Source organism: Pseudorca crassidens, chromosome 19, assembly GCF_039906515.1.
Source record: "Pseudorca crassidens isolate mPseCra1 chromosome 19, mPseCra1.hap1, whole genome shotgun sequence".
Lineage (NCBI taxonomy): Eukaryota > Metazoa > Chordata > Mammalia > Artiodactyla > Delphinidae > Pseudorca > Pseudorca crassidens.
The window spans coordinates 49,945,386-50,505,919 of NC_090314.1; the positions used below are offsets into that span (position 1 = coordinate 49,945,386).

The 560,534-nt window shown below is 46.3% G+C and overlaps 12 protein-coding genes, 3 long non-coding RNA genes, 5 other non-coding genes and 3 pseudogenes across 47 annotated transcripts; 10 read left to right on the top strand and 13 right to left on the bottom strand.

The window, feature by feature from the left end:
* Positions 1–5,022: 5,022 nt before the first annotated feature.
* LOC137212938 (somatotropin) lies at positions 5,023–6,661 on the bottom strand. The gene is made up of 4 exons (XM_067717141.1): positions 6,244–6,661; positions 5,924–6,040; positions 5,534–5,695; positions 5,023–5,258 (listed from the first exon to the last, which is right to left on the bottom strand). The coding sequence occupies exons 1-4, from the start codon at positions 6,388–6,390 to the stop codon at positions 5,058–5,060; spliced, it is 627 nt and encodes a 208-aa protein (XP_067573242.1). The 5' UTR covers positions 6,391–6,661; the 3' UTR covers positions 5,023–5,057.
* A 7,643-nt stretch (positions 6,662–14,304) lies between these two features.
* CD79B (CD79b molecule) lies at positions 14,305–17,805 on the bottom strand. The gene is made up of 6 exons (XM_067714912.1): positions 17,703–17,805; positions 17,011–17,061; positions 15,679–15,990; positions 15,360–15,478; positions 15,039–15,080; positions 14,305–14,917 (listed from the first exon to the last, which is right to left on the bottom strand). Exons 1-6 carry the CDS (start codon positions 17,767–17,769, stop codon positions 14,819–14,821), a joined length of 690 nt encoding a protein of 229 aa, XP_067571013.1. The 5' UTR covers positions 17,770–17,805; the 3' UTR covers positions 14,305–14,818.
* A 3,777-nt stretch (positions 17,806–21,582) lies between these two features.
* SCN4A (sodium voltage-gated channel alpha subunit 4) lies at positions 21,583–67,864 on the bottom strand. Of its 3 annotated transcripts, none has more exons than XM_067716849.1 (25): positions 67,707–67,864; positions 50,481–51,147; positions 50,273–50,391; positions 50,056–50,145; positions 49,630–49,758; positions 49,091–49,182; positions 46,907–47,167; positions 46,044–46,107; positions 45,648–45,789; positions 44,656–44,856; positions 43,876–44,029; positions 41,835–42,073; positions 39,866–40,039; positions 38,649–39,005; positions 33,038–33,529; positions 31,273–31,405; positions 30,430–30,584; positions 29,776–29,949; positions 29,558–29,680; positions 28,002–28,280; positions 27,662–27,715; positions 27,317–27,454; positions 26,671–26,775; positions 25,806–26,076; positions 21,583–24,994 (listed from the first exon to the last, which is right to left on the bottom strand). In XM_067716849.1, exons 2-25 carry the CDS (start codon positions 50,751–50,753, stop codon positions 23,769–23,771), a joined length of 5,445 nt encoding a protein of 1,814 aa, XP_067572950.1. In that variant the 5' UTR covers positions 50,754–51,147; positions 67,707–67,864; the 3' UTR covers positions 21,583–23,768. The 3 variants fall into 3 exon arrangements, with proteins under 3 accessions (XP_067572950.1, XP_067572951.1, XP_067572952.1); XM_067716850.1 differs by lacking the exon at positions 67,707–67,864 and adding an exon at positions 52,490–54,318; XM_067716851.1 differs by lacking the exons at positions 50,481–51,147; positions 67,707–67,864 and having other exon boundaries at positions 50,056–50,136; positions 50,287–50,391.
* A 2,993-nt stretch (positions 67,865–70,857) lies between these two features.
* Positions 70,858–109,592, bottom strand: ICAM2 (intercellular adhesion molecule 2). 5 transcript variants are annotated; one of them, XM_067714129.1, is made up of 5 exons: positions 91,530–91,836; positions 82,820–82,924; positions 80,822–81,088; positions 79,358–79,678; positions 70,858–72,659 (listed from the first exon to the last, which is right to left on the bottom strand). In XM_067714129.1, exons 1-5 carry the CDS (start codon positions 91,534–91,536, stop codon positions 72,637–72,639), a joined length of 723 nt encoding a protein of 240 aa, XP_067570230.1. In that variant the 5' UTR covers positions 91,537–91,836; the 3' UTR covers positions 70,858–72,636. The 5 variants fall into 5 exon arrangements, with proteins under 5 accessions (XP_067570230.1, XP_067570229.1, XP_067570225.1 ...); XM_067714128.1 differs by lacking the exons at positions 70,858–72,659; positions 91,530–91,836 and adding exons at positions 78,351–78,685; positions 109,085–109,592; XM_067714124.1 differs by lacking the exon at positions 70,858–72,659 and adding an exon at positions 78,351–78,685 and having other exon boundaries at positions 91,530–91,834.
* PRR29 (proline rich 29) lies at positions 74,338–78,251 on the top strand. Of its 2 annotated transcripts, XM_067714131.1 has the most exons (6): positions 74,338–74,423; positions 74,718–74,793; positions 74,976–75,082; positions 76,784–77,013; positions 77,175–77,245; positions 77,439–78,251. In XM_067714131.1, the coding sequence occupies exons 1-6, from the start codon at positions 74,364–74,366 to the stop codon at positions 77,465–77,467; spliced, it is 573 nt and encodes a 190-aa protein (XP_067570232.1). In that variant the 5' UTR covers positions 74,338–74,363; the 3' UTR covers positions 77,468–78,251. The 2 variants fall into 2 exon arrangements, with proteins under 2 accessions (XP_067570232.1, XP_067570231.1); XM_067714130.1 differs by having other exon boundaries at positions 77,175–78,251.
* TRNAE-UUC (transfer RNA glutamic acid (anticodon UUC)) lies at positions 92,699–92,770 on the bottom strand. Its single transcript has one exon. It is a non-coding gene; the product is annotated as a tRNA-Glu (tRNA).
* On the top strand, positions 99,833–99,905 carry TRNAD-GUC (transfer RNA aspartic acid (anticodon GUC)). The gene has a single exon. It is a non-coding gene; the product is annotated as a tRNA-Asp (tRNA).
* Positions 105,132–187,972, bottom strand: ERN1 (endoplasmic reticulum to nucleus signaling 1). Of its 2 annotated transcripts, none has more exons than XM_067714123.1 (22): positions 187,720–187,972; positions 161,370–161,490; positions 141,996–142,029; positions 140,851–140,923; positions 139,481–139,553; positions 137,227–137,349; positions 133,590–133,691; positions 132,532–132,793; positions 131,202–131,280; positions 129,718–129,883; positions 125,569–125,687; positions 122,757–122,948; positions 120,458–120,728; positions 119,621–119,711; positions 119,168–119,357; positions 118,011–118,110; positions 117,579–117,778; positions 113,894–114,041; positions 112,713–112,840; positions 110,985–111,108; positions 110,482–110,549; positions 105,132–109,880 (listed from the first exon to the last, which is right to left on the bottom strand). In XM_067714123.1, the coding sequence occupies exons 1-22, from the start codon at positions 187,771–187,773 to the stop codon at positions 109,671–109,673; spliced, it is 2,928 nt and encodes a 975-aa protein (XP_067570224.1). In that variant the 5' UTR covers positions 187,774–187,972; the 3' UTR covers positions 105,132–109,670. The 2 variants fall into 2 exon arrangements, with proteins under 2 accessions (XP_067570224.1, XP_067570223.1); XM_067714122.1 differs by having other exon boundaries at positions 119,168–119,381.
* On the top strand, positions 151,954–152,698 carry LOC137212540 (large ribosomal subunit protein eL43-like; annotated as a pseudogene).
* Positions 176,411–179,788, top strand: LOC137211602 (uncharacterized). Its single transcript, XR_010937152.1, has 3 exons — positions 176,411–176,572; positions 178,971–179,111; positions 179,396–179,788. It is a non-coding gene; the product is annotated as an uncharacterized lncRNA (long non-coding RNA).
* A 3,844-nt stretch (positions 187,973–191,816) lies between the features above and the next one.
* On the bottom strand, positions 191,817–191,889 carry TRNAE-UUC (transfer RNA glutamic acid (anticodon UUC)). Its single transcript has one exon. It is a non-coding gene; the product is annotated as a tRNA-Glu (tRNA).
* A 9,538-nt stretch (positions 191,890–201,427) lies between these two features.
* LOC137211600 (uncharacterized) lies at positions 201,428–202,293 on the top strand. 2 transcript variants are annotated; one of them, XR_010937149.1, is made up of 2 exons: positions 201,428–202,006; positions 202,204–202,293. It is a non-coding gene; the product is annotated as an uncharacterized lncRNA (long non-coding RNA). The 2 variants fall into 2 exon arrangements; XR_010937150.1 differs by having other exon boundaries at positions 201,428–201,975.
* LOC137213734 (small nucleolar RNA SNORD104) lies at positions 202,057–202,126 on the top strand. Its single transcript, XR_010938356.1, has one exon. It is a non-coding gene; the product is annotated as a small nucleolar RNA SNORD104 (small nucleolar RNA).
* Positions 202,294–202,322: 29 nt separating the features above from the next.
* LOC137213753 (small nucleolar RNA SNORA76) lies at positions 202,323–202,459 on the top strand. The gene has a single exon (XR_010938374.1). It is a non-coding gene; the product is annotated as a small nucleolar RNA SNORA76 (small nucleolar RNA).
* A 1,022-nt stretch (positions 202,460–203,481) lies between these two features.
* On the bottom strand, positions 203,482–310,910 carry TEX2 (testis expressed 2). Of its 5 annotated transcripts, XM_067714118.1 has the most exons (13): positions 310,347–310,451; positions 274,436–274,553; positions 261,831–263,493; positions 244,801–245,001; positions 243,486–243,825; positions 241,965–242,212; positions 231,950–232,096; positions 227,114–227,213; positions 217,360–217,492; positions 211,117–211,242; positions 209,268–209,477; positions 206,849–206,969; positions 203,482–205,167 (listed from the first exon to the last, which is right to left on the bottom strand). In XM_067714118.1, the coding sequence occupies exons 3-13, from the start codon at positions 263,466–263,468 to the stop codon at positions 205,045–205,047; spliced, it is 3,387 nt and encodes a 1,128-aa protein (XP_067570219.1). In that variant the 5' UTR covers positions 263,469–263,493; positions 274,436–274,553; positions 310,347–310,451; the 3' UTR covers positions 203,482–205,044. The 5 variants fall into 5 exon arrangements, with proteins under 5 accessions (XP_067570219.1, XP_067570220.1, XP_067570221.1 ...); XM_067714119.1 differs by lacking the exons at positions 274,436–274,553; positions 310,347–310,451 and adding an exon at positions 310,814–310,910; XM_067714120.1 differs by lacking the exon at positions 274,436–274,553 and having other exon boundaries at positions 211,117–211,236; positions 310,347–310,505.
* LOC137213693 (U5 spliceosomal RNA) lies at positions 272,973–273,098 on the top strand (annotated as a pseudogene).
* An 8,881-nt stretch (positions 310,911–319,791) lies between the features above and the next one.
* Positions 319,792–346,422, bottom strand: LOC137211601 (uncharacterized). Its single transcript, XR_010937151.1, has 5 exons — positions 345,299–346,422; positions 343,928–343,986; positions 339,216–339,389; positions 328,945–329,117; positions 319,792–320,062 (listed from the first exon to the last, which is right to left on the bottom strand). It is a non-coding gene; the product is annotated as an uncharacterized lncRNA (long non-coding RNA).
* A 4,518-nt stretch (positions 346,423–350,940) lies between these two features.
* PECAM1 (platelet and endothelial cell adhesion molecule 1) lies at positions 350,941–406,182 on the bottom strand. Of its 2 annotated transcripts, XM_067715019.1 has the most exons (16): positions 405,912–406,181; positions 405,799–405,825; positions 396,902–397,195; positions 392,707–393,012; positions 389,307–389,582; positions 384,216–384,464; positions 382,669–382,944; positions 379,224–379,511; positions 378,491–378,598; positions 377,359–377,386; positions 376,596–376,672; positions 374,207–374,260; positions 373,107–373,169; positions 367,325–367,381; positions 356,801–356,823; positions 350,941–351,986 (listed from the first exon to the last, which is right to left on the bottom strand). In XM_067715019.1, exons 1-16 carry the CDS (start codon positions 406,093–406,095, stop codon positions 351,957–351,959), a joined length of 2,340 nt encoding a protein of 779 aa, XP_067571120.1. In that variant the 5' UTR covers positions 406,096–406,181; the 3' UTR covers positions 350,941–351,956. The 2 variants fall into 2 exon arrangements, with proteins under 2 accessions (XP_067571120.1, XP_067571121.1); XM_067715020.1 differs by lacking the exons at positions 350,941–351,986; positions 356,801–356,823; positions 367,325–367,381 and having other exon boundaries at positions 373,107–373,243; positions 405,912–406,182.
* A 29,998-nt stretch (positions 406,183–436,180) lies between these two features.
* LOC137211678 (large ribosomal subunit protein eL34-like) lies at positions 436,181–440,068 on the bottom strand (annotated as a pseudogene).
* Positions 440,069–440,390: 322 nt separating this feature from the next.
* On the top strand, positions 440,391–469,835 carry MILR1 (mast cell immunoglobulin like receptor 1). Of its 3 annotated transcripts, XM_067715035.1 has the most exons (8): positions 440,391–440,864; positions 446,331–446,591; positions 451,132–451,416; positions 453,045–453,158; positions 459,578–459,667; positions 460,380–460,448; positions 460,866–460,946; positions 466,232–469,835. In XM_067715035.1, the coding sequence occupies exons 1-7, from the start codon at positions 440,777–440,779 to the stop codon at positions 460,916–460,918; spliced, it is 960 nt and encodes a 319-aa protein (XP_067571136.1). In that variant the 5' UTR covers positions 440,391–440,776; the 3' UTR covers positions 460,919–460,946; positions 466,232–469,835. The 3 variants fall into 3 exon arrangements, with proteins under 3 accessions (XP_067571136.1, XP_067571137.1, XP_067571138.1); XM_067715036.1 differs by lacking the exon at positions 460,380–460,448; XM_067715037.1 differs by lacking the exon at positions 453,045–453,158.
* Positions 451,620–486,564, bottom strand: POLG2 (DNA polymerase gamma 2, accessory subunit). 4 transcript variants are annotated; one of them, XM_067715032.1, is made up of 10 exons: positions 485,611–486,562; positions 481,378–481,504; positions 481,159–481,264; positions 480,119–480,292; positions 479,106–479,246; positions 476,806–476,886; positions 474,484–474,584; positions 472,470–472,587; positions 469,026–469,116; positions 451,620–451,634 (listed from the first exon to the last, which is right to left on the bottom strand). In XM_067715032.1, exons 1-9 carry the CDS (start codon positions 486,161–486,163, stop codon positions 469,027–469,029), a joined length of 1,491 nt encoding a protein of 496 aa, XP_067571133.1. In that variant the 5' UTR covers positions 486,164–486,562; the 3' UTR covers positions 451,620–451,634; position 469,026. The 4 variants fall into 4 exon arrangements, with proteins under 4 accessions (XP_067571133.1, XP_067571131.1, XP_067571134.1 ...); XM_067715030.1 differs by lacking the exon at positions 451,620–451,634 and adding an exon at positions 467,422–467,532; XM_067715033.1 differs by lacking the exons at positions 451,620–451,634; positions 469,026–469,116 and having other exon boundaries at positions 472,384–472,587; positions 485,611–486,561.
* A 2,300-nt stretch (positions 486,565–488,864) lies between these two features.
* Positions 488,865–495,842, bottom strand: DDX5 (DEAD-box helicase 5). Of its 4 annotated transcripts, XM_067715026.1 has the most exons (14): positions 495,714–495,842; positions 495,246–495,418; positions 493,895–494,060; positions 493,462–493,558; positions 493,240–493,373; positions 493,057–493,122; positions 492,669–492,810; positions 492,427–492,587; positions 492,165–492,337; positions 491,725–491,835; positions 491,422–491,483; positions 491,261–491,320; positions 489,775–489,999; positions 488,865–489,571 (listed from the first exon to the last, which is right to left on the bottom strand). In XM_067715026.1, exons 2-14 carry the CDS (start codon positions 495,287–495,289, stop codon positions 489,168–489,170), a joined length of 1,845 nt encoding a protein of 614 aa, XP_067571127.1. In that variant the 5' UTR covers positions 495,290–495,418; positions 495,714–495,842; the 3' UTR covers positions 488,865–489,167. The 4 variants fall into 4 exon arrangements, with proteins under 4 accessions (XP_067571127.1, XP_067571126.1, XP_067571128.1 ...); XM_067715025.1 differs by lacking the exon at positions 495,714–495,842 and having other exon boundaries at positions 495,246–495,471; XM_067715027.1 differs by lacking the exons at positions 495,246–495,418; positions 495,714–495,842 and adding an exon at positions 494,427–494,926.
* A 60-nt stretch (positions 495,843–495,902) lies between these two features.
* CEP95 (centrosomal protein 95) lies at positions 495,903–554,982 on the top strand. 6 transcript variants are annotated; one of them, XM_067715013.1, is made up of 20 exons: positions 495,904–496,342; positions 497,791–497,919; positions 499,004–499,111; positions 502,204–502,314; positions 504,842–504,947; positions 506,358–506,473; positions 518,891–519,022; positions 519,784–519,977; positions 521,514–521,626; positions 521,822–521,951; positions 522,975–523,128; positions 546,273–546,412; positions 547,216–547,305; positions 548,429–548,558; positions 549,548–549,717; positions 549,831–549,905; positions 551,124–551,276; positions 553,856–554,002; positions 554,290–554,361; positions 554,650–554,982. In XM_067715013.1, the coding sequence occupies exons 1-20, from the start codon at positions 496,324–496,326 to the stop codon at positions 554,824–554,826; spliced, it is 2,466 nt and encodes an 821-aa protein (XP_067571114.1). In that variant the 5' UTR covers positions 495,904–496,323; the 3' UTR covers positions 554,827–554,982. The 6 variants fall into 6 exon arrangements, with proteins under 6 accessions (XP_067571117.1, XP_067571114.1, XP_067571115.1 ...); XM_067715014.1 differs by having other exon boundaries at positions 519,787–519,977; XM_067715015.1 differs by having other exon boundaries at positions 519,880–519,977.
* The last annotated feature ends 5,552 nt before the right edge of the window (positions 554,983–560,534 follow it).

Sequence of the window (560,534 nt, forward strand, 5' to 3'; positions counted from 1 at the left end):
TGCAGCTCAATATTAAAGAAACAAACAACCCAATCCAAAAATGGGCAGAAGACCTAAACAGACATTTCTCCAAAGAAGACATACAGATGGCCAAGAAGCACATGAAAAGCTGCTCAACATCACTAATTACTAGAGAAATGCAAATCAAGACTACAGTGAGGTATCGCCTCACACCTGTTAGAATGGGCATCATCAGAAAATCTACAAACAACAAATGCTGGAGAGGGTGTGGAGAAAAGGGAACCCTCTTGCACTGTTTGTTGGTGGGTATGTAAGTTGATACAGCCACTATGGAGAACAGTATGGAGGGTCCTTAAAAAACTAAAAATAGAATTACCATATGATACAGCAATCCCACTACTGGGCATATACCCTGAGATAACCATAATTCATTTGTTGAGACGTGGATGGATCTAGAGACTGTCATACAGAGTGAAGTAAGTCAGAAAGAGAAAAACGAATATCATATATTAACACATGTATGCGGAACCTAGAAAAATGGTACAGATGAACTGGTTTGCAGGGCAGAAGTTGAGACACAGATGTAGAGAACAAACATATGGACACCAAGGGGGTAAAGCTGCAGGGGCGGGGGGCGGGGTATGGTGGTGTGCTGAATTGGGCGATTGGGATTGACATGTATACACTGATGTGTATAAAATTAATGACTAATGAGAACCTGCTGTATAAAAAAATTAATTAAATTTAATTTTTAAAAACCCCTAATACTAAAAAAAAAAAAAAGTCAGAAATCCACGGCAACGACTGAGGGCCATCAAAAGTCATATACACCACTGATACTTCCTTTCTCTTTTTCCATTGTGTTCTCTCTTCCTCTTTTTCTATTCCATTTCTTTTCCTTCCTCTACTTTCCCATTTTTTTTTTGTTGTTGTTGTTGTTCCCTAAGATTTGGGACTACTAGTAGGAGGACCAATTGTCCCAGTTTGCATTGAGCAGAGAGGTTCCTAAAACATGGGACTTTTGGCACTAAAATTGAGAAAGTCTCATGCAAACTTGTACGAACTGGTCACCCTAATACTGGTATCACTCAAAATGTTTCTCAGCTTTGCCGGGGCCTGAATTAAAGAAGTCACAAAGCCGTATCATTTTTGCTTATCCCAGAAGCCCAGGTCCTGTAATTCTGAGGACTTGTGAAGCAAGGGCAAAGTGTAAGTCCTCTCAAATGTGTATAAAAGGACAAAACTCACCATATGTGTTTCAGCAATAATGATGGGAGGAACTCAGATTGATCATTTCAGGTTAAATTTAAAAGATTACATGGCATCAGAAAAACATTATTCCAAGGGGTCTAGGATTACTGGAGCTCTGCCTGTTGAACCCTTTCTTCTGCAAATCTCACTAATCTTAACCTTGGGGAAGATTTTTTCACTAGAAAATAATTTTTAAACATTTGAAATTAGGCATTCAGATGTAATATACAACATGGTGACTATAGTTAACACTGTACTGCATATTTGAAAGTTGCTAAGAGAATAGATCTTAAAAGTTCTCATCACAAGAAAAAATTTTTTATAACTATGTATGCTGATGGATATTAACTAGACTTACTGTGATGCTCATTTCACAATATATACAAATATCAAATCATTATGTTGTATACCTGAAAATAATGTTTTATGCCAATTATACCTCAATTTGAAAATTTAAATTGCAGTAAAATATTCGTAACAAAATTTACCACTTTAAACGCACAGTTCAATAATAACTACATTCACATTGTTGTGGGGCTTCCCTGGTGGCACAGTGGTTGAGAGTCTGCCTGCCGATGCAGGGGACACGGGTTCGTGCCCCGTTCCGGAAAGATCCCACATGCCGCGGAGCGGCTGGGCCTGTGAGCCATGGCCGCTGGGCCTGTGAGCCATGGCCGCTGGGCCTGCGTGTCCGGAGCCTGTGCTCCGCAACGGGAGAGGCCACAACAGTGAGAGGCCCGCGTACAGCAAAAAAAACCAAAAAACAAAAAAAAAAACTACATTCACATTGTTGTGAATTACACAACAATTGTGTAATTCACAACAGAAACTCATTTTCATTTTGCAAAACTAAAAGTCTACCCGTTAAACAACTCCCCATTCCCCTTCCCCCCAGCCCCTGGTCACCAGCATTCTACTTTCTGTCTCTATGAATTTGATTACTCAAAGTACTTCACATGGGAGGAATCATCCAGTATTTGTCTTTTTGCTACTGGCTTATTAGAATTTTTTAAATTGACTGGTTAGAACTGGAAACAGAAAGTGTCGAAACTGGCCCAGGTCTCTCATCTCCTTTTGCCCCCTTTTACCAATACAATACCTGTGGACACGTGCATTTCATCTTTGTGGTCCCAACTCAGTGATTCTCAGCCTTCTCACCTGGGGAGTTTTTAAAATTCTCTTGTCCGGATCCCATCCCAGATCCATTAAAGTCAGAATCTCAGGGAGTGAAGGCTACGGCACACACCCCCGGCATTTCTAATTTACAGCCGAGTTTGCCATCCAACGCCTAACTGGAGAGCTGAAAGGGAGATTAACAGTTGGCAAATCAAAGAGTTTAGGGTAGATGGTCTTTAAGGTCTTTTTAAATTCAAAAATTTTGCAAAATCCACTAGCGTCTTCGTAATTCTCAACCAGCAGTGGTTGAGTTGATTCAGCTGCGCCCACCCGGAAGGAGCTGAGTGGAAGCTCTCTGGAGTGTGGCTCCCTCTGCCGTCTACTGCTGGCATGACAACCCCACTTTAGAACCCTCTTATTAGTGGCTATAACACCCCTCTCTGCAGGCACCCCTCTCCTGCCACATTCATTCAACACACACTTCTTAAGATGGCTCACTTTTCTTTCTTTCTTTTTTTTTTGCCACACCACACGCAGGCGGAATCTTAGTTCCCCGACCAGGGATTGACCCCTTGTCCCCTGCAGTTGAAGTATGGAGTCTTAACCGCTGGACCGCCAGGGAAGTCCCCTCACTTTCCTTTTAAAACACTTATTCAAGCCAATAGATAATAATATTTGTGCTTAATACATCAACTTCTAAAAGACCATGAGATATGCAAATAATTCTAAGGTCAAATGAGGGATATTACAGGGACATTGATTTCAGCTGAATGTAAGAAATACTTTGCTGAAATCAAAGGGGTTTAATAGAATAAATTACCTTGGGAAATATTAATTCCCTTGACACCAGTGCTACACAAGTGAGTACAATCTGTGAGAGAGGCTATAGGGTAAGAATCCTAAATTAGAAGGAATTAGGATGACCTGTGAGGCCCTTTTAACTCCAAAACTCCATGATTTAAAAGTCAGACAAAAATGACCTAAGGAAAAAAAAAAAAATGACCTAAGGCAGAGGAATAGTTTCTGAGTTTAAGAAATGGAGCTCCAGGGTTCTGATTATTCCAACTTTCAACCACTCCCCAAGTTTACATTTCCATTAGTTACTTGACGTAGAATATCCAAAATGAATACACGTGAGTCCCATTTTGAAGAAAATTCATTATGGCATGTAAAACTTTGGGCTTTTCAGGAAGATTTATTGATTATTTGCATTGTGAAAGAATTATTGACTTTGTAAAATCATGTTTGGATGATAGAGTTACTTTGAGCATCTAACTATTAATTTACAGATCACTAGTTACTTAGCCAAGGTGATTGGGTGACTAAAAACTTAACTCTAAAGCTGCCCTTTTAAGTTCATTTGGAAATAAAAAAGAAAGAAACATCTGAGGTGCCATTAGGAAAACAGAATGTGATTCAATAACAAGTACTTAAACATTCCCTTGGAAAACACAGAGCACCCCACAATTCACTGCAAAACCAGCTGCAACTTCTTGAGTGCTGTACTGTGTCAATCACTTCAGAAACCTGATTTCATTTAATCCTCACATACGCCTTGTAAGGCAATACACTATTTTATCTCCATTTTATCGGTGAGGAAACTGGGTCTCAGGGAGGTTAAGTAATTTCTTCCCGAACATAAGTTCAAGTCCACGTCTTTCTGATTCTTTCCCTTATACCAAGTTATCCCAATCCACTCCTCTAAGAACAAATTGTCCACTGACAGCTTGAAGACCACATGTGTTTGGGTTAACTTTTGCCCTTAAAGTGTTTTCAATAAGAACTAGTTGCCAATGTTTAAACATGAGATTTTACATGAAAGTCTGGATGTCCTGTCTGTCTCGAAGAATCGGAAGGTCTGGCAGCACTGCTCCTGCAGTCTTGGCAAGGCCGATGGGCCCCATCCTTAGCTGGGGCCTGAGTTCTTTAGGTTGCTCTGGCCCTCACCCCTCTGTGCTGTATCCCTCACAAGCAGGCTGAGAGCTAGTTGCTATTTCCCCCTTCACATGCAGCCCTTATTACTTATGTATATACCTACCTGGCACCTGTTGGCGCTGAATTTGCAACCCTCAATTTAGAGTCTCTCTTCCACGTCCCTTGCCCCAATTCAGATCCCAAACGTTCTGGTTCTGTTTGTCCCAAAGCCATTTTTGCATTGTTCCCATTTCCCAAGGGTGGTTGGGCTGAACGTGTATTCACCTTAAAATTTCTGCACAAAGGTAGTTCTATGATTTCCTCACATGTTGGAGGCGTTTTCTGGACTTCCGTACTTAATAGCCTGTCTTGCTTTTATTTCTTCCCACCCTTGGGGGCTAGGTTTGGTCTTGTGGTTCTGGTGGGGGAGAGAGAAACGCCTCCAAGTACTTTGGGGGTGGGGTGAGGGGAGTGGTCCTGACCTATGAGTCCCCAGCAAACTGGGACTACGGACCTGGGGAATGGACTGGGTGTGTCACAGAGAGAAGGGGATGTGTCTGCTTCTTTCTAGCCCAGGAAGACCTGGGTCAATTATCGTTCAGCATCTGGGTTCCCATAGGGCCCAGAGGATCCCTGCAGTTTGTCTTCCCAACCCTCCCCTTGCTGTACTGCCCCGCTCCACCCCATAACAGAATGACACCTACTCAGACAATGTGATGCAACCTCGTTTTATTAGGAAAGGACGGTGGGCACTGGAGTGGCACTTTCCAGGGTCCGGGGAGGCACTGGGGAGGGGTAACAGAGATGCCCGGCAACTAGAAGGCACAGCTGCTCTCCACGAAGCGGCGACACTTCATGACCCGCAGGTACGTCTCAGCCTTGTGCAGGTCCTTCTTGAAGCAGGAGAGCAGCCCGTAGTTCTTGAGCAGCGCGTCATCACTGCGCATGTTTGTGTCAAATTTGTCGTAGGTCTGCTTGAGGATCTGCCCAGCCCGGGGGCTGCCATCTTCCAGCTCCTGCAAAAGGGAGGGAGAGACAGACAGGGAGCCCTTGGGAGCGGCTGCCTCCTGTCCCCTCCATTTGCCACCCTCCCCTCCAGGCTTGGAGAAGGGTGTGGAGGGAGGACTCACAAGGGGAAACGGGGAAAAGATTTCTCCTGGGTCAAGGCTGGACTGCCACAGAGAGAGCAGGCACCTCTCTCCCCCAGCCCACGGGAGCCCCCCATCCCTCGGCTAAGCCAGGAGAGGGCGGGCGTGGGCCCAGCCTGGGGGACCCACTACGCCATCCCCACCCGCATCAGGGCCTGGATGCCCTCCTCCAGGTCCTTCAGCTTCTCATAGACGCGGTCCGAGGTGCCAAACACCAGGCTGTTGGTGAAGACCCTGCTGAGGAACTGCACGGGCCCGAGCCACGACTGGATGAGCAGCAGCGAGAAGCGGAGCAGCTCCATGTCCTGCGGGCGGATGGGTGGGTGGTGGGCGGTGGGCGCCGCGAGGTCGGTGGCGGGGGCGGGGGAGGGGGGCAGCCGCGGGCCTCCCTCCGCCATCCGTCACCTTCCGCCACCAGCCACCACCCTGCACCTCCTCGGGGAGAAGACAGCCCAAGGCCCGATGCTGAGAGAAGGGGCAGCCTTCTTAGGATGAGGGAGGCCCCTGCTCCTCGGTCCGCGGTGGCCACTCACCGATCTCTGCTGCGCCTCGTCCTTGCCTGTGGGGGCTGGGATGGTCTCCGAGAAGCAGAAGGCAGCCTGGGTGTTCTGGATGGAGTATCTCTGTCCCTCCGGGATGTACGCGCGCTCCTGGGAGAAGGAACACACACCCGGGTCTAGGCTGCTGCGCGGTTCTCCTCACTGCTTTATTAGGAACCCCCCTCCGTTTATGACAGCATCTTCACTCGGATAAAATACCTCTGAACTCCTTAGTTTCCTCCCACTACGTGGAGGGGGCACGGATTCAGGCCTTCCTGCCACCCGCCACTAGTACGCATCCCTGGGGAGCTTACAAACTCTTTGTAGGTGTCAGCCGCCAGTTGGTGCAGGTGCTGGGCCCGGAGCACAGCGTTGGCAAACAGGCTGGACAAAGGCATGGCTGGGAAGGCGCCCACCTCCTGAGTCCAGGGCAGGCAGAGCAGGGCGAAAGCCAGGAGCATGGAGGTCCGAGGGCCTAGAGAGAGACAAGGAGGGCCGGAGAGGGAGGGGTCCAGAGAGCAAGAGGCCTGGTTCCCCTGCCAGCCCTCCACCGCCCCTTCCCCCCGGGGAATGAGAACATTTCAAACCTGGTCACGTGTCTGGGGGTAGATATCTGTGCTCACATCCAGAAGCCCCAAAGCCCGAGGTTAGTGCCCCCGTCCCTCTGCAGGGCCCTCCCATCACCCTTCAGTACACACCGAGCCCGAGGGGATTTTAGGGGTGCTTACCTGCAGCCATTACGCTGGTGAGCTGTCCACAGGACCCTGAGCTGTCTGGGGAGCTGGGTCCTGGGGTCCTGGAATTGGTCCCTTGTGGGCCGTTTTTATACCCTGGCCTCTTCTCTCTCTCCCTCTGCCCCCACCTATTTTCTCTATACATTTATGCACGGGCCACCGGCGGGCCTGGGCTAATGGATAATTTAGAACCCCCACCCACTCATCCTGTTACCGCTCCTCCTCTGGGGTCATGTCCCCCAGGCTTGTCATCTTCCCCTCTCCACTGTCACCTGTCCCGAGGGCTGTACGCACAGAGTCTCAGCTTGAGAGACCACCCAATCCGTCCTCTTTTTAAGGGGGAGGTAGCAGAAGGGAGTAGCCCGAGTCCAGGCACACTGTGGCAGGGTGTCATTGCGGGGTTGTCCCCCAGGGTGAGGAGGGCCCAAGCTGGTCCCCTAAAGGAGGGCTACGTCAGGATGGAGGTACCCTGAGAGCTATGTGGATGCTTCCTCACTCTCTACCTCTTTCCTCCTCCCTGAACAGCTCCCCTCCATCCACCAGAGAGAATGTGTGTTTGGGAGAAGGGGGCCAAGGATAACAATAGATTCTGGGGTTCCTGGGCACAGATTCCACCTTTGCCCCATCACCATCCTCCTGCCGCCTGATCCAGCCTGAGGTAGCTGGATGCAGGGCTAACCCTGACCGCTAGAGGGCTCCAGCCCCACACATTGCCCTCCCCTTTGCCGGAGCATAGGGGCTCCCCCAGGTGGATAGGGCAAAGGACCAAAACTTGAGGCATTGTCCCTGCTCCTTGGATGTGCCACAGAGATCCCGGGAACAGACACTGCTTACAACTGCTTCCTCCCATAGCCCTGTCACGGTCAGTGAATCTCAAATTTGGAAGAGCCCTTGAGGACTTGAGTCCCACCCCCAGCACTGGAGCTCTGGGCACAGCACCCAGAAAGATGCCCTCTCCAGTCATTGCAGTCTCCTCCCCGTCTTTCTTCTCCTCCTTTTAATATTTGTATAGAGCTTATCAGGTTGTGAAGAGCAAGCCCATGCAACCTCACATTAGACCCTCAGGACCATCTTGTGAAGGAAGTATTATCACCCCATTTTACAGAGGAGGAGACCAAGGCTCAGAGAGGCTTACTTACATGAGCTACCCCAGCCAAGGCAGCAGATCTCCAAATCCTTGCTCTTCCCACGTTGCAGCACCCCAAGCCCTTTCTTCAACGCGGACTGGGTGGGCGCCACTCTGTTTTTTAACGTTTAAATCCCTCTGATCACAAGCGTCCTGCCCCTAATCACAAGAGTCCCTTTGCCTCATTTTGTCCTCCCTTAAGAGTCAGCTTGTTGTCCGTCATTTTCCAGGTGAGACTGGCCCAGAGACATGGGGTGCATGGCGGAGACCACATAGCAGGGCTAGGCCAGGGTCAGGAAGGCTAGGGCTGCAGGCTTGCCACCTCCTGGTGCCCAGAGTTGGGGCTATTTCAGCATCTGGAGGTCACCAGCGTCAAATAGTCCCCCAAGATAAGAGCAGGAAAGAACATATTGCCCTCCGTTTAAACCTTCCATCCCTTGAGTCTAAGAACATTTAGCACTTGATCCTGTGGGGAAACAAACGAACGAATGAGCAAAACTTTCTAGAGGTGGTTGGTTATAGTGTTGCCAACCAATGCTGAAAAGTCACACCCCCATGGTCCAGAATCTGAGTGCTTGTGCCTTGCCATCTCCCCCTTTAAGACCAGAAGATAGAGCTCTCTTTTCTCTCATCGCTCCTGAACCATCGCCCGACCGTGCCCCTGATTCTTTATCTGCTACGGAGGGCACTGGGACCTGTGGGAATTGTCCCCAGGCATGACCATAGGAGGACTAGAAGGGAGTGTCATTAAAGAAACAGGCTCTGAGGAAGATGGGGCCACAGGAAAGGTGAGGACACCCCTTTCCTCTCCTTCCAGAGCCACCAAAGGGGAGGAGCCGGGCAGGAAGTGGAGGAGGGTCTCTAAGCCCCACACAGCCTCCTGTGTCCTCCGCCACTTCTTCCTTCTAGGTCACCTGGGGGAAGGGACACTGAAGTGGAACCTCTCGTGACAGACTTCTAGCTAATACTGGGGGGACTAGTATGTGAACTGTGGACCACAGGAGAAGCTCAGGCCTCCCCTAGGACTGAGGGTGCAGGAGCCCGACTTGGGGACCACTCGAGAGCCACACAAGGTGGGCACAGGTGAGGTGTGGCTGAGGCTCCCTGCCAGGCAGGTTACTGCCAAGAACAGGTGGGACCAGCCAGAGCAGGGGAGAGTCCCCTCTCACCAACCCACTTCCGGTTGGCCCACAGGATTCTGGGAACCCCCGGGATACACCGTTTTAAAGGTGACCACGGTGGCAGCCATCGGACCCAAAGAGGGAAGAACTGGAGGGTGAGGGGTGGATACTGGTGACCCTTCTCTCTAGTCTAGAAAAGGTCTTTTCCAGGGTCTTTAGTGATGGAGACACATACATAATTCATTGCTAGTAAAAGATAAACTTTGAATTAGACTTGGGATTTTCCTGCTCTTGCTAGGGAGTCACTCACCCCTTCTTGGGGCACGACCTGGGGCCAGACCCTTGGCTTCTCCAGGTTCAGAGGCTGCTCCACAATGGCCTCTGCACGGTGGCCAGTGAGGACAGGCTGTGATCAGCATCTCCGGGGTCATCCTCGAAGGGTTCGGGATGAATCCTCCATTAGCTTGGAATCCATGAATTTCAGTGTGTTTGGAAGCCCTTCGTATTTTCAGATTTGACCATCTCTGGGGTTCTCCGTATCTATTGTGGAAATTCAAAGATCTACTCTTGATCCGAAAGGGGCCTCTTTCAGGCTTCAGGAGCACTTCTGAAGTTCAAGTCCACGCGGCTGGGGGCCATCTCCTTGTTTAGAGTCATGATTGCCTTAGGGAGAGCCACAGAGGGACTGGGGGCAGCTCTTTCCATTCTCCCCTGGTCACTTGAGGTCCATGCTTCCCACCTCTAGCTCTGTCCTGCTTTCCTTGAGGCCAGAGGTTGGGATTGCCCCCAGGATATGCTCCACTTTGTCTTTGATTCCAGCATGAGTCTGATGACCGCGTTGATCACAGCTCATTGGGTCAATGTTTTTAGAGACTATTATGTGGGGATTCCCAAGGGCTTCTCCAGGGGGAGGTGGAAAAGGAGACCAACATTTCTGAGTGCCTGCCATGTGCCAGGCACTGTATTGAGTGATGCGGAGAGGGGGAGGTGCATGCATACAAGGACATTCAGGCTCGAAGAGATAAGTAGTTTGCCAGGTGTCTCTCAGCTCCTAAAAGACGGCAGCCCAAGGCCCCAGTCTTCCCGCCACAACGAGCTCTTTAGAAGCTTCATCTAGGAGAGACAGTGGCGCCGCTGGGCGCGGAAGCACTATCCTCAGTGCAAAGCTAGCAGGGCTGGATCAAGTCCCCACTCAGAAGATGTTCAATGAAGCTTGGGGGAAATTGAATGCAAGGAGCTTCAGCCCAGAGTGAGGTCCACAGACACCAAGAAAAGAGGCAGTAAAAAAACAACTCGATGGAGCCCGATTTAATGAACCAAGCCACATCATCCTTCACATTTGTGTTGCACATTTCAGTGTACATCACGTTTTCACTTCCTTTATCTCATCGGACCCTTGAGTTTGCCAGAGGGCTCAAGCATGGAGGAAGGGCCTTGGAGGGCTCTGGGGTGGGGGGGCAGGATGGGGGCAGGCACTCCTGTGGGTTGATGGGGATGTTGTTTACAGTAGGTGAGGATCTCTGAACACTCTAGAAGAGCAAAACAATCTACATCATGGGACCTACTAAGCAATTTCCACTTGGGGGCTTATTCCCCAGGGAGACAAGCCCATTGAAAAAGAAATATAATAATACCGGGGTGTGTCCAGCAGCTGTGGGAAGTCTGAGGTGCTTTCCTGATTGGTGCTGTCAGCTGGAAATAACTTCTGCCTCCTACCTTATTCTGTGGTTGTTTGTGAACATCTTATTCCCCTTAAGGGAATGTAAGCCCTTGGAGGCTGGGTTCATGCCTTTCGTCTCTTCACTCATTCACGCATTCTCTTTTTCCTGCATTAACTGATTCAGTAAGCAGTTGTTGTACCTTCCATGTGCCAGGTATTGTACCAGTTCATTATACGTACATGAACAAAGGGCACAATCTTTTCTCTGCTGGAGTTTACAGTCTACAGGAGAGACAACAGCAAACAAATAAATACAGAACGATAGAATGTATACAGAAATTTCACATTGTGAAAACCACCATGAGAGAAATAGCTAAGATACAGAGGTGAGAGCATAGCTCTGGGGAGTGGGGGGACCTGGCAGCTGGCACCATCCCAGGCCTAGCAGCTCACCAAGCATCTGCTAAGTGGGTTGAATGGATGCAAGGACAGTGCCAAGGGAAGAACTCAAATATTCCCCGCCCCCCGGCCAGAAATGGCAAGACAGGCCATGACTTGTCTTGATGTTCTCCTCATAGTAGAATGAATTTAACCTAACAAGTACAGAAAAAATGAACATACGGGGTCTTGCCATGCACAGCAATACGCACCTGAACACATTTAAATGCAAAAAGGAGACAGGGCAGCATGCACATGCTGAGGGTGAGCACACACAGATGTTCACACAGACCCACAACCTGCAGAACCCGAGCCCCAAACAGGACCTCACGAGGCATCTGGCCCGCCCACTCCTGCCATGTGAGAAAGTGCTCTTAGGGCCGAGAGAACGATGTCTTTTTTTTTTTTTAATTAATTTGATCTGTGCATTAGGATCTGTCTACCTGTGTTTAAACAAACTACACTCTGAATTCAGGGTTTCAGTTTTGTTAATTTTTGTTTTCTGTGGAGTCACCTAAGTTTCCAGGTAAAGGCTTTGGAGTGGGAGATGGCCGCTGAGGTGTCCCCAAGTGGCAGGTTTGTTGGTTTTGGGTTTTGTGTGTTCCTGAGTCAATAGCAGTTCCCGAGGGCACCGTAACTAGGCGCAGCCTGGAGAGCAGATACAAATCCAGAAACTTCACAGATGTGGGCTCTGAATCCAGCTGCTGAGGTTGCCTGCAGAGAGCAGAGCATGCGCGGACCAGAGTCCCTGGTCCCCCGGCTGGATGGCCTTTGAGGCCCTTTGCAGAAGAGCCGGCTGCCCACCTGCTGGGGGTCCAGTGACACCCAAACAGCAGCAGCTTTCCGAGTTTTGTTTTGTTTTTCTCTAATCTCCAATTCTGCTGGAAAAACACCCAAACCCTTGGGTCAGAGCACCCCCGGCCTAGCAACACCTGCAGCCAGGGGGCCGGAAGTCAAGCTAGAACGGAGGAGGAACCAGCCTGTGCTTACCCCAGGCCCCGGGGGACAGGGCTGGATTCCCCCAGTGGGCAGCAGGGCATGTGCCCACCGAGGGCCCTCGGGGCTGCATTCTAAAGGAAGAGGGGCCCAGAGCTGGACTCCTGGAAGGATGGCCCAGTGACTCAATATCCTGGCCTATCAGGAAGGAGTGGGGCCTTCAGGGCTTTGCGACTTGTGAACAAGGGCGATGGCAGAGCTGCCCCAGGATTCTCTCCCTATGGCTCTCCTCCTGCTCTGGCTCAGGGTCCTTCGAGGGAGGCAGCTGTGAGGTAGTAGAAAGAATGCTGAGTTTGGAGTCAGAAGATCTGTGTGTGGCTTTTGGCCAATTATGGTAATCATCGCCCTGGGCCTCGATTTCCACATTTTTAAAGTTGGGATGCAGCTGTCCCGCTTCCAGGGTCACGGTGGGACAAGCTCATGTAAAGGAATATGGAGGTGTTCAAGAAAATCTTACTGGCAGTTAAGAGATTCTCAATATATAAATATTTGGGGGACCCAGCAAAAGAGTCTGACTCACGTTCTGTAACTTGGTTGTGGTGGTGGTTATACAAAGCTGTAAATCTAAAATTCATGAAAAGAAAACGAAGTCAATTTTACTGTAGGGTAATTTTCTAAAAACCAGCATCTGGTTCAGCTCCTTTGGATAAGATTTATGATTCCCGTTTTGTAGCTAAAGCAAGCGAGATCTGAGACGTTCATCGCCCCCCACCAGCATCACCCAGCTTTGTTTCCGCTGCTTGTCAGTTTTGGGGGCCAGGGACCCATAAGTTGGACATGGGGACACCCGTAGTGTAAGCCTCTAAGACAGAAGAACGGACCAGGGAGTGCTTCTACATCGTAACCATGAAGGCGGTGCCCTTGCGGGGTGGGTGTCGGGTGGTCGAGGCAGGCCTCCCTGCTCAGATGATTCTCTGCCAACAGTACTTCAAAGCATTAGAGAAACTCAGTTATTCAAAGATATTAAGTTGTCTTTCAAAAAAGCCAAGGCCTCCCCAGATTCAGGGCAGCCCCAAGCAGGGGGAAGACCCTGCTGTGGGGGGGGAGAAGTGAAGGCTCTGTCCCACCCCCAGCCGGCTGCCCAGGGTCCCTGGTGGAGGTCGAGGCCAGAATTAGCGCCACTATGCAAAGCAGCAGGAGAGGAAGGGCTGCAGCTCAGTGGAGACAGATGCCAAAACAAGCCAGTTTCCTCTGGCAGCCCGGACACCAGGGAGGGAGGAGGCCCGCCCCGGCTTGGCCCTGCCTGGCTCTGAGTGGGCACCGCTGAGCGACGCAGAGATGGACCTGAAACCCCAGGCTTGGGGGCCTTGGCCACCTGCCCCACCTGGAATGCCAGGGGGAGCTGCTCTCACTGGTCCCCCCATGCTGGCCTTGGTTCTCCAGTTAAACTGGCAGCTCCCTGAGGGCAGGGATTTTTCCCATCTGAATCCAGAGCATGCATGGCAAAGAGGTGTTCTGGGGTCCCCCCAAGGTCAACAGGAAGTGGAGCTCAGCCTGGCTCTGCACACAGAGGTTAATTTCACTTCAGCTCCCAGCCCTGAGCTGCTCTCTGTCGCTCCCGCAGCTGGCAGGTTGGGGACCATTTTGCCTCTGATTTTGTGCTGGGAAAGCCTGAAGGGGTTACCTAAGGATGCCCAGATTTCACCACCACAGAGCTTCCCACTTTAGGAATCTCTCTTGCATAGCTCTGGGTCAAATTTAAAAAAATATCCAGGCTTGGTAGGGGACAAGGGGGTGTGTGATGGAGTCAGGGGAAACCCTGCCCTCAGGGAGCTTCTAATTTAACGAGAACAAGGCCGGTATGGGCAGCACAAGGTAGTAGCTACGCCAGAGCTGGAGAGGCCAGGGTCCAAACAGGGATTAGGCAGGGACTGGGCACTCTGGGAGGGCTTCCTGTAGGTGGAGGGCCTTAAAGGACAAGAGGATTGGGGTGGGTGGGGGAGGGCAAACTCTTCTAGGGCTAAGACCTCTGCCCTACAGAGCAGGACTCAAGTGCTGCTTGTCGGCTGAAGGGAAGGCAGGGTGAGGGTATCCCCGCCGAGAAGAAGGGCCAGTCCATTCAGCCCTTCTCCACTGCTCAGGGCCCCACTAGGGTCAGAGAGCAGGGGAAGAACGGGAGACATGGCCACAGGTCCCAACTGGGCCGTCAGAGAGAAGCAGTGAGTGAGCCCTGGAGAGGGCTCTGAGCCCCATGGCAGCCGTCCCTCCTCACACCCCATGGGTCCATGGGTGCCCAAAGATTTGTGCCCAAACAGGTACTCTCATCCACCCCATAACCACAGATGTCACAAGCCTGTGTGTCATTTCTCAAGACACATTGTTTATTCCGTGGGAGAAAGGGCTCAAGGCCAGCAGCCCCCTGGCGTGGGGGACGGCAGGAGAGAGCAGGAGAGGATGGGAGAGGGATGAAGCTCTCGGTGGCCCAGCTGCAGCCACATGCGGGTGGGCCAGGGCCCTTCCCAGGCTCTACAGGAAACCGGGCCGTTCTGAGTCCATTTGCAGGTTCCAGGCAAGTCTCTGCCTTCCCCGTCCTGAATAGGGGATGGATCCCCGCATAGCACCCCCAGAAGGCTGGGTCCAGTCTAGCCCCAGAGAACTCCCTGCTCCAAATCACTGCCCTGTGGCCCTTCCGCTCCAGTCCCTTTGGCAAGAGATGGGGACCAAGGGCTGGAGGGGCAGGCGGACCTGGTGGGCCAGCTTTGGAGGCGGACAGGGGGTTCAGGGTAAAGGGGATGGGCTGGGAGCCGGGCGGCTCTGAAGCAGTCAGTGAGGGCCCAGCGGGCTACGCCCAGGGGCTTGGGGAGGGCCGGCCTCTCACTCCTGGCCTGGGTGTTCACCCACCGACCACTTCACCTCTCCTGTCCGCAGCGTCACTATATCCTCGTAAGTGGCTGTCTGGTCAATGTCCAGGCCCTGGGGACACGGAGCGGAGCTCAGGCCTTGGCCACTCGCTGAGCGCACACAGATGGGGCCTCTGAGCGCCCCCCCTGCCCCCCACGGCCCCAGGAGCTGCGGGGTCCACCCCACTCCTTACCTCATAGGTGTGATCTTCCTCCATCCCGGCCTTGCTGTCATCCTGGCGGGTGAGGGACGGAGAGCAGAGTGTTAGCTTCCCCCACCCCATCCACTGCTGGGCCAGGCTGGGGAGGGCCGGGGAGATTGGCCCGGGGTGAAGGGTCAGGGGCTAGGGGTCAGGGGTCAGGGGTCAGGGGTGAGGCGCACTCTGCGAGAACAGCTGATGAATAAAGGAGTGATTGAATCGGTCAATCGATGGGCAGGCTCTGGGGCTGGGGAGATGGAGACCCTGCCCGTGTCCGGCCTGCCCCGTGGCTGCTTCCCCGGCCCCCAGGGTCACCTTGTCCAGCAGCAGGAAGATGGGCACGATGATGAAGAGGATGATGAGCAGGGTCTGGATCATGATGATGCCATCTTTCAGCGTGTTCCGCCGCTTCAGCTGCGCCAAGGTGCTGAACCCTGGGGGGAGGCGGGGCGGGGGCGGTGAGGCCTGCGCCCCTCAGGACCTGCTTCTCAGCGGCTCTCCCAGGTGCTCGAGGGCCACAGTCACCGCCACACTGCGGCCCCCCTACTGGTCCGGGCTGGGGTGGGGTGGGTGTGGACGGCTCCACGAGCACACCCGCTCTCCTCCCCGGCTGGGGGGCGGGCCCCGCACGCACCCATGACCCGAAGCTCGGTGCCACAGCCGCGCTCTGTCCTTGGGGGCATCTGCGAGCACTCCACCTCGCAGAAGTAGATGCCGTTGTCCGGGAACTGGACGTCCTGGATGACGAGCGTGGCCTCGCTGCTGTTGTGGGTCTGGAGGATGCGGCCCTTTTCGGGGAGGAGTAGCTTGGCCTCCGAGTCCGCCTCCTGCTTCCGGAGCCAGCTCACGCTGCCGGAGTCCTCCAGGCGGCACTTGATTTCCACCATGGAGCCCCGTTTCTTGGCCACGAAACGTGGGTGCTGCCAGATCTGGGAACACGAGCCTCCTGTGGGCGCCAAGGCTGGGATTAAAATCCCGCTCCTTCCTCTTGACCGTCGGCCCGAACTCAGGCCCTCGGCCGTGGGCCCCCGTCCTGGGCAGCACTGACCCCCGGCTCAGCCCCCTTGTCTGTCCTTGCTTCTCGGGATGTGGGTCAGACATGAGGCAGAGGTGTGGGAGAGCCAGAGCCACGTGAGAAGCCACAGGCCAAGCCGCCGGACCCCGCCCCTTCCTGATGGCCTACCCTTCCCGCCTGATTTTCCTTTAGAAGGGCCTGGAACCTTCTGATTCCTTTCCATGTCCATTACAGTAGCCCGATGCCAGCCTCACCCCATGAGGCCAGAAGGCCCATAGCACAGCCTCCAGCCTGGCCTGGTGCTCTCACCTCTCCCTGCCCTGGGCTACCCACACCAGCCCGAAATCCTCAGGGGCACCCCGCAAATCCTTAGCCTGGCAGTCAAGGCCTCCCACATCAATCCCCTGGCCGTCTCTCCTCCATCACCTCCCTCCCCGCTTCCGTGCGGACCTGCTCCTCTTTTTATTCCTAAGCCTTCTTTCTTCAGTTTGCCATGATGTCCCCGCCCACCTGCTCCAAGAAGCCTCCCTCCTGCCTGGTTCCCAGTCAGTGGTCCCCTAGGAACCCCTGCGACCTGTCGGGGTCCCTGAGATTACGGTCTCCTGCCGGGGCTAAGCCCAACTCCCCAGCCAGGGAGAATGGGCCTGAGTCCTCAGTGGGGTTCCAACTGGCCCCCACTCCAGCCCTGGGCTTGGCGCTGCCCCAGATCGCTGGGACTGGAGCACTGATGTTTAATGAGGATGACAGCGGAGGAGGGGGGACTGGAGGTACTTCAGAGCCAGGTCTTACAGAGGGAGGCCGACCCTAAGGAGGCCTGGGGATGGGAGTCCTGGGTGGGGAGACCCAGGGGGCACAAGGGCACAAGGGCAACCATGAGACAGCACACAGGACAGTGACCGGCTTTGGACACAGACATACTTGTCCCCAGAATGGGCGGGGGAAGTTGCTGACCTTTGGGATTCCGGTAAAGCGCCTCTGTTTTGGCCTCCAGCACCGTCTCACCTGCTGGGTGGGAGGAAGTGGGCGGGCCGGTCACTGGGACTTGGTTGTCCCACCCCTGCGTTCCCAGACCCACTTCCTCCCCGCCCAGGACATCAGCATCAAGATCCCTCAGCTCTCCCCCAGCCCTGCTCTGGAGAGACTAGAGCGGGGTGGGGTCACCAGAAGATCCGACTCCCAGCCCCCCTTCTGCCCTTGACCTTGAGCTGTGCCTGGATGAGACGGGAGGGAAGTTACAGCTGGAGGGCTCCACCACCTTCCAGACCAGGGCACCACTTCTGGAACATGCCTGTCCCAGGTCTGCTTGGGGGCAGCTCTCCACTGCCCGCCCCCCACGCAGTGCCCTCCACGGCCTGGGGGTGAACCACACTCTTCTTTCTCTCTCCTGGGCCTAGCTCTTCTGCGGTCAGAGCCACCAACCCCTCAGGCCCAGCTCAGCCTGACACCCTCCGGGCGGGAGAGGGGCTGGGGCCGCGGAGCCCTGAGCCATCAGCATGGCTGATACCCACAGACCCGGTCCCCAGGGCTGTCAGAGGGAGACAGGAGGCAGAAAAGTGTGAGAGACAGAAGGAGGAGGACGAGAGAGCAGGAGACAGAACCAGTGGAAACAGCGGATCCAGCAGGCCTCTCGGCTCGGGCCGTACCTGAAAGGAGCAGCAGCAGAGGCACCAACCAGCTGCTGAGCCCGGGACACAGCGCCGGCCCCGCCATGCTCACCCCTCCGTCTCCTGCCCCAAGCCCGTGACAGCGGAGGCTCCTGGGGGGAAAACGTGTAACTGCCCAGGCTGCAGCCTGTCTCCTCCCCGCCTCTTCCCCACCAGGCCCCTTCCTGCCATGCAAATTGGGACCCAGGGGAGGCACCAGCTCTCCGGGGACCCTGGGGGAGGGCAGGCTCTTTTGTCAGCTGTGCTGCTAAGGCTCAAGGGTCACCCCAGCTCGGGCACTACAGCAGGGTCCGCGGTGGACGCCCCGGGTGGCGGCGGCCTCTGCGTCCCCACCCCATCCCCGTGCCCTGGGGCCCCCTAGCCTCCCACCTCACACTTAGCTGAATACACATGGGTCCTGTGGATGAATGCGAGCGCGGCCTCTCCACCCTGGACCAGCCTACACCCTGTGGGAAGAGGGGCACCCAGGAAGGCTGAGGCAGGGGTGCTGGCGGGCAGCTATGGGCCCAGAGCACAGCCTCTTGGCTGGAGTGCAGGTGGCCATGTTGGGGGTTGATGGAGATTTGACCCTGGGGAGGAAAGGAACCACAGCGGTTCTTGAGCAAAAACAGGCCAAGAGTAGCAGCCGCTTGGGAGATCTGGTCCAGGACCTGGCGAGAGGGCCCCTCCCTCACTTGGTGGGAGGGTTTTCTGGGAGCTGCCAGAGAAGGTGGACTTAGGTGTTGACAGCTTAGAGAAAACCCACCACTCAGCAATCAGGGGACTCACAGGGCACTGAAGTGTTATCCACAGCTCCAGGGGTCTCGGGCAGAGGACAGGAGGCTAGTATGGGGGAGTCTTCAGGTTCTGAAACAAAAAGGATCTCTGGCTTTGTCTCGCCAGTCAGCAGAGTGGTGGATGGAATCATAAGTCTAGGAGCTTGTCTAAGTTCAACTTTGTGCCCCTGCCCCTGGATCAGACACAACCCTCATCCCTTGGGGGCTCGGGGTGGGGGAGGTGCCCTTGTGCAGTGCACAACCTGCACAGCTGCACATGGCAGGCTTGCATCCCTCAGCCCCACAGCTGAGCCCACTCTTGAATTTTATGTTTTATGGAAGCTTCTTTACTCTCTCTTGGCCCCTCACTCTCTGTCTTCTTCCAACTGCCAGGAGGGGAAGGAAGATGCAAATCCTGTGTCCTCTGCCTACATATTTTCCTTACCACCTGCCAGTTTTCAAGCAGCCTGTGCTGCTGGCAGGTCTGTTTGGGTTCAGGGAGACATGGACCCACCTCCTAGGCCAGGGTTGGTGGTGAGGAAGACAGAGGTCTGGGTGCTGCCCCCTCAGTCCTGAGCATAAGCCTCACCTGGGATGGTGGGGTCCACCCCCCCACCCCCACCCCCGAGGAGTACGGGCCAGGACTGGAGCTGTGGAAAGCGGGGACAGGAGGGTTAAGTTTCCCTCCAAGGAACAGCTCGTTCCTGGCAGTCCCAGATGTTCTTGTTGTTTCCAGATGTTCCAAATGAAAAAAAAAAAAAAACACATTTCTCTGAAAAGGTGTCAGATGTTCAGTTCACAGAACAAACAGCCCAGGAATATAAACATCACCTGAGGTCAGCTTGGGGACCATGGGCCCCTGGTGGGGGAGGTTGGAGACTCCCCCAGAGGAATGGGGGAAAATCCAGGGGTCTCTTCCTTTAGCAAAGTACCCCCTGGTGATGGAAGCCTTGGTTAGCTTTGGGGCTAGCGTCCCCCAAAGTTGGGGGGAAGATGGAGAAGGCTTGGGATACACACGTGTGTGTGTGTGTGTGCGTGCATGTAGCTGCTGAGACGGGTGTGCTCCCGGGCTGTGTGGTGTGGGGCTGCTCAGGAGCTGGGCCTGCGGCCCAGGGTGACTCTAGGGGGCACGGAGGTTGGGGGCGCAGTAGGTGTCCTCCAAGCACATGCACATCTGCGTCTCCCGTGGGCAGGGATGCAGATGTGTCCTTTGGACTTCATTCCCATTCATGCCAGGAGTGGGTGGGGGCAATGGGGGCCCCACCACCTGCAGGGTTATTTGTCACAGTTGGGGCCATGCTGTTCCCTCCCCAGGGACAACAGTACTGAGCTCTGTTCGGGGCTTGTGACGCCTTTTTCTTTCCTGGAACAGGAGGCCTCGTAAGCCCACTCCTGCCTCTGCCCCCGGCTGCCCTGGGCTGTGCACCCCGACATCAGGCAGCCCTCACCCCACCTTTCCAGGAAGGCAGCATCAAAATAAGAGATGGGGGTGTAGGGAGAAGGGACATGGAGCTTGGGGGTTTGGGGAACAAGAGGACAGGGACCCCCAGTAACCCTGGGGGGTGGTGGGAGAGGACAGAACCTCAGTTTGGAAAGAAAGGCTCTGACCTCTGCCCCTCCCCCCAGCCCTCGCCTACTGACGCTACTTGTTTTGTTGTTACCAGGGGAGACCTGCAGGCGCAGAAGGATTGGGGTGTGAATCCTGACCCTGCAGGAGACCGGGAAGCCGCCTCAAGTCACCTGGGGCTTCTCAATGCAGGGTGGTCCTGCCCCACAAATGCTCCAGGGCCATTGCCAAGGTCAAATGACCAACGGACACCTCTGGCATTCATGGGCCAGGGGGCAGGGAAGACCCTGCCGTGGGAGGGGCAGCCTCCCACACAGCAGAATTTCCTTGTCTCACATGTCAACGGCACCCCTGTTAAGCAACACCCATGCTTAACCTTTCAGAGACCAAGTTTCCTCATTTGGGTAAAACAGAAATAATTGTAATAATACCTTCTTCATAGGGCGGTCGTGAGCCTTGAAGGGACTCAGGTTCACCCTCAGGCAGGTGGCGCGTAGGACTGATAACTGGGGGAGGGTCTTGATTCTGAAATAGGAACTTTGGTTTCTACGTTTCTCACCCAGGATTTTGTCTTTTTTCTTTTACCATTCAAGGCTCAGGGGAAGGGTGGCTCAGGGCACCCTCAAGCTCTCCTGTCCTTGGGGCCAGAGAGGGACCCGGGCGAGGTTTGGAGAACTTTCATGTGAGAAGGAGCCCCTCCCCCACCTCTGGGAGGGAGGTCAGCACCCTGGTGGGGGGCTCAGGGAACCCTGCGGGGATGTCAGACCCCTCCCCTGCAGGCAAAGACAACCACACTGTGGGAAGGGGCTCAAGGACATGGCTGAGGGATGTCGGGGTGGCCTGGTGGTTCCCCTACCCAGCCCCCAAGGGTGCCATGTAACCTCAGGACCCAGGAAAAGGGGATACAGAAATCCTGAAAGGGACTAATACTCACTAGTTCGGAGGAATACAGCCTTGGCTGTCAGAAAACAAAATTAAATCTAAAATTATATTTCACCCACTGGGATTGTGGCCGGAGCTCACTACATAACATTACTCTTCGTCGTAGGTCCATGGGACCCTGGGTTTTCTGGGGTCAGGGGTCAGAGGCAGCATCCTGGGGGAATTGTACCTCTGGGGAGAGGGAGGGGCCACACCGTGTACCCATAGGCACCTTAGGGCCTCTGAGGGGCAGAGAAGTTATGGGGGCTTCTGGAGAGGAGGGGCTGGGGACACGGGTCCCAACACCCGTTTCCTGGGTGCTGTCGTGGGCAGGGAGACGCAGTGTGGTGCTGCCTGTTAGGGGAGTGAAGGGAGTGGGGCACGACTCGACCTCATCTGGCCTCTGGGACTCCAGCTGTGAGGCTGGAGTCCCAGTCTCCTTCTGGAGGGGGCAGGAGACAGCCAGACGGAGCCAGAGGAGGGAGCTGGGGCTTCCCCAATCCCTGGCAGCTCCCCAAGTCTTCCCCACTTGGCTCAATCCCCACCAGCCCTTCTTGCTGCCCTCAGCTCCCGTCGATGTCCGCACGCAGAAGCACAGAAGGAGAGAGCCCACATGTCAGAGGCACCGGAGAGGTTTATTATAAGAACTGTACAAAGGGGCTTGTCTACTGGCCTGGCTTGGGCCTGTTCCCACCCGGACAAGGTGCAATGGGTGTGGGTCTGCAGGGGAGGAGCCTGCAGGCAGGGGGAGGCCTGGACCCCGCTCAGCCACACTGGCTCTGCAATCGGCACACGGTCCCGTGGAGAGTTCAGTCCAGCAGGGGCCGAGGCTCTTGGGGCCTCACTAGTCAGAGCCCCAACGAGGAGGGAAAGGCAGTGGTCGGAGTGCTGGTCAGAGAGGAGGCTGACCCCTACAGGATGAACTTCTGAAGAAAGAGCCAGAACTGCTGCAGGAAGAGATGGAAGGAGTGGGGGCCTCATTCCAGAGAGGACCCAGGCGGGGCCGGGGAGCAGGGCTGGGCGGTGGGTGTGAGGAAGAGAAGTGGAGGAGGGCAGAAGAGTAGATTCACGGGGCTGAGAGAGAGGGATGCCCAGGCAGGGTGGTGAGGGGGCCGGCGAGCGCGGCAGACGGAAGGGAAGGCCTCGGCCTCCGGGCGAGCACAGACGTAAACACACACGCACACACGGACACACGCACACGCGTGTACGCACACGCACGCACACACGCACACTCACACACACACACACAGAGGTTGTTTTGGAGGTTTTGCTGCTTCCTGAGTTTTAATCAAACTGTTCACGAGAAACAAGAAAAAGAAGAGGAACTAAGGGCAACGGGGGACTTGATGTGCAAACCTTACCACCTGTGTTCACACTCACATACACACAGCACAGGGACACTCACACAGACAGGCCTACAGAGAAGACACACATACACACACACACACCAGCCAGACACTGCGGGGCACACTGACACACATGCACACAAATATACCCATACACACATGCATATGCAGGCTCTGAGGGACACGGCGGTTCACACACACACACACACACACACAGCTATACACAGAGGTATAACGCTGGCACACAGGCACACACACACCGATGAGTAAATCCAGTGACCCCTAAGCCTGCGTCTCACCCCCTCCTCCGAGCTCAGCCTCTGCCTGTTCTCGGCAGGGCAGCCGGCGGAGGACCGGCAGCGCCATGCCCAGGCCAGCGGCGCCAGCAGAAGTGCCGCCTGGCTCTCCGGGTGGCAGGAAGTTGCAAGGTTGGGTCTGAGCCAGGTAAGCAGTGCCTGCCCCAGTGTGGAAATCTCGAACGTGGGCTCAGCTAGAACATTCTTAGGATCACTTTGAGGCGGGGAAAAGGATGAGGTGTGGTGGAGGATGGGGAGGAAACCTCTGCGGTTGGGGCGGCTGCCAGGAGCCCCAGTGGTGCTGATGCAGGAGGGAGGGAAGGAGGGAGGGAAGGGAACCTTCTTCCTGAGCACCAGGGTCCCCGACACCACCCAAGATCTGGGTGCTCCGGCCAAGAAAGCCCCCAGTGCAGCGATATGCTGGTGGGATCCAACCTGTGCTACCCATCCGTGCTTTCTAGAAAAAGACGATTCCCAAATGGAATCCTCCCTTCTGCTCTTCTCCCAGGGGCCAGCCAGGGAGCCAGGGTCCTGGGCAATGGGCAAATCTGGAAAGGGTGTCAGGGGTCACACCGGCCCAATGAGTCAGGATCCAGTGGCCCATCAGGTTTGTGGAGCCATTCCTGGACCAGTGATGCTTTCCTTTTCCAGAGAATTCCTAAGCTGGCAGGGTGACACTGCACCCAGAGTCAGGGGAGGGCTGGTGGGCCCTGGGGTCAGGCGTCTGCTCTCATTGAAGTTAAGACTTCCTTGTCCTGGAGGGAGCTGGGGGGGCCTGAGCCACTTCCTGGGGAGAGGTCAGTGGCCCTTAAGACTCTGGTGGCAGGAGGGCAGCCAATCCTTCCATCACAGGCCGGCTCCTCCCCAAGTGGGGAGCAGAGATTCTGATGTTCCAACCTCCCCCGGGGCCATGAGGAGGGCAGCAGGGCCCCGGAGGAGGTGAGAGCAACTTGAAGGTGAAATCACGGAGGCAGCAGCCTCGGGCTCAGAGTGGAGACTTCAGGTACAATTCCCGTTTGCCACGGCCTGGGTGACAGCCCAGCACGGCCAAATCCTGTCCCCGACAGGGAGCTGGATCAGTCCCAGACGCAAAGCCCTAGCTCCCTCAGGGGCAGGCGCCACGGGGGAGCTTTGGGGCTGTGCCACCTCACCGCCACCTGCTAGACAAGAGACTCTTTGACCCCTGGGCGCACCGTCTGCCCTGGGGGTGGGGCGGGAGGGAGGGCTGTGTCTGTGGGTCTGATGGACAGGAGCCCCAGGGCAGGTCTGGGGTCCCATGTCGAGCCCCTCCACTCCCCCTTGCTCTGCAAACCGCTGTTCCCGTTCTCAGGGCCATACATCTTGTTCATGGTGTCAGCAATCAGCCCCTCCTTCTCGGGTGCTGCGTCCCCGCTGCTGTCCTGACTGTGGCGGTACATGTAGGAAGCCTGCTTCACGGAGCGCTGCAGCAGGTGCCGGCGGTAGGCCCTCTGGATCTTGACGGCGCACACTTCCTCGTGCTTCCTCTTGAGGGTGGTTGTGATGGGCTCGTAGGAGACCTTGGATGGGTTGGCAGCCATGAACTTCTCCTCCATGGTCTCCTTGAGGGCATCCATCTCCCCAGAGTCTCCCAGGACCTCTTTGGTCAGGGCAAAGAGGATGTCCAGGCAGTGGATCTTGTCCCCTGGCACCATGGGCAGGTCCAGTGTGATGAGCTTGATCTTGTTGGGCTTGGCGAGCCTCAGCGGCTCCTGCAGGGTGTCCACGAAGTCGGAGAGGCGGCTGTAGTCGATGAACTGCGTGGCGTCAGGGTCAAACTTCTCCCACGTCTCGTAGAACATCTCGAAGTCATCCTCCCCGAGAGGCTCACTGCTCTCCTCCGTGGCCACGTTGAAGTTCTCCAGGATGATGGCGATGTACATGTTGACCACGATGAGGAAGGAGATGATGATGTAGCTGCAGAAGAAGCAGATGCCGATGGAGGGGTTGCCGCAGTCGCCCCTGACGCTGGTGCCCGGGTTCTCCAGCGCGGGGTCACAGTCGGGGGGCCCGCTGTTGAGGATGGGGTTGAGAAGCCCGTCCCAGCCGGCTGACGTGGTGATCTCAAAGAGGCAGATGATACTGTTGCCGAAGGTCTCAAAGTTAAACATGTCGTCGATGCCCGATTCCTTCTTGACGTAAGCGAAGTTGGACATGCCGAAGATGGAGTAGATGAACATGACCAGGAAGAGGAGAAGGCCGATGTTGAAGAGGGCGGGCAGTGACATCATGAGAGCAAAGAGCAGCGTCCTGATGCCCTTGGCCCCTCGGATCAGCCGTAGGACGCGCCCAATCCGCGCCAGGCGGATGACACGGAACAGCGTGGGTGACACGAAGTATTTCTGGATCAGGTCAGAGAGTGCGAGGCCTGCAGGGAGGAAGCGGTAAGGACTGCTGCCCTCGGGGTGGGCGGCTGGGTCAGGGAGCAGGGGGCATGCGCGGCTCAGGGGGGCCCAGCCCGCTGGGCTCTTCCCCAGAAAGGAGCAGTAGAAGCTCACCGCTCAGAGCGCAGCCCGAATGGCCTGACCCGTTAGGCTCTCCCAGGGGTCTTGGGGTCTGGGCTCCATCTTTGCCCTGACACAGCTGCATGGAGGTGGGACGTGTCAAAGCGAATGGTGGTAGGCCTATCGCTAAGGCTGTTTGCAGATGCCATGGATGAGAGGGCGGGGGAGGACAGCTCTGGGTGTGTGACTTCAGGCATGTCACCTAATTGGTTTGTGACTCAGTTTCCTCGCCTGTAAAATGGAGGTGACAACAGTACCAGCCTCAGGACATTAGCTCAGTGAGCTAATGCCTGTGAAGTGCATAGCACAGTGTCAGGCAAATAGTATATGATTGATAAATGATAGCTAGTTACTATCACAATGACACACAGCTCTCCTGTGTGTAGGGATACTGGAACCATCTTCTTATGCTTTTCTCGAAGCACACGGGCACCTGAGTGTGCGTCCACTGGACAAGTAAATGTTTCTCAGGTGTAGTCATGCATGTGAAGGTGACAGGTTGCCTGGGAGCCCACTGTATGTGCTTTTGCGCATTAAGTGTAGACACCAGGTGCACACGCGTGTGCGTATGTGTGAGTGTGAGCACGGCAGATGCGTGAGCAGGTCTGTGTGTGGACATGAGGATGGGAGCGCCGGGCCTCCCTGAATGACTCAGCCCAGCCCGGCCCTGCTCACCCACAATGGACAGGATGACGACCACAAAGTCGAAGATGTTCCAGCCGATGGTGAAATAGTATTGGCGCAGGGCCAACATCTTGAGCATGCACTCGCCCGTGAAGATGATGATGAAGACCATGTTGACGTTGTAGAGGATGTCCACTTTGAGCTGGCTCTGGTCATCCGTCTCCACCATCATGGTGACCATGTTGAGGCAGATGAGGATCATAATCGTGATGTCGAACGCCTGCTGCGTCACCAGGTCGTACACCATGCCCTGGATCTTGTTCTGCAGCAGGGATGCGAGTGCGGGGATGCACACCGAGGGGTGTGGGGGGCAGTGGTCAGGGCAGGACGTGGACCGGCAGAAGATGCAGGAGGACACGACAGCATGACAGGGAGAGAGACAGAGAGAGAGGAGGTGTCAGGTCTTGTGGCAGAGTCGGCCAGGGCAGGGGCGGCGAGACCCCCCATCAGAACAGGCCAATCTGTGGGGTCCGCGGGCATCCTTCCTCACTCTGGGACCTTTCCTCCCCTCAAGGTCCCCCAGCAGCCCCTCATCCTTCTCCTGAAGTCATTGCTCACTGGGGGGCTGTCTGGACATCCTCTTCCTCCCCGTTCCAGGGGCCCTTGCCCCAGAGGCCACCAGCTGAAGAGCTGACTGGACACTGGGGAGCTGTGCAGGCCCAGGCAAAGGGTAAACTGATGACTGGAGTTTATCAGGCAGCTGCTGGCGCCCCTCCCAGCAGGTGGACCCAGCCTCACGCCAGGGACATAGCCTGGTGGGCAGAGCGCAGGCTGCGTTTTGCCCCCTGCCCGCCGTGGCCCCCTTAGGCAGGAGCCTCATACAGGCTGCAGGGGGAGGGGCCCGGAAGGCTGGTACCTGGGGCCGGGGAATTGGCTTCTGAGGCTTCTTGGAGCCAAGCTTCTTCATGGCGTTATAGTATTTCTTCTGTTCCTCCGTCATGAAGAGGTCTTTCCCTCCAAAGTATAGTGGGATGGGGCCCGTAAGGTTGCGGTGGGGGGTGTCCTCCTTCTCACTTTCCAGGACCTCCCCCTTCTCACCTTCTTAGGCACCACCCTTAAAGCCACCCGCACCCCAGCAGGGGGGCCAGTGGGACTTGCCTGGAGCAGCCAGAGATGGGGGTCAAGGGAGGCAGGGGAAGGGGGACTCAGGGGCCCAGAGAAGGGAGGGGAGGGGACTGGGTGACCGACAGAGGCAAGGGGTCAGTGCAGCCTCACTGCCCGCTTTGGGCCACCTTCCATCAATGTCTCGTTGGGTCCTCAGAATGAGCCGGCATGGCAGGCGGCACGAACCTCATTCTGTACATAAGGAAACCGAGGTTCGAGGTGGCCACATCTCACTCGTCCAAGGTCGTCTGGTGGGATGTGAACCCAGCCTTGCTGAATCATGCCACCAGCCAGCGAGAGCACAGCAGGTGCAGGGGCAGCATTTGTGAACATAGGAAGGAAGGAGTGGACGGAGGGAGGGAGGACAGAGCCCGGGGAGGGGAGGGCTGGACACTTATCTTCTTCTTCTGCTGGTTGAAGTTGTCAATGATGACGCCAATGAAGAGGTTGAGGGTGAAGAAGGAGCCGAAGATGATGAAGATGACGAAATAGAGGTACATGTAGATGTTCACCTCGTACTGGGGCTGTTCCTCCTTCTGCAGGGGCCACAGGATGGGATGGGGTGGGCTGGGTGGGCTGGGGGCACAAGCTGCCTGCTCCCTGTTCCCTGTCGCACTGTGGGCCCATCCACCCCCAGGCTGTGGGGTCTCGGGGGCTCCTGAGGAGGCAGCATGGGGTGGGGATGGGTCTGAGTCCTCTCCCCTGGCTAACTCACCAGCCACATCTCGAGGACCCCCACTCACCTCCCGGGAGTCCACGGCTGCATACATGATGTCCATCCAGCCCTTGAAGGTGGCCTGAGAGAGTGTGGTTGGGTGTGAGGGGAGGGGGCTGCCCCCTGCTTCCATCCTTGAGTTTCCCTCCCTGCCCCCGCCTGGTCCTCCCCAGAGGCTGCCTGCCCTGAGCTCCCCTGGGGAGGCATCCAATAGAGACCGGAGAGGTATAGACACTACCTCTGGGTCCCACAGCCCTAGAGGCAGGGTGGGCGGCCCCCTAACAAGGAGCGGCAGGGCGCTCAGGTACAATGAGAATGTGGGGGCACCTCCATCCCAGCTTTGGGCAGGGGCAGCGGGTCACACTCACCACCTGCAGGAGGGAGAGGTAGCCCAGACCCACGTTGTCGTAGTTGACCTTGACGTTGAGCCAGCGGACCTGGCCCGTGTGCATCAGGCTCTCGCACTCGGACTTGTTGTTGACCTCGGAGATGTCGAACCTCTCGGAGGTGGTGGTGTTCATGCAGTAGTAGAACTTGCCGGCAAACAGGTTGACGCCCATGATGCTGAAGATGAGCCAGAAGATGAGGCAGACGAGCAGCACATTCATGATGGAGGGGATGGCTCCCAGGAGGGCATTCACCACCACCTGGGGGCCAGGGAGGGGGTCACTTCCGGATCCTCTCCCAGGCAGGCAGGGACACCCAGTCTCCTCTGGGAGAGGGTTCCCACCCACAGTAACCAGGGGACCAGGCACAGTTGGGCCTTGTTGCGCAGGGAAGGCTTCCTGGAGGAGGGCCCATCTGAACCAGGCCTGGGGGAGAAGTCTGCTGGGCTTTACTTGGGGGCGGGGGGATGGTAAGCAAGGAGTAGGGGTAGTGGGTTGCCGGCCTGGTGGCTGAAGAGGGCTCTCCGCTTGGCTGGAGCTATCAGCCCAGAGTGGAGGCTGGGCTTCTCTGGAAGCAGCCCGGCCACGGGTCACCGGGCAGGAGACAAACACTCTTTCCTTGGCCCCCATAGGAAACTCAGTCCCCGTGACCTGTTCCCCTGCTCATCTGCTCGCAGGATTAGAGACACAGACCCAGAAAAGAAGCCAACAGAATCTTTGAAGCAGCAGGACCCTTGGGACTGGACTCCCGTGCACTGCCAGCGGTGGCCACCCAGGCCAACCTCATTATTTCAGGCTGAACTGAATCTGAGAATTGTCTGTTTTCAAGGAGAAACCGTTCCATGACCTCCAGACAAAGTGGGTGGCACAAGCCCGGTGATGCCCAGGGGAGCTCTACTCCTGGCTGGGGCACCAACCAGCTGCCAGGTCACTTTCACTCTGGTGCAGAGGGGTCCCGGCTCCAGGGGTGGGACGGCCCAGTGCTGGCTGGCCTCTTGCATGACCAGGAGGGAGCCCCCAGGCTCTGTGCACTGCTGACCTGCAACCAGCTGCTTCATGGAAGTTCGTCCCTCTAGCGTGGGTTTTGCTCCTAACAGACACCCCAACCCCCCACCCCCGCCCCTTGCCTGGGGAAGTCCCATTGGTCTTGCCCAAACCCCGTATTTACCTGTCACTTCCGCCCTCAAGGGCCTGAGGGAAGGGTGGGCAGGCTTGGAGTCCTGGGGGGCCCCAGTCTGAGGCTGGGGAGGGACACCTATAAACCCACAGACCTGCCTTCCTTTCTCTCCTCCTGCCTCGGTGCCCTCAGGGCCCTCCTGGGAGCTGCTGCAGCCTCTGCTGCCCCCAGTGGTGGAAGAGATGAGCGAAGGAGGGGGCTGAGGGCGGGAATGGGCACTTGGGCTGGTGTGGGAGGATGCCTGGGGACCTCCAGACCTGGACCCCTGGTGGTGGCCGGAGTACAGACACCCCCAGCCCCCTTCCAAGCTGTGTCTGCTCCCCCAGTCCTCAGCCCTACTCAGAGCCCCGTTGGCACCCACCCTCATGCCCTCGAATCTAGACAGTGCCCTCAGGGGACGCAGAGCCCTGAGTGTCCGCAGGGATTTGATGGGTCCCAGCTCCGAGTAGCCCAGCCAGTTGGCCACCAGGCTGATGATGGAGACCTGTAATGGGAGGGGAGGGTGGTCAGGGAGAGCAGGGCCTCAGCCACAAGGACCGCCTGGGATCTGAGTGGGGGCCGGGGGTGGGGCAGCCTCACATCCACGATGAGGAAGTCGAGCCAGCACCAGGCGTTGGTAAAGTACACCTTGAAGCCGTAGGCCACCCACTTGAGCAGCATCTCCGTGATGAAGATGTAGGTGAAGACCTTGTCGGCGCACTCCAGGACGGTCCGGATGGCCCGCCGCTGCTCGATGTAGATGTCCTCGAAGGCCTGGGGGCACCAGCAGGGCGGGGCGGTCGGGGCCCAAAGGAGGCCGGGGCAGCAGCCACGTCCCTGCCTGCCAGGGGCTGCTGGTTCCCAGGGTTCTGGCACCGGGGCCAGGCGGGGGCAGACTCCCCGTGCCCATCATGCAGGTGAGCCAGTGAGTTCCCGGTGGGGAGAAGCCCCTCAGCTCCCCTTCCCCAGGCCTAATAATAGTAACCCTCACTGGTCTGTCAGGGGGGTTCACCTTGACACATCCTGCCCTCCCAACCCCCAGTTCCCAAGGCCTTCCCCACCTGATCCCCGGCCGGGACCTGTCAGCTAAGGATGCACAGGGATTCAGAGCCCATCTGTCTCTTTAAGAAAATTAACACAGTCTACAACACATCCTGGAAGCACTGGTGAGTTCTTTAGGATTCTCTGGGTTCGGGGCTGCCCAGGTCTGGCCCCTGCCTCTGCCCAGTGCCCGGTCCCCAGGGCAGCGCCTACCAAGGCTCCACTGCTGAGTAGGATCATGAAGACGATGAAGGTCTCAAACCAGTTGTGCTCAACGATCTTGAAGCAGGCCCTGCGCAGCGTCCACCACATCTTCCCTCGGCCCTGGGAGATGTCCACGTAGAGGCAGGGAAAGCGCTGCACACAGGCTGGGGAGGGACGGCGGCAGGGGCACCGGTCACGGGCCTGGGGGCCACCTTAGGAGGCACAGTCCCGCCACCTTCCCAGGATCCGCCCCCACCCCCTACACACACACAACCGCATGCAGACATTCCAGAGCACAGGGGTGCAGGCAGCCAGCACAGGGTGTACAGCCGTCAGGCTGTCCCCATCCTCCCCCACCTCGCCCAGGCAGCCTTCACTCTGCCACAGCCCAGGCCCTCCGGGCAAAAATGTTCCCGAGGGGCGAGGCAGGCCTCTCTCTGGCGGACGAAGCTGAGGAGGAGGACAGTCTTAGAGCAGCCACAGCGGAGCGCCTGCTTCGAGCGGTGCCGGCCACACTCGGGGCTCTGTGGGGATTCTGCACGGCAGCCCTCGGGCTGACGCTACTGTCACCTACCGCCGACACTGCAGGGGTCAGAGGCTCAGGGACTGGGACGCATCCCCAGCTCTGACACCCCTTCCCAGCATTCTATTCTCCTGGGGTGCCACAGGGCAGGGCAGGAGAGCATCAGAGGAAGAAGGCCCTGCCTGCTTTTGGTGATGCGTGTGTCCCCGAGATGTCCCCAAGGGGGCAATGGGCTGGGGCTGCTGCCGGCCTCGGGCCCCTTACGGGGTCTGCCGGGCTGGGGGAGGCACCCAGGAGAGGTGGGGTCACACACGCGGGCTGGCCCTCACCCTCGGTGAAGCACTCCTCAGGCTGCTCCCCCTCAGGGCTCTCCTCGGCCTGTTCCTCGGGGTCCTCCTCGGGGGGCTTGTAGTCGGCAGTGCTGCAGACGGAGGAGTTCCCGTCGAGGGGCTGCAGCGGCTTCTGCAGAGGCCACAGGGTCACGTGACCCCGGGCCCTCCCACAAGGTGGGGCGGGGGAGGTCAAGATGGGAGACCAGAAGGGAGAAGGGAAAGAGAGGGTGGAGCAGACTCATTCATTCCTTCATTCATTCAGCCCTGGGGCCTAGGCAGAAGAACCACAGGCCTTGGTCCTGCCCTTGGAGTGGGACAGGGATGAGGCCTGGGGAAGGAAGGGGATGAGCATGGAGCAAAGTCCGAGCCTTCCTATCCTCAGGGTCGGTTTGGCTGAGAAATCCAAAAAGGATGGAAATTTTTCTGCAGCCGAAGCTCCAGCCTGGGGCCAAGGGAACCTAACTGGGAGTGGGTTGGGTGGGACGGCTGGTGCTCCAGCCTGGCCAGGCCTCTCCCACCTCCCCCCGGTGCTGCACCTAGGCCGGCCTCCTGCCCCCAGTCTCCACCCCTCAAGGGGCCCCCTTCATGGCTGGGGGGGAGGCCCCTGAACAGGGTAGCCTGGAGGGGCAGGGGGCGGCTGTCAGGACAGTGGCCAGAAAACCAGGGAGGGCCTTGTGCCCAGACGACAGAAAGGGAAACCGAGGCACCGGGCGTTAGGTTGGGCACGGCACCCGATGAGCCACATGCCCTGCCCGTGCGCCCCCACTCCCACAGCCCCCCGGGAGCCGCACTTGTTTCCCCGTGAGAGTCCCCGGAGCCTTGGCCCCGGCTGCTGTCCAGCCCTCCTCCACCCGCTCTCCTCAGAGCGAAGTTGCTGCCACGTTTCCCCGGGTATTTATAGCTTGGCAGGCGCTCGGCCCCTGGTAAGTCAGTGTGCCACGTATTCGGGGGAAACAAGGAGTCAAGAGCTTCCAGGGCAAAGTTTACTCAGGCTCTGGTGCCAGCGGGGCCCTCGCCGATAGGGTTGGGACGGGCAGGGGGCCCCGCCCGAGCTGCAGGGTGGGCGAGGGGGCTCAGCCTGAGCTTCTGGGGGCGACCACCAGGGCCTCCCCCACCCTCGCAGGGGAGGGGAACCTCAACCCAGCAGCAGGCCCCCTGCATGGGGGAGGGGGGGTAGCGGCTCCAGCTCCCGGCTCTCTGTTCCCCTTGAACCCAACCCTACTAGGCCCCTGACCCCTCTCCTCAGCCCAGACCTGGCACTTTGGCCCACACTCGGAGGTTGGGGCCAGCCCTCCAGGTGGGGTCTAAACAGAAACAGATGATAATGGCAAGGACTTGGCAGGAGCTTCAAACCCAGAGGGGGTTTAAGAGAGGCCTCTGGGATTCCGGCCCTGGAGCTAGGGTGCCTCAGGTGAGAACATGCTGTCTCAGAGCGCCACCTGCTGGGGAGAGGGGACCCAGGTGGAGTTGTGGGGCAGGGGTGAAGGGAATGGCCTAGGGTATTAGGACAGGCAGGGCATGCCATAATAATTGTATTAATAGTAATAACAGCCACCGTTCACAGAGAGCTGACTGTGCTTTGCACACAGCATCTCATCTAATGCTCACAGTAATGCCACAGGGTAGGTACCATTACCCCATTTTATAGATGGAGAAACTGAGGCTTGGAGAGGATTTGTGCCATGTTCAAGGTCACACAAAAATGTAGAGTCATGTCTGCCTGACTCCCGATCCCTCGATCCAGGCTCTGCGACAGGCTCACCTTGCCATCCTCAGGCTCTGAGAAGGTGTCCGTTTCCTCCTCTGTGGGCATCTCCAGGTCAGACTCCTCGGAGGCGATGGGCACGTGGATGGTCAGGTAGGGGTTGTTGATGAAGTTGAGGTGGTCCAGCTCAATGCTGGGGGGAGGGCCATCAGCCAGGCCCATGTGGTTCAGGATATGATTGTCCTTCTTGAGGTCCTTGTTTTCATCCTCCTCGGGCGGTAGCTCCTTCTTCTCGTCTTCTGAGACACTTTCCCCAGCCTCGCCGGCCTCGCCAGCCTCCCCAGTCCCCCCGAGGCTGAGCATGATAACCTTGGGGCTCAGGATCTTGCCATGCAGCAGCCCCACGAGGAAGGCTTTGGCGAAGCCGACACCCCACTTGATGCGCGTGACGGCGATCTGCAGGTTGTTCATCTCGCCATCCTCGTCCGAGGCCGCCAGGCTGTCGGCGCTGAAGGAGCTGAGCAGCAGGGCCAAGAAGAGGTTCAGGACCTGGGAAGCAGGGGTTGGGGGGAGCCTGAGCTCAGCCTCTAGGCCCCTGAGGGTGCCACCTTCAGCCAGCATGAGGGGCCTCGGGTCTCCTGATCAGACCCACCTCATGGTGGGCTGTTAAGAGGACGTCACCTTACGGAACCCTCACAACTTCTTGTGAAGGTGAGGAGTGCTACTGTCACGCCCACTTTACAGATAGGGAAACTGAGTCTTACGCACATGATAGGACTCTGCTGACCAAGGCAGAGGCAGGGTTCGGGGAGGCCCACTGAGTGACAGGGACTCTTTCTATGACTCTGTCCTCCACCTCCACTGCCAGGGGATGTGGAACAAAAAACAGGACTCCTGTCTCCAAGCTTCCAGGACTTCTTGGTAGGCTGAATCTTTTGAGCCTTCTTCTCTTGTCTGGTAAGTGGGACTTTTTTTTTTTTTTTTTTTTTGCGGTACGCGGGCCTCTCACTGCTGTGGCCTCTCCCGCTGCGGAGCACAGGCTCCGGACGCGCAGGCTCAGCGGCCATGGCTCACGGGCCCAGCCACTCCGCGGCATGTGGGATCTTCCTGGACCAGGGCACGAACCTGTGTCCCCTGCATCAGCAGGCAGACTCTCAACCACTGCGCCACCAGGGAAGCCCTAAATGGGACTTTTAATAGACCCTGTGCTCCCGATACCCAGATGCATGTCCCCTGTTGCTGTAGAAGGGGCGTCTCACCTACCACTGTTCACTGCCTTTTCTTCCTTTGGGGTTCCCTGCTCCACCTGGTTCTCTTCTCTTAGCCCCACTGAAAGGGACTTCAGAGGCTACTGGTCTACCCGCGTCAACTTTATTTTCCAGTGGACAGACATTTACTGAGCCCCTCCCACTGTGTGTAGAAGCAAGTGGTCTGTTTGCCCTCCGCCTAGAGACAGACATTTGATCAGACAAATACAATGCAGTGGGTATGCACAAAGCAGAGACTGGGGTGCACAGGTTTTGAAACCACGCTGCTTGGCTTTGAACCCCAGTTTACTAGCCGTGTGTCCTGAGGCAAGTCCTATCACTGCTCTGTGCCTCAGTTTCCTCATCTGTACAATGGCGATGGTTCCAATACCTACCTCCTCACATTGTTGTGAGGATTAAAAGGTCAATACAAGTAGAGCACACAGTAGGCACTCAGAACTTGTTGGCTGTTATGTGTGTGATAATAGAAGACTCTACAAGGTACAGGGAGGAGTGTGATTAACTCTGAGGCCAGCTCAGCACTTTATGACTGAGGAAACTGAGTCCCAGAGAGGTGGAGTGACTTGCCTGAGGACAAACAGCACAGTCAGAACTAGAACCCCGGTTTCCAATCCTTGTACAACTTTAGAGGACATCATTTATTTGGACTACAGTGTGAATGGATACCCCAGAGGCTACACAATGCAGTGGCCCTGACTTCCACCAGCTTACTCCCACCCCAGGGCAGTGAGGAGGAAGGTACAGTCTGGCTGGGGTGGGGGTCCTGTCTCCTGTCAACCAGAGGCAGGTATTACTCTGGGGGTCTCAGGGTGGGGCTGTATGAGTGGACATGAGGAAGTAGGGCCGACTGTACTACGCCATTTTCTACAGGACTTGAGTATCCTCAGACTTTGGAATCTGCAGGGTGTCCTGGAACCGATCCCCTGAGATACCAAGGGAGGACTGTAATGTGAATCTCCCACCCTTGGCCATCTTCTCCATGCATCTCACTGTCTGGCCTTCACCAGTGTCCTCCAAAGTCTTTTTGTCATTGTCTTAACTGTCATGTTGACATAATATCTTTAAAATATAGGGGCTTCCCTGGTGGCGCAGTGGTTGGGAGTCCACCTGCCGATGCAGGGGCGCGGGTTCGTGCCCCGGTCCGGGAACATCCCACATGCCGCAGAGCGGCTGGGCCCGTGGGCCGTGGCTGTTGGGCCTGCGCGTCTGGAGCCTGTGCTCCGCAACAGGAGAGGCCACAGCGGTGAGATGCCCGCGTACCGCAAAAAAATAAATACATAAATAAATAAATAAATAAATATATATATATATATATAGATAGAGAGAGAGAGAGAGAGAGAGAGAGAGACATCCCTGGTGGCACAGTGGTTAAGAATCTGCCTGTCAATGCAGGGGACACGGTTTCGAGCCCTGGCCTGGGAAGATCCCACATGCCGAGGAACAACTAAGCCCGTGCACCACAACTACTGAGCCCTCGAGCCACAACTACCAAAGCCCATGCGCCTAGAGCCCGTGCTCCACAACAAGAGAAGTCACTGCAATGAGAAGCCCATGCACCGCAATGAAGAGTAGCTCCCGCTCGCCGCAACCAGAAAAAGCCTGCACACAGCAACCAAGACCCAACGCAGCCAAAAATAAAAATAAATAAAAAATTTTTTAAAATGTGGTCTTAAAAAAAATATATATATATATATAGTATATTGTATATCTTCTCTCTGGGAGAATGTGCTGGGGGTATTTGTCTCCACTGCCGTGCCTTCTAGCTACTTTTCTGCCTTTGCCCCCCACCAAAATTTACTGGTTTTTCTTTCCCTCTTTGGCGGGAGGTGTCCAGTTGCCAGAAGCACATCTGAGATGGGAATTAGCTGCTCTCTGGGTCAGCAGGGTTTGCACACGGCTCCTGCCTGGGACAGAAATAGCTGCCTCGGGCCAGGCATGGGGGGTGGGTTGGAGGGAAGGGGGACTGACAGCAAGTTCCCCTGGGGGGCTCTGAGGGGTGGGTTCCCCATGCCCTGGTCATTTCCTCTTCTTCACAGTAGCCCTGAGGTGCCATGGACGCAGGGGACCTGGGTCCCCACACACCCTGGTGGGGTGCTCCGGTGCCCTGTGGCAGACACTTGCTTCCATGAGGCCTGGGAGGGTGGTGGGCAGGGACAGTGCCCAAGGAGCTGCCAGTGCCGCCCCCCTTGGTCACTCCGCTTCCTCTGAGCAAAGTGGGAGAGCCACAGAGCTGGGCCGGAGAAGGGCATCAGGGTGGGTAGGTGTGTGTTTCTGTGTGTGTGTGCACGCGTGTGCATGTGCGTGTGACGGGAGGGTGCGGGTGGCACACACACAGAGGCAGTGCAGTGCAGTGGTTCCAGACTCTGGGGCAAGACTGCTTGGGTTCAAATCCTGCACAGGTTACTAATCAACCTCCCTGAGACTTTGCTCGATAAAACAGCACGGCCCTCATAGGGGGTGGTGAGCATTAAGAGATCAATACCAGGAAAGTGCTCAGAATGCTGAATAACCATGAGTAGACGTCAAGCTGTCATCGCTGGCACTGCTGATGCTAACCTCATCATTGGTACCATTGCTGCTGGTATTGACGCTATTGCTATTGGAGTTACACAGACCCAGGTTCTAGTCCAGGCTCCGTTTCGCACTAGCTGTGTGGTTCTGGGCTGTGCCTCCTGGATGCACAGAGCCAACATTACCTGCCGTGCAGGGTCGTCAAGAGCATTAGGGATAATACATGTAAAGCCCCTGGCACAGGAACCGGCACGTGGCAGAGCCCAACACCAGGAGTGTGATGCTGGTTGGTGATAGGTACTGTATCCGCCACTGCTCCCCCGACGCCTGTAACATTCGGACTCCCCTGGCCTCTTGGGCCAAGTGCTTTGCCGCTAAGCACTTGAAATGTGTCATGTAATCCTTACGACCACCCAGTGGAGTAGGTCACCACTCCCATCATCCCCATTTTCCAGATGAGAAAAACTGAGGCCAGAGAGAAATAACTTGCTCAAGGTTTCCCAGTCATCAGGTGGCAAAGTAGGGGCCTGAAATGTTTTTGAGTTTACACACACACAGACAGAAACCCCCTGCAGACCCTTTTAGTCACCTCCAGGCCCTTAAACTTGCCCTTACAAACTTCTACTGAGAGCCTGCTCCCACGCACCCATCCCGAATCCTGCCCCAAAGTTCTGCTGGGACATCTGCCCTCACTCTCCATCTTCCCTCACTCTCCCCATTCCCTAAGACCCCCCTCCCAGGAGCCACCAGCCTGGGTTCTGCTGTCTGGCTGTCCCTGGGGGCTTGGGACCCCCTCCCACGGTCCCCTCCTCAGTCAAGGTGACATCCCCCACCGCCAGTCCGTCCCTGCCCCCAGCCGGAGCTCAGCCGTATCTGAGAAGCGCTGACCCAGCAGCTCAAGGATTCCACAGGCCTTTGCGGAACATGGGGACGTGTGTCTTCCCACCCCCTGTTGCCCGGGGCAGCGTTGGCCACCACAGGGGGCAGCTGGGCACAGCTCTCCTCGCAGGAGTGACCCCACCCCAAGAAGGGGAGGAGCAGAGTCGGCAGGGTGAGGGGAGATGTCTCCCCCGGCCCCAGCCACAGAAATTCTGGTTAGCTGGGCCATGGCCTCACACCCCGTTTCTCATGGGCCCCTGCACCTCCTTCCCTGCACCAGCCCCGCATACAGAAAGTGGCAGGATGGGTGCAGCCCATGCCACCTCCAGATCCTCCCAGTGCCCATGGCCTAGTTCCTGGGGACAGAGGGTGAGAGGGTAGGAGGACAAAAGGGCCAGGAGTTCCTGGTACCAACCCCACACTGTGCCTTCTGCGGTCACAGTCAATCCTCCCGGCCACCCCCTGAGGGGCCTACCATTTTTCTTCCACGTGAAGTTAGAGAACTCAGCCAACCAGAGAGCAGTGGTTCGTTCAAGGTCACATAGACAGCAGAGGAGCCGGGACTGCAACATGGGTCAGTCTGACTCCAGTTATCATGTTACTTTACCCAAAACACTAGGTCTCAACAGTACTACTCGCAGTGTGGTCCCTGTACCAGAGGCAGTGACATCACCCAGAGCTCATTAGAAATGCCGGTTCCTGGGCCACGGCTCAGAGCTGCTGCACCTGACTCTGGGGCATGGGGCCTGGAATCTAGGTTTTGAGAAACTCCCAGGTGATTCCTAAGCAGGTTAAAATTTGAGAGCCACTGAGTTAAACCATACAAAACTGCCATTTGGGGGCTGGGGTTAGGTAGAAAACAAGCATCGGCGGTGTCACACAGCGTAACCTCATGGGAAAAGGGCCCTTCAGCGACAGCCTGATTTAAAGGAAGTAAAGGCATGGACACACGTTGGACACTTGGATGTCCTGGGCGAGGGTGGGGGAGCCACCCAGCCGACCTCACTCACCACCAGGTTGCCGATGACCATGACCATGAGGAAGACGGTGAGGCACATGGCCTGGCCGGCCACCTCCATGCAGTCCCACATGGTCTCGATCCACTCCCCGCACAGGATGCGGAAGACGATGAGGAAGGAGTGGAAGAAGTCGTGCATGTGCCAGCGGGGCAGGTTGCAGTCCGCGGCGATCTTGCACACGCACTCCTTGTAGCTCTTGCCGAACAGCTGCATGCCCACCACGGCGAAGATGAACACGATGATGGCCAGCACCAGCGTCAGGTTGCCCAGCGCCCCCACCGAGTTGCCGATGATCTTGATGAGCATGTTCAGCGTTGGCCACGACTTGGCCAGCTTGAAGACCCGCAGCTGCCGGGCAGGGGGAGGGCAGGGGCCGGTGAGGCCCGGGGACCCCTGGCCCAGCCCCAAGAGAGCCTCATCCTTAGAGGAGAAAGAGCGGTTCCCTGACCAGGGACTGAACCCAGGCCCTCCGCAGCGAGAGCGTAGAGTCCTAACCACTGGACCACCAGGGAATTCCCAGAATGAACAGCTCAACTCCCACCCACTGAGGGATGCAAGGCCTCAGTTTACCTCTCTATGAAATGGGAATGCTCACATCCTACCACCTCATCCTCTTTGAGTGATCAAAAGAAAGAGTCCTTATCTCTTAAATATACAGGCTGAAGTATTTGCAAGTGAAATGAAATCTCGGGATTTGCTTTAAGATGTTCCCCACAGAAAAATTGGGGGGACAGATAAAACAAGAACTGTAGAATGTTGACAGCTGTTGGAGCCGGGTGAAAGGTACACAGAGGTGTAGCTCACCTCCTCTATACTTCTGTGGATGCATGAGAGGTCCCTAGGGGGTAGTGGAAAGGATGCTAAGTCGGAGTCCCAATTCCACTACTGATGCACTTCCGGAGCCTCAGCTTCCAGCTCTGCAATATGGGTCGAAGTCCCCACCCCACTGCCACCCAAGGTCACTTAGGAGTCAAGCCCAAATGTCAGCTCCTGGGCTGTCATTTTGGTCCCCCAGCAGCTCTGTGCGATAAGGGGGAGGGCACCTTTCTCCTTTTTTCCAGTAAGAAAGGTTCTAAGAGGCAGCGTGGTGACCAAAGGGCAGAGGGGGCTTTACTTCCAGCCCTCTGGCTTCTTGGAGGCTTCTCCTCCTTTCCCCCAGGCATCCTCACCACACCCTTCCCCAGCCCGGGGGCCAGGGCCTCACGCACCAGACGGAAGGAGCGGAGCACCGACAGCCCCTGCACATTGGCCAGGCCCAGTTCCACCAGGCTGAGGGTGACGATGATACTGTCGAAGATGTTCCAGCCCTGCTGGAAGTACTCGTAGGGGTCCATGGCGATGAGCTTCAGCACCATCTCTGCTGTGAAGATGCCCGTGAAGACCTGCAGGGTGGGGTGCAGCCCCCGTCATAGAGCCTCAGGGGCACAGGACCTCGGGAGTCCCCAACCCCACTCCCACCTCCAGGGCTCGAGGGGAGGGTGACAGAGCCCTGGGGGCGCAAGCAGTGGTACCCACGGCCCACAGATGTGTGTATGTGAGTGAGTGAGGAGCGGAACGACCATGCCACAGGGCAGAGTGGGAACCACTCAGACGCCGGGGCCCGTCCATTCCTGGCCTTGTGACTGTTGGCCTGTCACGTGACTTCCTGGGGCCTCAGCCCAATCATAATAATATTCAGCACTCATAGAGCGTGCTGTCGTTCACATTGTGACCTTATGGGTATCCCAGCCTCTGTGAGGTTGGGAGGAATGATCGCGCTCATACCAGAAATGAGAAACTGAGGCTCAGAGAGGCCAGCAGCAAGCTGTCGGTCACACCGCCCACCTAGAAGCACGTCTCAAGCCAGGTCTTGGGGGGCTTAGTCCAGTCTCCTGTCCCTACACCCTACAGCCTCTCTACCCTGGTTGGCTGGGGTCCCAGGACCCAGAAAATCTTGGTGGCTTTGGAAGTCTAAGGCAGGGCCCCAAAGAGGATGAAGCAGAGGATCAGTGAGAAGCCAGAGCTGAGCCCCCAGAGCCCTGGACTTGTCTGAGAGCTGCAGAACCTCTAAAAGCTCCCTGGGCACAGTCCCCCTCCTGCCGGGCACCAGCTGCCCCGGGCCCACAGCCTGCCCGGGCACATGCTGAGCCCCGCCCAGGAGCTGTCCCTGCCCATAGCAGGTGCCCAGACAGCAGCAGAGTGTGGGCAGGGGGTGGGCAGGCGGCGGGCCGGGCCCATCACACACACCCCAGCAGCTGCACCGCGGGTCCAGAGCACACCCTTGCTCCTCCAGCCCGGCCTGGCCATGGCCACCTCGGGTATCTCCGTGGGGTGGACGTGCCTGCCTCGCGGGCTGGGGAGTCCAGGGTCTGATTCCTGTGCCGCCCACCCAGTCCTCGTCCTGCCCCAGGCCCCAAATCTGACTCTTCCTGGGCTCCCCACGCCTCAGGAGAGGGGGAGCATCTCGCCCATTCACCATCCTGGAAAGATTGCAAAGGCAATTGGGAAGGGTGGGGCTGGACTGGAGGAGGAGGCAGCTTTTTCCCTTTGTCAGGCTCCACAGGGGCTGGCAACGAGGTGATAATGCTTCTAATGGGCAGGGATAAGCAGGCGGATCAGTGTGTGTCAACAATAGCAGAGCAGAAAGGGCTGGAGGGGGAGCTGGCCCGGCCAGGCCAGAGAAATGGCAGCGGGCAGGGGGGCTCGGGGCTGGGGGCCTATGCCCTGGGGCCTCCAGGGTGAGCGGGGGCCTCTTGAGCCTGGGTGCCCATGGCTCTATGCCCCCACTTCCAGGTCCCTTTGTCCCTCTTAGGCCCACAACAACCTCTGAAAGTGGAGAGACTTGCCATCCAGCCACCCCCATACCTCTATGCTCTCACTCCCCCATCTCTGCCTCCAGGGCATGGCCTGGACCCCAAAGCCCCTGAAATCCTGATCATAAGAGGTCAAGCACCTCATCCCTATTCTATCTGCCCCCAAGTACCCTAAAACCCAAATTCCACGTCCCATGGGTCACCCCATGCACATCCCTGGTACATCAACTCATGCCCCCATATACCCATATGCTGGGAAAATAACCCCAGCCTGTCCCCTTATGCCCCCTAATCGCGACCCATATTTCCACACAGCCCATCGGGCCCTGTGGCCCCTCTCCTGTCCTGCACAGGAAGGACAGCCTCTCCCTCGTCCGCTCCCTACCAGGTTGCCCACGTTGAGCACTCTGTCAAATTGCTCCGTCATGGGGTAATGCTCCATGGCCATGAAGAGGGTGTTGAGCACAATGCAGATGGTGATGCCCAGGTCCACGAAGGGGTCCATGACGATCAAGTGGACGATGTTCTTGAACTTCATCCACGGGGTGCAGCAGTTCCATATGAGCACTTTCTGGGAACACTTGTACCACCATGGTGGGCACTTCTGGTGGGCCTCTTCCAGCTCTGGGAATAGGGTGGAAACCGATACCTGATGAGGATCCTCCCTCACGTGCTCCTTCCTCCACCGAGGTCTTTGGTGCCACCTTCCAAGCTCCGCCCCCTGGAGCATCACACCTCAAGCCCCGCCCCCTCAGGGAGGCCTACTCCAAGCCCCGCCTCTCAGTGGGTCACCCTCAAGATCCATCCCTCTAGACGCTGCCCACATGGCCCCACCCCTCAGTCCCCGCCCCCCAACACGCTGTCCCTTAGCTGACCCTCAAAAAGCCACACCCTCAGCAGCCTTACCCCTAGTTCCTCTCTCTCAGTGTTCTACTTCAGCTCCGCCTTCCTGGAGCTCCCCACCCCCCAACGCGATGGGGTGACTCCCATCCTCTGCCTATGGCCCAGGGCTGCGATCTCGGCTGGGGAGGGGCCCAAGGGCCCCCAGGGAGAGGCGGGAGGCCACTGCAGGGGGTTGGGTCCCAGTTCCACCTGCTGCTGGCCAGCACCACTCAGGAGCAAACCATGGTTCCCCCCGAGGGCTCTCCCTCTCACTGCCAGTATGCCGGCCCCTCCAGACTGTCCCCAGCCAGTCCTTCCTTTCCCACCAGGGTAGCTTTCTGGAAACATCCCCTGTTCTTGCCACTCCAGCTCTAAACCCCTGGGGCTCCATAAGGCCCATGGGTGACGCTGCTTCTCCTCCTGGTCTTCCAGGCCTCTGCTGCCCATGGGGGTTCTCAGCCTGGGCATGCTCTCATTTAATTACCACCGGAAATGGATGAGGTAAGTATATTAGTGCCCCCACGTCATAGATGAGGAAAGAGGACTCCCAGGGCAGCCCCATAGACACCTGGGTTTGAGTGCGTGATTGGGACACCCCAGAGTTTGGGGGCGGCTGAGCCGCACCCCCACCCAAGAATTAGTAAACCAGGCTGCAGATTCTACACCCCTACCCCCAACCCGGGTGCTACTGCAGGTGCCCCAAACTGTGTCTGAGGCCCCAAACTTCCCACCACAGTCCCAGCAAGGACGGCGTTGAGTGACCTCCTCGGCCAGCCCTGCCCAGCGTTCCCTGGGGCATCCTCTGGCAGGGCACATAGACACCTGGATGCCCGTCACACAAGGTCAGCTGGGATGGGGCCCTCTAGAGGTTTGCAAAGTCCTCCAAGTCCTTCCTGGCCCAAGGCGAGACACCTGGGGAGGGGCCCGCTCCCTTCTATGTCAGATTTCCTTGCATCTCCCTCCCTTGCTTCCCCCTTTCCTCCTCCTCCCTCCCTCTCATCCATCTACACACCCATGCCTCTTCCCATTCATTAATCTTTCAGCCCACCCACCCAACCATCCATCCATCCATCCATCCATCCATCTGTATGTCTATCCACCCTCTCCTCGTTACCTAATCCTAGTGTCCCACTGAGGCCTGGGGGGCAGCACAGGGATTTGGGGGAGTCTGTGACTCTATCTGGGCAGAGGGACCTTTGATGTTTAACTTTTACCGAGAAGATATTTGAGGAACAGGATCTCCAGTTTCCGGAACATTGGGCCTTCCTGGTTCGTATTATTATCCTGTCCTTCCCCATTGCCTTGGCAGCCCCCAAGGCCTCCCGGAAGCCCCCAGTTCCCGCCACAGCCTGGCCTTGCAGCCAGAATTGGGCCAGGGGAAGCCAGGACTATATTTATCACAGCCATTTCTTCGATGCCAATATTAAGTTACTGTCCTGAAGCTGGGCCCAGCCAGGCCCTCCCGGCCCCCACCCCGGGAGCCCAAGTAGCCTGATGGGCAGGACAGGCAGAGCAGGGTGGGTATGGGGATGCCAGGCACTCACCTTCCATAGCATCTGAGATGCCGCTGCCTGCGCTGCAGCTGGGTCTTGGGGGCCCCTTCTCCCCCGCCGATGTGTCCAGGCTGCCGTTGCAGTCTTTGCCGTGGGCTGGGTCCTCGTCTGCCTCCCTACCTTCCAGCGCCTGAGCGGCCTTGGCCTGTGGACCAGCAAGGGTGATGGACATAAAGTCCATTGCTGAGCCATGGGGATGGACTAATGGACGCTCAGAGCTTCTTCCTGAGTCTTTCAGGCTGGGGGCCCCTCTTTTTGGCCTGCACCCAGCTTACTGTGGGCAGGGGCGGCAACCTCGGTGGTGGTGGGGTGACAGGGTAGGGACCAAAGTGACACATCCTGAAGACCCTTCACTCTCTGAAGCCTTGACTGACCCTGCACTTCATGAGACAATGGGTAAATGTACAGCTGCTCCCCGGGGCCTCATCAGGACCCACCTCTCCCTCAGCCTGGACCCGTACGCTGCCCATAAGGAATCATAAAACCATAGGAATTGGAGCTGGAAGGCTACGTCAGGTTTAACTACTCCAGATTCCTTGTTATATATGGGGAAACTGAGGCGCTGAGCTGAGAAATACTCTTTCTACTGCTTGCATGCCTCCCACCCCACCAAAGCTCCAGCCTGGGCCTTCTGTTCCCCGTCCTCTGCCTCGCAGGCCCTACCCCATGCCTCCCCCGACTCCCCTCAGCCTGCCCAGGAGCACCCAGGCTGAGGGGCAGGGAGATCCCTGGGTCCTCGGCCTCCTCTCCCTGAGTCCAGACCTTCCCCACCTCTTCCTGCTGCTTTTTGAATTTCTCCAGCATCTGCTGAAACTCTTCTTCTTTCTCCTGATTCTCGGCCAAGGTGGCCTCGTTCTGCTCAGCGTATGCCATGGCCACCACCGCCAGGATCAGGTTGATGAGGTAGAAGGAGCCCAGGAAAATGATGACCACGAAGAAGATCATGTAGGTCTTGCCGGCTGCCCGAAGGGTCTGGGAGTGGGGGAGGGAGAGACAGCGTCACATGGCACTCCCCTGCTTTCACCCACACCCATCTCCGTACATCCGTCGCCCAGATAGGTAAACAGAGAGGGTCCTTCACAGAGCCCGGCAGTTTGAGGGCTTTTGAGGCAAGGTATAGCCACCCTTGGCAGGCTAAGCCACATTCTGGGGTGCTTCAAAATATATACTCAGGACCCAGACCTTCCTGGTCTCCTGGCTCAGAAAGCCCAGAGGACCTCAGCCAGACATCTTGCGATCAGAGAACCAGGATAAAAATTGGGGAACATGGGCTTTGGGATCAGCTTGAATCCTAGCTTTCCCATAGCGCCTGGCATCTAGTAAGAGCTCAGCAAATAGTAGCTATTATTATTATTACTACTAAATATTATTATTAACATCATCATGTTAGAAACATCACCAGGAACCAGCAGGCACTGTTGCTCCAGACCCAACCTGCCCACCTGCAAACAGTGGAAGGCAAATAATTGTGTCTGGGCAGAGTTGGAGTCTAAGCTGCCCTACCAGTTGCTGTGAGGTCTGGGAGTCTGTGCCCGGCTCAGATCTCAGCTCTTAAGGCAAATGAGAAAAAGGAAGAAAGGGCTGAGGCTCAGATCTGGGCAGGTACCTAGTGTCAGAGGGCTCTGAGAACCCGTATGTAGGGGCATTTAGGGGGTACCACGGAGGGGACAGACTTGTTAGGGGCCCCACCAAGCCCGGAGGAGGCTGTGGAGATGGAGGGAGGTAGCCATGGGGCTGAGGGGCAGGGCCGGGGGCCGCTGTACCAGCTGGAAGAGGTTCTCCCAATAGTCCTGTGTCATGAGGCGGAAGAGAGCCAGGAAGGCCCAGCTGAAGGTGTCATAGCTGGTGTAGCCATAGTTGGGGTTCCGCCCGGCCTTGATGCACTCGTAACCCTCAGGGCAGCGCCTGGGGATAGGATGGGGGCTGGCTTTAGGGAGAAAGGAGAGCTCCAGCCGGGAGATAGATGGGGGGATCCCAAGAGAAAACTATCCTTCCGTCTTGTCTGCATCCCCCAAAATGGAAAGTGTTCCCCCCATGCCCATGAATTTTCTTTACGTTTCCATCCACCCCAGGTTCTCATCCCTAATCATCCCCCATCTTCTGACAACCCTGGGACATCTGCCCCCCACCCCCCCCACCCCCCCACCAATGTCACTCACCCAGCATCGCTGCTGTTCCCACAGAGCAGGGCGTCATTGGAGCCTTCCAGGAAATAGAAGTTCCCTTTGGGAGTCAGAGGCCACAAAGGAAACATGTCACCACATGGACACTGTGGGCACAGTACCCACCGTGCACCTGTGGACACATCTGTGTGGACCACACGCACCAAACGGATGCTGTCTGGGTGCCCCTTCCCTCTCCTTTAAGGGCAGCTCCAAGTTCCAAGGTCTCTGGGTAGATATATTTTGCTGTCAGCTCAGTGCCTAGTGTGGCGTGCCGCAGGGGCACAGAGGGATACGGGGTGGGGGACATGCATGTGTGTGGATGGGGCTACCATGTGCCTGTGCAGGACCCTCAACTGAAGGGGGGGGATGCGGCTAGAATCCAGGATGCCAGGTTGAAGAAGGGGTACCATTTTCTCAGCTGCCAGGAGGCACAGTGTGAAGTAATAGTGGCTTTATGAAAATGTTGCCTCGTGCGTGTGAGGCTATGAAGTCTGGGTATGTGAATAGGATGCGGGGGCCTGGTGGTGGCCCTGCCAGGGTGCAAGCATGTGCTGTGATGGAGAACAAGGAGTACGTAGGTTAGGGACTATGCACTGCTGCTTTTTATAGCCAAAGTTTTAGGATTTTCAAAGCAATTTGGCATTTGTTGTTGCACAAACCCTTTGAGAAAGGTATTGTTGTCTCCATCTTATAGGTAAGGATTCTGAGGGAGGGGGAGATGAAGTGACTTGTCAGCGGTTACCCCAGCTGGCAAGTGACGTATTTACACTCAGGTCTTCTCCATGCTCTTTGTCTCACAAGGGGCTGCCGTCGGGGCTGGGAAAGACCCCACTGGCCTCCCGACCCTCCGTCCTTACCTTCGTCATTGATGTAGGCATCCCAGTCAAAGGTAGAGTTGCCGGCCCAGCTCTCCTGGCCGTCCCAGGTGTCATTGCCGTACCACGTGGTGTTGGTGTCATTGAAGGGCGGGGGCCAGCGCACACACTTCTGCCGCAGGTTTCCCATGAAGAGCTGCAGCCCCACCAGGGCAAAGACACTCAGGCAGAAGACGGTGAGTATCATCACATCTGACAGCTTTTTCACCGACTGGATCAGGGCTCCCACGATGGTCTTCAGCCCTGATCACAGGGAGGGTGAGAGCTGGGGCTGGGCAGGGCAGGGGGTAACTCACCCACTCAGTCCCTGCGAGCCTCTGCCTACTCCACCTCCTTCAAGCCCTGACTTACTTGGGGCACTGCTTGCCCGAAGCCTTCCCAAATTAGCCCCATCCTTCTCTGGTTACAACCTCCATCTGGAGCCTTGCATGGCCACTGAATCTCAGCCACTAGACAAGGGACTACGAAGACTTCACAGTGTGTTGCCCCAACTCGGAGAGCGACACCCAGCCACACAGTGGAGCTGAATACATGTCGTAAGTCAGCACTCCTGAAGGGTGTTCCTTAGAACGCTCATCTCGCAAGCTGTGCCCTTAACAGAAGGGGTTCAATCACGTTGGGGGCAGGCTGAGCTCTGGAGCGCCCTCTTGGAGGGTCCTTGCGTAGATTAGCCTATCAAGGGCTCGGAAAAGTCCTACAGAAACAAAAACTTTAATGCCACGTTTCACCTTATTTGACACAGAACCCTTTCTCTCTCTCTTTTTTTTTCTTTAATAAATTTATTTATTTTTGGCTCCATTGGGTCTTCGTTGCTACGCGCGGGCTTGCGGGCTTCTCACGGCGGCGGCTTCTCTTGTTGCGGAGCACGGGCTCTAGGCGCGCAGGCTCAGTAGTTGTGGCGCACGGGCTTAGTTGCTCCGCGGCATGTGGGATCTTCCCGGACCAGGGCTCAAACCTGTGTCCCCTGCATTGGCAGGTGGATTCTCAACCACTGCGCCACCAGGGAAGCCCCCTTTCTCTTTTAGTGCCTGTTAACACCAAAGGAACAGCAGGGTTCACTCTGAGAAGCTCTAGGCTGACTTTGCAATATTGCACTCCTCTGGACGGTCAAAGGCATAGCCAAATCGTATGGAATTCCAGGCTCAGATTCCATCGTTTATAGAAGAACCATAACTTCTTCCTTGGGCCTAATCAGTGTGTCTCTTGCTTCAGTGTGACTTTATTTCTTTTTCTTATCCTGGTATGAAAACAGATGCTCAGCAGCCTCCTTATAAAAGCCCCCTGAGCTCTGAGGATGCTGGAAGCCTGGCAACGAGGGAAGGTACTGTGGCCTTGACTCAGGGGCCAACGTGCCGTGTGGCCTTCAGTAAGCTCTTCCCTCCCGGGGTCCCTCCTTCCTCAACTGCAACTCACGAGGGCTTTGGACTAGAGGAGAACTAACATATTTTCTAGCACTATGACTTCACAATTTCCCCTCCTCCCAGAGTCTGTTCTCCATGCCTTTTCAGATCATCTTTCTCTCCTTTAATGAACCTTCTCCAGTTTCTCCACATGCTTTTTTGAGGGTCCGGATGATCCAGATGCTAGTTATTTCATGCTTCTTGCTGCATTACTTTGGAATTGCCCTGGCCTGATTGCTCAGTGGGTATGTGGCGTGTTCATTATTGAGCCCACAGGGCTGGGACTTTCTATCACTGATTCTCTGTGCCTCTCTCAGGTGGAGGTCTCTGCTCTGCCCAGTCTGTTTATTTTATCGAATACACATACCCTGTGTCAGGCATTGTTCTAAGCACCTTATTGCTATCAAGGCTTTGAATTCTCATAACAACCGGATGAGTGGTACTGTTATTATCCACATTTCATAGATAAGGAAATTGAGGCAGACAGGGAAGCCACTTACCCAAGGTCAAAGTTAGGAAGTGGTGGAGGTGGGAATTGAACCCAGGCAGTCTGGCTCCAGAATTTGTGCTCTAACCACCTTGCTATGCTGCCTCTTAAAACTCATCCTCCCACCTGGGCCCCTCTGTGTCCAGGCTTTGGTGTGGGTCCTACACCACCTGGGAGGGTTGTGACCCTGAGTCACAGAACTTGAGTGCCTGGTTCCAGGCCTGGGTGAGGGGGGAGGCCTGATGGCCTGGGTAGAGGGTCCCTGCTCCTCCCCAGTACCTGGGATGACTGTGATGGTTTTCAGGGCCCGCAGCACCCGGAAGGTTCTCAGGGCTGAGATGTTGCCCAAGTCCACAAACTCCGTCAGGTACCTGGGTGGGGAGGTTGGGGCGAGGGCTGTGTCAGAGCTGGGGGTGGGCGGTAGGGCAGAAGTCACAGGTTCTCCAGGCCCAGAAGGAGGATTCCCAAGGAATCCTTGTAGTTGGGGTTACCGTGGAGTTGCGGGGGGACAGGTCAGGCACAGCAAGTTTCCTGTCGGGGCCCGAGAGGTGGGGAAGACAGTGCAGCAGCTTTGCTGAGGAGTGGGGTTAGCAAGGGTAGCCCAGCTCTCCCGGGTGGGGACCCGTGGGACTAGGGCTCGGGGCTGCTGTGTGTGGTCATATGTGCTATGTGTAGGGGCACCGGGACAGACTCCCAGCCAGACTCCGGGAATGTGCAGCCCACTATCTGCAAGCTGGACCCACAACCCTGCGGTCCACCCTCTGAGGCCTGGCCCCCTCCCCTCCCCAGCCTCAGGACGCCCTCGGGGCCCTGCTCACGCCATCATGATGACGCTGAAGTCCAGCCAGTTCCAGGGGTCCCGGAGGAATGTGAAGTCTTCGATGCAGAAGCCGCGGGCCAGGATCTTGATGAGGGACTCGAAGGTGTAGATCCCCGTGAAGGTGTACCTGGCGGGGAGAGGGCGGCCAGGGCCAGCCATGTCACGCCGGGGCCGGGGTGTGGGTGGCAGTGATGGACCTCCTGGGAAGGAGGGCACAGAAGTGACATGTGCCACCCAGGGGCTGAGGACATTGGGTGACAGTGTGTGCCATTCCGGGGACTTAAGGTGCTTGTTGATGGGGGTGGCAGTGACAGCGTTTGTCTCCCTGGAAGACAAGAGTGGTTTCACTCTGGGCATCCTCAGAGTGCACACCTGGGACCGGCAGACACCTGGGACCGGGGGACCGGGGGAGGGGGAGACTTACTCCACATGCTTAGACCAGGAAGGCGGGTCGCTCATGGTCATGAACACGCAGTTGGTCAAGATGGTGATCATGATGAACATGCTGAACAGCGTTGGGGGGAGAGTCAAGGAAAGTGAGGGAGCAGGTGGGAGGGGAGGTGGAAGGAGGGCCTCCTGCCCACCCCCGAGCCCTCCCTGCCTCTCCCCGCCCCTGCGCTCGCCCCACTCGGGCAGGATATGAGTGGATGAGCACCTTGATGGCGTAGCGTCTGAGGGTGCTGAAGGGGCTCAGCACGTAGAGAGCAGGGGTGGCGGAGAAGCGGAAGATGGCCTTGCCCTTGTTGAGCACGATGAAGGTCTGCGGCGGGGAGAGAGCTGTGAGGCCTGGGACAGGCAGACAGCTTGACAGTGGACAGACGGGTGGAGGGAAGCCTCCCAGGCCCGGACCTTCTTGTCACTGTAGTAGGGATCCAGTTCCTCCAGGGGGATGCCAATGACCTCCGGCGGGGGGTCCCCATAGATGAGGGGCAGGCTCTTGCCAGCCTCCAGGTCACTGCACGGCTTCTGTTCGGGCTCCTCGATCTCCATCTGCTTGTTCCGCTGCTGCCGGGCCTCCTCCTCCATCACCCGCCGTTCTATGGCTGCCTGGGACTCCCGGGTGAAGGGGCGCAGGCTCTCAGGGCCCAGAGGCACCACCGTGGGCAGAGATGAGGTGGCCATCCTCGCATCCTGGGCTCAGGGGCCAGCAGGGCGGCAGGCAGCTGGGACGGCTGCAGCGTGCAGCCCCCGGGGTGCTGGGCGGCCACCCCGCCCTGGACCTGCTGTCCGCTACTCACCTCCTGCCTGACCAGGGGCCAGGGCGGGGAGGTCGGCGTGCAGGCCCTTCTGGGGCTGGGAGATGTGCCTGCCGGGCCCAGGTGCTGCTGCACAGGTGCTGGACACAAAAGCATCACCCCCAAGCCCCGCACCGCACTCTCCCCAGCAAGGGCTTGGCTGTACTCTGCACTGACAGCAAACCGACCAGATCCTCTTCCGCCTTCGAGACTTGGGGCCAATGCCCCAGCGCCTTCAACCGCCTCCTGGTCCCAAGTTCTGGGGACTGTGTGGCTTCAGCCTATGGGGACAGAGAAAAACCACAGCTGGCTACGCCCATGTGACCTCTATCCAGCAGTGAGGCAGAAAGGAATCAGATGTGAAACGTGAGGGTGGATTGAGGATGGGCCGAGGTGAGGGGCCTGAGGGGGTCAGCCTAACGCAGGAATGGCAAACGGATTACACCTTGAGGGCTGACTTGGATCTGCTGCTGTTGGCTGCATTGGAGATGCAGGCAAAGACTATCAAGATTGCAGCCAGACTCAGTGCAAAAAGACTGCTGTGATTGATTAGTGATGTCTGCCAGGGGCATGAGAAAGGAGAATGTGGTACACCTGCCTGTACTCACCGTATCTGGCCTGGAGGGAAGAGAAAAGGAAGATGTGGGAATGTGGAGTGCCCTGTCCTGAGCTTTGGGGAGGTGTGATGTTGGTCGGGGAGAGGGAAGAAGGAAGGTTCCCGGGCACTGCCAAGGATCCCACCAGCTCCCTCCCCCAGGACCCATGGGACCTAACCCATGGGCAGGCAGGGGGAGCTGGAGTGGGAAAATGCGGGGTGTGTGTGTGGGGTCATGTCAGGAGAGCCTGAGGATGCTAACGTGGAAGAGAAGGACACACAGGAAAGGTCCTGGAGACAAGGAGACGGACAGTTTCAATGGTGGGGGCAGGGCTAGAGCTCCCAGGGACTGCTTTTGGCTGGTGGTCCCTGTATGAACTGGCCTGATAGAAGGGTCCCCACCAGGAGCTGCAGAGGCCTGTGAGAGCTGCGCAGCCCTCCTGAGCCTGTTCCCTGTGGAAGCAAGGTGGTAGGTCACTTATTGCAAAGGCCCCGGGGAATGACCCGCATCAGCAGGCGGGCACAGGGACACCACAGCAGCCTGGTCACACACACAGCCATCACTAGGCCCGCACGGACAGATGCCCCGGAACCACCCCTCCACCAGAGGGCCTCAGACAGAGCCCCCAGAGACACCCAGGGCTACACCGGAGGGTAGCCCTGTCACAGCGGGCCCAGAAGCCTGAGCAGTGCCCCTGCCCTGGCCAGTGCAGGCGTTTCCTCAGACTTGGTCAACAGGTGGGGAGGGCGGCCCAGGGAGTGGCCGGAGCCATTGGGCAGAGCTGGCCACGCCCCCGGCCTGGCTGCCCAGCTGCTCCCTCCCGGGGAGTCGTGTTTCCACGGGGATGACTCTGCTTATTCCTGCTGACCCCGTCCCTCAGCTGCTCATTGGCCCCATCGTGTGCGTGGGAGTGTGTGTGCACGAACACACACGTGTACACACGAGCGCAGACACAAGAGAGCGCACGCCCAGCCTGAAACCACCCCTCACGCTGACCTCACAGTTGCACCTACCACTTGCCACATACCTTTGCTCCTTCTTCCCCGTCTCTGGCCTCACGTACGTGCCCAAACAGAAGACACTGACGTGCCAGGCGGCCCTGGCGGGACCACGGCCACTCGGCGGCCTCCCAGTTCACTTGCCCCGCTTGGCAACAATCCTCTGGCCTGATGCTGCCCCCTCTCTCCCTCGCAGGCGCCCAAGTGGAACCACAGATAACCAGAGATGAACAGTCTGGCTCTGGCCCCAGCACCCATGGAAACTGCGCTCACCAGAGGCACCAGAGGCCCCGATCAGTCAGACCCAGTGGTTTCTGTGCAGCCGACCCTCCCTCGCACATCTCACGGCCACGGCCTCTCTTCTCAGGAGGAGAGCGTGGCCTCCCCGTCTGGCCACTCTCTCTACATCTGCTCTGTGAGCCCCTCCTTCCTGTCCCTGGAAGACGCTGCTTCTCCAGGGCCTGGTCTGCAAGCCCTGTTTGCCTTTCACAGCAGGCACGTCTCCCGTGCCCTTCTCTGCCACGGGAATAACCACCATCCACCTCCTTTCCGTGGTTTCTGTTCCCACTTCCCTGACGGCCCCAGACCCGTCAAGTCACGGCTCCCCTTCACGTGCAGCCGCAACATTGGCAGCTCTCAGGTCAATGGTGATTCACGCCCTCCTTGTGCGATGATCTGTGGTCTGTCTCCCCCCACGAGACTCCTCGCAGGCCTGGGCTTGGGGTCACCCCTGAACCAGTGCCTGGCACACTGGCATGGGAGCAACGGGTGGCACAGCCAGCCTGGCACCTCCTCCTGCTGGCCCCCAGCGGGCCTCCAATGGACTCCTCACCTCTCCCTTTGAAACCTGCACTTCACTGTAGATTCCTCTCCCCCTACCCTCTTCGCCAGCCCTGAAGCGCTTCGCGTCTGGATGTCTTGTTATGTGAGTGGGTAAATGCCCTTCTTGGCTGGGCCAGTGGAGGCAATGGTTTTGGTTGCTGGTGGCTGAAAGCACCCTGGTGGCACATCTGGTCAGTTCCCAAGCCATGCTGAGGCTCCTTCCCAGCACCCACATGTCTCTCCATCCTCCAGGCTACTGCTGCTTCGTCACCCCTCACCTGCTCTATTCAAATAGCCTCCCACCTGCATCCCTACCTCCTGCCTGGCTCCCCTCCAAGCCAGCATCCCCATTTCTAAAATCACGAATCTGATCATGTCACCTTCTGCTTAATCCTTCGGTGGCTTCCCACTGCTTAATAATGTGTCCACGCTCCTCCACGTGGGTCGCAAGGCCCTGCACGATCCGATCCCTGCCTTGTGGCCCATCACTTCACCACACACACCCACCCTCAGGCTATGCTACCTCCATTTTCACAAAAGGGCCAAACTGTTTCCCACCGAAGCCCATGCCTTTGCTTATGGTCTGCTTGCCGCCTGGAGCACTCCTTCTTTTTGGCATCCCGGAGAGCTTTAATTCGTCCTTGCAGACTCAACCTACACAAGAGCCACCACCTCCAGGAAGCCCTCCCTGGGCACCCTGGCTGAGCGGATTGCTCCTTTGTACCACCAGTGTGCCTAACACTGGATAAAAGGTTATCGAATGAATGAATGGATGAGAGGACCCTTCCACCTTAGCCCGTTTCTCCTTTGAGCCCACCCTGAACTTAAATCGTAACCAGAAACTGGATCTCTGATATCGCCACTCACACATTCCCCTCCCCCACCTCCTACTGCTTAGCTCAAGGGCCCTGTTGTGTAATCCTTGGGCTTCTTCTTACACTCAGTCCTTGACCCTGAGATTTCTCCCTCTCCGTCAGCCCCTCAGACTTCACCTCCCTCCTCTTCCAGCCTTCGTTACAAGATCCATCACCATAATCCCTCCCTCGAAAATACGCTTAACTGCAGCCTTCTCTCTCCTTCCACCCGCCTCACCTGGGGAAACCTCAGCCTGCCCGGCCTGGCTGTGCTCTTCCTGAGGCAGCCCTGAGCTGCTGGATGCTGTCGCAGTCAAGGCAGGACTTCGCTGGGTTCACGCTGTCTCTGTGGTTATAAACCCCGGGTTTGCCCTCAGTGCCGCCCTCTAAGTGTAGGTTTCTCTGTGAGTCTCGCTTTTCCACTTTTTGAGAACAACTATTTCGTGCCTTCTCTTCTTTCCTCAACACCCCCATAGTCTTCCCCATGATGCTCCCAGCTGGTGACTCTGTCTGTCTTCACTGAGAAAACAGGATCCGTCACACACAAACCAACAGAACTATCCTCACTGCCCGCCCCTTCCTCCTCTGTCCTGATAACAAAAGAAGACTCAAGACCAGGACTTCCACTTGGTCCCAGGCCCCTGACCCCGCCTGCCTTCCCGAGGACCTCCTTCTCTACTTACCTTCTCTCTCTCCCACCACCAGCCCCTCCCCTTCTAGGACCAGGTGCTGCCATCTTCAGAATAATGGCAGTGGTGACAAAAACCGCCCTCCCGGCCCCATGCCTCCCTTCGCGCTTACTCTAATTTTCTGTTCCTCTTCATGGACACACTTCTTGGAAAGTGTCTACACCAGCTGTTTTTCCTTACCTTTGCTCCCTCTCCAACCCCTTCCAACCTGGCGTACATTCCCCCCACTCCACGGAAGTGGCTTTTGTCAAGTCACTAGCACCCTCCCTGCTGCCAAGTCTGCTGAACACGTTTCTGTCTTCACTTCCCTCAACCTCATAGAAACATTCAATCCAGTTGGCTGCAGTCCCCTTCTGGACAGGCTCTCTCCTCTCAGCCTCCACGACAGCTCACCCATAGTTTACCTCCTGCCTCTCCGGCTGTTCCTTCTCAATCTCAGGGCTCTGTCTGGGTCTGGGTGGCATCATTCCTATGACTGTAAGTAGTGTTCTAGGAGTATGTTAAAGCCCTCCTCTGAACTCCAGACCGATATATTTAACTGGCTACTGGACCCCACCATGTGGATAGCTAACAGGCATCCAATCGACAGCATCTGGAATGAAACATTTGTCAAGGACCTATCATATGGCACAGGAAACTGTGCTCAATATTATGTAATGACCTAAATAGGAAAAGAATTTGAAAAAGAATAGATGCATGTATATGTATAACTGAATCACTTTGCTGTACACCTGAAACTAACACAACATTGTTAATCAACTATACTCCAATATAAAATAAAAAGTTAAAAAAAAAGAAATAGATTCTCAAAAAGCAAACAACCCAATCAAAAAATGGGCAGAAGATCTAAACAGACATTTCTCCAAAGAAGACACACAGATGGCCAACAGGTACATGAAAAAGTGCGCCACATCGCTAATTACTGGAGAAATGCAAATCAAGATGACAAAGAAGTCTCACCTCACTCTGGTCAGAATGGCCATCATCAAAAAGTCTACAGATAATAAATGCTGGAGAGAGTGTGAAGAAAAAGGAACCCTCCTACACTGTTGGTGGGAATGTAAATTGGTACAACTATTATGGAGAACAGGCTCTGCTCCCATAAAGGGTTACAGCCAACTATGAAGCTTGAGGACACAGTCCACCCAAGACCGCTCTCATTTCTGATATCAGTTGCAAGGTCAGGGGTCCTCAATACCACTGTCTTACCCACCGTCTTCCTCAATCCAGGAAATGGTACCACCATCCAGCCAAGTCCAAATTTGCTCAAGTCAAAAACGGAGGTGTCGGGCTTCCCTGGTGGCCCAGTGGTTAAGAATCCGCCTGCCCGTGCAGGGGACACGTGTTCGAGCCCTGATCCAGGAAGATCCCACAGGCCACGGAGCAACTACGCCAGTGCGCCACAACTACTGAGTCTGCGCTCTAGAGGCCGCGAGCCACAACTACTGAGCCCATGTGCCACAACTACTGAAGCCCGCATGCCTAGAGCCCGTGCTCTACAACAAGAGAAGCCACCATAATGAGAAGCCTGCGCACCGCAATGAAGAGTAGCCCCTGCTTGCCACAACTAGAGAAAGCCCGCTCACAGCAACGAAGACCCAACGCAGCGAAAAATAAAATAAATTTATTTTAAAAAAGCAGGTGTCTTTGTGAATTCTCCTTTTCCCTCACCTCTACATTCAGCCTGTCCAAAGTTCTGTTAATACCATCTCCAAAGCATACCTAACCTCTCCTTTTTCCCCTGGTCCGTTTCACAACAATTTCTTACAATAGCTACCTGCTTTTGCCCCTGGCCTCTCCAAACCAGTCCGAGGAAGCAGCAGGTGCTGTTTTAAAAACAAGAAACTAGGGACTTCCCTGGTGGCACACGGGTTAAGAATCCACCTGCCAATGCAGGGACACGGGTTCCAGCCCTGATCAGGGAAGATCCCACATGCCGTGGAGCAACTAAGCCCGTGTGCCACAACTACTGAAGCCTGTGCGCTTAGAGCCTGTGCTCCGCAGCAAGAAAAGCCCCCGTTCGACATAACTAGAGAAAACCCACGCGCAGCAACGAAGACCCAATGCAGCCATAAATAAATAAATAAAATAAAAATAAAAACAAGAAACTAATCATGTTGTTTCTCCTGCTTAAATGTCTCTAGTCACATCCTGTTGCGCTTAGAATAAAACCTAAGGCCCTGGTGATCCAGCCCTGATCTGCCTCTTCGCCTTTGTCTGCTGATCTGTCCTCCTGGCCGCCTTCCAGCTCCTTGACCACCAGACTCATGCCTGCCTTTGGGCCTTTGCTCTCCCTGGAGCTCTTGTCTCCCCGCTCTTCACATGGTCTAGGCTCTAATGTCCTAGACATTACTCCCCGGTCTAGGCTCTAATGTCCCTTCTCCAAGAGGATTTCTCCTCCTCAACTCTCTATTACAGTCCCTTGTATTTTCCTTGACGTCATTTATCATAGTTTGTAATCACTTGTCTATTGGCCTAATTCATTCTTCTGTCTCCTCCACCAGACGGAAATGCCAAGAGAGCAGGAACCATGTCTTGTCTAGGTCACCATGGCCAATCCCAGTGCTGAGCACACAGCAGACACTCAGTGAGTGGATGAGGCCTTGGATACAGATCTTTCTGGGAATAGAATGGATTCTGATACATTTCACCCATTCATTCATTCATTCATTCATTCATTCATCCATCCATCCACCCATCCATTCATTCTGTTCATAAGTCAGAACCTGAGCTAGCCCTGAGTAGGTAACAAAGGTGCATCTGCTGGGCATCCTGCCTTCCAAGAGCTGATAGCTGGGGAGAAGGTGGACATGGGCACACGAAGCTATGGTACAAGGAAAAAGAATTGCCCTCCCTAAAGAAGGGAGTTGATTGTGCTATGGGAGTTCAGGTGGATGAGTGGTGACTTCCAGGCTGGGGGCAGGAAAGATGTGTCTTTTCAGTTGGGTCTCAAAGGATGAGTAAGTTGTGAGCACAGGGAAATGGAGAGGAAGGACACTCCAGGGAAAGGGAACAGACAGAACAAAGGCAGATTCAGGACACAGGGAACTACACCGTGTCAGTCTTTGGGGGGCATGGGATCTGTTTAGGGTTTTGGGGGAGGCGGGTTGGGCAGCTAGGCCAGAGCCTTGAAGACCATGTCTGGGGGTCTGGAGTTCATCCTGCAGCTTTGGAGAGCCCCTCCAGGGGTGGCGGGCCTGGGTGGGGCCACACTGGCCAGCATGTATATGCTTCCTGCTCACCCTCACAACGTGTCTAGAATAGAGGGACAAACTGTGTTGTTTGCAGTGGCACCAGCGGAAAATGAAAGGACATCTGGGGTGCATGCGTGGTGACTTTCTGGCAGAGACAAGCACTGATAATGTCCCATGTAACTGGCTGGGCGACTTGCTGGCAGATCTCCACGTGGCCCCTCAAGTTACAGCCCAGAGTAAAGAGAGCCACATGACAGCTTGACCCCTCCTTCCACCAGCCACAGATCAGTCTCTGGCCTCCACCCCAGCCTGTTCCTGAGATGCGGTGGCTGAGGGCCTGAGGGCACCTCTTCCCACTGAATTTAAGAAGGTTAGATACAAATAACAAATGCTGGAGAGGGTGTGGAGAAAAGGGAACCCTCCTACACTGTTGGTGGGAATGTAAGTTGGTGTAGTTACTGTGGAAAACAGTATGGAGGTTCCTCAGAAAACTAAAAATAGAACTACCATATGATCCAGCAATCCCATTCCTGGGCATATACCCAGACAAAACTATAATTCAAAAAGATATGGATACATGCACCCTTACGTTCATTGCAGCACTATTCACAATAGCCAAGACATGGAAACAACTTAAATGTCCATCGACAGATGAATGGATAAAGAAGATGTGGCATATATATATAATGGAATACTATTCAGCCATAAAAAAGAATGAAATGATGTCATTTGCAGCAACGTGGATGCAACTAGAGATTATCACACTAATTGAAGTAAGTCAGAAAGAGAAAGACAAATATGATATGATATCACTTATATGTGGACTCTAAAATATGGCACAAATGAACCTATCTACAAAATAAAAAAAGACTCACAGTCATAGAGAACAGACTTGTGGTTGCCAAGAGGGAGGGGAGGAGGGAGAGGGATGGACTGGGAGTCTGGGGTTAGTAGATGCAAACTATTACATTTATTTTTATTTTATTTTATTTTATTTATTTAGGCTGCACCGGGTCTTTGTTGCTGCATGCGGGATCTTTAGTTGTGGTATGCAGTCTTCTTAGTTGCGGCATGTGGGCTTCTTAGTTGCAGCACGTTTGTGGGATCTAGTTCCCAGACCAGGGATCGAACCTGGGCCTCCTGCATTGGGAGCGTGGAGTCTTACCCACTGGACCACCAGGGAAGTCCCCAAACTATTACATTTAGGATGGATAAACAACAAGGTCCTACTGTATAGCACAGGGAACTATGTCCAGTCTCCTGGGATAAACCGGAAAAGAACATAAAAAAAGAATGTCTATATGTGTATAACTGAGTCACTTTGCTGTACAGCAGAGATTGCCACAACACTGTAAATCAACTACACTTCAATAAAAAAACAGAGAATAGGGCTTCCCTGGTGGCGCGGTGGTTGAGAGTCCGCCTGCCGATGCAGGGGATACGGGCTCGTGTCCTGGTCCGGGAGGATCCCGCGTGCCGCAGAGTGGCTGGGCTTGTGAGCCGTGGCCGCTGAGCCTGCGCGTCCGGAGCCTGTGCTCCGCAACGGGAGAGGCCACAACAGTGAGAGGCCCGCGTACAGCAAAAAAAAAAAAAAAAAAAAAAAAAAAAAAACAGAGAATAAAAGAATGTTAGCGTTGCAAGGACCCAAGAGATCGAGTCCAACTCCCTCATTTTATAGATGAGGAAACTAAGGCCCAGAGAAGAGTAGTGACTCCCCCAGATCACACATTTATTCATTCAACAAACATCTCCTGAGCATCTGTTCTATGCCGGGCTCTGTTTTGGGAGCCAGGGATACAGGAGTGGCAAAGTCCCTGTCCTCACTGAGCTTGCATTCCCGAGAGAGGAGGCAGATAATAAATAGGGAAGCAAATGAGATAATTTTAGAGAATGATAAATGAAAAGTTGAGCCAGGACTAAAACACTGCTCCCTGGGCGCCAGGGCCCATTTAGTAAGTGAGAAGCTCCATCGGAAACTGCGTCAAAACGGAAGTTTGGGCAGAAGTGGTGGGTAAAGTCTTGGGGGCCTAGAGGCAAGGGGTGGGAAAGGAAGCGTCTGGAGTCAGGGAGCCAGGCTGGGGCCAGCTGTCCACAGGCAGGGAGCCGAGGGGGAGGACACTGGAGGGTGAGGCGGCTCTTCTCTGGAGCAGGTCCAGCCCTGCATTGTCTCCCTCTGTGAGGCTGCCAGATTGAACACCCAATTCCAGATATAGTCTGACCACAGAGAGAGGCCTTTTTTCCTTGGCCTAGACGCCCATTGAATTCATTGATCCCAAGACGGCATTTACTTTTTCAGCAGCCCACTTACAAGGTGACTTTACAGTCACCCCTGGAGCTTTTCGTCATGAGCTATGGCCATATTAGATCTTCCCTGTCCTATAATTGTGCAGTTGATTTTTCTCTTTTAAATACAGGTGGACCTCAACAAAATATTAGCAAATCAAACCCAACAGTATATGAAAAGAACTATACAACCAAATGGGATTTATCCCAGGTATGCAAGGCAGGTTCAATATTAGAAATCACTTAATGTTAATCTGTCACATCAACAGCCTGAAGAAAAATCATCTGATCACATCAATGAATGCAGAAAAGGGATTTGACAAAATCCAACCCATTCATGATAAAAACTCTCAGCAAACTAGGAACAGAGGGGAACTTCCTCAACCTGATAGAGAACATTTAAAAAGATCCTATAGCTAACATAGTACTTGATGGTGAGAAACTAGACGTTTTCCCACTAAGTTCAGAAAAAAGGCAAGGATGTTGCCTCTCTCCACTCCTTTTCAATATCATACTGGAAGTCCTAGCTAATGCAATAAGACAATAAAAGAAAAGAAAACGTATACAGATTGGGAAGGAAAAAACAAAATTGTCTTCGTTCACAGATGACATGATTGTCTTTGTACAAAGTCCAAAAGGGTCAACCAAAAAACCCCCTCCTGGAACTAATAATGATCATAGCTAGGATGCAAGGTTAATATAAATCCAGGTGTAGGATGTTCCATCTACTTCTACTTAAATTCCCCTCATTCATTGCACCTCTTCACCTGCAGTCTTTCGTGAAGGTTTGTTGAATCTTGATTCTGCCTCTCCGTTCAAGGCCAGTCCCTCACAGCTGAGTGTCTGTGATCCAGATTGTCCCTAATTATTGGCCAAACAAGGCTCAGGACAGACACCCCACCACCACCACCTCTTGCCACTATATGCTTCTAGAACCTTCTCTTCCTGGGACACCAAGCTTTCAGGGAAGGTCCTTCAACCCACCTAGCTGCACTTCATTGGCTTGAAACCCTCCCCTGCCTTCCCCTCCCACTACCCCCCACCCCCAGGAGCCTCAGCCATGCCCCGCCAGCCTGAGATATAAAAGCTGCTGTGAGAAACTCCCAGAAGATTGAGAATGGAGGTGACCTTCCCCTCACAGCCTTCCCGTTCACTCTAGGGCACATCCCCCAGGATGCAGAGATGGTGGATAGCTTGCTGGCCTTGCTCAGGCTCCAGTCACCATCCCTCTTGCCAACCAAGCATACCCTTCCTCTCCGGTAAAGCTGCAGTCCAGGCTCAGGCTGTTTTGTTTCTCTGTGGATTAGGAGCAAAATTACCCAGAGCTGCGGTCAGCCAGTGGCGGCCCCTCCTCAAGCTTCACCTGCAGTGAGGGCTCAGACTCAGAACTTTCTGAGAGACCGAAACAGATCAAACGTTTCCTGTCCTGGCCAAGGATAGCACCGTACATCCTGGTGGCCTACTCCCCAACTTCCTGCATTTCCACTGTGGCCCAGCTCCAAGAATGCAAAATGGAGCCCTGTGTCTCCCTAGTTGTCAATCTCAAGTCACAGCCTCTTCTAAGCTGGGGCAGGCTGAAGGGCGGGCGTGGGAAGGGGGCAGCTGTGTTGTCTCTCTGCCAGCACTGAGGACCCCGGCCTTGGCAGCCCAGGGGCCTGGAGGAGGTCACCCCAGGTGGCCCTCCCCTCCTGGTCTAACACTCTCTGCAGAGGAAATGTGCTCCAAGAGGTCTTGGAGGGCAGCCTGGAGCCCAGTGCAGAAACCTCCGGACACTCAGGAACTCTGAGAGTTCCGGAGACCAGCAGGGTCACACGGCGGGGGTGGGGGTGGGGTACCCTGGGCAAGGGCTGGGCTGGGGCTGACTGCATTTTCCAGGTGGGGTTCACTGGGTCAGAACAAGCCTCCCTTTTTCAGGCACCTGATTCAACCAGCCTGATGCTCCGTCCCCGCTATGGGGAAAGAATGCGTGATCATAGAGGCCACGTTTATTTTGTCCTTACTGTATGGCAAGGTTGGCTTCCTGTTCAGGGTATTTTGTCCGCCCCTCTCCCCTCAATCATCTCTGGCTCTGCCAATCCCCAAAGGCTCTCTAAGAACATCCTCTAGTTTTTCCCCAGCCTGCCTCCTCCTCCCGAAGCTGACTCTTTTCCTCCACCCAGAGTGCTTCTGGTCAACTAGGGGTCTGATGAAATAAAAACCCACAAATGGGCTGTGTTGGGTTTTGTGAACCGTGCCCCTTCCCGCTAAACCCTCCCAGCTCATCAGTCCGCCCTGGAAGCCTTTTCTCCCCAGAAGCAAAGGCCAGAGAGTGGGTTTCCCCTCCCAAGACTGAGCCTTCAATCAAAGGAGTTTCTCTCATCTCAAGATGTAGAATTCCAGGCCTCGGTCAGCGTCAGCTCAGGAAAGAGTCTATTTGGAGCAGGTGGGGGGGCGGGGGTGTTGGTTCCTCCGTTCCCCAAACCTCAGTGCATTCGCCTGTCATCCCGATGTGTGTGGGCCCGAGAGGTGGAGGCGTAAGAATTATTTCTTGATGGCGAGCAGTCGTCTGTACGTTCGTTGGGTGTTTACCGCGTGCCAGGCACCGTTCCAAGCGCTTCGCATTCATCATCCTGGCTAACAAGTGGCAGAGCCAGGATTCGAATGCAGCTCTCTGATGCCAAACCCACATGCCTCTTACTATGGCCTCCCTCTCGCCCGCCCAGTGGGGAACAGGGCTGGGCATGGCTGCCCTCCCCCAGCACGGGGCACGCCCAGGTTCAGGTCCCATCCAGTTGCCCCCTGGGCTGGCCTGATCCTCACCTGTCTGTCCTCTTCAAAGGACAGACCAGAGTCCTTGGGCCAAGTCCCTGAAAGGCATGGGCTGTGGTGGGCGTCTGGCGGGCCTTGGCAGGCCCAGGGCTCAGGCTTCCTGGGGCCTCGTGTTGGGGGTTGGGAGTGGTGGGGACTAGAGGTCCCCACCTGCAGTTTGGTAAAGAGCCTTTGCTGAGGTTTGGTTTTTCACTTGCACCGATCGACCCTCATATACCCCCCAACCCCTCTGCAGCTCACTCCTACACACACACACACACACACACACACACACACACACACACACACACGCCCTCACTCTTGCTTCGATGAGTCATTTCCCAGCTGCTCCAAGGGGTGGGGAGGCTAATTAGTTCCACCCAGGCCTGGGGCTTCCTGCCCTCCGCTGGCTCGGCTCTTTCGAAGGTACCTCAAACATGGTGACCAGGGCTCCGTGGGTGCCCCCCTCCAACCTGTGTACACACCCCCTCGTATACACACATCTCTAGGCCCACTTCACCCACCCTCAGGCAGACCCACCCCCTGCCCGCAGGGCTGCTTCCCCTCACCCTGCCTGCTTCTACATATCTCCCGCTGGAGCCGCCGCCTCTGTTGGCTTCTCTCTGCCACGCACCCTCCCCACTCCCAGACCATGGCTGACAGGCCTTTTTCCTGCCTGAGGTCCACCCAGAGGGCAAGAAGAGGACTGTTCAAAACTGATCCTGAGCCTGGAGAATTCCAAGGCCGACCTCGCTCCCCATTCCCTCCATCAATCCCTAACCATGTGGGTAGGGTGAGTTTTGAGCCCTTCCCACTCGGGCCTCAGGCCCCTGCCGGGCCCTGGGAGTTGCACAAGGCAGTAGGAGGAGCGGGCTGCAGGACCCAAGCCTATAACCTGAAACCCCCAAAGGGGGTTGATGAGGGGCTGATGGACTCTCCCATCCCGCAGCCAGCTTGGCTTTGCCACTCGCTCCGAGAACTTTGTTCAACCCCGGAAACTGCTCCAGGGATGTTTTCTCACCAACTACCCTGGTGGAAGATCCTTCTCCAAAATTAGGCCAATCAAGAGCTTAAAAAGCCTCCAAAAAGACGAGTCACCTGCAGCTCTTACTAAAATGTGAGCCCGGGGTGGGGGGCTCTGCTTAGCGCTTTCAGAGCCCTTAAGGCAACATTTGCAAACCACAGACCCTCATAAAATGGGCTCTGCTGTCCATATGATAAAAGGATCTCCCGGTAGGAAAAAACCCACCCCCTCCCAGCTATGCAGGGTACCCAGAGCTGGATAGGGTTGTCCTACCTTCTGTCCTGCTTCCCCACCTTACAGCTCCTTCTCCCCTTCTGTCACCGCCTCCCCCCCCAAGGAGACATTTATTTCAGAGTCACAGCCTGCTAACAAGCATAAAAATGAATTACTAGTTAACACTTAAGTACTTGCCAAGCACTGTCCTGGGCACCTCACGTGTCAAGAGCTCATGTAATCCTTACCGTGATCCTATTGTTATCACTCCATTTGACAGATGAGGAAACGGAGGCACAGAGAAGGTAAGGAAGTTGCCAAGTGTTATTTATGTAGTAAACTGAGGCTGGAAGCCCTGCTCTCGAAAGAGACCTTGGCTCTTAACCACTAAGGTATCATCACCCCAGTCTAAACTGGACGGTGACCTTGTAGCGCCTGTGGGGCAGGGGAGGGGTAGACAGGCACCTGGTTTCACGAACCAGTTCAGAAGCAGTGGGGTCTGGTAACTCTTGTGGTTTTGCACTGTCTGTTTATGCTAGGGCTCCTGGCAGAGGACAGGGAGGCCTTGGTGGGGGGCAGCCCGTCCTTTGAGGGGCACAGCGGCTCCCCTGCCACCCCCGCTTCCTGTGGGCTCCTCGAGCCCCTCCCGTTCCTCCTGCTGCCCCATCCCCCCCCCCCCACCCACAAGGGCTGTTGACTGAAAACTGCAGGGAATAAAAATAGCCGTTGCTGATGAGGCAGAACAGGGGCCAGAGCACATGGAAGGCCCGGGTAGGGGCGGTGGAGGTGGAGGGACCCTGCGATTCCCCAGCCCCATGAGCACCTTCTGATGGAGCCCTGGGGAGCCCAGGCCTGTTCCTGCCACTGCAGAGCTGGAGACCCCTAGGGCTGCCCGCGGGAACCCACTGCTCCTTGTGTCCCAGGAGCGAACTCTGCCCCATGACCCAGTCCTGCACCAGCGTGAGCTCCTTCCCAGCGAGCGGGGGCCTTGGCTGCTGTGGGCAGAGCCCTGGCCCCTCATCAGCCGTGTGACCTGGGTGACAGGACCCGCTGAGCCTGAGCCTTCCCTGTAAAAGGAGTCAAGGGACAGAAGGTTTGTGTAACCTGGACTGGGGCTGTTGACGTCCTTCCCCTTCCCTGCTCTCTGAGGCCCCTGGGCTCAGATATTTTATTTCTCTTCCATGCATCTCTCTCCTGTCACCTGGAGAGAGAGAGCCTTCCCACTCCTCTCTGTAAGGTCCAATCCCTTCTCTCCTCTCTGGCTCTGCCTCTCCCAGGAGCCTTCTCTAAACCCCACCTGTCCCTGCCATTACACTTTTCTCTGTTCTGGTGGCCAGAGTTGCCCCCAAAGGCAGGGACTTTGTCAGGACTACCCCCAACATCTGGCCAGGAGTTCAATGCCTTTGGCTTCAACCTCAGGGCTTTCCCTTGGTCTGGGTCTGGGGTCGGGGCAGGGAAGCCGGCTGGGCAGACCTTGACACTCAGGCCAGCTTAGAGCTGGAGGTGACCTTGAGACCTGAGCTCCCACCCTGTGCAGGTGCCCAACCAGAAATGTCAAGGAAGGCCAGGCTGGGATGGGACCACCTAGGAAGGACCCCTAAGTACCTTTCCCAAACCCTGCGAAAATCCCAGCCAATCCCTTGAGAGATGCCTGGGATGGAGATGCGGGTGGACCCTTGGGTTATGTCTGGGCCCCTGCGTCGTCCTGCACAGGTGACAAGCCTCCAAATACTAGTGCAATGGCCACAGCTGTCCACACCGCTGGCCACGGGCAGGGCACTGGGGATGACCACGGGAGAATCTGGAGGGTCCTGAGAAAACCAGCCCTCTGTGCCCCCAACCCCAGCCCTGCACACCTGGGTTCAGTCAATGCCACCCATGGGGTCACAGATGAGTGACAACAATGCTCACCCGTGGCTCCACCCCACCTCTCTGTCAGCCCCCTCCCCTCTCCAGACTAGCCAGACACCCAGAACTTGTCTCTAGCTACTCTCCCCCAGCTGACTCATGCTTAGGGGCTGAACTAAATGGCCTTCAAGGATCCCTTGGGCTCTAACCTTCGGGGCTCTGGGGTGACTGATTTCTGGGCAGGCCCCCGCAGCAGGCGGTGTGGATGGGAGGGGGACCTGTCTAGTCTCTACCTGGAGGGCTGCCTCCCCACAGTGGGGTGCCACGAGCTCTCATCATGACCTGCCCCCCTGCCCTGACCCCGTGCACTGAGCAGGGTGAGGGGCAGCAGGACACAGTATTTAACTGGGTGGAGTGGGAAGGGGCTCAGGCCCTCCCTCCCCCATCAGTGCATTCTTGGAAAGCCTCGAGCAGCCCCCCGGCCCCCGTCGGAGCCTTCTAGATGGGGCATCCCAAATCTTTTGAACAAATTCCCCTGACACACACACACACACACACACACACACACACACACACACAGCAGCCCTGAAAGCACACCTCCCTCCAGCCCCACACACCTCCAAAATACCTTCCCTGTCTGCTCGGCCCATTCGGCCTTCTCCGCTAGCCACTGCCCGCCCTCCCTCCCAGTGTCCTGGGCACCCTGCTCTGCCAGCAGGGAGCGGGCAGGGGGCTGCACTCTGCCCTGGCCCCGCACCCCTGCCCCCTCACCCCGGCCCTGAGGCTCCTTCTGAGCCCCCCAGAGCCCCCTCGGCGCGGTGGCCCCCCTCACACCAGACTGTCTGTCTCCCTGTTCCCACACCCCCTCCACCACGAGGGGCTTCTCCAGGAAACGAGCCCGAGGGCGCCCTGGGCGGGGAGAGGCCGGGGCGGAGGGCAGAGCCCGGCTGGCCTCGCAGCCTGAGATGTGTCCTCTGCTGGCATCTCGCAAATTCCTGTCTCAGCAGAGCAAAGGAGCCGCCCGCCCCCCGCCACCCCCCCCCCGGCCACCTCCCCCCCCCACCCCACCCCGGCCTCCTGCTCCCCTCCCCCCGCACCCCTGCCTTCTAGGCCACCTCACCCGGGCCCAGCGAGTCGCTGTTCTGGCTCTTTCACCCTCCTCTCCTGAAGACACCAGCCCAGTCTCTGTCCCTCGGGTCACTCCAAGGAGTCGAGCCTTAACCCCTGGGCCACTGGTGACCAGGGTGAGGACCCCTGCTGAGGGCAGGGACGGCAGCCGGGCAGGGGCACAGGGAGCAGGTGACGGGGCAGCGAGAGGCAAGCGTGGGGACTGAGGGTCACGGCCCGAGGAGCTTGGGCAGGGACAGCCTCGGAGCAGGGCCCGGTGTGGGCAGGAGGACAGTGGTGCCCGGAGCAAAGTGGTGACTTCCTCGGAGCCAGGCCGGGCTGGGGGCCAGGGTGCCCGGCCCCTCCGGGTGGCCTGCCCTCGGGGCGCCCGGCCCGGGCGGGGCGTGGAGGGGCGCAGTACTCACTGTTGGACGGGAGCGGAGTGCTCGCTGCCGAGCGCGGAGCGGCGTGCCCACCTCGGGCTGGGGCTGGGACTCTGGGGGACTTGGCCGGGGGGCCGGGCCGGCGGGGACAGCTGCTGCCGCTGATGTCACAGGGTCATGAGTGAAACCTGAGGACTGGGCCAATCTTCAGGTGGGAGCCTGGGCCGCGCTTCCCTCACGGGGGTGTGCTGGGCCTGGCCGGGACCGCCTGGGCCAGGGGCCCCGCTGACCCGCAGTGGGACGCACGCGGCACGCTCGCCCACCCACACGCACACGCACGCGCACGCTCACTGGGGCACGCGTCTGAGCCCGCACACGCGGTTCTCTCCCTCCCTTGACGTACTAACGCAGGCTCATTCTCACACGTGAATCTCCTTTCACGCTAGTTCCCAGAAGCACTCCCGGGGACAGGCTGGCTAGCACGCTCACACACTCTGTGCACACTCATGGCTGCGCTCCCCCATCACACTCACACACGCTCAGCCATACACGTAAACCACCACCCTTCATACAGTCACACAAACGCTTCCACTGCATGTCACACCCATTCAGACACAGGCCTGCGGCTCACACGTACAGACTCGCTCCCACGCTCACGTCAGGCTCGTGCACATATGTGTATAATTACACGCATATAGCCATACGCGCTCTCCTGCCCAGATGAGCACAGATGCCGCGTATCACAGACATTATACTTGTATCAAGTGTGTACACACACCACAGTCACGCCCATGCATTCTTGCATTTCATGCATGTTACTTGCATCCATGCGGTTGTCTGTGCCCATGTAACATGCTTCCATTCACATGTACACGGCCACCTATATGTACCTATGGTCACTAGATTTTTATCAAGTAGATGCCTACCTATATACCCACACCCACATCTCACACACACACGCCCATCCCCCGCCACACACAGCTGTTCAGCTGTACCACACAGCAGTCTTGAGGGTCATTTCTCCACCACCACTCCCCCACCCCTCTGGCTAGACATCTGTCCCTCAGAGGCTGGGGAAGGGGGTGTGGTAGGGGGAGGGATGAGGTTATTTAGCTCCCCTCCCCCACCTTCCACTCTGGGACTGGGGTGACCCCTAGTGGAGGTGTTGAGAAATGACCCATCTCTGCTCGCTCACCAGCGCCTGCCCCGGCAGACGAGAGACTCCCTGGGTGAATCCAGAGTAACTGTCCCCCAGAGATTCCCCCAGTCTCCCATACCCATCTCTGCCACCATCTTTTCTGGCAGCCAGAGCTCCGTCTGAGCCGAGCCCAGCCCGCAGTGACCTCTGAGAGGGGCACAGGGAAGCCCCGGGGAGTGGTCACCCTCCATCCTGGGAGTGGGCCCGATGACGCCTCTCCTCCCAGTAGCTCTCTGTGGATCCAGCCTCAGCATTGTCGAGCCCTTCCTTGTGGGCCAGGCCTGGCTGTGGTCTGAGAAGTTCCTGCTGTGCCCGGACTTCGCCCATCTCCACCCAGTGAATCACTCACACCCTCGGAGGCATGTCTTCTAGACCAAAGAGGGAGCCTTGGTGTTTTCTCTGCAAGGTTCTTTATCCTGCTTTGCTCACTGACCTGACAGACATTTTCCACATAGTTGTATTGCTAATGTAATCCAGTGTCTGCTGGCCCCTGTCTCTTCTTTGCTTCTTCTGGCATTCAGAGAAAAGCAAACCTTTTATCTCATGTCCTTCCCAAGTTGTCTCCCTAAAGCTGTTCCCCAGGGTCCCCCTCATCACTCCCAGCCCTGCTGCAGCTCCAGTTTGCTTTGCTGCTGGCCACTGTCTGGAATTCCTGGTCAGTGTTCCCTGGATAGCACACGGCTCCCTGTCTGTGGGCACTGGAGGGGAGACGGTGGGATGCAGCTGTCATTCCCAATTATGGCTCTGCCCTTTCAGTCACTGCTTTGCCCCTGCCCAAAGCTCTATGGAGTAAGACTTTCTTTAATGAGGAATTGAAGTTATTGAAGGGAATTACAGTATATGAGGGGGCAGGGCTGCTGCATTTGGTTGTATGAGTTGTGCACTGCACAATTCTGGGCACCGATTCCATTTGCAGTCATTGTAGATTAGTATATTTAAGATGATAATTTTCTAGCAGATGGTAGCAAATTATCTAGAGGAAGGGGCTAATTTTTCTAATTTGCACAAGGTGCCATTTGGATTAAGGATGGGGATGATGGGAAAACAAAAGCTGTGTGTTAATTACGACTTTTAACCACAACCCGAGTGGAATGAATATCTCTCTCTTGATAACAATATTCCTCCTTGCTTTGGGGAACTGCTTCCCTACTCCAAATATGTGATTCTGGTGGGGCTCCTGATTACAGGACAGCCACCTTGCCCCAGCCACAGATATGGACATTGTCACCTAGGTCTGGCCAATCCTCTTGGCCACAGTGGTTGGTCCAAAAGCTGGATATGTGACTCAAGTGGGGCCAATCATAGTCCTTCCTGGGGATTTCTATGTATTGATTCAAAAGAAAGATAATCTCTCCCTCTGTGGGATTCTCTAAGTTTGTCTAGAGTAACTGAAGTACATCTGAAGGTGCCTGCGGTGTGTCTCTCATGAGTGGAAAAGTCTGTCTGTAGGAAGAGGGAACACCATGCAGAGAGGGGGAGATGAAGGAGAGGGAGAGAAGGATGGAGAAAGATCTGAAGACACCTGAGTCAGTTAAACTATAAACGAACTCCATCACTGTCCTCCCTTCCCCCAAAAGTCCCTTTTCTTTAAGCTGGTTTAGGTTGAATTTTGGTCATCCACAAGCCAAAGAATCCTGCAACATAAAATCACATTTCAGAAAATCTCATCCTGACCCACAGGAATTGGCTTCGTCACACCCTGTCCCAGCCCCACCCGCTGGCCTGAGCAGCCAGTTTCTTCCCTGAGTCATTCAGTCCAGGGTGACTTTCTGGGAGCTTCAGCAAGGAGGGGAGGGTTCTGGACTCCATCCCATAGCTCCATTCTGATGGGGTGGGACCTTGAAACTGGGTCCCCACCACATGGCATCCCATTGGTGTGATCTATGTGTTTATAAGTCCCCAAAGTATCACCAGGGGCCTTTTGGATAAAACCCCACACACACATCTCACAAGGATAACCATGATTTGTAGAAATAGTATAGTCAGAGCCTCCAAGCAGAAAAATGGAATTTCTTTATTGTTATAATTTCAAGGATTCTCCCCACAAACCCAGTTAGTCATGAAATGCTGCAAAGCAGTATTTAGCACCTCTCTTTCAACCCTCATATTCTAACTCCTTCCAATTTGTGCCTTTTTAGGAAATGGGTCAAAAAAAAGAGACTGCTACTGGGTCAGTCTCTCTCTGCTCAGCACTTCCTCATCTGTACCACACAGACATTTCCCCTTGAATTCTTTTTTTTTTTTTTTTTTTACTACTTATTTATTTGGCTGTGCTGGCTCTTAGTTGCAGCAAGCAGGATCTTCGTTGTGGCATATGGGATCTTTTAGTTGAATCTTTAGTTGTGGCATGCAGGCTCTTAGTTGTGGCATGCGGGCTCTAGTTCCCTGACCAGGGATCGAACCCAGGCTCCCTGCACTGGGAGCGTGGAGTCTTAACCGCTGGACCACCAGGGAAGTCCCTCCCCTTGAATTCTTAGAAGGACCCTTTTCTCTGCATTTCCATCTAAGGAGGAGAGGAGGGAGCCCTTTTTCCCCTTCCATGGTTTTTAATGCCTGCAAACTCTTCCTTGGAGTGAATTACTTTCATTTACATAACCATTTTCCTATTATGGGACATTGGGTAACGTTCAGCTTTCAACTCTTAAAAGTAACACTGCAACGAACACATACGAGTAGAAATCTTTTCCCATGTCTAGTTTATTTCCAGGAATAGATTTACCAAGGCAACAGGGAGGATTTTCGGTACATATTGTTTTGGGACACTAAAACAAACAAACAAAAAACCCAAAACAAAAAACTGAAGATGCAAATGAGTCCCCACTGAGAAGAATGGAAAGAGATTAGGTGGAGTGTTCAACACCCCAAAGAAAATAATAGTAGGCAGGACAAGTAGCCAGAAAGGCACCTCCTCCACTGTTGGACTGAAGTTAGATCTGTAAGCAAAATAGCGCTGCCAGATAAGTGTGTGGTTTTCCCATTATTCAAAGGACAAATGCTTCAATTTCCTTTGACACCTCTAATTGGGTACCAGAAGCCAGGTAGTTTTTATCTCAACCCTGTCTTCCAAAATACAAGTAAGTCTCATGTAAGGTTAACATGCAATCTTATATCTGAGGTATTGAAATGATCACCTCTTCCTGCCTCTTTCCTACAGCCACCTCCAGCCTGCTCTGAGCTTCCTTTACAGGGAAGGAAGGTGGCCTCTTTGCTGGCCTCCCTGCCTCCAGCCTTTGCCTCAGTTTAATCCATGGACCATTATACTCCCAGGCGAATGTACTTCAATGTCGACTTCGGTATTTCATGTCGTTGAACACAAATTTATCAGAGAGCTGCTAGAATAGCTTTTCCCAGGAGTTAGCAGCAGCCTGGGCAGCAGAAATGGTGAAAGTGGGAGACTGGTGTCTTAAGTTTGGATTCCCCCAAAAGTAGAGCCTGAGACAAGGATTTGGCAGCAAGAAGTTTATTTGGCAGGAGATCCCAGGAAGCACTGTGAAGGTGTGGAGAACTGGGGAGGCTGGCGGGTATGGGCAGCCCTGACAGCTTCTCTATAATTGCCCCTCTCTCTCCCTCCCTCCCTCCCTCCTTCCCTCTCTTTCTCCCCCGCCCCCCACAGATGCACATAAATACATATAATTTTTAAAACAAAAATAAGATCTTACTATGCTTTCTGATTGTTTTGCTTGACTCTCTTGGACATCATTCCACATCAGTAGATCTGTTCTATACCAAAATTGTCAATGGCGGAATAGTATTCCATTGGGAGGACACATCCCATCAGACATTTGTTCTTTCTAATTCTGGTTGACATAAACAAAGATATGACAAACAAGATAAATCTTTCTAAAATGTGGTTGTGCACACATCGTCCCCTTATTTCTCTCCTGCTCAAAACCCACCAAGAGCTTCCCATTACCCACGTGGCAAAGCCTCACTTCTATAACTTGGCCTTTGAGTCTGTTCTGTGTCTGCCTGGAACTTCCCTCTGCCCAGATCCCCTACCCTAGCCAGGCAGTTTGAGCCACTGGATCTCTACAGGCCCTGTCCATTCCCGCATCTGCACCTTTGCTCTGGCTGTGTTCCCAGCCTGGGCTGCCCTCTCCCTCTCACACTGCTTGGCCCCATCCCCAGGATCTCTACCTCCTTCAGAACTCCACCCTTCAGTGACCGAGTTTTCTCTTTTTCATGATCCCTTCTTGTATGGTTCACTCGGAGGGCACTTTGCACAGTCTTGTATCTTTGCTCTCCTTTCAGGGGAGTATTTCACTTCCCAACAACGCTGGAACCAGCGAGGATACACTATTGTGTCTACAGTGCTCAGAAGGGCACCTCACACACACAGGCACCTCCTGGGTCAAAGTTTGCTGATGGTGAGCATAAGGGCTGGTTTCATCTTTCTCCCTGGAATGAGGGTGGAGATGGAAAGACGCGCCTCTGTGTCCTTCCCACTCACTGCGGGCCTGTGACCACAGTGCCCGATCTCAGCTTGATGACGGCTGTCAAGGCCATAAGACCCGCGGGGACAGCTAATGCCCACAGTCCCCACCTCCTGGAGACAGGGGTGAAGGTACAAAGGAGGAGGTGGGAATGGTCTTTCTGGCTCTAGACACCAGGACTTCTGGGAAGGGGAGCTGAACAGGAGTGGAGGGTGGGGGAAGGCAACTCTGGGGTGCTAATCCCAGCTTCCTGTCTGGATTTTCTTCGACGGCTGCTCAGGGCCTATCTTAGGATGGTCACAGCTGCCGAAATAGATCTCTCCCTTCACCTGTTCTTAAGCAAAGAAGACCTCGATAACTTCCTGTTGAAAGAACGCAAGCGTTGGTAATTTTTCCGGGACGAAGGGCACTGATGTTAAACTCCCCAGACTTCGCCACCTCTTTGGAGCAGTGGCTCCCCTTGACCAGGAACCGGGGAGCAAACAGGGGCCAGCCTTTTCCGTGAACCTGGTTGGTGTTTCCTTCCTTGGTGGCCTCCAGAAACCACTCTTGGCCCGCAGGACAGCCCTCTGATTCAGAGCGACAGGGAGCAAATCCTTTGCCCTCCTCACTCACCTGCCCCTTGCCCCCAAGCCTGCTCCAACAGAATTCTCTACTCCTAACTCATCACCCTAGTCAGTTGGGCACTGGGCCCCAAAAACCAAGTGTCCGAGTTGGGGCGGGCCTCCCCAGCCACTCACGCATTCACTCAACAAACTCGGCCCCCCCAGGCTCCGTGCCGGGGATGCCCAAGGGTGCGAGGTACAGCGAGGGATGAGCCGCGATGCCCAGGCAGCCACGGCGCGGGGGTTTGGATGTGGACATCTGGGAGAGAGTTGGGCCTCCGGGGGTGGGGGTGAGGGTCCTCGGGACCCGTCGTCCCTAGAGGTGGAGAGAGAAGAGCAGGAGGCGGCGACAAAGGGCGAACGTCCCAGGCACCGGAACGCTGGCAGGACCTGCGCATGCGTAGGAGGAGACTTTGGCGTCGCCCAGCGTCGTCAAGGTAACCCTGATCCGCAGCAGCTGGCCATGGCCTCGGGGACTGGAGGGAGCTGGGGTCATCCCCCAGCACAGACTGCAGCCTCGACGGTGAAGGCTGAGTCGGGGACCAGAGCCTGCCTTTACCTGGAAGGCCTTGGGGGCGGGGTGGAGGGGTGGGCTGACTTGGGGAGCTGTCCCTGGAGGGTCTGAACCCTGGAGGAGTGGGGGTGGGTGAGGAGAGCGACCCCAGCCAGAGAGGAAGAGACTTGACAGGGAGGCCATGGGGCCGCGGAGGGGAGAAGCTCCTGCGAGGTTAGGGAAGCGACTCAAAGGCGTGGGGAGCGAGGAGGGGGTCCCCATCCCTTCCCCACCTAGTCTGACTGAGTCTCCCCCTCCCCCCAGCCCTGGGTGACCATTCCGCAGCCCCTCCTGTGGGCCATCCCACCTCCGTCCCCACGGCCGGGCCGCGTGAAGGAAGGTGAGACTCCGGGATCTCCCCACTTTGTACCCCACTCTGCCCGGCACATTCTCTGGGCGTCCTTGCTGCACCCCCTCCTTCCCCCGCCCTCCCCCCGAAGCTGGAGTTGGGGAAAAGGCCCTGGGGTCGGGGCAAGAGCAGGGGGGGTTCTGGCGCGGGCCTGCTGAACTCCCGTCCCCTAGACCTGCTGGAACTGATGATGCTGCAGAACGCGCAGATGCACCAGCTGCTTCTGAGTGGCCAGGTGGCAGCGGTGCTCAACCCGGGGCTTGCCTGGTCCCGCCCGCAGGTGCGTGGGCGGGAGGTGGGGGAGTGGGGGTGGGCTACCAGGGCTGCCCACCTGCAGGGCCAGAGGTGGGCATCCATTTAGGGTTCCCCCCACCTTGAGAAAAAGGAGCAGGCAGCAGGGGAGCCAGAAGCCAGCCCTCATCTACCTGGCTAGGTCTGTTCGGCATCTGTTATGTGCCAGGCCCCCGTGTCAGCCTCCATGGAGTGGAGGTAGCGGGTCCCCAAATCCAGACCACTCGGGTCTTGTTTTCAAGGTTTCCCTGCAGTGAATCCCCCATTGGACTGCAGACCAGGAGGGCAGGCACCATCGTACCCTGGGCCTGCAGCGTGCCTGATACTTATTAGGGGTTCAGTTGCTGTTTGTTGAACAAGTGAATGAATAAATGAATGACTATGAATACAAGGCAACTTTGGCTGTGACGGCCACAAAGTGTGAGGGCCACCTGGTTGGGGCACGAGGAGCGTCTCCTTGGAGGAGCAAGCGGCCTTAGAACCAGCCCTTGAAAGCCAGGCAGGATTCTGATGTTTGGAGGAGGTGAGGGGTGTGTCCACCATCTAGGTGGGCAGGGGCAGAATCAGGAGACAGAATGGAGGAAACCCTGTGTATATGTGGGGGGGGGGTGGTGGAGGGGGGAGGGGATGGGTGCATGGGAGGGGAGGAGCTCTAAGGCTGAGCCTTATTCAGCCAGCAGTGGGCAGCCTGAGAGGTCTGGAGGGGTGACAGCCGGGTGGTGAGAGGATGCCTGTCAGCTTGGAGGGAGCGGACAGAGATTCATGGAGGGGCCGGTCAGAGGAGTCGAGGCAGAGGGAGACCCTGAGGAGCTGCTGCCACCCCTTCACCCCCAGGCCCTCAGGGGGCCCTTGGGAGGAGCGCCCTACCTCAACAAGTGGGGCACAAGTGGGTCCAGGGACTGGGGCTTGAGACAGGCTGGGACCTGGGACCCTTTGCTGCAGTGCTGCAGTGCTTGCACCTGGACAAACGTCTCTTCGAGCTGCAGACTACAAAGGAAATGAGACTAAAAATAATGGCACGCATGCACAGGTGGGGCAATTATGAACAATAAGATACAAAAAGGCCACCAATCAGCTGCCACTTCTGAGGTGCAAAAGTAGGGTACTGAGCATGATTCCTGCACACAGCGCCACCAAGAGGGTGGGCGGACCACCTAAGCCTCCCCTCCAGCCCAACCCGCCAATCAGTCCCTCCCCTCTCCCCGTTTAAGGAACCAGCCCACTCTCCTTGGGGAGTGAGCGGGGGCACCTCTCTCTTGTTCTCACTCCCTTGTGCAGCGTGAGTCCCAGTGAATTCCCAGCCTGAATTCCTTGGCTGGCTTCTTATCAATTTCTATTGATTAAAGAGTCCAAGAACCCTGTCCATAACCCCATATCCTGAGGCCAGGGGCAACTTGCTGGACTCCTGGCCCCAGCTCTGGAGTCATACCTGGATTCCTCCAGTCCCTGCTTGGCCTTATTAGCTGGGTGACCTTAGAAAAGTTACTTAACCTCCAAGCCTCAGTTTTTCCCATCCGCAAAATAAGGAATAAATGTCTCCAAAGAGCCTTGCTTGTGTGTAGTAAATGCCCAATAAACAGTAGCTGTTTTGTGCTGGGTATCTGGAGAAATAATTTAGAGGAATGGAGGAGTGGCGGCTGGGAGAGCATGATCCTGTATCATCTCCCCTCCCCTCTTGTACAATCCCCAGGTCTACCTGGAGGGTCAACAGGAGGCGGCGTATGAAGAGGAGGAGGAGACCGAAGCCCAGGAGGAGGGGCCTTTGGTGTTCCACCACCACTACCTGCCCTGCCTGATGCCTGCTCTGGGCCCCCTGCTCTCCTGGCCGGCCCCTCTCCTTTCCCCTCCCCTACCTCAGCCCTGCTTGCAGCACTTGGCCAGGGTTCAGCACTACCCTTCTACCTCTGGGAAAAGGGGGACGTAAGTGAGGCCAGGGTCTGGGTGCTGCCCGGGCCCTGCTCTGGGGCTGGGCTGGAAGAGCTGGCCAGGGGTCAGGCTGGAGTGGGGAAACTTGTGGGTGAAATTCCAGAGGCTAGCCTGGGGCCTCTGACGGGGCTCTTTCTTTTCTCTCCCCGTCCCAGGAGAGCCGTGCCCCCGCCTCCACCCCCCAGCGCCACAGGGACTGTGGGTGTGGATGTACCCCCAGCTTCAGGTAGGGGCCAGGTGGGTGGGCAGTGGGGCCCAGGCCTGGCGGTGGATCAGAAGGCCAGGAAGGCCATGCGCCCTGTGGGGCTGAGGGCCCCTACTGTCATGGCCGCAGACAACCGGCCTATCCCGTTCCAGTTTCCTCCTTGGGCTCCACTGAGGCAGGAGGGAGTCACGATGAGGGTGCTGTCTCCCCCCAGACTACTACGATGCCGAGAGCCTACTGTGAGGACAGACGTCAGCCCCAGGACCCATGCCAGCTGCATCGCAGAGCTGGAAATAGCCCTGGAGCCCCTGTGTGCCCCGCTAGTGCTTTTCTAACCCTGAACCTATGTCTGGCAGCCCTTCTTACACCCTCAGCCCCAACTAGGCCCTCTCCCCGAGGTCAGTCAGTCCCCTCTCTACCCCACGGAGACCTTGAACCAGCCTGATCTCTGCTTCAGGGTGAGAGCCCCTTAGAGCAGTGTCCAGGCCCTGGCGGTCACATAACAGCCCAACCCTGTCCCAGTGATTGCTGCCTGGGCTGGCAGAGGCCTGGGAACCAGAGCCCTCCCTCGACCTCCACTCCCTCACCCCCCACCCCGGGGATGGCCAGCGCTGCGGCGTCTCGGGTTGGCCCAATAACCGAGCAGGAGGTAAGAGGCGAGGACAGCGTTTGTTGTCCGTGGCTCTCTGCAGGCCCAGAGTGATGGGGGAGGCCTGGCTGAGGAGATCCTGAAGCTGAGCCCTTGGGACCCCCATGCTTACCCCTGGAAGCTGGCTCTGTTGACAGAAAGGAAAGGTCAGAGCCATGCCCTGCTCTGACACAGAGGGCCTGCGGTCCCAGAGGGCCACGTGGGAACAGAGTGTCTCTCTGCCCCTCTGGGCCATGGTGCATCTCCCCACCCACCCTCAGTAGGAATGAGTCGCTCAGTGTCCGATGAGGGTGGGCGTCTGGTGCCTGGGCTGGTCAGCATGGGGGTGCCCCAGGGCCTGGGCTCCCCGGGGCTCTGGAAGTCCCCCGTGAAGGAGAGGGTGGAGGGAGGCTGAGGGGACATTTGGAGACCGAAGTCCGGCTGGGCCTGGTGGCTCCCTTCCTGACCATTCCCAGGAGGAGACACTGAGGCACAGGGTTAAGTCCAGGTGTTTGTATTCAGACTAGGAAAGGGAGGGTCCCTGACGTCCTCTGCTGCTGGTCGTGGTCCTTCAGCCAGGGCTGAACCACAGCCCTAAGGAGCCATGCTGAGTCCCAGTGGCCGCCATGCTGGTGGCCATGCCGCTCACGTAGGCTATGCCCGGTAGGCCCACCTCAGCCTCCTCCAGGCAGCTTGCACCCCGTAGGTACCTGTCCGCCTCTGGTGCCACTGCTGCCCAAAGACAAAGCACAGCAGGACAGATGTCACAAACAAGAAGAGCAGCACTGACACGACCGTGATGATGGCCACCACCTGGTTGTCTTGTGCGGGCTCTGGGGAGGGAGAGGGCAGTGGTCTTAGAAGTCCTCTGGCCCCAGGTACCAGGGCCAGAGGGGGAGTAGAGGTCCATCCATCACCCCCCCACCCCTCGTCCTTCTGCAGTCACCCTGTGTTGCAGAGGTGAGTGGCAACTGGTATATCAACTAGAGGAAAGGGGGGCCGGGGTCCAGGCCACCAGCTGGGCCTCTGTGAGACCGTGAGGGCGGATGTCCCCCTGCCGCCAGCTCCTGGCACCAGCACGTGGTTGCTGGACACCACAGCCTGGACAGTGGCGTGGTCCAGGCCGAGCCCCTCCTTGGGCAGAGCTGAGGGAGCTTCTACCAAACTCTCAGAAGACAGAAAACATCTAGGTCATCTAGAGTCACAGAACAGCAGGGCTCCAGGGGATCTTAAGGGTCAGTCAGGCTACACTTGTCATTGCAGAGAGGGGCCAAGGCCAGAGAGAGGAGCTTGACTTGGTTAAGGTCACCCAGCTTGTTAATGGCCAAGCAGCTAGCTGGGGTCCAAGCTGGCAACTTGGAGAGAGCTCCAGGGAACTCCTGGGATCAAGTTCCTGGGTGCCTCCCCCTGAGCTGGCAGAGAGTGGGGCAGAGGTGTTTTCCTCCCACGAGGGGCTGAAAGTGAACGCCCTCTCCTTCCCTCCTCCTCCGGGGGCTCCCCCTCACCATAGACGTCGAGCGCCTGGGGATCTGAGACGCTGTGAATGAGGTCCCCGCCGCGAGAGCGCAGGTCCATCTCGGCCCGGCAGGAGAAGTTGTGGCGGTAGTCTTCCCGGTGAGCCGTGGTGTTGTGGGTGACCATGGCCTCTTGGGGGGAAAGTGTTGTCCCCACAAAGGTCTGGCTGTATACGATCTCACTGCCATGGAGCAGGGTGACAGTGAGACCTTCGAGGGGTGCCACAGAGGGCACCCTGCACTGGATGGTGAATGACCTCCCTACAGCCACTAAAGTGGGCCATAACTTCAGCAGCACTTGCTTTGGAGGGTCTGAAGGAAAGAAGGAAGCAAGGTCTGGTCAGGATGGGGGTGCAGTTCCAGCAGGCTCCACCCAGCCAGGACCATCCCCGTCACCACAGTGTTCTCAGGAAGTGGGCTGGGGCCTGGCTGCTCTAAAGTGTAAAAAGAGGAAGGAGGAAGCAGTTCAGGGTGAAGCATGTACTGGGTGGTTGTTTTATGGACATGAATTCTGGAATGGACAAGAATGGAGGTAGCCTGGTGTCTACAAAGAAAAGGTCCAGAATCTGTACAGTCAACTAGAAAGATATAAAAGTTTTGGACCTGTCTCCGTCCTCTCCAAAAATTAAATACAAATTTCAAAAATTAAATGGTTGGGCAATTATGCTGAGAGAGACTTAGAAGGGAGTACTCATTGGAACTGGATCATGAGCTGTGAGATTCTTCACTTCAGAGGCGGAGGCCGGAGTCAGATCTGCCTTGGCTCTTCAGGATCGGGCTCTGAGCTACCTCTAGCCCTTAGCTATTAAACTCGGTGGTACCCTGGGTTCCTTTTTGAACTAGAATGCCTTGCCCCCATTACCCCAGGATAATATGTTAGGTATAGGACATCTTTCTATTCATCTGATCCACTGATGACAGTTTCGAGCGATACCCTCGGTGCCAAGCTGTTGAGAGAATCCCAGTCTCTCCAGGGTCTCCATGGCCTCTGGGCAGGTGTGTGTGTGATGGTCACACATTCGCCAAGGGCCCTCAGGGGGAGATAAAACCACGCCTCAGCCTTCTCTCCGGGAGGCCAGTGGGCTACTGCAGAGTGTCCCAGCCCTCCTGATGGGGCCCCCACTGCTTGTCATGGGGCGCAGGGTGTTCTGGTGATGGGGTGCTACCAAGCTAGGAGGAGACTGTAGCACGGCATGGGAAACAACTTTTAGATTTGTCTAAACCTTGCTTGAATTGTCCTCCTCTGAGCAAACCTCAAAACGAGGGTTGCCAACAGGCTCAAGGAGGCCAGAGGAGGGTGTGAGAAGATTCTGAGCCCATGGACTGGGTCCAGGAGCCCAGGGAAGTGGGGGCCATAACGAGAGCACCCAGCAGCAGTAACAGAGCAGCTCTGCGTGCGTTCGGTAGACACAGGCTCTGGCCTAGGGGAGCAGGGCCCCGCGGTGCTGCACTCACGGAACACACTGATGTTCAGGCTCTTGGACTCCTGCTTCCCGGAGCAAGTGAAATGGCAAATGACATCTGTGTCCTGGGAGATGTTGAAGACCTCAAACAGCTTCCACTGATCCTGTTCCTCCAGGAGAGTCTTGTGTAGGGTGGTCTCCAGACCACCGGTGTTGGGCTGGGTACAGGTGGTACTACAGTTAATCACCTGAGACTCCCCGGACTCCACCATCAGCTGCTCTGGCCACATGCGTACCTCGAATGCCTCCTCGCCAGACCCTGGAAGACCAGAAACACTAGGCAGGAGAAGTCCCTGCTGCCCTGCCCAGTGGAGCTGCCCGCAGCGGGCAGTCTGATGAGGGGTAGAGGTCCCCTCTGCTCCTCTCCCCTTGTTCAGACCTTATCGCCTTGGGTCTAGACCACAGAGACTGTGACCCCCCTGCAGCTGTCTCCCTGCCTCTAGTTGCTGTTCCTCCAGCTCGTCGCCTCCAGATTAGTCTTTCTCATGCACGTCTTCTATCTCCATGGAGAGGGATCTTATTCGACCTACGAGGCCCAGCCCAAATGTCCCCTCCTTCACGAAGGCCTCTCTGAAATGGAGGTGGACTGTGTCCTCTGAGCCCCCATGGCCATGGGTTCGACTCTTCCCTCCCTCCTTTCCTCTCTTCTTTGCAAATCCTTTTTGAACACCGGCTGTGTGCCAGGCACTGTTCTAGGCTCTGGGGATCCAGCAGGGACCAAAGCAGACCAAACCCTGCCCTTGCGGCGGTCGCATTGCAGTGAAGGAGACAGACAATAATAAACAAGTGAACTAGCCAGCTTGTCAGTTGGTGGTAAACGCCTAGGAAAGGAAATAGGGAGTGGGGTGGGGTTGCCGTGTTAAATCGTGTAGTCAGCACAGGCCTCACGGAAACACCGACATTTGAGCAAAGAATGAAGGAGGTCGGGGTGGTGGTGGTGGGGAGCCCAGCAGGCAGGTATCTGTGGGGGGAGGGAACCGCCAGCGCAGAGACCCTGGGTGGGGAGGAGACCAGATGGCTGGAGCTCAGCGAGGAGGAAGGAGGGGGAGGCGAGGTCAGGAAGGTAATGGGACCACCTTGCAAATGACTCATATTCATGCTGGCTCTCCCTTGGACATTCTGGAGCTTCTAGAAGGCAAGGCCCAGATTTCGCATATTTCCCTTTGTGCTCAGCACAATACCCTGTGTGTGGCACAGAGCCAAGAAATGTTTCAGGCACGAAGCATTTCAGGCCTTCGGCGCTCGCCTCCCACTCGGTGAAGACCAGAAGGTCCTTGATCCCAGCCAGCTGGGCCCGTCCTGTGTCCTGTGCTCCTGCCACACCCATAGACCCCCCACTTAGCCCTCAGCTAGTGGCATATAATGAAGGGGCAAAAGAGGGGCTTTGCAGGGAGAGAGAGCTGGATTTGAAACCTGAGTTTGCCAGGTACCAGCTGTGTGGCCTTGGGCAAAGTGCTTTCTCTCTCTGAGCCCCAGTTTCTCCATCTGTCAAATGGGCTAGTAATCCCTTTCCTGCAGGGTTGTCGTGAAAGCACCTGGCAGGTTGTCCAAATCAGAGTGCTCAGCCCACAGAGGCATTTTCCTTCACGGTCCCCTGGACCTCCTGGAAGGGGCTTCGTTTTCGCTTTCATGGTCGCCACAAGGTGATGCCCTCTGCTGCCCTCTGCTGACCCCTGGGCCACCACTGAAGACTAGCTGGGGCGTGCCCTCACCTGCCCTTGAACCCCAGCCTCCCTTCACCTCTCCATTTAGTCTCCACAGCCTGCCACATCCACACACCATGAAGTTATGGGGTCTGGTTCCCAAAAGGCCAGGACCCCTACCCGCTGCCCAGGGTCATGGGGAAGCCAGGCTGGCACAGCATCCTGTACCCATGGCGGACGGCCTCTGTGTTCAAAGCCTCAGCGACTTCAGGACCGGGACCCCCTTCCCTGCCTGAAGGGGAGGGGGTCCTGGCTGGCACGCGCCCCGTCAGGAACCCCAGGCTCACCTGTGCAGCAGAGCAGGGCGAGGAAGGCCGAGAGCAGTCCCCAGCCACCAAAAGGGGACATCTCGAGTGGCGTCCACGGGCTCCCAGGGAACAGCCGAGAACCGCCTGGAGAGAGATGGAGGGCGCAGGTCAGGGAGTGGTGGCCTGGAGCCGCAGCCGGAACCCCCAGCCTTCTGTGAGCTGATGACCACATTTCCTCTCGTTATCTGAGTGGTCTTGGGGAGGCCACGTGGAAGGCTGGCTCCCAGGGTCCCAGGTCTCTAAGAAGCCAAGCAGAGGAAGCTGGGAAGCAGCTGATAAGCCAGGCAGATGGGGGGAGCGCCGGGGGCACACGTGTGTGTGAGTGATGTGTGTGCACACGGGATTCCCGTGCGCTGTGTGTACACACAGGACAGCGCTGCCTACAAGCCTCAGATCTGGGGAGCCCCAAACCCCACAGGACACACTGTGGGAGTCCCCTCTGCGTAGGGATTTTCCAAGTTGGAAATAGGGTTTAGGAGGCAATAGCTGGATGTTTACCTCCTTCCTCTGCCCCCTACCCTCCCCTGCTCTTAGATTTCTGGTGATACACACTGTCCCTGGGCACTTTCTTCTCTTTTTTTCTTCAGCTAAACGTGATTTCAGATTACTAAGAGAAGGAGGAAGGAAAAGGAAGCTAGCATTTAATTGACACCTATTCTTTTCTAGGGACTAAGTTAAGGTTTTAATACATTATCTCATTTAACTATCACACCAAATCTACACATTTTGATTGTGCATCTGAGGAACCTGGGGCTCAGGTGAATTAGGTGATAGAACTGAGGTGAGAATTTAGGAATGATGAGGAGTTGGTTGGATGATCAGTGGTTGTCAGGGATTAAAGGGAGGGAGGGATGAACAGGCAGAGCACAGAGGATTTTTAGGACAGGGAAACTACTCTGTATGATACTACAGTGGTGCATGTGTGTCATTATACATTTGTCCAAACCCATAGAATGTACAACACCAAGAGTGAACCCTAATGTAAACTATGGACTGTGGGCGATGATGTGTCCATGCAGGTTCATCAGTCATAACAAATGTCCCACTCTGGTGGGGGGGGTGGGGGGTGTTGGTAATGGGGGAGGCTGTGCGCGTGTGGGGACAGGAGGTTTGTGGGAAATCTCTACCTTCCCCTAAGTTTTGCTGTGAACCTAAAACTGCTCTTAGGAAGAAAAAGTCTACCAAAAAAAAAAAAAAAGCAGCTCAAACACACTACCTTGAAGGCAACCTTCTGGGTTAGAGTTCTTACCGACTATGGATTGCTGTTGAAAATGCAGGCTCTTAAACTCAGTTCTTAGCAGGGTTTAGTGGAAGTCATGTACTCAGTCATGCCTAAATTCTCATCTCAGATTCGGTTTTTAAAATATTTAAACAGAAAACCCAGTTCCACATTGTTTACAAGACACATGTAATGATTAAGAGTATGGAATGGTTGAAAGTCAAAGAATGGAAAAAGATATACCAGGCAAAAGCTAACCAAAAGAAAGCCAGAAAAGGTCTATTCGTATCAGACAAAGAGGACTTTTAAGACAAAAATATTGATATTTATTAGGGATAGAGTGAGTACCTAGATGAAAGGGTCAGTTCATCAGGAAATTATAATAGTTCTAAACTTGTAAGCACTTAGTTTGAAGGAACTACAAAGAGATAAAACCATCATCACAGCAAGAAATTTTAATACAATGTCTCTCAATTATGAATAATGAAGCGGACAAAAAAATCAGTAAATGAATGGAAGAGCTGAAACATACAATGTAAAAGCTTGATCTGCACCTATAGAGAATACAAATTCATCAAAAAGATAAGTTTTAAGACCCCTATATATTTGGTAATTTAAAAACATACTCATCCATGGGTCAAAGAAAAAATCATAAATGACACATTTTAAAATTCTTAGATTTGAGTCATAATGAAAATATCATAGATTATAATTAGTTGGATGCATCAAAAGTGGTACTTAAAGGGAAATTTATAATCTTGAATGCTTGTATTAGAAAAGTATATGAAATAAGTATCCAATTTAAGTAAGAAGTCAAGAAGTTATAAAAAGAACAACAAAGTAAACCCAAAAGTAAACTCAGAAGAGAATAATAAAGAACAGAAATCAATAAAATAGAAAACAAAGATATGGTAGACAGGATCAATAAAACCAAAAGTTAGTTCCTTGAAAAAACCAGTAGAACAGGCAAATCTCTGCTGGAATTTACTTATAAACAAAGGAAAGCACAAATAAACATTATTAGGAATAAAAATAACTACATAACTACAAGATTAAAAAGAAGACTATACAAATGAACAATCTAACCTTACTCCTAAAGGAACTAGAAAAAGAAGAACAAAACCCAAAGTTAGTAGAAGGTAAGAAATAATAAAGATCAGAGTAGAAATAAATGAAATAGAGACTAAAAGCAAACAAACAAACAAAAAACAATAGGAAAGATCAGTGAAACTAAGAGCTGGTTCTTCAAAAAGATAAACAAAATTGATAAACCTTTAGCCAAACTCATCAGAACCAAAAGAGAAGTTACAAAAACACCTCAGACATAAAAAGGGTCTTAAAAGATTACTGTGAACAATTATAAACCAATACAATGGACAACCTAGAAGAAATGGATAAATTCCTAGAAACGTTCAATCTCCCAAGACTGAATCAGGAAGAAATAGAAAATATGAACAGTCTTATTACCAGTAATGTAACTGAACCAGTAATAATAATTTTTAAAATCCCAATAAACAAAACCATAAAATTCCTAGAAGAAAACATAGGCGGCATGCTCTTTGGCATCGGTCTTAGCAATAATTTTTGGATATGTCTCCTCGGGCAAGGGAAGCAAAAATAAACAAATACGTCAAATTAAAAAGCTTTTGCACAATGAAGGAAACTATCAACAAAACAAAAAGGCAGCCTGCTAAATGGGAGAAGATATTTGCAGATGTTATATCCAATTAGGGGTTAATAGCCAAAATATACAAAGAATCATACAACTCAACATAAAAAAAAAAAACCCTATTAAAAAATGGGCAGAGGGGACTTTCCTGGTGGTCCAGTTGTTGAGACTCCACACTCCCAATGCAGGGGGCCCAGGTTCAATCCCTGATCAGAGAACTAGATCCCACATGCCACAACTAAAGATCCTGCATACCGCAACTATGACCTGGCGCAACCAAATTAATTAATTAATTAAAAAAAAAAACGGGCAGAGAACCTGAAGAGACATTTTTCCAAAGAAGATATACAGATGGCCAACAGACATGAAAAGATGCTCAACATCACTAATCATCAGGGAAATGCAAATCAAAAACACAATGAGATATCACCTCACACCTGTCAGAATGGCTGTCATCAAAAAGAAAACAAATAAAAAGCATTGGCAAGGATGTGGAGAAAAGGGAACTCTTGTGTACTGTTGGTGGTGTTCACTGATAGATGCATGGATAAAGATGTGGTTGGTATATCTATACAATGGAGTATTATTCAGCCATAAAAAATGAAATCTTGCCATTAGCGAAACATGGATGGATCTAGAGGGTATTATGCTAAATGAAGTGAGTCAGACAGAGAAAGACAAATACTGTATGATCTCACTTATATGTGGAATCTGAAAAAAAACCAAATGGGAATTCCCTGGCAGTCCAGCGGTTAGGGTTCTGAGCTTTCACTGCCAAGGGTGTGGGTTCAGTCCCTGGTCGGGGAACTAAGATCCTGCAAGCTGCGTGGCATGGCAAATAAAAAACAAAAATTACACCAACATAATAAAGGCCATATATGACAAACCCACAGCAAGCATCATACTCAATGGTGAAAAACTGAAAGCATTTCCACTAGGATCAGGAACAAGACAAGGATGTCCACTCTTGCAACTCTTATTCAACATAGTTTTGGAAGTCCTAGCCACAGCAATCAGAGAAGAAAAGAAATAAAAGGAATACAAATTGGAAAAGAAGAAGTAAAACTGTCACTCTTTGCTGATGACATGATACTATATATAGAAAATCCTAAAGATGCCATCAGAAAACTACTAGAACTAATCAATGAGTTTGGTAAGGTTGCAGGATACAAAATTAATGAACAGAAATCTCTGGCATTCCTATACACCAACAACGAAATATCAGAAAGAGAAATTAAGGAAACACTCCAATTTACCATTGCAACAAAAAGAATAAAATACCTAGGAATAAACTTGCCTAAGGAGGCGAAACACTTATACTCAGAAAACTATAAAACACTGATGAAAGAAATCAAAGATGACATAAACAGATGAAGAAATATACCATGTTCTTGGATTGGAAGAAGCAATATTGTGAAAATGACTATACTACACAAAGCAATCTACAGATTCAATGCAATCCCTTTCAAACTACCAATGGCATTCTTCACAGAATTAGAATAAAAGATCTTAAAATTTGTATGGAAACACAAAAGACCCTCAATAGCCAAAACAATCTTGGGACAGAAAAACGGAGTTGGAGGAATCAGACTCCCTGGCTCCAAACTATACCACAAAGCTACAGTAATCAAGACAGTATGGTACTGGCACAAAAACAGAAATATAGATCAATGGTACAGGATAGAATGCCCAGAGATAAACCCACACACCTATGGGCACCTAATTTACAACAAAGGAGGCAAAACCATACAATGGAGAAAAGACAGCCTCTTCAATAAGTGGTGCTGGGAAAACTGGACAGCTACAGGTAAAAGAATGAAATTAGAACACTACTTAACACTCTACACAAAAATAAACTCCAAATGGATTAAAGACTTAAATGTAAGACCAGACACTGTAAAACTTTTAAAGGAAAACATAGGAAAGACACTCTTTGATATAAACCACTAGATCTTTTTTGACCCACCTCCTAGAGGAACAGAAATAAAAACAAAAATAAACAAATGGGACTTAATTAAACTTAAAAAGTTTTGCTTTTAAGCAAAAAGCAAAGGAAACCGTAAACAAGACAAAAAGACAACCCTCAGAATGGGAGAAAATATTTGCAAATGAAACAACAGACAAAGGATTAATCTCCAAAATATATAAACAGCTCATAGAGCTCAATATAAAAAGCACAAACAATCCAGTTAAAAAATGGGCAGAAGACCTAAATAGACATTTCACTAAGGAAGACATACAGATGGCCAAGAGGCACAGGAAAAGATGCTCTACATCACTAATTATTAGAGCAATGCAAATCAAAACTACAATGAGGTATCACCTCACGCCGATCAGAATGGCCATTATCAAAAAAGCTAGAAACAATAAATACTGGAAAGGGTGGGGTGAAAAGGGAACCCTCCTACACTGTTGGTGGGAATGTAAATTGATACAACCACTATGCAAAACAGTATGGAGGTTCCTTAAAAAACTTAAAATAGAACTATCATATGACCCAGCAATCCCACTGCTGGGTATATAACCTGAGAAAACCATAATTCGGAAAGAGACATGCACCACAGTGTTCATTGCAGCATTATTTACAATAGCCAGAACATGGAACCAACCTAGATGTCCATCAACAGATGAATGGATGAAGAAGACGTGGCACATATATACAATGGAATATTACTCAGCCATACAAAGAAACGAAATTGAGTTATTTGTAGTGAGGTGGATGGACCTAGAGTCTGTCATACAGAGTGAAGTAAGTCAGAAGGAGAAAAACAAGTACCGTATGGTAGTACATATATATGGAATCTAAAAAAATGGTACTGATGAACCTAGTTGCAGGGCAGGAATAAAGAGGTAGACATAGAGAATGGACTTGATGACATGGGGTGGGAGGGCGAAGCTGGGGTGAAGTGAGAGTAGCATCGACATATATACGCTACCGAATATAAAATAGTTGGCTGGTGGGAAGCAGCAGCATAGCACAAGGAGATCAGCTCGGTGCTCTGCGACCATCTGGAGGGGTGGGATAGGGAGGATGGGAGGGAGGCTCAAGAGGGAGGGGATATGGGGACATGTGTATGCATATGGCTGATTCACTTCGTTGTGCAACAGAAACTAACACGGTATTGTGAAGCAATTATACTCCAATAAAGGTCTATTAAAAAATAAAATAAAAAACAAAACAAATAAAACCAAACAAAAAACAGGCTCATAGATACAGAGAACAAATGGGTGGTTACCAGAGAGAAAGGGGTGGAGAGGGGTACAAAATAGGCGAATGGGATTAAGAGGTACAAAACTCCAGTTACAAAATGAGCCACAGGGATGTAACACACACTATAAGGAATATGGCCAATAATATTGTAATAACTCCATATGGGGACAGATGATTAACAGACTTACCGTGATTATTTCATAATGTATGCAAATGCCAAACCACTACGTAGAACACCTGAAGCTTACATAATATTGTACATTATACTTCAATTTAAAAAATTAAAATAATGTTATAATTCAAAAAAGAAGAAGCCTATACAAATTCATAGAACCAGGGCTTCCCTGGTGGCGCAGTGGTTGAGAGTCCGCCTGCCGATGCAGGGGACGCGGGTTCGTGCCCCGGTCCGGGACGATCCCACATGCCGCGGAGCGGCTGGGCCCGTGAGCCATGGCCGCTGAGCCTGCGCGTCCGGAGCCGGTGCTCCGCAACGGCAGAGGCCCCCCGTACCACAAAAAAAAAAAAAAAAAAAAAAAATCATAGAAACAAAGTAGAACTGTGGTTGCCAGGGCCTGGGGCCAGGGGGAAATGGTGAGTTGTTTGTTTAATGGGTATAGAGTTTCAGTTTTGCAAGATAAAAAGTTTTCGAGATTTGTTGCAAAACAGTGTAAATGTAACACAACCATCTTTAAAACAGTACATTTAAAACCAGTTAAATGGTGAATTTTATGTTATGTGTATTTTACCATAATTGAAAATTTTATTAATACAACATTATAAATCAACTATACTTCAATAAAGTTAAAATTAAAAAGACTATAAATCATTTATGTCAAGAAATATGAAACAAAGTAGACCAAATCTTAGAAAAAACAGAACTTACCTAACTTGATTTAAGAAGAAATAAGAAGCCTGAATGGTTCTACAGCTATTAAAGAAATTAAATCCATGCCACAGCTAGAGGAAGCCCGCACACCACAAAGTAGAGCCCGCGAGCCACAACGAAAGATCCCACGTGCCGCAACGCATGCCGCAACTAAGCCCGGATGCAGCCAAATAAATAAATAAATAAATATTTTTTAAAAAAAAGATGAAATCTTGCCATTTGTGACAACACGGATGGACCTTGGGGGCATTACGCTAAGTGAAATAAGTCAGATGGAAAAAGACAAATACCATATGATTTAATTCATATGTAGAATATTAAAAACAAACTAAAAACAAAATTAAATCCATAATTTGAAATCTTCCCACAAAGGAAATACCAAGTCTAGATAGTGTTCCAGAAGTTTAAGTAGAGATAATTCTAATTTTATAAAAACTCTTTCTGAGAATGCAAATCGCAGGAACACACTCTTAACTCTTTCTATGAGGCCAGTGTAACCTTAATACCAAAATGAGACAAGAATAGGATGAAAAAGGAAAATTAGAAGCCAGTCTCACTCATGAATATAAATGCAACAGTAAGAAAAATACAAACAAACCAAATCTAGCAGTATATTAAAAATACTAGACATCATGTCCAAGTTGGGCTTATCTCAGCTATGCAAAGGTAGTCTAACACAGAAGAGAAATCTACATATGTCATTTATTATTGTTGGTAACAGTAAACTTCGGTGCTCTATGTCACATTACTTCTGCCCTCCTCTGACATCCACTGTATTTACAGCACATAATTTCCTGCAAGCTTAGACTCACCTTATGCTCCAGTGTCTCACCTCAAGCTTATATCACGTTGCTTTTTGCGTTTTGCCTCAGGGTCTTCTTCAACGGCTTTAGGAGTCACTTATCTGCCTGCTAGTGTTTCCCAGAAGCATAGGAGAGTTAAGTTCTCTAAGATGAAACCCTTTCATCCCTAAGATGAAACAGGAGCTGGTGGATACATGCTCCAGTCTCCTTCTTTTGGGGAAGGCAATTCTGGGCAGCATCCTGTAGACTTATCAGAGGTCCCCACAGATTTGAACTTCCTTTGCCTACAGCTGCAACAGCAATTATGCATCGTTAATTGGCTTTTTCTCCTTCGCTCCCTGCTTCCTGGCATCACCTCTCAAATAATCTACCGGAACTGAAGTCCTTGTTCCAGGCTCTATTTTTGAAGGAGCCCAAACTAAAAACTTACATTAATAGATTTAAGAAGAAAAAAAACTATGATCATCTTAGTAGATCTAGAAAAAAAAATGATGATATTCAACATCTTTCATGATAAAAGCTCTTAGCAAACTAGAAGGAAACTTCCTGGATGGCCTGGGCCCATGTGGCCCATGGCAGGGAGGCAGCCCCATACCTCTAAGTTGGTTGTGTGGTTGACAGAGCAGGGGAGGGAAGAGAAAGGACAAAAACAGGAAGCAACCGCGAAAACCATAGGCCGACAATGGACTGAGAGAGACGCAGACGTGAGCTCCAGCAGGGACCGTCTGGCCGCAGGGAGCTCTGTGCGTCTCCAGCCCCTGGGCTTGAGGGAGGCCGGGGAGGGGTGGGGAGGCCCAGGGAGGGGAAAGGACAAGAACTCAAGTCTTGATTGACAGTCCATCCCAAGCCCTTTCCACTCTGCCACGAAGGAAACGAGGAGGAGCAAGGAATGCGAACTTACCTGTCATCTGCTAAAGGGCGTGGCTGCGATGGGGAAGGAGGGTGGCCAGGGGTCCAGCTTCCAGATGCCGCTTGTGGCAGGGCTGCCACCCGTTCAGCAAGTATAATGAGGCTTTGGCCCAAACTCCCCTCTCAGGAGTCACGTGCTTCCTGTCCCAGCTGTGACTCCAGACTAACCTCACTTTCAGTCCGTTACCTCTTGTTTTAAACTCTGTTAAAATATACACCCTGTAAAATTGACCATTTTAACCATCTTTAGTGTCCAGCTCTGTGGCATTAAGTCCACCCACACTGCTGTGCAGCTATCACCACCACCACCCCTCTCCAGAACCGCCGTCCCTCACCTTCATCCCGAACTGAAACCCCTCTCTTTTCAGCACTGACTCCCCCTCCCTCCAGCCCCTGGCAGCCACTGTTCTACTTTCTGTTTCTCAGCTGGACTGCTCTAGGGACCTCACACGAGTGGAATCACACTGTATTTGTCTTTTTGTGACTGGCTTATTTCACTGGGCATGATGTCCTCAAGGCTCATCCATGTCATAGCATGTGTTAGAATTTCCTTCCTGGGGGCTTCCCTGGTGGCGCAGTGGTTAAGAATCTGCCTGCCAGTGCAGGGGACACGGGTTCGAGCCCTGGTCCGGGAAGATCCCACATACCGCGGAGCAGCTAAGCCCATGCGCCACAACTACTGAGCTTGCGCTCTAGAGCCCGCGAGCCACAACTACTGACGCCTGTGTGCCTAGAGCCCGTGCTCTGCAACAAGAGAAGCCACTGCAATGAGAAGCCCGCACACCGCAACGAACAGTAGCCCCCGCTCATCGCAACTAGAGAAAGCCCGCGTGCAGCAACGAAGACCCAACGCAGCCAAAAATAAATAAATTTATGAAAAAAAAATTTCCTTCCTTTTTAAGGCTGAATAACACCACCTTGTACGAATACACTCCATTTTGTTTATCCATTTATCAGTCAACAGACATGTGGGATGCTTCCTCCTTTTGGCTCTTGTGAAAAATTCTGCTGTGATCATGGGTGTACAAACATGCCTTTGAGTCCCTGCTTTGAGGCGACTCAAACTCTCTGAGGCAAATATCCAGAATTGGAATTGCTGGATCATATGGTAGTTCTACGTTGAATTTTTTTTTTTTTTTCTTTTGGCTTGCAGGATCTTAGTTCCCCGACCAGGAATTGAACCTGGGCCACGGCAGTGAAAGTGCCAAGTCCTAACCACTGGACCACCAGGGAAGTCCCTCTCCAGTCTCTCTTCTGATGTGTGGTTTCTGCACTCCTGGGAGCCTTTGATGAATGAGACAGTTCCAGGATGAGTTGCCCTCTGAACCCCTGCAGGAAGCTTGTCAACATCACAGAGCTGGGTCTTCCTTGTATTTGACGTGCCCTGCCACCAAAAACATCTTCTTAACAACTAAGAACTATCGTGTTCTCAGATCTTTTCACATCGGCCACCTCGCCTAGCAATTTAAAAAACCTACCCTGGCAGAGTAGCTTTGTACCAATAGGCAAAAAGTATCAAAGCTGGGAGCAGAGGTGGGTGCTGGGCTCACCCACAAGCAGAGGTTTTGCTCCCACAGCTCCACCCCTCATAACTACCACTGAAACTTCCGGCTCAGCAAAAACACAAATTAGATCACGTCAGGGACCAACAGGACAGTCAAGGCCACGAAAGCTGAAGGTCTGCTGGCTTTGAAGCGACCCCTCTTGGTACGTTTGTGCCTTGATTTCTTCATAGAAGTTCTTTTGAAATATTCCTGTCATACTGCTGGTCAGACAAAGCCAACGTAGAACGCTGGGTGGGGACGTCACGGCAAGGCTTTGAGGGGCCCTTGTGACTTTACGGTTTGGATAGCATCTGTCGTAGACACAAATTAGGGTGCGTGTCTCATTCATCTTTTCCCCAGGAGTTATGTCTGGACTTATCTTTTTTTAAGGGGAAGCCCTCCTTTCTCTATTTTTGACAGGTTTTCTGGGGCACTTCTGTCTTCCCACTTTATCCCACCTTCCTGGTCAAATGATTTCCAAGGTTGGCATAATGGTACCCAACCTTCAGGTCTTCCCTTGATTTTGTTTTGTTTTTTTGTGGTACACGGGCCTCTCACTGTTGTGGCCTCTCCCGTTGCGGAGCACAGGCTCCGGATGCGCAGGCTCAGCGGCCATGGCTCACGGGCCCAGCCTCTCCGCGGCATGTGAGATCTTCCCGGACTGGGGCACGAACCCGTGTCCCCTGCATCGGCAGGCGGACTCTCAACCACTGCGCCACCAGGGAAGCCCCGACAACAGCATTTTAATTCTTAGTTGTTGAAAGCCAAACTGCAGAGCAATGAGGAAAATATGAATACAAATGTGTCCGCGGTTCACCGCAGACTGCCGCGCCTGGCGCACTGCTCCTTCACAATTCAGACTTTGGTTTTTTTTAATAAAGAAATGAATACATTTTATTAGAACTTGTTATAAATATTTTTTATTCTCAGAGCTGAAATGCTAAGCCATCATTTAAATTTTATCTCCATTTTTTAATTAGTTATCTATTCTATACATATTAGTGTATATATATATGTCAATCCCAATCTCAGACTTTGTTTCGTCAGAGATAGCATCTCGCTGCACTTGGGCACTCCTCGGTCCAGGGGAGTAAAGAGAGAACCGCCCGGAAAGAGATTGTGGGTGCTTGAGGCCACGTGGCAGGAGCCCCGACAGAGCCCCCCAGCAGCTCACTTGGCATCAGGTCCCATAACCACTAATCAGAGCTGGGTCTGTAATAACCTGGAGCGGTGGGTGGGGGGGAGGCCTGTGAGACCTCCCTGCTGGCTAAGCACATCCTGCCTTTGGAGATGGGGGCACAAAGAGCGAAAGGGCCCAGGAAGTGGGCTTGAGCCTGGACTCCCTGTGGATCTCACTGACCAGTCCCCTGTCCGAGGGCTCTAGACCCAGTAGTCACCATCACTATTTCTGACTCTCCTAAAATACAGGGCACCCAGTTAAATTAAAAATGTCAGATAAATAATTTTTAGTATGTCTCAAATACTGTGCATTGCAAGAGTTACATACTGCGTGTGTATAGACGTACATATGTATACGTATGTTTGTGTATATGTTGGTTTTTTAAGCTCTCCGGGTGATTCCAATGTGCACAGTGCTGAGAACCAGCAGTTAGGGTGGAAGAGCAGACAGCTGGGTGAGAACTCACAGGAACCTGGGGGCCGGCACGGAGGTGTGGACCGCTTTGGTGTTGGGGATGACAGGGGTTAGAGGGCAGAGGGCACAGAGGGCACACGAGGGGCAGTAGATACCTGCAAACCCCCGACACTCAGTGTGCGGGAGGGAAACACTGGGGGGGGGTCCATCTTCAGAAGGGAGGGTGTTGTCTTTCATGTTACAAACAGTGTTATACTCCCCCTGGACGCCGAAGCCTGATTGAAGCCGGGCTGTGAAGCCCCCGAAGCTCTTTCCACTAGGGCAGGGTTCCCATTCTGGACAGCAGAGCAGAACCACCTATGCAGCTTTTCGCAGTGCAGCTTCTGGGTCCACCCCAGAACCGTCCAACTGTAACCCCGTGTGCCCGCTTTAAAAGCTATACAGGAGGGAGGGAGACGCAAGAGGGAAGAGATATGGGAACATATGTATATGTATAACTGATATATATACTGATATACATATATATATTCACTTTGTTATAAAGCAGAAACTAATACACCATTGTAAAGCAATTATACCCCAATAAAGATATTAAAATAAATAAATAAATAAGAGGGAAAAAAAAAAGCTATACAGGGACGTCCCTGGTGGTCCAGTGGTTAAGACGCGGCGCTTCCAATGCAGGGGGTGTGGGTTCGATCCCTGGTCGGGAAACTGAGATCCCACATGCTGTGTGGTATAGCAAAAAAAAAAAAGGCTACAGACAGTTCTGTTGCATCATTTGGGCCAGTACCCCCTCCTCAACTCCCCTCTCCTCCTCTACCCATTTTGTGGCTTCTGAGCAAATCACTTTTCACGTCTGTTTATATCCTTCCCTTCTCTGCTAAGTTTCTGGTGCCTTCCCCTTTGAACCACCAAGAACAGGTACAATAAATGTTAATTAGACTTAAGCCAGTGGCTCGGTTTTATGAGAGACATGTTCCACAGCAAATGTTCTCAAACTTTAGCTTATATCAGCATCCCTGGAGGGCCCCAACCCCAGAGCTTTTCTCCGGGGTGAGGCTTGAGAATTTGCAGTCCTGACAAGTTCCCAGGTGATGCTGCTGGTTCTGGTCCTGGGACCACACTGTTTTTGTAAGAATGGAAAGGTGATCTCAATTTAAATAAAGTCAAGGTAATCACAACTACAAGTAGAAACTAGAGATTTGGAGGAGAAATGCTGGCCAGGGCCATGGAAGGCCAGTGCTTCCTAGAGCAGGCAGTAGGCTCACTGGCCTGTAGACTGAATGACGGAGATTGCGGGGTCAGTCTAGCAGAGTGGAGTTACAAGGAACCGTGCATGAATCTCTGCTCAGCCCATGCTGGCTGTGTGACCTTGGGCAAGTTGCTTAACTTCTCTGAGCTTCAGTTTGCTCACCTGTAAAATGGGGTCGTGCTTCTTATGTATGCATACTATGCATGGTAATTGAGTAGGCATTCAGCAGCAAGAGATTCAAGTCCAGGCCTTTGGGATCTCACAACCAAGCTCTAAGGCCCTCTCGCCCACCTCACAGCCCCCTTCAAAGGCTTTTATAATGATTCACAAAACATTGGGTCAGAGCCTGGCACAGTGAGCACTCAACCAAGATTGTGGTGGTTGTTACAGCTGGTGCCTGGACACGTACTTTTCTCTGTCCTTATAGGCTATGCTCAAGGACAGCCTAGTACGTGGCTTGACTACTGCATGGGTCTACAGAGTGTCAGATCCCAAGATCACCCCCATACAGGGAGGGGCCCGACATATGATGTTATGTTATACAGGTTACGTTTAGTCCTCGAGTGAGAAAAGTTTGTGAATATGTATTACTTAGAAACCTACTGGCTCATGAAGGACTTGAGTTGTTTATAAAGCCAGGCCCTCTGGTCTTCTTTTTGGAGCCCAGCCCCCTCTCATGGGGAGCCACCCTGCAGAGTGGGAAGGAGGAGCCAGTAGCCGTGGCAGGTGACCTGCTGAACCAAGATGCTGGGGTGCCAGGAGGAACAGTGACTGCACATGACGCCATCTAGTGCCCACAGTGAGCAAGTGTCCTGCCACCCAGTCTAAAATGTCCGACCATTAGGTCAGCTGTAGGTGATATTCCTCCACAATCACAGGGAGGTCTGAAATGAGCTGGGATCCTGAGAGAATATTTTTAAAGGGGGTGATCTATGTAGATGCAGCAAGTTTACCCATAAACATCAAACAGCCAAAGAGCTGAGGGAGGGCAAGCCTGAGAGGGTCTCTCATAGAAGGGAGAGAACCTTCTCTCTGGAAAGCATGGATGTCAGGGTAGCCAGCTGCCCTTTTCTTCCTTTAACCGTAACTACAAGAGGGAGAATAAACTGAGATGCTTTACTAGGAACTCAGATGGGAAACTGGACGCTTTCCTTAGGAAATATGCCAAAGACAGCTCCTTGGCTTGTTAGAGAGAGCAAAGGCAAAAATCCAAGAGACATACTCTTGTTTTTTTACTGTGAGGCTGTTTTCTTTTGGGGACTGAGTATTAGCTTAAGAAATATTTGAGTATAGTCAAAGATCACTTTTAAAAAATCAATTAGAGGGCTTCCCTGGTGGCGCAGTGGTTGAGAGTCTGCCTGCCCATGCAGGGGACACGGGTTCGTGCCCTGGTCCGGGAGGATCCCACATGCCGCGGAGCGGCTGCGCCCATGAGCCATAGCCGCTGAGCCTGCGCGTCCGGAGCCTGTGCTCTGCAACGGGAGAGGCCACAGCAGTGAGAGGCCCGTGTACCGGCAAAAAAAAAAAAAAAAGAAAGAAAAATCAATTAGAGCACAGGGAACTATATTCAATATTTTGTAATAACCTATTAGGGAAAACAATCTGATAAAGAATATATATATGTATATATACATAAATATGTATATATACAAATATATACATATATATATATAAAACTGAATCACTGTGATGTACACCTGAAACAAAAAAGATATTGTAATTCAACTATACTTCAATTAAAAATTTTTTAGTTAAAAAAATCAATTAGATATTACCAGGTGTTTATGGTTTTTAACCATTAGAGTATGTGTCCAGGGTCAGGGGTGACAGCCATGGGGTCTGGGCCCAGTGGCAGCAATGGGACCTTGTTGGGCTAGTTCAGGGGCTTGAACCTGGCCTCCCTTTCCCCCAGCTCTGGGTAAGCTCTGCAGCTGTAATGAGGCCACCCAGCCAGAGTCAGGTGCTGTCACAACAGAGAACCACCTCAGTTCCTCTTGTAAATAAAAGGGCTTCAGGCTTTGGTGAGGTCAAGGGCCCAGCAACCTCCTGGGGCTTCTGAGCCACTTCCCATAATGATCCAATCAGAACCGGAGGGTGAGTTAATCCACCCACGTGCAGAGTCCTGGGCCTCCTCAGGTATAAGCTGCTGGGTTCCCACCAGCTCCTGAACTTTCACCCATTTTCAGATCAGTGCTCCCCTTCCCTCAAAGTCTCCCCGTTAGCACCCTGAAACGTGTTTTACTGGAGAGAAATTTGCCCACATCCCTCACCCCTGCACAGACCCTTCCTTTGTTTTCTTGCCCTGACTGGAGCTGGGCCCCCTGTGAGGATGCCTCTTCCCCCATTCCTCGTATCTCGGGGCTGGGCGGGCATTGGGTACTGGCTGGCCCCACATGGCTTCAGTGTTCTGGAAGCAAGCCCTCCCTCATGTGCCAGTTCTGCATCTCAAGGCCATTTCCCCTACCTGGAGTTCATAGCCGTTCCTCCTACCTGGGGTTCATGGAGGACATTGGCTCTTCCTGTTTCCCCCTACCTCCCCCACCCCTGACTCCTGCTGTCACCTTGGGCAACCACTGTGTCTACCAGAAGGCCCACCTGAGCGCCAACATCTGCTCCATTCCTCAACTACAAGTCTTTACCTCCATCCTACCACCCACCCCTTCAGTCACATCTTACTTTGTCACCATGCAATACTGCTTCCCTCCATATTCTTCATCTCCAGAATCTTCTCCGACCGCATCCCTGTCTTCCTCCATCAGTCTGGACCCCAAGGCCAACCACTCTCCCATCCACGCCCCCAGTGTCCCCTCTTTGCTCCTGCTGTGCCCCTATGGTATCCCCCATCCCCAAACAGACAAGGTTTCCTCTGCAGGCTGCAGCTCTAGCCAAGGTTGCCTCCACCTACAGTTATGCATGAGTGAGATGTAGCTAAGGAGGGCAGATTTACCCAATGGAACCAGAGAGAGGCTTCAACTTGGAGACTCAGGGAAGGAGGGTGGAGGTTGGGAGTGACATGTGGGAACTGGATTTAACTAGAAGTTGGTTCATAGAACATTTGACCCTTCCTCCCTACCCCTGATGTAGAGGGGCAGACAGCAGTAGCCAATCCCGAGGTCAACGATCAGAAGATTCTTCTCCAAAGACACTTAAGAACCCCAGAGCAAAGACCTCTGCAAGCTGGCATTTAAGGGTTCCCATACGGTTACCTAAAAACAGAGCTCATCAGTTGACAAGGTCTACCCACCAACATGGGGCCTCAATCACTTTTTCATGGCCTCATTTTTAAGTGTGTGTAACCTATCAAGGATCACCAGACATTTAAGAAAATCTGCAACTTGGGAAAGATCAAGATAAACAAAAATGATCTCAAAGGATACAGAGATAATACAGGGAACTGAAAAACACACAAAAAAAGTCTACTTGTTTTACTCAAATACTAATTTCCCCGTAAGAAAGGGACAGGGATCAAGAACCCTTGGAGATTAAAAAAATGATTGCTGAGGGACTTCCCTGGTGGTTAAGAATCCACCTGCCAATGCAGGGGACACGGGTTCGAGCCCTGGTCGGGGAAGATCCCACATGCCGCAGAGCACCTAAGCCCGCACGCCACAACTACTGAGCCCGCATGCCACAACTACTGAGCCCGTGCTTTACAGCCCACGAGCCACAACTACTGAGCCTGCGTGCCACAACTACTGAAGCCCGTGTGCCTAGATCCCGTGCTCTGTAACGAGAAGCCACCGCAATGAGAAGCCCTTGCACTGCAACAGAGTAGCCCCCGCTTGCCGCAACTAGAGAAAGCCCACATGCAGCAACAAAGACCCAACGCAGCCAAAAATAAATAAATAAATAAATAAATAGATTAAAACTCTTATTAAAAAAAAAAAGATGGCTGAGGGATTTCCCTGGTGGTCCAGTGGTTAGGACTCGGTGCTGTCACTGCCGTGGCCCTGGGTTCAATCCCTGGTCGGGGAACGAAGATCCCGCAATCTGGGGGGATCGTTAAAAAAAAAAAAAAAAAGGATTGTTGAAACCAACAAAAGCATCACAGAAAACTTGGAAAATTTCCAAGAGGCACAAAAAACAACAAATGGAATATAAGAAATAAAAGATAAGTGACATGGAGGGTTAAACCCAGAGTCCCAACATTCTACTGTTAAAAGTTCCAGAAAATAAAAAGAGAAAACGGAGGGGAGATGACTGTTTAAAAAATACAGAAGCACGTTTTTCTTAGGGGAAGCACGCAAGCCTTTAGGTTAAAAGGGCTCCTCCCGTGCCCCGCACCCAGACTTCAGTGCAAACAAGCATCAGGAGACCATCGCAAAGGTTTCCATGGATCACACTCTGCTGACACGGCAGGGGGCGGGGGGTGGGTCCTGGGGGGTCCCTGACCGAGGCCTCGGCCTCATTCTTTCAAACCTGATGAGCCGGCACTCCGCCCCTGCTGCAGTAAGACAACTCACCCCGCCGTGGAACTGGATGACCAGCTACCTCTCAGTCCCCGGCACTGGCTTGTGGAAACCAGGATTTTTTAAAAAAGTATATCCAATATCATTCAAATTGGAATTTTAAAACTGATAGATATTCATTTTTAACAGGTGAAAGTCACACCACAGCATTAACGATGATCATCTTGTGAAACTTCTTTCTATAATAAGCATCACCGGGAGGTTAAAGAATGCAGAGGCCCTGGCTTGCTGAAGCAGGATAGGGCCTGGGCATGTGTATGTTTACCAAGTCCCTCAGACCATGGCTCTGATACCGTCAAAGTTTGAAAACCACCGGCTTCGCTAAAAACGTTTGAACAATTGAAAAACGGCACTGGGCTTTGTCAAGATCTGGTTACAGCAAATCCGACATAAGAGGGCTTCCTTTTCAGCCAACACTTTCTCCACTCTCTGCCTGCCCTCCCAGCCCCTGTGACAGCCACCAGCCACCTGGAGTGACACACCACGGCTCACAGGCTGCAAGGGGAAGAGCAGCTTTGCTAAGCAACAGCTGTGGTTTTATTGTGTTTTTCAGCATTGCGGTTTTATTGTGCTTTTCCTGTTTCTTCCTTCTGCAGCACGAGAGAAAGAAGGTGGGCTTCTGAGCCTCCCAGAACGGAAGTCAGACCTCAACTCCACACTTCGTGGGGCCGAGGGTAAGTTATCCACCTTCTGACCCTTTGTCCCCCCTTCGCTCCCCCTAAAATTGTTCTGGGTGCTGAGGAGAAGGCATCTCCTCTCCATCTTCACCCTCCACCCCCTCCCTTCCAACCTGGCCATCCCAGTCCCTGGGAAAAGATACCACAACAAACCCTGCAGCCTTGTGCCAAGGAAGGGCAGTGGGGGATGCGCTATTCCCTGCCCCACCCACCTCCCCTAGTTGCGTTCAGCCTACATCGCATCAGGTGTTGCCCCAGCACGGTAACCATCCAGGTAAGCCAGTCCAGGTAACCATCAGGGCCAAACATGTTATTTGTTGGTGGGGAAAGTCAGAGCAGCAGGTAGAGAATCCCTCTTCTCCGCGCCCTCGCGTCATCTGAGAGCACCAGCTTTCGATCCTGCTAAAGGCAGACAGTCCAGCATCGGCCTCACATTTCCTGGGCATATGTAGTGGCCTTTTCCCTGGACCTGTACCTACTGTCTGAGTCAGGAGGGCTCAGCTCAGCCGCGGTGATGAACCCAGACATTTCTGTGGCCGAGTGCAAGGGTTTCTTGTTTCGCTGATGAGAAGTCTGTTCTGAGTCAGGTGACTCTGATTCACGTGGCTTCCGTTTTGTGCCTCCACGATGGCCCATCACTGAGTCGAACGGAGAGCACTGGAATGTCGTGCTGGCTCTTAAATGGACCAGTGGCCGGAATTAGTCACATGTCCTAAGCTAACTTAAAGGGAGTCTGGGACTGCTGTCTTCCTGGGTATCCGGAAAGAGGAAAATAAGATCTGATGAAAATATAGCATTATTTCTGTCACTCCAAACACCCCTCCTTCTTTTCTTTTCTCTTTTTTTTTTTTAATTAAAGGCAAAAATTGGAGATAAGGGTATATTCCCTCTAGGAGAATATCCCGTTAGCATGTAAAAGGCCTCTGAATGGTATTACAGTGAAGAGGGAATCTATTTAATTCAGCATTTCCTGAACTTATTTGGTCATTGAGCCCTTTTTTTCTAAGTTTAATCTCCGTTGGAACTAGTATTCTAAGCTACAAACTTTGGGAAATTGTCCTCGATGCGTCAGCTGTGGCCCTTGGTTCTCTCACCTGGTACCAGCCACCTCTCAGTGCACCTCGTCTGGAGCAGGGGACGCCCCTGGAGAATCCTGGAAAATGGCTACCCCACCCCACCCCATCGTGAACAGTTCTTTCTGGGCGCCTCCCCTCCCCACTTCCTGTGATTCACATCCACTGTGCAGCCCTTTTCCAGGAACTCATAAGAGGGAGGGGTGGGCCTCAGGCACAGATGCTTATTTGGAAGGGACCCGAGTTCAACCTCTGACCCAAAGAAGAATTCCCCTCATCTGTTCAGGGTGAGGCCCTTCCCCTCTGTTGGATTCCTCCACTCGCTCACTTGCAATCCTCCTTTGGCCCTGCTGGGCGGCTCAAGCTGTTAGGCAGCCCTCTCTCCGGGAGCCGGGATCTGCTGTTGGGGACCCTGCTGCCCCTTTTCCAGCTCAGACTCCCTGGAGCAAGACAGCAAAGCCTGCTCATCACACGACAGACATCCGAGCGCCCACCAGCTGCCCCCACGTCTCTCTCGGCCAAACTCCTGTGTCTTCAAATGTCTGTGACAGGGACTTCCCTCTCGGTCCAGAGGTTAAGACTTTGCCTTCCAATGCAGGGGGTGCGGGTTCAATTCCTGGTAGGGGAACTAAGATCCCACATGCCTCGGGGCCAAAAAACGAAAACATTAAAAAAACAAAACAAAAAAAACCCAGAAGCAATACTCTTAACAAATTCAATAAAGGCTCGAAAAATGGTCCACGTCAAAAAAAATCTTTAAAAAAAAAAAGTCTGCAGCAGTTTCCAGGCCCCTCACCGCCTGCCCTCCACCCCCAGCCCCATCGTCAATGGCAAGGTCTGACGCATCTCCCATCACCTTTCTTTGGGCTCAGCATTCCGGTTTCCCGATATCTTCTGGACTCCTAATTGGGTCATGTATCGTCTTTCTAGCTTTGCGTTGCCTGCTAGCAAACTTGCTGAGCATACTTCTGTGGCTCTGAGGCGGGCTGGGCAGGGGAAGGTGGATTTGGAGAGGCTCAGGGAGGAGGGGGCAGGGAAGAGTACTTATTGGACTCACCTGCCAGCCCTCTCAGAGGCCAAGTTTATTTACACAGTTGCTCTCTTGCCCACCCTGCCCCTCCTGTTTCAGGAAACTTCCCCCGGGAACCCCTGCTGTCTTCCAACATGGTTTCCCAGGGGTTGCCACGGTCTCACCAGCCCTGCTCCTCTGCCCACAGTTCATTGGTCCAGACACGGGTTCATGACCTGATTTATGGCCTTGGCGAAGGGTCTAGGCAGCCTCTCACCAAAGTGAAGGATGTTAAATTTGTTTTGATGATATTAAGCCGCATGAGCTGTTTGTAAATTTTGGAGACTAATCCCTTGTCGGTCGCATCATTTGCAAGTATTTTCTCCCAATCTGTGGGTTGTCTTTTCGTTTTGTTTATGGTTTCCTTTGCTGTGCAAAAGCTTTTCAGTTTCATTAGGTCCCATCTGTTTATTTTTGTTTTTATCTAGTATCTCCCAGAGTAATGGACTGAAAAAGATCTTGCTGTGATTTATGTCAGGGAGTGTTCTGCCCATGTTTTCCTCTGTGAGTTTTACAGTATCTGGCCTTACATTTAGGTCTTCAATCCATTTTGAGCTTGTTTTTTGTGTATGGTGTTAAAGAATGCTCTCATTTCATTTCAATGTTCTTGATCTTGGGGAAATACTGGTCTGCAGGGAGAAGGGAATGCGGCCCACCAGCCACTGGGGCACAGACGCCCCAGTGCAGTGCCCAGCCCTGAGGGAAGGGCAAGCAGGCTGGGCTGTGACGTTGGCTGTTACGGTCTCGTGAAGCTAAGGCATGGGTCCAGCACACACGAGAGAGATGGGACAAACATAGAAAGACAGTCAGATAGGTGCATTCACTGATGGAATACAGTTGGGTACATCTGCACATATATTTAATAACCAAAACACTCAGAAGAAAAATCCTCTTCCCAGCCCTACCCTGACTCAGCATGAAAGCGACACACCCTACCTCAGTGCCCTGAGACTGTGGCCCCGGCCTGACCACCTGCTGGCCTCCCTCCTGAGGGCCCACACCTCTCCCTGTTCTCAGCAGCAGCTGAGGGTGCTACCAGCCAGTCCAGGACACCATCCCAACCCTGGATTAACAGCTCTGCGGGGAACCCAAGCAACAGGAAGCAGCCGGCAGGTGCCAACAGGGTCTTGAAGCCCCGCGTGCATCCAAGGACCAGTGCTTCAGACAGAGGGTGTGTCCACGGCTCTCAGGTGCACTCCTGGTGCCCACTGGGTGGGGGTGGGGAATGGGGGGATGGGACGCTGGTTGGCAGGCCAGAGGGGGCCAGCCTCCACGCAGAGCCTCTGCTACGCTGTCCTGGGGCCGGTGGGCCCTCGGGGTCCTCCTGTGAGCAGCTCCTTCCTGGTGGTGCAAGAGAAAGCAGAGCCTCCTCTGATTTCACCAGAGCGGATGGGGTAAGAGAAGGTGAGAGCATGTTGCCAGGATCCTAAAATCCAACAGACCGGCTGCTGAGCTCATTCCTTGGCGTCTGGGCAGATGTCTTATGTGCTTCTGACACGCACAGGTCACGGCTTTCCCGTAGCTGTGCTGGCTGAGTTACCTCCCTGGTGTTTTTCCCCTTGTGGATTTCCTGGTCCTATAACCTATTTACACCTGCCCCAAACCCTGCCTCATCAGGAGGCATGTCTGTCCCAACATGGCCACCTTCCTGGAATTCAGCCCAAATCAATACTTTGGGGGACTTCCTGCAGTGTTTCAAGGAAGCTTTGCCCACAGAAACTAAGAAGGACTCTCCAGCCCCCGGACCCTGCCATGAACACCAGCAAGTAAACACACGCACCTCTCCCGTCCATCCTCCCACCCGCTAAGCCCACTGCTCTGGCTCCACCAGCCAGACTCCCACCCAGGAAGACAGCCAAGAACGACCCCTGGTCTGACAGTGGTGGTCAAGCCTCGAAGAAGATGGAGCTGGCTTCCAAATCTAAAACTACTTTTATTTGTGGTCGGTTCAGCGTCAGGTGCCATTATCAATCAGCAGAATTATAAAACTGTACAGGAGGTACAAAAATAGGCCGTTTAACTTAGATACCCTCAAGCCATCAAGCTTTAAAAATACACATAAAAACTGTACAACCTGGCAGTTTATAAAATACAAAGCTAAAAAGAGGATTTCAGGTTCCACAGAGGATTGTATCACACAATTAACACAGACCCATCCAACAATTAACTGCCCACAGAGAAGACACAATGGCACAGAATTTAAAAAAAAAAAAAAATCACTTAAAAATTAACATTTTTACCCCAACCAAATTATTTATCCTTTAATGACAAAACTACTATAAGGCGTCCATCCTGTGGAAGGATACAGTATAACTTTTCCGTTTCCAGTTTTTAAATGGTCAGGGGTGTTGTCCAAAGCAAATCTGATGTGCTTTAAGCAAGTGCAATTGTCACTGGATACACTTCAGAGTAAAAATTAAATAAATATAAATAGGTTAAATAAATAGGTCACTGCAAAAAGAACGCTACCTAAGGTTTGCATCTGAGAATGCTGCAGAGTTGACCGGTAATGCTTTCTAGGTAAGCGGGGACTCCCCCGTCACAGCTTCTGGGACACTGAAAAGGAATACTGTACCCGCCAGAAACTCAAGAGCACGGGGTGAGGCGGGTGGGGTGGGGACTTTGGCTGGAAGTGTTGGTTAAGGCTGCTCTGGGGGGAGGCTCATCGCAGATGCTGTCTTTGTGGTTTTCCAATGAATACAGAGAGGATTTAAGTGCCGATAAAAAAATCAGGACCTGTTACTCGTGGAAATCACTGTTTCATAAAGAAAACCAAGTACAAGGACGAGTAGACACTTTGGTTTAAAGGATAACGGGTCCAACACTGGAAGGCGGAATTCTGGCTCATCTGTACAGGACACCTGGCAACTTTCTTCCAGGCAAGGCCAATGCGCCAGAGCACAGTTAACTGAAACAACTACTCCGGGATGGTGAAGGGTGGCCAAGGAAAAGAAACACTGGAAAATACGAGGAAGAGGGATTTCAGAAGCTAAATGAGCAGAGAGAAAGCTAAAGAGAATTTAAAGAGGCTCCTTACAGGCGTGCTGTGCTCTGTCTTCCAGCACAGAAGGCTGTGAAAACGGAACCAGCCCACCTTCCTGGAGGACTTCAAGGCTGAGGATCCGATGACCAGAGATGCACAATGAGAACAGTCCCGGGAAATCCAAGCCTGGCCACAGTCTACCTTCAGAGAAGAAAGTGGCCAAGAGGACAAAGCCCTGCAACCCAAAGGCCCCCCACACCTTCGAGGTCAGATCAACCACCAGTTCATCTCTTTCACTGCGGTGATAAATGAATCGCGTTCACACAAAACCTCCCCCAAAGCATCAGGGCGAGCTCTGATAAGGACCCTTCTTCTCCAGTTGGTGGAAAGGAAGCACTTTGCTGGACCCACTAACCTGTGGCTCTTCCACTGAAATACGTGTAATGGGTCGGAATAACGTCTCCCTGGGAAGAGCCTATGATGACTCTTGCACTGAGTGAGGGGGAGATGGGAGGGGACCTTTGCATCTGGGATTTTATACATCAGCCACCAGGTGGTTTAGTGACTTATCATGTAACACCAATGATTCCCAAGAGTGCAGACACTCTGGTGCCCAGTGACAGGTGGAGCTCTCTAAAAATTAAAGTTAAAAGGACTCAATAAGCAACATGAGAATTCTGGCAGGTGTGCCAAAGACAGATTCGATACAAGGGTCAACACAAGATTTAAATAGATTATGGTGTCCTTGGGATCCCTAACAGATGCGAATAAATTCTGTCTTAAAGATGAAGATGGTGTACTTGTAAAAAGTCAAACAGCCTTCAAAGAATCGTACTAAAGATCAAACAGCTCAGCAGTGACAGGACACGCGGCAGGTGCAGAACCCTCTTTTCGAGAAAGGAAGACACCTTCCCGCTGCGCCGAGCACAACAGGAAACCAGAATTCTAGAGACCAGGATGGGATAAACCAGATGGTGCCCACAAGAGACCTTTTCAAGTGGCCTGGAGGACTGACGGGTGACTGGGTTCCCAAAGGTGACGGAGAGAAGATGGACAGAAGGCAATCTGACCCCGGATCTGATGGGTGAAAACCCCAAACGCACGCCCTTCCCCACGCCCGCATCTTCTTTGCAGCACTGATATTTACTCACTGCCGTCTATCACTGGCTCATATGAAAGCCAAGGTTTTGCCTATTTTGTTCACCTGTGTCCCTAGCATGCGATATCCTGCCCAGCTCATACAGTAAGTGCTCAAATAAAATACATTGAATAAATGAGTTTGAGAAAGTTGGGTAGTTAAAAACTAGTATTGCAAGCAGAAAAGGAATTTTTAAAAAAGCTGTCCTGGAGGCAAGCTGGGCCAAAACAGAGAGATGACATAAACCCTGGGCTGCTGAGAATGACCTGGCTACTCCCCAGAGAGAACATTCAGCAGCGACCACGAGGCAAGGCAGCTGCCTCGCCAACAGCCCCGCCCCCCACTGCCCCCAGCACAGGAAGCTGACGGTCCTTTAAATCGCTCACGGCACCTTCTCCACTTCGTACTGTCTCACCGGTCAGGCCCGGCGGCAAAGCGACCTGCAGAGCCGCCACAGAACAGCGCGGGAGGGCGCTGGCTCAGGAGCATCAGAGCGGGGAGAAGAAAACCGTCCGGCTGTGTTCCTGAGAAACGGACAGCGTGGTACAAGACACCACGATGCTGACCAAGGATGCCGGGGTTCCCAGGTCTAAATGAGGTAACTGATGAGGTTTAAAGATGTAGGATAACATTAAAAGGAGAAAAGAAAAAAAAGTGACATTAGGCATTAGGAAAGGAAGGGAACTGAATTCTCCGAAGGCAGAATGAGCGCTTTTGATGAGTGGCCCTCATTCAAATCCACCACCAGAAAACGTCTTACAAGGAGAAGAAACAGCGATTTCTCTGTTAGTAAAACCAGACAGTAACATTCTTCCTCCTGAGAGGAGTCTCTGGGTTCACTAGGACCGAACTGCAACGATCCATTCCCCTGGCTGGAGAAAGCACACGCAAAACGCTTCCTTACGTGGTACCCTGACTGCATTTAACCTCTAAGCCTCTCGGTAGAGAAAAGACAGAGGAGTTTTTGACTAAAACTAAAGTTAAAAATTATATTAATTTTAGGGGGAAAAAACCCCATGGTATTCACATTATTTAGAGAATATTACTTTCATACATGTATATAGTGTTGCTATAACGTTTTACTCTTCAGCATTAGAGAATGTTCAACATACGAACACTCTTTCTGGAGGGGATGGGACTTTGGGTACCTTACAAAATAGAAGATGTATTCTATATCTTGCATTACTTCCTCACAAGCTTCAAGTTAAGTTCAGCTCACGCTAATGTAGCATTCTACAGTATGATCAAAATATAAAGTTATTAAAATCTGCCAAGAGAAACAGAAAAGCCTGCCCGAAAGTGTGTGGTGACCCTGGCCTTGGCCCTCTAACCCCTGGCCCGTCCTGCCAGCTCCAGGGACAGAGCAGCCTCATCGCCCACCTGCTGGCCAGGGCTCTCCCCGGGGGGCCACGAGTGTCCCGTTTGGCCTGCTCCCCTCTGGTCCCAAAGGCCTGTCCCTGCCGGGATCGGAGCTGCTTTCCTTCATAGCCAGGGGACTTATCACCTCCTGCCCCCAAATGCTCCTCAACATCCCCAAGCACCCCAGGGCACGACTCCACCAAAGGCCACCATTCAGGCCACCGGTGCCCTGGGCCACAGCTGTCTCAGAACGCAGCATCCTCTTTGTTTCTGAGAGACCCGCAGACACACACTCACCTTCCAGAGTTCCAGGCTGGCCTCTCCCCACACCGCGTCCCCACCCTCAAGGCTCTCGCCACCCCCGAGGAAACACTGGTTACAGTGACCTGGGAACCTGTGGGCGCGTCTGTGATCAGTGAGGCATCTCCGATCCCTGGGGATGACGCCCTCTGAAGGTCCTCCTCCTCCTGGGCACCCTCTCCTCCGGAGCCCTGCTTCTAGCGGAGGCTGCACTTAGTGCACCTCGGCCCGGCTGGTCCAAGAGAGAGACGCTCCCGGTCCCAGCACGTAGGCACCACTGAGGGCTCCCTCAGCTCTCTTCCTTAAGGGCCCACACAGTGGCGTCTCACAGGGAGTTTTAAAAGAAACGGAAGTCTGAAGCGAGTTTATCCAGGAGAAGGCAGAGGGTGCTCCCCTCTGCCTCTGGGAATGGCCCTCCTTCGCAGCCGTCCCCCAATGGTCAAGCTTTCACGGCCAATGTCTTCCCAGCTCCCTCGTGGGTCGGGAGGGGGGGCGCGGTCACGCCTCCCACTTTCCGGGGTCAGCATCCTCCCCTGCTGGCTGCAGAGCAGGCAGCTCGAGGCACTTGGCTTTGCAGCCTGGTCTCCCTGCTCGGCAGGAGACGCCAGGCTGTGGCTTGTAGAGACCAGGCCCTTGGTCCCAGCGGGGCCGCCGGCACGGAGGCCGCCTGGCTCAGAGGGCGTCTGGAGTCACTGGCGGCCGGGGCTCGGGGGGCTCGTGGTAGTAGGGCTGGAAGGGCCTCTCGCGGCGGCACAGCTCCATGGCACGGTAGGTGTGGGAGAGGAGGTGGGGGAAGCGCGACGTGAAGTAGCGCACGAAGCCGTCGGGAAGGGGGCCTAGCGTCTCCCGCACCTCCTCGGGCAGCTCCCGGTAGTGGTGCTTCTGTAGACGGGAGGGGGGCGACACAGACCCACGGTCAGCAGAGAGGAGCCCGCGGGACCCGGCAAGACCCTCGCTCAAGAAACACCGACCGTTAGGCCGCGTAAAGGAACCACCCACCAGCACCGGGCGCCGCTTCCCCTCCTTCCCGGGAGGCCTCGGAGCCGAGCGAGGCCTGCGCGGGGAGGGCGGGGCGAGGCCTGCGCGGGGAGGGCGGGGCGAGGCCTGCGCGGGGAGGGCGGGGCGAGGCCTGCGCGGGGAGGGCGGGGCCAGTCCCGGGCGGGAAGGCCCCCCCACCCCCACCCCGTCAGAAGGAGTTCATCTGTGCACATCCAGGCACCGAACAAGTCAGCAAAGGATGTAGCACCCGGGAGCCCGCTTCTAGCAGAGGCTGCACTGTGACCTGTATCCCCGCCTCAACATCCCTGGAGGGAAAGTTCATTCAGGGGAAGAAGCAGCCTCTAGTGTTTCCTGTGCAGCCGAGGCCTCCCAGCCTCTGTGAGGTCCTCATCCAGAGGGGCTGGAGGACCCCCAGAGAAGGGATATGAGCAGGGGGGGCTGCGCTGCGGCCCCGCCCGGACCGCCGTGTGCTCATAGCCCTCACCTTATTTCTCATGGCCCGGAGGAGATCTCGGACAGAGCCGCCTTTATAGGTTCTGAATTTACGCAGATCTACGAAAAAAACAAGGAAGGCAATGTAACAGACAAAACAGATTTCGAAAGAAAACAATTCCTGGGGCTCCTGGGGATCAAGCAATCGGACCAAATCATGACCTAACTCCATTCTTGTCACTGACAGGCGCACTTCCCCAGACTGAACCCCAGGGCAGCAGTGTTAGTCTGAATTCCACCTCCCTTTCTCACCTGCGATCAGAAATGACCGCCGAGGGCAAGACACCTGTCACTGACCTGTCACTCAGACAACTGGGACACACGTCAGAGCAATGGTGTGACCTGTATCCAAACCACAGGAAGCCTCAATCCCAGAAGCGGTATTTGGAGCCCCAAACGGCCTGGAGTTGCCGTTTCCACGTCTGCTTCTCAGAAACAGCTGCTGCTTTTGCACCGCTTCCACCAACACTGACCCCGGGGGCACCGCGAGGTCACCTGTCTGGAGGGGGACAGTGATGTTCTCCCTCCAGTCCATCTTCACCACAGCCCGCCCGCCGCGCTCCAGCTGCTTCACTATCGGGCCGTCTAGGGACTCCTTCTCTATCCGGTCACTCACGTCCTGGGAGGGAGACAGGGCAACAGGTAACAGTCAGTGTGCAGAGGCTCTGAGAGCCAGAGGACGGACACTCTGAGTGCCGGGACGGCCACCCCTGCCTGAGCCTGAGCCCAGAGCCGGGCAGCAAGCGTCCTGCCTTCTCCCCTGTCCATCACCTCTTCCCTGGGAGCAGCCCCGTCTGCCACTCGCTGAGGAGAGGCCCACACGGACCATCTCCACCTCAGACCTGCAGTGCCTCGCCCGTGTTTCACACATACATGCCACACAGCGCCACGTGTGCAAACCGTATTCATCGATGAACCAAAAAAAAAAAAAAAGGTCCATTTTGATTCGCATCCTGTGACTTTTGTGTACCCACTGGAACAGGACATGCTCAGAGCCATGACTGATGCAGGGTTGTCACTCCTCATTCAAACAATTAGGAAAGACAGATGAAGCCAAGACTTCTTTCAGAGGAGAAAAGCTGGTGACAAGAGTGTGGGCTCTGGAGGCCCCGGCCCTGGATCTAAATCCTGCTCGGGGTCCGAGGTATGCACCTGAGCACGGGCCTCTCTGAGCCCCGGCCAGTGAGACAGGTCCACCAAGCAGCCTCATGGGGCTCACGGGCCCAGCCACTCTGCAGCACGTGGGATCTTCCCGGACCAGGGCACGAACCCGCATCCCCCGCATCGGCAGGCGGACTCTCAACCACTGCGCCACCAGGGAAGCCCTGGCTTTTCTTTCTTTGATGAAGATGAAGTCAGACTGGCTGGCCGTCTAACTTGCAGTTGCGGGAAGAAAGCCTTGGTGGGGGGGGATTGATGGTCAACTCGGGTACACAGGGGGCACATGGTGCTGAGCCGCAACGTCGGTACAGCTAGTGACGCGGACGGAAGCTGGGGGTGTTCGCAAGGCACGTGACTTGGAGATACTGAGAGTTTACATCCTAACCCTGGTGGGGTGAAGGTCCCTTTGTGTGAGCTTCATTCCTGCTCTATGTCTTGTGATCATCAAAGTGACCTGGATAGGGACTTCCCTGGTGGTCCAGTGGCTAAGACTCTGTGCTCCCAATGCAGGAGGCCCAGGTTCGATCCCTGGTCGGGGAACTAGATCCCACATGCATGCCGGAACTAAGAGTTCACATGCCGCAACTAAAGAACCCACATGCTAAGACTAGGGAACCCGCGTGCCAAACTAAGACCTGGTGCAGCCAAATAAATAAATAAATAAAAAGGACATTAATCAAAAAATGTTAATAATATTAAAAAAAACACACACACACAACAAAGTGACCTGGCTAGTGTGAGGGTCCCTGGAAGACACCTGCCCTCAGACGTAATGTTATCGCACACTTAGAGTACAGTATAGTGTAAACATGGACTCTTATATGCACCGGGAAACCGAAACGTTCATGTGGCTCCCGTTATTGCGACATCTGCTTTATCAGGGTGGTCTGGAGCCAAACCCGGTCTGCCCGTATGGAGAAAATATATTAAAATGTCAACTGTGGTTATCTCTCGGTTATGGAATTACGGGGTCATTTGATCTTTGTCCTTTGCTGTAGTTTCTGGAAAAAAAACTGGAAAGGTTACATGAAAATTTTTGATAAAGAAAACAAATGTCTCCACCTGGAAGAACTGGAGCTGCTTTTCTAGGCTCCAGAAGAACGGGTGTTTCAGCACATGCTTCGCTGACGGGCGCTTCTGAGGATCCATTGCAATCATCTTCTCTATTAACTCCCGGGCAATAACGTCTTCTACAAAGGAGGAAAATAAACATGCGACTCGTTATTACCAGTCTAAAGCCACAAGCAAATACCCACAACCCTGACAGTCTGCATGCCCTGTGACTCAAGGTTCTACGGACAGGAACTCAATCCAATAACATAAGAGCTTGCACAAGACTTCAGCCAAGGAGAGTCCTCACTGCGCGGTTAGTGAAAAAGAGTGATTAGAAATACTCGATATCAGAGGCTCGGGTGACACCATTGTGCCTCCACACGCTGGACTGTGGGCCACCAGGATGACGTGCTGGCTGAATGCGGACGGACGCAGAGAGAGTCAAGATGAAGTTTAAAAACGGGTGTGCTGCAAAATACTATGCACTATTTAACCCCATTTTTATAAAAATATGCATACATGTCTAGCTAGATGATCAGAATAATAGATACAAAGGTATTAGGAGCAGTCATTCATCACTGTATAATGGGATTCTAGCCTTTATGCTAATCTGTTTTGTCTCCAGAGAATAAGGAAAATTAATCCATGGGCAAAACAGTAAGATGGTTTAAAGTTTTTCAAAAGGCAACAGTGGGGTGTCACGGGCCAATTATAATGCGGGAAACCCTGAAGTCAGGCAGAAAGACTTGTCAGCTGCGTGCCTGGAGAGCGAGGACCCAGCCCGTCTGTCCTCAGCCCAGGCCGCACGCGCTGACCACTGGCCCACACACGAGAGCCCAGTGTATGCAGCATGGCCTTTCCGTCTCCCCAAACGTCAGGGCAGGAAGGGACCTCAGATTATTTAACCCTCACGAGTCACAAGCTGGAAAACAGAGGTCCCCCAAGGGGGCCTTACCCAGGTCACACAGGTCATCGTGTGACCTGAAGGAACCCAGGAACTGCTTGGCTTTAGAAGGCGGCGCTTCGAGGACACCCTACCCAGCCCTCCACCAGCTCTGGACCCAGTCGTCAGTTCACTGAGGACCACAGGGCGAGCAGCTGGAAAGAAGGGCCTCTGGGGAGTCAGAGCCGGCCCCACTCCCACCCGCAGGGGCCGCTCCCGAGGCCCCCGAACGCTGCTGCCCGCTCACCGTGCTTCTCAGGGTGCAGGCAGTCCAGGCTGCAGGCGCCCAGGAGGATGTTGGCCTGCCGCTGCAGGGACTTGCCAAAAGGGTGGCTGCCCTCAGATATCACGTAGTAAAAGACGCAGCCCGCAGAGAAGATGTCCACCGTGTAGGTCTGAAAAGAAACTCGGGGCATCAGAGGGCTTCAGGGGAGAATTCTCATTCTAACTCAGCAGCAGAGGAGGGGGTTGTTGCTGCTGATTCTTCCACCTAGAAGGTGCCTTAGGAGAGCCGGCTGAAAGTTCTGATGGCCTCAGAGCAGTGCTGGGTGCCCTGCAGGTCCCACCCGAGTGCTGGAGGTCCCAGTGGAGAACTGGGCTCTGGACCCAATGCCTGCGATGCCTGCTGGCTCTGCCACTGGCCCTCGGAAGCCCCCTGGTCACTCTGCGCCTCAGCGTCCATGACCACGAAACGAGGATGACCCCATGGGGCTGTTGTGAAGATTAGATGCACACGTTAAGTGTGAAAACGGTGGCTCAAACCAGTGCTCGGCCCACAGGACGCTCTCTCCTTGCTGCTAGTTATTCTTCACCCAACCAGCATGCAACTCCTCGTGGGCAGGAATTTCTGTGCGTTTGCTTCCCTGTTGTCCCCCCAGGGACTTCCAAGGTGTCCACATATGACAGGTCTTAACACTGGGTTAATAAACGAAATAAAACCAGTTTTTGGTGGGAATACCTTGGTGGTCCAGTGGTTAGGACTTTGCACTTTCACTGCCGAGGGCGCGGGTTTGATCCCTGGTCAGGGAACTAAGATCCCACAAGCCACGTGGCGTGGCCAAAAAAAAAAAAAAAAGTTTTTAGTTCAAAAACAGTCCCAGAGAACATATGTATATGTATAACTGATTCACTTTGTTATAAAGCAGAAACTAACACACCATTGTAAAGCAATTATACCCCAATAAAGATGTTAAAAAAATAAATAAAATAGACCAAAAAAACCCAAAAACAGTCCCAGAAGAAGATTAGTTAACAAATTTCCAGTGAGCTCACTTTGATGTTATCTAATACCACGTCTCACTTATCCCGTGAAACCATTCCATGCCTACAGATGAAATGTGTGTGTATGACGCCTAGCATGTCTACATGGGGTGTTACACTGGGATGGTTCCCGAGCACGGCGTGGGTCCCTCACGTCAGGCCCCGCCACTCGGATTCTCCACCAGACAACGTGAGGCTCTAGCGAGAGAAAGCCAGGAGCTCGTCGCCTTCCTCACTGGAGAAAACACACCCTTCACAAGAGCCCTGTGAGGTGAGCAGAGCAAATGTCACCATCCCCAGATGAAGACACGGACAGAAAGGCTCAATGACAAGCCCAGGGTCACTGCTGGATAGCGACAAACCAGGACAAGATGCAGGTCTTATTCCCGAGCCCAGTCATCTTTGTTCTACTTCATCAGAATGTTCCTTAGGTGGGTGACAGATTCAGGACAGGAGGAACAAGTCCACCACCACTGAAGCGCTCACCTGGTGGCCACTTCTCACCTACTGACTGTGTCGTTAATGCTCTCCGTTTTCCGTTTCCTGCAGCCCAGGCTGCCTGACTCCCCAGCATCCTTACCACTCATGCTGCCCCCTGGGGGCTTGCGTCCCACATGCTGGGCCCCTCTGCCCCCAACCCTATGGGCTCATCTCTAGGCTCAGTTATGTTCTTTCCCAAACTCATTTCTGCCACTTGTCCTTGTAGTTTAAATACTCCATAAGCTGATAGAATACACGGGCCGCCAAGTCTGAGGTAAGCTGAATCTTTGGAAAGACTCAATGCGAGGGAGTTGCTACAAAAACTGCTGTGGAATTAGATGTGGGAGACTCAACTGTAAGCGACAGGACATAAATAGCTGAAAGCTAGGATTCTGCTTTCAAATCGCTTAGGAGGTGTCTGAAATGTCTGAGTCTCGATCTAGAAGTCACAGAAGGCATGTGAGTGGGCTGCATACAAGAGAGGAAACGAACAACTCCATTCAGTTGGACCCAAGTCAAAAAAAAGATCTTGTCTTACATCAAAGACTTCCTTAAAGAGTCACATGACTTACTTTAAGTCAAAATAAAATGTTTAAGGTGTGTATGTATTTCCTTATGATTTTTCATCGTAACTGACCTTTTTGATTAACTGACCAGCTGCGGTCCCCTGTGAGTAGGATAAGAGGCTCCACTGAATCTAATCTATTTTAGGATGGCTGATTCCATCCAAGTCTGATCAGGGAACGCCACATAATCCTCCAATGTCTTACTGGGCTAGAAAGCAAGGTGCTCAAACATGACTGGGCTCTCAGCAAAAGGATGCAGAAGCCAGCGTGAAGGGGCTCCTGCTGGCCAAACTGGAACAATCTGAGTACCAAAAGGAATAGGAACAAAACCAAAAACAAACAAAAATGAGTAAGGACTACAATGGATTATACTGCTATTTTTTTTAAATCCGTGAGTCCACAGAGAGAGAGAGAGAAAAGGAATATAAATAAAGTTCTTCTTTACAGAAAAATGTCAGCTAATAAATGTAGACTTTCTACGAATGCAGTGATTCAGGCAAGGATTGCCAATGGACGCTGAACCATCAGGTGGGTGACTGCTGGTGATGGGATATTCACACTCTGCCAGAGCATCGCCCCACACAGTCCTAACAAAGGGGAGATGCCAGTGTCCCCGCCTGCACCAGCTGCTTCAACTCAGCATCACCATTAGGGATGCAGTAATGGTACAACCCGACTGGGACTGTTCTTACCAAAAACACTTAACTTGAATCTAGTCAAGCCCTTAGACCTATGTCTAGTTCACAGGAATACAAGGAACAGGCAAGTTAAATACCACCAAGAGGAAATGAGTGAGCGAATCCCGAGCGAGGCATTCTACAGAGAAGTGCCCCGACTCTGCAAAGAGCCACCGTCGTGGGACAAGAAAGCTGGGAGAACTGTGTTGATGAAAGGAGACCGAATCAAGCGCCATGTAACAAACACACCTAATTGGGTCCTGCTTTACAGAAACCAGCTCTACAAGAGACATTTGGTGAACAACTGGGGAAACTTGAATATGCATTGAACACTAGGTATCAATGGAAACAGTATTAATGGCTGAGGTGTGAGCATGGGTAGGTGGTCAGGAGGTAGAAGGTACCTGTCCTTGGGAGGCGTGTGCTGAGGTGTTTAAGGTAAAGGGCTGGGAGTCCTGCCACTCATATTCGAATGGTTGCAGGAACAGACAGAGAGTGAAAAATACGGACGAATGTTGAATCTAGGTAGAGGTACAGAGGCATTCACTGCTCTCAATTTTCTGTATGTCTAAAAATTCTCAAAATAGAAAGCTGGAAAAACAAAAACAAATTAAAAACAGAATGAAAACTGGAAGCTTGCTCACCTTACGCAAGTCCTGATTTTCCAGTTGCCCAAAATAGGGGGGGAAAGGATTGGAAGAGTACGGGGGAAAAAAACAGACAACTGCCTACATTCACCCCTTTCATTCCTCTGGACAGGAGACAGTGTTAGAGTGCTGGCAGAGTGCTGCTGGGGGAGAAGCTCTCCGCTACAGAAACGTCCCTCTCCGGCAGTGAGTGCTCCAGCCCGCCCCCCCCCCCCCCCCCCCCCCCCGGGCCTGGAGGCTCTGAATCCCCCGGGAACAAGAGGCTGCTTCCGCAGTTTTCACAGAGCCACGCCTACACTCACGGGGTTCTCCTTGCAGTCTTCGCTCAGCATCTCCGGGGCGATCCAGCCTTCTGTGCCGGGTACCCCTGAGCGGCGGCTGAAGCTGTGTCTGCCCACTGCCAGCTTCTTACAGAGGCCGAAGTCGGAGATCATGGCCTTGATCCTGCCGTGTGCGCTGGGCATGGAGAGGAGGATGTTGTGTGGCTTCAGGTCTCTGTGAACTAACACAAAACTCCAGGTTAGTCCCGTGCTTGGACTCCTTCTGCGATGGGGATGGGCCCTCCTCAGATTCTCAACAGACCCGCTGCTGCCTGTAAAGGTTCTGGCTCTCAAATGTGTTAAGTCCTCTCTTTCTTCAACAACAGGGACCCCGTGAGGCAGCAAAGAGCTTCGACAGAGGCAAGGACCACCTGAGCAAGTTGTCCCCCTGCCTGATAAGGGGAGGCTTCTCACCGATGTTGAGGGAGTGCAGGTGGGCCAGGCCCGAGGTGGTCTGCTGCAACAAGGTGATGGGCTCCAGGCCGAGGTGGGCAAAGTCTTTCTGCTCCACGTACTGCAAGAGACACGAAGGCTGGGTCACGGCACAGGGCCCTCAGGACTTCGCTCCTCAGCATACCTTCTCTCTCTCTCTTTTTTTTTTTTGGCGGTACGCGGGCCTCTCACTGTTGTGGCCTCTCCCGTTGCGGAGCACAGGCTCCGGACGCGCAGGCCCAGCGGCGAAGGCCCACGGGCCCAGCCGCTGCGCGGCATGTGGGATCCTCCCGGACCGGGGCACGAACCCGTGTCCCCTGCATCGGCAGGCGGACTCTCAACCACTGCACCAGCAGGGAAGCCCTCTCTCTCTTTTTTTAAGTGATTCAATCTTATTTAGAAAAATTCGGCCTGAAGGTTTTTGCTTTAATAAACATTTGGTATCGGGTCAGCTCGTTTTCTTTGATCATATTTTAACAAACAAATGGGAAGTTTTACTGACAATATTCTCCGTTCAAATCCGTATTTTCCATCAGACTTTCTTTTCCCCTGAAAGACTGACTTAAACAAGCAAACAAACAAAGCTCCAGCTTACTAGTTTATAATGAGGTGACGAGAGGGGAAGGAACCCAAGTTCACTGCCTCCTACAGGTAAGCCTGCAATGAAGCCAAATGATACTGAAATATCACAGCTGCACAGCTTGGAAACTGCGCAAAAGGGGTTCAATGGATTATCTTAATGACTCAAGTCATCAACTAGCATCCCCCTAGCCCACACCAGCCCTGACCGGCGATGGGAGGAAGGATCGACCAGGTTTCCTGGAGGCCAAGAGGGAGAGAGGTACCAACTGCAACCACAGACTGCCCCGGGCAGCCGAGGGGACCACACAACTAAATCTGGGGAGAGGGAAGTGCTCTACATTTCCACTGTTGGTGGTTAAAATGGGTACATACCCTTGTCAGCATGCATCAAACCGTACACTGAAAACGAATACGTTGTATTGTAACCTCAATAAAGTTACTAAAAAGAAATTTAAAAAATAAGGAAACTGGCAGTCCCTAAAACTGCACCCGAGCTGCCGGGAGAAGGGAGCCGACGGTGGCGCTGGCAGAGCCGTCGGTGACCTGGGGCCACCCACCTCCTGCAGGGTGGCCGCGCACAGCTCGATGGCGATGTACTGGAACTGCCGGTCCCTCTCGGTGCAGAAGTAACGGATCACGTTTGGGTGCTCGTCCGACTCTCGCAGCAGCTGGACCTCACGGTCTGCGAAACTAAAACACTCGGGGAGGATCCTCTTGACGGCCACGTCGCGGTTGTCAAACATGCCACTGCAGGACGAGGAGCGGGGTTGGCTGTGGAAACGCCAGGAGAACCCTGGGCCTGCGGGACTCCTTCCACCTGATGCAGCGTCTGCCTCGAAGGCCTCATAGCCTGGGGGGCCCTGACCAACCGCCCAGCGGCCCTGCGGCCATCACTTCCCCCTGTGGGGAACTCTTCCATCTGGTCACTGCGATAACCCCACTGTGCCCCTGGAGCCGATGGGAGCTTGCATGTGAGGTGGTGAAGGCTCAGGGCTCTCCAGGCCACTCACCGGTACACAATTGTGCCCTCGGCTCCGTGGCCCAGGACGTCCTTCGGACAGAATGAGATTTTCCCAACTATCACCATGCTGGTTTCCTCATCTGGGACAGAACAGAAAAAAGGACAAACATAACCTAACAACCTTGAGGCTAGAGTGGCTACAAGCTTCCTGAGCTCAGACTGAGGGGCCCTGGAGAGCAGGAGCTGCTGGGCCCCCCCCCCCAGTCACGCCCAGGGCCACCTCCTCGCCTGCCCCTGCCCTCTGTTCCAGCTTTTACTTTCACTACTGTGAGGACAGAAGCCTGAAGACACGGCTTCTCTACAGATCCACCCAAAGGTCTGCACCGGAAACATGCAGGTAGTGCCGGGGGACGCGTGAGATGGAGAGACCAGTAGCAGAGTGTCCAGCCTGAGACTCAGGACTCTGAGGTCTCCTGCACTGGTTCCACACCAATCCCCTCAGACGATCGGCCCTGACCGCCGGCCTGAGCCCCCCTCCCGCACGAAAGCAGACCAACAGCTGCACCTTTGCACGTGGCCACCGGCCGGCCTCAGGGGCGCTCTCGAACCAGAGGGCCAGTGCACCTCTGGTCAGCAGCGACTCTCAGCCCTCTGTGCAGCAAGATGGAGGGAGGGCCACAGTGGCTCCCTCTGCGGGGCAGAGGCCTCGGGATGGGGCAGAAGCCCCGCCCCCGGAGTGGGGGGGGAGGGGGGAGACCTCGGTGAACCCTTGGGAACAGCACTTCATAATCCCGTGGAGACCCCCAGGAAGGGCATGGGGCTTTACGGTCCTCAGGTCGTGCTCCAGCGAAAGAGAAGGCGGCACCAAAATGGCAACTCGCTTTACCCTCGTCATCCTGCTCCGGGAAGGGGCTGGTGGCAGCCCTGGAGGTGGAGCCGCTGGAGTGGAGCGAGTGGTTGGAGGCTCTGGGAGACGTGCTGGGGCTGCTGGTGGCCGAGCTCTCCGAGTACTGTCCGCACGAGTCCAGGAGGTCGGTGTCCTGAGCTGCGACATCTCCAGGTGGGTGGAAGGGCAGTTGCTGCTGTTGCAGGAGCTGGATCTTCTCCAGTTCCTTCTGAAACTGCTGGTGCTGGAGCTGCCGCTGCTGACGTCGGCTCTGGGAAGAGAAACCCACAACCCGGCCAGTGCAGCCCAGCGCCCAGCGCGCAAGCGGGCGGGACGGGGCAGGCTCCTGCGGCGGAGGAAGAGGGGACACTTGAGGTGACCCCACGGGGCAGGACGAGACCAGTGAGAAGGCCGCGGGGGGCAGAACGTGGTCAGCGATCGGAGCTCTTCCTGCCAGTTAGACTTCCCAGTACAGCCCATCCCCCAACTGGAGGGGCCCTTCAGGGGCAGCAGAGGAGGATTCCACTGGAGGTGGAGGGCTGGGCCAGATGGAGGGGGGTTCCAGTCAACTCTACAATTCTGGGACTTTTATGAAAGTCTGGGGGACTTCCCTGGCGGTCAAGTGGTTAGGACTCCACACTTTCACTGCCGAGGGTGCGGGTTCAACCCCTGGTCGGGGAGCTAAGACCCTGCATGCCCCACGGTGCAGCCAAAAAAAAAAAAAAAAAAAAAAATCCACAAAAGTCTGGGAATTGTTGCAAGAGTGAAACCAAACAGGAAGAATGGGTACCAGGTGGCTGAGAGTGTGGTGGACACAGGGAAAACCCAGGCTTGCTGTCTACCATGGCCGTGCACATGACAGAGGTTGGCGCACAGATCACCAGCAGTGCAGAGGCGGGGACGCCACTGGGGCTCGGGGCCACCTGGCCATCTGCCCACAGCTGCACAGCCAGGATGTGGCAGAGCGGGGCTGAAACACAGGGAGCCTGGTCAAGGTTCCACTCCCATTTCATCATGCTGCCTTCCCCACACCCCACACTCTTCTCATTTAGTCTGTACAATTCATTCCATCATACTTTGAAGTGGCAGCGACCTGTGATTATTAATTACTACCCCATGCGTGGGAAGGTGGCTGCAGGGATGGGTGTGTAGCCAACACCACACCCACCTGGGAGTTTTCTAGAGATCTCGCTCTCTTTCTTTCAACTTGGGTTGTAATCCTGGAAATTCCATCTACTAGCTGAGTTACCTCGGGAAAGTTATTTAACTTCCCAGAGTCAAGTTTCTTTATTTGTGGGTAGGGGATAGATAAGAATAAGAACTGGGTGAGGCTGAAAAAAAAAACAATGCAGGTGGACACATTTTGAGTACCACGAAGGGCCTGTCATCCTCATTCCTCCACGGGGATGTGAGCTTTTGGAGCACTTGTGTGCTGAGGTGGTAAGGTTTCAATGCTCCAAGCATCTTGATGAAAGAATATTTCTCCAGGGAATTCCCTGGCGGTGCGGTGGCTAGGACTCTGTGCTCTCACTGCCGAGGACCCAGGTTCAATCCCTGGTCGGGGAACTAAGATACTGTTAGCTTTAGCTGTGTGGTGAGGCAAAAAAAAAAAGAAAGAAAGAATATTCCTCCAGAATATTTTATCCAACCCACAACCTACTCAACTATGTAATTTTAGCCACTTATTTCCAACTAGAAAGTCGAAGGAATAACCGTGCCGCCTTTCTCACTCTATCTGATATCTCTAACAGGCAGGTTTCTTTTTTTTTTTTAAGATTTTAAAAATTTTTAATGGGGACCATGTTTAAAGCCTTTATTGAATTTGTTACTTTATTGCTTTTGTTTTATGCTGCAGTTTTTTTGGCTGTGAGGCACGTGGGATCTTAGCTCCCTGACCATGGATCAAACCCTCACCCCCTGCACTGGAAGGCGAAGTCTTAACCACTGGACCGCCAGGGAAGTCCCTAAACAGTTTTTAAGGGAGGAAAGTTTAATAACAGATTTTCATGTATTATGTGTAGTCTTAAAAAAAGAAAATACACTTTTTAAAATGATTTGCAAGCAAGGTTTCCAAATCAGTTTTTACAAACTATAAGATGTAGGTACAAAATTGTCCTTTCCTGAGAAGTGAGTGTCTCTTTAATTACAATGTGTTTGAAGATAAGCCAATATTGACTTTTAAGTGGGAAAAGAAATGTATTTGCTTCTTTGCCACCTTTGTCTGGACCTCACTAACATCGGGTGATGGGCAAAGGTTCAGAAACACGTGGGAGGGGAAAGGGAAGGCGTGGAGCTTTACCAGGGGGTAGGTGATGATGAAGGCCACCCAGCCAATGAGCAGGAAGGTGCTCAGGATGATGGTGGCCATGTCCTTGAGCATGGAGTCCACGGGGGCCTCGGGCCTGGGCGGGGCATGAGCGAACTTCTCTTCCACATCTGGAGAAACTGTGGTAGGTGCGTTTTCTGAAGTCTGGTCAACCAGGTCGATAACCTTGCATGGGAGAGAGTGGCGACATCACTGCACAATTTCTAGTCAGATATAAATGAGCCAAACAACGAAGAGAGGCAATGACTATGTACGAGGAACGACTACGCTGTGGAACATGCTGGATTGTTTAAAGCCCACCCCAAGACCACAAACCAGATAATTGCTGCCTTTTTCAAAGCAACTGCCTTGGGAGGCTATGCCCTCTTGCAGTGATAGCATCATTACTCAAAAACGGTTTTTAGAGAAACACTTTTGAAAGTGCCTTCAGATACTACATTCTTTTGAAAATCCTTATTAAAGGCAAAAACATCCTTTCATGGTAGATCTGATGTTTGGGGGAACTCTGAACTCATAGGTAACAAGTCTGGCGGAAGGTTGGTAGTCAATTTGGTAACAGCATTTCACATTAAAAAGGAAAACCGCACGCGCGCGCACACACACACACACACACACACGCACATGCGCGCACACACAGCTACAAAGTAATAAAGCAGCTTTCTTGTGTGGTTTGTAAACTTTCAGTGCAACTCCAAACACAAAATCACGTATTCAAACAGTCCACTATTTTTCAAAGTTTTCAGAAAGCATCAGAACCCTCTGTTAGAGCCCCGAATTAACTCAGATAAAGTGGAGCTTCTGCCGAAGCACCTCAGAATCTCTAGGACTTCAAGAAAAATGCACTGATTTGTTCTCAAACATCTGCTGTTCCAGGTGTGCCATTATCACTTGCTGGTGAAATGCACACGCAGCCTCCTTGGCGTCCCACACGTTCACAATGTTCACCGCCCAGACTAACGCAGTGCCCTGCCTCCCTCTCCTGCAGCCCCTCCCGCAGGGCGCAGGGGCCTGTGGCTGGTGGCAGCTGAGCAATGTTTGCTGAACACGTGACCAGAGACAACACTCATTTAGTTATATTTGCTCACGTGTGTTTGTTTTAAAAAGTTAGTCTTATTACCAGATAAATGCACCTCAGAGTACTTTCATGGACTTTTAAAGGACTCTGTTCAAAATTAAACGATGAAACAGGAAAATCTCAACTACAGCCATCTCTGGGTGTTCGGTTACGGGTATTGTTTAATTTTCTTCTTTAAACTTTTATTATTTTCTAAGTGTTCAATGACAAATACGCTTGGCTTTACTCAGATCAAAATCAGATCAAGATTTTAGGGCGCCAGTGCTATCTCCAACCTGGCTCCCTCCAGAGATGCGGGACAACTCAGCGCACCCTGGAATCTTAAACATCCATGTGATTTTCTTCTCCTTTCTCTCTGGATAAAATCTAAGTCTCTAATGCGAATCTGACGCCATCACAGCCCTCACATCAGCCAGCCGCTCCCCTGCTCCTCTGACCCTGCCCACGGCCCCTTCTCAGGCCGGGACCGCACAGCAGGGCTGCAGGAACCGCCAAGCCCGAATGGTCGGACCCCCAGCCCGGCTCCCACAGCCACCCTCCGGCCTCCCCACTGCTCCATGCCCCAGAAGGCTGCCCACCTGGGCAAAGCGATGGGCTCCCTGCCCCCAGTTTCCGGCAAGGACACCAGCAGATGAGACAGAGCTGGAGTTCTGTGGGGCTGCCAAGCGTCTCATCTGAAGCTCCAGGCTCCTGGTCTGGGGCCCGATCCACTCCCTCCCCACACGCTTCAGGCCCAAGTACGCTCAGAGAACCCCAGAACTGCCCACAGTGTGAACGAGAACTCCCCTCGAATCATGCTAGCCTGGCTGGCCATCTGCCTCCAGCTGAGACCCTGACAGCAGGCTGTCTCCCAGGGCTCAGGAGGGCGGCCTGGGCCAGGGCCTCCCCGCTACTCCACACCCATTCTGTGGGTGCCCTGGGTCCCTGCCAAGCAGGCCACTTTCAACAGGCCATGCCTGCCTTAAGAAAACCTCAGTCTCCCCACCTGCTCTCTTTGTCGGCTCTTCGCTTGCTGCCCGGCTTGGAATACGGTTCCTCTGTAGCCGTGTGATCCCATCCCCTGCCCCCCGTTCCCCACTGGACATTCTTGGATGCAGTCAGGCTGTCTCCTCAGCCCCAGAGCTGGACATGCAGGGCTAGCCCCCCTCCAGGCCTTTACCTCTGCATGCTCCCCTCCAGCGCCCACTGCCTCTCCCACAGCCTCCCGGAAGCCCCCTTCCTCCCTGTCAGTCCTCAGCACTTTGTTTGCTGTGGATTCCCGTGTACCACTCTCCCCTCCTGAGTGGACTGCAGGCTCTAAAGGCAGGACAGGGCTTCCCTGGTGGTCAGTGGTTAAGAATCCGCTTGCCAATGCAGGGGACACAGGTTCAAGCCCTGGTCCGGGAAGATCCCACATGCCACGGAGCAACGAAGCCCGTGCGCCACAACTACTGAGCCTGCGCTCTAGAGCCCGCGAGCCACAACTACTGAAGCCTGCGTGCCTAGAGCCCGTGCTCCACAACAAGAGAAGCCACCGCAATGAGAAGCCCGCACACCGCAACGAAGAGTAGCCCCTACTCGCCGCAACTAGAGAAAGCCCGCGCGCAGCAACAAAGACCCAACGCAGCCAAAAATAAATAAATAAATAAATTTATAAAGGCAGGACAAATGCCTTATCCCCCAGCACCTGACATGAGGGGCCACCAATTGACTGTCCACTTCCCCACTCACCTCCTCAAAGCTCTTTTTCTCTGAGTCAGCAGGAATCACATTTTCCCGGTGTTTGGGCAGATTGTTGGGGAATCGCTCCAGCATCTTGGTAGATGCAGACAGTGGGGTCTCATGGTGTCCTGTGAGAGGAAGCACAACCTCTCATGAGAACAATTTCTCCACACAGTGGTTGCGCTTGACCCACTAAGCTTAAGCAACCGTCACTCCCCAGTGAGGGGCCCACAATGCAGACGCTCACATTTGTAAAGTGAGAGAAAGCGGGAGGCAGTGACAAGAGAAATTCCATCAAGACAGAACTTTTATTCCTCAATGGCGTTAGTGCAGTATTCTGAATCTCACAACAAGGAGCAAAGAAGTGTCCTTGTCACGAGAGGGATCGGGATGTCCAGGACACGTTCAGAGCAAGGCTCGTGTGGATAATCCCTAATCAAGGCCGTACACTGTGAGGCACTATGAAGCTTCATCAAAAGCTCAGGGAGGGGCTTCCCTGGTGGCACAGTGGTTAAGAATCCGCCTGCCAATGCAGGGGACACGGGTTCAAGCCCTGGTCTGGGAAGATCCCACATGCCGTGGGGAAACTAAGCCTGTGTGCCACAACTACTGAGTCCACATGCCACAACTACTGAAGTCCATGTGCCTAGAGCCCGTGCTCCACAAGAGAAGCCACCGCAGTGAGAAACTCGTGCACCGCAACAAAGAGTAGCCCGCACTCGCTGCAACTAGAGAAAGCCTGCATGCAGCAACAAAGACCCAACGCAGCCAAAAATAAATAAATAAATAAATTTATCAAAAAAGATATTGTCCAAAAAAAAAAGAAAAGCTCAAGGAGTTCTCCCTTCAACGCTGACCCCTGTCACATCACTCCACTAAGGGTACCAAGTCCCCATCTTGGTATTTAAATCGCACAGGTGGAGTTCTATTCCCACTACCTAAACACGAGCTTCCCTCCTGGGAAGTGGTGAATTATTCGGAAGACAGCACGTTTGCTGGATGGATTGGGGATCCTGGGTCCCTGTTTGTTCCTTCACTGTTCCCCACACAACTATTTCAAGGCTGCCTAGCAGTCATTCATTACACGTTTATTGAGCATCTACTGTGTGCGAGGGACAGAGCTAAATAAAATAAAAGCAACAATATTTGATATGGCTGGACGATCTCTTTAGTTCTGAAGTTAAACGACTCCACACACCGCCCAGAAGAGCCAGTCACTCTCTCAAGCTGGGCTCTCAGCACCCTGACTGCTTTCTTCTCTGTTCTCTCACAGCAATCAGATCTCACCTTAATTCCAGTCTCACCCTATATTCTGTCCTCTGTTCTCCCAAACCTATCAAAGATTGTATGGTATGTATTTCCAAGACAAAAACAAACAAGAACTAGTCCGAGCTACATACATTTCTCATCTGGAGAAAGCCCCTTGAACTCTCTCTCTTTGGGTCAGTTCTCTATCTGTACCATAACACTGTTCGCTAACGGAAGCCTAAACTTGTTTTGAGCCACCACCAAGTTCCCCTTGTCTTCCAAGGAATGCTGAGACGGCGGGATATCCTGAACTGGTTGCCCGCTTCAGACCTCTGATTCGCACTTGCTGGTGGGGCCCAGGGATCTGACCAGGAGGCTCTCCAGGTACCTCTGAGGCTCACTAACAGGAGACCGTCTCGCTAAGAGCAATGAGGGGTCCCCTCCACACACCACCTTGCACTGCAGCGCCCGCTGCTCTAAGAGCTCCAAGTCCCACCCCTCGGCAGGGCGCCAGAAGGGGTTAGCCCGAATCCCCTCTTCGTCCTGTAGTCTTTGTAAGCAGGCCTCCCCTGTAGTGGGGCCTTTAGCAATACCTTGGAGCGCACCCTGAACCGGCTGTGCTATAAATGTAATCATGAGCTCCTGAAACGCTTCTGTACAAACAGAACCTGGTCTTAGTGATGTATCTATCACCATCCAATAATGTCCAGGCTCCAGAGCTGAAAGCACAGGCCCTGCCCTGAACCTCCTGGATCAGGAGGTCCAGGGGTCATGCGTGTCTATCTGACGTAGGTCCCAGGTGAAGCCGAGAGCACCCCAGGTTAGGGCCACTGCTCTGGGGTAACCCACAGACCACACCACTCAAGCCTGGAGAACTCGTCTTATTTTCAAGATTAAGGTGAATGTGAGGATATCCTTAATGTCGTCCACAATCACCAAATCAGAGGACATATTTGGACATAAACGAGCATATCCTTTTACCCGTGGCCCTCAGTCTACACAAAATTATCACTCAGTCCCACTACCTTATTTAGAAAAGACCAGCTTTGAAGTTTCTCAAAAGGGCTTTCCGAACTGTGGGGCACATCCCTAATTACTTCTTTATACCTTGTTGGGTTTCTCAGTTTTCTTACTTGGAAAACCTTTCCATTTTAAAAGGATATCATTTCGGGACTTCCCTGGCGAACTAGCGGTTAAGACTCTGCGCTTCCACGGCAGGGGGCACAGGTTCAGTTCCTGGCTGGGGAACGAAAGATCCTGCATGCCGCAGGGTGCGGCCAAAATAAATAAATAAAATAAAAGGATATCATTTTGCAACTGAGCCATGAAGACTTTTTCTGGATTTTTTTTGGTCTCACACATTTCCTTAGTTTCCAAAATTTTTTCACTTCTTAACCACTGGTAGACAATGTATCCCTTAACTGCTTCATAAAACTAAGTGGCCCTGTGATTTCAATGGCCTCTGCCCATCAGTGCTTTTTTTCCTCCACTTTGGGCCCATTCACCCACACTTTCCAAACTAATTCTGTTCAAAAAAGGGTAGAAGTATTTTGTTACCTCCTCTGCCCGTTATTTGGTAAAAATAATAACCAGAAGAAAAACAGCTGTAAGGAGTCAGGATGAACAAAGGACAACAAGGCCTGGACGACTACAAAGCAATCGATCGGGGCTCCAGGACATCCAGTTTCCTTCCTCCCTGTGATGCCCAGTTACACCCCCCCATCCAGATGCCACCGGCTGGCTACCTCCTAGCCCTGCAGTGTCCCAGGCGGCTCCACACCCCTTTTCTGGCGCCCCCAGGCCTGACCTCTCTCTGCCCTGGTCCCAGTCGACACGAGCACTGAGCAACCACCAAGCACCACGGAGCACCACCGCACCGGGAGAGAATGGGGAGGACAAAGCTCATGAGCGCCTGCGTGCTCCAGCACCTCCTCGGGGCTGCATCCCCACCTCTCCCCGCCTCTGGCGCTGGGAGACGGCAGAATTGGGGAGGGGGCTGCCGCACTGGAAAGGCAAGTCCGGTCAAGAAAACTCCGTCCAGCTCTAATTACTTGGGACACTTGCCAGACACATAGCTCCTGTCACCTCTGCCTGCATCGGTCACACTCGCTGCCTTCCGGTGTCATCTCAACTTATCACTGATGGTGGCAGAAACGGAAGAGAAGGAAAAAGGGACCACCCCAGGGGACTTCCCTGCTGGTCCAGTGGATAAGACTCCACACACCCAACGCAGGGGGCACAGGTTCAATCCCTGGTCAGGGAACCAGATCCCACATGCATAACACAACTAAGAGTTCACATGCCACAACTAAGATCCCACGTGCCGAAACTAAGACCCAGCACAGCCAAATAAATAAATAAATATTTAAAAAAAAAAGGGACCACCCCACACACCCGGGACTTCTGCACCCAAGTCCAGCCTCCGACCCTTCACCACCCTCAATCCCTCCTGGGTCTTCCACCCTTTCCTTCCCCAGCCCCTCCTGCCCACGCCCACACCAACTCCCAAGTGACTCCTTCCACAGAAACTGCCTGTTTTCTTAACTCTACGTGGATATACCAAGGGTGCTGACCTTGCACAGGGTCACTGTGAGAAATAAGGAAATATCCTAGAATGCTGACTGCCAGTGCCCGGCACGCCCCAGACATCCAACATGTGTCAGGTCACTGCACAAAGTTTACACTATTTAGTACTGGAGTTTTGGAACATTAGACAAATGATTTTTGAGAACTGACTTGGTAACACAGCTAGCCTGTTTATTTTCCTTGGGGGTGAAATATTCCAAGGTCTGAAAGACCAACTTGGACATGAACTGAGCACAGAGCTGAGGACTGTTAACTAGCAATGTCGGCTCTTGGCCACCAGGAGGCAGCACGGCGTCACCACGGCCACGAGGAGCCAGCTCTTACCGATGAGCAGCCAGTAGTTGTGCAGGTAGTTGAGCTTGCTCTTGCCTTTGAGCCCAGGGTCGAACTTCAGGTCCGTGCTGGGTGTGATCACACACTCCCCTTTGTCCCCGATGGTGACACCGTCGGTCTGGGGTCCTTCCAGCAAAGGAAGGGTGCTGCCTCGGGGCTGGGAAGACAGACTGGAGTGAGGCTGGGGGTGCCCATGTGGACAGCAGTGTGCCTGCAACTGTCCTAAGCACGTGGTCCTATTGTGGGGCTGGTCAGGAAGGCAGAGCAGGACTCCAAGGCCCCAAAACTGGGCAGGAGCAGCCCCTCCCTCAGGACGTGACAACGCTGAACTGAAAATTCGGGGTACTTCCCTGGTGGTCCAGTGGTTAAGACTCCGAGCTCCCAATGCAGGGGGCTTAGGTTCGATTCCTGGTCAGGGAACTAGATCTCGCATGCTGCAACTAAGACCTGGCACAGCCAAATAAATAAATAAATATTTTAAAAAATAAATACATAAATAAAATAAAATTCCGATGTCTTTTATTTATGTATTTATTTTGGCCACACCGCGCAGCACGCAGGATCTTAGTTTCCCGACCAGGGATTGAACCTGTGCCCCTTGCAGTGGGAGTGCGGAGTCCTAACCACTGGACCGCCAGGGAAGTCCCTCGGACGTCTTTTTAAACGTGGACATCTCTTTAAATGTGGGAACTGGGAAACAGGAAGGGTGTGTGTGGAATTCCAAGAGGCTACTGTGAGAAGCAGATATAAGGGAAGGAGTTACACATGATACAAGTGACCAGGGTGGGAAACCTCTAGCCACGAGCCCGGTGCTGCCTCGGGCACTGCTGGACCCAGGCAGGCGCTGCCCTGACACGGGAGCAGAGGACTGGCTCACTGTGAAGACAGGAGATGCCAACCAAACAGTTCAAACGTCATAAGGACCAAAACGGCGGCTGGGACTGTGATGCCTCAGACACTCAGAGACTGAGCGCCTGAGGCAAACTGGTGAGGTCCCAGGAGGCTGGACCGGTCACGAAAGGATGGACAGGATTTGAAGAGGAAAAAAGGAACACGGGAGAGCATCTGAGGTGTGAGGCGCAGCCTGAACAAGGGAACTCTTGGAACTCAGGGAGAGGATGGACAGTGCAGCCCCACAGAGACACCAGCCGTGTGGCAGTGGACGGGTGTCGCGGGGCTGGCCTGAGGGGAGTGTGAACCCCAGCTGGGGAGTCTAGACTTGAACCTGAAAGCCAAGGGGAGTAACCGGGGCTTCCTAGGCTTAGGAAGCTGCTTTAGTCATGTGCATCTCTTCTCATGAGGTACTGACAGACGTGGTACACGTAGGAACTGTTTCCGAGGATGTTAAGATCTGTGTCCTGCATTCTCAACTAACAGGATGTTCATATATAATTCATTCGTTCGTTGCTAAAATGGCACAGGAGTGTTTCGGAGGCTGCATTTATGAGCCCCCCCGCCCCGCACAGTGGACTCACCACAACGGCGACCCCCTCGTGTACCATTGAGGGGGAAGCGTAGAGGCTGGTAGAGTATTTCCCCACATACAGGGTGGGCCTAGGAGACAAACAGATACATGCATTCCACTGTCATTTAATTTCTGGACCCCACAAAAGGGGGCTCTTTGGAGAGAAGAATCACAGCCCCGAATCCCACTCCTAGGAGGAAGCACATTAACCCCCGAGGCTCTCAGTACCAAGACAGGGTACTGCCCTGGGAACCAGGAAAGCGGGACTGCGGGGCCCGCTGTCACTGATGCCTTCGAAGCGTGCACAGGCCACCTGCCTGCCAGCCGGGGTTTCCTCATCTGCAAATGGCGGGGCTGCGCTAGCTCACCCCCGCGACAGCCTGAGGCAAGGACCACGAGCGACGATCACCCGGGAGAGACTGGAGGCTTGTAACCATGGCACAGCCTCCAAGACGGCCCGACCAGGGTGCTCTGACAACTGAGCTGCCACCAGAATCCCCACTGCAGTGTCTTGTGGGTCCTAAAGATTCTAGAGGTTTTACAGAAGCCCTGAGAGAGTCAACTGCTCTTATCCAGGGGATGCACGGGAAATCCCAAACCCGGCGAGACTTCCCGCGGGTCCCTGTTAGGGGCATCGAGGAGGGGATGGGATCTGGCTTTGTCCGTGGTTGTCATCAGCGTGACAACGCGAGGCTGCACATCCAGACCCTGCTGGTTACTATCAGTAGCCAGCCTGGGCTGGGTCACCTGCTGAATTCTCTAAACCTCTCTCTGCAAACCACCTGACATTTGAACGGTGCCGTAAATTCAGAGAACATTTCACACTCACCCGATCTCCTCCACGGCTCGGCAAAATGGGCAGCTGAGGCCCAGCAAGGCTGAGTGACCGAGTTACAGGCTATTCACAGGTGGGGATGGAGAACACGAGCCTGCCGAGTCTTAGACACCCCCTAACACTTTGGTCTTGATTTTTAAAGCAAATACGACTTACAGTAAAATTTCAGAGAATAACAGAAAGTTAAAAAATAAATACGTCTCTCATATTCCCACCACCTGAGATAGATCCAGATCGTACTACAGTTAGACAAGGCAGTCTCTCTCCTAGTCCCACCCATAATTTTAATGTATTTACTACTGGAGAATCTGAAGCGTCCAGGGGTGTCCAGTTCTTAGATTCTGAGGTTTCAGAACAAGCCGTTCTTGCCTCTTTATGTTCCTCACGGCTTCAGGGACGCCGGCCCCGAGCCCTGGTCCTCAGGTCATGGTACGGCTCACTGCTGCTACAGCACCAGAACACCAGGGCCACAGCCGCCCCCTTCTGCCCTGAGTCCCCGACTCACATCAGCTTGCTCTTGGCCTCTGTCTCCTTGGGGAACGGGTACTTCCACTTGGTGATGCGCCCCACCTCCCCCGACATGAAGGTCAGGTAGCGCAGGGTCTCCACAGCGACGTTGATATGCATCACCTTCCGCAGACCCTCCCGCTGCCAGATGTAAAAAGCCACCACGGGGGAAGCATAGTTTTGGATCCACAGGACGTCCCCAGATTCACTGTCCACGGTCACCACCAGCCCATCGCCATTGGACACAAAGTGGGACATTTCTGTACAGATCAGATAAACATAGCGTGTCGAGTCTCACCCAGCTTGCGACCACATCCTCTACTCCCCTGGCAAGCTGCAGCCACTCAGCTAGAGGAAACAAGCCTTCTGGAGTGTTCTCAGATCGCCTCCAGACAACTCCGCTGGCTTCCAGCGAACTCTCTCAGGCCCTACGATAGCAAGACACTGAGAGCTGCCGGGTTTATAAATATAAGACAGGGTCACTCTCTCACGTGGTAATGTTCTTTCTTCACTTGGTAATAGCATTCGATTCAATTAGTGGGATTCAACTGCTGAGAAGAAAGGAAGCAATGGAGGGCCTATGAATCTGGCATTTGATAGCAATCATTTCAAACTACCGAGCAAGCTGAGAGTCCGGGCTGACCACTGCCACTGCCCACGTGTGACCGCAGAGGAGGTCTGTCAGACTTTCGGGTACCAGTGCTAAGATGGGAAAACTGGCTTTTATGTCACAGGCTGATGTTTAATTCTGCTTCTGCTTCCCATGGGCTCGTAGTTACTTCCTCCTGGGACACGGAGGGACTCAACAAAGTGTGCCCTCCCTCCTCTCGGGCTAAACTCGCCACCATTTTACCTGGGTTCCCTCCACACTTCTCGCCCAGGCCCCTGCCTTCAACACTGACTACTGAAGTATTTACTACGAGTCCACGGAAGTCCAGAACCTGGTGACCAAGAGTGTCTAAAAAGGAAATGCAGCTTTCTGGAGTCCTCGTTTCCCCACAGGTCACAAATACCCGCCCGACCTCACCAAGCCACCGAGGTGCTGGGGGAACTTACTATACTCCACGTCGTCCTCGGGCAGCGCAGCTGCGTAGTCGAAGTAGGTGGCGTTCCACCGGAGCTCGCGGGTTTTGGTGTCGTACATGGTGATGGTGTACTCTGGGGAACACACACCAGCCCGTTACCTGGAGGGGCCACGGCACCTGCGGAGGTGCTGACCTCATCTAAATTATAACAGACGAATCCTCCCTAAATGGTGTGTAAGAAAACCCAGGCCATCCATGTGGAGAGAGACGGGCCATGTGGAGGAAGACTGGAGTCCCAGACGCAGGAGCGAACCTGGCCGACAGCAGGTGGAGCACAGACAGGCCGCCCACGCTGTGCCCTTCAACTCGAGACTCACAGGATCACGAGCGATGTCTTGGTGTTGTTTTAAGCCACTTGAGTTTTCGGGTGGTTTATTATACAGTATAGCAATAGACAGCTGAGATGAGAAACCGTCACCCAGATGTGGGATGGTGCCGTAACAAAAACCTGTAACGTGTGGCGTTGACCTTGGGAGCGGGTGGCAGATGGAGGCTAGAAGAGCAGTAAGGAAACTGCTGCTGGAAGCTGAAAACGATGACCCAGGTTAGGTAGTGGCGACACAATTAGTAGAACTACTTCTTGCAGTAACTTGGAAAACAGAAAGAAAGTACCTAATAAACTCGTGGATCTGTCTAAGGAGATTTCCAGGCGGAATGCAGAACACGCCAAGTGGTTTCTCTTAACGGCGTATGGTACGACGCAAGGCAGATAAGCTAAAGAGGAAACCATTCAGTTTTCAAGCTGAATCTAGAGGAACTACAGAGGGTCCAGGACTGATGCCCCAGCTGGAAAAGATTCTCAATGTGAAAAATGGCCTTAGGGCAAAGATCAGGTTCAGGTGCTACCAGTAAAAAATGGCTCTGGGGTCAAGATCAAATCAAAGATGAGGCTGTAAGGCCCTCCTTTGAGGCCTCAGAAAGATTTAAGGTGGTCCTACATAGACCCTCTGCTAGGTAAGAGGGTTCTAAGAACCGTAAGAGTGCTGTCCCATACCTCAAAGTAGAGAGATTTGTGGGTATAGCTTTATATCTAATGGAGTAGACTATAATTTGACACATGGGAAGCCCACGAAGATTTTTAAGGGAGTGATACCAGCATGGACCAAAAAAAACAGAGACAGTCAAAAATGGGGGGAAAAAAAAAAGTCCTCTTTATCCCCAACTTTCAATGGACAAGGAACAGATTGAGAAAGCTACAAAACCCTCACTGTTTCTTAAGGAAAAGAAAGGACTTCTCAGAGGGAAGGACCAGGCTGCTGAGAACAATATATTGGGGAACCAATTCCAGAGGGCAAGACTGGGCCCTAATCAAGGAATCTTCAGAGTAGGGGAACCTGAAGACATGTGCCTGGCTGGATTCCAGAATCACTAAGCACCAGTGACTGCTGTGCGTCTATCCTTCCCTCCCTTTCTGAATGGAGTATCCAGTGCAACTCTCCTATCTGTGTCTATGCTGGAGGGGAGATAATGTGTCTCCTTTGATTCACAGGTCTCCAGATCAGAAGCCTCGCCCACTTCCAAACCAGATACAGATCAAAAGCTGCTGGATTTTGAGCCCCATGCTGTGGCTGGACTTGGGGAGTCTTGGGAAGGGGTGAGTATATTCTGCATGTAGGAGGGTTGTGAATTATTGCAACCAGAGGGAAGCCTGTGGTGGAAGGTCTGAGAAGATCACCACCATCAATGCTCCCCCATCCCTGTACCTCACGTGACAGTCTTCCCACCATGAGGCTGAGTCTATTTCCCTACCCCTTGGTTCCGGGCTGGCCCCGTGACTTGCTTTGACCAACAGGCTGCAGCGGAAGTGAAATTCCAGGACTTCTGAGCCCAGACCTTAGAGGCATTGTAACGTCCACTTTTCTTTTTTTTTGGCCGTGCCTCACCGCTTATGGAAACTTAGTTCCCAGACCAGGGATTGAACCCAGGCCCTCAGCAGTGAAAGCGCAGAGTCCTAACCACTGGACCACCAGGGAATTCCCGCAACGTCCACTTTTACTCAAGAGGAGAACCCAGCTGCCATGTAAAGAAGTCCAGGCTATCTGCATGGAGCTGAACCAAGGTCCCAGACATCTGAGTGAGCCCAGCCAATAGCCTGTGGAGTGGAGGCCATCCATCCCTGCTGAGCCCATGGACTTGTGAGCAGTAAAATGTTGGTGTTGGAAGCCGCTAAGTTAGGGTGGTCTGTTATGCAGAGACAGATAATGGAAACAATAGATAGCATTACACGCCCACACACACACACCCCCCCCCCACACACACACACACGCCACCGGACGCCAGAGCATAGCCTGATTCCCTCAGACACTGCAATTCTACCTGATAACCAAGCAATGTTTATTCCTGGGTGAAGATGGAACCACTATAAGGCTTTACTTGATGGACACAGTAAACCAACAAACAAACCCTAAGTGGTCACTACAGTTGGAATACTTGATATTTATGGGGGATGGGGGTGAGTGGAGAGTCCTGCGGTTTCACAGAGACCCTCCCCTGTGATTACAGGAGAGCTCAGCCAGCCTCTAGGGCCCAAGATTATCAGCCTCACTCGTTTTTAGAAAAGCACTGTTTTCCACAGCACCTGAAGGAAGGTTCTGTCTCTCTTTTTCTTAAGGCCTTGGCTACCTGAATGCTTAGACCTAAGTTTAGTGCTCAGTTGTAATGACTGCATCTTAGGTTTTGGGTATAATCTTTCCATTCTAAATGTTTTCTTGCTCGCTTCCCCTTTTAGCTCTATTTTAGCCGTCCATGCCACAGTTTTTATGGAGTAGTGGTATAGGTCAGGGGCTGCACACGTGAAATGAGTAAGGCAGATCCCTGGAGGAAAAGGCCCCCACCCATTCACTCGCTGCAGCCTCTGAACACCTGCTACGTGCCAGCAACACGCCAGGTGTGGAGACTCGGCAGGCGAACAAAACCAAGTCCTGCCCTCAGGAAGCCGACAGTCTAGCAGGGGAGGCAGAAAACACGCACATATGATTTAGAAACATGTAGTGATGAGTGTTGAGAAGGAAGGGGCTCTGGAGGGAGGAGGTGGGAAATGGTGCCGAGGAGGAGGGCGCTGCTGATGCCTGGGAAGGGCCGCCGATGGGCGGTGTGAACCGCTGTGCGTGCCGAGCACGGAGAGCTGTGGTCCCCAGGCAGTGGGGGAGCTGCGAGGCGGGGAAAGGCTTCACGGAGAGGGAGGCTTCTGAGCAGCGCTGGGAAGGAAGAATGGACGCCGGCCGCACAGGCAAGAACGTGTGTACCTGGTAGAGACGAACCCCACTACTCCAAGTTTAAAAAAATAGCACTGCTTATTCTGGGACCTGATTGGAAATGTTTAAGTGAGGGAAATGCAGCGGGGGAAGAGGCAAAAGAGGTAGCGGAGGCATCAAGGGGGCTTTGCGGGCTACGGTGCGGTTTAGACTGGAACCCTCAGGCACTGGGGAGCCACCGGGCTGGGGGGCGGCTCTTATAAAGGGGAATGACATGGTAAATCTGTGTGTGGACTAGACAGCTCTGGCCAGCTTCTAGAGAATGAAGCCCGGAGGCAGAGACCCACGGGGAGGCTACTTCAGGTCCTTTTTTGCATACAGGCAGGTTGTACATGATAAAAGCTTCCTTCTTACCTGTTCGCCCAAGATACAGAAGAGAGGTTGATGGGCAGAGACTATCCGCAAAGGCCGATGACAAAGTCTGCTGTTTCTCCCCGGTCAGGAGGTCAATGACGTACCAGATGTCCTGCTTTTTACCTGGAAGGTCACAAGGACACGCTGTGGTTTACACTCGCCCAATATGGAAAAAAAACATCCCTGCCAAACTAGCAGCTCAAGATGTTCTCTGCACTGACAGACAGGCCTGAAATTCTTACGATGTCAAACACATTTCTCTGTGGCTCCAAGGGTGACAAGGTTAATGGTAATGTGGAGATAATAAAACTTCTTGGACCACTGGGTCTTATAACAACTTAATAACCTAGTCATGGTATAAAAATTTCTCCAAGCCTAATAATGTAATAACTCACAGATTTTATTGCTCTGATGAATGGCTTTAAATATGAAAAATCTGGCCTGTAAAGGCAATCCTTTTCCCATAGACTAGGATCTATATAAATCCAGAAATGTACCCAGGGGTTTGTCTCCCTGGTAACCATCATTCATATATCTCAGCTCCCTACTAATGAGCCCTCATGTAGAGAGGATCTACGGTTACTGTTTCTAACTCTAATCAGCTGGTACCTGTGACTGGGCAGTAGAGTTGGTGGCAACCTGGTGCTAATGAGGCCAAAGTTATCTCGACCGTGACCCCAGCCAGTAAGTGACTCCCCAGCCACACGCTATACTCCTCCCCTCATTCAGCTGATTAAAAGTTATAAACAGGTGGACAGCATAGCCAAACAACACGATGAGGAAAGCTCAAAGCGTATGTATCAATACCTATGGTTACATACACCAGACCATCCTAGTAAGTTCCTGAGAAAGCTGCTTTATCAACACAGGATATTATTACCACTGCGATTTCAAGATAAATACAGCTCCCACCTGAAGGTCAACGCCTTCACCGTGATGCGCACGTCTCTGTCTCGTAAGGCTTGCTTTGTAAGACAAGCCTTGTCTCTTGTGTCTTCCAACCTTATTAGCCAAGTTTCCTATTTCAAGGGACTCTTGGAAGCACAGTACCAAGATGCCAGGAAGATCACAGGGCATCAGAATTTGCTAAAGCTACGCTTAGTTCTAACAGAGGTAGCACCCGTCCGAAACTTGTCTGTGGGTCGCAACTTCCCGTTCTCAAAGACCAATCTTAATATGAAAAAGATCTGAAGACAGAGAGAAAACATCACCAAACGGCTGTGACCAGGACCCCTTTCCATCTGGCTTGGCACCCTTCGGGTTACTTCCAGGACCATCACAGCCTGCATAACTCAGCTACCCCTTTAATGGATGGATCGGCCAACGGCCACAACTCTAAATGCACCCTAAGTGATGAACTGCTGGTCAGAGCTGGAAGACCAGGCAGAAAACAGTGACACGGAGGGTGAGGAGATGTTCAGAGGGGCCCGGGGCATGGCCCAGAAGACAGAGGAAGCCTGTGCCGATCACTTCCTCTGCATCCCCAGGCTGGGGGCTTCCTCATTCTGAAGGTGTGCAAGGAAGCAAGAGCCCCGGTCTCCTTAGACAAAAACTTAAAATCCAGCTTGGGCCTGCGCTCGAGGCCCACAAACACACATAAAGCTCCCGAGGCATGAATAGGCAATAAGCACTTTAAGTTCCTCAGAAAGCAAGCTGCTTTATAAATACGGGATATTATTACTACTACGCTTTCAAGACAAACACAGCTCTCATTTGGGTTACAAATGCATTTTTATTGACATTTTGGCAGCAACATGGTAAAAGAAAAGCAGCTGATCTGATGCTTTGAAGATGTGACCCCTGTAGGTATGAAGGCAGCTTATCTACGCAAGCTGTTATGTGCTGTTTTTAATCCAATATTCTGATAGCAGGAAATACTAAGAAAGCCCTATAATTAATAGGCAGAGCCTGGCTTCCCTTTCTTGGCTCAGACGATGGTATTCACTTTAAATTTCATCCAGTTGCTTCTGAGTACGTTGCAAGTTGCAATCTGTAAATCGCAAGGGTAGGTCAACACAGCAGCTAAAAGCTTGTTAAATGAGTAACCTAATGGTGTCAAGTCTGCTCCCAAGTGGGGGGAACCCTTTCTTAATAGGTCAGCTGATCCTGGCGTGAACCAGCACAACCGAGGCAAGAAAGACCTTTCCCAGAAGGGCCAGTGGGGGAGTGACTCTACACCTCTCTCTCAGACACGCCACTTTCCCAGATTCTGGGGTTCATTTCCAAAAGGGATCAAAGTTTCAGGAACCCTTACCCATGTAGAGAATTCCATCTGAACTTCGGCACGGGGATGCCTGCACCAACTCTGGGATCGTAAAGGGAAGTTTCTTTAAAAAAAAAAAAGGAAAAGAGAAAAAAAAAGTTAACCAAGTCTTGTGCAATTATTACAATTTCACTGCACAGTTTCTGTTACCCAATTCTGCTAAAAGGGAGGAGCACTGTTGATGGTAGATGGGAGTTTTCCTAACTGGAAACCAGGGAGAAGGGGCACCCCAGGCTCCCCTATCCACTTTGGACAAGCCCTCAGCTCCCAGGTTCTGGGCATTAGAAACAAGAATTCTGTTACTTGACAAGCCCCTCAAAGTCTCTTGTCCAGAGCGCTCCTGGGGATGACACAAACCTTCTCCGAAAAGACATACAAATATGGAGGGTTATACAATCTTTGAAATTCTAAGGGGGGCGGGCAGGAAGAATTGTCCTGTCTTGGAAAATTGTCCCAGAGCCGGCTTGACTGAATAGAAAATGCTCCTCAGAGAGGGAGTGAGCCATGAGACTATTCTGAAGAGAAGCAGCCTCGGTGCCCAGCTGAAGCCTCGAGGGAAAGGAGAAGTCATCACTCATGGGCAACACAGGAGTTTGAGGCAGGAAAAGAAGTTTTGGTGTTTTCTCTAGCAAATAATTCTCTGCTGAAAAACAGAAGAGAATTGGGTCTTTTGGTACTAAAAGGAAGTTATGGTAGGTGCCAGGAAAAGAAACTCAGAGCAATCCACATGTTTCAACTGCATTTCATCATAAAACCGATTCTTCTGAGTCTACAGCTGACATCTGACAAGTCCTTTTGGTTAACGTTTGTTTCAGAATACTTTATTTTTGGAACATTCTGTGTTCTTGAAACCGTTCCACAGATACCTGCTTCTACGATGCTGTCACCTTTCTCTCCAAGAAAGCAAAGATTTCTCTCGAGCTTTAGTAAACAGAACTTTAAATAACCAACAATGTGGATTTCCCCATCATCCCGGTGTTTAAACTAAGCCTCAGCAAAGGAAAAATGCCACGGAGAGGCAGTAACGACTGGGTTTCCCCCAGATGTTTCTGAGGATCAGAAAGTCGTTGCAAGGTTTCCAGTCTGGAGCCTGGCGGTGTCTGCTGAGCGCCTCCTGAGTGCTGGCTGAGCCATGAGAACCTGCTGGTTCAGATCAACGTTTCTGAACTCTGAGCTGTACGTTGAAAAGCTCACTGAGGAAGCTGTGAAAAGATACTGATGCCCAGGCCCCAATCCAGACCACCTGATTCAGAATCCCCAGAAATTTTTTTTTTTAAGCTCTCAGGTGATCTCAACGCACAGCTAAATTGAAGGTCAGTGGTCTAGAGCCTCCGGAGTAGAAAGCAGCTAAATATACTCACCGTCAGGCCTTCATTATTCTTGCCCCCAAGCGTATACAGGCTGCCATCGTTGGGATCTGGGAGGAATGCAGGCCTAGAAGTTAAGCAATAAGTATCAGTGAAAGATTATAGCCCAGGGCACAGAGTAAAATACCAAAGCCATGCAAAGCCATGATTGGTGAGGTGGGGGGAGTGGGGTGTGTGTGTGTGTGTGTGTGTGTGTGTGTGTGTGTAAAACAATTCCATCCACTGCTCTTTCATTTTACCCACAGATAATAAAATATCCTTCTGGTGCTCTATACTATACTAGGGTGAAAAAAAAGCAACCTACAAAGGAAAACCAGTACAAAACCACAGAAGACTAAATCATCATTCCGTCAAGGCGTCCTGGATGAAGGTAAAATAAGTGAAAAGGACCCAGCAAGTCTGCTTTTCAGTTTCCCAGTCAGCTGCATATAGAACTTCAACAATTAATATTTAATAGCATGGCATGGTACGTAAACAGGGAGAACAAATCTGCCTTTGGTGTTCCACAAACATTCATTTTTAGGAGGCAGTAAAAGCAGACTCTGAAAGCTTGACATGAGAAAGAACCTGCCAAGGGGATGGGTCAAGGTCTCATCAGTAGCTTCCCAGGAAGCAGGTTCAAGGTGCTCTTTTGTAAAGTTAACCTGCTAACGACTGAACTACGACGCAGTCACTCAGAAACCCCTTGCTGAGTCTTTCCTCTAATGTGTTTATAGCATCATTTGAGGCTCTTGGAGGTGCTATCCAACTTTTACTCCAAAACACACACTCTAGTAGCAGGTCACGTTCCTGTCTCCTCTCCACGGTTAAGCACAGTGAAGAGGGAGAGATCTAAAGACCCCTGGGCCCTCCTGAGGACTTGAGAAGCTTAAGATCAAAACTCGACTTAAGTTACATCTCAAATAAGCCTTTTTAATACCATTGCCTTCCCACCCCGCCTCCCAGGGAACTGACCATCCTCTCCCCAACACAGGCTTCTTTCTTTCAAAGCACCTGTAAGACTTCCTATGTCTCAGTCACTCTCATTCTACCTTAAATTTATGCATACGTGTACTCCCAGCAACTAGCTTCGTAAACACTGATTGAATAAAATAGAAAATGAATTAAAGGGAAGTGCTGCAGCAAATCAGAAAACTTACTCTTCCACGTGTGTTGGAACCTGCAGGACTGGATCTGTGCAAAAGAACAACAACAAAGGCATCGTCAGACAGACTCTAAAATATCAAGATTCCTAGAGTTCCCAGGAACACAAGATGGACCAATAAATTTATCTACATAACGTATGTGAAGGCACTTTAGAAAACTCACACACAGAAACACAAATGTAAGCTCTTACAGCTGTCGCCGAGATTGGAGAGAGGCCTGAGAGCAGAAGGGAACTGCTGTCAGGAAACGTGCCTCTAACTTGGGGGATGGGCATAGAAGGAAACACTGGTGACAACCCGCAGTGGACAGTGGGTCACAATGTCACTACCTGACACGTCAAGGACTTCTAAAACCTAAATCATCCCTTGGTCAGATGCCTGTCCTGCTGCTAGATACTCCCACTGGGAAAAGCAAAACTGTGACTTAAGAAGCAATGTGGCTGTTGATGAGAATTTGACTGGATGGTAAATGGTAAGTACACGCCTTTGGGGCAGGAATATGACAATTTTAGAGCCTTGAGTGTTCATTCATCTTGATTCCCTTCGATCCACTAATTCCATTTCTAGAAAATCTAGTTTTAAAACAACACAAAATGTGGAAAATGCTTTCAGTACAAAGATCCTCACAGCAGCGTCACAAATGACCTAACTATTTAGTGATATGGTTAAATTATGGACTGTCCACTTGGTAGAAAATGAAGGCTTCTGAAAGGGCTTATAAAGTTTAAAAACCTGTATCAATCTTTATACTGTTATGTTCAGGAGAAAAGATAACATTGTACCTAGAGTATTAATGCAGCTGAGGAGAAAAACCTTCAATATGGATTAAAAAAAAAAAAAACTACATGGAAAGGCCAAAAAAAAGAGTGGGAACTGTAGGTTATCTTTGTTGGAAATAGAAATGACTCCCCCACCTTTTCTATATGGCCCCAAATTTCTACTCAAGTAGGCATTACTTTTGAAATCAGAAAAAAAGTTTTTTTCTCCAAGTCAGTTTTAATATTTGCAACAGTCTAAGTGGCAGAATTTCTCCCTCCCTAGATTCTCCTGGGCACAGATCAAGAGGGTGCTCCCGACTCCATGGGGTGGACGGAGGTGGGAGAGAGAGGCCACCGACACTGCTGTAACAGAGCTAAATCCCCAGGCACAAGACCACACAGTGATGAGGCATTTCCAGCCGTCAAGACCCCACAGACTACAGGCCACGCTGCCCACAAGTTCAAACCTGGGGCGAGGACGGCAAATACTGTGATATGATTTTGGACACCGGCTCTGCTGATGGTGACAGGCAGCTGTCTAATTCCCTGGGTCAGCCTGGATTCTCAGAGGAAGGAAAACTCTTTCAAGCCTTATCAGCTGTTGATTTTGCTTTACAAGTCCGGCTCTGACACAAAGGCATATGGGTGTTCACAACAACAGAAGCGCAGGCACCACGTGTGGTCTGTGGGCAGCGAACAAACAATTCATTAAAACCAAAAGCATTTCAGGAAACAGGAGGAACTTTCAGTCATAAAGCACATGTTTATTGTTCCCACTAATCGCCTCTCGGTATACTCTCACAAACAGACTGATGCAAGAGACAGGAAACGAGGGCACACAGCACTCACCCTACTGAAACAGTCAGGGAGCAATTATAACCCCGCTCCTCCAGCGCAGCCCAGAAGCCGTGCACGCCAGGGACAGCAAGAAGACATATTCCAGAGCAAACACAGCAGGCAAGAGGGCGTCGGTTTTGCTCACTTCAGCCACTTAAAGGTATCGCAGATCAACCCAGATGAGGAGGACACTACCGAATCCCAGCCATTCGCCAGAAACAAGCCGTGGAGACCAACGGGATCTCGACTCCTGTTCCTGAGCTTATCTTTGCTGGACAGTGTTTGCTCACGCTCAGGGTCTCGTCCTCTGGCGCAGACTTTCCTGGTTTTCTAGAGCTTATTCACTGCTCACCTGACACGGAGGCCTCAGGTCCCAAAGTGTGCCCTGCACCAGAAAGGTTCCAGTTAAGACACAGGCCACCAGCAGAAGCCAGAGAAGGATGGGTAGACACCTACATGGGTGTTGAAGAGCCATGCTTCCTCCTAGGCTTAAGGGGACATGAACTCCAGCAGGGGTACCTTCTCATCCATTCATAATATAGGGCCCCTGGAATAAACATCTGCAGAGCTGCAGGCCACGTCACAGCATGACTGTTAACACAGCTCCGATACAGGCAAGCAAATGCGTAACCGTGACCTATTCCACTCATGTTTTTCCCTTAAAGAATCATCTGAACCTGCGCTTTGCTTTAAAATACTACAGGGAAAAAAAAAAAATCATATGGGAAGGGGGCAGATAAGACAAAGAACGGCAGCCTGTTGACAAATGTTCAAAGATAGAATTGACAACACTGGCCTGTCATTTTACTCTTCTCTCTACATATGCTTGAAATTTTCCATTCAGAGAAGGTTAAAAGATAAAAATATTTGAAAAGCCAGCAAAAGGCACCATCTGAAAACGTGCACTGAAAGCCTAACACGAAAAAAGAGTTGTTTTGGATTTAATAATGAGAACTGGTATCAGGCAAGATTCTTGCTCTTAAAAAAAAAAAAAAAAAAAATCACCCATGTGAAAAGGAACAGTGGCCTAACCCTAAGGCTATAAACAAACACTGGTACAAAATAAGCCTCTCTACCTATAGGGGACTGATAAGGATAAAAGCCATCTCACAAAGCTGCTTTACTTTCAGAAGGAATAAAAAAAAAGGGTTACTTTACAAGTATAAAAATGGGTGTTATTCAAGGTAAAGGTAAAGATATCAGAAGAGGAAAATAAAGCTGAAATCAGTGTTTGGTCTCCAAGATTAAGACAGAAACAGATCTGCCCACTGCTCCCCTGGGAGCAGCCACTGTACTCGGTTCCCCTCCAGGGTCCATCCAGCTCAGACCTGAAACAGCACAACCTTTACTCTTGGAGAAACCTGGGTGAGGTCAGGTGACACTCAGGGCTCCTGTTTTGTGCGGATCGAATCCTCCTTTTCAATCTGAGGCAGAAATGACTTAAAATAAATGTAAACATCCTGTATCTACAAAAGAAGGGAGTTTTCGTCTTTCCAAGAATACCTTTCTCGCCTTCATCCTCGATCCCATCCTCTCTCAAACCTCACACCTTCTCCCTCTGCGCTGGACCCCAACCGCACTCTTCACTCTGCTCCCTTCTTGAGCTCTCAGTCCATCAGCAACAACAGCTCTACCCTTCACCCCGCGGGCTATCCCACGTGCCTGCTGCCCCAGCCCACGGGCTTCATCCCTCCCCTCCTTGAGACTCTCCACCTCCCGGCCTCTGTGGCCCTTGCACTGCACTGATTTTTCACTCACCTCTCCCTCTCTCTCTCTCCCACCCACTCCTCTCCCCTCTCCTCCCCACTCCCTACTCCAACAGGGAGGAACTTTTCCAGGTTCTCCCCTCAGTTCTCTCCGAGAGCACATCCACCTCTGTAGCTTCAACCATAATCACAGTGGGGAAATTCTAGGTCCCCATCTCTCGAGCTCTTCTTTCTGGACTGACTGGACATTTCCACTATCTCCTGCCAGCACCTTGACCGCCACTTGTCCAAATCACACCCTCCATCTTTCTCTCCAGACTGGTCTGACTACCCGATTTTGTTAATGCCATTCTCCTAGAAGGCGGGCAAGCCTCAAACCATTCTGTTGATGCATCATCCTGTTTCCTACTCACAGCATCCCTTCAACATCATTGGAACCCCTTGTCTTTCGGGTGCTCCCTTTTCTCCTAGTCTGTGTGCCCTTTGGGATCAGAAAGACCTATGCTTAAATCCTACTCCGCCAAATCTCTCTGAGCCTCAACTTCCTCATCAGTGAAGAGAAAAAAAGAAATAGAGATAATAACACCAAACTCATGCAGCATCTCCGTGTGGATTAAAGAAGGTTAAATATGTGTTAAGACTGTAAGTCAGTGCCTTGATAGAGAAGAGTGATCCTTCTAAAGACGTCAAGCAGATTATGCTTCCCTGACACTCACAATCCTCTGATGGGTCCCATCTCACTCAGTGGAGGCCGATGTTCACACAAATCCCACACAACCCCACCCTCCCACACCCACCCTGGCACTCTCCGATTATCTCCTCCTCACTCTATTCTGGTGAAGAGGAATGCTGGAATGCCATGCTGGAATACAGGGTATTCCTGAGTATTGCCAAGCCTGCCCCTGCCTCGGGGCCTTTGCATTTACTGTTCCCTGTGCCGAGGTCTTCGATCAGATGTCACCATCTCAGAGAGGTCTTCCACGACCATCCCCTACCCCCCAGGATTCCCTACCCCTCTTCCCTGCTTAATTTTTCTCCATGACACTGACCACCTCCAAAGTACTGTGTATTTTGCTTATGTTTTTAAACGTCTGACTTGGGCCACTGGAAGATCCAAGGGGGCTGGGATTTATCTTTCGCTGCCTGCTATACCCCCAACATCTAAAACAGTGCCTGGCGCACAGGAGCTGCTCAGTATATTTACTGAATGGGGGGGCAATCGATAAATGTTAGTTTCCTTCCCACTTCCACTCCTGCCCTGCCTGGATATCCATTGCTGATCACTTCTACAATCCAGCAGCTCTGCTCTATCAACCCTCAACCAGAATCCACCTAGCAATCCCCTTTCCTCTGCCCAGGCTTCTGAGCACTGCCGAAGAAAACACTATAATCACGTGTGTGATACCAAAATACATGTATGGCCAGCTGGGCCCCATGTCATAGGAGATATGTTTATCTACCTACTGGTTGGCCTCTGTTCCCCGTTCCTCACAGCTGGTGTTTCAGACCTTCACCCCTTGCCTCAAGGCTCTTTCCTCTCCGCACATGACTCCCCTCTGTGGCACAGGGGAAGTGAGGGGGGCAGACCGGGCTCTCAGAAACTTCCTACCCCTCACCCTCCAGGTTTGCCCAACCCCACCCTTCCCTTCACATCTCTATAAAAGGACATTTTCACCTTCACGTTCACAGATATTTCACACTCACACATCTAAAGCCCCCAGACGGTATCCTGTCTCCAAGGATCTTCAAATCCTTCTGGCTAACTCCTTCCCCTCTGCCTATAAACACGCCAAACCTCTGGGGTCCCCTTGCCTCCTTTGTACATGCTCCCCGTTCTCTCCTAAATGCATCCACTTTAAGTGTACAGTTTGATGAGTCATGCTGCATGGCTTGTGGGATTTTAGTTCCCCGACCAGTGATCGAACCTGGGCTCTCGGCAGTGAGGGCACAGAGTCCTAACTACTGGACCACCAGGGAATTCCCTCGATGAGTCTTGAAAAACATGCACATCCACGTAGCTACCCTCACGATCAAGATACAGGATATTTCCATCACCCTGAAACATCTTCCCATATCCTCTTAGATTCAATAACCTAACCCCCACCCCAGACACCACTGACAGATCTGTTATGTTTGTTCTAAAATTTCACAAATGGAATTCATACAGGAGGTTCTCTTTTCTGTCTGGCTTCTTTCTCTCTGCATCATGTTTCTGAAATTCACCCATAATGTTAAGTGTATCCGTTCTTTTTTGGTGCTGAATAGTACTCCACTGTATGGGCATACCATCAATTGTTCATCTGTGGATGGATGTTTGGGTTATTTCCAATTTGGGGCTGGAAAAACATGAATAAAGCTGCTAGGAACATTTGCGTACACGTCTTTGGACCTATATTTTCATCTCTCTTGGGAAAATACCTGGGAGTAGAATGACTGAGCCATACTGTTTACGTCTGACTTGACAAGAAACTGCCACAGTCCTCCAAAGGGGCCGTGCCTTCCCGCCAGCAATGTGTACGTTGTCTAGAGTTTTTTATCTTTAAAAAAATGTTTTAACACACAAAAATCAATTGATAAACACGTTGATATCAAAATTAAAAACACAGTATCATATACAGTTCTTAAAAAAATACTTAGATGTAAATCAAACAAAAGAGAGACAAGACTTATATGTTGAAAACTTCAAAATGCTGATAAGAGAAATAAAAGATCTAAAATGCAGAGACATACCATGTTCATAGTATAGAAGATTCAACATAGAAAAGATACCAATTCTTTCCAAACTGATATACAAGTATAATACAATTCCTACCAAAATTCCAGAAAGATTTTTTTTTAAACATCTTTATTGGAGTATGATTGCTTTACAATGGTGTATTAGTTTCTGCTGTATAACAAAGTGAATCAGCTATACATATACATATATCCCCATATCTCCTCCCTCTTACCCTCCCTAACCCACCCCTCTAGGTGGTCACAAAGCACCGAGCTGATCTCCCTGTGCTATGCGGCTGCTTCCCACTACCTATCTGTTTTACATTTGGTAGTGTATATATGTCCATGACACTCTCTTCGTCCATCCCAGCTTACCCTTCCCAGTCCCCGTGTCCTCAAGTCCATTCTCTACATCTGCGTCTTTATTTCCGTCCTGCCCCTAGGTTCTTCAAAAGCACTTTTTTTTTTTTGCCTATAGTTTTTAAAATGTTGATTCCTAGGTCTTTCCCCCAGGAAGTTGATTCTGTAGGTAGAGCCAGGGAATTTGAATTTTTAACACATGTGAGGTGATTCTGACGCTGAGCCATACTGGGAAACCAACGCTCAGATCCTCTGTTTCACCCTCTCACTTTCCATACCTTTCTCAAGGCGCTGCTCTCTGGCCCCTACCCTCAGGATAAGGTCACAACTGCCAGTGTCAAGTTCCAGTGGCCGAGTCTAATAAACACTGACAAATCCTTCTCCCACGTGACATCTGGCAACGTTCTCCAGGAGAGCCCCTGACCCAGTCCCACTTCCAACTGCTTATGGAGTCTCTCAGCCCCAGAACCCGTCATCCATCCTGAACCTGCTCCTCCTTTTGCATCCCCCAGATCGGTTCGTTGACCCCACTTCCACCCGGTCACACAATCTGGAACCTCCGAGTTCTCCTGACTCCCCCCACCTTCTCTTAATTCTAACCCCCTCCCATTCAATTAGATCCTGAGTTTTATCAGATTAGACCTACTAAATGTTTCTCAAAAAATCTATGTCCTCCTTTTCCTCTCCTTCACCAAAATGTGGCAGTCACCACTTCCCACGGGCTCTAGGCAGCCTCCTAACCAAGCTCCCTGTCTCGGATCTCTGCCCTTCAGACGTGCACTCCACCCACCGCCCGAGGGCCGACAAAGGCAAATCTGTTCTTGTCTTTCCTCCACGTAAAATCCTACAACGGCTCCCCTCTGCCGACTGAATACCTTCCATCTCTGTGGCTCAGGTCAGAGGTTCCCAAACTTTCTGGGTTCACAGCACCCTTAGTGTCTTGGTAATTTCTTCACAAGGCCCGAGGCCAAAAGAAATACCTAATGGTTCCATTTATTCAGTGGTTAGGTCCAAACGACTTGAGTATTTAGGGCCTCGCAACTTAGAGGCCACGTGGAAAAAAATAATACTACACGTCAACTGAAAGAGAAACGTTTATTTCATTCTTAACCATAATTACTCACTAGTGGGATGTGTGTACCTGTCGGGCGCTGCACATATTCCAAATCTTAGACTCTTGTTAGACACAGCCACTCTCATTACCATGCCATGTTGATTTCCAGGGGGTATTTGAATTGTATCACAGCCCAAAACTCAGCTGTGCAAAGACACATCCTTGAAAGGCAAGTAGCGTGATCTAATGCTGGAAAGCACTGACTGCCTCAGGCGTGGTGTTTGACACTGTGCAGCGCTGCTGCATTTCTCTTAAAAGTTTAAAACTACCTGCAGTGCCTCGAGAGCTTGCCGGGGCTCCCAGGGCCCCTCCGCACACAAAGGAACCACAGGCCTTAAGCATTCAAGGCTCTGTAACACCTGGGCCCAATTCTTCTTCGTCACATCTCCTCCCCAGACTCAGCCCATGCTGTCATGTCAGTCTCTGCGCTCACCATGACCTGCCGCAACTCCGTCCATCCACCTCTGCTTGTCCTTCAAATGCCCCTCTCTCCAGGAAATCAGAAACTGAACGCCTACTGCACTTGGTATGTTCTTTTTTTCTTTCGGCTGCCACGCCGCTTTGTGGGATCTCAGTTCCCCGACCAGGGATCAAACCTGGGCCTCCTGCAGGGGAAGTGTGGAGTCCTAACTACTGGACCGCCAGGGAATTAATTCCCTTGGTAAGTTCTTATGATGCACTTACCACATTTCTCAGGTGACAGGCACTTAATTGCATGTGGCCTCTCTGGTTCTCAAAAATCTGGGGGCTGGATTGAATTTTAAGCACTGTGTAGGGCAGGGACTATCTATTTTGTTTCTTGTGAAATACACACAGGCAAGTGCCTGGGGCTTATGACGGTTCAATGAATAATCAGAGCGTGAACTCCTGTGTAAGTGCTGCCCGGGTCTTTGCTCCCCTCATACTTAGCAGGTAATCCTGTCTGCAGAATGAAAGGAAGTCGATAACTTAAGATATCCAATACTGCATGTGGGATATAATCATTCTGATAAGTTTATCCTAAGGAGAAGGACTTTTCCACACAGAAATCTACATGATAAAAGCCAAAAAGAACTGCCCAGGTGTAGCTCTGCTTGTTCACTCACATTTAAAAATTACTTAAATTTATGGGAAAAAATGATACGGCATTTGCTTCAAAATGATGGAGGAGGGGGAGGGGGACGTCATGTGTGGACCACCACTGAAGCTGGGTGGCTGGGTGCATGTGGCTTTCTTACTATTCTCTTTACTTTTGTGTGTTGAAGTTTTTCTAAAATGAAAAAAAAATTTTAAGAAGAGAAGCTAAAAAAAAAAAGAAGCTATTTAAGGAATACCTTTCCAGGGGGTTGAAAAGAAAGGCCTGTTCTTCCTGCCCACCCTCAGCTGTAGTATAAATCTTGAGAGCCTGATCCTACAATGTCACAGGGCTGGAAGAGAGAAGAGAAACCCAGGGGACGAGCAAGATGGACCCGGTCAGCACTATTTCAGGCTTCCCTAAACACAGAAAAATGCCTCTGATGAAGTCAACCACAATTTAAATAATTGTCTCAAAGCGCAGTTTGGGACCGACAGCCCCTCTCTGGAGGAGACTCTGGGCAGACTTACTTTCACGTAGGAAGGGATAAGATCGTTTTGATTACAGAAGCTGCCAGAACAGGCTGCCCATCTGACTGGAGCTCAAGGAGCCCTACGAGATCATTCTCTTCCCTTCCCTAGATGAGCATCGATATTTCTGGAACACACTGCTTCTCCGGAGGAATCTAGATGGGCACTGGCTTTACTGCCCTGCTCCTCCTAACCTCTTCTTTCTAAAGCACAACCGCCCAGCTGGCCCCGACACACCTGGCATTTAAAACCAGCTCCCTCTCTGACTGGGAGGCCTCTCCAGGTACGAGTAAGATGTCGTGACACAGCTAGAAACTCTGCAAACCAGACCCTTCTAAGTGCACCTCCAGCAGCGACCAGAAATGTTTTGGGTTGGCCCTCCTGAAAGGTATTTAAGGACCAAAAGACCACAAATGAAGTCCCAACTGCTTTTATGCTCCCTCTAAGCATCCCCGTACGCCAAATATTTCAGAGCCTCGTTCCTTCTGCGAGCAAAACAAGAAAGGTGATTGCGTGGTAGGGGTGAGACCTTGGAGAAGAAAGGGGTGGAAACTTTGGGAGGTGGTGTGGTGGGCACTAAGGAGGGAGCAGCTGGAGGCTTCTGAGAAGAAGAGAAACGTGGTACAAGTCTCTGAAGGAAGGTGAGACAGGCAGGCACCAGGGGACACAGTAGATCAGACAGAGGAGAAGCAGCAATCAAAAGGGTACTGAGGAAAGCAATGCCATAACCCCAGTAAGAAGGTCTGAGCCAGTGGGGGCGGGGGGGTGGGCAGGGAGGGTGGTGGGCAGGAACCACACAGGAGGGGAAGAAGAACGTCAACAGGACTTTGTCCTGATCAGAAAAATGAAGTGCAGGAAAGGAATGAGTTAAAGAGGACATGGAGATTTTGATCCTAGCTGATGGTGAAACTAGATCGGTTAGTCTGAAGGCAAAAGCTGCCACTTCCTCAAGAAAATGCTTAAGGGTCGAATACTGTTTTCTTATAAAATTTATTGGTAGAAACAAGGCCATTCACTCACACACACACACACACACACACACACACACACACACACACACACACACACACACACACACACACACCCTTAACTCAAAACTTAAGTCTCCCCAATATGGTTCATGCACTCAAGTGAACCAATCAGGGAATCCTCATTTCCTCCCTCCAGAGGGAAGGAACTTTGGTTACCTGCGCCTTGAACTCCCCTTAAAGTTGTTAGGTCCAAGTTGTAAGGTGGCAAGTCTCAAATGTTCCTCGAAGTTCAGCTTTCTTGAGGACAGCATTTTAAAATAGACATCTAGCTCTCTGGGCTTGGACCTAGGTTACGGCGACATAGCTAAATGCACCAAGAAGGTCGGAATCGTGGGTAAATATGGGACCCCTTACGGTGCCTCCCCCAGGAAAACGGTGAAGAAAATTGAAATCAGCCAGCACGCCAAGTACACTTGTTCCTTCCGTGGCAAAACCAAGATGAAGAGACGAGCTGTGGGCATTTGGCACTGTGGTTCCTGCATGAAAACGGTAGCTGGCGGTGCCTGGACCTACAATACCACCTGCCATCACAGTAAGGTCTGTCATCAGAAGACCGAAGGAATTGAAGGACCAGTAGAAGCACCACCATTTGAAATGTTGCTAGCCTATGATGCATAGGTTAATTTATGTAACAAAAATAAATAAAATAAAATGGACATCTAATCAGAAGCTCCTAAAATCCACAGTGAAATTCCAAATCTCATCAGAACTGGGGGAAGATGCTATGAGTTTTCTTGCAGGGTAATCTCTGTAAGTCCCCAAATGTCATGTGTGATAAAGACGATCCTGTAGAAATACCAACGTCATCTGAAAAACCACCCATACCAAAGGCTGTCGAACTCTATGGTCTTACTCATCCTCACCTCAGCAGAAGTAACTCAGACCTGAAAAAGCACACGGCGTGCTATAACCAGCTGTGAAGGAATTAAAACTATAACCAAGCGTGAAGGAGGATAAGACAACTTAATGCTTGGGACTAGGCCCCAGTGCCTCTCAGGATGTCACTGACTTCACAGAATTCATTCTTGAGCCATGAATTGAGCCATGAGGATGAGCAAGAGAACAGTAACTAAGTCACAGCCCAAACTGGCCTTTTACTGTGTGCTTCAACGTTCACAACTGTCTTCCGATACATTGCAAGCAATGCTGCAGAGAACCCCCGCTGGAGCTGAAACCTATGCTACTGCGTGTGATGACTGCTATTCATAAGGTCCTCCGGACGGTGAGACGTATTATTCTGAAGCAAATCCCAGGTGTGTGGGAGGGACGTGAATGGGGGTACAGAGAAACGAGACTGGGTACCAGCTGGTGCTTACTGAAGCTGAGTAATGGGTACAAGAGGCTTCATTATATAATTATCTCGATGTTTGTATATGTTTAGAATCGTTCGTGATAAAACATGAAACACAAAAAAGAGAAAGAGAGAAAATACTTTTTCAAGAGACTCAAACGCAGAAACAGGCCTCCCTCACAGCCCCTCTCAAAAACTTAATTTTCAGTCCTCTGAAACAATGGAGAACAAATAAACGCCTTTTTTGTGCTTAAGCAATGAGGGAGAAAGGTAGTGATGCATATCTTAAGCCTAGAAAATTCCTTAAGAGAAAACAGATTAGAACTACTAATGAAAAGTCATCCCTTTCACAACCTCCCCTTCTCATGTTTCCCTCACACCTCTGAGGGCAAATCTTGGACTCTTCAGGGGAACGTGCGCACCGCCTGAAGGACAGGACGGAAAACCAACTGCAGAAAGTCACAACAAGCCATGTGCAACTCAAGATCAGGAACTGGAACCTTCCATGACAGTACATCCTGAGGAGGCAAAGCCCAGCTTCACCTGTTTCTCCGGGTTACCTGGGGCCTGAGTCAGTGCTGGGTGTCTCAGAAGTTTACTAGAGCATCCCTCGCTGTCCAGAGACCCCACCCTCAAGGAATTAGAAGTCCAGTAGGAAGACAAATGTAAAAAAAAATTCACAGCAAACAGGAAGTGTCGTAAGAGAGGCTTCAATGAAATGCCCCCGGAGCTCGATGAGGGAGGCTCTCACCCCGCAGGAGTCCAGGAGGTAAGATGTGAAGGGGGTCTTAATGGATAAACAGGGGCCTGCCCAACACTGCAGGCTGCTGGCAGGGAAGGGACATAAGCAAAGGCCCGATGTCTCCAAGACCTGGAGAGGATATCGTGGCGGCAACAAGCAGCTGAGGCTGGAGAGGGGGGTGAGAGCCCGACTGGGAAGGGCCTTGCATGTGTGCTAAGGAGCTCAGACTCCACCCCGGGGTCCAGTGCTTCGCAAACTAACTGTGGTGAAGGGCCAGCTGTTGAAAATTCCAACCCACCATGGACGAGGCTAACGCTCCCTTTTTGTACTTCTCGTGGACAAGGAACAGGGGTGGGAAGACCACACACGGAGTAGCACCGCTCCAGACAACACCAAGTGCATTTCAGCAGGGGGTACAGCACGGTCCAGGTAATCTTTCTAGAGGGTATGTCCAAGGGCTGCGTGCTGGGTGAGTGGGAGCATAAGGCAGGCAGCAGGGATGGCGGTCAGGAAACTGTTACGTGGATCCAGGAGGTGGATGTCGAGAGCGGGGCTGAGACACTGGCAAGGGGGACAGGGAGAAGTAGTCAGATCTGGGAGACCCTTCACGAGTCCAGGGGACAGGACGCGGTGACCAAGGGGCAGAGCGTCACTCTTTTCTAGCCTGGGTGCACCATGACTGTCAGCACAAGTAGGAATTGTGAAAAGAGGCACATGGTTTTAGAAAGTCATGTGGGAAGATTTTCTTCAAGTTTCAAATAACTAATTTTGTTTTAATCCTTCCCTCATAAGAAATCTCCAATATTAACCATTCAGGGGACATCTCAGGAGTCTAGACCTGTCTGGCTGGGAGAGCAGCATATTTTTATAGTTAGTAAAGAATGGTTCTAAATTAGATCCAGTCCAGAACTTCCCTGGCTGTCCAGTGGTTAAGATTCCGCATTTCCAATGCAGGGGTCGCAGGTTTGATCCCTGGTCGGGGAACTAAGATCCCACATGCCACGCGACGCAGCCAAAAAAATAAGTAAGTAAATAACTAACTAAATAAAGTAGGCCCAGTCCTCCATACCTACTATTACTGGAAAGGAGATTGAAGGAAATGGGAGTGGGGTTGCTACAGAATAAGCCGCAATTTGATGAAGATTTGAGAGTCAAACTTAGCATTAACTAGTATTCCAAGGGGCGTGTAAGAAGCCCTAAACCGGCCGTGGCAATACCGAAAAAAGTCCTTTAACTCCACCAAACCAAGGCAAGCTTTGTAAAATGAATCTAACACAAAACATGACAGCAACATTCTCAGTTTGTATTTGGGCTGGGAGTGCAGCAATGAAACACACTCAGCCATGTTCACTGGTGACATTTCAGAGACAGACAGTGGTGCTGCTACAGTTACAAAGTCACAGCTTAGAAAGATCACACCTAAGGTAAAATGCCAGGACTCAAATTAGTTTCTGAAAACAAATAAAACTCGTTTTCTGTACTAAGTGTAGTCTGCTGCTGTGGTGTGAGAAATCTCCATTTCTGGGAACAGCGACACATGTTTGGTTGAGGAACAAAAGCACCTGCCAAAACCACTCTGTAGAAAGAAAAAAAAACACTCCCAGTCTGTTGACCCCTGAAAAAAGTAAACAGTTAGGAAACCATGAAGTGGAATAACAGGTATATATTCTACAGAACCCCAGTTTGATGACTTAAAGGGGTCTGTTAGCATCGGCAAGTTTCTTCCATTTGAGTTTGACTCCCCACTGCCACTCAGGGCCAAGCCCACGTCCTCCCTTGCCTGGACCAGTGCAGTAGCCTCCACCTGGCCCTGTCAGTTCAGCCTCAACACAGCACCTGCTGATCCTGTAAAGTAGAGGCCAGGTGTCTTAGCCCAGGCTGCCATAACAAAATACCATGGCCTGGGTGGCTTCAACAACAGACATTTATTTCTCACAGCTCTGGAGGCTACAAGTCCAAGACCAGGGTGTCGGCATGGCTGAGTTATGGTGAGAGCCCTCTTCCTGGCTTGCAGACAGCTGTCTTCTCACTGTGTCCTCATGTGGTGGAGGGAGAGTGAGCTCTGGTCTCTTCTTCTTCTTATAAGGGCAGTGATCTCATTATGGGGGCACCACCCTCATGACCTCATCTAAACCCAGTCACCTCCCAAAGGCTCCACCTCCAAATACCATCACATTGAGGGGGGTTAAGGCTTCAACATATGAATGTGGGGAGGACACAAACATTCAGTCCATAACACCAGGGTATATCACTCTTCCGCTCAGATTCCTCCGATGGCTTTGAAAAAAACAACATCCTTAACACCAGCTACCAGGCCCTATACCTGTGGTCTCCTTGGGGAGGGCACTGCTCGACAGGCAGTGCTCAGGAAATCTGTGAGGGCATTTCTTGGTGGTCTCAGAGACTGGGCCCTCCTGGTGGGGACCAGGAATCCTAGGTAGCCCTGCAGAGCTGAAAACTGCCCCATATCTGCAGGCTGTTCTTATGTCCTGCCAGACACTCACGTGGGCCAAAAACCTTTAATTATCTGGGTGTACAACCTACACTGCTTTATATAGGAGCACAAAAGCACTTTTTGCACAAGTTTACACAATGAATCTTCTCAAAATGTGACTACTGTATAAATCAAGTAGGGATGTACTTCTTTTGTTTGGAACATTATGAGAATTGTTCACCATCTTGGAAATCCTGCCACCATCCTAGTCTGCATTTTTCTTAGTCGGTGTTAACAGGCACAGCATTCAATCACAGGTGGAGTGTTGGTATGTATCAGTATGTGTCTGAGCCTTTACATGTTAAATTACATACATGTAATTAAAAACTTTCTTATTATTTCAGATTACCAGTTGGATAATATATTTCTTTTTAAAACTATGTGCATATGTAGGTTATTGTCTATAAATTGTGTTCCAGGCAGTGGTGGGGACAATAAATATTCTGAGGGGACAGGTAGGCTGGGGGAGGGACAAATTAGGAGTATGGGATTAATAGATACAAACTACTATACATAAAATAGATAAGCAACAAGGATATACTGTATAGCACAGGGAATTTTACCCAGTATCTTATAATAACCTATAGTGGAATATAATCTGCAAAAAAAACTGAATCACTATGTTGTACACCTGAAACTAACACAACACTGTAAGTCAACTGTACTTCATACACACACACACACACACACACATTAAGGGAGCACTGCACCCCTAACATGACTGGCCTCCCAGTTCCTCTCTTACTTCTCTCCTTCCTCTCCTCACTGTACCCCAGCCACTCCTACTTCTCTGCCCTTCTCCCTGCCAACCGCACCCACCTTTGCCCCCCGAAACCCATGCCTTCTGCCTAAAGACTCCCCTGCCCCCTAGGGTTCTTGTTCAATGGCACCTTCTCAGTGGGGGTCCCAGTTTTAAACTGCATCCCTGCCCACCCCACCTCAGCCCAGCTACCTGGCACTCCCTGTTCCACTTCCCTGTTTTCCTTTCCTCCACAGCTCTTATCACCACTATGTACTTTTGTTTTAAAACATCTTTATTGGAGTATAATTGCTTTACAATGGTGTGTTAGCTTCTGCTGCATAACAAAGTGAATCAGCTATACATATACATATATCCCCATATCCCCTCCCTCTTGCGTCTCCCTCCCACCCTCCCTATCCCACCCCTCTAGGTGGTCACAAAGCACCGAGCTGATCTCCCTATGCTATGCGGCTGCTTCCCACTAGCTATCTGACATTTGGTAGTGTATAGATGTCCATGCCACTCTCTCACTTCGTCCCAGCTTACCCTTCCCCCTCCCCTTGTCCTCAAGTCCATTCTCTGCGTCTTTATTCCTGTCCTGCCCCTAGGTTCTTCAGAACCTTTTTTTTAAGATTCCATATATATGTGTTAGCGTACAGTATTTATTTTTCTCTTTCTGACTTAATTCACTCTGTATGACAGACTCTAGGTCCATCCACCACACTACAAATAACTCAATTTCGTTCCTTTTTACAGCTGAGTAATATTCCATTGTATATATGGGCCACATCTTCTTTATCCATTCATCTGTCCATGGACACTTAGGTTGCTTCCATGTCCTGGCTATTGTAAATAGTGCTGCAATGAACATTGTGGTACATGACTTTTTGAATTATGATTTTCTCGGGGTATATGCCCAGTAGTGGGATTGCTGGGTCATATGGTAGTTCTATATTTAGTTTTGTAAGGAACCTCCATACTCTTCTCCATAGTGGCTGCATCAATTTACATTCCCACCAACAGTGCAAGAGGGTTCCCTTTTTTCCACACCCTCTCCAGCATTTATTGTTTGTAGATTTTTTGATGGTGGCCATTCTGACTGGTGTGAGGAGATATACCTCATTGTAGTTTTGATTTGCATTTCTCTAATGATTAGTGATGTTGAGCATCCTTTCATGTGTTTGTTGGCAGTCTGTATATCTTCTTTGGAGAAATGTCTATTTAGGTCTTCTGCCCATTTTTGGATTGGGTCGTTTGTTTTCTTTATGTTGAGCTGCATGAGCTTCTTGTATATTTTGGAGATTAATCCTTTGTCAGTTACCACTATGTACTTTATCTCTGTATCTGTTCGCCCCATAGAATGAAGGCTCTATGAGGGCAAGTATTTTGCTGTATCCTCAGGGTCTAGAACAGTATCTGGATACCTTTATAATCTACTTACGTATTAATGGTTTAGAAATACCAATTTTGAAATCTTCAGTGATAACTGCAAGATTAAAATTAAATTGAAAACTCAGGGTCTCTATATATGTTACCATCTTTAATCTTTGTATAGAAATAGAGACAGAGAGGCTACCCGGGGCTGAATTTAGCTAAAATAAGCCAATTTATTCTCAGAAAAACAATGAGACTTAGAACATATTGAAATTTCACTGAATTGAATTTCATTACTTGAAATTACTAGGCCTTAATCGGCTTTCTCTAATTCTGCCTTTAAGTGTCCTTTATCTCCTCCTTGCTCTGCCTACCTAACCAGTTGCTGGATTCTCCTGATCCTATTGCTGGCACGCCTCTCATCCTCCCCACCTCTTCCCTTCCCGCTGCCCCTCTTTCTCAGGTCTGTCTCATGTCTCTAGTCACCCCATGCACTGCTGCTGGATTAACCTGGAAGCTGAGCACCTGCTGAGTCACTCACCTGCTCAGCCGCGTCAATGGCTCCCAACTTCCTGTTCACTCAAGTACAAATGGCTCAGAGCTACCACAGGGCTCAATACCCCCCTGCCTCCCTCCCTCCACCTCCATCCCCTAGCTCCTCCCAAACCGGACCAGCGCCCACACCCCAGACCTGGTGCCTCCTTTGCTCCTTGCCAGGCCTCACTCCCGACTGAAAGTCAGTGTATCCACCAAGGCTCAGCTCCAATGCATGGAGGCTTTCCTGCCCCCGCAGCTGGACACGGGCTCACAGCAGTTCCTAGCACTCTCTTTGGCGGTTACAAGACTGCTCCCAGTTGAAGTTCTATGTACTTGTCATTTCTCCCTCCCGACTGTGGGCTCCCTGAGGGCAGGGGCTGTCTTTTTCTTTTTTGTGCCCCATACAGTATCTTTCACAGACTAAGTTCTCTAAACATGTGTTAAATTTAAAAGGAGGAAAATTCTTTAAGCTCTAAGTTACAGAACAGAACAGATTGATTTTTAAAAACAATTTTTTTAATTTATTTGGTTGCATTAGGTCTTAGCTGAGGCAGGAGGGCTCCTTAGTTGTGGCAGGCGAACTCTTAGTTGCAGCATGCATGTGGGATCTAGTTCCCAGACCAGGAATCGAACCCGGGCTCCCTGCATTGGGAGCGAGGAGTCTTAACCACTGCGCCACCAGGGAAGTCCCCAGGTTAATTCTTATGTTTGGCTAAGTAACAAACGAGGCAGGACACAGTTTTGTTGGATAGAGCCGAGGCTACTTGCAGAAATTAAGACTTGGAGATCAATTCAAAACAATACATGTAGGGGAAAGCAAAGCAGAAGAATGAAGTGGCTTGGGGGCAAAAATGCCCTGCCTGGGAATACTGAAACTGAGGGAACAGCCCTACCATTTAACAGTGAAAATGTTTATCTCAATCCTTTTGTGACTTGTTGATTTTCATCTCTGGACAACATCAGAAATTCTGAAATATAAAGAACTCTGCATAAACATGAGGAGAAAGAGCACAGATAATATTCTGGGAGACTGTAAGGCACTGCCCAAACTGGGCTCTCCCATCTTCTTGTGGCCCCTCACTTCTGAGAGACCTGGTCCTTTTCGTCACTTAAAGTCCTTGCTGATCCAAGCAGGCCCAGCAGGTGAGGGAGGGCAGTCTGTGGTACCCCAGCTGCCAGCATCTATGGATGGTAACGTTTGCTGCTGAATTGACAAGATGATGTGTGACCTTCTGATATACACCAATATTTTTCCATGTAAAATACTGTTTTGGAACATTTTATTAATGAAGGGAAAACACTTGTTGTGCTCATGAGAATAATGAGTCACAGATTAGTGACGAAAGAGAACATACCGGTCAGACCTGAATTTAGGGACAAAGGAGAATTATGACAGGACTGAATAATAGAGATGACTCTGAAGCCCCCAATCCTGGGATTTGTCTGGCTTTTATCAGGGAAGAGTAGTTTGGGAATTGAATACAATTTCCCAGCTGTTGGGACTCCAGGCTGCCAACCATCACCAGGAAGACAAGATCATAAAATGGAAGCACAGTAGATTAAATGAGAGACAAGCTTAGTCCTCTACTTCCCTTGATGTAAAGAGCCAATAAAGTGACTAACTTGGATGAATGTCAAATCTTACAGCCCTCAGTTATTTCAGCCTCTATAAAAACAAATCAGTAATTTGAGGTTAGAGAAGATACCTTCTTGTAATTATGATTACAAGATTCTAATCATTAGAACTCAAAAAAAAATTTAAAGCAGCATGTCTTCCTAAAGACCAACCAGCCAGAACTAGTAACAGAAAAGCCTAGAGCCATTTAGACATGAAATCCAGACAGAATCAAAATAATAATAATAAGAAGAAAGATATAGCTTGTCTCAACTGATACACTTAGCGGATAATCACAACTCAAGCTGTAAACATACCCTTTGAGTGCAACCCCTCTCTTCTCCTTGACTCCATTATCCTTTTTAATTTTATTAAATAATGTATAACTGTTTTTCTCTTTTTCTGGAATGTTTCCTTGGAAGCAGCTGAGCAAATGTCCATGTTACCCAAGGACTAAATCTAAATTACCTTCTTTCAAAGTCCATTTGATTGAGCCTGTCCTCTTGCTGACGGCATGCAAACTTCCGTCCAGGGTTGATACAAACAACAAGGTTTCAGGAAGTGTCACAGTGCTGGGACTTCCAAAAATCTGCAATGAGAGGCAGAAGAATCTACGTGGTCAATATGAGTCCTCACCTTGGGCATGTACAATCACAGACAGGCCCCTCCCTTACCCCAAAAGTTATCCTTCTAAAATCCACCACCTTACAGATGAAGAAACCGAGGCTGACGAGCCTAAGTTCCCATCAAGGTTTGCTGCTGAACTGACAAGACGGACAACATCTTGGACAACAGCTGGGTCAGGACTAGAACCAGGTTGCCTTATTCTATCTGAGCAGCAATCCTTCCTGCACACGGGCTTATGACCTAACACGTCAGGGATGGGGATTCTGAAATAATCCAAGGCCAGCCTCCACTGAAACAGAGAAAGTATGCTCAGCTTTCAAACTGACTTCCTTCTCTTGGTTATATCTTACCTTCTAAAACCTGGTTATCTTGCAAGACTCCATCTTGCAAGAACGCCAGCACACCTACACACACCCACACACACCCACACGCACTTAACAAAATTTTAAAAGGCAGGGAATTGGGGGGAAATATTTAAAGCAAAATAGGAAAAACAGTTCTCATAAACTCATAAAGAGTTTATATAATAATAAAGCACCAAGATTTTGAGAGAGACATGTTATAAAAGAAAATGTATAAAAAACATGATCCAAATGATTCTTTACTTATAAGCAAAATATAATTTAAATCAAAATGTACTTCTTATGCTTAATGAATTAAAAAAAATATTTTACAGAAAATAGCCAAAGGTAGTGAGATTCACTTTCTCATCCATCGTTGACTGGCAATGAAAATGATAAGTTAGCGCAACCTTTCTGGAAAGCATAAAAGTACTCATATTTCTGATCCTGTAGTTCCACTTCTACATCCTAAAGAAATAACTCTGGATATGGAGAAAGCTCTTTGCACAACGTTACTCATTACAGCCCATTTACAAACACAAAAAACAGGAAAGACCTCAATTTTTTTTTTTTTTAAGACCTGAACTTCTAAATGGTTGAAACAAATTATGACAAAGTCAATGGAATATTATGTAATTATTAAAATAGCACTTGAAAGAATCTACAATATAGAAAAATGCTTGCATATGTTATCATGTGAAAAATATAGAATCCAAAATTTAATGTGCACTGTGGTTATAATTATACTGGACAGATCTTTTTTTTTTTTGGCCTGCCCGTCCTCTAGCTTTGCTAGGAACAGTACACTCATCCACATGGTTTCCATGGGAGCAGCTGTGTGTGTGTGTGTGTGTGTGCGTGTACACACACATGAGCAGGTGATAGCTGGTACGGTTTCCTAGGACAACACCCTTTTGAGGTCTGGGCCCACTCAGCAATGCCACCTTGTAATGAGATTTTCTCTTTCTTTGTCACTGTACTGTCCCACCAATCAGCTGGTTCCTGTAGGTCTTGAATTAAAAATAGGTCAAGGTGGGGCTTCCCTGGTGGCGCAGTGGTTGAGAGTCCGCCTGCCCATGCAAGGGACACAGGTTCGTGCCCCGGTCCGGGAAGATCCCACATGCCGCGGAGCAGCTGGGCCCGTGAGCCATGGCCGCTGAGCCTGAGCGTCCGGAGCCCGTGCTCTGCAACGGGAGAGGCCACAACAGTGAGAGGCCCACATATCGCAAATAATAATAATAATAATAATAGGTCAATGCAACTTGCTTACACTGCGACAGTTTGAATTTTGGTACAAATGCTATTTTTAAAATATAGGAGTATGGCTGGCTTTTAGCACAGAACATAGAGACTGGAGGGTTACTTGTGCATGGAAGCCTGATCCCAGAATACCTGGTCACTCTTGGTAAAAGCCAGGATGACACTAGTTAATCCTTCAAAAGGGAAAGTTCAATTAATGGCTCTCTCCAGGGCAGCCTGAGGTGGCAGGACAAACACTCCAGTCCTTGCATTCCTTTTCCAAGGTGGAAACCCCCTGACAAGGGGGCGAAGCGGCTGCCAGAACTTCCTCTCACCTCTTGCATGTGTCTGGCCTAGAGGGGAAGAAGTTCCGCCCTCCACTTTGCCCAGGACCAGGGCTCCTCACCTGGAATGAGGGAAACAACAGCAAGCCTTACCCCTACCCGCTGAGTCTACTCTCCATGTAAAGACTTAAGGATGAAGAAGAAGAGTCTGCTTTTAACACCACCTTTGCAACGAGGAAATCAGTCTCAGTACAGCCTGGCTAGGAAAACAGAAGCCCCAAGGGTAGCATCTGCCCTAGGCAGAATCCAAAGGTCTTGTACACCAACTATTTCGGGGGTTTTAAAATTATTTTAGTTCACAGGGTACTGATGGTGACAAGCCTCATCTGGACCTGCTCATACCTGAACCAGAGGAACACACATCACCCGGAGCACCAGGCCTGGAGAACAGTGACCCTCTGACGATCACTGAGGACTGGAGCCAAATAGGACTTGGAGGGGTGGGCAGGCTGCCTCTCACGGAGAAAGGGGAATGGTCTGCAGCTTGATGTGGGGTGCCACATGAAGTCAGGCGGGGGCAGTGGAAGACTGAATAAATGAAAAGGGAAGATGGATGCATATCTGGGTGCCAACAGGTGGAAATCCCCTCCACCTGTCACATAGTTACCCTAGGAACAACCATTTTTAAGGTCTTGGGAATCACACCAGAATTGGGTTGAACAATCTGGGTGGCTGAAGTACTAAGCAATTAAACTTGGGAGATTTCTGCGGCTACGTTTTCCGCCATGTGGAAAAAGCTGGATGAGAGGGAGGAAGGGAGGAAGGAAGGGAAAGAAAGAAAGGGGGGGAGGGCGGGAAGAAAGAGAGAGAAAGAAAGGAAGGAAGGAAGAACGAAAGAGAGAGAGAGAGGGAGGGAGGGAGGAAGGAAGGAAGAGGCCTGAGAAGAAACATGGCTGAAAGGCTGGGAGAGGGGCCCTGGCCTCCACTGCTCCTCAGGCCTGGCCAAGCTCCTGTCCTTGGGCCCATGGACACCTAATCCTTGCAGTCAATTCCCCTCTTAAACTCATTGGAACTAGGTTTCTGTCCCTTGAGACTGAAACAGTCCTAACCACCCCCACCACCACACACACACACAGCTATTTTTTAATATATCTATAGAAAAAAAAAGATGAAGAAAATATTGTAAAATTAAAGCCATAGTTTTTCTCTTCTATTTTCTAAATTTTCTATAATATGATCACGTAATATGCAATGAAGTTTTCATAAAATATAAAGGAGATGGACAAGTTAGTAGGTGGAAGACAAGCTGGGATTTAAAGGAGCTTCAGCGAGCCCCTAAGTTCCAGAAGCACTTTCCGCCTCAGGATATTAGGCAACCTGATCACCTTTGATCACTGATATCCACCAAACAAGGGACAAAAGTTTAGAAACACAGAGGTCTCCCAGTCAGAGAGTGTGTGTCCAGAATAGAAAAGTTTTGCTGTTATTAAAGCCTACAGTACAACTATAATTAACTAAATGCCTCCAATACATCTTATCACAGTACTGATATTATTAAAAGGGGCCAATAGTTACTAAAACATATCAGTGCTGCTCCACGACCAGCGTGGAAACAGAAGCCACCTGCCTTGTTTGAGCACCTTGGAAACCACAGGAAGAGCAATTGTCTATGGTTGGTTGGTGACTCGAAATAAAACACTAATCACATAACTAATACAGTCTTCTAAAAAATCTCAAAAAGACCAGGTTGGCTAGGAGTTGAATTTAGCAACTGAGAGCGCTGAATGAATCACAATGTCCGCAGTCACGTCACAAACCCCTATCAACCCGACAGATTTTTCTCTTCTTTGAAGGTCTTGACATTTTCAAATTAGAACGAGCCATTCTGAACAGCGTTATTCTCTCACCAGGCAAATTAATATTACAAGATTTCTGCCTTTTCCCCCAGCGTTTTTTAAAGCATGAAAATGTTTGCTTTCAGATATAGTTGCTATAACTCACGTGACTTCAATAAGCTTCTAGATGCAATGTGCGATATGGAGCACAGCTGAGAACTATTTGTACCCAAACATCTAAAAACACTGCTTCACAATAATGACCTTGCATATCACCTTCACCCTGTCGGTGCTCCCTTTTCCCTGCAATGGATGAATTAGCAGCAGGCCCTAGAGTTATGCAAACTAGTTTCCAGAGAGCCTGAAAGCAGAGAGAAAAGGCTGATCCTGCAGATCTGTTTCAAGTTGATTACCTGGAATCTGACTCATTTTTCAAACAAGTGGGTTATACACTCCTGGCTTCGGTAGTGACTTCTAAAAAAGTAATTGCAGTGACATTGTAGAGGTAAGTGGCAGGGAATCTAGTCCAGCCTAAAACGAGACATCCATTAGCCAATTGGTCCTCATGGAAGTCTGGCCACATACGTCCTCTCACACGAGGTGACCCTGACATAACAATTCTGGAAATGCCCCGTCTGAGGACCATGGAGCCTGGCAATTCGGACCAGATGATGCTAGGGAAGTGGGTGTCTGTAAAACCAGCTTATTTCACTTATGTTGATTCCGTGGTAAAAACAGTCCTCATTGCCGCCCTGCTCAGCCAGAACTCCCTCCCGTGAAAACATAATTCCGGGGCTGGATTCTCATGTTCAATGTTCTGATTATAAAGCAAGATTTCCCAAACTCCAGCAGATACACCACGGCATAAAATGCACCACTTGCTTTGCATTTCCCACAAAGACATGAAAGCAGCTACCAACTGCTCATACAGAGATGATTAAAAGGTAGTAGTCGCCGACGATTTCATTCTCTAATATTCTAAACTCAGCTAATTGTCAGTTGCTCCTGCATTAATGACCTCAACTGCTTGTACTTCAGGTAAGAAAAAAAGTCTTCTAAAACAAGTTCTGAGATAACTTTGTTTAGAAAAAAGTCTTCAGTAAAGAGCACTATGGACACAAGGGACAGATATGTGTTTAGGTAGCACAAAAACAAATGAAACAAGCCTCTGACACAAACCCACCAATTTCTGAACTAGTACTTGGGGTGGGTCAGGCCAGAGGTGGCTCACCACCAGCAGCTGGAGGAGAAGAGTCAGCAAGGCCGGGGCTCAGTTCCAGCTGCCAGGCTATCACTGGAGTGGCTGCTCCCTTGCACCCACCCTCTGGCACCTGAGGAAGAACAGCAGGAAGCAGGCTGCATGCTGCTCTAGTCAGAACACAGGGCAGCCCTGTGCTCCCCATCAAGGTTTCCCAAAAGGCTGCATTTTCCAAAGAAACATTGGAATTCTTAAATTTCAGATAGGTATTTCAAGAACCAGCCCACAGGTTAACTGACTACCTAACAACAAGGGTCAGAAATAAGATTAATAAACTTTGCACAGACCTTTCATCTCAAAGTCAGGGGAAAAAGTGGGCCACGCACACACATGTCTCATATCCAGCTTTCCAAAGTGATCTACACTTGAAGAGTACCGCAGTATCGTTTCTATTTCCCAAACTAGTGTGTTCTACCCCCACACAAAAGTTGTGCACACACAGAGAAGACCCACACTGTGAACAAGAGAGCCATGCACTTCTCAGGTGGTGTGCAAACTGATCGGGTCTAACCCAAGTGTCCATCTCCAAAAGCTGAATTTATATGGCAGCATTAGCATAGTAGAAGTAAAAACAGTAAAAATGATTAGAATAAAAATCTTTCCTGAGAAACTTCTCCTCTTCTCACCTCCATTCCAACAGACCAAAACATTTATAATAATATTAGAATACAATAATCCGGCTAATAACAAAATGACATATATATTTTTTCTTTTAGGAGTACCACACTGATTTCCAGAATTAGCTGAGAGGCTGGGGTTTTGGGGGTTGTTGGTGTTTTGTTTTATTTTTTTTAACTAATCTTTCTTCAGTGTTCATTGGATTATGCAATGTTATATTGTATAAGCCTCACTTTAGTTTTATTTACTTAAGGTTAAGAAAACCATTCCTCCAAACTATAAATACCATACTTGTGTTAAGTCTAGCATGGATATTAGCATGTTTCCAATAGAATATCCTTACACAACGTAGTGTGCACCTAAACCCCTGGAACCTACAACCTGCCACCAACAACCAGGCTGCCTTGTACAGTGCGGGGCTCCCTGCCACAGCTCAAAGCCACTGGACAGCGGGCTACAGAGGTAAAGCGAAAGTAAGGGGACTTCTGGTTGGTTGATGAATACACATGATGGTATCACAGGTAAGACTTAAAACAGGTACGCAAGTGAGGGAAGGATTACATAAGAGAGATTTCCAAGCTATTTTGTTTTGCTACTTAGGACACGCAAAATCTTGAAAACAATTAAAATTGCATGTCACGAAATGTAGAGTAATAAATTGCAAATGGATTAGAATGTGCTAGGGAATCAGAGCTTATAATTATTAACCTTAGCAATAATGCTCAGAGGTGAGAAGGGCATTCTCTGCCGGGGGACGTACCAATGGCAAAGGACCTTAAAGGGGAGAGAAAGTAAGACTGCACGTGTGCGTGTGTGCACGTGGTGAGGGAGGTTTCTGATGGATACGAAAGCAGAGGTGAGGGCTAATGGCAAATAGACTGGATCCTTCTGCTGGCTATAATCAGCTGAAAGCTGCAGGATGGGTGAGCTGATTTTGAGAGGTATGGGTAAGACACTTCCTGGCGTGCCATAACGGATGCCAGTCCTAAAGGGCTTCTCTCCAAAAATAAAAAAAAGGAAACCTGTGCAATTCAGCACGAAGTTCCTCAAAATAGTATTATGTAACACAGTCCCTCGGTAGGCACTAAACGACATTCAGAAAAAGGACATCTGTATCTACAATTCTGTTTGCAGCCATATCATCTACTTCAGCCTATAAACTCCAGCAAAACCTGGCCATTTGCAATTCTGGTTGCATCACACAACTACCAAGCATTCTAATGCCATCTGGCCACATGGCAGAAGACTGTGCTCAATGATGGCCAAAAAACTACCAAGAATTCACCAAAGCAGCATAAGATTGAAATCCGTACCCAGTAAATGCTAGCACACACCCATTACATAATGGTCCCTTGTTGAGAAATACAGCCTACATGAGTGTACGCCTCATAATGACCAGGACAGCAGGCTAAACTAGCAGCTCCCAAAGGCCTTCCTTTGAAGGTATCTTAGGTAAAGGCCTGATTAGACAGATACGAGGAAGATTTTTATTCTAATCAAACCCAGCTCCCCACTCCCCGTCTCATTTACACACCTGACCCAAGAGTAAAGCACTCCGCTCCAAACGTGGAGACTTCTGTACAGTCATCTGTACAGAGTGACACAGAAACCTCATTGGGTTTATCCTAGTTCAGTAGACTAAAGATTAAGAACGGAATTAAAACACTGGTGATACTAAGAGACTTAATTGTGTCTACGTCTTAACGATTTCAATCTATTACAAAATCATTCCAAACCATGTTACACTTTGTTTACCTGTGTGTAGGTCAGCAATAATCTATCAACCATATAGTTCCTTTTAATCAGCCCATCGGCTGCTGTGTTTCCTGATACTAGGTCAATAAAGGTAACCATGACATTTGCTTTGGATGGGAGTCAGGTATCTGGTTGGGATGCAGTAAAGGTCAGAGCCTAACTGAACAGCACTGTGTGGTTTCCAAACTAAGCAACTGAGAGAGTTAAACTAGTATTTGTGGCAATTCTTGCATGTGGTGTAATCCACCACCACCCAAGACAGCTAACAATTCTTCAGTGGTTCAGGCTACTCCTTTAATGGGTCTGATAAAAGGTTCCTCAAACAGTCCACTTTATTCCTGAGAGCAAAGGTATGCTAATTTCACAACAGGTGAAGATACTTCCCCAACTGGTTCTGGGGCCCCAGGCTAAGAGTCTAAGTTCAAGCAGCTGGCAGTTCCATTTGTCTTCACGGTCTCTCTGCCATCAACTTATATCGACACCAAGGGAGGAGGAAATACACTTGGGCATGAAAGGCGCTACAGGAGACCTTTCACCACAAGGAACCAAGCCCTCGTTCTTAGGGTGGCATCACATCCCTAAGGTCCTCAAGCATTTTATTTTATTTATTATTATTATTTTTTTAATTTTTAAAATTATTTATTTATTTATTTATGTCTGTGTTGGGTCTTCGTTTCTGCGCGAGGGCTTTCTCCATTTGCGGCAAGTGGGGGCCACTCTTCATTGCGGTGCGCGGGCCTCTCACTATCGCGGCCTCTCTTGTCGCGGAGCACAGGCTCCAGACGCGCAGGCTCAGTAATCATGGCTCACGGGCCTAGTTGCTCCGTGGCATGTGGGATCTTCCCGGACCAGGGCTCGAACCCGTGTCCCCTGCATTGGAGGCAGACTCTCAACCACTGCGCCACCAGGGAAGCCCCCTCAAGCATTTTATAATATTAAAACTAAAACCCAGGGACTTCCCTGGTGGCACAGTGGTTAAGACTCCGCCTGCCAATGCATGGGACACGGGTTCGAGCCCTGGTCCGGGAAGATCCCACATGCTGCGGAGCAGCTAAGCCCATGAGTCACAACTACTGAGCCTGCACTCTAGAACCCATGAGCCACAACTACTGAGCCTGTATGTCACAACTACTGAAGCCCACGGGTCTAGAGCCCGTGCTCCACAACAAGAGAAGCCACCACAATAAGAAGCCTGTGCACAGCAACGAGGGGTAGCCCCTGCTCACCACAACTAGAGAAAGCCTGTGTGCAGCAATGAAGATCCAACACAGCCAAAAATAAAATAAATAAATAAATTAATTAATAATAATTAAAAAAAACTAAAACCCAAGGTTTCACCATCATTTAGTGGTTGAGTTTTTTTTTTTTTTTTGGCCATACCATGAAGCAAGTGGGATCTTAGTTCCCTGACCAGGGATTGAACCTGTGACCCCTGCAGTGGAGGCATGGAGTCTTAACCACTGGACCACCAGGGAAGCCCTGAGGTTGCGATTTAGAATGCGCGTCTTGCCACTATTATTTTGTTGTCTTCATTGCAGGGAAACAGCAGCAATTCAGGCCTTGTAAAAACTGAGAAACCTATTAGGCTCACTTACCTTAATGGAGTAGCATCGTAAACAAACTACACTAGTAAAGGTCTAACTTAGACCGTAAATTCATAAAGGGACTGCCTGCCTTACAAAAAGCCAGATTTGATCCATTTGAGCATGTTTATTCAACTGCAGTTAAACCTATTATTAGGAAGTCTTCATACAAAAACCCCAAGGGGAAGAAGAAAAGACTCAATTAGATACCAAATTTTTCAGTCCTGATAATAGCAACTAATCTGAAACTGTCAATTTTGCTCTTTACACTTGGTGAGAGATTTCTTTTGGGGGGATGGGGAATGGAAGGGGTTGAGTAGAAAGTGGATAAATGCTCTAGTTAAATAAAAATTATCTACAAACAACTGCATTTGTGACATAATTGCCACCTATGCTTGCCAGATGTTGCCGAGCTTTATAATGGGAGTCAAACACTATGAAATATGGCTGAAGTTGAGCTACCTGGCCAGACTGACTCGCCCTAGCCAGAATCCCCACTGTCTGAAGTACATCTGAAGATTACCCACTGCCCTGCTGGCCCAGTCCACCACGCCACCTGCCCCAGAGCAAACAGGAAGGGCTGTTTACAGCTTCTGGGATACGTAACTTCAGAGATGAAAATAACTGAAGATCACCTTACCCAAACCTCTCAGTTCACAGAGGAGGAAGTCAAGGTCCAGAGAGGTGAAGTGACTATCCCAAGGCGCCACGGACACTTAACTGTAGACACAGGACTGGAGCCACGGTCTCTGCTTCCCCTTCTGGACCTCTGCCCACTACACCACACTGTAATTTCACTGCTTTAAATCATGGCTCTCTGAGAAACATAAGCTTCAATTACTTGAGGCCTGGGGCTCAACCCTGCTGAGCTGTCCTGCTGGGGCAGATGGAGATCTGCACTCTCCTCTGATATGGGGGTAGGATCTTTTGGATGAGACACCAAATTGGTAATTTGTAGATTCTACACAGACACCCAATATGCCAAAAGGCACTGCAAATTATACAGGGTGGGGTCTTTAAAAAAATGCTCTGGATAAAAATTCCTGAGATCTCACTGTAGATCTAAGTGGGCGGGGATAACATCACAGAAAGTCAAAGGTCACAGACTTAGCCACCATAAAAAAAAATTCCTGCAATACATTTATCCAGCCCAGTTCTAAAGGCTTAAAAAAAGTACTCTTTGATGATGATGATGATACAGTGGCCACTGCCCATTCCTTTGATGAAGCGAGTCATTCTTTTCATGCCAGTGCCAAGGAAACGCACATTACTGATTAGCATGGGACAACAAGGTCTAGCTTTGAACAGCAAGGACCATTTTAATGACATACATACACCAATGAGCCTCACGCAGTGAGCTGTGACTGCTTCACTTAGCAGGAATAAGATGCTCAAAAAAAAAGAAGGAAATATGGGTCTGAATATTGACTTTTTCATGGGAAAGAAAATCTTATAAACAACAAGATCCTACTGTATAGCACAGGGAACTATATTCAATATCCTGTGATAAACCATAATGGAAAAGAATATGAAAAAAGTATATATATAACTGAATCACTCTTCTGTACAGTAGAAACTAACATAACATCGTAAATCAACTATACTTCAATAAAACAAATTTTGAATAAATAAATAAGAAAAAATAAAATCTCATGCCACAGGATTTCCATAATCTCAGCATAGGTTTCCTTATTTTTTTAAATAAATTTATTTATTTTTGGCTGCATTGGGTCTTCACTGCTGCGCACAGGCTTTCTCTAGTTGCAGCGAGCGGGGTCTACTCTTTGCTGCGGTGCGCGGTCTTCTCATTGCAGTGGCTTCTCTCGTTGCAGAGCACGGGCTCTAGCCACGCGGGCTTCAGCAGTTGTGATGTACGTGCTTAGTTGCTCTGCGGCATGTGGGATCTTCCCGGACCAGGGCTCGAACCCGTGTCCCCCGCATTGGCAGGCGGATTCTTAACCACTGCACCACCAGGGAAGTCCCTCAGCATAGGTTTCTATTTTCCAGGCTCCTCTGAGAGGCAAATGTAAACATCTCAATGCAACTTTCACACACTTGGACAGAGACAGGAAAGCATCAGAAACTGGTTGGAAGACTGTTGGCACAACCAAACCTATGGAGTTGTGGTGTGAAAACTGAGGACTGAGAAACTGGCTGAGATGGAAGGATGCTGCTTCCTCCAGCTCATCAAGGGTAGGAGGGAAACAGGAGCAGGAAAGAATTACCAGCAAGGAGATACCACGCCTTTGGGTTCAAGGAGGAATCCCTTCCAGACACCAAGAAGGACAGAACTCCCTCTGGAGAAAGGAAAAACGGCTGTCCAGGGCCAAGAGAGGGGAGGGGACAGGCTTCAACAGGACATGCCCTACCACCAACAGGCTCCATTCTCCCAGGGACCTCTCTTCGTAAAGTCGCCGTCCCTGTCAGTCTTCTGCCTCATCTGGAGGTCACCCAATCTCAATGCCAACTTCTCCAGGTCAGAAGACTGGCTTCCGTGGGTATCTGAACTGTGGGGCAAGGTGGCTAAGCTTCCAAATCTTTTTTTTTTTTTTTTGAAAACTAAGGAACAGCAATATCCCTTTGAATGCTTGCAAAGAAAAATAAATATTAAGAATGTCAAAGACAAGAGTCATGTAAATATTAGGGAAGATCATTTTATTAAAAAAAATTGGTGCTGGCCAAAGATACCATCAGAAAGTAAACAAAACTCAAAACCTGATTATCCACTCTGCCCCAGACCTCAATTGTTCCCCATCTCTTACTCTGGTGGGCAGACAGCGATAGTGTAAGAGCTGGTGCTGACAATCTAGAATAATTAAGACAAGGTTAAAATAGGTTTGGCTTGTGGTGTTTAAGAAGGAAGAAGAGTATAACTGCTGAAAAGGTTTTCACCAAATGGTACTACGTTACAAGTTCTAGGACTGTATTTGAATTACCTGGAAACTCACTTACGCAGTCGCCCTCATTTTCTGAAGATGCTGAACAATTCAACATATATTTGTTAAGTTTCATTTTTAGTGCCTGGGCAATATAATGTGGCTGCTAGAAGGGCAGTCACTTACCTCCCTGTGCCTTGGTTTTCTCACCTGTAAAATGGGGGACAACAATAATACCGACTTCAAAGGAGTGTTGAGTTAATATGCGTAATGAGTTAATATATGTAAAGCTCTTAGTGTACAGTGAGCATCACATAAGTGTCAGTTCTTGTGATGCTGATTAATCAAGAGTTGTGTAAGACCCTAGGATCTAATCACAACAGTGATCTGATTCTTGCCCTCATGGAGCTTATACTCTAATAAGGGATCACAGCAGTAAAAATGTCACACAAACAGAATAGCAAATTGCAGTAAGTGCTATGAAAGAGACCATAAGAGAATAAAAGGAGAAGCCAATCTGGTCTCATGTGAGAGGGTGTGGATCACAGCGTCAATGGTTTTTCTGAAGGAGTAACATCTGAGTTAAGATCTACAGGAACGGGAGAAGGAAGGGAAGAATTTCCTGGGCAGAGGAAACAGCCTATGTGAAAGCCCTGAGACTAAAAATAATTTGCTGTGTTCGAGGACCTATCAGAGCAGTGCTGCTGGAGAGAGAAAGCAGAGCGGGGAATGGGACAAGGAGGGGCTGGGGAAGCAGACAGAAGGCCGAGTGTGTGTGGAAATCCCTGGCGGTCCAGTGGTTAGGACTTCGCGCTTCCACTACAGGGGACACAGGTTCGCTCCCCAGTCAGGGAACTAAGATACTGAAAGCCGTGCTATGTGGCAAAAAATAAAAGAAGGCCGAGTGTGTACTTGTACGGAGTGAGCCACAAAATCCATGTTTTATTTGTTTCCTATGCAGCTCACAGAAAGCAGGAGGGCACGCTGTTCACACAGGTGTGAAAGCAGATCGGAGGGAAAAACGCTCCTCGAAGCCGAAGCGTTAGATATACCAGCCTGTGTTCACACCCCAGGTGAGTCTTTTCTGGTGTTTTCATTGATACTAACGTCAGACTAGTGTTGCTTAGCCGGTTTACAGCTGAACAGGAGCATAACACGCTGAAACTTCGTGGGGGAGTTTAACAATGCTGGCTTCTTTTTTTTTTTTTTTTTTTTTGCGATACGCAGGCCTCTCACTGTTGTGGTCTGTCCCGTTGCGGAGCACAGGCTCTGGACGCGCAGGCTCGGTGGCCATGGCTCACGGGCCTAACCGCTCCACGGCATGTGGGATCTTCCCGGACCGGGGCACGAACCCGTGTCCCCTGCATCTCAACCACTGTGCCACCAGGGAGGCCCAACAATGCTGGTTTTGTGGTGAAATGTGGCCTATAGAACAACCTCCAACGCAAGGTCTCTTGCTTTCGAGACCCCTCCTCTGAGCGACTTCTCGGTCCAGACACCACGCACGGGATCACAAAGTCCCCTCGGAAGGAGTGAAGCAGGCCCCCTCCTCTCTTTTTCCTTTCCGGGGGGCTCCCTCTCTGCAGTACCTGCAGTCACTTCCAGGGCTAGTTTTGCTGCAGGCGGCAGAAATCCAGTGGGCACTAACCTCAGGGATCAACGTTTAGTCCCGGATCACAGGCTCACGTTCCTCAGGCAGCTTGGCAAGCACATGCAGTATTCATCAGTCTCTTCCAGGCACTCCCTGGTTCACACTTCTTCCTGTTGACTGACTCTTCTACATCCAACTAACTTGCTGGTTCACCTATTTCAACCCCACCCCACACTGGACTCTTTTCTCCTACAGATACACAGAAAGAAGGGTCCTGTTTTGCATGAGGTGCTGGAGCCTCAAGGCCTATAAGACTCCTGCCTTCAAGGAGTTTACCATCTAGCAGAGAAACAGTGTAATACCGGGGGAAAGACGGCAGGTTCCATGACTCTGCCTTCCAGAAGCTGACCTGGCAGCAAGCCCGGGCCGTGCCCAGAGCAGTTCCTTAAGATTCTGAGCCCACACTTCCCTGCTCAGGCCTTCTGCTCACTCCTTGGCCTATCCTATGCTCATGCAACCCCAAAACCTGCTAATCATCCTTTAAACTCCAAGTTAAGGGAATTCTCTGGAGGTCCAGTGGTTAGGACTCTGCGCTTTCACCGTTGAGGGCGCGGGTTTGTTCCCTGGTTGGTGAACTAAAAATCCCACATGCTGCGCGGCACAGCCAAAAAAAAAAACAAAAAAACTTAAACTCCAAGTAAAAAAACCCCAAGGTATCCCCACGAGCCTGGCACATGCTCAACAGATGTTTTTTGGACCAGGGAAGCTGAAAGACAATGAGACAGGCCACAGGAATATGTGTCCTGGTTTGGGCTCTGAGCAAGTCATTAAACTTCTCTGGGCATCAGTTTCTGATTCTATAAAGTAAGAAGGCTGGGTTAGGGACTTCCCTGGTGGCACAGTGGTTAAGAATCCGCCTGCCAATGCAGGGGACACGGGTTTGAGCCCTGGTCCGGGAAGATCCCACATGCCGCAGAGCAACTAAGCCTGTGCGCCACAACTACTGAGCCTGCGCTCTAGAGCCCGTGAGCCACAACTACTGAGCCCATGTGCCACAACTACTGAAGCCCGTGCGCCTAGAAGCCCGTGCTCTACAACAAGAGAAGCCACCGCGATGAGAAGCCTGCACACCGCAACGAAGAGTAGCCCATGCTCGCCGCAACTAGAGAACGCTGGCGCGTAGCAACGAAGACCCAATGCAGCCAAAAATAAATAAATAAATAAATTTATTAAAAAAAAAAAAGAAGACTGGGTTGGATGTGCCCTGTAGCTCAGAAGCATGACGATCCATGGCTTAGCAGGCCCTCACCTCTCCTCACGCTTTACTGTAGATTCTTCTGGCCTCCAACCAATCAAAACGTGCTCAAAACCCACATGAGAATGAGAGTTTAGAAGTCTTGATGCCTTTGAACACAGTCATGCCCGATCCTGGTCTTTCAACATCCCAGTGTCCCCACTCATCTTTAACTATTGCAACACTGGACATTAGTCATAATCTGATTCACTTTAAGGTTCAGGGTGGGGGAAAAGAAACACCATAGAAATCGACTAATGTTATTCAGGAGGACGTGGGTGACTCTCAAGTACATGTATCATAGACTCTAAAGCCAACCACCTCCTAAACCAAAAGGGAGATCTCTGTTCTTCTCCAAACCACAAATCGGGTAAGTGATTAAACTCCCCCCACCCCGCCCCCCTCACCAAAAGCCCCAGAGACTTCCAAATACTGAACCATCAGATAAGGATGACATAGGGTTGGTTTTAGAAGCAGCTGTGGTTTGGTCCCCTGTTCGAGTACCAAAACTACAGATAAACTTGTTCTTAATCTCTCTGTGTAAAGAAAACCGTTTTCTTCTTTGCAAAACCAGACCACAGCAAGTGGAAAATGAACTCTAACAGAATGACTGGATGAGGTCACTGGATTGTTCAGAGGGAGGCGGTGCCTTCGAGGGCAGATGCCCTAAACCTGGCTTTATGCCTTTCTTGCAGTACTTGAATTTATCTGGAGATCTTATAAATACTTCCACAATAGAAAAAAACTATTTAATTTTGTTTGTAAAAGTTATATATATATATATATATATATATATATATATATATATATATATATATGTACTTCCCTGGTAGTCCAGTGGTTAAGAATCTGCCTTGCAATACAGGGGATGCGGGTTTGATCCCTGGTCGGGGAACTAAGATCCCACAAGCCGTGTGGGGCGGCCAAGGAAAGAGGCTGACTTCAAAGGGTGACCTTCCAGTTCTACGAACCTTTGTCAACATGGTTCCAGCAGAGTTTAGATCTGGTCCAGCCCAGTCCATGTGAGTTTTAGAAGTGAGTTTCCTCTTTTTTCTAAACAAGCTCTTAGGATTCTTTGAGTCATAACCGAGGTGCAGCGGCTGAAACGGGGACCGGCCGTCTCCTGCAGGGCCTTCTGCAGTGCGGCCTTCCAACGGTGCACCTGCAGTAAAAACCCTGCAGGCTGCGAGGCCGGTGACCGTCCAGATACCCAGGTCTCACACAGAAAGGGGAAGGAGAGCATCACAAGCTGGACCCTCCAGCGACCTGCTTCCAACGTACATATTCTCATCCTGATAAGAAATCCCCTTTTTGTTTATATGCTTCGTTCTTGTACTTTAACTGTCCAACTTACTCCTTCCACAAATTTCTCCCATACCCACTCCCCTTAGCTACTTCACTCTGGCTAGAGAAGGCTCTTTTCAAACTTGAAGGATGATTTGACCCACCAGGGTATGTGAAGGAACCTGGAAAAGTATTGTTTGGATTCCTTAGGCCTCCTAATGCATGGAGAAGGCAAAAATAATAAATAAGCATAAGTGGAACTTTAAATAATTCCAAACATCTTATAATTCAGTAACTAAGCGTATTTGAGTTTAAGGTCAGTTATCAGTTAAAGCTGATTTTTTAAAAAAGCAAATTCAGTAGTTAGTACTCAAAAACACATACATATCCATCTGTCTGGAATTACTTGTTCTTTAAAAGTTGGGCAACATAGTATACTAGAAGACACATAATGCTAGGTTCTCTATTTCTAGTTCTGCCACTAACTAGAAGAATGTATCCGTCCTAACTTCTCCGGAAAAAAAGCCAAAGGCTGGCTCTGGTTTCGTCCAGGGCTCTGTGACATCACAGGGCACAGGTGGACACAATGGCTGTGTCCAGGACAAAGGAATAGGACTTACTTGATGGCTTCAACCTGGCTGCATGTTAGAATCATCTGGGGTTTAAAAAATTTTTTTTCTTTTTTAAAGAAAGGATGCCGACCTCCACTCCTAGAGATTCTGATTTCATTCAGCTGAGGTGGGACCTTGGCATAGGGTATTTTAAAAGGTCCCCAGGTGACTCAGTCAGCCGGGGTGGAGAAGCACCGCCTCAAGTAACACATTCCCGGTTGCAGCTGTGGCCTCCCAGACAGGTGTTTCTCTCTCTCCTGGAGGCCCCTCAGGAATCACGGGTCATTTGCTTTAAGAGGAAGGAGATCTGACTTAGTTTGGTCAACAAAGTCCTCTGACCCAACCGGAGATCAATGACAATGTCAGGTTCGAGGGATCTGACGGCACTATTTGTTCAGATAATGTACAAAAAAAATCCGGTTTCCATGACAAACATTCCCGCAGCCTGGACAAACAATGATTCCCTCATCTGAAATAGACAGGGAAAATAATCCACTGAGGGAAGGGGTGGTTTTGAATGATAATTATAAATTAGCCTACTAACTAGGGAAATCATGTTTAATACAGAAGAGGACAACCCTGGATCAAGGTTCATTTTTTAATAGTGAAACATCATGCTGAGTAAAAAATGAAGCTGCCTTGGAATAATCACAGACCATTTATCTCCTGGGGTCTGGCGGTGGGAAAATTAATCTCATGACTGATATGAGGAGCCTATCAAGAGAGCACCACACACTGGGGGTCATGTCCACCCAAGCAAGTATCCTGGAAACCCTCTCATTGTGTAGAAAGAAACGCTGTTGATAAGATCTCACTAAAGAATACAGATTACAGCTAAAGCAACATTTTCCTTATCCCCCGGCAAATCCACAGCCCACGTCGCCTGATGATAAAAGAGCTCCTTGTCTTATTGGTCTTCAAGAGCCTCAAAGAGAAATTCAATCAATACTTGCTGAGTACTACAGGGGGTACGAGGACCGACTCACCGTGCTAAATGCCAGAGAGGATGCAAAGGTAAGCAAAACACAGTCCCTGCCCTCTAGGACAAACCAGCAAGAGAAGTGCACCATCCCCATGCAGGGCACTTTCCTGGCCTCCTTCTCTCTCCCTCACTACCCTCTCCTGAGACCCACCTGAGCTAACTGAGGTCCCTCTATTGTGGCCCAAGGGCCAAGGCTACTCTCTCTCCTGTCATCATATACCCACTTCCTGGTGCCAGCACTTGGTGGGAGGTGGGGCCTCTGCAAAGGCGAACACCCCAGACCCGGCCTGATCATTAAAGAGTTCTATCTTTTCAGGATCCCTTGTCGAAGGCTGTGACTGCAGTATGGAAAAGAAACTTTGGTTAAAGGCTTCGAAGACATGAACTTTCGGTTTTACTATTCCAGAAACATTTCGGAGCAAGATCTTACTGAAAAACATGCACCTGCTTGGATATTATTAGACCTCAAGCAAAGAAAAGAGCTTAAACTGAGAACTTGGTGTAAGGGCCTCTTAACCTGCATTCTCCCCGTGACTGCCGGATTCGGTTGATATCCCTGATGGAGATGCTCAGGGTAAAGCAGTATTTCCATCCCAAATCTGCATCTTTCTCTGACTGAAACAAAGGGTAAGAGGCTGCGACTCTCCTGGAAGGAACAATGCTCGTCTGAGCATTTCCCCAAGCTTACAGGAACGCCTACTTTCTTCTCTTCTGGTCCTTCCCTAGATCCCATCTCTCCCTGTAACATGGCTTGGCCACCTCCTCAGGTGTGACTGGGGTATCTGGACTTATTTGTTCTAACAGATGTACCAGGACATAAGCACTGCAGGGGCTGCTCTTCAAAGGGAAGCGGAAGGATCAGATTCAGGGCTCAGTTCTGCCACTGGTGCATGACCATGGACAGGTCACCGGCACTGTCTGGCCTCAGCTTCCTCATCTCTGTGCTCTGGGAACACAGCAGAGCAGTGACTGTTCAACTTGCGAGGGCAGGGTGATGCCTGAGTGAGGGTGGTACGTGCCCCAAAATACCACCTTTGAAGGTTCTAACCTGCTCGCACTGTGGTCATGCATCCCATTCCTTATGTGGGGGTGGGGTGGGGAAAATATTAAGACTTATTGGTCTAAACCAGCAAGATCCCTTCTAGGAGTCTAACGTACTCTGACGGGAAGCTAAACATTTATCCATACATGTTCCCACTGCTCACAATACATCTGGAATGTTTTGGAAATTACCTTCAAAGAACATACTTTTGAATCCGCTAAGTGGTAGAAAGTCTCTCACTGGTTTTTAGAAACAACCAAGAATCCAAGTGGCCTCGATAAATTGTGCAGTCAAGCTGGGTAATAACAGTGTTGGTCAAAACTTCAGTGTGGACCATGTCAAAGTTATATTCAAGCAGAGACCAGAAGGAATTGTGTAAGGATAATAGGCTTAATAATAAATATTTGCCTTTTTAGGGCTCTTTTATTCATTTTAACGTTGAATTATTAAATGAAGTTTAAAAAAAAGTTAAAAAAAAAAAGACTAATTTGTTTGACATGAACATTGACCCTGAAGGGGTTATTATTTTGAAAGAGACAACATTCTTTTGGATGAGTAAGTCCAGGTACGTTTGTGGGAAAAACAAAACAAGACGCCAACAAATGTTTTACTTTATTGTCAAGTGGTATGTTCATTTTGCTAGGAAAATCAGCTGTATGGACAAGCTATATGTTTTAAGAACTATGGCTTCCGAAAGAGACAAACAATGCATCAACTTTTGATTTATGAACAGTCTTGAGTCAAAATTTTAAATGGCCTCATAACCAACTATCAAAAGAATCTTGGGAATTCCCTGGCAGTCCAGTGGTCAGGACTCAGTGCTTTCACTGCCGTGGTCCAGGTTCAGCCCCTGGTCAGGGAACTAAGATCCTGCAACCTGCGTGGCACGGCCAAAATAATAATAATCTTTTCTGCAGGGGGTGGGCTACCCTCAAAACCAAACACAGAATTATCCCAAGGTATTTCAGAGTGCTCATGGGAGCCACATCTGCTAGAAAGCTGATCTGAAACCACTGCAGACCAAAGGACCCTGCATGCAAACAAGCTATTAACAAATCAGAATAAAACATTTTCTCAATAGCTTTTAGGTACATAGGGTGTCATAAAGAAACTGTTGTGGTTATTCAGGTCTTCAAAATATAAGCAAAATAAAACCTAAACATTCCATTTTCAGACTTAAAATCCACCCTGCTAAAAGAAAACAGCTTACTTTAAAGTGGCTATCATGAAACCAATTTAAGGTTAGTTCTGTGCTTTTTAAAACATCTAATATTGCTTGGGGGCTGGAGGAGGGGACTGTAAAAGAGTACATATGACAAGCAAATTCCAGTTCTAGGAATTTATCCCAAGGAAATAATTAAGCAGTTAAGAAGGGCTCAAGAGTTTAGCAGTAAGGTTTATCACAATTGTTTATAGTAATGAAAATTAAAAACAGCCTCAATATTTAAATGGTTGAATGGTCAAATTACAGTATACTCTTTCACAGAAGTATCACACAGCCAGTGAGAATAATGTTGTAGAATTAAATTTACTGACACAGAAAGATCCATGTTATATTCCAGTTTGGGGAAGAAAAACATCATCTCTGCAAATATGTGCACATAAAAATTGTCTAGAAGGACATATATCAAGATATGAGGGCTTCCCTGGTGGCTCAGCGGTTAAGAATCCGCCTGCCAATGCAGGGGACATGGGTTCGAGCCCTGGTCGAGGAAGATCCCACATGCTGCGGAGCAACTAAGCCCTTGTGCCACAACTACTGAGCCTGTGCTCTAGCGCCCGTGTTCTGCAACAAGAGAAGCCACCGCAATAAGAAGCCCGCTCACCGCAATGAAGAGTAGCCCCCCCTCGCCACAACTAGAGAAAGCCCGCGCGCAGCAACGAAGACCCAACGCAGCCAAGAATTAAAAAAAAAAAAAGATATGAGTAGACTAGTCATCAGAGAAATGCAAACCAAAACTAAGGAGTTACAACTTCACCACCACTAGGATAACTATAATAAAAAAGACAGATAATATCAAGTGTTGGGCATCTTTATGTCAGAGCTAAGATTTATATGTTAGACTGTTACAAGACAATAAAACTAACTTGACTTTAAAAATATATATATATCAAGTGTTGGGGAGGATGTAGAGAAATTGGAACCCTCCTACACTGCGGGTGGGAATGTAAAATAGTGCAGCTGCTTTGGAAAACAGTTTGCTAGTTCCTCAAAAGGTTAGACAGAGGGTTACCGCATGACCCAGAAATCCCACTCTTGGGTATATACCCAAGAAAAATGAAAATCCATGGCCATTCAAAAATCTGTACCCAAATGTTCACAGCAGCATTATTCATAACAGCCAAAAAGGGGAAACTCTAATGTCCATCAAATGAAGAACGGATGAACAAAATGTGGTATATCCACATGTTGGAATATTTATTCATCAATAAAAAGGAACAAAGCACCGATACAGGCTACAACATGGATGAACCTTGAAAACATTACGCTAAGTGAAAGAAGCCAGACACGAAAGACCACATGTAGCATGATTCCATTTATATGTAATGTCCAGAACAGGCAAATCTACAGAGACAAATGTAGATCAGTGGTTACCAGGGGCTGGGAGGTTTGTGGGAAATGGGGAGTGACAGCTAATGGGTATGGAGCTTCTTTTGGGGATGACGAAAATATCATAAAATTGATAGTGGTGGTGGTTGCACAATTCTGTGAATATACTAAAAGTCATTGAACTGTATATTTTAAATGGGTGAATTGTATGCTATGTGAATTATAGCTCAATAAAGCTGTTAAAATGTTAATAGAGGTAATGTTTGGGTAATAGAATTATAGATATGTTGTGCGTTTTAAAAAAATTTAGACTATCTATGCTTTCTTTTTTCTTTATTACGACAAATATGATAATACTCTGAGAGATTTATTTTCAAATCTTCCCATGTTATCATACAGAAAACACCAAACACACAAAAGATTTGAAGAAAAGGAAATCACCTTTCTTATAATAGTGGAAAAATTGGAAAGAACCCATATGACCCCAGTAGGGTGATCACCAGGCAAAGCATGGCTTATTACCACATCAACCCTGCTCAGCTAGGACCCCAGTCCCTAACCTGGTTCTGGGCACAGAAGGCTCAAATGCTTTCTGAGTGGATGACGGTTTACTAAGGTGCTACTGAAAGTGACAAATGCAATGGTGCACTCAGAACATTTCCTAACAGGTCACAGGAGACATTCTGTGAAAAAAAAAAAAACTGAACAAAAATACAGAACACAGGGACTTCCCTAGTGGCGCAGTGGTTAAGAATCCACCTGCCAATGCAGGGGACATGGGTTCGAGCCCTTGTCTGGGAAGATCCCATGTGCCGCGCAGCAACTAAGCCCCTGTGCGCCACAACTACTGAGCCTGTGCTCTAGAGCCCGTGAGCCACAGCTACTGAGCCCGCGAGCCACAGCTACTGAGCCCACGTGCCACAACTACTGAAGCCCGAGTGCCACAACTACTGAAGCCCACCGCGCCTAGAGCCTGTGCTCCACAATAAGAGAAGCCACCGCAGTGAGAAGCCTGCGTGCAGCAACAAAGAGTAGCCCCCACTCCCCGCAACTAGAGAAAGCCCGCACACAGCAACGAAGACCCAACACAGACAAAAAATTTTTTTAAATAAATAATTAAATAAATAAAATATATACAGAACACATTTTTACACTGTTCGACTTGCTGTGTCTTTGTACATGAAGATCATAAGATAATCAGAAGTGATGCAGACACTGTGTAAAAGGAACTTAAAATTTTTAAAAGTCATGTAAGCAAGGACCTTGGGATTTTTTGTTTGTTTTTGTATGGTATCTAGTGGGGGGGGGGCACACTTTAAGTTCTACTTTTCCCAGTCCGTATGTGGTCTGGTGCACTCACTCATTTAAATATCTCTGAGCATGTGTTGCTCTGAGGCAGCAAAGTCTGAAACCAAACATGGGATATAGGTAAAGATAGGAAAAAAAAAATCCCCAGCCCCTGGGAAATATAGCCAACCAGCATGTTTATTATTCACAGACTATGATTCACTGTCCCTATTTTTTAAGCCAGCCTCATACTCTAATCATATTGCTAGGTTACAGGTCCCGAGTTATACGTGCATAATAAAAACAGAATCCATCAAAATGATACATTAGGCTTTTCTCCCCTATATCATCTCTTTAGGGAGAACATCTGATCATTATAAAACATCCATAATATTAAGCCTAAGGATTACTGTGGATTCCCCAAACCAAAGAGGTTTCCAATGAAAATGAAATAGTTATCCAATGATTCTTCAACCTGAAGAATGGAGACGCCATCGGAGGCATGCAAATAACTATAACCCCCAGGCCCACGCAGATGGCACTGTTCTGCTCAGACATGAAGAAACCTTTACATAGCTCACTGGTTTTATATTCGGGAATATGGTCTACCGTCGAACGTTCTCAAGAATCACTCTCATACACATTTTCTCTTGTGCTCTTAGAAGCCACATGACTGCGGAGAGCCTCCTGGGCAGGCAAGTTAATGAAACAAAACAAACGCACGTGCACAACTACAGTCTAATTTCAGGATCAGCAGTCCTGAGAACATGAGCTTCATGAAACACCCTCCTCACTCTCCTCGTGGCAGCAGTATTAATACTCGATGCCTCCTATGAGGATAATTCATGCAGGTGATAACTATCAGAATAAATGATAAGCAAGGCCATTTCTAGTTAAGACTCATGTCTCCGTGTGTTTTTGTGCACACGTGATCTGCAATTCTCCGTGAAGTTGTTTATCCCCCTCTAAAACCAAAACATCGGCTGAATAAAAGAAATTGTATATCCTCTCCCTGAAGAAAGTACCCTGCCTCACGTGCCACAGATCTCTTTGGTACTTGAGAGAAGTGACACCCAAACACTGTACAATGAGGACCACAGGGCAGCAATGATGCAACACAAACCAACATTAGGCACAAGATCCAGGTCCAGGAAGGAGGCGAAAAACTCACTGACTGAATAAGCACCTTCTGGATTAAAAAAAGACACAGCCCTGAGTGCTTAGTAACACCAATATAACTGCATTTTGGATCCGGTAGCCTGGAGTCTCAGCTTGCAGGTGAGTCAAGGTCTGGCTCAGACACACACTGAAGGAAAATCACAATACTGCCTCCTCTGCACTAGTTACTTCATCAATCAAAAAGAAACAGCATCAAAAAATATTCCTTGCTCAGGCATAGTATAACATTGAAAAATGATGACTTAGAGTAAAAAACACCTTTGGGGGGTGGCAAGGAGAATTTACATTACCTATGATGAGCCAGATCCCTTCACACCTGTTAGTGTGTTAGCTGTCCCCATTTCACAGATCAGGAAACAGAGTCTCTAAGACTCTGAGGACACAGCTACCAAGGGACCAGAAAGAACTCAGGTTTGTCTGATTTTACAGCCAGTACATTCTGCACAACATCACTGCTGCCTAGTTTAACTGCAAACTCGGCAATGCATTTCATTTAGAATTTTAAAATAATACTTCCCACTATGTTTGGGGATCGAAGTTTCTACTGGTAGGTAATTCTGGGAATGAAATTCTGACCTTTGCCCTTAAAAGCAGTTACACTAAAACATAACCTTTTGATAAGGGTTGGACTCTTTTACCATGAACTCTGAAAAGTTTGGATTTCTAAATACAATTTGGAAATATTTACATGAAGCGAAACTATAGTCCCAACTAAGGCTAAATAGTTATTTTTGGTTCTTTAGCCAAAGTTGTTCAATAACTAAAACACTAGACTCCAGTGACAGAATAGCACACGAAAAGATGTGGCAAAGAAACAATATGCACAAGGCTCTGATGATATGAAATGACTGATTTCCATTTCATACATTTTGGTCACTCTCTTTACACTCTTATTTGTGGACAGATGCCAGGCAGCAGTTAACCAATCCAAGATGAAATGTTCAAGTTCAAAACCTGACCCCAGTTTTGAAAGTGTATTTTTAAAAAATTCAATCAGAAGGAAAACTTAACTGACATGAGTTTTATTGTGAAGTGTGCACAAATTTTCCTTTAAAAAAAAACCCCAGGATTTCCCTGGTGGCACAGTGGTTAAGAATCCGCCTGCCAATGGAGGGGACACGGGTTCGAGCCCTGGTCCAGGAAAATCCCACATGCCGCGGAGTAACTAAGCCCATGCGCCACAACTACTGAGCTTGCACTCTAGAGCCCACGAGCCAAAACTACTGAGCCCACGTGCCACAACTACTGAAGCCCAGGCGCCTAGAGCCCGTGCTCTGCAATAAAGAGAAGCCACCCCAATGAGAAGCCTGTGCACTGCAACAAGGAGTAGCCCCCGCTCGCTGCAACTAGAGAGAGCCTGGGTGCAGGAGCAAAGACCCAAAGCAGCCAAAAATAAATTAATAAATTAATTTAAATAAATAACTCTGAATTTGAAAAAGGTGGCCTCGTATTACTTCAGCTGTTTCCAAATTCTTGTTACCCCAAGAGCACGGACTATTATTTACCTAAAATGCATAACCTCCAAAGAGTTCATGCTGTGGCACTCAGGTATACACATGTCAATTCTCCACCTGGACACCTGGTACCTGATACACCATATTAAAAAGTACACAGTGGAGGTCATTAAACAGAACCTGCTCCAATGCACCATACCCACATCCTGAACAATACGTTTTCTTTCTTTTTTTTTTTTTTTAAAAACAACACTCACTAATTTAGGTTCTTCCAACCAGAAGGGGAAAAAAAGCCATGTCTGTCCACAAAATGTCCTCCCAGCCACGGTGCCCGAATCCACAGCCTGAGTGAAGGCCTGAAAGTTAAATAAATGTAAACCAGGCTCTTCTCTCCAGAAAAAGATGAAAAGACTTTTTGGACAGCCCCACGGTGCTCTCCCGTGAGGAGACAGTCTTTCGTTTAAAGTTTCGAAGCGGCTTCACTGCTGTCCCATATGGGGTCTTGAAAACAAGAGTACCATTCCCACCGCTTAACCTGCTTAACGATGTCTTGCTGCCCGAAAGGAAGCCCGCTGTCTCCAATGCCAAGAGACCTGCAAGGCAGGTAAGCGGAATCAAGCTCTAGGGTAAGAACGCTTACCCACTTCCAGTGGCATTCGTTTCCCAAAGTTCTCGCATTTTGAAAAGTTCAAGCTAAGATTACAAACGCAAGACATTCCCTTCTCCTTGGTTACAGGGCCCTTTCTGCCCTTCCTCCGCGGCCACCGCCAGGCCGAGTTGGCGCCCACCGGCGGGAAGAGTCCGGCAGGTGGGGCGGCCTCCCAAGGGCCCGGGGCCTTCTGGAGACCCCAAGGTGCCGCTAGGACGACACAAAGTTGCGCCGGAGAGCACACGGCCGGGTAGGCGCTGCTCGTGACAGCCGCGCTGGCCCGCGAGGCCCCTGGGTGGCGGACGCCTCGGCGGGGCCGGCCGTGGCCGCCACTCCGGCCGGTCAGGAAGCCGCCACTCCCCGCCAGGCGCCGTCTCCGCCCCGGCGCACGGAGCCTGAGGCCGCCGCCGCCGCGCTCCCGGCTCAGACCCCGGCCCGTCCCGCGCCGTTCCCCACTCCAACCTTCCCGGTCACTCACCCGGAGGCTGGCCAGCAGCAACGCCAGCAGCAGCAGCTGCAGTCGGGCAGGCATGGCAAGGACTCGGCCCTGACTCCTGACCGGTCCGGCCGGCTCCAGGGGGGCGGTGCGGGCGTGCAGAGGACGGGGCGTGGGCGCCGCGACAACAGTGCGGCGATGGCCGGGACTCCGCAGACGCAGAGCTATCTAGGCGGTGGTGGCACCCCCATTCCCGGCCCTATAAGTGCCGGGCGCCGGCGCTTCTTCCGGTCGGGGCGGGGCAGGAGGCGGGGCCGGCCTAGGGGCGGGTCTGGGATTGGGCGGGGCTCAGGCTTGGGGGCGGGCTGGGGTTGGCCTGGGCGGGGCTGTCGCTGGAGGGGCGGGGTTGTAGGCGGTGCCAAAGGCAGCTTGGGCCTCCGGCTGGCCTTGAGTGCCCCGGCCGCGGCGGCAGGAGAAGAGCACCAGGCTTCTGCGTCGGGCATCTAGGGACGCTGAGTGATCGAGGCAAAGAGCTTGCCTGAGGGCAAGGGGAGACCGGCAACCCCGCCACACGGGCGCATTCCCTGCCCCAGGCGGTCCCAGTGATCCCGCTGAGAGATCCGCTGCGTCAGACTTGATCAGGAAAGGCCAGGAGACAGCCGGTGCCGAGTGTCCAGAGTCCCCGCTCCATCTTCCCGCCGTAGTGGGATCGTCAGCGACCTCCGGAGTGAGGGTCGGCAGCTGGCAGGGGATTCCTGCAACCCGGCGCTTCTGCCCTGCGCGCGGCTATTGCCGAGTTCGCAGCCCTGGGGTCCTCCAGCTGCGCCTCAGTTAGTCCAAACGTCCCTTTCTTTGTCCTCAGGAATTCCCCTCAAATCATGTCCACAGCCAACAGTTCCCTTTGGAATAACCACGGCCAAATCATTCGCCAAAAATTACAAGCAAAGAAGGAAACCATTTCAGCTGCTGGTGTCATGTGTGTTTATGTGGCATTTGTAGATGTGACCTCGTGAAGCTTGACATGTGTCCCAACTCACCGGAGGGAGTGGGTTTGTTGAGGACTCATACAAGGTCCTTTTGAAGGTTGTGGGCTATTAACCTGATGTAAAGAGCCCCGCAGCTGTTTGGTCACTGTCCCATGCTGCCCTCCACTTTGATGGAAGCCTCTCTCCAGAGGACATTTGTAACAAGACAGAATAAACTAAGGTTCAGAGCACAACATTTCCATATTCTAGGAGAAAAGGAAAAAAAGGATGGCAGCTTCTCTAATTTTTTAAAAATTAATTAATTTTATTTTTGGCTGCCTTGGGTCTTTGTCACTGCCCGCCTGCTTTCTCTAGTTGTGGCGAGCAGGGGCTACTCTTCGTTGCAGTGTGCGGGCTTCTCATTGCAGTGGCTTCTCTTGCTGCGGGAGCACGGACTCTAGGCGCATGGGCTTCAGTAGTTGTGGCTCGCAGGCTCTAGAGCACAGGCTCAGTGGTTGTGGCCCACGGGCTTAGTTGCTCCGCGGCATGTAGGATCTTCCTGGCCCAGGGCTCCAACCCGGGTGCCCTGCATTGACAGGCGGATTCTTAACCACTGCACCACCAGGGAAGCCCTCTAATTTTTCTTGACTTGCTCGTATGACAGCCTAAGATTTTTCAGGGTTTGGGGGAAAGGAGTAAGCAATGCTAGAGAAATAAAGAAGTAGGGACTGTATTCAATATCTTGTAATCACCTATAAGGGAAAAGAATCTGAAAAAGAATATATATATATATATGAATAATTTTCTGTACACCTGAAACTAACACAACATTGTAAAATCAACTATACTTCAATAAAAAAATAATATAATAAAAAAAAAAAAGTAGTGGGGGACTGACCAGATGTCTGACCTGGGTGCATGTGAGTCAATCCTATCCCACTAGAGCAGACAGAAATGCTCATGGTAAACCAAATCCCATCAACAAAGTTCCCCATTCCCAACTTCATATGCCTGAATCACAGTCAAGGGACTAAACCCTTGCTGGAGAATCCAACACACCAGTTTAAGAGTAGGACAAATCTTGGTAACTGTGAAAGCAGTAGACACATTTTGAAAAGTGTTATCTGCATGTATAAATGCAAACGGAGAGGTTTGAGATTGGCGAGGGATGTGCAGAAACACAAGCTCCATCACTCCTGACCAGTGTGGCCAGGTGTCCAGGGAGGCGCCCACAGAAAGTGGGAGGAGCTCTTTAATGATTATCTGTCCAGCATGCAAGCTGACAACAGGATCTGTAAGACCACAGGGTTGAGTTAAAAGAGAAGCCTGATCAGAAAATGCTTTCACATGCCTTCTCTGGTGCTTTTTCTCCGACAGAGTGACTCTAGGAGGGGAACTTTCTGTGCTGGAACTCTGGCGGCCCTTTTACAATTCAAAATGTCACTGTGACCCTGTAAGCACAGCAGATAAAACACAAAGGGGAATGCTTACCTCAATCTGACTCATAAATCAGTTTTAAAGATCCAATAAAGAAAAAAAAATCCGTTCCAAGGGGACTGGACCAGGTAGGTGTATTTATCTTGTACTCATCTGGACCAAATCTCCAGGCCATAACTGCACTGTTATAGGTTCTCAGAATTTCTTATGCACCAGTTAGGTTACTCTTATGCTTAATCAGACAGGCACATGTCTTGTGCCTGTCTCCATTTGATTGGCAACTCACACTGATAAGTTCTGGTTTTATTTACGGCAGCATTGCCCACAATCTTGTTCCATAGTCAAGTATTGTTTTAGACAGCTTTTTGCTTTTGATAAAGCAAAAGCTGGCATTGCTGATAAATACAGACAGAAATGGAAATATTTTTGCCGGGTGCCTTTGAAGTGGACCTGCCCATAGAAAAGGCCTGAAAATGACCTTTCTGGAAGTTGTTTTAAATAACATCCACTAAACAAGGCAAAGGCCATGGTTTTAGTGTAAAGATAAGCCCTCTTTTTCCACCAAGGTTAAAATATATGTTCAGCAAAGACTGGAGCAGGCAGGACCTGACTATGTCAGTAGAGGGGAAGGAGTGGTGGGAGAAAATGAGCTAAAATCTTATTTTCACTTCTCTCTAAATCAGTGGCTCCCAAACTTGAAGAGTTTTTTTTTTTTTAAATAGATTCCCAACACCTTTTTCTGCCCTCTTCCCCCTACTGATTCTGAATCTCCTGGGGGTGGAGACTGTGTGTTTTCCAGTTCCCGCAGGTGATAGGGGCAGCCAAGGTCCTGGAATCCGGCTCACTCATAATGTCCAGTGTTAATCCCTGGGGCCATTAATCCCTTTTCTTTATTTTAGCAAATGTCGCCCTCTAGTGGAAGTTATGATCCAGCCTTCAAATGTTTGTGCCTGTCTCAATTCTGTTTGAAAACCCTTCAAAATTTCACTTAAAAATGATTATGAAGTTGGTTTGCAGATAGCTATTTAGCGAGAGAGTAGTTTCCTTTGAAGGAGACTTGAAAGGAAAAGCTGGTAAAACCAGAAAGGGAGGTCATGGTTGAAAGCTTCAGTACCATCTCAAAGGAACAGTGTCTTTACCAGGCTAAATCCACTTTGACTATTTTGAGTGATCTCCGCGCTGCCGCTGCTCCCAAACAGACCTGAACTTACAGCACATGTTGAGGGGTAGTTAAGGGATAAATAAAACGATGAAGCAAGAGTTTCTGGTAGCAAGCTAAATGTTTATCTCCTTCATGTCCTAATTTTTTAAGGGAAATTCTTTAAAAGCCACTGTCACTGTGAGCAGTTTGGTTCTTAGGTAAATAGAACCTTGGTTCTTCCTGTTCCAGGAGACTGGATTTGAAGAGATTGTGCCACTCACTCCGGAGAACTTCTCTTTACCACAGAATCCAATCTACTGTACACTTTTTTGCTACCGCAAAGATGATTCTTATCACAGTTAACATTGGTTGGCCGTGGGCTATTGTTTGGAAATGTGCAAACACATGTTTTATAGGACCAGCTCATGCTATCTGCACAGCAGTTCTATGAGATAGTGTTCTTAGCCCCATTTTACAGATGATACATTGGAATCTTAAAAGATTAACAGCCATGTGGGTAACACATAGCTAGTAAGCAGCACAACATGGATTTTTTTTTTTTTTTTGGCTGTACCTCACATCACATGGGATCTTAGTTCCCCGAGCAGGGATTGAACCTGGGTCCACAGCAGTGAAAGTGCTGAGTCCTAACCACTGGACCACCAGGGAATTCCCGCACAACCTGGATTAGAACTCAGCTGTCAAAAAAAAAAAAAGAACTCAGCTGTCTACATAACCTCGGAGTTCACTGAGGCAACCACAGATGCTGCAGCCTGTTCCACCATCGCTGGTTGTTATCCTTGCCCCTCCCCCAGTGTAGTGACAAGGTACCATTCTGTGGCCCGTAAATGTGGTTAGGCAGGAGCCCAGACTGCCTTGTCCCTGGAATACTATTAACAAACAGAAGTTTGTACAAATATTTGGTGATAAGGGGCATTGCCTCAAATAACATGTAAGTCTCCTGATCTCACCTGGGGGTTGATTGTGCAAAAGCACAACTCACAAAAGGCACCGACCAGCCACCTGGGAGAGAAGAGTGAGCTTTCCCCTGGGGTTTCTGCCCTGGGAGGGAGCTCAGTCTAATCCTGATTATTTGTTCACTTGCCTCTGAGCTGTTGTATTTTACACCCATTTGTGCTGAGTCTATATGCCACCATGGTGAAGTGTCCATAGTGGTACCAGTGTATCATATATTAATATTCTCAAAGGGCCAGCTCAGTGCCAACGTGGAAACGGCCATCCTCTCAGAGTACCTCTTCTTCCTCACTGGTCAGTCCCTCCTAATCCCCTGGGATCCAGCTTATTTCAACAGAACTCTCTGGAAACTTCTCTCAAGCAGCTCATATTCTTTTTCTCCTGCAAAATCCCAGTGGGCTTGCTTTATCTTTTTTACCCTGGGCCTCTCTTCAGTTCACGTATGTTTTTGTTTGTTTGGTTTTTGGGTTATTTTGGCCGTGCCGTCTGACTTGTGGGATCTTAGTTTCCGGACCAGGAATTGAACCCGAGTCCTCGGCAGTGAGAGTGCAGAGTCCTAACCACTGGACTGCCAGGGAATTCCCTCAGGTATGTTAACAGTTCTTTTTTCTTGAACTTTTCCTCCTTGGATGGTACCATTTTCTGGCTTTCCTCCTGTCTCTCTGCTCTTTTTCCTCCTTGCAGACTGTGTTTCTTAAGGTTCAAGATATATACCTTACCTGTTCTCCCTCTCTCCTTTCTACAAGAGCTCATTCACAGACATAACCAAATTTTATTTTTTTTAATTTTTTAAAAAATATTTTTGAGTATTTTTTCTTTTAAAAAAATTTTTTTTAATTTATTTTTTGGCTGTGTTGGGTCTTCATTGCTGAGCGCCGGCTTTCTCTAGTTGCAGTGAGCAGGGGCTACTCTTCGTTGTGGTGTGCGGGCTTCTCATTGCGGTGGCTTCTCTTGTTGTGGAGCACAGGCTCTAGGCGTGCGGGCTTCAGTAGTTGCGGCTTGCAGCCTCAGTAGTTGTAGTGCACGGGCTTAGTTGCTCCACAGCATGTGGGATCTTCCCAGGGATCGAACCCGTGTCCCCTGCATTGGCAGGCAGATTCTTAACCACTGCGCCACCAGGGAAGTCCATAACCAAATTTTAGAGTAGAAAGAAACTTTAGCTATAATTTTATCACCTTCATTTTGCAGATGACCTCATCTTTGTCCTCGGACGGTTACCACTCATTCATTCATTTATTCATTCACTCTTTTAACAAATACCATCAAGGGCTTCTAAGTTCAAAGGATTGGTACCATGAAGGAATATCACAGTTTGCAAGTTGGTAAAGGTGATAGGACTTGCACAACGTACAAGGCCAACTGTGAAAAGTGCAAGAATGTGAGAATAAACTCAGAAACAGAACTATGGTATTCAAGAGAGAGATGGGTCTGGTGGAAGGAAGGAGGTGGGATGGACAGAGCAGGGAGGGCTTCATGGAAGAAGTGGTATCTGGGCTAGGCCTTTTGTCAGATTTGATAGGGAAAAGGAACAGTCTAGGGGGACAGGAGGACCTGAACAAAAGCCTGGAGAAGGGAAAGGACTGTGTGGCTTCATGGAAGCCCCAGCTGCCTCATTAGTGAGCTCGTGTGCTTGCTTCGACAGCACATACACTAAAAACAAGTGAGCTCATGCTCGACTTCTACCCAGAGGAGCAGCGGGAGATGAGGCAGGGCAGGCAGGATGGGCCGGTGGGTGGGGGCGTTAATGTCAGGCTGGGCTTTCTTAGCAAGCAGCAGAGTGAGATGGGACTGAAGGTACGCTCTGGGGGGAGAGTTCGGGCAAAAGACAGGCATTTGAGAGACATCAGGAGCCGGTTAACAAGGGTTATTTGGGCCTTAATCTAGAGCAAGAAAAGGAAGGGGGGACCAGGGCTGATACAAGAGACCTTGCCAAAGCAGGATGGAAAATATTTGACTGGTGCAGTTAAACAAACAAGAAGATTCAGAAGGAATTCAACAACAGTTATCAAGTGTTTACCATGTTCAAGGGACCGTATTACCGAACTGAACTTGGGTCCACTTGCCTGCCTCAAAGCAAAGCCAATTCACTGACACCAGGTTGTGATGAAGGAAAGCATAGTGTTTATTTGCAGCTCGCCAAACGAGGAGTATGGCAGAGGCTCATGCTCAAAACTCCCTGTTATTGGCTTTCAGGGATGGGTTTTTAAGGCAACACTTGGGGTGAGGGCTTCAGGGTTCATGACTTTCTTCTGATTGGTTGGTGGTGAGGTAATAGGGTGACGTTTCAGGAATCTTAATCATCAACCTTCTGGTTTCAACCAGTTTGGGGTCTACCTGCTTTTGCTCAGCTTATAGTCACCATCCTCCACTTGGGTGGGTGGTCTAATTTCCTGCAGAACTCAAAGATATGTGTGTCAGATCATTACATACCTCCCCCGAGGAGGAACTAGGACTCTGTTTTATTGCTGAACTGTTGTCATTACTTTTCCTGTTTAACTGATTTTCCTTTGTTTCTGCATTCCTTCACTTCCCTAATTCCCAGGTCCTGCTCAGTTTCAGCTGTTCTCACCATGGAGGGAGCAAGTGAACAGGAATTAGGGCCCGCCTTGGAAAAAGGGCAGATATGCTAGGTGGTACTGGCTCTGCCCTAGTGGGCACCTACCCTGGTGAGGCCAATCATTCTACTCTACTGTGGTAGCTAAGTTTCCAAAGATGGCCCCAAACAATACTTTCCCTCCTTATAAGCCATGCTGCTCTTCCCATCAAAAGTAAGAGCTATTTCCCTTCCCTTTGAATCTGGACTGTCCCCGTGACTGGTTTTGACCGTAAGTGACATTCTGAGACCTCCCAGCCCAAGTTTAAAAGGCAAAGCAACTTCCATTTCCTTCCTCTTGGAATCTAGCTGCCATCTTGGGAGACGCCCAAGCCACACTCAGGCCACACGGAGGAGAATGGAATTGCTTTAATCAACAGCTCCCAGCTGCCAGCCATCTAGGTGAGCCATTTTGGATGTTTCAGCCCAATCAGGCCCCAGGGTGACCACATGGAACAGAAGTCCCTCTCGGCTGAGACCGTAAGCAGAGAGGGGAGGGGGTCTCCAGAGAAAGAGAACCAGGCATGGCTTTCTTGACATAAGAGAAGCCATTGCTGGCCTAAGCTATTTTGTGATCTTCTAAGCCTGGCCACAATGCTTGCCCTTGAACAGGTCTCAGTAATTAAAGATCTTAAGGCAAGTGAGGGAATGCAGGAGCAAAGGAAACACCGTCAAGAAAAAATAGTTCAGTGATAAAACAGAGTCCTAGTTCCTCCTCAATGGACATACATAACAATCTGGTACGGTCTTTTGAGTTGTTCTACAGGAATTTAGGCCCCCACCCAGGTGGAGGATGGCTAAGACCCCAGACTGGTCTGAACCTAAGGAATGATGTTAACTTTTTCTGACCTTTGTGCCTTCAGTCAACTAAAGCTTGGACTCTGTCAAACTTTGCCCCAATTCTGTGCTGAATTCTCCTCTACTCAAGGCCCTTCATGAATATGCACACACTGCCCCAGCCTCTTCATGAATATGCATATGCTGCACCAGCCTCTTCATGAATATGCATATACCCTTAACTTAAAATTTCCCCAGTTTTGCTGCTTGGGGAGACACTGCTTTGTGAAATTTCCCCAGCATTCTCCTTACTTGCTGCAAGTAATAAATCCTTCTCCCAGTCTTTGGCTTGGTTGTGTCTTTTGGCTTGACAGCTACCAAGAGGCAAACCCTGTTTTCAGTTAACAAGGCTAGTTAACTCACAGATCTGTGAGAGATAATAAAATGGCTGTTGTTTTAAACCACTAAGTTATGTAGTGGTTTGTTGTGCAGTAGTAGTTAACTAAAACAGCTGCCCATCTGACCAACTTTACTTGACCCATGGGTAGGCTTGTATCCAATCTGGCCCCAACTAGAGGCAAGAAAAGAGACTCGTTTCCTTTTTACCGGCAAGGCCGGGAGGTGTGAGGCCCAGGAGCTGCCTCCATCGTGTAAAGAAAGCCAACACAAAAGAAAAAAGTTGACAAGTAAAGAGAAGCACAGATGCAGTCAAGGAACCCTGGACAAGCTTAAGTTCTGATTCTAGTTGGCTTGACATCAGCCTGCACAGCTCTTCTTCCCCTATTTAAACAAACCTTCCCCTATTTATCCCAGCTAGTTTGAGTTGGGTTTCCATCACTTACAACCAATAATCCCTGATTAAAGTGCTAGCTCAACATTTCTAAGAGGACTAAATCAACAATATACACGACTACACCTGGCCCATGACCTACACTAAAGATATCATTTTACACTCACCATATTGGCAAACGTATAAAAAGTGTGACAATATCAAGAGCTGGTGAGGGTGGAGGCCAATGTGGTAGTGCAGATTAGAGCCTCCACTTTGGAAAATAAGTTGCTATTATCTGGAAAGTCGGAAACGTGCTTACCTAGCAGTTGTGCTTGTGTGCGTACCCCAAAGGATCTTTTGCACACACACAAGAATATTCAGAGCAGCTCTGTTTGTCATACTAAAAACTGGAAGATATTTTAAACATCTAACCCAAAGAGGAGAGATGTATAAACTGCAGTGTAATTGTGTACTGGGATGCTACACAGTAGTGAAACGGGTCACATTCCTACAATTCCTGGTTGCATTACATACAACATGAAGGTCACCAATATTAAGCAATAAAAAGAGCAAGTCACAGAAGAATATATACAGTATATTCTATTTCTATAAAGCTCAAAGGCAAAACTAAATAATATACAAATATATGAAGCGGGGCTTCCCTGCTGGCGCAGTGGTTGAGGGTCCGCCTGCCGATGCAGGGGACACGGGTTCCTGCCCCGGTCCGGGAAGATCCTACATGCTGCGGAGCGACTGGGCCCGTGAGCCATGGCCGCTGAGCCTGCGCGTCCGGAGCCTGTGCTCCGCAACGGGAGAGACCGCAACAGTGAGAGGCCTGCATACCGAAAAAAAAAAAAAAAACAAACAGTAGAGCCCGAATAATGTGGAACCCTAGTACATGATAAAAGTGGCATCTCAAACCACTGTTTCAAAAATGGGCTTTTAAAAAATTAATTAATTAATTTTTGGATGCATTGCTGCACCTGGGCTTGCTTTAGTTGAGGCGAGCAAGGGCTGCTCTTCATTGCAGTGTGCTGGCTTCTCTTGTTGCAGAGCACGGGCTGTAGGTGCGCAGGTTTCAGTAGTTGTGGCATGCAGGCTCAGTAGTTGTGGCTCACTGGCTCTAGAGCACAGGCTCAGTAGTTGTGGCGTACAGGTTTAGTTGCTCCGTGGCATGTGGGATCTTCCTGGACCAGGGCTTGAACTCGTATCCCCTGCATTGGCAGGCAGATTCTCAGCCACTCCAAACTCCGGAACTCCACACTCCGGAGGCCCTCCTTTCCACATGCTGCCTCTCCCCTTCCCTCATTCATTTATTTTTATTTATTTATTTATTTTATTTTTTGGCTGTGTTGGGTCTTCATTGCTGCACACAGGCTCTTCTCTACTTGTGGTGAGCAGAGGCTACTCTGTTGTGGTTTGCGGGCTTCTCATTGTGGTGGCTTCTCTTGTCCCCAAGCACAGGTTCTAGGTGCACGGGCTTCAGTAGTTGCAGCACGTGGGCTCAGTAGCTGTGGCGCAGGGGCTTGGTTGCTCCACACCGTGTGGGATCTTCCTGGATTAGGGATCAAACCCATGTCCCCTGCATTGGCAGGCGGATTCTTAACCACTGCACCACCAGGGAAGTCCCTAGGCAGTAAATTCTTGTTGCTTTTCTATTTTATGTATACTAAGTTTGTATCTGTTAATTCCATACTCCTAATTTGTCTCTCTCCCCTTTGATAACCATAAATTTATCTTCTGTGTCTTTGAGTCTGTTTCTGTATATACATTCATTTGTATTATTTTTTTAGAGTCCACATATAAGTGATATCATATAGTCTTTGTCTTTCTCTGACTTATTTCACTAAGCATAATATTCTTTAGGTCCATCCACACTGCCACAAATGGCAATATTTCATTCTTTTTTATGGCTGAGTAATATTCCACTGTGTGTATGTATGTATGTATGTATGTATGTATGTATGTGTGTGTATATATATATATATATATATATATATATATATATATATATATATACCACAGCTTCCTAAACCATTTGTCTGTTGATGGGCACTTGGGTTGTTTCCATGTCTTGGCTATTGTAAATTGTCCTGCTATGAACAATGGGGTGCATGTATCTTTAAATAAGTTTTTTAAAGGCAAATATTGTCGCATTGGGATAAACACTATCATCCAACCATATGCCTCATACAAAGGACACAGTAAGAATAAAATAACATGGAAAGGTTAGAAATAAACGGATGGGCAAACTTATATTAGAAAAACAAACAAAAAAAAGACAACTAATAATGCTAATGTGAGATAAATTAGAACTCAAGGCAAAAGACATAAATAACCTAGTTATTTTATACAGATATGTGTAATCCACCATGGAAATATTATCAGCCACAAACCATAATGAGAATAAATAGCATAGCCTCAAAATGTACAAACAAATAACAATAGAAATAATCATGGAAAATGACGGAAGCATATTTTTTATTTTAATTTTTTGTTTAAAATTTTTATACAAAATTAAATCTTTTGGGTGAACAGTTCTGAGTTTTGACAAATGCATAAAGTCCTGTAACCACCAACACAATCAAGATACAGAAAAAATCTATCACCCTCAAAAATGCCTTTGTGCTGCCTTTGTAGCCAAATGCTCCACACATCCCCAATCTCTTGGGAGTTCTTTGATCTGTTCTCCATCCTTATAGTTTTGTCTTTTCTATAATGGCATATAAATGGAATTATAGCATCTTTTGAGTCTGGCTCCTTTCCCACCGCATAACACCTCTGAGATTCTTCCATGTGTGACATGTGTTGATAGTTCATTCTATCTTTGGCAATATTTTATGGCCAAGTAGCATTTGGTTGTAAGGATGTACCTCAGTTGCTTACCACTTACCTACTGAAGTGCTTTTGAGTGACTGCAGTTTTAGGGGATTATGAAAATGGTTGTACTATTTTGCATTCCCACACAGTAATGAAGAAAAGTTCTTGCTGCTTTGCATCCTTGCCTGCATTTGGTATTTGAAGCATGATCTTAACACTTCACTATTAATCAATGAGAATACATACACTCCCAATCAAGTATAAAATACAGAGAGAGATTTGGACAACATAATTACAGCTAAGATTGAATTAATAATTTTTAAAAATTAATTAATTTATTTATTTTTGGCTGCATTGGGTCTTTGTTGCTGTGCGTGGGCTTTCTTTTTTCTAGTTGCGGCGAGCGGGGGCTACTCCTCCTTGCGGTGCGCAGGCCTCTCATTGTGGTGGCTTCTCTTGTTGCGGAGCACAGGCTCTAGGCACGCGGGCTTCATTAGTTGTGGCACGTGGGCTCAGTAGTTGTGGCTCACGGATTCTAGAGCGCAGGCTCAGTAGTTGTGGCGCACGGGCTTAGTTGCTCTGCGGCATGTGGGATCTTCCTGGACTAGGGCTCGAACCCATGTCCCCTGCATTGGCAGGCAGATTCTTAACCACTGCGCCACCAGGGAAGCCCCAAATTAATCAATATTTCATGTCATTATCTGTACATGATAGTGAAAACATCTCTACTTCAAGAATCTGTGGAACATTTATAAAAGCAGATCATATTCTAGGCTACAAAGAAAACTTTAATTCATTTCCCAATGTAAAAACCGTATGACAGTGTAATAAATGTTAACTTAAAAACAAATGTTTGGGACTTCCCTGGTGGTCCAGTGGTTAAGAATCCACCTTCCAATGCAGGGGTGACGGAATCGATCCCTGGTCGGGGAAGTAAGATCCCACATGCCGTGGGGCAACTGAACCCGGGTGCGCCACGACTAGAGAGAAGCCCTCGTGCTGCAACGAAGATCCGGCATGCTGCAACTAAGACCCAACGCAGCCAAATAAATAAATAAATATTTTAAGAAAATGTTTCAGCAGCAATAGAAATAATCATTGTAGGTACTTCACTGGTGGTCCACTGGTTAAGACTCTGTGCTCCCAATGCAGGGGGCCCGGGTTCAATCCCTGGCCAGGGAACTAGATCCCACGTGCCACAGCTAAAAGAGCCCGCATGCTACAACTGAAAGATCCCATGTGCTGCAACAAAGACCCGGTGCAGCCAAATAAATAAATAAATATTTTGTAAAATATCGTAAAGAAAAAAGATGTTGTCTGCCACTCCAGTTCTACAAGGAAATCAAGCCATTAGTCACTAAAGTCACCCACTGAGAGTGGGCCTATGGGGATTTCAGGATGGAGAAAAACAGGAAGCATTCTGTGCTTTGGATACTGCCCCTAGATAGTTAAGATACATATCTAAGGAAAATTTTCCACATCTCCTAGATTCTTGGACTAGATGTTTTTTCCCCAGCAAAAAAATTCATATATAGCCTGGCTCCTCCCTTACCTCTTGGGAACACTTTCTCATAGCTCTCCTATTGTCTCCTGGGCTACAGTCCTCAGTAAGACACTGAATAAACTCAACTCACAGCTCTTACATTGTGTGTTTTGGTTTTTCTTAAAGTCAACATCACATAGACGTTACAGAACACTTGCCAAAATAACTACTGTTTTGGATCAAAGAGGAATTTTAAAATTTAACTAAAGACTATGTAGCAAATAATGAAAATAAGAGTCCTATTCAACTACAAACTCAGGCTGAAATGCTTTCATTATTACAAAAAACCAATAAACTTTCCTTATTAAGTTAGGAGGAAAAAAGGAAAAGAATTCCCAAGGAAAACATATAAAGGAAGTAAAGATAACCAGATATTGTGCCCGTGTGTCTTCTGTTCCCTCTTCCAGTAAATCAAACCCAGAGGGCAGGGACATATTATTGACCACTTGTGAATATGCCTGGCTCACAGTATGAGCTCAATACTTAGAAGTACTTTCAGCTTTCCCAATGTTAGATCTTCTCTCCTTTGGGCTTCCAGTGTAGGCTGTTTATAGCTCTATCTTAGCATTTATTAAAGTATTGCAATCCATAAGTCTTCCACATCACACCAGTCCTTTAAAAACATATTTGTTTACCACTCAGAATGTGCCAGGTGACTGACATTGACTTATTTAAGCCTCGTACAACACTTTTTTTTTCTCCTATTTTTCAGAAATTGAGGCTCAGAAAAGCTAAGTGATCAAGGCCACAGGGCTAATTCATCACAAAGTCAGGATTTGGTTGCACATCAGTCTACTTTCAAACACAAGGTCTTTCTACCGGAACAGGTTACTTTAAATTCAGGGACAAGACTAGTTTGTCACCTCAGCTCCTAGCCTAGCTCCTGGCACAGAATATTAAACAGGTTAGGCATTACTTGCGCCCTGCCGTTTGTAAGGTTTCGTTTTGTGTAGTACGGAGAAACGCACACTACTCACAGGCCGACGACCTACGCCGCGCAAAAAATCAGAAGAATTTAGGACACCGCGCGACTCTTAGACTTTCCTTGACGCCCATCTTTACGGCTGGCGTGTAACCGCTCTATACTCTGGAGGACTCAGTGAGCAGGGCCAATCATTAGGCCACTTTATAGGCACGTGGCTGGAAGTTTGACTTGCTATTGGTTAATGGCGGTAAAGCCCGCCCAACCACCTCCGGTCTGCTTCTTTAAGTAGAAGCCCGGTTAGTTCCCCTTCCTTTCAGCGACTCTGAAGTGGTGAAGGTGAAGTGGTGAAGGTGAGGTGGCGTGTGTTCTGGGCTGGGGCAGGTCTGTCCCCTCTTTCGGGGCCTGGGAACCGGGTGGATGGTGGGCGGCTGGCGGTGATGACATGCGAATTAAAGCACGTGTTAGACTGCTGACGCGGGTGATGCGAACTGGAGTCTGAGCCGGGCCGCTGAGGCGTGGGGGTGGGAAACGGGTTTGCGGGTATACCACCTTCTCACCCACCGCTCTCGTTCTTGCAGGTCCCGGCTAGGAGAAGGACGTCGCATCTCATTGTCCTCCCAGCTTTTCGACTTTTCCCCGAAGCCCCTCAATAAAATGGATTGATCTCAGCGACGGTGTCCATTTTGTTTGTCGCGATGCGCTGCCTTTGAGCCCCCGCCGCGCCTGCGCGTGGCGCCGGGGGTCAGGCTGCAGCGCCAGAGCAGCACGCGCTTGCGCATAACTGGGGCCGTCTTGCCCCCGCGGCGGCGGCCCTTTTAACCGCGAGCTACACTGCGGCACTGGGCTGCCGGGGTGGGGGGCTGGGGAAGGCGTCGGGGGTCCTGCAGTCTTTGCTTATTCCTGTGCCTGTCCTGTGAGTCCGAGTGTTCTCTCCGTGGAAATCAGTGAGACGGGCAGGTTCATTTAACCGCGGCGGGGAGGGCGTCTGCAGGGAGGGGAGATGAGAATCCGGCTGTGGCCTTAAACAGCTTGAGTGAAGGCTGTAGTGCACTTGACACGAACTGGTTCCCGGTCCTGAGCTGCATAGGCTGAACTCGTCTGGCTGAGGTGTGTTCGCGGACCACTTAGAAAAACCGCCGTTTAGGGTCAACTGCTTATGCCCCAGATAGCTTGAACAGCTCACAATGACGGTTTTGTGCATTGCGGGGCACAACATAGGCACCTGAATAAATGCACAATCACTCCTTCGTAATCCACATTCTAGGTGATAACGATCCCTCCTGGATTTAGGTGAAACGTGCATCATTTCTGAGTACAAGGCAGCACGTGTTGAAGGGCAGGTATGCACAAGTGCCATGTCTAGCCCCTTTGGTACTAAATGGAGGGGGTCCCAAGTTAGCAGGGTTAGTAGGCAGTTGGTGTAAACTCTAGCTCAGAAGCAGGGTTTTTTTTTGTTTTTTTTTTTTTGCGGTACACGGGCCTCTCACTGTTGTGGCCTTTTCCGTCGCGGAGCGCAGGTTCAGCGGCCATGGCTCACGGGCCTAACCGCTCCGCGGCGTGTGGGATCCTCCCGGACCGGGGCACGAACCCGTGTCCCCTGCATCCGCAGGCGGACTCTCAACCACTGCGCCATCAGGGAAGCCCCAGAAGCAGGACTTTAAAAAATACGAATCGAGGATAATTAGCGCCTTCCTTGTATCAGGGTGTGGTCTACTTTGGATCCTCCAACAGGACGGGTCCAGTGACGGCCCAAGAAACAAGCTGCTACTGGCAGCTGAGGGCCCAGGTTTATGCTGTACCACAGTTTATTCTGTTCCTATTATCTAAGCAGGATCAAGTAGAAATGACTTAGATGCTTATCTAGTATTTGACATGAGACATTTATTTTGTGAAACAATGCAAGCGATTGTAAATCCCCACATACTATTTGATTAAGTGCAATAGGGTACAGTCATGTGTAATCTCTACACAATAGTGCATCTAGTCCTTTGCTTTTAATTATTGCACAAAAATTATAAGACCAGCGAACAAGACATGCGCACTGACAGGCAAATTGGCCTACACAATGAGAAATCAGAACAGTACACTGACTGGAATGGTCCGATAATTTAAGTCAAATGTTTTAATGGTACAGTTAAAGTAATCAAATAAGGGTTCAAATATGTTTTTTTCAATATATTAATTTCTTTAAAGTCCCGTTCAGGCAAGGTGCTGTTGCTGTTTAAAAAGCCACTATTAGCTTTGTCCACAGATGTAAGTTGTCAAAAGTTAACCCAAGGTTAAGTTTGATGTTGAATGCAGCTTTAAACAATTAAAAAATTGTATTGAGTGTACTTCTCAAAGCAAATTACACAGTTTGAGAGAGCCCCGAAACCTGTAAACTAAATGTTCTGACACAAATGCACAAAATAGAGTTGGCAACGTTAAATGTCACGGTAATTTTGAGATCTGTAGTGTTTGATGCTGAGCAAACATCAGCATCGTCTTGACTCGAGATGATAGAGAGCAGTCTCCGGTTTTGGCCATCAGAAAAGGAAACTGCCCACAAAACATCCCAAACCAATCAGGTTAACAAAGCATTTAAGATGCCTCTTTAAAGCTTCCCAGAGCTCACAGCAAGTGCCAGGCGGAAGGACGGTGGCTCTGGCTTTCTGGCCCCACCCCAGTCCAGTCATTAGGTTTGTTTGATATTTCCACATATGCTCAAGTCTCAGGAAAACATTTGGGATTAGTCAGAAACCAGGTGATTGTACCTCCTTGGTAAAAGGTGTGGGATGGTTTGATCTCATGGCTTTGCCTAATGGTCACATAAATCCCACGGTTCCCGCCCCAGCTGATAGTGTGTTAGAGTGTATGTTCTATGGCTACTTGCTTCCAAAACGCACAATTGATAAGAAGAGTAAGTTGCTATGCATATCTTTTTATCACCAAAGAAATAGCTGACAAAATTCCACTCCCCACCCTCCACATGTGTAACCACACTGACGTTCTCTTGGTGTGGAGGGCTGCGTCACACAAACTGTAAAAGTGAGAAAACATTCCACTGCACTGGCTGCCTGAGAAAAAGCTTTGGAGGCATCGAGGAGGCAAGGGGAAGCCTTCCAGCTGTGCAGCTTCGCTCTTAATGTGCTCTTTTGCTGCCACAAAAACTGGTAGACTTAGAAAAGCCATGGTGGGGGTCACCTGTAATCTCTGGATCCACCGTGACGATCCTTCCAGTTTTCCTTTGCTGAGTCAAAGCTTTGCAGGAGGCAATCTGGACCCCATTCACTGGACACCTCCCAGTGGGATGGGCACCGGCAGGCAGAGGGCAGAAGCTGTGGCACGAGGAAAGGCCAGTGCTACAGCCCAGATGGCAGCCGAGAACCCCACACCTTGAGCTTCATCTCATAATACTGGGAACACCAGGTCTGCACCCATCACAGTTGATCAGCAGCCTCCACCAGTGGGTCTTTCAGGAGGCTGGAAGTGGAGCGAGGATCCATGGCTGAGTGCATGATAGGGATATAAACGTCGTCCATGTTTGGCATGACAAAAACTTTCTGTAGAAAGAAGGAACAGGCATGTGGAAGAATGCTCTTTTCTCAGAGTTGCCCTAGAGTGTTCTGATAATTTTAGGCTTTAGACTAGTTTTTAAAATACATATGAAACAACTTTTCCTACACATTCCAAACTAATTCCTCTATGATATTGAGAAAGCATTGAGGTATCACACCAGTGCACGAACACAAGAACCCAGTAAGTTCTGAGGAAGAAGCAGCCTTTGATTTCATGTACATGTAATAAAATGACTCATGAATTGATAAATAACATTAAGAGAATTAAGAGCGTAAGCTGCTCATAGTATTTCCAAATTACTATATCCAGAACACATATTCCAACACACATAAGCCAACTTATCCATTTAAATCCTAGCAACAAAAATGTAAGCTAAATTTTTGTTTTATCAAACCAGAACCAGTTAAAGCTACGTATGAAAGAAATCCTACTATAGTGAACACCCAAAGGATAATGAGTGATTGACAGTAATGGTGCTTTGCCTATCTGTTTATAAACTTATTTTATATAAGTGAATTTTGGCAATGTATTCAACTTCAGCAATGCTTTCTTCCAAAGCAAAAACAAAAACAGGCGGCCATGGGAGAATGCAAGCAGTTACCCTTCAACTTCCCAACTTGCCTCAAAAATACCATGCACCAAAGTTTGCCCCCTAAAAGAGATGACCCTAATATCCCAATACCCCTAAAAGAGATGACCCACCCAAATTCCTAATGCAGGATCTAGGGAGGTAAGAAAAAGGAAAAGAACTGAAGGCATGAGATTGTCTTTCCCCTAATTAGGTTCAAAGTACTTTTCCTTTTGGAGATAAGATTAAGCTTTCCATAGACTGGTTTTTAGTTATGTTTAACCTATAGCTTTTAAATAATAAAAAATATATAATTTTAAAGGCAATAACTCAAAATATACTACTGCAAAAATAATACCGGTATTCTTCAAAAGCTGAAATTTACTACAAAGTAAATAGTCTGTTAATCCGTAAAACCTTAATAGACAACTATGCCTCAAAAACCTGATAAAAATTTGATAGAAACAGCTCATTCCAGGGCCTCAGCTACACTGCTATTTCCCTTGGTGGCAGAATGCAGAAGACAGGCTTAGAGAATGAGCTCTGGCTTAGTCAACTCCAGAAGATCTCTAGACTACCCTAGAAGATCCACAGGAGAGGGACAGGCCTGATTCATCTTTGGACTTCCAGGGTAGGTGGTAGCTACACGCGGAATGTTTGTTGCAACAAACAAACAATTCGTTTGTTGAAAACAAACCAAGCAAGATGGGTACCACACAAGGGCAGGAACCACCACAGCCCGCGTGCTACTAGCTGGCCAATTCCAGGCCCCACCCGGGGAAAAGTCCAAAGATAGCCCCAGCAGATGGACGGCCCGCCAGGCCTACTGGTACAAGACAGTCATTTTGCTCTTTGACCCCTACCTTTTGAGTTTCCTCTAAAGACTACTTCACAGGCTTCTGTGGATGAGTTTCAGAGTTTTTGAAACTGAACCTGAAACTTTACGCCTATTTGATCATATGTGTACTTTCCTGGGGTCCATAGCTTTCACCAGATTTTCCAAGGAGGATCCTGACCCACATGAAGTTCAGAACCTCTGTTCTACCCAGAGCCTTTAGAGCCTCAGCATGAAACACTAGATGACACTGCAGGTGTACCTGAAACTCTTGCTCCAGTTTCTTCTCTATCCAGTCTGTCACATGAACTAAAGTCACTTCTCTCTCTCCAAGTTTTGGCCGAGCTTTCAGCTCGATATGTGGTGGCTTCCGGAAACCATACCTTTTAAAGACGAGTAATAACCACATTTAGAATCAAAGAAAAGAAGTGGACAGTACCAAGAACAAACATTCCTCATTTACACAAGGCTTTATCACTACTTAAATGTTCTCTTCTTCCGAAAATCCCTTCTAAAAAGCACTTCAGTGCAGCAAGTATGAATTGTGAACGCCCTGTGTCCCTGGACCCAGGGCCGTGATGATCTGAGAACAGTTGTGACAAACTAAGAAAGCCAGGAAATGCCACCGGAAAAGTCCATGACCTGGGCATTGTTTCTTGTTTTTGTTTTTCCTAAAATGGAAAGGATCTTCTTTGTTTCGATTTTTATGAAAGTAGGATATGTCTGTTACAAAATCCAAAATATACAAGTGTATAAAGCAGAAAATAAAAGACATTCTCTGAGTCTCATAACCAAGACAGGACCACTGAGAGAAGTGGGATCAATTTTCCCCACACTCCTAATATGCATACGTAAATAGAAACGTTCTATAACCTGCTTTTTCATTCCACACTCCACACCATAATTATGGCTTCTCAGTGGAGCAGACTGGCACTCAGAATTGTTGGTAAGGTATCCAGTCAAGAGACTGTGTGTTATCAAACTAAAAACTTCAACCCATCATGGACCAATGTTTTAAAGAATCCAGGCACGCCTCGGAGATACCGTGGGCTCAGTTCCAGATTACCACAATAAAGCTAATTACTGCAATAAGGTGAGTCACGTGAATTTCTGGTTTCCCAGTGCATATAAAAGTTATATTTACACTATTCTGTAGTCAATTAAGTGTGCAAAACAATGTACATATCTCAATTGAAAAACACTTTATTGCTAAAAAAATGCTAACCATCATCTGACAATGCAGGGTTGCCACTAACCTCCAATTTGTAAAAAACACAATATCGGCAACTACAAGAAAGCAAAGCATAGTAAGATGAGGTCTGCCTGTACAATAAAAATGGCAAATGGCTATGAATGTTTCTAAACACTCTCAATATCTATACGTATCTTTGTGGATTAATAACAAACAGTTCAGCACTCGAGCATGCGCTGCGTGGCACTAGCCTAGAGGTCTCTAATTTTAACTCCCATTGAGCAGTGGCATTTGTAACTCCTAAGTCAAAGCTTGGAAGAGGAAGAAACGTATCAACTCTTACTATTTAAAAAAGATTTGTTATTAGGCTTGGAAAAATGTACAGTAAGTTACTTATTAACTGGTTATTTTTGGATGGTAAGGTTACAGGCTTTTTTTTTCTGTTTTCTTCATGTTCTTCCAGTGAAAACATTACTTTTTAAAAATAAAATCTAAAATGGTATTTTAAAGTTTTTACTGGGAAACACCAATATCATCATTAAATGATCAGTCAATTAAAAAATCCTTTTGTGATCATTCCTACAAGCCCTTCTGAACACTAAGGCTGTGTACCAGCATGCTGGTTTCACTCTATAACAGAACAGAGCTATCTTTTTCACACGACTGTAGCTTATGGTACAAAGAGGTCTTTTATGCAATCCCTGTATACCCTTATGCACATTTGAATGTCAATTTAAAATTGAGATTTATAGATAGTGATTTTCTTCTGCTGGGCCCATGAAAAATTTATTTCAGTGATTCTCAATCCTAGCTTAGTCCCCCCAACTGCTGAATCCTGGGGGCTGGGCTGGGCATAGCTTTAACAAGTCACCCAGGTGACTGTGATATGCAGGTGGAGTTAAGACCCACTGGTTCAGTCCAATGATAACTCTCTGGGTAGACCTTCTACCACAGTTACCAAGCACACATGCTCCTGCCTCCTTAACATCCAGATCTGACCTGGGGAAGTCTTCCCTAACCACCCAGGACTCTGCTGGATGTGTGATCCCCATCTGTAAGGTGGGCATAACGATGGCCCTATCTCCGCAGGATGCTGTGAGGACTGGCCAGGTGAAGCAGTTACACCCCAGGCTAGGCAGAGAATAAGAGGTCTACAAATGATAGCTGTTCTCACTGGTGGAAAGGGTTGGCTTGAGAGAGGAGGAAGACCAAGAATAGAAACAGCTCATCCCAATAACAGCTCATTCACCAATAACCTTAACTCTTCCTAACGTGTGAAGATGAGTCTTTATATGTGAATTAACCACTCACAGTAGAAGACAGAATCAGATTTACAACTAATGTTAAGGTTCCATGAAAAACGTTTGGAAGTGCTTCTTCCCAGGAGAAGGTACTTTCCATAATGTCAAGGATCAGCAATTTTTATGGGATTTTGATGGTCACGCAAGAAGGGGAATCACTGGCTGACCCCGAGGGGCCCTCTACGCACCATATTCGGTCAGTCGGGGGAGGTGGAATGTTGACCGCCAAGGTTCCTCTACATTCTTGTACTTCTACAGTTAGCAGCAGTGGTGTATTGGAGACTTCTTCAATCTTCTTTTTAATGAACTCTGTCTCCGTTGCTTTTTGGAAATATTTTGACTTGGTAATTTTATCAACAAACCTCATAATCTTACTTGTTCGGTGACCTCCAACATACCTTTAAATGAGGGACACAGACGGGTGTTAGTACAGATTTTGTTCCTTCACAAACAAGTTGGTGGCTCTGTGTTCACCTGACTTTAGACCTGAGTTTCTCAACTGCAGCACCACTGACACAGTGGACTGGGCGATTCTTTGTTGTGGATGTTGCCAGATGTTTAACAGCATCCCTGGCCTCAGCCTACTGGATGTCAATAGCACGTTCCCCCACAGATATGACAATAAAAAATGTCTTTGGACATGGCTAAATGTCCCTGGGGGGGGGGACAAAATAACCCCCAGGTGAGAACTACTACTTTATTTATTTTTAAATTTAATTTAATTTATTTATTTTTGGCTGCGCTGCATGGCATGCAGGATCTTAGTTCCCTGACCAGGGATCGAACCTGTGCCCCTGCAGTGGAAGCACGGAGTCTTAACCACTGGACCACCAGGGAAGTCCAGAGAACTACAACTTTAGACAAGGTGCAGACATCAGATAGAGCCTGAGTCTTGACAATGGCGAGTCAGACCAAGTTCTCACAGTGCAAGCAGGGAAGGCATCTCACCTGCTCTCCTTTATAACCTTCAAATACTGAATATAAATCCAGTGTCCTCTGAGCAAAATCTCACCATCTCTACATAGCAAATAAGAAATCAGGCTGCATTAACACGGCCACAAAACACAGTACAACATCTGCCTTTTAGATGGTGTCACAGCGACTCTGAGCAGCAACGACTTGTCAAAGGGCTCAGGAGCATCTAAAGAAAAAAGCTGCATCCAGCTGATATGCCAGCAGCCCAGGAAAGCAAGCTCTCCTGTATCAGGTCATATCTACCTAAGACTGCCCTATGAAGAGAGGATATTTGCTCTTAAAACCCTCCACAGTTCCAGAGTGTCAGGAATAGTATGGGTATGTGTGTAGGCAAAAGCAATTATTCTTAAGAAGGTCAGGTGGGGAGAGTTTAAATAATGCACACAAACTTTAGTCCCAATTCCTCAAACATCTAGATTCTCTTTTCATCTTCTGTAGGATTTCAAAAGTGAATAGGTTGATATTTTCTTACAAATACTTCTGAATCACCTGGTTTCTTTATCATTTTAGTTTCTTCACTCACTTTAAATAATTAAAAGATCCTTACAGAGAGGCAGCCTAAGCACTTTGATCATTCAGCAGTCCAAGTAACAGGCAAAGGGAGCCACCAAAATGTAGTTCATGATCCAAAAGATCAGCTAAGTGACCCACGTTTTCAAAATTCACCGAAGAAATCACCTGAATGTTTCAACATTGTAGGAGCTAAAAGCTCAACAGCAGCAAGTGTGACCCGCCAGAAGGTAAGTAATGCTCCCTATCCACACCAGGGAGAGCTGTTGTGTAATCTGTGCTCCTTGTGATAAACACGCCCTTCAATTCTCTGTTATTTATTCCAACGGCCCAAGAAAACCATTTTGGTCTGGGCCCTCTTAATTAGGGAAAGCTATTCAGGTCTTTTGCTTTGGGGCATGAAATTTTATCCCACTGGCTTTTAGTTATTAATGCAAAAATCATTCACTCAAAGTGAAGGAGGAAGGAAGATCAGAGAGGAAAAGACAATAAAAGCTCACTCCCAACTTGCAGCCCCGACCCCTGAAGACCCCAGAAGCTGGATCCACTCACCCTTCAGCCCCTGGGAGAAGCGGTTTGTCTCCTGCGCCAGGCTCTGGTGCGTCGTCTTCGTCAGAGGAGCCAGCACTGGAGGACTCCTCGTCGCTGTCGGCCAGACAGAAGGCCCTGGGCCTGCAACTGATCAGGGCAGAGTCACCATGGCAGCTGGCCCAGCGCCAGGCTCCACCGCCACCACTGCTACCGCGTCATCACTCTCCCCCACCCAGCCCAGACAGAAGAGGCCCAATCCAAGAGTCCTCGGATTGGCCTGGTCCTCCCGGAGACCCTTCAGTGCCAAGTCCCCGGCAGGACCGCAGAGGACTTGGGCCTGAAGGGCTGGATTCTGTGCATGCGTCAGAAAGACAGGTGATGCGAGTGTGATGCAGTCCACACAAAATGCAGTGATCTCGTCAACAGTGCAGCGTAGCCAATGGGAGGGTGAGTGGAAAGAGCGATGGTTGCACGGGGGAGGGGACAGCTCATGTTGGTGCCATGACCACCTCACAGATGACGGGGATGTTCAGGCAAGTCCCCTGACTCTGGCTGAGTTCAACAACTATGCTTTTTGGCTTAGTTTCCTCCTGTTAGTTTTGGCTCAAGACTCCTTCCTAGTGAAATTACGTATCCTAGCCCACACCTGCCCCAGCTCCTGAAGGTCACAGAAAAAGCCAACAACCAACAAATCTCAAGGGACTCTAGGAAGCAACTGACATGAGAACCCAGGAACTTTTCAAGAAAAGTACTAATTTAAAACCGATTTTTAGGGCTTCCCTGGTGACGCAGTAGTTAAGAATCTGCCTGCCAATGCAGGGGACACAGGTTTGAGCCCTGGTCCGGGAAGATCCCACATGCCGCAGAGCAGCTAAGCCCATACGCCACAACTACTGAGCCTGCGCTCTAGAGCCCGCAAGCCACAACTACTGAAGCCCGCGCGCCTAGAGCCTATGCTCCGCAACAAGAGAAGCCACCGCAATGAGAAGCCCGCGCCCCGCAAAGAAGAGTAGCCCCTGCTCGCCACAACTAGGGAAAGCCCATGCACAGCAACAAAGACCCACTGTAGCCAAAAATAAATAAATTTATATTTAAAAAACCACGTTTTTAAAATGAAGTAATAAAAAACTTCACCAAAGAGCAATGTCCCTCATTAATCTTTCCAGGGTAGAGCCTCAGTTTCCACTGGATCGCTGGCAGCAGCCATTGATCAAGGTTTCCCTGTGAGGGCCCTGGGGGTTCCTGGCCAAGCTTGGGCCCCAAAGAAGGCAGCTCCCTCCCTGGATGGTGGCTTTGCTTCAGAGAGGCAGAAAGCAGGGCCCATCTCTGAGGCTCAGAGACTTAATGGGGACAGAATGAACACAATTAAGCTACCAAATGGTCACTAGGCAGAGCGTGGGCCTCGTATTTTTTTTTTTTTTTTTTTTGGTTGCATTGGGTCTCAGTTGCGGCTCACAGGCTTCTTAGTTGTGGCACGTGGGGGCCTTGTATTTTTGATAAGGAGAAAAATCACCAGGACAGGGGAAGGCAGCGCAGCTTAGGTCCCATCTTCCTGCGGGCGTAACCCTTTGGGGTTTTCCTTGGGCCACCAGAAGCCCACGGGGGCAGTCATCTCCTGGCCAACAAGGGCCAAGGGCACCCAAGGGCAGAGCACACCCGCCAGTGTGGACTTGAAGGCCCAGCAGAGGCCCCAGCACTGGGAAGAGGGCACTGAAATCTCCGCCCTGAAACAGGAGCCCGGCTGTAAGAGGACCGAGCACAAATGTCCTCCCTGGCAGGACACCCGGATCCTCCTTGATCCTGGCCCTGAAACATTAGAGCCAGCGCTCTAGCCAACAGGCTGGAGCACAGCGTTAAAGGGAAACTCCCTCTGCAGACACAAAGGCCTCTTGTCCCCGGCCACGGGGACAGCACCCGACTCCTCCTCCTTCCGTCAGAAGCCAGGCTAGTCCAGGAAATGCTCACGTGTGTGTGCTGGTCACAAAACCATCTCAGCGCTTTCCAGGGTTAGGCAGCCCTCACAGAGCTCTGCTTTTACATAAAAGGTAAAATATGATTCCCAAGAAAGCCTGCACTGGGTCTTGGGACGAAGAAAGTCAGGGAGCTAAGTCCCCAAAGATAACACGACCATCTCAGAAACCTATCTTACTTCTCCATCAGTAAAACGACTGCGCTCCCTGGCTCAGACCTCGTGCTGCCAGGTAAGGAAGGTACAGAGCACAAAAGGCTGCCTCAGCATCCTGGACCACAGTGAGACCCGCAGAACCACTGTCCCCTTCTGTCCCCACTGGTATTTGTCATCTGGCAGCCTCCAGACCTGGGGCAGAAGATGCCAAAGGCTGAGCACTGCAGTGAGCTCTCGGGTTCCTGAATTAATCCTCCACAGGACAGAGAACAGGACAAATTTTGTGGCTTGAAGTTAATCATTTAGACAATGCTCTGTCAGTTAAAACAGATCAGATGACATGAAATTCTGACTGTGACCAAATGGTACCTCTCCTCTCGGCATAGGGGGCTGTACTATGCAGCACCCAATACTTACTAATTAAAAGTATAATTAAATATTTGGCAGATATTCAAGTTTTATCACCGAACATGCATTTTGTGATCTCAACCTTATGATGAATTTCAGAGAAAGACACCCTGCACATTCTTATATAAGATGTGCTAGAACACGATAAGCCTACTTTTTTAAACACACCTTAGAATTCGAGATAAGTGTAATATCCTTTCAAGAGTCACCTTAAAGGGCTTATTCCAGTTTTGCTGCCTCTGCTAAAAATCTTTTTGGAAATGCGCTTGCAGTCGGACACATAAGAAAAAGTGCGTTATTTTATCACTGATACTCTCTGTCTTGAACAAAACATTTAATTTCTTAGTCTCATAATCACCATCACCTCTGAACGACGTCTGGCAATTTCTCAAAGATCCAATCCATCTAGAAAGTAGGAAGATTTGCTGTCACTCAGAATACTTAAAGGAATGTCACAGACTCCGGAGGCAACTCTAAAAAGCAGCTCCAAAAAATGCTTGAAGTGAAGGGTGCATAATTAGATTAAACAGCCCAGTGAGGACTGCTTGGAGGGGGACCACGCTCACGAAAGTGCATTCGTTTCCTTTAACAGAAGTCGGGCCCATGTATCTGCCACACACACGTGCATGTACACCCCCAGAGCTAGACTGAGTCACGGCGTGGGTGACAAGCACTGGGCTCCCAGAATATCAGGGCCTCGGGGCGGGGTGGTGGACCCGGGTACACCGGGGACTAGCGGCCCAATACAGGGGTCGGGGTGGGGGCCCCATGCAGGGACTTGCACGCCAGCCCAGGCTGCCGTGGTAGAGCACGGACGGGCCAAGGGCCTTCCAGGAAACGCCCGCCCCGATGTGCATTTAAAGAGCAGCCAACGAGCAGCACATTCCCCTTCCTGACTCGCTTAGGTCCCCTTCAGGCCAATTCCTAAAGTTCAGACTGCCCAGCTCACCACCTGAATTCCATTTTGAGTGTCTATCGCCCCAAAGTCACTGTAACTACAATGTGTAACAAGAAGACTATTCGGGAAATACAAAGACTCAAGGAAAAATGTCTGCAAATATAAAGGGTACCCACATTTCAAAGGGAAAGGCCTTCACTAGAGTGAAGCGACACAGACTTCAGTTTCTTACCACCAGCCTCAGGGTCCTTATAAACTTTCTACAGTAAGCAGGACTTCCCACAGGCTGAGCAGCACCTCCTCAGGTACTCCCCACGGCACAGTCATTTGCACACTTGAAGGGGGACAGACAAAAGCAGCGAGACAAAGCAGAGGCCCTGCCAGAGCAGGACGGCAGGGGACAAGCCCTTGCCCAGAAGTGAGGCCCTGGACAGGCGGCCACAGGCTAAAGGGAGGGCCTGGAGGAAAGGGCTGCCGTGGACCCACCACTCACACATGCTGCTCTAGGAGAGGCTTCCTCAAGGAAACCAAAGATCACACGCTCGGTAACAGCCACAGGTGCAGGGGCTCTGCCTCTCCTCTGGCATCCAGCCTCAGGGCGATTCCATAGCTCCTGACTGAGGAGGAGAAGTGATGCTAGAATCACTTCTGGGATCAGGCTCTTAGCTATGGATGGGCTTTTGAGAGGCTCTCGAAGCTCCCAGAAATTGTGAGCCAAATGGTGCTTGTGTAGGCATTCTCTGGGGGAAGGATCCAGAGCTCTCAGATTCCCAAGGGGGTCCTTTATGCAAAAAAGGGTTAAGGATTCATTTATCCAGACGTTTTCCTCCCAAGTGCTTTGAGATTGTATTTTTCCTTGCTTTTAAAATTAAATGACAGCCAATTACACATCAACATAAAATTTAACACCCTCACAGGAAGAAGCAAAACATTTTATACCAGACTCTACTGGAAAAAAATGGTGCTTTAGATATATAGTATAAATTAAATATAATACCATTATAATCCTAACGCAGAGGACTTTTTTCATGCAGTCTAGAGAAGCACTGCTTGCTCAGAAACGTGTCTGTCCTCCAATCAGCTGAGTTTATGAACTTGAAATTGTGCCAAGAGAGCTGCATGAATAACAGTGAACATGGAATGCCTCAGTGGCAAGGATCTCAGGGACCTGGCTGTGGTGGGGCCCTACCTGCTCCCAAGACCCCTCTTTCCAATGGAGTCCCAGCAGCCCTGGGCCAGCACAGGGCTGTTTCCAGAAACGGCTCCCTGCACAAATGCTCCTGACCGAAGTCTGCTCTGTCCTGCTCCCGGTTAGTCAGAGCTCATTTTCAAGACTGCTTCTGCCTAAGGTGCTTGGTTTTACTGGCAGCTGGTTCTGCAACTTTGCTGTCCCAAGGCTGGCCTGATGGCGCTCAGCTGGGCATGGCGTCGGGGTCGGGGCAGCTGGGGACAGAAGCTGAGTCTGACTAGAGGGCTAGATCAGGACCCCGGAAATACGAATCAAGGAAGTCTGTACGACTCTCCCCCCAGGAAAGCCTCTTAAATGCTCCTGATCTCAATCCACTCAGGTCTACAAACGGTGCCTTTATGTTGGGGAACATGATGAAAGGACAAGCTTCCTCGCGGTGTCACATGGGGCCGAATGAGGCTCAGCACTGATGGGGTATGAAATGCTACATGGAGGGCTGATCAATACCACTCACCGGAAAACACAATCCACAGATTGCCGAATCCAAACACATTTTAACAAAACAGTAGAAAAGTGAAAGGAAAATAGCACAGATACAGGTTAGACTGCATACAGCAAGTGAAATTCTCCAAAATTTAAAATATGAACATTTTCATTAAGTCACCTGGACAACTCGGAATCACCTTAGTGAAAGAACGTTCTCAAATGTATGATCCAACTCCCCCATCTACTGTGCTTTCACCACAAGTATGAATACAAGCATCAGGTCAGCATCATAATATAGCAAACATCTAAGAGCCTGTGTCTTATATTTATATTTAGATGCTGAGAAGGTGGCTCCTTGTGGCATTTTCCGATCACTGTACTGCTAATTCCATGCAAAGGGGCTGAAGATGTGAGAAGCAGACTCCAATCAGCATTTTTAGTTTGGTAAAAACAATAATATAATTTAAATGTGTAGTCGGAAGCAGTCATTTTTAAGGTGTGTGGGAATGTGACAGTTCCAGCTTATCCATTGTAGGCATCTAAGAAAAAGAATCAGCTTCATTAACTATCTCACAAATTGGAAATATTTACTAAATTAGACAAACTCGGCAACAGATGCAGTATCTTCTACAAAGAGAGGAGTTTACTAAGAAAATAGACATTGTATTATTTAGGGGAAAGGCGTCTCCAAACACTTTAGGAGCACCCTCTTGGCTACAAGATCAATCGTCTAATTATAAATAACTCTGACGCTGTGATTACAGCAGGCAGCCCCCTGAAGCACCTCAGCCTGGCCCACACAGTGCTGTGCGTGGCTGCAAAGCTGAAGGAGGAAACTGCTGGATGATGCTTCTCTTCACAAAGCATCTTATTGTGCAGCCTGCCCGGCTGGTCTGAGTCAGGGATGCTTTCCAGGTAATCGACACTGTATGCTCCACTGGCAGCACCAAGGCCTACGGCACTGAGCAGAGGCGGGGACTCACAGTCTGCAGGGGGTGAAACCAGGAAACTATTCCCTGAAATCCTCCGGGGCCAGGAAGCACTTACATGAAGCTCGCGCTCAACACTGGGGCTACACACATTAAAGCTGCTTCTCAAGGGCTCGAGGAAGGAGGTGGTTCCCCAGGGTTGGGTTAGTAAATTCATATAGCCCCTTACCCTTCTTTGCCAATTTCTCCAACCTTCAGGGCTTCAACAAGAGGCTCTTTACCTAGTTTGGTCAAATTCATTTTGGTCTCAAGAGTCATCAGAAAGGACCCGTTGTAGGACATTTCCAAATCGATCCAGAGTCCTGGAGAAATGGTGAAAAAACAGAAGGTTTTTTCCCCCCCACTGGAAAAACATGACTATAAGTGACAGATTAAAATTTATATTTTAAAGTATCTAAGTAGGTATCACATTGAAAGTCTATATATATTGCCTGTACTACCAATGCATGCAAGAAGAGACTGTGAAAAGAAAATTTTCTGGAAACAGTTCAAGCATCTGGCAAATTGCCAGTATTTCAACATCCGTTAAAATGGTCACAGTGAGCTCAGCGTCCTGTCCTCTGGGTTCTTCTCACTTTGGGTAAGAAACACACTCCCAGCAGGAGGACATGGCTTGTGCCAGGGCAAAGCCAGGACGAGGTCTGCGTTGTCCCAGCTGGTTAGAGGCAGAAGAGAGGTGCAGAGACTTCACAGCAAGCTGGGCTCTTTAAAGACACAAGTGAGAACCACTGTCTTTCTTAAAATTATCTATTGTTTGGGGGTGGGGGAGGGGAGGGGCACAGAAAATGGTTCAGGTTTAGCTTGGTATGATAAGGATGGTGACAAAACCTTTTAGAACCCTCTTCTTTCTGGAAATTGTGTAGGAATGGAATCAAAAGAATTCGTGTTCAAGCCCCAGGATTATCTAGATAAAGTTGGGTAACCACTTTGTACCTTAGTTGAAAAACCTGTTCCTTAATGACGCAGATGTAGAGAATGGACTTGAGGACACGGGGAGGGGGAAGGGTAAGCTGGGGCAAAGTGAGAGAGTGGCATGGACATATACACATGACCAAATGTAAAACAGATAGCTAGTGGGAAGCAGCCGCATAGCACAGGGAGATCAGCTCGGTGTTTTGTGACCCCCGAGAGGGGTGGGATGGGGAGGGAGGGAGGGAGGTGCAAGAGGGAGGAGATATGGGGATATATGTATATGTATAGCTGATTCACTTTGTTATAAAGCAGAAACTAACACACCATTGTAAAGCAATTATACTCCAATAAAGATGTTAAAAAAGAAAACAAAAAACCACCTGTTCCTTAGAAAAGACACTCATGTCAATGAGAGCATAGAGCGTATCTTAGAGGCTTTTGGCTTTGTGGAATTTCACTGGGAAGGTCCACCAAGCAGAAGTGGCCACTGACCAGAAGTCTAAAATGCAAATAGGGGTCAGTCATCTCACAACCTTTTCTACCCCAGGGTCCTATGATTCAGCAGGTGGGACAGACTATGCTGTGACTTAACCGAGTCCAAGCTCTGTAACACCTCATGGACTTCCCATCAAAACATGGTCCTCACACGCACCCCAGTGTTCATTGCAGCACTATTTACAATAGCCAGGTCGTGGAAGCAACCTAAATGCCCATCAACAGACGAATGGATAAAGAAGATGTGGTACATATATACAATGGAATATTACTCAGCCATAAAAAGAAACGAAATTGGGTCATTTGTTGAGAGGTGGATGGATCTAGAGACTGTCATAGAGTGAATAAGTCAGAAAGAGAAAAACGAATATCGTATATTAACACATGTATGTGGAACCTAGAAAAATGGTACAGATGAACCGGTTTGCAGGGCAGAAGTTGAGACACAGATGCAGAGAACAAACGTATGGACACCAAGGGGGGAAAGCGTGGGGGGGCGGGTGTGTGTGTGTGATGAATTGGGAGATTGGGATTGACATGTATAGACTGATGTGTATAAAATTGATGACTAATAAGAACCTGCTATATAAAAAAAAATTAATTAAAAAAACCAGATCTGCTAGCTGGCTTGTGGGTACTAACAGTATATTCAACAAGTGTAACTTTTTTAAAATGCAAAAAGAATAAATCAATAATACAGTGAAAAAAAAAACATGGTCCTTCAAGTGGGTGTTTAAATGTAAATAAAGTTTTATAGATCCTCATAAGACAAATGACAATATCTAAAAGGAAGAAGGAAATTAATCTAAAACCACTGTTCACACACAGCCGCATTTCCAAGCAATTACAGTAAATAACTTATCCCCTGTTTGGCCACCACCTCAGATAATTGCTTTCTTGACTTCAGTAAGCGCTATTGGTGTAACTCCTCACTAAAGGCAGAATAATTTCCATTTTGCTTTCACCAAATTCTTTTTATCATAATTGAAGATAATTATTTTCTGTGAATGACCTGGTTTAATTAAGTGATATGCAGATCAGTTGTGAATGTCTTCTTTGCAGCAACACACAAAACTGCTTTATTTCTTGCTTACATTAAACATTTAAAAATCATTAATTAGCTTGCTCTTCAGAGGCAGTGTTACTGGAAATAAAGGGCACATCTGCTTTAATAAAGACATTTAGTCATTAATCACTTCCAGCAGACAGGGAATTAGGGCAAAAGGCTTGATATTAGTAGATTTTAAACTCAATATAAATGGAACATCAATAAAGAAGATATTTCTTCTTGTATATCGCCAGCTTTATTTAACTTGAGAATCAATAGACTCAAACTACCTGGTTGCGGTATGTATTCAGACATAATCATTTCCTTTGAAAATCCCAGTCAGGTTTCCAATAAATATTACTAGTATGTATTTGCCTTCGAAGGTTGTCATATTAAAGGCACCAGAATTTTACTTGTTATAATAAAGTGGAAGGTTCTGTTTGTCTGTTTTTTAAATGAGGGGATATGGACACAGGTTTGGTAAACAGCTGGCCCACACCCCAGTCATCGGGACATTCTACTCAATGACGTGTGGTCCAGCCCCCCTGCCGGGAGCTGAGGCTGGGAAGAGGGAAAAGCACATGGAGTCCAGTCACATGGACCGGGGCTTGAATTCCCCTGGAAGTTTCTCAGTGTCTAGGCACCGGCCTCCTCATCTGTACAGGGGAGGCCACACGGCTTGTACAGCCTGGCTCTTGCTGCATCCTGGCAGGGCTCTCCCCTTTCTCATCCATCACCAGCCACTTCCTTCTTCTAACCACTCTGGGCTACAGCCTAGCTTGCTGCTGTTGCCATAGCAGACGGGGACCAGACCAGAGGAGGACACGGGGCCAGAGGGAAGAGGCTGCACTGGGCAGCCAGAGAGCCCTGTCCAGGCTGGGGAGCGGGCAAGGCGAGGACATCTGACCAAGCTCCTGCGTAGGGGATGAAGCCTGTTTCTTGTATCATTGTAGATGTTCCATGAGGCCCACCCTCGGGGCCTTGCTCAGCCCCCATTCTCAGTGTAGATATGAAGGAGTCAAGAATGGTTTGAGAATCTTTAAATACAGATATAAACTGCAAACATTCAAACAAGTTATCTTAATATGACGTGCTTGCATTCAGATGAGGGTAAGATGACAATTTTAACATTAGGTGCAAAGAAAAACACGCTTCTGTGACAATGATTCAGTGGCAAAAAGCTCCCTGAAAACCTTGGAGTGCACGTAACGAGAGCCGAAACCACGTGGTTACATAAAGGGTGAGTCAGGAGCTCCCACCTTGCAGGACTGAAAGACGAAATCAGCAGTTACTAGAAAGGCTGTCTTCTCAATGAGGACAAATGTAGCAACACTGTGAAGTGGGGACAGACACTGTGCTCTGAGTGGCACCCTAACCCTAACGAGCTGCATGTTCCTCGCCTGGGTGAGTGCAGGAACAGAGCTTTTTCTTCTGGGCTCTTGACAAAGGTTAAGACTTGCTTGTGAGGCATTTCATTTAAAATGTTGCTTCCTGTAACCATCTGGTCTTGGTAGTGATCAAGGACAAAAACCAGAAGTTAAGGAGCAAGGCAATTTTTTAAATCTTTAAATATGCGTAAGGCAGCCAGTCCTGAGAGGTTCTCTGGAAAGGGCATGAACACAAAGGGTCTTGTCTTAGTCTTCTTAGGCTGCTGTAACAAAATACCACAAGCTGCGTGGCTGAAACACGGACATTTATTTGGCACAGTTCTGGAGGTTGCAAGTCCAAGATCAAGGTGCTGGCCGATTCATTCTTGGTGAGGGCTCTGTTCCTGGCCTGCAGACAACCGCCTTCTCCCGTGTCCTCATGTGGCACAGCGAGCGAGCTATCTCTCTGGTCTCTCTTCTCATGAGGGCACTAATCCCACCATGACCTCATCTAAACTTAATCACCCCAAAGGCCCCGTCTCTAAATACCATCACATTGCAGGTTAGTGCCTCAACATATGAATTTGGGGGGAACACAGACATTCAGTCCGTAACAATCTCCACCACATGAGGGGTCTTCACATTGTGAGGCTGTCCAGTGGCGAAGGGTGGCACCTGATTACCAACAAGTCCCTAAAAAACCGGCCCTTCACTGGCTACAAGGGAAACACAACTAACAATGAACATGACAAACTTCAGTCAGTCTTCACACAAGGACTTGAGGAGCTCGGAGGGCTGTTTTTCTGTTTCTCTTCAGCCTCGTGAGGGAAGGATCAGTTACCACCACTGCTACTCAGACTGTGGCAAAAGCTACTGCTCGCTCCACCTCAAAATGTTTATTTAGTTCTTAACGCAAGCTATCAGAGCTCAAGACACTGAAGTGAATCCCTGTCCTCTGGAAGTTTATGCCTGAAGAAGAGTAATGACGGCCTGGGCCACCTGGTGCAGAGCAGACCTAGATGCCAGCAGAGATAGTACACATGCCCTGGTACGTGTCACCAGAGACGAGTAGAACAGAGGTTCTTCCGCCTTCTCCCTGGTAGTTGATTTAATAGACTCCATGGCCTCAGGAGCAGTCCTACCGTGCTCGAATAAATCTAGTACTTTCACTCAGCAGTTCACTGTCGTATTTACTATTAAAATAGCTAAAAGGCCTCAGTCTCACTGGAACAGGTTTAATGGGGCAGGGGTTGCTCAGGAGGAGGTAAGAGGCCCTAAAGCCTTGCTCACAGGGTCTGGCTCATGTTACCTGCTCCTCCACTATCCCTGTACCCGTAACTGATGGCTGATTTTCACTCTGAAAGCCAACATTTGGCATCCAAAAAACAAAAGCTCTTAAAATGGAAGATTTAATAATACACTGATTTTACCAAGAACAGATGTTTGAGTTATTCAGCTCTTAGACGACCACATCAGTGACCGTTTCGTCCCTGGCAAACAGACTGGTGCCATACTGCTCACTCAGATGCTGCAGAAAACTAGTATTATTCCTTGTAATTGGATGTGTACCCTAGGACAGATGTCATTTTTGGTTTTGTCTACCTGTAACCGTTCTTGGAAACAGCTCCACCTTTCAAGGTTAACACAGGCCCAAATCAGAGTCTCTCCTCCCCGCCCCAACCCAAGTTCCACAAATGAGTATTTTTTTTCCCTTTCCCACAAAAGGTATATTTTCCTTGTGCAACACAGATCTGGTCAGAGAGTATATGTGCCATTCTTCTCAGTGCTGAGCCCCACAGTCTGGCCCTGTCACCGTGACCGACCTCAGGCAGCTGCCCTCTTGATGAGGGTGTAGCCAGAGGAACAGACAGCTCACAGACTGCCCTGGTTCCACTTTTCTGCAATACTCCGCTGGCAGAGTAGCTTCAGTCCCAGCACTGAACAAAGGCACCAGGCACCACAGATCAAGGTCTGGAAGACAAATGTAGATGATGGACCTGCCAGACACAACTACAGGCATCTCTGAAGACAGACCAGCTTCCTCTTCCTGTGGGACATGGTCATCTTTCCACAGAATCCAAGCCCTTTGGTGGAAACTCGGGTTGTTAATCGGGTATCTCGAAACAGGGCAAAAACGGTGCCACGCGGCACTCTGTCCACGTGGACGCTCAATGACCATCTGCAGACAAACTCCGCGTAGCAAAAGCCCTGAAGACTAAATTAATTAATCTGAACCTGAGGGGTCACAGTCCACAGCCTTGGCTCATTCTGACACTGCTGACACCCCTGCAGGCACTGCTCTGAGGTCACTAGTCCCAGGCATGGAAGAGAAGAACCTGGCTGACAGACGAGGGTCCCCACCAAACCCCTTCGGGAAGATTCTACTCATCAAGCTTTGCAGCAGCTGCAGCAGTAACGAAGACCGATGGCTTCCCGCGTGTCACGTGTGCTCTCTGAGTGCTGACATGAAGCGTTTAATCTCCTCCACAAGCAACAGGGGAGAGGCTACTGCCATCCTCACTCTATGGATGAGAAGCTCAAGGTGTTGAGTGCTTAGAAACCTCCCCAAGGCCTTGCTGCTGGATAATGAAGGAGCAGGGCCCAAACGCGGGTGGCCTGGCCCGGAGCTGGTACGCGCGGCAAGCCTCTGGCTCTGGCCTAGAAGCTGCGGAGCAGCACGGAAAAGCGAGGCTGCTGAGTGATCTCTGGCACATCACGCCCTGTCTGGGCTTTGGCTTATGCATCTAAACACAGCAGGGTCCTGCTAGAGAACCTCTGATTGCCTTCCCAAGTCTAAACAGTCAATCTGCCCAATTCTTTAAGGGTTTGAAAAAGGAGCTATACATTTTTAATTAATTTTTATCCATAAGAAAAAAGATTAGGAGAGAATGTACCAAGAATGTACCAAATGTAGCAGAATGGTCATCCTGGCTATCTCTGAATGGTGGAACGATGGGTAATGTTTCCCTTTTCCCTTTTCTAAATATTCGGGTTTTCCCCACAATGAGTATTTGTTGAATGAACGAAGGAGCAAACATTACCCTAACAGAGTTAATAAAACAACTGGAAAGGGCTTGGCCTGGAGGCCCCCCGAGGACAGGCCCCGGGGACAGCAGCCTGGGGTGGGGATGAGGAGTTGGGGGGAGGCCCTGCTCTGTAGGGAAGGAAGGAGACCACCCCCCACCCCACGGTGAGGTGTGTGTGGAGCGGGCAGGGGTCAGAGACAGGAGGTGCACAGCCAGTTTCCGAGGTTCAGATCCTCTCCACCTTCCGGCCACGGTTCCGGTCCTGGGAACGGTGGTCCTTTCCCCTTATCCACTGCACTAGAACCTGGCTGTGTGTCTGGAAGCAGGAATGGCCTTTTCCCTTCATCTGTTCTGGGAGGACCTGCCAGCCTCAAGCTGTAGGATGGGCCAACTGAACACCTCAGCCACTCACATTCTAAACTCTCCAAGAGCGGCAGCAGTGAAGGCAGCGATGATGTTGGTGAAAATAACAACAGTAACACTTAGAGCTTGTTTGGCACCTGATGCTTTCCGAGTGCCTTTCATGTATTAACTCACTTAAGACACCAAGTGGGTGCCATCAGTCTCCCCCCCGAGAGAGGAGTGAGTTAGTGACGAGGTTAACAACTTGCCCAAGGACAAGGAGCTGTGAGCCCGGCGGTGCGGCCCCAGAGCTGGAGCTCAGAACCGCCGCTCTGGGCTGCCTCAAGAAGAGCATCCTGAGGCTGGAGCGATCCAGCAGCTCTGGCCCAAATATCCCTCCCAAGCCATGTGCCTTCAACAAACAAGCCCAAGTTAGGAAATATTACCAAAAATAAGGGTGTGGGGTGTGTAGGGGGATCCCCTGGGAGGCGCCCCCTCCTGAGAGCAGTCAAAGCCCCCTTCACCCTAGGGGGCAGTTCCCTGAAAGGTGAACTCTGCTTTCCAGAGTCAGTTTTAACACATCACTCCTGATTTTCATTCCCCCCAAAGGAAAGGTTTCTCTTAGAGCAATGGAATCCAAGATGCATTGTCCCTTCATGTTCATTTCTGTTATACCATCACATGTAGCCTTGGCAGACTTGGAAAAACCTAATTTGATCAAACTTTTAAAATCCACAGGCTTTATCATTCCTTTCTTTAGTAACATTTCTTCCCTTGTTACATAAAGCAGGCAGATCTCTAGAACTTGCCCTGAAAGGAGTTAAGTAAGCCTCAAATGGATTAAAAACTGGCAAAAGCTTTGATCTATATAATAAAACGTCTTGATGCAGCTCTGGCTCCAGAGGAACGGGAAAGAGACTTGAGACTTAGGCATTTAGTGAATTTCACTCAAAGCCTTACAAAGCTGCCCTGGGAGGCTGCAGAGTTCACAGCCACAGGGACGCTTCTCAGATGCTGCAAAGCCCAGCTATGGCCCTGCTCCCCTCGCATTGGAAATTTCTGCTAGTTCAACAAAGGACAGTTCTGAGATAAGAGACTGCTAATGCATTAGAAAATAAAGCATGCACACGTATTATTTACCTTCTTTAAGCCTGACTCTCAGGAGGCTTATGTTACCTGATCATTTACCAGCTCGTTACAAGTCAGTTCCTAAAGAGGCAAAGAGCAAAGGGCAACCTAGAGCCCCCAGAGCCAGAGGGAGCCAGGCAGCCCTGGAATGCCGTCGGCGCGAAGATCCTAGCTCTGCACCTTACACATAGATAATGCAGCTGTTTAAATTTCACATGTGGTTGAAAGAACTCTAGCTAGACCATTTGCAAAGAATTTTTTCTAGTTTTACTCTTAGTGAACCAGAAATTCACTAAACCTAGGAGCACTCAGATTCATCAAAGTGTAGACACAATTGAGTGGTCACAGGTGATTTCGACGTGCTATTAGGTGGACTTCTGGGTTTGCAAATAATTCTCTGGTCTATCGTTCTCTGAAATCGATGGGATGCTAAAGACCTGGAAATATGGACTTCACTGTTAGCTGAAATAGTGCTAGAGAGATTTGTTAGAGCTGCTAGTTGTAGTGTTAAAACAAAAAAAACTCTCTGTATTTACATCAAATGTATACAACACAGAACTTGATTTCACTACATATGTTCAAGAGCCACCTGATACAGCCATACAGAGACAAAAGTAGATGCTATAGTCTATCAACCTTACAAAATATTTACTTCAAAACGAATATCACTCTCTTGAAAAGTTGTAATTATTTTCTCCCTTACTTTGTTCCTGAGCCTTTTGAGGAAGAATGTAAATCCAGTTTAAGTGGAAAGAGGCTCACTTGGAGAGGGATATTCTAGAAAAAAAGTTGAATACTTCCATGACAGGGAGGTTTTTCCCTTTCTGCTCATGGAGTGTTCTTGCCTACCTAATTCATTCGTCTTTTCACCAGACTCCTGGGTACTAAATTTTCTGTCAAGGTGCCACAAAATACACATAAATCTTTACATCATAATTGTATTCAAACTCTCCACACATTTTAATCACCTTCTCACATGCACACATACACAGGTAGGCATAAATAATGTGTCTGTAACATGTCTTAAAAACCAAATCAGAGAACTTCCCTCCAGCAGAGAGCCTTTACTCTCAAAATACTGCCCAACGATATAAGTCTTCATTTTTCAAACACTTACTGAGTGCCTACTTGGAGTGGAAAGGAACAGAAAGAATAAAACATGAAGCTCAAAGAATCTGCATCCTAGAGGTTAAGGCAAGGCAAAGATGTCACTACTTATGAGGAGGGGCAGCTCCCAGTAAGAATCCAGGGAGGGGCACATGCAGACGAGAAGCCACGAGGGGTAAGTGGGCCTGAAATGCAGCCACTGCCTCTCACCGTGGCAAGGGCTGTGACCATGCGGGGCCGGGGCCCCCTTAACTGGCATGTGGAGGAGGACCTGTAAGGATCCAGAAGACCAGAAGGGCTTGGAGTGGGAGTCCTGATCTACTCCCCACCGGATTCAGGCTGTGACCGTTAAGAACAGAAGACACGCAACATCAAATATGGTTACAATGCCCCCAACTCCCTCCAAACACAAAGCCTTGGTATTCAATCTGCAGTGACGGCAACACTCTAACGCTCATATAAATGCTCCACTCCTTTCTGGAGTCAGTTAAGAGTTACCTTGGTGATCAACGTAAGGCTTGAAGGCCTGAAGGATTTTTGGCACAGCTACTCCCATGTCGAGCTCCGTCAGAGTTAGCTCATTCATGAAGTAGGGGAGCTGGAGGACAGAAGGAAACAACCAAGGAGACTCGTTAGGAACCTGGTAAATGCTAGAAGTCAACATACTCTCAAAGGGAACAATGGTCAAAGTTTTGGGGACACATTTATTCAACCAAAATTTATTGAGCATACACCATATACTAGGCAGCGTACTACAGACAGAGCCGCGGACGAGAGAGGCAAGGTCCTTGCTCTCGTGGGGCTTATGATGAAAAGGCAGGAACAGACAGATAAGCAGACAAATAACCTATAACTGCAGAGCGTGACCGGTGCTACAGAGAAGATAAGGTGGGTAACGGGGCAGAGGGAGGCTGAACCGTTTTGGATAAGGAGGTCAGCGAAGGCTTCCCTGAGGGTGGCGTGTGGCCAGAGACCAGGCTGTGGAGAAGGAACGAGCCATGCTGGTCAGGTTAATAATGCCCAGAGTTGGCTGAAGGCTGGGAAAATTGGCCTCTTTTAGACTACTAGTGAGGAGTTAGGAAATCACTACAACATTTCCTGTAGGCCAACTCACAACATGTATTAAAATCCTTGGGGAAAAAAAAAAATCACATCCCTTGACCCTGTGCTGGACACTTTCCCTTTGCCCCTCTGGGATCGAGTTCCTCACTACATCCCAAGAGGCTGGTCTGCGGGAACCGCATCGATGGACTCTTGCCCTCTCCTCTGGCTTCTGGTCGGGCCTGGCCAGTGGAACACACCAGTGGGCGGGGGGCGGGGGGGGGTACACGGAGAGGAGAACTGTCAGGCATTTGTCCCCTCCCTCTACTGAAGACCACAGCTCCTGTCAGACAGGCAGCCCCCTCCACCTAGACACCCTGCCCGAGTCTGGGTTAACCGCTCCCCACCGCTCCAGCCCTGGGGTGCTGCACTGTGCCTTTCGGTTTCTCTACAACGGCCCACACCTTCAGAAATCCTTCCCCAGCTTGCTGCACTGAATGTGCCATATGTTTTCCGCTGGGACCCCAACTAACACAGCTGTCAGTAGGAATTTACTCTAAGTGAACTAACGTAAGAGTGCTGGTATCATGCTTAGAAATTCCTACTTCACCTCAAGAGCAGAGAATTAATTGACCTATGTTTCCTTGACCTGGATTTATGTATATACATTAAAAACAATCTTTAGTCCAGTCCTAATTTTAATGTAAGATGTAAACTAGGAATCCACCTTAATTTTTTTTCCCAGTGGCTAGTCAGGTGTCTTAACCTATTTTTTTTTAAACAACCAAATCTTTCCCTACTGACCTGCAAAGCCACCTTTCATTATGGGATTCCCATTGCACTGGAATCTGTACTGAGCACTGTTTCCTACTGGTATCAAAGTGGTTTTGTTACTGTAGCTTTAAAATACATTTTTAAATCTGGCAAGTCCCTCTCTTTTCTTTTCCCCCAGAATTTTCTTATTCTCATAAGGACTGCTCCAGTTGAACATTAGAATAATTTTGTAAAATTTAGAATGTAAGAGTTAAAAAAAATTGAACATATGCTGAACATTTCCCATAAAATGAGAAGCATCTATAGCCAGACATGAATTTAGTGCCTATTTTGGCTGGACCTCTTCAGCTGTCTCTCTGCGGAGAAACTTAGACACTTTTAGGATTCACCAGTCAGGGAATTTTGTCTCTGATTTTCTGTGGGGAATGGAGGTGTTAATTTAAAGAGGATATGATGTCTGAGATGGACAAAATGTGACTAGAGACAGTATTCAAATGTGCCTTTTGAATTGGTGGTTGCTTTATTTGGAAAACCTTTTTCCAAAGCATTAATGTTATGTGGTGGTTGGCCTCCCAATCAGCCTACAGAATGATACTTGGCCAAAAATGTAGCCAAAATCTTGCACCCTTGCCCCCATCCTTTTTGTCTATTGTTGTCATCCTAATGCCCAGTGCTTCTGAGGCACGCCAGGTTTCTATGGGAACAGGAGTGGACACTGAGCCAGGGAAGTGCACGCAGAGAACATGGGGCCCCTCCTGGCGCCCCGTTCAGCCTCCCTCCCCACCCCATCCTGCTCCCTGGAGTCCCCGAGAGGGCAGAGGCAGGGCCTGAGATGGAGGAGGGAACTGAAGGAAGCGGGGATGAGAAACACTTGGCAGGGGTGGGATGGGCACTAATCACCAGGAAGCAGGGTGGGGAGGGGAGGTCAGCAGGGCGTTTCCTACTTATTCACCTGAGCACCCAACTCCAAGACTCCGCAACATTTCTAACCAACCCCCTCACTCCCTCCTTGCTCAGATTTCTGATGTGAATCAAAACTCAGGACCAGGCCCTAGAGCTGCTTCCTTTCTGCCCTGTCGGGTGGGGGGGAGGCAAGGAAAGGTCACTCCCCCTCCTGCTCTTTTCAACCAGAGACTCTCTTCTTCCCACCCTAAGGGCACCACAGTGAGACGGGAACCCACTGTGTGTTCTCTACCCTCCTGGGTAAACCCAGCTGGGGACTGGGCGTTCTCCAGGTTGGTGGGGGTTGAGTTAGAAGCCGTTGCAATAAGAGCAGCATTTGCTGACATGGGCAGAGGCCATAACTACTGAGGGCTCCAAGGTGGTGCCGGAGCAGCCGGCCAAGGCCCAGGGTGTACTTGCTGTGGAGGCAGAAACTCAGCTTATTTTAAACCCATCACCGGGCACCAGATACACACACAGGGCTGCTCTTCCACAGTGTGAGGTGTTTATCACGGGTGACGGTGACAATCACTGCAGCCAGCAAAGTGCCCTCCATATGTCAGGCCCTCAAGGAGACCAGGAGACGGGGGGGACCTTTGTCACAGGGGCAGCTCAGGCTCCTCCAGCCATTCTGGTTCTTGACCGGCCATTAACCAATACTCACTACTATATTTCTACTGTATTTAAGGAACAGTCCTTCCCAGGGATACCTGGATATGTGGTGATAGTACGTGTTCTCTTGGCAGGGGTGATGGCAGGTTCAGAATGGGGGTAATCTCCCACTGCCCTCCTGTTTATTCCATCACCAGGGTCCCCTCTGGTCTTCAGGGCACCTCCCAGGACAGCAGCTCAGGTCGGGGTGGAGGGTGGGAGGCGCTGAGGCTGCCAGTGGGGGAAGTACAGCCCCCACCTCTGAACTGCTGGCGCTGCTGGATGGGGACCACTTTCCCCACCCTAACCCCCTAGCACTTCTGACCTCAAAACACAGACGAGAGTTTATCTCTGTACCCTGCAGAAGCCCACAGGGTCAGCGAAGGGAGAAGGTGAAAAGGAAAGACCTTCGTCAACCTCCTCTGGGTTGAGGGAGCCCACGGTTCTCAATCCGGGGTGGAGGTTGGCCCCAAGGACTCCCAGCGCCAGAGAGAAGCCCTCCGACACCCGCTCCAAGAGTCAGTACTGGAACGTGTGTAGCAGTGAGAGCGGTGTCCCTCTGCAGCTCAGGCACGCCCTGTTTTGTCGCCAGGACCCAGAGCCCTCCTGGTCAGGGAAGCACCCATGACAGTCTCTGGGAAGACAGCAGCACCAGCCCTGCCCGTGCGCCTCAACCCGGGAGCTTGATCCCTCCGTCATTTCCCAAAAAGAGGAGGAGGTTGAGCGAGCTCCAGGGTGGCTGCTAGCCTCTCCTCTCCAAACACTGCTTCCTGCTCCCGCTGCAGAGCACTCGACCCGCACTCGCCTGAAGAACACAAACACGCTGACGCTTGTCAACAGAGCCCTCCCGACACCTGCCCCTCCAGCTGAGGAGGCCCCGCCTCTTCATCAGGGCCTGGGGAAGGGGTGACAGCGGCCTGACTGTGCCAGGAAAGGCTCTGTTCATGACCCAAAGGCGCGACAGGAATCAAATCGAAGCTCCTCCACGCCCACATTTTCTTCCAACATAATTGTATCGTGACTCACCGTCTCCTAACCTGGAGTCCTTGAACTCTCTGAAATCATGGGCAAAATTTTGTGTCACAGAGCATTTTTCTAGGGAAAGGGTCCATATGTTTCTGCTTCTCAAAGGTATCTATGACCCGAAAGATCCACTGACTTAAAGCTGCTGACTGTGTGAGCTCTCCGTGAAGATCTGGGGACCAAAGTGACTCTTCCTTGGTTGGGTCTTCAATGGATCAAAAACTTACTTCTAAGTAACCTAAATAAGGTCTCTCAGCTGGCGGTAAAGGTGGTACTAAATGAGTCACTTAGTGGCAACTGTGAAGACTACTTACGCAAGTTTAAACTCACTTCCAAGTGGGCCTACATCAGCACCGGGACTGTTTCTTCAGCAAAGAGAGGGCCCAAAATAAAATACCATCTGGCCAGAAGTAAAGGTCAAATGCAGACACATTTAGAGTGCAATGGTAGCTTTCCCAGCTTGGAGAGCGAGTTGGGAAAGAGGTCTTAAGTAGTCTGGCATTTTCCTCAGAGCACATGCTGTGTGGCCAAGACTGTGAGGCTGGGGGGGCTGTCGGCCATACAATTTAAGTTCATTACTAACTTAAAGATAACACGATCCTATATAACCAACCAGCTGCAACAGCTCCCATTTTCCCAAACCAAATTCTGGATTCTCACCCAGAGTGAATAACAATGAGGGCAACAGAAGGGGAAAAAATAAACAGGAACATTCACTACATCCCCAGAGGCAGTTAGTCTTATGGTCAAGGTCACACCCCAGATGTGTTATTTGATAAGAACTTACTACTCTCATTTGTTATACGTTTTAAACCAAATGATTTTTCACTTAGGATATAATGTACAAAACTTCTAGAAATTAAGACGTGATGAATCGGAAGCCTCTTGGGTGGAAAACAATACCTTTATTTTGCTGAGTTTCATTTGGATTTTCTTAGACACCAGATCAGACCAGTACTTCTCTCCTAAGAAGTCCCAAAACATTCTTCCAAGCAAGGCATTCACCCAGGCTTCCTGTTCTTCCTCCTCAGAGGGTGGAACCTCTGGCAACTGGTAAAAGAAAAAGGACCAGAATTAACTAGAAAGCAACTGGAGAGCAAGCCAGTGGCTTATTTTTTATAAAGTCACTGAAGGTCCCTCCCTCTAGAGAAGGGGGACCGGCCACGTGAGTCGTATTTCTTCCCTATAAATATCAAGTCCCACGTTGTATCAGTGAATAGAAAAAGAGAAACAAAAGCCACCTTCACAGATAAAAACTCCTCTTTATTTTCTTCTTCTACCAGTCTTCTTGTGAACCAGCTAATATTTCATACAATTAGCTCAGCCGTATTACCCTACCCCTCCCCTCCCCCCAAATTAACTTGGTACCAACATTCTAAGTCAATGACACATCTGATCAAACGTCTGCCTCTCTTTCTTCCAGCTAAGGCTCCCAGGACATGTAACCGTCGAGCTGGTCTCACCAGGCAGCCCCAGAGTTTCTCAATGCCCAGGACTCTCACATTCAGCCTGACTCTTGGGAGGTCATGAGTCTCCTGGGCGAGGGGCAGAGAGTGCTTAGAAATACTGGTGTCTGGGTCTTGTATCCAGCGATACTGATTTAAGTGGGTATGAGGATTTTTAGAAACTCTCTTACTGATGTAATGAACAGGTGAGGTTGAGACCCACAGCCCTGGATTAGAGAGAGGAATTCTGTGAAACTCCTACAGCTGTTCTCACCCATCTCAGCCCCGTGAAACACCCTGGGCTTCAGCTCCACTTGATACAATCCACCTAAAACATCTGTTGTGGCCAGTGTGCAAGGTTGGAAAAGAGCAAACCCTGTTAGCCTCCAATTTCCAAGGCTAAGAATTAGACCATGGATTCTTGCCTGGAGAGGGCCAGGGTCGGGGTGAAGCAGAAGGGAGAAGCAGCCGTGACACCCACGGACGGTGTGGTAGTGCAGGTAATGCTTGGTGGTGTCCACTGACCCCACGCCAGGCCCTAAGATAAGATTCCTTCTCAGGTTCCCTCATTTACATCTCACAATACCCAGGAAAGACAGAACTTTTACTTCTATTTCAGGCAGGAGCAAACAGACTTGGAACTGTTCAGCACCCTGCCCGAGGCCCCTGATTCATCAGCACAGCCTGACTCACAGCCTCCTCCCTGTCTCCCACCTGCTGTGTCCGGTGGGAGGAAGGGGCCGTGACCAGGCCCGGGCGTGACAGACATAGCCTTGTTCTGAGGTCTCTAATTAGGTGATAGCCTTATAGAAACAATTCGCCTTGGAAAGCAAAGACTAAAAGAACTAGAAATGCAGGAATCTGTGGATTGCTCACCCTTTCTCTTCCCTGTATGGTTTGTACAAATGCATCTGCCCTGCCCTCACGGCTGCCTGCAGCCATCACCTACACCAGACGCCTCACGTCTCTGTGCTCCAGCGTGGGCTCACACCGGTGATGTCTGTCTTGCGCAGCCGTGACCACGCCCCCGCACAGCTGTGTCCTAAGCCGGGGGCAGAGTACACGGGTGGCCTGGTGCTTGTGGATTTGACACTTAGAGATGTGATGACCTGTGAGTGTCCTAAAGGTCTATGGCAGGGACCTATGTGTGATTTTTCTGAAGCCTGGAGTCCTTAGGGTCTGACTCAGTTGAACTGGTCACTGAGCTTGTGCAGGGCCTGGAGGGCTGCCCAGCACCCACCTGTCCTCCACTCTCATCAGGGCTTGTGCCGTCTCTCGCTTTGGGGGCCTGGGGGTTTACCTGCATTTCTCAGTCTAATGTTACTGCATATAAGTAGGGATATCCTATGTTCTAGGAGTCCTTCAAATTGGGGTATTTTCAAAGTCATCCCTTATAAATGTCGGCGAGTCTCATTAAAAAAAAAAGTTAAACTCTGTTTTAAAAAATAATACATGTTGGTCCCTGCATTTCAGAAGACATGGCTCTAGCTGCCTTGTGTGAATGGCTGTAGGGTCCCCTCTCTGTGCTCTTCTGGTGCTGTAAAGGCTTCTGATATTAACCGAGGCATCTCTACCACCAGGTTCTGGATGGTCGAGTGGAAGCCTGTGCCCAGCGAGCACTTAGTCATGCCTCAGGCTGTACGCGGTTTTTGGAATCGCTTTTCTCTCTGCCTGAACATCTGCACCCCACCCCAAGGGGATCTGGTCTAGCTTTTCTGAGGTTACCGTCTTTGAGTCACATCAGATTATCTATGCAGACTTCTGAGTAAACACTCACCCAGGGACAATACCCTCCTCCCCCAGGGATCCGGGCAGTGCCAAGAGGCTGCCCACGCAGGGCAGTGCGCGTCTCACTCACGTCTGTAGGCTGCACAAGAGAAGAGGTTACTTTTTCCCTTCTCATGTGGGAGAGTTGACTCTTTACTAACCTTTCCTTACAACCCTAGTTATTCACAGGAAACAGGTTTAACAACACAAAATAGCATGAAACAAAGGCTATTTCACAACTTTTGTCCAAGCCAAAGGCATATGATGTGGAAACAAATTTCTGAAATAACTGACAAGGAGGTTGTTTTTTCTTTTCAACTGTTCCTTTTTCTAATGCAGGCTTCTCTCCACAGACTCACTGGGAACAAAGAAAAATCCATGAGCAGCAGAACACTGACAATGCATCAAAGCAGCTTTATGAACAAAATCTGGATTCAACAGGCTGCTAGGAAGAACTCATTTCCAATGGGAGTCATACAAATTTAAGACCGTCAACAATAAATGTGTACACATTTCCTAATGCTGCTGTTTGGCTGCAGGAAGGAATGTGAGAAGCAGATTCACTTTTCCATTTCAATTAAAGATGTACATTTAGCAAGGGTACGTTTCTAAAAATGGCTTCCAAAATGAAGTTTAGAGAGTTCAATGGCCCGAAGCTAAAGCAAGACTATTGTAACTGTCTGAGTAGCTCTTGGGAGATATTTTATTAAAAACCAACCTGTAAAGAGAAAATAGTACAGATTTACTTTTTGTGGTGTAACTTTTCCTATTACAAATAGCCAGGCGATCAGCCCAGCTTTTTAAGGGCAAAGGCAGCTTGGTGGCTTTGCTGCTAAGGTCTGGTCGCACACTATCTGATGTCATGAGGGCTTCACAAAGGGCTGCCTGGCCCAGGAGAGGGCACAGCGGAAGACCCTCCCGGTTAGCTGTTTCCCCGATTACAAAAACAAGCATATTTACTAGAGAAAACACCCATAACCCCATTATCCAGATATACTTATTTAAAACATTTTAACTATATTTCAGTTTGTTTTCAATGTGTGTATATATATATATTTTTTTGTTTAAGAATACATAACTTTAAAAAATAAGCATAACTAACATGGTTTTGTATCCTTTTTAAAAAACAGATTTATTGAGATATAATTCACATACCATACAATTCACCCATTTAAAAAGCATCATCAGTGGTATTGGTATGTTCAGAGTGTGAGGGCATCACCACAATCAATTTTAGAATATCTTCATCACCCCCAAAGAAACCCTGTATCCACGAGTGGTCATTCCCCATTCCTCCCAGCTCCATCCCCACCAGCCCAAGGCAACTAACCACATATCTGTCGCAGTGAATCTGCCTATTCTGGACATTTCATATAAATGGAATCACACAATATGTGTTCCTTTGTGGCTGACTTCTTGCACAAAGCATAATGTTTTCAAGGTCATCCATGCTGTAGCATGTATCAGTACATCGTTCCTTTTTATTATGGAATAATATTCTATTATGTGTATATACCACACTTTGTCCATTCTTCAACTGAGGGATATTTGAGTTGTTTTCCACTTCTTGCTATTGTGAATAACACTGCTATGAACAGTTGTGTACAAGTTTTTGTGTGGACCTAGATTTTCATTCATTTCTCTTGGATATACACACAGGAGTGGAACTGCTGGATCACAAACCTCTATGTTTAACATTCTGAGGAACCACCAACTGCTTTCCACAGCAGCTGCATCATTTTACATTCCCACTGTTACAAGGGTTCCGGTTTCTCCACATCCTCATGAATCATTGTTATCGTCTGTCTTTTTTATTCTAGCCATCCTAGTGGTTTGGACGTCGCATTGCATTATGGTTTTGATTTGCATTTCCCTGATGGCTAATGACTGAATATCTTTTCATATACTTACTGGCCAGTTGTATATCTTCTTTGCAGAAATATCTATCCAGATCCTTTGCCCATTTCTTAATTGGGTTATTTACCTTTTATTATTGAATTACAGGAGTCCTTTATATATTCTGGGTACAAAACCCTTAGACATATGATTTGCAAACTCTGTGGGTTGTCTTTTCACGTTCTTGATAGTACTGTTTGCACACAAAAGTTTGTAATTTTGATGAAGTCCAATTTACCTATTTTTTCTTTGGTTGTGTGTATTTTTGGTATCTTATCTTAGAAGTCTTTACACCTAGCCCCAATTCACAGAGATTTACTCCTATATTTTATTTGAAGAGTTTCATAGTTTTAGCTCTTGCCTTAAGGTCCATGATCCATTTTGAGTTAATTTTTGTATATGGTGTGAGGGAGGGGTCTGACCTCATTCTTTTGCATGTGGATGTCCAGTTGCCCCAGTACTATATGTTGAAAAGACTATTCTTTCCCCCACTGAACTGTCTTGGCACTCTTGTCTGTAACCTTCCTAAAATTTATTTTTAAATTGGATATATGGCTTTATATTTTTTACTTATTGTATGATAAACACTTTGCAATTCTACTTTTAAATGTTTAAAAAGCTGACTCTGAGCTTGGAAAGGGGAAGCCTTGGGAAACCATTCTGCCAATTAAGATTTCCTCGTTTCTGTTTGATTCCTGTTTGCTTTGTTGAGTTCTTATCTCCTGATAACACCAAACAGGATGTAGTATCTTATGATCCAGTTTGTAGGTAACAAGATAATTAGTGGAACTAGCAATAATGAAGGCAGGACTCTCCAAACCTGGGGCAGCCTACATGACCTTTAAGTATTTCTGAAAACCTTCCATTGAAAAGAAGCGTGGCAGTGCCTGATGTGAGCTGAACACCAGAGCCTCACACTTGGTGAACAAGCACAGCGCTGCCTCACCAATGGTCCTCCCTCCCAGGCAGGCTGCTTCAGGGCATAAAGAACTAGTAGCCTCCCTGGCCTCACACCTTTGAGTAAATCCACAGGCTGCCCGTGGGGTCTCCCTTCCTGAGGTACCAACACTAGGGGTAATACTATCCCACCTGTAGACATTTCTTAAAAGAGTTTCTTCATTTTCTTAATTGCTGTTTATATCTTCTCCTCAAACCAACAAGATGATCAAGCTCTGGGTCTCCTCAGTCAGCCTCATGGTCTCACTATTCTAGAGGTGAAGCTGCCTGAGAAGAGAGAAAATGGCACCAAGATCACAGGGGTTTGGAGACTTCAGAGGCTGGTACAGTCTGTGTTTGTGAGATAAAGCGGAGTCACAAGGGCAAGTCAGGGCTCAGCGACGATCACTAATCACTAAACATCTGGAGAACCAGGTCCTTCCTCCAAAAGAGCAGTATTTTATAATTCAAATGTTGAGCTCCAAAGTGACTTCAGAATCCCCCGAACTTGTTTTTAATTATTATGGGTAAGAATAACTACCAGAAGTGTTCTAGCATTGTTTAATACAAACCTAGTCTACATCTACTAATTATCACTGGCTGTTTTCAACATTGGTTTGGCTCCTGACCACCAGTGGCCCTACTCACCTCCTGACCCAGCTTAGCACTGGGCCATGTGTGAGAAAGGAGGCTGAGTGTGTGGAAGGCGCCGTTAGACCTGGAGCCCTCAGGGTGAGAGATGCTTTGAACATGGCCTGTAAGAAGCAGCAGCAGGGTGGGGCAAAGGCTGGTGCTGTGTTCCAAGCTCCTTGTATAGAAGAGGAGGGGGCATGCTACCCTGGGTAAGCGTCTGGGTGGTGCCGACACTGATGAAGTGACAGTGTAACTTGAAGAGGTGTCAAAGGTTCCTTTGTGTCTCTGAGCCCTTTCAGTTCCTCTTGGACTCATGACAGCAGAGGCAATATGAACCCAAAGAAATAACCTGGCTGTCTTTGGCAGGAAGGATGAGCACTAATGACCACGTCCAAAAGGTTCACATTTGGCAAAATTGTGGGGAAACAGGCATTCTTATTACCAGTGGGAATGCACACTGGTGCAACCCTTATGCAAAGGCATTTGGCAGTATCTAACAAAACTACACGTGAGTTTACATTCTGACATTCTCGTAAGATATCACCTTGAAGCTATACCCCCAACAACACAAAAATACACATATACAAGGTTGTTCATTGCAGCACTGTTTGTAATTGCAAAATATTACAAACCACCCATACGCCCATATAAGAGAATGAATATACTATGGAACATTCACACAATGGAGTCAGTCTTTGCAGTTGCTGAAAAACAAGAGGAAGGGGAGATATCTAAGAACCGATGTGGAGTGATTTCCAGAATGTACTGGTAAGTGAAAAAAGCGTGCAAAAGAGTATCCATGGCGTGCCACCCTTTGAGTAAGACAGGAGGGGAAATGAACCCAGAGAGGATGAGCCAGAGACTAATGAGACCGGTTCACTACTGGGGTGGGGGTGGGGGGGACGGCATGGATGAATAGAAGGAAAAGGGCGGGGGAGACGGCACTTTTCTGAATATGTCTTTGTACAGTTTTGGTTTTTGGAACCATGTTAATGCTTCACAGGCACAGAAAAGAAAAGAAAATTAAAGAGGGGGTGGGGGAAGGTCCTCATTTGCTCGAATTACATAATTAAAGAGAAATAAAACTAGTAAAGAACTATCTCCACTGAAAAGGAAAGCATGAAAAGTAATAAAAAGAGCATAGGAATAAATACTGTAGCAGACCTTATTTCTCAAAAATGGTGCAATGATACTTCCCATCCCAGATGCTCTTCTAAGAATTTGCTACTCCCTCAGCTCAGCAGAGGTGGAATCTATGCCCCTCTCCTTGAAGCTGGGAGGGCTTTTTGACTACTTTGACTAATGGAGCAGGAAGGAAGTGACATTACTTTACTTCTGAGATTAGGTCATAAAAAGCCCACCTGGCTCTTTCTCTAGGGACGCTTGTGCTTGAAACCCAGTCACCACACTGAAGGAAGCCCAGGCCACATGGGGAAGAACCGAGGCCCACAGCCCACAGCCCTAGCTGAGCTCCCAGCCACCACCCAGCAACTACTTGCCAGCCATGCAAGTGCCATCTCGGAAGCAGGTCCTCCAGCCCCCCGTCCAGCCTCCCCAGCTGACACTGCATGGAGCAGAGAGAAGGTTTCACTGCTAGGCCCAGTCAAATTACAAATCTGTCACCAAAATAAATCACTGTTATTGTTTTAAGCCACCCCATTTGGGGCTATTTGTTACACAGCAATAGATAACTAAAACATACACCTATACCTCATTCATGACTGTCTCTACTACCAGACCACTCCTGAGAGTGGACGCGGCCCACACATGCTTCAGGCAGGCCAAGTGGACGTGGGAGCCCAGCGCTAAACCTCACGCACTTGCTTCAAAAGCCCCCCTTTCAAAGACAGTTGCCTGTGTTCACACAATTCTGGCTCTCTGGTTGCCTAGCCCATGCAGGTTAGTACCATTAGATTAGGGGTAGGGGTGGGAGATGAGGATAAGCACTCAAGGAAAGGCAACTAGAAGGACACACACTAACACCAGCCAACAGACAAGTGACAGAAAATGCTGCAGAGTCTGTGGTCTGGGATGGTTCAGACGGGAGTGAAAGGCCTGACCTCGATAGCCCTGCAGGACAACAGGCCTGAATTTCCATGTGTTGTATTGAGTCTTTAAATCACCAGGAAAAAGATTAAATCATCCCTGCCTGCTCTGCCTAAGGGGGACAGGAAGTGCAATGTGGTTTTTAAAGACTTTAATCAGACTTAACTTAGAAGATGAAAAGAAGGTTCTGGTGTTTAAAGGGGTTAAGTGCTAAGTACCTGGAAAAAAGGTTTGTACCAGAGACACCCCCACCCCACCCCAGCGACAGCAGTGCAAGGTTGAGGGGTCAGGCTCTGTGCCAGCAGGACCTCCCAGGCCCTCCTGCGGCTTCCACAGACCCCAGTGATTACACGATACAACAGGCACATGTAACACATACTGAGGAAGCGATGTTCTAAAACTTTTGTTTTTTTAATTTACAGAACTCTTTTTTAAAAAGCAAGCATTTATTTATTAGATCCTTTTCTTACATCACACAATTCTCCTTCTGATTTTCCTGAGTCTAATGAGAATCCAGACAGCTGACAGCCCAGGCAGAAAGGGAATTAGGGGGAGTGGGACTCACTGTTGGTAAACAGGACATTTCCAGAGCAGTTTTCTATTACCCCGCTCTAGCTTAGAGGGAAGTCTGCTTCCCACTCTAGCTGGTAACTTAGGTCAGAGGGGGAGGCGGTGGGTCAGAGGCCAGCAAAGGCATATGGTCTTTTTTGGCCCTGACAAAGTAGGCTGGGTGAAGGTTCTGGGGCCTCTTCCACACTGAAGAGGGTCAACAGAATGACTAAAGCCTGAAAGCACAAAGAGGATGGTACCAAATGCTTCCCGTTAACAGAAATACAGTCACTATAAGAGGTTAAACACTTTAGTAACTGAACATGGAAGAAACAGGCTTCGTGCTCCACGGGCGGGAGGCTGTGCCTCAGAACCTGAGGGGGCGTAGCGGCTGGAGGCCTCAGGGCAAGCACAGTCTGAGAATGACCCACCAAGACGGCAGTCCTGGCAGCCAAAGGGCCTCGGAGTCTCAGATCAGGTTTCATGCACTCCATCACTTAGCAACTGTGACATTAAGCTACTTAACTTCTGTGAAGTTTGGTTTCTCCATCTATAATATGGAGAGAATACCACCTGGTTTGCAAGACTGTTCAAGGGATCAGAGTAATTCTACTACAGTGTCTGACAGAGTCTGACATATGGCAGCTTATATTAGTCATCTTATCACAAATGATCTTGAGTCAATGTCCAGCTTGTTACATTTTGCAAATAATGCATATGGTAAACCTTCAAAAGCCCTGGACAGAGCTGAGGAGTCTGAGAATTTGAGTATACAATGGTTATTAAGGAATTAGACCTCTATTGCTAATGATTCTGTGAATTTCCCTACTGATGGCCCAGTTGCTCAGGTCAAAAGCTAGGGGTAATCTCTGACTCCTTTGGTTCTCCCCATCCCACATGGAACTCATCTGCAAATCCAGCCAGCTCCCCTCCAACAGTATCCCCAAGGCCGCCACTTCTCACCGCCTGCTATGACCACCTCAGCCTAGCCCCATGCTCTGCTGCCACGATCACCTCCCACCGCCCTTTCCTCCTACTGCCCCTTCTCCAGTCTCCATGGAGAGCCACATGACTTTTTAAACTCAAGTCAGATCAACATTAGCCCCTGCTCAAAACCCTCCCAGTGCCTCCCATGACCTGATCAGACGAGGAATTGATCTGACGAGGCCCTGCCTCTGTCCCTTGCTCACTGTCACCTACGCTGACCTCACCACAGTTCCTTGAATACTCCAACCACAGGCCTGCTTCAGGGCCTTTGTACTTTCTGGTCCCTGCACCTGGAATGCTCCTCTCACACAGATCGCCAGGGCTCACTTTCTCACTTTGGTCAGGTCTCTGCCCAAATGTCACGTCCTCAAAGAGGCTGTCCTCGACCCCAATCTAAAACAGCAGTTCTGGCCACTTTCCATCCTCCCTTATTTGTCTTTATTTTCATGCTTATTGGCACCTGATGTTTGCTGTTTGCTGCTTGCTGTCTCCCTGACTAGAGTCCAAGCTCCCTAAGAGCACAGCCCTCATCTGTCTGGTTCAGCACTGTGTCCCCAATGCCTAGAACAGGGCCTGGTACAAAAGAGGCGTTCAAAGGGCTTATGTATGAGGAAACGAATCTAAGAGCAAAAAAGCTACCCCCAGGCAGCCAGCTTTACCTTCTTCCCAGCTGTGGGGCTGCTCTCCGCACTCTGCGCTGGGCTCCTTTGGGGGCTTCGGTTTTCCTGGGGGACACACCTGGCCATGTACACACCGTAGTCCAGAAGCATCTTCTGCCGTACACTGCCCGCTAGCTCCTTCTGCTTCGGCTGGGGCATGATCTCCTCCACGCTGCCTTTGCTGCTGCTGCGGCTGTGGGTCAGGTGCCCCGAGGGACTGTTGTGTCTGCTGTGTGAGGGTAAAACCCCTGGAGCAAAGAAGTGATGGCTGTTAACACAGATGAGGAAAACGACGGCAAAGGAAATGGAACACAGAGCAAACTCCACTGGGTACAGCTGAAAAGCAGCTAAAATGCTATAAATGACTATCTAAAATATACATATTTATAAGGTTATTTCCCACCCTGAAAGACACCTTCCATTGTAATGATAGATAACTTTTTAGAACAGTTCTTATTCTTCTTCAAGACAATTCAGAGGAATGGGAGCCATGATACATATCTGGTAGGCACCTTTTCTTTTTTTCTGGTGCTCTCTTGGGGTCAGATGAAGGACTGACACAGCCCAAGGGGCACACAGAAAGTGGGCAGAAAGCTAACTGGAATTGCCATAAGCTGTGGATGGACAAACATCTTTCATTCATTCATTCAACACAGTTTTCATCGAGCACTTTCTCTGGGCCAACTCCACATTAAAAAGAATAATAAGACATACACAGTCCCTGCCCTTGAACTCGGGCACCTAGGCAAATAAATCACAATTTTCTGTAATAAGCACTGTACTGAAGCATGACTAAAGGACTTTCAGGGCAGAAGGGACAGGGTGAGTCCCTCTGCCCAAGAGCCGAGAGGCGCTTCCTCCAGCAGTGACCTTCACAGGTAGTGACCTCTGGACTGCCCCTTGAAGAAACAATTGGCATTTTCCCGGCCTAGGTGGGGGAAGAGCATTCCGGGTAGAGGGAACAGCATACGCAAAAAGCAATGACAGGGCACAGTATGTCTGGAGGACGGTGAGAGATTCAGTGCTGTTCCAAGCAAAGTACATGGGACAGAGGGATAGAAAATGAGCAGAGGGGCGGGGTAATCGATGGCAAATGCAGTGAGTCAGGAGGCCAAGGATTCTGTGCTTCGATGGCAATCTCAGGCGTGGAGGCCATGTTGAAGGCCAGGAGCTTGAGAGCATAAGCTGCCTTCTCACTGGCCTTCTTATTATAACTAGGGTTCTCCTTCTGCTGCTTCCCTCAGAGGAGCCACAGTACATAAACATAAATATTGATATAATCTTTAAGGAACCAGCAAAGGCGAAAAAAATACATCTGCAGATGGTTCCATGACTGGTTAAATGATTCAGTACAAAGTACTGCAGTGAGCAGCCTAGAAGGCAAATAACCCATGAATACACCTTAGGTGGCAGACAGTCATCAGTTCAGGGTGGTCTTCCTCTCTTCCTACCCCGGACTCTCTCTTGATTCTCCCACGGGCCCTTTAAAAATACATAAGCATTTAACACACATGTCATTACCTGGTTTACTTCCAGAGACACCAGGTGGCTTCCTGGTTTCCGACTTCAGCTTAGATGCCAGAATAAATCTCCTAAACCACTCCTCTTTTTCTCGGCCAGTTCTCCCAAAGAGATAGAGTATCTGATCTCGCTGGCCAGATCGTGTTCCCTCCTGAGGGTGGGTTGGCTTCTTAGGGTCCTCGCCTCCCAACTCCCTCTCAGCTGGTGGCTTTTCTTCAGAAGTCTCTTTATCAGTCTGGGCCTTAGACATAAAGTCATCTTGTCGACCAAGCTCGATACAAATGGGGTACTTTTTATTCCAGATTCGCTTTCGAGCCAAACTTTTAGGCACAAGATAAATCTACAGAGAAAGGGAAAGGATTTACACTCTAAATTAAGAATTGGCTACGTTGTGCATTACTACTGTGCAGAGCACAAATGCAAACTTCATAGTATTTTTGACTAAAATGATGAACGTGAAAGAATTACCACCTGTCCATAACGTGACTTTAGAAACTAGAATTTTTAGAAATGACTTATCTTTCAAAATAATTCCAGAAAGTAGATATTCAAGAATTTCGCACGAGTTACAAATATCTATGATTTTCAGGTAACAGTAGCAGAATAATTATTTAATGGATTATCATCAACTAAGTTTGGATATCAACTGAGTTTAATGACCCTGGGCCAAACCTAAGCTGGGGGGAAAAAGAAGAATTTATCAAATTAGATCCTGATGGGAAGCTCAAGTTTATCAACCACAAGGTAAAAATAAATTCGTCAAAAAACTATTTTAAATAATTCTGCCATTTTGGAGAAACTCAAAGATCACTCACAAGATTTATAAGAAGAGAGAACCTATAGCTTTTTGGAATAAAAAATAATTTACATTTCTCAAAAGCAGAAGTATACTTTATCAAAATGTGGTTATTTTGCATAATTTTCCATAATTTTCACATTTACAGAGCTTGCGTTAGTTATTAGCCTAGCACCACCACACGTGGCTTTTGTTTGACCAAAAAAATTAACTCTCAAAGTCAGAAGAGCGTATGATGCCTTTGCTTCTCAGAGTGTGGTCTGTGGACCAGCAGCATGGATATCACCTGGGAGCTCATAAAAATGCAGACTCTCAGGCCCTACTCATAGTTGCTGAATCAGATTCTGTACTTTGAAAGATGCTCAGGTGATTCATATGCACATTAATGTTGGAGAGGCACTGCTCTAAATTACACTCAAACTTTAAACACACAACCTTTTAAGGGGAAAAATTACAGTAAAGCGTCCAAGATTCCAAATGCTTTTCATTCATCTAAGCTTCCAAATTAGTTGGGCTCACCTTGCTGTCGGACAGGTCGTAGATTTTCTGGCTGACGTAGGTCACCTCTGGCTTTGTTTCATTGTAGCTTGCCCTCCTGGATATATTTTTATTGGGCTTTGAAAGCCTTACGGTCCCACCCTCAAGTCGAACAAAGACTGAATGTGTCAAAGTCGCATGGTAAGTTTCTGGATCGTAGTTGTAAATCTCATTCATCCATCCCTGATGGAGAAAAACTTCCTTTAATAAAATCAGAATAAACAGACACCTGATTCAGTATGAAAATGATGACCACTCTGGTATTCAGGGCACTGAAACCAAACTTGACTACGATGCAAGTATTAACTTACTGATGACAAGAGGTTGCTGAGACAAGTCTCTGAGCTTGAAGGATAATTGTGCTGAGGGGTGATTTGGTATGTTTTTGTTAACTAAAAACCTGGATTTAGGGGGAGAATGACAATGTCCATTTTCCTAAATAATTAAAGCTTTTCTTTCTTTTCTTTAAAGCTGAAAGGCAAATCAGGAAACTCAAAAGTTTAGTTCATGTAAATAGAAGAAGTTGTCTCGGCCTGACCTCCTCTGGGGACAAGTAATCCCACCCAGTCTGGCCTTCTTAATTAAGCAGACACAGCCCACCTGCAAACAATCTTTGAAATTTCACAGACCATATTAACTCATGTTACCATACCACTCCCCATTTCTATCTCAGTGAAATCACATAGTAAAGCAGATGATCGAGACTTAGGCATTAAATAAATCACAGATATGATCAATGGTATGTCAAAATTCAAAGATATGTAGTAACTTAAATGAATAAAGTCGTGTTCCAGGTTCCCCCCCACCCATTAATATGTTTAAGAATCAACGTATGAGTACAGAGAGCAAACATGTTGAAGGTATGAACAACACACAAAACACTTACACACAACAAAACAGTGCTAAAGCTAGTCTCATAGCTGTAATCAGTATTCATCATTTAACACTCTGCCAGCCCCACAGTACTTTTTCAAATGATATGGGTGGTCCAGATCTCTTTAAAAGAAGTTCTCTAGGGAATTTTAATTACTGTGTTCCCACACCCCTCACTTTATGTCTTTGAAATGAGCAGAGAAATGCTGAAGATCACTACAGTAGAGTTGGGATTGTCATTCTTCTCAAGGAATAGCCATTTCCACGGTGAGTATTTGAGTCTCACACTAAAATCTTGAATTAACAGCCTCGGCAAGTGAGGGATGCTCAAAATTCTCTTTTATTCATTCATCCATTCATCCAAACATGCAGTGAATCTTTCTATGTGCCAAGCAGTGTGTCAGGAGTTGATACAAAGATTTAAAAAAGAACAGCATTTTCTCCACACCCTCTCCAGCATTCATTGTTTGTAGATTTTTTTGATGACGGCCATTCAGACCGGTGTGAGGTGATACCTCACTGTAGTTTTGATTTGCGTTTCTCTAATGATTACTGATGTTGAACATGGAGGTTCCTTAAAAAACTAAAAATAGAACTACCATATGACCCAGCAATCCCACTACTGGGCATATATCCTGAGAAAACCATAATTCAAGAAGAGACATGTACCACAACGTTCACTGCAGCACTATTAACAATAGCCAGGACATGGAAGTAACCTAAGTGTCCATCAACAGATGAATGGATAAAGATGTGGCACATATATACAATGGAATATTACTCAACCATAAAAAGAAACGAAATTGAGTTATTTGTAGTGTGGTGGATGGACCTTGAGTCTGTCATACAGAGTGAAGTAAGTCAGAAAGAGAAAAACAAATACCATATGCTAACACATATATATGGAATCTAAAAAAAAAAAAAAAAAGGTTCTGATGAACCTAGGGGCAGGACAGGAATAAAGACGCAGAAGTAGAGGATGGACCTGAGGTCATGGGGAGGGGGAAGGATAAGCTGGGATGAAGTGAGAGAGTGGCATGGACATATATACACTATCAAATGTAAAACAGGTAGCTAGTGGGAAGCAGCTGCATAGCCCAGGGAGATCAGCTCGGTGCTCTGCGACCACCTAGAGGGGTGGGATAGGGAGGGTGGGAGGGAGATGCAAGAGGGAGGGAATATGTACACATATAGCTGATACACTTTGTTATATAGCAGAAACTAACACACCATTGTAAAGCAATTATACTCCAATAAAGACGTTTAAAAACAACAACAACATTCTTGACCCAAGGGTACTCCCAAAACAGTAGAGAAGAACTGGTCTTCATTTCACCATCCTATGACCCCACTAGAGTAACTATTTAAAAAAAGTCCTCACAAAGAATATCCTGAGTGTGTTATTGGAAATAAAAACGGACAAACATGCTTCTTTATCATTGGGGGTATGTGTGTGTGTGTGTGTGAAATTTATGAGCCAATTATATGGATTTATACACCTCAGTAAATCTTTTGCATGAGCTAGGAATATCTCACCCTCCTCCCAATGAGTCATTGCATCTATTAAAAAATGCTGGATGAGTAAGCAGTGGCCATGGGAAGAGAGTGTAATCTAGGTGTTTGTAAAGAAACAGCAATGATCAAAGCAATGAAGCAAAACAGGGGACAAGCGATACAGAGCACAGTGAGGCCTGAAGTGGACTGAGCTGCTGGAGCATCAGTTTGGGTGGGCTTATTTTGCTAAGTATAGAACTAAGCATGATTTTTGGTTCACAGTTTTTTGTCTTTTTCTTTAGTCTGTTATTATGGTGAAGTACGTTCACTGATTTTTGAATGTTGAACAGTTCGCATTCTTGGGAAGATTATGCATGGGTCATGACGTGCTGAAGCTGGACTATACCAGCTCATGAGAGCTGATTCTACACATCTTTTCCCAACTCCACATTCAGTGACCTTACGTTGGTAACTTGCAACTGGCCATGGTGGGAGATTTACACCATGGAAATCAGTACAAAGAGGGCTCCCCCCACCAACCGGAGAGCCAGTTTACCAGCACAACACTATTATTATCCTTTACATACACTGCTGAATTTGGTTTGCTAGTGCTTTGTTCATTTGTCCAAGTGCATGAAGGAAGTTGGTCTATAGTCTTTTGCAGTATCTTTTGGTATTATTATCTAGCCTCATAAAATGAGCTGGGAAGTGTTCCTTCTATTTTCTGGAGGAGTTTGTGTAGAATTAATATTTCTTCCTTAAAGGTTTGGTAAATTTGCCATGGAAGCCATGTGGGTCCGGAGTTTTCTTTGTAGAAAGGTTTTAAACTATGAATTCAATTTCTTTAGTTACTATTGGACTATTCGGGTTATCTATTTCTTCTTGAGTGGGCTTTGATAGTTTATCTTATTAGGAAATTTGTCTGTTTCATCTAAGTTATCCAGCTTCTGGGCATAATGTTGTTTGTAATATTTCCCTATTATTCTTTTAATGTCTGTAGAGTCTGTAGTGATGTCCTCTCTTTCAGTCCTGATATTGGTAACATTTCTTCTTTTCTAATATAATCATTTATTGCTATTAATTTATCTCTAAGCACTGCATCAGCTGCAATTTTTGATTTGCTGTATTTTCAATTTTATTCAATTGAAAATATTTTCTACTTTCCCTTGTGACTATCTTTGGACCCATGGCTAATCAGAAGTATGTTTAATTTCCAAATATTTGCGAATTTTCCAGACATCTTTCGGTTATTGTTTTCTAGTTTACTTCCATTATAGTCAGAGAACTTGCTTTGTATAATTTCAGTTCTTTTCAACTTGTTTTATGGCCCAGAATATCGTCTATCTGGGGAATGTTCCACGTACACTAAAAAAAATATGCATTCTGCTGTTGTTGGGTAGAGTTTTCTATAAATGTATTTATTTGTCTTTTTAAACACAAACATTTTTCGCTAAACATCTCCTGACATATAATCCACAGTTCTCTTTTTATCCAATTTGGTTGCAGAAAATACTTTCTTACATATAACAGGTTTACTAGGCTTAAAGTTCTAAAGGCAACTAGATTAATAGAGAACTTGCAGCAGATCTGATTTTTCTAGGCTGCTTCAGAGCCATGCTCAAGGCCAGGTTGAGTTCACATGCAGTGCTACTAAAACCAAGAAGAATCCATGGAGGGAGGGAAGGAGGGACTGGTGCTTAAGAAGTTCTAACGGTCAAGGTACGACTATGAAATTAAAATAGCAACTTGCTATCAGTGTCCTTTGTAAGCCATTTGGCCATATGGTCCCCACCTGGGATTGCTCTTTGGAGTCATTTCACTCTGAATGTATACCTCCTGGCTAGAGCAGAGGCTACTTGAGGATACAGAATATGTGTGATACATTTGTGGGTCCATCACAACATCTTAGCTGAGATGCTCACCCTTTATTTAATGACTTTTGAATTATGACAATCATAATTTGATACGACAAACATTTCTGCAATAATATCTCCATAAAAAATATTTTTCATTAGTTCCCAGCTATGTTAGATTATAGTAGACGTAAAAAAAAGGCAATAGAACTAACATGGTTCTGGAATTTTCGACAAAATTCCCAACATTACAGTTATCATCCAGTCACCACCAGACTAGAAAGGCTGAAGGGAAAAAAAGACAAGCATTATACTATTAAGTTAGTTTTAAATAATAAGACAGCCTCTGAGAAACAGAGTAATTTTTAGAGAATTTCCCCTTTTCGAAACTCCTGCGACTGGACAGATTAATTATTTGATTTATGAATTAAGAGAAATTTAGGAATAAAAGATTGTTTCTATCCAACTGCTTTCATTTTTTCTTTCCTAAGTCAGAAAATGCAGAATTATTCAGGGAAGCACTCACTATCCAATGGAAATACAACATGAGCCATAAATGTGCATCATGAAAATATGTAGTTTTAAACTGTCTAGCAGCCACACTAAGAAAGAAAAAAGCAGGTGAAATTAATTTTAACAATGTATTTTATTTAACCCAATATATCCAAACTATCATTTCAACATGTAATAAATATTAAAAATTATTAATAACATTTTACATTCTTTGTTTTGTACTGTCTTCAAAATCCATTATGTATTTTACACTCAGAGCACATCTCAGTTCAAACTAGCTACACTTCACTGCTCAATGGCCAAATGTGGCTGGTGTCTACTCTACTAGACAGCCCATGCCCAATTCTTGGGTTCCAGCTTTTCAGACCTAGACACTGGGCTCAACCAGAATGGTCAAAACCCTCCTCTTTCCTCTTCCATACATGCAGGTTTATGCAGTGTTAGTAGGTGCTTTACCTAATTGAATGAGAAGATAATCTAAACCTGTTTCCAGGTGAAACATTCTATTTTAGAAATTCAAAACCCCTTTAAAAAGCTAACATCAAATATTAAAAACTCAGGAATAAGAACAAAAGTAATCTAGGTAAAAGGCTAAAGTTTTTAAAACTCTTATAGTTCTATAAGATCATTAAAAGATACTCAACTTGTGAACAAACTTACATAACACTTTTAGCTTATTCCTTTGATTTTTAGTAGAAAAAAGACAAGACACAGGCACACGTGTTGGGACACAAGCCCTGCATCAGCTCATCCGTTTACAGGCTTGCTCAGGTGAAGAGCCATCACTCTGCACTAGTCTAACAAACAGCTGCTCAGTTTTTGTTCCTCATCAAATTCTTACATCTGGTTAACAAGAGCAACTGTTTCCAAGTGCTTCAGGGATTGGTTTTTAGCCACAAAGCCAGGCTCTTGACCCAGCAGCCTGAGCTACCACCTGAGCCCTCTACAGAGTTCTCACTGGGCCACAGCCTGTGTCCGCCCGCATGGCCACAGTTCTGAGATGAGATGTGGCTGTCCTTCTTTGCTGACAGCTCTGACAGGGACAGGTCACCCTCTACCACGGGCCAAGCTGCAAGAACACTAGAACACTAGCCTGATTCCCAGGAACATGGAGAAGAGTTTCAAGTCCTCCACAGCTCAAAACCACAGGACCCTGCCTGCCCCACTGGAGGAGACAGTGGTGAGAGGCAGGGGTAGGCCTAGGAAGAGAATCCAGGAGCTGCTTTTCCTTGGGAAAGCCCGATGGGCGGCAAACTCCCTTCTTCCAGTTGGGATTGGAGCTGGCTTGACCCTCCTCCTCCCAACCCCCATCCTTTCACAATCACCTGTGGCTGAGCTCCAAACACAAAGGCACCTGTGGGTTCTCCTTCCCTTTTATCTTCACATTTCCTCCTTCCTGCGGTACTGTGTTAAAAATCTATCGGACGCTAAAGTCCACAGCTGCCAAAACCAAATAAATACAACTCACAAATCAGGATTTGAACTGCACATCTATTGTGAACAATCATTTGTTAGCTTCAGTGAGACTGGATCCTTGATCTTACTTGATTACATGAAAGGCTGCTGGTCCAAACACAGGCACTGAAGCCAACCCACATCCATTAGCAGAACTGCAGAGTCTGAAACAATTGGGTTCCAATCCTGGCTTGACCACTTACCGCCTAGTTGGATGATGCTTAGCCTGAGACCCTTGGTTTTCTCACCTGTAAAAGGGTCCTGCACACCTTACTTCCCAGCTTCATGCCTCCCTGGTCCCCACCTCCCACTCTGCTCAAGCCATAATGACTTTCTCCACGATAACAGTACCTTGTTGAGGTACAGTCTGCATATAGAAAAGGAACAAATCTTATGCATATGATTTTTAAAATACTGATATTAATATTCGTTATAATAGTTGGCATTTAAGCTCACATTATGATCCTGGCTCTCACATGCATTATCTCCTTTACTTCTGCCAATTCCCTAAGAATTTGCAGGTGAGGAAAGCGGTGAGCGAGGTTAAGAGATTTGCTTAGACAGGGGTTAAAAAAAAAAAAAAAGTGGTCTGTGGAGTGGCAAATCTGGGACTTAAACCAAGTCTGCCTGACTACGAGGTCCAGGCTCCTACCCCACTTCCACAGCACAGCCCCACCTTTAGTCTGGCTAACTCCCGGTCATCCCTCAGGTCACGGCAAAGATGACGCTTCTCCTCGGAAGCTTCCCTGATTACCTAGGCTCAGTTCTCTGTTACCTTCCTCCTATCACTGTATTCATTAACTGCCTGGTTTACTTAACTACAAACTCCAGAAGACAATCACAGTTGTAACAAATGTTTGTCAACTGAATACATAAATGTAGCCTAATTCAGAGGGTGGCTGTGAGGATTAAATAAAATCTGTAAAGCACAAGTAAGTAGGACAGACTGGTGTGCTCATCACAGCCTGTAGGTATAGTTGTGGCTGCACAGGTGGAGAGAAGCAAAGGAATGAGCTGAGATCCTACTAAGCACAGGGAACTGTAGGGCTTATTTGAAATAGAAGACTTGGTCCCTGTTCCTGAAGAGAAACACCAAATTATTATTGCACCAAAGAGCACAGAACAGGGACTGCCCTGGTGGTGCAGTGGTTAAGAATCTGCCTGCCAACACAGGCAACACAGGTTCGAGCCCTGGTCCCGGAAGATCCCACATGCCGCGGAGCAACTAAGCCCATGTGCCACAACTACTGAGCCTGCGTTCTAGAGCTCGCGAGCCACAATGACTGAGACTGTGCTCTAGAGACCCCAAGCCACAACTACTGTGCCTGCATGCTACAACTACTGAGCCTGCACACCACAACTACTGAAGCCTGCACGCCTAGAGTCCGTGCTCTGCAACAAAGAGAAGCCACTGCAATGAGAAGCCCGCACACCGCAACGAAGAGTAGCCCCCGCTCGCCGCAACTAGAGAAAGCCCTAACGCAGCCAAAAATAAATAAAATTTAAAAAAAAAAAGGAGCACAGAACAAGAAAAGAAGTAACCTCAGAAAGACAACGAAGAGTAAAAATTGTTAAAGCTTTTCAGGACAGAAACTGAATTAGCCACTTCTTATCTATAGAGGAGAGGGCAGTGTTGTGACTAGAGCCCAGGTGTCCTGACTCCCACGTAGGGTTCTTTCTGGAACATTACAAGCTTTGATAGGAAACCCGGAGAGAATCACAAGAGCTGCTGCTTAACCCACACTGTCAGGCATCCAGGATGCAGACTGGCCACTGGGAGGCTCAGGCCAACAGGTGGCCAGGCACGACTGCTCTCCGAGTTCCCTGTTCTGCCCCCTAATGCACCCCTACTGACTCAAATCCAGGTTGCCCTTGCAGGAAGCAATTACCTAGTGCAAACCCTGATTGCTTTTTTTTTTTTTTTTTTGTGGCCCATGCAGCATGTGGGATCATAGTCCCCCGACCAGGGATCCAACCTGCAGCCCCTGCAGCAGAAGCATGGAATCTTAACCACTGGACCACCAGGGAAGTCCCCTGACTGCCTTTGGATACTACCAATCAGCTAAATTTCACCTGGGGCTTGACCTACTCCCTGGGTTAAGCTGCACATGGAATTTCCACACCTAAGCGACCAAATATCCAATCTTGTGAGCAGTGCAGCAACTCCAAGGTCTTCATCGTGTTCCCCAAATAGTGACCAACTGTCCACTGCGCAGCTGTTCTAAAAGTCTTCACCCTGAATTCCTTACCAAGTAAGATCTTTCTCCAACTTTGTTTCGTTATGTGGGTGGGTCTAAAGAGGTACAGATACAGTTAGCAACTCATTCCATTTCAACAACTCAACTAAAGAACTCAGAGATGCTCTCAACCCACACTAGAGCGTCTCAGACAAGCCTTGTTTCTTTCTGACGCTGGAACTGTCAAAACAGAGACAGTGCCCGCCGCTGGGGGACAATGACCGCAGTCAGCTGGGCTGCAGCTGTCTGGCCCACAGACTGGTCCTGTGATCCCAGTTGTAAAAGGTCAGGGGTTTCTCTTCAATTCTCCGCTGGATTTAGAAGCCATGTCTGGCTGAAAGAACAAACCACAATCTATAAAGGGACTCGTTTAATACTTGGAAAGATTAAAAGCTACAATTAACCTTTTGCAAAATAATAAAGTCTGGAAGAACTATTATTGTGCTCACTTTCAGTTACAGTGCCAATCAGGAGGTCAAGGCCAATGCTCTCTTCGTCAGCTTGATGCTGAGGTGACCAGAGAAATGCGCCATCCCTCTGGCCTGAGGACGCAATGGGGATTTCTCTATCTTCAGTGCATGGGGTGCCTGGGCTGACACCCTCCTGTCACGTGGTTGTGCTGGCCTCAAGGCCCCTGCCACTCAGATCCCCTGCATCATTCCTTCATCTACTCTATCAGGGAAGGAGCAACTCCTAAACATAAGAACAGAGCCAGGACCCAAGGTCCCTTGCCGCTGAAAAACATCTCTGAAAAATCACACAGAAGTGTGATTATTTTTCTTTTGTCTCCCAAACTAAAACATAAGCAGGCCTTTCTCTTTGCCAGGCTCAAACCCTTTTTGATGTGTTAATGGTTTAGAACCGGAGTCATCAGTCAAAACATAATATCACAGATCATGGACTTAGAGAATACGGCAGGAACAGTCTACTAAACTTTACAGAACTTTAGATGCTAATTTGACTTTACCCATGAAAGACAGACCTACAGACAGAACTCACACTATGAATGATAGCCTCAAGCAAATAGTCAACATTCAAAATAAATGCTGATTGAAGACAGTATCTTAAAAAAAAAAGTCCATTAAAGGAGGGAAGCGCCAGCATCAATACTATCCACATCCTCCAACTGCCTGCTTCAAGGTCACCTTCACGGTAGTGTCACCAGACACACTGGAGTCAGGCCTTAAGCCACAGTCTCTGCCTGGGAAAATGGTCTTTATCCTAGTTTTTCCTATCCTTTAGGGCAGCACCTTGTAAATTCAGGTATGTGACTTGGCAGACAGTGGTGGAGGTAGGAGATAACAAGCATGTTAATTAGACAGAAAAACAACATCATATCAGATGAACCAATAAAATAAGCAAGGTCTGAGTTATGTGAATACATGATAAATATTAAATCACATTAACAAGTGTTGAAATTATAAAATAGATCAGCAAGCAAATAAATTAGTAGATCAGCTTTAGATCACATATCCTGTCAGTTAAATTTTTTTGAGTATATACTCAGAATGTAGACATTTATTTATAAATTATATACATGTTCTAATATAATACAGCTTTTATAAAAATTAAAAAACAGAAATAAAGAGCAAAAAATGAAATAATTAGCCTTTTCACTAACTTTTAGTTATGGCTTTCTGACAGCTTTGTACTATCTTCAGCTGACACGTCAAGGCTCAATATATATACTTAGGGTGAGGCTCACTGTTAATGATAATGGATGTAAATCCATATTTCAAACAGTCTTCTTAATAATTTCCAAGGATTTTGACCAAAGGTCAACATATGGTCATCTGTATGTTAAATATTAGCAAGACTTTTTTATGTTCTTATAGATAAAAAGAGTAAAAATATATACAAAAAGAAACTTTAATATTTTCTTCTTGGATCGTGCCTTCAGCAATCCATTTTGGAGACCACTGAAAGGAGAAACAGAATGAATCAGAGAGTTCACAAGAGCCGCTGGGGCATCAACATGACAACATGCTCATGCCCCGGGGCCATCTTGCTTACAATCTCCTTGTCTTTGGGGGGATGGCAAACGAAAGGCTAATTATTGCACAATAAGAACAAACTTCGATGGATTTTGTATCTTCTTTACACATTACATATAAAATTTAGAAGTGAAAAGGTATATAGCATTGATATTTTTTCATGATTAATACTTTACTTTTCAAAAAAAACATGATTTGAGAAATCTCAGACCCACAATGCTCACAGCCTCTCTCTTCACTCCATAGATGACACCTGGAACAAAACCAGAAAGGATGGTCCTCCAATAGCTAGCTGGAATTCAGGATGCATTTTCCCAAGGAAATGATGCTACAAACTGCAGTTACCTATAGGTGGACCAGAATTACGGTTCAGCCATGCCGTAAGTTAATAGGTTAAGAGGAAAACTGGCAAAATGTTGATAATTGTTGAAGCTGAGTATTGGATACATGGGGATTCATTATACTCTTCTCTCTACTTTTGTGTATACTTGAAATCCCCTACAATAAAACATTAAAAAATAAAAGATGAAAAAAATCATGCTGGGGCCACCTGACATCCTTACCATTGCTCCTGTGTAATTCTGGAAGCATTTTCCCCACAGTTGCTTCTCCAACCAACTCAAAACATGGGGTACCTGCTTGCAAGTGAGAGTGTCTGCAGTGAAACACCTCACCCGACAAACTCCCCTAAGCAACAAGGGGCACTGGGAAATAGCCATGATTATAAATGCCAAACACAGAAACTTAAGTGACCCATTAGAAGGGCAGGATATTTTCAGTTAAGTACAACATGGAAAGAAATACTTTTTTTAATTTCTTGTACTCATTGTATTAAGGATTATAAAACACCAAAAAAGAGCAACCTTTTTTGGCTGTATGCAGTGAGTCTCTTTTGGCTGTATGTAATGAGGCTGTTTTTGCCTTAAAGTTTGCTCACTCTAATTTCTGAAAAGAAAGAATTGCATGAAATTGAGATTAAACTTACAAGTTAGAATTTATTCTCAAAATTGATAATGTTCTCCCTAAAAAGTATTCTTTTATATGTCAAAACCACAGCCTGTATTTAGGGAATGCAATTATTATAAAAACCTATCCCTCTTATTAAATATCTAAACATGACATGAGCTAAGGAAAGAAAGTTCTCCAAAATTCATTTGTTAGTTTTGCAATGGTGTAAATGTAATATTAGTCAACCTTCTAGGCCATATCTTTCAAAAAGAGACACATCGTCACTCCTGAAACCAACACCCTACTGCTGTGTTCTGCAGGTGGTTTATAAGTCTGAGATAAAGAATTTACTCATGAATGTAATTCACAACTACATGTCATACACTCAAACATAAACCCAAGAACCTTTTGAAATCTTCAGGAAGCTTCTCATTATAGACATGTGGAAACTTAGTGTGCAAGAACGGCACTGAATTAAATACAATCGTGCCTCAGCATCCAAGGGGGCCTGGTTCCAAGACCCCCACAGATATCAAAATCCACAGATGCTCAAGTCCCTCATATAAAATGGTGTGGTATTTGCATAAAAACTATGCACAGCCCTCCCCCATATACTTTATTATTTTTTAAATATTTATTTATTTAGGCTGCACCAGGCCTTAGTTGCAGCACGTGGGATCTTCGTAGCAGCATGCGGGCTCTTACTTTCAGCATGCGTGCGGGATCTAGTTCCCCAACTAGGGAGCAAACCCGGGCCCCCTGCATTGACAGCATGCAGTCTACCCACTGGACCAGCAAAGTGCCCTCACCCCATATACTTTAAATCATCTCTAGATTACTTATAACACCTAAGACAGGGTAAACGCTATGTAAATGGTTGTAAATACAATGTAAACGCTATGCAAATAGTTGCCAGCATGCAGCAAATTCAAGTTTTGCTTTTTGAAACTTTCTGGAATTTTTTTCCAAATATTTTTGATCCGCAGTTGGTTGAGTATGGGAACAGGGAACCTGAGGATATGGAGACTGACTGTATACTCCTGGTCATGTGACAAGTACATTCTTGGAAAAGAAAGAGCAACCAACTTGCTTAAGAACACTCAGCAAGGCAAACACCCCAAGTGCAATATGCTGACTCTAAATGCCTCATTCTCCCACATTCTTTCCCAGGGCTCCTGGTTCAGGGTATCTAGCTAGTCACCCAAAGTAAAACCCCCGGAAGGTTACCACCTAGGGGTGTTGCTCACAATGCCGCCCCTGGACCCAGTGGCACAAACAAGGCCCCGCCAGGAGCTAACTTACCCAGGCCCCCATGCTGTAAGTCCCATTAGCTTCTCCTAACATTTTGGTCTTCCCCCGGCTTTCATGCATTCACATGTCACTTTATTATGAATGCAGGTGGCAACATCTTTCTCCTAATTGCTGCTTCGTATTAGCTATGAATTCCCATCATTAAGAAGAAGCAGGCTTTGGAGAAGGTTCTGAGAGTTATTCTGTGGACTTTGTGACAGCTCTTTGGCCTCACAGAGGCTTCGACAGCTTCTATTCCAGACAGTAGAGCTGCTGATTGGTGGGGTTACTGGGGAGGTGGTAGGGTACCATGAGGCCTAACCAACCCCACAGCAGTCTTTGAGAAGAGTTACTACTTGGCTGCAAAGTAGTCTTTTTGGCTCACCAGCCCACACACTCATCACTGCTGCAGTGTCATTTGTAAACACAAATGTCTGCAGTATGGAAGGAATAATAAAATCACCTGGATAAAGTACAGAAAAGCTTTACTTTTCTCCCCCCCTTTCCTTGTCATGTGAAGGCACATCAAAAAAACAAAACAAAACAAAACTGCAACGCTCCTTGAATTGTTTATGAAGCCAATAAAGGAACCAGACTCTCAGTCCAGGCTGCAAGGACTGCCTGGGCCCACCGATGAGAACTTATATGGTTCAGAGGTTTAAAATCACATGGTCTCCTAAAACAGTCCCGAGCACCAAGCTCCCCGCCTGACTGGTTCATGGGCTTCCAGATGTAGTCTACTTAGGGCAGGAAGTATGCAGGATCAAGGGGCTAGGCCTCTGTACTAGAGAGTTTTATCACAGAGTGAGGTTTTATAGCCTCCTATATCAGTGAATGTTTAAAATTTTTTTCCATACCTGCCCTCAAGAATTGCATCATATCCTTTATAAAAAACCAACTAAATAGCATCAGATGCACAGAAAATAACTCAAACCAGCTGACGAATCCCTGGAATCAAGCCATATTCAAAAAGTGACTCTTTCAACTCCCCCCAGAAACAGGTTCACAGAACCGTTTTATAAAGAAACCAAGGCCTGGGACTTCCCTGGTGGTGCAGTGGTTAAGAATCCGCCTGCCAATGCAGGAGACATAGGTTCGAGCCCTGGTCTGGGAAGATCCCACATGCCGTGGAGCAACAAAGCCTGTGCGCCACAACTACTGAACCTGTGCTCTAGAGCCCATGAGCCACAACTACTGAGCCCGCATGCCACAACTACTGAAGCCCATGCGCCTAGACCCCATGCTCCACAACAAGAGAAGCCACTGCAATGAGAAGCCTGCGTACCACAATGAAGAGCAGCCCCCCGCTTGCCATGACTAGAGAAAAGCCCACGTGCAGCAACGAAGACCCAATGCAGCCAAAGATAAATAAATTTATTAAAAAAAGAAACAAAAAACCACATTTATCCCAGGCATCAAGGGCGAAACACCTTCCTTAAAAAAAAAAAGAAAGAAAGAAAGAAAGGAAAGAATCAGTCCTGCATGGCTCCCCTACTCACTAGCTACGTGACCTTGGGCAAGTAACTTCCCTCTCTGTGCCTTCATGTCCTCATGAGCACACAACTTAACTGAAAAGGGTTGTGATGAGGATTAAATGAGATAATATACCCAACACCCAGCCCTCTGTCGGTGCTCAGCATCGTAGTGCTGCCTTTACTGTTTCAATGATCAAATCAAAACAACCACACTGTGCTATAACTTTGTCATCCTCTGTGTAGGTAGAAAGTTCCTGATTAATCAGTAGACTACTTAGTAAATTGGACTCAGCATTAAAGATTGACTGGATTAAAAGTAAAATCTTCTCAAGACAATTATGAGCTCAAACCAGTTTAAACTGAATACTGCAGTCAGTTATTAGGCACTGGAGTTAATGTAAGTACCATTTTTCTTTGCTAAAGTTAGCGCTAACTTCCTTAGAGGGCGTGTAATTCAGGTAGTCACGGCACCACCCTATCAAAAAAGTTTAGCAACCATGCATAATGAGTCACTTTTGCTCCACTTCTTATATTAATGCTAAGCTTAAGTGTGCCATAGCCTCAAGATTCAGCACCAGCTTCTCTTAAAAAAGAAACAGTCTCATAACATATTGCCATGTGAAAGGGAAAAAAAAAAAAAGACTGAACTGCAAAACACAGGCATACCTCATTTTATTGTGTTTCCCTTTACTAAGCTTCATTTATGTTGTATTTCTTGCAAATTGAAGGTTTGCGGCAACCCGGAATTGTCAGGTGATGGTTAACATTTTTTAGCAATAACTTTTTTAAAAAATTTATTTTATTGAAGTATAGTTTATTTACAATATTGTGTAGCAATGAAGTAGTTTTAAATTAAGATATATACACTGTTTATTTTAGACAGAATGCTATTGCACACTTAACAGAGGACAGTATAGTGTAAACATAACTTTTATATGCACTGGGAAACCAAAAATTCGTGTGACTCCCTTACTGCAATATTTTGCTTTATTGTGGTGCTCTGGAACCAAACCTGCAATATCTCTGAGATACGCCTGTATATGATCCCATTAAGTCAAAACAAAAAGAGTGCATGAGTGTGAATGTGTGTGATAGATGTACTCATACATGCAGAAATGTAGGAAAAAACAAGGATATATACCAAATATATATGTACATATATGTATATATTATATATTAACTATAATTCCTTCCCACTAGTGTGATAAAGAATATCTTTTTCCTTTGGGTTTTCTGTGGTTTTTTAAACATTGATAGTGCATTTTTTTTTAAATAAGGAAAAAACGTTATGAAATTAAAAAACAAAACAAGACAAACAGTATTTCGGACCCTGAGAGTTCTTCCCCTTGTTTTGTTGTGGGGTTTTTGTTTTCGTTTTTGTGTTGTAATAGAGATCATGGTGCCATTTTTTGAGCACTCATTTAAACAGAGAGGAGGACAAACCTATTAACAGAGAAACCAAACAAGCTTTGAATTATAAAAAAATTATCAAAATAACAAGTGTTGGCAAGGATGTGTAGAAACTGGAATCCTCGTGCACTATTGGTGGGAATGTACAATGGTGCAGCCACTGTGGAAAACAGTACGGCAGTTCCTCAAAATATCAAAATTAGAATTACCATATGATCCAGCAATTTCACTTCTGGGTACATACCCCAAAGAATTGAAAGCAGGGTCTTGAAAACCTGTTTATACACCCACGTTCATAGCAGCATTACTCACAATAGCAAAAATGTGGAAACAACCCCGTGTCCACCAACAGATGAATGGATAAGCAAAATGTAGTAAGTATAGACATACAATGGAATATTATTCAGCCTTAAAAAAGGAACAAAATTCTGCAATATGCTACAACAGGTAAGAACCTTGTGGACATTATTCCAAGTGAAACAAGCCCGTCACAAAAAGACAAATACTGTGTGATTCCGCTAATATGACATACTTAGAGTATTCAAAATTAAAAAAAAAAGAAAGTAAAACGGTGGTTACCAGGAGCTAGGCAGAGCGGAAAATAGGGACTTATTGTTTAATGGGTTTAGAGTTTCAGTTTTACAAGCTGGATGGTAGTGATGGCTGTACAACAATGTGAATGAATATTAAATATAATACTGCTGAACTGTACACTTAAAAATGGTTAAGATGGTAAATTCTGTTAGGTGTATTTTACCAAAATTAAAAAATATATATACAAAGAAGTGTGTATGTGCCTATGACTTATGACCTATACAAGCTACAGCTGTACTTCTATATGGTGTATACTGTGAAACACACAACAACCAGAAACTTTTTAAATATGCAGAAATAAACACAACTGGAAGTTCTAGTAGTTTCTTTCTGCATCCTAGTGGTTTGCCTCGGCCGCCCCTCAGGAGGCTCAAATCCTGAGATCTGACGTGCACGGGAAGGTAATGCCTCCTTCTCGAGCCCAGACCCCACTGTGCGCAGAGCAAAGACTAGTGCCAGCAGCGGCCCACCCCTGACGTTAGTCTGCCTTCTCTTCCTCCGTCCCTTCTCTTGCATTCCAAGAGTATTTAACCCTGCTCCGAGGTCTCAACAATATTTAATCCTAACAGACTCAGCTATAACGAATCCTGAGCAAGTAGCAAATCCCTGGCAAATTTAGAGAGAGACCGGAATGGAAACTGGATGGAAATGCTACTCTCCAGAGCCATGGAGAGCCTTGAAAAACCACACGGTGAACTGGCAAAACCTGAACTAGAATGAGGTTTACCGAACAAGTCTCTTGGGTGCCTGGAGAATGAACAGATCCCGAAGTCTTAAAAACACTGCTTGGGCAAAAACCTGTGACAATGAACTAAAAGAATAAAGTCAGATCCAAAATGAGGCTGGATGCCAGCCAGCTACTGCGGAGAGGCTTACCTTCAGTATCTCGGGTTCTTTGATATCCAGAGACCTTGGGTTCCAGTGTTGTAGATTTTTATGTAATCTGTGATATTTACGAGCACTTGGTGGTGTAAAAAACCAAATCATGCAAACTGCAGTCATGAATCCAAGGCCAATGCCCAGAAAGAGTCCACTCACGTACTGGGGGAGGGGGAGGATGAGGTACGCATAGACACACATGACAAAGAAGCCCAGCGTCTTCACGGGCAATTCGGGGTGCTGCATGGCCGAGTCCACCTCGTGGTCACTGTCCAGAGCCGTGCCATCGTCCGCCAGCACCTCTGGCTTGAGAGGGACTTCTGAGAGCCTCTCAGCTTTACTCTCTCCCTCCGTTTCCAAATCAAAGTCCTCAGTGTACAGTTCGCAAAACTCTTCATCCTCTTTGCTCACCAAGGCAGACAGAGAGCACCTCTCAAGAACCAGAGAGCCGGTCTTCAGGCCTACCTCCTTCAGACTGCTCCCCTGAGAACTCTTCGGTTCTGCCTCTCTCGCAGGGTCCTCGGACGACTGGGGGTGGTCACTCCTGGGGACGCCAGGGTCGCTCCCCAAGCCCTCCCCCTCGGAGTCACACTCCTCCTCCTTGATGCTGTAGTTGTTATTGCTTTCCAAGTGACCGTTCAGGCTGGACAGATTGGAGAGCTCTGAAGCACTTGAAGATAAGGCTTTGGGCCTATGGCTGCCACTTTCTTCCCCTATAATTTTACTAAAAAGCTGAAAAGGGTCATATATGACTTCGGAAAGGCGTCGCTTAGTGTCTTCGATTTTCGCCTCCATTTCGGGCACTTTAAAAAAGGAGCGTGTATCGGAAGGCGACGTCAGAGGGGAAGAGGGTGCAGTTTTGGAATCTCCACCTGTGTTTCGTGGCTGCGTGAACTGCTTGAACAGGTGTAAATTCAGCTTGGAGTCGGGTGGCTTGTACGACACGTTATCTGACTCTTGCCTGGAGGTGTCGGTGGACAGAGACTTGACTAACGTCTTCATCAAGTGCCGGTGCCGTGGCGGGTGGGGGGATTCTTTTGGCTCCACCTCGGTCGACAGGGACTTCACGAGGCTCATGAAGGGCTTTGCGCTGGAAAGGGTGGAGGACGAGGCACTGGAAGGGAGGATGGGAGACCTGGAAGGCGAGGACAGCGGGGAGGAAGAACTGGTTTTCTGCTCAGAAAGGGACGACACGCTGGGAGAGCTAGCTAAGGGCCCCGACGAAGACAAGCCCGGGGACAGAGCCAATGGCACCGTGCTTAATACTTGTGCTGCTGCAGGAGGGGGCTCCAGCAGCTTTGCAGTGTTCTCGGAGACGGGCAAGATGGCAGGGGACACGGACAGTCCGTCTGCCAGGATGAGCTGGGCGTCAGGGCCAGCGGGGTCATGGCCACCCTGGGGTTCAAGATAGAGGTCTTCCTTGGCTTCGAGCCCCGTTACAATGCTTTGGTCGTCCAGCCCCTCCTCCAGGTACTCCCTGAGCTCCTCCTCCTCTTCCTCCTCCTCCTCCCCGGATGCCGAGAAGTGGATGGCGATAGTGTCTCGGGACACGGACCTCTGCACGTGCACTCTGGGGGCTGACGGTTTTGGCATGTCAATGGTTTTTTCGGCATGGCGACCATTCAGACTTGTCATCGCCGGCTTCACAAGGGCTCAGGCTCTGTGAAAACAGCGAGAAAACCAGAAGTCAGAAAGCGGTTTCTCCACGGGACATGCTGTCGTGTGTGGACAGGAATGCAGGTGAAGCTCACTTCTAAATGGTGATTATGGTTTTACTTGGCAGATGGCCACTGTTTTTACTTGAGCAGGTTTAATGGTTTAATTTTCATCAGATAAATTCCAGTTAGGCATTCTCTTTTATGAGCAAACTACAAACCAGTGTTATAAACCCCGTACAATCTGTTTTCCTTCACAACATCTAACTCATCGTTTCCTCCCTCTTAACTGGCTCATTTCTATCAGTAATTCTATATTGCAAGGCTTGAAAGACCTGCACAAGTTGCTACCAGTATTATTCCAGAAGTCCAACAGGCTAAAATGCAGCATCCTGGTGATTTTGAGGATCTTGGAATAAAAATTTCACCAGTGGTTTTCCAGCTATAAAAAGCTAATCCTGGAGGGTTACTGCTTTCATTGCAATTTTCACAGCAATCCTAACAATTCTTTTGCGTCTCCCACCACTGCTCATATATCTTGCCACTGCATATAAGGAGCAAAGTATCCAAGGGTGGTAAGCGAAATCTGTAAACTAACTGCTGTGATCTGTCAGCTTCTTTATTCCCCAAATGGTAGGTACCCTAAGGCCAGAGTATATAGGCAGCCATGAAGACATGGCCATTTTCTGAGGCTTCAAGATAAAGCAAACTTGTATTTTAAACTGAATCCAAGAATCAAAGGGCAGGAAAATGAAGTCTCAATGCTGCAACCCACCACCAACTGAGAACTCTGCTAAGAGCTAGGGCAAGAGACATGGAGGCTATGCTTTCTGCCCTTCAGGAGCTTAGTTGCTGGAGCGAAAACAGACACCTGAAAAGCTGGGCAGAAAAACAAAAGAAGCCAAGCGCACCCTGTGACACCCAGTGCATTACATCTTCCCCTATTCACTTACGGCCCATTTATTGGGAACAAGGCATCATGACAGGTCCTACAAGAGCGAAATGAACACAATCTGGAAAGAAACCCCGTCAAAGGAGCTAAAACACACTTGAGGAGTGACCTTCAGGCGTTCTGAGGAGGGTGAGAGCAGCGTGGATGGTAGGACACCCGCTCGCTCTTTTAAACTGAGGGGTAGGTTGTGGCTAAATGGGTGTGATTAGAAAGAAGGGACAAAGGCATGAAGATGAGCACAGGCATGGTGTATCCTGACACATGGGTCTATTCTCCATGTCCAGGATGGAGGCTGGGTATTGGGGAGCCGGGGGAGACCACCAGTACGAGAGAGGCATCATGCGAGAGAGGAAAGAGCAGCCTTGGGACCAGGAAATAGGGCTTCTGACACTTGCTCCTTTTCCAGCTGATTCTGTGGGACCTTGAACAAGCCAAGACCTCTACGGGTCTCAGAATCTTCATCTGTTAAATGAGGCACCAAGAGTCCTTCCCAAATCTAAAACCCTACGCTTATGTTTACAGGTGATAGTACACAACCCAATCTGATATACTCACACAAGTAATCTGCCATAGACAATCAACATTATGTTGCTTGCTTGTTTCTTTCTTCTTTTCTTTTTAAAAATACTTATTTATTTATTTGGCTGTGCCGGGTCTTAGTTGCGGCACGCAGGATCTTCGTAGCGGCATGCGGGATCTTTAGTTGCAGCATGTGGGACCTAGTTCCCTGACCAGGGCTCGAACCCGGGCCCCCTGCATTGGGAGTGCAGAGTCTTAGCCACTGGACCACCAGCGAAGTCCCTTGTTTGTTTCTTTAATTTGAAAAACTCCTATAGTTAAGTCTTCCACCAAATACTCATGTTCAAAATGCTAGCAACTGATACTACCAACAAGAGAAAAGGTAAACCTGTGTGTGTGTTGAGGGGATTGGGGGGGGAGCGGAACCTGGGGCAGGTGGGCAAGAAAAACTATTTACTAGAAACAGGAAATAACCCAGCGATGACAAGAATTACAGTTCAAGGGCCCAGTCACAACAAGGACACATCTGAAACAACACATTTCAGTATCAATACTTGAGAGAAATTACTTTCATAAAAATTTTTCAACAGAGTTTTGTCCAAGCTCATTCATGACCCTCAGGCTCTCCTATCCCCATTGGATCCAAGAAAAGGGAGTGATCTCTATCAATCAGACAAAGCAATTTAAATCCAGGAGCTGGCAGCAAGCTAGAAAGACACAGCCTCGGGTCCAGGACAATCCTTCCCTGTTATCTCAAAGCCAACAGGTTTGTTGGCTTAGTGAGAAGAAAAATACCAAGCGCAACACACATTTTTCATTTAACTGTCACCTACTTTTATAAGGGTAATTTTAAAAGAAAATTACAGAGGTAATTTTAAAAGTTTGGTACTTGATAATTCTCAATAGGCTGAAAAATCAGCTTTATTTAAATTGCTTTAATAACATAAAGGATGATCTGAAAGGCTCTGCTGCTCTGAGGCTGCTTCACTGGTAGTAAAAGTGACTGTAGGCACAGGTGCACATACAGAGAGCATGACTGGGGGGCTGAACAGTGTGAGTCGTCCTCTGAGGAGCAAGGCAAGAGTGCAGAGACTCTTTTATAGTTGAGGGTGGGATGGCCTGGGAGTCCACAGGCAAAGTCAGGCCCAGTCCAGGGCCACAGGGCCAAACAGCAGTGTGTCCAGGAGCCTGTGGTCTCAGCACCTGCCCAGGAAGGGCCATCAGGGGCCGATCTGCCCAAACCTCCAACACATAGTCGGGCCCCCTTGGCTTGCCGGTTAAAGGGACCTCTGCTGATCTCTGACTAGACTGTCTTAAGGTCTTGTTGGGCTGCACCCTGCAGGCCTACAGCCCTGTGCTTGCCCCGCTTCAAGACAGAAGAAAGACCCTGGAGGCAGCTACAGAGACATCAACGGTTTAACGGATGGGGAAGCTTATATATCTGAAGCAAGGTTCTGAAGCAACACCCCACCTGGGTGGTGGACGGTGGGCAGGACATGGCAGCAGCCTTCACTCACAGGGGGAACGGGAGACGGCCAGTTATAGGGGGAACTTACGTCAGGTTTGCTCATTGGTTACCAGGGAAACTAGCAGTGGGGCGTGCCCCTCGCCGCCCTTTTCATAAGAACAATCACTAACTGGGGCCTGGGGCAAGCACGCAGGAAGGTCAGTCATGTGAGCAGAGTGTGGGTGAAGCAGGCGCAGGTCGGGCTGGGGACGTAGAGAGCAAGAGAACAGCCATCTTGAGTGGCCTGACCACAGAGGTCTGTGTCAGCCAACTGGGCCTCCTGAGCTGGGCCCCATAGAGAGCTAGGTGCCAGGCAGCCAGCCAGAGTAGGTAGTCTGGCTCACCATGGCTAATGTCTTTCTCCAGGGCTCAGGCAGTGGCTTCAGAGGTTTAGAGTAACCTCCCTCAAATCCATGCTGACCGAAGTCTAGCTCCACCTCACTAGTTTTGTACTAAAACATGCCACGTGAGGCTAGAGCAGCACTGCTACTTTTTAAATATAAGAAAATCTTAGGGCCCTGTTTGCTTATCTGCAAATGAGGGGATAAACAAAGACTGCTTCTAGGACTCAAACTGCTGGATAACTGTGTGTCCTGGAACTCGAGTCCCTGGTTTGGGTTCTAGACAAACCATTAAGTGGCCACTCCTTCCTCCTCCTGGGGAGTCCTCCAAGCCGCCTCCTCTCCATCCTTCAATGGCTGGCGGCTGGGGCCAGTAAAACCGACCCTCCCAAAGTCACAGCACTGCAGGACAGCCAAGATCAAGAGGAAAAGTACCTGACTGTCGTCCAGGAACTTTACGTGGTTGGTCCAAGGACACAGCACTGAATGAGGAGGGGACGGGGAGATGGTTAGACACGGGCTTTTTTTTTTTTTTTTTTTTTTTTGCGGTACGCAGGCCTCTCACTGTTGTGGCCTCTCCCGTTGCGGGGCACAGGCTCCGGACGCGCAGGCTCAGCGGCCATGGCTCATGGGCCCAGCCGCTCCGCAGCATGTGGGACCTTCCCGGACCGGGGCACGAACCCGCGTCCCCTGCATCGGCAGGCAGACTCTCAACCACTGCGCCACCAGGGAAGCCCTAGACACAGGCTTTTGACACTCATGTCCTGATGCCTTTGCCACCACAGCAATCTACCTCCTCAAGCATGTCATGGACACTCATTATGATTGCTTGTCCTGGCCTTGGTACCTGCCTTCCGTGCTCTGGCATGAACAGCTCTACCAGGAACTAAAAGCTGAGTTCTCAACAGCTAGCATGTGATTAACAGGATTGGGAAATAAGAATTCGTTATCCATCTGTCAAGCTAGCATCATAAAAAAGTAGCCTCCTGCCCTCTGCTATCTCAATTCAATTATAACCAGGCTCAAAAAAACAAACAAAAAAAAAGGGACAACCTTATCTCAAGCCCTCAGGAATTGAAATGTCAAAAAAGGTCATTTCTCACCCAGCAGGTCTCCTTCTTCCAAAGCCACCAGCACAAGACCGTGGGTTTTAACACTGATTTTGAGTCTTGTGAGGGGAGGGCCTATAGCTCACATTGTCATATAGGATGATTTTCTGCCAGAGATATGTTTAAACAAAAGTCTGATTTGGTCATGAGCAAAGTAGTGCTAAAGATTAACCTCGTCCAGCCCCAGAATGGATGGGGGTGGCAGAGGCAACATTGACAAACTGAAGCCAGAGGTCTGGTGTCTGGGAAAACAGGCTCCATCATCAGGTCCACCACTCTACTGAAAACAACTAACAATGAAATCCATATTTTTTTAAAAATCTGAAAAGCACTGAAGCTTCAACAACTGAGTAAGGAACCACCAGGCCAAAAGGAATTAAGAACCCCAGAGGGATGAGCCCTACAGAAGCCGTTCTTGCCCTCAAAACATTGGATGATTCTGGCAAATTGGAACCTTCATTTTATCGATCTCCTGAGCAGAAATCAAAGTTCAGGGCTGGCTGAGGTGGAGCCGTAACTGGAGACTGTTCCACAAAGAGCTGGAATGCCAAACGGCTACATCTATCTACCTGGTAGTAGATGAACCAGAAGCAAAACAGCCCTCACTTAGATCTGAGAGCTTCGAGGACATTAAGCTAAGTGAAGTAAGCCAGTTACAAAAAAAAATGAATACTGTATGATTCCACTTATGTGAGCTAGCTAAAGTAGTCAAATTCAAATAAACAGAAAGTAGGATGGCAGTTACCAGGGGCTGGGGGTAGTAGGAAATAGGGAGTTGTTTTTTAATGGAGATAGAGTTAGAGTTTTGTATGATGAAAACGGTCTGTAGATCGGTTGCAGAACAATGTGAATATACTTAACACTACTGAGTTGCACACTTAAAAACAGATTGGTAAATTTTATGTTATGTATACTTTACCTTAATTAAAAATAAAATTAAAAAAAAATTTCACCATTCAAAACTTTAGAATGAAATAACGTAATATTTTGAACTACTTATCATGCTGACTAAAACAATTCTATTCAAAAAGCTCATACTGTTCTTTAGTGTTTATAGCACCATGTGGTTATGTTCTAAGACAATACTGTAAATGCAAATGTATTCATTTACACTCCCATACTTTTGGGGGGTGGGGGGAAGCTATTTAGAGCCAAACGCTCTACAAACCTTAGCCTTAGTCAGGTATGTTTCAAGGAAGCAGCCTATCTCAAACAGTTCTGGAGATGGGTCTTGATGAAAGTCTTCACTATAACTCTCCATTAAAGTTACTATGCCTTGTAAAGATGTTCACAGCTCTCATTAAGATTGAGAAAGCCTCTAATAAGGAAGAAGAAACCAAAAAATAGCTAGAACAAATGACAATGAAAACACAACAACCCAAAACCTATGGGACACAGCAAAAGCAGCTCTAAGGGGGAAGTTTATAGCAATTCAATCTCACCTCAAGAAACGAAAAATCTCAAATAAACAATCTAACCTTACACCTAAAGCAACCAGAGAAAGAAGAACAAATAAAACCCAAAGACAGTAGAAGGGAAAAAAATCAAAAAGATCAGAGCAGAAATAAATGAAATAGAAACGAAGAAAACAGTAGCAAAGATCGATAAAATTAAAAGTTGGTTCTTTGAGAAGATAAACAAAATTGATAAACCTTTAGCCAGACTCATCAAGAAAAAAAGGGAGAAATGAAAAAGGAGAAATCACAACTGACACCGCAGAAATATAAAGGATTATAAGAGACTACTACAAATAACAATATGCCAATAAAATGGACAACCACGAAGAAATGGACAAATTCTTGGAAAGGTACAATTTTCCAAGACTCAACCAGGAAGAGTTAGAAAATATAAGCAGACCTATCACAAGTAATGAAATTGAAACTGTAATTAAAAATTTTCCAGCAAACAGAAGTCCAAGACCAGATGGCTTCACAGGTGAATTCTATCAAACATTTAGAGAAGAGCTAACACCTATCCTTCTCAAACTATTCCAAAAAAATTGCAGAGGGAGGAACATTCCCAAATTCGTTCTATGAGGCCATCATCACTCTGATACCAAAACCAGACAAAGATATCACAAAAAAAGAAAATTACAGACCAACATCACTGATGAACATAGATGCAAAAATCCTCAACAAAATACTAGCAAACAGAATCCAACAACACATTAAAAAGATCATACATGATGAACAAGTGGGATTTATCCCAGGAATGCAAGGATTCTTCAATATACACAAATCAATCAACATAATACACCATATTAACAAATTAAGGAATGAAAACCATATGATCATCTCAGTAGATGCAGAAAAAGCTTTTGACAAAACTCAACACCCATTTATGATAAAAAACTCCCCAGTAAATGGGCACGGAGTGAACCTACCTCAACATAATAAAGGCCATATATGACAAACCCACACCAAACATCACTCTCAATGGTGAACAACTGAAAGTACTTCCACTAAGATCAGGAACAAGACACAGATGTCCACTCTCACCACTACTGTTCAACATAGTTTTGGAAGTCCTAGCCATGGCAATCAGAGAAGAAAAAGAAATAAAAGGAATACAAATTGGAAAAGAAGAAGTAAAACTGTCACTGTTTGCAGAAAAACCTAAAGATGCCACCTGAAAACTACTAGAACTAATCAATGAATTTGGTAAGGTTGCAGGATACAAAATTAATGCACAGAAATCTCTGGCATTCCTATACACTAACAATGAAAATCAGAAAGAGAAATTAAGGAAACAATCAGATTTACTGTCACAACAAAAAGAATAAAATATCTAGGAATAACCCTACCTAAGGAGGCAAAAGGCTTGTACTCAGAAAACTATAAAACACCGATGAAAGAAATCAAAGATGACATAAACAGATGGAGAAATATACCATGTTCTTGGATTGGCAGAATCAATATTGTGAAAATGACTATACTACCCAAAGCAATCTACAGATTCAATGCAATCTCTATCAAACTACCAATGGCGTTCTTCACAGAATTAGAACAAAAAATTTTACAATTTGTATGGAAACACAAAAGACCCCGAATAGCCAAAGAAATCTTGAGAAAGAAAAATGGAGCTGGAGGAATCAGGCTCCCTGACTTCAAACTATACTACAAAGCTACAGTAATCAAGACAGTATGGTACTGGCACAATAACAGAAATATAGATCAATGGTACAGGACAGAAAGCCCAGAGATAAACCCACGCACATATGGTCACCTAATTTATGACAAAGGAGGCAAGGATATACAATGGAGAAAGACAGCCTCTTCAATAAGTTGCCTGCTGGGAAAACTGGACAGCTACATGTAAAAGAATGAAATTAGAACACTATCTAACACCATACGCAAAAATAAACTCCAAATGGATTAAAGACCTAAATGTAAGACTGGACACTATAAAACTCTTAGAGGAAAACATAGGAAAAACACTCTTTGACATAAACCACAGCAAGATCTTTTTTGACCCACCTCTTCAGAGTAATGAAAATAAAAACAAACAACTGGGACCTAATTAAACTTAAAAGCTTTTGCACAGCAAAGGAAACCATAAAGACGAAAAGACAACCCTCAGAATGGGAGAAAATATTTGTAAATGAAGCAACAAAGGATTAATCTCCAAAATATATGAACAGCTCATGGAGCTCAACATCAAAAAAACAAACAACCCAATTAAAAAACAGGCAGAAGACCTAAACAGACATTTCACCAACAAAGACATACAGATGGCCAAGAGGCACATGAAAAGATGCTCAACATCACTATTAGAGAAATACAAATCAAAACTACAGTGAGGTATCACCTCACACCAGTCAGAATGGCCATCATCAATAATAATAAATGCTGGAGAGGGTGTGGAGAAAAGGGAACCCTTTTGCACTGTTGGTGGGAATGTAAACTGATACAGCCACTATGGAGAACAGTACGGAGGTTCCTTAAAGAACTAAAAATAGAGCTACCATACAACACAGCAGTCCCACTACTGGGCATATATTCTGAGAAAACCATAATTCAAAAAGAGTCATGTAACACAATGTTCATTGCAGCACTATTTATAACAGCCAGGATGTGGACTAAGTATCCATCGACAGATGAATGGATAAAGAAGATGTGGCACATATATACGATGGAATATTACTCAGCCATAAAAGGAAATGAAACTGAGTTATTTGTAGTGAAGTGGATGGACCTAGGGTCTGTCATACAGAGTGAAGTAAGTCAGAAAGAGAAAAACAACTATTGTATATTAATGCATATGTGTGTAATCTAGAAAAATGGTACAGAAGAACCTATTTGCAGGGCAGGAATAGAGACACAGACGTAGAGAACGGACATGTGGACACAGGAGGGGAAGGTGGGAGGAACTGGGAGATTAGGTTTGAGATAAATACCCTCCATGTGTAAAATAGATAGCTAGTGGGAACTTGCTGTATAGCACAGGGAGCTCAGCTCGGTGCTCTGTGATGACCTAGATGGGTGGGATGGGGGGGGGGTCCAAGAGGGAGGGGATATATGTATACATATAGCTGATTCACTTCATTGTACAGCAGAAACTAACACAACATTGTAAAGCAATTATACTCCAATTAAAAAAAATTTTTTTAAGAAAATAAATAAATAAACAAAACTCAATCACAGAATATTCCAATAGAAAGGGAAGCTCAGACATTGCCTAGTCCTAAGTGAATAAATCAAATAATTTGAAAGTGGAAAGAAAAAAGAGAGAAAGCCTCTAATAAGGGTTTCTCTCCCCAGCATTGATGCAGGATTCTATTCTATCCAGTCTAAAAATAAGGAACAAATCAATGGCTCCCATCTAATCTGAACTCATAAAAAACAAAAGGCCTCAACAGGAAGCCAGTAGCCAGCTTCCCTCCCTATCATGAACTCCAGGAACCTATCAACCTCAGTGGAGTCAGGGTTAGAATACCAAACATCCATGAAATTTATTTTATTTCTAGTCACTCAAAAAGGTTATCATCATTAATTAGTCCATGAAAAACCAATCAACAATAAATCAGACTGTACAATGAAAAATGAAGAGCTATCCATACTCGTGCTTTTCTTCATAATCGAATGAATATTTTGCCTTTTACTAAAGATTCACGTAGGGAGGGAAAAAAAAATTAAGAGCTATTTCAAGACTCAATGTTGGCATTTATTAGCTCAGATATAATAACCTCTCTGAATCTGATAGGTTTGTTTTTTGTGAGTTTTTTGGACTAATTTTCTAATAATAACTGCCCTTCCTACCTCTAGCTGTATTTGAAATAATTCAATCTCAGGGTCCTACAGAGACATAAAAAGAGAACAGAGTTCCTTTCAGGCCACTCATTTATCAGCAACTCCTCCTCTTGGTCCTTCTACATTAGAACAAATAGTAATGTGGCCCTTATCATTATTATTATCAACATTATTATTATTAATTTCTAACTCACATACTAGATTAGAGGAAGTGCTGAAGGAAGGAAAAAGAAGAGGGAAGCAAGCAACTTCGACTGAAAATTAAACGTGTCTCCAGATGTAGAAAGCACGGTAATACTGCATCTTAAGAGGCAAGCCTGGTTTGGAAGGAACATGTCTCATTTCTCAAGAGCACCCCTACTCCTTCAAAATCACTGTGAAAATTCTGCATCTTTGTAAAATTTGGCCCGTTAGATATTTGCTGTCTCTGAACAAGCTTGCACTTGGACATCTGATGTATGGGCACCATCTGCTAGCATGGGCTGTGTCGGTCAATAGTCTTAATTCAAAAACATCTCTTGACAGCGGAAAAGAGTCAAGCTGCATTGTATTGCAGAGGATGTCTTAACATCTCTTATCTGTGCAGTTTTTAATAGCATTTGGTTTCATGAAAAGTAGAGAAGGGCCTCAAGGCTCATTTTTTTCCACCTTGATGCTGCAGAGGAAACGGTGAATCTGGTCGGAAACAACCATAGTAGGAAGTTCTGATTTAGCCTAAAAATCTCAAGTACATCTTAATAGCCATCCCTTGATTCATTTAAAGTCAATGAAGCATATGAGAATTGCCAGCAGCCATTCTAGTCTGTTAATACTCCACCTCACAAATAAAAATCAATATTGACATTGTAGATAATGAGCTAGTGCTAGGCTTAGTTTCATTTAAAAAGAGAAAAGAAAAAGAAAGTACTCTACTACCAGCACAGGCAAGCCTCCCAAGGCACTTAGACCTTGACTGGTAGAAACTCAGAACTCCTTTCCCATTAGTTATTAGGTTCCCAGACCCCCATTCAGAGTCTCTTCCAGCCCAGCAAAACAACACAAGGTTTATACTACTAGTACACAAGAGCTTCACCCTCTGCAGCCACTGCATGGACTTTTACCTGCCATGAGGAAGGCCTACCTGGGAAGAGGGCCACATCCCTGAAGGAAAAAGTGTTCAAAAGCATCAATATGATTAGAATTTTGCTTTATAGATTGCTATAATAATCGATGGTTCCAGTAATGAAATCCAAATACAGTTCACAGTAACTCATTCAAAATCAGGTCATACCTTCAGCACAACCACACGAGGCCTATGGAGGTTTATAAAAGATAACGCTGATGCCATCCACGGGGGGCCAGGGTGGGGGGTCTCAAGGAGACAGCAGATGGATGTCGTATGATGACATCTATACGAAAGTTCAAAACAAAACAAAACAACCCTAAAGTAATGAAAACTCAGGATAGGTATGCCCAAATCAGGTGGTGCTAATACAGTAAAGAAGTCTGGGAAATTTTTTTTAAGCAGAAAAGCCATGTATGTGACTTAACGAGGAAGAAACGTGAACAAAATAAGATGGCGGACATGAAATATCAGCACAAGGAAAGGCACTGAGATGGAAACGAGTCAATCAAGACAGAACAAGAGTCGCTAAAGATTAGGTTAGCTACAGCTGAAGGGCTGTACTGGGGGGACACGGGAGGAAGATTAATATTGGAGTTTAGAGGCAGGGAATCAATTGTTCAAAGACTCTGAAGGCTAAGTGTCTGGATTTATATTTAAATCTTAGGAAACAGAACCACTGTAGGTTCTTGAGAAGTTTGAAACCTGGGTGTAAACAGTTTTGTTCAGGTGAGTGAGTACCTGGAACCTGGCAGACTGTCATGCTGAAAATCCAGAAGGAGGATGAGCAGAGGGTAGTGGCTGGGGTCACAAAATAGCACATTTCAAAAGCTCGTGGGGTCAAAGGTTAACAAGGAGTGAATCTGAGAAAGAGTAAATGCTGTTCCTTATTCAGTTTTCATTTTTGCAACCATTGATTGACTGATTGATTGACTGATTGCCATGCTGCTCGGCTTGCGGGATTTTACTTCCCTAACCAGGCATTGAACTGAGGCCCTAGTGAAAGCGTGGAGTCCTAACCACTGGACTGCCAGGGAATTCCCATAACCATTTTAAACTTTGAGATTATTTCCAAATTAAAAACACCATCAACAACAAAGCAGTTTCCTAACCACTGTTTGGCTTTGGGTCTGTTGTCATATATTGCCCCCTCCCACCTCCCACCTACCCTTCCAGTCAGAGTTGTCAAACTCAGTTATGGGAGGAAGCCAAAGTTTTATCACTACTTGAATTAAACTTTATTTTGAAATAATTATAGACTCTCAGGAAGTTGCATAAGAGACGTCCTGTGACATTTCACCAATCACTCCTTAAATTTTAAAGTCAAACTTCCTTTTTTTTTTAATGTTTTTTTGGCCATGCCATGAGGCATTCAGGATGTTAGTTCCCCGACTAGGCATCGAATCCAAGCCCCCTGCAGTGGAAATGCAGAGTCTTAACCACTGGACTGCCAGGGAAGTCCCTTAAAGCCAAACTTTAAAGTCAAATTCCAAATGGTTAGGAAGTCAAGTTTTAACCACAGACCACCAATTCATCCCTTTAAGAAAAACGTATTCCAATAGGCAGAGTGAAACTTCCACTTATAAGGACTTTCTAATAGTCTTGCTTAAGGTCTTCAATGGTCAACTTTAGGAAGACATCTTCCATAGATACTTCCCAAGTACATGAACAGGCAATTCACCCAAAAGTTCAAATGGCCAATAACAAACGAAAGAGCTCAACTGACTAAATACAACAAAGAATTATGAAACACATCAATGAGACAATATTGGTCATCAAATTCCATCATTAAAATATAACATGTGATGCTGTCAAGGGCATGTGGAGACAAACCCTCTATTGCAGACAAACCCTCTATTATGTTGGCACATAATTAGCAAAAACTTTTCTGAAACCAATTCTGCAGTAACTATTAAGTACCTCAATAATGTTCATACCTATACACACACCAGGCAAAAAGGGCTGGGGGGCATTAATGCTAGTTTTCTCCATATAACAGGCTTATCAGTCATTTTTATTTTCTACTTTTTAGGTTTTTCCAAATTCTACGAATTAGGTATTTCCAAATACTTCTGTAATCTGGGGAAAATAATTACATGTAAGTGTATGTCAATTTTAAAAATAAAATAATTATCTTCAGAATATCAAATTGTACCCACACCTTACCCATGAGAAAACTAAGACACAGAAAGATTCATTTTTATAAAATGAGTCATACCGTATGTATGTTGTAATCTGCTTTTATACTCAAGATAACACAGTGAAGTAATCCAGCATCTGGGTATCAGCAAGGCCTTTGGCTTCAGTTCTACCAACTTGGTGGGAGTCTGACCCTCAGGCAAATTATTTACCCTAACCAAGCCTCCCTTTCTCCATCTGTAAAATGGGAATGGCAAAAGACGGTTCAGAAGATTAAATAAAACAATTTAGGTAAAGCACTGAGCATGGTCCCTGGTACAGAGCAAGCATTTACTAAATGTTAACTGTACTTGTAAGTACTTCCTCAAGTCAGCAAAGATTCTTTCACACATGAATTTAAATAGCTTTATAAAATGAATATTCTATAATGTAACCATTTCAACACAGGATACTAGGAATTTTTTGCTATTACAAACAATGCTGTAATACATTATGATGCTATACATAACCTTTGACTGTCTCTCTTATTATTTCCTTAATAATTATTTTTAGAAGTGGTATTACAGGGTTGAATAAGCATATATAAATTTTCACTTCAATTTAAAAAAAAAACACAATTTCAAGCTCATTGTAAAAAACTTCAAAAACAGATGTATGGAGAGGAAAAGTGAAAATTTCTCCTGCTATGCCCAAAATCAACTGTTTAGGATGTATCCTCTGTCCTTCTGTATGCATTTATAAATACACACAAACACACAAAGCTGTTTTTGTTTTTAGTCTTAAATGTAACCATACTATGCATATTGCTTTGCTGTTTGTTTTTCACTTATTATTTCCTGGACCCCTTCTTATGCCAATACATACAAATCTACAGGCATACACACTTCTTCTACCTAGTACAGATATACCATCATCCACTTAATCATTCTTTTATTGATAGAAACTTGAGTTTTTTCCAGTTTTCACACTAGAAAAAATGCTGCCTTGAAAAGCTTTCTATATAGATCTTGTGTACACAGCAAGTCTTTTATAAAGTGCCCACCTTGAACGCTTGTCAAGAATAAACATTATTTTTAATTATTGTCCATCTGATGGGTGGGGAAAAGGCATCTCAATGCTTTGATATCATTTCATGTTTTTTCCACCATCTGTTTCTCTTCTATTCACTGGCCATTCATGTTTCTTGCCCAAGGGCTTTTCTTATTCACTTTATGTATCATGAACACTTTGTCTACTGAATGTGCTGAAAATATTTTTCCCCATCTCTGACTTTTTACCATTATGGGTTTTTTTTTTAGACATACAAAGTTTTATATTTTTAGGTGTTGAATCTCTCAATCTTTTTCTTTATAGTTGCTGGGTTTCTACTTCCTGAGGAAGCCTTCCTCATTCTATCAGCCTAAAAGCATTACTCTCTGAAATCATTTTAGAAAACACTGACAGTAACATATGTAACACACATAATGTTCTCTGTTCCCTATACAAGAATCAAACATTTAACTTTGGAAAAACTGACTTGATATGGACAATCATATTTTCTAGCTATAATAAATAGTAAAGTATTTGAACTTTTCCCCCTCCAAATCATACGAGTAAACTAGAAAACCTAGTTTACATATCTGAATCCACTCTTATCTATTAACCATTCAGCTTCTCCATGTGCAAAAAGTATTTTGGATTAATTCTTCATAAATTGAAAAAATTCTCTGAGAACTTAAAAAAGTAGGCTTTCTTTTTCAGTGAGAAACAATACTTTTCATACATGCATCAGTAGACTTAACCTTGATATAGGGCAGTAAAATCTGATTAAATGTATACTTAATGTCAGAATTTTATTTACAGGTAAGGAATCTGAGGCCCAAAGAAGACAATTTTTAAAAAATCAAGTTGGAGAAGTCTATGTGTGTAAGTGTGTGTAGGGCAGAACAGTGGGAGTGAGTGAAAGGAAGTGATGGGGAAGAGGTGAGAGAAGGGGCATGAAGGAGGGCTTCCCAGAGGCGGTGTGTGCGCTGGCCCTTGGAGATTTGACAAGCTGACTGCAGAGACCCAGGGTGGAGAGTACATTCCAAGTGAAGGACAGAGCATGAGTAAAGGGAAGGAGGCAAGAAACCCAAAGCCACATTCAATACCTGCAAGAAGGCCTAGAGATACCAGGTTCCTGGCAGAGGTCTCAGATGGCCATCTGTCCACACTGTGGTTTCCTCTGAAGAGAACCACTTGCCCACAGGTCCCATGGGTGAGATTTCCCCCATCCCACTCCACCACCACTGAGGATTGTGACAGGGAAGGACCTGGAGAGCAGCCCCGTGATATGACCCAGCCCCAAAGTCCCACCCAAGTGTGAGATTTTGACAACTGTTCAGTTGGTAGTGGAATCAGTCACTAAAAACACAAACCAAGGGAAGCCATGAGGCAGCAGGGGCAGGAGCTCCAAGGAGGACCAAGACCCTCAAGTGACAGTGACAGGGCTCACCCCCTTCACCTCTCCTAACCTTGGGTTCTTTCATTGTAAAGGGGGAGGGGGTCCTCCACTGTCTTCAAGGAATTTTCCAGAAAGCTCTAAATTCTATAATTCTGTGAATCCTACTTAGAGTCCTACTTTTCCATTCTGCACCAGAGATATTCTTGGCAAGTGCTCAAGTCAAGCAAAGGAAACAGAGTACACTTGAACTAATGTGCCTAAGGCAATTAAGTCAAAATATTTTTCTAATAATATTGTAACAGTTCATCCCACATTAACAAACACTTCTAGACCTTCTGGACTTGTCTTGCTTAGCCCAGATGTAGAAACATCCTTTACCTCTAGTTAAAGGTGGAGAGTGGGCTGAGTCAGCTAAGAATGAGATGCAAATTATCAGCACTTGCAAGTGCCATGGCAACAGATGACATTTGTCCATCCGACTTCCGCCAGACTCTACAAGAGGGCTGCCTCTGCCCTGGCTGTGATAAGGACAGGCTCTCTACCCCAACGCTTCCTTCGTTCTTACTCTGCACAAACATCCCTCCAAGCACAACCTCTTGGCTTCACCCTCTTGTGGATTCACACCACACCTGCTCCACATTCCCACCGCCCTCACTTCTACAGCGCCCTGCAGAGCCCCCCAGGGACACAACTCCCTGCCCTCTCACAAAAAACCATCTGCCTCCTACTCTGCCTGGCTTTTTTTTTTTTTTTTAATGGAGAGGAGATCATGGTTAGAGAAGGGGTGGCCTGTTTGCAAGACCAAACCATCATCTGTACCACCCTCTCTAAGTCATTAGCACTGCTATCTACTGCCTGCGAGACATCCGTACATGGGCATGAGCCACTCCCACTGCCAGGGATCTTCATCCCAGCCAGGGAGGGTATGGGGGGAGAGGGTTGGGTACAGGTTGCTGTAGACCCCAGCCAGGAGGTGGCTGTAGCATGCGGACCTGGTCCATGTCCTTGCTGTTTCCAGGAAATTCCTGAATTAGCATACTGACTTCCTAGTCAGATTCCCCACTGGTGTGATTCTAGGCCTTGTCTCTCATCTAGGCCTCCAATTTTGTCTCCCTCCTTTCTCCCTCTAAGCACATGGCCTTGCCTCTATTCACCAGGAAGGTGGTATGAGTTGCTATCTTGTCTCCCATATCCATCTATATACACCAATCACTATGCCCATTCTTTGGCTAGAAATTCTTCTACCCATTCCTCTCTATTCTCCACCCACACACAGACTCTATCCAGGTCCAAACAGGTCTACTTCTAAACCCAAGAGACCCATCTCATTCCTGTCCACCCCATCCTGACCCCACTCACTCCCTCTCATCCATCGAGGGACCTCTGCTCTCCCAACCACCAAGGCCCCAACCAAAAGAGTCTTCTGACACTCTCTTCTTGATCCTCCAAACCTCTTTAGTTCTCCAAGCCCTGTTGACTCACACCTCACACCTCAGCATTTCTTTCTGACTTTACCCCTTGCCCTCGTCTCCAGCCCACATGGCATTCCGCTCCCAGACTAGCCTTCTTTAAATACTACTCTCATCATGTCACCATTTTGCTCAAAAACCTACCATGTTCTTGTGTCTCATCTAATCTCCTTGGCCTTCAGGGCCCAATACAACCCAGCCCCTCTATCTACTCACCCTCATTTTCAGTTACGCTACAGTGTTCCCAATATTCTGGTTGGGTGTGATGAGCTACTGGCTCATGTGAAAACCATCCTCCTTCCCACCTCCCTGTACTGAAAATGCCTTCCCTGCTCTCCTCTGCCTTGTCAAATCCTAGCATCCTCCATGAAGGCAGTGACGCTTGAACTGAACTCCAGGCCTTCCTTCTAGACAACTCCAGCCCCTCGGGTGACCTACAATATTTACACCACACAAATAACCAAAGGAAGTAAATCCTCAACCAGGAGTAGACTGAGTTCCCAAAGTTCATCAGTAAGTCAACTGTCTGAAATTCAAACTCCATTTATCCTGAAGGAAAATAAATGGGAAATAGGTTCCTAGGCTCACAAAACTTATGCAATCCACAATGTAACAGCTATGGTATAAGTGTACTTTTCCAACTACACAGAACCACTCGTTATAACACACTCAAAAGAAAAACACATTCTGATTTCAGTTAATGTCAGGACCCTAGAATGAGGGCCACACTCTAGAAAAAGACAATTCTAGAGACTAGGAAGCCAAAGGCCCAGGGGGTAAATCCAGACACTTTTCACCCATCTGCCCCAATCAGACTTCTAGAGTCTGAACTCCAGTTTCCAATCCAGCCCATGGACGTGAGTCTGCTTTAATTCACGTGTAAAATCTTCTCATTCAACAGAAGCAAGCCCCTGGAAAAGTGCGGAGGAATTGGGTCCGCCTGCTCCCAGACTCACGGCAGCCCAGGCAGCAGTCACAGGAAACACGCCTTCTCGGGACAGTTCCAGGCTGCAGAGACTTCCAAGCATTGCCACAGAGAAAGGCATCAGGGAGAACATGGGAAATTCTTTACTGTGCCCAGAGAATGGAGCAGGGCACACGGGTCTAATTTTAGCACACACAGGATTTGGTGCCCACTCTCCAGTGGGGACTAGGTTCTAGGGTCAGGGAAAAAAGCTATCTATAGCCAAAATGACCCTTGAGAATCTCCTGAGTCTCCCACAAAGTACTGTACACATGCTTCAGGCGACCTCATGTAGTCATTGTTGTACCCATTCAAGTTTCAGAAACTTCAAGGCTGACTAAAGGATGGAACTAAAGGAAAGGCTGAACGTGGGCTGGCCTTTCGCATCACTCTGCCCCCACGAAGACTAGCAAATCCCTAATGTGGATCGGACCTTCTCCAGGGCTCCTGCTTGCTTGCAGCCTTTGCTTTATCTTGTTTTAATATTAAGCCTCTGTGACTCTAGTATACATTAACAAATGTATCTGTTGTGAGGATTAAGGTGGAAGGTGGTTAGTTTTCTGAAGTGAGCTGAGAACTGGACGGACCCCATGGTGCACAGAAAAACCTGGTTGAGAACTCTGGCACTGAAGAGACCCAGCTTCAGATCACAGGTCCACTGCTTACTGGCGTGTAACTGTGGACAAGTCACTGCAAAAAGCCTCTTTTTTCCTCATATATAAGTAAAATGTAGATAATAGTGCCTACCTCACAGGGGCTGCTGGGAAGGTTAAGAAAGAACGTTCAGTATATGTAAGCTATTATTCCCAGCATCCACAGCAGGCATGAGCATATCTTTTGTACCCAGGCAGACTTGGCCAGAGTTGACCCCACCAGCCATGTTACCAAGGATCAAACAGATAGCTTGTCTCTACCTTCTCGAATCGCTTGAACTAGACTGTCCCGTCTGATCTCAGGTTTAGTTCAGGCAGCTGTGACCATTAAGAATGACAAACATAGGGGCAAAGTAGAAAAATGGGAAGGCCTATACGTTATAATACAAAATGAAAAAGCAGACTTTGGGATTATGTGCATACGTCAAACACAACTATGCAAAAAGTACATACAGTCAACAGGATCCCAGGAGGCTACAGAGACTAATAGTTGGTGCTTCACTGTAAATTATCTTTGCTTTTAGTGCAAAGCTTTTAAAAGGATCATTTTTAAAATGAGGGCACTGAATGAGATCTGCAGTTTTACTAACCTTTGTTTCTGTCTCTTCCCCAGGCTGGCAAGAGTCTAACAAACGATGTTTAACAGTAGTTGATTGACTCTGTGTACTATTTTTCCATTTCAATGCTGATCCAAATTTTAGCCAACAATCCACATTTACAAAGGGTTCATAATAACATTATGAAAACAAATCACTGCCACAGGTGTGATAATGATAAGCACAGCTAAGTAAACAAGAAACAATTAGTTGCTCAATTTATCAAAAATATGAGGCACTCATATTCAAGGTCAATCTCATTCTAAAGGAATTAAGCATGCTCAGCTTGGGGAGTGAGACCTGATACCAGCTCTAGTAACAATGTCTAGAGTTAGACCAATCCAGTCTCAGAAATTCCTATTATGTCATCCACAGCCAATCAGAACTTGGAATCCGCAGGAAAACATACAGACTTGCAATTCCCAACAAAAGCAAGGAAACTTGATGTTTTGGGTAGCTTTGGTGTCCTTATTCTGGGTTAAGGTATAGTTTCTGTTAAGCCTTTTGAAATGCCGGAAACAGTCCCCTGGCTCCCGTGGGTTCCTTTGCAGATGCGGTTGGAACCATCAGGCTCAGTCAGCTCCAGGCAGCAGACTGTGGTGGGACAACTGATCGGCCAGCCCTAAGCGCCTGCTTAATCCTAGCTCTCAAAGGGCAGATGCATCTTGGGATTGGGCAGAGGGGAGCTATGCCAGAAAACCCTAAGAAACCTCTGCACACAGATGACTCAGCCACCCCTCCCCATCTCGGGGCTTATCACGACTGAGGAGGAGGGATTGGAAGACATATATTGATAATTTGAAAACACTGCCCTATGTATGTGCACGCACACCCCCACACACACACCCCAATGCCTACCACAGAATTGAGACTCACAGGTCTAAATCAACTTGCAATATCAGGAATGCATTACACTTACTTAAATACACGCACGCACGCACGCACACACACACACACAGAAAAAGGTGATGGATTCACCAGGAGCTCAGTAGGAGACACAGTACCAGCTATTCCCGGGCACCAGTAACTAGTTATTAATTAGAAGGCATCACCTGAGAGGCAAATTGCTTTGTAAGAGGCTACTGCTCTGTACCTACAGGAAAAAAAAGGCCCATCTCCATCAAGGCTAATCAATCAACGACTTCAGATATTTTAAATGAGGAATCAGAGGTGGGCCACTGCTTCCACAAGCACAGGACACAATCGGACTGAGTTCTGCTCCTGATCTTTGATACGCCTGCCTTCACTGTTTGCCCCTTGAGCTGCGGCCTCATCTCCTGCGGCTGGTCCTAACCACCCCCACCCCCACCGCTCTGCCAGCCCAGACCCTGCAGCCAGGGCCTCCAGAGCTGCCCATTCCCGAAAGTGTGTTTCATTTCTGTCTCAAGGCCCAAAACAGAACAGAAGGCAGAAATGAAAGGCAAGTAGAATAAAAAAGAAACTTGGATGCACAAAGTAACAAGAGAAAAAGCTGTTTCTCGGACAATCAAGGAAAATAAGCACAAGTAGCATTTCATAACCAGAAATACGTACGAGTGCACAGCACGAAACCAAACTGTCTAATCTCCAAACTGTCTAATCTAATTCTGGAGGCACTATAAACTTGATGGCCGTACGGGGGCTCCATTTGACGTTTCAAAGAATCAAAGGTTGTAAAGTTGTGATCTTGATACTTTTCTATTCACAGGTCCAGTAACTGCCTAACAGCAGTGTCCTGCCCTTTCCCAGATGATCAGTGCTGAGTTTGTTGTTGGGTTTTCTTCTTCCAGCTTATGTGGGTCCTCAGAGAGTACTCTCTGCTAAAGCAAAATGCCAAAACAGGAGCAGAACTTTCTGGCCATCCGCGTGCAATTAGGATCCCATAAAAATCCCACTCAGATAACTCAACACCTAAAAGTGCACTGCCTGGGCCAGCTGAGGCTCACCGGAAGGAGCGCCAGTCCAGGAGAAGCCTCGCCGGGCCTGGATTTTCTGATCTGTCAAATGAGGGTCATGATGGTGAAACAACAGCCCTCAGATTGTTGGGAGGAAGAATAAATAGCATAGCACTTCATAAACTGTAAAGTTTGGGCACCTGACAGCATAGCAGTGTTGTTATAATTAACCACATTGCTCTCTCCCCCTGGATACAATGGAGTAAAGTATACCAAGGTACTATCACTACTTGTTCTCAAAAGAACCTATCTGTTTGGCTGATATTCTATGTAAATAAAGATGTATCATGGTTATTCTTTTCTTGAGAAAATATAGGGTTTTTTTTCCTCCAAAAATTTTATGATAGCCATTTAAATTTCCGTGGCAAAGAACATCATTTATGTACTGAACAGTATGTGCCCCCCACTCAACTAAAAAGCAGCAGGAGTTATTTCTGGGAGGGAGGAGGGCCAAGGGTCATGGAGATCCAAGAGAGACACGGACCTGAATCAATAACAACAGTTAAATTTTACGTGGCTCTAAGTGCTGTACCAACAATATCTCATTTAAGGCTGACAACCCTCTGAGATAGATACTATTATTATTTCCTCACTTTACAGGTGAAGAAAAAGACCGAAAGTGGTTTAGGCAACTTACCAAGGTAACAAAGCTACTCACTAGCAGAGCTAGGACTCCAAGGCCATGCTCTTCACCACTGCACTACACTGCCTTGTTCAGCTATTTCCACAGACAAATCAATCTCGAGTCAACAGAAGCTTTCTACAGACGCTCTGTGCTTCGAGAAAGTGTTCCATCCTTTTGACATTTACTGAGCACTGGCTACAGGCCAAGCCAAAGACCTTCACCCTATCTGTCCAGGGGTGCATCAATTCCAGGGTGGACCTTGTGTCTAAAGACAACTCAGAAAAGCATTGAAAAGTGCTTAAAAAAAACACTGTAGTAATGCACAGAATGGGCTATAAAATACTTTATTCTATTGTTATAGGTTCCTCAAAACCTGCTTGGGATAACAATCAATTCATTAAGGACGTATGCTCCATGGTGGGAAGACTTTCCTGTGGTATAATAAACTACAGTTTACAGCAGAAAGCAATCCAGCAGGCCTACATCAGCCCCCAGCCCTACCTATCCTATCCCACCCCTCTTATTCATTTCTCTGTATAAGTAAATGTTCTATTACATACATGCAATAGATCATAAAACCCCCAAATACTGCATACGCATTTTTGTGTGCCATGGGAACATATTTCCACCTTTAGGGAAGTTGGTTACAATTAGCTGGTTACAATTCACTGAGACACTAGGAGAGGCTACAGCAGGTGCAGGCTCCCTACGAGGCTCCATCTGTAGCAAATGTTCAATCCACACCACTGATCAGCTGGTGACTTTACTGATGTCTCTGTCTTCCCTTTTATACTGGCTGTCTCAGGCAGTTGCTAACCACAGATTTTCCCAATGTAAACTATTCCACGAAATGTTCATCTTAAGTGTCTCAAGGTACTACCATACAGAAATTAACTTCAAAAATAACACCTAGTTAAAAACAAACTCTTATTTTCCTCTCAATTTATTAGGTATATAAAACAAGCATTTGGAGTTGATTGTAGATCTCTTAATTTCACAATTTATGTACTGTTACAGCTTTGTTTACACAAGCATTTTAATTTAAGCCAAACTTTTCTAGTTGGACACATGGAATTTAAGCCCTGAGAGCAGAGACCATGATTTAGCATTCAGTACTCGTCCTCTGTAACCTGCCTTACAATTCACAAAGCAGCACAGTACTCGAGCAGACCTCAGGGAGCTTACAGAGGTGGCAGGGAGAGACAATCAAATAATCAATGCAAGAATGAAAGAGCTATGAAAGAACAGATCACAGCCAGCAGGGAGATCTGCTCAGTCTGAGCATCAGTCATGGAAGGGTCCCTAGAGCAACTGGGATCACGCTGACATCTCAAGGATGAGTCAGAGTTGGCTAAGGGGTGGTAGCGTGGGGCAATCCGGAGGAGAGAATGGCATGAGCATGAACCCGAGGCAGAAGCACGGCCTAATGGAGGAGCCCTAGGAAGCCCCTTGGATGTGGGTATAGCGTATACAGCATGAGACTGCAGAGGTGGGCAGACCAGGTTATGCAGGGCTTTTAAGGCCACACTGAGGAACTGGTCTTTATCCCAAGAGTGGTGAGGAACAACTGAACGGTTATTGTATGTGGTCTGGAGGCAGGTATGGAGGTCATCAGATGTATATTTTGAAAAGCTCACTCTGGCTAAAGTGTGAAAGCAGACTTAAAAGAGGCAAGAAGGGGTTCAGGGAGGTCATTTAGACTCTTACAACATTTTAGGTGAGAGACAACGTTAGCCCAGACAAGAGAGGTGGCTTTGAAAATGCAAGGAGGGACTTGAGAGAGTTAGAAGATGAAATGCATGGGACTCAGCGGGTGGGAAACAGTGAGGAAGAAGATGCTCTTAAGGACGAGCCTTAGGCTTTGGGCTTACAAGACCTTAGGCTCACAAGAAGGATAGTGGTCAGTGGTCCTATTCACCAAGTATGGGAATAAGAGGAGGATTGGGTTTAGGAGGAATGTAGTAGGTTCAATTTGGGACATCTTAAAGTCAGACACTTGCTGACCTCCAAGGGTTGATGTCAGAAAGGTGCTGAAAGTTCTGGTTCAGTAACTGATACTATTACGTATCTACCCAGATGGGAGACTAACGGTCCCTTATAAATAACCTAAAACCAGTAGAAAGAGAGCTTGGATAATGAAGTATTTTCTTAAAGTCATGAACTTCTAACAATACTGTGCAAGCAACATATGAAACAAAACCATCTCAAAAATGTCAGCATAAGTTCTGCTTTTGGGAATATGCCTTTCAAGAGAAATTTAATTCCATTTACTATTCTACACAAAAAATTCTTCAAATTTTGGCATCCTAATTTAAACTAGGCAACAAACAAGAAACTTCAAAATGGAGAAGGAAAAGTAACTATTCCCTAAAATGAACAATGAGGGGTCTTTGCATTACCCAAACAGCTCATTTAGTGTGCACTAATTCACCCAAAGTTTTGAGTTAAGAGTAAGAAAAGAGAATTAACTTTTACTGAAGATTTATATCTCAGACACTTCAAGACACTCTTCATTTAATCTTCATGGCCCTATGAGGCAGGAATTGTGTTCCCATTTTCCAAATGAGTAAACTGAGATGGAGAAGTTGAGAAACTTACCTAAGGCATCGTAACTAGTAAGGGCAGAAATGCCAATCAAACAAGTCTAGTCAAGTCCCTTTACCACGGTCCAAGACCAGGAAAGGGAAGAAGCCGCTATTTCCTTGATGCCAATCCTCTGCTGTGGAGGTCAAATGTTGGGATGTTTAGTTTGAAAAGTTGGCTTTTTTTTTTTAAATCATCACCTGCAATTCAGTAACTACATTCTTAGCCTTAAGATAACTTTAATTTTTAAAAATAAATCTATTTATTTTATTTTTGGCCACGTTGGGTCTTCATTGCTGCGTGTGGGCTTTTCTCTGGTTGCGGCGAGCAGGGGCTACTCTTCATTGCGGTGCGCAGGCTTCTTATTGCGGTGGCTTCTCTTGTTGGGGAGCACGGGCTTAGGCGCGAGGGCTTCAGTAGTTGTGGCCCACGGGCTCAGTAGTTGTGGCACACGGGCTTAGTTGCTCCGCAGCATGTGGGATCTTCTCGGACCAGGGCTCGAACCCATGTCCCCTGCATTGGCAGGCAGATTCTTAACCACTGCGCCACCAGGGAAGCCCGATAACCTTAATTTTTAAAGAGTTGTCTTTGTCAATTCAATCCTCTCTGCTTCAGCTTCTTAAAAAGAGTTTTACTTGGTAAGACATATAAATCTCACCCGAAAAGGCTTTGTAAGGTTTAGTTATAACTGCTTATAAAATTCGGATCAAAATGTAAACTCAAATCTCAAAAAACCAAATGTTTGTTTTCCATCAAATGTCTACTGTATGTTTCCAGCCAAAATCCATTGAAACTATGGTGAATAAGCCACCCCTAACTTATAAAACAATTTTACAAAAACCACTTATTCTTAAGCCAAACTCAGAACTTATCTCCCTAAAGAAATAATGCTATGAGGTAAGTTCCTTGCCAGGCCACAAAAGCTTAACAACTCAAATGGTCAACCAAGGATTCTATGCATGCTAACAGGAAATATTACATAGTCCTTACAAATGACAAGTATGTACACTATATAGAAATGGGCAATATGCAAATAGAATCATGATAAATGAGGGGAAAAATAAAAACTAGTAAGTACACAGATTACACAATGTTTAAAAATGTAAATGTATGTTTGATATGCTAGAGTGGGACACAGTTTAATTTTCTTTTAAGAAGATGTAGATACACACACACACACACACACACACAGATACACACACATCCACATACACACACACACATATACACACACATTTTGTATGTATGTGTGCATATGGAAGTATAGGTATGTACATATACGTGTGTATGTATCTGTGTGTATAAAGCTCTTCGTCACCAAATGTTTTAAAGTCTATTAACCCTCCAGGCACCTGAGATAGCAGCTCTTCTCAACTTGGCACTGCCCGCCCACAGCCCGGCTCACGACACCCTGCCTGGCACAGACTCAGGTAGGCCACTGGCTCAGATGCTGGGCAAAGTGACTAAGGCAACACTGAGGGTGGAGCTGGAGTTACAAAAGGAAGAAGGGAGCAAGGGGCAGGTGGCCTCAGGCAGGTGAGGCAGGCACCGGGTAGGGCGGAAAGAGCATGAGTTTCCAACTCAGAAAGACTGGGTGCAAACCCTAGCTCGGCCCCTCACCAACTGTGTGACCTCAAGCAAGTTACATGATCTTTCTGAGCTTCAGTTTTTCTTCTACAAAATGGGAAAAATAAAGTCTATTTTTCCCATCGCATCTGTGTGAGGGTCAAAGGGATTCTACACTAGCTCCTGTACAGGCTTCTCCTCACATAGCTAGAACCCTTCCTTTCTTTCTTTCTTTTTTTTTTTTAACATCTTTATTGGGGTATAATTGCTTTACAATGCTGTGTTAGTTTCTGCTTTATAACAAAGTGAATCAGTTATACATATATGAACCCTCCCTTTCTTGACCAGTTTAGAGTCAGTTTCCTCGTCCGCCAAGTGGCGACAGTAACAACAGGATATCTGAGGACTAAAGGAAGGTCTATGGCAATGGATCTGTCAATTGCAGCCCTATACAAACACCGGTTATCAATGTATCCTGGGACTATGGGGTAACAGGAATAACTGTAGGGTTCATTGACATGTCACGTGTGAAAAAATGTTTTGAATGGAGGCAGCAGCATGATAAGACCAGTAACCTGTCACCATAAAAAATTATTCCAGTATTATTGACTATATTCCTTATGCTGTATATTACATTCCCATGACTTATTTATTTTATAACTGAAGTTTGTACCACTTAATCCTCTTCACCTATTTTGCCCAACCCACAACCCTCTTCCCCTCTGGCAACCATTAGTTTGTCCTCTGTATCTATTTCTGTTTTGTTTTGTTTGATTTTTTTAGATTCCACATAAAAGTGAGATCATACGGTGTTTGTCTTTCTCTGACTTATTTCACTCAGCGTAATACTCTCTAGGTACAGCTGTGCTGTTGCAAATGGCAAAATTTCATTCTCTTTTATGGCTGAATAATATTCCATTGTATAACATAACACATCTTTATCCATTCATCTATCTACGGACACTTAGGTTGTTTCCATACCTTGGCCATTGTAATAATGCTGCAGTGAACATAGGGATGCACGTTATCTTTTTGAATTATCTTTCTGAATTAGTGTTTTTGGTTTTCTTAAGGTAAATACCCAGAAGTGAAATTGCTGTATCATATGTAGTTCTATTTGTAATTTTTTGAGTAACCTCCCATACTGTTTTCCACAGTGGCTGCACCAATTTACATTCCCAACAACAGGGCACAAGGGTTTCCTTTTCTCTACATCCTTGCCAACACTTGTTATTTTTTGTCTTTTTGATGATAAGTCATTCTGACAGGTGTGAGGTGATAGTTCATTGTGGTTTTGATTTGCATTTCCCTGATTAGTGATATTGACATCTTTTCATGTGTCTGTTGGCCATTTATATGTCTTCATGGGAGAAATGTCTATTTACGTCCTCTGCCCATTTTTTAATCAGATTGTTTTTTAATATTAAGTTAATTATAATTTGGATATTAACCCCTTATCAAATATATCACTTGCAAACATCTTCTCCCATTCAGTAGGCTGCCTCTTCACTTTGTTGATGGTTTCCCTCACTGTGCAAAATCTATAGATTCCATGCAATCACTCTCAAAATACCAATGGCATTTTTCACTGAACTAGAACAAAAAGTCCTAAAATTTGTATGGAACCACAAAAGACCCGGAATAGCCAAAGCAATCTTGAGAAAGAAGAACAAAGCTGGAGGTATCACATTCCCTGATGTCAAACTAAACTACAAAACTATAATAATCAAAACAGTATGGTACGGGCACAAAAACAGACATATAGATCAATGGAACAGAACAGAAAGCTCAGAAATAAACTCACACTTATATGGTCAATTACTCTACGACAGAGAAGGCAAGAGTATACAATGGGGAAAAGATAGCCTCTTCGATAAATGGTGTTGGGAAATCTGGACAACTACATGCAGAAGACTGAAACTGGGCCATCTTCTTACACCATCTACAAAAATAAGCTCAAAATGGATTAAAGACTTAAATGTAAGACCTGAAACCATAAAACTCCTAGAAGAAAACATAGGCAACACACTCTTTGACATCAGTCTTTTAGATCTGTCTCCCTAGGTGAGGGCAACAAAAACAAAAATAAACAAATGGGCTCATGCATTTTAAAGACCACTGGGCACACATAACATCAGAAAGCTAGATTCAGTGGCAGAGCTTGAAGCCAACTGGAGAGCAAGCAGGGAGATGCTCAGTCTGCTTTGAACCTCAGCCAAGAGGCAACTTCATCTCTCCTCCTGTTCTTGTCACAGGAAAACTGACAGTAAGAAAAAGAGGGCACTAAACCAGATAAGGCCAGATCATTCTCTCCAAAGGTCACTGACACCGAAGTCCTGACTCTTCAAAAGGTCCTTCAAATTAATCAGTCAAAATCTCTGCAAAGAAGTCTCACTGAATTCCATGGGCTCAAAGACAACTGTTATTCCCCCAAATTTGTTGCAGTAAAAATAATGGCAGGACTCAGCTCAAACGCTTCCTCCTCAGAAAGACCTTCTTGGCCACCTTCTCCTAAAAGAACAGTCTCCCCATCCCCTTATTCTCTTTATTTTTCAGAAGACTGTGTTATATGGCTACTTACTTGTTTGCCCCACAGAATATATCTCTAGGTGGGCAGAAACATAGTTTATTCGCTGCTGTGTCCCCAGTTTTGTACAGAGTCAGCACTTAAAACATTTACTGGTTGAATGAATGAGTAAACACTGCATATAACACCTTAAGTAACCTGTTTATTTCCTTTTCAGAAAATTCCATATAGTACAGAAGATAAATCAATTATATCATTTACAATTGAGTATCTTTTTAGAAATTGGGCATCAGGTTTTAGCTCCTGAATGTAACATATTACAACACTGTTGCCATGAGCAAGTGAGATCTAACTTAAAACCCAGATCATCTCTACTGAGTAATACCCTTCCCAGGAATACAGGCCTTCCTAGCTGAGGACTGCAGGCATGGTCCCTCTCCTGTCACAGGACCACTCTGTACAATGTTGTTTCTGCTCGGAAAACGCATTTCTTTTAGGAAACTGAAATTCTAATCTGGATGCTGTGTCAAAGATAAGGATCCTTCAGGAAAAGGGGGAATACTGAGTGGTGGTGAGTTCTTAGACCTTGATGGCATAAATAAAGGCTCGTCTGCAAGTCACCATCCACCAGGGGTTCAGAAGTGGAAATCAAAGAGCTGTTGCCACCAGCAGGACTGCAGACCTGTGGCTTCAGGGCCTGCCCTTGTGTCAGAATCACCCCACTCCCAGCTTGTCTCATACGGGAGAGCTGTTGGGAAGTGCAGCAAAGGATTTGAAAGCAGGACACAAATCCAATACATGCAGTTTTCTCAAGGTACTTTCTTAAAAACATATTCTCAAATGGGAGAATTCTGAAATCATGTTATGCCATAATAAATCAGGCAATGCCTCCTTTAAAACTAATCTAACAAGTGATTTACTTAACAAATTAACTTCAAGTTCTACAAACCCACTGGGTCAAAGGCTATATCAGTCTTTTCACTCTAAGGGAAAACACATATAAATAACCAGGGAAATAAATGCAGATTTGGCTGCTTTTCCACATAACAAAACTGCCCTTAGACAAAAAGAACCTTCTCCCCAAATCCCCTAACGGAAAATACTGGGCCCCAGCTCTGGAGGGGAGTAGGGAGCTGCACCTTCCAGAAGCACTACTCTCAGATCGTATGACTTTCTCAGAATGAGGCCTGGCTGCAGGTTCCAGCCCTGCTCAAACTTACTGTCCAACAACCCACAAGGTACATTTTCAAGCAAGAGCCTGAACCCTCCAATGAAAAATTGTGTAACAGCGGCAAACTCCTTTCTAAAATTCTCTCCAAAAACTTGCATCTTATTGTAAACCAAGGGTTCTTATGTCTACATGCAATATTGATCTGTGTGTACATGTGTGGTTTTCTAGAGAGACCTCATAGTGTTCAGAGGCTCAAAAGGGGTGTATGTCAAAAGAAGTTAAAACACCACTCTTTTAAAGGGTGGTGAAACTTTTTCCTTTGGATTATTTTGGGAAACCAAAGTTTCTCAGAGCCGCCTCTGGTTTCTATCAAGCTGGGAACTGTCTGGCGTCAAACACTTTTTCCCAGGAGGAATACGAGGAATCCGGAGGACCAGCTGCCACACTCCTTTTGTGGGTGCAGATCCCTCACATTCCCGGGGTACCCAACGACAGCCTGCAGGACCTCACTGTTCATGCAGCCTCTGAGATCAGGACAGCAAGTCAGCGAGGTCTCTACTTAGGATGCTGATTCTTGAATTTGCTTTGGACTCTTGGATGTTGGCATTTTTCACTGCAAGGCTGTGACACTTCATAATAACTGTTTTTTCTCAGAAACACATTATTTTATCCAGCTTCCTAAGAAAGATCAAAATTAATGTTGAGTCTTCAATGCTTCAGGACATCACTCAAGATGCAGGGCACATCTCCATAGAAACTTTCCTCCTGGGCAAGTTTTTTCTTCAACTGAGCGTTTCTACATCAAAAACTAACCCTGGGGCTTCCCTGGTGGCGCAGTGGTTGAGGGTCCGCCTGCTGATGTGGGGGACGCGGGATCCTGCCCCGGTCCGGGAGGATCCCGCGTGTCGCGGAGTGGCTGGGCCCACGGGCCATGGCCGCTGGGTCTGAGCGTCCGGAGCCTGTGCTCCGCAGCGGGAGAGGCCGCAGCGGTGAGGGGCCCACATACCGCAAAAAAAAAAAAAAAAAAAAAAAGTAACCCTGAAGTCACTGTCCCACTGATCTCTGGCTCCCTCAACATACTGTGTCCTAGACATTTAAAATTTTTCAACATCCTGTAAGAATTAATACTTGTACATTCCCCCTTCTATTTATAAAAATTATTTTTTATTTTTGTTTTAACAAACTTGCTCTCTATGAGCTTTTTCTAACATGGAAACTTAAACATCATATAAATTTAAATATCCTACAGATTACATGAACTCTCCACTCCCACCAACCCTGGCTGCTGGACCCGCTGTGATCACACATTCTTTGTTCCTACAAGCCAGGGAAGAAAGTGACCTTGTTACTCTCAAATATCACTCTCATTTCAAGTCCACCCGGTTACCACTGTTCTTTCACATATATGGCAATTTTTGGTCTTTCTTCCAAAATGTGGCCAAAGGTACAATAAAAGGCTGAAAATGCCTATTTTCTGCTTGCTCTCCTGGACTACAATCTCCCTCTACCATTTTTTCTAAACCAAAAGGTACCATTGTATTTGGAAAATAATAAATTTTAGAAAAAGGTACCTGTACGCTCTTATTTCCAGAATGACTACATGAACAGAAGGAGAAATTACAATCTGCTGAGAAAACTTCAAAATAATTTCTAATTCTGTTTGCTATAATTTGACAATTCTATCTGAAGAGTCTAGAAAAGATACCATTGTGAGATGTGTCAAAGGCATTATCCTAATTGAAATCTATAAAAATGGAATACTCAGTTCCTTTTCAAGCCACATAAAAGCACATAGAGACCAGAGACCCTTCCTATTAAATCAAGGGGGGTGGGATGCCTGTAAAGTACATGTCACCAAAGTAGTAAATATTTTAGCCTCAAAATACCTCAGCCATTTATCATGGTATATGTAAGCGCTGGTCTAGAGAGCTTCACATGCTGACATACAAACGAAATATTGAACAGTGCTCCTTTTTAAAAAATCGAAATCAGGAAAAGCAGACGTGTTCTATTCATCTAGCTGGTTTTCACTCCCAAGTTTTTGTTTTCCACACGTTTTATTGTTTTCTTTAAATACACTAGAACTTTCACTTCTCTGTGTTCACGGAAAAGAAAAGTGGAATGGATAATCCCAAACAATTGATTTGGGAATGCACTGCATTTTTTGGTAGCTCTCCATTAACATGGGTCTGTGTCAGAGGAGGAGGGATGTAAACCGACTAGAGTCACAGGCACAATGGGGAGAAGGAAAGCCAGCTGAAGGCTTAGAGACTGGCAAGAAATAATCCACCCTCCGGAAACTGAAAGCCAAGGCCATAACTTCCTCTGTATTTAAAATCCAGAGTGCTGACTCTTCATTAATTTTAGATGAATTTCACAGTAGGTTTTTTGTAATTCCCAACAGCTTGCATTACTAGCTCATGAGGTGGCTCTATCAATTAAGAGATCTGGTTTCCTGGGCAGAGCCTCCGGATCACATGCCCACCTTCACGTGAAGGTGTTGTGCTGCCAAGGGGCTCATGAATCCTCAGAAGTAGCAGAAGCCCCTCCTCCAAAACCCTGTTCAGGGCCAGATCCCTGAGCCCCCAGAACACTGTGGGAGAAATTCCGAGAGGGGAAGAAACAAACTACCAAAGGTAGAAGATGACCATCTTTGACTGTAATTTAAATTTGACAGGGTTCTGTTATAATAATGCACACCTGTCACCAGTGTCGTCTTATATATTGGCCTGCCTCTAGAAGAATGGTCTTTCTGAAAGCAACACCTTCTGTCTTTTCTGCCTCTGGCAAAATTGGAATAAGGAATATGAAACAGAATCTTACTTTCATGAGCAGAGCTCACAACACAGGATACACATGAGGTCCACAAGGAAAGAAGGGAGCCAGTGACGGTGATGCCAGATGTGGGTTCCTGACCAGTCAGAGGCTGCAAGAGCAGATCGCTGGACTTCCAGGCTAGAAACGGTGAGCTGAGACCCCAAGGCACTCCCCGCAGGGGCAGAGTCACAGGGTTGCAAGGACCAGACTCCCAGTCCTCTTTCTACTTCAGGGTCCCCTTTCTGGTGGCAGACAAGAATTACCAGACTTGGGCTTCCCTGGTGGCACAGTGGTTGGGAGTCCGCCTGCCGATGTAGGGGATGCAGGTTCGTGGCCCGGTCCGGGAGGATCCCACGTGCCGCGGAGCGGCTGGGCCCGTGAGCCATGGCCGCTGAGCCTGCGCGTCCGGAGCCTGTGCTCCGCAGCGGGAGAGGCCACAACAGTGAGAGGCCCGCGTACCGCAAAAAAAAATAAAATAAAATAATTACCAGACTTAACAGAAAAGCCCATGAGAGGGTACAGATTAACTTAGAATGCATTAAGGAAAAAAAATGGAGGAGGAGCAGATGGTATAAAAGAGATAAACCCAAGAAAAATGAAAAGAGAAGCCCTGTGAGAACTTGGCGGGGGGGGGGGGGGGCGCAGGGGGCGACTGGGTCATTGATCAAAAGAAACTAAGGAAACCAAGGAGAAAATATCATGGTGCAAGACACCTGGCTCAGAGGACAAGTTTATCCAGTGCTCTCCCACAAAGGATATCTTAAGGATTTGAGGAGGGGCAAGAGGCCAGTAGTGAGGAAAGAGAATCTCAGGGGTCCAGGGATAGAGAGCCTGGCATGATGACTGGTGAGGAGAAGCCAGGCTTGCACACATGGACTCCCACCAGCTAGGACCCTGCAGCCCTTGTTCTAGGTTCTCCCCCTACTGTGAATCGGTCCCTCCATTCTAAAAAGCTGGCTTCAGAGCTTTTTAGACGAGACATAAAGAAACTTTAGAGCTGGAGTTCTTCTGTAACTTAGCCTGATGAACATCAAAGACCCCACCCCACTGTCACTGCCACTGCAGCCAAATGCACATACACAAATACCCACAAGATTTCACATTCAACTTGCAGGAAGACAGAGACTTCTCCCTTCGCCTGCCCAAAGTTAAAAACCCTGACTCAAAGAATTCACTGCATTGTTTTGAGTAAGAGGGTGGTGTTTTGGTCCACACCCCTTTGGATGGTGTGTGTGTGGGCTGTAGGCAGTCCGGACAGGGCAGGAGACAGAGAGTAGGGTCAGGTCCTGCTCTAGGAAGATGACAGTCATCTAGGGCCTCCCAAAGCTTCACCAGGATTTTTACTCCTGGACCCAAGACGTTAATGAGAAAATAGCTGGTTACTTTCTAGACACTCCACAAATAACCAAAAAATCGAAAAACAAACGAAAATTCCAAAACATAAAAGTGCTTACGTAAGTTAAAAAAGAAAGAAAAACTGGCATGTTGACTTATAAACTATTAACCCAGGAGAAAGGAATCTAACTAACCACTTTATAATTAAGAATTTATCATGTTTAATGTTATTCAAATACCTGCTTTAAGATTCTTCAAAGGCCTTCCTTAAAAGGAATGGCAAAGTGGGTAAGGACTTCCTTTAAGAGATTCACAGAAGACTGACTCTCACTTCAAGAGTCTGGACCTGCTCACTGACAGTCCCCAGGCACAGCCACTGTCTTCTGAGCAGGGTCATCTGCTGAATGCTCAAGGGATCACTGGAGAGCCAGCCCATATTAACTCACTATGGGGATAACCTATTTGACGAGACCTTTCTCAAGCCTCAAAGAATCTGGTTTGAAATCATCACGGTGGTTGGATGAGGGGTTCCAAAGCCAGTTTCCAGGCTTCCCGCTCGTCTGGCAGGGCCACTCAGTCCCTTAGCAACAGCATCACACCACTGAGAGATACTGATGTAAGCCCTACAACCACAGGCAGGAAAAGGAACCGACAAGGCTGAACCACGTACCTGCCCCTGCCTCATCACTGCAAAAACAAGAAACCAAAACCTCTCATTCCCATTTTAAATACCAATTTGGTCACCTGTATAAAAGAACTCCTAAAACGGAAAAAATGTGGCCAAAAAATATTCCTTTCTTCCTTGGCTTGAGCACCCATCTCACTCAACACTAACCAATCAACAGTGCCCACCTGCTCTGTGCTTACTCAGCACGGAGGTGGGTAAGAGGCCAGGGGACCCCACTGCAGTGCTTGGAAGGAGCCCAGGAGGAGCAGGACAGCATTTCTGGGAAGGGAAATGGAAGTTACCAGGCCAACTCTGACAGATAACACAAAATGTCAAAAATTCTTATCAGGCCCAGTAGAGCAAGGTTTCAGAAAACAGTTAAGTCTGCAATTTCTGGAAGATTTCTTCTAAGCTGCGGGTCAAAATGTATATACTTTAAACATGTATTACATTTTAATTTTTGAGATTAACACTCTGGCATTATAAATTCAAATAGTTGGAAGAACCTCTTGACCATCTGCCCCAGAAAACCCTGGGCCCTGTACTTGTTACCTGTGCTGTCAAAACAACTCATCACCTAATCCAGAAACTCAACTTGTGTTTTTTCCTTCCATGAGATTTTCGTACCACAGATCAGACCTCATGAAATAACATTCACCGCAGGCTATTAAGCCTCTGCCTACACCCCTGTTGGTCAGTCAAGCCTGAAGACAAAAGCTCGGCTGACCAAATGAGTTTCGTCTCTGGCTTGGAGCATGATCAACAGTCATTTCTACTGGGAGTTTTAGCCTTAAAAAAAAAAATTAATGTTCCTGCTTTACTATCAGGATCGAATATCACTCATCATCTCCCCACAGACATTAGCCTACCTTGGGAAATTAAAACAAAAGCAACTCCTTTCCCCTGGGTTTTCTACTACTCTTGACTTATTTTCCGCTTCGATCTTGCCTGTGAGCTTAGCCAGAGCCGGCAGCTCCGCCTTCCCCTAGGACAGCTCCCTTCAGACTTCCTAGCACAGGCACTGGAGTTTCTGCTCCTAACTCTGTGGGGTGGGGCTGGACAGTAGGATGGGAAACCAAGCAGAGGCCACATCAAAGTAGTCACTGCCATGGGCTAATGCTCCAGAGGTCATTTGTAACAGGCATCTGGATATTAAGGACACAACAATGTCTCCAGTTCCAGCTCAGGTGAGAAGGAGGTCCGTCATTTTTATCAAAGGAAGCAACAAAATAAGGTAGGAGATGCTCACCCCAGTGACCGCAGGGTGAAGAGCAGGCGCTGTGGAGCCTGCCTCCCCTGAACCAAGCTCTCTGCCTGTTGCTGGCTGCAGCCACAGGCCCCCTTGTACTCTGCATGGCTTTACCCCATCCTCAACGTCAACCGGCTCTTCCTTATTTGTCATCATTAGGTCCAAGCAGGACCACGCCCCCACCCCCACCCCCACCCCCACACACTCACTTCCCTCTACCTGCTCTCAGAGGTAAAATTATCAGCAAGGTAGGGTTAGAATCTACCACATGGTCCACTTTGCATGGAATTCACCTTAACAAACATCTGCTTGGTCTACTACACCTGCCAGGGGTGAGGGTCTCCTGTTTTAAAATCTGTCTATGAAGAAAAATCATTGCCCCTCAATCTGGCAGGCAGAGTCCTAAGGTGAAATAACCTGCCCTCTGCTCCTTCCATCATAATTGAAACACTTCCCGTCAGCCTTCCATGATCAGGGCACACACAGTGAATCTCTCATAGGGTTTTCTTTTGGAGCCAGGTATACCCACACTACTTTGCTCTATTCTAACACTCCCTCCGCCAGGTCACATTTACCTGGCTGTGCTGTTAAGGTTTCCAGGGCACGGAGCCATCACCTGCACACCCTCCGACAGGGGCATTCTCAACCAGCTCTGCTGCTAGCTCCCACTTGGAGTTCCTAGGCTCCACTTCGGTGTCGACACTGCTGCTAAGTCACCCAGGTCTCTGAGGTCTCTGGTTCTGCAATTTTCCTGTCCCCTTAATATTCAGCTTAAAGCCTTCTTAACCAGCTTTGCAAGTCTCCCAGAAAACATCACTCTGGCCTTCATGAAATACCTCCCCTCTGGTTATCAGAGGCTCTGGTCTAGGGAACCAGCCCCTTCCTTCCAAAAATAAAAACAAAAACAAAAAAACACGTTGCCTAGGAAACCAGCTAGAGACATCCCATATCAGTTTTCTCTTTCAGAATCACAAGTTGTAGAAGAAATTTAACCACTGTCTCTGCCAAGTCCTTCCATTTCCTATTCAGAAATTCAAAGTTTCTGGTGAAGACCCAGGTTTCTCCTACGAGTCCCTCCCACATGACAGGAGGATCTGATGAGCACCAGCAGGGTCCTCCCCTCAGCTAGAAGTCAGCTCAGGAAGAGGGCAAGTCTCAGCTGCTGCAGGGCCAGGTCTAAACACAGCTGCCTCCATCCTTCCCAATAGCTGGAAGTCTCTTCCCCGACAAGGCACAACTAGAATTCCCTCCCACTGCAAATACGAACAGGGCAGAATCCTGACTCTCTAGAAAGAGAGGAAGGCTACTACATCCCTGAGACTTCCCTGGTGGCGCAGTGGTTAAGAATCCGCTCTGCCAATGCAGGGGACCCAGGTTCGATCCCTGGTCCGGGAAGATCCCACATGCTGAGGAGCAACTAAGCCCGTGCACCACAACTACTGAGCCTACACTCTAGAGCCTGCGAGCCACAACTACTGGGCCCGTGGGCTGCAACTACTGAGCCCACGCGCTCTAGGGCCCGTGCTCCACAAGAGAAGCCACCACAATAAGAAGCCTGCGCACCGCGAAGAGTAGCCCCCGCTCGCCACAACTAGAGAAAGCCCATGCAGAGTAGCAAAGACCCAATGCAGCCAAACATAAACAAAATTTTTTAAAAAAGACTACTACATCCCTGACTGTGGGCTGCATATGGAAGACTCCAACCCTGAGGTCTCAAATTGGAGACCCGTGCTACTAAGGACACACACTCAGTGAGAGTGATGCCTCCTGAGGGCTGGGATAGGAAGCCAGACAGGAGGGCCACCCTTGCAACTCCGCAGGCAAATGCCTTTCAAGTCTGTGACAAGGGCACAGACATACTTCTCTTGTAAGACAGTGCTAAACCCACTGGACACTTTCCAACAATAGATTCCCAAAGACTCTCCCCCGACCCCCACCCCGGCCAGTTCCCTTCCCAGGTTATTCTACTCTAAAAACTATTCAATCCTTCCAATAAATTGGAGTTTTATTTTTTAATAAGTTTTAAAGAGCATTCTTCAAGTTCCTCCTTGTTCCCAATGTGCTTGCATTCACTCATTCATTCATTCATTCACCCAGCAAACATTTAAGAAGCTTGTGCAATGGGTCAGATACAGAGCTAGGCACTGGGTATATAAGAATGAGCAAAATCGACAAGGTCCCTGCCCTCCCGGAGGAAGGGGAAAAGCAGATGTCTCTTAAAGAATATGTCACAACAACAGTGAGAAGTGCTGTAAAGGACAAAAGAGAAAAGGGGAGCGAGGTGAGGGGTCAGAGCTGTTTTCTGAAGAGGGAGCAGCAAGGTGGCTCAGTTCCTGAAAGGCAGAGCTCCCTTCCAGCTGGGAGTGGAAGGGTGCCTAGTCTATAATAAACCAGGAGGAGAGAGGCACGGGCCCAGGCTGAAGCAGGAGGCAGGAGTGGCTGGATCACGCAGCACTTTTCAGACCAGGTTCAGAATGTGGCTCTTATCCTGGGAGCAACTGGAAGCCTTCCTAGGGTTTTGAGCAAGGACGTGGCATGATTATATTGGGAAATTTTTTTTTTTTTAAGAAGATGTTGGGGGTAGGAGTTTATTAATTAATTAATTTATTTTTGCTGTGTTGGGTCTTCGTTTCTGTGCAAGGGCTATCTCTAGTTGTGGCAAGTGGGGGCCACTCTTCATCGCGGTGCACGGGCCTCTCACTATCGTGGCCTCTCTTGTTGTGGAGCACAGGCTCCAGACGCGCAGGCTCAGTAGTTGTGGCTCACAGGCCTAGTTGCTCCACGGCATGTGGGATCCTCCCAGACCAGGGCTCGAACCCGTGTCCCCTGCATTAGCAGGCAGATTCTCAACCACTGCACCACCAGGGAAGCCCGGGAATTTTTAAGACACCACTCTGGCTGCAGAGGGGTGAAGAGATTAGAAAGGAGAGGAAGCAGCTGTGGGAAGAGGAGGGAGGCAGCTGCTGCAGTCTTCGAAGCCAAAAGATGGTAGTTTGGACTAGAGTGGTGGCAGTGAAGTTGGCAAGAAAGAGAACCATTCAAGAGACGTTTAAAAGATGAAAATAACAGCACTTGGTAACGGATGAGATAAAAGCCAGCTTGCATTTGCAGTGAAGAGAAATGTCAGTTACCTCCAGGAGAAAATACTGGCTGTATATACTCTGCAGCTCACATACTTCCTTTGGCAACTATTTTTCAAATTTCTAGACAAATTTAAAGCTCTTCTTATTTGCTCTTAAACCTATTCTTAAAAACCGTCATCCATTTTTGAAACACATTTATTGAGCATCTACTATGTGCTGGGGATAGAAAGGTGATCAAGATAGCCAGGCCCTTGGCATGTCTCCTCTGAGCCTCTAAACCCCCCTGGCAATGAATGCAACTCCCAAGGCTGAGGTCACCCTACCTCCAGAAACCTTCACATGAGTCACTCAACAGACTCCTGTCTACCTCTCAGAGACCTTCCACAATGCAACAGCAGCACAAGCAGGGAGATTCACTCCTTATTTCATAAGATCTGAGCCCCGGGAGACATCCCGCATCAAATCTAACTTCTCCAGGTGTCTGAGCTGCCAAAACCTTGCTCTTACTGGAAGACAATGAACCCCAAGAAGCAGTTCTTCCTTCTACATAATCAAACTCCTTTTCTCTAAAACGTACTGAGTTTGGGACCTACATGTGAACTGTGCTGTTCCATTTGTTGCCCAAATTAGTTTGTGCTGGATTTTATCCTACCATAGAGATTGAACAGTGTAGCTCCAGGGTTTACAAAACCATCAATGTGGCCACACAGAGCTATTTAACTGAAAATTAACTAAAATTAAAACTTCAGTTTCTCAGTTGCACTAGCCACCTTTCAAGTATTTGATAGTCACATGCGGCTAGTGGCCACCATATTGACGGCACAGATGTAGAGGTGCTGCTACAGGGTTCTTTGCTGTTTGATTTGAATTTCCCCTTAAAAAAAAAATACACAGAAATTTAACATATGGAGACTTTCAACATATTAACTGTGTTCCCCTCGATTTTATAAGTGAATGCTATAATCTGAATTTAAATTAACATGCACCACAAAAATAGTGCTTTTTAGTTAGTTTCATAGTTCGGGCTTTGTGTATATTTTATTTGCCAGGAATGTTGAAGATAAAACCTTGTGATTCCTTGTGAGGAAGAAAGGGACCATGATTTTACAAGCCAATGTGGACAGAGACTGTTTTACTCTTTTTACATATACCCTACACATTGTCCAATATAGCTGATATTCTCAGTAAATACATAGATTAATTGGTAATCTAATTTTGTGCCTACTTTTCATAATCAAGTCTATAAGGGGCTTGCAAGAAATGTTCATTTCAGATTTGGAATTTCAACTACTAACACCAGTCCTGTAATGATGCAACATGCAGGAATTTTTTCTCTCGAACCATATCTACCATGTGATTTTATATCCCAAAGATACATTTATATTGTGACAGAAAATCCGCCAACAATGCTTCATATGTGAAACTATCTCGGAACAAGATTAGCAAAATGTTACTGAAACTGAGTGACAGAAACACGAAGCTCGTTATGTTATTCTTTCCTTTCGTGTATTCAAAATGTTTTTTCCTGAATAATAGATCTTTTTAAAAAAAAAAGGACTAATGCAATTATATACAAATTCAATCGGTTCTAACAAATATTCTGTAGGGTAATTATAAACTTTGGTATGGCTGGATTCATAGTATTTTACCAAACCTCCCAAGCCAGGTCAAGAACTAACAAAGCCAGTGACTTGTTTTATGAAATTCTCCTCCTGTGTGACCGGAGGTGGGGTGGTTATGAGAAAGCATCACACCATGTCCCTTCAGGTGGATTCTTCTTTCAGCAACTCGGAGCCATCATGCTTGATCACCTGATAATAAGACCACTGGCCTCTGCCTCCTCTTATCAGAAAAAAAAGACTAAAAATCCACTTCCCACAGCCCAACACTAAAGCAGACACCTGCAGACAGAGGAACAATGCTTCCGGTCCACCCTGACTTCAAGGTGAGCCCTGCACCCACTGCCGAGGCTCCAGGGCAAGCACTGCCCAGGTGCCGGCTGATGGTTAGCACGTTACAGGCTGTCCCACACTGAGCCACAGCAGGATGCCTCCAGTGGACTCCAGTGGATGTGCACAGGAGCCATTTCAGTCCTACCTACTGCCCTGTGGTTACTTTGCACACAGAATGATGGGAAATGTGGACCCAGAACAGAAGCTCAACCCCTCCAGGCCAAGTTCCCCACTGCCTGTGAGTCAGCAAACCCTTGTAAGAAATTCCCAAGGTGCCTCAAGCAGTGTCCGGCTCTGAGCCCCAGCCCCTCCCCTCTGCTCTGTGAGGCACCTGCCTCTCCCATCTTCATGCCCTCCTCTCAGGCCCTCCTCCCCTGAAGCCAGACTTGCCACACACTGCTCCCTCCCTTGAGGTGCTCTTCCCAACACTCCCAGTTGCTGGCCTCCCTCCCTTTATTCTTTCTCAGGGCCTGTTCTTTTTCCTCAGAGGAAGGAGACTTCGCGCTTATCACAATTTAATATATACAATGCACACGTCTGCTGACTTGTTTATTGTCTAGACTACGTAATGTGCTATGTGTCGGCAGGGAATACATCTGTTTTGCTCCCCACTGGATTTCCAATGCCAAGCACAATGCTTGGCTCCAGCAGACGCACAGATACTTGTTTAATGAGTGATAATCACTGTTCAGTCAGTCCTTTCAGTGGAAAGATTTTTAAATTTTATATTTCAAGCCCCAAATGATATACAGAACCATCTTGAGGAACACTGCTTAAAAAACAACATTAGGTGTAAGAAAGGACTTAAAATTGAGTAAGAGAACTGGCCAGCTTATGTCAGCTTTAAGTAACAAACGTGAAATGAAACTCTTATGAAATGCATATTGTGATTCTGAAAGGTTATTTGCGGGAGCAATCCAAGCAGTGGGTTTAAATCTCAAATCCTAAATAAGGTGGTGACTGAAGAGGGCTCCTCTTGCCCAGTTCCATTCTCAACTGTTAGGATAAGCCGGGAGGGGCTCAGTGTGTTAGTTCCAATCATCGTCTTGGGGGTAAAGCCCTTAGAACCAATCTTCCAAGCAAACCCAACAGACAAAGGTTACCTCGTTGTTTCAAAGCCCACCCTGCTCCCCACCCCACCAGCTTCCTCACAGAAAGGTCAGATTCTTCTCTCAACAGTCCCACCTATGCTCACAGTGGCCTGGCCTCTGGTTTTGTTCACCAAAGAAAAACGAAAGAGGACTTAAGTCTTCTGCAACTCCCATAGAGTTCGTCCTTAGGTTTAACAAAGTTCTCCCAATATGCAGCAGATGTTCTGAATGAGAACTCAGAATTTAAACAGGGGTCAGTACACAATAAAAGACTAGGAATGCATGACCCCAAAGCAGAGGGAAATCTCACTTTTTAAACTGGTAAAACTTCCAGGGCACATGGCTTGAGAAGATTCCAAAATGAGGCAGGGTGCATCTGAAACAACCACAGAACTCATATTGGGGAGCAACATAAGCTTGAGTTCTAGTCCCAGCTATAAGCCCTTGTCCTTGCTGTGTGATCTTGGACAAGTTACTTAACTTCTCTGAACCTCAGTTACCTCATCTTAAAATAAGATTGACACTAGTCTCTACTGCTCATAGGATGATGTGAGGTTTAAAAGTAGGAACAGTGCACACAGTAATTCTCCATAAATGATGGTTACTCATATGGTTATCACCTACCCGTTCTTTTCTCTTTACAAAAGCGCTAGCACAAACATCGACCTGAGACTTCAGACTCATTTCCTTTCAACCATTTAATTTCTCAGATCCTTAGATTCATAAACTCACATAATCTATGACACTGTATTGGAGCGAGTGTGGGGGAGGAGACTAAGAAATCAAGTCCTCATTTTGGAAGAGACCCTCAAGATCCAGAGTAGGGAAATGATGTGCCCAAGACACACATAATAACAGGATAAACCCCCAGGACTGGAAACAGGTCTCTTAATACCAACTGCAGTGCTCTCTCTACCTCACTCAGAAACCCAGGGTTTCTGTGATTTCATGACCTCCTAGCATCCCTCTGATGAATGGTACCTCACAGACACTTCACACAACGCAATTAAGCATTACAAGGAGTTTGGCAAGAGGCAACATGGAATCTTGCATAGAACCTTGAGGTGCTTTAAAATTCACGTATAAGAGTATTCACACCAGCCTACGTTTCTAAACTTCTTATAACGATAGTTATTTTTTTATTTTTATTTTCTTTGTGGTACGCGGGCCTCTCACTGCTGCGGCCTCTCCCGTTGCGGAGCACAGGCTCTGGACGCGCAGGCCTAGCGTCCATGGCTCACGGGCCCAGCTGCTCTGCGGCATGTGGGATCCTCCCAGACCGGGGCACGAACCCGCGTCCCCTGCATCGGCAGGCGGACTCTCAACCACTGCGCCAGCAGGGAAGCCCACAATAGTTATTTTTAACTTGGGATTTAAAGTTGACAAAGAACTCAATGAACAGGCAGGACAAAGGGAGCTGTCTGTCCATGGCTGGTTAGCTCCTGAAGTCAATGCTTCTCACGCGGACAAGAGTCAGCCAAAGGACAGAGCTTCACGCAAACTGAAAAACGTTCCTCCAGCCCACAGACCATGGATTACTGCCTGGGCTCCAAGTGGCAAATCTTACGAGATGCTCCCTAGCTTTTCCCCAGAACCACCTACCAGTTAACCATACGTTCTGTCATCCGACAGGAGCAACTGTTACTGGGAGCTCACGCTGTGCCAGGCACACGAGTGACTTCATGTAATCCTCACAACTACCGATAAAGAATGTACTACCGTGGTTCACATGACCTAGAACCCCACTGACTATGACACCATTATTTTACGTACGAAAAAGGGAGTTACTGCCAACTACAACTTAAGACCTCATAGATTATAAGATACTTTTCAGAAATGTTAAGATGAGACAAACTGTACTGTCTTAGCGTTGTTGAAATGTGAATATCGTCCCACTTACAGATAAAGAAACTGAGGTACACAGAGAGAGAAAATAATTGCCCAAGGTCACGGAGCTGATAAGTGGAAGCATTGGGATACATACCTGGTAAGTCTGGTCAACTTTTCATGGCAGTAAACTCAGATTTCTTGAGAGCCACATGAATTACCCAAAAACACACCTGGCAGAGAGGCAGGACACAATGGTGCTAACTCTTGTTCCACCATGAGCACATTAACTGCGGCAATTCTCTGAACATCTCTGAACCTGACCTTTCATGTGTCCAAGAAGGCACTGTGCTAGACTATACTAAACCGCCATCCTTCTTCTGGGAAAAGCAATGCGGTACGATGGAAAAAGCACACTTGGAATCAGAAAGTCGTAGACTGAAATTCTTGTTCCAGAGAATTCCCTGGCGGTCCACTGGTTAGGACTCTGTGCTTTCACTGCCGAGGGCCTGGGTTTAATCCCTGGTGGGGGAACTAAGATCCCGCAAGCCGTGTGGTACGGCCAAAAAAAAAAAATCTTGTTCCACTATCTAACCAGCTTATTGCCCTGGGAAATTTACTGAACTGCTCTGAGCCTCTGTTTCCTCCCCTGTAAATTGAGGCTACCAGCATCTAGCTCACTCAGAGGGCTGCTCAAGGACGGGAAAGGATATATATACAAACAGAGAAAGCAGCACATGGCAGAGCTGGAATTCAACAAATGCTCTTTTCTATACTAGCCACCTTCTGCTTTGGGACAGAATCAAGGAACAAACGATTCCCTGTGACCTCAGCAATTCCCAAGTGGGACACTCAGGAGAGAATAAGGATCAGACAGGAGAAAGCAGACCCTGAGGGACACTCAGGCAAAGAAAATGAACTGGAAGCACCTAGAGGACAGGGATGAACTTCCAAACTTCTCAATAAACTAACTGACAAGGGAATGGGAAAAAAAGAGAGAACTTAACACTATCAAAAGACACTGGTCAATAGATATGAGGATGAAGAGATACCAAACCTGACACAGAAAACCAGTCTTGGAAGATTCAGTTTGATACCAAAAGTGATCTACAGCAGGAAGAATTTCCCCATTGTTCTGTTTTGTTCTTACTTAATATTCTGTGCATTTCTCCCCTTTCTTTCTTCAAGAGCTTCAGAAAATCCTCAGAAGAGCTTTGACTTGGAGGGAAGGTGAATCATATAGATGTAGAAACAAGTTCTTGACCTGTTTCTTTCTCCATCGTACCCATAATGCCTCAAAGTTTCTGGCACACAGCCAACTCTCAACAAAAATTAGTTGAGTGAATATTTTTTGACTACATGTCATTTCACTTTGACCAAAACTGCAAAACATCCTATATATTTATTCTACCTAAAAGCCTAATAATCTTTCCTACTTCTTTTCCAGAAGCATTCTAAAACCATAATCTCTAATACACAAACAATACACTTGGCGAAAGCTATTTCTCCAGTCCTCTCACACGATGACATTCTACCCGCTCTTCAAACCTCCAGCAAGGTCCAGCCCCCTCAGCCCCACCAAACCCCTGCACTTTCTCTTCCCGCTCCTCTGTCCAGCCCTCGGGTGCCTTGTCAGTTGTCTCAATTACCACCATCACCTGAACTGAATCAGTTTGTTAATCTCCTTCCTCTCAGGCACAGCACCTTTCCTGGAGATTAATGTGCAGGCAGGTCAAGTTCACCCACAGTCCTCCATACACCCCCTACCCATCCCCATCCCAGCCTTCCCTGACACTCCCAGAGAGGCCCAGTGGGAAAAAAAAAAAAAAGGCAAAAATCCCACCCTACCCCCATCACCTCAGGAGGCTGCTTGTTTTCCATAAGTTTGGACCAATCACCAACTTTTAGAAGAATTTCAAAGAATCCTGAAATGATTTAAGGGTTGGGTAAGAGCTGATAGAAATGGCACTTTTGCTCTTTCAATACCTCCTAGGAGATAAGCTTCACTGTGTCACTGAGCTCTAAACCCACAAACCTGGACTCCTGGGAATTCCCTGGCAGTCTAGTGGTTAAGACTCTGTGCATTCACTGCCCAGGGCCCTGGTTCCATCCCTGGTCTGGGAACTAAGATCTCACAAGCTGTGCATCGAAAAAGAAAAACCCACAAAAACCTAGATTCTGCAAACACTCCCTATCCCAGAGTTCAAGGATCATTTGCCCCTCTGTTTTTCCTTGTTGGTTTCCATATAAAAGTCACTCATTGTTTCCCTTCCAGCTTACATCAGGCTCCTGAAAGGATTCCTTTAAATCCTTTGATGAAAACCATCAAAACATGCGAAAGGCTGGTTCTTTTCAATTCCTGTGCAGAGCAGCCCCGGTGTCAAGAGCTAGAACTTCAAACATGAATATGGCACCACCCCTGTCTTCATGGAGCCCACGCTTTTCCTCCAACTCTGAAAAAGTATGCCCTCCCTGGGAAGCGTCGGTTAAGACGTAGTGACAAAGTACTTCATAGCTTTGGAGGAAGAGCGAGGGTGGAAACAGACTTTGCCCTTACATTGGCTGCCGTGTAACCATAACAACAGATGGTTTAAGTAACCATCAACCCACCTAGGGGCTAAGTTTTCCAAAAACCATTTTCAAAAGGGGAAAACTCCCCTGCACCGACTCCCGCGTCAGCCGTGCATTCTGGGCAGCGTGCGAGGCGGAGCTGAAGCCGACGCTTCAGTCCATCCCCGGTCCCACCGCTTCATTCGTGTGCTCCCCGGCAGCACAACCTCCGCCGTCACACCCGAGCTCTGGGGCACGGCACCTGGCATTAGGCCTCAGCCCAATGTCACTTGTTAACCTTCCAAACCCCCGGCTTTCGGGACGCCGCCGCCTCAGGTCTAAGGCACGCAAACCACCCACTGCCACCCACGATTTCCAGGAGCTAGAGAAAAACAACCCGAGACGCAGAGAGCCTCTAAAGGATCCGCGTAAAAGTAACTGCGGTTCTCGACTTCCAGGCATTTCGCAACGTGAGCGCTGGGGGCGGCAGGAACCCGGGGCCCCATTCACAAAATTACAAGCTGTTTTCCCTTAGTTTGCTTGTGGACGGGGCCGAACCCGGAGCCCGTGGACCGCAGGCTGCGGGGACCGGCCGGAGGCCACCTCCGGCGGGGTCAAGCCCAGACCGCCCCACACCGCCCCAAAGGAAAGAAGGGTGCGCCCGGGGGCGTCGCGGGTAGGCGTCCCTGTCAACTTAACCTAGACCGTGACAGCGGGGCGGGGCCCTGTGGGGGCCGGACCCCCGCGCCCCGCCGCACCAACGGCCGCCGGCCCCCGATCGTACCCCGGAACCTGAGGAGCCTGAGCCTTCTCGGCGGGCGTTCCCCCCACCGCCCCACCAGGCCCCGAGAGCGCTCACCCCGGATCCACTGGCTGCCTCATTGTACTGCGCCGGCGCCCGTGCTCCACGGCCGCCGCAGCTCCCGCTACGGCTCGGGATCGGGCCACAGTCCTGCCGCCAGCCCGCCCCCGGGCCACCGGCCGCCCCGCCCCGCCGGCGGACCCGCCCCGCACCCGCGGCCGCCGCCGCCAACCAGAGGGCGGCGGGGGCGGAACAGGCCGCGCGCCAGGCCCGGCCAATCCAGCCCTCTACAAGTGCGCCGAGGAGCGGCCGCGGAAATGGCCGGGCGATTGGTCAGGTCTGTTAAAGGGGCCGCCGCCCATGGGGCTGGGGAGAGGGGCGGCGGCGGGGTTACCAGGGAGAGCCTGGTGTGGGAGAGGTAGGAGCTTCTCTTCTCTCCCAGCTTGGCAGCAGCGCTCTCCCCAGCGCTTTGCATATTAATTTCCTCTTCCTGCAGCCTAGCAACAAGTGGAGACAGAACCTACCTCTGTCAGAAGGAGAAACTGAGTCTCCGAGAACCAAGGGTCTCCCGCTTGACAAATTAACTCAGGTTTGGGTTTAGAGGACAGTCAGGCAAATCTGTTCCCCTCCAATCCCAGAAATTGGCTTACAGAGACACATTCTCAACCTCACCCTGGAGGATCTTTTTAAACATATTTAATAGACATTCCGTGTGTCTGGAATGGGACTGGGGAAAGTATGCATTTTTCAACTCCCCTCCCCTGAGGCGATTCTGCTGTGGGTGGTACAAGAGCCACACTCAGGCACGTATTTCAAGTCGATCATTGTAATGAAATCCAAATTCAACTGCCAAAAATAAAGAGAAACTTTTTTTTTTTTAAATCCTCAAAATCAGTAATACGGTTGGGAGACTTGCTAGTTGGGCTGGACGTCGCCTACTGAGAAACTCAGAACAGTTGCCTGAGTGGGTCATGCTGAGATCTGAGTTTGAAGGGCCCTGGGCTGGGATGAAGCAACAAGCCAGTCTTGTTTTCTGACTGGTGAGACAATGCTTAAATACTTCAACGGCAAACACACCCTTCCTCGTTGCCATCACCAGGCCCAGTCATAACCCCAGGAGGGTGCCTTGCCCTTCTGGAGCTTGGTTCCAAAGACATCAAGCCCTGCCCACCCTCCCAGATACATTCCTGTCCCCATCCCTGTGTCCCAGACACACATCTGACCCAGAAGTCACTGCCTCGACTTGAAAGTCAGCCCCTTCCACCTAGACCCCTCCTACGAGGAGCAAACAGACTCCAAAGAACAGCCGTTTTTGTCGTTGTTGTTGTTTTGCTGTGATATCTGATAGGTGCTGTGTTTGCCAGGAACAGCTCGACACACACATTCATCAGCCTCATCAGGATTAAGTCTCTGAGTTGCAGATATCACTGCCTGGGATCACCATTTGCTTCACTTGGCCTTCCCAAAGGAAGAAGAATTCTTGTCTTAAGTGGAGAGGGTTCCGGTCGTGGATATCTGGAAATGTACAACAAAGGCAGTTAGCACTAGAGAAACAGCCCAAAGCTTGTCTCGGCCACCTCTTAAAACCTCCACCTGGGCTGGGGGTGGGATGGGGAGTGAAGTGGGGTGCCTGGAGCTGCACCACCGCAAGGGTCCCCGGAAGCTGGCAGTGTGCATCTCAGAGTGCCCCCAACCCTCCTTGCCTGGGCCAAGCCCTACATAAATATTAGATTAATTAATACAGTGTCAACCTTACCTGGAGGCCAATAAGATCTAGCACGAACCCTTAGCAGAAGACTTTCTTTCTGAAAAGTGAGGAATTTGGATGCTTTGAAAAATAAACATACAATAACATAATAGTATTAACACGTCCTACCTTTAAGAGGTTTCTCTGGGCAAGACACTTCGTCAAGATCTTTGCACATATTAATTCATTGAAACCTTTCAAGAACCCTGTGTGGTAGGTATGGTTATTATTTTCTCCATTTTACGGATGCAGAAGCTGAAGCTCATGGAGGATTGGTAATGTGTCCAAGATCACAAGACTAGCTCAAGAGAGAGCCGCATTCATGACCTCCTACCTGCCTGCTCCAGTGCCTGCCTAAATGCCCGTCCTTGCTGCCGGAAACAGGATGGCTAACTTCAAAAGGCAAAAGAAGCAAATATCACTGATCTTCACCAAAAGACAGCTCAATATAGCAGCACTGCCTTGGAGTTTAAGTTCCATTGCTCTAACTTACCACCTGCTTGATCTTGAACAAGACATATCATTAAATCCCTTTGAGCCTCTGAGTGCTTGTCTATAAAATGGGATAATAACAAATTCTGCCTCCTGGGGCTGGCATGAAAACCAAATCAAATAAATATACATAAATACATATGTACTTTGAACTTACAAATGAAAAGAGTGATTTTAGAGCTTGGAGTCTGTGACTCAGTATAGTGACCAATGACAAAGGCCGGGGATTGTGATGCTAAATTTAGATATCAAACAAGATTCCTTACTTTCTCCCCCAAATAGCTGATCTATAGGTACAATATGTACAAAGTGAACTAAATCTTTTCTACCTATAGAAGTCATAGAAATTCAAACCCAAGTTATTACTCTGGCATCTGCCTCCCTCCCCCGCAACCATCACCCAAGTCTCTCTCTCAACCCAGGCTCCAGCTTAAGCCTACAGGTTCCAGTATACTTGATTATTCCCAATTATGACATTTCAAGTTAATTCTTATTTTCTCATGAAACTTAAACTGGAAAAAAAAAAAAAGGCTGTACGATTTTTTACTTCCATTTTTTTTTTTCGGCCACACCACCCAGCATGTGGGATCTTAGTTCCCCGACCGGGGATCAAACTTGTGCCCCCTGCGCTGGGAACATGCAGTCTTTACCACTGTACCACCAGGGAAGTCCCTGCTTCAATTTTTTGACATTGCATTGCACTCTTGGCAGGAGAAATGGTTATGAAGTACACAAAAACAAAAAGTTGATCCACTCATACGTCTAAAAAAAAAGGGTTAGGGGTCCATTGTGCCACAAGCTGCTCCTTTAACGAGCAATCACTGAGAGCTCAGTAAGTACCAGGTGTTGTGCTGAGTACTGGGGATGGAAATGAAGACAGTATTTGAAAAAAAAAAAAGTGCATAAAGATGGCCTTTTAGCACTAGATCTAGCAGAGAAAGACTGACAAATTGATAGACCATTATAGGCTTCCGCAAAGTTAAGCACAGGAGCTATGGCACACAGAATAGGCATTTATAATTGCTGGGGAACCCCATAGTGTTTTAGGGGTGACCAGATGAAGGCTACTAAGAAGAGAAAGCAGGGCTTCCCTTGTGGCACAGTGGTTAAGAATCCACCTGCCAATGCAGGGGACACGGGTTTGAGCCCTGGTCCCAGAAGGTCCCACATGCTGTAGAGCAACTAAGCCCATGCACCACAACTACTGAGCTTGCGCTCTAGAGCCTGTGAGCCACAACTACTGGGCCCGCGTGCCACAATGACTGAAACCCACACGCCTAGAGCCTGTGCTTTGCAACAAGAGAAGCCACCGCAATGAGAAGCCCACGCACTGCAACAAAGACCCAACACAGCCAATAAGTAAATAAATAAATAAAATAAAATACATCTACTTAAAAAAAAGAGGAGAAACCAGAGAGGTGATTTAAAAAAAACAAAAACAAACAAACAAAAAATAACAAGTAAGTATGTTGTCACCAAGGAGAAGAGATTGGAGATGGAGGGAGCAACATATGCCTTAGAAGGGTCAAGTTGGGAGAGATCTGAACAGTGCACCTTGGGATTTGGAAATTAGAAGGTTACTGAGGCCATTGACAAAAACAGTGGAGGTGGAGCTGGAGATGCAGAGTCTCCCTAGAGTTGGGCTGAGGAGAAGAGCTAAGACACCAGAATGAAGAGGCCGGGCAGGAGAGGACAGGGTCACCAGGAAGCCCACGGGGACAGGGGAGCTGCCCTTGGGGAGGAAGAGGGTTTGCTCTTCCACTTAAGCTGGTTGCAGACAAGAATGGGTGTGGGTGCAGATTCATTCATAGATGGAGGGCAGGAAGTTAAGGAAATTCCTGCTTGCTGGCTTCTATTATTTTAGCTCTAAAGTGAGAGGCGAAGTCATCTCTTGAGAGTAGGTGGGAGGTAGTAACAGGGGCTTTGAGGGAAACAGTGAAGAACTGGAAAAGCCACTGAGAGGAATGAAGGAAGGAGCTGCCAGATGGAGAGGGAGAATTCTGGGCAGCCCTGAGGGCCCAGGCATTTGAGGCATTCCCAGGATCGGAGTTGGACGGATGGTTATGTGGGGCTCAGCAGCCGGGCCCAGGTGTGGAGAATCTAGAGTCAAGCATTTACAGGGTCAGGAACAGGAGAAATACAGAACAGTGCAGGTTACTGACAACAGGGGGGTTGAAGTGATGGATCACGTGTTCTAAGCTGGATGGAGATAGAAGGAAATCCAAGGGGGTGGGAAGCTGCCCCAGAGGAAATCTGTGGGGCAGGAGAGATGGGAAGAACCAGACTTTGTGTCGATTTGGAGTGGGATGGGTTAGGCGAGGTTTTCACAGACGAACTATTCTGAGTGATGACAAGGTCAGGTGCGGCCATACAGCTGGAGTTTCTAAAGACACTCGACTCCTGGATTTTCCCTCCTCTGGTTCCTTATGGAGAATGATCTGAGGCCGTGTGGCCTCCAGTGCTTTCTGTTCACTCTGCACCACCACTGGGCTGACTCTCTGAGATGACGGAGCTGGGAAGAGCATCCTTCTCTCGTTTGGCTTTCCTTCTAAAATAAAAACCTGGGAATTCCCTGGCGGTCCAGTGGTTAGGACTCAGCGCTTTCACTGCCAGGGCCTGGGTTTAATCCCTGGTCAGGGAACTAAGATCCCACAAGCCACACAGCATGGCCAAAAAAAAAAACCTGTTAATGAACAGAGGGACTCCCACCATCGTCATGGAGACATGAGCATTTGTGGGAAGAGATACTGGAAGGAAGTCTTCCAGGGCTTTAGAAATGCCTCACCCGGGGCTTCCCTGGTGGCGCAGTGGTTGAGAATCTGCCTGCCAATGCAGGGGACACGGGTTCGAGCCCTGGTCTGGGAAGATCCCACATGCCGCGGAGCAACTAGGCCCGTGAGCCACAACTACTGAGCCTGCGCGTCTGGAGCCTGTGCTCCGCAACAAGAGAGGCCGCGACAGTGAGAGGCCCGTGCACCGCGATGAAGAGTGGCCCCCGCTTGCCACAACTAGAGAAAGCCCTTGCGCAGAAACGAAGACCCAACACAGCCAAAAATAAATAAATTTATAAAAAAAAAAAAAAGAAATGCCTCACCCAGTGGGTTGATACACCTGTGAATAATTCCCAGCCATCAAGGAGCAGCCAACAGCCAGCTGATGTTGGTTATTTACTTTGCTAATTAGCATGTGAGACCCGAGGTTATTAAATATAAATGTCTCAAAGCTCTGTCATTCCGAGGGAGGGCCACTGGCAGAATGGTGGCTTCTAATTGATGTGGAGCAGAGCCAGAGTGAACTTCTAGGAAGAAAGACTGACATTTGCCTCCCTTTCCCTGCTGACTCTCTGCCTTGCCTCTCAGGGCGCTCCCGGTGCTCTCCACGCAGAGAATGAATCCACTGTACAGCAGTCACTCCCTCACTTTCCCTCTAACCTTGACATCACCCGCCATCCTCGCTGCCTTCCAGCCACCAGGCCCTCTACTCCACTTCGGCACAGGAAATTCAATCTCTGGCTTGCCCAGAATCACCCTGGAGCACAATTTTAACTCCAGGGATGGAGGGTCAGCAGTGTAGCCAACAGGTCCTGGCCCCAGCCCTGCACCATGTCTCCTTAAGTAGCAGAAGTGGGAGGGCTCAGCTGGCCTTTTTTTTGGCCACTCGGCTTGTGGAATCTCAGCTCCCCAACCAGGGCTTGAACCCAGGCCACAGCAGTGAAAGCCTGGAATCCTAACCACTAGACCACCAGGAAACCCCCTCAGCTGACCTTTTAATGATGTATACATCCACCTAAACATACGGGAAGGTTGTTTGTTTGTTTTAATCTTGAAAACATGATTTACATACCCTGATATAGAGTAGCTAGAAGTCAGTGGGAAATGTCCACTCCCAATCAGGTGGTTAAACAGAATTAGAGATGAAAAGCGTGAAATTGCTAGCCTTAGCCATGTCCACGTGGTTACAGTCCTCAGCACCTATGCGATTCAGAAGACAAAGATGGTCTATATTTGGGTGAGAGCTTAGGCAAAGAAAACGTTTGAATCTGTTTTGGCCAGGGTTCCCCAAACGCAGAACTTGAGACAAAGCTCACACGTGAATACATTGCTGGGGAATGTGAGCCCAGGGAGCATACCTGAGGCTCAGGAACCACAGCAAGGATAGAGGCAGAGGCGTTTGATAATGCGTTATTGGGGTGACCATGTTCCAGGCTGCTCGATTTGGAGAGACTGAGAAGCCCTAAGAAAAACATCTCAGGACCCACCTTCTAGGATGGGGGAGAGAGAGGGAGACTTTTATCCAATGGTTTCTGCTCCCATTGGTGAAAAGCTCTGCACGGGGGCCTGCACCCTGCTTCCAGGATGCACTGGCCTGGCACTGAGTGGGCATCAACCGAGATGCCCTGGGTGGGGTGTAAGGTACCGGCTGTGAGCCAGAGGCAAGACACTGTCAGACTGTACCTGCTGGAAGCGGGTAGGAGCAGTCACAGAACTGACCACTCCAGCAGTGGCTGAAGATCTCCAGTGGGACCCAGAGGTTTCTGATACAAAGTCCATTTTCAAAAAGAGGAACGTTGCACTGTCCAAAAAAACCTGCCATCTTAAGTTTGGCTTTAGGGATATAAGATTTCAAATGTCTTTTAATATTGTTATAATGTTCTCTTTAGGGAAGCAGCATTAGTCTAGTGACTTTGGGGTCATTTGGACATGGGTTCAGGTTTTGCCTCTGTCATTTCTGAGCCATGTGACTTTGGATAAGATACTGAACTTCCCTGGACTCCTGTTTCCTCATCTGTAAATTGGAGATATCACATCATATGTTTCTGTAAAGATTAAGTGTATGCATAAATGCATAGTATAGCGTCTTTATATAATAGGTGCCCAATTAACGGAAGCTGTTGTTTTTTTACTCTAGGGAAAATTCCTGGCCATGGAGTGTAATGCATACAGGAAGACAATCGGGTGATATGCTTAAGCTTCAAAAACAGAAGTGAAAGAAGCTATCACATGGCTGCAGGCAACCAAAAATGTCTAATACTTTAAAACAACTGAACAGCTTTTATCTACAGTGACTACATATCTTGGAGTTTCCAGGAAAGCATCAATATCAAATGTTCTCTCATGTTGTCCCAGTACAAAAACTCCTATTTGAGAGGCAGTCACCTTGAGCTTGGACCAGAAAACAGCATTATAGACATATCCCATCAGGAAGGGGGAACATCAGCCCTCTAGTTTCCTTTGCTCCCCACGCTCCTGGAGTGCAAGCAACACAGCTCTTCTTTCCAAGAAGGTTCTTCTTCCCACAGCTCAGCTGAGGGGCCCCAGCTCTGTTTGCACAGGTGAGCTAATTAACAGCCGCTGCCTTTCAGAAGAACCAGAAGCACAATGACTGCCACACAGCAGAGGAGGAACCAAAATCCACAGGTGGAGGGCTCCTTCCCCACCCGCCAACCCCCCAGCACCCCTCTCTCCCACTGCGCCTGTGTGATCCACCACAGCAGGAAATGGTTTGGGTTTTTCCATGATGAAAGTGATAGAAGCTCAGTGTAGAGTATGAAAAAAACACAGAAACCTAGAAGAAGGAAGAAAAAAACCCCCACATATTTTCTTATCACCTATTAACAATTGTCAACATTTTGTTTGTATTTCCTCCTGTTCTTTTTTAAAGCATAGTTTGTTTTACATAGCTGTCATTTTATACTAGATACAATTTTGTATCCTTTATTTAAAAGTTAACATGGTCACATAACGAGTAGCAGTACAGGATAAGGGAAAGAAGGGCTTGGCTTGGGGTCAGAAGAGTCTGAGTATTAATCTCAGCTCTGCCACTTATTCACTATATGACTTTGGGCTATGATTGGTCTTTTCTGAGCCTCAGGTGTGTCATCTGTATAATGAAGATGACAGACACATCCATTCTCTGCCACTAGTTTTCTGTGTGGTCCTAGACTATAGGACCTAAACCATGGTCTAGGTTGTAAGTTCTATGAGCATAAAGCCCTTCTGACTAAACCCCTAGAGCCTGGATTTGGTGGACTAAAGATGGCTACAAACTCTTCTTGGTCATTCCCGCCATCCAGAGGTAGAGTTTATTCCTCCACTTCCTGGAATCTTGGGCTGCCCTCGTATGATAGCCAGCCTCCAAGATGGTCCCAGTGATCCTCACTTCCTGGTCGTTCAGGCCCTTTCATAGTCTCCTCCCACTGTGAACCAGGGCTTGCTTGTGTGATAAAAAGAGTATGGCAGAAGTGGTGAGGTCTGACATCTGAGGATACTCAGATCATCATCAGTATAATGAGGATACTCAAGCAGCCTGTGGAGAGGCCTGTGTACAGAAGAACTGAGTCCTCCTGCTAACAGAAAGCCCCAGTTTTCCAACTATATGACTGAGCCACCTTGGAGCTGAGCCCTCCAGTCCCAATCAAGCCTTCAGAAGAGTCCAGCTCTGGATGACATTTTGACTGCAATCTCATGTGATGACCCCAGCCAGAACATCCCACAAAGCTTCTGCATGATTCCTGACTAATCCAGAAGCTGTGAGAGAGGAATATTTATCATCATTTTAAACCACTAAGTTTCGGGATTATTTGTTATGCAGCATAGATAACCAATACACTCTAGGACTGAATTTGATCCACGGAATGCAGCAGAATTGGGATTCTGAGACTTCTGAGCTCAGGCCTTAAGAAGACTGAGAGGACTGACAGCTTCCACTTCCTGGCTCTTGGAAGTCAGTCACCTGCTTTGAGAAGACCAAGCCACTTGGAGAAGCCAGAAAGAAGAGAACAGAAAAAAAGAAGAAGAAGCGGGGTGGGGGGGGGGGGAGAGGGAAGAGGAGGAGAAGGAGAAGAAAAGAACTGAGGGACGCCGGATGAAATGCCCAGCTACTTCCAAGCACCAACTGCTATCACTGTGAATAAGCCTCTCAGAAGGTCCAGCTGAGTCTCACCCCAGATGACCACAGCCTCAGCCATCATCCTACAGGGCAAAGAACCACACAGCTGTGCCCAGTCAACCCACAGAAATGGGAGAATAAAATGACTGTTGTTCTAAGCCTCTGGGTTTTGGGGTGATGTCCTGTGCAGCAATATGTAACCAAAACACTGGCCCAGCCTCTGGCACGTAACCGGCTCTTGAGAAATGTCTGGGGAAGACACGGACAACCCTTGTTGGGCTTCCATTGCCTCTTCTATAAAATCACAGAGGTCAGGCCATTCCACACCTTACCCATTGCGAGTCGCTACCTCTCTGTTGTTCTGTGGCTGCTCACCTGGCTGCCTGCCGCACAGCCTCACTTTACTCTCATAGGAAGACTCCAGTGTCAGTGGCATCGCTGTCCGTCACCCCCACGCTGGCTCCTCCTCCTTTCTTTCTGTGGCACACATACCCCGGGCACTCACGATGCTCTCCTGGTGATTTCAATCATGGGGCTGTATAACTTGCCAAGAAGAGATTAGCACAGGCCCTTCACCTTACAGGCAGCACCGGCTCAATTCAGCCAGAGGAAACTGGAAACTCTCCTATCAGGTCCCTGGAGCACACTGGCAAAGAATGGAGCAAACACGGACATCACTTTCCATTGACCCTTCCTCAAAGGCCAAGTCCTACCATTGCCTTGGGCTAGAAAATGACTGACCTCTTTCACGGTATCCAGGGCCCCACTAAGTCCCCTCAAATAGACACCAAGTCTCTGCTTTTGAGAACTAGCACTCAACTTCTGGTTTACTAGGTTCCCTGGTTTGCCACAGAGCCTCCGTGATTTCATTAGCAGTGCTTACAGCTATTTGGGGTGGTAGATCTCTATCACTGCCATAAAAAAAATAAAAAATTAAAAGGGCTGGAGAAATCAAGAAGTTAGCCTGAGGTCCAAAACAAACCCTGCTTACTGGTGGAATTGGCATTGCCTCCCTCCCATTTTTCCAATCACCTATCCCACCCTCCTACTCCTACCTTGACTCTCACGGCCCTCTGAGCAATCACAGTGTGACCAATTTAAATAATTATTCAGAAGAGCAATTGCCCCTTCCTGACTATAAGTCATCCCTCTATCATTGGCATCATCGTTATAATTAGTCAGGCCTCTCATTAAGTTGTGAAGGCATCTGTCCCGGGCTTTAGAAAGTCACCCAGTTTCTGGAGACTGGGAGGGACCATGATGTTATTCATCCATCCAGATGGAAAACACTGATTGAACGTCTACTGTCTCCTGGAGCTCGGAAAGGTGCACAAAACTCAGGAGCTTGCTGTCCAGGGCCGAACGCGTTCCTCTGCTTTGTGCAAGTTACGGTGAACGTCACATCCCCAGGCCCAGCTCATGCTATAGTCTTCGTACATTTCAGAGAAGAGGAGAAAACGCAGGGCTCTCGCTCTTCTCCAGCCTTACCCAACTGCCTGCTTGGTCTCTCGTGAATGCCCGATCATCATCCCACGTTAAAAGTCCTCAAAAGGCAGGGACATATATCCACTACCAAACGTAAAACACATAGCTAGTGGGGAGCAGCCGCGTAGCACAGGGAGATCATCTCGGTGCTTTGTGACCACATAGAGGGGTGGGATAGGGAGGGTGGGAGGGAGGGAGACGCAAGAGGGGGGAGATATGGGAACCTATGTATATGTATAACTGATTCACTTTGTTATAAAGCAGAAACTAACACACCATTGTAAAGCAATTATACTCCAATAAAGATGTAAAAAAAAAAAAAAAAAGTCCTCAAAAGGAGCTCTTGGTCTCCGCCCACCCCCATCATAGTCAATGGCACCATGGCCCACCCAGTCACTTGCTGGAGTCAAGAACATCCAGAACAATGAGTTGGGGCAGGGGGAGGGATAAATTGGGAGATTGGGACTAACATATACACACGACTATATATAAAATAGGTAACTAATAAGGACCTACTGTATAGTACGGGGAAATCAATACTCTGTACTGACCTATATAGAAAAAGAATCTAAAAAAGAGTGGAGGGGGCTTCCCTGGTGGCGCAGTGGTTAAGAATCGCCTGCCAATGCAGGGGACATGAGTTCGAGCCCTGGTCTGGGAAGATCCCACGTACTGTGGAGCAACTAAGCCCATGAGCCACAACTACTGAGCCCATGTGCCACAACTACTGAAGCCCACGTGCCTAGAGCTCAAGCTCTGTAACAAGAGAAGCCACCGCAATGAGAAGCCCACGCACCACAATGAAGAGAAGCCCCCGCACACCGCAACTAGAGAAAGCCCAGGCGCAGCAACGAAGACCCAACAATGAAGACCCAATGCAGCGAAAAATAAATAAATAAATAAATTAATTAATTGAAAAATAAAGAAATATGTGACCTGGTTGGCAAAGCTTGCTGTCTCCATCCCACCATGGCTTCAAGGGAATATGAGAGACCAGACTAAGGGAACGAGGATTGGATGAGTAGGGAAGTGGTCAATAGATGCTTTGAAAAGGGTTAAGTAAGGGTCAAGTAGGTCAGAGGAATGACTCCTGGGCTTGGCAGAGTGGACGTCATCAATGATTTGACAAGAGCAGTTTCAGGGGAGCAGTGGAAGTGGAAGACACTGGGGGAGCAGCTTAAAGAGGATGCTGGGAGAGGAAGAGGAGAACTCTTGAGAAGTTGGATTGGATGTGAGCTGGAAAGGATGAAATCCCAGATAATTCATTGTTTTTTTTATTATTATTTTTATTGGAGTATAGTTGATTTATAACATGCAGAAAGTAACACAGTGTTACTCACAAAGTGAATCAGTTATACATATACATATATCCACTCTTTTTTTTATAATTAATTAATTTATCTATTTTATTTTTGGCTGTGGTGGGTCTTCGTTACTGCACGCGTTTCTGATGGCCTGTTTCTTGTCCAACAGATCAGACTTCAGGCAGGACCTCGATGTGTCCATGGGTGCCGGGAAATGTCATAGTGGGGAGCTGGCCAGGGCAGGCCGTGGGATGTCACCAAACAATGTCTCCATAAGCCTGTTCTCTTCATCTTTTACACAGAGCTGGAAATGGAAAACCTAACATTTTTTTTTCTTTTTTAATTAATTTATTTATTTTTGGCTGTGTTGGGTCTTCATTGCTGTGCGCGGGCTTTATCTAGTTGCGGCGAGCAGGGGCTACTCTTCGTTGCGGTGCATGGGCTTCTCATTGTGGTGGCTTCTCTTGTGGAGCACGGGCTCTAGGTGTGTGGGCTTCAGTAGTTGCGGCATGCAGGCTCAGCAGTTGTGGCGCATGGGCTTAGTTGCTCCACAGCATGTGGGATCTTCCTGGACCAGGGCTTGAACCCAGGTCCCCTGCATTGGCAGGCAGATTCTTAACCACTGCTCCACCAGGGATGTCCCAAACTTAACATTTTGATACAGGAGAGTGATAGGATTGCTGTGTTCACCCCCTCCCAACCCCTATCTCAGTTTCCATTACTGCTGTTACAATGTTGTTTGGGCAATGGAGGAAAGTTGATTAACCCAAAATAAAATGCCTGATAAGAAGATTTGGCCCTCACGTGTGGATGGAGTTCCAGGGGGTGGTGTCAACGGTGGCAGCAATCCGTGAATGTGACAGCCAGGTCTAGCTGGTATCACTCAAGGCTCCCCTGAAGCTGTGATGATATCTCAGTGACCTTTTCAAGAGCTTGGCTATAGCATTCATGTATCTGCTATAATTCTGGTTAACGTTTATGCTGACAGAGTGCCCAGGGAACAACATGGAACCTCCTTGCCTTTTCTCCCTTTTTGAAGATAAATCCCAACTTTTTTCATCAACATCCACCTCCTTCTTCTCAAACCTCTTCACTTTTACCAGACTCTTCCTTTTCTTTCTTTCTTTTTTTTTTTATTTTATTTTATTTGGCTGTACCACATAGCTTGCAAGATCTTAGTTCTCTGACCAGGGATCAAACCCGCACCCTCGGCAGTGAAAGCTTGAAGTCCTAACCACTGGTCTGCCACGGAATTCCCCAGACTCTTCCTTCTCTAAAGATGAAATCGAGTCCTGTCACCTTGGAAACCCATTTCCTTTGGCCTTGGGTTGTAAATCAGAGTGGCCTAGATCCCTCTGGTCCTGAGTAACTCCTTTGCGACACTTATCCAAAGGGGGATTCAAGTAATTATTAGCATCTCCTCTGCCCCTGGACGGTGAGCTCTAGGAGGGCTGGATTGGGATCTTGTCTCTCCCTCCTTCTGCAAGACCAGGCCCATCACAGGCCCTCGGTAAACACTCGTTGCTGAAGGAGTGACGTCCAGTAAGAGACAGTGAAGGGTCCTCCCTGGACCCGGGGAAACAGCTCTCAGCTCTTCTCTGCACTTGGCTCTTACAGACACGTGCTCTATTCAGCAGAATTCAGAAAGAATTCTGCCTCCAGCCTTGCTACCAGAAGGAAAGAAGGAAGAAAGTTCCTGCCTGCCAAGTTGGGATATTTTTAGACTAGAAGCCGTCAGGATGAGCTGGAGTTCTTGTCTCGCTCCACGGTGGTGTGGCAACCTCATTTCCTTCTCTGCCTCAGAAGTTTCGAAGTAACAAGTCCCATCGCAAGAACAGAGCAGCACCAGGAAAAAAAAAAAAAAAAGAGGTGGAAACCCTCTAGTCTGGATACTTAGGATGGAGTTTCCAAAGCCTGGAGAAAAGTACAAAAATCCTTCCTATATATGATGGGGGGCAGGGTGGTGGCTGCAAAGACTACATCTAACGTCTACTGAACTTAATAAAATTCTGCAGTCTTGCTATTTGTTTAACGGAGTGCACTCCGCCTGCCTTAAAAGATTTTATTTCCTAAATCACTTGCAATATATAAGGATAGCTAGAAGTTCCTGTTTCTATGGCCAAGTCAGTGGGGGGAAAAGGGGAGAGGGAGTGCTAAATTTTGCTTTTTCTTAAAGACTTAAAAAAAAAGAATATCCAGGGTTTTTAATAAAATTTATATTTCTAATTACTCATATAGTGAAAGCTGAAGACATCTGACATTTACTAAGCACCTATTTCATTATTTTTTTTCTTGCCTTTTTTTTCTTTTGGCTGCGCCTCGCAGCTTGTGGGATCTTAGTTTCCCAACCAGGGATTGAACCTGGGCCCTCAGCAGTGGGAGTGCAGAGTCCTAACCACTGGACTGCCAGGGAATTCCCATCTTGCTTTATTTAAAATCTAGATATAATTGACATATAACATATTAGTTTCAGGTGTACAACATAACGATTCTATATTTGTATATATCGCAAAACGATCACCACAATAAGTCTAGTTAACATCCATCACCACACATTATTAGAAAATTTTTTCTTCCTGTGATGAGAACTTTTAAGATCTATTCTCTTGTCCGCCTGCCAATGCAGGGGACACGGGTTCGTGCCCCGGTCTGGGAAGATCCCACGTGCCGCGGAGCGGCTGGGCCCGTGAGCCATGGCCGCTGAGCCTGCGCGTCCGGAGCCTGTGCTCCGCGACGGGAGAGGCCACAACAGTGAGAGGCCCGCGTGCCGCAAAAAAAAAAAAAAAAATCTATTCTCTTAGTAACTTTCAAATGTACAATACAGTATTATGAACTACAGTCACCGTGTTGTACATTACATCCCTGGGACTTAGGTATTTTACAACTAGAAGTTTGTGCCTCTGACCCCTTCACCCATTTCACCCACCCCTACCTTTACCTCTGGCAACCACCAATCTGTTCTCTGTATCTCTGAGTTTGGCTTTTGTTTTTTTATTTTTTTGATTCCATATGTTAAGGACTCTTGAAGACTGAGAAAACAAGACCTATGGCTGGGGCACCGTGCTGTTCCCAGTCTTTCCTCAATCTCCTCATTTGAGTTTACCTGCATGGGGACCAGCTGCCCAAACCGAGTGCCGTGTGACAAGCCCAAACCTGGCTGCTGGGAGCACTGGCCGGGTGAGTCCTGTCTGTCCTGGAGAAGGAACGCAGGAGGGTGGATAGAAGGTGCCACCCCACAGGAGTGAGAGCAGGGAGGGCAGGAGGGCAGAAGGGATTGAGTAAAACCACAGAGGGGTGTGAGTGCAAAGTGAGAAGAGGTATAACTATTTCCTTTTGATAACATGACCCCCCCCAGGGGACAGTCTCCAAAAACACCCGTGTCCATAACACAGAACATTTTGCTTTTTAGATTTAAAATGATGGGTGAGGGACTTTCCTGGTGGTCCAGTGGTTAAGACTCTGCTCTTCCACTGCAGGGGGTGCAGGGATGGTTCAATCCCTGGTCGGGGAACTAAGATCCCGCATGCCTTGCGGGGCAGCTGAAAGTAAGATAAAATAAAATAAGATAAAATAAAATAGGGCTTTCCTTGTGTCGCAGTGGTTAAGAATTCGCCTGCTAATGCAGGGGACACGGGTCCAAGCCCTGGTCCGGGAAGATCCCACATTGCTGCAGAGCAACTAAGCACGTGCACCACAACTACTGAGCCTGTGCTCTAGAGCTCACGAGCCACAAGTAATGAGCCCCCGTGTGCCACAACTATTGAAGACTGCGTGCCTAGAGCCTGTGCTCTGCAACAAAGACAAGCCACCGCTATGAGGAGGCCACACACTGCAACAGAGTAGCCCCGCTCACCGCAACTAGAGAAAGCCCGCGTGCAACAACAGACCCAACGCAGCCAAAAATAAATAAATAAATGTATAAATAAATAAATAATAATACTTTTAAAAAGATACAATCTTTAAATCTTGAAAAAGAACCTATGAGGTGTAGTTAAAATACCAGGTTCAAACCAATCCCCTACGTACCCTCCCAGAGTGAATCCAGGTGGAACACCCGGAACTGGGATTAGCTGCATCACCTATAGAAGCGATGCTCCCTGAGGAAGGATGCATAGTGGGGGTTGAGGGGTTTTAGGAACAAACCAGGCCAATTGTGGTGACAGCGGTTATGTCTCAAAGCCTTGTGGCCAGTATGTGATGATACAGAACAGGGTTTTCTGAAGTGGGCACTGCTGCAGAACCTCAAGAAGTTTCTAGCGGTCCAGGGACCAAAATTGGTCATTAAGGTCCATGGACCACATCATTGTTTTGACCCTATCCACGATGGTCAGCTGACATGGGTGCTCAGTGCTCTGGCTGTTCTATTTCTTGATTGAAGCCAATTAAACTGCAAGTGAGGGCTTCCCTGGTGGCGCAGTGGTTGAGAGTCCGCCTGCCGATGCAGGGGACACGGGTTCATGCCCCGGTCCGGGAAGATCCCACATGCTGCGGAGCGGCTGGGCCCGTGAGCCACGGCCGCTGAGCCTGCGCATCCAAAGCCTGTGCACCGCAACAGGAGAGGCCACAGCAGTGAGAGGCCCGCACACCACACCCCCCCAAAAAAAACTGCAAGTGAATTTGCTGGACATCAACGCTGCAAGGGTGGGAACTTTGTGTCTTTCACCACTGGATGCCCAGCCCCCAGAACAATGCCTGGCAAAGAGAATGTGTCAATAAACATGAACTGAATGAATGAATAAGTAGGTGATGAATATAACTGGCCTCCTTAATTCTTTATCTGACTCTTGAGGGCTTGATCAGTGAGCTTGATGAAGTAAGTGGCTAAAGACGTTTCTGGACAGGTAAGGCCTGAACTAATCACTGCCTGAAAAGATGCTCTACTGATGAGTTAGGAAGACCCCTGCCCACTCCGCACCCCGACACCTCGGCTTCACAGTGCTGTGCTGGGGCTGGTCCTGGACGGCCAGCCACCCCCTGCCTCCACCCCGTCCATCTCTGCTGTCTGAGTTTAAATGCTCTTCTGGCACAAGCAAGAGGGGTCATAGGTTTTGTCATGTGAACTCAAGGCCAGCAAGGCTCAGGCTGAAGAGTGGCTTCCATTGGAAACTCCACCACAGAGAAGGAAGCAACATCTCAGACAGAGGAATGGGGTCTGACTTCTAAATGTCACTTCCCAGCTCACATCAGGAGCTGTTCTCAAAGGACAGGGCTCAGAACAGAGACGACAACTATTTCCTTCTCTGATGATCAACCCGGCAATCAGAACCAGGTAGATTCACCCAGCGGTGCCACAGCCGCCCATCCTGGGCTTGAGGGGGTTGGACTATGGGGCCCTGGGGCAGTGAGAGCAGCCTCCCAGGCTGTCACTCAGCCAGGAAGTACCACCACCTCAGGTGCCTGAGGAAGGATGGTCTCCCGTCTTGGGAAGAAGTGACAGGAGAGGAATCAGTCATCAGGGGGAAGTTTCCAAACAGCAGACGGATGGACTGACTTATCACCTGGCTGAAGGAAGCTCTCAAGGCCTTCCTGCCCTGAGGGCACAGCAGGACGTCAGCTTTGGGGGATTACCCACCCCAAGAACCAGCAGTCCCTTTCTTCCCTGCCCTACACTCTACACATGTCAGACTCCCCCTAGGCTTTGCCTGGGATCTGCCTCTGCCCACAGAGCCTTCTCACCCTCCCTTCATGTCACAGATTAAGGGGGATCCCCACCCTAATTAGATCCTCTTTTAAACAAAGCAACTGTAAATAACGTTTTGGGTTCTTTTTGCCGCACCGCGCAGCTTGTGGGATCTTAGTTCCCTGACCAGGGATTGAACCCAGGCCCCCTGCAGTGGGAGCGCCAAGTCCTAACCACCCGACTGCCAGGGAATTCCCTGTTTTCAAAATAATGAGGAAAATTTGAATATGAACTGGGTATTAATAATACTAAAGAAATATTATGTCTTTTTTTTTTTTTGGCTGCGTTGGGTCTTCGTTGCTGTGCGCGGGCTTTTTCTAGTTGCGGCGAGCGGGGGCTACTCTTTGTTGCGGTGCACGGGCTTCTCATTGCAGTGGCTTCTCTTGTGGCGGAGCACCGGCTCTAGGTGCGTAAGCTTCAGCAGTTGTGGCACACGGGCTCCAGAGCGCAGGCTCAGTAGTTGTGGCGCACGGGCTTAGTTGCTCCACAGCATGTGGGGGATCTTCCCGGAGCAGGGCTCGAACCCGTGTCCCCTGCATTGGTAGGTGGATTCATAACCACTGCGCCACCAGGGAAGTCCCTATTATGTCATATTTGATGTGATAAGGGTATTGTGCACAGGAAAGTGTCCTCATTTTAAAATGTGCATTGAAGTATATAGAGGTGAACTGCCAGAATGTCTGAAATTTACTTTAAAAGCACTCAGAAAAAAATTGGAAAAAATCCTGGCAAGATGTCAACAGTCGTTAAACCCGGGTGACGAGCATGGAAGGCTTCTGTATGTTTAGAAATGTATATAGTATAATGTGGGAAGAACAAAAGTCACCTCCTCCAAGAGACTTTCCCTGATGGCGCGGCACTGGGCTGGGCGCCCCTCTCCTGGGCTACAGTAGTTCCAGGACAGGAACTGTTAGTCACCAGGGCACTTACTGTCATGAATTCAGGCTCTGCCTCTCCAACTAGGCTAAGACCCTCAGGGGACCTCACAGTCTGGCAGAGAGTAGGTGCTAATAAAGGAGTGTTGAGAAGGAGGGGGGAGGTTACAACCCCAGCACACACCTCAGTGCCTGGCACAAAGTCCGCAGCTCGTTGATCAGGCTGAAGGTCCTCCGAAGCAGCCAGCTCTCCTGTCTTCCTCTCCTTGAAGGATCCACCAGTGTGACATCAGCAAATGGACAGGCTTTGTGGCCACCTTCACTGACTTTGTCTCAGGCACACCCTCATCCAAAAGGCTGGGAGAAATTGATGATAAATATTTATGTCCACCAGCCAAAAACATGCATATGAATGTTTATAGCAACATTACTCGTAACAGCCAAAAAGAGGCAACAGCCCAAATGTCCATCCACTGATGAGTGGATAAAACAAGGGTAGTATGTCATTACAATGGAATATTATTTGGCAATAAAAAAGAACGAAGTACTGATCCACGTTCCAAGAGGGTGATCCTTGGAAACATGATGCTAAGTGAAGGAAGCCAGGCACAGAGGACTACATATTGTCTTATCTCATTTACATGAATTGTCCAGAATAGACAAATGCATAGAGAGAGAAGGTAGGTTAGTATTTTCCTAGGGCCAGGGGAGTTAGGGGAAAGAGGGAGTGACTGCCAACGGGTATGAGGGTTTCTTTGGGGGGTGGGGAAAGGATAAAACTGTTCCAAAATTAATTGTGGTGATCATTGCACAACTCTGTGAATATACTGAAAATCACTGAGTGGTGTACTTTAAAGGGATGCAATTTTATCATATGTGAATTATACCTCAATCAAGCTGTTATTAAATATATATCTATGGTCATTACCCAGTCCATGCCGCTGGGCAATAAGGCAGACAAAGAAGGATGTGGTGTTGGCTATCTTCCCAATTTAAAGTAGAATAATAAAAGATAAACTTGGCAGGGAAGTAGGGGGGGCTGGTAAGTATGTAACAGGGTCTATAAATAAGACCTTGACTTTTAGCTGGCAAATGCTGGTTATCTGTGACCTTGCAAGGGGCCAGGTTTGATCTCAATCTATCTACTAAAGAGCAAGTGCAATGCTGTGGAGAGAGGAAGGGAGAAAACTCCTCCCGTGATGCCAGAAAGATGTAATTAAGAACATAAATTACACTTTCCAGGCTTTGGAGGCACCATCCAGCCGCTTTCCACAGGCATGCCCAGGTAAGGTGGTTTGAAGAGTTCTATGAAGCATCTTGGGAAAGAAAAAGAGAGATCACCTGTGGAATAGGGGGCACTGGGAGTGGAGAAGGCAGGGAGGAAAGAGGACAGAGCTGCAGTTCAAGACAACTTGGGGGCAGGGAGAACTCAGGAGGATTCACAGTCTAGTGGTCCACGGAGAGAACTCATTCTGCCGGGCTCACACAGCATTAGAAATGCTCTTAGTCAGTTGCCGTAGAACGTAAGCTCTAGGAGGGCAGAAGTTTCCATTTGTTTTGTTCGTCAGTGCACCCAGATGGCTGGTGCACGTGTTGAATAAGTGAATATTTTTTAAATTAGGGGATTTGACTCCCATGTCTGACCAAGACAGAATAACAGGGACCAGCCTGAAACAACTTAAAAACTGGACAAAGTATACGAAACGATGGTTGTCAAGACGTTGGACATCAGGCAGCAGAGGACAGTGGTCCTTGAGAAATGAGACCCAAAGGAAGTGAGCCCTCTATTGAGAGTGGAGAACCTTGCGATTCATGGTGTTTTTGTTTATTCCCCCTCAACAGTGGGGAAGATTAAACACTGTTGCGGTCCTGCCTGACAAAGCTTAATAGCTAGGCTTGAAAGGATCCAACTGTTCCCAAGCAACTTAACTGTATTCCAGAGCAAAGCTCAAAAATACCTGTAGGAACATAGATGTATCCAGCCCCCAGCAAGGGAAAATTCACAATGTCTGTCTAACATTCAGGGTCCAATCAGGGGCGAGAAACCACATAGTAACTGGAGCAGGGGATGTTTAACGTAAAGAACTGTTAACGATAACAGGGGACTAACTATAAATAGGTAAAGAGAACTCCAAAGAATACCCTAGAACTGAGGGGACGATCTACTAAAACTGGAATTCAAACTTCATTGGAGGAGATATGGTTGCAGCCCAGTCCACAGTGAAGTTCACTGGGTTGCCGGGGCCAGAGCTGGTCCGTGGTTGCTGCACAAGAAGGAAACTACCTTCTGGGGTGCAGGTGGGTCAGTGTGGTGGGCAGAGAACCGTGGGATTGGGGTTGGGATTGACAAACAGGAATCCTCCCACTGGGGTGCAGGTGAAGATGGAAAATCACTGTGGGGACCTGTGAGATTCACTGAGAATTCGCCTTTGAGGGAGCTCCTGATGGGAAGCTGTCAACGGGAGGCTGCTAAAATCTGATGGGGGTGAGTGCCCCTGGATGTCCCCCACGCGCCCCGGCAGCCCTGGGATAAGAGCAAGAAGCCAGAGGAAGTAATGCATTGGAATGAGGAAGAGAAGCCCCTTGACTGCCAGTGTCCCTCCAGTGTCCCCTACTGACAAAGCTTAACACTGCTCCAGCTGCAAAGGAGAAATGCTTACCGGGTCCAGCTAAACTATCTCTGGGCAGGTGATGAAAAATAGATTTAAAGCTGAGAAGGAACAAATTGGTAACTGGTAAAGTCACAGTCTGACATCCAATCAAAGATTTTCAGCCATGCAAAGATGAAAAACATATGATCCATAATGAGGAGAAAAATCAATCAATAGAAATAGACCACAAAATGACACAGATAATACATTTGTAGACAAGAACATTAAAACAGCTATTATAACAGCTATTATATACCTATATTCAAGAAGGTAGAGGAAAGACTGAACATGTTTAGTAGAGATATGGAAAACACGATAAAAGATCCAAACTGACATAGAGATGAAAAATATTACAATGCCTGGGCTGGGGGGTGGGGGTGGGGGGCAGGGGGTGGAAATACACTGGATGGTATTAATTCCAGGTTCATCACCTTGCTTCTCCTACTTCCCTAGTGCAGGGATTGGGAAACTTTTTCATTAAAGGACAGACAGTACACATTTTAGGCTTGTGAGCCATATGGTTTATATTTTTTTTAATTTTTATTGGAGTTTGGTTGCTTTAAAATGTTGTGTTAGCCTCCACTGCACTGCACAACAAAATAAATCAGCCATATGTATACAGACATCCCCTCCCTTTTGGATTTCCCTCCCATTTAGGTTACCCCAGTGCATTAGGTAGAGTTTCCTGTGCCATACAGTATGTTCCCATCAGTTGTCTATTTTATTCATAGTATCAATAATGAATATGTGTTAATTTCAGTCTCCCAATCCTCCCACCCCAGCCATATGGTTTCTGTTGCAGCTACTCAACTCTGCCTATTCAACAGCGCTCGAAAGCAATCACAGACGGTATGTAACACATGGGCATGTCTGTGTTCCAATAAAACTTTATTTATAAAAACAGCAGCCAGCTGGTGGTTTATGGTTTGCTGACCCCTCCCCGAGGGCATCCAGTGAGAGTCCTACTGCTCATTCAGCACTCCCAAAACTCAGAGGGGCTGCCTGAGCCCAACCCAGACCTCAGCCCCATCTCCCTCTTTCTTCTTCTTTTTCTCTGTCAGGACACTATTCTCCCAGCTCTCAATCCTCACTGCCTTGGAGGATAGTTAGCAAATAAATGAATTTATTTAGCTATTGGGAAGTGCTGAGAAATGACCCCAGAAGATATATACAGTTGAATCCATGGACCTGTGGATGTTCCTTATATGCAAAAAAATACCCTTGCAGATGTGAAGAAGTTAAGGATCTTGAGATGGGGAGGTTATCCTGTTTTATCTGGGTGGGCCCTAAAGGCAATCAGAAGTGTCTTTATAAGATAGAAGCAGAGGGAGATTTGATATGCAGAGAAGGTGTTATGAAGACAGAATAGACAGAGACTTAAAGTCACCAACCCTGGAGTGATGGGGCCACAAGCGAGGGAATGCTAGAGTCAGGAGATCTGAGTCCACGTCCCATTCTACCCTCCTTACTGTGTGATCCCAGGCAAGTCCCAGTCTTTGGTTTCCTTGCCTGTAAAACTCCCAAACTGACATAGAGGAGGAAGTTTCCCTCCTGCTGCCAATGCTGTGAAGCTTAAGGGAAATGCCGATGAGAACGTTCAGCACAAACATGTGCTACTATCACCTTTGGGACTGGGGTCCTCACAGCAGCTCTCAGATTTTACCACTGGCAGCCACCCTGCTCTGAGTTTTAGGAAGAGCAGCTAACATTGACTGCGTGCCTGCTATGTGCCAGGTGCTGTGCGAAGCATTTTATTTGCATCCTCCAGAGACATATGGAAATGGGATCGTGGAGTTTGCACTTTGGAAGCAGAAGGACCTGAGCTGGAATCTCAGAAGTGCCCTAATTAAGCTGCGTGACCTCAGGCAAGGGACTTAACCTCCCTAAGCATCAGCATCCTCATCTACAAAACGGTGCCGCCTTGACCTGTCTTCCTGAAAGGTCACAAGGGTCAGATTTACCCTAAGCAAGAGGTCTGGCATGGTCCTCTTATTACCATTTGCTCTTTATAATCAGCGGCGGATTCGTGGTGAACACATAGTTTCATAAGGGGACGTGCTGCTGTCTCCCAGTGCAGAAACATCTAAGTGCCACTGGTATCCATCCAAAAGGCAGCGTTTCCTCTCCCACTCCCACCCCACGCCTGTGGGACTACAGAATCTTTCTTCTGTGACAGCACCGAGACACAGCACCGAGACACACGCATACGTGGTAATTTTCAGGCGAGAGCTGAGCAACTAATTTTCCCACTTAAAATTTATTCTTCCTTCTTTTGTCATTATAAGCTGGGGAAAAGACATAACAGAAACCCTCTGAGTCTGGCAAAGAAGAAACAACGTGAAACGCAATTTGAAACCAGGAGTAATCACTGTGTCTACAATTCTAAAAAAAAAATACATCAAGGAGTAGCTTTTAGAGCCAGTTTTAAATCACGCGGAAGAGTCTGGGTTAGAAACAATTTATTATTTTCCTTCCCAAAAATGCTGCTCTGCCTGGACTTTCTCTTCTGGTTAAATGCCCCATGCACCCCCAGACCCAGGGATTCCCTCAATAGTCCCCTTCTCGCTGCATCTAGTCACCCAGTCCTGTGACTTCCTGCCTGTCGCAGCCACAGGGCATGTTTATTAGTCCCTTGCCTCCAGGCCTGAACTTGGCTAAGCACCCTCCAAGCCAGCCGCTAAGGGATCTTTCTGAAACAAAGATGAAAAGATTTTCATGATGACTGTCAATTACTCAGAACCTATCGGGGCATCTACCACATGGCCGGTGTCCTTTCATTCAACTCCCAAAGCCCACAAGGTAGTTGTTATTAGTCCCACCTTACTAATGAGGTAATTTGCTTCTGTAACTTGGTCGAGATCACTAAGCTGGTATACAGTGGAACTGGGATTTGAGCCCAGGTCTGGGGACTCCTAAGTTTGAGCTCTTCCCATGTCACTGCTTTCTCTCCTGGGCTTCCTACTGACTACAGCTGAGTTCCCCAAACTACGCCCTGGGGATGTCACTGTATAAGATAGAATAAGTTTTCTTTAAAACAACAACAGCAATAAAGTGTGTGTGGAGGGGAGAGGTGGCCGGTCTGTGTTAAATAAATTTGGGACATGCTATCTATGCTGACCAGTCTTGGAGAATCCCTGGCATCTTTGTATATTAGTAAAGGTTTTGGTGTGTCCTGCAATTTAAAAAAAAAAGGAAAAACAGAAACAAAAAAAACCCCACTTTAACCTAGAGTTTTCCGAAGTCATTTTGCCCTGGAACACCTTTGCACTGAGCATCCGTCAGTCAGAAGGAGGACTGGTGTTCCTCGGCACACCGTCTGGGAACCACTGGCCTTCCAGCCCAGGTCCCACAAGCTCCTGGGCTGGGCCCACCTGCCTCTCCAGTGTCTCCTCTTCACCTTGTGTCAACCTTCCGCTCCAGCCACACCTCGATGCTCACATTTCCTCAGACGAGCCAGGGTGTTCGTGCCTCTGTGCCTTTGCACAAGCTGTTCCCTCCCTGAGCCTGCAGTGCTGTTTCCCTCCTTCCCTCCCTCCATGTGCCTCAAGGACTGGCCAAAATGTCTCCTTCTCCGGAAGTGGTTTCCTAAGGCTTCTAACCAGAGCTAATTACTCCCTGGGTTGCACCAGCCCTAGCACTTACCTCTACTACAACACGTCTTTCCAGATAATATTTGTCTTCCCATGGCTCATCCCCTGCGGAGGGCTGTGAGTTTCTCGAAGGGCAGACTGCGCTTGTTTTATTTCAGAATTAACACCACGCACAAGGCCTGGTACACAATAGGTGTTTGTCAGTTGAACTTCCTTAGCTGTCCTCTAGTCTCTTTTCTTAATATATTTTTCTAGTTATAAAAGTAATTCATGCCCACTGTGAGATTTGAAAAAAGACACATGTATATATGGTATATATTTAAAGAAGAAATACCCATAATCCTAGAGGGATCAGGGTGAATGAATCTCAAATTTGCATTAGCATAAGAATGACCTGCGTGAGCTAGTTAAAAACAGAGGCACTCAAACCACAGCTGGGCCACCCAGATTCTGCCCCAGTGTGTGTGTGTGTACCAGCGTGTGTGCATGCACACGCGTTTAAAAAACTTCCAGTTGATTCTAAAACGCATCCCTCGGACACTCCCTGGTGGTTCAGTGGTTAGGACTACACGCTTTCCCTGCTGAGAACCTGGGTTCAATCCCTGGTCGGGGAACTATGATCCCTGAAGCCGTACGGTGTGGCCAAACAAAAAAATAAATTAAAAAAAATAAAATGCATCCCTCATGAAGGGTCACTGCTTAGGTGAATTCCAATATTTTGTACTATGAACAAGGCTGTAATGAACATCTTTGTATGTAAATCTGTCTATGGGTCTATTGATTGCCTTAGGAGAAATTCCTAGAAACAGAATGATTGAGCCAAAGGGCAGGAAGGTGTTTCAGGCTCTCGGAGGAGTTATTCTTCAGAAAGATTTTGCTGCTCCCTTCTCCCACCAGCAGCTTGTGAGGGTGCTTGTCTCACCACGCCCCCATTATTATGGCCACTTTGGACAAGAAAGAATACAAGAATAGTTGCTATTAAATGTGAAAGAAAAATCGCCTAGCTTGATGTTTTTTTAAGAGGGACATTTAACGAGCTTTTGAAGTATAATTACTGTTTAATCAAGCCTGGGAATGCACAGTCATTATTTTCTTTTTGTGCACGCTTGGTAATTTTGCCAACGAATGCTGTGAACACCCATCACTTCATTTGTTTTTGTGGGCTTATGCGGCTTGTTTTCCTAGAGGAGCTTCAATCTCTCGCTCTGTGTGTGTCTCTGCCTCTGTCTCTTTCTTTTGCTGAGGCACGTAGACTTTGAGTTTAGTTTCTTCCTCCCCAGAGTCTCAGCTAAGGAGCAGGTCCCCTCAGCTAAGGAGCAGCACCTGAGATGCTCATACCCACTGTGCAGGTAGCCGTGCCCCTGGCTAGCTGCCCACCCCCTAGAATGGCACTCACATTTTCTCCCTATCTGCCTCCATCCAACTCTGACAAGTGAGGGCAGAGTTTCTCAGTGTCTGGACCCACCTGCACCAGAGGAAGATGCCTGCTGGGCCAGCTCCTTCCTGCCTGAGAATGGAAAAGGCCACAGCTCCCTTGGCCATGCTCAAGGAGGGTCTCCGCCATCTACAGTGTAGTAGGCAACGAGAAGCTTCCAGGAGGAGGGAACTGCCCATGACCAAGGCCAAAGGAGGACAATAGCCATTCAGACATTAAATATCCTCTGACCTGCAGTTCTCAGGCTAGAAATCTTACTTAGAGAATGCTCCCACATGTGCATGATGCTATTTGCAAGGGCTTTCCCAGCTGTTTACAATGGAGAAAAAAAGCCCACTAAAGGGCAACTGATTAAATAAGTGAAGACCCCTGCATATCATGGGATACCAGGCTGGTGCACCAGGCAACAGTTAACAATTAAAAATAATGAGGCGAAAAAGACAAACCTGTATAGACGGAGGGAAAATATCTACCGTTAAATGAGAATAGCAGGCAGAAGAAAAATATGTTCAGAATGATCCCGTTTCTGTGAAAGACAACAATTTAGTCAACCAACATTTAATATTATATGCCAGGCACCATGGATAAATAGGCAAAACCAAACAAACCTTGTCCCTCATGGAACGTGCATAAACAGGGATTATCACTAAACAGAAAGGAGCCTGGAAGGAACTGTTCACCCTGGTTATTTCTAGGCAGGGTGCATGGGAGCAGGGAAATGGTTTTAAGAAGAGTTTTCAGGGACTTCCGTGTCGGCGCAGTGGTTAAGAATCCGCCTGCCAGTGCAGGGGACACGGGTTCGATCCCTGGTCCGGAAAGATCCCACATGTCGCGGAGCAACTAAGCCCCTGCGCCACAACTGCTGAGCCACAACTGCTGAGCCTGCGCTCTAGAGCCTGTGAGCCACAACTGCTGAGCTTATGTGCCACAACTACTGAAGCCCACATGCCTAGAGCCTGTGCTCTGCAACGAGAGAGTCCACTGCAATGAGAAGCCCGCGCACTGCAACGAAGAGTAGCCCCCGGTCGCTGCAACTAGAGAAACCCCACGTGCTGCAACAAAGACCTGACGCAGAAAAAAATAAATAAATTTATTTTAAAAAAAAGAGTTTTCATATTTCACTCTCTATCCTTCTATATTGTTTGGATTTTTTCCACAATAAATATGCACCATATTTGTAATTTAAAATAATATGGAATGAAAGAATGAAATAGAGGGGAAATGGAGCCCATGATACAGCCAGGCCTGGAGACCCAGGCCTGAGATGATTTCCCACCTTTGCTCCTTGGGACCCCATCACTTCAGCTCTCCATCTGCTCAAAGGTTTGGTCTTTAATCTCTCTAGGGAAATCAGCCAGAGAAACAGAGATAACCACTGTGGCGGGGAAGGTTCAAGTTTACCCCAGCTGTTACCACTTGGTCCACTGGTTCCAGGTCTCCTGGAGTAGTTCCTTGTGCCTTAAAATGTATTCACAGATGATTGCGCTCCCCTCTTTTTTTTAATTCTGAAAAATTTCAAACCTTCAGAAAGGTTACAAGAAGTAGTACAATGAACACTTGTAGATTCTTCACCTAGATTCACTAGTTGTTAACATTTTGCACACTTGTTCTCTCTTTCTCTCTCTTTCTATGTATTAATTTTAATTTTTGCTGAATTGTTTGAAATTTAGGTACAGACATCATGCCACTTTATTCCTTACTAAGAAAACATCCTGCGTAACCATGGTGTATTATCACACTTGGGAAATTGAACATTAACACTATCCTAGTATCTTATATACATTCCACATTCAAATGTTCCCAAGCGGCCCAGCATTGTCCTTGAACAGCTCTTTTTCAAAGGGTCTGGGATCCAATCCAGGATCACGTGTTGCAGTCAGTTGTCCAGGCTCTTTAGTATCCTTTAATCTAGAGCAGTTCCTCAGCCTGTTTTACTTTTATCTGACATGGGGATACTTGAAAAGTCCAACTAATTGTGTTAAAACTACACAATCTCCAGGAATTCCCTGACGGTCCAGTGGTTAGGACTCTGTACTTCCACTGCCGGGGGCGCGGGTTCAATCCCTGGCCAGGGAACTAAGATCCCACAAATCTCGGGGTGCGGCCAAGAAAACCAAAAAACTACACAATCTCCGCGTGATCCTTGTCTTAGAGATGTCATTTTCTTATGCCACCACTAGGTGGCACTCTCGGTAGCCCTTGTCCTTCAACAGCCCTTGTGAAAGGGCAATTTAAGGATTGTCTCAGTCAAAGAAGGCTCTTCTTTGGTAAAGCATATGCTGTTTAAAATGCCTGTATAGGGGCTTCCCTGGTGGCGCAGTGTTTGAGAGTCTGCCTGCCGATGCAGGGGACCCCGGTCCGGGAAGATCCCACATGCCGCGGAGCGGCTGGGCCCGTGAGCCATGGCCGCTGAGCCTGCGCGTCCGGAGCCTGTGCTCCGCAACGGGAGAGGCCACAACAGTGAGAGGCCCGCGTACCGCAAAAAAAAAAAAAAAAAGCCTGTATAGTGGGGAGAGGGATAAATTAGGAGTTTGGGATTAAAATATACACACTATTATATATATAATATATAACCAACAAGGACCTATTGTAGAGCACAGGGAACTGTACTCAATATCTTGTAATAACCTATAATGGAAAAGAATCTAAAAAAGAATATGTATGTGTATATATATGTACATATATATGTTTGTATGTAACTGAATCACTTTGCTGTACACCTGAAACTAATACAACATTGTAAATCAATTATATTTCAATAAAAAATAAAATAAAATACCTGTATATTATAAAGGTGGTATCCTTTCAAGCGTGTCTTCCCATATATGATTCATAATCACCCGGGGATATTGTTCATCAGGATTCTGATTTGGTGGGACTGAGGTAGGTCCTAAGATTCTGCTTTTCTAATAAGCTGTGGGTTGATTGTGATGCTGCTGGTCTGGAGAACACACTTGGAAGAGCAGGATTAGAACAAGCATATGAAGAAACATATCTATTTACAATTAGGCAACTTTTCTTTTTCTGTCAGAACCAGCAATGAAGCTGATCTCACCTCCTGCTAATCCCCTCCCCCCACCCAGCCCTTTGGCCTCCGTGCTTCTGTATCACAGGGCCTTTGCACTAGCTGTTCTCTCTGCCTGCACTCTCTTCCCCCAGATATCCTCTACTTGGTTAACTCCCTCTGCTCCCTTGTCTTTCCCCAAACCTCACTTCTTAATGAGATTTGCCCAGACTACCCTATTGAATACTGCCCCCTGTCCCCACCCTGATTTCCTTTCCCCTTCAACCTACTCGATTCTTTCTCTATAGCCCTCACCACCTTCTCACATACCATATAATATACTTACTATATTAATTGCTTATTTCTGTCTCTCCCTGCTAGAATCCAAGTTCCACAAGGGTGGGTATCTTAGTCTATTTTCTTCACCGATATACCCCAAGCACCTAGAACTGTGTCTGGCACATAGTAGGTTCACAAGAAAATATTTGTTCACCTTAATGGGACCTTCAAGATGACAGTGCCCAATCCCCTCATTTGGTTGATGAAGAAATGAGCTTCAGTTCTTTGGGCAAGATAAAGAAGTGCCCAGGGTCATACACTCCCTACGTGTGCTCCCTGTGAGACTGTAGGGAGATTGTGCTGTCCGTCTAAATGAATATAATTTAAAAGCAGGACTTGTTTGTATCAGTTAAATTTTTTTTCTTTTCATTTGTTTTTGTTGTTTACTATCAGTTAAATTTCAAGCTACTGTGTTAATTCTTATTATTTGTGTTAGGCCTTTTCCAAAAAGGATCTGGAGAGCTAACGAGATGATATAAACTCATATAAAATGGAACAGTCAGGAATCAAGATGGAAGCGATATCATCTAAAGGAAGAGGGAGTTGATTTTAACAGGCCCTTGACAGTAGTTAATTATGCTAATGGGGTACAGAATTTGGCTCTGAATTCTTTGGCAGCTGAGTTAAACGGGAAGCACATGGGGCTGCGTAGTGTTTGTTGTCTGTGCTAAGAAAGTCTGAGCACTCAGCAGGAACGCACTTCCAGGACGCATTGAGTATAAGCACAGGAGAACTCTGTGTGACATCCAGTGGGCCCCCAATTGGCTAACGTTCCCCCAAAACCCCCAAAGTTCTCACTGAAGAATGCGCTCCTTTTATCTGGGAATTCTAAGAGCGTAACATAAAATCACGTGATAGCTCTTAAGTTCAAGTGAGTTCTTTTCTGATAGCTCTACCAGAAAATAAGGATGAAAACCAGAGAATCTAGGAGAAAGCATAGGTAAACATGTCTAGGAATATCTTTTACAAATATCTGCTGTCTCAGATCTTAGGTAAACATTGAACCACAGGCAATTGATGGATTAGACTTTCATATGTTCAATGGGGGAGGGGGGTGATATTTATTGAGTTTCTACTATAAATGGGATCCTTTTCCCCCAGAGGGCACCCCCAAGGCCCAGCTAGCTCAAGGGCAGAGAGGACAGGAGGGGAAGCCACTTCTGTTTCTTTAAGTTGCATGAAGTATTTGCTAGGGTGTATTCCGTATCCAAAAAAGGCATCCAGCAAATTCACCTCTCTGGCCACCAGGAAGCTGTCCTCCACCATGAAGTAGGGACAATTGCTCTGTTTTCTGCTGATGCTTTTTCAAAACACAGTTCTTTTACAAAACCTCTGAATATCCTGTGAGTGAATACTAGCCAATGTATTTTAATAAATGATAATACATTTTTTCTTATAGACCCCTTTAAAAATTATTTAAAGATTTCCCCTTTAAAATAATTCACAGTCTAATGACAGAGATAAGCACCTAAACAAACAACTACAAGAAATGTGATGAGTGTCATACTGTATGTGGATAAGAGTGGCTGGAATCTTTCCTTTTCCAGCAATGTACTTCCTCTTTTGATATTTGTACATCATTGCATTATATACTGTGGATTGTTCCACTGAGACCGGATTGATCAAATGAGCATGTCTTGGTCTTTGTGCAAATACTTTTTCAAAGTTCATTGTGTATTTATATGTTCCTTGATGACTGTGAAGTAAAGGATGGAGTAATTTTCCTATCAAAATGAAATGTATACGTTCAACTGTCTCCAACTATGAGAGTTTAAAGACAAAAAAACTGAGATACTGTCCTATTCATTGCTAGTGTGATATCTGTATAAAAATTGATGAATTTCTCAAGAGGTATTTATTGGGAGAGTTTTATGTTACACAACCAATTTATAAATATTTCATTAGAAAAAAAAAAAAAGATTTCCCAAGGCATTTTTTTTTCTGCCTGGTGCAATTAAAAAAAAAATTTGGTTGGGGGGACTTCCCTGGTGGTCCAGTGGTTAAGAATCCGCCTTCCAATGCAGGGGATGCGGGTTTGATCCCTGGTCGGGGAACTAAGATCCCACATACCTTGGGGCAACTAAGCCTGCACGCTCTAAAGCCCTCAAGCCACAACTAGAGAGAAGTTGGCGCTGCAACGAAAGGTCCCGCATGCCGCAACTAAGACCCAACACAGCCAAATAAATAAACATTAAAAAAAAAATTTTCCCCATGGTAAAATACACATAACATAAAATTTACCATCTTAAGCATTTTAAGAGTATAGTTCAGTGGTATTAAATACATTCATAATGTTGTGCAATCAGTCATCACCACCATCCATCTCCATAACTCTTTTTAGCCTGCAAAACTGAAACTCTATATTCATTAAACAATAACCCCCAATCCTTGCCATCCAGCTCCCGGCAACCACCCTTCTACTTTCTGTCTCTAGGGTTTTGACTACTATAAGCACCTCGTATAAGTAGGATTCTATCATATTTGTCCTTTTGTGACTGGCTTATTTCACTTGGCATAATGTCCTCAAGGATCATCCATAAGGTAGCAGGTGTCAGCACTTCCTTCCTTTTTAAGGTTGAAAAATATTCCACTGTATGGCTATACTACATTCTGTTATCCATCTGTCGTTGCTTCCATGTTTTTGTTATTGTGAACAATGCTGCTGTGAATAAAGGTGTACAAATATCTCTTTGAATTCTGCTTTCAATTCTTTTGGGTCTCTACTGAGAAGTGAAATTGCTGGGCTGTATGGTAATTCTAATTTCAATTTTTTGAGAAACCACAATACTGTTTTCCACAGCAGCTGTACCATTTTATGTTTCCCATCAACAGTGCACAACAGTTCCAGTTTCTCCACATCCTCATCAACTTTTGTTCTTTTCTGTTTTTTGAATAGTAGTTATCCTAATGAGTGTGAAGTGGTATCTCATTGTGACTTTTTTTTTTTTTTTTTTTTGCAGTACACGGGCCTCTCACTGCTGTGGCCTCTCCCGTTGCGGAGCACAGGCTCCGGATGCGCAGGCTCAGCGGCCATGGCTCACGGGCCCAGCCGCTCCGCGGCATGAGGGATCTTCCCGGACCGGGGCACAAACCCATGTCCCCTGCATCGGCAGGCAGACTCTCAAACACTGCGCCATCAGGGAAGCCCTCTCATTGTGATTTTGATTCAAATTTCTCCAATGATTAGTGATGTTGAGTATCATTTCATGTGCTTCTCAGTCATTTGTATATCCTTTTCGGAAATATCTATTCACATCCTTTGCCCATTTTAGTACTGGGTTGTCTGGTTTTTTGTTGTTGAGTTTTGGAGTTCTCTATATATTCTGGATATTAATCTCTTATCAAATACTTTAAGATATTTCTCAAGGCATTTTTTTCTGTCTGGAAAACTTTTAAATTGAAATCATATTGTGACTGTGTCTTCAACTGAATCCCACCATCTCTGCCTCTGCCCATCACAGATGTGTCACACGCATGGAATATTCTTTCTCCACCTGGCATTTGTTCTGCCACACTGACAACCCTGGGCCATAAGAGGGCCCAGGGCTTGAACCTGAAATGTGTCAAGTGGTGTTAGCCTCTGGGGGCTGGATTTTACTCTAATCACACCCTGGACTTTTGCCTGAATGGCCTGGATTCCTCTGTTGCAACTACATGGATGAGTTGCTTCCATCTTGAAAGCAGAGATCGGATTGGGTTTGCCAACGAGCCAGCTGTGTGCAGACCCTTGTGGGGAGGGCCACCATCTTTGAGGGCTGGGTCGGCTTATAACTGGCTTGTAGTCTCTGTTGGTTATTTGTGGGGTCCTGCTTCTTTGAGGTATCTGCTTATCTTGGCTTCTTCCACGCAGCCATGGAACGTGCAGAGCCTTGCACAAACCAGGCACTCGTTTGTTGGATAAACTCTGATAAGCAAAGGTGATATGTTTGGAGCCATGCTGCCTTGATTTTCACTTTTTGGTTTAAATATCACATCCCCATATGCCAACACCTCCCATGAAACAAAGAGAAGCACCTGTGTTGGTTTTGGCACAGGATCCGTTCAAGGGCAGGGCTGGGCCATCCTTGTTCTCTGTGCACTGTGCACGTGTATGTGTGCATATGGGTGATCACAGGCACGCGTGTGTGTTCATGCACTTGTCTACTTACGTTTGCTCGTTGGACCAAGGGCTGGACAGTCACATAACCTCAAGACACCAACTGGAACTCTGACAAATGCAGAGATGAATTTGTCAGTAAACCAATGGGTCTCAACCTGTTCAAGTATAAAGACTCTTCTTTAACATAAAAAAATTGCAAAGACTCCCACACGAACAAGAAAGACATTATTTGTCTTTTCTGCATTTTCAGGTTGATAAAAATATGTCCCCATGCATTTGAAGACCTTTTGCAACGATTCCCAAGCTCTCCAGATCTGGGGATCCACTCCCTGAATAGACCTTTAACACTGGAAAGAGTGTCAGATGCTCACTCCTGTGAACATCTGACATTCTAGCAACTTTCCCTCTAAACAAGCAGGACCAAAAACATGAGCAAAGTATCACAAGCCCCAGAGACCACGTTTGTCTGCATCTCTGATGCATCCTCTGAACCTAGCACAGGATCTGCACCTTAGGTACTGAAAAAGTACTTCTTGCAAAAATATCCAATAAGATGAGGCCACAGAGTGGCTGGCTAGGCTCACTCACCAGCTATGCTCTCAAGTCCTGCACACCAGCCTCAAAGAGCACAACGCAAAGCACTGCGCAGAAGGCCTGACTGATCAACGTCAAACTTGGCTGTGAAACAAACATCACATTACTATCATTAAATGAAATAGAATCTGTTCCTGGGCCGCCATTCTGCCAGCCTGTTGGGAAATTTAATGTTGGCCTCAATTGGCAAATCCCTTCTCTCCCTAGGGTTGCATAAGAATCTGGAAGGATCATGTGGCTCCTTGAAAACGGGGGAAGGGAAGAGAGTCTGGTTGTGGTCACTGCTCAAGCTCCTTGTGATTCAGGCTCCCAGGGTCCCTAGAGGACAGGTGGCTTCCCAGGCTCTGTGTCACATGAGGTGTAAGGTGATCTCAGCAGAGGCTGCAAGTCCCAAGCCTAGTGTCTGGCGTCCCTGGATACCCGGGAGACATTTCCCTGAGGGAGCTGCCTCTATCATAGGGGCAGCTCACTCTCCCCAGTTTGGGGGACTCTCCTTTGCCTGCTGCTCCACCTCTGCTCCTTCCAAGTACAACTTTCCTTGGGGTTGGGGTCACAGGGGGCCTCAGCTGGACCTCCTAGAGTTGTGCCTGGGTGGCAGGGGCTGAAGGACCCCGGAGGAAGCTAATAACAAACTGCACCTCAGTGACTGGCCCTGCCACAGGAACCCAGTGGAATAACCACCTGCCTGCCGTGTGTCTGACTCTTCCATGTTGTTTCTAAATAATCAGGACCTCAAAGAGCTTCTTCTGCCACCTTGTTCTTCTGAAACTGACCTGCTGGAGAAGCAACCTGGAATCCAAACTCACCTTGGCTCAGAGATACGTACTTTTATTGAATGGCTGGTGGTGTGACAGAGCTTCTCGAGACGGTGTCAGATCCCGGCTTGAGGTTTGCCCTCGCTTTGGAAGGCACCAAAATCCACTCTTTTTCCTTTTTCTAGGACCCAGTCCTGGGCTCCTTCAAAGTCCCAACAGCAGGAGGTTTCCTTGCTTGGCAAATTCTGGCCCAAACAACCCAAGCCCTGAGGAGGAGAGCATTGGTTGTACAAGAAACTAATGGAATAATTTCTGGCACAGAACCAGACCCTCCTGTGCCAAGAGGTTCCAGGAAAACCAGCACATCCCAGGACTGGGAGGAAGTAAGGCAGCGACTGGGGACTTTTCCTAGTGAATCCAATAAATCCTTGGAAAAATAATCCACCAAAGGTCAGATATAGACAGAAAACAACTTTGCAGGCTTTTGGAGGTGTTTTGGTTTTTTCCTAAAGAGAGAGAAAAGATTCCATGCATTGGCTCTCAAAATAAACAACTGGGAATAGAAAACTCATCTATCCATATAAGAGAAATATGAACTTCAGTTCTGTATTATGGCCAGTTGATTGGGGATGGGGGAGAAAAGGAAAAGATGAGTTGGAGGAGAAAAAGAAGTAGAGAGAGGAAGCAGAGAAAGGATGAGAGATGAGAGAGGCACAGAGAACTTGAAAGAAGGTTAGAGAAAGAAACTAAATATTTTCAGAGGCAGAGACACGAAATACACGAGAACAGAGCATAGTGAAAGAACACCAGATTGAGAAAGCTCAAAAGATATGCTGTAGATACAAAGAACAGAGTAGTGGTTCCCAGAGGGGAAGGGGTGTGGGGGGAGGGTGAAATGGTTAAAAGGGGTCAACTATATGGTGATGGCTGGAAACTAAATTTTTGGTTGTGGGGACTTCCCTGGTGCTGCAGTGGTTAAGAATCCGCCTGCTAATGCAGGGGACATGGGTTTGAGCCCTGGTCCAGGAGGATCCCACACGCCGTGGAGCAACTAAGCCCGTGTGCCACAACTACTGAGCCCGCATGCCTAGAGCCCATGCTCCGCAACAAGACAAGCCACTGCAATGAGAAGCCTGTGCACCTCAAGGAAGAGTAGCCCCCATTTGCTGCAACTAGAGAAAGCCCGTGCGCAGCAATGAAGACCTAATGCAGCCAAAAATAAATAATAAATAAATAAATACATTTATAATAAATAAATAAATAAATAAATTTTTGGTAGTGAGCATGTTGTAGTATATACAGAAGTTGAAATAAAATGTATGTGCATGAAACATATAATACTGTAAAACAATGTTACCTTAATTTTTAAAATGGTTATTTAATGGTAAATCATTGTTGTTATACTTTTTAAAAATATATATTTAATTATTTATTTTTGGTTTGTTGGGCCTTCGTCGCTGCACATGGGCTTTTGCTAGCCGCGGCGAGCAGGGGCTACTCTTCGTTGTGGTGCGTGGGCTTTTCATTACAGTGGCTTCTCTTGTTGCAGAGCACGGGCTCTAGGCACACGGGCTTCAGTAGCTGTGGCACACGGGCTTAGTTGCTCCGCAGCATGTGGGATCTTCCCAGACCAGGGCTCGTTCCCCGTGTCCCCTGAATTGGCAGGCGGATTCTTAACCACTGCGCCACCAGGGAAGTCCTGTCGTACTTTATTTACAGGAACATCTTATACACATGGCAAGTAGAGCTGCGAGAACATGAGGTCATCTTGTCCAATTCCTTCTGGAGTGCATTGGTGTCCCCTCACCCCCACCAAAATTCATGCCTACCTGGAACATCAGAGCATGAGTTTCTTTGGAAACAGGGTCTTCGCAGATGTAATTAGTTAAGATGAGGCTATACTGGATTAGGGTGGGCCCTAAATCCAATGACTGGTCTCTTTATGAGAAGGCCACGGGAAGACACAGATACACACGCATCTGGAAGAAGCCCACGTGACGACAGAGGCAGGGATGAGAGTGGTGCAGCGCAAGCCACGAGACACCAAGGATCGCCAGCGACCACCAGAAGCTAGAGGAAGCAAGGAAGGAACCTTCCCTTGAGACTCTGGAGGGATCCTGGCATGGCTGACACTTTGATTTCAGACTTCTGGCCTCCAGAACTGTGGGAGGATAAATTTCTGTTGCTTTGAGTCACAGTTTGTGGTGCTCTGCTATGGCAACCCTAGGACACTAATACGCTTCCTTTTGCAGGAGAAGAGCTCCAGGATGTGTGACGTCTCCAAGATCACGGAGTCAACTGGTAGCCAGTCACCCATTCCAACCTGCCTTTTACTTTTCCTTAAGAATTTATTTATTTCCAGCATCTTTCATCCTCTCTGAACACGGAAATAGTTTGTCTATTGTCAAAGTTTATGTTGAAATAAAGATTCATTTCCCATTGAATTAGGAAATATGTATGAAGGGACACTTCAGGCTTTAGAAATACTTTGGACTCTGAAGCTTTTCAAAATATTTACTGCCCATTCCTTTGGCATTCCAAAACAGTCTAATAGTTTGTTACTTTTGAAAGATGACGGCTGTCTGTTTTGAACACTGAAATCACCATTTATTTCTTTATTCTGAGCAATTTTTTTCAAGGCAAGCCAAGTCCCTCTTGGGACATTGGACTTAAAACTGTCCATGAAGTAGACCCTTTGATTAGAAATGGGTTGACCTCTATCTGGGTTTTCAACTGACATCAAATCATATGGAGAACACATGAGTTTTTAATTATTTCATAGTTCTTAACCCTCTTTTGGATTATGTCTCTGAGGAATTGATAAAAGCTATGGACTCTCTCCTAGAATATCATGTACTCTCACAACTTTTTGCACCCACTCTCAGGGTGTTCACAGACACCATGCCCTACCCGCACCCTCCCGTGGACCCCAGTCGTGGAGACTGTCCCGCTGGGCATCCACCTCCCTCCAGTTCGCCTTCTTACTTGAGCCTCAGAGTGGTGAGTGAGCAAGGGCAGAATCTGACTTATGGCAGAGGTTTTCTCTCCAACATGCTAAGGACACTGGTGCAGAGTCTCAAAAACAGCTGTGCTCAGGAGTTGAGTTCTGGCCGAGCAACTTTTGGGAACCTTCTTCTTAAGACTCTCAAAGATTGGGTCGGGCCAATGGGATCCCCGGCAGAAATTCCCAGGGGACAGTGCTGGCTTTTTGAAGAGGACTGATTGGGTCATAGGGCTGACAGGCAGTCTTCCTTATATTCATTGGGGACACCATCCTCTCCCTTGCCTCAGGGCTTTAGCACACGTCCCCCCATTGTTGGTCATGCTCCTTGCTCCTCACCCCACCTTTTTGACCTGCTACCCACTACCTGCCCTCAGATCTTTGGTTAGACCCACCTTCCTCTTGGACACTCTCTCTGATCCCCCAAAGTCTGTGTTAGGAGCCCTTTCCCTATGCCCCCACTGGCTTTGAATTTTTCTATCACCACCTTTGTCCCACTGTTGTAACTGGCTCTCTACTCACCTGTATCGCTACTGGATTGTACAGGAAATCAGGGGCCGTGTGATTCTTATAATCTTCCTACTCCCAAGTGTCGGGAAAACAGAGCATGGTGGATGGATGCAAGCTTGCTGAGTAAATACATGAATAAACTGGCTGGGTCAATGCAGGGCTTCTCAACCTTGGCACTGTTGGCATTTTGGACTTGATACTTCTTTGCCATAGGGGTTTGTCCTGTGCATTGTAGGATATTTCATGGCCTCCCTGGCTTCTACCCACCACGTGCCCCACCCAACTGTGACAAATAAAAACGTCTCCAGACGCTGTCCAGTGACCCCTGGGAGTTAAAATCGCCCTGGTAGAAAACCACTGCATAAATGAATTAATGTTGACCTTGGGATCACTTTGCCCATCTTGAGTCTATGTCACGGAGTGAGAGTTCAGTCAGTCAGTTTCTGCTGGTGGAGCGCTCGGTACGTGCTCATGAAATGGGTGGCTGACCTCGTGTGGCTCCTCAGAAGAGGGAAAAACTTCCACTCTGCCTTTTCTAAGTGGTCTCTTCTCTAATAAGCTATTACAACATGAAGACACAAGAGGGAGCTCTAACTAACAAGTTCCACAGCTAAGAAAACGTCCTTCCTCTCCTGGAAATGGTGACTGGACCCTCCTTGTTACGTGATGAGCTCAGGCTTAGACGTTTGGTTATGGCTTCAGGTTAGGACAACGGAACCAGGATCCTGAGTTGGGAGGTTTCAGCCATTAAATATAGTGAAAGAGGGACTTCCCTGGTGGAACAGTGGTTAAGAATCCACCTGCCAATGCAGGGGACACGGGTTCGAGCCCTGGTCCGGGAAGATCCCACATGCTGCAGAGCAACTAAGCCCATGCGCCACAACTACTGAGCCTGTGCTTAGAGCCCGCGTGCCACAACTACTGATCCCATGTGCCACAACTACTGAAGCCCATGTGCCTAGAGCCCGTGCTCCTCAACAAGAGAAGCCACCGCAATGAGAAGCCTGCGCACCGCAACGAAGAGTAGGCCCCGCTCACCGCAACTAGAGGAAGCCCGCGCGCAGCAACGAAGACCCAACGCAGCCAAAAATAAATAAATTAATTAATTAAAAAAATTTTTTTAATTAAAAAATATATATACTGAAAGAAAGACCCCTGCATGTGTGGCCTGCTCCTCAGACATATAGACTGAGGGGAAAAATAAAGACCCAATTATGCTCCATTTATAAGTGATAAGCAGTATGAACAGGGTCTTCCCAGCTTCCCCAGAAATGCTCTGCTCTGGTGGCAGCAAGGGACTGAGGAGTTGACACAGGGGCTCGGGGTGCACCCCAAATCACCGACACAACAACTAACAGGCTTGAAGGCTGTTAGCGATTATCCAATCCTTTGTCTCTGCACTGAGTCAATGGCCCTGAAAACCGGGAAATTGTATAGCATCTTTGTGATACAACATTGTGTGTGTGTGTGTGTGTGTGTGTGTGTGTGTGTGTGTGTGTGTGTCTCTACAGCTGCCATCATATTTTGAAAGGAATCTAAACCCTCCAAATGTTAAGAACCGTTAGTCTAACTCATCTTAGAGATGAAGAGACAAAGAGGCTCCTTCAAGTTTCTGCCGCCGCAGACCCAGGACACATGCAGCTCTCCTCTGCCTTCAGGTCCAGTGGGTGGCGCTGGCCTGTGGGGCAGGGAGGTCTGGTCTGAGGCCACGGGGGAGGGTGGATCCTGAGGCCTAGAGGGGTGGGAGGAGGCTTTGCCAGTAGGGTTACCAGATAAAACATAAGATGCCTAGTTAAATTTGAATTTCAGATAAATGAATACTTTTATAGTATAAGTATGTCCCAAATGTTACATGGGACATACTTATACTCAAAAATTATTTGTTGTTTATCTGGAATTCAAATTTAACCGGACATCCTGGTTTGGGGGTGGGGTGGGCAGTTGTTATTGTTCACTCAATCTGACAACAGCAGCCTAGCAGGTTTCAGCTAGGAAGCAAACAGTGAAGCACCTGCTGATGGATATTAATAACTCAGGGTTCGAGACTCAGACTACCTCTGACTTCAGTGAAGGCCACTGAGGTCCTGGCCTGCTGACGGGACCTGCTTGGTTCTCTGTGGCCTTGGATGCCCTGAGGAGTCCCCAGGCACAACAGATACTCTGTACGTGTGTGGCCTCTCAGAAGATGACATCTCACAGGTCTGTGAAGAGTAAAGATCAAATTTATTTAATACAACACCCCTCAGGGTCCCTGCAGCTGTGTCAATGAGGAGGACAAGGGAGGTGGTCTCGCTTGGGTGTGCTCACTAGTGCGACCCACCACAGAATGGCCGCAGCCCCTCATCCACCCACTCAGGGCACCATCAGAAACATTTGAAGACCTCGGGAGACCATTCCTTTAGCAAGGAATAAATAACAAAAAATTAGTAAGAAAAATAGGCATTTCATTTTTCTAGTAAAAAAAAATATTTGCTGGAGGCAACCATCTTCCTGTCCTTCGGCCTTCAGCATGGTAGAGGAAAAGAAAGAAAGGGAACAGAAAACCAGCTTAAGAACATCTGTGCTTTGTCCAACTTCACTTTCTGTTTGGTGCATTGCACAGAATGAACCTCATCTTCAAGCTGGCATCTCAAAGGGGTTGCTCCCAAGCAGCTCTGTTTTCCCATCTGTGGCAGGTGAGGTGGTAGAGGGGACAGGGTGCAGCTGTCTGGTCCATGCTGTGTACTTCCAAGGAACAAGGACTGCCCAGAACCACAGACCCTTGAAGGACCAAAGGCAAAGAGAAAAACTAGCCCCCAAGTCAGGCCATTCGCTAGGAGAGATTGACTACAAAACAGAAACTGGTTTCTGTGTATGAGGGGACTTGGAAAAGTTCTTGATCTCTGTACAAGACAAAATATTCAAGTTTCAAAATATCTCAGTGGCCAGTTTACTCTGAACCTCCTGCTGCTTCTCTCCACTCCCGAGGATGCTCTGGCTTGGTGGGAGGCGGGCCGTGTGGGAAATTAACCAGCCCCTCTGTTAGCCCTTTATACCCAACATAAATGTAGTTAAGATGGATTTGAGAACTGGTGACTTGGCCTGAGGAATTGCCACGTGGTTCGGTGGGAGCAGGGTAGGTTCATAAATAAGTGCACAAAACTCTTGGAATACAGGAATCATCTGCTCTTCTCAGAATGTGGGTGTCCTCCCAGGGAGGAGCGTGTGCTCTCGGAGTCCTAAGTTCCATCAAGGGAGCCTTCCGTTCTCTGCAGTGACAAGAGACAAGACACACTATGGTCACACCCTTCAGGATTGAAGACTGGCCTGGTGGAAAGATATAAAAAACACTGCACAAAGCACGTCTCAAAGGAACTGCAAAGCAGTGCTGTCATCCGAGGACACGCCCCGCCCTGTGGGGCAGCTCCCGCCCACACTCGGTTTTCCCTTCTCTCCACACCTGCTCGGTAGGGCCTGCAGCCTCTACTCCCCCCACAGACACGTTGCACATCAGGCTAGCAACCAACGTCATCAAGCACCCACTGTGAACCCAGCACTAGGTCCCATGGGTGCTACATGGGGAAGACTAGAAAAGAGGAAGACTAGGAAAGTTAAGGGACACCTGGTGTCTTGCTCCAGCTCTGCCTCTAACATGAGGTGAACCTTCTCTAGGTTTGTTTTTATATTTCAAAAATGAAAGACTGAACTCAAATGATCAAACCTAAATGTTTTTAAATTATATGATTCTGCCTTAAAAAGGAATGAAATTCTGATTCATGTCAACATGGATAAACCCTGAAAACATTATGCTAACTGAAATAAGCTAGACACAAAAGGAACAAGTGATTCCACTTAAATGGGGTACCCGGAAGAGCCAAGTTCATAGCGACAGGAAGTAGAATGGTGGCTGCCATTCTGGGTGGAAGGGGAAACAGGAAGTTAGGGCTTCATGGATACAGAGTTTGCGTCTGGGATAATGAAAAGTTCTGTGGATGGATTTGGCAATTGTTGCACAACGATGAGAATGCATTAATGCCCCTGAATTGTACACTGAAAAGTTGTTAAGATGGTAAACTTCATGTTGTGTCCATTTTGCCACAATAAAAGTGAAAAAAAAATTTTTTTCTTAAATTCCAGATGCCACCCTGCAGTGTTCTCTAACTGCTCCACAGGGTATTTGTGTCCCCTACACACCCATCAGTGACTGGACCCCCGTCTGACCCAGGCACTGTTCTTTCTGCTGAGGATGCAAGAACCTGCCCCCGAGAATTTTATATCCTATCAATTATTGACAAACAATGTTAGCATGAAGTTAGAAGGTGGAAGAGGTCCTAACAAACTGCAGAAGGAGTTGAGAGGTGGTGAGAGGACCCTAGCTGGGCAGCGAGGTGGGGTGGATTTTGATGAATGGATGGAGCAAGGGGGCAAGAGTGGAGCAATGCTGGGAGATACTGGGCCCTGGGCAGCAGTGAGTCCGGAAGAGCAGGCAACACCTGCCTGAGTGCCTGACTCTGGGCCCTCTGCGAGCACAGGGCCCCCTGCTGCAGGTGGATCTCAGGGGGAGGCCAGAGCAGAAGTTGTGGGCATTGGCCAACGTCTTGGGAACGCCATGGCCGGGCTGTCTGTCTCCCTGAGGGTTGGCTGAGATGGAGTCCCTGTTTTTTTCTGGTCCTGCCAGGGCTGAGGAGCCTCTCGGAACAGGATGCAGGTCTGTGGGGCCCCAGCCGGAAGGCCAAGGTTCTGCCTCCTCCTTTGCCAGGAGAGACCCAGGCAAGCAGGCCAAGAGAGCTGTGTTGGCCCCCGGGGGCTGGAGGCCCGCCAGCCCTGGCAGCTACCCTCGCTCCACTTCCTCCGCTCAGCTGGGGGTGGTGGGGTGTGTGTGTGTGTGTGTGTGTGACCCTGGTGTCCAGCCTTCTGCAGGCCCCAGACCAAGTCCTTCCCCAGACACCTCCGCTCCCCTCTCCAGGGGAAGTGAGCGCTCGGGGAGCTGCTGCAGGACCAGCTCCAGAGATGGGAAAGGCTGGGCCACAGTCATCCAGGCCTTGGGGATTTGGAAGTGAAGGTTAATGTGCTCACATCTAAGGCTGTGCTTGCCTGTGTGTAAATCAGAGGCCAGCTGTCAGGCACCAAGTACAGCCAAGAAATTGCCCCACTTCTGGCCAGAACATGGTGTGGACACTCTCAAAGGTCATTTTGCTTCTAACGCTCCTGGGATCTCTACTTCCTGCTTCTAGAATGTCTCCCCCCCCAGCCCCCACCAGCACTTCCAGTGAACCAGATCTGTGCTAGGTGCTGGCTTAATCCTTGCAACAACTAAGCGAGAGGGTTCTATTTCCTCCAATTTACAAATGAGGAAACTAAGGCCCCGAGAGGTTAGGAAATCTGCCTGAAGTGACATGTCTAATAAATAGGTATCAGGGAAAAGTCAAGTTTTAATGTGGGTCTCTGCTTCCTGGCAAAGCTTGGCTTGGGTTGAATCCTGTGCTTTGGGTAAGCAACTGCTACCTTCCCCTCAGGTGACAGGGGCATTTCAGGGCCAAGTGAAGTAAATTCTCCACCCGTGCCTTATGCCGCCAGAGTGTTTGATGAAAAGAACTTTAAAATAGATAATCAATTAGCTTTTATATGATAGTTTGCAATCTGCAAAGTACTCTGCACACATGTTTCTCACTTAACCCTTAAGATGGTCTTTAAATAGGCAGACATTACTGTTTTTGTTGTTGCCATCACCATCTCCATTCTACAGATGGGGAAGCTCAGGTGTGGCTGGAGAGCTGGAACTCATGCCCCAGTCCCTTGATCCCAACTCCAGGGCTGTTCCCATTGCAGTCCAGCTGCCCGCTGGCTCCCGGGAGGGAAGGAGATGAGTTGTAACTAGAAATTGCCTTTTGTCAGTAAGAAGGCAAGTCCCTTCCAAGATCCTGAGACCCAGGCAGGTCCAGATTCATCCCTTTAAGTACAGGGTGTTCTCTTTTCACGTTATCTGTCTGCCTGGGCCACAACACGATTTATAAACAAGGCAAAAATGGCAGAGGAAAAATGAAGTCAGAATGTGCCATTGAAGCAAGTCGAACAATACTAAATTAGTGTTTGGCTAAGTGGCTACCTCATTGTTAAGATATTTCCTCCAATATGTTTTCAGAAGCAACGGCCATTAAACAACGGGGAATGATCGCCAGGTTTGATTTCAGGAAGGAAATCCCCTCCCATTTCCCTGCTGAGCAATTCAATTAATTTTCTCCTGACCCTCACCAGCTGATTATTAGGGAAACTATACCTGCTTCTTTTATAAACAAGACGCATTCCCTTAAAGATTCAAAATGCCTTTCCCAACGGCTGGGAATCCCTGTGCTCCCGCCAAAAGACCTTATTATTTTGGGGCACAGGACCAGCCATGGGTGAACACTCAGGAGCATTCTGGAAGCAGACTCCTGGGCCCATGGGCCGGCTTCTGGGGAAAGGGGAAGTTCTGTCTATCCTAGAGCTCAGAGCCTTTGTCCAGAGAGATCATTTGGATTGAAGAAAAAGTAAATAAGTCAGTCCTGCAGGTCCAGCAGACCTGCCTTGGGTGGACACAGCCACGATTATTGCAGCGGGAGAACATCTCTTTATCCGAGTCCCACAAGGCCCATGGGGCAAAGTTCTCACTTTCCACTCTCGCAATGCCATGATGGCTGGGACAGTGACATCATTTCTTGGAGGAAGTCTTGTGTTGTGGACTGGCCGGGGAGTCTGGAGACCTAGGGTTCTAGTCCTGGCTCTGCTATTAACACGCTGGGTGACCCTGGTCGAGCTGTCCTGCCAATTCAGGACTCGGTTTTCTCATCTATAAATTGGGCCCCTTTTCCTTCCAATGCAACAGTCTCTGATTTCAGGAGTCTGGGTGGCTTAGGCTAGAAAAAGACATTCATTTCATTCCTCTTTTCCTTAAATTGATAGCCTTCCTCCATAAAAAGAATGTCAGCGGCTTCCTGTCTGTCAAAGGCATAATGAGTTCTCTGTTTTACAAGAATTCAGACTCGGGCAAAACAAAGGAAGCTGGGGGCCCATTGGAAGGGCTACAGGCAATCTTGCTGAAAGTTCTTCCCAGACCTTAAAGAAGCAGTTTGCGAGACAAATCCCTCATTTCTTAAGACGTTAGCTGCCCAGTTAGTTAACTCTTGTGCTGCTGGGTAGCTCATAAAAAGGTTGGGAGTAGGAAGATAGGGGAAAATGGGTCTTCGCAAAACTTGAACTTGGGCCTCTGCACTTCTTTTAAACATTCCCATCTGCCAAGTGGCAGCTTCCTAAACCCTCTATTTCCTACAGAATGAAACCTCATAATGAGGTGTTGGAGTCTTTCCCAAGCAAGCCCTAACTTACCTTTCCCCTATCCCTTGTCACCGGCACCCCTGTCTGCTCCCATTCTGAGCTGCTAGAGACTGCTCCAACCCTCACGCCTCTGCCCCTGATGATCTTTCTACCTGGACGCTGCTGGAACCCGCTCACTCCTCATGGCCCATCCAAATGACCCCTCCTTGGGGAAGAGACCACTAACCAGGCAGAACAAAGTACCTCTGTTCTCTGTTTCCATGGCTTCTGGAGTAGCTGTTATCCCTTTGCTTTCTCAGCCAAGAAAACTCATCTGATTCCCTCACTGGATCAAAGACCTTGTGTGTCCCCTGCAGCAGAGGGCCTGGTGTGTGAGGGTGACTGTTGGACGCTTCTCTTCTCCAAGTACACCCCCCGAATCTGCCTCACCTCCAAGGACCTAGCCTCAGAGGAAATGTGGACTTTGCTCATCTGGAGCTGAGAGCCCTAGATTCCCAACCCTGCGGGGGACTTCCAGGCTCTCCCTTCACAAGTGGGCTGAGTCATAATGATGGAAACAGTAGGAGAGAATTTCAAAATCACAGCTGGCCTAGAAAACCTGGCTAGCCTGATGACCAGGCTAGTCAGAGGAGCCCAGGCTCCTGGTCTATAACAGACGAGGCTAGTCTACGGGTGTCATTGCTGGGGCTGCAGAACCTGGGTGAGTCTGGAAATATTTCATTGTTCGATGGACTGTTTTAAAAAAAATAGTGCATATGAAATGTATACTTACAGAATATCTGTTTTCCACGAAATCTGCAAAACAAAGGGTAACATGGAGGTGAGCTACACAGAGTATGAGTTAGGCTCCCCCCACCCCCCACGCCCAACATCTCAGGAGCTGCGCAAATAAAGAGGGAGGGAGGGGGCGCAGTGCAGGAGATGCCAGACCCTCAAGCTCACCGGGTGCCCAGGTTTATGGCTCCTTTGCCCACAGATAGCTTCCCCTGGGCCCTGTAGCTCCATGTGACAAGCATATAAAGTCCCGGGCAGCTAGTTTAACATTTTAAACAGTTGTTTAAGAATTAATAGCACCTGTTAGTTAGGGGAAAAAACTGAAAACTACAGAAAAGTAGAAAGCAGGTAACAATTATCTCTGGTTCCACTGTTGACTTAAATGTCAACATTTAAGTTGAGGTGCTTTCCAAGTTTTGGCTATTTTAAATAATGCTGCCAACGTCCTCTTTGGGAATAAAGCAATTTCCATATTTCATACTAGTTTGTCTATTCCCAGGAGTGGGATCAAATGGAGCAGAAAGTACAAACAAGGCCAACGCCCTTGGCATATATGGTTCAAGTGCTGTCTGAAGGGTAGGGCCCAGGGAGCCTCATCTCAGTCATCCGGAGACCACACAGTCTTCCTGCCAGGGTGCATGCCGGGACTGGCTGGACATTCTGAAAATGTCCAGAAGAGAACAGGAGACATTGCGTCGAAGGTGCGTGACCCCCGCCTGCATTAGTTAGGGATGATTTTCACGGCAAGAGGCAAGAGAGGGCTACGATTTGCCTCTTGGACAGGACCAGGCCCCACTAACAGCAGAGTTTCTGAATGGGGAGTGGCCTACATGTTGGGGCTGATTCCCCAAATAGCCCACCATGGACACGGTTCCGAAGACACAGAAGCCTGGGGAAGGCCCAAGAGGAGATGAGGGTTTGGGGGTTGGTTGCCATTCTTAAAGGTGGTGGAGAGTCATACTCTGTCCCCACTCCCAAATCCTCAGTCTTACTTGAGAGGCAATTCAAGGGGCCTTGGTGCCGCCCAAGCTCAAGCCCAGTCCCTTTGAATCCTGGGCTGTCTCAGGACACAACTGTCACAACGGGAGTCACAATCTTCTGTTTCTTTCTCTAATTTAAAAATATCCTGTTTCCACCAGTCTACTTCCTCCTCAAACCCTGTCTTATCACAGCTCCATTGTGCGTCTCCTCTAGAGGGAACAGGGCCAGGAGTTCCTAAGGGGCCCCCTTCTGTCCTGGCTGGGTCAGAGGTAGGCGTCAAAGGCCAAATAGATGAATCAGCCCGACCAAGAAGTTGAGCCATTGTGTAAACTTCCACACATTGAGTAAGGCTGTGGGCAGCACCCCACCCCCAGCCCAAACCTGACCTGGGAGGACCCAAAGGATCCCATGCTTCCCGTTCCTCCAAAGCCCCAAGGGCTCTGGAATCAGACACAAGAGGGCAAGAGCCTCAGGCTGTGTTTCCTAAAGCAACAGGGACACAGAATACTAAAATTCAAGTACGCTGATGATGCGGATGGAGCTCCAAGTTACGCACACTTGTTTTGTTTCTTTTTGGTACCAGAATCTGGTGGGTAGTATCCATATTTTTTTTTAATAAATTTATTTATTTATTTATTGGCTGTATTGGTTCTTCCTTGCTGCGTGTGGGTTTTTCTCTAGTTGCAGCGAGCAGGGGCTACTCTTTGTTGCAGTGCGTGGGCTTCTCACCGCAGTGGCTTCTCTTGTTTCAGAGCACGGACTCTAGGTGCACAGGCTTCAGTAGTTGTGGCACCTGGGCTCAGTAGTTGTGGCTCACGGGCTTTGTTGCTCTGTGGCATGTGGGATCTTCCCGGACCAGGGCTCGAACCCGTGTCCCCTGCATTGGCAGGCAGATTCTTAACCACTGCGCCACCAAGGAAGCCCCCATATATTTTTTTAATGGAGCAAGTTTTACCACCTTGCACTCTGAGGTAGGAGATGCCACCCTGGGGGAAGGCTGGCAGTGCCCACTAGGCTAGTTTGCTCTGGGTCTCGCAGGATGGGTGGGGACGGGTCCTCAAGTGCTCTTCTCTCCCTTCCAGAGGGGACATGGCATAGGGCCCCTCTGTTCTTTGGTCCCGTCTCCATGACCAGCCACTCTTGGTATACTGGATTTCTGCTCCCTTAAGAAGTATCCCAGAAGTCTGAATTCCAGGCAAGGAGAAAGCAGAAGAAGGAGGCTGAGTGAGGGAGGTGGGCCCTGCCTGATCCAAAAGACATAGGTTAGTGTCTGGAGCAGGACTTGGCATCTCTCCCCAGAACCGCTAGTTGTCAGGTGGGATGTGCCCAGGATACCTCCAAGGTGGGCACAGGGCATCTAGGGAGGAAAACCAGCTCTCGTCTTGGAGGAATGACAGGAAACGAATTCCTCCAAACCAGAGTTCCTTAACACTGGCACTACTGACATTCTGGGCTGGATAGTTCTTTGTTATGGGGCTTGTCCTGTGCATTCTAAGATGTTTAGCAGCATCCCTGGCCTCCAACCATTAGATGCAGTAGCACCCCTCCTCCTGCCCCAAATTATGACAACCAAAAATGTCTCCAGACATTGCCAAATGTCTCTTGCATTGAGAACCTCTGCCCTAAACTGTGGAAATCTTATCCTAGACCTTAGTTCTTTCATAGGGAAGAACTTGACTGCATTGCTAATTAATTATAATAAACCGCTTTATTCTCCTGCCTTAAAAACTGGGGTAAATATATGTTAATAAGTTATGCTTTGGATGAACTGCAAACCATTTTATAAAGTACTTTCAGGATGAGCTGGGGCACTGTAAAGCCATCCATCGCTGAATCAGAGTGAAGATACACACTTCCCTGGCTAGCCGGGAATTCCAGTTCACACCAGGCTCCAGCAGGCTGAGGGAAGCTGAGGAGCGTTGCCACGGATAACTGTGAGCCGACTCATGGAGAGGCTCTCTACCCAGCTACGGTTTAGCTCTTTTAGCTCCTGTCACTAGGAGAGCACTAGAGCACAAGGGGGAGGAAAAGAATCAAAACTTTCCTAGAATTAGTTGGCACCAGGCAGAGGAGGAAGAGGTGGGGTGGGGGGCGCCTTTGACTCCAGGTCAGCTCACAGCCCAGAGCACCAAGCTATGAAAAAACCCTGCGAAGACGCCTCCCCCATCTCAACCAAGAGGGCTCAGCTGAGTAACAGACTATCCTGCGTGAAGTCCAAAACCACGTGGGTGGGAGTAAACGGGCTCTCGTTAAGGGCTGGGAGAGAGAGGTACCACACTGGCACCTGGATCACTTTCCTGCAGTGCTCACTTCCGGGGATCATCCACATGGCTGCTTCTGAGGAGCACGAAAACAGACGAGTTTTCCCGTTTCTGGTAAAAGCCGTATTGTTAACCATAACTACAGCTGCTACTGCTGACAAACCCTAACCTCAGGCAAATGAGGGAAAAGGAAACAAGAACTTTAAAAAACCCCAAATGCTAAGCTTGCAGATCTAAATGATGAGGAAATTATCAGCATTTTCTCCATTCCCCTGAGAAAGCTGAAGCTCAGTGAGGGGCAGAATCTCTTTCTCCACCCGTTCTGGCAGTGTCCCTGGGGCTTGCTCTGTCTTCTCCTGAGGCTGACTTCAATTTGGTCTCTTTCTGACAAAAGTCTTCCAAGTTCTGAGCATCCCTCTCCTCCCTCCCTAACAGGCAGGGAACATGTAGCAAAGAATCATCGAATGGCTGGAAAGTGAAAAAGCTCAAAGATCGAGAGGTTTCCTCGCCTCAGACTGACTTAATTGCTGGGACAGGAAGGTGTTAGCTCAGCAGTATGTCAACAAAATAGAATAGCAGCACAGGGAACTCTGCTCAATATTATGTAACAACCTAAATGGGAAAAGAATTTGAAAAATAATAGATACATGTATATGTTAAAAAAAAAAAAAGGCAAAGTAACTCCAATGGGAAAATAAGCTTTAATATCAAAATTTTCTAGTATGCTACTGTATTAGTACTTATATTTTCCTAAAAATGAATATTTCAGGTGTTGGAATAGTTAAGAGTAGGAAACATAATGCCATTTGTGCTTGAGTCACTGTAACAACATATTAATAATGAATTTAAATTTTCCAACAGGAGCTTCCCTGGTGGCACAATGGTTGAGAGTCCACCTGCCGATGCAGGGGACACGGGTTCGTGCCCCGGTCCGGGAAGATCCCACATGCCGTGGAGCGGCTGGGCCCGTGAGTCATGGCTGCTGAGCCTGTGCGTCCAGAGCCTGTGCTCCGCAACGGGAAAGGCCAAAACAGTGAGAGGAAAAAAAAAAAGAATCCGCCTGCCAATGCAGGAGACACGGGTTCGATCCCTGGCCCGGGAAGATCCCACATGCTGCAGAGCAACTAAGCCCGTGAGCCACAACTACTGAGCCTGCGTGCCACAACTGCTGAGCCCACGTGCCACAAATACTGAAGCCTACACGCCTAGAGCCCATGCTCTGCAACCAGAGAAGCCACCGCAGTGAGAAGCCCGCATACCGTAATGAAGACTAGCCCCCACTCGCCGCAACTAGAGAAAGCCCGGGAGCAGCAATGAAGACCCAACACAGCAAAAAAAAAAAAAATAAATTTATAAAAAATAAAAAAAAAAAAGAATCTGCCCGCCAACGCAGGGGACACAGGTTCGAGCCCTGGTCCGGGAAGATCCCACATGCCACGGAGAAACTAAAACCGTGCACCACAACTGCTGAGCCTGTGCTCTAGAGCCCGCAAGCCACAACTACTGAAGCCCGCGCACCTAGAGCCCGTGCTCCGCAACGAGAGAAGCCACCGCAATGAAAAGCCCGCATGCCGCAACGAGGAGTGGCCCCCCTTTGCCCCAACTAGAGAAAGCCCGCATGCAGCCAAAAATAAATTAAATAAATTTATAGAAAAAAATTTTTTTCCAATAAATTTTCAACTATGAAAAAATACAGAAGAGCAGATGTGTGTGACTGTGGTCAAGACCCAGTGGGAGGTAATGAGTTGGAAGAGATGCCTCCCTCCCTCCTCATTTTATAGAACCCACCTGTCCACAACAGCCCTTATCCACTCAAGGGCCACGTACGTTCCTGAGGAACACTGACACATCCACCCCGCAGCAGCTCCACTGAGGCCAAGGGAATTTTAGTGGGGACTTGTGAGGAAACTGACATCTGATGGGATAGCAGTGGGGGTGGGGCCAAGTCTTATAACCTGATGAGGGCGGAGCCAAGACCAACCCCCAGGTCTCCTATTAAGGGTGTTTTCCATGAGGTTTGCGGTACAGAGAACCACCCAGGCTGGCCTCTGGCTGACACAATGCAGCAGAAACACGGTAAAATGGCCCCTGAGATCCAGGACTTAACTCAGATTTGAAGGGCAAACGTGGAGTCAAAGGTGGGCAGAGGATTAGGATTGGCGCCAAGGGACCTGGGGAGTGACTCTTAGAAGGGACTGAGTCCCCACCCACCACAGACATGTTCCAGAGCCTGGGTCTGGAGCGACCAAGGCATAGACAAATGACCATCCCTTCCAAACGCCAGGATGCTGAGGCTCTGAATGTTATGATTGGAAAGCAACTTAAGATCATTCATTCAACCACCTGATCTGACAGATTAAAACAGCTGAAGGTAGTCAAGTTCACAGGGACACAAAGTAGAACAGTCGTCGTTGCCAGGGTCTGGGTCTGGGGAATTATCATTTAATGGGTAAGGAGTATCAGTTTGGAAAGACGAAAAAGTTCTGGAGATGGATGGTGGTGATGACCATACAACGATGTGATTGTACTTAGTGTTACTGAAATGTACATGTAAAAATGGTTAAAATGGCAAGTGTTATGTGTTGGGTTGGCCAAGAAGTTCGTTTGGGTTTTTCCATGTTACGAAAACCCGAATGAACTTTTTGGCCAACCCAATATATTTTACCACAGGTTTAAAAAAAAAAAAATGCTGAGCTCAGAGCCTACAGCCAAGATTGCAAAGACCTGGTGCCTCCCACGGCCTACCAGATCCCCTGACACCCTCTCCAGCCCCGCCTGGGGTTGCTCCTTGGAGGCAGGCCTGCCTGTTGCCCTTTTGCTTATCTAGAGGAGCAGTTTTCCTTTGCATCACTCAGGGGAAAAAGGGGGTCTAAGAGCCAGAACTACGCCCTGTGAGCCATTTCCCAAAATAGCCAGCCCTGAAGTGCTGCTCGTTGGAAGATGATGGGGAACTGAGAAACTGGGGAAGTTTCTTAGTTGGGGAAGAACAAAAACCTAAGAAGGAAAAGTCAGATAAGACTCAGCTCTGCGCTCAGCCTGCTCCCAGACCAGCCCAGAGACCCTCACGGGGCCTTTGTTTTTATTGTGAGTCACACCCTCCCCTCAACACACACACACACACACAGACACACACAGACACACACACAGACACACACAGACACACACACACATACAGTGTTTCTGGGTTATCTCTGCCGGCCAATCTAGAGCAATTCCTCCAGGATTGCTGGGGAGTAAGAAAGACTCTACCGCTTCAAACGAGAAGCACAGCAGAACTCAGAGTGGTACAGTCAGAAGGGAACTCAGAGCATCTAGAAAATGGTTCTAAAAGTGTGTCCCCAGACCAGTAGCAGCAGCATGTGGGAATCTGTCAGAAACGCAAATTCTCAGCTCACTTAGACCTACTGAATCAGAGGTGGTGCCAGTCTACCTGTATTGTAACCAACCTGGAGAACCCCTGATCCAGATTCGAGCCCATGCCCCTCATTCCACAGAGAAGGTGACAGAGGTCCCGAGAGGCTCCATGACTCACCCAGGCTCACCCAGACCACACCAGGCTGTTACTCTTAATTTCTAAAGTAGACAGAGTTGCATCCTCTAATTAGGCTGATGAAAGTGGAAACCAGTTGATTTGGCAACACAGGGGAAACATGAGGGTGGTGAAGTGCGCCACTCTGCAGCCAGGCTCCCCACACTCCGTCCCTGCTCTGCCACCACTGGCCTTGGGACCAGCACAAGCTATTTCACCTCTGCCCATTTCCCCATCTGTAGAGCAGGAATAATAATAGAGCCTCCATCAACCCTATGGTGGTTTTGAGTGGCTGACAGAGGAAAAAAAAGAAAAGGGAAGAGGAATCAACCAAGGCCTGCAGCCTCCTCCCCTTGGGCAGCAGCTCAGTGGGAAACGCTCAAAAACAGGAACTCCCTTGGCTTCCAGGACGCTGGCTTTTGCAGCAGCGATGTGGTTTTGGCTATAAGACCCAGGGCTCCCTCTACCTACCTGGCAGGAGCTGGCTGCCAGATGACAGACCAGATTATAGAGAGACCCAAGCCCCAACTGACACCTAATGGCCCAGATAGCACAGTGGGAATGCCCTGGCCTGGGAGTCCGGAGCTGGCTCTAGTCTTGCCCTGGGCCAGGCACTAGGGCTCAAGTTCCTCATGCATTTTTCAGCTAAAATGGATTGAATGCTCACTGTATGGTAGGGGTGATACACTGACTGCATGCTTGGAGTAAACGGCGCCGTCTCATCCCCTTTTCTCATTTAATCGCATCTCCATTTAACAGTTGAAGAAACTAAGTCATCACAGAGAGGTCAGGCCTCTTGGTCAAAGTCGCACAGTTGTTAAGTGGCAGCACCAGGACAGGGGCTCAGATATCCCCCAGCAAAACAGGGCTCTTTACCACCTCAAATCCCTACCGGGTTGGGTTCTATGGTGCCTGTGGTCTGTTCCAGCCTGAGGCCAGCCGGAGCAGTCAGGTTCCAACAGCCGGGGACTGGGGACTCAGGCATCTAGAACCAGCCTGGGGACACTGAGAGAACCCACTTGAACAGCTACCCTGAAGCAGAGTAGAAAACCAGAATATGCCACCCCCAAACATGCCACTTTGGCATAAGGGTTATTTTGAGCTAGAGGCAAATGAGCATCAACGGATGCAGAAGGAAGGCTTCCGGGAGCTTCCCTCACCCCACTCCACCGAGTTACTCTCACTGCTTTTTTCTTGTTAATCTGTCTTTTTTCAGGCTAATTTGCAGGGTCCCTAACACAAGCCCTTTGGAATCCACACTGGGCGTGGCCTTCACCAACTGTATGGGGCCTCCAGGGGTGGCCTCAGGTGGCCACAGCCCGCCCCCCGCCCCTCCCCGGCCTCCTGTAGCCGGGGTTCCCTGTGGCCTCCACACTTCACCAGCTTCCCTTCCCCAAACCAAAGGCAGCTCAATGATCAGGAGCATGGAATCCAGCTCTGGGGTGGGCCAGTTCTGGTGTACTAACGCTAACCGTGGGGAACTGTTTTAAGCCCTCTATGCTTCAGGATCCTCATCTGAAAAATGGGATTTACTGTGGAGGATTGAAAGAGATAATGTAATATAGACCACTTAGCACAAACAGCAAGTGCTTAATAAACGTGAGTTTTTGCATAACCAAAGCGACTGAAAGCGAACCATCTCAGGGACCACCACGAGGAAAGCAAAGGGGGCATTTTTACACAATTACCCATCAGGACCAACCTTGAACCTGATCTGAGCTTCAGCTTTCTGTTACACTGGAAGAATAGAGGAAGCCTATTTCTAAATTTGCGTTTTGCTAGCTCTGAATAGACTGAGAATGCAAAATGAGATACTGAAGCCAAGAATTCCCCAGGAAATGGTTTTCAAATTATCATTCAGTCAAGTTCTCCATGGGGCTGAGTTTCTGCTCTACCCATGAAAATACCACTTTTAAAAAGATTAGTTAAGGGGTGATTCCTAGTTCAGATAACAAGTAGGCTCTTCAGGTAAGACAGTGCTTCTCTAATATTGGCAGCATCAGAAATACGTGGGACCAGGACTTCCCTGGTGGCTCAATGGATAAGACTCCATGCTCCCAATGCAGGGGGCCCGGGTTCGATCCCCGGTCAGGGAACGAGATCCCACATGCGTGCCGCAACTAAGAGTTCGGATGCCACAACTAAGGAGCCTGCGTGCTGCAACTAAGGAGCCCACAGGCCACAACTAAGACCTGGCACAACCAAAATAAATAAATAAATATTAAAGAAAAAAAAAGAAATATGTGGGACCTTGTTGGGAGTTCAGATTCTGGAGATTCTGACCCTGTGAGTCTGGTTTGGGCCTGAGATCGTTGCTACCTGTCTGTGGACCATCCTTGGGGTAGCCAGGCTTTATCAAAGTTTTCCAGCCTGTTTTAATAATTCCCTTTCAAAGAATCCACTTAAGTAGAGGTTTGTTGTACAAAGCAAGACATCTGCATAGTGACTATTTTCCCCTGGAATGTTTATGCCCTTTGGGTTGTGACTTATTTTCAGAATTTAAAAGTAGTCTTTGTGTGAAAACAGACTCAGAGGGCTTCCCTGGTGGCGCAGTGGTTGAGAGTCCGCCTGCCGATGCAGGGGACGCGGGTTCATGCCCCGGTCCGGGAGGATGCCGCGGAGCGGCTGGGCCCGTGAGCCATGGCCGCTGAGCCTGCGCATCCGGAGCCTGTGCTCCGCAACGGGAGAGGCCACAACAGTGAGAGGCCCACGTACCGCAAAAAAAAAAACCAACAGACTCAGATACAGGGAACAAACTGTTGGTGCCAGAAGGGAGGAGGATGGGGGATAGGTGTAGGGAATTAGGAGGTAACAAACCTACAGTTATATAAAAAGATAAGTCATGGGGATATAATATATCACATAAGGTATATGGCTAATAATATTGTAATAACTCTGTATGGGGACAGATGGTTACTAGACTTATCGTGGTGATCATTTCACAATGTACGCAAACGCCAAACCACTAGGTAGAACACTTGAAGCTTACATAATATTGTACATCGACTTGATTTCAATAAAAAAAAAAGATAAAAAAATAAAAGTGGTCTTTGTGGATTTCATTTCATGAGAATAGAATAGAATAATTACACAAAAAATGAGATTGCTGGGAGCATCCCCAGTTCCGTGTCTGTTCAGTCCCAGGGAATCTCTCCATGAGGAAGCAGTGGAAATGGGAAATGAAGTGGGGTCCGGGCTGAAATCAAAGGAAGCGGAAGTAGATCCATACACCCTTCCCCAAAGTCGGCATGCTCCCAGAAAGGCTGAAGCTACTGAACGTCTTCAAAGCAAAGCACCGACTTTGCCTAAGACCTTCGGGAGCCCCAGTGCACCAGGGCCCGGGTGAGGAGCAGGTGGGGCCCCTGGCTGGCACCTGAGAACAGGCAGGGCCACGCTGCTTCTCTTGGGGTCAGGAGTGCCCGGGAGGCTGCTGGGCATCTCATGAGCACACAGGGGTGCCAGGACACGCTTTGGTCCACCTGGCCGTTAGTTGGGTGTGAAGGTATAAGGTTCTGTTTGCCTGGCATGCAGCCAGCACTCAATAAGTGTTCATCGACTAAATAAATAGTACACGTCACCTGTGGCCACATTTTAAGTGTGGTGGGGAAGAGAGGGTTAACAACTCTGGCACCCTTTCTGGCTGCCTTGGCTCCTTCTTTCCCCTGCCCACTCCCAGGACCCCATGGATGAGTTTGCGGGAAGCGCCCTCCCCCCAACCCCCGGTTGGGGGAGCTAAGGGGCCCTCACTCACCGGGGTCAGCTTTCCGGATTTCACTGTACACTGTCTCCGTGCCCTTTGTTCCCAGACCTGGAAAGGGACCAAGCACAGGTCAACAACTGCCTCTGGGCACCAGGTCAGCTCACTGCTGAAGCAGGAAAATGTCGGAGGCTCCCAGGCAAGGCTGTACCCCACTACCCACCCCACGAGTGCCCATCTCCAGGAGCCCCTGGAATCCCTGTCACTACTGAGCCCGGGCCATTTCCCGGCTTTAGAAGATCATGGTCCCTCCAGCATCACTCTCAGCCTAGAAGTATGAGGCCAACAGGCCACTGTGGGACCCCTGGACCTAGGGGGCGCAGGTAGAGGTACCCCCAGCACAGACCTGTAGCCTCCAGCTCGGTGGCCCCATCCCTCTTCCTCTGCCACTGTGTCCCTCTGTCCAGCTGCTCTGCCAGCCCCTCTCAGGAGGCTGGGTTAGGGTCTCCCAATTACCCAAGGTCAGGGTTAGAGCCTGGGTATCATCTGTGACTCTAAGGATAAGCTGGGGCCCAGTTACAACTCTAGACAACTGGGCTGGTTGATTTCAAATGTCAGCAAGCCGGGCCTCACTGCAGATCGATTGAATTAGTCCAGGGTGGGCCCTGGTGTTGGTGTTTTTAAGAGCGTCCCAGGGGATTTTAATATGCAGACAGGGTTCAGATCCTCTGGTCTGGACCCTTTCTGAACAACAGACAAGATGACCCACTTAGGGTGTGGATTACACCCAGAGGAGCCTCAGTGGTTTGAGAGACAAAGAGCCCCTGTACAGCCATCTGTTTAAGCTGACGTACACACACAGGTTATGTACACACACACGTACACACGCTCATGGTGCATCTACATGCACTTACACACACAGACCCTCAGGGGATGCAGCCCGCCACTTCCCTCTCACCTGCACAAAGGACCAGGAAGCCTTATTGTAGAAAGCTGCCTGATGCCGTGTGGCCAGCATTCTCTCTCTATAAATCGGGAAACGGAACCCCAGACTGGGTGATGCTTCCTGCCGCCACGGTCAGTGCCACGTGGATGTCGTTTTCCTCAGTGGCAGATGGCCAGGGCACGTACACGGATTCTAACTACACCAAGATACCCTCGACTCACCAGGCTCCCCTCTCTCATGCCCTGGTCCTGCACACACTCCTTCGCTGTCTGCACGGCCCTTTTGCTTTGCCCCGTTCCTCCTCATCCTCCAAGCCCCAGGACAAGCTTCGCTCCTGCACTTGGGTGCACATACCCTCACACACCTACACACTCCCTGACACACTCCCCCCTTCCCTGTGCCCTGGGCAGTTACGTGGGCGCCCACGGCACACTGACACGACTCGCCCCCACAAGCATCTCCCCTGGCGGGCCCCACGCCCTCTAGGGCAGCGCCCGGGTCTTGTGCTCCTCCCGATCCCAGATTTTGCACAGCTGCCTGGGGCGCCTGTAAAGGTTGATGGGACAGTGAAGACAACAGTCAACGTCCCTGCGGGTGTCTCTGTCTCAGACTCCAACCTTCAGGAGGCTCTTGGCATGATCAGCCTGATCCCTGAAGTTTTAGGTCTTAGGATTAAAATCACGGTCATTCGTCACACACTACGTGGTCGTGGTTCTTATGTCATGATCTAAATGGCAGGAGAAAGCTTGGGTGGCAGTTCAGATAGACAGCTGTACTTGGGGCACTTGGGGTGCCAGGACCTTGCAGAAGGCATCGTAGCGACTCCCCCCAGGGCACCGAATAGCAGTTGGTACTCAGCAGAGTGGCTGAGATACCAGGCACCCCCTGCTGGGACACCTGCCTTTCTCTAAGAGCACAGCAGAGATGCCCTCACCACTCTCCACTCTCCACGGCAGCAGATCTGAAGGTGCAGAAGGAAGCTCCAGCAACTCCCCTATCTACTGGGGGTTCTACCGCATCACTAAGGGACTCTTTGCTCAATGTCAGGCATGGGCAAGTCACTCGTTCAACATGGTCCTAACACCTATTGTGTGCTGGGCACTGTGGAAGAGGAAAAGGTGACCGGGGACCTGGTTCCAGCTTTCGGAAGCTCCGGGCCGGGCCGTGGGGCGGATGGTATGCAAACAATGCTGTGACAAACTCTAGGACACTGCATACCAGGAGCACTGGGGGCCCTGCCAACTCATCCTCCTTCACAGTGGGAGCTGGGGGCGTTGGGAGGGAATGGAGGGGAGGGAATGGAGGGGAGGGAATGGAGGGGAGGGACTGCGCGGCCAAGCCTGGGGCCCTGGACACCCTTGGGAGCTCCACCACCCCCAGGCACATAAGGGGTGGCGGGTAGACCTCTGGTCACCTTGGGGACGCTCTGACACCCTCTGGACCCAAGGAGCTGCACTCAACTCCCTTTCACCTCATAACTCTGTGTATCAGCCAGGGCAGCAGGATGGTTTCACTTCTTGGTTGAGTTGCCAGATTTGCAGCTGGCCCAGCAGTTTCCCCCACTGCCCTCCTGGCTCCGCCCGGCCAGGGGACGGGGTTTGCAGCTCACTGAGAGTGCCCCTCCTCCCGCTGCTCCGAGGCAGCAGCTGCCTGCTAACGACTAAACCAGGCCAGCAGGCTGTTTGTCTCTGCTGCCAGGGATGTTTCCGGATGGGCTTTGTTTTGGCTTCTGTTTTTCTCTGTTAACAGAGAAAGAGATGGCTTCAACGTCAAGGGGTTTTCCCAGCAATTAGTCTCAGAGCAAACATGCAGCAGACCAGGATTTAACGAGTTCCTTCCCACCCCTCCTCCACCTCCAAGTGACCACTTGGTCAGCTGCCAGCCACGGTTAGAGCTGGACATGGTCCCCACTCCTTCCTCCATCCCATCTGTAGAGGAGGGAGGCCTTGAGGACAGGGAACTGGGTTGGCCAAGACCAGGTCAAGTGGACTCACCACTGGCCTTGAACCCACAAAGTCTGGCCCTCATCTAGTAATGCCCCACTCCCCACCCATGAGAAAACAGGGGGACGGCATCCTGGGCCAGGCCGCTCTCCCCCACTGTCCCTCAGCTGCCAAGGAGGCTGGGTCCAGAAAACAACTTGAATCCCCTAGAAACTCTCCATTTCCACCCGAGTGACTTTCAGTCCAGCTCTGCTGAGGCCCCTGCGGCCCACTCAGCACCTTTGTACAGACTGGGGAAAGGTGACCCGGCTGGTTACAACCCTGCAGGTACAGAGCTTGGCAAAGGGAAGCACCCCTGCTTCGCCCGGTCCCAGGGGTTCTCTTTTCCCTTCAACCGCTCCCCACCTTCAAGCAAGAAAAAGAAAACCAGACGCTGCTAACGTGGAAACATCCCCAAAGGAATGGAAAACGGATGCTTTTCCAAGGACAAAACCTTGCTTCCTTCTTCCTGCTTCAGTTTCCTTCAATCCAAAGCCTTCCAGGCCTCACATACAGCCCTCATAACTCCACCTTGCCCGGGCCCAGCCGGCAGCAGGGTAAGGGTGGGGCCCGGCCCTCTGGGACAGGTATCAGAACCGAGAGGCCAGAACCCAGGGCAATCGCTCTCTGCTTGAGCACAGTGGGGCATGGAGGGCAGTGGGGTTTCCCACACACATTCAGCCCTGCCCTCTTGCTGTGGTTCCCCTTTCCTTCCAAGTCTGAAGCCCCCTTAGGAGGAAGTAAGCTGTTACCTGTGGGACGGCACCCACCATGCATGGTGATGGAGGGGCTCAGGCTGGACCAGGGAAGGCCGGCGAGGAGCACCCTAAAGTCCCATCGGCCAGAGCCCGCCCACACTTGGTTCTGAGCACCAAGACCCCTGCGCTGTCTCCTCCTGGGCTCTCAAATTTAACCCAACCGAACCAGGCTCCCCATGAGCCTGTGCCTCCCAATGGCAGGCATCACGACCATCCATGTGGTTGTTTGGTCAAGAAACATGTAGTCATTCTGTCTCTCCCATCCTGGCCACGAATTTTTCATCCAGTACTGCGGTCTGTCTGTAACATCTATCCAGAATCTATCCACTGCCAGCACTTTGGCTCCATCCTCATCCCCTCTTGCCCGGTTTCCACTTTTGTTCCCTTTAATCCGTCCTCCACACCAGCCACAAGGATCGTTTTTAAAAGAAGGAAGTTGGAACTTGTCACTTCGCTGCTTAAAGGCTTCCAAAGGCCCCCAGTCCACTGAGACTAGAACAAAAAGAGAACGCCAGCGGCCCTGCAGTCCCTGGGCCCCGCCTGGTCCTCCCAGCTTCATCTGCCTCCACTCCCTCTCGCCCTCTCTGCAGACATTTAAGGACCAGAAAGAGTCATTTAAGGATCCTTTAAGGTCTCCTTTCAGGTCTTTAAATGGGCCAAGCTCTAGGCCACCACCCACTGTCCTGCCACCCCTCACACAGGCCTTCTGGGACCACCCAGCCAGAAAAGGCATCACCTTTCAGGCCTTCCACCACACCCCACTCTTCCTGCAAACTCTGACTCTAACCTGATACTATCTGCTCATTGGTTCCTTGTTTTCCTGACTCCCTCAGGGGCTACACCTCCACGAGAAGGGGACCACATATGTACCTTTGCTGCTTGCACTGGGGCTGGTCCATCATGCGCCCATAATTTGCTAACCCAACAAGCAAATCACTTTACCATGAAGTAAAGAGAAAGAGAACTTCAGGCTGGCCGTGGCCCCCACCCCTGCCCCGTCCAGTCTAGACTTGGAACTGGGATGCCCTGTGTAGTGGTGCAGATCAGGCAGTACCAACTGCAGGGGCCATGCTGACTGTAGACTATGGGCATGGTGGCCCTGTTGTGCAGCACCCAGCCCCAGGGGCTACAGGGGACGGCCCTGCCTGGAAGGTCCCACGGACACATCTGCAGACATGGTACCTAGAACCGTGCTAAGCAAGGGAAGAAGGAAGGAACCCCAAACTCCTTCCAGATCATGGAGCAAGAGGTGACAAGAGAACGCCATCACCACGTGGCTCTGGCTGAGGCTACACAGGCATGGTCTGCAAAGCAGCCCCGGGCCTGCAAGGCTGAGTGGATGCAGCTTGGCCTCAGCCTCAGCAGGAAGGGGGATGCACAGCAACAGCCCTAACGAGCTTCCCAGCAGGGCAGGAAGGCTCGGGTGGCTGCTTCCTTTGTGTGGCAGCCTCTGCGGGAACTAAGGAGGTTTAGGAGGATGTGCCTGTTTTTTTTGTGGTGCCCGAAGTAGCTGAGATTGACGTTCTAGTGCTTGCTGTGGACTGACCCACCCTGAGTCAGTCTCCCCAGTGCAGGACCAGAGCTAGGGGCTTTCTCCAGGGCAGTGTGCCCAAGAGAACCACACAATAAAAACAAAGCCTGAAGCATAATGATGGTGCCACTGTTTACATGCAGAGGGAGTCTGTGCTTTCAAAAGCCTTTACCCAATTGTCCCTTTAAATAGCCAAGCCCCTTCATCCCCTTGCACATTTCATTTATACAAGCTCAGTCTGCAAGCAACTTTTTAAGGAAGGTGCTAGATTGGGGCAAGGGGGCTACCTCTGGAAGGATGCCCAAACACCCAGGAGTGAGGCTGCCTGCTAAAAGTCTCTCAACAGACCCATTTCTTAGCACTTAGTAATTGCTCAATAAAACGCAGCCATCATTACTAGTATGATAAATAATAATTAATGAAATTTTACACCTCCAAACCTGGGTGGGTGTCACTGCTCCTGCCTTGGGTATGTCCAGCCCATCTGTCTGCAGACCACCTCCCTTCTGAGTGATGAGGGTGACTAGATTCTTGTCCGGGGGCCACGGCACAGCCCACCCTGGCATCTACACCCAAGCAGACAGTAAAACATGGGGAATCCCTTGAGTGATGGTGTTACCTCTGTGAGGCTCAGGGGCGGTCACTTCCACTTCAGTGTACTCCACGTCCAAGGTCAGAGGCTCTGCTCGAAAGAACCACAGCAGCCTGCGGTTAGACAGAGTCTCCTTGGGGGGTCTCGGACCACAGTAGAGATTTCTATTCAAGTGATCGAAGAAGTCTGTATTTTAACAGGGAAGCTGGATGCAGGCTTAACTCCATTCTAAGTGGGCGAGAAAACTCAGGCTGGGAGAGGTAATGAGGAGGCCTGCACTCCCGGGATGTGGAAGGACCCTCCGGCTCAGGTCCCGTTGTTACCACAGTGTGAGGACTTGTAAAGCTCATTAGATACAGAAAACAGCCGGCATCGGCCACAGCAGTTAACTATAAAAGACTTCTCCAAGGCCACAGGCACAGAACGCTTTCTCCAAGATGGAAAGGATCTCAGGAAATGGGGAACGGGGTCCCCAGCCCCAAACTGCTTTGAGAGTATGAGGCATACACATAGGAAATCAAGTTACACCCAGAATGGAACTTCCTGATTCAGAATGGGCTACGAAATAAGTCAGGAGGATCTCCCTTCTCTTGGATAGTAGAGTCACAGGTGTTTTTTAATATAGCATTACTGCAAATCATCATGTTGTACACTTTAAACTTACACAATGTTATGTGTCAAGTATATCTCAATAAAGCTGGCAAAGAAAGTGTTAAGAGGCTGGGGTGGGAAGAAGTACTCAGGGTACTTTAAAGGTAGTGGAAATGTTCTTTTTTTTTAAAGGATGATGGGTATGCAGTTATTTATTGAATTGCTATTGTTTATGTTTTATACGTAACTTATAAATATTACTTTGTATCTACATGTTTAATAAAAATGAAAAATACATGAGAAAAAACCAAAAAATGAAAAATACACTATAAAAAATAAAATAAAATAGCACTGCTGCTTATCTTTAAGACAAGTAACAAGAGACACGACAGCATCTTTGGAGAAAGCAATAGGCATCTCCATTTAAGAGACATGAGGAAATAGCCACAGGCCTTAACAGCTTTTGTTCTTTTCCTAGGGGTCTTTTATATAAAAGCAAAGGTTTCTAATTTTTAAAAAGTTAGATAGATGATTACCTTTATTTTCATTTAATGGCTTCATTGCATGGTTTCCAACATCTTCATTGTAACCTAGTTGAAAAATAACAGGATGAGTGACAGTGGAATTCCTAGTTTTCTATATAAATTTTAGAAAACTCAGTGCCACTAACAAAAGGAGTCAAGCCCAAATTCTTCAGTGTAGTTGGCAACCAGCAGTGTAGCTGGGGTCCGAATACCCTCCTGGTGGCCCTGGGCCCCATCCAACCCACTGCCTGGTCTCTTTCTAAAACCGGTATGACGCCCACCATCGCATGGGAGGGACATGGCTACTTATGAGTTGTTCAAAATTCAGAATTGTTCACTAGAAGCAAGCTCAGAAGAAATTAAGCTTAATTCTAGAAGGGGTGAGCCAGTGACCACAAACATGAAGGATACTAGTGGACCAGTATCATTCAGCTGGAGAAATGGATCCATGAGAACATGGTTTAAAGATATTGCAATATCTCCAGGCTGCCACCTGGGCAGGAGCAAAATCTTTTTGATCTTTTTTATCAAGTTATTCTTTATTAAAAAGAACTCTTTCAAGTGTTACAAATATTACTGCTGAAGAACACATGGTTTTCCATTCCATTCCATTACGTATTTACAAATTACTATTGTGATTACTAACATACATTTATAAACTGAAATAATCCATGCAGAGAAAATATAATAAGAATTGGAGTATTTCCTGCACTTTGGAAATTTGGAGGAAATTCTATTTTAATATAAGTCTTTATCAGCATTTAATTTAGAATATCATATTTTTGTTCTTAAGTATAAATACAAATTACCAACAGAACCCACTTTATACCACAAAGAGGTATTTTCTCTATAGCACTGGATTACTTTTTGCTAAATATTCACCAAACTTTTCCAAATGTAGTTTCTTCAATGACATATTTGCTCTTTTCTCTTTATTGGCACATTACTCTTATTACGACATATGTTTTATTTTACTTTTTAAAAAGTTTATGATTCAGTACTATAGGAATTGCTCATTTCTCAAAAGATTTCTCAGGAATGCCCTGTAAAAGGTGTATTCTAAAAAGTTTTTATTTTGTGCGACGATGTTACAGAATTAGAAAAGAACATCAGGGGACTTCCCTGGTGGTGCAGTGGTTAAGAATCCGCCTGCCAATGCAGAGGACACAGGTTCGAGCCCTGGTCCAGGAAGATCCCACATGTTGTGGAGCAACTAAGCCTGTGTGCCGCAACTACTGAGACTGTGTTCAAGAGGCTGCAAGTCACAACTACTGAGCCTGCATGCCACAACTACTGAAGCCCGCGTGCCTAGAGCCCATGCTCCGCAACAAGAGAAGCCACCGCAGTGAGAAGCCCGCGCACCGCAACGAAGAGTAGCCCCCCACTCGCCACAACTAGAGAAAGCCCGTGCACAGTAACAAAGACCCAATGCAGACAAAAATAAATAAATTAAAAAAAAAGAAAAGAACATCAGCGTTTAATTCCCAAAACTGTCTGGGACAGAACTTTTTGTGTGATTTAATCATGGCCCCCTCTGGGAAACAGACAACACCCCTGCTAAAAGGTGTGAACAATTTTCTCACAGACATAATGGGATTAAGAACACCTGGGATTGGCTCCCCACCCTATAGATCTGACTCTCAAGCTGTGATAAACCTCACAACCAGGTATTCCATTATTGTACCACTCTTTTTTTCTTTTTTTAAATGCCTCTATCAACAGTGGGATCTTTAAATTGGTTTCCCACTGGGGCAAGTTTGAAATGAGACTGCCTTGTGTTTGCAATAAATAATTCCACCTGAGAAGATGTTTTACCAATGCCTTCTTTTTTTTTTTTTTTGCAGTACGCGGGCCTCTCACTGTTGTGGCCTCTCCCGTTGCGGAGCACAGGCTCCGGACGCGCAGGCTCAGCGGCCATGGCTCACGGGCCTAGCTGTTCCGCAGCATGTGGGATCTTCCCGGACCGGGGCATGAACCTGTGTCCCCTGCATCGGCAGGCGGACTCTCAACCACTGCGCCACCAGGGAAGCCCCCAATGCCTACATTTGATAGCTGGTCTCTCTCTTACAAATGAAGAATGATTTCACTTGCACAGCGTCCAGTGTGTGAAGAGAACCCACGCGGGTGTCCACAGCATTATAATTATTCTCCACCTTTCATTCCTTGGGATATTTAGAAGGTGGTGAAATTAGAGCACAATGTTCTGCCTTTCTTCTTACACTTTTGTTTTGCTTGTTAGCTCACCACCCAATGACTGATTAGATTAAGTGTCCCAGCTTGAAGCCAGAGTTTCCCTTCCAACCTCACCCCACCGCCCATAGATTCTGCTTCTCAGAGGGACAGGAGAGTGTAGAGCAAGTTGGGAAAAACTCTTAACAACTGCACAAAACCATGACGGTACCATAATGTCTGTTGGCTTCAGTGTTGGGATCTGACAACGTCTTCTCATTGCTGGAGTTCAGAAGTGGTGCTGCTGGCCTTAAATTGAAATTTAAAAAGGAAAAAGAAATAACATTTTTTTGGCTCTAACTCCAAACCAACAAAATAATCAAGGAAAGAGCATGAGAAAATCAGGAAGAGTTTTCTGAAGTGAGGAAAGTTTTACTCTCTCATTTGGAACTAATGCTTTCTTCAGCTCTATGATTATTTGACAAAAACCCTTTTGCTGTTGAAATAAGTGTCCGGGCCAAAGGGCGCACAAACATGAGGAGTCCTTTATGAGGTGAATCCCATGTCGGGAGGGGATTCCTCATCCTGTGCTATTGTTTCTTTCAGGAACAGAACGATAGTTTCCATGCTTTGGGATTTTAGATCTCAAGAACAGTAAAAATAGTACAACCATTTTTAAGGCAACTCTATTTTGCCAAGTAAGTAAAAACATTTTAAATTCCACCTACCATTATAATTTCATAAGGAAAAGTGTAGACAGGACATGACCTCAGAATAAAGCCATTCCTTCCCATGAAGGACAGTTGGCAATCTTCCACTGAGACACAGACACACACGCATACACACACACACACACCCCTACACCGCTCACACCCAAGGTCCTTAATTTTTCTGAGTTTGCCAAGAACCACTGAAAACTTCCTAATGACAGGAATCCCTCCAGACAAGTCTATCCACACCCATAGGACAGCCACCCCTCTTCCAAGCACACTGACCTGGACATCTCCACTGGCATCTGCTTGGCTTTGAAAGACAAAGAAAAGAACCAAAGTCAGTATAAAGAACCCACAACCATATCAGACAGGAACACTCATTTCAACCATATTTGACTTGTTTGAAGATTGAATACCCATAAAAAGAGAGAACAGAAAGCCAAATATATTCGCACTTTTTTAAAAAGGAAAATAAACGAAGCAGGTCTTCTCTTGGTCTTATACCAAGAGATTTCACATCATGTTCCCTGAAATTTGACATTTCGACTGTTTTAGCCAGAAGCAACTTCCCATCATGGAATGTGACGGAGAGGAAGACAACAGCACAGGAACCAGATGAGCCAGATAAACGGGCAACTGTCTCTTTGCTTCAAGACCATCTCCAAAAGTAAAGGCTTAATCAATCCCCGAGCTTTTAATTCCAAACTGGCCTGAGGCCAAGGCCAGACTCAGCCTTAGGACTGTTTTCCCAGGGGGGCTGCCCCTTTCCTGCTTTAGGAAAAAACCCTCCTCATCCCATCTGTCTCATCCCATCCCAGGCAGCAGCACCAACAGGGATAAGCAACCCGTCTTATCCCCCCAAAATTTTTGCAGACTTTACCGGTGCTGTGCCCTTTTGCTTGCATCTTGCTTAATTGACTCTGATTTCTGAGTGTCCATGAGTAATCCTGGCTTCCCTCCACACATGGCTAACCCCAAGCACAGGGTAGAAATCGTGGCACAACCAGAAGATTAACTGGGAGGCATTCAGCGTGTGTGGGTGTCTCCACTCATGCCCAACTCTACCAACTGTAGGACTAGATGTTGCCAAACCCACACGAAGGGCTGCTTCTGACCACATGTAGATGCAACTTCCCCCCAAATTCATCTTTTCTGGGGAGCCCAACTAAGAAACCAATTGCTTTCACTTCTGCCTAGCTAAATCCAGGGGCAGTAAAACCTCCACACCCACCGAAGCCAAAATCTTTGGTTATCAAGGTGACCCCCCAGGAGGAAAACGGCTGTCATCAGGCACATGTCCTCGACCCTCACTGGAGCAGAGCACTCGCCTCCCGTGAGGCTGAAACCCCTCACATCCGTGACAGGTTCCCTGGCAGGGCAGCCTGTCAGAATGGAATGAAAGGACTGTGCTCACCCTTGGCTTTCTTCAGAAAATAGCATCTGGCCCCAAGTATCAAGGTGGCAATGATCACTCCGATGACAACCACTGCGATAAGTCCTTTCTTCCAGGGGGCGAGATAGACTGGAAGTGCAAAAAAATTTTAAATCGATCAGTTTTTCCTCTGCCAGCAAGAAATAACATCAGCTCTAAGCAGCAAATAAGACTGATTTTTATATCCTTGTAACTGATGTCTTTCACTGAGCATCTACCTCTGAGGGACTCTGTGTTCATAGGAGGGGCAGAAATAGTTGTTTCTGCTATAAAACGAGTCAGTGATGGTCTGAAAGGACCATAGGACTGAAGGAGACTCTTCATAGGGTGTCTGTTCACCCTTCCTCGTTCTCCATAAATCACCCTCTGCCCACATAGGTGGGCTTCTCTAAAACCATGTCTGTTCTGTATGACCCACCCCTCTTGACCACAGGTGGTCCATGGGCGCACATTTGACCCAAGCTGGTGTCTCTCCACCGAGAATTTGTAATTAGGACTGTGTGAAATACTTCTAATTCCTTATAATAATCAATTCCTCTTTTATACTTAATTTGAGTGGATTTTTATTACCTGAAACCAAAGAGCCTGGCAAATGTGCTGGTCCCTTACCCCTCAGTAAAATGCACCAAACTCCCACCCACTTCCTCTGACAAGTGCTTTTCTAGCCTTGCCCTTGGAGCTCACACGACATTTTGCCGTTGAGACCTCGACTCACCTCTGACTGTCAGGGTGTTGCTTTGGAGGACATTTTTGGAGAGACTGGCTCTGTTGGAGGCCGTGCAGTAATACTGTCCCTCCTGCTCCTTGCTAGCCTTTGGCTTGTGCCAAATGGCATGGGTGTCATTCAAGGTGACTTGGTAGAAGGGTTTGCCCTCCTTTTCTTTGTAAAACTTGTATGTGATGGGACTAGATCCTTCATTCACAGAGCATCGAAGCACAATGGGCTTCCCAGACTCCACCTCCTCATTCAACAGGATAGAGAGCTTGACTTCATCCACCGGGGCTGGAAAGCAGGAAAGGGATTAGCACTGAGAAGAGAAGTGGGGAAGAGGAAGAACCTGACACGGCCACTGGTCAAGACCAGCTATCTGTGACTGTGACTCAGACTTGGACTTTGCCTTTTATTCAAGTCACTTGTGTTATCCCACGTTCTTCACAGTTCTCCCCCGATTAGCCCAGAAGGGCAGCAATGGACACCTCCTGCCCTCACATATTGATTAGACACAGGATGCTAGGGACACCTCCCTTCACTTACCACCTCAAGTATTACTGACCACTTAGCTCAACTATACGATTAACTTATGTGTTCTACTAGGGTCTGTTCTGGGTGAGTCTGTGTGTGAGACTGTGTGTAAGTGTGTAAGTGAGAGTGCGTGTAAGTGATTTCTCTCCCTCTGCTTACAAAGATGCATGGCACCTCCAGATCTTACGAGCAAATAACCTTGACGCACTGCCTTCTCGAGCTCTTGTCCTGTTTCTCTCCTCCTTTGAATGATCTAAACCAATTGCCTGCATGTCCTCATTTCCCACTTTCTTGTTAGCCTGGAAACCTGACTTCTATCCCTCTGCTTCTGAAACTGCTCTGTATCTCTGGTTTTGAAGAAACTCAAAGATGACCTGACCCCTGACTAATTCATCCCTGAGTTCCCTGCAGGTCCAATCCATGGTAGATGTTCTTTCCGTCTTCCCATCCTTGGCCTCCCTACAGCTCTTGCCTGTCACCCTGCCCTTCCTTTGGAACTCAGCTTTCCCTGGGCGTCTGTGAAGCCTCACACTCTGATTCTCTTACCTCCTCACCTGCCACTCCCTCTTTATTTACCATTTTTTCTTCCGTTTGCCCCTTAAATGTGGACTTTCTGCAAAATTCAGTCCTCAGTTTGCCGTCTCCATTCTCGTCTTTGGTGATTTCATCTACATTATAGCTTCTATTTGCGAATTTAACACATAAACTTATGGCATTTAATGCCTAGATATATAGCTCTAGTCCAGGTTACTTCCCTGAATTCCAAGTCTTGACTTTTACCTGCACTGAGGTAAATTTATTTCCACTGAGAAGCCCTGCCAGCCTCTCATTCCCAGCAGATCCAAGAAGAACTCATCTTGCTCCTATAGACAGACCCTTTCACTCCATGTTCAACCATTAAAATTCTGATCCTAAACTGTCTTCCCAAGTATGTTCCTGTTAGTGTCAGAATGAACCGATCAGCAGACCAATATCTGATTTATGAATCACCCTCTTGTGAGTGCAGGGCATGGCCAAGACCATGGAGCTGCCGATCCAACGAAAGGGGGCACCAGGCCTGGGATGGGATGGTGGGGGTCAAGCACAAGGACAGACTCCTGGAGGGTGCAGCCTGACCTGACAGCCTGTCTTCTTGTGAAGCACAAGCAGGTGGTGGCAGGCCAGGCTCAGGAGCCAGACTGCCTGGCCTCAGTTCCCGACCCTACTGCCCACCAGCTGTTTATCTTAATTCCTGGTTGCCTCATCGTAAAGTAAGGATGATATTAACATGGAGCTTACATGGCTATTGTAAGTATGAATGGGAATAATTTACTAACAAACTTCACACGGGGTTGGACATGTGGTCAGAGCTCAGTAAATATTAGCCACTAATACTGACTCACTTCAAACCAAGAGTTTCACATGGGCTTCTACGTTAGCTTCTTAAGGTACTGTAAGGTCTGAAGTCTCCACTCCTTCTGACTGATAGGACCAGCAGGTTAATCTTCCCGAGACCCCATTCTCAGCATGCCCTCCTTCTCTCTTCTGGCCCTTCTCTGCACACAGGACAAACCCCCAACTCCTAAGACTGGCAGCTGATGCTCTGTACAGTTGGGCTCAGTTACTCTACCAGTTTATATCCAATGACTCTCCATTCCCAATCTTTCTTTCCAGGCATCTGACTTACCCACAGCCTTTAGAGCTGCTCCCTGGAGCCTTCTGATCACCTATTTGACTAGGCTGGGGACCATCTCTGGCCCTCTCTGCCCACCCACTGTTGAACCCTGGCTCCTGACCCAGCTCTTCCCACTCAAGCTAGATGATATCTTTCATGCCTTAAATTCCTATCACCATCATTGTAAGGAGAGTTCGTGTGACCATTAAACATGTGTTGCCTGGTAACATTTTTTTCTATATTTGTTTGCACTGTTATTCAAATGTGTTAAATTGTTTCTTCACTATTTAATCAGGAGATCCTGTGTTTATATCATTGTTTATATCCTGTCATTATATCATTGAAAACAAAGAATATGTCTTCTTTTTCTGTATGCCCTACGGCATGAGAGACTTAATATATATTGATGTTAATTTGAAAAGTATTGTTTCTCTTAGGCTATACATTAATAGTAGGAGGAATCAGGGAGTTCCCTGGTGGCCTAGTGGTTAGGGTTCCGGGCTTTCACTGCAGAGGGCATGGGTTCAATCCCTGGTCGGGGAATTGAGATCCCACAAGCTGCACGGCATGCCCCACCCCCACCCCCCCAAAAAATAGTAGGAGAAACTACTGTCCAACTCAAGATGTCCACATGGCACGTGTAGACAAGCAGTTATTAAACAAAAAGGAGGAGGATGAAGAGGAAGCCTTTTTAAGCTTTTTACAAAAAGATGCAGAACGTCTCAGAGATGCAAGTAATGGGCACTCCTAAGGCCTCCGGAAAGGTACAAGACAGAGGCTTGAGGAAAACGATCCATCTCAGGACAATGGTATATTTCTCTTGAGTATGAGAGTCCTAGTGACTGTTAGCCTGAAGCTCTGACTGCTGTGGGCTCCACACACAACAGAATTTGCCCCGCCGAGGGTCCATGGTGGAGAAGAGCTCTGGTCTACAATTCTCAGAGAAGACTGTCAGTTCATCTAAACATGAGCAAATGCTAAGGGAGCCCCAAAGCACAACTTCTGTGCTTCCTCAACTTGGGACACTTTACGCTTATGATTTCAGCAGTTCACTTGAAAGGTTCTGAAAAAGGATGAACTGGCCACACTGATAACCCCCAGATATTTTCCGGCTCCATTTACTTGGGCCTTGGTCTGCTTTGCCACACATCACGTTCATGGACTTTGCACAAGTACCACCCACTTCTCTTGTCCACCCCAAACCTTTGAAAACGTGAACTAAAGCCCCAGTCCCACATGGATTCTTCTTCCCACATGACTTACCTATCACCTTGACCTGCAGAAGTTCGCTGACCAGTTTGGTATGGGAATGGCAATTATCCGCGATGCAATGGTATTCTACATCTTTCATTGGGTTATCTTTGAATATTGCGGGCTCATTGGAGCCCATGCTCTGACTCGCCAAAATCTTACTTGCTTTTGAAAGCTGATAAAAAATGGGTGAGGTTCCGTTTATGGATTGACAGCTGACTTCTATGGTCTGTCCTTTTATCACCTCAGACCTGGAGTCATGAAAAATACTGGGCTTGGAAAGCATTTCTAGAACGACAGAGAGAGAGAAACAATCTGAAGCAAAACATCCAGCCTAAGGGATTCCGTCTCCAAACTCTGGGCTTGGCTTTCTCTGTCATTACTCGAATTTAAAATGCCTGCCTGCCTTATCTACCTTTGGAGGACTGCTTTAAGATTCTTGGGGAGGGAGAGGGAAAGAGAGTAATATAAACAAAAAAGGATGGCACAAATTCAGGAAGAACATTACATCCCCCTAAATATATGCTTATATTTTCACATATCTTACGTGCACATACACACACATTCATACCTTTTTTTTGTATTGAGAAAAGACACAAGAAGAATATTAAAAAGTACAAGTACCCAAACAGAATATATTTTAAAACAAATTCTCAGTGCCTCAGCCTCTCCTGATAGTAAATTTCATGCCTCAGAAACAAGAATTATACTAGGTTATTATTTAGAACTTAGCTTATTTATAAAGCTAATAAAATGAAATGACCTCCTCCCAAGAGCTACAACAACAAAAAGAATTACAATGGAACGACCCACATTCGTCTCTTCCGTTATTTCCTTGTGAGGTAGATGACTGCTAAACCCTGCTTCGGTTGAGACTGAAATCTTGGCTGGATTTAAACGGAAGGCTAAACTGAAGGATCATGATGAGTAAGGACAGTGACGGTGACAGCTTGCCTGGTGTTCCACATCCATTTAGAACCCCGCTACTCAAAGTGTGGTCCAGGGCCCAGCAGCACGAGCATCCCCAGGGCACTGGTGAGAGATGCAAAACCTGGCCCCATCCTGACCTGCGCTGTGCCCGGTTTTGCATGCACATTCAAGTCTAAGAAGCCCGGCTCTGGGTGGTCCGAGTACCTACTTCTGCCCACTGGGAGTCCAAGCCCTTCGGGTGAGCCAGGATAGGGATCAAAAGCTGGAACTTAGATCTTAAAGTTTAGTGTCGACTAAGCAGTGTTTCCTCCCTGACCCTTTGGGTGGCTGCTTGTTCAAGCAGCAGAATCTTGCCGATTCAGAGGCCACACCATCAGCATAAAGCCACAAAAGCCATGAACATGACTCTTGACAACGACATTTTCCTTGATGCCTCTCTCCTGTACTCTGGGCAGAAATACCCACTTGCTGCTGTTTGGTCTCTCCTTTCCACTCCTCTCTCTTTCCCCCGAGTTCTTACCCCGCCTCAGTCTGAGCCGCCTTCAGAACACAGAGGGTGGCGCCTGGCAAAAAATTCCCTTTCTCCCATTCAGTCCCAAGACCCTCAGAGTCAGCGAGGACGTACTCACCACACACAGCTATCTGGACCGCATTGCTACTCTTGACCACCTTGCCAATGCCCGCAACGCAGGTGTATGTTCCACTGTCCCACTCTGAGGCTATCTTAGTGAAATTTTGAGCCTGCGACACAACCACGCCTCCCTTCTGGATGGTGAAGTTGGCTGGAGGTGCCCCTGGGATGGAGCACCACAGGTTCAGGCCTTCCCCCTGATCCAGACGTGTGGCGGAAGATTCCAGCTTTGGCTTGGAAAACAGCTCTGAAAAAAAAAACAGTGAGTGGGAATGGGGTGAGATGTTTCTGGGTACCGGCCCGAAAGCCCATTTATGGAGAGGCCTTCGGCCCAGCTGCTTTTGACAGAACCATTTCCCAACTTCCTGCACAAAATTTTCCTTTGCTTCTCATGTACCTGACGATCACACAATTGAAGAGCCAGGGTTCATTCTTCACCTGGGATTCCAATGGCAGGTTTGCCTCCCTCATTAATCCAATTTATTTCACAGACATGGATTAGAAAAATTTTGCAACTTGTAATGCAGCAAGTAATGACTCAGACATTCACCCATTTATTCATCCACTCACTCATTTCATTCCCCAAGTAGTTATTTCAGGCCATCTCTGTGCTTGGCATAGGAGAGACAGCAGTGAAAAAGAAACAGTCCTTGACTCCAAAGTTCTTAAGTCTAGCGGGTGATTCAGATAGTGTTTGCAGTAGAGCCCACAGAGGGGGCACAGAACCTAGGCTTGAAGAATCAGGAAAGAGCTCCTGGAGGAAGTTATCCAGGCAAAGATGGAAAGTATCACAGGCAGAGAGAATAGCATATGGAAGGCCTGGCAGGAGGTTCAAGCACCTCAAAGTTCAGGCAGCCTGGGACATAGTGGGAGTAGAAGAAGAAGGCTTGTAGATCTTCAAGGAACTTGGGAACCACATAAAAAAGCGTGGGTTATGTCCTCAGGGCAGTGGGAACCATGGAGGGTCTGGGTCAGGGGAATGGCATCGGATGTGTGTTGCAGGGAGATCTTTGGGAGGAGAATGGATGGGGTTGGAGGGGCCCAGACTGGAAGCAGGGGGCGATGTAGTCCAAGCTTGAAGCAGGGTCATGGCATGGGGTTGGGGACAAGTGGCAGCTTGGCCACCATCCCTCCAGCACTCCCCATGGAGAAGAATGAAGATGCCACCTGAAGCCTCCCAAGGTCAAACACTTTGTAAACTATAACATGCCATGCTACTGTAAGGAGTTATTAGTACCATAATGTAGGTTGGATGTCAACAGTAGTAAAGACTGAGGCTGTATTTCAAGAAGTCTTGCCATCTCCTAATTTAAGTATCCCCTGAACTATATCTATATTTTATAATTATGGTGAATGTCTTTATTTTCAGCAGCAGGGAAATTACTAATTAACTACTTAACCATTGTGGAGACTTGGATCCTTCATGTAAGCAAATGTACAGTGACTTCATGGTTATGACCCTTGATGCAGAAAGAAGAAGGAGCCAGTAATGCTTGACACTATCTTCATATTAAGAAAGAGACTGAGACTCAAAGTTTCTCTTAGGAAACCTTCTTAGAGGTTTGAGAATGCAACTAGGAGTCAGGGACCAAATTCTACCTTTGGCTCTAAATTTATCTGCCATAGAGGTTTGGAAGTAAAAACCAACACTGTCATCGTCTTCACTGATATTCCACAGATGGAAATAGAACTCATTTCCATCATAATCAGTCCACAGTGTCTTCCTAGTTTCCTTGACAGGGAATAAAATAAAACTGCAAGTAAGGTGATATCCCAATAATTAATTCATTAAGGCATGTTCCATCTCTCTGTCCTTCCATATAATAAACATCGACTTACCTCTTTTCAGATCACCATCAAAAGCTCTAGGTTAGGAGTGGGGAAAAGGAACCAAAGAAACTGACCTCCTTAAGTGCCTTACGATCTCATTGGACAAACACCAAAAAATGTGAAAAAAATGACAGGAAGAATCCCACAGCAACAACTCTACATTTAAAAACACGTAAACAGGGACGTCCCTGGTGGTGCAGTGGTTAGGAATCCGCCTGCCAATGCAGGGGACACGGCTTCGAGGCCTGGTCCGGGAAGATCCCACATGCCACGGAGCAATGAAGCCCGTGCGCCACAACTACTGAGCCCGTGTGCCACAACTACTGAAACCCACGCACCTAGAGCCCATGCTCTGCAACAAGAGAAGCCACCACAATGAGAAGCTTGCGCACCGCAATGAAGAGTAGCCCCTGCTCTCCGCAACTAGAGAAAAGCCCGTGCACAGCAACGAAGACCCAATGCAGCCAAAAATAAACAATAAATAAATAAATTTATTAAAAAATAAAAACATGTAAACAAAAATGCAAAAAATATAAAACAGCTTGCTAGGGTGGGTGCACAGTGGTTTAGAATTAGGAATACGATGTTGTCAGGGAATCTCTGTTCGTAAAGGAGGTAACTTAAACAGACCAGCTGGACCATCATGGGGGTTAACAAGGATGGGTCTTTTGTTCACTCACTGAACAAATATTTACTGAGTTCCTACAATGTGCCAGGCTCTGTGCTAAGCATCAATGTTGTCAGATGAATTGAGCCACAGACCTGGTCCTTCAAGAGCTCACCCAGGGCGGTGGAGAAGGATGCTAAATCTTTATAGTGACAGTTGACATGAAGACAGGAGAAGAGTGTGATGGGGACTGAGGTGTGACCATGGGACTCTGCCTGGGGGAGCCTAGAGGGAGATTTGCGGCTTGGTGTTTAAGGACAACAGAGGTTTTCCAGTGGCCAAGGGGAAAGGATGTTCCAGGCAGAGTGGGATGGGATGTTTGGAAGGGGGTGGAGTCAAGGTGAAGGCGGCTAGGCCCCTGAATAATGATGTCGAATAGGTGCTTCTCCTACAGGTTGGCTGAAGGATGAATTGGAGCAGAGATGCTTGGGGAACCCCTGCAACCATCCTGGTGTGAGGGCCAGAGTTAGGGTGTGATTGTAGAGACCAGATGAAAGGGCAGAGTTGAGAGTCCTGGCAGCACTTGGTGGCAGATTGAGTCTGAAAAGGTGGACAGTGAGGGGTGAAGGAAACCCACTTTCAATCCAAAGACAAATTACTAATTCAGTGATTTTTATGTTCACAAAATTATTGTGATTCTCCAACATCACTACATAGAGCCACTTACAGTGAGGCTTGATAGCAACAGAGGAGTGGAAAACCAGATGCGTAAGTGGGCCTGGAGCCATATCCAAGGGCTTGCAGCACTTGAACGCGGGGGTGTTGCCTGCCAGCCCTGGCCTGGCTCCGGTAGCTCTACGTGGAACAGGACCACAGAGCACCAGGCTGAGGGGGTGGGAGAGGCAGGCCAAGTCTAACGCTGTGCTTTCTTGGGCCAGGGCGACTCATCTCCTGGTTGACTTGTGTACCCCGCATGACTTGGACTTCTGGATGTGGGGGATCAGCTACAACAATAGTATCTTATGGTCCAAAGATGCTTTACGTTTCCCTCAGGTAGGCTGGCCTGAGGGGTCGGGGTGCTGCTCTAACTGGTGAAACGGCCCATGTGTTTGTCACGTGGTCCCTGCAGCTCCCACAGCAGTACCCCCATCCCTTTAATGTAGTTGTTCATTGCATTGCATTCTCATGATCTATTTATGCCTGTGAATTCTTCGAAGGCAAAGCTTGGCCTTAGGCAGCTCCCTATCCCCCAAAAGTTGCCCAGCATGCAGAAGGTGCTCAGTATATGTTGAACTGAATACTGTTCTCTAATGAGATAATTATACTTTATCAGTGAATGGTATGCGCCACCAAAACACTTGTCATTCTCAATAGTAAACTAAATTGCTAGCAGGGCCCCACACAGGCCAATCACCTGGTTGGGTAGTTGGCAGCCCACCTATGATCCTGGTGACTGTCACTGTGACTATACACTCTATGCTTGACACAGAGGAGGCTTTCAGCAAATGAGTGAACAAATGATGAATGAATGAACACTTTCACTTGGGAACCAAGCAGTGCCGACTCTCTCTGCCTCTGGAACACTGTTATCCAATGCTCATCTGTTCAGTCAACAAATAGATATGAATGCCTAGTATGTGCCAGGCACTGTTCTAGGTGTTAAGGATATAGCACCGGATAAAACAGATAATGTCCCTGCCCTCATCAGCTTACATTCTAGTGCCTGAATACATACAATACACGGGAAGAGGCAGAGTACTTTTTTTTTTTTTTTGGCCGCATGGCTTACGTGATCTTTGCTCCCCAACCAGGGATCAAACCTGGGCCCCAGCAGTGAAAGGGGCCAAGTCCTAACAACTGGACCGTCAGGGGATTCCCAAAGTAGAGTACTTTTTGAAAAGGAAAGCCAGGAAAAGGAGGAAGGAGTCCAACGGAACTTTTAGGTACATGGGTTTGGAACTCTAACAGGCCTGGGGGTGACCCTTGCTCTAATTGTTGGGTGAGTGACCTAACCTCTCAGCTTCAGCTTCCACCTCCATAAAGCCAGGATCATAATTCTTACCTTATACTACAGTTGTGAGCTCGAAATGAAAATGTATGTAAACCAGGCATACAGTATTCAACAAAGAGGAATTGGGACTATTATTTTTGAGTTTAGTCATGCTTTCTCATTCCTGACCCTGTCATAGGACCTGCACATGGATACAGGGATCTAGCATAGTATTTGGCACAGAGGAAAGAAAAACGTGATGTAATAACAGAAACGCCAGCTGACACTTCACTGAGTGCTTACTCTATATGCGGCCCTTTATGGCAGGGTGATGTCCTTTGGTCCTTGTAAGAGTCCTAGAGGGCTGTCATTATCCCCATCTCAGAGTTGTGGCAAGGAGAAGGTCAATAACGCACCCAAGGTCACAGAGGTACTGAGTGGCCGGGTTGGGATCTGATGCCACAACCTGCACCCTCAACCACCACAGTGAGCGGCTTACTTGCTCTGTACTGACTTTTCCCCACCAGCACCATGGCCCTGCCTGAGCACATTCATTCAGACCAGCAGGAGCAGAAGGGTCAGCTCTCACTGTCCATCCTGGATTTCAGCACAGCAGCTTCTTGAGCCCGCCATATGCCAACACCCTCCAGCAGCAGCCCTACCTGTTATGTTGACCACGATGCTGCTGACCTTGGATATGCGGCTGGCTTCCACTTTGCAGGTGTAGTTGCCGTTGTGCTCCACCGTGGCCATCACTGAGTACACGGCCTCGTTGCCACGCCTGCTGTGTGCTACAATCGCCTTGTCCTTCTGGATTATGATTTCCGGAAACGACTGGGCCAGGTGCGTCACTTGAATGGTGCACTTGATGTGGAGATCATCCCCTTCTATGATCGTTCCCTTGGGGCTGATGTGGAACTTGGGATTAGAGAAGGATTCTACAAGAAGAGGACAAGCTGGTTGGATTCAGGTTCAAACCTGGGTGAGGGGGAAAGGCACTTCCTCCCCTTTTCTGTTCTTTTTCATACCAACCACAGTTTTTCCTTATTAATTAAAAAAATTCAACCTTTCCTCTCAAAAACCGTAGCCAAGGCTGCTTTGATGCTCCCTCCCTTCTAGCTCATTCTTGCATCTTCAGCCTTCTTCTTAACTTCAGTTCTCTAACTTCCTTGAGCTTCCCAAAGGCCAAACCATCTTCCCTAGATCTCATCTACAGAACTTTCTTCAAATGACCTCAGAAATCATCACAGCAGTGACAAACAGACTCTCCCCCTGCCCACCAAGGATTTCCTAGGTAATTATCACACCATTTCATGGACCTCTGGCATTTCAGCCTAGATATTCCATCACTGTCCAAAGTGCAGCTTCGTGGAAATGCATATTTAAATAACCGTATGCCCCCCAAAAGTGATTTCTAATCTATTCTACCTCTTCTGTAAAAATACTGGTTGTGACAGACTAAATTGATTTCATGACTCGTGCAGTTTGAAAAACACTGCTTTAATAAAATATGGACATGGGTCAGATATCAGGGTGTTGGATCTTCAGGAGATGGTGAGAGAAATAGGGCCAGGCCTTCGCTCCCACCAAAAAAACAGCAGTGCGTAAGGGAGTATGTACACAGATTACAACTATGTAAAATGTAGATAAGAACATTAAAAAATGCCAAAAGTGAATTCAGAGTAATATAATACTTTAATATTCTTTTTTTTTTTTTTTACTGTAAAGTCATTTAAATTCACAATAAAAAGGTATAATTAAAAAAAAGTCTTTTCCTGAGTAAAAGTCAAAAAGAGAGAGCATCTAACTCCAGATGCACCAGAGATCTAAATGCAGAAGAAAAAAAAAGTTAAAGCACAGAAACAGTAAAAGAAAACACAGGTGCATTTTTTCTTTAATAATCTTGGAGTGTGGAGGAACTTTAGGTGTGAATCACAGAACTGGATACCGTAAGGAAAAAAGATGCATAGATTTTTTTTTTTTTTGGCTGTGCCGTGCAGCTTATAGGATCTTAATTCCCAGACCAGGGATCGAACCTGGGCCTATGGCAGTGAAAGTGCTGAGTCCTAACCACTAGACAGCCAGGGAATTCCCAAAAGATGCATAAATTTGATTAACTAAAGATTAAAAGCTTCTTCATGGAAATAAAAAATAGGACACATGACAAACTGAGTAAAATATTTGCATAGTACCTGAGAAAGAGCACATTCCTTTAATTTATAAAGGGCTCAAACAAATCAACCAGAAGTGGTAAATATGGGCAAAGTGTGTATGAACCGGCAGTTTATGGGGGCAGAAATGTAACAGACCAATAAACATTAAAAAGCATACTCAACCTCATGGAAGACCAAAGAAATACAAATCACAGCAATGATATATCACTGCACCTCAATCAGATTGCCAAAAATAACAAAACATTGATAATATTCTGTGTTGGTGAGGATGTGGGAAAATGGAACACTTTTGATGGAAATGTTTGTCCATTTGGAGGAGCACTTTGGCGATATCTTTCAATACTGAAAATGCACAAAACATTTGAATCAACAATTTGACCAATAAATAATAATAAAATACTCACGAAAGTACAGAAGGTATAAGTATGTGTAAGTTATAAGTATAAGCAAGATTGTCTTAATAGGAAAAAAGTGGGAAAATACCTAAATGTCCATCAATAGAAAACGAGGCAAATATATTAGGGCACAGGATTCCGAGTTGCCACTAAAATGATAAAGATCTGTATTTCCTGATATGGACAAAAGTCCATATATGTTACGGTTGTTAAAAAGAAGTTATAAGGTAGAATGTTTGACTGGTCCTATTTTTTTGTAAAAACAAAGAAAAACAAGCAAAAATTGTGTGTGTACATGATGAATGAGCAGAACAAGTCTAGAAGACCACACAAGGGTTTTCTCTGAGTAGTGGTACTTACTATGAAGACTGTCATTTCATACTTTATATAGTACCATGTTTTCTGAAAATTTAACCCACGCCATGTATTATAATAAGAAACATATCGTATATACAAAATACTATATATTATATATACATAATACTATATAGTAAATATATACACATAAATAAAGTATTATGCATACACGTTGGGCAGGGGTGAAGTAAGGTACCAAAAGCAGAGGGTCGTTTATGATAAGCTTTAGGGCTCCTATCCCGAATACATTTGCGGCTCTCTGCAGTAGACTGTGCCTTCTCCTGATTCCTCCCTGCTTCACAACTGCTTCCCTCTCAGGTCACCGGGAGCTGCTGGTTGCCTAACCTGGAGCTCTGAGCTCTCTCTGTCCTGGACACTGACACCCAGGCTCCCCTCTGCTGTTGCCTTTCTCTCCTGAGAGCATTTCTCAGGTCACCTCATTTGTTTCCTATTAGTCCAATGTCTTGGGGATGGAAGGGTGGGTAGAAGAGTGGAGTCCCTCATCAAATGTGGGAGGCAGAGGGACTTCCCTGGGGGTCCAGTGGGTGAGACTCCACGCTCCCAATGCAGGGGGCCCGGGTCCGATCCCTGGTCAGGGAACTAGATCCCGCATGCATGCTGCAACTGAAAGTCCGCATGCCGCAACTAAAAAAGATCCCGCGTGCTGCAACTAAGACCCAGCGCAGCCAAAATAAATAAATTAAAAAAAAAAAACAAAAAACCTGGGCGGCAAAGGCTGAGGACCTGGCCCCCCTTCCCTCTGGATCCCCTCCAGATCCTACTTCCTGGTGTCTGATCCTCACTGGCTTAAAGCCATGGTTTCCAAACTGCAGGTCACACAAGGCATCATTTCAGGGAGTCGAGGCCAGTGCTTTAAAAAACTGAAAGAGAATAGAAAGAAAAATAGCAAAATGCATCGTATATTAAGGTTAAGTGTTGTTGGGAAATATATATGTATATATATATTTTTAACTGTGTCACAGTCAGAAAGTTTGAAAAACATAAAGTGATTAAGAACAGTCTTGAGACAGCAGTCCAGCCAGAAGGCCCCAGCCCCTTTCCAATTCTGGGCTCTTCCTCCCCAGACCAAACCAGCAAACCAGAAAGAATGATAAAAAGGAGAGTAGGACTCTGACCCCTCACGGTGACCAGTTCACTCCTGATGGATCTAGAGGGCTCCACGTGGGTCCCCGAAACGATCCTCGCTTGACATTGGAACCATATAGCGTGGTCTTGCTCCTCAACTGTGAATTTCAGCGTCACAAAATTCTGGTTCTGGGAAGTTTTTTCTCTTTTTTGCTTGACGCCTTTTACATTTAGTTCGAATTTTTCAATTGTGAAATGTATTGGAGCCTTTTCCTCTGGGACAGAGCAGTTGACCATCACGACCCCGCCTTCTATGACCTCCTTCTTGTCCAGCGTCACCCTGGGATCGGACACTCCTTTGGGGGAAGAGAAAGTCCGTTAGTATGTTTGCTCCAGTGGCACAAGCATCCCTCAGCTGAGTCACTGTGGCTGACCCATCTGAGGGTTCTTTTGTTTTGTTCCCAGAACCTCAGTGCTACCTACCAGGTAATTACTGAGCGAGTATGTTTCCAGCACCGTACCAGGTACTTTGAAAAATATAAAATTTGTTTAAGATGTGGTTGGTGCTTTCAGTGTTTATAACTCCATTAGGAAGGCAATCATCTCAACTGATAGAGTTAAAAACAAAACAAAACAGCCAGTATTTATGGATATTATTGTGATTGTTGTTATAATTTATTGAATGCCTACCACAAGCTAGGATTGACTTTATATCCATGACCCAATTTTCTAATTCTCATAATAAAACTCTTGGGTGGGCAGGAAAGAGAAAATTATGCCCATTTTACAGATGAAGAAGGTAATACTCAGAGAGATTCAAGACTCATCCAAAAACTCACAGCCGTCAAGCCCCAGAGCTGAGACTCGACTCCAGGTCTGTGTGACTCCAGAGCTAGAGGTTGGGGGGGTCGGGGGAGAGGAGGGAGGCGTGGCCTCTCAGTTCAAAAAGCAAAGCTGAAAATAACCAAGCATCAGAGTGTGTCATAGAGACAGTGAGTGACGGAGCAGTAGGGAAAGAAGGAGGCCCTCTTTGCCTGGGGGGATCAGAGAAGATCCTAGAAAGGAATAGGGCCTGAGAGGAATCTTGAGGGGAGGGGGTTATTTGGACACATGAGGTGGGATGAGGGCTAAGGACAGGCATTTCAGGGCGCACGTGTGCATGGGGATCTGCTTGTGCCAAGTGATAGGAGTGGCTTTTCAGGAGGGCCGTCCGGAGCCGAGGAAGGGCTGGAGGGGAAAATACAATGGGTAGTAAGCCAAGGTCAGATTCGGGGGAGCTAGGAAAGCCTGGCTGAGACTAGATGTCCCATCCAGCCCCCGTGGTCTGGGGATCATGAATTCCACCTTGGAGTCAGACAGACTTGCTTGTATCCTAAAACTGCCTCTTCCTGGATGTGCCACCTCCCCCAGTCACCTAAGACTCATGAACCTCTTTTCTTGACCCACCCAGGTCAGTGATGGAGGGCTGTCCTCTTGGGAAGGAGATCTGTACTGTGTTCTCACCACTGCTGTCACTTCTGGTGGCAGCTGTTTGAAAAGGGTGTTGCCCTGCCCCACACGAGCTCCGCAAGGGACGGGGTCATGTCTTATTCATGGTTGGGTCCTCAGCCTGGCTCAGAGTGGGCACTCGATAAATGGTTGATGAATGAACGAATTGCCTTTTGTCTACTTCAAAAACCTATCATAATAATCAAAGAGTTGGACAGGCCAACTGTGGATTCAGAGAGATCTTGGTTCTCACTCTGGCTCTGCCTTCTACGGGACCCGTCCACCCAACCTCTCCGAGTGCCAGCAGCCACACCTGTACATGGGAGGGACCAGGCTTATCTGCCAGTGCAACTGCAGGAGGAAAACGCAACATGTGTAAAGCACTTAGAATTGTTTATCTCATGAGGGCCTGATAAGTGGTATTTCTTATTACTGGAGGTAACAATAGTATGAATGACTATTCTGATCACAGAAGTGAGCTCAAAAGTGCAGAAATGACAGTTATGCCAGCAGCTGTCAAGGAGGCACAGGGCTGAATTCACAAACTGCATCCATTAAATCATCCAAGTTTGCCAGCGCATTTCTTTTCAACGTACATTTCCCAAACTCTTGGCCTGCCAATCTTTCCTCATCACTAACGTGAATACCTGGACCTGTTGGCTCCTCCCCTGTCTGCAGTGGAGATGGAGGAGGGCTGGTCTGCATCCCTGTGGCTGTTGCCCCTGGTGACACAAAGGGATGTCTGGCCAGCCGTGCCCCGACAGACCAGAGGACACCCAGGGAGGAACTGGCCTGGGGGGTGATGTAGTCACGTTCTCCCCTGTGAGCCTCAGAGCCTGACGGGAAGGTGGCCAGAGGTTGTATACTTTTGACAGGAAAATGCCCCCAAACACTTGCCCACTGGTTCTTCCTGCTTCATGTTTGATGAAAGGGTTACTTCTTTCTAAGGATGGTCTGGGCAAGCACCTCGCACATGACGGGCCATTCATTCATCCAACACTCCATCACTAAGAAGGCTTCATCTGCTACCCATTTAATCCTCAAAACAAGACAACCGGGATTTCCCTGGTGGCTCAGTGGTTAAGAATCCGCCTGCCAATGCAGGGGATGTGGGTTCGAGCCCTGGTCCCGGAAGATCCCACATGCTGTGGAGCAACTAAGCCCGTGCGCCACAACTACTGAGCCTGCACGCCTAGAGCCCGCAAGCCACAACTACTGAGCCCATGAGCCACAACTACTGAAGCCCGTGCGCCTAGAGCCCATGCTCCGCAACAAGAGAAGCCACCGCACAGCAACGAAGAGTAGCCCCCCGCTCACCGCAACTTGAGAAAGCCCGTGCACGGCAACGAAGACTCAACGCAGCCAAAAATAAATAAATAAATTTATAAAAAAAAACAAAAAAAACAAAGCAACCTTCAAGGGTACACACAGATTCCCAGTGATCTCTATTTTAGAGACAGGACATGAAGACCTGTCTTCAGGAGGTGGAGAATTTGACCGAGGGGCACTCTGCTGGGTTGGCAACCTCTTTCTCAGCTCTGCGCTTTCACTTTTATGCTACATCCCTTTTCTCTGTCCTTTGCCCCACTTCACCATCAAGCAAATTCCCACACGATCTTCTATATCTGGACCCAGTGTCCCTTCTTCCAGGAAGCTGTCCCTAACTTCACTAGGCAGAATTGTTTCCTCCCACCGCTGTGCTCCCAAGGCGCTCAGAGCAGATGACTGTTGGACCGCAATGATTTGTTTACATGTCTCTCTTCCCCACAGGACTGTAACTGCGTCCAGATCTAGGACCTGTCTGATGCATTTTCATGTCTAGCACCTATTTTTTTTTCCCTGACTTGCAGCCTTGGGACATGCTTCTTGAAGGAGTAAATCAATGAATGAATGGATGGATGGAACTCTATGACCCAAATTTCCCACAATAATATTTCTCTTGTTTTTCCATCTCTATTACTACTTGCTGTTTTCAACTGTTTACTTTATTCCACAGTCATTTATTGAGTGCCTACTGTGAGCCAGATTTTTGTTTGTTTGTTTGAGATACAAAATTAGACCAAACACCATCTCTTCTCTCAGGATCTCAAAATCCAGAAGAGCAGACAGGTACGTGAGAAAGTTGCAATATCGAGTCAAATAGTAATTGCCGCTTATTGGAAACTCATTATGTGCTGGAAATTGCACTAAGCTCTTCACTAACAGGATATCTTTTAATCCTCTTAATAACTTCCTGAGCTCGGTAGTATTATTATCTCCATTTTACTGATGAGAATTTTAAAGTGTAGGGAGGTTAAGGGACTTGTCCAGATTGGAATCTAGGCAGAGTGACTGCAGAATCCAGAGTCAACACTCAGCCCCATGACCTTGATACCAATACCACTGAACGCAGAGACAGCATAAGAGCTGTAAGTACTGGGACCATGGGGGAGATCAGTTTTGTTCAGGAAAGTGTCAGAGAAGAGATCACTGAGTTGAGTGTTGAAGGAGAAATAGTTCACGAGGAGACGAGATGAAGAGGGTATTCCAGGGAGAGAAGATAGCATGTGCAAAGGCATGGAGGTGAGGAAAAGCCTGGTGTACTGGGAGCATGTCTAATGCCTGCATTTCCAGGTTAGGAAAGTGTCGGGCAGATGAGTGAGAAGGATGACGGACGGGCAGGTAGGTCCGGTGTTACGACTCGTTCAATCACCATGCTGGCTCCTGCATGTGCTCACGCTTCACCTGCCTGAGCTGTGTTCCATTCCAGGGACTCACCTCTCACCAACACCGGGTACTCCTCAGTCGTTTTCTCCTTGTTGTTCAGGATCACAGTGCATTTATACGTCCCCGCGTCATAGACCCGGGCTTGGGGAATAAAATAACTCTCTGTGCTCTCCATGGAGGAGACGTTGTGAAACAGCACGTCATCCTTGTAGAACAGCACCTGGTGCCGAGGCTTGACACTCGAGGTGGTGCTGACATCCACGACGCACTGCAGGGTCAGGTTCTCCCCGTTCTGCACCTCCTGCTTCGGCAGGATCTGCATGTGGATGCTGTTGATGGTGAAAGCTAAAGGCCAAGGGGAGGAGAGCAGACACACCTGTTATCTCAGAAACGACGTCACCACATCAGATTGGTATCATCACATCCATGCAGTATAGTGTCCAGGGGTCCCAGGTGAGTAGTGACTGTGTGTGACGGGTCAAGCACGAGGCAGCTGATACTAAGCTGCTCATATTCCCACCATGACAAGGTGGCAGTCTTCGGAGTGTGACAAATAAAACATGTCCATAAGATGTATGCAGCCTGTGAGCTGCCACATGGTGGCCCCTGGAGAGAGCACAGGATTCAAGCAGACAAACGTTCAAGTCCTGGCTCATCACTTACTGTGTGACCTTGGGTGATTAACCTCTCTGAGCTCAACTTTCTCATCTATAAAATGGGGTTATAATACCTACGTAGTAAGTTGTTGTAAGACTTACAGAAGACGAGCAGGAAATTACCTAGTGATTTCCTGGGTGTACCAGTGCCTGGCACACGGTAATTGCTTGATAAATGATGGCTACCACCGTTCCGAAATCACATGCTCACGTCCAGGAACCGCTCCCCCAGCCCCACTCCACCCACCCACCCCCGCCTGAACAAATTAGCAGTCTCAACTGGTGTTTTCTAGCTGATGAAGTCAGAAGCCTCACCAGATGGGTAAGAACTTGAAACCACTTTTTCTCATGCATCTTGCTTCCCGTTTTTGCTTTGGCTGCTAAATAGTATACGCCCCACATTTTACCTCTAGCAACGTTTGGGATGCATTTTTCTGTGCTAAAAGAGTCACAGTTTTATTTGACTGCCATATTTTCCCTCATTCTGATTTCCTTATTTATTTTATCCTATTGAACAATAATACATATTTTTTATAAGTGTTCCCAAATCATTTTACAAACAAAAAAAGGTATAGCAAGGTAGCTGGCCAGAGATACTGGCAAAAAACCGTCTTTTCTTTCTCTCTCTTTTAATAACGTCAAACTGTTTTTGAACACCTTAGAATTTAACTTGTCTATAATATGTCTCAGGTTTTAAACTGAATACAACAGTCCATCCTTGTGCCTTTTTTTCTGAGCAATTAATTTAACAAAAAATGGCATCTGATTAGTCATGAGATGAAACAAGATGATTGTTTAAATTTATTTCTTACAGCAGTAATCTTTAGAATTCCCTTTTCTGTCTTTCTGTATTCCTTATTAGCTCCTGGTCTGAGGAGCTTGCTGGGTGAGCTCTCGGAACAGAAGTTTCTTTGAACCATGTTTAGTTTCCCATAGATTAAAACGTTCCCTTCCCAGGTAGGGACAGGCAAGTCTCCCTACTCCTTCAGTACCTCCTTCTTCATTTTAAGCCATGCTGTTTAGTACAGTGATTCTATCAGGAGATGGTAAAGAGCAGAAGATGAGTGCAGAGTCAGACTTCCTGGGCCAAATTCCATCTCTGCTCACAAACTGTGTGGCTTTTAGTAAGTTACTGAGCTTCTCTGAGCCTCAGTTTGTTTATCCATAGAATGGACATAATAACAGTAAGTGTAAATGAGAACCTGAGTTTAAGTTCTTGGAGCACAGTTCCTGGCACAGATGAATTGCTTGCAAAATGTTAGCTAGATTCTGTCAGTCACAGATATAATACCAACTCTTGAGTCTTGAGGTCTCTAAAGGTCTTTCTTGAAATCATATTTCTAGACAATTTTTTCAGAAAAAAAATAAAAACCCAACAATTTTTTAATTTCCCAGGTGAATTGCAGCAACTTCTCCAGACTCCCGGTGTTAGTCGTCCCACTGTGTTGGGCTACTTTAATGTCATCATCCTGAATGAAATGCATACCCATGGCTGGTACACCCCAGACTGGAACACAGAACTGGGTACAGGAAGAAAGCAAGTCAGGCACACCCGGTCCAAACCCCTGATCCCACAGTCATTAGCTGGGCGTCATTGGGAGGTACTTAACCTCTCCAGACTACCACCTCTCCTCCTATAAAGTAGGAACACTAATACTTGCCTTCCCTGTATTTTAATCTTGAACAATGACGGAACCAAGGTGGCTGAGAGCACTGAAGGGGCAGGTTTGTATTGCCCGATGCCTGGCCCCTGATTGACACCTCCTTCCTGCTTCCTCAGTACCATTCATTCAGCAGACATTGAAGGGGGCGTCTCTGTGCCAGGCACCGCACCCAGTACTGGGGGTTCAGAGAAGGGTAAGATTGTCACAGTTTCTGCCCACCTAGAGCTCACAGTCTGCATTTCACAGTTCTTCCCTATTCCAGGCCTTCTCAGCGCCAGCCCCGCCTGGGTCTCCTACCGACCATCCCTAGGGAGCTCTACCACTGTTTAACAATTTTACAGCAAACTTGGCTAAAGCATCGGGTAGCAGTTTTTTAGAGAGGATGATGTGCACTAACACAAGATGCTTCTGCCTACCTTGCTTTTCTAAGCAAATCTAATATACATCTGCTTAATAAATTAACGCAGCTGATTCACTGGTAGGAACCACACACTTCCATGGCCAGCGGGAGCAGACAAGGAAGAAGAAAGGAAGGCAGGACATGGGATTTCCCTGACGGTCCAGTGGTTAGGACTCCTCACTCCCACTGCAGGGGGTACGGGTTCGATCCCTGGTCGGGGAACTAAGATCCCACATGCTGTGCGGTGCGGCCAAAAGAATTAAAAAAAAAAAAAAAAAAAAAAAAAAGAAGGCAGGACAGGAGAAGGAAAAGCATTTTTTAAAATTATTCAAGACACAGGGCTTCCTTGGTGGCGCAGTGGTTAAGGATCCCCCTGCCAATGCAGGGGATGTGGGTTCGAGCCCTGGTCCGGGAAGATCCCACATGCAGTGGAGCAACTAAGCCCACGCGCCACAACTACTGAGCCTGCGCTCTAGAGCCCGCGAGCCACAACTACTGAGCCCATGTGCCACAACTATTGAAGCTCATGCACCTAGAGCCCGTGTTCCACACCAAGAGAAGCCACCGCAGTGAGAAGCCCGAGGGCACCGCAATGAAGAGTAGCCCCTGCTCGCCGAAACTAGAGAAAGCCCGCACGCAGCAACGAAGACCCAATGTAGCCAAAACTAAATAAATTTATATTAAAAAAATTATTCAAGATACGGATCCCAGGGCTTCCCTGGTGGTGCAGCGGTTGAGAATCTGCCTGCCAATGCAGAGGACACGGGTTTGAGCCCTGGTCTGGGAAGATCCCACATGCTGCGGAGCAACTAGGCCCGTGAGCCACAACTACTGAGCCTGCGCGTCTGGAGCCTGTGCTCCGCAACAAGAGAGGCCGCGATAGTGAGAGGCCTGCGCACCGCGATAAAGAGTGGCCCCCGCTTGCCGCAACTAGAGGAAAGCCCTCGCACAGAAACGAAGACCCAACACAGCCAAAAATAAATAAATATTAAAAAAAAAAAAAAGATACGGATCCCAGCTCATTGACTTGATGCAACGGAACAGCAGCCTAGATTTTATCACCACGACCACCACCCTTCTGGTATCAAGCCTTCAAGACGGGCCCCTGTGAGTCTTGCCTTCGGTTATCACACCCACATATGGTCCCTTCCCACATCAGACCAGGGTTGGTCTTATGACCAACAATACAGCAGAAGTGCCAGTAGGTGACTTTTGAGATTAGTTTATAAAAAACATTGCAACTTTCATCTTGGTCACTCTTTCCTTTTCTGGGATCATTCACTCTGGGCAAAGCCAGCTGCCATGTCATGAGCACCCCTATGGAGAGGCCCACAGGGTGAGGAACGGCCTCGTGAGTGGGCTTAAAAGCAGATTCCCCAGCGTCAGACAAGCCCTCAGATAACTGTAACCCTGACCAACATTTTATCTGCAATCTGCTGACAAACCCTGAGTCAGAAACACCAAACTAAGCCACTCCCAGATTCCTGACCCTCAGAAACTGTGAGATAATAAACTGTTATCTTAAGCCACTAAGTTTGGGGATAATTTGTTAAGGAGCAATAGATAACAAACACACCACCCAACCTTCAAATATCTCTACCTGACTGATGTAGAGAACAAACGTATGAACACCAGGGGGGGAAAATGGCGGGGGGGGGGGGGGGGGGGGGCTGGTGGTGGTGTGATAAACTGGGAGATTGGGATTGACACGTATACACTAATATGTATAAAATGGATAACTAATAAGAACCTGCTGTATAAAAAAATAAATAAAATATTCAAAAATTCAAAAAAAAATCTCTACCTGATTATTAAGATAATCTGGAAAATATTACCCTCTTTGTGAATAAACTTTCCAGGCACAGCCAGTAATGAGACCTGTGTGTAGGTCTCATTATTTACACGATAGAGTGATTGCTACAACCCGGGCCTCCCGCAGGTTCACAGATGGGTGTCGGGGGCCCCGTGAACCACCTCTGATGCGTTTCTTTGGAGACAGGACACAAAACGTTCAGAACTGTAATGGAAGGACGGGGTTGTAGAATAGCCTGAAGAGGCCAGATCTTTGCAACCTGGAGAGACGAGGGGCTGATGGAGACGATCCAAGTAACAAAGTCACCACAGCACAGGTAAGGCACCTAGCGACCACAGCGCCGAATCCCCAGATCCTAAAACAAAGGGACCTGCTTCCCTCTACCTCAGGCTACAGGTCAGCAGATGCTGATGCTCTAGGGAAGATGAGGCATCATGACTCAGCCAGCCACTCAGCCCTCAACCTGGAAATGACTCAGAAAGAAACGGGGCAGTGGGTGGAGAAGAAGGGGCCCCCCATCATTGTCAGGAAAATCCAGGAAGCCATGAGGCATGGAGGCTCTGATGAACTGCGGTGCTCAGAATGGAGTGTGCTGACCCAGCTCATCTGAATCTCAAGCACCTCCAAGTTCAGTTCGAGTCCCTTTCAGCGAGACATTTCTTGAGCACCTGTGTCAGGTGCTGGGATTACAAGGTGAATAAGAAAGCATCCCCGCTGTCCTAGACTGTGCAGGCTGGTGGGGACCCAGATAGCTGGAGTACAATCATGTAAGCACCAGGAGGAAGGGTTGCCCAGGAGAGGCCAAGGGAAGCCTGAAGGAAGTGACCCCTGAACTGAGCCTTGGACCAGGACAGGAAAGGGTGGTGGGGTGCTCGGGGCGGGAGAACAGCATGTACCAGGGCACAGAGGCATGAGAAATCAATGCATTCTGGGCGCTGGTGGTTACAGGAGACAGAGTGTGAGGCTGGAGGGTCCAGGGGGCCAGGTAGGAGGGGGCAGAACAGAGAGCCTTGCCCACTATGCTGACAAGCTGTGCCCTGTCCTGAGGGTTTTGCCGGGGAGGCGGTAACAGGATGACACTGGAGCTTTAGAAAGATCACTGTGGGCTGGAGGAGAGACTGGAGGCCTGTACCAACCTGGACGATGGTTCAGGTGAAAGCTGGTGCAGCCTCTGCTCAGGCAGATGCAGTGGTGCTGAGGGGCAGGGGTGGACTTGAGACATGTTTAGTGTGTGCAAACGGACTTGTTTTTGGGGACGAAGAAAATGTTCTGGAACTAGACAGAGGTGATGTTTGCACAACATTATGAACGTACTAAATGTCATTAATAATAACATTTGTAATATGTATTTTACTTGTTTGACTGGCTGGGGGGTTGAGGCAAAGAGTGGAAGATAAGGTTCCTGGATTAGGTGACAAAGCCAGAGAAAGGTAAGGGCGGAGCCAAAGTCTCGGTGGTGCAGCTGGTTTGAGGGGCCCGGGGGACCACTAGGAGGAGATGTCAACCACTGGCCCCGTGGGAAGCTTGATGGTCACGGGAGTGGCCAGAGCTGGAGTGGACTAGAGGGTGGGCATGTGGAGGTGTACAGAGCGGGGGGGGGTTGAGCTTCAGAGAGGATGAGATCCTGGGAAAGTCCAAGTCTCCCGGGGGAAAAAAGGAGGGTTTGTCAGAAAGGTGGGAGAACACCAGGGAAGAAGGTCTACGAGGCCAAAGAAAGAGGCTCTGTGCTAACACCGGGGTCCCAAAGGCTAAGGGCTGGACATGATAATGGCATCTATGAGAGGGTTCTAGTGGCAGGGAGGCGTGGGGGCCAAGGCCAGACCTGCTAGGTAGGGGCGCCTGAGAGGTGAGGAAGCAGAGACGGTGATCAGAAACCAGGCATTGGAGAAGTTTGACTGAGGAAGGGAGTGGATAGATAGTGGGGCACAAGATAAACGGGGGGGTCTGGGGGGGCGGGGGGATTGTTTGTGATTTTTCTTTTTCCTAAAAAACCAAGAGCTACCAATCATGTTTGTAGACTGAAAGGAAAGAATAGATACTAAAAGTGGGGTGGAGGCTGAATAAAGACAGCGTGAGAGCCTGGGGGAGGAGGGTGATGCCAGGGATGGGCTCGGAGCCCAGGTGGACAGGCAGGCCCTGCCCCACCACGGGATAGACACGGCTTCTGAAGCCAGGAGGGAAGTCAGGAGGACGGGTGGGGAGGAAGATAAGCCTGAAGCCGGGGCAGGGCGGGAAGTGGAGGGAGTTCCCTCCAGACAGCACTGTGTTCTAGGTGAAGAGGGAGCTGAGGTCATCTCCTGAGACTGGCCGGCTGGGGCTGGGCGGGGGCCCGAAGTAAAAGGAGAGGAAGGGCCAGGGCGGACCAAGCACCTCAACCATGGAGTAGGCCACATGGAGCAGGCTGGCAGGTCGTGCACGTGCAACGTGGTCCTGGGTGGCCTGAGGAATGTGAGACCTGGGTCCCAGCCCCAACTCTGCCAGCACCCAGTGGTGACCTTGCACAGGCACCTTGTATAAAACAGGGCAGAAGCCTGAGGAGGGAGTAGGAGAGCCTCCCGGCTCTGGGTCCTGCGGCTCTGAGGTCTCCCCCGAAGGTACGAAGACCTTTCTCTAGGAAACCTGGGCAGGGAGCGATTTACTTCCCCCTGAGGTGAGGACAAAGATGGGAGAGAGATTGGAGCAAGAGAAGCAGAAGCCCAGAGGCACACGTGTTGGCAGGGTGTGGTCTGGGCTAGAGCAAGGGCACAAGGGCTGGAGTGGACAGAGCGAGGGAGGTGCAGGAGCCATGACGGTGGGTGAGCTAGGACCATAGGAAACCATTATTTACTAATCACCGCATGCTGGGCTGGCACGTCACCTCTTTTTATCTAATCTCATCTCATACTGATGCATCACCCTCATTTTACAGATTGGGAAAAAGGCTCAGAGAGACAGAGTAACAGTGGCTTTAAAGATTTGAGTCAGGCCTATGGCTCCAGGCTCCGGACAATCAGGTTTTGGGAAGGGGAGGTTCTGGTGCTGATGTCCTGCTATCCGGCTCTTTTTGGACAAGTTGGTTGTTTCTCTGAGGTGCAGAGATATCATCAGTCAATTAGGTTGATTATGAAGATAATGGACATCCTGCCTCCATGGGTTGCCATGGGAATCAAACACCCATCGAAGCACATGGACACACGCACAGGAGACCCGCCAGACCGGCTTTGCTAAGTAGCCAGCACGAGCCCTCTCTGCGCAGAGCTACCGCTCCAAGCCTTGGCTCAATAAACCAGTGTCACCCACACACCTCATCTCCAAATAGCTGTACAACTGTCTGCAACCCAGTCACCCCGACTCTGCGTGGAATGAAGTGACCTCTGACAAGGGGATCCTGTTCTGTGGGCTCTCCCTCTATTCAGCCCCCAGACCCAGCCCAGTCCCCTCGTTCACACGGTCCAGATGAAGCAAAACAAAACCTGCTTATCTATTTGTGTGTGTGGGCATGTGTTTCTGTGTGTGTGTTGCACTGCCGTGCAGCACGTGGGATCTTAGTTCCCAGACCAGGGATCGAACCTGTGCCCGCTACAGTGGAAGCATGGAGTCCTAACCACTGGACCACCAGGGAAGTCTCCAAACCTGCTCATCTTAATGATTCAAAATTAGCTCTAAAGTGGATGACAGACCAGATTTCAAAGACAGGCAGAAGCCCCACTTCCCATGCCCAAGCACAAAATATTGCAGATACCATCGTAGCCTCATGGGTAGATGGGAAATGATATCTAATCTGTTTTAGATCATTTAGGAGAAAAAAAAGTCACAACAACAATTTAAACTATGTTCTGACTTCGGGACTTCCCTGGTGGTCCAATGGTTAAGAATCCGCCTTCCAGTGCAAGGGACACGGGTTTGATCCCTGGTTGGGGAACTAAGATCCTCAACTAAGCCCGCACGCCACAACTAGAAAGAAGCCCCAGCACCGCAAGGAAAGATCCTGCATGCCGCAACTAAGACCCAACGCAGCCAAAAATAAATGAATCAAATATTTAAAAAAAATAACTAAATAAACTATGTTCTGACTTCATGGATTTAACAAACTGATTATATCTCGTTTGTGAATAAACAATCAGGGGTAGGGTAGGATATGAAAAAAAGAAATTTATGGTAGAACAACAAAAAACAAATTATGGAATCACTTTCTTATCACCCCCCCCCCCCAATCCTAACAAACAGCAGTTCACCAGGATCTAGAAATGTATGCTACATCTAGAACATGCTGATTAAAACTTGGCTTAGAATAAGCGTTTTGTTCCAAAACCTTCTTTAAATGCAGAATCAACTTTAGCCGACAATTTGAATCTGTTTCTGAATTGTTACAAACATTAAACCCGAGCAATCTGACATGAGTTTTAAGAGTCACAGGTAGGAATTTTACAACTTACAGTTTTCTTGACCCTCAAGGCTTGAACCTGGAAAAGACAGGAGAAATATGTTGACTTCACGAGCTTCAGTTCTCGTGAAGTTTAAGTGATGTGGGAAGAGAGGGAAAACTCACAGAGCAGAAGTGTCAGCAGGACGCGGAGCCACATCGTGCCCCCCTGGGTCCACCCCAGCTGCATCCTGAGAGTGAGCGAAGGTTTCGGGCAGTTAGTTCTGCTTTTGCGCCATGCTCCGGAGGCAGAAGCCACTTCCCACGCGACGGAGGTGAGAAACCTGCCCCGTGAAAAGCAGAGACCCATGTGGGAGCTTCTCCAGGCACCGCGGACAGACCGGCCGTGGCGCTGGTCAGGTAATGGCGGCCATGCTGGAAACCGGGAACAATGCTTGGGCGGCCTCATATCTCCTCAGGAAATGACTGGCCTTCCTGAGGGGCCACCGGGCGCAGCTGCTTTGTTTAGTTTGTTTAGAGGGAAAAAAAGCCACAAGTGACATTTGCCTCAGCGTTCCTGACCCTCCTTGCGTCTGGCCTGGATTTGGGGGCCCCTTCTCATGGCAGCCAGAGAGAGGGTTCCTCCCTCTCTCTGACCTCCCCGCAAAGGGCTTCTCTCCCTGGACACTCAGCAAATCTCTGTTTTTCCTCTGGCCCCTCCAAGGGGGCTCTTTCCATACAGCCTAAACCTGGACCTCCTGCCTTTCCTGACAAAGGCATGGAGAGGGCTGACTTTTTCAGAAAATTGCAGGTTTGTCAGGGAGACCCTGTAATGGCTCCCCCCATTGCCCTGCAGAGAAAGTCAGTTTCCAATCCTGCACGATCCAGCCCTTACTTACCTCTCCAGCCTGGTCTCTCACCTCTTCCTTCCTTGCCCCTACATTCTGGTTGCTAGAATTTATAGTTCCCAGAACACATCACATGTCTGTGACTTTGCCAATGCTCTTCCCCTGTCTGGAGTAACCTTTCCCCTCTCCTTTTCTGGCGAATTCCTACCCATTCATCATAACTCAGTTTAGGCATCAATCCTCTAGCATCGTCCCCTGTCTTCCCCACACTGAGCTGCCCTTCCTCTGGGCCCCCTCACCTCCCTAGTCTTCCTTTGTCGGACACTTTCTACCGTGTGCCATAATAGCTGCTCCTCCCCCAAGTGGACTGCTGGCTCCATGACGGCGGGACAGTGCCTGGTACCTAGTAGATGACCAAAAACATTAGCAAAATGGATGACTGACTGAAAGAGGACAAGTTAACTGTATTGTCTGAATTAGATGATCATTGCCTTGGGGTCACGGTGCTGCTTTCTGAAATGCTACCCTTGAATACCATCACATGGTAAAGCTAAGTCAGATTTGAACGGGGACCAGAGAAACCAAAGACTTCTCTGCCTCAGGGCAAGTACCTAGAAGTGGTGGCTTCCAGCTAGAGAACAATACCTCTCTGTGATCTACGGTTCAATGGAAGTTTTGATAAGAGCTGTTAGAGAGCAATGCATGCATAAAGGAATTTTTTTCTATTGTGTTTTTTTTTTTTTTTTTTTTTTTTTTTTTGCGGTACGCGGGCCTCTCACCGTTGTGGCCTCTCCCGTTGCGGAGCACAGGCTCCGGACGCGCAGGCTCAGCGGCCATGGCTCACGGGCCGAGCCGCTCCGCGGCATGTGGGATCTTCCCGGACCCGTGTCCCCTGCATCAGCAGGTGGACTCTCAACCACTGCACCACCAGGGAAGCCCTCTATTGTGTTTTTTTTACTTTTGTTGTTTTGTATTTTCCATTCCCCACTGTAAACTATCTCCTTTGGCAACCTACTGGAAATTACCCCCACCAGCTACCAAATTTTGATTTGGTAGGAAAAAAAAGGAAACGCCCTGAGTAATAAAATAAATGTTGGTTTCAAAGGTAACTTTTACAAACTGTAGAGTAAGCAACTTTTGCTTCTCAAAGTGACATTCAAGCCATACTGATAAATGTCCCACTGCATGGCCCTAAGTTCCAAAGTAAACTTCTAAAAATTAGTCATTGTTTCATCCACAATGCTAGTACTTTTAGAACACCAGGAGAAAATAAAGCTTTATTTCAAAAATGTGTTAATGTTTCAAAAGAAAAGTGGAAAAATTATATCCCACAACTTACACTGTGCACCAGAATAAATTCCAGATTCAACCATCTGAAGGTACAAATGAAACATAAAAGTTCTAGAAGAAAACATAGAAGAATTCCTCATGATCTTGAGCAAAGGCTGGTTTAACTATGACTTAAAATCCAGAAGTCATAATATGAAAGACTGATAAAGTATACTCCATGAATAAATGTTCTGCTTTGCCCCCCCACCCCCAAAAAAAGTTCAATCAAGAGAAAAACTATAAAAAAAAAAAAAGAGAAAAACTATAAACTGGAAAAAATATTTGCAACTCACATCATAGACAAAGAGCTAACCTCTCTGATATGTAAAAAGCTCTCAGAAATCAAGAAGAAAAAGATCAACAATACAAAAGGAAAATGGACAAAGGAAATGAACACATAGATAACATAAGAAAAGTTACCTGAAATTTATTTTTTAATTTTAATTTTTTTTGGCCATACTGTGCAGCTTGTGGGATCTTAGTTCCCTGGCCAGGGATTGAACCCGCGCCCTCGGCAGTGACTGCTCAGAGTCCTAACCACTGGACCACCAGGGAATTCTCAGAAAAGTTACCTGAAATTTAGAAATAGGCAAAAAGGATTACAGTGTATTCTTTCAATACAGTACTGGGCATTGACCAGCAGGCTCTCCTAGGGATTACCTGACTCTCTAAGGGTACATAAATCTTTGTTTGAATTGCTACTTACTATTGACTATTGTCAGTAAAGGTAAACATTCACTTACGTAAAGTTGATAGCAATGCAAAAGATTTTGTTACCTGTAGTGGGTGGTGGAAACTGGGCAACTAGGAATTTTTCATTGTAAACCTTTCTGTACTTTTTAGTTCTTAAGTTATGTGACTTTTTATCTTTTATTTTTGTATTACCTTTTACATTTTTAAGAAATTGGAAAATTTAACAGCTTTATCGAGGTATAACTGACATACAACAACTGCACATATTTAAAATTTACAATTTGGGAATTCCCTGGCGGTCTAGTGGTTAGAACTCTGCACTTTCACGGCCATTGGGGAACTAAGATCCCACAAGCCGCTGGGTGTGGCCTAAATAAATAACAGTTACAATTAGAAGAGTTTTGACATGTGTGTACCCTGTGACATGACCACCACAATTAAGAAAGTGAATATATACATCACCCACAATAGTTTCCTTGTGCCCCGCTGAAACAGGAGGGAAGTGGGCAGGGCACAACCTTTAAAAGAATGACATAGCCTGAGGACACAACATAAACTGATCAGAACCAAATAGGTCCAAGACAGCAGACAAGTCGACTTCCACTAGACCTTGAGCTTCAGTATACCTCACTGTAACACATCAGCAAGCTAAATGACACACCCACAGGCCCCATGACAGTCCCAAGGCTGACCATAAGGGTCAAAAAGTGGGTGGTAGCCCAATTCCTGGAAATCCCCTCTCCTTCCCCAAAATGGCTGGAATACTCCTCCCACTCATTAGCCTATGAAATTACGCACCCCTATAAAAACCGACAAACCCCATACCCTGGTGCCTTTCTCACCTTTTGTGTTTCTCTCTGAATAAATCCACTTCTTGCTTATCATTTTGTCTCTTGCTGAATTCTTTCTGCAATGAGACATCAAGAACCTGAGCTTCATTAAGTCCTGAGACCAGGTGTGTAATCTCAGTTAACAGACCGTGGGTTCAAATCCCAATCTGAGTTACATTGTTTCACCTTTGCAATCCTTTCTTCCCTGAATCCCTCTCCCCACACCCACCACCCCCTATGCAAACATGATCTGCTTTCTGTCACTATGGGTTAGTTTGCATTTCTAGAATTCTATTTAAATGGACTCATACGGTATGCACTTTTTGTTGTTTTTTTTGGTCTATCTTCTTTCAATCAGCATAATAAGTACTTCATCCTTTTTACTACTGAGTAACATTTCATTGCATGAAAATACGGGTTTGCTTATTCACCTATTAATGGACATTTGGGTTGTTTTCAGTTTTGAACTAATACAGATAGAGCTGCTATGAACAAGCCTTTGTCTGGACACATACTTTCATTTCTCCTGCATAAGTACCTAGGAGTGGAATGCATGGGCCATAAGGTAGGTACATGTTTAGCATTTTAAGAATCTACCAAACTGTTTACCAAACTGATTACACCATGTTACAATCCCACCAGCAATGTATGAGAGTTCTAGTTGCTCCACATCCTCATCAACACTTGGCAGGTCAATCTTCTCAATTTTAGTCATTCTAGTGGGGAGCATAGTGCTTTCTTATTATGGTTTTAATTTGCATTTACCTAATGACTAATGACATTTAGCATATTTTTATGTACTTATTTGCCATTTAATGGGTCTATTAAAATCTTCTGCTCAGTTATTAGCTAGGTTGCTTGTTTTCTTAGTGTTGTGCTTTTAGAATTCTTTATATACTCTGAATATAAGTCCTTTATCAATTATGTAATTTGCAAAGATTTCTCCTAGTTTGTGGCATGTCTTTTTATCTCCTTAATGGTGTCTTTTGATAAGCAGAAGCTTTAAATTTTAAAGAATCAAATCCAATTTATCAATTTTTCCTTTTATACATCATTCTTTTGGTGTCACATCTAAAAAATCTTTGCCTATCAAAGTCTCAGAAATTTTCTCCAATGTTTTGACATTTCAATCTATTATCTATTTTTTTAATTAAAAAAATTATTTATTTAATCTATTTATTTTTGGCTGTGTTGGATCTTCATTGCTGCATGTGGGCTTTCTCTAGTTGTGGCGAGTGGGGGCTACTCTGTTGAGGTGCACGGGCTTCTCATTGCAGTGGCTTCTTGTTGTGGAGCACGGGCTGTAGGCATGTGAGCTTCAGTAGTTATGGCATGCGGGTTCAGTAGTTGTGGTTTGCAGGCTCTAGAGCACAGGCTCAGTAGTTGTGGTGCACGAGCTTAGTTGCTCTGTGGCATGTGGGATCCTCCTGGACCAGGGCTCGAACCTGTGTCCCCTGCATTGGCAGGCGGATTCTTAACCACTGTGCCACCAGGGAACTCCCTATTATCTATTTTGAGTTAACTTTTGCACATGATGCAAGGTGTGGATCAAAGTTCTTCTCTTTTTTTTTTTTTTTTTTTTGCATGTGTATGTCCAATTGTTCTAGCATCATTTGTTGAAAAGACTATCTTTTTTCTCCAGTGAATTCTCTTTGCACTTTTGTTGAAAATGAGTTGTCCATATATGTGGACATATATATATTCTGGAGTTGCTATTCTGTTCCATTGATCTATTTGTTTACCCTTATGCAATACCACACAGTTTTGATTTCTGTAGCTTTAAAATATATCCTGAAGTCAGATAGTGTTAGTAGTCCTCAAACATTTTTCTTCCTTTTCAGAGTTATTTGGACTACTCTAAACCCTTTGCCCTTCTATATCATTTTAAAAATCAACTTTTCAATTTCAACCAAAAAAAGCCTTCTGAGATTTTGATTGGAATTTCATTGAATCTATAAATCAATTCGGGGAGAACTGATGACTTAACAATACTGAGTACCTGACCCATGAACATGGCATATCTCTCCATTTATTTAAGCCTTCTTTACCTTCTCTCAGCAATGTTTTATAGTTTTTTTTAAAATAAATTTATTTATTTTATTTATTTAATTTTGGCTGTGTTGGGTCTTTGTTGCTGCACACGGGCTTCCTCTAGATGCAGTGAGCAGGGGCTGCTCTTCATTGCAGTGTGCAGGATTCTCATTGTGGTGGCTTCTCTTGTTGCAGAGCATGGGCTCTAGACCTGTGGGCTTCAGTAGTTGTGGCTCGCGGGCTCTAGAGCACAGGCTCAGTAGTTGTGGCACACGGGCTTAGTTGCTCCATGGAATGTGGGAATCTTCCCCCACCAGTGCTCGAACCCATGTCCCCTGCATTGGCAGGCGGATTCTTAACCACTGAGCCACCAGGGAAGCCCCAATGTTTTATAGTGTTCAGTATATTTTTCATTATAAACCTTTGTGTCCTTTTTAGTTTTTAAATCATGTGAATGTATCAGGGTGTTGGAAATCACTTAAAATGGCTGCTGTATCCACCCCAGCCCAGCCCAGCCAGTACAGCAGGGTCACCTGTGCTGAGGCCCCAGAGTCACGTCAACATGGGGCTGATCCTTCACAGGACTTGTGGATCCTCATGGGAGAGCCTCCCTTGCTATTCTCCTCAGGTTTGTCTGTCTGTCTGTCTCTCACTCTCTTTCCAGGGGAACCACTCCTTCTAGTTCTCAAGGAAATCTCTTCCTTCTCTCTTATGACTTGGCTGTGAGATAAGAACTGAAGCATATATTGTCCATCATTTATTTTATTCCTTGAAAAGATCATCATGCTCCTTATTCTTTATTTGTAAATACGAATGTCTTATTAAAAGTTAAAAAAGTATAAAAGGACTTTTTTTTCCTATTTCACCTTTTTAAAAATAGGAAATCAAGTGGCTTTTTATGTGTGTGGCCCCCACATATATTCCCCTCCCTTCCTCTGGTTCTTAGTGGATTCCTTGATTGGGGGAAAACAAAAACGAAAAAAAGGTTCCGCATAGCTATTTTAGCTTCTTGGTAACTAAACAAGGAACTGACTCCTACATTGCCAGGGATGAAGACCCCAGGAATGCCCACCAGGCAGAACAAGCTCACCCAGGGCCCTATTTCTACCACAGTACTGCTCTCTTCTCCCTCTTCTCAGCCGAAGGGAAGGAGGACAGGGTGTTTTCTACATGCGGTGCTTCTGCCTTCAAAAACCGGGGACGTCACCTTTCATTTAACAAATGACATATCTGAGCTTCAGAATCCCGGTTTTTGGTGGAGAGTGTTACATTCTGTTTTTAATATGGTTATGGAACTAACTCTGGCATGATCCATATTACGCCTTTGCTCCTAATGATATATAGATATACTGTTCTCTTATATCCCACCATTCTCCCCTTTTTATAAAAGGTAACATAAATAAATATGCTTGCATTAGAAAAAACAACACAGGGGCTTCCCTGGTGGCGTAGTGGTTGAGAGTCCGCCTGCCGATGCAGGGGACACGGGTTCGTGCCCCGGTCTGGGAAGATCCCACACGCCGCGGAGCGGCTGGGCCCGTGAGCCATGGCCGCTGAGCCTGCGCGTCCGGAGCCTGTGCTCCGCAACGGGAGAGGCCACAACAGTGAGAGGCCCACGTACCGCAAAAAAAAAAAAAAAAAAAAAACTATGAGAAAAAACAACACAAAACAGGAATGTCACAAATCTAAATCACAGCAATCCATTAACCGCCTGAAAAAGCTGCCTGGTGAAATAAACCTCAGGAAGTGGTTTTTCTGAGAAGCTGGGGTGGGTGGGGGAGGAAGGGCGAGGGAGGCAGGCGGCAATCATGGCAGAGGGCTACAGGCACTGGGCAGAACTGACCTCCCATCTATTTCATGACTACACTGATAGGAAACAAGATATCGGCCATTTCCCCCAGCCGTGACCTGTGACCAGCCCGGGATGGGAGGTCTGATTAATTAACCTTGGCAAGTTTACGAGTGGGACTAATCCCCCACTGCCAGATTCAAAAGTCACCTAACGGGAGAATGTACACGTACTAACACACAGATCAGAAGCCTGGGTTTCCAGTCCCTTCTCTGCAGCTTAACGGTGTCAGTGTTTTGAGGTTCACTTTCCACACCTATAAAATGGGAATAACATGCCCACTCTACCCATTTCACAGGCTTGTCATGAAGAGAAAATGACAGCTAGTATTTGAAAGCACATTTAACCAGCGGGGCACAATAAGAACGGAATGTGGTAACAATATAAACAACAGTAGTAATAACAATAGTTGTAGGTCTGCTTTGGGCCCCAGGTTGCCCCACCTGAATTGCTGGTCTGGCAAATCAGCCGTCTTAATGAGCTCAAGGGGAGGGACTCAGAGCCCCTAATTCAATGCCCACCCAGGTGTTGTCCTCATAGCCCCAGTCTGGCCCCTTGCAAAGGTGGGCAGCTGGGAAAAAGGGAAGTAGGTTGGGACATTGTGGAGGGGTCAGTGCTGTTCCTTCCCCAGCTGGAGCACCCCCTCCATTCCACTGACAGGACACAGGGCTATATCATGATTCATGGCTGTGGGCATTTTTGCGAGCCCCTTCGTCCGTTAAAAAAAAAATTATTTGGGGGGAATTCCCTGGTGGTCTGGTGGTTAGGACTCTACACTTTCAATGCCGTGGGTGCAGGTTCAATCCCTGGTCAGGGAATCAAGATCCTGAAAAAAAAAAAAAATTATTTTGGCCATGGCACAGCCAAAAAAAAAATTATTATTATTTTTCATGGGCCCCTAAAAGTATTGTTGTAGGCCCTGGCACTGTGCCTCCTGGGCCTAATGGCTGAGTTGGCCCCGACAGCAAATCAACTGCACAACGGCCCAAAGGACCAAGGGGTCTGCTCTCTTCTGCCCTGAGTAGCCCAGGCACTGGCCTGGAAAGAGGGGCAAGAGCTTCACCACGGGACTTCCCTGGTGGCACAGTGGTTAAGAATCCGCCTGCCAATGCAGGGGACATGAGTTCGAGCCCTGGTCTGGGAAGATCCCACATGCCGTGGAGCAACTAAGCCCGTGAGCCACAACTACTGAACCCGCAGGCTACAACTACTGAAGCCCGCACACCTAGAGCCTGTGCTCCACAACAAGAAAAACCACCACATTGAGAAGCTTGGGCACTGCAACGAAGAGTAGCCCCCACTCGCCACAACTAGAGAAAGCCCGCATGCAGCAACGAAGACCCAGTGCAGCCAAAAATAAATAATTAATTTTTAAAAAATACTCGATAGGTATTTGTGCTTTCCGTTCTCAGAAACATAAGCAACAAAAGAAAAAATAGATAAATTGGACTTCATTGAAGTTAAAAACTTTGGTGTTGCAAAGGACACTATCAAGAAACTGAAAGGCAATCCACAGAATGGGAGGAAATATTTGGAAATCATATATCTGATAAGGATCCAGAATATTTAAAGGACTCTTATGACTCAGTAACAAAAAAAGACAACCATTTGTTAAAATGGGCAAAGGACTTGAATAAACATTTCTCCAAAGAAGATATACAAAGGCCAATAAGCACATGAAAAGATACATAACATTATTAGTCATTAGGGAATTGCAAATCAAAACCATAATGAAATATCACTTCACACCTACTACGATAGCTAAAATTGAAAAGACAGACGATAATAAATGTTGACGAGGATGCAGAAAAGCTAGAACCTTCTTCACACAACTGGTAGGATTATAAAATGATGCAGCCACTTTGGAAAAGAGTCTGGCAGTTCCTCAAAAGTTTAAAAAATATAGTTATAATATGACCCAGCAGTGATTCCACTCTTAGGTATTTATCCAAAAGAAATGAAAATGTGTCTACAGAAACACAAATGTTTATAGCAGCATTATTAATAATATCCAAAAAGTAGAAACAACTCAAACATCCACCAACTGATAAACAAAATGTGGTATATTCATACAATAGATTGTTATTTGGCAACAAAAAGAATGAAGTCTTGATACATGCTTACAATATGGATGAAGCTTGAAAACATCATGCTAAGTGAAAGAAGCCAAACATGAAAGGCCAAATATTATATGATTCTATTTATATGAAATGTTCAGAATAGTGAAATCTATAGAGACAGAAAGTAGATTAGTAGATTTAGGCTTACAACATATAGACTTATTTTTTCACAGTTCTGGAGGGCAGAATTACAAAATCAGTACCACTGGACTGAAATCAAGGTGTCAGCAGAGCCACAGTCCCTCCAGGGGCTCTAGGAGATCACTTGTTCTTGCCTTCTCCAGCTTGTGGCCGCTGCTGGCATTCCTTGGCTTGTGGCCGTATCACTCTAACATTAGGCCATCATCTTCTGTTCTGTCTTCTCCTCTGCGTGTCAAATCTCCCTGTGCCTTTCTCTTTTATTTTTTTTGGGGGGGGCCATGCCACGAGGCTTGTGGGATCTTAGTTCCTCGACCAGGGATTGAACCCGGGCCCTCGGCAGTGAAAGCACGGAGTCCTAACCACTGGGCTGCCACGGACTCCCCTGCCTTTCTCTTTTAAGGACACTTGTGATTGCATTTAGGGCCCACTCAGATGTCCTGTATGGTCTCCCCATCTCATCCCTAACTTAATTACATCTCTAAAGACCCTTTTTCCATATAATGTAAGAGTTACAGGCTCTAGAGGACCTGATATCTTTGGGGGCCACTCTCAGCCCTTTACAGAGGGTATCATGATCCCTGTTACAGATGGAGAAGCAGGGCCAGAAGGTGAAGTATCAACCAGTTCTCAGAGTCACGTCTGCCTGCCAATGCCTGTCTGGCTGCTCCAGGGCCTCCAGTAACTGACCTTGTATAGCACCTTCATAAGCAGAAGACTCAGATCCAGCTCCTGACCTGACACACACACGAGTCATGAGATCAGGACCCATTTCCCAGGCATGTGACCTGGGCAGTTGCACAGGGCCCTGAGCTCAGAAGGGTCCATATTTGGTTTAATACCCTGTGGAGGCATCTTGAAATTCTTAATAATATTTTCATTTTGCAATGGATCCATACATTATGTAATGGGTCCTGCATGTGATTTTGAATGAGAAAAGGAACAGATGAGATGAGGTGGGTGGAAATGTTCCTGCACACGCCCTCCCATCAGCCCTGGAAAGTACCAGTCGCCCTGCCCCTGCCCCATCAACCTGCATCCAGGCTTCTCTTCTGCTTGGAAAGCTCTCCCTGGCCCCCTATCCCCATCTAGGTAACTTTTCCCCTCCAGGCCCAGCTCAAAGGAGACTCCTGGACCAGAGCAGGCCTCTGGTTGCATGTTCTCAAAGCTCCCCATATGCTCCTTCATAGCTCCTATCACTGTTGGTAACCCCATATTTATCTACATGATCCCCAAGAAGCATCTCCCCTGGAATGGGTCTCTTGGGCTTACCCCAGTGCCCATGCAGTCAACACAATGTCTGATATAGTGGGCCCCGCATAAATTTCTGCTAAATGAGTGAATGAACTGGAAGCACAGCCGGATGTAAACAGTCATCATGTGCGGTAGCCATGCACAGGCCATGGCGTCAAATTAGCTCCAGATGGCTGTCCTTAGCGCTGAGCTAGGCTCCTTAGGGCCAGATAGGGCCAGTGTCAGTTCCTAGCACCAGGAGGCAAGATTCAGCTCTGAAGGGAGGGCAGGCCAGACACCAGCGCAGACGACTAGGGCTTGAGGAGCCCACAGGAGTGAAGAAGGAAGTGTGTGTGGTGATTTGGGAGGCCTGATCCCCTGAGGGGCCTGAGTGGGCAGTAGCCTCAGCCCAAACATATGTTCTCCCTTTAGGTGAGAGGTGGTTTGGACTGGAAGTGGGCCAGGCCAGGCCTTCCAAGAGGCCCATGGTAATCACTTCTGACAGGCTTGGGGGAGCTCAGGGTAGGGCCACCAGAGACAGGAAATAATAATGAAACCGTGCAACTCAGATTGGGACTTGAACCCACGCGGCCAGGACTTGTACCTGGCCAAAACCCACAGTCTTCCAACTGAGATCACAGCTGGTTTCAGGACTTAATGAAGCTCAGGTTCTTGATGTCTCATCACAGAAAGAATTCAGTGAGAGACAAAGTGATAGGTAAGAAGTGGATTTATTTAGAGAAACACACTCCACAGACAGAGTGTGGGCCACCTCAGAAGGTGAGAAAGGCACCAGGGTATGGGGTTGTCAGTTTTCATAGGGGTGGGTCATTTCATAGGCTAATGAGTGGGAGGAGTATTCCAGCTATTTCAGGAAGGGGCGGGGATTTCCAGTAATTGGGTCACCGCCCACTTTTTGATCCTTATGGTCGGTCTTGGAACTGTCACGGCCCCTGTGGGTGTGTCATTTAGCCTGCTGCTGTGTTACAATGAGCGAGACTCAAGGTCTAGTGGAAGTCGATTTGTCCGCCATCTTGGACCCATTTGGTTCTAATCAGTTTATGTCAGGTCCTCGGGCTATGTCATTCTTTCAAGGGTTGTGCCCTGCCCCCTTCCCTCCTGTTTCAATAATACCTGATATCCAGTTACATTTTCACAGAAGCAACAAGTCATTTTTTGGTATGTCTCACATCTTACATGGGACATACCAAAAAAATTATTTGTTGTTTATCAGAAACTCAAATGTAACTGGGCATCCTGTATTTTAACTGACAACGCTTGTTCAGGACTCCTTCTGGGGAGCAGGCTGTGCCAGGAATGCTTCAGCTAAACTGGAGTCATGTGTAGAAAAGCCAGAACTTTCAGGGGCTGAAGCCGTCCCTTTCCTGATTTTTGCTTTTTCAGGTTATCCAAGGGACACGAGGAGAAACAAGGCACTAAGTCGGGCTGCAGATGGGAGGGAGTGTCAGGAACCTTCTGCTCCAGGCCAGGCCCCATAGGGATGAAACAGCGAGGATGCCCTGGCAGAGGGGATGGCGTCTCTCAACCCTTGCAGGAAGCAGGCTAAGCACCAGGTAGGCCTGGCCCTGCCCTCCAGGGGTTTGGAGGGGAGGCTCCCCTATCAACTGACCGTTCAACAGTCAGTCTGGCTGCTGAGAGAAGCTCCTCCTGGGAGATAAGCACCTCCTGGGACTGAGAGGTGGCCTGCACTGGGTGTTGCTCTTTAGTTTACTTCATCAGTCTAAGGTGGGTAATGATATCTACCACCAGGGCAGTGCCTTTATCCATCTTTTTGACAATTGATTCTATCCTCTGACTTCTCCCTCCCAGTTTTGTGTCATCCACAGATTTTATCAGAAGGTCACCAGAGTCCTAATCCAATTCATTAATAAAAATATTCAATAGGAGAAGAATGAAGATAGAGCCCTGCGGCACTCTACCAGAGACTTGCCCCAGGCTGATCTTAATCAAAATTCTTTTGATATAAATGTTCTGCAAGCTATAAATTCCCTCATTCTACTACCATTTACTCCAGGCTTCTCCATGAGGATGTCTCCATATCAAAATTCTTTTGATATAAATGTTCTGCAAGCTATAAATTCCCTCATTCTACTACCATTTACTCCAGCCTTCTCCATGAGGATGGAGAAGACATCTCCATCCTTAGATGTCTTGATAAATTCCAAAAGTAACGATATATCCATTAGATGGTGGCTGCTCTTGATACTACCTTAGCAGCAGTAATGATAATAATAATAATAAAAAATGGAGTAATTTTTGTCCTTACCCTCCCCTTTCTGTCCCTTCTATCCAAGACTGAGGTAAACTTTGCTAAAATAAGAGGAAATCCAAATTGATTTATCCTAAGTTCATGAAGAAATTACCCTGCCAGGAACAACTCTTGGAGGAGGATGTGGGAAATGGTCATGGTTTATCTGAGGATCAGCAAAATGAATTTTAGATACAAAAAGTGACTTAGGTTTAAAGAACAGGCAGTTTCAGCTTATCATCAGGTTTTGATTCAGAATTTTGTTTTAAGTTGGCTGTTGAGCAAATGTGAAATGTACTCAAAAACAATCTGACAAACACTGATTAGGTTCTCTGGAAGCTCCCAGAAGCCCTCTTCAAAACCATTTGTCTGCAATGAGTTGAAACTACACTGTGAGCAGCCTGAGCCCCTTGTCTTTTCTTTTCTTTCTTTTTAAAAAAAAAAAAAAAAAATTTATTTTTTTGGACTGCATTGGGTCTTCGTTGCTGCGTGCGGGCTTTCTGTAGTTGTGGCGAGAGGGGGCTACGCTTCGTTGCAGCATGCGGGCTTCTCATTGCGGTGGCTTCTCCTGTTGCAGAGCACAGGCTCTAGGGCACGCAGGCTTCAGTAGTTGTGGTTCGCGGGCTCTAGAGCGCAGGCTCAGTAGTTGTGGCGCATGGGCTTAGTTGCTCCGCATGTGAAGCATGTGGGATCTTCCCGGACCAGCGCTCGAACCCGTGTCCCCTGCATTGGCAGGTGGATTCTTTTTTTTTTTCATCGGGTAGATTCTTAACCACTGTGCCACCAGGGAAGTCCACCTCTCTATGACTTGCCCACTTCTGCACATAGATTCTAGGAATTTAAGAAAGAAAATTGCTTTAAAGTATTTAAAACATTACCTACCGGCGTGATTCTCAGTCCAGTGTGTGTGTGTAGCTTTGTCTGTGCCCAGCTGGCTTTCATGAGGTCGGCAGAAGTGCGTGTCCATTTCTTAATGTGATCATCTATTCGTCACCTCGGTTTTAACAGGAAATCTGGCTGGCGCAGCCACAGAGGAAGCAGAGGCCAGGGCTTGTGAGGGCCCTCTCTCTTCTCGGTTCTCAGGGGATCCCTCCATTCCCTGCTTTGAAAGGAAACAATTGTTCCTGCTGAAGAGGCTTCACCTCCCCAGCCTTCTGGGCTAAGCAGGTTGGTGGTATTCCTGAGCTGGACGTCCAGGTGATGACGTTGTGGGGGGCAGACTTGTTCCCTTCTCATATCTAGCCTGAACCCCAGGAAATGTACTGAGTTTTAAAAAAGGGGGTGGGGGTGGGGATAGGGACTCCTAAAACCATAGATCACAGGGGCCTTGATATCCATCCTCTACAAAATTCTAGCAGATTACTTATTAGGTATGTAAAAACTCTATGCTGTGTCTAAGCACGCCCTAAAATCTTTTCCTAGTGAGTTATGGCTCTCATTGTGTACGGAACTTCAATAAAGTCTTCATCAAAAACACACACACACATGCACGCACACACGCACGCATGCACGCATATGTATATATACGGGGGGGCCCAGACCTCTGTGGCTAGAATTCAGGGAAGGGTAGAGAATGGGGAGTCTAGGCCAGACCTGACAGGGCTGCCAGTGAGGGTCATGCCCAGGAGGAGTTAGGCCATGTATTAAGGCCTAGATGAAGCCTGGGTCATGAAGGAGGGGGGACAGGAGGAAGGGTGCTCAGTGAAGGGACTAAAATGGGATCCTAGCACCCAACAGTCAGTACAGATCAGAGCAGAACTCTTACAGGTGTTGGCAGGGGGCACTTGTAGCTACCAGGCAGGAAGCAGAAATGACCAGAAACCAGCAAAGATCTTCCAAAAGTAAGTCAGACAAGTTAACCTGGTTTTTTTTGTTGTCAGAGTTACTAGACTGTTGAATGAGTAAAACACTGCAGGTACAGGGTTTCTGATTTCAGCAAGACGTCTGACCAGGTGTGTCCTGGGGTCCTCCTGGAGAAGTGTGTGGCATCTGTCATTTGTGGGACAATTAGATCCAAAGAGTTTTATTCAAGGTCAATTCGAAAGACATCTGTAGGGTCTTCCCTGGTGGTCCAGTGGGTGAGACTCTGCGCTCCCAATGCAGGAGTCCCAGGTTCAATCCCTAGTTAGGGAACTAGATTCCACATGCATGCCGCAACTAAGAGTTCGCATGCTGCAACTAAGAAGCCCACATGCCGCAACTAAAAAAAAAAAAAAAAAGGTCCTGCATGTCGCAACGAAGATCCCGCGTGCTGCAACTAAGACCCACCATAGCCAAAAAAAAAAAAATAAATATTTTAAAAATATTAAAAAACAAACAAACAAACAAAAAACCCAAAAAGCAAAAGACATCTGTAGTGGAATGCCATGTGGTTGTCTTCTTCCCTCTCCTGGCTCACAGGAGGGATGGAAAGTGTGCTGACTCGATCCCTGAATAACACAACACTGGGAGGGATAGATAGGTAAGAGGCCAAAGGACAGGATCAGTAGTCAAAAGGATGTCACTAGGAGGGTGCAATGGGCCAAATGATGACACACAATAGAAAGTTAAAATTCCTGGTCTTAGTTCCTCAAAGCTGACCTTGCAAATACAGGATGACAGATGACAGACATGTTGCTTAACAGGAGGATGCGTGGGGAAAGACTGATGAGTTTGAAAGGGGCGTGGCTATCGTCCCCGTTGGCAACATTAATGAAAGAGTTCAGAAGTGGGGAGAAGACTGCCCCACTGTATTTTGTCACACATGCTCAGTTCAGGGGGTGACATCCAAAAGCATATGGAGGGGTGATGAAAATACCAAGGCAAGGGGCCTTCGAACCACATCATAAGAGGAACATTTGAAGGGAGTGGAAATGTTAAGACTAAGAAGGAAGATTTGGGAGAGTATCTGATAATTATCTTTAAATAATTGCATTGCTTTTATTTATTTTTAAAATTTATTTATTTATTTATTTTATAGTAGGTCCTTATAACCTACTCTAAGGTTAAAATAGATAACCTTAGAGTAGGTTATCTATTTTAAATATAGCAGTGTGTACATGTCAATCCCAACCTCCCAATCTATCCCTCCCCCTCACTTTTCCCCCACCACCCCGGTAACCATAAGTTCATTCTCCAAGTCTGTGAGTCTGTTTCTGTTTTGTAAACAAGTTCATTTGTATCATTTTTTTTTAGATTCTGCATATGAGTCATATCATATGATATTTGTCTTTCTCTGTCTGACTTCATTTAGTATGATAATCTCCAGTTTCATCCATGTTGCTGCAAATGGCATTATTTCATTCTTTTTAATGGCTGAGTAATAGTCCATTGAGATATGTACCACATCTTCTTTATCCATTCATCTGTCAATGGACATTTAGGTTGCTTCCGTCTCCTGGCTATTATAAACAGCACTGCAGTGAACACTGGGGTGCATGTATCTTTTTGAACCATGTTTTTCTCTGGATATATGCCCAAGAGTGGGATTGCTGGATCATATGGTAGCTCTATTTTTAGCTTCTTAAGGAACCTCCATACTGTTCTCCATAGTGGTTGTACCAATTTACATTCCCACCAACAGTGCAGGAGGGTTCCCTTTTCTCCACACCTTCTCTAGCAGTTACTGTTTGTAGATGTTTTGATGGTGGCCATTCTGACCGGAGTGAGTTGATACCTCATTGTAGCTTTGATTTGCATTTCTCAATTGCACTGTTTTTATGTGAAAAAGGAATGGGACTTTTTTTTTTTAACCTTTGGGTAGAACCTATAGGGAGGTCTATTTTAGTTAGATCTTTGTAACACAGCGGATGAGGGAAAGTTTTGCGAAAGTTTTTAAAGACAGTTGAGAGAGGGGGAGATGTTTCCAGAGGGCTGCGGAGTCTCCTCTGGGACGAACCCTGGCAGCCACGGAGGCCACTCCTCTTCTGTCCAGTGGAAGACTGGCTACTGCACGTCTCTTCATCTTACTGATAAAGCTTCTAGGAGGCAAATATTTGTCAAAGCCAATGCCATAGGGCTTCCCTGGTGGCACAGGGGTTAAGAATCCGCATGCCAATGCAGGGGACACAGGTTCAAGCCCTGGTCCAGGAAGATCCCACGTGCCGCGAAGCAACTAAGCCTGCGAGCCACAACTACTGAGCCTGTGCTCTAGAGCCTGCGAGCCACAACTACTGAAGCCCGTGTGCCTAGAGCCTGTGCTGCACAACAAGAGAAGCAACTGCAATGAGAAGCCCTTGCACCGCAATGAAGAGTAGCCCCTGCTCACCGCAACTAGAGAAAGCCCGCACACAGCAATGAAGACCCAAAGCAGCCAATAAATAAATAAATAAAATCTATAAAAAAAGAAAAAAGCCAATGCCATGAGTCTGAGCAGTGTTCCTGCTGATTGCTGGGGTTGAAGACAAAGGAAATGGAAAGAAGACAGTTGTCCTCATCACAAAGGTCATTAAGTGGCCTCTGTTGCTTGTGGGCTGCGCTGGGATCACCATTCTGACTCGATGCTAAGAAGAGCCATGAAGTTGTTCATGAAGCTCGTGCATCACCCGTCAGACGGTGCGAAAAGGCATCTGTGTCCCTGTTGTGGAAACCTGAGTGGATCTGTCTGACCAACTGAACAGGAACCGAGAAAACAAGAAGGAAAGCAAAATGCAGCCCAAGTGCTCAGTCTTCATCTCAGGGGGATGGGGTGCCAGCTGGGGGTGGCAGAATGACCAGAGTCCCTGGCGAAACACAGAGAATTCTAAACAGCTACCTGAGGAAGAAAGGGGCCCATCTGGGAGCAAAGACCACAGTGGGAGGCTGACTGGCTGATTTGGGAGGGGTGGTGGGGACTTGACTTTGAGGGAGAAACTAGGTACAGAAGAATTGCAGCGAGTTTTTCTCTGGGCAATGAGATATAATTCTCCCCCACAACCCCCTTGAGACAACCTTCAGTGAAGGGTTTTGAAGCATTGTTCTCAAGAGATTTGGAGAGGGGTTTCTGCTAAAATTTACTGAGGACTTACGATTTCTCATGGATTGTCTCATTTAATCCTGTGGATTAGATGCTAGAATTATCTTCATTGTACAGGAGAGAAAAGAGAATCTCGGAAAGGTTAGTACACTTGCTCACAATCCCACAGCTGATTTAAGTCCGTTGTAACGCTGGCTGCCTGACTCCAGGCCTGAGCCCTGAATCCCTTGCATGGTGCCTCTGGAAGAAAAACATTTCAGGGCTTCTTGAAATGCCCCACAACAGGAAAATCTTTGGCTTAGAACAAAGACTGAAGGGGTCAAACTCTAAAAAAGTTGAAACACACTGAATATGAAATATTTATTCACCCAGGTTATTTTAGGATGTAATCCTTCAATTTGTTCTATACAACTGTCTTAATGTTTCCTGTTTCTTTACAGCTTCATTACCTGATTAAACAAAATTAAAATAGATACATCCAAATAAAAAAGGCAGCCAAGTTGGAGTAGGAGAATATGCACAGGAAACGGTGCTTCTGGACAGACATGAGATTCATGTGATTTAGGACCAAGCCAGGAGCCTGTATAAACATTTCTAACTCTTGAGAATGTGAGAACACATGTGGGTCTCAAATGGATCCCTCACAGAGCTCAAGGATCTTCTTTTTTAAAAAATTTATTTAGTTATTTGGTTGCGCCGGGTCTCAGTTGTGGCTCTTGGGCTCCTTAGTTGTGGCATGTGAACTCTTAGTTACAGCACGCATGTGGGATCTAGTTCCCTGACCAGGGACTGAACCCGGGCCCCCTGCACTGGGAGCGCAGAGTCAACCACTGTGCCACCAGGGAAGTCCCTCAAGGATCTTCTTTAATTAGAGCTGTCTAAAAACTGGAACAGCTGCCCGGAGAAATTTTAAAAGTATATTCACACAAAAAATCTGTACATGAATGTTCACAGCAGCTTTGTCATTTCAGCTTTCCTGAAAAACTGGAATCAGTCCAGATGTCCTTCAATGAATGATTAAATAAACGATGGTACATGTACACCATGGAATATTCCTCAGCAATGAAAAGGAGCAAACTATTGATACATGCAGCAACTTGGATGAATCTCCAGGGCAAGAGGCTGAGCGAACAAACCCAATCCCTCAAATGTGATCCTATTTACATAACATTTTTGAAATAACAAAAGTTTAGAAATGAAGGACAGATTAGCAGTTTCCAGAGGTTGGGGATGGGGACAGGGAAGGAAGTGGGCGTGGCTATAAAAGGGATGGGATCCTTGTGTCTTGGGAACAGTGTGCTGACTGTGGTGAGGGATACATAACTCTACAGAGGTGATAAAGCTGTTTAGAACTTTACACACAGAGACACAAGTGAGTACCAGTAAAACTGGGGAGATTAAATACTATGGGTGGGTTGTATCAATGTCAATGTACTGTGACATTATAATGTAACACTAAAATGTTACTACTGCGGAAACCTGGGTAACGTACAAGGGCTTTCTCTATTATTTATTACAAAGGCATGCGAATCTACTATTATCTCAATAAAAATCATTATTTAGGGACTTCCCTGGTGGTCCAGTGATTAAGGCTCTGTGCTTCCAGTGCAGGGGGAACAGGTTTGATCCCTGGTCGGGGGAACTAAGATTCTGCATGCCGTGTGGTATGGCCAAAAAAAAAAAAAAAAGCGCTGTTAAAAAAAAATGGACTGGTTCCCTGTTCCTGGAGGATGCAAGCGCTGGTCAGATGCTCCCTGACTCAGGTGTTGTTGGAATTACTGGAGGGTGGCCCCTCCACTTCTCCTGAGGTTTTATAGGGAGTGAGACCTTCAGGGCAGTGAGGAGGAAGCTGAGCATTGCACAAAAGTCCTCCATTTCTGCTGGTCCCAGGAGTACACACAGAGAATCAGAGAGAACTAGAAGGTCCTCCTCACAGAGGCTCATTCTCTTGTACCAAGAGGAAGAGGTGAGCTGAGCTGCTCTGAAGGTATTTTGCAGGGCTACCTCTGTCACCTTTTCCCTAAAGGCCAGGGCTCCCCTTGGGGTCCAGGGGTTCAGGCAGCTCTACTGACAAAAATAAAACACGAATTTTCACACTGCTGCTTAGAATATGAATCTGGTAGAAACTTGGAAATCCTCTCCCAAATAAAAGAACCTTCTAGATGCAAAGAGAATAGGAATATTTTGAGACCTAGGAAAGATCTGGATGTTTGAGGCGGTAAAGGGGTTTTTGAATACTATCCTAGAGATGCACTGAAATGCACCAGCTCCTCCTAAATGAAGTGTTTCCCTCCCAGATAAGTTCAAGACCAGTTTCATGCAGACGGTTATTCTTATTTATTTATTTACTTACTTACTTATTTTGGCTGCGCTGGGTCTTAGTTGCAGCATGCAGGATCTAGTTCCCTGACCAGGGATTGAAGCAGGGTCCCCTGCACTGGGAGCGTGGAGACTTACCCACTGGACCACCAGGGAAGTCCCTAGACAGTTATTCTTGATGGCCCTCTTGAACAGTGAAATGGATAAATGTGAGGTGCCCTTAGCTCCCTCCTCCTCCCATAGGACGAGGCTGGGAGAGATATTCCTTAGGTCAACTTACAGAGAAGGTTCCTGAGGTTGGCCATGACCTGCCTGTGCAGCCAAAGTGGATCTGGTGCTGTCTCAGGACTTCCTGGCCAGAAAGCTTCCTTCATTGTCTCTGGGATCCCTGCTTACCACATGCTCTGTGTCCTTGTACCCAGGACCTAGCCCAGTACATGTGATGTTAGGCCTAGGGTGCTTCAGCCCAGGCACGAGCCTTTTTTTGGGCCGTGCCCACGGCAGCATGCGGGATCTTAGTTCCCTGACCAGGGATTGAACCCGTGCCCGCTGCAGTGAAGCGCGGAGTCTTAACCACTGGACAGCCAGGTAAGAGCCCCAGGCACCAGCCTTTAACGAGCGGCCTGAGTGCTGAACCAACCGCAGCAGAGCCAGCTCTCAGCCAGGCCTCCAGCTGACAGCACCTGAAACCTCATGTGAATGCGCAAGTGACTGATGATGACACAGGTATGCAGTCTCCTCTGAATACCCCTCTCCCCTGCATCTGCATCTCCCTTCCCCGGTATCCACATCTGCCCTCCATCTGCAAGTCTTACCCTCCAAGAACAGATTTCTCCTGGGGTCTCCACAAGTGGGTGGGCACAGGCCTGCCTGTAGTCACATCTGCCCTGCCCTCAAAGAAGGTTCTGCCCACATAAAGGCACTTTGAGTTTACTGCAACCTAACACAATACAGACTACCTGCGTCTGCCTGTAAATCCATTTTTAAAATGCAGCTAGGAAAGCTGAAGGAAGGGGAAAAGCAGGGCCCCAGTTCAGCCCTGGAGGCTGCATTGTTCTCACACTGGCATTGTTTTCAGGCCCCCACCGATTACCCAGAAGGCCCCCAGGACCCCTGGGGAATCAAATGAGATTGTTTTTCCCAAGGCTGAGCTCTTCAGGTGTGAGCTGCAGTTCTTGGACAACGGTGGTGACTGTGGCATTTCTGCAACAGGAAAGAGGAAGGAACTTCTGATCTGTGCAGCAAGGGCACCAACAATGTGCGCCCCCAGCCAGCCCGCAGCAAAGAGGAAAAGAGCTCCGTTTCCATAATGATAAATCACCGGGAAGCCAGAGAGGGAGAGTCAGCAAGAGGATTTTTCCTTTCCTCTGGCTCCCTGCAAAAAAATCCCAGCTCCAGAGTCAGTTAGATGCCTGGCGCCTCTCCAGGCTGAGCCTCCAGAACCACAGGTAGAGGAAGAAAGAGGAGGTCCCTGCTAGCTGGAAATCAACACTGAAAACCCTCTGCTGCTGAGAGTAGAAGGGAAGGGGTTTAGGCTCCTCTTAAAGGTGTACATCGGGCACAGGTGCCTGGGCGACCTGGCGGGCCCAGCACTACGTCACACCTGTGTGGCCACATGCCGACTATAAAACTCCTCCGTGTATGTCACCCACATTATTCCATTTCATTATCTTACATTAAGCCCTATAGGATTCTGGGTTCTGGTATGTGAGCCACACACATATGGGTATTATTAGCCTTTTTACAGCAGAAAAGCAGGCCTGGTGAGGGAGAGAGACGGGCCGGAGACAGCTCACCAATCTAAGGTACTTGCTGCAAGTTGCTCCTGAAGGTCTTCAGGGCTCTCACCTGAGACTCTTTCCCTTGCTAAAATTAGACTTTTTTATTTTTCCCAAGGAAAATTCCAGTTTTGGGGGAAATGCTCTGAAATATTTGTCCCAAGCCTCATTGGTTACTCTTCATCGTGCCTCATTCTCTTGCCTCTTACCTTTGCATATGCCATTCCCTCTGCTTGGAGTGCTGTTCCCCGGTTCTTTGGCCAGCTAACCCCTCAGGGGAGATGCCTGGGAAGGCTTCCCCATGGTTCAAACACCTCGCTTTCTGGGCTCGCACAGAATTTACCACGTCATTACGTGAGGCAGCACAGAGTAGTAGTAAGAAAAGGCTCTTCTAGGTCCAGACGAGCTGTGTGACCTTGGGGGACTTAACCTCTCTGAGCCTCCACTTCCTCACAGGCAGGATAGGGAGAATGACAGTATCTGCCTTAGAGCGTTTGTGAGGATTAGATGTTAACACACACGGAGCACTTAGCAAATGCTGGCACACAGCTAGTGCTCAGTAAACACAGGCTGTTAAAGGATTACCCGTCTTAAAGCAGAGGGCATCTTTTGTGCACACTCTCAGTTGGAGATGCTGTAGGCCTCACTGGGTCTTCAGCAGTATGTGTCAGATGAACTCTGAATTCACGGAAGGCTGTTTTCAGCTACACACACCAGGCACAGTGTAAGGCTCCTTGACACGTAATATTTCATTTAGTTAAGTCACTCCAAGACTGGGCCCAGGTAGCCAAGGACCAGCATTCAACCAGTGTAGCGTGCAGTGTCCTTGAATGGCTCCTCAGATCACCTGAACTTATAGATGTTCAGTTAAATTTGAATTTCAAATAAGCAACAAATAATCTTTTTAGTATAAGTGTAGCCCAAATACTGCATGGGGGCATACTTACACTAAAAAAATGTTTGTTGTCTACCTGACATTCAAATTTAACTGGGCATCCTCCTGCCCTGCCCTGGCTGGGCCTGGAAAGGCCCCCCTCTGAGGGCCGGCGGCTCTCAGCCTTCACCACGGGCGGTTTACCCAAGTGGTCTGTAAACACGGAGAGATTCAAATAATCCACATAACTGCACCCCAGAGACCTGTTTTCTGGGTCTCACAGAACTTACCACACCATACTGTGAGGTGTGTGACAAAAGACAAACCAAACCCCATATGGGGTGGCCAGTCTTCTCTGTGGTTTCACATTCAGGAAAAATGAAACCAAACTCTTCATGCAAATACTTAGAGTTTAAACTAAATTGTGTGACAGCTGAAGCCTCTCTCTGCAGCTACTAGGCAGTTTTTTAATCACCCTGGAGCCCTCTTCCAAGCCCTGGACCAAATAGAAACAACAAAGCTTTTTGCAGCAAAACAAAACAGCAACAAAAACAAACAAACCAAAAAACCAAACAACCCCCCCTCACCCCCACCCCAGTCTTCCTCAAATCTATAAAAGCAAAATGCAAACCATTAGCTACCTGGGACTTGGGGAGGGATTAGGGATTGATGGCAAATGGGCAAGAGGGAACTTCTGGGTGATGGAAATGCTCTAGAACCAGATTGTGGTGATGGTTGCACAGCTCTCTATATTTACGAAGAGTTTTGAAATTTAGCAAATAAAAATATAGGCTGTTCAGTTAAATTTGAATTTCAAAAAAGCAACAAATAATCTTTTTAGTGTAAGTGTATCCCAAATATTCCTATGGGGGCATACTTACACTAAAAAAGTTTGTTGTCTACCTGAAATTCAAATTTAACTGGGCATCCTAGCAGTTAGGATCGCCGGATCCTAACTAAAAGTCTTTGAAGTATACAGTTATAATGCATGAATTTTATGGCATGTAAGTTACGCTTAGCTACTAAATTTAACACAGTGCCTAGAATAATGTTGGCGCTTAAAGAAAAGTACAGTTTTTCCTTCTGGACACCCTCTCCATTCCCTCCCCACTCTCACCCCTGGCAAAAAAAAACCAAACACACACATACAAAACCCCAAAAAACCCACCAGCCCAGGAACCCATAGAAATCGCCAGTATAGGAAATCTAAACAGTCACTACAGCTTTGTTCTCCTGGGGCTTGGGGCCTGAAAGAGGACAAGACCTCAGGGCGAGAAACACCGTAGGGCAAACCAGGGAGTTTGGAGTTTGGAGCAGGCCTCCACTTGCTGGGAGCTCCAAACACTAAAGTCACCCCCACCTAAAGTCATTCCTTGCTAATTGCTACCCAGCAATTCAACTCTCATCAGGTGGGTGGGCACTGAATGCCCTGCACGGGCTGGGTGGGTGAGGTGGGGGGCAATGAGTACGACACTTCCCTGCTCTCAAGGAGGTCACCATCTAAAGAACGTAAGCCTAGTATGCACCTACCTGCCAACACACACACACAACACACACTAATACCATTAAAAGCAAAGAGAACAATTCCTCTTCTCTCCCTCTTACGGGACAGAATTTTTTTCACCTCCTCCGATAAAATTAATTTTCCTATATCTATGGGGTTTGTCTACAGAATTGCATTTTGCGATCCGGTAAGAGCCTGTTCCCCTTTTAGAACTGGCTCATTTGCACCTGTCCCTAGTACAGACGAAGCCACCTGCTGGTAGGTCTGGCTGTAAGCAATCCGGGTACCAAATTCTGACCAACTGTCAAAATTACGGTAATTTGTTCTTCAGATTCACCCCATCTGAGATCTGCAAACTGACTCTTTTCTGAATTAAAAGGACTCATCAACATTCCACTCTGTGCTCTTTACTTCTGTGGTACCGTTTCAGTACCGAGGATTTCACGAAAACTGGCCCCCAAAAGTGGATGCTTCCATAATGATTTGTAAACCTGTAAAACTAAAAGTCCCCTTACTTAGCTCACCAACAATATAAACAAGGTGATTTGGGGCATTTCAAGCAGGGAAGAGGAGCACTTGTGAGCATCGTAACTGTCAGCCCAGAGGTAAACCCAGGCCAGGAGTGCTCAACTTGTGCATTCCGGGGTGAGCGACGGGTAGGTCAGTGAAAGAGAATCCAAGTGGCTGTCTGAAGATACAGCGGCACATGCTGAATAAAATGCCGATGATAGTAACTGGTGTTTGTTGTAGTGCGACATGTGAGTTACATGCACTGTGGCTCAGTCCCGTGAGTTCGGTACAGCTACAGTCATTGCCCACAGTGCCAGGCTGGCCCCAGGGCCCTTGCTTCTACCACCCAGTTCAAGTTCCTCCAGCTTTTGGCTGGAGTTATATCAACCCAGCAAGGCTGTCCCTTTGTCTATTAAGAACTTCAATTGATCAAATACATATATACATAAATACAAAACAGAAAAACCTTTAACTACTTAGTAAATGCTATTACTATATGGGTAAAATCTTCCCAGTAATGAGATTTAGGACAGAGAAGTAATGGAGGAGTTGTCGTTGGAGAAAAGGTAGGAATCCCAGCCTGCTCAGGAATATGGAAGATTCCAAAGTAGCAGACAACATTTTGCACTTCTGGTAATCAGAGTATCAGTGGCGAATTTTTATAGGACTGAGAGAAAATAACTTGTCCCCAAGTGCCCGTTTTACATGCATTTGACAGTATTTTTCATCTAATGATTAAATTCCTTTAATAAGTACCTCATTTCATTTACCCCCATTGGCTTGAACTAATAGGGTATTACTGAAGGGGGCTTTAACTTTTTTCTTTTTCAAGTGACTTAAAAGAAAAGCAAGCAACAACAATAATAAGTCTTTACGGGCAGAAACAGTTAATGGGTGTGCCCAGTCCTTCCATGGCCCATTTGAAATTACAGAAATTTTACAATGGCACCATCTAATGGAATATTAGGTTAGACACACAAAAAAATCATTTTTTTTTTTTACCTTTAAATTTGTACCAATCACTTCTAACACTTCTTTATCAGCTTTAGACACCCTCATTGCTTATTTCACCCTTGGTTATTATTTCTAGTAGAAACACAGCACTGATGTAAAAATACTGTATAAAATATATAGCATAAAAATGCTATATAAGGGGCTTCCCTGGTGGCGCAGTGGTTGAGAATCTGCCTGCCAATGCAGCTGACATGGGTTCGAGCCCTGGTCTGGGAAGATCCCACATGCCGCGGAGCAACTGGGCCCGTGAGCCACAATTACTGAGCCTGCGCGTCTGGAGCCTGTGCTCCGCAACAAGAGAGGCCGCGATAGTGAGAGGTCTGCGCACCGCAATGAAGAGTGGCCCCCGCTTGCCACAACTAGAGAAAGCCCTCGCACAGAAACGAAGACCCAACACAGCCATAAATAAATAAATAAATAAAAAAGAATCCGCCTTCTAATGAATGGGATGCGCGTTCCATCCTTGGTCAGGGAACTAGATCCCACATGCGTGCCACAACTAAGAGTTCGCATGCCACAACTAAGATCCAGTACAACCAAAATAAAATGTTTTTTAATGCTATATAAAAGGTATTTAAAATAAAACTTCCTCATTCCTTTCTCCAGACAGAGTGCTCTATGCATATACAAATAAGTGAATGAATGAATGAATGAATGAACAAACATATAAACATGTTTAGGACTTCCCTGGTGGCACAGTGGTTAAGAATCCACCTGCCAATGTAGGGGACACAGGTTCAAGCCCTGGTCCAGGAAGATCCCACATGCCGTGGAGCAACTAAGCCCGTGTGCCACAACTACTGAGCCTGTGCTCTAGAGCCCGCGAGCCGCAGCTACTGAGCCCACGCACCACAACTACTGAAGCCCATGCACCCAGAGCCCGTGCTCCGCAACAAGAGAAGCCACTGCAATGAGAAGCCCGTGCACTGCAAGGAACAGTAGACCCCGCTTGCTGCAACTAGAGAAGCCCGCGCACAGCAACGAAGACCCAATGCAGCCCCCCAAAATAAATAAATATTAAAAAAAAACATGTTTAGATATATATTATAAATAGATGGGATATCTTATATATTTTCTGCAACGTGATTTTTTTTTAACCTTTTGCGCATCATGCATATATTTTCATTTAAATACACAGAGAACTACCTCTTTTTTAAAAAAATGCCTCCAAAATATCTTGTATGGGATTTCTTTACAGGGTAATAAAAATGTGCTAAAATTAGGTTGTGGCTATGGTCGCACCTCTTCGTGAATATACTAAAAACCACTGAACTCTATACTTTAAATTTTATGGTATGTGAATTACATCACACAAAAAAGCTGTTTCACAAATGAACAGAATGTCAAAAACATCCTACAATTTAAACAACCTGTTCCCAATGGATAGGCATTTAGGTGTTTGTGATTTTTCATGATTACAGGCAAAACTGCATGGATGCCCCTGGGCTCCTACCTTTGCACACTTGTAGCTCTAGATGGAAGATTCTAGGTCTACACATCACAGCTCTGGATGCGAACGCAGGAATTCTGATGTTAGCTGGTGTTGTAAAAGCCGCTGCAAATTTCTTCCAAGTATATAAGGGGTCAAACACACGCTAAAGTGAATTTTCTGTTGAGGGTGGGCCTGTGATCCCCTCACTGATCATGTAGGGGAGGGGGGCGACGTGTTTAGTCTTCTAATGACAATCTGCCATAGCTCAGTGTGGCTAGAAATCTTGGTTAATATTCCAGATCTGCCTCTATGCTGGAGACCTAGCTCTGTTCCTGAACAGCTTTTCCATCTGTGAAACAGAACAACCCATAGGGTTATTATGAAGATGGAGTGAGTTGGCCCATCTGATGGGCTGACCCCTGGCCAGGAGATGTTCAGCAAGTGCTAGATCCTTGCCGTTGGTCCTTGAAACACTCTAGATGAGAGCACAGCAAGCTCTGAGAGGTAGAAAAGGCCCTGGTGAATCCATTCATATGGTGTTGTTCCTGAGTGGTGACCCCCACAATTGGGCGGTCACCAGCCCAGTCCAGGAATGGACACCAAAGCTCACTATTCACAGCTGTGGGCAGGTAGAGCAAGTCCCAAGAAGAATCAGGACAAGGAGGGTGAGGCTGGCAACTGGCCTGTGAACTGACTGGATCTTCCTAGAATCCTCAGCACCCCCTTTCCCTGAGAGGGGGTAGGGGGTCAGTTGACATCACTCCAGAGCCCAGGGATGGAGACCCCTCCTCAGCAGCAGCCCAGCCATCTTGATGCAGGAGAACTGGAGAACAAGTGGAGTCCCTGCCAGCCCTAACCCCTACGATGAATCACAAAGCTGCCTTCTTATAAGGATACCAGAATGACTTCAACTTAACTAATTATGTCTGCAAAGACCTCATTTTCAAATAAGCTCACATTCTAAGGTTCTGGGTGGGTATGAAGTCTAGGGGTCACTATTCAACCAAGTACAGAATCTGTGGGAACAAATCAGAAGTGAAATGAATAGTGAACTGCAGCCCAGAACATCTTCTGCTCAAATCAGAACAGCCCAGAATGTCTTTTTACACTGTACAAGAAGCAGTACAAAATAAAGCAAATGATTTCTATTTCTGGAATGAAAACCAATTTAATTATTCTAACAAAAAATATGAACAGGACTCAGAAGTTGTGCTGCGGGGGCTTCCCTGGTGGCGCAGTGGTTAAGAATGCGCCTGCGAATGCAGGGGACACGGGTTCGAGCCCTGGTCCGGGAAGATCCCACATGCCGCAGAGCAACTAAACCCATGTGCCACAGCTACTGAGCCTGCGTGCCACAGCTACTGAAGCCGGCGCGCCTAGAGCCCGTGCTCCGCAGCAAGAGAAGCCACCACAGTGAGAAGCCCGCGCACTGCAACGAAGAGTAGCCCCCGCTCGCTGCAACTGGAGAAAGCCCGCGTGCAGCAACCAAGACCCAATGCAGCCAAAAATAAATAAATAAAACAATTTTTTTTAAAAAGTTGTGCTGTGAACAAATGGGGCTCAGATGTTATGATGTAAAAAATTGAAAATACTAAATATATTTCATCAGGATGGTAATCTTGTTCTGGCAAAGCTCATTGCTCTGATAAATTCTACAAACCCAGTGAGCAAAATAATGAAAAGAATACCTTAAATCTGTTTCACATAGGTTTTTGAAATAATAAAAATTCTGGAAATGTAAACATCAAAATTATATCTATAAAGCAAGTGAGAATATTCAGAAACTGCTATCAGAATTTTTAACACAATCTAGTGTATAGTTTTAAACAGTTAAGTATTTTTAGACATGAAATTAATGAATTTCAAAAAAGAATAAAAAAGCATGGGTGTATCACTGTGACCTAAATTAATGGTCCTACTTGGTGTAAAATGTAACTATTGAAATAAGAAAAAAATTTTGAAACTATTTCCCTAACATATATTTTTAAATTAAAATGTAAAATTCAAGTCTTCAAAAATAGTCACTTGTTTTTGTTTATCTCTTAAAGGGGAAGGAACATGTGAAATACTATATCCAAATGTTACTGTCCGTGCTTGAGAAACATGGTTTCCATGATGTTTCATGAAAATCTTACCGGGTTTTGTACAGAGTAGGAATACTAGAGCAGGGTAGAGAGGAAGTCTGGGAAATTTGGAGTTTCAGCCAAGATTTTAGAAGCTGTTTCTAGACAAATGCTGTCGGGCAGGCCCCACTCCCCTCCTCCAGACTGGGTGGAGTGGCTCATCCTCCCTGGAGGACAGCTTGTCCAGAGATGCCTGAGTGGTCCTAGGCACATCCCCCCCCAGGCCCGTGATAACGACTGAACAACGGAGGGGAGGTGTAAAAACCCAGCTCCCTGGCCACAAGATGGACCAAACCCCATGGCACAACTCACACCCCACATCACCCCATGGGAGCAGACAGTGCGTCAAGTTCAGCTGAACCCTCATCTTTGCTTAGTTGCTTCCCGGGTCCTGTTCTACATGACAGTGCCCTTCCCTTCTCCTTCAATCACTCCCTTGGTAAATCACATGCTCAAGAATTTCATCTCAGGCTCTGTTGCTCAGGAACCCGTCCTCAGACAGGTGGTGTCGAACCCTCTATAGTCACTTCTGAGTGATGTAATTAAAGATGTGAATCATGTCAATCTTAAAGTATTTTCCTGACAAACTTAAAAAAAATTTTTTAATACTCAAAAAAGCTTCTTTTTTTGTAATTTTAATTTATTTTTGGCTGCTTTGGGTCTTCGTTGCTGCGCACAGGCTTTCTCTAGTTGCGGCCAGAGGGGACTACTCTTCGTTGCGGTGCATAGGCTTCTCATTGCGGTGGCTTCTCTTGTTGTGGAGCATGAAGCTGTAGGCACGCGGGCTCAGTAGTTGTGGCGCACAGGCTTAGTTGCTCCGCGGCATCTGGGATCTTCCGGACCAGGGATCGAACCCGTGTCCCCTGCATTGGCAGGTGGATTCTTAACCACTGAGCCACCAGGGAAGTCCCAAAGCTTCATTTTTTAAATTTAGCTTTCTGACTCCATACTTGTGCTTTCAACACTTTCACAACGATTTTCCGCTCCTCAATGAGGAAAGCGCGCTTGATCCTCTCACGGACACATTTAGCACACATGGAACCACCACAGGCCTGGCTGACATGTTGTTTTGTTTTAGACAACCTCATAAGAACTCTAGGTCTCATGGCACGAACTCCTCGAAGTCAGTCTGGGCACACCACATGCGAATTTTGGTGCTTTCTCAACCTTCTTGGTATAAAGGTAAACAATTCTGTTACCAGGGGTTCGGGACAGCCTGGTTTTGTTAGAGGCTGTATCATGGAACAGCCTATGACGGCATGTCAAATGCTGGATCACCCTGAATGCCTCTAGATACCATCTCTGGAAGAGGAAGAAGCCTGACAAACTTTTAATTTACCTTCTTTCATCAAATAAACATCAGAGAGAATTAAGTAATATATCTCAAGACTTGGGAACTGAGACAATGAAAACTGGAAGGCCATTGGACCTTATGGAGAACTTGCGGTGCTACAGCCGCACAGTCTGGAAACTATGAAGCCTGGTCATTTTAACGGAAATGGTAAAATCTTTGGAAAAGGAAACATTTTAGGGAGTTTTATGCTTAATTAGGGATATTCTAACAGAAATTTTAATACTTTTATTTATTTATATTTTTAAATTAAAGTACAATTGGCTTGTAATATTATATTCTATAAGTGAGATCATACGGTATTTGTCTTTCTCTGTCTGACTTATTTCACTTAGCATAATACCCTCTAGGTCCATCTAGTTTGTCGCAAACAGCAGGATTTCATTCTTTTTTATGGCCAAGTAATATTCCATTGTATATATACATCACATCTTCTTTACCCATTCAACTGTCTATGGATGGGTTAGGTTGTTTCTGTAGCTTGGTTGTTGTAATAATGCTGCAATGAATATAAGGGTGCCTATATCTTTTTGAATTATTGTTTTGTTTTCTTTGGAAAAATACCCAGAAGTGGAATTGCTGAATTGTATGACAGTTCTATTTTTAGTTTTTTGAGGACCCTCCATAGTGTTTCCCATAGTGGCTGCAGCAGTTTACATTCTCACCAACAGCACATGAGGGTTCCCTTTTCTCCACATCCTTGCCAACACTTGTTATTTGTTGTCCTTTTGATGATGGCCATTCTGACAGGTGTGAGGAGATATCTTATTGTGGTTTTGATTTTCATTTCCCTGATGATTAGTGACGTTGAACATCTTTTCATGTGGAATTTTTAAAATTATAAATCTATAGTTTTATTATCATGTGGAGATTTTAATACTTTCAGATTTACAAGGTTAGTTTGGTAAATGAAAGAGAAGTGGAAGATGCTATAACAATGAAGAAATATGGCATGACTTCTTGTAACAAAACAAAGTATCAATTCCAAGAGAAAATATAATACTTAAAATAAATTATTACATAAAAATACATTTGTTATTTGAGGGCAAAAGTGAAAATAAATGAATTCTAAAGTCATTTAAATTTATAGAATCCTGACACTACTAAATGGTATTTGTAAAGTTCTGTGGAAGGATAAGTGAAATTAAACCAATGGATTAAATGATTTTTTGTGATTTAGAAATATAAGGTAACAGAAATTTTGGATATAGAAAAATTTCAAACAACATTATAAGGGTTGGAATACTTAAAAATTTTATCATTGTTTTTGTTCATCAGGAGTTGAGGATTTAACACCAGGAACAACTGGTGTGAAGAGAAATTCTCAATTTATCGAGATTACACATTATCCAATGGCCACCAGTTTCAAGGAATTCACTGGAAAAATTCAAGGCAGTTCCCCATGTCCAATCATCCTGGAACGTGAGCCCTGTTTCAAAACACCATACCAACTATTTCTAAAAATCAACAAAATTTTGGAAATTATGAGAATAATTTATTAAAGATTTGCTCAAAAATTTATATCACTTGTTGAGTAGTTTTATAACATAACTTAGTTTATTTAGAGATAAACTAGGGGTGGTGGAATATATTTTTAAATATCTGATCCATGCATTGACATATATATTACTCTACTGGTTGTGACATATTTAATAATATCTCTGCACACTTCATAGAGGTTTCATAAGGATTAAATGAGATTATCAGTGTAAAGCTCTTAGACAACAGAAAGCCTAACCTTACCGTTTGTTTGACCATATTTCTTGTTATCAAGCTTATCGATATGGTGAATTATTGTGGACCATAACAATGTGGATTTGCCATGATTTGGGCCCTAAGGAATGTGCCAGGTCCATGGACGAACTTTTTCTTTTTCCACTTGAGACTTCATAGCTGATTTGTTGTGTAATCTTTGACAGACTATGATCCTTTTCCGGGGCCTTGCTAAGGTACTCCTAGCAACGTTTACTAACAGCTCTAAGTAGCACTTCTTCTGGTTTCCTTTGCTGTCTTTGTATCCAAGCTGTGGTCTGCAGGCTTCCTGCCCCAGCTGAAAGTTCCACACACAGAAATGCCCCAGACACGTCAGCTTTTCTAAAGACCCCCCATCTTCTGGGCATGACAGTTCTCGGGAACCCAGCTCCACCCTCTGCTCAGGCCAGGATGGATGAGATACTCCTGGGAAATGTCAAAAACGAAACCTCTGATTCCCTTTAGCAGAAATTCTGGCGTTAAGGGTCATCCCACCAGAGATTAAACTTGTGGGGTTCTTTAGTGAAAGAAATTGCCACCAATATCACGGTATGAAGTCACCGTCAAGCACTGAGTGCCATCTTTGTTAGAAGAGTGGGTGCCTGAGAAGTAACTTTTACTGTCAGAAGGAAATAAAGGCCTTTTATGAACTGAAGGCTAAATAAGATGATTTGCTTCCAGACAGTGGCAGCCAGACAGGGAGGAAGTGGGGGTGACGGCAGCAGGTCCTGGCTCTGCTCAGACCCCCAGTAGTGGCCAGGTGTGAGGTTGGGAATGACTGACCACCACGAGCTGGACCTGGGAAGCCCGAGAACGGAGCACGGGGAGTGAGTTAATACTGGAGGTTGGATGATCTGAAAGAACCTGCACCTCTGTGTCCCCCACAGAGAGGGCACCTGTCCACAGGAATGCAACAGACCTACAGGGCCAACCCTCAGTGGCAACAAGAACCAGTAACCCGGGATTCCCTGGTGGTCTAGTGGTTAGGACTCCTCACTTTCACTGCGGAGGGCCGGGTTCAATCCCTGGTCAGGGGAACAAAGATCCCACAAGCCGTGCAGAGAGGTCAAAAAATTTAAAAATAATAACTAAAAAAAAAGAAAAGAACCAGTAACCCAAGTGGCCCAGCCTGATCACAGCTCCCACCACTCGGGAACCCCTCACCCCTTCCCACTCCCCACTTCGGGCTGGCGACAGCAAAAACATGCATCCACTTCTGCATCCACTTCACAGAGTCAGGAGAATTCTGGACTGCAGAGCAGTGAATCACTAGTTACTTCAGGGTTGTAATTTAGAGACTCTGAGACCGCTTGGGCCCTTGCGAAAATTCAGAGTCCCAGGTTTCATCCCCAGTAAGCCTGGAGTGGGGCCTAGAAGCCAGCATTTAACACAATCAGGCATTTCTGCTGCCATGTTTCCCTGTGTCTCTCTACACAGTCAGTATTGCTTCCCAAGACTAAACCAAACTTCCACTAAATTCCTTTGGACACAGGCCATATCTAGAAAGAGACGATTGGGTGGGTTTGCATAAAGACAATACTTTTTCTTTTTCCCACTGTCCAGCTTCCCTGCCAGCCTGAATTAGAAGCAACCTGTCACATCTGTCTCTGCCTACAAGAGCTCACAGAGGAGCACAGGGTCACATCAACCAGTCATCTTATGTCAGGCTTGTCCATGCAACTCCCATTACTTTAACTTGGTCAAAAAGGAGGAAGTTCTTGGGCTTCCCTGGTGGCGCAGTGGTTGAGAGTCCCCCTGCCGATGCAGGGGACGCGGGTTCGTGTCCCGGTCTGGGAAGATCCCACATGCTGCAGAGCGGCTGGGCCCGTGAGCCATGGCCACTGAGCCTGCGCGTCCGGAGCCGCCTGTGCTCCGCAACGGGAAAGGCCACAACAGTGAGAGGCTCGCGTACCAAAAAAAAAAAAAAAAAAAAAAGGAGGAAGTTCTCTATGTGACTCACCAACCCCGGAGCCCACCAAGCCTCCTTTGCCCTCCTCTCCGATTTCATTTAGGAGAACGTGGGGGCCATTTGAACAGACTGTTCTTTGGGGGCATTTTTCCTGCTGTCAAGTATAAGGCTCACTTACCATTTTGAAGCTTGAATCTCCAAACCAAAACAACATGTGGAAAAAGAGTTTTCTCATGTTGCTTTTCTCTCTTTCAGTTCAGAAGGCTGCACTGGATTGTGAAAGAATGAGAAAAACAAATGGTAAGTTCATTTATTTCTCTCTCGTACTAAAGCTGTTTTCACCGAAATGGTGAGACTGTCAGCTTTAAATCATGCGCGTTCATGAACAGGTTTTTCGGTGCTTTCTGATGAACAACCAAAGGGAGAGTCGTTTCTATGACCTACTGTTTAAAATGAAGTGATTTTAGCAAGGGAGTTGGAGAATCTTTCCTGAGACTCAGAGACAAAATATTGAGATTTTTTTTTTTTTTACAAGGTAATGGTTCCTTCTTTCTCTGTTGTTGTTTTTTAGTTAGAAAAATCAACACATAATTGTTGTAAAATAAGTCAAGCAACACTAAAAATATATCCTGGGAGGCAGTTTATCACCATAGAGCTAGGCTGTTGTGGTCCTAACCCTGGTTCTACCGTTTTCCAGCTGGCAGCCCGCGCGCACAAGGAAACCACTTAAAGCTTAATTTCTATCCTCTGTGAAGTGGGGAAAATAAAAGTACTTCCCTGGGAGGGTTGTTGTGGGGACTGAGACAAGCCATGTGCCTCAGCACAGAGCCGAGTGTGTGAGGAACCATCAACAAATGCTAGCTCAGGTCGTTGTTGTTACTACACTATAAAATGTGAAAGTTCTGTTATATCCTCTCAATCCCTTTCCCCTCTCCAATTCCAGAAGCAACCACTATTAACAGTCCTTTTTGTTTCAATATCATAGTAAACAAACTCTTCTGTAACCTGTCCTTTTTAAAATTAACAATATATCCCAGACATCTTTCTAAGAGGATCATTTAGATTTAGTTCCTTTCTTTTCAACAGCTGCATGGCAATTCATAATAGGACTCAGCCATAATTCATTTTTTAAAAATAATTTTTAATATCTTTTAAAGTAATTAATTAATTAGGTTGTGCCAGGTCTTAGTTGCAGCTTGCAGGCTCCTCAGTTGTGGCACGCGAACTGTTAGTTGCGGCATGCATGTGATTCTAATTCCCTGAGCAGGGATCGAACCCAGACGCCCTGCACTGGGAGTGCGGAGTCTTAGCCACTGCGCCATCAGGGAAGTCCCACGGCCTAATTCATTGAACCATCACCCCCTTACTGGTTGTTCCATTTTTTTTCTTTGTAATAGAAGCAATACTGCAGTAAACATCACTGTACACAGCATGCTTTGTGGACACATGAGTGTGTGAGAGCTCATGTAGGATAAAATCCTAGAAGTGAAATGGCTGGGTCCAAGGGCATGTCCATTTGAATTGTTACAGATACTGCTAAGTTGCCCTCCCCACACGCTGAACTGGTGCATGGTCACCAACACTGACCACGCACATGGGTAAGTGTGAGTTTCCCACCCTCTCAAACAGTGGATACAGTCAGTTTTTTAATGTGTCACTCTGACGAGTACAAAATAATATCTCCATGTTGTTTTTTTAAAAATTAATTAATTTATTTTTGGCTGTGTTGGGTCTTCGTTGCTGTGCGCGAGCTTTCTCTAGTTGCGGTGAGCGGGGGCTACTCTTCCTTGAGGTGTGTGGGCTTCTCATTGTCATGGCTTCTCTTGTGGAGCACGGGCTCTAGGGGTGTGGGCTTCAGTAGTTGTGGCACATGGGCTCAGTAGTTGCGGCTTGCAGGCTCTAGAGCGCAGGCTCAGTAGTTGTGGTGCACGGGCTTAGTTGCTCCACAGCATGTGGGATATTCCTGGGCCAGGGCTTGAACCCGTGTCCTTTGCACTGGCAGTCAGATTCTTAACCACTGCGCTACCAGGGAAGCCCTCCATGTTGTTTTAATTCGTGGTTGCCTCATCACTCATAAAGTTGAGCTTCTTTTTCATGTCTGTTGACTGTGAAAGCTCTAGTACACCCATATAAAGGACATTTAGGGATGGCTATCTGGTTGGAAAGAGAGGCAAGGTCTCATCTTGAAGCTGAGCTTACATAAGGCTGAGAAAATATTAATTGTCCAGATCAAAGAGAAGGAGGGAGGTTTTGGCATTTTTGAGGGGTCTAAACCGCTCCTCCACCCAAGCCATCCCTCAGCCCCAGCACTATTTCTTCTTTTGGGAATTACATATTCAGATTATTTGCCCATTTATTTGATTATCTTTTTCTTATTAATTTGCTGTTGGTTTATGTATATAAAAAGAATACTATGCTTTCGTTTATGTTTTAAGTATTTTCTTCTAGCCTTTTACACCTCTTAATTTTGCCACAGAGGAGTTTAAAGTTTTAGGATTGTTATTTTTTCTCAGTCTTTTCTTTATGGCTATTTTGTGTGTCTTACTTGGAAGACCAAGCAGGTGATATAAAAAACATTTCCCTATATTCCTCTTTTTTTTTTTTTTTTACTCACAAGTGAGTAAAGGTCACTTCTTAGCAGGTCCAGGGGTCTCAGGATGTCTTGGGGACATCGAGAAGAGAGGAATTCACCCAAATTCATGGGTACTGAAGGTACAGTCTTGTGACAAGTTGCTGACTTGGCTTCTTAGCCTCAAGAGGCTATTAAAAGTCTAATCTGTAATTCCTTATAAAAGTTCCAGCAAAGCAGACTTAAAAGAGCTACATGTTCAATCTACTCTTGCTGCACTGATATCAATAATCAGGCCAAGTTTAATGAGACCAGACTGATTTTGCAAACTAATTAATCTTCAATTATCTCTATTAAGAATGGGGGTGGGGGGCTTCCCTGGTGGCGCAGTGGTTGAGAGTCCGCCTGCCGATGCAGGGGACACGGGTTTGTACCCCGGTCCGGGAAGATCCCACATGCCACGGAGCGACTGGGCCCGTGAGCCACGGCCGCTGAGCCTGCGAGTCTGGAGCCTGTGCTCCGCAACGGGAGAGGCCACAACAGTAAGAGGCCCACGTACGGCAAAAAAAAAAAAAAAAAAATGGGGGTGATTGTAGGGAGAGAGCTCTGCTTCAGTAAAAGTACAGCACACCCTGTGGGGTGTCGAACGGCCACTTCTCGTTGTCAGCAGTTAACATTTCCAATTTCTCTCCTACCCTTCTGACTTGTAATCACGAGAAATGAAAACTTCCCTACAAGCTGAAGCTTGACAACTTAGTATAAACTTAAGAGAAATCACACAGATTACATGTGGACAACCTCGGTAATGCCGGGGTGGGGGCTGCTCAGAGTTCACCCAACGCCACGGCCACATTCCAACTGCGGTCCAGGAAAAGCAGCAGAACTGCCACCACCTGCCCTTGCCCCTCCCCCATACAGGGAGGCACGGAGACCACCCTCCTGGAATTCCCCCCAGCTGACCACCCTCTGGACTCAGACCAGGCTGTACAGTTGGCTTTTCCTTTGTTTCTACAGAAGTACCCCCCATTAAACGCTGATGGCTTTGCCCTTACAAAGGCCTCACTTTGGCGGGACCCCACCCCCAACACCGCCTCCTAAAATGAGACACAGCTGCTTAACAAAACTGACCTATTCTCAGGGCTGAGAAATTGGTTCAATGAGGCATGGAGCAGTTCACAGCTGTGAAGGCAGAAGGCAGTTTGCAGATGCTCCCTATAGCCAAAAAAAAAAAAGAGACAATAAGAATAAAATAATCGTAATGGGTTGTGGGTTGAGACACATCAAATACATTTAAATCTATGAGTTCATAATGATTCTTAAACAAAAAATAATAACAATAAAGGGAAATATCTCACTGTTACAAAATGCTAGGAAACCAACTCATTATTTTCAAAATTGGCCAGTAACAGAAGAGAACCAAGTATTTATCCTCCCTTTTCTTTTTTCTTCTTTTTGGCCGCGGGATGTGGGATCTTAGTTCCCTGACCAGGGATCGAACCTGCACCCCCTGCATTGGAAGCACAGAGTCTTAACCACTGGACCACCAGGGTCCCCTATCCTCCCTTTGCTATGCAAACTGTACCTCAGTGTAACCAAAGAGTTGACAAGGGTGTTTCTCTTCAGATAATTACGGATGACAAATGAAGAAGGAAAAATAGAATTGGTATATCACCATTTTGCAACCTCTAACGAAATAATGCTTTCTGGGTAATTACCATCAAAGTCTGCTAACAAAAAGATAGCCAGACATTCTGTGTCTCCTAATAGAAGTACACCCTACCCCCTATGCTGCATTCTTGCTAAATAAAAGCTAATCTGAATTTCATCAAGCCTCTGACAGGAGACAGAAGAATATGGAAAGGACAGCATGGGGATGTAATTAATGAAATCCAGACCATGGAAAACACTTCAGAGCAAACAACTTGCTATCTTCAACAAATAAAGGGCTTCCCTGGTGGTGCAGTGGTTAAGAATCTGCCTGCCAATGCAGGGGACACGGGTTCGAGCCCTGGTCCGGGAAGATCCCACATGCCACGGAGCAGCTAGGCCCGTGCACCACAACTACTGAGCCTGTGCTCTAGAGCCCGCAAGCCACTACTGAGCCCACGCACAACTACTAAAGCCCGTGTGCCTAGAGCCCATGCTCCACAACGAGAAGCCACCACAATGAGAAGCCCGTGTACCACAACGAAGAGTAGCCCTGCTCGCGGCAACTAGAGAAAGCCCGCACGCAGCAACAAAGACCCAATGCAGCCAAAAATAAAATAAATAAATTTATTTAAAAAAAACAAAAACAAAGTGCAGGGGGAAAGAAAAGAGACAGAAAGGTCTATAGATGAAAAAAGTCATAAGAAACATAGCAACTAACTACAATAGACCATTATGGATTCTAAAAGAAAAATCAGACAATTGGGGGAATTAGAACACTAACTAGATATCTGATGATATTTTTAAAATATTGTTAATTTTTAGGTGTGATAATGGTATTGTTATTTTTACCAGAGTCCTTATCTTTTAGAGGTACAAACTATTAACGTCCTCCAGCCAAAGATCACCAGGGACACATGTGTAGTTGAACCAAGTTGAGTTTTAAGAGAAAATGCATACCATGGAGTAAGCAAGAGGGCATCTTACAGTAAGATTTGCATTAGGTAACTTGGAGGAAGATTCAAGGCAGCAGGCTTTACTCTGAATTGGATTCTTTTAGGAAGTGGAAATAATGATATGGTTGGGAATCTTAATAATTCTTATCTAAAAGATAAGAGCAGTGCAAGGCAAAAGCTCTGACTGATAAAGAAGCAGCAGTCAATCATTTTGGCCATTTTTGTGTTTTGGACCATGTTCGTGTCTTCATCTGTGTTCAGACATGATTATGGAGTCATCTTGTCTTTGTCTTGCTCTAATATGGTCACAGAGTGGCCTTGTCTGGTACTGGTGACCAGTCAGTTCCTAACCAGCACAAAACAGCTTGGTAAGGCTACCCGTCTCTCACTGGGAGAGGCCTCTGTAGGCACTGAGGTTTCCTCACACACTGTCCAGCCTGGCTGTGCAGGGAAGAAATGTCCCCTACCTTTGGGAAGTTCACCAGGAACAGAGGGTCTCCACCACCTTGACCCACGAAATGTGGGTAGACAACCACTGAGTTATTACTGATGGATGGTAACAAGGACTTTCTCTTGCGTTATTTTGCTTTCCAGAATTCCCTTCTCCAAATTTGAACTCACAAACGGATGCAGTCATGAGGGGTCAGAATGTATCTCTATCTTGTTTCAACCAGAACAAATCACTGCGGATCACCTATTTCTTGTTTCGGGGTGAGAAATGCCTGAGCACCCAGAATGGACCCATGACTTTTAACCTAACAATCTCAGAAGCCCGTGACTTGGGCCCCTACAAATGCAAAGCCCAAGTTTCTGACTGTTCAAAATACAGTCGTGAGTTCAACTTCACATTTGTCGGTAAGTAGAGTGCTTGTTACTCGGCGGCCCTGTGATTTGGAGGGATTCTTTCCTGTTCTAGGATGGGCTCTCTGTTCTGCTTGTTAACACTCCCTCAAGAGCCTGGCAAGTATGTCACTGAGATCTTTTTTCTTAATAATTCCATTTCACTTTCTCTCCAAATACTTTTGGCTGTTTCAGATAATAATATGCTGATGGCCCAAGGCAAAAAGTCTTACATCAACAATTTGAAAAGTTGAGATCTTTTCTAGATGCTTTACTCTAGGATTCTCATTGTGTAGGTAAAAAAAGACTTTTTCTTTTAAGATTCAAATAAGAAGTCTTAGAATCAACGTTGGACCCTGTGGCAAGGGTCTCCAGCGTCCCAGGCTTTTCCCACCTTCTTCCCTTTGCAATGGCCATCAGCCTGCACTCTTCCTGCCCAACTACATTCTTTTGGCCACGACACGCAGGATATACTGCAGGATCTCAGTTCCCCGACCAGGGACTGAACCTGGGCCACGGCAGTGACAGCCCGGGATCCTAACCACTAGGCCACCAGGGAACTCCCAACTTCCCACCCCAAGCCTTTCACAACCTAGCATTAATGGCCTCATCCATGAAGGTGACCTTGATAGTGGACTCCTGGGAGAAGGAGAGAGTGTTTCCAGGTAATATATGTACCTGGAGTCTTCCAAACAGAGGAGCCCTGACTTATTGATTGAATCTTTGAGTGATTCTCTGGGTCTGTGCTCTCCAGTATGGTAGCCACTAGCCACGTTTTATTTGTTTAAATTCAAGTTAATTCAAATTACTTGAAATTAAAAAATTCATTTCCTCAGTCTCATTAGTCACATTTCAAGTGCTCAAGCGCCACAGAGGTGGGGTGGCTGCTGTATTGGACAACACAGACACATAACATTTCCATCACCACAGAAAGTTCCACTGGACGCCTCTGCTCTAGATCAATGGTTCTCAGCTTTTTAGGTTATAACCATTTTAACAATCTAATGATAGCAGTGGATACTTTCCCTGAGACATGTGACAGATGCAAATTTCTGCGTAAGACTTGAAGGGATACCGTGGGCTCTGGATTAGAGCCAACCATCTTAGGACAAATTTGAACACAAACTCAATGGAAGCCATAATTGTAAATGAAATGTAAAAAGAAGAAGACCATGCAAACATGGTCTGGGATGTAGTGGCTGATGTGAGGGCAGTACCCTGGCTGATAATATTCTCTGGTGGTCAGACTCCTGCTGGACTGGGCAGCCTGGTTTTGCAGAAAGAGCAACAGAATAGGCATCAGGGAACCTGTGTACCACTAGCTTCCTGTGCAAGGCTGAAGCCTTAAATCAATTGATTTAAAAAGCCCCAAGTCTTCATTTCCTGAGCTTCCATCCCACAGATATGTATACAATCTTCCCACATCCTGCCTTCAGAGCAAATGCACAAGTTTCTTGCAATGCGTTACAGTAATTATACCATCCTGTAGAACTTTTTAAATAGATTATAAAAACCTGCATCATCTTCATTTACGTCAGATTAATAAATACCTACTGAATGCCGACCCCATGCAAGTAATTGTGTTGGATGCTGCCAGGGTTTCGATGATGCCTAGGCCATGATCTTATCCCCAACCCAGTAAGGGATGTGAGCCGTGAACACAAATTCATGAATCACTGATTCACTCATCAAATATTTAATGATATCCCCGATGTGCCGAGCCCTGGATATATATTAGTTCCTGCCTTGGTGGAGCTTACAGTCTATTTGGGGAAGCATAAAACCCAAGTACCCAAATAAATTCATAATCACAAACTGTGTGGATTGTTATAAAGAAAAAGAAACTGGCACAGTGATGGAGAAAGGTAGGGGATGGGGGAGTGACCTCCTTAGATAGGGTAGTTAGGGAAGGCCTTTCTATAGGGATGGCATTTAAGAAGAGCCCTGAAGGATGAGAAGGGGTTAGCTATGTGAAGAGACAGGGAAAAAAGGCTCTAGTCAAGGGACAATAACCTGTGCCGGTGGCTCCAACTTAAGAAAGAACTTGGCTGTTGGGAAGGACCTAATAGGACACTGGTATGGCTGGAGGTCTGATGAGGGGAGTGTGACCCCAGGTGAGACTGGAAAGGGAGGGGGAGCCAAGTCAGGCCTATTTATCAGGCCCAATTTATCACCTTCAATGTTAATTCATCCTGGGCGGGGCAGGGCAAGGGTAGAGGTTGGGGATCGGTTGGGAGGCTTCTGCCGTCATCCAGGAGACAAACAATGATGGAGATGGAGAGAAGTGGATGGATTCAAAATATATTTTGGAGAAGGAAACAACAGGACTTGCTGATTGATTAGATTTGGAATCACAGGTAGTATAGGTGAGGAAGGAATCAAGAATGACTTCCAGATGTCAAGTGTGATCAGCTGATGAGTGGTGTCATTTACTGAGATGGGCAAAAATGGAAGTTGTTGTTCAATGGGTACGAAGTTTTGGTTATGCAAGACGAGTACGTTCTAGAGATCCTGCTGTACAACACTGTGACTATAGTTAACAGTGCTGTACCGTGCACTTAAACATTTGTTAAGAAGGTAGATCTCATGTTAACTGTTCTTAGCACAATGAAAATAAATGAATGATTGAATGAATAAAAAACATTTTAAAAAAGAACAGGATTTTAACATATGTTTATCTACCTACCAATTGACTCACTAACTAGCAGATTAACTAGAGTTCAGTTTCAAACAGGTTATGTTTGAGGTGACCAGGAGACATCCAAGTGGATCATGTAATAAGAAGTAGAAAAGTATTAAGAGGATGGGACCAAGTGCTACAGGAAGCAGAGGAAGAGGGAGAAGTTCCGCCTGGAGGACTAAGGAAAAGTTTTCTGGGGAAGGTGGCAACTGAATGAGCCTTAAAGGACCCCTTGATTGATTGACTGATTGATTGATTTTCGGCTGCACTGGGCCTTTGCTGCAGCGTGCAGGCTTCTCATTGCTGTGGCTTCTCTTGTTGCAGAGCACGGGCTCTAGGCATGTGGGCTTCAGTAGTTGCAGCACGCTGGCCCTAGAGTGCACAGGCTTCAGTAATTGTGGCGTGCGGGCTTCAGTAGTTGTGGCTTGCAGGCTCTAGAGCGCAGGCTCAGTAGTTGTGGCGCACGGGCTTAGTTGCTCCACGTAATGTGGGATCTTCCTGGACCAGGGCTTGAACCCTTGTCCCCTGCATTGGCAGGCAGATTCTTAACCAATGCGCCACCAGGGAAGTCCCATTAAAATACTCCTTTAATTTAAAACATATAAGTAATTTATTGAAGAGTCACCACTCCCTTCCCTTGATCACTGTGATGCTGTGATACACTTTACCAGTCCTTTTACAAACTCTCAGGGAAGTGTACTTCTAGTTTGAATCATCTTATCTCAGAGAGAAATCCATGCTCTCTGCTTCTTCATGAATGTTTCAATTCCTCCTTCCTGAAAATTACAGGAGGTAGATTTCAGTTCCATAGGAAAAACATCCTATTGATGCTATTCCCAAACAAAGTTGCTCTTTGAGGCCACCGTCACTGGGTGCCATTCTGTCAAGGATGCTGCCACAGGGATTCCTGCTCAGGGGAGGGATGGAGCAACAAGACTCTAAATTATTTTCTTTGATTTGACTTAAACAATGAAACATATTTCATTGTTTCTGCGCCAGACTGTTAAATTGGCACAGTGTTATTAAAAACGAACGCATATGCTTGGGAGTTGGCCCTGGCTCTGCCATTTACTAGCTCTGTGGCCTCTGAATCACAGTTGGCTCAACTGTGCAATGGGCATGATGCTGTCCACCTTGTAGTACTGTTGTGAAGTGAAACAAGATAATGTGGGTAGTGACCCCGACACATGATGGATACTCAACAATTATCTTTCCTTTCCCTATAATACTGTTTTATTAATGAATTATATAATAAATTATATAGGTGGATTCTCCCACTATCCAGCTATATAATTTATTATATAGGGTATGATCTTACAGAGCTTACCAGACCCACTCATTTCTGGTCAAGAATTTCCCTTGACTCTATTTATCAGGATTACTTCCTTCTTTCGGGAGGAAGTGAAAGACAATTGTACAGCCGGATTCTATAAATGACAATACAGTTAGAAAAGATGCTATTTTTAGATTTCTTTGATTTAAAAAAAACCCACTGCAATCTTACAATGATTGGGAATAAAAGCACCTCTCAACTACGTACTTGGAGCTGGATCTTTGACAAAATTATACTATCAGCCACAAACAAATTGTGAATTCTGATGAAAGGCAAGTTTGCGCTCTGATTCCTCAAAGCAGAGACGTCCTCCACCCTCTGGCTTTCTCGGAACCTGGTTCATGCCATGAGGCATGGGGTTAACCACATACCCACTGATCCTTCCTGATGGAGCTCCTTGTGAGCAACTTGACTTCTCAAGAGGGGTGTCATCCATCTTTGGGTTAACAGCTGGGAATAGAGTAGGGCTCCCATCCATGTTTGTGGACTGAGTGAGTGAACCCAATCTGCTTATCTGTTTAACATGCACTTTATTTTTCTAGATCCAGTGACTGCACCAGTGCTGAACATCAGTGTTGTTCAAACAAAAACAGACAGATACGTAATGCTACGCTGCATCTCATTCAACGGCTCTCTGCCCATCAATTATACTTTCTTTGAAAAAAACATGGCCATATCACCAGTTATCTCCAAGAATGTAAGGGAGCCTGCTGAATTTAACTTAACCAAGAATAACACTGGAGAAGGGAAAGAGTATAGGTGTGAAGCTAAAAACAGATTGCCTGGCCATGCAAAATACAGTCAACTCATCACCATACCCTCAACAGGTAAAGGCGACCTGAACTCTTTCAACAGGATCTGGATTTACTTCCAGAAACCAGCTACTCCTCTGCCTGCCCATTTCCCACTTTGCCCACCTGCTTCCAAATGCTTTTCCTTCTGTAGGGTCCACACGTTCTGATGGGTTTGCTTTCTGCCATAAAGGAACCAAAGAAAAGCCTGGAAAGTGGTGCAGGAAGGGACCTTGTATCAATAGTAAGACTTCCTGACTTGACCCTGCTTCCTGTCTTGACTTTTCACTGCTCAGGTTCTAAGCAGTCACATTAGAATTTGCATTTTTCTTGAAGCTGCTGGGTCTCTTGATTTTCTTTTGCTTTTTTAAAATCATTTTTAAAATTCACTTCCAACACCTGTACTCACCTGCTTGGCTGTTTAATGCTTGGTGAGTCTAGACTTCCAGTGCCACCCTTTCCTTGAGGCAAGAATGGCTCCTGTCCCAACCTTGTGTTTTGGAAGGCACTGCTCTGGTGCTTCTTAGCCATGTGTCTTCCCATAAGCTTCCTATAAGCCATGGGGATTTGTCTGCCTGGACCCTATACCCCCACTTTTCTATACCTTACTCTAGGTTCCTAGACCTGAATTCCCTATCCAATCAGATCAGAACCCACCTTCCAGGGCCTGCACAAGTCTCCTTCCCAGCTCATCCTCCCAAGGGTGGACCATGGTAAGGATGTGAACATTCCAGGGCCCACACCAAGGGAGTTGTTTGTGGGGAGTGGGGGGATGGCATTTGGCCATGCAGGCTGGGGGTGTCCACAAGCATGTCAGGCTCCTTAGGGTGCATGTCAGAGCCTGGGTGGAAAGGGGGCCAGGCTAGGGCTGGGGCTGGCTCTCCCCATACTGTCATGTTCCAGTGCAGAACTCTGAGGAGTCTGAGAATTTTAGATTTAAATCTGGCCTTATGAAGGGACATTGGTCGAGGTAGGAGGATAGAACAAAAATTAGGTTAGCAAAGGTAGCAGGCACAATTGGGCATTGAACACCTCATGTGGCCTCATCCTCAGAAGATCTAGAGCCCACACCTGGGTGTTCAGTAAGTTCTAACAAGTGAGGCAACCTGTTGGAGTCAGGCTCCAGAGTCAGGCTTTCGCCTACAAATCACAGCCTTCAATTCACTAGCTGTGTGACTTTAGGAAAGTCACTTAACCTCTCTGAGTCTTACTCTACTTGATTGTAAAATGGGAGTAATACCAATGAGAAAAATAAGGTAATGCATGTAAAGTGCTTAACACAATGACTGCATATAATTAACACTCAATAAGTGGCAGGTATTTGGGTGACATAAATCATGCCGACATGACTAAAGCCTTTGCCTAATAAATGGCCAGGCTGTTCTCAGGCTTATAACCCTAACAACGTAGCCAACATCTGTCTGTTAAATGCTGTGCTGCTTCTTCTTCCTTGTGTATGACCCCTTGTGGAAGATGGACTTGGTATAAACCTTAAGAACCCCACTAACAAGTTAACTCTCAAGTTGCAGGGCAGGGATTCAGGGTTCAGGGTACATTGGTTAACCTGGGAGACAGTCGTGATCACCCTTTCCAGAACATTTCACAATTCAATATCATTGGAAAAGAAGGCTGTGCAGTGACCAATGAATGCTGTCTTCTTCCAGGAGGAGAGAGCTGTCCTTTCTGCCTGCAGCTACTGCTTCTGGGGTTTCTGCTTCTGGTGCTAATAGTAATAATCCTAATTCTGGCATTTTGGATGCTACCGAAGTACAAAGCAAGTAAGTTCCTTAGGAGCTTTGCCATTGTTTTCCCTGGGTTTTGGATACAGACAGCAGGGTGAGGGCAAGGAGGAAGGGAAAGGGGAATCAGAAATGGGATGTGAAGAAAATGAGAAGAGAAGGAAAAGATGCAAAAGGAGAAGGCAATGAACGACTTCCTGAACGGTTCACACATAGCACAGTTCTCTTTTCTCTGGTAAAGACTTCCCTATTTAGACTGCTTGTGGGTGTGTGACCTGTGCAGTCACACAGGGCCCCGTGCTAAGGAGACAGTTTAATGCTCCGCTGTCACTGTCTTGAAATTTGTAATACAATAAAAAAATTTTTTAATATTATTTTTTAATTGTGGTAAAATATGCATAACAATAAAATTTACCCTGTTGGCCATTGTTAAGTATATATTCAGTGGCATTAAGTACATTCACATTCCTGTGCAACCAACACCAGCCATCCACTTTTTCATCTTGCAAAAACTGAAGCTCTGTACCCATTAAACAGTAACTCCCCATTTATTTCTCTCTCCTCCCAGCCCCTGGCAAACACCATTCTACTTTCTGTCTATGAATTTGACTACTTTAGAAATCGCATATAGGTGGAATCATACAGTATTTGTCCTTTTGTAACTGGCTTATTTCATTTAACACAATGTCCTCAAGGTTCATCGCTGTTGTATACGTGTCAGAATTTCCTTCATTTCAGGACTTCCCTGGAGGTTCAGGGGTTAAAACTCCACGCTTCCACTTCAGGGAGCACGGGTTTGATCTGTGGTCAGGGAACTAAGATCCCACAAGCCATGCGGTGGGGCCCAAAAAATTTTTTTCCTTCATTTTAAAAGCTGAATAATATTCCATTATATATATATATACACACACACACACACACACACACATATATACACACACATATATATACACACACACATGCACATATGTGTACATACACACACACACACTTTGTTTACCCGTTCACCCATCAATGAACTCTTGGATTTCTTCCACCTTTTGGCCATTGTGAGTAGTGCTGCTTTGAACGTGGGTGTACAAATCTCAATAATTTTTAAACAAGAGGCCCTGCATTTTCATTTTGCACAAAGCCTGCAAATGACGTAGTGGGTTCAGACTGCCAGAGCTTTGCTTTGTAGTTTACAGTGTCCTCACTGGGTCTGCCACTCAGAGGAAGCTCAGTACATGAAGACAAAAAGAGCCTCATTCTCTCTGCCCCACCTTAAGTGCTGCATTAAACCTCATTTACTACGTTTCATAATTCACGCCTTATGACCTCTAGTTAAGATTTCAAAGTGGCCTTTTCATTTGGCACACTACTACGGAGGAATATTGAGATTTACACAAAAGACAGTTTGTGTCTCAGGACCGACACCTGCCAGTGAGCTTCGGGGCCTTGAGTGGGCTCCTTCACCTGCCTGAGCCTCAGCGTTCTGACCTGTAAAATGGGGCCGTGGGAGATACTGTCAGACCTGGGGAGAGAACTAAGTGATATATGTTAGGCTCTTGGCCTTCTTCCATCTCTAAAGTCCTAATTCACGGAAATCCAGGACCCAGTTGACAGGAAACTTGAAAACAGATGTCAAAATGTATACATCTCATACATTAAAAAAAATTTTTTTGTAATGTAAAGCATTTTAAAATTGAAGTATAATTAACCTACAACACTATGTTAGTTTCAGGTGCACAACAGAGTGCTTCGAATTTCTATACATTACAAAATGACCACCATGATAAGTCTCGTTACAAAGCTATTACTATATTATTGACTATATTTCCCATGCTGTACATTTCATCCCTGTGACTCATTTATTATTATTTATTTATTTATTTATTTATTTATTTTTTTGCGGTACGCGGGCCTCTCACTGCTGTGGCCTCTCCCGTTCCGGAGCACAGGCTCCGGACGCGCAGGCTCAGTGGCCATGGCTCACGGGCCCAGCCGCTCCGCGGCATGTGGGATCTTCCCAGACCGGGGCACGAACCCACGTCCCCTGAATCGGCAGGCGGACTCTCAACCACTGCGCCACCAGGGAAGCCCGACTCATTTATTTTGTATATATTTATTTAGTTATTTATTTTGGTTGCACTGGGTCTTAGTTGCAGCAGGCGGACTCCTTAGTTCTGGTACCTGGGCTCGTTAGTTGTGGCACGTGGGCTCGTTAGTTGTGGCATGCAAACTTGCAGTTGCGGCATGCATGTGGGATCTAGTTCCCTGACCAGGGATCAAACCCGGGCCCCCTGAATTGGGAGCACAGAGTCTTAACCACTGCACCACCAGGGAAGTCCCTGACATTTATTTTGTAACTTGAAGTTTATACTTCTTAATCTCTCTCACTTATTTCATTCACCCCCCCACTTCTGTGGCACCACCTGTTTGTTCTCTGTATCTGTGTGTCTGTTTTTTGTTATGTTTGTTCATTTGTCTTGTTTTCCAGATTCCACATATAAGTGAAATCATACAGTATTTGTCTTTCTCTGTCTGACTCATTTCACTTAGCATAATACCCTCTAGGTGCATCTATGTTGTCACAAGTGGCAAGATTTCATTCTTCATTATGGCTGAGTAATATTCCATTGTGTGTGTACCACATACCACATCTTCTTTATCCATTCATCTATCAACAGACACTTAGATTGCTTCCATAGCTTGGCTGTTTGTTGTAAATAATGCTGTAATGAACACAGGGGTGCATGTATCTTTTAAAATTAGTGTTTTGTTTTCTTCAGAAAAATATCCAGAAGTGGAATTGCTGGATCATATTTTTAATTTTTTGAGAAACCTCCATACTGTTTTCCATATTGGCTGCAGCAATTTACATTCCCACCAACAGTGCATGAGGGTTTCCTTTACTCTGCATCCTTGCCAACACTTGTTAGTTATCTTTTTGATGGTAGCTATTCTGAACGGTGTGAGGTGATATCTCATTGTGGTTTTCATTTGCATTTCCCTGATGATTTAGTGATGTTGAGCATCTTTTCATGTGCCTGTTGGCCATCTGTATGTCCTCTTTGGAAAATGTCTATACAGTTCCTCTGCCTGTTTTTACTTTTTATTTTTTTTAATGGGGTAATTTAAAAAAAAATATTTATTTACTTGTTTGTTTTTGGCCACACCAGGTCTTAGTTGCGGCATGTGGGATCTTTTAGTTGCAGCATGCGGGCTCTTAGTTGTGGCGTGCGAACTCTTAGTTGTGCCATGCATGCAGGATCTAGTTCCCCGTCAGGGATCGAACCCAGGCCCCCTGCATTGGGAGCACAGTCTTACCCACTGGACCACCAGGGAACTCCCTGCCTGTTTTTAAATTGGGTTTGGTTTTTTGATGTTGAGTTGCATGAATTCTTTTTACATTTTGGATATTAACCCCTTATCAGACATATCATTTGCAAATATCTTCTCCCATTCAGTAGGCTGCTTTTCTGTTTTGTTGATAATCTCCTTCACTGTGCAAGTTTGATGTAGTCCCATTTGTTTATTTTTGCTTTTGCTTCCCTTGCCTGAGGAGACAGAGCCAAAAAAATATTGCTAAGAGCAATGTCAAAGAGCATACTACCTATGTTTTCTTCTGGGTGTTTTATGGTTTCAGATCTTACATTTAGGTCTTTAATCCATTTTGAGTTTATTTTTGTAGATGGTGTGAGAAAGTAGGCCAGTTGATTCTTTTGCATGTGGCTGTCCAGTTTTCCCGATGCCATTTACTGTGTTGTTGTTCCCAATTGTATATTCTTACCTCCTTTGTTGTAAATTAATTGACCATATGAGCATGGGTTCATTTCTGGGCACTCTAGTCTGTTTCACTGATCTATGTGTCTGTTTTCTGTGTCAGTCCCATACTGCTTTGATTATTGTACCTCTGTAGTACAGTTTGAAATTAGAGAGCATGATACCTCCTGCTTTGTTCTTTCTCAGGGTTGTTTTGGCTATTTGAGGTCTTTTGTGTTTCCATGCAAATGTTAGAATTATTTGTCCTAATTCTGTGAAAAATCCCATTGCTAATTTGACAGGGATTGCACTGAACCTGTAGATTGCCTTGGGGAGTACAGTCATTTACAATATTAATTCTTCCAATCTGTGAGCATGGTATATCTTTCCATTTGTTTGTGTTGTGTTCAATTTCTTTCATCAGTGTCTTATAGTTTTCCAAGTACAGGTCTTTTACCTCCTTGGTTAGATTTATTCCTAGGTATTTTATTCTTTTTGGTGCAATTACAAATAGGATTGTTTTCTTAATTTCTCTTTCAGATAGTTCATTTTTGGTGTATAGAAATGCAACTGATTTCTGTATATTAATTTTGTATCCTGCAACTTTACTGAATTCATTTATTTGTTCTAATAGTTCTAATTCTTTGGTGGCATCTTTAGGATTTTCTATATATAGTATGTCATCTGCAAACAGTGACAGTTTTACTTTTTTCTTTCCAATTTGGATTCCTTTTTTTCTTCTTCTTGTCTGATTACTATGGCTAGGACTACCAATACTATTTTCAATAAAAGTGGCAAGAGTGAGCATCCTTGTCTTGTTCCTGATCTTAGAGGAAATGCTTTCAGCTTTTCATTACTGAGTATAATGTTAGCCATGGGCTTGTTGTATATGGTCTTTATTATGTTGAGGTATGTTCCCTCTATACCCACGTTGACAGTTTTTACCGTAAATTGATGTTGAATTTTGTCCAAATCTTTTTCTGCATCTATTGAGATGATCATATAATTGTTATGCAATTTGTTAATGTGGTGTATCACATTGATTTGTGGATATTGAAACATCCTTCTATCTCTGGGATAAATCTCACTTGATCATGGTGTATGATCCTTTCAATATATTGTTGAATTTGGTGTGCTAATATTTTGTTGAAGCTTTTTGCATCTATGTTCATCAGTTATATTGGCCTGTAATTTTTTTGTGTGTGTGTGGTACGTGGGCCTCTCACTGTTGTGGCCTCTCCCGTTGTGGAGCACAGCCTCCGGACGTGAAGGCCCAGCGGCCATGGCTCACGGGCCTAGCCACTCCACGGCATGTGGGATCTTCCCGGACCGGGGCACGAACCCACGTCCCCTGCATCGGCAGGCAGACTCTCAACCACTGCGCCACCAGGGAAGCCCTGGCCTGTAATTTTCTTTTTCTCTGGTGTCTTTGTCTGGTTTTGATATCAGGGTGATACTGGCCTCATAGAATGAGTCTGAAAGTGTTCCTTCCTCTTCAACATTTTGTAGAATTCACCTGTGAAGCCATCTGGTCTGGGACTTTTGTTTGTTGGGAGTTTTTTGATTACTGATTCAATTTCATATTGAATGGTAATTGGTCTCTTCATATTTTCTATTTCTTCCTGATTGAGTCTTAGGAGATTGTACATTTTAGGAATTTATCCATTTCTTCTAGGTTTTCTATTTTATTGGTGTATAATTGTTTGTAGTAATCTCTTACAGCCCTTTGTATTTCTGTGGTGTCAGTTTTAACTTCTTTCATTTCTGATTTTATTTATTTGAGCTCTCTATTTTCTTGATGAACCTAGCTAAAGGTGTATCAATTTTGTTTGGCTTTTCATAGAACCAGTTCTTAGTTTCATCAATCTTTTCTACTGTTTTCTTTTAGTCTCTATTTCACTTATTCCTACTCTGATCTTTATTATTTCTTTCCTTCTACTAACTTTTCTTCTTTTTCTATTTCCTTTAGGTGTAAAGTTAGGTTGTTTATTTATGATTTTTCTTGTTTCCTGAGCTAGGATTGTATTGCAATAAACTTCTCTCTTAGAACTGCTTTTGCTGGGTCCCTTAGATTTTGGATGGTTGTGCTTCCATTTTCATTTGTCTCCAGGTATTTTTTTAATTTCCTCTTTAATTTCTTCAGTGACTCATTGGTTGGTTAGTAGCATATTGTTTATCCTCCATGTGTCTGTGTTTTTTGCAGTGTTTTTATTGTAGGTGATTTCTAGTCTCATACTGTTGTGATCAGAAAGGATGCTTGATATGATTTCAATCCTCTTAAATTTATTGCATCTCATACTTTTAAAAAACATGTCTCCTCTTCCTACAAAAAGCGCAGGGTCTTACAAAAGTGGAATTAATATTCTTGAGTACTGCCCAGGACTAAATGGAAGTCAGCTGGGTAATTTACTATCACAGATATTACAAAGCTTTTTACAGCCTATTCTTTTCAGCGAAGGAAAGAAAAGGTGTCTCTGGCCATCTCAAGCATAATCTGATAGGCAAAGGATGTTATTTGCAGACCCAAGAAAATAAATCAGAAGGGTTCCTTCCTTAGAGAAGCAGATGCTACGGACTCCTTGCTGAGTCTATGGTTTTCCTTTAATAGACAACAGTTTAGGCCATTGGAGCAGGTCATTCTTTCAGAACTCTGGGGAATTCCCCTCCTGTGGCTAAAGTAGTTTAATTTAATGATTCTGCACCAATTTATACAGGAAAAGCTATGAAAGATAATGCACCCAGAGTCTATGGAAATACACCCGTGGAAGATGGAATATATACAAATATCTGTAAAAATCAAGCAGGTAAGAGAACTTTGTTGGTGATTCTGGTTGGTTTGGGGTTTTTGTCTTTAAAAAATTTTTAAGGTCGTACAGACACATGTGTAAAAAATTGCAGAAGCAGAGGATAGTGTCTCCCTTCCATCCTGACACCCTATCCCACTTTCCAGAGGCTTTAACCAATTTTAAAATCCTTCCACAGATATTTTATGTGTATGTTAGCATCTAAATAAATGGTAGCAATGGTAGCATGTCATAGATATGTCATTCTACCCCTTGATTTTTTCACTTAACAACGTATCTTGGAGATTTTTTTCTATCAGTTCAGAATGATCCACACTGTGTTCCAATCTCTTTGATGATCACCTCTTAAGGCTGGCATCATTTGCTGCTTTATAGTAAACAGACCCAGGACCTTGGCCAACAATGAGAACAATCCCAGCCAACGCTCACTGAGGGCCGGTCATGTGCCAGGCACAGTGCTAAGCAATTTACCTGCCCTGTCTGGTACAAACGCCACTAACTCCCAATTTATATCATTCCCACTGTACAGATGAGAAATCTGTGCCAGGCTTAGAACCAAGGCAATGTGTTTCCAAAGCCTGAGATGGTAACTACTCTCTGCAAAGTCCAGAGGTGACGTGACATTGTGAGGGTAGCTGGCAAGCCACTGCCCTCAAGTGATCAGAGATTTGGATTATAGGCCCAATAACTCTGTTTCTTGTCTTTTACCCAGGGACTGAATACTCTCAGGAGATACATTATGCCACCCCCATGTTCCAGGAGGTGGCACCGAGAGATCAGGGTGAGCCACAGTTTGGGATAAGGGATGCTATCGAAATGGGAGAGTAGTCTCTGTGAGGTCACCATACTCCTAGGCTTTAGGAACCCAAGGATGGGATGAATGGGGGCAACATGCATACCCTAGGAAACCAATAGCAATCAGTACCATGGCTCCTAACAAATTTCATCAGGAGATGGGTAGATGGGGAGGAGAGAAGGATGTGGAGGGGAGAATATCATATAAAAAATCCAGAGAGAAGGATGCAGGTGCACTTCTAAAAACTTTTCAAGAATACATCATTTAATATAGTCCAGGAAAAAAAAATACAGTTAATACTTGGTTCTGTCAGGCCACCCAGCTATTAAAATAGAATTTTTTAAGAGCTTCTATGGATATATATCCTAAGTTTACTGAATTATTTTCTCTTTTATATTATAGAAACCTGTAATGATTGTAAAACTGGATATGTCTATTCTGAACTCATCTTCTGAGATTTAAAGATAGAAACTACATCTCAGGGTAAGATGCTTTTTATAAAGCTGATTTCCATAACGAAAAAGCAAACCTGATTGACACTTAAAAAGGTTTCACCTGGTTACCTAAAGTGAATCACTGTTTTTCATGTTTAAACACTATCCTTTGGCCCTTTCAGGTACATCCAATCCTGTCATCAGACAACAGGTTTGTCAGATAGGATCCTGACTAGTGACAGTTTTTAAATGCTTTTGCTATTTTTAGGCATGGACCATTTCCCCCATGACCACACCATTTAATAAAGAATAATTGTTCAACCACTATGCTCTTCATAAGTGCATCCTGGAAGCGCTACAACGATCATCTACCCATCCCTATGCCCATTAAAGGTTCAGAAGCAGACACACAGAGCAAAAGCCATGTCTAAATTCTAAAACAAAAACTGGTGACCTTGAAAAGGTGTCTGAAGAAAATGGCACCTGCAGTCACCATTGGAGGAAGGCAAGATTACTCAACAAGTACACATTTATTATCCATTGCCATTAAAATTTGCTCTCAGCTTCTGGAAGCCTGCAAAATTATTTATATTGATTTCCATGGACTTTCTCAGTCATCAAGATTTAGGTCATGTCAAAGGCATGCCTTTATATGCTGCATTTCCCATCAGCTCTCTGTCAAGAGAACAGCGCAGAGTTGACTTGGGGGAGAAGAGAGAAGTAGATTAGTTTCCCAGGACTGCTGTAACAAATTACCACAAACTGGTGGCTTAAAACAACAGAAATGTATTTTCTTACGGTTCCAGAGGTCAGAAATCCAAAGTCAAGGTGCCAGCAGGGCTGCGCTCCCTCCAAAGGCTCTGGGGCAGAAGTCTCACTTGCCGCTTCCAGTTTCTGGTGGCTCCTGGTGTTTCGTGGCTTGTGGCAGCACCTCTCCAATCTCTGCCTCATCTTCACGTGGCCTTCTCTCCCTCTGCCTTTCTCTTATAAAGACACTGGTCAGCAGATTTAGGTCAATCCAGGTTGACCTCATCTTGAGATCCTTAACTTATTAATTACATCTGCAAAGACACTTTTTCCAAATAAGGTGATATTCACAGGTTCCAGGAGTTAGGACTTGTCTTTTTGGGGAGCCAACATTCAGCCCACTTCAGGGGACAAAATTATTTCTGGTTTGAATCTCTTATCCTAGGAGTTATAAGTTAAGTCCAGTAAAGCCAAGAGGCATTTCTTGGGTTCCAGACAAACAAAATAACTTGACCAAAATTGTTCTGCTCTGTTCTTTTTCTCTGTTCCCAACAATGGACCTTTCACTAGCAAAATCATAGCTATTAGACACTAAATCTGTGGAACACCTACAAGGCCAGTATTATTAACTTGCTTTTACAGGTAAGGAAATTTAGGCTTAAATGGGATAATTTCTCAGGGTCATCCCTAGCTTGGTACGTGGTTGAACTGGGACTTAAATCCCAGCAAAGAACAGCAGCAGCACTGGCTGTGGGAATGCATCTTCAGGGTGGGAAAGGATATTGTGCACACAGGTCCAGATGAATTTGAGGATTTTGTTGCCTAAAGCAGCATTCATGAACATAATTTCCCCCCTTTCTCTGTTGATATTGTTATTTGGAAGAAATTGGTATATCACAGAGGCTAAGAGTGTGGGGGCTGTGGAGTCAGAGTGAGCTGAATCCAGGTTCAGTCCTGTGCTAACTGTGTGACTCTGGGTAAGTTACATAAACTCCCTGGGCTTCAGTTTCCTCACTTGAGAGGGTGGGGGAGAGGAGGGGGAGAGAGAGAAATAATACCTACATCATGGAGCTGCTGTGAGAATTAACTCAGGTAATGGATGTAAAAGGTTTGGAACAGGGCTTGGCACAAAGTAAGAACTAAAACAATGACTAGCTATTCATAGTATGATTGATCATGCTTAGCTTGAGTCATACTAATTGGCTGTTCCCCTTAGAAATCATTAAGTCTTTGAGGTTATAAACTTAGTGACTTGCCCACCGTTGCTTCTTCATGTCTCAATCATGAAGCAGAGCCTGAGGCAAGGACTTGGTGCAGGTTGTTTATATGAGGGCCCAGGGAGAGTGAAATAGAGAAGGAAAGGGGTGGGGAGGGGCTAGCAAATTAATGAGCATACCAGTAACTGGATTTGATCCTATTAAGACCTTATTTTTTTATGTATGTATGTATGCAGGCTGCACTGGGTCTTAGTTGCTTCTTCATTGTGGCATGCATGCAGGATCTAGTTCCCCAACCAGGGATCGAACCCAGGCCCCCTGCATTGGGAGTGTGGAGTCTTACCCACTGGACCACCAGGGAAGTCCCCTATGAAGACCTTTTGAGGTCTTGAAGTCCAGAATGCCCCTGGGTTTCACAGCATGCCCTGAATTGACAGCCTCTCATTTTCTCTTGCAAAGCTTCTAAAGCAGTTAGTAGAAGCCAACCAACTCCACAATCCATATAATTACTATTGCCTCATGCCTTTCAAGTGCTAGAACTATTGCATAACCTAGTGCTTCATTATCTACCTCTGCTCCCTTCCCCACTGCAGGGGAAAGTCTTAGAAATTGTGAAGCTATGGCATGTAAGGATTATCTCCACTCCCCTTACCACCGGCAACAGAGTCCTTATTGCCATTCATCCTGGGAGGAATTCCGTTTCCCAGGGCTGCTTTCTAGGGCCTTCTGATAGTCTTATCCTGAGCTAGCCTGGAAAGCAGAGCCTGAGAAAAGGCCTTGTGTGGAACAGAAGGGACACTAGGGAACAGGCGTGAGGGACTGGAGGAAAAGCCAGAACAAGGTATAAGGTTGAGCTGGGCATTGCTGTGGGCAACTGGCGCTTGACCCCACTGGAACCATCTGCAGAGTGAAAAAATGTCTCTCAGAATTGTCCACTTGAGGACTGATAGTGAGAAGCATTTACCCATCAGCTTCCATCCCCCACTAAGGGCTGCCCCAGGAGGTGATGCATCTCCCACTTCTAGGCTGTGCATGTGGGCATTCCAAGTGCACTTCCATTGGCGTCTCACCCAGGGCACTGGAAAGCCCCAGGGCAGAAAAGGAGTGATATGTATTGTATAGTTAAAGCAAGAAAGCTGTCAGCACAAAGTGGGTGAGGCCTCAGATGCAGCTGGAATCAGAGGTGGGGCCCAGAGGATGTGACTGGTGGTTGCTCTGCCATCTCTCAACATTTCCTTTGTAACAACTATAATAACGACAAAAATAATAACTGCCACGGGCAGTTAAGTGTCAAGTGTACTTATCCTCACAACTCCCTCCTCACCCAACTCTGAATTTCTGTGGCTTCCGCCTGTACCTACCCACTGAGCAGATGTTGAGCCCCACCCACATGGCTTTTGCATGAATTGTTTAGGAGGGGAAGAAGAAAAGGAAGAGGAAGAGGATCTATTGAGTTTTCATTTCAATAGTTACACTTTTTTCATGTCTAGAAGTTTCCCTTTGGTTCTTTTTTAAAATTTATTTATATATTTATTTTTGGCTGTGTTGGGTCTTTGTTGCTGGGCACGGGCTTTCTCTAGTTGTGGTGAGCGGGGGCTACTCTTCGTTGTGGTGCGTGGGCTTCTCATTGCAGTGGCTTCTCTTGTTGCAGAGCACGGGCTCTAGGCCCCTGGGCTTCAGTAGTTGTGGCTTGCAGGCTCTAGAGTGCAGGCTCAGTAGTTGTGGGGCATGGCCTTAGTTGCTCCGCAGCATGTGGGATCTTCCCGGACCAGGGCTCGAACCTGTGTCCCCTGCATTGGCAGGTGGATTCTTAACCACTGTGCCGCCAGGGAAGTCCAGACATGTCCTTTATGGTTAGTGTTTTTTTGTGGATGTGTGCCCAGATGAATATTTTTTCAACTTGAGGTCATACAAGTATTACCATATACTACTATCTACTAAAGGCTCTTTTAGTTTACTTTCATATTTCAGTTGATATCCGCCTGGAATTGTTTCTGTAATGTGAAATTGCCATCATACTTGTTTCCACTCCCCCGCATGGACATACCCCGTTGTTCCAGCACTGTCTACTGAAAAGACTGTCCTTTCCCCACTAAACTGCACTGTCACCTTTGTCACAAATCAAATGCCCATATACATGTGGGTCTTTCTGCACTCTAGATTCTGTTTCATTGCTCTGCTTATCTCTCCATATCAATGTCATACTCAGCTTTCAAATGCATCTTGATAACTGCAAGAACAATTTTCCCACCTTGTTCTTTTTAAGAATGTCTTAGCTATTCTTGACCTTTTGCATTCTGTATAAATTTTAGACTCAGCTTATTATTTTCTTAAAGAAAAAATGAACATAATAGGGATTGATTGATATTGCATTGAATTTGTAGATCAATTTGGGGAGACTTAACATTTTTACAGTATTGAGTTCTCCCAACTACAAATATCTCACCATTTGTTTATGTCTTCTTCAATTCTCTCAATAGCATTTTATCATTTTCTGCATAAACAGCTTGCACATCTTTTGTTAGATTTAGTCCTAAGTACTTGATATTCTGATGCTATGGTAAATTGGTTTTTGTTGTTGTTGTTTGTTTTTGTTTTTTTGGGTGAAGTAGAAAAGAATAGCTTTATTGCTTTGCCAGGCAAAGGGGGCCACAGCAGGCTCATGCCCTCAAACCTGTGTGTCCCAACCTGGAGGGGGAAGTGAAGAGTTTTACAGTAATGGTTCAAAGAGGAGGGCATGATCAGGTGGTGGACATGCTTCTAATTGGTTGATGGGGAGGTAAGTGGGAGTTAGTTAGCATCATCAGCCTTCTGGTTCAAACCAGTCTGGGGTCTACGTGCTTGTGGGCAGCATAGAGTTAACTTCTCCCACCTGGTGGGGGTTTCCGTATGATTTTAGATGCTATCCATTCCAAGGTATTCTCTCAACCAGGTGTTAGTGCCCAAAAAGTTCTCGCAAAGAAATGGCACAGAAGACATCCCAGTGGTGCTGACGATGAGCGGGAGTTGGTCTAGCTATAAGTTGGGAATAAAGGGTCAGCACCTGGTTTCAGGACTTAATGAAGCTCAGCTTCTTGATGTCTCATCACAGAAAGAATTTAGTGAGAGACAAAGTGATAGGTAAAAAGTAGACTTATTTATAGAGAAACACACTCCACAGACAGAGTGCGGGCCATCTCAGAAGGCGAGAGTGGCCTTGGGAGACACACTCCACAGACAGTGTGGGCCATCTCAGAAGGTGAGAAAGGCCGGTAAATTGTATTTTTATTTCATGTTGTGGATATATAGAAACACAATCACTTTTTTTGGTTGACTTTATATCCAGCAACCTTGCTAAATTCTCTTTTTGATTTTAACAATTTATCTGTAGGTTTTTCTTACAATCTGGAGATCAGAAAACTACTGCTGCTGTTACCGCTGTTGCCTCTGCCACAACTGCCTCACCCAGAAACTGGAGCCCAATGGAGTGTGGAGTTATGCCACTGGAGACAGTTGCTTTTCAGTGGAAACCATCACCTCCCTTCTACTTTCCAGGTCCCATGTACATGCATTTAATTGGTAGAAGATATTCACAGCCATGCCCTGGCAGCAAAGGAACTGTAATTTTTCAGGTTTCAGACCCCACCAAATAGAAGAAGGGTTATGATGTGGCTTAAGAGAACCAATCAAAATAGCTACCACACTAGCCAAAATATCAATCAAGACTGAGGGGGAAATAAAGACATTTTAAGACAAAGAGTGAGAAGGAGGTTTCCCAATCACATTCACACTGAAAGAACTACACAGTGTACTCGATGAAGAAGGAAACTGAATACAGAGGAAGGGTGTAGGATTCAAGAAGCATATGAGTAAATGTGTGTGTGTGTGTGTGTGTGTGTGTGTGTGTGTGTGTCAGGGGGAGGCACAGAGTGAGAGAGAGAGGTCTATGAGGTCTGAAAACATTATAAAGTTACCATGATTTTGAAAGTGTGGTATGGGTATACGGCTGGAGAAGTAGAAATATGTAAATGTAACAGGACAGAAAGTCCAGATATAGATCTAAATACATACAGGAGTTTAGCATATGAAAAATATGGCATTTTAAGTCAATGGGGAAAAGATGCAATATTCAATACACTTTAAAAACTTGAGAACCATATTTAATAAGTTAGAACTCCGCTTCATTCTTTGCAACAAAATTAATTCAGCTAGCTCAAATATTAAAATACCTAAAAATGAAGCCACAGACGTGCTAAAAGAAAACAGGAGGAATTTTATAATAATCTTTAAGAGGGAAAGGCTTTTCTAGGTATGACTCACAATCCAGAAGACATAAATGATTGTTAAATTTAGTTAGATGAAACATTTAAAAATTACATTTAAAAATCTTAAACTAAGTCAAAAGAATGGGGGGGTATTTTGAATCCATGTCTTTCATAAAGTATGAAGTTCTACAATATATAATGAGCTCTCACAAATTAAGAAAAAAGCCAAAAATCCAATAGGAAACCAGGAAAAGGCAGTATCTGCAAGGTGACACCAGGGCAGCACAAAAACCTTGATGGGATGAAGAGCTGCAAACAGGTGTGCTCTGACCAGCTGCCCTCAAGCATTTGTCCCTTCTGCCCCTTCTGCTCCCAGAGCTGGGAGATTACAACCTAAGGAGACTGCCTTCTCTCAGTGCTGCTTCTCCTGAAGGATGTAAAGGGGAGACTTAGCCAGAGGAGTGATCAACAGTGGTTCAGTGATGTCTGAAGCTCCTTCTTTCTCCCTTACTGCCCTGGAGGGACATGGGCTAGTGCCTTGTCTTTGACCTTTATTACACACAACCAGAGACAGTAACTGAGATTTCGGGTAGTACATAAACTTATAGGTTAGGACAATTAGACACCTAAGGATTACAATGACCTCCAAGCACATTTCCTTGGCCCCTCAGACATAATGCAGGGGAAGGCACAGCTGGAGAAGGGCCAGAGCAGGACCCTCTAAAGGGCAGGGGCTCCTCTTGCCAGGTCCAGGAAGGGCACTGCTACCTCTCTTGTCCTGGCCACCATCACCTGGGCATTGTCAGAGCTCCTCTAACATTCCACTCTCCAGTGATCTTTTCAAAATAACAGTATGTCCCTTCTCTGCTCAAACTGTGCCCCCTCCTGCCCTAGTGGCTTCCAGAGTCCTTGCTGTGGCCCCCATGGCTCTAAGCAACATGGGCCCTGACCACCTCTCTGACCTCACCTTCTCCCCTTCTCCCCTCTGTTCTGGCCTGCTTTATGTTCCTTGCTCACTCTACACCATTTTCCTCCTAAGTGTCCTAGCGCTTGCTACTCCCTTCTGCCTAGAATGTGCTGCCCCAGATGCTCACATAGCTGGCTCCTTCACATCATTCAGTCTCAGCCGGAAGGCCAGTCCTCAGAGGCCCCCCTGATCGCCTATGTAAAGCACACTACCCTAGGCATGATCTAGCACGCCATCCTGTCCTATTTTACAACACCTGAAATTACCTGAAATTGCCCATGCACCTACTTGCTTATTGTCTGTCCCCGCCTCCCCACCCCTAGAAGGGCCTTGTCTGTTTTGTTCACCACTATATCCCCAGCACCTAGAGTTCCTGGTACTTGGATGCTCAAAAAGCCTTTGTGAATAAACAAAATGAACAGATATACAACACATATAATAACAGGCCAGTCTTTAGGAGAAGCACAACTACCCCCGGCATTGAAATCTGAGAGAAATTTCTCCCATGCTCCCTCACAGGAAGACGTGGTGTACATAGCAAACAAATGCCCTCAAGAACATTCTTACGGCTAAATGAAGAATGAGTTTTATAGAACTATTTCTCATAACATCTTCCAGTACATATTGGTGTGGTGTAATACCTAAGAAGAGTATTTGATAAGACAAAATTTATTAAATGCAATTGGGCTGGAGGGAAGTTTTGTCAAAATAATACCATCCAGGTATGCAGCTCTCTGATAAATTTAACAGTGGTTACTACAGGAGTGAACATCAGAAACCACCCGTAAGTATTTTAAAATATACTTATGAGGGCCCCACTGTTAAGAGAAATAGTAAGTCTGTCTGGGATAGGGCTCAAATATATTTATTTTTAAAAGCTCCACAGGAGATTCTGATGTGTAACTCCAGTCAGACACTTCTGATCTGGATAATCCTCCATAAATATTACTTACCTCAACTGCAGTATAGACATTCCATGTTGCCAGTTAGTGCAGTCAGCTGATCTGAGACCAGGAATACGATCTTCCTGTGAGGCTGAGGCCCCTAAGAAGACAAAGTACCTAAATAAAGGTACCTGTGGGCAGGACTGAGATTTTCTTCAGAAAAATAATTTTTAAAAACATTTTATTCTCAGTTATATTAAAACTAAATATTGGACCCCAAACTGCAAAAATGAAATTTAAACTTTTAAGTAGACATATGGTGGGAATACAGGCATTGCAGTACTGAGAGTTCTGTGGTTAAGGTGAGATAAAGCAAATGAGCAGTTGTGTGTCATGGCATTCTAATTTTATCACCCTCAGTATTCTTGAGAATTGGGATTCTTTTTTTTTTTTTTTTGCGGTACGCGGGCCTCTCACTGGTGTGGGCTCTCCCGTTGCGGAGCACAGGCTCTGGACACGCAGGCCCAGCGGCCATGGCTCACAGGCCCAGCCGCTTCATGGCATGTGGGATCTTCCCTGACTGGGGCACAAACCCGCGTCCTCTGCATCAGCAGGCGGACTCTCAACCACTGTGCCACCAGGGAAGCCCCAGGGTTCTTGATGTGGGAGGAGATACAGATGTCTGATAGAAGAGGTTAAAGTAAAAACTCTTAAGTCCTAAAGGGGCACGAGGGGACTTTTGGGGGGTGATGGAAATGTTCTATATTATCATTGTGGTAGTGGTTACACATTTGTCAGAACTCATAATCTGTACACTTAAAATAGGTAAATTTACTGTACGTAAATCATATCTCAATAAAGCTAATCCACACACACATACACCAGTCCTGAATTTGAATTGCAATTATTGGTGAGTTCGTGATGGCACCCAGAGTATAGTCTCCAAACAGTTTTCCAGTAAAATGAACCAGGGCTCCTTGGAGAAACTCTAAACTATACAATCTCTATATTACATATTAGATACCAAGGAAGCTATCAAAGACTACTAAAGTTGTGCCAAAAGGACTTGAGGCCAACATGAAGAGGCTCCCACTGGCCAAAGACAGAACAATTTGTGCATGAAAAAGAGTAACTTTAAAGAGGACAAATCTAGCATTTCTCCCACCTTTCCCATACCTCTAAGCAAACAGCAGATGAGATATTTTCTTTTATATAAGTATTCTAGCTAATAAATAAAGAAGGAAGATGGAATCAGAATATCACCATTTTGCCACCTCTAATGAACTGACTGATCTAGGCACTGGTCAATGATTGCTAGCATTCCTCCAAGAGAAACAGCCAGACAGTCACTGCTCCCTGATGGGAGAATACAGCCTATAAAATAATCTTGCCCCCCCCCCCCGCCAAACTAAACTTGAAGCTGATCAAGCCTCTGGATTCAATTCCCAATCTATAGGAAATATATAGAGAGGAATAGGTTAAACTACACCAAGGGGATTCAATAAGCAAAATCCAAACAGTAGAAAACACCATAACAAACAACTCAAATGTCTTGGGGAAAAAAAAAAAAAAAAAAAAGAGTGTGAGCAGGTGAGAGAGAACTCAAATCTATTGTATAAGGATAAGAGAGACTAAAAGACCTACAACCAACTTTAATAAATGGGTCTTATTTGGATCCTGATCCAACAATGAGACAACTGGAAACTAAGTGGATATGATATTAAAGAATTGGTTTTTAAAAACTTTTTATTATTAAAATCTTCAAACATACACAAAAAGAAGCAGTACATGAACTCCCATGTACCCATCACTCAAATTCAACAACTCAGCACTATCCCTATTTTCCCTCCATATTCTACCACTTTTTTTTTTTTTTTTTTTTTGCGTTACGCGGGCCTCTCACTGTTGTGGCCTCTCCCGTTGCGGAGCACAGGCTCCGGACGCGCAGGCTCAGCGGCCATGGCTCACGGGCCCAGCCGCTCCGCGGCATGCGGGATCTTCCCGGACCGGGGCACGAACCCGTGTCCCCTGCGTCGGCAGGCAGACTCTCAACCACTGTGCCACCAGGGAAGCCCCTACCACTTTTTAAAACTAAATTTTAAAACAAGTCTCCGATATCATATATTTTTACTCAAAAATATTTAAGTATGTGTCTCTATCAGACAATGACTTTTTAAAAAGAAAAATAAAGCCATAATATCATTATCACACCCAAGGAAATTCTCAATAATTCCTATTATCATCTACTGTTCATTTTTTTCAGGCGTGAGAATGGTTAACTTAACAAAAGATCCTGAACTAAAATATTTACAAATGAACCGATAGCTGCGATCTGCTTCGAAATAACGTAGAAGGGCGATGTGGGGTGGATGAGGCAAGACTGGTCAAGGGTTGATGGTTGTCGGTGCTGGGTGATAGGTACATGGGGTTAATTATACTATTCTGTGTATGTTTGTGTTTGAAATTCTCCCCAAGAGCAAAAAATAAGAACCAAAAAATAAAGACCTACTAAGTAAAGTCAACTCAGATAAGCCAGCCAAGCTTTTAAGACATTTTACACAAAGTATCAGAATTTTTGTCAGGTTGGTAATGACAACATAGTTAACACAAACATAATCAGCACACAAAAGTTTAAAGATTTCTTATAAACATATCTATTAGAATCAGACATGAAATACACTAATATTAGATTATGCCATTTAACATTTATTTTAGCTTGCTTTGCAAAAGTCAATAAATGTTCTCATTATTAAAATTTTAGTTTTAGGTTAATCTTTGATATTTGACAGTGTATATAAAGACCCTTCTTGCCTGATAACAAAACCCATTTCAGAGAAGACAAGACAGTACTGCCCCAAGGGATAAATTGTGTTTGATCCAAATTAATCACGATATTCTCATTCCCTTGGACAATGACTGGCCTAGTAATGACCATGTGATTCAGTTCTGATAAATAGAATAAAATGTAAATAAGTCTTCTGACCGGGATGTTTGGGAAAGCTTTTACTTTCCTAATTAAAAACAGAAGAGCCTTGGCTGGCTAGCTCTTATCTCTTTGACTTTCTTCCTAACTCGAATGTGGCTGAGAAGGCTAGAAATACATCCACCATCTTATGACCAAGAAGAAACAAGTATAAAGATAAAAGCCAATATACTAAAGATGGTGGAAAGACAGCCAAGCGCCTTGCTCCCTAACTACTATAGAGGAAACAATTACACCAGCTCTGGACAGTCTACCCCCTCGATTTCTTGTTATGAAAGAAACAAACTCCAATTTGCTTAAGCCAGTATAGCAGTCCTTTTGTTTCTTATAGCTGAACATATTCCTGATACCATGAAATACATCAAGAAATATAATAAAAACTGAATCAAAAAAAGCACCAAAAAAAACCACTAATAATAATCTCAGTTAAATAAGACAACCAAATTAGGAAAGGAGAATATTTATTACACAAATATTAGAATCTATACATTCTTAGCTGATGATATATATTTAGTTAAAAAGTTTTTTACTTTGGATATATGCATCGTTTCCTTCATTGTGGTGTCTCTACTTCTCAGATGTATTAATCCATTCTCCAAAGTAGCTTCAGTAATCAACACTGTGAAGAGGATACTCATTTCATCATATCTAAGAAAAAAAGGTAGTTAACCAAAACATGTGAGCACAAATATAGACTGTAAATTCACCACATTACCAGCTTTAATTACTCAGGAGCCAATGCCACCTTCAAGAGTCACAAAACTCAGGGACTTCCCTGGTAGTCCAGTGGCTAAGGCTCCAAGCTCCCAATGCAGGGGGCCCAGGTTCGATCTCTGGTCAGGGAGCTAGATCCCACATGCTGCAACTAAAGTTCCTGTATACAACAACTAAATTTCTATAAAAAAATTAAGAAAGAAAGAAAGGAAAAAAAGAGTCACAAAACTCAAAGGCAGGGCTTGAGAACTGAACCCAAAAATACTTTTTTCAAGTTTCTGAATCATTTTCAAAGTAAAATTTTCAGGAAGTTTCTGACTTATTGTAATAGCTAGGAAGTCATAAAAGAAAAGAAAATATAAGAAATAAACACTGGTACCTCAACACACCATTTGGTGTGATCTGGATGAACCTCAGAATAACCTCAGCCTTTTGGTATTTGGATACAATCCGAGAAAATAATTTTAGACAAAACTCTCTTATAATACTACTATAATATTAAGATCTAGTGTACAACAAATTATACCAAAAACCATGCTAAATATATACCTTAGTACACTAACTTACAGTTTCTAGTTTAGCAATAACTGAATATGTTCCACACTGGCCTTCCTTCTGTTTACCCAGTCATACTATCTGATTGTTTCTTTTCTTTTAGGACTCCACCAGAAATTATCTTATTTATCTACTTGCCTGTTGTCTATTCTATCCCACTAGAATAAGTGTCATTAAGAACAGGAAACTTTTCTGTGTTGTTTATTGCTGTATCAAAGAACAAAAAATATAGTGGGTACTTAATAAATATCTGGAGAAAAGTATTCTGGGACAAAGGAAAAAAACTATCCTGGGACATAAAGCCTTTACCATGTAAAGAACAATTGTAACTTGATATTGTCCACATGACTCAAAGTGTAAGATTTTAGAAACTGAGAACACTGGAAAGTTCAAGTACCACCCCTTCATTTTATATATGATAAAGCCATCAGCTGCTTTATCTATAGAAACTTATTTTTCTTCTGACATCATCTGAAAGGTATATTTTAACAAGTTACTACAGAACTGAGGAGCAAAACACGAAGCTTCACAACTTTTCACCTAAAAGATATGTATTCAACACAAAAAGCTAAAAAAATAACAAAATAAACCCAAAGTAGGGAAAAATGAATTATTTTATTAAAAAACAGAAGTTAATGAAAATAGCAGGGGGTAAGACTAGAAACAGGAGATCAGTTAGGAGATTATTTCAATAATCCAGGCAAGAGATACTGGTGATCTTAATGGGGAGATGTGGATGTGAGATACATTTAGGAGGAAGACAAGAGTTAGTGATGGACTAGACTCTAACAGTAAGGAAGAGGGAGGAGTGAAGGACAATATCCAGGTTTCAGTCTTGAGCAATCAGGTAAACAGAGGTGCAGATCACCGAGAAAACTAGTTCTCTGTTCTCTGGAATAGAATTACCTTCCACTCAGCCTGAGAATAACAAGGCCAGCAAGGAAAAGGCACTCCACTCATGTTCCCCCAGTCCTGATTCAACAAATGTGTCTAATATAAATAATTCCATCCCTGATAAACTGATAAACTCAGGTACACATACTTCATGGTATTAAGTCTTGAAGTTTCACATAGTTTGCACTTATATATACCTGATGAGTATTGTTTCCTGCTGTACCAATTAACTAAGGGTATGTGGTTCTGTAAATAGGAAAGTTAGGAATAATTTTGAATTACAGTATATATAGATATTTAGAAGAAATCTGTTATAAAGAAACATCGTATAATCAAAAACTCTGAATACATTTTTTAAGCAAGAAAAAACAACATTCTTACTTTGAATAAAGTTGTTCCAATGAGGATGGCACAGTTTCCAAATAACCAGGCCACACAGATATTCCATTTTCTAATAATTCATTAAATAGCCCTTGACAAACCTGGGGAAAAATACAAAAACTCTGAATATGAAAGAAAGAAAAGTAGCTAGAGTTATTACCCTATTTTTATGAAACCACCAATCATCTTTTTCACTCTTTAAAGTGGGCATAAATCCCTTTAATTACATGATAATATTGTTGATAATTTTATATATTGTATACTTATAAATTGTATACTTCTTCTGAAGAACTTAAACACTGCAAAGCTGAATACTAAATGCAAATCTGAAATTTTTATACCAAATATAAGAATTTTTATTATCATCATTCATAACACAAATAAACAAAAGCAAAACAGATTCTATCAGAAAAAAACAGTCCAAAGGGCTAAGTTAACTCTAAACTTATCTGAGACTTGAGAACTGAGCCTAAGGGTTATAATACGATGTAAGGAAGAGAAGGAAGAGCCATTAAAGGAAACTAAGGAGAAGGAGCCAGAAAAGTATGAAGAAAACCCAGAGAGTGGTGTTCCTGAAGCCAACTAAAGAAAATGTTTCAAGAAGAAAAGAATGATTGATTAGTTTCAGTGGAATGCTGGAGACAAAAGCCTGATTGGAAATACAGAAGTAATGATGAATAAATGACATAGTACACTTTACTGTTTTCTTAAAAATGGTGAAGCAAGAAAAAGAAAAATTTAAAACTCCCTTAACAATCTAGAACTAAAATTCTAAAGCAGAATTTCTCTCATTGGCACTGCTGATATAGGATGTTTAGCAGCATCCCTGGTCTCCATTAGATGTCCGGACCACCCTTCCCCACCTTCTGACAACCAAAAATGTCCCCCAAAATGTCCCCAGATATTACCAAATGTCCCCATGGGGAGGGAGAGGGGGAGGATGGTGGGATGGGGTAGGGGTGTGTGCCTGAGCTAGAGCACTGTCTCTCAAACTTAAACACCAGAATCACCTGGAGGGCTTGCAAAACACAGATGGCTCAGCCTCGCCCCCCAGAGTTTCTGATTCAGCAGGTCTGGCAAGAATTTGCATTTCTAACAAGTTCCCAGGGAAAGACCACAGCGAAGTAAATGGGTGTTAAGGTACAGGATATTTTGGGGATAGATGAGAATATAGATATTAATAAATCTAAGAAATTATCAGGGAAAAATAAATATGAGTTTTAGTAAGTTTAGTTTTGGTTGCCAGCAGAAAGTGTGCTCTAACAGAAGGTAGAAAAGGAGAGAAAAAGTTCTAAGCATGATAAAGCGCAGGTGAAGACATGGGGAAATAACCCACAAAACCTCTTTCATAGCCCAGAAAGTTACATACGTAAGGATTCTCTTTGTCATACTGCTGAGGGGAAAAGTGTTAAAAACAGAATAAGACACTACTCTTTTGGTAAAACACCCAAGGCACAAAATACTACTAATATGCTTACAAACAAAAACAAAACAAAACAAAAGGCCTGCAATGGTAATGATGAAAATCTACGAAGCAGAGTTCTTTGTCCTTCAAGCAAAAAAATCCCTAGGAACTTGGTACCTACCAGGGTGTTGTGGAGCCTCCTGCAATCCTGGGGGAAATGTGGAAATTAAGCCATTCTCTTCCCTTTCCCTGAGCTCATTATCCCCACCTTCCCAGACCCCTGCACAGGAGCCTGGGAAAGCCAGGTCAATCTTTCTAGTATCCTCACTCAGGTCCCTGGATGGGTCTGAGATACCCAAACAGAAATGACTGCTGAAGTGGTCCTGGTTTTTCTTAACAGTATTTAATTTGACCAGATAGATTAGAAAAATAAGATTACAGATCTAGAACTTGTGCTTATACCAAAAAGTATCAAAAGTGTTAAGTTAAAAAGGGAAGAGGGTAAGAAATAATTCACTAGACGTCTGTACAAATATTTTGATTGCCAAAATTATGCATACTCATTTAAAAAAACGCAACTATGACTGGGCATGACATTAACAGCAAGGCCCACTGAACTGTATTCAGCTTCTTTAATATAATATACTTCAAATTATCTGTAATTAACTGTAGTATTTATTATTATTTAATTAAAATTCATTAATGAATGATTTAATTAAAAATTTAAAAATTCATTAAAAATGGATTTTTTCATTGAATAAAAATTTCATTATTTAATTAAAATATGTTCACAGTTCATTATTTAATTAGAATTTTTTAAAAAATGAATCAACATAAAACTTTAGATGGCAAACTACTCATTTACTTGGAATAACAGTTATAATTGAAATCATGACATTAAAACTTATTTAACCCACCTGTCTTAGTTCCACTGTTGGGCCTCTTCCCACATCCAAAGCAACCTTAATAGGGGCTAAACAAGGGTGAAGTTTAAGCACCTAAAACAATTTAAAGAGAAGGGGTAAAAAGGACAGGCACTAATTAACATGAAGCTGTTTAAGCAGTTAAAATTTTCTGTGTGAAAATGGAAGCTAGCTGAGGTCATAAAAAATATCACACAATGATGTATCAACCATCTTTATTCAGCTGCTCATAGATTTCTCCATTCAGGCATTCTACAGAAATAAGTTCACTTGATATTCTCCCATTTTCTGACAAATCCATTTTCTCTCAGTTGAAATGCCCCTTTCTGGCATCACTGCCTTCCCTACCCAGCCTGAGCCATGTGGCTTATCACTTGGACTTTCTCTTGCCAAAACCCATCACTCTATGCATTCATTCAGCCATTCAACAAACATGTGAATGGCTACTTGGTACGAGAAATAATTCTAGGTGGTGGGGACAAAAATCCTGTCCCTCATAATGCAGAGAAGCAGATAACAAAATAGATAAGTAAATAATATATTTGAAGGTGGTTAAGCGTTGAAAAAAAAAGAAGATAGGAAGTGCTGGCAAGGGGTGGGCTGGTGGAGGGTTGTTTGCTATTTTAAATAAGGTGGTAAGAGGGAATTCCCTGGCGGTCCAGTGGTTAGGACTCCACGCTTCCACTGCAGGGGGCGAGGTCTCTGGTGAGGGAACTGAGATCCCACATGCCGCACGGTGCAGCCAAAAAAAAAAAAAAACTACAATGGGACCATTAAAAATAAATAAATAAATAAGGGGGTAAGAGAAAGTCTCCTTTCTGAGGTGACATGTGAGCAGACTTGAAAGGGGATGGAGGGACGAGACGTGGACTTGGAGGAAGAGCCCTCAGACAAAGGGGAGCATTAATGACAAGGCTCTTGAGCTGGGAGCACACACTGGGCATGTTCTAGAAACAACAATAGGTCTGTGCTGCTGGAGCAGACTGAGTAAGGTGGAGAGGAGTTGAAGGTCAAAAGGGATAATGCTTTGTAAAACATTTTAGGGGTTTTGGCTTTTCCTCTGAGTGAGAGGAGGAGCTTATTGGAGTGTTTAGAGCAGAGGAACAAAGTAACGCGTACCTTTTAAAAGGGCCACTCAGTGCAGGGAGGTGGGGATGATGGTGGCTTAGATCAGACTGCGAACAGGGGAGGTGCTAAGAAACCGTCAGATTCAGGATATATTTTGAAGACAGAATCAAAGAGGTTTTGCTGATGGTTTGGATGTGCAGTATGTAAGAGAAAGAAAAGAAAGGATCCCCCTTGTTTGTCTGCTACACACACCCTATAAATCCCAAACAATTCTATAAATGGCCACATCAGGCTAAACAAGCACTGCATAATAAATCACTAACTAGGCAGAGTGGTGCTACAAACTCATGGTGTCTAATCCCAGTTGAGCACTCAACACGTGAAAAATTTTGATTTTGGGGAAGCTCCCTTTCCCATTCAAGGGAAATATGAGTATTCTAAACTCTTGCCACTTAAACCCCTACTCCTCCACATTTTAAGCTAATAATCTTGCTTCCTAATTCCCCAAGAAAATAGAGGATATGAGTAAAACTTCCTTCAAGGGTTAACCAGCTCTAGTAGCCTATTTATATCTATACAATTGTTTCTTTCCACCCTGCTGTTTCAAAAAATAACTCCCTTTTCAAGACAAAACCCCCCAACTTGTGTTCTTGATTCTGTCTTGGTCCTTCCTGTTTCTTCTAAAATCTTGCTCCATTAGGTACTTCATTTCTCTCCTATTTCTTCAACCCCTCCTCTCTCTTGATTTTCAGCCCATAAAAATGCTCAAATTGCACATCCTAAAATAAGCCTTTCCCTTGACCCAGACCCATGTCTAGTTCCTGTGATCCAGTGATCAGCCACTTGGGGTCAGACCAGAAGCAGAGAGGTTAATACCACAAGTCTTGCTGGCCTGTTTTACTTACTCCTACTTAACACTCAGCTTCTGATACAAGCAGAAGCCATAAGTGAAAAGGCTCAGGGGCTAAGAATCAGAGACAGCTGTCCAGCTGCCCAAGTTCAAACAGAAACGCCTTTGGGATTACCCAAGAGGGATTCCTTCTTCTATTCTGTGAGAACCTGCTTATTATTCCTGTGGGCAGATTCTAAAAAAACCTGAAAAATAAATAACTTGCACTAAAAAAATTATTATTCAGAGTTTATATTAGAAACCAAGTACACTAACATAAAAAAAGGGAGAGAAATATTTTTAATTTCCCAAGTCTATCTCTGAAATATCAAAGCACCTTTCTATGAAGATCTTTCTTTCTTGTAAAGGAGTTCTCTGTTAGCTGGAAAGAATCGTAGAGATATGCCAGCATGCCTCGGTCTAGATCTCCATTTATGGATAAAACAGAAGGAACCACATTTTTCCGTCCATCTCTGCCCTTCACAGAAAAGAACAAAAATAAAGCATCATTTAGCAGAACTACCTCTTAAAATTACATTTTTCACTTACAGAATCAGAATACAAATTGATCAGTAAGTCTAGATAGACTGATGAAATTTTTAAAATTATCATTTGGCAACCCTCATAGTAATAATCAATTTGGGCAAGAATCATCAATGGATGTTGCAACCAGTAGGCCAGAATCTGGTGAGAAACAGGTTATTTACATAGCCAAAGTATCTGCCCACAAAAGGCTTATTAATTACTCATCAATTAATAAGTACAAAATACTTATCAACTTTACACTGGAGAAACCTGGAAGCATCATCTTAACCAAGCGATAAAAGTTAACATCACCAGTAACAAGCCAATATGATGCACTGAGAAGAGGGTAGCACCATTTCTGTGGCATTTCTTAGCAAAAATACATAAATCATGAGGAAACATGAAAGAAACTCAAACCAGGGGACATTCTACAAAGTAACCGGTCTGTACTCTTCAAAACTGTCAAGGTCATGAAAGACAAGGAAAAATAAAAGGAACTATTTGAAGGAAACTAAGGACACATGACAACTACATGAAATACAGGATCCTAGATTGGATCCTGGACCTATAAAGGGCAGATTAGAATAATTGGTTACATCTGAAGGGTTCTGTGGATTTGAGAATAACAGCAGATTACTGTTACTTTCCTGATCATAATGATTGCATTGTGGTTATACAGGTGAGTCCCTGTACTTGAGAAATGCATACTGAAGTATTAAGACGTCATGGGGCACCATGTCTACAGCTTATTCTCAAATGGTTCAGAAATGATCACAGTTAGAGAATCTGGGTAAAGGATACATAGGCGCGCAAGGTAAAACATACATGTAATTGAGCTACATTTTCAGGATACATGCGTAAAAGTTCATGATCTCCTAGATTCCACAGGGTTTCTATTGGCTCCTTTCCCCACGGAAAATTGTAGTAAAGTTTGTTTCCTTTTCGGCCCGCTTCATCCTGACAATCACTGCTGCTGAAGTTAGATGGACTCACAGCAAACTGGAAAAGAAAGTTTGTCTTATTAACTTATTAAAATAAATATTAAAAAGTAAAGTTGCCCCCAGCAACTGAATGAAACTGGTCAAGTCCCAAATAAAAAATTGTTAAGTTTAATTAAATATGAGTGAATATACTGTTACAAATAGTGTTTTTTAATCTGAAAGAATTACAGAGAAAAACTGTTGATGCTATCTAGCATTTCTGTGGTCAATTAATAAGAAGGGAAGGAACCATGAACTAAGTGGGATAAAGAAGAAAGTATCACATACTCACCATTCTCATCCTTCCTTATTTGTGATCATTCCATTTAGTTTACATGGGTGTTTGGAGATTTTGAGAGTTAGAGAAATAAGACAATGGCATGACAAAAATGCTTACTTCAACTCTTTTCTCTTAGGCTTACACTGAAACGTGACTGTAAATTACAGGACCATTTGACTAATATGGAGAGTTCATGGAGGTTGGAAGCAAAACTAACACAGTATTGTGAAGCAATTATACTCCAATAAAGATATTTTTTAAAAAAAAAAAGCTAAAGCTGTAAGAGTGGGCAAGGGTCCAACTCTACACCAATCAGGAATGCCAGGTGAGGGATTTGAACTTTACCTAGAATGTAAAGTCTTACCAAAAAAGTTTCTGAGCAAGACATCAATAGACGTCTTTACTAAAGTAACTTTGTTTTATGGAACAATGAAAATTATTACAAAGAGTTTTTATATGTAGTTGTTAATTTATTATAGCTGTCTCTTATAAATATAACATTGCTACATCAAAATAAATTTCATTTATTGTAGAGAAGTATTACCTCTGACACACTAAGACAATTTGCCTAATCATTATTAAATTAAGGGTAATTATTGTAGTACCTTTCTCCACCACAGGAGTCGATGACGTAACCAGAAATCAAGCCACTGGCTTGCAGTTCTTGCTGAAGTAAACCATACCAGTGAAGCTTCAGTCTTTTCACCGATTCTTTGGATATCAGAAATATCAGATAATCACTTATTTGAAAATCATATAATCTATCCCAAAGTGAAAGTGACTGTTTAAATACAAGGTCAAGTTATTTCCATTTTTTTGTGTACCTTTTAACACCATCAGGTGTCTGCTTAGTATCAGAAACAGGATGAAAACACACTCCAATCTGAGCAAGGCCAAAAGGTAGCCTCTTGTTTAGCAGATCCAGGTAATTAACATAATGCTCCAAGGCACCTGTCAAAAGATAAATCAATCACTATATAAACCTATTTTATAAACCCAAATAATTTTGGTCAATTTATAGACAAATTAATAATATAATGCTAACACAGCAGTAAGTACAGTAGCATGGAGCTACTAAGGCAGATCTTAATTGATTACCACTTAATTTTAGGTAGTTTCCCCCAACTTTTTAGTATGAAGATTTTCAAATCTACAAGAAAGTTGAAAGAACAGTACAATAAACATCTGTAAACCCTTAACCTAGATTCACCAATTGTCAACATTCTGCCACATTTATTTTCTATTTCTTGTTCACCCCAAAACATTTTAGCATGTACCTCCTAAAATTAAAAATATTCACTGTATACCACTATTACACCATTAAATTAATCATAATATCATAATTTCACCTAACTTATGGTCAATATTCTATTTTCTCGAATTGTCACCCCAAAAGCCATTTACTGCTGCTCTCTTTCTCCCTAATTAAGGTTAACTCACTGCATTTTATTAGGTCTCTTAAATCACTCTGAAACTAGAATATTTCCCCTGACTTCTCCCTCTCTAACTTTGCTTTTAATGATATCAATTTTTAATTTGAGAACAGGCCAGTCATAGATTATCTCACATTAGATTTGTCTGAATTTTTCCTTATTTAATTTGGGTTAATCATTTTTAGCAGGAATAAATACTACATAGTTGATGTATATGTGCTGTTGCATCCTAACAGGAGTAACACAGTATCAAATAATCCCACTTTTAATGAAACCAGATTTGATTACCAAGTTAAGGTAGTGAATATCCTTTCCCCAACATTATCCTGCTCCCCAACAATCTTCCACCCAATATTTTATTTTATTTATTTTTTAACAAAGGGGCAATCGTTTTCTTTTAATTAATTAATTTTTGGCTGCGTTGGGTCTTCGTTGCTGCATGCGGGCTTTCTCTAGTCGTGGCGAGAGGGGGTTGCTCTTGTTGCGGTGCGCGGGCTTCTCATTGCAGTGGCTTCTCTTGTTGCAGAGCATGGGCTCTAGGCGCACGGGCTTCAGTAGTTGTGGCTCATGGGCTTAGTCGCTCTGTGGCATGTGGGATCTTCCCGGACCACGGCTCGAACCCGTGTCCCCTGCATTGGCAGGCGGATTCTTAACCGCTGCACCACCTGGGAAGTCCCACACCCGATATTTTAGAATCTGTTGATGAACCCCTGCTTGAATTATTATTATACCGAGGATTACAAAATCATAAAAAGGTGATTTTTCTATCCTACCTTTCCTTCTACATTTATTGCATAGCTCCTACAAAGACAAACTCTTTCCAACTACTCTTTCTACCAGCAGCCTCAATTACTTAATTTTTTGTTTAACACTGTGGATTAGATTTTTAATTTTATTTAATGTGTTCTGATCCCATTACCATCAATATTTATTTTAATGTTCAATTTGTCCCAAACTTAGCCAGTGGGAGTCTCCTTCAAGCCAGCATCTATGTCCTTTTAACATAAACCCACTAGTCTTCTAGTAATTCTTTGCTTTCTAGCACCATAAACTGTGCCAAAGTCACTTTGTACTGCCCTGCCCCATACCTGGAATGAGCCATTTCTCCAAGCACTGGTTCCTTTAGAAACCAAATTCTGGGTACTAGGTGTGTTCATTGCTATTGTCATCGCTTCTAGGCCCCTTCAATGAAGAAAGTTAGGAAATTTGTATTTTTAAAAAATCATGAATTCACACTGATAGTCAATTCAAATGTAACATTATAAAGTTTATCCTTGCCTTGTTGTACATCTTTTCTCTTTCAGTGAAAATCTTGGTTCCTAATAAATCTATCCATTGGTCTATTTGCTTTATCCTATATGTGAAACAGCTTCAGAATTATAATCCCAACATTTCTACTTACAATAAATCAATACAATAAAGTTCAAGATTTCTTTGCAGTTCTTTATGCACTTAGATTATATCCCACTGAATGATAACACTGTGTTCAAAAGTTACTTGATTTGAGATTTCCACTTCTGGTAATAGTAGACAAGCTTGTTGATAACAAGAAAAACTGGTCAAGAAACTGAAAAAAAGAATCTGTTTAAAGACACAGGAGAGCTGTCAAGGCAGTAAGGACTTGAGGGTCCAAGATTTGGAGAGAATGTAAGAACAGAGGTGAACCCAACATTTAGTGCTGCTTTTCCAATCTGAAGTAGGAGAACTAAGAAGCTGAAATGCTGAGCAGAGCTTCCTGACATTGTATGGGGCTAGGAAGCCCCAAAATTGTAGTTCGAGGCTCTTAAGGAGGAGGGGCTCTGGAAAACACCCCAGCCTTTCACTACGTACACTCAAAGGGCTACACTCTAGGAGCAGAGGTGAAGCAAAAAGACTGAAATCCAGCCTCAATACACTTAATCCCGGATTGTATTAAGAAGATATGCCCTAGCTGCCTGCCAAAAGCAAAAGTAAACCCTCCCAGGTAGAAGAAAACAATGCCACCCAGAGCCTCAATTTATCTCTACAATTAACACACAAAGTACCTAGAAAATCGAAAGTCCAAATGACCAAAAGCCCAGAGTAAGACAGATAACAGAAACCGACATATCTGAGTTATCAGATATAGACTTTTAAGTGTAATTAATGTGTTCAAGAAAGCTGATAACAAGATGCTGGGGGGTGAGTCTAACATATGTGTAATTAATCACAGAAGGACAGAAGAAAGAATGGGGCAGTAACAATATTTGGAGAAAAAATGGCTGAGAAATTTTAAAAACCGTTCATAAGTAGAGGCTACCACAATAGCTCAAACATGAAATAAAGAGGGTAAGGGCACTGGGCATGGAAAGAAATGGCAAACTGGTACTCAGAAGCTAAAAACACTAGACAACCAAAAATTTGGCAAGTAAGTGGATTTAAGTTTCTAAAGGCAAGAAAATGTCTGGCACATCAATAAATGCTTTGATGAATCTAAGAGAGCTATGTTTCATTTTCTAATAGGGAAGAAAAGATTTATTTGTTTTGGGACATGGTAATGAGCAGTGATTTAACTTCCCCAAAGTAAAATCATCATAGAATAATTAAAGTAGCACAAATCAAAATTGTCACATTTACCCACCACTTTAAGTTTGCTTTATTTTATTAAGGAAATCTTTAAAACTTTACAATATAGGTATCAATTTTCAGAGAACCATGGACACTGGTTATTTTAAATTACTTCCTAGTACCACTTAATAAAAAATGGTAAGGATAGCATTTTGCAAAGATGAGATGCTGTGGCAGCAAGTCTGTCCTGTAAAAATTCTAAATTTTTTTTTCCAGAATCTCTGCTATCATGATCTATTTGACTTTGAAGGCATATTGTGCCCTACAAATTTCTGTGTATTCACTCAAGAATCGCTTATAAAACTTGATTAGTCCTATTATTCTGCCAATTCAAAAATTACCTTAAGGGCTCTTCAAACAACAGATTGTGTAGATCAGTTTTCGGTAAGAAAAACTGGGGGAGGGCATTTTCTTGTTGCTCTAAAAAAACAAGCTCTCGATTAGCCTATAGTGTGTAAAAAAAAGAAAACTATGGAAGTATTTATAAATATTTCAGTAACAATGAACCAATGATTCAAACACACGATTTAATTTAGGTCCTAATTCTAGGGCCGCTCAATAAACTCCAAAATTCTAGGGTTGCCTTGTGAAACTGAGAGCTTTATTAGAGCCTTGGGCCGGATTCTTTTTTTTTGCGGTACGCGGGCCTCTCACCGCTGCGGCCTCTCCCATTGCGGAGCACAGGCCCCGGACGCGCAGGCTCAGCGGCCATGGCTCACGGACCCAGCCGCTCCGCGGCATGTGGGATCCTCCCAGACCGGGGCACGAACCCGTGTCCCCTGCATCGGCAGGCGGACTCTCAACCACTGCGCCACCAGGGAAGCCCCGGGGCGGATTCTTTAAGGAACAATAACGATCCCATGAACCAGTTTTCTCCAAGGCAGCAACACTGTCAACAAACCCAACTGCTTCAAGAAGACTGAGAACCAGATAATTTCCTTTCCATGTGAATACAGGGCCAGCTGCAATCTGGGAAATCGAGCGAGTCTGCCTTTCCACCCCGACACCTATTTTGAAGCATGAAATCGTGAAGCATACCGTGAAGAAGGTTCTCCCGTAGTTTCCCAGAAGTTTTCAGTAAGTTCTCAAGAAATGCTCCTAGCTGTTCCTTACTCAGCTCTTTGTCTTGCAAGATTTCGCGTAGCGTTTCTGCAGAAACTAACCTGAAGGCACTGTCCCCGGGCAGCGAAGGGCCTGGTTCATGGTAGAGGGCGTCTACCGGGAAGACCTGCTCCCTGAACACCACCACCGCGGACCACCATTCCGCCGCCAGGTTCTTCCGCAACTCTATACCCAAGGGGCCAAGGCCGGGGTGGCACCCGCTCAGAAGAGAATCTCGACTAAGCTGTCGCTTGGTGCCACTGAGGAAACGCCTTTTCTGACAGATCTCAACCAGCACCTCGCTCTCCTCGCCGCCAGACTCGGGGCCTTCTCTCAGCTCGCTCACCGGGGGCAGATCCCCGTGCGACCTCAAGGGCCCTACAAAGGAGCCGCTCCCTTCCGTCAACTGCCTCCCATCTACTCGACTAAACCCAGACAGCAGGCACCTGCAGACTTTCTGGCCGGCCCTGACGGCTGCACCACAGCGCATCGCCCTCAGGAATTAAAAGTGCACAGTCTCCTATGAAAGGCTAACATATGTGTAATATGGGTCCCGAAAACCCGCCACAACCGGGAGTAGGGGGCCACCTGCGCAGGCGCGACGGAAGTGAGCGTGCGCGCGGCCAATCCCACCAACGGAAGTACGTCACTGCGTTCCGGCCGCTGCCGCCACCGCCGCATGCCTATCCCACTCGCCAAGGCGAAGTTATTAGGCTTCCTGTCTCTTACATCCGTCACGTCCGGCTCTACTTGTTCTTTTTGTCTTCAACACCGATAAAGATCATTCCCATCTACTTTTCACTATCCCGCTGTTGCCACTATTGAGTCAGCTTTACCTTCCCTTTTTTTTTTTCGCAAATGAGACAGACTATTTCGGTGGCCTTCCCTGGTGACGCAGTGGTTGAGAGTCCGCCTGCCGACGCAGGGGACACGGGTTCGTGCCCCGGTCCGGGAAGATCCCGCATGCCGCGGAGCGGCTGGGCCCGTGAGCCATGGCCGCTGAGCCTGCGCGTCCGGAGCCTGTGCTCCGCAACGGGAGAGGCCACAACAGTGAGAAGCCCGCGTACCGCAAAAAAAAAAGTAAAACTACTTCGGTATTCTACAAACTACCATTTAAGTACACCTTCTCAGCCTTAAGGGTTCACAAAAATAAATCTTGGTTCCCCTCTTTACAATTGTACTCCTTAATGGTAGTTTAGAGACCCACGCCTTGCGTTCATCTCTAGTAAAATGCTGTCCTGCCTGCCCTCTCCTGGGAGTGCCCGTTGAGGTTGTGACGGGGAAGGAGTATAGTCCCTTTACATATTGGTGTTAAAAGGGATGCCCTGGGCCAGCAGCACCTGCATCACCTGGAAACGTTGCTTAAAAAACAAGCTGCTGAAAAGGGCCCAGCAATATTTAAACTCTCCAGGTTAACGTGGAAGCACACTGACAACGAACCACCCGTGTACAGAGTTGTTCTACCAGAGTACCCTTCTAAAAGGCCCTTCAAAAATAACTTGAGAAAACCTGCTTAAAACGGAGATCCAGGACTACGGAGCAGACTTCTGGCTTTACAGCTCCATTTTAACAGTTGGAAGAGACAGTTTATGTAAAGGGTAGCAGCTTAGCAATGAACAGAATATAGGAAGTTAAAATTCATCACATTTAAGGTGGTGTTGGACACATTCAAAAAATCATTCCATACAGAACATGTGAAAATTTGTTTAAAAAAAGATGCTAGTAAAACGGTATTGCTGGAAAGCAACTATATTAACTGCGAAGCTGGGTAACATTTATGTGTGTTTTCCACACCCCGGAAACACACGAGAGGCCTAAACGCAAATAAATAAAAGAGAGAACGGGGAGAAAAATCACATTTATTAGTTAAGACAACCACAGGCTGGACACAACACACATGCTAAAAAGTGGACTGTCTTTTAAAACTTACTTCAAAAGGTAAAGAGTTAAATATTTTCCACAGCCCCACAATCATTTAAGTGTTTACAAAATAAAAGGCCCATGTTAGACACTGAACAGAAAATGTAATAAATACTCCAACCTACCCCAAAAGCTTCTTGTAAGTTAAAAGTCATAATGAATTTGACTAATCATGCTATTGAAAACTGTTCAATTACTAGAGCCTGAACCAGTTTTCAATGTATTAGTCCTAAAAATACCACTCGTTATCCTGCCCCAGGAAAATTCTAGTTCAGTCTTACATTTTAGACATAAGGCATTAACACCAATTAAAGCCTCACTTTAATAATCAGTATTTAAATGCAGTCTCATAAAGACCTTTTCTCTTCTTGCAAAAAACACACACCAGAGCTGCTGGGAAGACATTCAGGTCTTACTTCTAGCCATCACTGAAAGGAAGTATTAAGGTTGGTGAGCCAAAGTTAAACCTAAAGCTACCCACTGGATCTTTTTAGCAATAAACCCACGTTGACCCTAACAGAAGGACCTATATCATAGTCTCCGTGCTTTTGGTAACATGGCTTTCCTCTAGGTTAACCGTTAATTTCGAGGATTTTCCTAATGTTCATTTGAACATAAATACACCTTACATTTTGAGTTCCCTGAATTACTAGACATTCATGACTCCCAGTGTGACTACAGTTAAGAGTCCCAGGAAGCCTGTGAAACGAGCCTCTCTCTATACTACCTACACTAACACTGAAAACAAATTCAAACTTAGCTCTTGGCCAACCATCTTTTTAAGGGTGTAGTCTTTTCAGCTTCGTTCAGTATTTCAGTTAATTCATAACATGGCCAGGAGCACAAATATAATCTCTTCAAAAATAAGTTATTTGGAGAGTTCTCTAATTATAAATTTTGCAAAAGGAACAAAAGTCATCTGTGTTCTCACACTAAGCAGTCTGAGGGTGGGGCTATAGTTATTTCCTGTATGTTTTAGTATCTCATTTCACCACTCTGCTAAGAAACTATTAAATGACTCACCTGATGTTGAGAAGTAGAGAGCTTTTATGCAATCTAGCCTAGAATTGTTAATCAACCTAAATCAGTCGCATTTTAATCCTTAAAATAGGAATAGATCACAGGAAGAAGGGCCTTCTGATCTTCCCACTTCCCAAAACAAAACTATAGAAAGGAGCACTCAATTTAAGTTTTTATGATTAAAAAAAGACCATCTAAGCCAAGTTTTACATGACATTATATATGTAAAATAAAGTACCATTTCCACTTAATTCAGTCTTCAAATATTTTTTATTGGAAGGCCATGCATTGCCTTCATTTATTTTATTTCAAATCACTGTACATTTACTTTTGTGAAAACACTGCCTGCATTTTCTAGTACAAAAAAAACCTAAAAATTGTTTCAGGAATGTAGAGAAATATCCAACTTAAATAGCGAAAAAGTGCACCATAATTACTGCTGCACTGCAGTCATTTCTGCATTTCCCATGTTTCTTAAATAACTATCTTGTCTGATAACACACGATATAAAGAGCAATTATGAAAAACAGACATTTACATATACTTCTAAAGTCTTATTGAGAATATCCTGTTGGCATTGGATAACCAATCATAGGCGCAGCTGCAGTAGCAGGATATGCATATGCCTGTTGGTTCATACCATTGTGCATATTTGCAACATTACTTCCATATTGCTGAGTGCTATCATAACCATTCTGGTAAGTCCCTGTTGGATTACCAGTCCTAAAACTGGTCTGTATACCAGCAGACACAAAATTACTTCCAAAGCTCCCATTGGTGTAATTTGCAGCACTGTAAACACCATTTTGAGTTTTTGCCCCAAAATCTCTCTTAAGCAGACTAGAATAACCTCGGTCATAATTTTCCCTGTCTCTAAATGTATTAAATCCACCCCTTTTGCCCGCAGAGTATCTGTCCCGACGGTCATCCTTCATGCCTCCTCTACCCCTGGAACGACCTGTCAAGAAAAAAATTGCAGACTTGATTATTTCCATGGCATAAATCATTACTAACAAAAGAATTAGGTCTATCCGTTAAGTATTTTTTCAACTCCATTCTTCACTGAAGATTTTACTCACCCGCCAATACCATTTAAAACTGACTTGTAGGCAATTAGGTGACCCCAAACCACCGACATTTCTTATCAAAGGTTGGTCTTACCTGAACCTCTGTCTTCGACCAACTGAAGCAATTTGGGATTAATTGCTTGATTAGCTTCACGAAGCACAGAGATAAGGTCGCTCACTTGCTTTATGTTATTAGGTGTAAAGAAAGTGTATGCTGTGCCTGTTTTGGTACTGCGAGCAGTTCTTCCAATTCGATGAATATAATCCTCTGAGGAGTTAGGGTAGTCATAATTGATGACAAATTTCACATCTTCCACATCTGTAAGGTGTTGCAGTGTGGCAAAATAGCAATGTACGGAGTTTTGCACACCACAACAGCCAGACCAAAAATAAAAAGTTAGACAATTGTATTCCCAAGAAGGTATGGGCTGCAAAAAATACAGTTAAAATGGTTATCCATTCCCTGTAGGAATACCATTGAGGTTGGGTGGGAGGGGGGGGGAGGGGGGAGAAAAAAAGAAAAAGCACACGTCATCCTTATGCCTCATTACCCACCCAATGATGGAGCCTGTCAAAAGGACGTGTGTATTCCCTAACACATTCCCAAATTAACAATCCCCTTACAGATCATCAAGTGACATCTGAATGCTTCTGCGCAGTAGGGCCACTATTAAAGGTTCACAGCAACCTCCTCATGTGCTCTCGTTTTGAGGACCTTTCAACAAAAATATACACGGTCCTTTGCATTACACACTTATCAGAAGTTCAAAATTCTGGCCACACTGCTTGTCTTGCCAAGACCTTACAACCGCAGCTGCAAGAAAAACATACCTGTCCCCCAAAAGTTGTTTTTATGCACTGTGTCTCGTCTAGGCAAGCGCTTCCAAGAAGCCAGGATTCACTTGAGAATGTGTCTCTCTCTGGCAGGTCTCGACATGACGACTACTGTGCAGGTGAGGGAGGAACTTTCAAAGCACTGCTTTCTTTTCCCACTAAGTGTGAGAAGTTGCTCCTGCTCTAGATTTTATGTGCCAGTACTCACCAATTTGTAAAAGGCTTAGTACCTTTTAAAGCTGCTCTCTCCATTTCAAACTTGAACAAAAATTTCATTGAACATTGAAGTTTGGAAATATTTCTTCGACATTTCAGCAAACTCACTGAAACTCAAAGACCCACAGATCACAATAAACAGTTTGAAACAATGCTGTACCATGGCAATCATGCAAAGCATGGGACAGAATAAATACCACGGCAGTGAACTGTGAGGATAACTTCCATTTTTTTCCCCCGGAGAGAACAGTTTACGGGGCAGAGGTGGTATGTTCTGCCTTTTGAAGATTACTGGCACACTTTCAGCTTTTCACCTCTCTAATCGACTGGAAGCAGCCAGCCGATCACTAGTCCTCCATCCCCCTCGAGTCCTCCGATTGTCATGCCTAGGCCTTGCCACAAAGACTGCACCTTTATATGAAAAAAACTTAGAAAAAATGCAGAGGTTAAAGAAAGCAATAAACTTTCTTTAAAAAAATTATATGGAGATCTTCTGAGAAACCAAGCCATGAATTCGAGTTTGTACTAACCTAGCCCTCTGGAGGCCACATCTGTAGCAATCAGAATAGGAGCCTTTCCATGTTTGAATTCTGGAAAAAACAACAAAAAAAAGGCACATATATAATTACTGACGTGAATGGAAATTGTAGGGTTTTTTTTGGGGTGGGGGGACTTCACTTGAAATACTTACCATTTAGAACCCAGTCACGTTCCTGTTGACTCTTGTCGCCATGGATACCCATGGCAGGCCACCTAAATTAAAGGAAAGTTACCTTAGTAGTCTCACTTAAAACCTCATAGATTTTAATCAAGTGATAAACCATTTTTGGTCACAGACCCTTTTAATTTTGCCTGAAATAATGTATATACAGTCTTACCTATACTACCAGATTTTTCCTACCTTTGAAACGCAAATCTACCACTGATTAAAGTTTGCCCTTCCCCTACACTCAGCTCTAATAAATATCTGCTTCAATGGAAGGAGTCCACATACCCATCTCTCCTCATTTTTCTAGTGAGTTCATCACATCTTCTTTTGGTTTCAACGAAAACAATGGTTTTATTCTCCTTCTCACTCATGATCTCTTCCATTAAACGAATAAGCCTTGAAGGAAACAAAAAATTGTGAATTCTAAAAGAAGTCCACAGTTATGATGAGCAAAACACTAACTTTAATCTACATGCCTACAAATTAAAAAGAAAACACCTGCTTAACCTTTCAAATAGTTCTACCTTAGATCCTTAAATACACCACACAAGTCTTTTTACTATAAGAGCGCTATAGTAAAACGGTGATAGCCAACGAGTACCTGAATGAAGGAAGCAAAACAGTTTTCAGAGTGACTGACAGACTAATTTCAAGTTAACATTCAGATTCCACCCAACTGAAAGTCACTTTTAAGAGAACATTTGAAACAATATAGTCAAACTTACTTTTCATCTTTTTCTACGTCATGACACACATCCACAATCTGAAGAATGTTGTGATTTGCACTCAGTTCTAGTGCACCAATGTTTATATGAATATAGTCTTTCAAGAAATCTTCAGCAAGCTGTCTTACTTCTTTTGGCCAAGTAGCACTCCACATTAGGGTTTGCCTATCAGGCTAAAGATTTTTGGATTTAAAAAAAGCATTGTATTCTAAGAATGGATTTAGAGCTAAATTTGAAGAGAACACATTTGAAGGGCACTTACTCTTATCTGATCCACAATCTTCCTTATTTGGGGTTCGAATCCCATGTCAAGCATTCTATCTGCTTCATCAAGGACAAGGTAAGTGGTTCTTCTTAAATTGGTTTTCCCACATTCTAAAAAGTCAATCAGTCTTCCAGGTGTTGCAATACAGATTTCCACACCTTCAATTAAACACACAAATGCAACCATGACATTTAAAACTTTCACCACCACCAGTGACAAATAAAAACCTTGTTACATACCTCTCTCCAAATCACGTATCTGTGGTCCCTTGGGAGCACCACCATAAATACAAGTGGACTTCAAGCGACATGCTCTACAGTATTCAGCAGCTACTTGCTGTACCTGTTGGGCCAGTTCCCGAGTTGGTGCCAGCACCAAGCACTATGAAAGAAAAAGTGGACACCTTTAGCAGAGTCCTGGATTCTAGTTTTAGAGTGACAACTTACTAGTGTTACACACTGGCAGATGACTTACTCTGTCAATACCCAAAGCAACTTTGTCTCTAGGTTAATTGGATAAGATCACTAATATCTCTATATAAAACCAGCACAAATTGACTTTTGCTATACGTTCCACAAATTTCTACACTTCTAACCAAAAACTGATAGAATATATATGTAAACTTACAATAGGCCCATCACCTCTCTCTAGAAATGGCTGATGATTGATGTGGACAATGGCAGGCAGCAAATACTGTTCAGGGAAAAAGCAAACAACAGAAGTTATATTCAAATACTTCTAGTTTCTTTTAATTCCCAACCAATTTTCTCTAGCACATGTCACATAACTCAAAAGTTCTCCCAAACTTACAGACAACGTCTTCCCAGATCCAGTTTGTGCTACCCCAACCATATCCAATCCACTTAGAGCAACTGGCCATCCCTGAGCTTGAATAGCTGTGGGTTCAGTAAAGTTCTGCCTTGCAATCACATCCATGACGTTTGCTGTAATTATTGACAGCAATTAAAAATCAGTAATGCCAAGAAAAAAAGAATTAAAAAGAAAAACAAAGTGAGGAAAACTAGCACTTACCAGGGAAGTTTGCTTCATAAAAATTCAGGACTGGCTTTGGACAGTTGTGACCTCTGACTGTAATTTCCTTGCTTCTTCTGTATGTCTCTACCTCTTGCTACAAAACAAATCATAATAATCCAGTGAAGTCTCATAACTCCCACTAAATAAAAATAAGGCCCTGATTTATAATTATCTACTTTAAGTTGACCTTCAAAAATTTGGATCCATACAGAAAACTGCATGTAGTACAAGAACCACCTATTATGTTACACTCAACTCTTCCACGTAAAAGTCAACGTCCCATATCTCCAAAAGTGAGTAACACCTCTTCCCCAACTACTTACTTGGAAAACATGAGTTTCCCAAAATTTGTGAGAAATTTCTAGTCAGATTTTGATTCACTGAAAAGTTAATGAGTTATAGCCTGAAGAAGCCACATGAAATTACTCACTGCTGTACGCCTAGCCAAATCAGGGTGTTCCTGATAAAAATTCTTCTCAAATTTGGGCAGCTCATCAAGATTCCACTTCTTTTTAACCAGTTTCTCCCCAGGGTTTCCAAACTTCTTTCCAGATAAGGGCCCTGCCCTACTTCCTCCAAATCGAGGGGCACCAAACCTAAAATTAAAAAAAAAAAGTTACATTTTCAAACACATACAGACTTACTTACCATCCGTGAGCATATGCTAAAGATCAATAAAAGATTGGAGATGGAAGACCCAGTTGTCCTTAGCGATTGGTCATTCTTTCAAAAGCCACAATAAGCACCGCATCTCCCTCATTTCGCGTTTTGCGAAGTCCACACCACTGAAGCCAAATCAACAGCCCGGGATTTACCAGGTCGGAAACTGGCTGCCCGAACACTAGTTCCGATTACAAGGATAGACAACAGCTGGTGGCTACTAATCTTTTCCACAAGACTAAAAATTAAATGTCTAAGAACGACAAGAAAGAAGAAAGCAGCTTAATAATGACGCTATTTACCAGCCATCCTCAAGCAACAGAGCTTCGGTTTTAATGGATAACGGAACAACACAGGCAATGAAAGCAGAACAAGGAAGGTGGTCTCGGAAACAGTCACGCAAGCCAATCGAGTTGGGGGGATCCCGCAGAAGGACTCCCGACCGAGAAAGCGAAATTATATAACGCAAAGAAAAAGAGGAGGAGGAGCTGGAGACTACCGGGGGAGGAGTCCCGACCCGGGCGGAGTCGGCCGGGCGGCGTTCCCGCTGGGGCGGCGCTTCCCCCTTTGTCTCGCATTTCTCTCTGCGCCACATTTTCTCGACGCTGCCATTTTGAGCTCCTCCGCCGGGCGGGGTAACAAAGGCGCCGCCGCCATGTCCGCCGCCGGCATTTTCTACCCACGGCTCAGCCACATGGCCGACTCCCGAGATACCTCCTGCCCTCGCCGCATTAACGGCTTCGGAGGCGGCCCCCTCGGCACCCACAGAATCCCCGAGGCCCCTAAAACTCCTCCCGAAAGGTTGCACCTAAGAGCGGCGACTTTACCTCGAAGCACTGCGCTTTCCTTCCCTAAAAATACGATCCTCGAAATTCTCCCAACAGCTGCTAAATCATCGAGGCCGCGATGCCCCCCTCCCACACAAAAGGCGTTCTTGAAAATCATTAACAGGAAACTCCCAGTTTTGGACAAATATCAAAATGGCGCAAACCTTCTTCAATGAAGAAGGCCCAAGGATAGGCTGAAGAAGGCGAGTTTCCACCGCCACCCCGCCCCCCGCAACCCTCATCGGCCTCCCATCCCCCACCCGCCGGGCCTGACAGGTCGGTTCCCACACTCACCCTCGATCCCGGCCGCGGTCTCGGTCACTCGAATAACCCGACATGGCGTCAATGGTTGCGGTTGGCGGGAAGCGAAGCGGAGAGAATCGAGCGCGGCAAGTCGCTGGAGGAGGCGACAGCAAAGCCTTGCGGGGGCGGCAGAGGCGGACGGACGGCGATGACAAGACCCGGTGCTACCGACAAAAGACCGGTGGAAATGAATGAGGTGCCGGCGGCGTCCCGGCAGCCGGTTTTATAGCCTGGACCGCCTCCTCCGCCGCAGAGTATGCTGGGAGCCGCTCTATGACCTAATCACTCCGCCCCTGCGCAGAGGCCGCAACGCCAGCCGGCGTTCCGGAATCCGCCATGTTATCGCCCCTCCCCCCGCGGCCCCTCCCTCAGCGTCGCCCGTTTTTCGCCCCTTACAAGGGTGGACCCACCCGGCCACCCACCACTGGGATGCCTCAGCTTGCACTCTTTTGACTTCACCTTTTTCTCGTCTTTCACACTTCAAGGAAGCTACCGCGCCCTTTTCCCGGTACAGCCCAAACAATAAAATGGCCAGGCCAGGCTAACCCACTCTGTCCACTTGGAGATGTTTACGTCTCCAGAGAGCCTTCACGCCCATAACCAACCAAGGCGGTAAGGCGGAGCCTGACTTTGTCACGTGGCTGCCCCCTCCCACCGGGTGAGCGGGCCGCACTACTTCCCCAGTTGGCTTTGGCGGAGGAGTACAAGACGGAATAGCTCACCGGAAGTGCTGTGCTAATGGCCCCGGGAGATCGGCCTGGACTGCTGGGTGACCTGGGCTGTCAAACCTACCCACCAGAGAACCTCTTAGCGGGAACTGGCCGGTGGAGAATAGTTTCTAGAGCCCGCAAACCGCCGCCTCGGCACGTGCTGCGAAAGGAAGTGCTCCCTTGGTGACCAATCAGCAGCGAGAAGCCGTTTTAACGTCCCTCCCTCTTCCACCCCTCCTTCGCGGCACTTTCGTTAGATTCTCCCTTCTGTCACAACGGGGTTTGCGCCGTGAGGCCCTCATAGGACACCGTCCTGCGCGCGCCCGGCTGGGAGTCCGGCGGCGACCTGCCTCCGCGACATGGCTGGCTCAGAGGCTGGTGAGTCTCGGCCTTGAGCCCCGGTTGTGTGTGGACTGAAGCCGTACAGTCGAAGTCCCCGAACGCCCCTGCCCATCTTATCTTGAGGCCTCGGGCAGGTCTGGGCTGCCGGTGGGGTTCGTGACAGACACCCCGTCGTAGTCGGCGGGTTTTCGGGATAGGGTCTGTCAGCCCCGCTCCCCGGCTCCTTTGAAGCGGTCGAGCCTGATTTAGGGGCGGGGGGAGAGAAGGGCCCTGCGGCGAGGTCCGCAGCACGCCCGCATCCTGGCTGCAAAACGGGCTGTTAGAAAGCCATCCCCGGACAGCTATTTCTCTGGGGAATGTGCCCTCTGCTCTTGCATTGTGGGGACTGAGTCCATATCTGCATCTGCTTTGAACTTTTGAGGACTGGCACTGTAAATATCTGTTGATGCTCCTCCCAAAGTAGAATAGTGGTGGACTTTTCTCTTCAGTGCTTTCTAGAGTTAACCGGCTTTATCCAGCGCCGCTTTTGTAAAGCGAATTGATTTGGTTGTCTAGGACGCTTTCATTCTTTTCTCCAAGACGACGTTCAAACCAGTTGTCATTCTTTGGTCAGCTGTGAGTAATGGGCATGGTGAGAGGGAGATAATGTGCCTTGAAGTCACTCTTACACATACACACATTTATTTCTAGACATACTGAAGATGACGCATACAGAAAAGAATTTCCCCCTTACTCGCCAGTTATTTGAGGGAATAAGTGTTTTAAGCTTGCTAAATTACCTTTGGTCGAGAAACCCTTGAAATAATTTTGCTAATCCCAACAATAAAGGGGTGATACACAGGAAACTTCGACAGTATTGGTAATGTGCTAGCTCTGGATTTAGAGACGTTTTTATGTATTTCTCAAATTTTCTTTCATATACATCAAATATAATTAAAAATAGAACAGATGCAGTAATGTTGGTGTCATTACTCCAGTTATTAACAGCCTAAGTTAATCCCCACCTGTTTGGCATCAGAGACGCTCCACCTTGAACAAGATAATTGGGTAGAAACATGACTAATGCTGTGGGGAATTTGAAGCAATAGCCATTAATTAGTTTCTAGTAACCTCATTATTATTCACAATCTGTCTTATATAAAACATAATATTCCTGTTTATTTGTAAATGTGTTTTAAATAAAAAGACCTACGTATGGCTTGTAAAATGGGGATTATGGTAAGTAACTTAAGATTTTAGATTGCAACAGTGAAAATTGGATTTGCATCATAGTTTTGACTACATTGAAATTATTGGAAGTCATCTCAAGAAATTAAATACATCTTTTCAAAAATCATGACTAGGAGGGTCTTTGAAGTTCTCTAACAAATTCCTTATTTTCTATAGAATTCAGTGTCTTTTTGTGGCGAGGGGGGTTTAAATGAACGTATATGATTTTTTCTAGTACTAGTTAAGGCTGATCTTTTCCCTTCCTTTCCCAACAGAGTGGGTAACCATTGCCAATAATCTTCTTTTGCAATGTCATATACACCTGAGGATTCGAGAACTAGAAGACTGTGATGCTAATGTTTTTATTGCTCTTTATCAGTCTATTTTGGGAGAAAAGGTACCAGGTAAGAGTACTTAAAAGTGGGAGTAATAGTGTCTGTATATTAGACCATAAGTTTCTAGGGTTTTCTAGTTAGATCCTATAGTATATATATAAATTCTTGAGTTTTCTCTTTGCGTACATCTTATTTCTATCTAAATAATAGCATTCATTGCCTTAATGAATACCTTAGGAGACCCACCTGTAATAACTGCCTTGGTCATCAACTATTTAATCATTCATAATGCCCTGTGAAAGTCACACCTTTTCTGTAAATGTACCTTCATAGTTCTAAAATCGAGTGGAATTTGGAAACTTGTTGAATCCTGGTATTTAACCAATGTTACGGATAAGAATTGTTGTTTGCACTTTGTTCCTGGTTAAATATCTCAGAGTTCTTATCCATAGATTGCTCTGCTGCCTCTGTATCTTTATCTAGTTTATAACCATTAAGCACTAAAGTTCTGTGAAGTCTCTCTTCCCTCCATTACCATGAGTCAGTGCCCTCATTGCTTTCTGGAATAATGGCATGGCCTCCAGCTGGTATCTTTGATACTAGTCTCAACTCTCTTTAGGGTTCAGAGGCAGGTAGTTATTAGACCAGTCTTTTAGAATACTTTTTTCATCCTTCCCCAAGACATTCATCTTCCTCAGTACCAGAGGAGAAACTCCAAATTTAAGTTGTTAAAATCTTTCTGCATTATGCTGATCTTACAAACCTTTATACCAGTAATTCCCAATAGGCTGCTTTAACAAGACATACACAGACCTCTCCTTCACACCTGCCTATGGCTATAGGTTAAAGTGTCCCTTGTATTTTCTCCCTTTTTAGAGTATTAGCATCTCCTTGAATTCAGGGACCTTTTTAGCTTTCTTTAACACGGTGCTTATTATAAAGCATGTTTATATATATGTTGATTGAATAAATATTCAGCCATATTCAATCAAATATTCAGCCACTAAAGATTCTGCTTTGTGGAATTCAGGCTCTGTTTATCTGTATGTTATAGCTTGCTCTGTTTGGGCAGAGCTCAGAGGCCTGGTCAGAGACAGGTAGATGAAAACTTGGACTCTCATAGATGCAAAATTATGTAGTTTTTTTCCCACAGACCTCATAGCTATTCCCAGGAGTCAAGAGGATGAAGCTCACAATGTACAAGCAGTAATTGATTCATTGGCTTTGGATTATCTGCAGGTCAGCTTGTCTCACATAACAGGTTGGTATATACTTAACCATCAGATAATTTTGCGTTTTACTAAAATCATTTGTTTTGTAGCATTCTAGATATTGTTTAACCAAATGAGTAAGCTTGTAAAATAGACCAAACAGCAAGACTGAGCCAAGACAATTCACTGGTATAGTTAAGACAACCATCCTTACGAGCTTTTCCAGGAGTCATACACTGAGTTTGGGATAGGTCTAAGATACAAGAATCCTAGCTGGTAGTTTGAGGTGTGTTTTGTTGTTGTTACTTTAAAGCTCTCAGTCTGCTTGTTTGTAGTTGCTAAGAATTAGAAACACCTAAATGTCCATTAATAGGGACAGGTTAAATAAATTATTGTAGCTCCATATAGGGAACTACTCTGCAGCTGTGAAAGATGATTGATGATGCTCTGTATACAACGTTCCATATTAGTGGAATGATCTCTAATATATACTGTATGAGGAAAATGTGTTGTGGTTATAATGCTAATGTGCAGAGTATGCTACTGTTTGTAAAAACAAAGGTGGGGAGAAAATATATGCAGTTGATTGAATGCCAAAGGACTCTCTAGAAGCATATGCAAAAAACCTGTAATACTGATTACCTCCAATGACAGGAACTACAGGGCTGCAGGACAAGGGTGGGATGAGACTTTTCATTTTATACCTTCTGAACTTTTTGAATTTTGAACCATGTGAATGTATTACCTGTTCAAAATAAATAAAACCGTAAATTGTTTTTCAGCCTTTTTCCAAAAAAGTGTACATGGTTGTATTCAAAAGCCAGACATACCAAATACATTTGTAAATCCCTATTTTTGGTAAATAGAAAATGAGGATTAGTTCAGTAAATTATTACAAGCTAATGAACAGAGGGAATCTTGGGGACTTGAAACTATACTTAAGTCACTAAGCGAAGGTTTTTACTGTTTTATTCTTTGACAGTCGTTAAAAGAGGTATATGTTAATAAGGATAGGTCACTTACATCTCTTATTTTGATACATCAATAAGAACAGATTTTTACAAAAATACTCTGTCTTAAGTTTTTTAGTGCAGTTCTAGGTGAATGAGTGTGGTAAAGTAGTTTGGAGAAAATTCATTTTGAGGGATAACCCTGGGATTTCCCTGTTCTTTTGAAATTTGGAATGGCTTTATCACCCGAGTAGAGTAATTTCTGGTATTTGTGTTTACTAAATAAACATACTGTACACCAAGGTTTTGTCTGCTTATAGAGCTTTTTGATGCAGAGCTGCCCCTGACAACTCATACCCACCCCATCCCCATGGAAAGTTGCAAAACTGCTTACCTTCTCCAGTAGACTGCAAGGCAGCTTTTTACTCCTTCTGTGCTGTTTAAAGCAGTTTCTCCGGGACTTCCCTGGTGGCGCAGTGGTTAAGAATCCACCTGCCGATGCAGGGGACACAGGTTCGAGCCCTGGTCCGGGAGGATCCCACATGCCACAGAGCAACTAAGCCCGTGTGCCACAACTACTGAGCCTGCGCTCTAGAGCCTGCAAGCCACAACTACTGAAGCCTGCGCACCACAACTACTGAAGCCCACCCACCTAGAGCCCGGGCTCTGCAACAAGAGAAGCCACCGCAATAAGAAGCCCGTGCACCACAACAAAGAGTAGCCCCTGTTCGCTGCAACTAGAGAAAGCCTGCGTGCAGCAATGAAGACCCAACACAGCCAAAAATAAGTAAATTTATTAAAGAAAAGAAAAATAAAGCAGTTTCTCCTACATCATGAAGCACTGCATTCTGGCGGGCAGTCTTAGTTGCTGGGTTGGCAGAGTATGCTCCCCATCCTAGAAACCAGAAGTCTTGGGTATGTCCTTGGGGTATGCTTGTATATCTTGTTAAGCCAGAAAACATAGGGCTTAAAAACAAGATTTCTGTTCAGCTGTTTTAAACAAAAAAACTCTCAAACATTGATCATCTTTACTAGAGTGTTGTAAAACATCAAATTTCTGGTTTAGGTTTGTTTTGCATCATGACTGAAGTTATGAATGGCTAGATTATCTCAAATATCAAATTTCCACTCTGCCTCTCCCATACTTGTTTGAATTCATGCCAGCTCTGATCTCCCAAAGGACAACCCAGGTGTCTCAGCAGTTAAGTTCCATCCATACCTGATGTTGATTGGAGTCCATTTTAGGTGACATTAAACATGTCAAGTTTCCATGCTTTTGCCAGTCCATGTTTTGTTAACATTTCAACTTAACATTTATTAAAAATCTATTATAGGCCAGATACTGTGCTAGGGACTGTTTAAAGATTAGTTTTAAGTATAAAGCGGGTATAGTGGGAGCTAAGGCTGGAGAGGTTGGGGGTGAGGTGAGATTAAAAGTGGTTTTATATGCAGGGACCCATGGTCAGTTTTATTTATTTTTTATTTTTTGTGGTACGCGGGCCTCTCACTGCTGCGGCCTCTCCCGTTGCGGAGCACAGGCTCCTGACGTGCAGGCCCAGCAGCCATGGCTCACGGGCTCAGCCGCTCCACAGCCTGTGGGATCCTCCCAGACCGGGGCACGAACCCGCGTCCCCTGCATCGGCAGGCGGACTCTCAACCACTGCGCCACCAGGGAAGCCCCATGGTCAGTTTTTAATCAAAAAATGGCATAATCTATACAAAGTGAATAGGAGTTAACAAATTTTAAAAATTAGGAATTCCTGATGAGAGTATCCCAAGTATTTTGTGTGTTTTATATTACTCTACTGCTATTGTTTTCAGAACAAACCACTATCTGAAAGTGTTCCCTCCTGCAATTTTTTTTACCAAACTAATAAAGTTCAGCTTAGTTGCTTTATTTATACTTCAGTATAAAACTTAGAGGATGAAGTCCACTTATTTTGCTTCTTTATAAATGAAGGACTATGCCAATGAATTATCAACCATACTATTCAAGACTACCCCTTTTTCTTCAGATATAATCAAGCATCAGGAAATTAATGTTTTTAATATTTATAATATTTTTTCTCCTGGATTAATTTATAATCCTTGTATCGTGAACAATATTTTCACAGTGGTATATCCATTTCAAAATTATGAGGCTTTCAATTTCTTGGTTAATTTTTTTTAATAGCTCTGTATTCTGTGTTCAGGAGAAAATATAGTGAAAGGAGATAAAGAATCTATTAAGAATCTCCTAGAAATATTTGATGGGTTACTGGAGTATCTTACAGAACACATCAGTGAAACATCTCACGAGAAAAGTAAGTTTAAGAAAAAAATTTGGTTTGATTTATATTCTGTGTTATGTCTCTTTGTCTTTTATCTTTTTGCCTGTTTTTCTCCATAGGAATTAGAATCACTAGTACACTATATCTGATAAATTTAATTATAAATTAAATTTCACTTCTCATTGTTCCAAGTGGTTGAAACCTCTATCCTAGGCTACCATCATGTCTTTCGTTAACTTGGTTATTGCTTATAAGTTACTTTAAAGCTAATCTACAATAGAAAGCTAAATCTGACTAAAATTGCTTACTGTCCTATTATTACATGAAATTCCTTACTCCAAAATGTTCTACATCAGAACTGCCATTTTTGTTATAAATTTGGATACTGGGGAGGCATCAGCAGGAAGGGTTGGTACATTTCTGTCTCCAGCCTACACTTCAGTTTGTGACAGCGTGAATATTTTTTATTTCACTTGTCAAGTGACTCAGTTCTCCAAATCGTAACAGTTTATTGTATGAAATTTTGATATTATGTTTTTTTAATGATAAAGATCATTATTGCTATATTATTTTCCAAAGGTGTCATGGTTATTTAAACTGGATCATTAATGTATAAGTGCTATTCATAATCTTTGGTTCCATAAATCCCATTTCTAGGGATTTGTCCTAAGAAAATAATACAAAAGAAAGGTGCTTGAAGGTCTTCATGCAATGTTATTTATCATTGGGGGAAAAAAACAAAACAAAGAACTTTATGTCTTAACAGTTTGAGATTGGTCAGTAAATAATGTATGTATTAATACACAGTGAATAATATATGACCCATATTAGAATGGGTTTACTATTGTAAAGTTATCCAAAACAAGTTTTTAGCAGTAATAGCAATTAGTATAAATTATAATACAAATGAAGACAAAAAATTGGGACAGGCTCATCATTCCTAATTCTCACATTGTTGATGGTGAGACCTATGCTGTGAATATAACATCTGAAATTAATCTTAAATTCTTTAGTTAGAGATAGTTTTCTATCTTTTATCCTTGTTGCTGAAAAAGACTTAAAAGCATATAGAGATAAGGCCTAGAAGGAAAGATTGAAAGGGGAAGAGTAAGGGGAAGAAAACTACCTAAAAGAGTAATTAATTTGAAATGTTCTAACGACAGCAGTCTTTATGATGTAGTACTTGATTGCGTGTAGGGGAGGAATGATAGGCAGTGGGAATGGAGAGGAGGACAGAAATGAGAGATACTTACATGTGAGGCTGGTAATAATGAAATGCTGAGCGGGGGATCTTCCCAGGGGAGGTCAGTAGGATATGATAAGCTTAGTGCTGCTAGAAGGGAGTTTGCTCAGATGGGCCCTCCCTATGTGATAGTACTGTAGTTGGAGAATGTTTTCTGAAGTCTGATTCTCACCTTTGCAGGTCCAAGTTTATATAGCAGTATTACCTAGAGCTGATCAGAATTTTCAACATGCCAATTAATAATGGGAACTAAATCTGTATTATCACTAGTCAGGTCAGGTACAGAGCAGTTTTTTCTGAGTTAGCATTATCATTTACCACTGAAGATCAAGGGATTTGAAGGCAGACTATGGGCTTAATGCTGCCACTTACTGTATGACTCACTAAGTTTCATCCCTCACTGTAGGACTGAAGCTATCTAAGCCTCAGTTTTCTCTTCTGAAATTCTTTCATGATTGTAGTGAAGGTTAATAGATATGCATAAGTAATTTAGCATTGAGCCTAGCCCAGAGTAAATACACAATGAATATTGACTAATGTTGTTAAAATGTTGCTTGGTGAATATAGAAACAGAAAAAAGTGAAGGTGGTTGTTGAAACAGGAAATCTTTAGAAGTGGGATGGGAATATCCAGACGGGTATATCTGAAGTAGGAGGTTTCACCCACATACCTCCCGAAATCACTTCCCTAGTGAGTTACTGCCACTGTGAAAGTGTATTTCTTAAGTATGTTGGGGTAGAAAATAGATTGAGAGTCTTTTTTTTTTTTTTTTTTTTTTTTGGGTGTGCTGTGTGGCATGAGGGATCCTAGCTCCCCGACCGGGGATTGAACCCGTGCCCCTACAGTGGAAGCACAGAGTCTTAACCACCAGACCGCCAGGGAAGTCCCAAGGTTGATAGTCTTAAGGAAAATTTCATCCACACCTTGATGTGGTCTCACTCTTATCTTAGGCTAGGGCATGATTGTCTTGGAGCTTGAGGTAGGCTGACATAGTCATGTTTTTCTGAAGCCACATCCTAGTCACCTTGCCTCAGATATCTCTAACTCACAGATAGAGAGGTGTAAAGAATACTAAATGAACCTACCACCTGGCTTAAAAAATAGAACATTGCTAATACAACTGTAGACCCTGCTTTTAAAGCAACACTAGTGTGCTCATTGCAAGTAATGATTTGGTTCTCACTTCACTTTCACAAGAGCCCAGTGTACCAGGAAGGGGTTGAGGATATTCTACTGTCCTTACCTCTACCCATCCCCTGTAGAGAAACAGTTGCATTAACTTGGGTTTTTGGTATTGTTTTTATCTGTTCCAAACAGGTGAAACTGGACAGCGTTCTAAAGAATCCCATCGAGGAGACCCTTTGGAAGAGCGAGAAAGTACTAAAGAATCCAGATCATCATGGAAAAGAGTTTCTTTTGAGAGGTAGCACTCAATGTCTGTGAATTTAAGCAAAACAAGTTATGCTTTTCCTTCTACTAAGAATTAAAATTGCACACAATATACCAGAATGGCAGCAAAAAAACAAAGCTGATGTGAAAATTTACTAACTTCTCATGTTTTAAACCTCCCTGAGGGAGTTTTAAGAACCTCGAGCTATATATAATACTTAATTCTCAGCATTAGCCACCTACTTAATTTAAAACATTTCCCTTAATCATCAAAGTAGTTCATGTTCCTTGCTGAAAATTTGGAAAGTACAGAGGAATAAAAAAGAAGCAAAAAAAGAAAAAAGATGAACTGTATCATTCAGAACTAAGTAACTGCTTGTTAACATTTTGTTGTAATTTAGCCTTCTTTACTGTTTTTTTCTTTTGGGGATTTAGTCATATTGTCTGTATAATTTTGTTTCCTGCATTTTAAAGTTTAACACATCAAGTCTTTTCCTAACTTGATAAACTCTTTACAATCATTTTTAGTCACTGTATAACATATCATGCATATGGGTGCATCATAATTTACTAAACCACACCTCTGAAGTGGAGGTAGTTGTTCCTTTGTTTTTCATATTATTATTTTTTAATGTGATACATACTTCTGTTTATTCTTTCTCTACTCTGCTTCCACTCATATATTTAAACTACATTCCGAGTGGAAGATTATGAATGATATAAGGCTATTAAAAGTTGCCAAATTACTTTCCCAAAAGGCTGTGACTATTTAAATACCCACCAGCAGTATAAAAGTACTGGGTTACTGCACCCTCATCAACCAGTATCATCGACCAATACCAGAGTTACAGAATTGCTGTTTTCATAGGCAAAATGTAATGTTGTTGCAGGTTTGATTGTACTTCTGCTAAGTAGAGGTTAAACATGCTGCTATGATTTTCCTTTAAGTATCCAATTATCAGTTTTTTTATGGAATTTGTCATGGTTTGAAAAGCACAGGCAAAGCCTTCTTGTTTAAATATAGTATGTTGTAGAAAACGTGTCTTAAAGGAGACCATCAGGAAATAAATTTTTTGACTTTATTTTTCATTATTAGATTAAAAAAATAGCAAAAGTGCAACAATAAAAGGATGTTTAATACAAAATTAATATCCTACCTAGATTCCCTTCACTTCCACACCTCTAAAGTAACCAGTATTTATTGTTCTCTATGTATATTCACCTATACATTTAATCCTTGACACTTCATACACAGCTTTTCCCGCCATACGTGTATCAGTTAAAACAGTTAAGCAGCAGAAGGAAAAGTCTCCTGTTTTCTGCACATAACAATGACGAATCTGAACATCCATAGGCAGGCTGCTTGAAGCAGCTCTTGGGGTCCTCACAGAAAGGGCCCTTTGTGGTCAGGCCAGGCCATCAGTAAGTGAGGAAACTCTTTCAGGTGCTCCTCATCATCTGAGGCATTGGGCCCCTCTTGGGGTGGAGATGAAGCAGAATCCACTGGTGAAATAATTAGACTTGGAGACACAGCACACACCTTTTCTCTAAGAAGTAATGGTGAGTAGTTAAACTTCACATATCAGTTATTGTTATTCAACATAAAACTGTGAAAATGTAAATAGTTAGAAGTGTTTAAAAGTTGAGAAGAATAGAGAGAGCCCTAACTGGACATCAAAATTGAAATTCCAGAATACTGCCATTACCCACTGTATATGAACAGTTGTCCAGAATGAGTCAAGTGGGAGTCCTAGGTGCATGGGCAAATAGGTGGATGCAAGTTTGTCATGTAATATGTGGGACATGATACCCTAGGAAGAAAATTCTGGATGCAGCTTAACAGTTTGGTCACACTCAGAATACCCCCTAAGTATAGTTTCCTGAGCTGGGTGACTCACTTTTTTCATGGTGTCAACCAAGTGTGTACATCCAGTGGCAGTTTTTCTCCCAGGCTTCAGGCCATATTTCCAACAGTCCCTGCTTATACACAGTAAACCTGAATATCTCTCAGCCATGTTTTGAGACTCTCACCTTGCTCTCCTCCAGCCATCCCACTTCCTGTTCTGCCCATCTTGGTTGTCTTGCTTTTCTCTTGGCATCATATAGTTTCTTTTTTCTTTTCTTTTTTTTTGGCCGTGCCATGCAGCTTGCAGGATCTCAGTTTCCCGACCAGGGATTGAACCTGGGCCACGGCAGTGAAAGCCCAGAATCCTAACCACTAGGCCACCAGGGAACTTCCAACATCATATAGCTTCTTTTGTTGGAATGCTCTTCCTTTCTCTTTCTGGCAAACTCACTCTATACAAAGCCCAGCCTCTGAGGCTCTGTATTCCTACATTGTGGTCTTCTCACCTTGACTATTATGTAAACTGTGAGTTCCAGGGACAGTAGCGACCTCCTATTCATTCAGCAAATATTTATTTAATGCCTTCCCTTTGCCAGGCAGTGGTGATACAGTAGTAAACAGAATAGACACAGACACAAATCCCTTCCCTTATAGAACATATATTCTACTTGTGGAGGCAGTCAGTAAATAAGACAAATAAGTGAAATGTCTAATAAAATTATTCATATTCGTCTTAGTATTCCAAAAATTAGCAAAACATTAGGTCCACAATAAGTTTTTTTTTTTAAATGGAAGAACAGGAATGCTAGAGTAGAATTAAGTACATTAAATTATGGGAATCAAGTGGCCTGTATTCTCTTCCAGACTCTGCTACTGGCTGTGTGACTTTGGACAAGCCCCTTATCTTTTCTGAGCCTCTGTTTCTTCAAGTGTGAAATTAGAGAATTAAACTAAACCATCTTTGAAATCCCTTTCAGCATTAACACTCTAATTCCAAGGAATAGACATACCATTCCAAGGAATTGCGTTTGAAGAACCTATGTCTGGGAGGTCAGACAGTAAGCCAAAGACATTTACTTGCCACTGGGATGGGCAAAGTAGCAGAATGACCAGAGTCAAGTGTAGGTAATGCAAGAATGTTTCTTCAAGGTAGAGAGTCAGATGAAAGGGATGGTGATTTTAGAAATGGTGTTCTGTGATAGCAAGTGCCATGTAGAAAGGTTATATCTATAAAAAGTGAATTATTATTTTCAGATTTTAACTTCAGATTATAATGCAATTAAAAGGAAAAAAAGAAGTGGTTGAGAGGGCTTCCCTGGTGGTGCAGTGGTTGAGAGTCTGCCTGCCGACACAGGGGACACGGGTTCGTGCCCAGGTCCGGGAAGATCCCACATGCCGCGGAGCGGCTGGGCCCGTGAGCCATGGCTGCTGAGCCTGCGCATCCGGAGCCTGTGCTCCGCAACGGGAGAGGCCACAACAGTGAGAGGCCCGCGTACCGAAAAAAAAATTGATGTCATATGGTAGCTTCCTTTTATATTTGGATTTAATTCATCAGATAAATGTCATCATATACATTCTTAGACATCTAATTTAGGCTTTAATTCCAGGACTATAAATCTTTCTTTTTTATTGCAATATAATTGACATATAACATTATATTACTTATACAGATGTACAATATGATTCTTCAGTAGTATGTATTGCAAAATGATTACCACAGTATGTCTAGTTAACATTCGTTACCAAAAAATTACAAACTTTTTTCTTGTGATGAGAACTTTTAAGATCTACTCTATTAGCAACTTTCAAATATACAACACAGTATTTTTTTCTTAAACCTTTTTTAAAATTGAGATATAGTTGATGTACAATATTATATGTTACAGGTGTACAGCATAGTGATTCACAATTTTTAAATTTTTATATTCCATTTATAGTTATTATAAAGTATTGGCTATATTCCCTGTGTTGTACAATATATCCTTGTATCTTATTTTATACATAATAGTTTGTACCTCTTAACCCCTTCCCTGTCTTGCCCCCTCCCCACTGGTAACCACTAGTTTGTTCTCTATATCTGTGTGTTTGTTTCCTTTTTGTTATATTCACTAGTTTGTTTTATTCTTTAGCTTCCACATATAAATGATATCATATAGTATTTGTTTTTCTGTCTGACTTATATCACTTAGCATAATACCCTCCAGGTCCATCCATGTTGTTGCAAATGGCAAAATTTTCATTCCATTTTTATGGGTGAGTAGTAGTCCATTATATATATATATATATACACACCACATTTTCTCTATCCATCCATTTGTTTGTTTTTTTTTTTCATCCATTTGTTGATGGACACAGGTTGCTTCCATATCTTGGCAATTATAAATAATGCTGCTATGAATGTTGGGGGTGCATGTATCTTTTCAAATTAGTGTTCCCATTTATTTTGGATATATAACCAGAAGTGGAGTTGCTGGGTCATATGGTAGTTCCGTTTTTAGCTTTTTGAAAAACTGTTATACTGTTCTCCACAGTGGCAGCACCAATTTGCATTCCCACCTGTAGTGTACAAGGGTTCCCTTTTTTCCACATCCTCACCAGCATTTGTTATCTGTGGTCTTTTTTTGGGGGGGGGGTCAACATACACTTATTTTAATGTATTTTTTTATTAATTTTTATTGGAGTATAGTTGCTTTTCAATGCTGTGTTAATTTCTTTTGTATGGCAAAGTGAATCAGTTATATGTATACATATATTTCCTCTTCTTTAGATTTCCTTCCCATTTAGGTCACCACAGAGCATTGAGTAGAGTTCCCTGTGCTATACAGTAGGTTTTCATTAGTTATCTGTTTTATACATAGTAGTGTATATATGTCAATCATAATTTCCCAATTCATCCCACCTGCCCCCTTCCCCCCTTGATATCCATAAGTTTGTTCACTATATCTGTGTCTCTATTTCTGCTTTGCAAATAAGTTCATCTGTACCATTTTTCTAGATTCCACATGTAAGTGATATTATACAATATATTTCTCTTTCTGACTTATTTTACTCTGTATGACACTCTCTAGGTCTATCCACTTCTCTGCAAATGGCATTATTTCATTCTTTTTTTATGGCTGAGTCGTACTGCATTGTATATATGTACCACATCTTCTTTATCCATCCCTCTCTTGATAGACATTTAGGTTGCTTCCATGTCCTGGCTATTGTAAATAGTGCTGCAGTGAACATTGGAGTGCATGTATCTTTTTGAATTACGGTTTTCTCTGGTATCTGTGGTCTTTTTGATGATAGACATTCTGACAAGTGTGAGGTGATATCTCATTGTGGTTTTAATTTGCATTTCTCTGATGATTAGCGATATCGAGCATCTCTTCATGTGCCTGTTAGCCATCTGTATGTCTTTTTTGGAAAAATGTCTATTCGGGTCTTCTGCCCTTTTTTTTTTTGCGGTACGCCAGCCTCTCACTGTTGTGGCCTCTCCTGCTGCGGAGCACAGGCTCCGGACGCGCAGGCTCACGGGCCAGCCGCTCTGCGGCATGTGGGATCTTCCCAGACCGGGGCACGAACCCGTGTCCCCTGCATCGGCAGGCGGACTCTCAACCACTGCGCCACCAGGGAAGCCCTTCTGCCCATTTTTTAATTGGGCTTGTTTTGTTTGATGTTGAGTTGTATGAGCCTTTTATATATTTTGGATATTAATCTCTTTGTCAGTCATCTCATTAGCAAATATTTTCTAATTTTAAAGGTTGTCTTTTTTTGTTTGTTTGTTTGTTTTTCTGGCCACACGGCGTGGCATATGGGATTTTAGTTCCCTGTCCAGGGATCGAACCTGCACCCCCTGCATTGGAAGCACAGAGTCTCAACCTCTGGACCATCAGGGAAGTCCCTAAAGGTTGTCTTTTTGTTGATGGTTTCCTTTGCTGTGCAAAAACTTATAAGTCTAACTAGGTCCCATTTGTTTATTTTTGCTTTTATTTCCTTTGCTTTAGGAGACAGAGCCAAAAAGATACTGCTACAATTTATGTCAAAGAGCGTTCTGCATATGTTTTCTTCTAGGAGTTTTATGGTTTTTGGTCTTACATTTAGACCTATAATCCAATTTGAGTTTACTTTTGTACATGGTGTGAGAAAATGTTGTAATTTCATTCTTTTACATGTATCTGTCCAGTTTTCCTAGCACCACTTATTGAAGGACTTTTTCTCTGTTGTATATTATTGCCTCCTTGTCATAGATTAATTGACCTTCAGTGTGTGGGTTTATTTCTAGGCTCTCTATTCTGTTCCACTGATTTATGTATCTGGCTTTGTGCTAGTTCCATACTGTTTTGATTACTGTAGCTTTGTAGTATAGTCTGAAGTCAGAGAGCGTGAACCCTACAGCTCCTTTCTTGCTCAAGATTGTTTTGGCTATTCAGGGTCTTTTGTGTTTCCATACAAATTTTAACATTATTTGTTCTAGTTCTGTGAAAAATGTCATTGGTAATTTGGTAGGGATTGCATTGAATATGTGAATTGCCTTGACTAGTATAGTCAATTTAACAGTATTCTTCTAATTCTTGAACATGGTATATCTTTACATCTGTGTGTCATCTTCAGTTTCTTTCATCAGTGTCTTATAGTTTTCTGAGTACAAGTCTTTTACCTCCTTAGGTAGGTTTATTCCTGGGTGTCTTATTCTTTTTGGTGCAGTGACAAATGGGATTGTTTCCTTAATTTCTCTTTCTGATAGTTTGTTGTTAGTGTATAAAATTGTGACAGATTTCTTCATATTAATTTTGTATCCTGCAACTTTACTGAATTCACTGGTGAGCTCTGGTAGTTTTCTGGTGGCTTCTTTAGGATTTTCTATATATAGTATCATGTCATCTGCAAACTGATAGTTTTACTTCTTCCTTTCCAATTTAGATTCCTTTTATTTTTTTCTCTTGTCTGATTGCTGTGGCTAGGACTTTCAATTCTATGTTGCATAAATGTGGTGAGAGAGGGCATCCTTGTCTTGTTCCTGATCTTAGAGGAAAATGCTTTTGGCTTTTCACCATTGAGTATGATGTTAACTGTGGGTTTCTTACATATGGCCTTTATTACGTTGAGGTATGTTCCCTCTATGACCACTTTCTGGAGAGTTTTTATCATAAATGGGTGTTGAATTTTGTCAAAAGCTTTTTCTGCATCTATTAAGATGATCCTTTGATTTTTATTCTTTCAGTTTGTTAATGTGGTACAGATTCTGAAAATCTTTGCATCCCTGGGATAAATCCCACTTGATCATGGTGTAGGATCCTTTCAATGCGTTGTTGGATTCGGTTTGCTAATATTTCATTGAGAATTTTTGCATCTATGTTCACCAGTGATTTGGGCCTGTAATTTTCTTTTTTTGTGATATCTTTGTCTGGTTTTGGTATCAAGGTGATGCTGGCCTCATTGAGTGAGTTCGGAAGTGTTCCTTCCTCTGCGATTTTTTGGAATAGTTTGAGAAGATTAGGTGTTAACTCTTCTCTACGTGTTTGGTAGAATTCAGCTGTGAAGCCATCTGGTCCTGGACTTTTTGTTTGTTGAGAGTTTTTAAATTAGTGATTCAGTTTCGTTACTGGTAATTGGTCTGTTCGTATTTTCTGTTTCTTCCTGGTTCAGTCTTGGGAGATTGTACATTTCAAAGAATTTGTCCTTTTCTTCTAGGTTGTCCATTTTATTGGCATCTAGTTGTTTGTAGTAGTCTCTTATGATCTTTTGTATTTCTTTGGTGCTGGTTGTAACTTTTCTTTTTTCCCTTCTGATTTTATTGATTTGGACCTTCTCTCTTTTTTTCTTGATGAGTCTGGCTAAAGGTTTATCAATTTTGTTTGTTTTTTCAAAGAACCAATTCTTAGTTTCATTGATTTTTTTCTACTGTTTTTTTTAGTCTCTATTTTATGTTTCTGCTTTGACCTTTCTTTCCTTCTACTAACTTTGGGTTTTGTCTGTGCTTTTTTTAGTTCTTTTAGGTATAAGGTTAGGTTGTTTATTTGAGGTTTTTTTGTTTCGTGAGGTAAGCTTGTATCACTAACTTCCCTCTTAGAACTGCATTTGCTGCATCCCGTAGATTTTGGATTATTATGTTTTTGTTTTCATTTGTCTCCAGGTATTTTTTTAATTCCTCTTTGATTTCTTCAGTGATCCATTGATTGTTTAACAGCATATTGCTTAACCTCTATGTGTTTGTGTTTTTTGCAGTTTTTCTTGTAGTTGATTACTAGCTTCCTAGTGTTGTGGTCAGAAAAGATGCTTGATGTGATTTCAGTTTTCTTAAATTTACTGAGGTTTATTTTGTGACCTAGCATGTGATCTATTCTGGAGAATGTTCCATGTGCACTTGAAAAGAATGTGCGTGCTGCTTCCTTTGGATCGAATGTTCTGTACATCTATTAAGCCCATCTGGTCTAATGTGTCATTTAAGGCTAGTGTTTCCCTATTGATTTTCCGTCTGGATGATCTGCCCATTGATTTAAGTGGGGTGTTAAAGTCCCTTATTATTACTGTGTTACTGTCAGTTTCTTCCTTTATGTCTGTTAATGTTTGCTTTATGTATTGAGGTGCTTGTATATTGGGTGCATTTATATTTACAGTTATTATGTCTTCTTCTTGGATTGATCCCTTGATCATAATTTAATGTTCTCCTTTGTCTTTTGTAATAGTCTTTAATGTCTATTTTGTCTAATATGAGTATTGCTACCCCTGTTTTCTTTTGTTTTCCATTTGCAGTGTCTCTCTCTATTTCCATATATATATGTGATTGTCTTAAGTTGCTGATTTCTCACCTTTTTTTTTTTTTTTTTTGCGATACGCAGGCCTCTCGCTGTTGTGGTCTGTCCTGTTGCGGAGCATAGGCTCTGGACGCGCAGGCTCAGCGGCCATGGCTCACGGGCCCAGCTGCTCCACGGCATGTGGGATCTTCCCGGACCGTGGCACGAACCCGCGTCCCCTGCATTGGCAGGCGGACTCTCAACCACTGTGCCACCAGGGAAGCCCTGATCTCTCACTTTTAAATGCATTTTAACAACCCTGCACCTGTACTTCCCTTCCTTTATGATTACTGTTTTTGATATCATATCTTATATCTGATTGTTTTGTGTATCCTTAACTGCTTATCATGGATATAAATGATTTTACTCCTTTTCTCTTTTAACCTTACTAACTTTGTGTGTGGATAATTTCCTACCTTTACTGTATGGTTGCCTTTAGCAATGAACTGTTTCATTTTGTAATTTTCACCTTTCTAGTTATGGCCTTTTCTTTTTCACTTAGAGAAGTTCCTTTGACATTTGTTGTAAAGCTGGTTTGGTGATGCTGAACTCTTTTAGCTTTTGCTTGTCTGTAAACTTTTTGATCTTTCCATCAAATCTGAACGAGAGCCTTGCTGGGTAGAGTATTCTTGGTTGAAGGTTTTTCCCTTTCATCACTTTAAATATAGCCTGCCACTCCCTTCTGGCCTGCAGAGTTTCTGCTTAAAAGTCAGCTGATAGCCTTGTAGGAGTTCTCTTGTATGTAATTTGTTGCTTTTCCCTTGTTGCTTTTAAAGGTATTTTTAAAATTTTATTTATTTAATTTATTTATTTTTGGCTGCATTGGGTCTTTGTTGCTGCACATGGGCTTTCTCTAGTTGCGGTGAGCAGGGGCTACTCTTCGTTGCAGTGCAGTGGCTTTTCTTGTTGCAGAGCATGTGTTCTAGGCGCCCAGGCTTCAGGAGTTGTGGCTCGCGGGCTCTGGAGCGCAGGCTCAGTAGTCGTGGCATACAGGCTTAGTTGCTCTGCAGCATGTGGGATCTTCCCAGACCATAGCTCAAACCCGTGTCCCCTGCATTGGCAGGTGGTTTCTTAACCACTGTGCCACCAGGGAAGCCCCCCTTGTTGCTTTTAATATTCTCTCTTTACCTTTAATTTTTGCTCTTAGAACTAGAGTGTGTCTTGTAGTATGGGACTTCTCTGTGCTTCCTGGACTTGGCTGTCTGTTTCCCTTCCCAGGTTAGGGAAGTTTTCAGCTATTATGTCTTCAAATGTTATCAGCTCCTTTCTCTCTCTCTTATCCTTCTGGAACGCTTATAAATGCGAGTATTAGTGCATCTCATATTGTCCTAGAGATCTCTTAAGTGTTCTCATTTCTTTTGATTTCTCTTTAATTCGTTCAGCATCAGTGATTTCCACTACCCTGTCTTCTAGCTCACTGATCCATTCCTCTGTATCATTTAATCTACTTTTAATTCCTTCTAGTGTATTTTTCATTTGTTATTGTATTCTTTATTTCTATCTTCTTGTTCTTTATATTTTCTAACTCTTCATTAAAAACTTCTAATTTCTCATTCTGTGCATCCATTCTTCTCCCATGTTCTTTGATCATCTTTATGATCACTACCCTGAACTCCTTCTCCAGTAGATTGCCTATCTCCACTTCACTTAGTTCTTCTTCTGGGGTTTTATCTTGTACCTTTATCTGGAACGCGTTACTCTGTTGCCTCATTTTGCCTAAGTTGCTGTTTTTATTTTTATGTATCTGGTATGTTGATTATATTTCCCAACTTTGGAGAAGTGGCCTTTTGTTGGAAACGCCTTATGTGTCCCAGCAGTATGTCCTATCTGAGCTATATGCTCTAGCGGTTCCCCCTATGAGGACTGCATGGGTCTTTCTATTGTGGTGGGCTATGTGGGCAGTCTGGTATGCTTGGTTGGCCCCTGGGCCAGTTGGTTGCCTTGTGCAGAGGCTGCCAGCTGCTGGTTGGCTGGTCACGAGGTGGCATAAGGTGGCTAACTGCATAACCACAGGGACCCCCGGGGCTTATACTGGCTCAGTGGTGCGGAGAGTCAGGGTCTAGAAGACTCCAGGGCTGTTGCCTGCCCACTGGTGGGTGAAACCAGGTCCTTGGTTAGTGCTGGTCTACTGGCGGACAGAGCCAGGTCCTGGTTGCAGAGCCCAGGGTCCCAGAGCTTGTGTTGGATCGCTGGGGGGTGGGGGCGGGGGGCGCAGTTCCTGATACAGTTGAGTATGGGGTCTGGGGTGTCCTGAAGCTTGTGTTGGCCTGCTGGTGGGCAAGGCTGTGGCCCAGCTGGTCCCAGCACAGGGTCTGGCCTGCTAGTGGGCAGGCTGGGTCCATAAGTTGCAGGACTAGTTTTCTTTCTTTTTTTTTTTTAATAATTTTTTTAAATTAATTAATTTGGTTGTGCCAGGTCTTAGTTGAGGCTCACAGGCTCCTTTGTTGAGGTTCACCAGCTTCTTAGTTGTGGCAGGCGGGCTTCCTTAGTTGCGGCTCACCAGCTCCTTAGTTGCAGCAGGAAGGCTTCCTTAGTTGTTGCATGGAAATTCTTAATTGCAGCGTGCATGTGGGATCTAGTTCCCTGACCAGGGTTCGAACCCGGGCCCCCTGCATTGGGAGCGCAGAGTCTTAACCACTGCGCCACCAGGGAAGTCCCGGGACTAGTTTTCTTGAGTCTCATGTCTGTCCCCTGGTGGGAGAAGCTGGTCCAGAGGCTAGAGCAGGCTCTCTGAAGGGCAGGGCCAGGGCCCAGTGGATTCTGGGACTGGTGCATGCCTACTGGTGGGTGAAGCTGGGTCCTGGGCCCTCTGGTGAGCAGGTCCATGTCCCAAGGCTGCATCTGTGGGCTCAGGGGATCTTAAGGCAACCTGCCTGCTGATGGGTGGGGCTGTGTCCCTGCCCAGTTAGTTGCTTGGCCTGATGTGTCCCAGCACTGGCACCTACAGGCTGTTGGGTTGGGGCCATGTCTTGGCGCTAATGAGCTAGAGGTAGGATTCCACAGTGGCGCTTGCCAGCACCAAGGGTCCACATGGTAGAAGGAGCTCCTAAAAAAGGCTGCTGCCAGTGTCTGTGTTCTCATGGTGAACTCCAGTTGCCTCTTGCCTCTCCGGGAAGCTCTCTAAGATCAGCAAGTAGATCTGGCCTAGGCTCCTCTCAAATTACAGCTTCTGTCCTGTGTCTCAGTAGATTTTGTGTGTGCCCTTTAAGAATGAAATCTCTATTTCCTGCAGCCCTCTGGTATTCCCAAAAGTAATCTCCAGTGGTCTTCAAAGCCAAATGTTCTGGGAGCTCATGTTCCCGGTGCAGGCCCCCCAGGCTGGGGAGCCTATGTGGGACTCAAGACTTTGGCAGAACCTTTACAAAGTAATTGTTCTCCTTTGTGGGTCACCCACTGGGGGGTATGGGACTTGACTATATTGCAAGTCTGCCCCTCCTAGCCATCTCGTTGTGGTTCGTTCTTTATGTCTTTAGTTGTAAAAGATCTTTTTTGGTAGGGTCCTGTCTTTTTCATCAATGGTTGTTCTGCAGATGGTTGTGATTTTGGTGTGCCTATGAGAGGAGGTGAGCTCAGAGTCTTTCTACTCTGCCATCTTGGCCATCTCCCTTCCTTAAACCTTTTATATAAGTAAGGAGAAACCCCTTCCTAAGCACCTTGTAACAGGATACACAGCAGGACCTCACCATTATGCAAATCTGGCCTGCCCCTGGGGCCAAGGCACTGCTGCTCTGTGACTGAGTGGGGGAGGGGGTAATGAGGTCTCTACAAGAATTGGGGTTTGCTTTATAGGTGGCGTGAGCCAGATTCCTTATGGAGGAGCCTGGGATGAGAGTTCTTTGGCACCAGGGCACCCCCCCAATACAGTATTAATGTAGTCACCATATGGTACATTACATCCCTATAACTTATTTTATAACTGGAAGTTTGTCTTCTGACCATCTTCACTCATTTGTTCTACTGAAGACCCTTTTTTTTTTTTTTTTGGTAAATGAGATGTATTTACTATACAGATACTTAAATAATTGATTTTTTTTTTTTTTTGCCTGCACCGTGCAGCTTGCAGGATCTCAGTTGCCTGACCAGGGACTGAACCCTGGCCATCGCATTGAAAGCTCCGAATCCCAGCCATTAGGCCACCGGGGAACTCCCTAATTGAAATATTAATGCTTACAGTGAAGAAGTTCACAATCTCTGCAGTAATAAAACAGTATGTTCTAAAACAGTCTGAAGATCATTGAGAGAAATTTGTGTAACTTTCAGTCTGACCAATTAAAATTTCCAGATGATAACTAAGCATGAGATTTTAGGAGAAATTCCATCAAAAAGAAAGAGCATATGAAATGGTTATTCAAGGAGTCAAAGAAAAAAATGGACCCAGATAAAAATGAATTAGTCTGTGGTCAAACTGATGACAAATTCAGTATAATGAAATTGAGGACCAAGTTGTGAACATTATGTCTTAGAGGATATTCATGTGAAATATGAAGTTATGTAGGGAAATTTACATACTTAAAACATTTTGGTATGAAAATGGCCATACTGCACTGGATTGTGGAAAAGGAGAGCCCAAAAAGATGTATTTGCAGATTTTTAAAAGACATCAGTTGAGTGTCAAAATTTTGAAAATACAGTATTCGGGAATAAATTGTGTGGATTTGGGGATCTGTACAAGGTGAATTTTTCTGTTTTTAGTGATTTTATCAGTTGACCGTATCGGTAAACAACGAGTTTTCAGGGTGCATTCTCATACTTTCAAAGTGAGGACTAAGTTTACGGTGAAGTCTTTCATTAAACTGAAGAAGGGATAGATAAATAGAAAGTTATTTAGAGAGGGAAAGTCATTAATCCATTTTGTTTATGGGAAGTTTGTGTATTGTAGATTTCCAAGGGAGCAAAGTGGATATTCCCTCAATTTCAGAACTATTTTTAATGTAGCTCTCTGTGTATTAACATTATAGAGCTGATTCAAAATATTAAGCGTTTGAAAATTAGACAAAACAATTCGTTTGACCTACAAATCTTTGATTATGGTACCAGCCAAGATCTCTAGTTTAGAGATATACCTGTGCAACAGTCAGCATTTCTGTTACAAGTCTGGCACCTATTTTTCTAAAGCAAAGGAATGAAACATTGTGTAAAACTTTGTTTTTAAGTTATATAAATGATTCTGGGCTACAGAACTACATATTGCTATCTGATAGTTATTAAAAGTAATTGGTATTTCAAGCAATCAGACCAACATAGTTCTATGCTTATGTCACTTCTGATGTTTTTATCCTCAGGGTATTAAACTCATAGCTTTTAGTCTAACATTCAGCAATAAAAAAGTTTTACTTTAATATTTTCTAGGTGCCCAAGGTCCTAATGAAATGCAGTCTAAAAAAGCCTCAACCCTACCATGTTCTGACTCACATGAAGAAGTGTTGAACACTCCCTTATCTAGTTTTTTGTCCAAGAGTGGGACATCCTTTGTTGAAGACAGTGAGTAGTAATGCATTGAGTTCTTGAGACTATTGCTGTGAGTTGAAGCCAATCGTTCTTGTGGCAGTTGCTATTAGCCTTTTTACTTTTGTTGCTCTACAATTAATGCGATTCATTTTGGTTTTATGTGACCTCATTTGTAAATGTTTGCTATTAATTATGAACTCGGATTTCTTCATAAGATGGTCTTTGGTCACATGTTTTGCATCTGCTATTTTATTTAAATCCTCTCCTCTCAAACAGAGACTTTAGGACAATAAGAGTCTGTTACGTTAGACTGATTAGATGTCAGTTGGTGGTCTTCAAATTATAATAACTTGAAAAATATTCTCATTTTGTATTGTCTCTGAGGTTTTCATATGGTTAGTATTATATAAAGTCATTGTTAATGGCTAACTATTTTTATAACATGTGGATAAACCATAATTTATATAGCTATTCTTTAAGCCATTTAGGTTTTTAGTAATTTTTCATTGTTTTTAAATGACTTTAGGAAGCATTTTTATGATAATAACATTAAAATTGCATTCTTCCTGATTTAATTAGGTCCCTACTTGTTTACTGAGGATGAGTCCCTATTTTCATTGTTTTTTAGGTGTGTTTTTTTTTTCTCAAGTTTAAAATACAGTTCTAAGTAGTGTGTGTGAACATGTTTGTATAGGGTATGTGTATATATAAAATGATACAGGATATATATATATATAAAAAATGGTTTATTTCTTAGAGTTCATCTTAATGTCCACTTTGATTTGTCCAACTAGCAGAAATTCCTTCTGTGGATATGATCCCAAATGCTAGGAAGTTAGGGGAGCCTATCCGATCAGCTATTCCTTTACATCCACCTTACCATCCTTCAGCGCCTCGAGCTCCCTGCCCCATAGGAAAAGAATACTTGCGTTCAAGTCACTGCTCCCCTACTGTGAATTCTACTGGAGAAGGCACAGCATTTTCTGTGGTAAGTGGAAAAGCTTGCTTTCAACTGGTGAAAAGTCTATAGATTTAAAAAGGTTTCTGCTAGAATTGTAGTCAAGGATACTGCACTAATCAGAGCACTGTACTTCTTAAAATTTACCTCTGCATATACCTGTATATTCTTACCCTAGGAAGATAGGGACAGGATGACTATGTAAAAGGGGAAATAGTAAGAGCCAACACATACTGAGTGTTTATTTTGTGCCAGGCACAGTTCTGCCTAATTTGCAGGTATCGAAGAAATTTCTTCTTACAGCACAGCTCTCGAGTAGGTACTATTTATATTTCCCATGGGGAAGCTGAAATAGAGAGTTTAAGAATCTTGTCTGAGGTCACACAGCAATTGTAGAATTAGGATTAGAATTCAAGCATTCTAGTTTCAGTACCCATATTGTATGTCTCTAATTGAGTAATTGAAATGTTTTAACATATAGAAAAGTGTCAAAACTAATCTTTCATCCATATTCCTATTATCCAGCATGAACTACCATTAACATTTTGGCCTATTAGCTTCCACTCTTTTCTTCTTTGAAAATAAAATCCTTTTTTACACAGTCATCCTTTTTCTATCTTTTTAGCAACAAGAACGCTCAGGTATATGCCAAGGGTAAATTTATAAACAATGATACACTCTCATAATTAAAAATTCATACAGTGCCGAAAAAGTAGTTAGCATTAGGTGACCATAATTCTAAACATTCTGTGCATCTATTTAGATAGGAGGGTGGATGGATAAAAAGAGAAAAAAGGGATCATAGGATAATGGTTACATTTGGGGAAGGCTTGCAGGGATGGTGGAAGGCCTTCTGAGTTGCTGGTAATATTCTTTTTCTCTACCTGGGTTGCAGTTAGGTGGGAGTATTCTTTTTCAAATAATTCTTGAGCAGGACACTAACTTCAATTTTAAACGTTTTTTAAAAATGTGATTATATTATAGTTATTTACTAAAAAGTATTAAATTTAATTTTACTTTAATAGAAGAAAAAGATACTGAAGTGAAATTGAAGAGATTGTTAAACATCAGATGTTTCTTTATCACAAGAAATATTTTCTATAAGATTCCCTCTAAAGTTAAGAAATAAATTGTTTAAAATGTTGAGCTTATATTCATATTTTGGAGGTTTTGTCTTGTTTCAGTTTTGGACAGTTTCTATTGACTTCTTGATATGAAAGATAATGACTTTAATACTTTCCACTTGCGATTTGATCATTTTTTCATTGTCCACATGTAGCTGTAACCCCTAAATTTTTATATTTGAGAACACCTTACTTGCATTTATATTTGAATGCAATCCTGAGCCATGCTTTTTCTTTGAGTACAAGTTTATAGACATTGCTCCATCCTTTGGCATTGGGAATCAATGGAGTGTTTTGACAAATGTGTGTCTTAAAAAAGCAAAACATGGAGAATGAAGGGATCTAGCTTTGTGTTACAGGTCCTCCCTTCCCATCACACCCAAAATGTTCTTATTTTTGTGTCTTCCTTATATCTCTTTCAAATCAACTCTGTTTTTAATAGGAACCAGATAATAGAGTTTTCTTAAATTCCAAGTTGTCTAAAGATGGCAAACAGGAAATGTATCCAGTTCAGGTCCAAGGCCCTAGGACAAGGAAGCTTCCCAAAGGAAAAAGGTAACATTACTGTAGGCTTCAATGTTTACAGTCTGTCTGCAAAGGGATTTGAAGAGTTAAGGATATACTCTCCAAATTTTGCTGTGAAGACCAGTATGAAATATTTGGTAAAACATGTATTACAGTAGTTTTGAACTAAGTAATGTACATACACTTGTCTACTTAAATATGTCACAAGGTCACTTTTTATTACAGGTATGAAAACAGAACTGCAGTCTCATCCTGGGATTCACCTTTCTCCCAGAGGGCAGGAAAGAGGTTAACAGAACAAGAATTACATGCAGTATCAGAGAAACTATCTCAGCGCCTCTCTGAACTAGATTGGGCAAGTCTTGTTTTTTAATCTGTATTGAGATTGCCATAGTTGGTGAGCATTTAAGTGATTTTACAATTGAAGGTGAGAGCTAAGCTAAGGTACTAGGAAGTTAGTTGCGTCTTACTTACTGAAAATCTTCCATAAGTCAAGCAGGTAGGACATAGGATGAGAAATTATATCCTAGCCTTTTATTATGTAACCAAATTTGGTATAGATTTATCCAAATTTTTATCAAATTCTATCTATTTATTTATTTATTTGGCTGTGTCAGGTCTTAGTTGCGGCATGCGGGATGTTTTATTGAGGTGCCCGGGCTCTTCATTGCGGCACGCGGTCTTCTCTAGTTGTGGTGTGTGGGCTCAGTAGTTGCAGCCCGTGGGCTCTCTAGTTGTGGCGTGCAGGCTCCAAAGTGCACAGGCCTCAGTAGTTGTGGCGCGTGGGCTGTAGAGCACACAGGCTCAGTATTTGTGGTACACAGGCTCTAGAGCGCACGGGCTCAGTAGTTGCTGTGTGCAGGCTTAGTTGTCCTGTGGCACGTGGGATCTTAGTTCCCCAACCAGGGATTGAACCCGCATCCCCTGTATTGGGAGGCGGATTCTTAACCACTGGACCACTCGGGAAGTCCCAAATTTTTATCGAATTCTGATGAAAACTAAATAATTTAATGTAACTGATTATATTAAACCGTATATCTTTAGATATATCTGTATTGTTTCCCTTTGTCACTAAAGACACATTTGGTATAAAATTAGATGGATCTCTGATTTTCACAAAATACTGTAGTTTGGGGGTATCATTGAATAAATATATTAAATCCCTATGTGACTTACTCTTAAGTTTACTGAAACTGAATAGTCCATGGCATTGATGTATATATATCCTTTAGAAACTATGCATAAGCATCTGAAAATTTGTGTCTAAACTTGGGCTTAATTATCTGAGAAAACTTTTAAAAGGTTATATCTGTCTAATCTTTCCAACTTGCATTCTGCTGAAGTCAATGAAAGATGTTAAAAAGAATTTTCTTGATAGATGTTAAAAAGTGCCCTGGGTGATCGAATTAAAGAGAAGACCAGCTTTGAAGAGGAGGATATTGGAAATGAAGAGGTGGAAAGTGGAAATGATGAGACACTGTCTCAGCATAGTGACAGCATCGTGGAGTATGGGCCGAAGAAGCAAAGGCCAGGTACCTATCTCAGGCCAGGTTAAGGACGTCCCCAGAAACCACTTAGCCACTCTGATCTAATGACTGGCTTTCTTTTTTAAATATTTCAGAAATATGTGAAAGCATCAAAAATAATATCAAATACCTGTATCTCCATCTAGAAGTAGCAGATGTTAACAGTTATATTTGCTTTACACCTTTTGTGTTTAAGAAATAGAGTTAAAATCTCTTCTCTTGTCCCCACATTCTTTTTCTTTCCCTCAAAGAAATTACTCTCTCAAAGTTGGTATCTTTTCTTAATATCTCTGTTTTTTATTTTTAATTTTTTCCAGGTTTATTGAGATATAATTAACATACAGCATTGTATCATGTAAGGTGTACAACATAATGATTTGATATATGTGTATATTGCAGAATGATTACTACAGTAAGTTTAGTTAACATCTGTTATTTCACATTCAGTTTTTTTATGTGATGATAACTTTTTTTAATTAATTTATTTTTATTTATTTTTGGCTGTGTTGGGTCTTCGTTTCTGTGCAAGGGCTTCCTCTAGTTGCAACGAGTGGGGGCCACTCTTCATCGCGGTGCGCGGGCCTCTCACTGTCGCGGCCTCTCTTGTTGCGGAGCACAGGCTCCAGACGCGCAGGCTCAGTAGTTGTGGCTCACGGGCCCAGTTGCTCCGCGGCATGTGGGATCCTCCCAGACCAGGGCTCAAACCCGTGTCCCCTGCATTGGCAGGCAGACTCTCAACCACTGCACCACCAGGAAGCCCTGATGATAACTTTTAAGATCTAATCTCTGAGCAACTTTCAAATACAGAATACAGTATTAATTGTAGTCACCATACTGTACATTATATTCTGAGAACTTATAACTGTAAGTTCTACCTTTTGAACAAGTTCACCCATTTCACCCATCCTTCATACCCCCTACCTCTGGCAACCACCAGTCTGTTCTTCTCTGTATTTTATGCATTTGATTTTTTAAAATTCCACATAAAAGTAATATCATAGAGTATTTGTCTTTGTCTGACTCATTTCACTTAGCATAATGCCCTCAAGGACCATTCATGTTGTGCAAATGGCAGAATTTCCTTTTTTATGGCAGAATAATATTCCATTGTGTATATATCACATTTTCTTTATCCATCGACTGAACACTTCGTTGTTTGCATGTCTTTGCTGTTGTAAATAATGCTTCAGTGAACATCTTTTTGAGGTAGTGATTTCTTTTCACTTCTGGATATATACCCAGAAGTGGAATTGCTGGATCATATGGTAGTTTTATTTTTAATTCTTCCAGGAACCTCCATATTGCTTTCCATAATGGCTGCACCATTTACATTCCCACCAAGGATTCGCAAGGGTTACCTTTTCTCTACATCTTTTCCAACACTTGTTACTTCTTGCTTTTTTTGAGGATAGCCATTCCCATAGGTATGAGTTGATATCTAATTGTGTTTTTGATTTGCATTTCCCTAATCATTAGTGATGTTGAGCACCTTTTCATGTACCTGTTGGCCTTTGTATGTCATCTTTGGAAAGATGTTCAGTTCCTCTGCCTATTTTTTAATTGGATTTTTTTTTCTTTCTGCTGTTGAGTTAATACTTTGAATATTAACCCCTTATCAGATACCTCATTTGCAAATATATTCTCCCATTTGGTAGATTGTCTTTTCATTTTGTTGGTGGTTTTCTTTGCTTTGCAGAAGTTTATTAGTTTTAATAGCCCCACCTCTTATTTTTGCTTTTGTTGCCTTTACTTTTGGTGTCAAATGCAAAAAATCATTGCCAAGGCCAATGTCAGCCAGGTTAGTGCCTTTTTACTTACCTTTATTTCTTCTAGAAGTTTTATGGCTTCAGGTCTTATGCTCAAGTCTCTTAATTCATTTTGAGTTGATCTTTGTGTTTGGTGTAAGATAGGAGTCCAGTTTCATTATTTTGCATGTGGTGTCCAGTTTTCCCAACACCATTTATTAAAGAGGGTATCCTTTCCCCATTGTATATTCTTGGCTCCTTTATCATAAATTAATTGACCATATATTCATGGGTTCGTTTTTGGGCTCTCTATTGTGTTCCATTAAGCTCTGTGTCTGTTTTTTGCCAATATATTGTTTTGATTACTGTAGCTTTGTAATATAGTTTGAAATCAGGAAGTGTGATGGCCTCCAGCTTTGTTCTTTTTTCTCAGGATTGTTTTGGCTATTTGGGGTGTTTGTGGTTCCAAACAAATTATATGATTGTTTGTTCTATTTCTGTGAAAAATACCATTGGAATTTTCATAGGGTTTGCATTGAGTTTGTAGATCTCTTTGAGGAGTATGCACATTTTAACAGTATTAATTCTTCCAATCCATGAACACAGATCATCTTTCCATTTATTTGTGTCTTCTTTAATTTCTTTCATCAGTGTCTTATAATTTTTGGTGTACAGGTCTTTCACCTCCTTGGTTAAATTTATTCCTAGGTATATTATTCTCTTTGAAGCAGTTGTAAATGGGATTTTTCCTTAATTTATCTCTTTTTATTTTTTTAAAGAGGAGAAAACAAAAGTTTAGTAACACATATATATGGGAGAGACCTAGGAAAACTGAGTAACTCCAGTTTCTCTGATAGTTTGTTATTAATGTATAGAATTGCAACTATTTTTGTACAGTTGACCCTTGAACAATGTGGATTTGAACTGTGCAGGCACTTATACATAGGTTTTTTTCAATAAATACGTACTATACTACTATACTGTCATCAGTGCCGGTTGAATCCATGGATGCAGAACTGTGGATACGGAGCACTATCTGTAAAGTTATACTCAGATTTTTGGCTGCGTGGAATCAGTGCCCTAAGGAACAACTGTATATTGATTTTGTAACCTGCAGTTTTACTAACTTCGTTTATTCTAACAGTTTTGGTGGCTTCTTTAGGGTTTTTTATATATAATGTGATGTCATCTGTAAAGTTATATTTCTTCATTTCTGATCTGGATGTCTTTTATTTCTTTTTCTTGCCTAATTGCTCTGTCTAGGAGTTGTAGTACTATGTTGAATAAAAGCAGGCATCCTTGTCTTGTTCCTGATCTTAGAGGAACTACTTTCAGCTTTTCACTGTTGAATATGTTAGCTATGGGCTTGTCATATATGGCATTTATTATGTTGAGGTACACTCCTTCTATACCCAGTTTGTTGAAAGTTTTTAAAATGAATGGATGTTGAATTTTGTTAAATGTTTTTTCTTTATTTATTGAGATGATAATATGATTTTTATCTTTTGTTTGGTGTACACAGTGACGGATTTGTGAATGCTGAACCATCCTTGCACTTCTGGAATAAATCCCACTTGATCATGGTGCATGATACTTGTAGTGTACTGTTGAATTCATTTGCTAATATTTTGTTGAGGATTTTTGCATCTATGTTCATCAGGGATATTGGTCTGTAATTTTTTGTGGCGTCCTGTCTGGTTTTGGTTTTAGGGTAATGTTGGCCTTGTAAAATGAGTTTGGAAGTGTTTCTTCTTCTGTGTTTTGGAAAGGTTTGAGAAGGATTGGTATTCTTTAAATGTTTGGTAGAATTCACCAGTGAAGCCATCTGGTCCTTGACTTTTTTTTTTTTAATTTTTATTTTATATTGGAGTATAATTGATTAACAGTGTTGCATTAGTTTCAGGTGTACAGCAAAGTGATTCAGTTATACGTATATCCATTCTTTTTCAGATTCTTTTCCTATATAGGTTATTACAGAATATTGAGTAGAGTTCCCTGTGCTGTACAGTAGGTCCCTGTTGGTTATGTATCTTTTTTTTTTTTTTTTCCCGGTACACAGGCCTCTCACTGCCATGGCCTCTCGCTTTGCGGAGCACAGGCTCCGGACGCACAGGCCCAGCGGTCATGGCTCACAGGCCCAGCCGCTCCGTGGCATGTGGGATCCTCCCAGACCAGGGCACGAACCCATGTCCCCTGCATCGGCAGGTGGACTCTCAACCACTGCACCACCAGGGAAGCCTGGTTATGTATCTTAAATAAAGCAATGTGTACATGTCAATCCCAAACTCCCAATCTATCCTTCCTCTCAACCCTTCCCCCTGGTAACCATAAATTTGTTCTCTAAATCTGTGACTCTGTTTCTGTTTTGTAAATAAGTTCATTTGTATCTTTTTTTTTTTTTTTTTTAGATTTCACATATAAGCGACATCATATGCTATTTGTCTTTCTCTGTCTGACTGACTTCACTTAGCATGATAATCTCCAGGTCCGTCCATGTTGCTGCAAATGGCATTATTTCATTCTTTCTAATGGCTGAGTAATACTCCATTGTATATATATACCACATCCTTATCCATTCATCTGTTGATGGACATTTAGGTTGCTTCCATGTCTTGGCTATTGTAAATAGCACTGCAGTGAACATTGCAGTGCATGTATCCTTTCAAACTCTCGTTTTTCTCCAGATATATTCCCAGGAGTGGGATTGCCGAATCATATGGTTTTTAGTTTCTTAAGGAACCTCCGTACTGTTCTCCATAGTGGTTGTACCAATTTACTTCCCCACCAACAGTGTAGGAGAGTTCCCTTTTCTCCACACCCTCTCCAGCACTTACTGTTGGTAGACTTTGATGATGGCCTGGTATGTGGTGATATTGCATTGTAGTTTTGATTTGCATTTCTCTGATAATTAGCGATGTTGAGCATCTTTTCATGTGTCTCTTGGCCATCTGTATGTCTTCTTTGGAGAAATGTCTGTTTAGATCTTCTGCCCATTTTTTGATTGGGTTGTTCTTTTTTTGTTTTTGTTTTTTTGACAGTGAGCCGCATGAGCTGCTTGTAAATTTTGGAGATTAATCCCTTGTCGGTCACATTGTTTGCAAATATTTTCTCACATTCTGGGGTTGTGCTTTCATTTTGTGTATGGTTTCCTTTGCTGTGCAAAGCTTTTGAGTTTAGTTAGGTCCCATTCATTTATATTTTTTATTTCCATTACTCTAGGAGATGGATTGAAAAAGATATTGCTGTGATTTATGTCAGAGTGTTCTGCCTGTGTTTTCTTATAAGAGTTCTATATTGATAGTATCTGGTCCATTTAGGTCTTTATTTTGAGTTTATTTTTGTTTATGGTGTTAGAGAATATTCTAATTTCATTTTTTTTTTTACATGTAGCTGTCCAGTTTTCCCAGCACCATTTATTGAAGAGACTTTCTTTCCTCCATTGTATAGTATTGCCTCCTTTGTTGTAGATTAATAAATCATAGGTGCATGGGTTTGTTTCTGGGCTTTCTGTCATGTTCCATTGAGCTATATGTCTGTTTTTGTGCCAGTACCATACTGTTGTGATGACTGTAGCTTTGTATCAATAGTATAGTCTGAAGTCAGGAAGCCTGATTCCTCCAGCTCCATTTTTCTTTCTCAAGATTGCTTTGGCTATCCAGGGTCTTCTGTGTCTCCATACAGATTTTAAGATTTTTTTTGTTCTAGTTCTGTGAAAAATGGCATTGTCAATTTGGTAGGGATTGCATTGAATCTGTAGATTGCCTTGGCTAGTACAGTCATTTTGACAATATTCGTTCTTCCAATCCAAGAACGTGGTATATTTTTCCATCTGTTTGTGTCATCTTTGTTTTCCTTCATCAGCATCTTATGGTTTTCCGAGTTACAGGTCTTTTGCCTCCTTAGGTAGATTTATTCCTAGGTATTTTATTCTTTTTGATGCAATGGTAAATGGAGATTGTTTCCTTAATTTCTCTTTCTGATCTTCTTAGTGTACAGAAATGCAACAGATTTCTGTGTATTAATTTTGTATCCTGCAATTTTACCAAATTCATTGATGAGCTCTAGTAGTTTTCTGGTAACATCTTTAGGATTTCTATGTACAGTATCATGTCATCTGCAAACAGTGACAGTTTTACTTCTTTTCCAATTTGGATTCCTTTTATTTCTTCTCTGATTGCTGTGGCTAGGACTTCCAAAACTATGTTGAGTATAAGTGGCGAGAGTGGACATCCTTGTCTTGTTCCTGATCTTAGAGGAAATGCTTTCAGCTTTTCATTGTTGAGTATGATGTTAGCTGTAGATTTGTCATATATGGCCTTTATTATGTTGAGGTATGTTCCCTCTCTGCCCACTTTCTGGAGAGTTCTTTTATCATAAATGGCTGTTGAATTTTGTCAGAAGCTTTTTCTGCATCTATTGAAATGATCATAGGATTTTTATTCTTCAATATGTTGATGTGGTGTATCACACTGACTGATTTGCAGTTATTGAAAAATCCTTGCATCCCTGAGATAAAATTCCACTTGATCGTGTTGTATAATCCTTTTAATGTATTGTTGGATTCAGATTGCTAGTATTTTGTTGAGGAGTTTGCGTCTATGTTCATCGGTGATATTGGCCTGTAATTTTCTTTTTTTTGTGGTATCTTTGTCTGGTTTTGGTATCAGGGTGATCGTGGCCTCATAGAATGAGTTTGGGAGTGTTCTTTCCTCTGCAATTTTTTTGGAATAGTTTGAGAAGGATAGGTGTTAACTCTTCTCTAAATGTTAGATAGAATTTACCTGTGAAGCCATCTGGTCCTTGACTTTTGTTTGCTGGGAGTTTTTAAATCACAGTTTCAATTTCAGTACTTGTGATTGGTCTGTTCATATTTTGTATTTCTTCCTGGTTCAGTCTTGGGAGATTTTACCTTTCTAAGAATTTGTCCATTTCTTTCAGGTTGTCCATTTTATTGGCATCTAGTTTGTAGCAGTCTCTTATAAGATCCGTTGTATTTCTGTGGTGTCTGTTGTAAGTTCTCCTTTTTCATTTCTAATTTTACTTATTTGGGCCCCCTTCCTGTTTTTCTTGATGAGTCTGGCTAAAGCTTTTATCAATTTTGTTTATCTTTTCAAAGAACCAGATTTTAGTTTCATTGATCTTCTCTATTGTTTTCTTTGTTTCTATTTCATTTATTTCTGCTCTAATCTTTATGATTTCTTTCCTTCTACTGAATTTCGGTTTTGTTTGTTCTTCTTTCTCTAGTTGCTTTAGGTGTAAGGTTAGGTGTTTATTTCTGATTTTTCTTGTTTCCTAAGGTAAGATTGTATCACTATAAACTTCCCTCTTAGAACTGTTTTGCTGCATCCCATAGATTTTGCTTTCATTTTCATTTGTCTCTAGGTATTTTTTGATTTCCTCTTTGACTTCAGTGATTCATTGGTTGTTTAGTAGCATATTGTTTGGCCTCCACGTGTTTGTGTTTTTTACAGTTTTTTTCTTGTAGTTGATTTCTAATCTCAGCATTGTGGTTGGAATAGATGCTTGATATGGTTTCAGTTTTCTTAAATTTACCAAGGCTTGCATTGTAATCCAACATGCGATTAATCCTGGAGAATGTTCTGTGTGCACTTGAGAAGAATGTATACTCTGTTGATTTTGAATGGAATGCTCTATAAATATCAAGTCTATTTGGTTTAATGTGTCATTTAAGGCCTGTGTTTCCTTATTTATTTTCTATCTGGCTAATCCATCTATTGATGAAAGAGGGGTGTTAAAGTCCCCTACTATTATCATGTTACTGTTGACTTCTCTTTTTATGGCTGTATTTATTTACCTTATATATTAAGGTGCTCCTATGTTGGGTGCATATATATTTACAGTTGTTATATCTTTTTCTTGGATTGATCCTTTGACCATTGTGTAGTGTCCTTTGTCTCTTACAGCAGTCTTTATTTTAAAGTCTATTTTATCTGAAATGGGTATTGCTACTCCAGCTTTCTTTTGATTTCCATTTGCATGGAAAACCTTTTTCCATCCACTCACTTTCATTCAGTATGTGTCCGTAGATCTGAAGTGGGTCTCTTGTAGACAGCATATATATGGGTCTTGTTTTTGTATCCATTCAGCCAGTCTGTGTCTTTTGGTTGGAGCACTTAATCCATTTATGTTTAAGGTAATTATTGATATGTATTTTTTTATTGCCCTTTTGTTAATTGTTTGGGATTTCCTTTTGTAGGTCTGTTTTCTTCCCTTTCTCTTTTGTTCTCTTCTCTTGTGATTTGATGCCTAACTTTAGTGTTGTCTTTGGATTCCTTTTTCTTTTTTGTGTGTGTATTTTTGTAGATTTTCAGTTTGTGGTTACCGTGAGGTTTTGATATAGCAGTCTATATATAAACAAGATTGTTTTAAGTTGCTGGTTTTTTAATTTCAAATGCAATTCCAATATCCTGCATTTTTGCTTTCCTCTTCTCACAGTTGCTGGTTTTGATATGATATTTGCATGCAGATGATTTCCTACCTTTACTGTATGTTTGCCTAATGGTGAGCTTTTCTATTTGTATTCTTCTTGTTTCTAATTGTGCCCTTTTCTTTTCTGCCTGGAGAAGTTCTTTAGCATTTGTTGCAAAGCTGGTCTGGTGATCCTGAATTTTCTTAGCTTTTGCTTGTCTGTAAAGCTTTGATTTCTCCTTTGAATCTGAATGAGAGCCTTACTGGATAAAGTATTCTTGGTTGTAGGTTCTTCCCTTTGATCACTTTATTAATTTATTTATTTTAATACATCTTTATTGGAGTATAATCGCTTTACAATACCATGTTAGTTTCTGTTGCACAACAAAGCGAATCAGCCATATGCATATACATGTCCCCATATCCCCTCCCTCTTGAGCCTCCCTCCCATCCTCCCTATGCCACCCCTCTAAGTCATTGCTAAGCACCGAGCTCATCTCCCTGTGCTATGCTGCTGCTTCCTACCAGCCAACTATTTTACATTCGGTAGTGTATATACGTCAATGCTACTATCACTTCGTCCCAGCTTCACCCTCCCACCCCATGTCATCAGGTCCATTCTCTATGTCTACCTCTTTATTCCTGCCCTGCAACTAGGTTCATCAGTAACTTTTTTTTAAGATTCCATATACATGTGTTAGCATATGGTATTTGTTTTTCTCCTTCCGACTTACTTCACTCTGTATGACGGACTCTGGGTCCATCCACCTCACTACAAATAACTCAGTTTTCTTTCTTTTTATGGCTGAGTAATATTCCATTGTATATATGTGCCACATCTTCTTTCTCCATTCATCTGTTGATGGATATTTAGGTTGGTTCCATGTCCTGGCTACTGTAAATAGTGCTGCAGTGAACATTGTGGTGCATGTCTCTTTCCGAATTATGGTTTTCTCAGGGTATATGCCCAGTAGTGGGATTGCTGGGTCATATGGTAGTTCTAGTTTTAGTTTTTTAAGGAACCTCCATACTGTTTTCCATAGTGGTTGTATCAATTTACATTCCCACCAACAGTGTAGGAGGGTTCCCTTTTCACCACACACTTTCCAGCATTTGTTGTTTCTAACTTTTTTGATAATGGCCATTCTGACCAGCATGAGGTGATACCTCATTGTAGTTATGATTTGCATTTCTCTAATAATTAGTAATGTTGAGCATCTTTTCATGTGCTTCTTGGCCATCTGTATGTCTTCCTTGGTGAAATGTCTATTTAGGTCTAATGCCCATTTTTTAACTCAATTGTTTCTGTTTTTGATATTGAGTTCCATGAGCTCTTTGTATATTTTGGAGATTAATCCTTTGTCTGTTGTTTCATTTACAAATATTTTCTCACATTCTGAGGGTTGTCTTTTTATCTTGTTTACGGTTTCCCTGATGTTAAAAAGCTTTTAAGTTTAATTAAGTCCCATTTTTTATTTTTGTTTTTATTTCCATTACTGTAGGAGGTGGGTCAAAAAAGATTTTGCTGTGGTTTATGTCAAAGAGTGTTTTTCCTATGTTTTCCTCTGAAAGTTTTATAGTGTCTGGTCTTACATTTAAGTCTTTAATCCATTTGGAGTTAATTTTTGTGTATGGTGTTAGGTAGTGTTCTAATTCCATTCTTTTACATGTAGCTGTCCAGTTTTCTCAGCACCACTTATTGAAGAGGTTGTCTTTTCTCCATTGTCCGTTCTTCCTCCTTTGTCATAATTTAGGTGCCCATATGTGTGTGAGTTTATCTCTGGGCATTCTTTCCTGTACCATTGATCTATATTTCTGTTTTTGTGCCATTACCATATTGTCTTGATTACTGTAGCTTTGTGGTATAGTTTGAAGTCGGGGAGCCTAATTCCTCCATCTCCATTTTTCTTTGTCAGCATTGCTTGGTCTTTTGTGTTTCCTTACAAATTGTAAGATTTTTTTTGTTCTAATTCTGTGAAGAATGCCATTGATAGTTTGATAGGGATTGCATTGAATCTGTAGATTGCTTTGGGCACTATAGTCGTTTTCACAATATTGATTCTTCCAATCCAAGAACATGATATATTTCTCCATCTGTTTATGTCATCTTTGGTTTGTTTCATCAGTGTTTTATAGTTTTCTGAGTACAAGTCTTTCGCCTCCTTAGGCAGGTTTATTCTTAGGTATTTTATTCTTTTTGTTGCAGTGGTGAATGAGATTGTGTCCTTAATTTCTCTTTCTGGTTTTTCACTGTTGGTGTATAGTAATGCCAGAGATTTCTGTGCATTAATTTTGTATCCTGCAACCTTACCAAATTCGCTGATTAGTTCTAGTAGTTTTCTGGTGGCATCTTTAGGATTTTCTACGTATAGTATCATGTCATTGGCAAATAGTGACAGTTTTACTTCTTTTCCAATTTGGATTCCTTTTATTTCTTTTTCTTTTCTGATTGCTGTGGCTGGGAGTTCCAAAACTATGTTGAATAAGAGTGGTGAGAGTGGGCATCCTTGTCTTTCTTGTTCCTGATCCTAGTGGAAATGCTTTCAGTTTTTCACCATTGAGTATGATGCTTGCTGTGGGTTTGTCGTATATGACTTTTATTATGTAGATTCCCTCTATGCCCATTTTCTGGAGAGATTTTATTGTAAATCGGTGTTGAATTTTGTCAAAAGCTTTTTCTGCATCTACTGAGATGATCATATGGTTTTTATTCCTTAATTTGTTCATGTGATATATCACATTGATTGATTTGCATATATTGAAGAATCCTTGCATCCCTGGGATAAATCCCATTTGATCATGTTGTATGATCCTTTTTTTTTTTTTTTTTTTGGTTCTTTTGCAGTACGCGGGCCTCTCACTATTGTGGCCTCTCCCATTGCGGAACACAGGGTCCGGACGCGCAGGCTCAGCAGCCGTGGCTGACGGGCCCAGCCGCTCCATGGCATGTGGGATCCTCCCAGACCGGGGCACGAACCCGTGTCTCCTGCATCGGCAGGCGGACTCCCAACCACTGCACCAGCAGGGAAGCCCTGTATGATCCTTTTAATGTGCTGTTGGATTCTGTTTGCTAGTATTTTGTTCAGGATTTTTGTGTCTATGTTCATCAGTGATATTGGTCTGTAATTACCTTTTTTTGTGGTATCTTTTTCTGGTTTTGGTATCAGGGTGATGGAGACTTTGTAGAATGAATTTGGGAGTGTTCCTCCCTCTGCAATTTTTTGGAAGAGTTTGAGAAGGATCAGTATAAGCTCCTTTCTAAATGTTTGATAGAATTCTCCTGTGAAGCCATCTGGTCCTGGACTTCTGTTTGTTGAAAGATTTTTAATTAAGGTTTCAGTTTCATTACTTGTGATAGGTCTGTTTATATTTTCTAATTCTTCCTGGTTCAGTCCTGGAAAATTGAACCTTTCCAAGAATTTGTCCATTTCTTCATGGTTGTCCATTTTATTGGCATATAGTTGTTTGTAGTAGTCTCTTACAATCCTTTGTATTTCTGCAGTATCAGTTGTGATTTCTTCTTTTTCATTTCTAATTTTATTGATTTGCATCCTCTCCCTTTTTTTCTTGATGAGTCTGGCTAAGGCTTTAACAATTTTGTTTATCTTCTCAAAGAACCAGCTTTTCATTTTATTGATCTTTGCTATTGTTTTCTTTGTTTCTATTTCATTTATTTCTGTTCTGATCTTTATGATTTCTTTCCCTCTACTGGCTTTGGGTTTTCTTTGTTCTTCTTTCTCTAGTTGTTTTAAGTGTAGGGTTAGATTATTTGAGGTTTTTCTTATTTCTTGAGGTGAGATTGAATGGCTGTAAACTTCCCTCTTAGAACTGCTTTTGCTGCGTCCCATAAGTTTTGGGTCACCATGTTTTCGTTGTCGTTTGTTTCTATGTACTTTTAAGTTTCTTCTTTGATTTCCTCAGTGATCTCTTGGTTATTTAGTAAGTGCACTGTTTAGCCTCCATGTATTTGGGGTGTTTTACAATTTTTTTTCCTGTAATTGATTTCCAGTTTCATAGCGTTGTGGTCAGAAAAGATGCTTGATACGATTTCCATTTTCTTAAATTTTCCGAGGCTTGATTTGTGACCCAAGATGTGATCTATCCTGGAGAGTGTTCCATATGCACTTGAGAAGAAAGTATATTCTTCCACTTTTGGGTGGAATGTTCTGTAAATATCAGATCTGTCTGGTCTATTGTGTCATTTAAAGCTTGTGTTTACTTATTTTCTGTTTGGATGATCTGTCCATTGGTGTAAGTGGGGTGTTAAAGTCCCATACTATTATTGTGTTACTGTCGATTTCTCCTTTCATGGTTGTTAGCCTTTGCCTTATGTATTGAGGTGCTCCTATGTTGGGTGCCTAAACATTTATAATTGTTATATCTTCTTGGATTGATCATTTGATCATTATGTAGTGTCCCTCTTTATCTCTTGTAACAGTCTTTATTTTAAAGGCTATTTTATTTGATACAAGTATTGCTACTCCAGCTTTCTTTTGATTTCCATTTGGATGGAATATCTTTTTCCATCCCTTCACTTTCAATCTGTATGTGTCCCTAGCTCTGAAGTGGCTCTCTTGTAGACAGCATATATATGGGTCATGTTTTTGTATCCATTTAGCCAGTCTGTGTCTTTTGGTTGGGGCATTTAATCCATTTACATTTAAGGTTATTATCAATATGTATGTTTGTATTATCATTTTCTTAATTGTTTTTGGTTTGTTTTTGTGGGTCTTCTTCTGTTGTGTTTCCTGCTTAGAGAAGTTTCTTTAGCATTTGTTCTAAAGCTGGTTTGGTGGTGCTGAATTCTTAGCTTTTGTTTGTCTGAAAAGCCTTTGGCTTCTCCATCGAATCTGAATGAGATCCTTGCTGGGTAGAGTAATCTTGGTTGTAGGTTCTTCTCTTTCATAACTTTAAGTATATTCTGCCACTCCCTTTTGGCCTGCAGAGTTTCCACTGAAAAATCAGCTGATAACCTTATGGGGATTCCTTTGTATGTTATTTTTGTTTTTCCCTTGCTTTTAATATTTTTTCTTTGAATATAATTTTTGTTAGTTTGATTAATATGTGTCTTGATGTGTTTTTCCTAGGGTTTATCCTGTATGGGACTCTCTGTGCTTCCTGGACTTGGGTGACTATTTACTTTCCCATGTTAGGGAAGTTTTCCACTATAATCTCTTCAAATATTTTCTCAGACCCTTTCTTTTTCTCTTCTTCTTCTGGGACCCCAATAATTCGAATGTTGGTGTGTTTAATGTTGTCCCAGAGGTCTCTGAGATTGTCAGTTTTTTTCATTCTTTTTTTCTTTTTTTAATACATTTATTTATTTATGGCTGTGTTGGGTCTTCGTTGCTGTGTGCAGGCTTTCTCTAGTTGCGGTGAGCAGGGGCTACTCTTCATCGCAGTGTGAGGGCTTCTCATTGTTGTAGCTTCTCTTGTTGTGGAGCATGGGCTCTAGGTGCACAGGCTTCAGTAGTTGTGGCTTGCAGTCTCTAGAGCTCAGGCTCAGCAGTTGTGGCACACAGGCTTAGTTGCTCCTCGGCATGGGGGATCTTCCCGGGCCAGGGCTCAAACCTGTGTCCCTTGCATTGGCAGGCAGATTCTTAACCACTGCACCACCAGGGAAGCCCTCATTCTTTTTTCTTTATTCTGCTCCTCAGCAGTTATTTCCACCATTTTGTCTTCCAGCTCACTTATTCATTTTTCTTCCTCCGTTATTCTGTTATTGATTCCTTCTAGTGTACTTTTCATTTCAGTTATTGTATTGTTCATCTCTGTTTGTTTGTTCTTTAGTTCTTCTAGATCTTTGTTAAACATTTCTTGTATTTTCTCAATCCGTGCTTCCTTTCTGTTTCCGAGATTCTGGATCATCTTCACTCTCATTGCTCTGAATTCTTTTTCAGGTAGATTGTCTATTTCCTCTACATTTATTTGGCTTTGTAGGTTTTTACCTTGTTCCTTCATCTGTGACATTTTTTTGCTGTTTCTTTTTTTGTTTTTTAATGAGTGGGATTGTGTTCCTGTTTTACTGGTTGTTTGGCATGAGGCTTCCAACATTGGAGTTTGTAGGCTGTTGGGCAGAGCTGGGTCTTGGTGCTGATGAGGTGAGGAACTCTGTGAGACCTCACTTCCAATAAATATTACCTGGGGTCTGAGGTTCTCTGTTAGTCCAGTGGTTCGGACTTGGAGCTCCAACTGCAGAGCTCACAAATCAAGATCCTGCAAGCCGCGTGGGGCAGCAAAAGTAAAAAATAGAACAATAACAATGTAAAAAAATAAAATTAGACTAGGAAACTAACAGATACGTTAAAAAGAGTGTAAAAATAAAAATGTAGATGAATCAACAACCGGAAAGTACATCAGTACCACAATCATAAAAAAGAGGAGGGAAAGAAAAATAAAAAGGGCGGAGTGGGGGAGCCCTTGGCTGTGGAGAGGGAGGCCTAAGCAAGGGAGATTTGTGCGGTGGGCAGGGCCAATGCTCAGGACCCACAGGGATGGAAAAGGCCCTGGGGGCTGTGGGGGGTGGGGCTTAGGGTCAAGGAACAGAAGGGGCCCAGGTGTGCCTCCCACCTCTGGTCTCAGAGGGCAGGGGACCTCACCTGGGAGCCCAGCAGGCTTCCTGGGCTCAAGTGGGCAGGGCAAATGCCCTCCTCTCTTCTTCTGTTCCTCTGGTCTGGGGCCTGGGAGGGCCCCTCCCACCTTCCTCTCCTGATCTCCTGGGCCTCCCTCCTATGCCCCCAGGACCAATGTGGCTGGAGGTGGGGTAAGGGGGGGCCTTGGAGGGCAGGGGACTGGCCTGGGAGCTCAACAGGCTCCCTCTGCCCTAGTGGGCAGGGCAATTGCCCTCTGCTCCTCTCCTGCTCCTCCTGGAGGCCCCCTCCAACCTGCCTCTCCTGATTTCCCCGGCCTCCTTCCTATGTCCCCAAGGACCCACATGGCCTGGAGGAGGGGGCTTTGGATCGCAGGGGGCCAGCCTGGGAGCTTAGCAGGCTCCCTGGGCCCCAGTTGGCAGGGCAATCGCGCTCCGCTCCTTTCCCACTCCTCCTGGATAGCCCCTCCCGCCTGCCACTCCTGATCTCCCCGGCCTCCCTCCTATGCCTCCAGGACCTACGCAGCCTGGATGGGGCTTTGGAGCAGGGAGAACTGGCTTGGCAGCTCAGCAAGCTCCCCAGCCCGAGTGGGCCAGGCGATCACCCTCTGCTCCTCTCCCGCTCTTCCCAGAGAGTCCCTCCCACCTGCCTCTCCTGATCTCCCCAGCCTCAGGGGCGCCAATCTTGGCCTCCAGTTCTCCTCCCCCCTCGGTTCCCATACATCCTACTGGTTCACTCTGGGGTTCCTCCCATCTCCTTGGGGGTCAGAGTCTCTCACCAGCAGCCGGCAGGCACCCTAGTTGTGGGGAGATGCTAATTCCATGTCTTCCCACACCACCATCTTGACTTTTTCCCCATCACTTTAAATATATCATGCCACTCCCTTATGGCCTGCAGAGATTCTGCTGAGAGATCAGCTGATAACCTTATGGGAGTTCCCTTGTATGTTACTTGTTGCTTTTAGTATTTTTTCTTTGTCTTTAATTTTTGTCAGTTTGATTACTGTGTGTCTCATCGTGTTCCTCCTTGGGTTTATCCTGCCTGGGACTCTCTGCGCTTCCTGGACTTGGGTGACTGTTTCCTTTCCTGTGTTAGGGAAGTTTTCATCTGTTATCTGTTACAGTATTTTCTCAGGTCCTTTCCCTCTCTCTTCTCCTTCTGGGACTCGTATAATGTGAATGTTGGTGCATTTAATGCCCCAGATGTCTCTTAGACTGTCCTCATCTCTTTTCATTCTTTTTTCTTTATTCTGTTCCTTGGCAGTGATTTCCACCATTCTGTCCTCCAGCTCAGTTATTCGTCATTCTGCAATTGATTCTTTCTAGTGTGTTTTTCATTTCAGTTATTGTATTGTATTTATCTCTGTTCTTTAGTTCTAGGTCTTTTTTGTTTGTTTGTTTGTTTGCTTTTTGTTTTGTTTTGTTTTGCGGTACGCGGGCCGCTCACTGCTGTGGCCTCTCCCGTTGCGGAGTACAGGCTCGCGCAGGCTCAGCGGCCACAGCTCATGGGCCCAGCCGCTCCACGGCATGTGGGATCCTCCCGGACCAGGGCACGAACCCGTGTCCCCTGCATCGGCAGGCGGACTCTCAACCACTGCGCCACCAGGGAAGCCCCTGTTCTAGGTCTTTGTTAAACATTTTTTGTATCTTCTCGATCTGTGTTTCTATTCTTTTTCTGAGATCTTAGATCATCTTTACTATCATTACTCTGAATTCTTTTTTGCATAGATTGCCTATCTCCACTTCACATAATTGTTCTTGGGTTTTATCTTGTTCCTTCATCTGGGACATATTCTTCTGCTGTCTCATTTTGTTTAACTTTTCTGTGATTGAGGTTTCCATTCTGCAGGCTGCAGGGTAGAGGCTTTTCTTGCTTTTGCTGTCTGCCCCCTGGTGGATGAGGCTGTCTAAGAGGCTTGTGCAGGCTTCCTGGTGGGAGGGACTGGTTCCTGCCCACTGGTGGGTAGAGCTGTGTCTTGTCCCTCTGGTGGGCTGGGCTGTATCAAGGGGTGTGTTAACTGGGCAGCTCAGGAAGACTCTAAGCAGCCTGCCTGCTGGTGGATGGGGCTGTGTTCCTGCCCTGTGGGCCATTTGGCCTGGGACATCCCAGCACACAGCCAGCTCACAGGCTGTTGGGTAGGGCCAGGTCCTGGTAAGAAAATGGCAGCCTCCAGGAGGGGTCATGCCGATGAGTACTTCCCAGAAGTACCGCCACCTGTGTCTTTGTCCCTGAAGTGAACCACAGCCACCCCCTGCCTCCACAGGAGACCCTCCAATACTAGCAGATAGGTCTGGCCCAGTCTCTTATGAGATCACTGCTTTTTTTCTTGGGTCCTGGTGCACGCAAGACTTTGTGTGCACCCTCCAAGGGTGGAGTTTCTGTTTTCCCCAGTCCTGTGGGATTCCTGTGATCAAACCCCACTGGCCTTCAAAGCCAGATTCTCTGAGAGCTCCTCCTCCTGTTGCCAAACCCCCAGGCTCGGGAGCCTGTCATGGGGTTCAGAACTTTCACTCCTGTGGGAGAACATCCGTTATCTCATGTAGATACAAAAAAAAAATATTTCACTTGTGATGAGAACTCTTAGTATCTACTCTCTTAACTTTCAAATACACCATCACAGCAGGGTTAACTATAGTCATCATGCTGTGCATTACATCCCTAGTACTTATTTTACAACTGGAAGTTTGTACCTTTTGACCAGTTCCCCCACCCTTTACCCCGTGCCTCTAGTAACCACAAATCTGATCTCTTTTTATATGAGTTTGGCTTTTTTTTTTTAATTTAAGATTTCCACATTTAAGTGAGTTTGGTTTCTTTTTTTTTTTTCTTTCAGTTACACATACAGGTGATTTCATACAGTATTTGTCTTTCTGTCTGACTTATTTTACTTAGCAAAATGGAATCAAGGTCCATCCGTGTTGTCACAAATGGTGGAATTTCCTTCCTTCTTATGACTGAATAACATTTCATTGTATATATATACCACATCATCTTTATCCATTCATCTGTCAGTGGACATTTACTATTGTTCCATGTCTAGGTTATTGTAAATAATGCTGCTTTGAACATGGGGAAACAGATACCTCTTCAACATAGTGTTTTTGTTTCCCTTGTATATATTCCCAGAGATTAAATTGATGGATCATATGGTAATTCTATTTTCAATTATTTGAGGACCTTCCATACTGTTTTCCATAATGGCTGTACCAATTTATAATCCCACCAGCAGTGCACAGTGGTTTCCTTTACTCCACATCCTTGCCAACACTTGTTACTTCTTTTTGATGATAGCCATTCTAACAGGCGTGAGATGACATCTCATTGTAGTTTTAATTTACATTTCCCTAATGATTAGTGCTGTTGAGCACCTTGTCATGTACCTGTTGGCCATTTGTATATCTTCTTTGGAAAAATGTCTCTTCAGGTCTTTTATCCATTTTTAAATTGAATTATTTGGTTTTTTGCTATTGAGTTGTAAGCATTCTTTATATTTTATATAGTAACCCCTTACCAGAGATCTGATTTGCAATTTTTTTTTCCATTCTGTAGGTGGTTTTTTTCATTTCTTTGATCGTTTCTTTTGTGGTGCAGAATTTTACTTTGATATAGTTCCACCTGTTTATTTTGGTGCTTGACTTTAGGTGTCATATCTTTGTTTTTTAATGTAGGCATTTATTGTTATGAACTTCCTCTTACAACTGTTTTTGCTGCATCCCATAAGTTTTGGTATATTGTATTTCCATTTTCATTTTTCTTAAGATTTTAAAAATTTCTCTTTTGATTTCTTTGACCCACTGGTTGGCTAGTATGATATTGCTTAATCTCCATGTATTTGTGAATTTCCCATTTTCTTCTTGTAATTGACTTCTAGTTTCATACTATCATGGTCAGAAAAGATGCTTGATGCGATTTCAGTCATTTAGAATTTTCAAAGACTTGTTTTGTGGCCTAACATATGATCTATCCCAGAGAATGTTTCATGTGCGTTGGAGAAGAATGGTTATTCTCCTGCTTTGGCATAAGAGTTTTCTGTAAATGTCTGTTAAGTTATCTGGACTAACATGTAATTTAAGTCCAGTATTTCCATATTGATCTGTCTGGGTGATCTATCCACTGCTGAAAGTGGGGAATCTAAGTCCCCTACTATTTCTGTATTATTATTTCTCCCTTTGGGTCTGTTAATATTTGCTTTATATATTTAGATACTCCTATGTTAGGTGCAAAAAACTTACATAAAATTATATTCTCTTTATGAATTGACCCTTTTATTATTGTATAATGATCTTATTTGTCTCTCATTATAGTTTTTGTCTTAAAGTCTATTTTGTCTGTTAGAAGTATAGCTACTACACCAGCTTTCTGTAGGTTTCCATTTGTATGGAATATCTTTTCCCACCCCTTCACTGTTAGTCCGTGTGTGTTCTTAAAGATGGAGTCTCTTGTAGGCAACATAGTTGGGTCTTTTTAAATTTTTAATCCATTCAGCTACTCAGTGTGTTTTGATTGGAGAATTTAGTCCATTTACATTTCAAGTAATTATTTACTGATTGATATGGTCTAAATGTCATTTTGTTAATTGTTTTCTGGCTGCTTTGTAATTCCTTTGTTCCTTTCTTCTTTTCTTGCTGTCTTCCTTTGTGACTTGAGGATTTTCCCTAATAGTAGCTTAGATTTTTCTCTTTGTTTTGTGTATCTAAGTTTCTGCTTTGTGGTTACCATAAGGCTTATATAAAACATATTTATAACAGCATATTTTAAGATGATAAGTTGAAACACATATTAAAGTTCTACATTTTTACTTTCCCTTCATTTTATGTTTTTGATGCCACATTTTACATTCTTTTTCCTTGTGTATCCATTAACAAATTATTGTAGTTATAGTTATTTTTACTATTTTTGTTTGTCAGTCTTCATACCAGATTTGGTATATGACTTACCACCATCATAACATTAGAGTATTCCGAATTTAAATAATTATTTATCTTTACCAATGAGATTTATACATTTCTATATGTTTTCTTGTTACTAATTAGCACCCTTTTATTGCAACTTGAAAAAGTCCCTTTAACAGAGTGGCCTAGTGTTTAGGATTCCAGACATTCACTGCCATGGCCTGGGTTCAATCCCTGCTTGGGGAACTGAGAACCCACAAGCCGCACGGTGCAGTGCAGCCAAAAAAAAAAAGTCCCTTTAAAATTTTTTGTAAGGCTGTACTAATGTTGATGAACTCCTTATTCATTCAGCTTTTGCTTGTCTGGAAAGCTCTTTATCTCTCCTTCAATTCTGAAGGACAGCTTTGCTGGGTAGAGTATTTTTGGTTGCAGTTTTTCTTTCAGCAGATTGAATATATTTAGCTGTTCTCTTCTGGCCTGCAAAGTTTCTGATGAAAAATCTACTGATAGTCTTATAGGTGTTTCCTTGTACGTAACAAGTTGCTTTTCTTTTACTGCTTTTAAGAGTCTCTCAAATTAAATTTGACAAGTTTAATTATAATATGTCTCAGTGTGGGTCTCTTTGGATTTATCTTATTTTAAAGTTTCTGGGCTTCTTGGATCTGAATGTCTTGTTTCTTTCCCCAGATTAGGGGAGTTTTCAGCCATTATTTCTTTGTATAAGCTTTCTGCCACTTTCTCCCTTCTCCTTCTGGGATCCCTATAATGTGAATATTGGTCCACTTGATGGAGTCCTTTAAGTCTTCTTCACTTTTTCTCATTGTTTTTTCTTTTTGCTCTTCTGTTTGGATGAATTCCATTGCCCTAAGTTGGCTGATGCTTTCTCTCGCTTCACCTAGTCTGCTGTTGAACTCCATTATTGTATTCATTTTTGTTTTTTTAATTTATTTACTTATTTTTGGCTGCGTTGGGTCTTTGTTGCTGCGCGCAGGTTTTCTCTAGTTGTGGTGAGCAAGGGCTATGCTTCATTGCGGTGCGTGGGCTTCTCACTGCGGTGGCTTCTCCCACTGCAGTGGCTTCTCCCACTGCAGAGCACAGGCTCCAGGCACATGGGCTCCAGAGCGCAGGCCCAGCAGCTGTGGTGCACAGGCCTAGCTGTTCCATGGCATGTGGGATCCTCTGGGACCAGGTCTTGAACCTGTGTCCCCTGCATTGGCAGGCGGACTCTCAATCTCCATTATTGTATTCTTTAGCTCTGTGATTTGTTTGGTACTTAAAATATTTTTTTATTTTTTAAAAATATTTTTTTATGTTTGGTACTTTCTTATATTTTCTCTTCGTTAAAATTCTCACTTTGTTGAAATTCTCATTGTTCTCCTGACCTCAGTGAGCATCTTTATGCCCATTATTTTGAACTCTTTATCAAGTAAATCCTTTATCCATTTCATCAAAATCTGTTTGTTGAGTTTTATCTTGTTCTTTTGTTTGGAACATATTCTTGTGTTTCTTTGTTTTCCTGACTGTGTTGGTTTCTGTGCATTAGATAAAACAGCCACTCTCCCAGTCTCGAAGGAGTAGTCTTGCATAGGAGATGACTCTTATCATTCAGCCCATCCCTAGCTCTTGGTTGGCTCTCAAATCTTTGTGTTTGTCTAAACCATTTTCTTCATTCTTAATGGCTCCTAGTAGATTAAGCTGTGCCACAACCCTTTTTGATGTGGGTTTTTTCTCATGTCACCCAGCTAGTGTCTGGATTCCTTTCAGAGGGAATTATTCCATATTTAGTGTAGGTTTCAGTGTCTGTGGGAGGAGGTGAGTTCAGGAGCCTCTATTTTGCCATCTTGAACTGGACCGTCTCATCCCTGTCTTTATACTTTAATAGCATTGTTACTTGTCTAAATATACTATTGTTTTATGTTTTTTTAATATACAGATATATATTATTCTGCAACTTTTTTTCTATTAACATTGTTTTAAAAAATCTATGTTGATACTTCCAGTTCTTCATTTTAACTACTGCATAACTGAGTTCATACAGTGTACCCCATTTGTATGAGTATGTATTTTTATTTATATATATGTCCCCCCCACCATTGCAGGACATATAGATTGTTTTCAGATTTCATAACTGCAAACAGTTCTGCAATGAACAACCTGTAAATATGTGCAGAAGTTTCTCTAGGATCTATATCTACTAGAATTGCTAGACTGAGGAGTTTACACTTTTCCACCATTGCCAAATTCCCCTCCAAAGTGATTGCACCAGTTTGTACTCATATCAGCAATGCATGACAGTTTCTGGTTTGCCACATCCTTGCAGATGTTTCCTACTGCTTGTTCAAATAATTATCCTGTCTTCCACCAACTAAAACTTTGCACGTTTTCCATTCACTTCTATCGACTTTGGTCATCCCTTGTTTCTCTAGAAGCAATCCATTTCTCATCCAAAATTTCCTTAACTTTTCAGTTTTGTTTTGTTTTGTTTTGTTTACTCCAAGAGTACTTTTTCGTTCTCTTGATTATTTCATCTGTCTTCCCTTAAATTTGACTCAGGTAATCTCTAGGAACCATCATCCAGTAGCCTACATGTTTTCCTGACATGTACATTGTATCCCATCTTAAAAACACATTATAAGTTAAAACGTTATTTTTATTGGCTCTTCAGTTTCTAAAGAAGAATACATTGTGGACATAATAAAAGTGTTATTAAAACATCATTTAAAATAGATTGTGCAAGTCAGGTTAACTTAACATCTTTAAGTTTTAAATTAATTTGAAAGATTTGAATTAAAAGAGAGTGAAGAGAAAAAAGCTCACGGACATTTTAATTTTCTGGGAAAATTTATTTAGAAGGGTATCAAATAAAGTTCCTTGACCTTAGAGCTATATTGAATTATTTGCTTTTCCAAAAAGGCATGGAGTCCCCTCCTCACAGTTAGCAGACTCCTGAGCATATTTATAAACGGTGGAACATAAAAAGGTTTGTGGAGGGAAGTAATTCGTTAGCTCTCTTAGGCAGTATGGAATTAGGAGGGCTAGATGGCTACGTAGGGAAGAACAGGACTGCTTAAAACTGCTAAGCTACAGTAACCTTTGCGTATAAGCATTCTGCTTTATAAGGATGTGTATATGTACTTACAGCCCCCTCCTCAGGACCTAGATAGGTAAAAGGATAGCAGACATACAGCTCAGATGGCTTTTTCTCCTCCACCACCATGAGTGTGCAGCAGGCATTCCACATGTTGCACCATTTTCAACCCAAAATTGAATATAGAACCTTAGTACTTCTTTGAGACATTTTGAGTACACATTATGTGCATTAGTCCGTTTGCTTGGTGTGATTAAACATATAAACAAACAGAAATTAGTTATAGGAGAGAGTACATTTAGCACATCCATAGTCTCTTTGGATTTGGTAACAGTCAACTGTTTGGTGCCCACTTAACATTTCTGACTGTCAGAAATTGATGGTACATGTCTCTCTTGTGTTGTAGGACTTGCCATGCATAGAAAGCCACCCTCCAGATCTCATTCACTTTCTCCATCTCCAATTAACAAACACAAACAGTTCCATATGGAGAGAAAAAGGCAGCGAAAGCCAAAAGTAACAGATATCCGCCAATTTCAAGCAAAGGTATATCCCATCACTTGACCGCCATTGGGCAGCAGGCATTACCTTTTACCCTTAGCCAGATGCTACAGTGAACATGCTGTTGACTAAAGGCTTAAAATGCATTTAATATTCTTGAGCTGAGTGGATGACAAAATTATGTGACATAGCTTTTACATCCCCCATTAGGGAACATAAAACTTGTACTCATGAAACTCTAAAAAAACTAACCTTATTAGATATAGCTTAGTCAGTACTCTGGTGGGTTAAGAAAGTATATCCGTGTAGACAGGCATTTTCAGAGAGAGCTTTAGAAATGAAGAGAATTTGAGGTGGATTAAATGTGACCGGCTATTTGAATTACAGATAGGATGAAAATGCCCAAACAGGAATGAGACCCCTCCTGTTAGGGTTCAACAGGAGAATGTATGATTACTAAGGAAGACTTTCTACTGTGGAATAGGGATTTTGAAATGTAGCATAAATTTAGAACACTTAAGTTGTTTGCTACAGTATGTTTTATAATGGTGAAAACAAACTAATTTAGATGTCTTAAAATAACATGTAACTTCAACTCAAACATGTAACTTCCACTCAAGTGTGTATCAAAATAGTTACAGGAACTGTGAGAACACAAAAAATATGTAAAGTTGTGTTTTATGTCCCAATTACATATCTGTTAAATAATGTATATTTAATAATATATATAGCCTGAAAGGAACTTTAAAAAGTGAATGGAATGGCAGAATATTAGATTGATTTTTTTCCTTCATTTTCATTTGTATGTTTTTAATAACTATAATATCATATGGCCTTTTCCCCTGTAGGCAATAACTGAAGCATTTGAAAAGGAACTAAGAAGAAATAAAGTTCAAGAGAATATTGGACCTCTAGGAATAAATGACAAGGAGGAAACAGTGGGTAAAAGTCTCTACTGTAATAAATGCCATTTGATCAGATCAGTGGAAAGTACAGAGATGATCTTCTTAAAAGGAAAAAAATCAACAGGGCCTTAATCATTATCAGCCCCTTAGAAAAAAGCAGAATTTCATTTCATGATGTGGGATTTTCTTTTATTCATAGGTAGGCAAGTTGCTAAAATGTGGCAAGACATGGTACCCAAAACTAGTATTTTTCCTTCCTGCCTAAAACTTCCATCAGTTTTTAAGGGCTTCTATTGCTTATCAGTTCACCAAGGCTTTAAAAGATAGTCTAGGCTGACAAGTTAAAGAGGGAGAGTAAAAGAAGACAGGAAATCCCAGTTGCTCCATGCCTGGTTGGAAGACACCAAAGCATAAGTTTCGTTGCCTTTCAAAAGAATAGTTACAGAAGCTAAATGAAAGCATGGAGAAAATGCTTATGCTAAAATGTTCATAAACGAAACAGAATATAGCATACAGTGTGGTTAAAACTAAACATCGTCTAAGAACTTTTTTAATCTACGTTTAAAAGGTTGTCAAAAGAAGCAAGTACATCAGAACATCATTAGTAGTTGTATTTAGGGTGTGGGGCTATGGCAACTATGAAACTTGAAAAAGATTTAGTGCTTTTTCAAATTCCAAAGGATGCCAGAAACTAAAGAGGCATTTAACTTAGAGTAGGTAAATAACCAGACTGTAGAAATTTTTTTTAATTTATTAATTTATTTTTGGCTGTGTTGGGTCTTCATTGTGGTGTGGGACTTCTCTTGTTGTGGAGCACAGGCTGTAGGTGCATGGGCTTCAGTAGTTGTGGCACACGGGCTCAGTAGTTGTGGCTCACAGCTCTACAGCACAGGCTCAGTAGTTGTGGCGCACGGGCTTAGTTGCTCTGCGGCATGTGGGATCTTCCCGGACCGGGGCTCGAACCCATGTCCCCTGCGTTGGCAGGCAGATTCTTAACCACTGTGCCACCAGGGAAATCCCCAGACTGTAGAAATTTGAAGTAAGGTGGTTTGGCTGGGGATTATGTTAGCTCTTTTTGTCCCTATGTAATATTTAAGATGATGTATGAAAGTTATTAGACTTCTCATTTCTATTCTGTTTTATATCTGCTCCTAAGGAAAAAATATACAGAGAAACTGTTCATAAAGGAACTCCAAAACATAGTCAGCCCTGGAAGATTTACTCTAGAAAAACCACAACTCCAGGTCCAAGAGGTGGCTTGCCAAAGCCAAATAAAGCAGTTCCAAGTAAGAACCACAAAATTGTACTTTATGGAAAACTGGCATCCTTTGAAAGTGTGTGCTACATGCCAAGGGCACAGCACTGAGAACCAGCATCTACCAGTCAGCTGGAGAAAGTTCCCTCTTCTCTCACTGCCATATGCTAGATTTCTGTAAAGAGAGATAAAACTCTTAATGAGGCATTTCTCTAGAACACTTTTTTTTTTTTTTTTTTTGCGGTACGCGGGCCTCTCACTGCTGTGGCCTCTCCCGTTGTGGAGCACAGGCTCCGGACGTGCAGGCTCAGTGGCCATGACTCACGGGCCCAGCCGCTTCGCAGCGTGTGGGATCCTCCCGGACCGGGGCACGAACCCGTGTCCCCTGCATCAGCAGGCGGACTCTCAACCACTGTGCCAGCAGGGAAGCCCTCTCTAAAACTCTTAAATATATACCAATATATTGGCACCAAAGGAATGTGATGGCTATGACCAGCTGTTCCAGCTTTAGCTTCACTCTGCTCACTCATGCTGGTTGTCTTTTGTTTCTGGGAAGTTGGTAGAACCAAAGGGGTGCTCCAAAGCAAGCAGAGGGCCTGTCCAGCTCCTGTTACATTGACAGTTGGTGCCAGGGTACAGTTTCAAAGACCACTGGCCTTCTAACTACATCCCATCAGACAGAGACTAACACTCCTCAGCCCTCCTGGGAGGCAGTTTGACCACACACACAGCATCCACCCCAGGCACTGAATCAGCTGAGCAGTTAGGATGGACTTCACAAAACCAGCATGTCATCAGTCAGAAATGTTGAGGTTATTTTCATCCTTACTAGTAATTGGCTATCCCAATCAGAGAAGGAGTGCAAAAGTAATAACACACTTTTAGAATTGTTCTTTTCAAGCTCAGAACCACATCACTTAGATAAGCTTTGATCTCGCAGGAAGGTGGGATGAGATTTCTTCTTAAAAGCTGTCAGTGAGTTTCTCAGATTAAGAGCATCTTTTTTTTTTCACCTTGCAGTGAAAGTGAATGAGCACAGTCTCCTGCCCCTGATGCTGGAGCAGTTTCCATTTCTCTATGTTTCTGGTCAAACACTAAGCAAAATGTGGAAACAGCAAATTGCACAGGTTGAACAGCTCAAAAAAGATGCATATAGAGAAAATCGATCAAAGAAGAAACTCCAGGATGAAGTAAGATAACTGTCAATTAAGCATAGGAGTATAAACCAAAAAGGGGCAGAGCTTATCCTTGATAATCTAGTGAATAGAATTATTAACCTCGTTTCCTTGTATCCCACTTAAAGATAGAAGAAGCCTTGAGAAGGCACGATCTCCTTACTGTGCTTATCAAGAAAGAATATGAACATAACAAGAGACTGGTAAGTTATATTAATTACTTTTATTTGTACCAGCTGGGCAATATCCCCACTGACTCAAACCTCTTACACTTACCTGTGGAAGCATTTAGGTCTTTAACCAAAATTGATGAGAGGGTAAGGTGCTAGATACTTTATATACACAGTTTCATTTAGTCTTTATAGTAACATAATAGAAACGTTTTCTATGAAATGGAAAACCTGAAGCTTTGAGATGTTAACTTGCCCTGGGTCCCACCATAATCAGCAAGGGCAAGGTTGAGATTTTAATCCAGGTTTGTCTCTACCTCCAACCCTCTTCGAGGTACCAGGTGGTTATAACTTAGTGTTTTTTGTCCTCTCCTTTCTTTCTCAGGTCCCAAATAGAAAGCTGAGGTTGTCTATGCCTCCATTATAATTTGGACTGAGAATCGTACACAGTACAACATTATCCTCTGAGTATCATGAAGGGGGAGGACAGAGATCAAAGACAATAAGCCAGAGGAAGAAACTTGAGTATAGAGATAAGCAATGAGAACTATAATTCTAAGCAGTTTCAGAGAAAGAAGGGGAAGCCATCAGGAACTGCATGTGAGACTCTGGTGCGGGGAAAAGAAAACAAGTGTCTGGACACCTAGTTGAAGGCTTTGTGTACATGACTTCATTTCACCCTCACTACTTTGCTAAGATATCACCTAAGTTCCTTAGTTTTGATATAGATACTTCTGTTAACTCAAGCTCTGCTTGAACATCTTTAAGGGTGCCAGTTTTCTACTTCTTTTAAGCAGGCATCTGGGTATGGCTTAGATGACTCCCTGGTGAAATGGGGAGATGAGACTCTCAGTCCATGAGGATTGTTGCTGCTCTCTGCAGCCTTGGGGGCTTATTGGGGCAGCTCTTCTGTGTGTTTTTTTGTTTGTTTGTTTGTTTGTTTTGGCTGCGCAGCATATGGGATCTTAGTTCCCTGACCAGGGATTGAACCCGCACCCCCTGCAGTGGGAGCGTGGAGTCCTAACCATGGCACTGTGGGGCAGCTCTTCTGACTAAGGTGATGAACCTACTAAAGACTAAAGGATTTCTGGGGACGGACAGGCTTTCACACTCGATGCCCAGCTAGCAGGCTACTGGCCCTCCATACGCGGCTTACTGCCTGAAGACATCGTGTTGGAGAGTGGGACAGATGAGAACACTGGAGTCTGTCTTCCTCATGTCCTTACCTCTTTTTCCCCTTCCCTTTCTTAGCAAGACTTCAAGGACCGCATTCACAGGCAGAAGTTGACCCAATCAAAGATAAAAGAAAATCGGCAGCAGACTGTTCGTGCCCGAAAATATTATGATGATTATAGAGTTCAGTTGCATTCAAAAATGATGAGAATGAGGACCCGGGAAGAAATGGTAAATATTGCTTTTCTGTCCAATCCAGTTAAGAAGGTAAATTTTGTCTGTTACCTTTTAGGACCACCTTCTTTGTGACTCTTGTCCCAGTGTGAATCCAAAATCCAAATGCAAGTCCAAAATGCTGGCTAGAGTTCAGACTTGGCCCACACCTCATTTTATTACCCCCATAGTGCATCCCAGTCTACTCTGTCTCTACCGCCCGTCTTTGTTTTTAATTGTTGTTGGTTTACAATGTTGTGTTAATTACTGCTATATAGCAGTGATTCATATATATAGGAATATAATATATATATTATACATATATACATGTATATATATTATACATATATATACACATTTTTTATATATCCTTTTCCATTATGGTTTATCGTAGGATACTGAATATAGTTCTCTGTGCTATACAGTAGGACCTTGTTGTTTATCCATCCTATATATAGAAGCTTGCATCTGCTAACCCCAATGTCCCACTCCACCCTTCCCCCAACCCCCTCCCCTCAACCCTCTCTCCCTTGGCAGCCACCAGTCTGTTCTCTATGTCTGTGAGTCTGTTTCTGTTTGGTAGATAGGTTCATTTGTGTCGTATTTTAGATTCCACAGATAAGTGGTATCTTACGGTATTTGTCTTTCTGACTTCACTTAGTATGATAATCACTAATTGCATCTATGTCGCTGCAAATGGCATTATTTTGTTCTTTTTTATGGCTGAGTAATATTCCATTGTACACAAATACCACATCTTCATCCATTCATCTGTTGATGGACATTTAGGTTGTGTCCATGTCTTGGCTATTGTGAATAGTGCTGCAGTGAACACAGGGGGTTCATGTATCTTTTCAAATTAGTTTTGTCCGGATATATGCCTGGGAGTGCAATTGCTGGATATGATAATTCTGATTTCAGTTTTTCTGAGGAACCTCCATACTGTTTTCCATAGTGGGTGCACCAACTTACATTCCCACCAACAGTGTAGGAGGGTTCCCTTATTCACCACACCCTCTCCAGCATTTATTTGTAGACTTTTTAATGATGGCCATTCTGACTGGTGTGAGGTGATACCTCATTGTAGTTTTGATTTGCATTTCTCTAATAATTAGTGAAGTAGAGCATCTTTTCATGTGCCTCTTTATCTGTATTTCTCTACTGTCCTTATCTTAATGTGAGGTCTTAATTCCCTCTGATGTCCCAAGTGTCCGTACTTCTGCAGGACACCTGCTTTAGGGGTTTGGGAGCATGTTGTAAGAGACAGGAATTTAAGGTGTGATTAGATGACCTCGGATTCCACTCAAAACCAGGAAAATAATGTAGGACAGATATGCTGTGAGATCTTTCCACAAGGTATTTGCTATCTCATCCTCATCAAGCTTGGGATTCCAAACTAGCAATAAATTTCATCTCTAGAGTAAAACATTAAGGTAATTATACTTAACAGGACTCAGTACTCTGACGTGGGTCATACTATTATCCTCATTTCTAGAGGATACTACTAAGGCTTTGAGAGGTTAAGTAATTTGACACTAAGGCAATGCTGCCGGCTGATGAATGCATGACTGTACTTTAGTAAGAATTCTTGATCAGTCAGTGGAGGACAAGTGAGCATATCCGAATCCTTTGAACAGTTTGTGTACCTGTGGCCTAGTTAGATGATAACCACGTGGCCCTCAGCTGTGTACATGCAGTGTTTCTTTCTACTCTAGGGTTCTTTTCCTATATACATGACTGCTTGAGAGTTCTTTTCTGAAAGTAGTTAAGAATCTTTGGGATACAGGAAAAGATGCTGAATACCATTAGTCATTTAAGAAATACAAATCAGACCCACAATGAGATAAACTCTCACCCACTAAGATGGCTAAAATAAAAAAGTCCTGGCAAGGATGTAGAGAAGTTGGAACACACATGCAGGGCTGGTGGGGTTATAAGATGGTGCAACCACTTTGGAATACAGTCTGGCAGTTCTTCAAAAGGTTAAACGTATGATTCAGCACTTCTACTCCTAGGTAACTATACACAGATGTTCACAGCAGCACTATTTATAACAGCCAAGAAGAGGAAACAACGTCTATCAGTTGGTGAATTGATAAAGTGTGATATATCCATACAGTAGAGTATTATGTGGCAATGAAAAAAAGAATTTCATAGTGATTCCTGCTATAATATAGATGAACCTTGAAAAACTATGCTAAGTGAAAGAAGCGAGATACAAAAGGCCACATACTATATGATACCATTTATGTGAAATGTCCAGAATAGGTAAATCTGTAGGCATAGAAAGTGGAGTAGTGATTGCTAGGGAGAGGGGGAGGGGGAGTGGCTGCTAATGGTTATGGGGTTTCTTTTTGGAGTGAAGAAAATGTTCTGCAGTTAGCGGTGATGGTTGCACAACTCTGAATATAGTAAAATCTACTGATTTATACATCTTACAAGGGTGAATTTTATAGTATGTGAATTATATCTCAATAACGCTGTTACTTTATACTGATTGTAGTTCACATAGATTTTTTACATACCTCTAGTTGGGCAGAATTTTATTCCTCCATGAAAATTCACCGTAACTATCTTTCTGACTAAATAACTGGCAGATATTTAAGAAACTGTTTGAAGAAGGTTTACAGATTCAAAAGCAAAGATTACGAGACCTAAGAAACTATGCCAAAGAAAAGCGAGATGAACAAAAGAGACAGCACCAAAATGAACTGGACTCAATGGAGAACTACTATAAAGACCAGGTGGGTTCACCGCTACTAGTTTACATTCTGATGTGCTTAATCCTGACTGCCCGGTGTCAGACATCAGCTTAGTCTGCTGAACAAGTAAGCCTCCACATATTAATCTGGAACTTGTCACTATACAGGTTGGACTGACTGAAATTTAAGGTAAAATAAGCTAGTGCTTGACCACAGTACAGAATATTGCCCTATTTCCATTAAAATAAGATTTTAAGCCTATGAACATAAGAATTGTTACATTTAGACTACAGACAAATATAAGGTTTTTTTCTCTTCCCTGTAAACAGTTTTCATTCCTGGCAGAAGCCATATCACAGGAACGTCAAGAGCTCAAAGCCAGAGAGAAATCCCAGGCCCAGGTAATCATTAACAAGATAGAAATCATTTATTTACATTTTTAAGAAATGGAAAACAACTGTACTACACTTTTTAAGGGGAATGGAGAGGATACTAATAAGATCGATCTACGATTTAAAACATGTATTCTGTGATTTTAACTTTACCTGTTCAGGTCTCTGTAAGAGCTGCTGAGAAATTATTAAAATTACTGCAGAAGCTTGATGAGCAGGAAGGTGGAGAGGGAATAAAAATACATGAGGGCCTGGATCAATGTTGTGAATAGCAGGATGACATGAATTCTCTTTTAGATGTTGTATAAGGTGAAGAGGGAACTGAGATCTAAGATGGAGAAGGAAATTCAACAGCTGCAGTACATGATAACACAGAACGACGATGATGCTTTCTTCCGGGAATTGGAAGCTGAGCGCTTCAAATCTCGGCTTCATCTGGCTTCCTTTCAGTACAGTAAAAATCCCTTCCTATGAGGCCAGACTTCCTAGGTGTGGACTTTACTGGCTCAATTCTAGCTCTGCCCTGGTAAACAATCTAACCCAGAAGAATCATTTCTAAATAACTTATCTATATACTAATACTTTTTATGAAATAACTAACTTTGAAAATAAAAATTTTCTTAAAGTTTATTGCTTTGAATTTATGACCTAAAACTTTAAAAGAGGTGCACAAAAGCAACTGAGCAGCCAGCTTCTGAAGCCTATTGCTGTAGGTGAACAAAAACAGTAAAAAAAAAAAAAAATAGCACTTGAGGACCCCAAAAAAAGATCTCTAAATCAGAAAAGAGCTGAAGTGTGGGCTTGTCATTAGAGGTGGGACTTATTTAGGGTTAAACCTTAAAGATAGGATGGTTAAGTGTGTGTAGCTTTTTCACATGGAGGCTAGAAGATGAGAATTTATGCATTATGGCTTCTATCAATCAGTTGGGAGGGGTGACAGGTATAAAAGGCCCTTGGTGCTCAAAAGAGCACTAGTGATTGCAGGTGGGAAGGCGGCATAATGGACTTGAAGTGGGCAAGCGTACACCCTATTTCTAGTATGGGGGCAGATGAGGAAGAAGAAAAACCCACTCAAGGGTGGTGTCCTTCCTGGAGAGGAGGGCTTCAGTGAAGGCCAGGAGCTGGAGGGAGGCTTCAGAGCAATTGAGCATATGGGGAGTTAGTTACTGATCAAAGCCAGAGAATGGCAGAGGGCACCAGAAAAGGATTGGAATGGAGAAGAGAGGCTCCCATTAGGGCATATAGGAATAACATATATGAAAAATAATAGAGGTCAGGAGGCATGATGGGGTGGGATCTGATTATCCTGCAGAAAAGAGTAGGCAGCTGTATCCAGTGCTGTGGTCCCAAGTGCTGCCCTTTTGGAATGGCAGCTGACAATGTAGGGCCTGTAGGCAGGTAGGGGCTTCCTGAGTTAAAGACTTGGAAGATGGCCAAATTTGGAGCATCATGAAGGAAAGACATGCAGATAGCTGCAATATATATATATAGTGACAAGTCAATCAGTGCAGGTGAATGGACAGGATGGGGGAAATGCACAAGAGCTAGAACATAAATTCTAAAAATGTTAGAGAAAAATGATAAAGAACTTCTAGATAGAAAGATATACACACTAGGGACTTCCCTGGTGGCACAGTGGTTAAGAATCCGCCTGCCAGTGCAGGGTACACGGGTTCGATCCCTGGTCCAGGAAGATCCCAGAAGATCCCATGTGCTGCAGAGCAACTAAGCCCGTATGCTGCAACTACTGAGCCTGCACTCTAGAGCCCACGAACCACAACTACTGAAGCCAGTGCACCTAGAGCCCATGCTCCACCACAAGAGAAGCCACTGCAATGAGAAGCCCGTGCACTGCAACAAAGAGTAGCCCCTGCTCGCCGCAACTAGAGAAAGCCCACGTGCAGCATCGAAGACCCAACACAGCCAAAAATAAATTTAAAAAAAAAATACAGTATATCCTTGGGTAAAATGAGCAAGTCTTTAAAAAGCTATGGTATGAATGGGTATCATATATATAATGCAGTATAACTGGCTCTGTGGCACAATGGATAGCGCACTGGACTTCTAGCTGGCCTTGTGTGGTTATAATGCAGTATGATCAATACAATGTAGAAAAGGTCTGGAAGAACAGTCCCCAAATGTAATAGTAGTTGTGACTTTGGTAGATTATATAAACTTTCACTCTGCTTAATATACTATTTGAATTTGTTATAAAAGCATCATTACACTTATTTTTTTTTTAATGTTTTAGGAGGACTCTTCTGCTAGCTCTTTACCAAACTAATTAACTGGGACTAACCAAAAAGAAGAAAAAGTGAGGGAATTTACCAGGAAAGGGATGGGACTGCCAAGCAAAGGTCATTCTTCATAGGAGAGGAAACAAAAATAAAAGATGCCAATGCATTTTTGAAAAATAGAAAACAAATGAAGTGGTAACTAACTCAGCAAGTGGAGGGGTGTTGCTAGCCAAGTACCAGTGGAGAGAGGATTGTGTGTGAATCCAGTTTGCCTAGAAGAAGCCAGGAAAAGCACATCATAGTCATGCATTTGAAAAGTTATTTAGAACTATAACTTAACTATAACTGTATAGAGTGGGGGTGGAGGTGTTACAGAATGAGGTGGTTGGTGTGAGAACTAAATCTTTAAATATCCCCCACCCCACCCCCAAAAAAAAACAGATTCTAAAATTAATGAAGTACGCTATTAACCATATCATTTAGAAATGCGGAAATACCAGAAGAGCTGACAGAAAGTTTAGGAATAGTAGCTTCTGGAAAGCAAGACTAGGGATGAGGGGAAAGGGTGATGAAGAGTCACCCTCCCCCAGTTTTAATGATATAATATATAAACTTACAGTTTTATATATCAATGATTTGATAAGTGTACATGAAATGATTCAAGTTTAGTTAACATCTGTTACCTCACACAGATTTTTTTTTAACTTGTAATGAGAACTATGTGTTTTTTTTAAACTATGTATGTCTAGTTGTATATATGCATTACTATATCAGGTGGGGCACTGGAGAAATTACCTGCCTGTCCTATAAAATGTAAGAAGCAAAAGAGAACCTGTGTTGAGGTAAGGCAGGAGAATAGAGCCTTTAGTGAGGGAACTAAGGGTGTAGGGGAAATTTATTCGCAATGGAAAGAGGCATCACATTGAAAAATGGTTAGGGGGAGTCTGCAATGGGAGAAAGAGACAGGCAGGGCAGACAGAAGATGATGTCATTAAGAGAAATGGTATAAAGAAGGAATCCAAAATTGGGGTTTAAGCTGCATCTTATAGAGTAATCTATTAGATCCCAAATCCAGACATGCTGAAAACATGTTTTATCTGGCATTTCAAGCCATTTGAACCATTACCCAGAATTTGACTGATGTGACCAGTTTCTTATCTTAAAAAAAACATTAAATTTGAACTGCGTTTAAAACTTTGCTCCCTGAAGAACAAAGCTGGAGGGATGAGGCTCCCTGGGTTCAAACTATATTACAAAGCTATAGTACTCAAAACAGCATGGTATTGGCAAAAGGACCCAAATTAATGGGACAGAACAGAGAGCCCAAAATAAACCCACGAATATATAATCAATTAATGACAAGTGAGCCAAGAATATACAACAGGGAAAGGACAGACTCTTAATAAATACTGTTGGGAAAACTGAACAGCCATATGCAAAAGAATGATGCTGGACCACTGTCTTAACCGTACACAAATAATTAACTCAGAATGGATTAAGACTTTAAGACCTGGAACCATAAAACTCCTAGAAGAAAAAAGGTGGTAAGCTCACTGACATCAGTCCTGGCAATGATTCTCTTTGGATTCGACACCAAAAGCAAAAATCAACAAGTGGGACTACATCAAACCGAAAAGCTTCTGCACAGCAAAGCAAACCATCAACAAAATGAAAAGGCAACCACTGAATGGGGGGAAATATTTGCAAATCAGACATCTGATAAGGGATTCATATCCAAAATACATAAAGCACATATACAACTGAACAGCAAAACAATCTAATTATAAAATGGGCAGAGGAACCGAATAGATGTTTTTCCAAAGAAGATATACTGAGGGTCAACAGGTACATGAAAAGGTGCTCAACAACACTAATCATGAGGGAAATGCAAAACAAAACCACACATCAAAATCCCAATGAGAGATCATCTCATAACTGTTTGGCTGGCTGTTACCAAAAAGAAGTGTTGACAAATATGTAGAGAAAAGGGAACCCTGGTGCACTGCTGGTGGGAATATAAATTGGTGCAGCCACTGTGGAGATTCCTCAAGAAATTAAACAGACCTAACATATGACTCAGCAATTTCACTTCTGGGTATTTATCTGAAGAAAATGAAACACTGACTGGAAAAGCTGTCTGCACCCCCATGTTCACTGAAGCATTATATACAATAGCCAAGATACAGAAACAACCTAAAAGTCCACGGATGAATGAATGGATAAAGAAAATGTGTATGTACACACAATGAAATATTCAGCTATTTTTTTTAAAAAAAAGGAAATCTTGTCATTTGCAACACAATTGACCTTGAGGGCATTATGCTAAGTAAAATAAGACAAACACCATATGATCTCACTTATATGTGGAATTTAAAACAACAAAAACAAACCCTCCCACGCCCCAAAACCAAGCTCATAGATACAGAGAACAGACTGGTGGTTGTCAGAGATGGGGAATGGGCAAAATGGGTGAAGGGAGGCCAAAAGGTATAAACTTTCAATTATAAAAATAGGTCATAGGGATGTAATGTACAGCATGGTGAGTATAGCTAACAATGTATTGCGTATTTGAAAGTTGCTAAGAGATCTTAAAAGTTCTCATCACAAGGAAAAGACAATTTTATGACTGTGTGGTGATGGATGTTAGACTAAATTGTGATCATTTCACAAATATCAAATCATTATCGTGTATACCTGGAATTTATATAATGTGGTATGTCAGTCGTACCTCAGTTAAAAAGCAAAACTTTGTCCTTCTGGTGTCGATGGTTCTCCACCTTCTTGCCATGCCAGCATCGTCTTTGGGAGGAGTGAGTGGTCTCAAAGGTTGAGTGTGATGTGCTCTCCATCTTTACTTTCCTGGGCTGAAAATCAAAAGACTTCATAAACACTTAAGTCAGCAGGAGGAAAATCTTGGATGGATCGCTTACCCACCCCACAGGCTGCTACAGTTGCCTCTCCACCTCCTTTGCTTACAAAACACTGTAAGAGAGAAGTGGGGTTTACAGCTCAGACTATTTTGATAACCTGGATCAAACCAGCCCAAATATCCACAAAAGGTATGCTAGGATCTGAGATGTCATGGGGAAAGGGGGATGGGGGAACAAACCAGCTGTTTTAAAAACCAAGTCTGGGATGTGAAGCCTTGCTTAGGTGAGGTATTTAATCCTGTGCTCCCGTCATGACCAACGTCTTTGCTGTACACAAACTGAGTTCTGAGTACCTCAGTTTGCACTTCAGCGTCTACCGAGATACGCTAGAAGCACTAGTTTGGAAGTTCAGTTTTTTAACAACCATCCAAAGCTAATCCCTAAAGCTAGTACAGAGCCGGACACATAGTAGGAGCACAGCAGATATTTGCTGAGTGGACAAAGAACAAGTCACATTTAGGGCACATACCTTTTAATGAAATATAACTTTAAAAAATCTGATCTGTCTAGTTTTCTAAGAATGTTAACATAGAGATTTAACCCTTTTTCTGTATAATTACCTCAGTTCTGCTATGCATATACTACAATAAGCACTTGGGATATAAAGTACAAATAAATGCAGTGGGTGCAAAGGTTAACCTTCATTATAATGAAAGGACAAATCTTTCAGGTCACCACAGAGCAGAAAAATGTCACATATTGCTCAAACTTTTGGGTAATTTATAGGTGATAATACTAAATCTTTAATGTACTAAAAATTTATAAATTTTAGATCACAACCAATTGTAAACTGGCAATGGGAGGCAAAGCAAAAAACTACATTGCAAAAGGATGTAAAAAATGGACCCCATGCCTACTTTTGGAACTTTAATACACCACTGCTTCCACTGCATCTCCCAGACATTCCTTTCTGTATGGCCTATGCTGTGGAGAGACTTACATGGACTATTCTTGATGAAAAAACATCGTATCCAGTTCTTTTTCCACCCACATATTTAGCTGGACTTTAATCCAC

What these genes read in the sequence shown, in the direction of transcription:
- LOC137212938 (XM_067717141.1), bottom strand. Translation starts at nt 6,390, where the DNA reads ATGCTCCTGGCTTTCGCCCTGCTCTGCCTGCCCTGGACTCAGGAGGTG. An exon ending in ACGAGGCGCAGCAGAGATCG is followed by an intron (nt 5,696 to 5,923) that starts GTGAGTGGCCAC and finishes ATCCGCCCGCAG; the next exon opens with GACATGGAGCTGCTCCGCTT. An exon ending in GCATCCAGGCCCTGATGCGG is followed by an intron (nt 5,259 to 5,533) that starts GTGGGGATGGCG and finishes TCCCTTTTGCAG; the next exon opens with GAGCTGGAAGATGGCAGCCC.
- CD79B (XM_067714912.1), bottom strand. Translation starts at nt 17,769, where the DNA reads ATGGCGGGGCCGGCGCTGTGTCCCGGGCTCAGCAGCTGGTTGGTGCCT. An exon ending in TCTTCCTGCTGCTGGACAAG is followed by an intron (nt 15,081 to 15,359) that starts GTGACCCTGGGG and finishes CTCACCCGCCAG; the next exon opens with GATGACAGCAAGGCCGGGAT. An exon ending in AGGAAGATCACACCTATGAG is followed by an intron (nt 14,918 to 15,038) that starts GTAAGGAGTGGG and finishes CCGTGTCCCCAG; the next exon opens with GGCCTGGACATTGACCAGAC.
- SCN4A (XM_067716849.1), bottom strand. Translation starts at nt 50,753, where the DNA reads ATGGCCACCTCATCTCTGCCCACGGTGGTGCCTCTGGGCCCTGAGAGC. An exon ending in TGCTCCGCTCCTTCCGTCTG is followed by an intron (nt 39,006 to 39,865) that starts GTGCGTGAGGCC and finishes CCTGCCCGGCAG; the next exon opens with CTGCGGGTCTTCAAGCTGGC. An exon ending in TCGACTTCCTCATCGTGGAT is followed by an intron (nt 29,681 to 29,775) that starts GTGAGGCTGCCC and finishes CTCCCATTACAG; the next exon opens with GTCTCCATCATCAGCCTGGT.
- PRR29 (XM_067714130.1), top strand. Translation starts at nt 74,364, where the DNA reads ATGGCCTCGGGGACTGGAGGGAGCTGGGGTCATCCCCCAGCACAGACT. An exon ending in CACAGACTGCAGCCTCGACG is followed by an intron (nt 74,424 to 74,717) that starts GTGAAGGCTGAG and finishes CCCTCCCCCCAG; the next exon opens with CCCTGGGTGACCATTCCGCA. An exon ending in TTGCCTGGTCCCGCCCGCAG is followed by an intron (nt 75,083 to 76,783) that starts GTGCGTGGGCGG and finishes TACAATCCCCAG; the next exon opens with GTCTACCTGGAGGGTCAACA.
- ICAM2 (XM_067714124.1), bottom strand. An exon ending in CGCCCTGCTCTGCTGCACAG is followed by an intron (nt 81,089 to 82,819) that starts GTGAGCCTGGGG and finishes CTGGTCTTCCAG; the next exon opens with GGTCTGGCGAGGAGGCATTC. An exon ending in CCAGGCGCTCGACGTCTATG is followed by an intron (nt 78,686 to 79,357) that starts GTGAGGGGGAGC and finishes CTCCCTCCCCAG; the next exon opens with AGCCCGCACAAGACAACCAG.
- ERN1 (XM_067714122.1), bottom strand. Translation starts at nt 187,773, where the DNA reads ATGCCTGCCCGACTGCAGCTGCTGCTGCTGGCGTTGCTGCTGGCCAGC. An exon ending in ACGAGGGGGTCGCCGTTGTG is followed by an intron (nt 129,884 to 131,201) that starts GTGAGTCCACTG and finishes CTGTCTTCCCAG; the next exon opens with CCCCGAGGCAGCACCCTTCC. An exon ending in CCTGCACTCCCTCAACATCG is followed by an intron (nt 117,779 to 118,010) that starts GTGAGAAGCCTC and finishes GTTTTGTGTTAG; the next exon opens with TTCACAGAGACCTGAAGCCA.
- TEX2 (XM_067714119.1), bottom strand. Translation starts at nt 263,468, where the DNA reads ATGACAAGTCTGAATGGTCGCCATGCCGAAAAAACCATTGACATGCCA. An exon ending in TGAAACTCAGCAAAATAAAG is followed by an intron (nt 227,214 to 231,949) that starts GTATTGTTTTCC and finishes TCTGTCCTCCAG; the next exon opens with CTCCCCTACTTCATGAATGA. An exon ending in CTTCTCCCAGGGGCTGAAGG is followed by an intron (nt 209,478 to 211,116) that starts GTGAGTGGATCC and finishes CCTCATTTAAAG; the next exon opens with GTATGTTGGAGGTCACCGAA.
- PECAM1 (XM_067715019.1), bottom strand. Translation starts at nt 406,095, where the DNA reads ATGGGTCTCTGCTTTTCACGGGGCAGGTTTCTCACCTCCGTCGCGTGG. An exon ending in GTACCCGGTGTTGGTGAGAG is followed by an intron (nt 393,013 to 396,901) that starts GTGAGTCCCTGG and finishes CTTCCCCCAAAG; the next exon opens with GAGTGTCCGATCCCAGGGTG. An exon ending in ATGCCAGTGGAGATGTCCAG is followed by an intron (nt 376,673 to 377,358) that starts GTCAGTGTGCTT and finishes TTTCAATTTAAG; the next exon opens with GCCAGCAGCACCACTTCTGA.
- MILR1 (XM_067715035.1), top strand. Translation starts at nt 440,777, where the DNA reads ATGTGGAAAAAGAGTTTTCTCATGTTGCTTTTCTCTCTTTCAGTTCAG. An exon ending in GTTCAACTTCACATTTGTCG is followed by an intron (nt 446,592 to 451,131) that starts GTAAGTAGAGTG and finishes TTATTTTTCTAG; the next exon opens with ATCCAGTGACTGCACCAGTG. An exon ending in TATCTGTAAAAATCAAGCAG is followed by an intron (nt 459,668 to 460,379) that starts GTAAGAGAACTT and finishes TCTTTTACCCAG; the next exon opens with GGACTGAATACTCTCAGGAG.
- POLG2 (XM_067715032.1), bottom strand. Translation starts at nt 486,163, where the DNA reads ATGCGCTGTGGTGCAGCCGTCAGGGCCGGCCAGAAAGTCTGCAGGTGC. An exon ending in ACGGGAGAACCTTCTTCACG is followed by an intron (nt 481,505 to 485,610) that starts GTATGCTTCACG and finishes ATCTTTTGACAG; the next exon opens with GTGCCTTGGAGCATTATGTT. An exon ending in TTGGAACAACTTTATTCAAA is followed by an intron (nt 472,588 to 474,483) that starts GTAAGAATGTTG and finishes TTTTTTTCTTAG; the next exon opens with ATATGATGAAATGAGTATCC.
- DDX5 (XM_067715027.1), bottom strand. Translation starts at nt 494,719, where the DNA reads ATGTGGCGCAGAGAGAAATGCGAGACAAAGGGGGAAGCGCCGCCCCAG. An exon ending in GATCTGGGAAGACGTTGTCT is followed by an intron (nt 493,123 to 493,239) that starts GTAAGTTTGGGA and finishes TTCCCTGAACAG; the next exon opens with TATTTGCTGCCTGCCATTGT. An exon ending in GGTCGAAGACAGAGGTTCAG is followed by an intron (nt 489,572 to 489,774) that starts GTAAGACCAACC and finishes TTTTCTTGACAG; the next exon opens with GTCGTTCCAGGGGTAGAGGA.
- CEP95 (XM_067715013.1), top strand. An exon ending in AAGCTTCCCAAAGGAAAAAG is followed by an intron (nt 521,627 to 521,821) that starts GTAACATTACTG and finishes TTTTTATTACAG; the next exon opens with GTATGAAAACAGAACTGCAG. An exon ending in GAGAGAAATCCCAGGCCCAG is followed by an intron (nt 554,362 to 554,649) that starts GTAATCATTAAC and finishes ATTCTCTTTTAG; the next exon opens with ATGTTGTATAAGGTGAAGAG.